Here is a 522741-nt window from a genome sequence, read left to right on the forward strand (position 1 = left end):
GTGGGAAAAAGACAATGAACAAAAGTTTGAAGCTTTAAAGCAAAAATCAGTCAGTGCACTGGCACAGAGTCTTCCTGCATTAGACAAACCCTTCTGTCTGTTTGTGGATATAGAAAGAGGGGTAGCACATGGAGTGTTAGCCCAGGACTGGGGAGGATCCAGGAAACCAGTGGCCTATTTATCAAAACTGCCAGACCCTGTCAGCTGGGGGTGGCCAACCTGCATTCAGGCTGTGGCAGTGACTGCCCTACTCATAGCAGAAAGCAAAAAATTACCCTTTGGGGGAAAATTGAAGATATATATCCCAAACTCAGTAAGGAGTATCCTGAGCCAAAATACTGAGAAATGGCTCACTGATTCCCAAGGGCTAAAGTATGAAGCCATCTTAATCGATAATGGTTTAGAGCTGATCATGAGTAACCAACTCAACCCTGCCCAGTTTTTGTATGGAGAACCAGATGAGGAACTAATACATAATTGCCTAGATGTTATAAACTATCAAACTAAAGTAAGAGAGGACCTAACAGATCAACCACTCCAAGGTGGAAAACGACTGAACATCGATGGATCTTCATGGGTAATAAAGGGGCACAGCGTATCAGGGTATGCTATAGTGCATGAAGGGTTGATGGCCAAAGAAAAGAGAAAGTTACCTTACAACTGGTCAGCCCAAGGTGTGAGTTGTATGCCATAAAGCAAGCTCTGGAAATATTAGCACAGAAAAGGGGAACAACATATACAGACTGAAAATATGCTTTTGGAGTAGTGCATGCATTTGGCAAAATTTGGGAAGAGAGGGGGCTATTCAATTCAAAGGGAAAGGGACTGATTAATGAAAAATTTCCTTTAGAAGAGTTAGAAACCTCACAATTACTAGAGGAAGTAGTGGTGGTTTATGTTGAAGGACAACAAAAATGGGCACAAGGGAACAATTTAGCTGATTTAGAAGCTAAAAATGCAACTGAATCAGAGACAGAAAAACTAATAATAGTATTAACACCCATGAGAGAAATGCAAAAAGTCCCTGTATTCAGTGGGACAGAAGAGGAAGAACTCCTTAAAATAGGAGCCAAGAAAGATAACAAAGGGAAATGAGCAGATGGAAGGAAATAATAATAAACCCTTTGCCAGGAAAATGCTAGAATGCATACATGGAACAACACATTGGGGTACACAAGCACTAAGTGATCAATTTCTAAGGAATTGGGGATGCACATGAATTTTCAGAATCGCTAAGCAAGTAACTGAACAGTGTGTGGTATGTCAACAAGTGAATAAGAAAATCATGGGGAAAACACCCAGAGGAGGGCAAGAACTGGCCTTATGACCCTTCCAAAACATCCAAGTAGACTTTACTGAGCTTCCCCAGGTACAATTGTGGAAGTTTTTGCCAGTGATAGCAGATTACGTGACTCATTGGGTAGAGGTGGTACCCACTGTGAAAGCCAATGCCAGTGCTGTGAGTAAAACACTTCTAGATTCAATTATTCCCCAATATGGGATGGCAAACAGGATTGATTTAGACTGAGGAACTCATTTCACATCAAAGATATTGCAGAAAATTGTTCAGGCCCTGGGAGTAAAATGGGAATTACACACTCCAAGGCATCCACAGAGTTCTGGTCAGGTTGAGAGAATGAATCAAACTCTCTAAAGAGCTCTAGTGAAGCTAATGATTGAAACCCAAATGTCATGGATAAAATGTCTCCCTTTGGCCTTATTAAGAATTAGAACCCAACCCCAGTCAGATCTGGGGGTCTCACCCTATGAAATGATGTTTGGGTTTCCCTTCCTGACCTCACCCCAGAAGGCTGCCACCTATGAGGAAGGGGAAGCCAATGCCAAGAAATAAGTGATGTCCATAGCACAAACCTTAGAAGGGCTAAGACATAAAGGGGCAATTCCTCAAACTACCACCCTGGATTTCAGAATCCATAATATTAATCCTGGGGATTGGGTGATGATTAAGCCATGGAGTGATCAGCCTCTAACTCCTCAGTGGGAAGGTCCCTTTCAGGCACTGCTCAGCACCGAATCGGCCGTGCGAGCTGCAGAGCGGGGATGGACTCATGGCAACAGAGTCAAAGGCCCAGGAGAAGAACCCAAAGAGTGGACTATAACATCCAGGCCGGGTGAAACAAGATTGACTCTCAAGCAGAGAGTGAGAGACAACCAGGAAAACACCAAGATGCCCAAAAAGTAGAGTCAAGCTTCCACCAGCCAGCTGTCTTCCTGTTTTCATGGGTGAGAATTACCAGCATCTGTTGAGGGGAAGTACACAAGGGACTGTAAAAGGTAATGGGACAGCTTCTTCAAGAAAATAAGACAAAGGAAGGAGGGCAAGACCAGGTTGTCCCCTTTGTTTGCTACCAAGAAGGCTCCATAGCCCTGCTGTGGGTAGCAACCCCATGGGCATGGGCATGGTAAGGTAGGGACAAAAGGCCAGACCAGACCTCTGTAATTCCTCAGTTGTCTTTTAATTCAACAGGGACTGGAGGGCAGGACCGAGTTGGCCTCTGGACTCACCCCTAAGATGCACCAACTATGGGTAGCAGCCACACAGGCACGGTAGATGGGAGTCAAAGCCATACTGGACCTCTGGGATGCCCTTTTGTCCATTCCTAATGAGTGTGTCTAAGGAAAACCTGAGATTTTTTTCTCCTGTTCCCACTGTCCTTGCCCACATCAACAGATGCTGGTATGACTCATTCAAGAGAGAGAAAAAATTTCTTACTTAACTGTTTGAGCAAAATGAAAAAGAAAAAGGGGGCTTGTTATAGATGCGTAATCCTATGGTTGACTCTCACAATTAAGGGCTGGATATTAAATACATGTTAGGAGAAGTTTTGTAGATGTACAGTTATCCTTCCCCTCCCCCTTGCATTGCTATCACAGGATGGCCTCAGTAGCTGGGGCATTTGGGAGGGTTGGCTTGTTCCTATGGCAGCACCTGACTGTGGTGATGTTCACAGGGGTTCTTGGATGAGGGAAGAGATGAGAATGTTGACTCCATGTTTCAGAAGGTTTATTTATTATTTTATGATATATATTATATTAAAACTATACTAAAAGAATAGAAGAAAAGGTTTCATCAGAAGGCTAGCTAAGCTAAGAATAGAATGGAATGATAACAAAAGCTTCTCTCTCTGACAGAGAGTCCAAGCCAGCTGACCGTGACTGGCCATTAATTGGAAACAACTCTCTGAGACCAATCACAGATGCACCTGTTGCATTCCACAGCAGCAGATAACAATTGTTTACATTTTGTTCCTGAGGCCTCTCAGCTTCTCAGGAGGAAACATCCTAAAGAAAGGATTTTTCATTAAAAGATGTCTGTGACACCTGACCTCCAATCAAGGTGTGAGACAGTGATCTCCACCACTGGACAGTGAAGAGGGAGTTGATTGACAAGACTTTGGGAGGGGCCAGAGGTATAAAAGACAGAACATCCATTTTGTAGATGAGCACATCCTGACTGAATCCTTTGCTTCTCGCACTGTGTTATTTTCTTTATTCAGTCTTCTGTTGTGTTTTGATAAGATCTTGATATTTTAAATTTTTGAAAGTGAAAATGGTTTCTCACATGAGGTTGGGGAATGTGGGGCAAGGTTGTCCACACTGGGTCAACTCTCAAGGTAAAACTTCTCTGACATGGTGAGACCTCCTTAGGAGTGGCCCTACATCAATATAAATCACAGAAAGCTGCAATCAGCTCTTCTCTGAAGAGAACAGTAATAAAATACACTCTTGAAAATAGGATTACTTATTTCTTAGAAGGTCATTGAAATATTTCTTCACAACTGTAAAAGGAAATCTGCCTAATAAACACTCCAGAGCCGAGGGAAATCAAGGCAGAGCCATGGTGTGTCAGGACTTGCTTGACCCTAATGAGCCCTGTGGTGCATTTGGAGCTGAGCCCTGAAACCTCAGGGCCTGAGATTGTACAAACCTTTCCAGGAGTCAAAGTCAGAGGAAAAACTCAGAGTGTCTCAAAGCATGAATGGGTCCCTCTGAGGTCCATCCCCAACACAGGCTCCTCATGGACTCCTGGAGGAGAGAATTGGAGGCCAGGATGGCAAAAGAACCTCTCAGAGATTCAGAGTGTAGAAAGGAGAATCCAAAGTACCTTAAAAATCTTGAGTATCTCAAGGCATTAATGAGCCCCACTGAGTGTCAGTACAAAGCTCTCCAGGGACTCATTAAAGCAGATAATTGGGGCCATAATTGCAAAAACCTCTCACAGAGTCTGTATCAAAAGAGAAACACCAAATACCTTCAAATATCTGAAGTAGCTGAAGTATTAATGAGCCCCACTGAGTGTTGTTACTGACAAAGCCTCTCCGGGGACTAATTACAGCAGATAATTGGAGGCCATGATTGCACAAACCTCTCAGAGACTCCAAGGCCAAAGCCAAAGCCAAAGTCCTTTGAAAAACCTGCAGTCCCTGCAGGGAGCATGAAGGAGCCCCCAGGGCCATTGCTGAGCAAGGCTCCCCAGGGACTCCTTGCAGCAGATCCTTGAGGCCACTGGGATGTGGGCTAGGGGGGGATGCTGAGGGCAGCACAAGGGGCTGACAGTGCCCAGCCTGGCTGGGGCTGTGCCAGGAGGCCCCAGGGCCTCAGCACAAGGTGTCTCCTCCCAGCCCTTGCTGGCACAGACCCTGCTGTGCCCCAGGGCACCAAGACTTGGCTTCTCTTTGTCCCCACCTGTCATCACTGCCTGCAGTTCTCTGCTCTGCCTGGGGCCTGGGGACACTTGCTCAGTCGTGTCCCTCTCTGGGACCCATTAAAAGTCCAAGAAACTTTGGAGTTGGATTCTGCCTTGGAGTTCTGGAGAGGTTTCTTCAGCTCCCTCTCAGGGACTGATGTTCAGGGCCTGAGCACAAAGGCCCAGAGGCTGATTAAAGTCCTTGTGCTGTGTCTGTGCTGCTGAGCTGGGCTGGGCTCCTGGCCCAGAGGCAGCTCCTGCTCACCAAGAAGAGCTTCAAAAGCACATTGCTCTGGATGAGCAGCTCTTCTGCCAGCCCAGCAGGGCTGGGGCACTGCCTGCAGCCAGCCCGGGCACAGCCCAGAGGCACAGAGAGCTTCAATCAGTCAGGGCTGGGAAGGGGCTGAGAAGTGCCTGGGGCACAATCACTGCCAGCCCTTGGCACAGGAACCTCTGGCTGCAGGACAATGCAGCTGCAGCTCCTGGAGCCATCTCCTCAAGCTGGAACATGCCAATGCCTCCAGACTCTGTGAGTACAACTCTGGGTATTTCTGGTGCAGGGGAGGTGAAATGCTCATGAAGCTCTGACATGCTGAGGGGTTCTGATCAGTCATAGAATATTTCCAAGACTAGGATTTTGATAAAATATAAGAAATTTCTTAAGACTTTGTATTCAGTTTCCTACTATTGAGGAATGGTAGGGAGGTGGTGATAAATATTAAAGGATGATTATAAATTTTGACAATTGCCTATAATATCTGACCTGGTAAATTTTGCTTATGAATTATTAATTATGAAATTTTAAAAGTTCCCAAGACACCCAAACTGTTACTTTTAGTGATCAATAGGTTCACAGGAGATCCCTAATGTGCTTTCAGCCACTCTGCCCAAGGACAGCAGCAGCATCACCTTTGCTGGAGCCATCAGGCTCAGTCTGAGCTGTCCTTTCTCCAAGCTGCAAACAGAACCTGCTCCCAGCCAGTGCCCTGCAAACAGGCAGGGTTCTGTAGGGCCAAGGAGAGTGCACAGAGATTTGGGGTCTGTGAGTGCTGGCAGAGAGAGATCAGGCACAGGGAAACACCTGCAGGAGGAAAATCTGCAGGAAGCAGAGAGAAGATCAGGCAATGAGAGAAAACAAAGCCCAGCAATGCTGTGGCAGGGAGAGTTTAGAGATGCCCACAGGAGCCCCTCCAGTGCAGCCCCTCCCTCTGAACAAGCCCCCTCCCTCCTGTGCCCCAGCCAAGCCTCTGCCCTCAGGGCCGGGGCTCCAAGGCGTGCAGCCCCTCCTGTGCAGGCAGAGCTGCAGCAGAGCCGTGGGGCAGCTCTGCAGCCCCGGGCCCAGTTCCCTCTGCAGAGCACAGGGCTGGGAGCAGCTGCCCGGCCCTGGGGGCTCTGGCAGGGGGCACAGCTGGCTCAGGGTGACGCTGTCCCCAGGGCCCGGCTCTGGGCAATGCTGTCAGGGCAGCCAGAGAAGGAGCTGCATTTCCCTTCATTCAATGCCATCATAAGGACACTTGGGAGTCTCCCTGAGATTTCAGTCCAGGCTGGGAGCTTCAGTCCAGGGTGCAAACCTGTCCTAGAGCATCTCTGAGTTATAAGATTGATGGGGAAAGGCAGAGGTGTTGTGACACTGAAAATGCTGCTGGGTTGGTGAAATGAGAAACGTGAGTCCTTGGCTACAAATGTGGAGCTGGGCTGTGGTGGATTCATCTGCTCTCAGCAGTGCCTCGTGGCATTTTAGGGAAAACATTGCATGGTGATCATCCTCCACCTGAGAGAGTTTAAAGCCCAGATAAACTCTGAACAAGTCAGAATGTCAGACAATTTCCCCTCCATCTCTTCTTATCACATTGACTCACAGAACATGCTCTGTTCTCCCTTAGTGCAGAAAGAATGTTGAGGGTTTCTCATATTCAAGAATACCAGGAGACACATGGGAGGGGCCTAAAAAGAAAACCTCAGAACTCTTAAACACAGAAGCATTTAATTTATAATCAAATTAATCTGTGTAGGTTACAGAGGAGGGTGTATGGGAAATGGCTTTGATTTTGGTTACAGGTATCTCCTCTAACACTTCACTGTCCCTTTCTCCATGAACAGGTGCCCATGTGCAGCCCCAGCAAATGTCGAACAGCAGCTCCATCAGGCACTTCCTCCTGCTGGCATTGGCAGACACGCGGCAGCTGCAGCTCCTGCACTTCTGCCTCTTGCTGGGCATCTCCCTGGCTGCCCTCCTGGGCAACGGCCTCATCATCAGCGCCGTAGCCTGCGGCCACCACCTGCACACGCCCATGTTCTTCTTCCTGCTCAACCTGGCCCTCGCTGACCTGGGCTCCATCTGCACCACTGTCCCCAAAGCCATGCACAATTCCCTCTGGAACACCAGCAACATCTCCTACACTGGATGCGCTGCTCAGCTCCTTTTCTTTGTGTTCTTCATGTCAGCAGAGCTTGCCCTCCTGACCATCATGTGCTATGACCGCTACGTGTCCATCTGCAAACCCCTGCACTACGGGACCCTCCTGGGCAGCAGAGCTTGTGCCCACATGGCAGCAGCTGCCTGGGCCAGTGCCTTTCTCTATGCACTGCTGCACATGGCCAATACATTTTCCCTCCCCCTGTGCCATGGCAAAGCCCTGGGCCAGTTCTTCTGTGAAATCCCAGAGATCCTCAAGCTGTCCTGCGCCAAATCCTACCTCAGGGAACTTGGGCTCATTGCAGTAAGTTCCTGTTTTGGTTTTGGTTGTTTTGTTTTCATAGTTTTCTCCTATGTGCAGATCTTCAGGGCTGTGCTTAGGATCCCCTCTGAGCGGGGACGGCACAAAGCCTTTTCCACCTGCCTCCCACACCTGGCCATCGTCTCTCTGTTCCTCAGCACTGCAGTCTTTGCCTACCTGAAGCCCCCCTCCATGTCCTCCCCATCCCTGGATCTGGCCCTGTCAGTTCTGTACTCAGTGGTGCCTCCAGTCCTGAACCCCCTCATCTACAGCCTGAGGAACCAGGAGCTCAAGGCTGGAGTGTGGAGACTGATGACTGCATGTTTTCAGGGACATTAACCTGCTGGCCAATTTCTGCAAAGCACTTGTAAAAAAATCATATTTGACACTTCCTGTTGGTTTAATTTGAGAGGTTCTTTTTCTTTGTTTTACTTTTTCAATATTGTCCACAAATAAATGTCCTTGTTTGTGCCCTTTCCCATTTTGTTTCTCTCCACCTTCCCTGTGTTCATACTCTGTCAATGAGGGGCTGCGCTCTTGGTGCCTTTAAAGGAACTACAGGATCTCCCAGCAGAGTTTTCTGCAGAGATGCCCTTTTGTTGCCTTCTCTGGAGCTGCAGCAGCAATGTCTGTGTGCAGAGCTGGGGCAGATCAGTGCTGGCCCAGCAGCTGTGCCCAGCAGCAGCAGCAGCAGCAGCAGCACTTGGTGTTGCCAGTGCTGCTGCCGTGGCCCTGCCCCGCTGCCCTGGTGGCCCTGGTGTTGCTGCAGGGCCTGAGTGCTCTCGGGGCCGGGCACAGCCCTGGGGGTGGCAGTGCCGGGGCTGCAGCAGGGACAGGCCATGGGCACTGGTGGGGCAGCGCTGACGCCTCAGGCCAGGCCCTGGGGGCTGCAGGCTCCTTGCCCAGGCTCTCTCAAGAACACGGCCAGGCCAAGGCTCAGCACAGAAACCCCCGTCAGCAGCCCCAGGCTGGCCGTGGGCAGGCTGGGGGCAAACAGCATGGCTGGGGCTCTGCAAGGGCCCTGGGGCAGACGGGAAGGAGCAGCAGAGCAGGGGCTGATCCATGCCCAGTGCGCTGCACAGCCCAGGGCAGCGTCCCAGAGCGTCCTCATGCAGCTGCCAACAACATCCCCCCTCTGCAGCCCTGGCCTCTCCCCCAGCTCACACAGGTGCCCCATCCTTGCAGGCACAGACACGGCAGCACTGCCTCAGCAGCCCCTGTTTGCATTGCACACAGCAGGGCCAGCACCCCCATGCTGTTGCTGTGGGGACATGAACCTGAGGGAGCACAAATGCCATCAGCCCCTGCGGCCAGCAAGGCCTGGGGGACACCAGGGAAACCACTCAGCTTTGTCCTGGCCTCTGCACTCAGCCAGAAAGTTTGTTCCCATCAGCTGGGAGTTTCCTGTGCCACTGCAGACGCTGTTGCTCAGAGCCAGGGCTGCCTGGCAGCCACCCCCAAACTGCCCTGAGCATTTCCTTGGCTTCACCTTTGTTTTCTTTACTCTTCCCTTGTACAAATCTCTTCCTCTTGCCCAGCCCTGTTCCCTGCCCTGCAAACAGCCCATCCCTGTTTGCCCTTTCCTCTCTGGCCCCACTCCCCATTGCATTTCCTGACTTGGCCCCATTGGAACGTCCCTTGGGCAGCAGGATCATCCTATAAGTGCTGCAGGAATTGTCTGCAGGCTCCTGCAGTGCCTGGCGCTGCTCCCTTGCCAGAGGCACCCCAGGCCAGCGGGGCACATCTGGGCTGCTGTGTCTGCCTCTGGGGCTCCCTGTTCTGGGCAATGAGGAGGAGCTGCAGAGACTCTGCAGGACTGACAGGATGGGCTTTGGGGTTGCCAGGAGAAGCTGGGGGACCTGGGCTGTTGGAGCTTCTGCAGAGGAGGCCCAGGGCTCATCCTGCAACTGCTCCAAGGGTGGTTCCAGAGAATCCCAGAATCAGCAGGGTTGGAAAAGTCCTTGGGGATCATCAAGTCCAACCTGTGACCTGGCAGTGCCTTGTCTCCCCTGAGCCTCCTCTTCTCCAGGATAAACAACCCCAGCTCCCTCAGCCACTCCTCACAGCACTTGTGCTCCAGACCCCTCTCCCAGCCTTGTTGCCCTTCTCTGGACACGCTCCATCCCCTCCATGTCCTTCCTAAATTGGGGGGCCCAGAACTGGACACAGCACTCGAGGTGCTGCCCAAGCAGTGCTGAGCACAGGGGAAGAATCCCTGCCCTGCTCCTGCTGGCCACACCATTCCTGATCCATAGGAGTGCCAGGGGGTGGATGAGAGAAATGGTGGGGAGGGAGTGGGGAAAAATTCTGATTGATTGTCAGCCATCAAGCGTCTTGATTTCTATATCTGTTCAAACCGCATTAAAAGCTCCTGGGAATCAATATCAATTGGAAATTGCTAAGATCAAGCTATAAACAGGAAAATAAAACTTAACTGAACAAAACTGTACTCTCGGCATTGTTTTATACTATTGTATATTCACTTTGAGTACACTTCTGTCATCTGTCTAATTAACCACATTAAGAACTGAAAACTTGAAATATTCCCCATGGGGCCTTTTTTTGTTCAGGTATTCTGAACAAATGTTTATGAGCTCTTCTCACTGAATTCCTGAACTGAAGAGCTCAAGAAAGAAGAGGCCTCTGGAGTAGCAAAATTCATCAGCAGCCTGCAAGTGGCTGAGGATCCATCCCCATGAGAGCAGCAATGAACAGAAATGGGCACAGCTTTGTGGCTGCCCCAGCTTTGGCATGGGCCCTGGGCCTGGAGCAGGAGCAGCTCTTGAGGGCCCCAAGGCCGGGGCTCTGGTGCTGCCCTGGGCAGATGGGATGGCAGCAGGGGCTGCAGAGCTCTCAGCACCTCAGCCCCAGGGGAGCAGGGCAGCCAGGGAGCCTCCTTTGGCCTTGGCCAAGCACCTTCCCCCATGGCTGGGGCTGAGTCCTGTGGCAGCTGCAGCTGCTGCTGTGCCCTTGGCAGGGGCTGAGGCCGTGGGGCCAGTGCCCAGAGCAGCCTGGGCTGAGCAGAGCTGTGGGGCCAGAGCCGGCTGGGCTGGGCTGGGCTCAGAGAGGCCCTTGGTGCTGCCCAGAGCTCAGGGCAGCTGGCAGAGCTTGCAGGGAGCTGGGCTGGGCTCCGAGAGCCTGGCCCAGAAACCATCAGTGTCCATCTCAGCCTGGCTGAGCGTGCAGGGGCAGGACTCAGGCCAGGCCTTGTGGGGCAGGGCCAGCGCCTGTGCAAGGCATTGCAAACAGGCAAGTGGCCCAGAGAGGAGGCTGCTCTGTGCCCTTGGTGGCATGGACAGAGCAGGGAGGGGGCCCAGGACATTTGTCAGCGCCAGCCTCTGTGCCCATGCGTTGGCAGCCCTGGCTGCTGAGCCCAGCTTTGGCCTGGGCTGAGTTTGGCTGTGGCCCAGCTCCATCCTCCTGCGGGGCTCAGGGCCTGTTCCCGACCATGGCCAGCCCTGGCTGCCTCTCTGCTGGCCCAGAGGCCGGCAGAGCCCGGGGCAGGGCTGTCTGTGCAGCCCCACAGGTGCCAGGGGCTCTGCAGGAGCTGGCAGAGGCTGCCCAGCAGGGAGGCCATGGGGCACAGAGCCCCAAGGCTGCTGTGGGCACCACGGCACAGGGGCCGTTCCCAGCCGCAATGCTCCTGGCCTGGGCTGGGCCTGCACAGGGGCTGGGCCACCATGGCTGGGCCAGCACAGGGCCACAAAGGGGCCACGCAGCTGCTGCCGGGGCTGACAGCAAGGCCAGGCACACACAAGCAATTGCTGAGCATGGCCTGTGCTGGCCAGGCCTGACTGTGCCAAAGGCAGAGCTCAGCTGCCCTTGGGGGCTGCAGCAACACTCCAGAGCCCAAAGAGCCTCCATGGCTGTGCTGGAGACCAAGGCTGCAGCAGGGAAATGCAGGGCTGCTGCAGGATGGGGAGGCCATTGAATTCCAGCACACACCTCAGCTCTCTGATGATCCCAGCACCATGCTGGGCCCTGTTTCAGACTGGAGCAGAGCAGATATTGATGGCACAGGAGCCCTGCGGGGCTGTCAGGGACCTGCAGCTTGCAAGGTGCTCTGCTCTCCCTCAGGTGCTCTGGGAGAGATCCAATCCCAGCTGGGCACCTCAGGGCACAAGTGGCACTGCCTGTCCATGGGAACACAGCTGATGTCTGCCTGGAAAGGGGCACAGGTGTTAATACTTGTTGGTTTGATAATATACAAGCAAATTTTTATTATCTGGGTCATTTGATTACTTTTTAAGAAATGGCCAAGTTTTCCCACAAGGAACAGGAATTTCCTGGAGGTATACTGATGGCAGGAGGAGAAGTCCTGATATTGCCTTCTACTTGTGTCACCAATATTCTCTTCATTGTTTCCTCTCCCGCTTCCTTCAGGTATTTACAGCTCTCCTTGTTTAAATGACCATGTCAAAGGATATCTCTTCATTTAGAGTCCTTCTATGTCCTTCCTACTGCTCTCTGATTTCCTTCTCCAGGTACTCTCTGGTAATTCATATGCTTCTAAAGCAACTGCTTTCTTGCTTTGAGGAACAGGCAGTTGCCCAGTCTTTCTGATGTTCAAAAAAAACTATATTACTCAACATCTTATTTGCGTTTCCATCTTATACAGAATTATCTTTTCCTATGTCTTTGTCTGAAGTTGTTCCTGTATGGACATCCCTTGGGGATGGGAGACATGTCAGATGCTGCTGGGACATCCCAGAGAGCTGAGGGAAGAGCTGTGATGGTTATTAAACTCTTCAAATGTTCAACTTGTGTTAGTTGGCAAGAAACCTTTCTGTGCCTCTGAGTGTCACCAGGCCCTGAGCCCAAAGGACACAAACCTGATGAGTTGTGGTTCCCACTGCAGGGGCTGCACTTGGACCTTGGCTCTGCACAGGAGAGCTCTTCATCCCCTTTCTCTCTTTTCTTCCCTGTGGGCATGGAGGGAGCTCCTGACTTCAGCCTGTGACTCGTCTGTGCAAAGAGCAAATCTGGGCAGAATCGGGGCAGGGAGGGTTTGGGGGGACCTTGGGATCTGTGCTGGGCACAGAAGGTGTTTTCCATTGCTCTGAGACTGTCTGCTGTGGAAAGTGGATTTAATATCCAGCAGAGGAATGACTTTGGCATTTGATGGAGCTGTGCTTTCCGTTGGCTTTGTTGGCTGACAAGAAATGAACATCCCTCTGTGTCTCGGGCAGCTCCTTCTCCAAGGAAAGCAGGTGGGAGTGGGAGCCAAGGACCTGAAAGCTGCAGGTGCAGCCTGGGCTGGAGGGAGCTCAGATTTGCACAAGGCTGCTCTGAGTGCCAGGGCTTGGATGGGGGAAATGGTGGGCTGGGGGTAGGGACAGAGTCTGATTGATTGTCAGCCATGAAGGGTCTTGATTTTCATATCTATTCCAACTGCATGAGGAGGTACTTGGATTCAGTGTCAATTGGAGATTGCACATAGTGATTTATGAACAGAAAAAATCCTTAACAGGACCTAAAAAATCTTTTCTCGCTCTCTTTTTAAATATAATGCATTCACTTTGGATATACTATGAGATCTGTCTAATTAGCCGCAAATTATTTGAAAATTAAAATCAAACGATTCCCAGAGGCTTGGCTTGTTCAGGTGTTCGGAATGTTCATGAGCCCTGGGACACTGAATTCCTGCACTGAAGAGCTGAAGGCTGAACAAGCCTCTGGAGCAGTGAAATTCAGCAGCAGCCTCCAAGTTGCTGAGGATGTCAGCAGCCCCCAGTGAGGCCATCCCTGCCCAGAGACCGTGGGGGAATGGGCAGACAAGGAGAGCGTCCCTGGGGCTGGGGCAGCACAACTCAGAGGCACCAGCGGCTCCAGCTGGGCAATGGAGTGTGGAATGTGGCTGGGAAAGCCCTGCCTGGGCTGGGCCAAGCAGCACACACAAGCCCTGTCTCCCATCCCTGAAACAACTCTCTCAAGGAGACATTTAAAGGAATTACAATTGTTTGTGTCTTCTGAGTTGGAGCACTGGAGAAATACCAACAAGAGATTCTCAGGAGCTCAAAACAACCAAAGAGCCTTTACTTTAGAAAATCAGAGAAACTTTGGAAAAAGGGTTAATATGACATTTAATCAACAGAAAACACCTTTCAGAGCATTACCTTGGCCCATTCAACTTCACAAACTCATAGCTTGTTCAATTTTAAGTTATTCGAAATTTGCACGAGGACAGAAATAGAAGAAGACACAGAGAGAGCAAAAGACAGAAAAGATACAGAGAAGCACACACACAGAGCTACAAAGCCCTGGATTCCAGCAGTGTTCAGATGGAAATTCCAAGAGGAGGTAGGGTCAAGATGTGTGCTTGCCTTGTGGTCAGCCTTCAATACCCCTTGGTCTCCCTGGACCCTTCCCCCAGGTGGGGCTTGGGCTCATTTGGTCCCTCAGGAGCTGGGCTGGGGCTGCAGAGGTGGCTGTGGAGCATTGCCTGTGCTGTGCCAGGGACTGGCAGCCACTGCTGGGCTGGGATAGAGGCTCTGGGGGGATTGGGGTTCCAGGGCAGGGCAGGGCTGGGCTTCCAGGGCAGGCTAAGGCTGGACCTGCCCCTTCCTCCCCCATACACAAAATGTTTCCAGTCAACAATCTCCTCCAGGCTGTCACAATAGGAAATGATGAAGGTGAAATCCCAATTCTGGCCATGGGCACCTGGGTGAGAAAGACAGTTCTTTTGCATAGCACAGACCCCCAGTGTTTGGAAGGCAGGTGAGAGCCTCACTAGGCCAAGGCCAGCCAGACTTTTCAGGAATGGCAGATTTTGTCTGGGAGCAGTCCTTGCATTTAAGGAATTTTGGAGCTGGAAACCCAATTTTGGCCATGGGCACATGCAGAAGCAGGACAGTTCTTTTCCATAGGAAGGAAAGCCCAGAGCCTTCCCCGGTGTTTCAGGGACCAATGAGAGGTGACCCTTATGAAACCATTGCCAGCCAGACTTGTCCTAGCCATATTCCTATGGGAAAAATCTGTGGAAATAAGGAAATTTGGAGGTGAAATCCTAATTGGGGCCATGGGTGCCTGGAGGAGAAGGAGATTTCTTTCCCATGGCAAGAAAAGCATGGACCCCCAGTGTTCCAGCAGCAGATGAGAAGAGACCCTCAACATGCCAAGGTCAGCTGGCCCAATCAGGTAGTCCATGGGAGGCCAAACCAGCCAGACCTTTTATGTGTTCCCTTTTATGAGGTCCTGCAGTATCACCATGGTCCCCTTGCTTCCATGGGGCCCTGCAGTGTCCCAATGGTGCTTTGATTCCATGGGGTCCAGCAGTGTCACAATGGACCCTTGGTTCAATGAGGTCCCAAAATGTCACAATGGTGCCAACGATTCCACAAGGCCCTGCAGTGTCACAATGGTGCCAATGATTCCATGAGGCCCTGCAGTGTCACAATGGTCTCCGTGGTTCCCCAGGCCCTACAATGTCACGGGACTCCTCTGTTCCATGAGCCCTGCAGTGTCACAATGGACCTTTGGACCCTGGGGGTTTGCAGTGTCACAACGGTCTTCTCTGGCTCCACAGTGTCACAATGGACCGTTGATGACTGGACCCCCCTCTGTGTCACCCTGGAGCTTTGGTTCCATGCAGCCCTGCAGTGTCACAAAGGCCTCTTGGTTTCACCAGGCCCCACAGTATCACAATGATCCTCTTGGTTTTGTGGAGACCCCCAGGGTCACAATGGTCTCACTAGTTCTATGAGGCCTGACAGTATCACAATGCTTTGCTTATTCCAAGGGGCCTCAGAGTGTCACAACGGTCTCCATGATTCCATGTTGCCCCTCAGTGTCACAATGGTCTCTGTTGTTCCATGAGTCTGTGAAGTGTCTTAATGGTGTCTCCATTGTTCCACAAGGCCTTGCAATGTCACACTCTGGACCCTTGGCTCCATGGGGGTCTCAGAGTGTCACAATGGCCCCTTGGTTCCATGACACCCCAAAGTGCCATAATGGTCTCCATGGTTCGAGGAGTCCCCGCAGTCTCACAATGGTCCCTTGGTTTGATGGGGGCTCTCAGCGTCACAATGATCCCTACATTCCATGGAGCCACACAGTGTCACAATGGTGCCTTGGTCTCAAAGGGCCCCACAGTGTCATAATGATCCCTTGGTCTCACAGGGCCCCACAGTGTCACAATGCTCCCTTGGTTCCATGGGCCCTGTGCTGCTGCATTCCCCCCTCCCCTTCTCAGGCCACCCTGCCAGCTGAGAAATGCTCCTTGGGGCTCGGCCTTGGCCAACAGCCCCTGGGCTCAGCTCCTCTGCAGCTCATCACAAACACTGTCTGCTCCAGGCACTGCTGCTGCCCAACCAGCTCCTGCTTTCTGTAGGAGCAGCCCTGGGAACTGGTTTTGTTCCCTCAGTGGCACAACATCCCTGTTCTCACCCTGCCAAAGAAAGCTGTTGGTGCCAAGTGCGGCCAGGATGAACCATTGCTGGGACTGAAGCCCCTCTCTTGGGGCCCTGCAAACAGCGCTCCAAAAGGAGCCCTTGGAGCTCTTCTGGGCCAGCGACTCCCTCTGAGTGGGGCCTCTCCCAGCCGGGAACTCTCCCATTTGCTGCACTCGGGGATCCCCAACAACGACGGAGCCTGGGCCGATCCCCCCACTCCTCCAGGCTCAACCCTTCACCCGCTGGGGAGATGCCAAAGGATCCACAGGGAGCATTTCCTGCCCTCAGGGGAATTTCTCACAGGTGCCCTCCAGTGACTCTTTGTGTCTGTGTGCCCACAGGAGTGCCTGTGCTGGGGAAATGTGGCAGAAATGCTGCTCTCTGAGGGGTTTGAGAGCCTTGGATAGCTGAGTCAGTCAGATATCCAGATATCAGTAAGATAAAGTCACAAGGTCTAAACTAAGTTAAATGCTCCTAAGAGTTGTTCTTTTACTCAGTTGTTAAGTTTATGTTATTAGCTAAGTTAAATATTATTAAGTGTTCTTCGTCTGTTAAATTGCAAAGTCATAGGTTATAAGTTAGGTTAAATACTGTTAAGTGCTCTCCTTTTGCTAAATTGTGAAGCTGAAGGTATCAGTTAAGGTTGAGGTATAAGTTTAGTCCTGTTAAGTTTGAGCTCTGTTAACCTATTGGGCCGTATTCCTTTTATCCTTGCCCTCACTGTCCTTGTGTCACACACACACACACGGACAGTTCTCTGTTCATTTCTGGTTTGACTGCTGGATTCTGTTTGGTTTTGTTGTTGCTTTGTCTCCTTGGTGTGCCTGAAGTGTCCAGTCAGGAGCAGAGGGACTCTTGCCAAGGAACTTTGTGCTGCTGTCCCTTAATATTAAATCTGGTTTTTGCTGATCCCTTGCTGGGGATTTTTTCAGCGCTCTCAAGGCCTCATTGGTACCAGGGTGAAGGAGCCCTGGCCCAGGCTCTGGCCCTGGGGGACACGGGGATGCTGCCGGGGGGTCCCTGTCCCCCTGTGCCACCCCCAGGGCCCCGGCCCCCCGGCCCCGTGTCAGGCTCTGGGGTCGATCTCGTGGAACATCCTCTGGGGGAGGCTGCGGCGCCGGGGTTGGGGGGACCCGGGGGGACAGGGGACCCCGCTGTGCACGAGCAGGGTTGGACTGCTCTGGGGGGAACTGTGAGGGGGGCCGGGGCAGAGTGACCTCCCCAGTGACCTCACACAGCCCCTGGGATGTCACACAGCCAACTATGAGATGCCACCCTGTAATGTGATACAGCTGCTCTGTGATGTCACAGAAGTGTCTGTGATGTCACAAAGTCGCCCTATGATTTAACAGTCTGTACTGTGATGTTACAGCCAGCTCTATGATGTTACTCAGTCACCCAGTGATGTCACAACCCACTCACTGATGCCCCAGATACACACTCTATGATGGCAGAATGTTCTCTATGACCTCATACCTTACTCTATGACATCACAGCCAGCTCTGTGCTGTCACAACCTCCTCAGTGATACCTGTTCTCAATGGGTTTATTCTCCACTCTTCCCTCCATGTGCCGTCCTGCTCCCCTCCCGGCGGTAGATTATAAAAGAGCCCTGAGTTAACCAAAGACTTTGAGACTCTCCCTGATGTGACAAGACAGATCTATTGGCCAGACCACAAGGATTTCATCTCTCTGTTGGCAGCTATTCCCCCCCCCCTCCTTTTCTCTGTCTCTCTATCCTTTATCTGCTTTCTAATCCTTGTGTTGCATCTGCTGTGGGCACTCAATGAAAGGTGCATTTGTTTTGGTTAATACTGAAGGTCCCCTGCTGTGTGTCTTTGCGCTCTGAGATCAGTAAAACGAACCATCGTGACCCCCCTTGTGCCAGGGGATGGTGGCACGGCCTCATGGGGTTGCTGCCCACAGCATGTGAACGTGATCTTGGTGGTGACTACACTGGCTCATCTGCTCTTGCTTTCTGGTCTGCCTATCCCAGAATTACCTATGCCACCTGCTTTTCCTATATTGTGGTTCTCTGTGGTTCCTTCCATAGTCAACCCTTCTTAAGTTCACTCTTGGAATAGGGGATCATCACCTCCCCATCATATTGAGTGCAGTGGAATGCACTTGAATGCATTTTGCCTGCATTCAAAGTACGGTCCCTGTTTTTGATTTACTGTGGAATCTCTGTTTGTGTTTTCTACCTCTGTCGAGGCCTGGATTGAAGGTACTTGAGATGATATTTTGCGTTCAGATTCAGGTGGTTTTTGTTTCTTATCAGTGACACAGCCTCACAACCATGAGTTCTGCAGCCTTTCATCTAAGGCACAAAATGGCTCAGTACCTCTTGTTACAAGGCCTGGATGGTACCAAGGAGACCATGGTGATACTGGGGATCCAAGGAGACCGTGGTGACACCATGGAAACTCATGGAACCATGGGCATTGTGACAGAGCAGGGCTTCATGGAACCAAGGACTTTGCCAAACCTCATGGAACCAAGGGCCCATTGTGACACTGAAGAACTTCAGGGACCCAAGAGTCTCTTGTGACACACAGGGTACTCATGAAACCATGGAGACCATTTTGAACCTTCAAGGCCTGATGGAACCAAAGGGTCATTCTGGCACTGCTGAGCCTTGGAACCAAAGGGACCACAGTGACACAGTGGGGCTCTGTGGAACCAAGGGGCTGTGGTAACATTGTGGAGTGTCATTGAACCAACTGTCCATGGTGACACTGCAGGGCCTGATGGAATCATGGGCACCATTGTGACACTGCAGGGCGTCATGGAAGCAAGGGGCCATTGTCACACGATGGGGCCTCTTGGGATCCAAGGGCAGTTGTGATACCATGGAAATTATGGCAGCTGTGGCACCATGAAACCAAGGAGACCATTGTGACCCTACAGGACCTCATGGAACTAAGGATTCATGGAACAGTGCAGGACACATGGAACCGAGGGGCCATAGTGAAGCTGTGGAACCAAAAGAGCCCATTGTGACACTGTGGGCCCCCATGGATCCAAAGGTCCATTTTGACATTGCAGGGCCTCGTGGAATCCTGGAGACCACTGTGAAACTTTGAGGCCTTGTTGAATTAAGTGGCCCTGCAGGGCCTCATGGAACCAATGAGACCCCATAGAACCCAGGGTCCTTTGTGACCCTCTTGTACCAAGGTGTCGTGGGTTGACCCAGGCCAAATGCCAGGCATCCATGAGGGCTGCTCACTCACTCCCCTCTGCAGCTGGACAAAGAAAATTTAATAAAGGGTTCATGGGTTGAGATAAGGACTGGGCCAGATCACTCATCAAATATGTCCTGGGGAAAACAGGCTTAGCTTAGAGATGTGAAATTAATTCATTTATTACTAACAAAATCAGAGCAGGAAAAGGGGAAATAAAATCCTCACCTCTCTCCTTCCAGCCCTACCTCCTACGCCAGCAGTGCAGGGAGACAGGGAATGGGGGTTATGGTCAGTTCATCACCCATGGCTTCTGCCCCTGCTCAGGGAGAGGAGTGGTTCCCCTGCTGCACCGTGGCTCCCTCCCAAGGGAGACACTTCTGCAGGAGCTTCTCCCATGTGAGTCCATTTCAGGGGCAACAGCCCTCTGCAAACTGCTGCAGTGTGAGTCCACGCCAGGGACAACAGTCCTTCCCAAACTGCTGCAGCATGGGTCACCCTTCCAGGGGTGCATTCCTCCAGGGACAGGCTGCTCCAGCCTGGGAGCAGGGCCCCTCTCTCCATGGCTCTCCTACAGGGTGCCTGGGTCTCCAGTGCCTGGAGCACCTCCTGCCCCTCCTTCTGCACTGACCTTGATGTCTGCACACTTGTTCTTCTCACGTGTTCTCCCTCTGCTCTCCTCTGACTGGAGTTAAAACTGCCCCACAATCTCTATTTTGGTTTCTTTTTCAATCTGTTATCACAGAAGCATTACCACCATTTGTAACTGGCCCAGCCTTTGCCAGCAGCAGGTCCATCTTTGAAGCCACCAGGAATTGGCTGTGCCAGACACGGTGGAAGCTTCCAGCAGCTTCTCACAGGAGCCATCCCTGTGCCCCCCTGTGAAATACAAAGCTGTGTTTGTGTCAGGTACATACAGGCAACGCGTGTATTTGCGATTGTAATATGTGCGGAAACTGACCACGGGACAGTTATAAAGATGGATTCTAATAATTACTGAGGAAAGTAAAGCATGGAAGAAGCCTTTGAACCTATCCTTTGTTCATAATTAACCTTTATAAGTCTTAAGTGGATTTAGGAGCATTTGAATTAAAGCTTTAAGGATGTTGCTTTTTGACAGGAACTTTCTGCTTGTAGCTAAGCCTTAAAAAGTTTTGCAATAATAACCTTTTGAAGTATAATTTTAGAATATTGCTTGTAGTAAGGATCTTTGAAACTATAGCTTTAGAATATATAAAGGAAACATGCTTATCTCACGCCTTAACAAAACAGTGAAAAGCAGCTTGAGAAAGGAAGATGAACATCACCTCAAGGATTTATGGTTTCGACCAAGGGAAGCTGGACATCACTGTTATGAGATTTATAGTCCTTGCAATCAAAAGATGGACCCACATCTGGAGAGCTGGACCTCACCAGCTGGGAGACTTCTTCCTTCTTTCGGAAACGAAACCACCACTATCTGGGGATACTCCTTTCTGGGATACATCCTGAGAAAAACTAAAAACTAAAACTAAATCACAATAGTGTATAGAATTGTGACATAAAAATTGGGAATAGAAACTGCTGATGAGTAAAAATTGGGAATAGAAACTGTTGAGAAAGCTGATGAGTACCCCTATAAATACCTGAAGGCTTCAACTATGGGTGTGCAGTTGGAGGGAAAACTTCCCCCACTGTACCCAGCGCTGTATTGCTCATGCTTTACCATATTAATTAATAAATTGATTGCTGCTTGAATATTGGCCTAGTCATGTTTCTCATTTATAACAGTCCCAAAGGGATCTGGGCTGATCTGGATCCAATGGCTGCAGTGGGTGTGCCATTCCTAAATCCAGTTTGGGAGAGCCACGGTCGTGTTGCTGTGTGAGCTCTGAGGTATCTGATGGTGGGAGATGCTCAGGTTTGTCCTGTTTGCATCCCCAGCTCCTGCAGAGCCGCTGTCAAACAGCGCCAGGGGATGCTCCAGGCACTGACCCTGGCCTGGCTCAGAGCTCAGCTTTCCTCCATCAATCCCACTTCAGAGCTTCCCTCTGGGGGGAAGGTGTTAGTGGGTCAGGAGCAGCACAATCCAGAGAATTGGAGGATGGCTTTATGTTGGTAATTCTGGGAATGGGTTTCTCTGGCAGGATGCTGGACACCAGGGATTTCTGCCCTCCTTTCTCAGGAGAGTTTGGGTTTCTCGTGTCAGTGCTGTTCCACAGCTCCCACCATCCCTGCTCCTTTCACTGACACTTCCCCAGCTTCCCAGTGTCCTTTCTGAGGGGAAGAAAGGAACATCCATGGTGGCACCCCTTGGCTGCCTGGGGCTCCAGCTGCTCCTGGAGCTGCAGCGGGTCCGGCACAGCCGCTCTCAGTGGGGCTGGGCCTTGGTTCAGGCCCCACAGTCCCTGTCAGTGCCCACTCCCCACTGGGCTCACGCTCTGGCCGTGTGGGGCTGCTGAAGGCTCAGCGCCTCTGGCTGAGCACTCCCAGCTCTGCAGCTCCTGACTCATCCCAGGGATGGGGTCCCGCAGCCCCGGTCGGGGCCGTGTTGCCAACGGGGCCCTGCTTTGGGGTGGCCATGGGTTCCTGCTGCTCCTCCACCCTCAGCAGCCCCACAGCAGAAGGGTCCTCTGGGAGCCCAGGCAAGGGATCCAGCTGTGCCATTCCCTCTGTGTCCACAGCAGCTCTCCCCAAAGTCCTTTGGGCTCCCTGAAATCCTGTCTCCTGAGGTGATCCATGCCAGGGAGTCCCAGGGCCTCTGGGCCAGTCCCAGGGGGTGTTTTTGCCATTCCCAGTCGTGGTCACTTCAGCTGCTGATGTGCTCAGGCCTGAGGGGCAGCCCTCAGCCAGAGCTGGCTTACAGGACAAACCCTGGGCATTATGTGACTAACACCATCAGTTTTAGTTAGCTAAAAATAGATGACCAAGGTGCTTCTGCAGCTGTTTAACACCAAGCCAGCTGCTTTGGAGACTTTCACATAATCTTGTGTAGTTACCTGCAAGAAATGTATCACTCTTAAGAAATTTTCCCAACTGACATGAATAGAGGCTTGTAAGATATTTTAGGGGAAGCCCTCCAAGCCAGGGACTGGGCTCTGGCCAAGCCATGGGTCCTCCTGGTCAGCAAAAGTGCCAGGAGACCCAGGAGTTCATGGGCTAAAAATATAATCCAGTTCCTTTGACTTGCTGATTTAGGTCTAAAAACCTGGACCCACTTTTGGAGCAAATTTGGAGACCTCACCTATGGGTGGATGCACCACGTGGGATTTTCCCAAGTGCTTGCAAGAGTTCTCCAGGTCCTCGCTGTGAAATGGGGCTCCCCAGCGACTGCAGACTCTGTGTGATGGTAAAGTGTTTAGGCAATTGGGGATGTGTCTTTCTCAGTCCCTATCCTTTCTCTCCTGTAATAATGATTAGGTGCATTACCTTGCTTCTTTTTGCTTGTTGCTAAAGCCAAGCATGTAGTTTTACTGAATGTATAATTTTACTTCTGTGTTGCCTTAACACTCACAGTAAAATAAGACCATTCTTCCCATTGGTTTCTGTGTTCTTTAAATCAGCCCTGTCAGCTGGCAGAACAGCTATCAGAACCTGATGAAAGCCAGGCTCTGCCGTGATCTAGCTGGGCCCATGGAATGCAGAGGGCCACTGTCAGTCCATGGAACCCATGGGAGCAAGGCTCAGATGGGAGAAAGGCGTGCACCAAGGAACCCCAGAGACCCTGATGGAGCCAGGGCTGCAGGGTGTCACACAGGGAGGGACCTCATGGCAGCAGGAGAGCACTGCGAGGCTGTGGAACAACGTGGCACCAAGGTTCCACTGGGACTTGACAGAACCCCATGGACGTGGATGGCCCCAATCGGGGCCCAGAGACACTTCCCAGACAAAGCCCAGGGCGGGGGATTTGCTTTATTCAGCGCCGGGTGTGCGGGGATATCTCCTCCTGACAGCACACAGCACACAGAGATTACAATGGATGGTTATACTCTATGCACATTCATGGTTTTCCTTAGAAAAGGTGTGGTTATGCAAACGATCTCTCAGCACTCATTACCATCATTAGCATGCGCCAGGCGCAGGCACAGCACGCACTGGTGCTGGCACTGAGGAAGGCTCCGCGTCTTCCTCGGGGGTCTCCTGATGAAGGCTGGACGTCTTCATCGCCGTGCCCTTTGCACCTTTCTCCTCTAGGCATGCACAGTCTCTTGCTGGCAGTTTCAGCAATTTCCTCACTGGTTTTAGCAAGCTCTGCCCTTCATTTCTGCCAGTTTTGTTCTCTGTTTCTTGCCAAGTTTCATCCTGTGTCTTGAGCTTGTGGCTGAATATTTGCAAGCTTCCATATTGGGTGCAGTGTCTCTTATTCTTGCCCAAGTATGCCGGGGCACAGTGCTTTTAACCCTTTCACAGCCAAGGACTGGAGAGCCACTCCTGGACCCTGGGAATTCCTGCAGGTGCACCCACCTTTGCAGACAATGAGGCTCCAACCTCACTGTGAGAGGGCCCAGCTTTTACACTGTTAAACAAACAAGCTGACACCACTGCTGGTGTGGGAACATCTGGTTTCATTCTCCTGATTGGCTTCTCCCAAAGCCTGGCCAGGGCTCAAGGAGGAACCAAGGGAGGTGACTTTGATCCCACAGCCTCAAACAAAGCCAGATGGGATCTGGCCTGCTTTCTAAATACAGGAATGGAAATCCATATTTCACCAATGAACACATACAGAGATCATATTGCTAATAATGATTCATTGATGAGTGGATACAAATATTACCTTTGGTTGAAAGGTTCATCTGGAGCTCAGCTTTGCCTCAGGGCCTGTTGTTCAGGCCTCACTCAGGGCCTGGTGAGGCCTCAGTGCTTCACTCAGTGCTTTGACCTACAGATGAACTGCAACCTTCAGAACAATTGCAATAACATAGTTTAAATTTAGGTATTAGGCACAAAAGCATCACCTCTTGTTCTTCAATTAAGTGCTGTTTGAGTTCATTACTCAGAGCTATAATTTTAATTCCTTTTAAAACATGCCTAATTAGTTGCTATTCTCTGTTCTTTATCAAATGCCCCTTTTTTCCTTGAGACTGTGTCTCTTTTTAGACAAGTCTCAGTACTCCATTTCCAGCACAAGGTGTCACAATAACTCCAACATGGAATCGTAACACACCAAGTGCTCACAATGTAATGATTGCAGTGACTGCCACAAATGCATTTCACAGCAGCCTCCAATTTGGGAGCCAATCCCACCATGAGGAATTTTCTTCTTTCTGCCTCTCTTCTCCTGATCTTTCTATTGAGGTGATTCCTGATTGTTGGACCTCAAACCCAGCACTGATAGACATTCCTGCAACATTCCTGTCCTGGCATAGCCCAGGATCCTCCCTGGCCAGCAAGCAGATAATCCAAGGCCCTGCAGTTCTGCAGAGCCCCATTTGTGTTTGTTGGAGCTCGCAGGATGTGCTGTTGGATATTTTAACAGCATCACTTCTTACTTCTTCTAATAATTGATTTAGTTCATTAATGTAAATTGGGTGCAGCCATGCACAGCCAGGGGTTTCCATTTCCCCAGTGGGCCATTGTTAAGGGCATGGAGCACATCTGGGAGATGGGTTCTCCATGGGGACAGGTTCCCATCTCCTCATTTTTTCAACTGCTCTTTTAACAACCCCTTCACCCATTCAACCAATCCTGCAGCTTGTGGATTATCTGGGATATGAAAAATCCAGCAGTCTTAATCACTGCATTTTTCACATTAACAGACAAAGCACTCTGCATCACAGTATCAGCAGATCCTGTAAAAACAGCCAATTTCATCCCTTCCTCATTTATTCCTTGTATACAATTCACAAAGTTTACCACTGACATTTGGGTCCTGGCCAGTCCTTTTCTGTAGAGTATTTAGTGTCACAGTGAGCAGCCAAAGCTGACAAATTAGTATTGTCAGCATTATTTCACATTATCAATTTTTAAATACATAGATAAAAATATAAATTATTGTGTTATATTACATATAATAATAATAATAATAATAATAATAATAATAATAATAATAATAATAATAATAATAATATTTCACTTGTCCAAATGAACCTGAGCTCAAGATTAAAACCTTCTGTCACTCCATGTGGGAGTGTTACAACAACAGTTTTTTCCTTCTGTTGCTGCTGTTTCCAATGTGTTGTTAACAAAATTCACCTTCGTCTTCCCACACCCACAAGTTCTATTCCTTTTCCATGTGCAATTTTTGGATGCATTTGAAGCCATCCAGGGGTGCAGCTTCTTTTACCCGACTGCCCCACTGCTCCCACGGGGCTCCCACCTCAGCCCACTCCAGAGCCAGGGAACTCCAGGGAAGGGCTTCCCATCTGGGAATTTCTGATGGCACTGATTCCTCACATTTACACTGAACAAGTGACATTTTGTTGGGATCTGACCAGACTGGGCCAGTTTTTTTGTGCCAGTGGGCAGGGTCAGCACCAAAGGCACAGACTCCAACTGAAGGAATCAGTGTCATTTCCTGCAGCTCAAAGCAGCAAAGAATCACAACAGGAGCAGCTCAGCAATGCACCCAACCATCCCCACCAAAGATTGCCTGCAGTGATTGAGAAAGATCCAGCCCCAGTTACCCTCAGCCTTTACCATCCCCCAGACCCACACAGCAGCTGGGGAAGCTGTCACAGCCAAGGGCTGCAGAGCCACTCCTGGGCACTGGCAATTCCTGCAGGTGCCTCCAGCCACAGCTGAGGCTCCAACCCCGCTGGGAGAGGGCCCAGCTCTGACAGTGCTGAATGGACAAACTGACAGCACTGCTAGTGTGGCAACATCTGGTTTCATCCTCCTCTTGGCTCCCTCCCAAAGCCTGGCCAGGGCCCCAGGAGGAACCAAGGGAGGTGACTTTGACCATTCAGCCCCAAACAAAGCCAGATGTCAGATTTCATGGCCTTGCCTGGCTTCTAAATACACAAAGGTCAATACATGTGTCACTAATGAGTGGCTACATCTATCACAGTGCTAATGACCATGCATATTTCATCAGGGAGCAGATACAAAGATAACCTTTGGTTGGAAGGTTCATCCAGAGGCCACCTTGGGCTCAGGGCCTGCTGTTCAGGCCTCACTCAGGGCTGCTGTCCAGGCCTTGGCACTTCAGGGACGTGGTTTAGTGCTGGGCTTGGCACTGCTGGCTGAGCGGCTGCACTGGGTGAGCTCAGAGGGCTTTTCCAACAGAAAGGATTCTGTGATTCCATGATTCTATCCACTGCATTCAGCTGGGTCCATGTTAGCAGCATTCATTTGCTCAGAAAGTCTCCTCTTGCCCAGCTCCTGTGGCCTGAGGCTTCAGCTCCTTCAGCTCCTGGTGCTGAGCTGCTCATGCTGAACGAGACGACTCGGAGAGAAGAGCACAGTCCATGCAATTCCTTCTGGGACACGGAGAGGGGAGGCTGTGCAAACAGGAGCATTGTTTGCTGTGGCCTCCTCTCTGCCCTTCAGGCCTTTCAGCGCTTGGAACCAGCCAAGAGCTTTCTCCAAGAGTGCAATGGAGCAGCTGTTCCTGCTCCTGGCTCTGGCTCTCTCCAGTCTCTGCCCTTGCCTGCTTCTGTCCCTCGTGCTGTGCCCTCTGTTCCCCCAGGGCTGGCTGGCTGCTGCCCAGGACTGTGGCACTGGCACAGATCCAGTGCTCCAGAGCCTCCTTTCTGTGCCCTTGGAGCTGCCTGGGCACAGCAGCCTTTTCCATCTGCAAGCTCCCCATGGACAGGGAGTGCCCAGCTCCGTTCCTTGCACAGCCTCCAGGAGCCCAGGGCTGCCATCTCAAGTCCCTGCTGGCACTGGGGGCTCCCAGGTGCCTCAGGCTGCTGTGACACCGCTGCACACGGGAGGGAACAGGGGCAGGGGCTGTGCTGGAAGTCAGCTCCATCTGCTGCTGCTGCTGCTGCTGCTGCTGCTGCTGCTGTGGGGTCATTTGTGCAGCCCTGGCCCAGAGTCAGGGATCAGATCCTGCCAGTCTCTTCCAGCCCTGGCTGCTCAGAGTTTGGGCCCTGGAGCCTCAGGTGGGCAAAGGCAGCTGCTCCTGGTCCCTCTGTGTGCCTGTGTTCAGCAGTGCTGCTCCATCAGTCTGTGCCCAGCAATGGGGAAAAGCCTCAGCCCTGCAGGGCCAGGAGCTGCCGGGCTCTGCCTGAGCAGCTCAGGCAGCAGGAAGGGAGCTGCTCCACACAGGAACCAGGAGCAAAGGACATTCCTTTGATAGGACATGTTTTCGATTTAAAAGAAAAAAAAAAGAAAAAGGGGAAAAAATAGGTAAATTGTAAAAGATAAGAATAAAATCCAAGTGTTAGTGAAAAAACATAACATAATGTTAGTGAAAAAAACAAAACATAAATGCAAAGTTACATTCTTTGCATTAAGAAGGTAAATGATCTTTTTAAAAAGAGAACTCAGTTATTTATATTGTAAATGTGCTGATGCCATGGATCCATCTTACTGACCTCAGCAGCCTTTTAAAAGATTTTGGGCTTTGTTTCCAACATTGCTATTTGAAATAGTGGTTGAAGCAAGAGGAAATTGCTTTGTGCCCTTCCAGCTCCAAGCAGGACTGGGAATAGAAAATCTGTCAAACCCCAAATCCTTTAGAAGATGCCCTTCCTTCTCAGCCTGGAAATGAGCTGCACATTCCCTTTGAAAGTGTCAGGGATTTCTTAGAGACACAAAGTCCCACTTGCAGCTTTTTGCTCTGGTTTGGCAGTGCAGAAGGGCAATTCTCCATCCACCAGCTCCAGACTGCACTGTCTCAGGAGCACGGCCCACTCGCCAGCTTTGGCCCACTCGTGGCACTGCTAGAGGAGGAAGAAAGTGCAACTGCACAATTCCAGCCAATCAAGAAGGAAGAATGGGACAGACAAAACAGCCTGTGCAGATCCAGGTGTTCAGCTGGGACTGTGGAGAGTTTGGGTCCTTGCCAATTGGATGTGTGTCCCCAGCTGCAATCTCTGGGCCTGCAGCAGAGTCTCACTCACTGCCAAAGCAGAAAGCTCAGGCGCTGTGCTCGCAAGGGGCTCGTCTGATGCAGAGCTGTCAGAGCAATGTGAGGGCAGAGCCAGCCCAGCTGGGCCCAGGGCTGAGCCCAGCAGAGCCCTGGCAGAGCCCAGAGCAGCCTCAGCAGCCGCAGAGCCCGGCTGCAAGGAGAGAAAGCAGAAACCGCCCGTCAGCTGAGGGCTCCTGTGCCCTTGTGCCAAGGCCTGCGGGGCCCAGGCCGTGCTGGCTGTGCCCAGAGCTGTGCCCAGAGCTGCCCATCCCTGCTGCCTTTGGCAGCAGAGCAGGAGGGCAGGACATGTGCCCAGCCTGCAGCCAGCCACGGCACATCCAGCCCTCAGCAGCTGCCCAGAGCCAAAAAGCAGCTGGGCAGCGACTGAAGAATTCATTGCATCTGCCCCAGCTAAGGGGGAACCTTTGGTGCCCGGCCAGGCCATGCCAGGCCCAGATCTGGGAGCATCCCCCTGCCTGTGGACTCACCTGCAAATTGGGCCTGGAGCCTGGCTTTGAAGAAGGTGCCAGAATCCAAGTCCATCATCTTCAGCTGGCCAGGCTGAGGAAGAGATTGTCACCCTTGAGGTTGTCCTTGGTGTCTCCAGCAGCAGCCCCACCTGGTACAGCTTCTCCAGGGGCTCCTTCTCCTTCCTGGGGCCAGACCAGGCTGTCAGGGCTCTGCCCAGGGCCCCAGCCATCCATGAACCAGACAAACCAAACCAGGGGGGATGGTGGCCACCACTGCTTGCCCCACCAGGTCTCCAGCTCAGCTCCAGCCCAAGAGCTGCGTGTTCCCTTCTGCTGAGCCCTGCTCAGAGCTACAGGCAGCACAAAACCAGCCTGGTTTGCTTTGCCACTGAGTGCCAAGAGATGTGTGCAGCTGGTACCTGCCAGGCCCTGGATCCAACTGTGCACGTGGATCTCTCCCATCTTCTAGGGCAGAGGAACACCCTGCACCCAAGGATGACAGAAAAGCTCTTCTAAGGATGGCCTGTCCGAGGGTTGCATGGACAAACACCTCTTAATGATATCCTGGCACTCTGGGGAGAGAAACCAGAAATCACCAGTCAGCTGGAGAAGTTGCCCCCCTGTTCCCGTGCCCAGGCCATGCTGGGTGTGCCCAGAGCTGGGCCTAAACCTCCCCATGGATGCTCTGTTTGGAGGAGAGCAGGAGAGCAGGACCTGTGCCACCTCCTCAGCAGCTGCCAGAGCGGGATGCCCACGACCCCGCTGCTGTCTCCTAGCACTGGGATTCCCCCCGTGCCCAGAGATGAGGATCCACCTTGAGAGAGCCATCGTGGGAACAAGATCCGCCCCCGGATGATCTCCTGGCCCCTCCTGAAGGGGTGCTTGCCCATGACCAGGTGGCACAGCAGGAGGCCCAGGGACCAGATCGTCGCTGCCTCGCCGTGGTAGCGTTGGTGCTGGATCCACTCTGGTGGGCTGTAGGACAGGGTTCCTGTGGAACACAGACACAGCTCAGCAGGGGGATGCTGCTGCTCCCAGAGCCCGGCCCCAGCATCCCTGGCCATGTGGGGGCTGCCCCAGAGGCACATGGGGTGAGCGCTGCCCTCTCACCAGCACCTGGGACTTGTGTACAAACTCGGGGCTGGAAAAGAAGCCACTGGTGCTGGAAGAGGGCAGCAGAAACCCTGGGAAGGCCCAACCATGACACACAAAGGAGAAACCCACCCAGTGGTGGAGAAAACCCACTCTCCTCCCCACCTGCATGGCCCCCAAAAATGTTAATAAGCCAAGGCAAACAAGGGGAGCGGAGCAGTCCAAGTCCTTCCTCGCCTGCACACCAAACCATCCGGGGCACGGGGTCAGACCCCCGTCTCTGCTACCCCCATGGGGGTTTGTGTCGGGCTGGCTGCCCCAGCTCCAGCCCCAGCCCAGGCCACAGTGGGTGCTGAAGGCTGTCGGCAGGGCTGGCAGCTGGCCCCCCTCACACCCCACCCAAATCAACTCGGCTCCAGCATCAATCCCATCCCGGCTGCAATAGGGGGAAGCCCCGGTGCTGCACCCAGGCTGGGCCATGAGATGCCCAGGAGCATCCCCTGGAGGGCTCACCTGCAAACTGGGTGTAGGCTGTGTCTTGGAGGAAGGCGCCACAGCCAAAGTCGATCAGTTTCAGCTGCCCGCTGGCCAGGTCGAGCAGGATGTTCTCGGGCTTGATGTCCCTGTGCAGGACCCCCCAGGCGGTGCAGTGCCGCACGGCCTCCAGCACCTGGCGGAACAGCGCCCGCGCCTCCTCCTCGGGCAGGAACCCCCGCTCCGCCAGGAAACCCGAGAGCTCCTGGCACCGCTCCGGACGCTCCAGCACCAGCAGGAAGCTGTCGGGGAGCTCGAGCCACTCCAGGAGCTGAATGACAGCGGCACAGCCACGGGACACCTTGGCCAGCAGCACGATCTCCAGCGGCGCGCTGCTGCCGTCGGGCTGCGGGAGGAGCGCGGTGCCGTCAGTGGGGCTGAGGCCGTGCCGGGGCTCTGGGAGCCCTCAGCCAGCCCGGGATGCTCTGCACGCCCCGCTCGGCCCACGCCCGCTCTCCCCGCAGGGCTCCCGGCGGCTCCCACCCTGCCGGGCCCCGGCTCCTCGCCGCCCGGCCCGGCCCGGCTGCTGCCGCTGGCCCCGCTCACTCACCAGCTCGCCCCAGTGCCGGATGCGATCCCGCGGCACGCGTTTGATGGCCACCTGCGAGCGAGGGAGAGCAGCGGGTGAGCTCGGCGCCCTGCCCGCCGCGCTCCGACCTTCTCCTCCTTGTCCGCCTTCTCCTCCTCCTCCTCCTCCTCCCCCTCCGCCCGCCGCCGGCCCCGCCGCTCACCGGGGCGCCGTCCGAGAGCCGCGTGGCCGCGAAGACGCTGCCGAAGCCGCCGCGCCCCAGCAGCGAACCCAGGCGGTACCGCTCCTGCAGGGCCTCGTGCGCCTTCCCAGCGGGCGAGACGCGGCTGTCAGCGCTCGGCCCGGGGCCAGCAACGGCCCCCGGGCGCCCCCCGAGCGGCCCGGGCCGGGCATCCCCACCCGCTCCGGGCCCCGGCGGCTCGGGGCCGGCGGCCGCGCTGCCGAGCGGCGGAGCTCGGGCCGGGGAAGCCCCAGCGGAGGCGGCGGCAGCGGCCGCGCCGCCTGTGTCCTCCGCGGGCCCCGGGAGGAGCCGGGGCCGGGGACGGGGCCGGGGCCGGGGCCGGGGCCGAGGCCGGGATCGGGACGGGACTTCACGTCGGGTCCGGGGCCGGGCTCGGGCCAGGCGGAGCCGAAGGGCGGCGATGCCGCCCCCGCACCAGGCACTGACGCCCGCCCAGCAGCGCCACCGCCAGTACGGCCAGAGCCGGGCGGAGGCGAGAGCGCGGCGGGACGGCCGGGGCCGGGCACGGGGCAGCCCCGCCCGGGGCCGGGGGCGGGCCGGGGGCATGGCCCGGCCCGGCAGGGGAGAGGGAGGCGGGGAGAGGAGAGGGACGCCGGGCAAGGGACCCCGAGAGAAGGGTGCCCGACCGCGGGAAAGGGAGAGAAAGAGAAACAAAAACAGAAAGAAAAAGAGAAGGAATGTTGAAGCGTCTCTGCTTTTGCTGCCGCTGCTGCTGCCGCCGCTGCCGCCGCTGCCGCCGCTGCAACTGAAGCACCGGGGCCGTTCGTCCCCGTGTCCGTTCCCCGCTCGCCCCACGAGCCCCACGTTCGAGCCCCGCGCGCCCCGGGCACAGCCCCTGAGTCTGTCCAAACACGGGAACTTTGCAGCGGTGAGCCCAGATGCAGAGCCCTGACTCCTGCACACTGGCACAGCAATCCCCTCGCTTGCTGCTCTGCATTGGCCTGGCTGAGGGTCAAACACTGTCGGGCCACCTTCCCTTGCGGTAGGATTTCTACCTGACCCAAGCACTGCACTTACATCTCCAGTCTTGCCTTCCAGTAAAACCAGGGGAAGGAAAACTCTGTGTGGCTCATGGTATTTTTGAGTGTCTAAAAATCACTAAGTCACTGATCTTAGAGGTGAAGTGCATCTGGAATTCCTGGGATGGAGAAGTAGTGCAACATGGAAAAGGGGAGCATAGAAAAAAATAGAGGAAAACATCTTGGATTGTTTCTTTCATTTTCATTTCCCTTCTGGAAAGCTGTTTCAGTTTTCCAGGAATCTTCTCCTGTCTCTCTTCCCAAGAATGTCTCATGGAGAACAAGGTCAAGCTTCTGTCCCAAGATTTGCCAGCAGGAAATTATGCCACTGGTGAAATTTTCATGATGACTGTTTGTGCTGGCTTAGGGCAAATTTTGGGAGGAAACCTCCAAAAGGGGTCTTTTTTGCAGAGATAGCCAAAAACTCCACAACTTTGTGTAAGTTGTAAACCTGGCATATTTATTATTACAGCGCGGGATGCATGCAGAGATTACTCTCCTTAAAAGGCATGCGTACCTCTGGGAACTTCAGGTCCCTTTTTATCCTCCTCTCAAATACATATCCATACAATTTCACAATAGGTTCATACATATTCATTTTTACAAATTTCTCGTGACATTTGCCACTAGTTCTTCTTTATCAGAAAGAATTCTTAGGTCACGTTGACGTGCTTTCACAGCAGTCTCTCTGTCTCTCTTTATCACCCTCTGTCCCGTCCCCCCCTTATCTCTGTCCTTCACTGAATCAGATTCCCTGAGCCTAGGCTTTGCAGTCAGGCTACATAGCTATGTTTTCTAACCACAGACTCAAAGATGTACATTTCACCTAAATCAAAATGGATTTCTACTCTGGAGAATTTCTACTCTGTCTCAGAAGCACTCCTCCCTCTGCCCCTCACACGCTGGCCCTGCCTGGTGTTCCTCATCCCTTTCCCCTTTGGTGTTTCTCCTGCCCTTCCCCTCTGCTAGAAGGCGGACAAAGCTGCCTTGGACAGCAAAGTGGATTGCAGCCAGTGTGAAGAGAACATGGAGGAGCTGGATGAGAGGATGCAGGAGTTGCAGAGCCAGATTTCAGGCCAGGAGCAGCACTGGAACAATACCCAGCAGCAGTTCAGCGATGCAATTGAAGACAAGGTGAGGGGTACCTCGTCCCCACCATGAGGAACTGGCACCTTTGGGACTTGACAGCCTGAGGCAGCATCCCTCTGAGGATCCCCCTCCAGGCTTTTCCCTGGAGAGCTCCATGTCACATCCTGGAGCAGCTGGCTGAGGCTGTGCACCTGTTCACAGCTGGATCGCCTGGAGCTGAAGACTTTCCGTAAACACCGGGAGGACTCCTGGAACAGGAACATGGAGGAACTCGAGGATAGGCTGTTGTGTGAAAACGCTGCTGGGATTAAGAAGTGAGTGCAATGGAGATTCTGATGGCTTTGGGGACAGCTATGGCAACTGCTCCTGCCAGGCAGGGCTGTCACACACCATACCCTGAGCCGGGTCGTGCCCTACCCTCCTGGCCGTGCACACGGGGGAGTTTTGGTGCCAGAGAGGGGCTGAAAGCGCTGCAGGGGCTGCTTGGGATGGTGGCACGGGTGCCTGTGCCCTTCACCTGGCATCAGCCAGCACCTTGGGGATGGGGAGAAACAGGCTCAAGAGCCCACGGTTCACCCTGCAATGGCCGTGCCCCTGTGCAGTGAGCTGCCCAGCAGCTGGCTGCTGCAGGGAGCTGCTGCCTGTGTGCTGCAGGGCTGTGGCCCCAGGAGCTCAGCCAGCCCTCTTCCCTCCCCCTCCTTAGGCAGCTGCCAGTCCCTTTCTCGTGCCTGTCCTGTGACCGCATGCTCAGCGTGCAGGTTCCTGGCCAGTGAGTAGCACCAGTGCCTCGGGGGCAGCGGGGCTGGCATGGGGGGAGATGGGTGCCAGCAGTGACCCGCTGTGCTGGGCACAGGGGGACAGTGTCTGCTTGGGAGGGGCTGATGTGGGGAGCCCCCTCTGCAGCCCTGCCCATCAGCAGGGGCTGTGGGGGCTCATCCCAAGGGCTACAGGCTACAGGATGCCATGGGCTGCAATCCCATGGCTTTGGGGGGGCTGCCTCCAACAGGAACAGGTTCTTTGTCCCCTGTCACACACCTGTGACTCCTGCCCTCCCCAGGTACCCCGAGACACTCCCATATTAGCAGCCCATGCCCCCCAGCAAGGAGCCACCGCCCAGCCAAAGGTGAGGGCCCTGAGGACACATCCCCAGTGTCTGGGGTGCAGAGCAGCCCTGACACAGCAAGGAGGGCTCTGCACCTGGGCTGGGGCAGAGCAACCTGGGGGGACGGGGCAGGGCAGGGGAGCAGAGGGCAGCTGTGGAGGGCCAGTGCTTGCCCCAGGGCTGGGGGCTTTTGCATTCCTTGCCTTGCACTGCCCTGTCTGGCCCATCTCTCTGTCCCAAGGCTGCTGAAAGCACATCTGATGAGCTGCAGCTGTTTGCAGTCTGAGCTCAGGCTTGGAGGGCTGTTGGGGAAGATGAAACAGGAAAGCCTTATAAATATGATTGCCTGGCAAAAGATTTTGAGAATATGGAAACTATAAGCGAGATTGAAATGAAAGCAAGCTTCGAGATCCCTTAGTTACTGAACAACGGGAAAACAATGGTGTGGCCGGCTGAAGGTGAAACAAGACCCTCTGCTTGCAGGCAGGTCCAAGGGTCCGAGCAGACCCTGCCAGCTTGGCAGAAGGGGTCCAAAGAGGAGTTTTTAGGGTTTAAAATGTAGCACAGTATGGTAATGTAGTGATTCTTATAGGCTGTATGGAAATGCTATAGGATTTGTATGTTGTACTAGATTGGTTAAGTGAGAATCAGAATATTCAACACAGAAGATGATTTATTGTATTGTAACGGGAACTTAGCTCTTACTTTTCTATGCTCTTAGCTCTTACCTCTTACTCTTACTTCTTGTCTTTTAGCTCTTGCCTTTTATCCTCATACCCCTTTTACTCTCTTACGCTCTCATCCTCTCTACCCCTCTCTTCTCTCAGGCCTGTTCTGAGCTGCAGCTGGCAGCTCCAAGCAGGGCCCTGCACCCACGCCCTTTGCAATAAACCGTCCACAACCTGGCTTCAGAGATCTCTCATCTCTGTTCGTCCCAACCGTGCTACCCCCGTCAATCCTACAGACGGGGATTGGGTGCCTCCTGTGAAAGGAGTTCCCAAAACCAATCCCTGCAGCTGGGAGAGCCCAGCTCCTGCCAGTTGGTGTCCTGTGCACAGGGACCTGCCTGGTGCCATGGCCAGCACACGTGGCCATGGGGACAGAGCCAGCAGATCCAGCCTGGTGGGATGGGCTTGGGGCTCCTGCAGCTGGTGGACAGGAGCTGGCAGGGACATGCCCCTGCAGGCAGCACTGCCAGTGCCCTCCCTGGCACAGCAGGGTGATGCCCTGCATGCCACAGGGCTGGGCACTGAGTGTCCTCTGCCCCATCCCACAGGAGGCTGCTGGTCCGTGCCAGTGTCCCCGAGTGCTGCAGAGCTCTGGGGACCATCAGAGCAGCAGCTCCACGATGCAGAACATCAAGGCTTCCCCACATACAAGTGCACAGCTGCAGTGTCTCCTGGTACACAACAAGGTAGGTGTGATGTAGGTGGGGACACAGAATGGTGACTGAGGCTTGATGGCATTGCTGACTGTCCAGGGGGAATCTGTGCCTTCAGTCTCCAGGGAGACCTGAGTTGGATTATTGGGGTGTGCTGGATTGGGCCCTGCATTGCAGCCAGCTGCCCTCTCCTCCTCAGCCCAGTGTGACCCTGCTGCACAGTGATGGACACATCTCGAGGGGCCGTAATGACCAGCATCATACGGCGATCAGGACACAGGATGCCTCAGGTGTGGCCCTGTCAGGGCAAGGGGGTCAGTGACGACAGGGGCTGATTATCTGCAGGGTGCCAGCTGGGGGATGAGTAGGGCTCTGTGTACAGAGCTGGGTAATGTGGCGTGGGTATTTTGCATCTGGGGTAAGAAGAAAGGGGCAGAATGGAGCAGGAGGACTGGCACATGGGGCAACTGAGCTTGGAGCTGGAGTAATGTGGGAGAATGGCCATGCCCAGCGTGGGACAAGAGCTTGAGTCCTGGTGCGCTGGGACCAGCACCTGTGTCGGCTCACCCTTGCCCTTCACGCCCAGGCCCTGCCGCCTCAGGAGAGCACGGCCAGGCACAGCTCCTCGACAGGTCTCATGGGCCCCAGGGCTCGAGCAGCCTCTGCAGCCCTGCCAGACATCAACAGCCCCTGGCCAGCTGGAAAGGACTCAGTGCCCAATGCTCGACCTGGGACATATTGTCCAAAGCAAGAAACGCCTGTGACAATTGTCATAAAAAGCTTGACTTTTTACTTGTATATAGTTATTAAGTTAGTTGTAGATAGTTATTAGGTTAATAAAAACTGTTAAAATTATAGGCAGAGCCTTGTCTCACAGCCTGTCTGTCCCCAGGCTCCCTGGTGCTCCTTCAGCTCCTTCCCCCCTGCTGTGGCTCTGCCCCCGGGCTGAGCAGATGGAGCCCCGGGCCGGGCCCTGAGGCCGCTGCTGCTGCCGCGGCGCCTGCGGGGCAGCCCTGAGGCTCCGGGCCGGCTGTGGGAGCAGGAGCGGCGCTGCAGAGCCCGCGGCCCTCACGGGCTGCGAAGGCACGGGCAGATGGCCGTGGGGCCCGGCCGGCACTGCCGGCGCTGCTGCTCTCGGCTGCCGCCTGCAATCCTTACAGGCAGCCCTTAGGCCGGCTCAGGAGCCGCTCGGAGCCGTGCCCGAGGGCTGGCCCCGACCCCCGGCCCCCAAGGGCACTTGTCCCTTCATCTCTGCACTGCCACATTCCAAGCTCATTTGTCAGCTTCCTCCTGCCCTTCCTTCCTGCGGGGCAGCGTTAGGGGCTGGCCCAGCGGCTTTCCTCCCGCACGGCTGCAGCCCCTTGCCCACAGCTCCCTGGCGGGAGCCAGAGCTGCTTTGCAGCCGGGCACCCCCGCCGTGTCCCGCAGCCCGGGCCGGCTCCTGCCCGCTGCCGGCGAGGCCCCGCGGCTGGGCCCGGCCATCCCGGGCCAGAGCAGCTCCCTGCCCGGGGGAACACAGGGGGACACGGGGGGATGTGAAATACAAAGCTGTGTGTCGTGTCAGGTACACACAGGCAATGTGTGTATTTGTGATTGCGATATGTGTGGAGACCGACAATGGGACAGTTGTGAATTCTAATAATAACTGAGGAAAGTAAAGCATGGAAGAAGTCCTTTGAACCCATCTTTTGTTTGCAATTAACCTTGGTTGATTTAGGAGCATTGGCATTAAAGCATTAAGAATGTTGCTTCTTGCTTGTAGTTAATCCTTAAAGAGTTCTGCAATAATAACCTTTTGAAGTATAATTTTAGAACATTGCTTGTATCCTTGAAACTATAGCTTTGGAATATATATAAAGGAAACAAGCTTATCTCACGCCTTATTGAAGCAGAGAAAATCAGCTTGAGAAAGGAAGATGAACACCACCTCAAGGATTTATAGTTTCAACCAAGGGAACCTGGACATCACTGTTAGATTTATAGTCTTTGCAATTAAAAGGAGGACCCACATCTGGAGAGCTGGACCTTACCAGATGGGATTCGTCTTTCTTCTTTTGCTAACCAGACCACCACCATCTGGGGATACTCCTTTTGGGATACATCCTGAGAAAAACTAAATCACAATAGTGTGTAGAATTGTGACGTAAAAATTGGGAATAGAAACTGCTGATGAGTAAGAATTGGAATAGAAACTGCTGAGAAAGCTGATGAGTACCCCTATAAATACCTGTAAGCCTCAACTATTGGTGTGCAGTTGGAAGGAAAACTTCCCCCACTATACCCAGTGCTGTATTGCTCATACTTTACCATATTAATTAATAAATTGATTGCTGCTTAAATATTGGGCTAGTCAAGTTTCTTATTTATACAATCCATAACTGTAAAAGGAAAACTTCCTGCTGAACTGAAAAAGACTCGATGGAAATCAAGGCAGAGCCATGGTTTGTCAGGACTTGCTGTATCCTAATGAGCCCTGTGGTGCATTTGGAGCTGAGCCCTTGAACCTCAGGGCCTGAGAGGACATTGCACAAACCTTTCCAGGAGTCAAAGTCACAAGAAAACCCCAAAGTGTCTCAAAGCATGAATGGGTCCCACTGAGGACCATCCCAACACAGGCTGCTCATGGACTCCATGGAGGAGACAATTGGAGGCCAGGATGGCACAAAAACTTCTCAGACACTCAGTGTGGAAAGGAGAATCCAAAACACCTTAAAAAACCTTGAGTATCTCAAAGAATTAATGAGCCCCACTGAGTGTTGTTACTGACAAAGCCTCTCCAGGGACTAATTACAGCAGATAATTGGAGGCCATGATTGCACAAAGCTCTCAGAGACTCCAAGGCAAAAGCCAAAGCCAAAGTCCTTTGAAAAACCTGCAGTCCCTGCAGGGAGGATGAAGGAGCCCCCAGGGCCATTGCTGAGCAAGGCTCCCCAGGGACTCCTTGCAGCAGATCCTTGAGGCCACTGGGATGTGGGCTAGGGGGGGATGCTGAGGGCAGCACAAGGGGCTGACAGTGCCCAGCCTGGCTGGGGCTGTGCCAGGAGGCCCCAGGGCCTCAGGACAAGGTGTCTCCTCCCAGCCCTTGCTGGCACAGACCCTGCTGTGCCCCAGGGCACCAAGACTTGGCTTCTCTTTGTCCCCACCTGCCATCACTGCCTGCAGTTCTCTGCTCTGCCTGGGGCCTGGGGACACTTGCTCAGTCGTGTCCCTCAGTGGAACCCATTAAAAGTCCAAGAAACTTTGGAGTTGGATTCTGCCTTGGAGTTCTGGAGAGGTTTCTTCAGCTCCCTCTCAGGGACTGATGTTCAGGACCTGAGCACAAAGCCCCAGAGGCTGATTAAAGTCCTTGTGCTGTGTCTGTGCTGCTGAGCTGGGCTGGGCTCCTGGCCCAGAGGCAGCTCCTGGTCACCAAGAAGAGCTTCAAAAGCACATTTCTCTGGATGAGCAGCTCTTGTGCCAGCCCAGCAGGGCTGGGGCACTGCCTGCAGCCAGCGCGGGCACAGCCCAGAGGCACAGAGAGCTTCAATCAGTCAGGGCTGGGAAGGGGCTGAGAAGTGCCTGGGGCACAATCACTGCCAGCCCTTGGCACAGGAACCTCTGGCTGCAGGACAATGCAGCTGCAGCTCCTGGAGCCATCTCCTGCAGCTGGAACATCCCAATGCCTGCAGAGCCTGTGAGTGCATTCTCTGCTTGTCTCTTGTGTAGAGCAGCCAGGGGTGCCCAGGGCTGTCCTGCAGAGCAGGGTCCTGCAGCCCAGGGCGCTGTGCTGGGGCAGGGACTCTGCTGCCTGCCAGGGACAGCTCTCAGCCAGCCCTGGCAGCTGCTCCCAGCACTGGGGGACAAGATCTGGGTGGGGGGAGACAGCTGGTGAGGCTTGGGAGTGTTCTCCTTGTGTGGGGAGGATGCTGCATTGTTCAGGACTGCTCCCAGCATGGCATTTAACTGCAGAACCTTTTCAAGTAGATTATACAGGGAGCACAGCAATGCAGGGGTTGCATAAAAGGGAAAATCCTCCTGTTTTAATCTACTGCTCTGGGTTTCCTGGATGGGAAACTCCACATAGATATTGATCTGTCAGTTCAGGTGGAAAAAAACCAAATTTCTCTCCGATCTGAATAAAGCAGGCATAGACAGAAATCAGCACAGGGCCCCTCAGAGGCAGCATCAGTGTTGCTTTTCCAGCCTCCTCAGGGTTGCTGTGACGTTGCCATCAGAGCCTGCAGAGCCAGAGCTGCCCCTGGGCAGTGCCTGAGCTGGGAGGGCTCTGCAGGGCAGAGCTGAGCCCCCAGGGCTGGGCTGGGCTCTGGCAGCACTGGCAGGGCCCAGCCCTGGGCACAGGGAAGCAGCTGCTGGCAGGGACAGCTCCAGGCAGCAGAGCCCTGGGCAGGCAGTGGGGGGAAAGTGCCCCCAAGCTGTGCTGGGATATTTCAAGTCCTCTCCAAACCCAACTATTCCATGATTACTTTTCTTACAGATCCCCATGCCAAGGCACCATAGGAAATGTCCAACAGCAGCTCCATCAGGCACTTCCTCCTGCTGGCATTGGCAGACACGTGGCAGCTGCAGCTCCTGCACTTCTGCCTCTTGCTGGGCATCTCCCTGGCTGCCCTCCTGGGCAACGGCCTCATCATCAGCGCCGTAGCCTGCGGCCACCACCTGCACACGCCCATGTTCTTCTTCCTGCTCAACCTGGCCCTCGCTGACCTGGGCTCCATCTGCACCACTGTCCCCAAAGCCATGCACAATTCCCTCCAGGACACGAGGGACATCTCCTACAAAGGATGTGCCACACAACTCTTTCTGATTTACTTCTTCCTTGGATCAGTTTTTCCTCCTGACCATCATGTGCTACGACCGCTACGTGTCCATCTGCAAACCCCTGCACTACGGGACCCTCCTGGGCAGCAGAGCTTGTGCCCACATGGCAGCAGCTGCCTGGGCCAGTGCCTTTCTCTATTCACTGCTGCACACAGCCAATACATTTTCCCTGTCCCTGTGCCATGGCAATGCCCTGGGCCAGTTCTTCTGTGAAATCCCACACATCCTCAAGCTCTCCTGCTCCAAATCCTACCTCAGGGAACTTGGGCTCATTGCTGTAAGTTCCTGTGTGGTATTGGGTTGTTTCATGTTCATTGTTTTCTCCTATGTGCAGATCTTCAGGGTTGTGCTGAGGATCCCCTCTGAGCAGGGACGGCACAGAGCCTTTTCCACCTGCCTCCCTCACCTGGCCGTGGTCTCTCTGTTCCTCAGCACTGGTATCTTTGCTCACCTGAAGCCCCCTTCCCTGTCTTCCCCATCCCTGGATCTGGCCCTGTCAGTTCTGTACTCGGTGGTGCCTCCAGCCCTGAACCCCCTCATCTACAGCCTGAGGAACCAGGAGCTCAAGGCTGCAGTGTGCACACTGATGACTGGATGCTTTCAGGAACATTGAACTGCTGGCCAATTTCTGCAAAGCACTTGTAAAAAAATAGTCTTGACACTTCTTGTTAGTTTAATTTGAGTGGTTCTTTTTCTTTGTTTTACTTTTTCAATATTGTTCACAAATAAATGTCATTGTTTGTGCCATTTCTCATTTTGTTTCTCTCCATCTTCCCTGTAGCCACAGACTGTGTCAATGAGGGGCTGCGCTCTCGGTGGCTTTAAATGAACTAAAGGATCTCCCAGCAGAGTTTTCTGTAGAGATGCCCTTGTGTTGCCTTCTCTGGGGCTGCAGCAGCAATGTCTGTGTGCAGAGCTGGGGCAGATCAGTGCTGGCCCAGCAGCTGTGCCCAGCAGCAGCAGCAGCAGCAGCACTTGGTGTTGCCAGTGCTGCTGCCGTGGCCCTGCCCCGCTGCCCTGGTGGCCCTGGTGTTGCTGCAGGGCCTGAGTGCTCTCGGGGCCGGGCACAGCCCTGGGGGTGGCAGTGCCGGGGCTGCAGCAGGGACAGGCCATGGGCACTGCTGGGGCAGCGCTGACGCCTCAGGCCAGGCCCTGGGGGCTCCAGGCTCCTTGCCCAGGCTCTCTCAAGAACACGGCCAGGCCAAGGCTCAGCACAGAAACCCCCGTGAGCAGCCCCAGGCTGGCTGTGGGCAGGCTGGGGGCAAACAGCATGGCTGGGGCTCTGCAAGGGCCCTGGGCCAGACGGGAAGGAGCAGCAGAGCAGGGGCTGATCCATGCCCAGTGCGCTGCACAGCCCAGGGCAGCGTCCCAGAGCGTCCTCATGCAGCTGCCAACAACATCCCCCCTCTGCAGCCCTGGCCTCTCCCCCAGCTCACACAGGTGCCCCATCCTTGCAGGCACAGACACGGCAGCACTGCCTCAGCAGCCCCTGTTTGCATTGCACACAGCAGGGCCAGCACCCCCATGCTGTTGCTGTGGGGACATGAACCTGAGGGAGCACAAATGCCATCAGCCCCTGGGGCCAGCAAGGCCTGCGGGACACCAGGGAAACCACTCAGCTTTGTCCTGGCCTCTGCACTCAGCCAGAAAGTTTGTTCCCATCAGCTGGGAGTTTCCTGTGCCACTGCAGACGCTGTTGCTCAGAGCCAGGGCTGCCTGGCAGCCACCCCCAAACTGCCCTGAGCATTTCCTTGGCTTCACCTTTGCTTTCTTTACTATTACCTTCTACACATTTTTTCCTCTTGCCCAGCCCTGTTCCCTTCCCTGCAAACAGCCCATCCCTGTTTGCCCTTTCCTCTCTGGCCCCACTCCCCATTGAAGTTCCTGACTTGGCCCCATGGGAACGTCCCTTGGGGAGCAGGATCATCCTACAAGTGCTGCAGGAATTGTCTGCAGGCTCCTGCAGTGCCTGCTGCTGCTCCCTTGCCAGAGGCACCCCAGGCCAGGGGGGCACATCTGGGCTGCTGTGTCTGCCTCTGGGGCTCCCTGTTCTGGGCAGTGAGGAGGAGCTGCAGAGGCTCTGCAGGACTGACAGGATGGGCTTTGGGGCTGCCAGGAGAAGCTGAGGGACCTGGGCTGCTGGAGCTGCTGAAGAGGAGGCCCAGGGCTCATCCTGCAATTGCTCCAGGGGTGCTTTCAGGGAATCCCAGATTCAGCAAGGTTGGAAAATCAAGGTTGGAGATCATCAAGCCCAACCTGTGCCCTGACATGGCCTGGTTTCTCCTGAGCCTCCTCTTCTCCAGGACAAACAACCCCAGCTCCCTCAGCCACTCCTCACAGGACTTGTGCTCCACACCCTTCCCCAGCCTTGTTGCCCTTCTCTGGACATGCTCCAGCCCCTCCATGTCCTTCCTAAATTGGGGGGCCCAGAACTGGACACAGCACTCAAGGTGCTGCCCAAGCAGTGCTGAGCACAGGACAAAAATCACTGCCCTGCTCCTGCTGGCCATACAATTCCTGATCCAGGCCAGGAGCCATTGGCCTTCTTGGCCACCTGGGCACACTGCTGCCTCATGTCCAGCCTGCTGTCCATCAGTCCCTGCAGGTCCCTTTCTGCCTGGCTGCTCTCCAGCCACTCTGTCCCCAGCCTGTAGTGCTGCAGGGGTTGTTGTGGCCAAAGTGCAGGACCCGGCACTGGGACTTGTTAAACCTCACCTTGTTGGATTTGGGCCCTGTGCAGAGCCCTCCTACCCTCCAGCAGATCCACACTCACACCCAGCTTGGTGTCATCTGCAAATTTGCTCACGCTGAACTCAATCCCCTTATCCAGACCATGAATGCAGATATTGAAATCCACACTGGCTGGCTCTGATCCCTGGGCCATCCTGTGGGTGCCCTGTGATGGCACTCAAGGTGATCTGTTCCATAACCTTGCCGGGCACCCAGGTCAGGCTGACAGGCCTGGAGTTCCCCAGCTCCTCCTTCCAGCCCTTCCTGGGCATGGGCTCACACTGGCACCTCCAGTGCTCTGGGCTCTCCCTGCTGAGCCAGGACTGATGGTAAATGATGGAGAGCAGCCTGGGGAGCTCATCCACAGCTCCCTCATCCCCCTAGGATGGATCCCATCTGCTCCCAGAGACACCTGTGAGCATCTGAGTGGCTCAGCAGGTCAGCAGCTGCTTCCTCCTGGATTCCAGGGGGCTGTTCTGCTCCCTGTGCCCATCTACCAGCTCAGGAGAACACTTGTCCTGAGGACAGCCTGTCCTAATATTGAAAATTGACAAACAAGATATTAAGTAGCTTTGTCTTTGACTTATCTTCAGTTGCTCTATTTTTAACTGCATCCAATAAAGAGTAGAGGTTCTCCTTCTCCCTCCTTTTGCTATAATTGTTTTTATAAAAACATTTTTTTTTCTTTTTACAAGCCGCCAGTTTAAATTCTAATTGAGCTTTCATTTCTTCACATCACTTTCTTCATAACCTAATGACATCCTTAAACACTTTCTGCATTGCTGGTCCTTTTTTCCCCTGAGTTCCCACAAAAGCTCCATCGGCAGCCAGGACAGTCCTTTTCCTCTCTAGATCATGTTTTGGCACACTGGGACAGGTTGCTCCTTCCCCCTTAAGATTACTTTCTTGAAATTTGTCCATCCTTCCTGGATCCCTTTGTTTTAAAGGGCTCTTTCCTTTCAAAAAATCAGTACCAGATTTGGTACTCCCCAAAGTCTGGGGAGGGCCAAAGTCTGCCCTTCCTAATGCCAGTGTAGAAGTTTTGTTGCTGCCCCTCCTTCTTTCATAGAACATTGAAAACTTGATTATTTCATGGTCACTGTGCCCCAGGCAGCCTCCGTGTGAACAGCAGCAGACAGAGCTTTCCTTGGGAGTGTCACCAAAAATTCGGCAAAACAGAAAACTCCTTAACCCCAGAGTAGCATTAAGAAGCAGCATTCTTTATTCGGCTGGATGCACGGGGGAGAGCTCCTCCCAAAGCCCTGCATGCTGAGTACAGGAAAGTTTCTGTTTATTTTCTGTATTTTGCTCACATATTCATTGATTGTCTTGGACTAAACACACATATGATAATCATTTCCCCAAAATCATTAGCATATTTCCTCACCCCTTTACCCATGTGTTCTTCTGTCCTGGGGGTCTCTCTGGTGGTCCCTGGTGGTCGTGGACCCCAATGTTCCAGTGGGCCTGGCTGAGCTGGCAGGACCCTGAGGCTGCTGAACGTCCAGTTCCCCTTCTCACACAATGGGCCTTGTGTGGTTTCCATAGGCCTGGGGATGTGGAGAACAAGCTCCAGGTGTCAGCTCACCTGGTGTAGGCAATTGATTATCTGGTAACATGAGGTCACAGAGTGGGCTATGACATCACAAAGTGGGTAATGTGAGATCATTGATTAGTGATGGCATCACAGAGCAGACTATGACATCACAGAATTGGCTGTGACATCAGAGACCAGCTGTGTGACATTAGAGAAGGGGCTGTGAGCTCACAGAGCAGGCTGTGACATCCCAGAGGGGCTGTGTGCCATCCCAGCAGGGCTGTGTCAGGTCACTGGGTTGGTCACTCGGCCCCAGCTCCCCCTCACAGTTTCTCCCAACAAGTCCAATGCTGTCCATGCCCAGCGGGGTCCCTGTCCCCCGGGATCCCCCCGGCCCACCTGGAGCCACAGCCTCCACCAAAGGATGTTCCACAGGATCCACCCCAGAGCCTGACAGGGGACAAGGGGCCAGGGCTGTGTGACCAGGACGTCAAGGACAGGGATTCTCCAGGTCACTGTGGCCCGGGTTTGGTTGCCCAGGGCAGGAAAGATTTCTGGCAGCTGGAGCAGGGTCTGGGAAGGGCCTCCAAGGTGGGGCTGGAGCCCTTGGGCTGTGAGCAGAGGCTGAGGGAGCTGGGCTTGTCCAGCCCAGAGCAGGGAAGGCTGAGGGGCTCCTCATCCCAGCCTGGCAGTGCCAGCGAGGAGGGGATGGAGAACACAGAGCCAGGCTCTTCACCGGGGGCCTGGTGGGAGACAAAAGCCAATGGGTGGAAGGGGAAAGAGGGGAGATCAGCCAGGACAGGAGGAGATGAAATGAGTCAGGCTGGTTTCAGCATTTCCTCAGCACCAAGAGCAGCCTGACCTCCCTTCTCCATCCACCACTGACAGCTTTGCAAATCAGGAATTGTTGGAGCTGTTTTGTCCCCACTCCAGGATGAGCATCCTGATACAATAACTTAATTGTGTTTATATCGATCACAGAACCACATTTGTGTGAAATTAATTTTAGTATGGAAATCCCTTGTGGATGGTGGACTCATCAGATGCTGCTGGGACATTGCACATGGCTCAGGGAAGAGTGAGATTGTTATAAAATTGTGTCCTGTTCAAATGTGATCTGTTGGCCATGAGGAGAAACTTTCTGTGCCTCTGAGTCTCACCAGTTCCTGACCCCCAAAGGACACAAACCTGATGAGTTGTGGTTCCCACTCCAGTGCTGGCACTTGGACCTCCTTCCATCACCAGAGCAGAGCTCCCTTGTACCAGAGAGTCCCTGGCAATGCAGGGATGAAGGAAACAGGCCAGGCTGGGGGGATCAGGGGCAGGGCAGGGCCAGGGATTTGGGGTGGTTGTGAGCCCAGGGCAGGATCCAGCCCCTGGCCTTGGTGAACCTCATCCCATTATCCTGGACCCCTGGCTCCAGCCTGTCCAGATCCCTCTGCAGAGCTTCCTGCTCTCCAGCACAGCCACACTCCCACCCAGCTTGGGCTCTGTCATGGTTTGACACTGGCACAATGCCAGTGCCCCCATGAAGATACCTTCTCCCTGGTTTCTGCTGGGAGATGTGACCAGGAATAAGCAAAGCAGTCTCCTACTTAGGGAAGAAAGAAAACAAAACTTTATTTACTACACTACAACTACAAATAAAAAGGAACACACACACAGGGAAAATGAAAACCTTAGAAATACATTTCCTCCTCCCCCCACCAAATTTCCAACACAATACATCTATTCCTCAAATCACCAACTCTCGGTCCAGCACCACCTTGTAGACAATCAATCCTCAGTTCATCAAGAGGAGAGGAGTCCTTCTTGTACCATGGGCTTCCCCTGGAAACACAGCTGAAGCCTCGTGTGTTTCCGTGTCACTCGTGGCACTGCCCGGAGTACATCTGCCGTTGTGACCTCTTCCTTTCATGTCCAGTGCTCTCACCACTGAACACGGACCAGAGCTGCTTCTAGGGTTGTCTTTTTAAGGATGCTCTGTCCCGATCCAAAAAAGGCACAGTCTCTCCTTTGGGACACCTGTCCCCACAATCTCTCCTTTGGGACACCTGTCCCCCCCCCATATTTTTTCACCCCCTGGGGCCGAGGGGCACCAACACTGAACCCTCTTGGTTCTGTGGCCATTGCCTCCCCCTAGATGCAGTCTCTGTGTCACAAGGAACATGGTTCTGTCCATGGCTGTACAAAAAGAGTCCAGCAAAAGCCACTCCATCATCTCTTCCCACTAAGATTCCTCTCTATTCTTCCACTATCTCTCGCTTGCCCAGATCTCTCACACTTGCACATTTCCTTCCTCATCTTCCCCTCTATCTCTCTTCTGGGAGAGGTCAATGATCTGTAAAGTTCTCATTCTCCGAAAAGGGGTTAAAAGCTCCCACAAGCGGCCGGCTGAACCCCCCCTCTTATCCTTCCCAGCCGTGCTGCCGGCACAGGCCCATGTTTATCAAGGTTCAAGGTTACAGTCCCAGGCAGCGGCGCTCTCTCTCTCTCTCTCTCTCTCTCTCTCTCTCTCTCTCTCTGTGTCTCTCAGGGGGGCTGCCCATTGGCTCCCGGTGTCTCTCTCTCTCTCTTCCACCCTTCCACCCCCGGGGCTCAGGCCTACCTCTCCCGGCCACATGGCTTTCCCCTCCCCCTGCCCAGCCAGCAGCTGGGTTGGGGCAGAGACCCGAACTCTTTCCCGCTGGAAACCCAAAAAGGACCCTCCCAGGGGAGAGCTCTGCTTTTAACCCCGTGCTCTCAGAGGCGTGTCCAATGTCCCAATGGCCAGGTTAAATGCCAATATTAAAGTCTGAATATCCATTGGCCCAAAACACAGCATCCCAAAAAACACATTTCCTGTCAAACCACCACACAGTGAAAGGCCAGGGACCCAAGAAGGAGTGGCTGTGGAGACCAGCACCTGAGAGACAGCGTTTGTGTCAGCTGGAGCATCTGGCAGGAGCCGGCAACACCGTGCCTTCTGCTGCTGATGGTCCCTTCAGCAGGGACCCCTGCAGTACCCTTTCAAGCTCCAGTGAAGACCTCTATCTTACCTTTTAGTTACCTAAGTTAATTAGCCGTTTATTAGATTGATAAGTAATTGATAATTCTCAATTAATTGTTAATAAACAATTGTTAATAAATTGTTGATTGTCAGCTTGCCTTGGTTTGAAAGACAGATGTCTGCAGGACCTCTCTAGAATGGAGAATGTGACCCCCTTCCCTCCAAATTATTATAATTTTGAAATTGAGGGGCTTTCAGGCAAAGATATGGGAAGAGGAGTAACAGTTCTTTACCAATATGTACAGCAAGGCAAACAAACACCACCACCAGCAGCAACAAACAGAACCAGATACCCAAGGACAGCTTTCCCTCGGCTGCAGGCACTTTCCTTTTGGTGTAGTTCTGGTCACAGCCAAGCAGGGAAGGGAGGCAAATAAATAATGAATAAAGCAATTGCTTGAGAAATTTTAATTATTGTTGAAGGCCCCAAAAAGTGACACAGCACTTGAGATGTGTCTTCATCAGTGCCCAGCACAGGACAATCACTGCCCTGATCCTGATGGCTGCACTATTGCTGATACAGGCCAGGCTGCTGATTGGCCTTTTTCCCCACCTGGGCACACCTGGGCTCAGGTTCATGTGTTGTCAATCAGCTTCAGAGCCACTCTTTCCACAGCTGGGAGCTGCAGAGGGTCAGTGTGGCCAAAGTGTACAACCCAGCACTTGGTCCTGTTTAACCTCATGCCAGTGGTCTCAGCCCCTGGATCCAGCCTGTCCAGGGCCCTCTGCAGCCTTCCTGTCCTCCAGCAGATCTGCCCTCTGACCCATCCTGGCATCATCCAAGGAAGGACATTGAGGATCTGGACCAAACCCAGAGAAGAGAAAGGAAATTGATTAAGGGTCTAGAGAATAAGTCTGATGAGAAATGGCTGAGAGAACTAAGGGAGCTCAGGAGGGCTCAGTCTTGAGCAAAGGAGGCCCAGGGGGAACATTGTCACTCTCTACACCACCCTGACAGGAGGTTGTAGTAAGATGGGGATTGGGCTCTCCTCACAGACAAGCAGTGACAGGACAAGAAGACACAGTCTTAAGCTGCACCGGGGAGGTTAAGTTGGACATCAGAGGAATTTCTTCACAGAAAGGTTTCTTAAGCACTGGAAGGCACTGCCCAGGGTCTCTGAATATGTTCAAAGACCAGCTGGATGTGGCACTCAGTGCTCTGGTCTGTTTGACAAGGTGGTGTTTGGTCCAAAGCTTGACTCAATGATCTCAGTGATCTCTTACAACCTCATTGATTCTGGGATTCTTTGAAGTTAACACCTGGTAAAGACAGACAATCCTTTCAAGTTAAGTATGTGTGCTGGTTCAGGGTAAATTTGGGAGAGAATCCCTTAAGGGGTTCCTCTAGGAAGCAGATTCAATCAGCCTCTCCCCTGGCCAGTCGGGGAAAAATACCTCCTTGGAGAAAAGTGGAAAAACCTGTTTATTAAACAAGAAAACCTAAAGAAGATTAATCAATAAAAGCTCTTGCTGCTGGAAAAGAGATGACAAACTCAGAAAGTCCCTCCCCAGGTTGCAGCTCAGCTCACTCAGGCTCTGATCAGTCCCTCTGGTGCTGGAAATGCCGCAGCCCAGGCCCGGCCTGGTGGGCCACAGGTGCAGCTGCCGGTGCTCTTCCGGGTGTTCAGTCCAGAGCAGGTCTAAACAGGTCCAAAGTAAAATTCTCTCGGTCCAGGGAACTTTTTTGCCTCGGCTAGCTAAAACTAACCAAAACAAAGGGGAGCTCTGTCCCAGTGTCTGTCCATCTGCAGACAACACAGTCCAGGAGCAGGAATGTGGAGGAGTGAGTGCAGTGTCTGAAAACAAAACTCTGTGCTTCTTCTCTCCCCATTTCACTCTTGGAACAAGTCTTAAAGGTGCAAAACTTATTATTCAGCATAAACAGAACAGATGATTGGGGATAAAAGCATCATATAGTCAGCCTAGGACAGTATGATAAACTATAATGTTTTGTAAAAGGATTTTACAGGAGCTCACATGTTACCCTGACCAATGAATATGATAGACATAAATCCCTAGAATTGTTAACTGTTCCCTGGCCTATTTATCCACAAAGCACACAGTATTCTACAGTTTTAGAGCCATAATGAATCTTTAAAATCATATTAAGGTAGAATTAAATAATAATTTAATTGCCAATAGCAAGAATCCTGTTAAATTGTTTGAGCAGGAAGAGCAAATCCACCTGCCTTTGAAAATTTGTAATAAAGTTAATGGTATAAGTTCTTCAGCCGCAATTGTTTGAGTTGTCTCTGGATATAACATATAGGTAATTTAACCATGATTTTCTTGAATGGTTCCTAAATTGCACTGTGTTTTCTTTATCATTGTGCATGTTTTCCTTAATTTTCTAGCTTGTGTGGGCAAGGACAAAATACACAAGATACAAATTCATGAAGAATTCAGGAGGTTCTGGATTGTTCATGCATAATCTGTGACCAAAGCCTCGTGTCAGCCATACAGTGCAGTCTCAAGCTCAGCACAAAGATTTTCAGCTTTGAAAAGCATAGTTTTTATAATAAAATATGTTACCTTTTTTTTATATAGTAGCTATTTCTATGATGCCTGCCTTTGACTTGCTCTTGCATGGTTTAAATGTAAGACACTCCAAACACATGCCAAAAGAACTCAGTCAGGGGGCTCCAGCCTGAAGCAGGTACACCAGTGCTCTGGCCAGAATCTGCTTATTGGCTTTCATGTGACATTCTCACGTGTTACGAGTTGAAAGTGAAGTCTTGTCTTGAATTAGTCTAATGAAACTTTTTCCATTTGGAGCAGAGAAGACAATAATTCTAATCTTTTATGAAAGCCTTACAAATTAACTTGAGAAGAATAAATAGAAGATCTTTTCATGTATGTAATTGGAAGAGAATTTTGTGTTCTAGCAGCTTCTCATGATTTATCTTAATGGTGGCAAATTTATTGAGACGACAAAGAGAGGAGCAAGGAATCTGCCTGTCTATGTGTTTCCTCTTGTTGTCTAACAGTAGCTGCATCACTGGAAAATGTGTTGTAATGAGAATATTTTTTTTTTCGGTAGGAGAGTAAACTGTTTTATAGAGTTCTGGATTGAGCCAAATGACTTTTCAAGCCCAGAAATTAAATTTTGAAATGTGTCAACTTAGATTCTAGCTTTGTTTTCAGCTGCTGCTGATGCAGGTTTTCTCTTTTGGTGTCCAACTGACATACTGTATGAATACTTAATAAATGAGTTGCACATAGGGTGGTGGGAAAAGATGGTATATTGCCATACTTTCTTTGACTTAATCACAGCCTGTGCAGTACTTCTAAGGATCTGTAGGGAATAAAGTTATTCCTATAGGTATGTCTTTAAAAAGCTTTTACCCTAGAGAGTTGCCAGAATGTGATGCATATCTGTTATTGATTGTGAAAAATGCGTATTATGTGATTGGCTCTGCACAAGTATTAAAATGAATATAATATGTGTTATGTTGGAAAGTTTTGTTGTATTAATTTTTTTGTAGTGCTGTATTAATCTTTTTAAGCAATGTGGTAAATATAGTTTTAGGCTATAGCATAGTATTAAAATAAAAAATTATGTGATGTAAGATACTTTTTGTAACTAGCACAAGGAATGGATAAGATAACCAAGAAACTCTTCACAAAAAGATAACAGCAACAAGACACCAAAAGAAGAAGTATTGCCCCCTTATCGGGACAATCCAGACTTCTTCCAGACTTCTAGGAGCCAAGAAATTGATTTACAAGATGGGGGGGGGCAGCAGAAATTAAGCAGCAGACACCCTTTGTGTGAAAGGAATGTTTGAATCATGTATGAGATATATGAATATGCAACAGGCTATTTCTTTTAAGGGTTCCTTCCTTTGTTAGCGAAGTGTGCTTTTGTGGCAGAGCAAAGCACCTGGACGTCCCTAATTCTTTACCTTTACTGTCTTTTATTGTCCTAACTTTGATTGTCCAAATTCTTATTGTTCTAATTTTTATTACTGTTTTATTACTATTAAACTTCTAAAATTTTAACACGTGATTGGCATTTTTCACACTGCCACTGGGTGAGTTCCCACCTCAGGGAGAGGGAGGAGGTGATGATCCCACCCATGGCTGCTGCTGGGTCTGAGATAAAGCTGAGCCAGAGCTTCAGCATCTCTCCCAAAATCACAGAATCACAGAATGGCTTGGTTTGAAAGAGACCTTCAAGTTCATTTCATTCCACCCTCTGCCCTGGGCAGGGACACCTTCCACTATCCCAGGCTGCTCCAAGCCCTGTCCAGCCTGGCCTTGGACCCTGCCAGGGATCCAGGGGCAGCCACGGCTTCTCTGGGCAAACTCTGATCTCTGCCCAGGTGAGCAGGGACAGGACCCGAGGGAACGGCTGGAGCTGGGCCAGGGCAGGGCAGGGCTGGGCTGGGGATCAGCAAAAGCTTCTTCCCCCAGAGGGGGCTCGGGCACTGCCCAGGCTCCCCAGGGAATGGGCACAGCCCCGAGGCTGCCGGAGCTCCAGAGGCCTTTGGACACCGCTCCCAGGGCTGCCCAGGCTGCGATTGTTGGGGGGACTGTGCAGGGCCAGGCTGATCCCAATGGGCTGGCTGATCCCAATGGGCCCTGCCAGCTCAGCCCCTTCTGCAATTCTCACCCTTTGGCTCAGCCTTTGTGTCCCCTTGAGGCGCTGGCAGAGCTGTTGGGGACAGGGCAGGAGCGGGGCAGCCCCAGCATTGCCCTGTGTGTGACACCCCAGCAGTGACAGACCCAGCGTTGCCCTGTGTGTGTGTGACACCCCAGCAGTGACAGCCCCAGTGTTCCCCTGTGTGTGACACCCCAGCAGTGACAGCCCCAGTGTTCCCCTGTGTGTGCCCTGTGTGTGCCAGGGGATGCCAACGGCCTGCAGGGACAGAGGCGCAGGTTTGCTCAGCACCAGAGACACCCTTGCCTTGCTTGTCCCCACCTGTCATCACTGCCACCAGTGTTCTGCTCTACCTGGAACCTGGGGACACTTTCTCAATCTGGTCCCTCAGATGGATCTATTTAAAGTATTAGAAACTTCATTGTTTCACCCTCTTTTTGAGTCCCTGAGAAGTTTTTGAGCACATTCTGAGGGACTGGGTCTGATGCAAAGAGCACCAAAGCCCCAGAGGGTCATTACAGTCCTTGTGCTGTGTCTGTGCTGCTGAGCTGGGCCGGGCTCCTGGCCCAGAGGCAGCTCCTGGCAAGGGCAGCAGAGCTGCAGAGAGACAGCTCTGGCCAGAAGCAGCTCCTGTGCACAGCCCAGCAGGGCTGGGGCACTGCCAGGGCCCCCCAGGGACACCAGCAGGGCACAGACAGAGCTCCCAGGGGCTCAGCACTGGCAGGGGCTGTGGCATGTCCCAGAGGGGGCTGTGTCACAGCAGCTCCTCTGTGGCTGTGTCATGGAGGCACAGAGCAGCTGTGATGTCAGCAAGGGGCTGTGTGACAGCACAGAGTGGGCTGTGTGAGGTCACAGATTGGGCTATGACATCACAGAGTTTGTTGTGTGAGGTCACTGAGCAGCTAAAGCATCATATAGGGAACTGTATGACATCATAGAGGGGTTCTGTGACATCACAGAGCAGGCTGTGACATCATGGCATGGCTGTATGGCATCATAGAGCTGGCTGTGAGGTCAGAGTGTATACTGTGACCTTACAAAGTGGCAATATGACATCACAGAGAGGGTTTTGTGATATCATTGAGGGGTTTGTGACATCACACATCTGTCTGTGACATCACAGAGTACGGTGTGAGGCCATAGAGCAGATCCTGAATTCATAGAGGGTGGCTCTGTGACATCAGAGAGAGCATTGTGACATCACTGGCCAGCTGTGTAACATCATAGAGCAGGCTATGACATCACAGTACAGATTGTGACATCACAGGGTGACTTTCTGACATCACAGAGTCTTCTGCGACATCACAGTGCAGCTGCATGACATTCCAGGGTGACATCCCAGATTTGGCTCTGTGACATCACAGGGGCTGTGTGAGGTCACTGGGGAGGTCACTCTGCCCCGGCCCCCCTCACAGTTCCCCTCAGAGCAGTCCAACCCTGCTCGTGCACAGCGGGGTCCCCTGTCCCCCCGGGTCCCCCCGCCCCCAGCGCCGCAGCCTCCCCCAGAGGATGTTCCACGAGATCGACCCCAGAGCCTGACACGGGGACGGGGGGCCGGGGCCCTGGGGGTGGCACAGGGGGACAGGGACCCCCCGGCAGCGTCCCCGTGTCCCCCAGGGCCAGAGCCTGGGCCAGGGCTCCTTCACCCTGGTACCAACGAGGCCTTGAGAGCGCTGAAAAAATCCCCAGCAAGGGAACAGCAAAAACCAGATTGAATATTAAGGGACAGCAGCACAAAGTTCCTTGGCAGGAGTCACTCTGCTCCTGACTGGACACTTCAGGTACACCAAGGAAACAAAGCAACAACAAAACCAAATAAAGTCTGGACAATGAAACCAGAAATGAGCTGAGAACTGTCCCTGTGTGTGTGTGTGTGACACAAGGACAGTGAGGGCAAGGATAAAAGGAATACGGCCCAAAAGCTGAACAGAGCTCAAACTTAACAGGACTTAACTTACACTTTAACCTTAACTGATACCTTCAACTTGACAATTTAGCAAAAGAACAGCACTTAACTTTAACACCGGCTGGGGGTTTATTTACAGATGCGAACGAGATGGGGGTGCTATGGAAAGTGTCTCGAGCTGTTTCTTTTTTCAGCATCAGTCTCATTACATGATTATGATAATGGGAAGATGCTAGCAGCTCACAATCCAGGCAGCAGGCCAGAAAACTTAATGTTACAACATACTTTATAAGCTTCTTGACCAATCACACAAAGCAAAAGCATATTGAGAGTAGTTCTATCCAATCACCATAAGCACACGTACCTTTGGTTAAAACAATGCTTGCTTATTTAGAATACAGTACCTGTTTGTAAGAGACAACGCACAGAGCTCCATTACTAAGCTTTAACCTTCCTAATATCTTGCTAGATAAACTTGCTGCAACTTAGAGAGCTATTCAGACAAGCATTAATACATAGGCTATTGTTCTATTTGCCCTTGCCTTTTCTACAGTTTAAATAATTTTTCTGCTGACCTATCTCATGACTGTTGCTTTAGCACTGTTCACAATTCTGCTGTATCTGAGGCCTGTCTTTTGCAGCTTTCCTAGAACCCTCTAATTTTATGGATTCCCACAAACAGTATTTAACTTAACTTACACACTACAACTTAATGATTTAATGGTAGAATAACATTAAAAAATATTCAACTTAACTTATATCATATGAAACGTTACTTGGCAAAAAAAAGCTCTTAATAGCTTTTAACTTATTCCTCATGATGTAATCTTACTTACAGGCCTGACTGACTCAGCTATCCAAGGCTCTCAAACCCCTCAGAGAGCAGCATTTCTGCCACATTTCCCCAGCACAGGCACTCCTGTGTGCACACAGACACAAAGAGTCACCTCCAAATTCCCTATATCCAAAGACTGCTCCCAGACAAAATCCGCCATTCCTGACAAGTCTGGCTGGCCTTGGATGAGAGAAGCTCTCACTTGCCTTCCAAACACTGGGGCTCTGTGCTTTCCTTCCTATGGAAAGGAACTGTCCTTCTGGGCCAGGCACATATGGCCAAATTTGGGATTTCACCTCCAACATTGCCTGTTGTGACAGCCTGGAGGAGATTGTTGGCTGGAAACCTTTTGTGTGTGGGGGAGAGCAGGGGGTAGGTCCAGCCTTGCCCTGCCCTGGAAGCCCAGCCCTGCCCTGCCCTGGAACCCCAATCCCCCCAGAGCCTCTATCCCAGCCCAGCAGTGGCTGCCAGTCCCTGGCACAGCACAGGCAATGCTCCACAGCCACCTCTGCAGCCCCAGCCCAGCTCCTGAGGGACCAAATGAGCCCAAGCCCCACCTGGGGGAAGAGCCCAGGGAGACCAAGGGGTATTGAAGGCTGACCACAAGGCAAGCACACATCTTGACCCTGGATCCTCTTGGAATTTCCATCTGAATGGTGCTGGAATCCAGGAGTTGGTAGCTGTGTGTGTGCTTCTCTAAAGCTTATTTGTCTTTCTATCTCTTTGAGAGAGAGAAAGAAAAATACTTCTTCTATTTTTGTCCTCTTGCAAATTTTGATTAACATGAAATTGAACAGGCTTAGAGTTTGTGAAGTTGAATGGGCCAAATTAATGATTTGAGAAGTGTTGTTTTGTTGATTGAATGTCCTATTAAACCTTTTGCGAAAATTTATTTGATTTTCTAAAGTTGCCAGTAAAGGCTGCTTGGTTGTTTTGAGCTCCTGAGAATTTCTTGTCAGTATTTCTCCAGTGTTTTCAACTCAGGGTACACAAACAATTTTAATTCCTCTTAAATGTCTCCTTGAGAGAATTGTTTGGGAGATGGGAGTCAGGGCTTGCGTGTCCTGCTTGGCCCAGCCCAGGCAGGGCTTTCCCAGCCCCATTCCACACTCCATTGCCCAGCTGGAGCCGCTGCTGCCTCTGAGTTGTGCTGCCCCAGCCCCAGGGACGCTCTCCTTGTCTGCCCATTCCCCCACGGTCTCTGGGCAGGGATGGCCTCACTGGGGGCTGCTGACATCCTCAGCAACTTGGAGGCTGCTGCTGAATTTCACTGCTCCAGAGGCTTGTTCAGCCTTCAGCTCTTCAGTGCAGGAATTCAGTGTCCCAGGGCTCATGAACATTCAGAACACCTGAACAAGCCAGGCCTCTGGGAATAATTAGATTTAATTTCCAAATCACTTGTTCAGTTCAGCTCTTCAGTGCAGGAATTCAGTGTCCCAGGGCTCATTAACATTTATAACACCTGAATAAGCCAAGCCTCTGGGAATGATTTGATTTTAATTTTCAAATCCTTTGTGGTTAAGTAGATCTCAGTAGTGTATTGAAACTGAATACATGATATTTAAAAAGACAGCGAGAAAACATTTTGTAGGTCCTGTTTAGGTTTTTTTTTCCCTGTTAATACAATGATATGCACAATCTCCAATTGACATTGAATCCAGGTACCTCCTCATGCAGTTTGAATAGATATGAAAATCAAGACCCTTCATGGCTGACAATCAATTAGACTCTGTCCCTACCCGCACCCCACCATTTCCCCCATCCAAGCCCTGGCACTCAGGGCAGCCTTGTGCAAATCTGAGCTCCCTCCAGCCCAGGCTGCACCTGCAGCTTTCAGCTCCTTGGCTCCTACTCCCACCTGCTTTCCTTGCAGAAGGAGCTGCCCGAGACACAGAGGGATGTTCATTTCTTGTCAGCCAACAAAGCCAAGGGAAGGCACAGCTCCATCAAATGCAAAAGTCATTCCTCTGCTGGATATTAAATCCACTTTCCACAGCAGACAGTCTCAGAGCAATGGAAAACACCTTCTGTGCCCAGCACAGATCCCAAGGTCCCCCCAAACCCTCCCTGCCCCGATTCTGCCCAGATTTGCTCTTTGCACACACGAGTCACACGCTGAAGCCAGGAGCTCCCTCCATGCCCAGAGGAAGGAAAAGAGAGAAAGGGGATGAAGAGCTCTCCTGTGCAGAGCCAAGGTCCAAGTGCAGCCCCTGCAGTGGGAACCACAACTCATCAGGTTTGTGTCCTTTGGGCTCAGGGCCTGGTGACACTCAGAGGCACAGAAAGGTTTCTTGCCAACAAACACGAGTTGGACATTTGAACAGTTTAATAACCATCACAGCTCTTCCCTCAGCTCTCTGGGATGTCCCAGCAGCTTCTGACATGTCCACCATCCCCAACGGCTTTCTGAACAGGAATAGTTTTAAGCAAATACATAAGAAATGGAAATTCTGTGATAGGTAAAACCACAGTAACATACTTAATTCCGATTTTTTTTAACTTGAAAGATTTGGCCACTCCTTGAAGGTCAAAGCATGAAACCAGTCAGTTGAGAGGTGCTCAAATGACCAGAGAGCATCTGGAGGAGGAAGTCTGGGAGCAGCAGGAAGGACATAGATCAAGCTGATCCAGTGAAGGGATGTCCTTAGACATGGCCATTTAAACAGGAGAGCTGGAAACACCTCAAGGAAGGGGATCATTAAATATTAGACTGAATGTCAGTGTCAAAGGTAGAGGGGATGATCTGTATTTCTTCTCCTGCCATCAGTAGAAGGATCCAGTAGATCCAGGAAATTCCTGTTCCTGCTAGGAAAAGTTTGCTGTTTCTTAAAAGTGCTCAAGTGACCCAGATAATAAAGATTTGCTTGTATATTATGAAACTAACAGACATTAAAACCTGTGTCCCTTTCCAGGCAGACATCAGTTGTGTGCCCATGAACAGGCAGTGCCACTTGTGCCCTGAGGTGCCCAGCTGGGATTGGATCTCTCCCAGAGCACCTGAGGGAGAGCAGAGCACCTTGCAAGCTGCAGGTCCCTGACAGCCCAGCAGGGCTCATGTCCCATCAACATCTGCTCTGCTCCAGTCTGAAACAGGGCCCAGCATGGTGCTGGGATCATCAGAGAGCTGAGGTGTGTGCTGGAATTCAATGGCCTCCCCATCCCGCAGCAGCCCTGCATTTCCCTGCTGCAGCCTTGGTCTCCAGCCCAGCCATGGAGGCTCTTTGGGCTCTGGAGTGTTGCTGCAGCCCCCAAGGGCAGCTGAGCTCTGCCTTTGGCACAGTCAGGCCTGGCCAGCGCAGGCCATGCTCAGCAATTGCTTGTGTGTGCCTGGCCTTGCTGTCAGCCCCGGCAGCGGCTGCGTGGCCCCTTTGTGGCCCTGTGCTGGCCCAGCCATGGTGGCCCAGCCCCTGTGCAGGCCCAGCCCAGGCCAGGAGCATTGCGGCTGGGAACGGCCCCTGTGCCGTGGTGCCCACAGCAGCCTTGGGGCTCTGTGCCCCATGGCCTCCCTGCTGGGCAGCCTCTGCCAGCTCCTGCAGAGCCTGTGGCACCTGTGGGGCTGCACAGACAGCCCTGCCCCGGGCTCTGCCGGCCTCTGGGCCAGCAGAGAGGCAGCCAGGGCTGGCCATGGCCGGGAACAGGCCCTGAGCCCCGCAGGAGGATGGAGCTGGGCCACAGCCAAACTCAGCCCAGGCCAAAGCTGGGCTCAGCAGCCAGGGCTGCCAACGCATGGGCACAGAGGCTGGCGCTGACAAATGTCCTGGGCCCCCTCCCTGCTCTGTCCATGCCACCAAGGGCACAGAGCAGCCTCCTCTCTGGGCCACTTGCCTGTTTGCAATGCCTTGCACAGGCGCTGGCCCTGCCCCACAAGGCCTGGCCTGAGTCCTGCCCCTGCACGCTCAGCCAGGCTGAGATGGACACTGATGGTTTCTGGGCCAGGCTCTCTGAGCCCGGCCCAGCTCCCTGCAAGCTCTGCCAGCTGCCCTGAGCTCTGGGCAGCACCAAGGGCCTCTCTGAGCCCAGCCCAGCCCAGCCGGCTCTGGCCCCACAGCTCTGCTCAGGCCAGGCTGCTCTGGGCACTGGCCCCACGGCCTCAGCCCCTGCCAAGGCCACAGCAGCAGCTGCAGCTGCCACAGGACTCAGCCCCAGCCATGGGGGAAGGTGCTTGGCCAAGGCCAAAGGAGGCTCCCTGGCTGCCCTGCTCCCCCCGGGCTGAGGTGCTGAGAGCTCTGCAGCCTCTGCTGCCATCCCATCTGCCCAGGGCAGCACAAGAGCCCCGGCCTTGGGGCCCTCAAGAGCTGCTCCTGCTCCAGGCCCAGGGCCCATGCCAAAGCTGGGGCAGCCACAAAGCTGTGCCCATTTCTGTTCATTGCTGTTCTCATGGGCATGGATCCTCAGCCACTTGGAGGTTGCTGATGAGTTTTACTACACCAGATGCCTCTTCTTTCTTGAATTCTTCAGTTCAGGAATTCAGTGAGGAAAGCTCATAAACATTTGTGCAAAAACTCCAGAACAACAAAAGCCACAGGGAATATTCTACGTATTTATTTATTCTGTGAATAATTAGACAGATTTCAGAAGTGTATTCTAAGCGAATACACTGTATTGAAAACAATGCAGAAAGAAGTGTTTTGTCATGTTAAGTTTTCCTGTTTATGGTTTGGTATAATCAATGTCCAGTTGATATTGACCCCCAGCACCTTTTAATCCAGTGTGAACAGATATGATAATCAAGACCCCTCCAGGCTGATAATCAATCAGACTTTGTCCCCACTCCCTCCCCACCATTTCCCTCATCCAGCCCCTGGAATTCCAATGGATCAGGAATGGTGTGACCAGCAGGGGCAGGGCTGTGATTCTTCCACTGTGCTTGGCATTGGTTCTGCAGCACCTCAAGTGCTGTTTCCAGTTTTGGGCCCCCCAATTTAGGAACGAGATGGAGGGGCTGGAGTGTGTCCAGAGAAGGGCAACAAGGCTGGTCAGGGGTCTGAAGCACAAGTCCTGTGAGTAGCAGCTGAGGGAGCTGGGGTTGTTTATCCTGGAGAAGAGGAGGCTCAGGGGAGACCTCATCACTCTCTACAACTCCCTGACAGGAGGGTGCAGCCAGGTGGGGGTCGGGCTCTTCTCCCAGGGAACAGTGACAGGACAAGAGGACACAGCCTTCAGCTGCACCAGGGGACATTTAGGCTGGACATTAGGAAATATTCTCCACACAAAGGGTGATTGGGCATTGGAATGGGCTGCCCAGGAAGGTGGGTGAGTCACCAGCTGTGGTGCTGTTTAAGGAAAGACTGGACGTGGCACTCAGTGCCATGGTCTGGGTGACAAGGTGGTGTTGGGTGCCAGGTTGGACTTGATGCTCTCCAAGGTCATTTCCAGCCTGGTTGATTCTCTGATGATTGTGACACTGCAGGGCCTGGGGAAGCAAGGGGCCATTGTGACACTGCGGGGCCTGGTGGCACTAAGAGGACCATGGTGACACTGTGTACGACATGGCAGCACAGAGCCAAGGGGCCATGGTGACACTGTGGGGCTGAATGGAAGCAAGGAGTCCATGGTGACAGTCTGGGTCCTGGTGGCACCACAGAGGCCACTGTGACCCTGCAGGGCCTTGTGGAACCATGCAGAGCATTGTGAAAGAGCAGGACCTGGTGTCACGATGGGGCCATTGTGACACTGCAGGGCCCCATGGAACCAAGAGGGCAGGGCTGCTCCTCAGGGACTCCTGGAATGAAGGAAACATGTTTGACACTGTGGTGGCCCTTGGGACCAAGAGGCCATTGTGCCACTGTGGAACCAAGGAGAGCATTGCTGCACTGCCAGACCTCATGGAACCAAGGATCCATTGTGACACTGCAGGGCCCAAGGATCCAAGGGACTTGGTGACACCAAGGGGTCCCATGGAACCAAAGGGATATTGTGACACTGGGAGGCCTCATGGAATCATGGAGACCATTGTGACACACTGGGGACACATGGAACCATGGTGACATCAAGTTGTCTGGGAGTGTGGATCTGCTGGAGGGTAGGAGGGCTCTGCACAGGGCCCTGGACAGGCTGGATCCAGGGCCCAAATCCAACAAGGTGAGGTTTAACAAGTCCCAGTGCCGGGTCCTGCACTTTGGCCACAACAACCCCTGCAGCTCTACAGGCTGGGGACAGAGTGTCTGGAGAGCAGCCAGGCAGAAAGGGACCTGCAGGGACTGATGGACAGCAGGCTGGACATGAGGCAGCAGTGTGCCCAGGTGGGCAAGAAGGCCAATGGCTCCTGGCCTGGATCAGGAATGGTGTGGCCAGCAGGAGCAGGGCAGGGATTCTTCCCCTGTGCTCAGCACTCGTTGGGCAGCACCTTGAGTGCTGTGTCCAGTTCTGGGCTCCCCAATTTAGGAAGGACATGGAGGGGCTGGAGGGTGTCCAGAGAAGGGCAACAAGGCTGGAGAGGGGTCTGGAACACAAGTCCTGTGAGGAGTGGCTGAGAGAGCTGGGGTTGTTTATCCTGGAGAAGAGGAGGCTCAGGGGAGACAAGGCAGTGTCAGGGCACAGGTTGGACATGATGATCTCCAAGGTCTTTTCCAGCCTTGCTGATTCTGGGATTCTCTGAAACCACCCTTGGAGTAGTTGCAGGATGAGCCCTGGGCCTCCTCTTCAGCAGCTCCAGCAGCCCAGGTCCCTCAGCTTCTCCTGGCAGCCCCAAAGCCCATCCTGTCAGTCCTGCAGAGCCTCTGCAGCTCCTCCTCATTGCCCAGAACAGGGAGCCCCAGAGGCAGACACAGCAGCCCAGATGTGCCCCCCTGGCCTGGGGTGCCTCTGGCAAGGGAGCAGCACCAGCCACTGCAGGAGCCTGCAGACAATTCCTGCAGCACTTGTAGGATGATCCTGCATCCCAAGGGACGTTCCCATGGTGCCAAGTCAGGAACTGCAATGGGGAGTGGGGCCAGAGAGGAAAGGGCAAACAGGGATGGACTGTTTGCATTGGGGGTGGGGAACAGGGATGGGCAAGAGGAAGAGATTTGTAGCAGGAAGAGTAAAGAAAGCAAAGGTGAAGCCAAGGAAATGCTAAGGGCAGTTTGGGGGTGGCTGCCAGGAAGCCCTGGCTCTGAGCAACAGCGTCTGCAGTGGCACAGGAAACTCCCAGCTGATGGGAACAAACTTTCTGGCTGAGTGCAGAGGCCAGGACAAAGCTGAGTGGTTTCCCTGGTGTCCCGCAGGCCTTGCTGGCCCCAGGGGCTGATGGCATTTGTGCTCCCTCAGGTTCATGTCCCCACAGCAACAGCATGGGGGTGCTGGCCCTGCTGTGTGCAATGCAAACAGGGGCTGCTGAGGCAGTGCTGCCGTGTCTGTGCCTGCAAGGATGGGGCACCTGTGTGAGCTGGGGGAGAGGCCAGGGCTGCAGAGGGGGGATGTTGTTGGCAGCTGCATGAGGACGCTCTGGGACGCTGCCCTGGGCTGTGCAGCGCACTGGGCATGGATCAGCCCCTGCTCTGCTGCTCCTTCCCGTCTGGCCCAGGGCCCTTGCAGAGCCCCAGCCATGCTGTTTGCCCCCAGCCTGCCCACGGCCAGCCTGGGGCTGCTGACGGGGGTTTCTGTGCTGAGCATTGGCCTGGCCGTGTTCTTGAGAGAGCCTGGGCAAGGAGCCTGGAGCCCCCAGGGCCTGGCCTGAGGCGTCAGCGCTGCCCCAGCAGTGCCCATGGCCTGTCCCTGCTGCAGCCCCGGCACTGCCACCCCCAGGGCTGTGCCCGGCCCCGAGAGCACTCAGGCCCTGCAGCAACACCAGGGCCACCAGGGCAGCGGGGCAGGGCCACGGCAGCAGCACTGGCAACACCAAGTGCTGCTGCTGCTGCTGCTGCTGGGCACAGCTGCTGGGCCAGCACTGATCTGCCCCAGCTCTGCACACAGACATTGCTGCTGCAGCTCCAGAGAAGGCAACAAAAGGGCATCTCTGCAGAAAACTTTGCTAGGGGAGATCCTTTAGTTCATTTAAAGCCACAGAGAGTGTTAGGAACATTAATCCACAAACACCAGAGTTTTATGTCCAAAATGGAGACAGGGGAGTCGTTTCTAGCTTTATTCGAATAAAGGGAGAAGACATGGGGAATTCCCCTGGGATCTCTCGAATTTTTACAGGATGCAGCCATCTTTTTATGCTAATTTCCTGGCTGCATTTCCCTTCTCTCTTTCCATATTGGCTGAGGTACTTGATGGGTACAGACTCCCCGATAGGCCTGATACCAAAGATTTTCCAAAGATTTCCCTCTAATGTATAACCCTCCCTTTTACTTTTTAATTCTTATGGAATTTAGGGATTTTTCTTCCCCATTGTTTTTTATATCTCTCAATCTCTAATTGCATTTATCAGCAAACTAAAGTTTATTTGTAAAAGCAAATATCTTTTTCCATTCATCAATCAGTGGAATCCTTCACGTTGTTTCTTTTATCTTCCAGAGCTAGTTTTATCTACCAGCAGACCCACAGATATTTTGTAAAGACAAATCCTCTATTCCTCTCAATAGCACAGCCCCTCATTGAGACAGTCTATGGCCACAGGGAAGGTGGAGAGAAACAAAATGAGAAATGGCCTAGAGGAATGACATGTCTTTGTTCAAAATCAGAAAAAAGTAAAACAAAAGAAAAAACCCCACAGCCAAAGCAATGAGAAGTATCCAATACTACTTTTATTGCAAGTGATTTCCAGAAATTGCCCAGCAGTTTAATGTTTCTGAAAGCATCCAGTCATCAGTCTCCACACTGCAGCCTTGAGCTCCTGGTTCCTCAGGCTGTAGATGAGGGGGTTCAGGGCTGGAGGCACCACCGAGTACAGAACTGACAGGGCCAGATCCAGGGATAGGGAGGACATGGAGGGGGGCTTCAGATAGGCGAGCAATGCGGTGCAGACAAACAGGGAGAGCACGGCCAGGTGAGGGAGGCAGGTGGAAAAGGCTTTGTGCCGTCCCTGCTCAGAGGGGATCCTCAGCACAGCCCCGAAGATCTGCACATAGGAGAAAACAATGAACACAAAACAACCAAATACCAAACACACACTAACAGCAATGAGCCCAAATTCCCTGAGGTAGGATTTGGCACAGGAGAGCTTGAGGATCTGTGGGATTTCACAGAAGAACTGGCCCAGGGCATTGCCATGGCACAGGGGCAGGGAAAATGTATTGGCTGTATGCAGCAGTGAATAGAGAAAGGCACTGGCCCAGGCAGCTGCTGCCATGTGGGCACAAGCTCTGCTTCCCAGGAGGGTCCCGTAGTGCAGGGGTTTGCAGATGGACACGTAGCGGTCGTAGCACATGATGGTCAGGAGGCAAAACTCTGCTACAATAAAGAACAGAAAGAAAAAGAGCTGAGCAGCACATCCAGTGTAGGAGATGTTGCTGGTGTCCCAGAGGGAATTGTGCATGGCTTTGGGGACAGTGGTGCAGATGGAGCCCAGGTCAGTGAGGGCCAGGTTGAGCAGGAAGAAGAACATGGGCGTGTGCAGGTGGTGGCCGCAGGCTACGGCGCTGATGATGAGGCCATTGCCCAGGAGGGCAGCCAGGGAGATGCCCAGCAAGAGGCAGAAGTGCAGGAGCTGCAGCTGCCGTGTGTCTGCCAATGCCAGCAGCAGGAAGTGCCTGATGGAGCTGCTGTTGGACATTTTTGGTGCCTTTGCATGGGGATCTGTAAGAAAAGTAATCATGGAATAGTTGGGTTTGGAGAGGACTTGAAATATCCCAGCACAGCCTGGGGGCACTTTCCCCCCACTGCCTGCCCAGGGCTCTGCTGCCTGGAGCTGTCCCTGCCAGCAGCTGCTTCCCTGTGCCCAGGGCTGGGCCCTGCCAGTGCTGCCAGAGCCCAGCCCAGCCCTGGGGGCTCAGCTCTGCCCTGCAGAGCCCTCCCAGCTCAGGCACTGCCCAGGGGCAGCTCTGGCTCTGCAGGCTCTGATGGCAACGTCAGAGCAACCCTGAGGAGGCTCGAAAAGCGGCTCTGATGCTGCCTCTAAGGGCTGATTTCTGTCACTGCCCAATTTATTCATATCTGAGAGAAATTTTATTTTTTTTTTATCTCAGCCTGAACTGAGAGATTAATATCTATGGGCAATTTCCCATCCCAGCAACCCAGAGCAGTAGATTAAAAAAGCAGGATTTTCCCTTTTATTCAGTCCCTGCCTTGCTCTTCTCCCTGTATAATCTACTTGGAAATGTTCTGCAGGTAAATGTCATGCTGGGAGCAGTCCTGAACAATGCAGCATCCTCCCCACACAAGGAGAACACTTCCAAGCCTCACCAGCTGCCTCCCCCCAGCCAGATCTTGTCCCCCAGCGCTGGGAGCAGCTGCCAGGGCTGGCTGAGAGCTGTCCCTGGCAGGCAGCAGAGTCCCTGGCCCAGCACAGCGCCCTGGGCTGCAGGACCCTGCTCTGCAGGACAGCCCTGGGCACCCCTGGCTGCTCTGCACAAGAGACAAGCAGAGAATGTACTCACAGGCTCTGCAGGCATTGGCATGTTCCAGCTGCAGGAGATGGCTCCAGGAGCTGCAGCTGCATTGTCCTGCAGCCAGAGGTTCCTGTGCCAAGGGCTGGCAGTGATTGTGCCCCAGGCACTTCTCAGCCCCTTCCCAGCCCTGACTGATTGAAGCTCTCTGTGCCTCTGGGCTGTGCCCGGGCTGGCTGCAGGCAGTGCCCCAGCCCTGCTGGGCTGGCACAAGAGCTGCTCATCCAGAGAAATGTGCTTTTGAAGCTCTTCTTGGTGAGCAGGAGCTGCCTCTGTGCCAGGAGCCCAGCCCAGCTCAGCAGCACAGACACAGCACAAGGACTTTAATCAGCCTCTGGGGCTTTGTGCTCAGGCCCTGGACATCAGTCCCTGAAAGGGAGCTGAAGAAACCTCTCGGGAACTCCAAGGCAGAATCCAACTCCAAAGTTTCTTGGACTTTTAATGGGTCCCAGAGAGGGACACGACTGAGCAAGTGTCCCCAGGCCCCAGGCAGAGCAGAGAACTGCAGGCAGTGATGACAGGTGGGGACAAAGAGAAGCCAAGTCTTGGTGCCCTGGGCCACAGCAGGGTCTGTGCCAGCAAGGGCTGGGAGGAGACACCTTGTCCTGAGGCCCTGGGGCCTCCTGGCACAGCCCCAGCCAGGCTGGGCACTGTCAGCCCCTTGTGCTGCCCTCAGCATTCCCCCCTAGCCCACATCCCAGTGGCCTCAAGGATCTGCTGCAAGGAGTCCCTGGGGAGCCTTGCTCAGCAATGGCCCTGGGGGCTCCTTCATGCTCCCTGCAGGGACTGCAGCTTTTTCAAAGGACTTTGGCTTTGGCTTTTGCCTTGGAGTCTCTGAGAGGTTTGTGCAATCATGGCCTCCAATTATCTGCTGTAATTAGTCCCTGGAGATTCTCTGCCTGTTGCAGCATTGATTGGGACTCATTAATACTTCAGGGTACTTAAGTTTTTTAAGCTACTTCCCCTTTCCCTTTTGATACAGACTCTATAAGAAAGATTGTGCATTTACAGGCTCCAATTATCTGCTTAATGAGTCTCTGGAGAGCCGTTATCAGTAACAACATTCAGTGGGCTCATTAATGCTTTAAGGTACTTTAGTTATTTTAAGGTACTTGGTGTTTCCCTTTTGATACAGACTCTGTGAGAGGTTTGTGCAATCATGGCCCCAATTATCTGCTTTAATGAGCCCCTGGAGAGCTTTGTACTGACACTCAGTGGGGCTCAGAAGCTTTGAGCTTCTAAAAATTTTTAAGGTAGTTTGGAATTTCCTTTCTACTCTGAGTCTCTGAGATGTTTTTGGCTAATCCTGGCCTCCAGTTGTCTCCTCCAAGGGATCCATGCGGAGCCTGTGTTGGGGATGGACCTCACTGAGACCCATTCATGCTTTGAGACACTTTGGGGTTTTCTTCTGGCTTTGACTCCTGGAAAGGTTTGTGCAATCTCCTCTCAGGCCCTGAGGTTCCAGGGCTCAGCTCCAAATGCACCACAGGGCTCATCAGGATGCAGCAAGTCCTGACAAACCATGGCTCTGCCTTGATTTCCCTCTGCTCTAATGCAGTTTATCAGGAATGTATCTGGAGTGATTTTTGGTTTGCTAATTTGAGATTTCTCAGCCAATGCACCTATCAGTGCAGTGGGATCAGTGTTGGCTAATTACTATTGCACTCACTGGAATATATTTACTCATTTCCTGCTGTGAGATAGGATTAGGAGAAAGGCAAAGTAGCCTCAAAATTTTAAAAGGGTATATAGAAATGTTTATTACCAGTAAATAGAAGAAAGAGTAATAAGAATCTGAACACTTCTCCTCTCCCTACAACCTTTTCTTTCTTACTGACAATGCAAGGAGACAAAACCTGAAAGTTTCAGTCACTTTACACCATCTAGAACAGTCTTTCTTCAGTTCACTTAGGGAGAGGAGTCCCTCTTTCATGCTATGGAGACTTCTCCATAAGAAAAAAGTTCTCTCGTGGCTCTCAATTCCCACGAAGAGCAGCTGCCCAGAAAATCTGCAATTGTGAAGTCCCTCCCATTTTTCATAGCTTTTCCCACAGCTGTTTTTATGGGCCATGTCAACTAATGGGGTATGAGTTTAAAGATGAGCTGTTCAAGAGCAAAGATTCTCTTCATCTATTTCTGAAATCATCTTCATCTCTGAGAACAGAGATCTTCTTCTTCACTCCCTGAGGGCACAGGATCTCACCGATCTTCTCTCTTTCTCTGTTTAAACTTCTCATAGGATCACAGCTACTTCAGCATTTGCCGACTTTACCATGGAGGTTTTTGCTGAACAAGTCATCTCCCCATATTTTCAAATAGTTATAGGGGAAAAGAGAGTCTGATATATTAATTACATCCTTCCCCATAGCTTTTCAAGAGGATTTCAGCCCCAAGATCAAGGCATCTCCTCATCCCTTCCATCTGGGACTCAACTTCCCCTTCACTGACCTGGGTGTCTTCATGTTGCTCCTCTGTGTGCCTGCACTTTGTCCTTTTCTCTCACTGGAGGGAGGATGGAAGCACTGAAAGAGTTCATATCTCACCCGGGGCCTGCAGATGGTTCCGTGCCCCCGGCCGGGCTCGGTGCTTGCGGCCGGAGCTGTTTTACGATGGAGGTTTCTGCAGCGGCTGCGCTGGGGCTGTGTCAGGATGGGCCGCGCTGGGGCAGGGCCAGGATCTCAGCAGCCAGGCCAGAGCACAGCAGCAGCACGGCCGGGGGCCGATGGCTTCTCCTGCCCCTGCCCGGGGCTTGCGGCTGAAGCCCAAGGGCGGCAGAATCTTGGCCGAGCCGGCCCGGCCCGGGGCTGCTCCTGGGGCCCGGCGGATCCTGGCTGGGCCCGGGCTGGCGGCGGGGCAGGGCTCAGCAGGGCCCAGATGTTCCCAACTGCAGCCATGGCCCGGCCCGGCCTCGGCCCCGCGGCCTCCCCTGCCCTGCCCGGCAGCCGATGGGGCCTGGCGGGGTCCCTGGGAAGGGGCCCGGCCCCACGGCAGGAGCCGCCCGGCCCGGCCTGGCTGAGACGGGGCCGGGTCAGCCTTGTTACCTCTGTGCCAGCCAGAAGGGAAAGAGACCCTCCCAGGCTTTCCCATCTTTAACATGTGTCTTCACAGAGGCGTGTACAGTTTCCTTCATAGTTTAACAGATTGTCAATTCTCAAAGATAATTACTGATTATTTTTTTTGTCAGACATGGAGGAAACTGCTAGCAGCTTCTCTTAGAACATCACTTTCGTGATGCAAAACCACCACAACTGCACAGAGCACAGAGCTCCTTTGTGCATATATAGTGCTCATGTGCCCGAGGTTTCAAAATACCTCCCTGGGAGATCTCCGGGCCTTCTCCAAGGTGTTTTCAAATGAAAACATTCAGCTCAGAGTCTAAGAAAATCACCAGAGGACAGGGCCAGCCTGGCCTGTCTGTCCTGGCTACTTTTGTCTGAGATCAGTCCTTGGATAAACAGAATTGAGAGGCCAAATTCTAATTTTGGCCATGGTCCCTGGACCTGAAAGCCGGTTCTTTTCCATAGGAAGGAAGGAACAGAGCCCCAGTGTTTCAGGGGCAGATGAGAAATGGCCACCAGAGGCCAAGGCCAGCCAGAGCAAGCAGGATTTTGTTCTGAGTGATATCCTTGCATATAGGAATTGCTTTAGGGAGAGTTTCAATTTTGGCAATGGGCATCTGAAAAGGGGGGCGGTTCTTTCCCATAGCAAGAAAAGCACGGAGCCCCAGTGTTCCAGGAGCTGATGAGAGGCGGCCCTTGACATTGCAACATCAGCCAGACCTGTCAGGGGACCCCTGGGAAGCCAAACCAGCCAGGTCTGTTCCATGTTCCCTCAGTTCCATGGGGCCCCACAGTGTCCCAATGGTCCCTTGCTTCCCTGAGGCCCTGAGGTGTCATAATGCCCCCTTGGTGACACCAGGCCCTGAAGGGTCCCAATGGTCTCCATGGTTCCATCAGGCCCCACGGAGCCATAATGGTCTCTGGGTTCCATGAAGCCCCACTGTGTCACCATGGCCCCTTGGTTCCATGGGCTCCAGTGGTGCCACAATGATTCCCTTGGTTCCATGAGGTCTCCACAGTGTCCCAGTGATCTCCATGGGGAGGGAAGAACCCAGCCCCAGTGTTGCAGGGGCAGTCACCAGAGGTCCAGGCCACCCAGGCTTGATGGTACTGGCAGATAGATTGTGCCTGGGAGCAACCCTTGGATATCCAGAATTTTGGAGGTGGAATCCAATTTCAGACATGGACACCTGGAGGATAAGGATGCTTGTTTTCCATTGGAAAGAAAGCACGGAACACTGATTACACAGTGACATTTGGGGATCTATGGGGAGTATTGGGGATTGTTCCTGCACCTCGTGACCCAACAGGAGCTTCTCTAATAAATGTTGCCTGAAGCTCCCACTGTGGTCATGACAGGAGCCCCTGTGAGTGTCTGGGACATCCCGGCTCTTTGGCAGCCTGGGGACTCCTGGGATGTCACCATGGGATGGCTGTGACTGCCTCTGACCCCAGGGCTCTTTACCATCCCAGAAAGCCCTGGGAGGCATCCATGGAGCCCCTGTCTCAGCCTGTGACATTCCAGCTCTGGAACAGCCTGGAGACTCTTGGAAAGTCCCCATGGAACCCTTCTGAGGACCTGTGACAAATCTGATCCTTAGCAGGCAACCATCACCAGTCCACTGTTGCTATGGTCAGTTTCCATGGCAACCATCGCCAGCCCCCTGTTGCTATGGTCAGTTTCCATGGCAACCATCACCAGCCCCCTGCTGCTATGCTCAGTCCCTTGGCAGCTCCATGGAGACCCCATGCCAGGGGTGGTTGCCATGGACACCAGCTCAGGCCTGCAGCCAGAGCCCGTTGCCATGGCAACCATTGGCAGCCCCATCCCCAGGCTGATGGGATCCCAGAAGCACAGAATTGGCTGAGCTGGGAGGGACCCATCAGGATCCTCCAGTCCAACTGCTGGCCCTGCACAGGACACCCCAACAATGCCAGCCTGGGCCTGGCAGCGCTGGCCAAACGCTGCTGCAGCTCAGAGAGCCCTGGAGCTGGGACCCTTCCCTGGGGAGCCTGGCCAGGGCCCCAGCAGCCTCTGGGCAAAAACCTTTTCCTGACATCCAACCTGAGCCTGCCCCAACTCAGCTGCAGCCGCTCCCTCCACTCCTGTCCCTGGGCACCAGAGGGAAGAGGTTCCCACAGCCCCAGCCAGGGACCCGCTCCCAAGGCTGCTGCCATGGCCACCAGGGCTGGCACCAGCTGGGATGCTCGGTTTCCACGGGCCGGGCTTCAGGAATGGGATTCCCCAATTTCCTGCTCCCGCTAAAACCGCGCTGCCCTCGCTGCCCTCCCGCCTCCCATGGAAAGCACAAAAGGCAAAGATCCCAGGCTGGGATAAGAACAATTTATTGGGAACAGCAACGAGATAAGGAACAAACAGGAACAGAAACAATATTGATAACAGAAGGGATAAATAAAACTGTTTACAGGGAAAACTACAACACAACTCACAGGGTCTGCCTGGCTACAATATTTCTTGCCTGGAAAGGACACCCTTCTCCTCAGGGAGAGAGAGAGAGTCCCTTTCCTGTCCCTGGCAATGATCTGAGGTGGGACTGAATGTAATGACAGGGCCATGGCCAGACCCTCATGTTCTCCAATCCCACATCAGGTCATTGGCAAAGGGCAGGAAAAGGTACAGGTGTCTTCCCAGCATGGATCACAGGGAACATGGATCACCAGGGCTCTTTGAAATCTGGCTTCTCCCATGGGGGATGAAGCTGGAGTGGTGCATGAAGCTGTTCCTGCAATCGAGGCACTTGCAGGGCTTCATTTACGGGTGGCTCCGTTGGTGTCTTGTCAAATGAGAGCTTCTGGTGAAGCTCTTCCCACACTGGGGACACTCGTAGGGCCTCTGCCTCTCCCCAGTGTGGATGCGCTGGTGCCTGATGAGGGTGGAATTGTGCTTGAAGCTCTTCCCGCAGTCAGGGCAGTAGAAGGGCCTCTCATCCGCATGAATCCGCTCATGCAGGAGGAGATTTGAGCTGGTCCGAAACCTCTTCCCACACGTGCGGCACTCGTAGGGTCTCTCCCCAGTGTGGATGAGCTGGTGCCTGATGAGGTGGGACTTGCGCTTGAAGCCCATCCCGCAATCAGGGCAGTGGAAGGGCCTTTCCTCTGTGTGAATCTGCCGGTGCCTGGCGAGATCAGGGCTGGTGTGAAACCTCTTCTGGCACTCAGGACACTCGTAGGGCCTCTCCCCAGTGTGGATGCACTGGTGGGTCAAAAGGGTGGAGCTGCAGCTGAAGCCCTTCCCACACTCCCCACACTCATAGGGCCATTCCCCAGTGTGGATCATCTGGTGGCTGATCAGGGTGCTGCTCTGCCTGAAGCTCTTCCCACACTCCAAGCACTTGTGGGGCTTTTTCCCATCATGAAGCTGCTCATGGGCCACCAGCTCCGAGCTCTGGCTGAAGCTCTGTCCACCTTCCTGTCTCAGGGTGGGTCTTTCCTCCTCAGAGCACCCTGGGCTGGGTTTGGAGCCCCTTCTCCTGTGGGATCTCTGGGACTTGTCCTCCACATTGGAATTCTGCACTGTGGAGCCACTCAAAATGGCCTCTTCCACGATGTTCTGCTTTGGGGATTTGTCCTCCGTGGTCTCCATCCTCAGCTTCTTCCCTGGGGGAGGAAGGACAAGGAGAGGATGGGATTTGCCTCCGTGCCAGAGGGAAGGGGAAGGAGATCCCCCCAGTGCATCCCCAGCAGGACGGGGTTGGCAGCAGGGTTGTCCTGGAGCTGGGGGCTGTGCTGGGCTGGGAGATGGAGCAGGAGAGAGGGGGAAAGGGGCACTGACTTCCTCCTCACCTGCCTGGGGCTCCTGGGGCACCTTCTTCTTCCTCACAGCCTCCTCCTCCATCTGGCCAAGTTTATGGGATGGAAAATCCTGTTTTGAGAAGAAAACAAGGGATAAGTACATTGAATTTTGTACTTGTTTGAAGGCAAACCTGGGGAGGGTCTAAACCAGGATTACAATTTAATAAGAAAATGAAGATCAAGGCAATGATGCAGAAACACTGCCTTAAACTGACAGAGTCAGGATATAACCCGACACCCTGCTGGTCTGGGTGGTGGCAGCAGTCCCATTAAATGGTGGCTGCAGTCCTGTGGGAGTGATGAACGTGATTCTGTCCAAGCAGTGATCCTGTAGAAGGGTCTGGTCTTCCTCTGGAGGTCCAGGGGTGGTTCTGGAGCTGTTGTCCTCTGGGAATCCAGTAGGCAAGCTGCTCCTGGTGTTGCAAGGCTCACCTTATATGCAGGTAGGAATGCTTGGATCCTCCCCCTGGGCGGAGCATCCCACAATGGGAGGATGGAATTTGATCAGTCCTGCAGTGACACTCAATGGCCCATTCCCAGAAGATATCTCCCCTGGAGGGCGTTATCAGGGCTGAGTCATGGAAGAGATCAAGAACACTGCCCCACCTGTTTCTAGCAGTTGATGAAGATGGGGATTGAAAACATGCATTTGGTTCCAACTTACATTGCAGCCTGAAACAGTGGGGGAATCCCTGCTCAGGGGGTGAACACCACCCCCCTTACCCAAACTGGCTCAGGTGTAAAACCCCCACCCTGGGAAGGCCACACACACAGGGGACAATGTCACACTTGCCCTGCTCCAGGGCAAATGGCATCTCTCTAATATTTTCTTAACCAGATTGCAAAATTATTTTGGCACAGTGAGTTCAGGGCACTGTTCTTTGACCCCAGTTGCCTTTGACAACAGCATGGTTCCTTCCTCTGAGGAGGTTGTGGGTCTCTCTGGAGGAACTCTTGGAAACTTGGATGCAGCTTCGTCTGAGCGACCTATGGGAGAACTGATGAGGAAAATGGCTGTTGTGGGACTGGGGTGTCAAGAAAATACTTTGTTGTCCCTACTTGAAAAGTTTGTTAAAATCACTGGAGGAAATGGAGCAAATGATACCAGCAGACTGACAAGGTTCATTCACCACATGGTGAGGAACACAAGGCTGCTAAAAGTCCCACAAGAAGCCCAGCTCAAGTAGCTAAATTCCCAAATAACTACTGAATTCCCAGGCTTGGGTTTTTTCCAAATGTGAGAATCATTATTCTCTTCATCCCTGTCACCTTTGTGACAGCTACACAGAGCTTTCCCTTCCTTTTAATAATATCTGTATTGGGCCGAATTTGCACTTTTCTTTAATTGTAACCTGCCAGCAGCTGAGCTGGAGCTGTGCAGGAACCAAGGAAACTTGGAATTGCCACAGAATTGCTTCTATTGTCAGCCGGTGCTGCGGCGGCCGTGGGGCAGAGGGGTGGGAAAGGGGGGTCCGGGGTGGCAGTGGAGGAAATGCCGGGCCCGGGGGCTGAGCACAGGGCTGAGCACGCAGAGATGGTTTTGTTCTTGCTGAGCTCGCACTGAGCCAAGGCCTGTCCTGCCCCTCATTCGGCCACGCTGGGGAGGGGCTGAGGGTGTGGGGGAGCTTGGGAGGGGACACAGCCAGGACAGGAGATCCCAGCTGACCCCAGGGATACCCCAGAGCATAGGACATCATGATCAGTGCATGAAGTGTGGGGAACAAGGAGGAAGGGGGCACATTTGCAGTGAGGGTTTTGTCTCCCCAGGTAACACTTAGGCAGGATTGGGCCCTGTTTCGCCAGTGGGCAGGGCCCGCACCAAAGACACAGACACCAACTTAACTTAAGGAACAGTGTAATTTAGATAATGCAAATTTGCAAAAAATTACAAAAATATTAGGTAGGCAAAGCAAATAATCATTAGTCAATAATTCCAAAAGAGAAGATGTTGAAATGAGTATCACACAACTGTCCATTTCTGGCTGCAGGCTCTGGAGATTCTATCTCTGCCTTCAATCAGGGTTGCATTCCCTAAAGAATCCTGGTACCAAATCCTGCTTTCCAAGGCTGGAACAGTGTCTCAGGTTTAGCTGGGTGTGTATTCAATTACCCTCTGTTAAAGCTGGGGCAATTATCATCTGTTAATTGAGCAGTTTACTTTATCTCTTCCGCAAGGAATCCTCCTTCCAGGGAGATATCTTCTGTTAATGGGCCATTGAGTGTCACTGATAAAAATTCCATCATCCCATTGTGAGAAGCTCTGCCCAGAGGGAGGAGCCAAGCATTCCTACCTGGAGATAATCTGAGAATGTGAACAACAGAGTCAGCCTTCTCCCACAAGATTCCCAGAAGAGCAGCTTTCAGCTCCACTGGATCCCAGAGGAAGACCGGGCCAATGGACGCCACAACTGGACCTTCAGAGGAAAACTCCACCCTTCTACAGGATCACTGCTCCAACAGAACCACACCTGTCACTGCAGGAGCACTGCAGCCACCATTTACCAGGAGTGCTACCAACACTCTGACCCACAGGGTGTCAGGTCGTATTCTTACTCTGTAAGTAGTTTTTAGTACTACTTCATTTGTATTTTTAATTTTCCTTCTGAAGAACTGTTATTCCTATTCCCATAGACTTTGCTTGACAGCCCCTTGTTTTGAAAATTATAATTCCAAGTGAAGGGATTAACATTTTCCATTTCAAGGGAGTCTCCTGCCTTCCTTAGCAGACAACTGTCTTTTCAAACTGACACAATGCCCTGGGACAGCCAGGCAGGTGAGGAGGAAGTCAGTGCCCCTTTCCCCCTCTCTCCTGCTCCATCTCCCAGCCCAGCACAGCCCCCGGCTGCAGGACAACCCTGCTGCGAGCCCTGTCCTGCCGGGGATGCACTGGGGGGATCTCCTTCCCCTTCCCTGTGGAATGGAGGCAAATCCCATCCTCTCCTTGTCCTTCCTCCCCCAGGGAAGAAGCTGAGGATGGAGACCAGGGAGGACAAATCCCCACCACAGAACCACGTGGAAGAGGCCATTTTGAGTGGCTCCACGGTGCAGAATTCCAACATAGAGGAAAAGCCCCAGAGATCCCACAGGAGGAGGGGCTGCAAACCCAGCCCAGGGTGCTCTGAGGAGGAAAGACCCACCCTGAGCCAGGAAGGTGGACAGAGCTTCAGCCAGAGCTCAGAGCTGATGGCCCATGAGCAGCTTCACAATGGGGAGAGGCCCCACAAGTGCTTGGAGTGTGGGAAGAGCTTCAGGCAGAGCAGCACCCTGATCAGCCACCAGATGATCCACACTGGGGAATGGCCCTACGAGTGTGGGGAGTGTGGGAAGGGCTTCAGCTGCAGCTCTGCCCTCATCACCCACCAACGCATCCACACTGGGGAGAGGCCCTATGAGTGTCCCCAGTGTCAGAAGAGGTTTCGGACCAGCTCCAGTCTCCTCTGCTATCAGCGAATTCACACCGATGAGATGCCCTTGAACTGCCCTGACTGTGGGAAGGGCTTCAAGCGCAACTCCACCGTCGTCCCCCACCGGCGCATCCACACTGGGGAGAGGTCCTACGAGTGTCCCCAGTGTGGGAAGAGCTTCACCAGCAGCTCTCACTTGACCAGTCACCAACGGAGCCGCCAGTAAGGAAAGCCCTGCACATGCCCCAACTGCAGGAACAGCTCATGCACCTCTCCGGCTTCATCCCCCTTTAGAGGACCCACATTGGGAAGAGTCCTGGGGATCCGTGTTCCCCATGATCCATGCTGGGAAGACACCTGTCCCTTTTCCTGCCCCTGCTGATGATATGATGTGGGATTGAAGAACATAAGGGTCTGGGCATTGATATGTCATTACATTCACTCCCACCTCAGGTCATTGCCAGGGGCAGGAAAGGGACTCTCTCTCTCTCTCTCTCTCCCTGAGGAGAAGGGTGTCCTTTCCAGACAGGGGAAATTGTGGCTGGGAAGAGACAGTCAGTTGTGTTGTAGTTTTCCCTGTCAAAGTTTTATTTATCCCTTCTGTTATCAATATTGTTTCTGTTCCATTTTTTCCTTATCTCGTTGCTGTTCCCAATAAATTGTTCTTATCCCAGCCCGAGATCTTTGCCTTTTGTGCTTTCCATGGGAGGCGGGAGGGCAGCGAGGGCAGCGTGGTTTTAGCGGGAGCAGGAAATTGGGGAATCCCATTGCTGAAGCCCGGCCTATGGAAACCGAGCATCCCAGCTGGTGCCAGCCCTGGTGTTCATGGCAACAACCCCTGGCATGGGGTCTCCATGGAGCTGCCAAGGGACTGAACATAGCAACAGGGGGCTGGTGATGGTTTCCATGGAAACTGACTATAGAACAGGGGGCTGGTGATGGTTGCCTGCTAAGGATCAGATTTGTCACAGGCCCTCAGAGGAGTTCCATGGTATTTTTCCAAGAGTCTCCAGGCTGTTCCAGAGCTGGAATGTCACAGGCACAGACAGGGGCTCCATGGAGACCTCCCAGGGCTTTCTGGGATGGTAAAGAGCCCTGTGGTCAGAGGCAGTCACAGCCATTCCATGGTGACATCCCAGGGCACCTTGGGCTGCAAAGGCACCCATCTGTCACAGGCACTCACGGGGGCTCCACGGTGACATCCCAGGAGTCCCCAGGCTGCCAAAGAGCCGGGATGGCCCAGACACTCACAGGGGTTCCTGTCATGGGCACAGTGGGAGCTTCAGGCAGGGTTTATTAGAGAAGCTCCTGTTGGGTCACGAGGTGCAGAAAGGATTCCCAATAGTCCCCACAGATCCCCAAATGTCACTATTGAGTCAGAGATGACACAGACTCAGATCAAAAGGCTAAGGGCTAAAAGCCACCCATTTTTTCAATCCTCTTCCTGTTGACCTTGGCTTTCTACAGGTGGATCTCATTGGTCATTTAATCAACACATTTCACATGATTGGCTGATTAAGACAACCCCCTTCAGTAAACAACTTTATGGAAAAAACAACCTATTACAGACACCACCTGTTGATAATTTACAATTCTTTCTCTCCAGCTTCCTAATGGTTCCCAATCTAATTAATGGGAAAACTCTCTTGCTTTCTCTGTCTCTGACCAGACTCTCATATCCACAGAAAAATATCCCCAAGGACCTCCAGGCTTTGTAATCTCCTTCTGTGAGAGGAGCCTTGGAGCAGCTGGCTCCAATCCCAGCCTCAGACTTTTACAGAGTTCATGGGTAAAGAATTATCAAGGTGAAATTTAACCTTTAGCATTTGTCCCACAGGATTAAGGATGACAAAGCATATATATTTATAAAAAAATTATATTATCTATTACGGTAACGATTAGAAAAAATTATCTTATCTTAATCAGAATTGTTTACTCCAAGGTATAAGAGCTGTACCATATTATATTATATTATACTAATTTATAGAAAGCACTCAGAAGGGATTTCAAAGCAATTTTATTAAAGGAAAAGAAGCTGTTTTTAAGGAGAGATTGATGTCACTCCCACAGACCAATGACCATAGGCAAATCCCTTTGGCTCAGCCTGGAGCAGTGACCTTGAGGGGTGTCTCTACTGCAGGGAGGAATCTCCACACCCCCCAGGAAGGGAAATGTCAGGGGATGCTGCCTTTAAAATTTGGGATGGGGCTTTTCTAGTCTGAGGTGCTGCCCTGTCAGTCAGGTGTGCCCAGGCTGGGCTGGCTCAGCAGCTCTGCAGAAGCTCTCAGTGGTGTCACTTGGTTGTTCCTTACTCTGGGGATTTTCCAGCACTGTCACAGCTTCAGCTCCCTCTGAGGATGTTGAACTTTGGGATGGAGGAGTCAGGCTGGTTTCTGCAATATTCACCCCAAAAGCAGCGTGACTCTCCCCCTCCTTCATTTCCCACTGGGGGCTTGGCAAACAGGGCCTTGCTGGAGTTGTTGGAGGCCATTGCAGGCAGAGCCTCCTGCTCCAGCAGGAACTGCCTGTCCTGTGCCATCAGCAGGGCAGGTCCCGCTGCAGGAAAAGCCCCAGGCCAGCCCCAGCACAGGGAAGGCCTCGGGCACAAGGGCAGAGTGCCGTGCTGGGAGCTGTGCCAGGGAGAGCCTGAGGCACCAAAGGCACCTTGGCAGCAGCAGCTGCTTGCAGGCCATGGCCAGAAGCCTCCCTTGGCAGCCCGGCCTGGTGGCCACCACTGCAGAGCTGCAGCCTCAGGGCTCATTCCTGGCTGGCCTCTGAAAAGCCACTTCTGCTCCAGGAGCCTGACTGGGAAGCCATTGGCCCCAGCACCCTGGGGACAAGATATTAATGACAAAACTCTTCATGCCAGCAGAGCCAAGGCAGGGGCAGAGGAAAGGGCAGAGCCAGGCCCAGGGGACAGGGCTGCCATGGTGATGGCTGTGAGGGCACTGCCCCTGCAGCAGCCTGGCTGCCCTCAGCAGACATTCTGGCCAGAAGCCTTGTGAGGGCACCCAGCACATCAGAGAACCCACACTGCAGGAATTCTGTCACTGGGAATGAGAGGATTTCACTGGGTCAGGCTGCACAAAGCTCCTGCTCTTGGACAATTCCTGGGATGGGGAATCCACTTCTCTGGAATAACTCTTGCAGTCTTTTGCCACTCTTATAATTCTAAAATTTTTCCCCTTTCTAACAAATGTAAATCCACCCTTGTTCATTTTAGAGATATTGACCCTTGTTTTGTCACTGCAAGATTTGGGAGAAAATACTTTTGATCAGTATTTTTCCATTTTCACAGACCTTGGAGAATACCCAAAAATCTCCCAAGATGGGATTTGGAGGCCTCATCACAAAACCAGCAGGGAGAGGCTGAGGGCTCTGTACTCAGAGGTGTGGAGACTGAGCACAGAACAGGACTAGCCTGAGAGGGATTGAAGGGTGGTTCCAGAGAGGCTGGAGCTTTTCTTCCTAGTGGGAATGAGGCTGAAGAAGACATAATAGCACCAAGGGCAGCTGGGGAGGCACAGAGTGGACACCAGGAGAAAGGAATTTCCCTGCCAGGGCAGGGCTGTGGTGCAGCACGTCCCCCAGCAGGAGCCTGGAGCAGCCCAAGGCTTTGTGTGGGCAGGCAGAGGCAGGCAGGAGGCAGAGCTGTCAGCAAAGGAAGGGGCCAGCCAGGTGGGGCAGCCGGGGGATGCCAACAGCCTGCAGGGACAGAGGCGCAGGTTTGCTCAGCACCAGAGACACCTTTGCCTTGCTTGTCCCCACCTGTCATCACTGCCACCAGTGTTCTGCTCTACCTGGAACCTGGGGACACTTTCTCAGTCCTTTCCCTCAGAAGGTTCTATTTAAAGTTTAAAGTATGAGAAACTTCAGTGTTTCACCCTCTTTTTGAGTCCCTGAGAAGTTCTTTGAGCACACTCTGAGGGACTGAGTCTGATGCAAAGAGCACCAAAGCCCCAGAGGGTCATTACACTCCTTGTGCTGTGTCTGTGCTGCTGAGCTGGGCCGGGCTCCTGGCCCAGAGGCAGCTCCTGGCAAGGGCAGCAGAGCTGCAGAGAGACAGCTCTGGCCAGGAGCAGCTCCTGTGCCCAGCCCAGCAGGGCTGGGGCACTGCCAGGGCCCCTCAGGGACACCAGCAGGGCACAGACAGAGCTCCCAGGGGCTCAGCACTGGCAGGGGCTGTGGCATGTCCCAGAGGGGGCTGTGTCACAGCAGCTCCTCTGTGGCTGTGTCATGGAGGCACAGAGCGTCTGTGATGTCAGCAAGGGGCTGTGTGACAGCACAGAGTGGGCTGTGTAAGGTCACAGATTGGGCTGTGACATCACTGTGTTTGTTTTGTGAGGTAATTTTGGTGACTGAGCATCATAGAGGGGACTGTGTGACATCACAGAGTAGATTGTTACATCAAGGCATGGCTCTATGACATCATAGAGCTTGCTGTGAGGTCAAAGTGTGTGCTGTGACATTAAAGAGTGTTAGTCTGACATCACAGAGAGGGTTTTGTGTCATCACTGAGGGGGTTGTGACATCACACATCTGTCTGTGACATCATAGTGTGAGGCCATAGAGCAGATATTTCCTTCATAGAGAGTGGCTCTGTGATATGAGAGAGTTGGTTGTGACATCACCAGGTGGCTGTGTAACATCATAGAGCAGCCTGTGACATCACACTACAAACTGTGACATCGCAGTGTGACTCTTTGACATCAGAGTCTTCTGTTACATCTAAGAGCAGCTGTGTGACATCACAGAGTAGCTGTGTGACATCACAGGGGACTGTGTGACATCACAGAGTAGCTGTGTGACATCACAGGGGGCTGTGTGACATCACAGGGGCTGTGTGAGGTCACTGGGGAGGTCACTCTGCCCCGGCCCCCCTCACAGTTCCCCCCAGAGCAGTCCAACCCTGCTCGTGCACAGCGGGGTCCCCTGTCCCCCCGGGTCCCCCCGCCCCCGGTGCCGCAGCCTCCCCCAGAGGATGTTCCACGAGATCGACCCCAGAGCCTGACACGGGGACGGGGGGCCGGGGCCCTGGGGGTAGCACAGGGGGACAGGGACCCCCCGGCAGCGTCCCCGTGTCCCCCAGGGCCAGAGCCTGGGCCAGGGCTCCTTCACCCTGGTACCAACAAGGCCTTGAGAGTGCTGAAAAAATCCCCAGCAAGGGATCAGCAAAAACCAGATTTAATATTAAGGGACAGCAACACAAAGTTCCTTGGCAAGAGTCACTCTGCTCCTGACTGGACACTTCAGGCACAGCAGGGAAACAAAGCAACAACGAAACGAAACAAAATCCAGGCAATCAAACCAGAAATGAACTGAGAACTCTCCCTGTGTGTGTGACAAAGAACAGTGAGGGCAAGGATAAAAGGAATAAAGAGATAAAAGCTTAGAAGAGCTCAAACTTAACAGGACTGAACTTACACCTTAACCTTAACTGATACCTTCAACTTCACAATTATGCAAAAGAACAGCACTTAACACTATTTAACCTAACTTTTAACCTATAACTTAATGATTCAATAGTGGAATAACACATACCAATATTCAACTTGGCTAATAACTTATATTAAACTTAAGAACTTAGCAAAAGAACAACTCTTAGCAGCATTGAACTTTGCTTAGACCACATGACCTAACCTCACTTCCAGGCCTGAGTGTCTCAGCTGTCCAAGGCACTCAAACCCCTCAGAGAGCAGCATTTCTGTCACATTTCCCCAGCACAGGCACTCCTGTATGCACATAGACACAAAGAGTCAGTGCAAGGCACCTGGGAGAAATTCCCCTGAGGGCAGGAAATGCTCCCTGTGGATCCTTTGGCATCTCCCCAGCGGGTGAAGGGTTGAGCCTGGAGGAGTGGGGGGATCGGCCCAGGCTCCGTCGTTGTTGGGGATCCCCGAGTGCAGCAAATGGGAGAGTTCCCGGCTGGGAGAGGCCCCACTCAGAGGGAGTCGCTGGCCCAGGAGAGCTCCAAGGGCTCCTTTTGGAGCGCTGTTTGTAGGGCCCCAAGAGAGGGGCTTCAGTCCCAGCAATGGTTCATCCTGGCCACACTTGGCATCAACAGCTTTCTTTGGCAGTGTGAGAACAGGGATGTTGTGCCACTGAGGGAACAAAACCAGTTCCCAGGGCTGCTCCTCCAGAAAGCAGGAGCTGGTTGGGCAGCAGCAGTGCCTGGGGCAGACAGTGTTTGTGATGAGCTGCAGAGGAGCTGAGCCCAGGGGCTGTTGGCCAAGGCCAAGCCCCAAGGAGCATTTCTCATCTGGCAGGGTGGCCTGAGAAGGGGAGGGGGGAATGCAGCAGCACAGGGCCCATGGAACCAAGGGAGCATTGTGACACTGTGGGGCCCTGTGAGACCAAGGGACCATTGTGACACTGTGGGGCCTTGTGAGACCCGGGGAACCATTGTGACACTGTGGGGCCTCGTGGAATCATGGAGAGCACTGTGACATTGCTGGGCCTCCTGGAACCAAGGGGACCATACTGACGCTGTGTGGCACCATGGAATGCAGGGATCATTGTGACACTGGGAGGCCCCATCAAACCAAGGGTCCATTGTGACACCACAGGGCCTCATTGAACTGTGGAGACCATTGTGACACTTTGAGGTGTCATGGAACCAAGGGACCATTGTGACACTGGGAGAACCCATGGAGCCAAAGGTTCATTGTGACATTGCAAGGCCTCATGGAACAATGGAGACACCATTAAGACACTTCACAGCCTCATGGAACCAAGGGGCCATTGTGACACTGAGGGGACTCGTGAGATCATGGAGACCATTGTAACACTATGAGGTCCCATGGAATAAGCAAAGCACTGTGACACTGTGAGGTCTCATGGAACCAATGAGACCATTGTGACCCTGGGGGTCCCCACAGAACCAAGAGGATCATTGTGATTCTGCGGGGCCTCATGAAACCAAGAGGCCTTTGTGACACTGCAGGGCTGCATGGAACTATAGCTCCAGGGTGACACAGAAGAGCCTCCTGTCATCAATGGTCCATTGTGACACTGTGGAGCCAAAGGAGACCATTGTGACACTGCAGGGCTTCATGGAACCAAAGCTCCAGGGTGACACAGAGGAGCCTCCACTCACCAATGGTCCATTGTGACACTGTGGAGCTAAAGGGGACCATTGTGACACTGCAAACACCCAGGGTCCAAAGGTCCATTGTGACATTGCAGGGCTCATGGAACAGAGGAGTCCTGTGACATTGTAGGTTCCTGGGGAACCACTTGTGATACTTGGTGGCCTTCTGGAACCTAGGAGATATTGTGACACTCTGGGACCCCATTGAACCAAGGGGACCACGGTGATAATGCAGGGCATCATAAAACCAATGGAACATGGAACAGGTCTGGCTTTTTTGGCCTCCCATGGACTGCCTGACTGGTCCAACTGACCTTGGCACGTTGGGGGTCTCTTCTTATCAGCTGCTGAAACACTGGGGCTCTGTGCTTTCCTTCCCAATGGAAAAGAACTCTCCTTCTCCGCCAGGTACCCATGGCCAGAATTGGGATATCACCTCCAAATTTCCCTATATCCAGGGATTGTTCCCAAAGGATTATTGCCAGGACAAGTCTGGATGGCAGTGGTATTACAAGGGTCACCTCCCATCTGTCCCCAAAACATTGGGGAAGGCTCTGAGCTTTCCTTCCCATGGGAAAGAACTGTCCTGCTTCTCCAGGTGCCCATGGCTGAGACTGGACTTCCACCTCCATAATTCCCTACATCCAAAGACTGCTCCCAGACAAAATTTGTCATTCCTGACAAGTCTGGATGGCCTTGGCCTAGTGAGGCTCTCACCTGCCTTCCAAACACTGGAGCTCAGTGCTTTCCTTCCTATGGAAAAGAACTGTCCTTCTTGGCCAGGTGCCCATGGCCAGAATTGGGATTTCCACCTCCAACATTGCCTGTTGTGACAGATTGATGGAGATTGTGGCTCAAAGGAGTTTGTGTTTGGGGGAGGAAGGTCCAGCCTTGCCCTGCCCTGGAAGCCCAGCCCTGCCCTGCCCTGGAACCCCAATCCCCCCAGAGCCTCTATCCCAGCCCAGCAGTGGCTGCCAGTCCCTGGCACAGCACAGGCAGTGCTCCACAGCCACCTCTGCAGCCCCAGCCCAGCTCCTGAGGGACCAAATGAGCCCAAGCCCCACCTGGGGCAAGGGCCCAGGGAGACCAAGGGGTATTGAAGGCTGACCACAAGGCAAGCACACATCTTGATCCTGGGTCCTCTTGGAATTTCCATCTGAACAGTGCTGGAATCCAGGAGTTGGTAGCTCTGTGTGTGATTCCCTATATCTTTCCTATTCCCACTTCTTGTAAAATTTTGAGCAACTTAAAATTGAACAGACTTAGAGTTTGTGAAGTTGAATGAAACAAATTAATGCTTTGAGAAGTGTTTTCTGTTGATTGAATATCATATTAAACCTTTTGTCAAAGTTTCTCTGATTTTCTAAAGTTGCCAGTAAAGGCTGTTTGGTTGTTTTCAGCTTCTGAGAATCTCCTGTTGGTATTTCTCCAGTACATACAACTCAGAGGACACAAATAATTGTAATTCCTTTTAAATGTCTTGTTGAGAGAGTTGTTTAGTGGATGGGGGTCAGGGCTTGTGTGTGCTGCTTGGCCCAGCCCAGGCAGGGCTTTCCCAGCCACATTCCACACTCCATTGCCCAGCTGGAGCCGCTGGTGCCTCTGAGTTGTGCTGCCCCAGCCCCAGGGACGCTCTCCTTGTCTGCCCATTCCCCCACGGTCTCTGGGCAGGGATGGCCTCACTGGGGGCTGCTGACATCCTCAGCAACTTGGAGGCTGCTGCTGAATTTCACTGCTCCAGAGGCTTGTTCAGCCTTCAGCTCTTCAGTGCAGGAATTCAGTGTCCCAGGGCTCATGAACATTCAGAACACCTGAACAAGCCAAGCCTCGGGGAATCATTTGATTTAAGTGTTCAAATCTTTTGTGGTTAATTCAACACATTTAAGAAGACTATTCAAAGTGAATACACTATATTTAAAAAGACAGCAAGTAAATATTTTTAGATCCTGTAATTTAATGGTTTTTTCCTGGTAATTCATTGATGTGTGCAATCTCTGATTCACACTGAATCCAGGTACCTCCTCATGCAGTTTGAATAGATATGAAAATCAAGACCCTTCATGGCTGACAATCAATCAGACCCTGTCCCTACCCCCAGCCCACCATTTCCCCCATCCAAGCCCTGGCACTCAGAGCAGCCTTGTGCAAATCTGAGCTCCCTCCAGCCCAGGCTGCACCTGCAGCTTTCAGCTCCTTGGCTCCAACTCCCACCTGCTTTCCTTGGAGAAGGAGCTGCTCGAGACACAGAGGGATGTTCATTTCTTGTCAGCCAGCAAAGCCAAGGGAAGGCACAGCTCCATCCAATGCCAAAGTCATTCCTCTGCTGGATATTAAATCAACTTTGCACAGCAGACAGTCTCAGAGCAATGGAAAACACCTTCTGTGCCCAGCACAGATCCCAAGGTTGCCCCAAGCCCTCCCTGCCCCGATTCTGCCCAGATTTGCTCTTTGCACACACGAGTCACAGGCTGAAGCCAGGAGCTCCCTCCATGCCCAGAGGGAGGAAAAGAGAGAAAGGGGATGAAGAGCTCTCCTGTGCAGAGCCAAGGTCCAAGTGCAGCCCCTGCAGTGGGAACCACAACTCATCAGTTTTGTGTCCTTTGGGCTCAGGGACTGGTGACACTCAGAGGCACAGAAAGGTTTCTTGCCAGCAAACACAAGCTGAACATTTGAACAGTTTAATAACCATCACAGCTCTTCCCTCAGCTCTCTGGGATGTCCCAGCAGCATCTGACATGTCCAGGTCCCCAAGGCATTTCCGAAAAGGAAAAGTTCTAGACAAGGACATAAGAAAACAAAATTCTGTGATAGATATAAACACAATTAAGATGTTGACTAATATGGTATTTATTTTAACATCAGAAAGACTGGGCAACTTCCTAGAGCTTAAAGCATGAAAGCAGTCAGTTGAGAGGCACTTGAATGACAGATAGCATCTGGAGGACGAAATCTGGGAGCAATGGAAAGGACATAGATCCAGCCAGTCTAGTGAAGAGATGGCCACTTAGACATGGCCATTTCATCGGAGAGCTAAAAGCACCTGATGAAAAAAGGAGATTAAATAATAGACTGAATATTGGTGACACAAGAAGATGGAATCATCAGCATTTCTTCTCCTGCCATTAGTAGAACAATCCAGTACATCCAGAAAATTCCTGTTCCTGATGGGAAAACTTTGCATTTCTCAAAAGAACTCAGATTACCTACATAATAACGATTTTCTTGTATATTAGGAAACTAACAGGCATTGACACCTGTGCCCCTTTCCAGGCTGACATCAGTTGTGTGCCCATGAACAGGCAGTGCCACTTGTGCCCTGAGGGGCTGAGCTGGGATTGGATCTCTCCGAGAGCACCTGGGGGAGAGCAGAGCACCTTGCAAGCTGCAGGTCCCTGTTAGCCCCGCAGGGCTCCTGTGCCATCAACATCTGCTCTGCTCCAGTCTGAAACAGGGCCCAGCATGGTGCTGGGATCATCAGAGAGCTGAGGTGTGTGCTGGAATTCAATGCCCTCCCCATCCCACAGCAGCCCTGCATTTCCCTGCTGCAGCCTTGGTCTCCAGCCCAGCCATGGAGGCTCTTTGGGCTCTGGAGTGTTGCTGCAGCCCCCAAGGGCAGCTGAGCTCTGCCTTTGGCCCAGTCAGGCCTGGGCAGCGCAGGCCATGCTCAGCAATTGCTTGTGTGTGCCTGGCCTTGCTGTCAGCCCCGTGAGCGGCTGCGTGGCCCCTTTGTGGCCCTGTGCTGGCCCAGCCATGGTGGCCCAGCCCCTGTGCAGGCCCAGCCCAGGCCAGGAGCATTGCGGCTGGGAATGGCCCCTGTGCCGTGGTGCCCACAGCAGCCTTGGGGCTCTGTGCCCCATGGCCTCCCTGCTGGGCAGCCTCTGCCAGCTCCTGCAGAGCCCGTGGCACCTGTGGGGCTGCACAGACAGCCCTGCCCCGGGCTCTGTCGGCCTCTGGGCCAGCAGAGAGGCAGCCAGGGCTGGCCATGGCCAGGAACAGGCCCTGAGCCCCGCAGGAGGATGGAGCTGGGCCACAGCCAAACTCAGCCCAGGCCAAAGCTGGGCTCAGCAGCCAGGGCTGCCAACACATGGGCACAGACCCTGGCGCTGACAAATGTCCTGGGCCCCTCCCTGCTCTGTCCGTGCCACCAAGGGCACAGAGCAGCCTCCTCTCTGGGCCACTTGCCTGTTTGCAATGCCTTGCACAGGCGCTGGCCCTGCCCCACAAGGCCTGGCCTGAGTCCTGCCCCTGCACGCTCAGCCAGGCTGAGATGGACACTGATGGTTTCTGGGCCAGGCTCTCGGAGCCCAGCCCAGCTCCCTGCAAGCTCTGCCAGCTGCCCTGAGCTCTGGGCAGCACCAAGGGCCTCTCTGAGCCCAGCCCAGCCCAGCCGGCTCTGGCCCCACAGCTCTGCTCAGGCCAGGCTGCTCTGGGCACTGGCCCCACGGCCTCAGCCCCTGCCAAGGCCACAGCAGCAGCTGCAGCTGCCACAGGACTCAGCCCCAGCCATGGGGGAAGGTGCTTGGCCAAGGCCAAAGGAGGCTCCCTGGCTGCCCTGCTCCCCTCAGCCTGAGGTGCTGAGAGCTCTGCAGCCCCTGCTGCCATCCCATCTGCCCAGGGCAGCACCAGAGCCCCGGCCTTGGGGCCCTCAAGAGCTGCTTCTGCTCCAGACCCAGGGCCCATGCCAGAGCTGGGACAGCCACAAAGCTGTGCCCATTTCTGTTCATTGCTGCTCTCATGGGCATGGATCCTCAGCCACTTGGAGGTTGCTGATCAATTTTACTGCTCCGGAGACTTCTTCTTTCTTCAGCTGTTCAGTTCAGGAATTCAGTGAGAAGAGGTCATAAATATTTGTTCAGAATACCTGATCAAGAAAAGGCCCTGGGGAATATTTCAAGTTTTCAGTTCTTAATGTGGTTAATTAGACAGATGACAGAAGTCTACTCAAAGTGAATATACAATAGTACAAAACAATGCTGAGAGTACAGTTTTGTTCTGTTAGGTTTTATTTTCCTGTTTATAGATTGATTTCAGCAATTTCCAATTGATATTGATCCCCAGCAGCTTTTAATGCAGTTTGAACAGATATGAAAATCAAGACCCTTCATGGCTGACAATCAATCAGAATTTTTCCCCACCCCCTCCCCACCATTTCCCTCATCCAACCCCTGGCACTCCTATGGATCAGGAATGGTGTGGCCAGCAGGAGCAGGGCAGGGATTCTTCCCCTGTGCTGGGCACTGGTTGGGCAGCACCTCGAGTGCTGTATCTAGTTCTGGGCCCCCAATTTAGGAAGGACATGGAGGGGCTGGAGTGTGTCCAGAGAAGGGAAACAAGGCTGGTCAGGGGTCTGGAAGAAAGTCTTGTGAGGAGCAGCGGCTGAGGGAGCTGGGGTTTTTTATCCTGGAGAAGAGGAGGCTCAGGGGTGACCTCATCATTCTCCACAACTCCCTGACAGGAGGGTGCAGCCAGGTGGGGGTCGGGCTCTTTTCCCAGGGAACAGTGACAGGACAAGAGGACACAGCCTTCAGCTGCACCAGGGGATTTTTAGACTGGACATTAGAAAATATTCTCCACACAAAGGGTGGTTGGGCGTTGGAATGGGTTGCGAGGGTAGATAGGTGAGTCACGGTCCCTGGAGGTCTTTAAGAAAAGACTGATTGCCATGGTCTGGGTGACAAGGTGGTGGTAGGTCCCAGGTTGGACTTGATGCTCTCCAAGGTCATTTCCAGCCTGGCTGATTCTCTGTTGATTGTGACACTGCAGGGCCCTGGGGAAGCAAGGGGCCATTGTGACACGGCAGGGCCTGGTGGCACTAAGAGGACCATGGTGACACTGTGTACGACATGGCAGCACAGAGCCAAGGGGCCATTGTGACACTGTGGGGCTGGATGGAAGCAAGGAGACCATGGTGACAGTCTGGGTCCTGGTGGCACCACAGAGGCCTCTGTGACACTGCAGGGCCTTGTGGAACCAAGGGGCCATTGTGCCACTGTGGAACCAAGGAGAGCCTTGGGAGAGCCTGGGGACAATGGAATCAAGGGGCCATTGCTCCATTGCAAGGACTCTGGGAACTCAGGGAACAATTGTGACACTGTGGTGCCTCATGGAACCAAGGGTCCCTGGTGACACTGCAGGATCTTGTGTCACCAGGGCTCCATTGTGACACAGCAGCACCAAGGAATTCATTGTGGCACTCTGAGGCCCCCTGGAACCAAGAGGCCACTGTGACCCAGCAGGGCCCTGTGGAACCATGCAGAGCATTGTGACAGAGCAGGACCTGGTGTCACGATGGGGCCACTGTGACACTGCAGGGCCCCATGGAACCAAGGCGCCAGGGCTGCTCCTCAGGGACTCGTGGAATGAATGAAACATGTTTGAAACCGTGGTGGCCCTTGGGACCAAGAGGCCATTGTGACACTGTGGAACCAAGGAGAGCATTGCTGCACTGCCAGACCTCATGGAACCAAGGATCCATTGTGACACTGCAAGGCCCAAGGATCCAAGGGACTTTGTGACACCAAGGGGTCCCATGGAACTAAAGGGAGATTGTGACACTGTGAAGCCTCATGGAATCATGGAGACCATTGTGACACTCTGGGGCCTCATGGAACCCTGGTGACAGCAAGTTGTCTGGGAGTGTGGATCTGCTGGAGGGTAGGAGGGCTCTGCACAGGGCCCTGGACAGGCTGGATCCAGGGCCCAAATCCAACAAGGTGAGGTTTAACAAGTCCCAGTGCTGGGTCCTGCACTTTGGCCACAACAACCCCTGCAGCTCTACAGGCTGGGGACAGAGTGTCTGGAGAGCAGCCAGGCAGAAAGGGACCTGCAGGGACTGATGGACAGCAGGCTGGACATGAGGCAGCCGTGTGCCCAGGTGGCCAAGAAGGCCAATGGCTCCTGGCCTGGATCAGGAATGGTGTGGCCAGCAGGAGCAGGGCAGGGATTCTTCCCCTGTGCTCAGCACTGCTTGGGCAGAAGTGCTGTGTCCAGTTCTGGGACCCCAATTTAGGAAGGACATGGAGAGGCTGGAGTGTGGGGCTGGGGAGGGGTCTGGCGGACAAGTCCTGTGAGGAGGGGCTGAGGGAGCTGGGGTTGTTTATCCTGGAGAAGAGGAGGCTCAGGGGAGACAAGGCAGTGTCAGGGCACAGGTTGGACTTGATGATCTCCAAGGTCTTTTCCAGCCTTGCTAATGCTGGGATTCTCTGAAACCACCACTGGAGCAGTTGCAGGATGAGCCCAGGGCCTCCTCTTCAGAAGCTCCAGCAGCCCAGGTCCCTAAGCTTCTACTGGCAGCCCCAAAGCCCATCCTGTCAGTCCTGCAGAGCCTCTGCAGCTCCTCCTCATTGCCCAGAACAGGGAGCCCCAGAGGCAGACACAGCAGCCCAGATGTGCCCCCCTGGCCTGGGGTGCCTCTGGCAAGGGAGCAGCAGCAGGCACTGCAGGAGCCTGCAGACAATTCCTGCAGCACTTGTAGGATGATCCTGCTGCCCAAGGGACGTTCCCATGGGGCCAAGTCAGGAACTGCAATGGGGAGTGGGGCCAGAGAGGAAAGGGCAAACAGGGATGGGCTGTTTGCAGGGGAAGGAACAGGGCTGGGCAAGAGGAAGAGATTTGTACCAGGGAAGAGTAAAGAAAGCAAAGGTGCAGCCAAGGAAATGCTCAGGGCAGTTTGGGGGTGGCTGCCAGGCAGCCCTGGCTCTGAGCAACAGCGTCTGCAGTGGCACAGGAAACTCCCAGCTGATGGGAACAAACTTTCTGGCTGAGTGCAGAGGCCAGGACAAAGCTGAGTGGTTTCCCTGGTGTCCCGCAGGCCTTGCTGGCCCCAGGGGCTGATGGCATTTGTGCTCCCTCAGGTTCATGTCCCCACAGCAACAGCATGGGGGTGCTGGCCCTGCTGTGTGCAATGCAACCAGGGGCTGCTGAGGCAGTGCTGCCGTGTCTGTGCCTGCGAGGATGGGGCACCTGTGTGAGCTGGGGGAGAGGCCAGGGCTGCAGAGGGGGGATGTTGTTGGCAGCTGCATGAGGATGCTCTGGGACGCTGCCCTGGGCTGTGCAGCGCACTGGGCATGGATCAGCCCCTGCTCTGCTGCTCCTTCCCGTCTGCCCCAGGGCCCTTGCAGAGCCCCAGCCATGCTGTTTGCCCCCAGCCTGCCCATGGCCAGCCTGGGGCTGCTCACGGGGGTTTCTGTGCTGAGCATTGGCCTGGCCGTGTTCTTGAGAGAGCCTGGGCAAGGAGCCTGGAGCCCCCAGGGCCTGGCCTGAGGCGTCAGCGCTGCCCCAGCAGTGCCCATGGCCTGTCCCTGCTGCAGCCCCGGCACTGCCACCCCCAGGGCTGTGCCCGGCCCCGAGAGCACTCAGGCCCTGCAGCAACACCAGGGCCACCAGGGCAGCGGGGCAGGGCCACGGCAGCAGCACTGGCAACACCAAGTGCTGCTGCTGCTGCTGCTGGGCACAGCTGCTGGGCCAGCACTGATCTGCCCCAGCTCTGCACACAGACATTGCTGCTGCAGCTCCAGAGAAGGCAACAAAAGGGCATCTCTGCAGAAAACTCTGCTGGGAGATCCTTTACTTCCTTTAAAGCCACCGAGAGCACAGCCCCTCATTGATACAGTCTGTGGCCACAGGGAAGGTGAAGAGAAACCTAATGAGAAATGGAACAAGAAATGACATTTATATGTAGATAGTATGGAAAAAGTAAAACAAAGAGAAAAACCTCACAACCGAAACAACAAGAAGTATCAAAGATGACTTTTATTACAATTGATTTGCTGAAATTGGCCAGCAGTTTAATGTTTCTGAAAGCATCCAGTCATCAGTCTCCACACTTCAGCCTTGAGCTCCTTGCTCCTCAGGCTGTAGATGAGGGGGTTCAGAGTTGGAGGCACCACCGAGTACAGAACTGACAGGGCCAGATCCAGGGATGGGGAGGACATGGAGGGGGGCTTCAGATGAGCAAATGATGCAGTGCTGAGGAACAGGGAGACCACAGCCAGGTGAGGGAGGCAGGTGGAAAAGGCTTTGTGCCGTCCCTGCTCAGAGGGGATCCTCAGCACAGCCCTGAAGATCTGCACATAGGAGAAAACAATGAACACAAAACAGCCATACACTAAAGAGGCACTAACAGCAAGAAGCCCCAGTTCCCTGATGTAGGATTTGGAGCAGGAGAGCTTGAGGATCTGTGGGATTTCACAGAAGAACTGGCCCAGGGCATTGCCATGGCACAGGGGCAGGGAAAATGTATTGGCCGTGTGCATGAGAGCATTGAGAAAGGCACTGGCCCAGGCAGCTGCTGCCATGTGGGCACAAGCTCTGCTGCCCAGGAGGGTCCCGTAGTGCAGGGGTTTGCAGATGGACACGTAGCGGTCGTAGCACATGATGGTCAGCAGGGAAAGCTCTGCTGACAGGAAGAAGAAAATCAGAAAGAGCTGTGCAGCACATGCAGTGTAGGAGATGTTTCTGGTGTCCCAGAGGGAATTGTGCATGGCTTTGGGGACAGTGGTGCAGATGAAGCCCAGGTCGCTGAGGGCCAGGTTGAGCAGGAAGAAGAACATGGGCGTGTGCAGGTGGTGGCTGCAGGCTACGGCGCTGATGATGAGGCCGTTGCCCAGGAGGGCAGCCAGGGAGATGCCCAGCAAGAGGCAGAAGTGCAGGAGCTGCAGCTGCCGCGTGTCTGCCAATGCCAGCAGGAGGAAGTGCCTGATGGAGCTGCTGTTCGACATTTGCTGGGGCTGCACATGGGGATCTGTAAGAAAAGTAATCATGGAATAGTTGGGTTTGGAGAGGACTTGAAATATCCCAGCACAGCCTGGGGGCACTTTCCCCCCACTGCCTGCCCAGGGCTCTGCTGCCTGGAGCTGTCCCTGCCAGCAGCTGCTTCCCTGTGCCCAGGGCTGGGCCCTGCCAGTGCTGCCAGAGCCCAGCCCAGCCCTGGGGGCTCAGCTCTGCCCTGCAGAGCCCTCCCAGCTCAGGCACTGCCCAGGGGCAGCTCTGGCTCGGCAGGCTCTGATGGCAACCTCAGAGCAACCCTGAGGAGGCTGGAAAAGCAACACTGATGCTGCCTGTGAGGGGTTCTGTGCTGATTTCTGTAAATGCCCAGTTTATTCAAATCTGAGAGTATTATTTTATTTCTTCTTGACCTGAACTGACAGATGAACATCTATGCACAATTTACCATTCCAGCAACCCCAAGCAGTAGATTAAAAAAGCAGGATTTCCCCTTTATGCAGTCCCTGCCTTGCTGTGCTCCCTGTATGATCTATTTGGAAATGTTCTGCAGTTAAATGCCATGCTGGGAGCAGTCCTGAACAATGCAGCATCCTCCCCACACAAGGAGAACACTTCCAAGCCTCACCAGCTGTCTCCCCCCACCCAGATCTTGTCCCTCAGTGCTGGGAGCAGCTGCCAGGGCTGGCTGAGAGCTGTCCCTGGCAGGCAGCAGAGTCCCTGCCCCAGCACAGCGCCCTGGGCTGCAGGACCCTGCTCTGCAGGACAGCCCTGGGCACCCCTGGCTGCTCTGCACAAGAGACAAGCAGAGAATGTACTCACAGGCTCTGCAGGCATTGGCATGTTCCAGCTGCAGGAGATGGCTCCAGGAGCTGCAGCTGCATTGTCCTGCAGCCAGAGGTTCCTGTGCCAAGGGCTGGCAGTGATTGTGCCCCAGGCACTTCTCAGCCCCTTCCCAGCCCTGACTGATTGAAGCTCTCTGTGCCTCTGGGCTGTGCCCGGGCTGGCTGCAGATAGTGCCCCAGCCCTGCTGGGCTGGCACAAGAGCTGCTCATCAAGAGAAATGTGCTTTTGAAGCTCTTCTTGGTGAGCAGGAGCTGCCTCTGTGCCAGGAGCCCAGCCCAGCTCAGCAGCACAGACACAGCACAAGGACTTTAATCAGCCTCTGGGGCTTTGTGCTCAGGCCCTGAACATCAGTCCCTGAGAGGGAGCTGAAGAAACCTCTCCAGAACTCCAAGGCAGAATCCAACTCCAAACTTTCTTGGACTTTTAATGGGTCCCAGTGAGGGACACGACTGAGCAAGTGTCCCCAGGCCCCAGGCAGAGCAGAGATCTGTAGGCAGTGATGACAGGTGGGGACAAAGAGAAGCCAAGTCTTGGTGCCCTGGGGCACAGCAGGGTCTGTGCCACCAAGGGCTGGGAGGAGACACCTTGTCCTGAGGCCCTGGGGCCTCCTGGCACAGCCCCAGCCAGGCTGGGCACTGTCAGCCCCTTGTGCTGCCCTCAGCATCCCCCCCTAGCCCACATCCCAGTGGCCTCAAGGATCTGCTGCAAGGAGTCCCTGGGGAGCCTTGCTCAGCAATGGCCCTGGGGGCTCCTTCATGCTCCCTGCAGGGACTGCAGCTTTTTCAAAGGACTTTGGGTTTGGCTTTTGCCTTGGAGTCTCTGAGAGGTTTGTGCAATCATGGCCTCCAATTATCTGCTGTAATTAGTCCCTGGAGAGGCTCTGTCAGTAACAACACTCACTGGGGATCATTAATACTTCAAGGTACTTCAGTTATTTCAGGTACTTGTTGTTTCCCTTTGTATACAGATTCTGTGAGAGGTTTGTGCAATCATGGCCCCAATTATCTGCTTTAATGAGTCCCTGGAGAGCTTTGTACTGACACTCAGTGGGGCTCATTAATGCCTTGAGATACTCAAGGTTTTTAAGGTACTTTATGGATTTAAGAATTGTTTTAGGTACTTTCAAGGATTTTCCTTCCCACACTGAGTCACTGAGAGGTTTTTGTGCCATCCTGGCCTCCAATTCTCTCCTCCAAGGAGTCCATGACGATCCTGTGTGGAGTATCTTCCCCCTTTCTGTTTTACAACAAAGATGGATTTGAAACAATTTTCTAAGACTTTCTAAAAGCATGCAAACAAACATGAGACAATTAACAATAAAACAACAACCACTAAGAGAATGAATAGTCCTGTTTTAGCTCGGCATCATCCAACACTTTAGTACCTTGGATTGGAAGAGTTTTTTGGACCAGTCTTTGTTTTCCACTTGAAGCTTCTTGAACCCTTCCTTCAGTACCTGAATGCTCTTGTGGATTGACTCGCTGTGGCTGGAGAGGTTCATGCAGCACATGCCCTCAGAGTCTACACAGCCATGCCCATGTGCCCAGAGTAAAAACTCTATCGCTGTTCTGCAAGGTGGCGTGTCTGATGGTCTCTGTGTCTGAGAGCAGCCACTCAATGTGAGGGAGGCAGCATTGGTTTGCTTACTTAACAGGCACCCAGGATGGTCTGATTGCCCTAAAGCTTTAGCTGCAGCCACCCAAGGCAGTAACATGGAGGCTGCTATTCTTTTGTTTTGACTCCAATAGATGACATTATTTTTGCAATCAGATTCAAAGTTGTGTGTAGATCTTTTTGCTCTGTTTCTCTGGCCATTAATCATTTTTGTGTTGGGTGCCAGCAAGATAAGCCTCCCCAAGCTACAAGGTCTGCCTTTGATGTGTGAAGGGACAGCAGGCCATGCTCTATCCTTGCAAATAAGAAACACACCCTGCAGCAAGTTGAGTGGGTAGCTACTGGACCAAGAAATTATGGAAGAGGTGTAATTACACCATCAGGTCTGGTTTTTGTAAGTGGGATGGTATGGGGAGATGTCTCTCCTGATAGTTCCTTTTTTTCTTGTAATTTTGTGTCTTTCACCCTCTTCCCATCTCAGACAGTAATAAAACCTTACACAAAAGTCCATTTTTACAGAGCTGAGAATTTCTACCCCCTGAGTTCGAGTGGTGCATGCAGGAGCTTCTGGGTCCAGTAGTCCCAAGCACCGACAGGGTTGCACTTCTATTTGCCATCAGGATTGTCACCTGGCATACTGCAAATGGCACCCTCAGGTATTGGCCAGACATCTGTAGGCAACCCCAGTAGGCAGGTGGAGAAGGGGTCGTCAGGGCTAGCGACAGGCAGGCACAGGGTGTCTTGTTTCATGGCTTTGCTAGAGTTACCCATACGTTGTTCTTTGTGTTTTTGAGGGCTACCCATCCACTCGCAAGGAGCATGGTTGCAAACAGGCTGAGGAATGTGAGTAGAAGCTTCTTATGTGTCATCTTCAAGAGAATTGTCTAGTCCAGGTGCCAGAGTCACTGGTGGGTTTGTCTTGGGGTGGACTTGGGGGTTCCTTTGCAGAATCCACACGCAGTGGCTACAGGTAGGGCTTGATGTTCTTATCTGGGATACACCAAGGTCCTTTATCACAAATGGTCTCATTGTGGCAATTTGGCCTTTGGGTCCTTTGATGTTAATAAGTTCTGCACTTCAGACACTGTCACTGTCACCTCCAATCTGGGACAATATTCCTGCAATAGCTGTAAACGCCCAGTTAGGAGCCCACTTGGAACATGAGATACCTGTCACATCTGCTCCCATGTCCAGAAGCCCTGTCAAAACAATCTTTTCACTGTTAAGTTCCAGAGTGCTGGTGATTTTTGGTCAATCCTGATTTATCACATCCCTAGTGAAGTGTCATCAGCATCCTGCTTGGGCAATTGTTAGTCCTTGGGGTATAAAACAAAGTGGGTTGGGAGACAGGGCCAGCACTGTAATTTCTCATTGTGAGGACATTGATAGTATGGATGGCAATACAAAAAATCCTTCAGTGCTTGATTGGTAGTTTACTAAAATTAATAGTTCACAGGGCTGATCTTCGGGCCCCAGCTGTCCTGTCGATATTTCATGGGCAAAATAATCAGTTAAAACAACAGATTCCAGACTCACCAACTTCAATTTTGCCCCTGGTGGTAAGGTTGTTGGCAAATGGGAGATGAGGTGCTGGAGTTTAGGGCTACATTATCTGTAATGGGTGTACAATTCAGCGATTGTAGGCATCGTTGGCTTGAACATTTGTGCCATAGCCTGAGGCCACATTGCACTCCAATGGCAGTTTTTGGCTGCTTGGTGTAGTTACCTTTTGAGAAATTCCACCTAATTTGATGTTGATTATCCATTAGGGACCGGATAGGCCCCTCCTCCTTGGGGACAATCTTCTCTAAAATGTCCTTGTTGACCACACTGGAAACATATTTTTGGGCCCTGTAGATGTTGCTGGGGCCCCTTAAAGGGGACTTGCATGGCCCCTAGGGCTTCTACAACTCCCGATGCCTGGGCTTGTACAGCTGCTCTGTGTTCTGTTGTTCTGAGGCGATTACAGGCCTCAGTCATCTGCAGGAGTGTGGGTTCCAGCTCTAGTGGAAGGGCACACAGCACTTTCTTACATTCCGGGTTGGCATTGGCTACCCCCAACGATTTTAGTAATTCATTTTGAGTCTTTTCATTCCAGACTTGTTTCTCTAGTGCCTGTTTAAGGTGATCAATAAATTTCATGTAGGGCTCTCCAGGTTCTTGTCTGATGTTTACATAATCCAAACTGGGGGCGGTACCATCCAGTACCTGGATTCAAGCTCTCATAGCCATCTCTTTGATATCATCCAATGCTCTTCTGGGGATACCTGCTGCTTGATCATCTTGCAGGCTGTGTTGTCCTTCTCCAGCTAGATGGTTGATTGTCAGTTCTGCCCTTGCCTCATTATTAGCATAGTCTGCTATTAATCATTTAGCAAACGTTTCCATCCCTCTTCCCACAGGGTGTATTCTGTAGGTGACAACAACATGGTCATAATATATTTTAAATCATAGGGGGTTAAGACATGTGCTGTAAACATGGCCCTCATTAGGCCATTAAAACAAGGTAATGGCCTCTGGTCTTTAGCTGCCCTACACAGATCCTTGATTTCCCCGTAAACCAATGGATGATCCCTGGGATTCTGCCCCCTTCTTTCATAACATATGGGGGCAACAAGGAGTTTCAAGACAATTTGCCAGTCTCCTTCCCTAACTGCTTCTTTCTGGATCTTTTCCTAATGATCTTCTGGGGTTGAGGGGCAAGGTGGCTCTGGGGAGTTCAAACTGTCTTCCTGGGAGGAAGAATAACTTGGGGGAGAAACATTTGGATTAGAAATAGTGTGACAGTTGGGCTTAGTATCTTGGATCATGGGGTTATATTGTTGCTGGAGGGTGAGGCAAAGGCGCTGCCATTTTGTCAGGTGTTGGGATGAAGGGCCTTGATTTAGGATGGTGGACTTTGGGGGTGGAGTTCTGGAGGCATGGTCCAGGGTGAAGGTGGAAAGAGTGACAGTGGGGGCGTGACCCACAGTTCTGGGGGTGGAGTCTGGAGGTTCATTCAGGGCGGAAGAGAAGGCTGTGGTAGCAGGAAGTGGAGGAGCCAAGATGGAGGGAGGATGGTCGGGCTCCCGAGCCACATTCAGGCTCCTTCCATCTTGAATCTCCAGGGCATGATGCTCCAAGACAGCGTGGCCATTGCCATCTTGGACCATCGTGGAAGGTCTGAGAAAGGCAGGTTTGAGGGGTGGTCCCGAGTTAGGAGTGACCAACGGGTTGAGTTTTCAACAAACTGCTTGCTGGTGAAGGGTCTCAGGGATGGTGTGGAAGATGGGGAGCATGCAGGGTGCAGCGGGGTCACTTTTAACTCCCACGGAGTCCCAAAATTCAATGATATGGATTTCATCAGCAGAGGCATCTGGAAAATTTTTAATGATCCACCTCATGATTGATTTTAATTCGTACGTTGAAAATATTAAGTCATGATCAGTGAGAATTAAAGCATCCATGTATGCTCCTTTCTACTTTGGACATCTGACTGCCCTTTTTTGTTTCTCTGCCTTATGGGGAAGAGCCACCAGAACACCCCAAATCAATTATGGGGCATGGGTGCATATTGTAAAAACACAGTGGCAAAATGGTCAATAAATGTCTTGCATTTCCCCAAACCCACCTGCAATCCTATGCTGGTGAAACCGTCCTTGTCCCTGCCGATCCTGGGCAAGGTCCCTCGAAGCAACGATGAATCCGCCGGGCCCGGCACAATCCACAATCCCAGGGAGCCCTGGCCTATCCATCAGCTAACCCCAGCTGGCGTGACTGACACAGGGAGCCCTGAGTGTCAGGGTCCCTGTTTGGGCGCCAAAGGTCACAATGAGGGTGGCTGTGACAAACCTCTCTGGTTCCCTGACTTCAGGGAGAGGGTGGCAAAAACGAAAAGGAGAAGGATCAATGGAGTTGTTTAAAAGGAACATTAATAACAGGGTGAAAAGCAATAAACATGGAGAAGTCGAGCACAGTATGAGGGGCAGGATCCAAAGACCCAAGACAAAGGGGAGCAACGACATGTACACTTGGGGGTAGAAACACTCTAGAACAATAACCATATAGGGGAAACAAGTAACCAATAGGGGAATAGAACTTGGACAAGTTAGCATAACAACACTAAAGGCTTTTTGGAGAACTTTCAAGCTCACCTTAATTTAAACAAATGATTCCCAGGGCTTGAAACTTATGCCCAATGCTTTTGGGGTAAAATCTGGCTGACTCTGAGTTACAGCCAGGCTAACTCCCACACTGCTGCTTTGCTCTGGCCCCTTGGGACCATGCAGCCCAACAGAGCCACAATGATGTCCTTGGTTCCACGAGGCTCCACAGTGTCACAATGGTGCCTTGGATCCATGGCGCTCTGCAGTGTCACAATGGCCCCTTCATTTCACAAGGCTCCCAAGTGTCACATTGGTCTGCATAGGAAGGAAACCACGGAGCCCCCATGTTTCAGGAGCTGATGAACGGCAGCCACCAGAGGCCAAGGCAAGCCTGACCTGTCTGTCCTGGCAGGTCTGCTTGGAGCAACCCATGGATATTTGAAATTATGAATGTGGAGTTCTAATTTCAGGCATTTGTGCCTGGAGAAGAGGGATGTTTTTCTGCCATACAAAGAAAAGCACAGAGCCCTTGCCAGTGTTTGGAAAATAGGTGAGTGCTGGCACTCAGGAATCAAAGACCAGCACGACCTGTCTGTCCTGGCAACTTTTGTCTGGCAGCAATCTTTGGATACACAGAAATTTGGAGGTGGAATGCTAATTTTGGCCATGGATGCCTGGAAAGAATGGACAGTTCTTTTCCATAAAAAGAAGAGCCCAGAGCCCCAGTGTTTCAGGGGCAGTTGGGAGTGGCCTTCCACATTCCAAGGTCAGCCAGACCTGTCAGGTGGCCCCTGGGAGGCCAAGGCAGCCACACCTGTTTCATGTTCCCTTGGTTCCACAGGGCCCTGCAGTGTCACAATGGCTCCTTGCTCCCATGATGCCCTCAGGTGTCATAATGGCCCCTTGGTTACACAAGTCCTTAAGGATCTTCATGGTCTCCCTGGTTCCACAAGGCCCCACAGTGTCCTAATGGCCTTTGGGTTCCATGAAGCCCCTCTGTGTCCAATGACCCGTTGGTTCCATTGGGGTCCAGTAGTGCAACAATGATTCCCTTGGTTCCACAACTTCCCAGGGTGTCACAACAGCCCTTTTCATCCATGAGGCCCTGCAGGGTCACAATGTTCCTTTGGTTCCATGGGGCCCCACAGTGTCACAATGGTCTCCATGATTCCATGGGGCCTTGCAATGCCACAATGCTCTCCATGGATCCATGGTGCCCTGCAGGGTCACAACGGCCCTTTGGCTCCATGAGGCCCTGAAATGCAGCAGTGGCCTCTTGGTTCCACAAAGCCCTGCTGCTTCACACTGGCCCCTTGGGACCATGCGGCCCAACAGAGCCACAAAGATGTCCTTGATTCCATGAGGCTCCACAGTGTCACAATGGTCCCTTGGATCCATGGTACTCTGCAGGGTCACAATGTTCCCCTTGGTTCCACAAGTTCCTACAGTGTCACAGGTTCCACAAAGGCCTGCAGTGTCACCGTGGCCCATTGGTTCCACAATGCTCCACAGTGTCACAATGGTCTCCATAGGAAGGAAAGAAGTGAGCCCCAGTGGTGCAGGGGCAGATGAGAGGCAGCCGCCAGAGGCCAAGGCTGGCCAGACTTGACTGTATTGGTAGATTATTTTGGAGAGTAACCCTTGAATATATGGAATTTTAGAGGTGGAATCCTAATTTCAGCCATGTGAGCCTAGACAAGAAAGACAGTTCTTTTCCATAGGAAGAAAAGCATGGAGCCCCAGTGCTTCACAGTCAGATGGGAAGTGGCCCTTGACATGCCAAATTCAGTGGGACCTGTCAGACAGCCCCCAGGAGGCCAAACCAGACAGACTTGTTGAATGTTCCCTTGATTTCATGGATCCCCACACTGTCACAGTGTAATCCTTGATTCCATGAGGTCTGGCAAAGTCACAATGGATTCTTGGTTTCATGAGCCCCAACAGAGTCACAGGGTTCCCATGCCTCCATGTGGCCCCGCTGTGTCACAATGGCTCCTTGTTTCTATTTTAAATCAATCACAATCAAACCACAGTTTGATCATTGATCCTTGCTTCCAGAGGGGCCATGATTTGCACAATGGTCTCCTTGATTCCATGATTCCTGGATTCCACAGTCTCACCATCGTTTCCTTGGATCTCCATTGTCACAACTGACCCAAGGCTCCATGAGGTTCCGCAGTGTCACTGTGGTCGCTGTCAGAGGCTGGATGAGATCCATGTCCCGAGACACCTTGGGCTGCTCGGAATGCCCGTGTGGGGCCAGGGCCGGGTCAGGCCTTGGTTTGTGGTGGGACAGAGCCCCGCCCCCAGCCCTGGCCTGGCAGAGCTGTCAATCACACAGCGGGGGGGGTGGTGGGGGGGGGTGGTGATGTTAACCCAGCTCTGATTGGCTGAGCTGTCAATCAATCAATCACACACCAGCAGCTGGTGCTACCCTTGCTCTGATTGGACAAGCAACTGGCGGTCCCACCCCAGGGGCGGGCCCATGAAGGCCCAGGGGGTTAAAAGCCGGAGCATGAGGCCAGCCCAGGGTCTGGATCCTGCCTTCTGCTGGGGTTCCTCTGTTGGTGATGCTGGAACCTGAGCAGTTGGTGCCCATGTGCGTGTCCTTCTATGGAACTTCTGTCTTTCTGTTGGTCTCTGTTTCTTCTCCTTCTAATCCTACTTACCTGCAACATTTCTGGGTAACTTAAAATCTTAAAGGTTAAAGGATTTGAGGTGAAATGTGTGGGAATCCAGGGCACAGGGAATATTTCTCTGTCTGCTCTGAGGGGTCCTGACCCCCAGAGAAACACTGCCTTTAACCTTTGCCCATGGAGAGGACTTCCAGGACATAGAGACCAATTAGAATTTAGCAAAGTGTGGAATAGATTAGATGGGAGTACACTATGTTCCTTGGGTGAGAAATTTAGGTTTTGGGATTTTTAGTATGGTGTAGATAGGAAGCAAGATGCAGGAATTTGGGTGTAGTCCCTGTCTTCTTCATCTACTCCATTTTTTACAGTGTTGGTGGGACGGGGTCATTGGTCAAGGAAAGCACAGTGCAGAGGTCATGTGCACAGTCAAGGGATGAGTTATTGGTAGATAAGTAGAAATAATGTATGTTTTAAGAGTTAATTGGAGGAGACAACTTTAAAAGACCTTGAAACTGTACATTTTGGGGCCATTTTGTGGTGCATTTCCAGCGTGCTGAGCCTGGTGTGGACAGCGTGCAAAACTTTATTTAAGATATCAATAAGCTGAAGACCAAAAAAGTCCCATGCATCTCCTTTTACATGGCACAGAACTGCTACAGGAGGGTTTCTCCCATCCAGGGAGCCCCCAGAAAGGCCCAATGTAAAACAAACATCAAAAACTGGTGCTCCGACAAGGTTTGAAATAAGATGGGTTTTTTCCAAAAAGTTTTTTACTGAAGGGTGTTGTCTTAATTGGCCAGTCCTATGAAATGTGTTGAATAAATGACCAATGAGGTCCACCTGTAGCAAACCAAGACATAAAACAAGAGGATTGAAAAAACAGGTGGCTTTTAGTCCTTAGACTTCTGATCTGAGTCTGTGTCATCTCTGATTCAACAGTGACATTTGGGGATCTGTGGGGGCTATTGGGGATCCTTTCTGCACCTTGTGAACCAACAGGAGTTTCTGTAATAAACTTTGCCTGAAGCTCCCACTGTGCCCATGACAGGAACCCCTGTGAGTGTCTGGGCCATCCCGGCTCTTTGGCAGCCTGGGGACTCCTGGGATGTCACCGTGGAGGCCCCGTGAGTGCCTGTGACAGATGGGTGCCTTTGCAGCCCAAGGTGCCCTGGGATGTCACCATGGAATGGCTGTGACTGCCTCTGACCACAGGGCTCTTTACCATCCCCAGAAAGGCCTGGGAGGTCTCCATGGAGCCCCTGTCTCTGCCTGTGACATTCCAGCTCTGGAACAGCCTGGAGACTCTAGGAAAGTCCCCATGGAACCCCTCTGAGGGCCCATGACAAATCTGATCCTTAGCAGACAACCATCAGCAGGACCCTGTTGCTATGGTCAGTTTCCATGGCAACCATCCCCAGCCCCCTGTTGCTATGGTCAGTTTCCATGGCAACCATCCCCAGCCCCCTGTTGCTATGCTCAGTCCCCTGGTAGCTCCATGGAGACCCCATGCCAGGGGTGGTTGCCATGGACACCAGCTCAGGCCTGCAGCCAGAGCCCGTTGCCATGGCAACCATTGGCAGCCCCATCCCCAGGCTGATGGGATCCCAGAAGCACAGAATTGGCTGAGCTGGGAGGGACCCATCAGGATCCTCCAGTCCAACTGCTGGCCCTGCACAGGGCACCCCAACAATGCCAGCCTGGGCCTGGCAGCGCTGGCCAAACACTGCTGCAGCTCAGAGAGCCCTGGAGCTGGGAGCCTTCCCTGGGGAGCCTGGCCAGGGCCCCAGCAGCCTCTGGCCAAAAACCTTTTCCTGACATCCAACCTGAGCCTGCCCCGACTCAGCTGCAGCCGCTCCCTCCGCTCCTGTCCCTGGGCACCAGAGGGAAGAGGTTCCCACAGCCCCAGCCAGGGACCCGCTCCCAAGGCTGCTGCCATGGCCACCAGGGCTGGCACCAGCTGGGATGCTCGGTTTCCACGGGCCGGGCTTCAGGAATGGGATTCCCCAATTTCCTGCTCCCACTAAAACTGCGCTGCCCTCACTGCCCTCCCGCCTGCCATGGAAAGCACAAAAGGCAAAGATCCCATGCTGGGAGAAAAACATTTTATTGGGAACAGCAACCAGATAAGGAACAAACAGGAACAGAAAATATTGATAACAGAAGGGATAAGAAAATCTATTTACTGGGAAAACTACAAGACAAATGACTGGGTCTTCCTGGCCACGTAGTTCCCCCTCTCTGGAAAGGACACCCTTCTCCTCAGGGAGAGAGAGAGAGAGTCCCTTTCCTGCCCCTGGCAATGACCTGAGGTGGGAGTGAATGTAATGACAGGGCCATGGCCAGACCCTCATGTTCTTCAATCCCACATCAGGTCATTTGAGGAACAGGAAAAGGGACAGGTGTCTTCCCAGCATGGATCACAGGTAACATGGATCACCAGAGGTCTTCCCAACGTGGGGTCTCCAATGGAGAAAGAAGCTGGAGCTGGTCATGAAGCTCTTCCTGCAGTTGGGGCACTGGAAGAGCTTGCCTTACTGGTGCCTCTGTTGGTGTCTGCTCAAGTGAGAGCTGCTGGTGAAGCTCTTCCCACACTGGGGACACTCGTAGGGCCTCTCCCCAGCGTGGATGCGCTGGTGCCTGATGAGGTGGGAGTTGCACTTGAAGCCCTCCCCACAGTTGGGGCGGCAGAAGGGCCTCTGCTCTGAGTGAATTCGCTGGTGTCTGACGAGATCGGAGCTGGTCTGAAACCTCTTCTGGCACTCAGGACACTCGTAGGGCCTCTCCCCAGTGTGGATGCGTTGGTGGGTGATGAGGGCAGAGCTGCAGCTGAAGCCCTTCCCACACTCCCCACACTCGTAGGGCCATTCCCCAGTGTGGATCATCTGGTGGCTGATCAGGGTGCTGCTCTGCCTGAAGCTCTTCCCACACTCCAAGCACTTGTGGGGCTTCTCCCCATTGTGAAGCTGCTCATGGGCCACCAGCTCTGAGCTCTGGCTGAAGCTCTGTCCACCTTCCTGGCTCAGGGTGGGTCTTTGCTCCTCAGAGCACCCTGGGCTGGGTTTGGAGCCCCTTCTCCTGTGGGATCTCTGGGACTTGTCCTCCACGTTGGAATTCTGCACTGTGGAGTCACTCAAAATGGCCTCTTCCACGAGGTTCTGCTGTGGGGATTTTTCCTCCCTGGTCTCCATCCTCAGCTCCTTGTCTGGGGGAGGAAGGACAAGGAGAGGATGGGATTTGCCTCCATGCCAGAGGGAAGGGGAAGGAGATCCCCCCAGTGCATCCCCGGCAGGATGGGGTTGGCAGCAGGGTTGTCCTGCAGCCGGGGGCCGTGCTGGGCTGGGAGATGGAGCAGGAGAGAGGGGGAAAGGGGCACTGAATTCCTCCTCACCTCCCTGGGGCTCCTGGGGCATCTTCCTCTTCCTCGCAGACTCCTCTTCCATTGAGTCTACGTTTGGGAATGGGAAATCCTGTTTTGGGAGGAAAAGAAGGGGTGAGCACATTGAGTTTTGTACTGGATTGAAGGCAAACCTGGGGGAGAGTCTAAGCCAGAATTACAATTTAATAAGAAAATGAAGATCAAGGCAATGATACAGAAACACTGCCCTAAACTGACAGAGTCAGGATATAACCTGACACCCTGCTGGTCAGGCTGGTGGCTGCAGTCCCATTAAATGGTGGCTGCAGTCCTGTTGGAGTGATGAACGTGATTCTGTCCAAGCAGTGATCCTGTAGAAGGGTCTGGTCTTCCTCTGAAGGTCCAGTGGTGGTTCTGGAGCTCTTGTCCTCTGGGAATCCAGTAGGCAAGCTGCTCCTGGTGTTGCAAGGCTCAGCTTATATCCAGGTAGGAATGCTTGCATCCTCCCCCTGGGCGGAGCATCCCACAATGGGAGGATGGAATTTGATCAGTCCTGCAGTGACACTCAATGGCCCATTCCCAGAAGATATCTCCCCTGGAGGGCGTGATCAGGCCTGAGTCATGGAAGAGATCAAGAACACTGCTCCTCCTGTTTATAGCAGTTGATGAAGATGGGCATTGAAAACATGCATTTGGTTCCATCTTACATTGCAGCCTGAAACAGTGGGGGAATCCCTGCTCAGGGGGTGAACACCACCCCCCTTACCCAAACTGGCTCAGGTGTAAAACCCCCACCCCGGGAAGGCCACACACACAGGGGACAATGTCACACTTGCCCTGCCCCAGGGGAGGTCTCTGTCCCTGTCACTCCCTTGCTGTCCCCCCCTTTTCTCTTTCTTTCCATCTCTCTCTCTACCTCACATTTACTGTTCAATAAAATCCACCTTGGATTTGGTCTCATTTGCACCTTAATTGGGGCAGAGGCATCTCTCTTATGATTTTCTTAACCAGATTGCAAGATTATTTTGGCACAGTGAGTTCAGGGCACTGTTCTCTGTCCCCAAGTGCCTTTGAGAACAGCATGGTTCCCTACTCTGAGGAGGTTGTGGTTCTCTCTGGAGGAACTCTTGGAAACTTGGACACAGCTTCGTCTGAACGACTTATGGGAGAACTGATGAGGAAAATGGCTGTTGTGGGTGGCCAGTGTAAAGAAAATATTTTTATGTCCTTTCTTGAAGAGTTTGGTAAAATCACTGGAGGAAAGGGAACAAAAGATACCATCGAGACTGTCAAGGTTCATTCACCCCATGGTGAGGAACACAAGGCTGCTAAAAGTCTCACAAGAAGCCCAGCTCAAGTTGCTAAATTCCCAAATAACTCCTGAATTCCCAGGCTTGGGTTCTTTGCCAAATGTGAGAATCATTTTTCTCATTGTCCCTGTCCCCTTTGTGACAGCTACACAGAGCTTTCCCTTCCTTTTCATAATCTATATTGGGCTGAATTTCTACTTTTTTTTTATCAGAATGTGCCAGCAGCTGAGCTGGAGCTGTGCAGGAACCAATGAAACTTGCAATTGCCACAAAATTGCTTGTACTGTCAGTTTATTAATGTTTGGGATTTGTTTGCATTTCCATCACAATTGGCCTTGGGGAAGAGCAACTTCAAGGCATTTTCTGTAGGGTTAAGTTTGATTTCTGACGAGAAACAACTTTACTTTGTCCAGTGCCCAGGGAACGCTCAAGGGGTCTCTGTGCCTCTTGCCCTGGGGAATGCTGGGGAGGGGCTTGGGGGGGTTGTCCCTGTCCCTGTCACCCCAGGCCATTCCCCAGGGGTGTCCCTGTCCCTGTCACCCCAGGCCATTCCCCAGGGGTTGTCCCTGTCCCCCCAGGCCATTCCCCAGGGGTGTCCCTGTCCCTGTCACCCCAGGCCATTCCCCAGGAGTGTCCCTGTCCCTGTCACCCCAGGCCATTCCCCAGGGGTGTCCCTGTCCCTGTCACCCCAGGCCATTCCCCAGGGGCTGTCCCTGTCCCTGTCACCCCAGGCCATTCCCCAGGGGTCTCCATCATTCTCACCCAGGGAATGCTTGGGGGGTCTCCCTCCCTCTCTCCCCTGTGCCAGGGGGTGCTCGGGGCAGTCTCTGTCCCTCTCAGCCCAGGGGATGCTTGGGGCTCTCTGTCCCCTGGCCCTGGGGGATGCTCGGGGGGTCTCCATCCCTCTGGCCTCAGGCAATGCCTGTGCAGGGCTGGGCACCAGGGGCTCTGTGTCCCTCTCACCGCTGAGGCTGCTCGGGGCTGGGGGGGCTCTGCCACCTTCTCACCCCTGGGGAGGCCGGGGGGGTCTCTGTCCCTCTCAGCCCTGCTGGGACCCCACCCAAACATCATCGGGGTCACAGGGACAGAGACACCCCCAAACCCCCAGAAGGGCTGAACCTGGGATTTGGTTTGGGGCTGAGGATTTAGGAAGGGGCTGGAATTGGGGCTGGGTTTGGAGTTGGGGCTGAGATTTGGATTAGAGCTGGGATTGGGGTTAAGGCTAGAGATGGGATTGGCTTTAGGGCTGGGGTTGGGATCAGGTCTGGGGCTAGACGAGTCTGGCACTGGGATGGGATTAAATTCAGAACTGTGAGTGTGTCTTAATGTGGAGTGAGACTGAAACCAGGATCAGGGTCAGGTTTGGGACTGAGCTCACTCAGAGCGAGAAAGGGGGGATGTCAGTGTGGGAAGGTTTGGGGAAAATCCTGTTTTGGGGAAAAACAAGGTGTGAATGCCTTGGGTTGGGGATTCCTCCCACCCAAGTCCATTTCTAGAAGTCACCTGATGTCCAAAAATCAAGAGTGCATAAAAAAGCACCACCAGGAGTGTCCCATTTCCAGTCTCATCCCTCTGGGGTTCTGGTGGTCCCCCATCTCAGGGCTGCTGGGGATCCCATGAGTCCTGGGGATCCCCCCCTCTCCAGGATCCTGCTTAGGGATGCTGCGGGGTTTAGGGGTCCCGCTCTCCAGCCCCCTCAATCCAGTCACTTGGGGCTCCCCCCACTCCCCACCACCCTACCCTGATTTAGGGCAAATTTGGGAGAATATCCCCAAAAGGGGTTTCCTCTAGACAGGAGATTCAAGCAGATTCTTCCACAGCTGATTCAGTAAAATATTTCCTTGGAGAAAATTGTAAAAACTCTGTTTATTTAGCAGGCAAAGCATTCACCAGCAAAACAAATGAACAATATTAAACAATAAAAACTCTTGCTGCTCCAAAAGAGATGACAAACTCACAGTTCTTCCGTGCACTGTAGCTGGGCTCACTCAGTCTCTTATCAGTCTCTTATCAGTCTCTTATCAGTCCCTCCAGTGCTGGAAATGCCATGGCCCAGGCCCCGCCAGGTGGGCCACAGGTGGGAGCTGCCAGTGCAGTACTGGGTGTTCAGCCCAAAGCAAGTTTAAACAGCTCCAAAGAAAAAGAAAAATCACAGTCCAGGGAACTTCTCTGTCTCAGAGAGCTAAAAACTAACTAAAAGCAAAGGAGAGCTCTGTCCTGCCCTCTGTCCATCCAGGAGCTGGAATGTGGAGGAGTGAGTGCAGTGCCTGAAAACAAACTGCAGCTTCTTCCTCCTCCCCTTGGCTCTCAGAACCAGCCTTAAAGGTGCAGAACTCATTTCTGGGCTAAAGGGACCGATGGGGCACGAGCATCATGAAGTCACCCCAGGACGCGCCCCTGTCAGGGTCAGGGGGTCCCGTCCCCACCTCATCTCCGGGCTGCCGGGGGTGCCCCAGCTCCGGTATCGCCCCTTCCCCTCTCCCTGCCCCGGGGGTCCCCCGTTCCACAGCCCCGGCTCTCACGGGGATCCCCAAAACCAATGTCCCGCCCCGTCGGTACCGGGCCATCCCCACGTGGACCCCCCGGGACCCTCCCGAGGGGCGATGGCGGCTCCTCTGCCCCCGAAAAAGCTCCTCTTAGGGAGCCCGGAGATACCCGGGGCTCGAGTCTGGGATCTGCCGGCTCCCAACACTCTCCAAAAAAATCCTCCTGGAGACCCCTGGCTGGAGTTATTTGGGAATTTAGCTACTTGAGCTGGGCTTCTTGTAGGAGTTTCAGCAGCCTTGTGTTCCTCACCCTGGAGTAAATGAACCTTGTCAGTCTCGCTGGTATCATTTGCTCCCTTTCCTCCAATGATTTTAACAAACTTTTCAAGGAAGGACAACAAAATATTTTCTTTTTCACTGGCCACCCACAACAGCCATTTTCCTCATCAGTTCTCCCATAAGTTCCGCGGGAGGAAGGAGGGACTGTTTCCAAGTTTCCAAGAGTTCCTCCAGAGAGAACCACAACCTCCTCAGAGTAGGGAACCGTGCTGTTGTCAAAGGCACTTGGGGTCAGAGAAGGGTGGCCTAAACTCACTGTGCCAAAATAGTCTCGCAATCTGGATAAGAAAATTTCCAGAGAGATGCCTCCGCCTCAATTAAGGTGCTAATGAGACCAAATCCAAGGTGGATTTTAATTGAACAGTAAATGTGAGGTAGAGAGAGAGTTGGAATGAAAGAGAAACCGGGGGAGAGCAAGGGAGTGACAGGGACAGAGACCTCCCCTGGAGCAGGGCAAGTGTGACATTGTCCCCTGTGTGTGTGGCCTTCCCGGGGTGGGGGTTTTACACCTGAGCCAGTTTGGGTAAGGGGGGTGGTGTTCACCCCCTGAGCAGGGATTCCCCAACTGTTTCAGGCTGCAATGTAAGATGGAACCAAATGCATGTTTTCAATGCCCATCTTCATCAACTGCTATCAACAGGTGGGGCAGTGTTCTTGATCTCTTCCATGACTCAGCCCTGATAACGCCCTCCAGGGGAGAGATCTTCTGGGAATGGGCCATTGAGTGTCACTGCAGGACTGATCAAATTCCATCATCCCATTGTGGGATGCTCCGCCCAGGGGGAGGATGCAAGCATTCCTACCTGGATATAAGCTGAGCCTTGCAACACCAGGAGCAGCTTGCCTACTGGATTCCCAGAGGACAAGAGCTCCAGAACCACCACTGGACCTTCAGAGGAAGACCAGACCCTTCTACAGGATCACTGCTTGGACAGAATCACGTTCATCACTCCAACAGGACTGCAGCCACCATTTAATGGGACTGCTGCCACCACCCTGAGCAGCAACAGGGTGTCAGGTTATATCCTGACTCTGTCAGTTTAAGGCAGTGTTTCTGCATCATTGCCTTGATCTTCATTTTCTTATTAGATTGTAATCCTGGTTTACACCCTCCCCAGGTTTGCCTTCAAACAAGTACAAAACTCAATGTACTTATCCCTTGTTTTCTTCTCAAAACAGGATTTTCCATCCCGTAAACTTGGCCAGATGGAGGAGGAGGCTGTGAGGAAGAAGAAGGTGCCCCAGGAGCCCCAGGCAGGTGAGGAGGAAGTCAATGCCCCTTTCCCCCTCTCTCCTGCTCCATCTCCCAGCCCAGCACAGCCCCCGGCTCCAGGACAACCCTGCTGCCAACCCCGTCCTGCTGGGGATGCACTGGGGGGATCTCCTTCCCCTTCCCTCTGGCACGGAGGCAAATCCCATCCTCTCCTTGGCCTTCCTCCCCCAGGGAAGGAGCTGAGGATGGAGACCAGGGAGGGCAAATCCCCACAGCAGAACATCATGGAAGAGGCAGTTTTGAGTGGCTCCACATGGCAGAATTCCAATTGGGAGGAAAAGCCCCAGAGATCCCACAGGAGAAGGGGCTCCAAACCCAGCCCAGGGTGCTCTGAGGAGGAAAGACCCACCCTGAGCCAGGAAGGTGGGCAGAGCTTCAGCCAGAGCTCGGAGCTGGTTATCCATGGGCAGCTTCACAATGGGGAGAAGCCTCACAAGTGCTTGGAGTGTGGGAAGAGCTTCAGGAAGAGTAACCACCTGATCCGCCACCAGATGATCCACACTGGGGAATGGCCCTATGAGTGTGGGGAGTGTGGGACGGGCTTCAGCTGCAGCTCTGCCCTCATCACCCTCATCAACGCATCCACACTGGGGAGAGGCCCTACGAGTCTCCCGAGTGCCAGAAGAGGTTTCAGACCAGCTCCAGTCTCCTCCAGCACCAACAGATTCACACTGATGAGAGGCCCTTCCACTGCCCTGACTGTGGGAGGGGCTTCAAGCGCAACTCCACCCTCATCACCCACCAGCGCATCCACGCTGGGGAGAAGCCCTACGAGTGTGGGGAATGTGGGATGAGCTTCAGCCAGAACTCTAACCTGATCTCCCGCCAGAAGACCCACACCAGGGAACGGCCCTATGAATGTGGGGAATGTGGGAAGAGCTTTAGGCAGAAGTCTCTCTTGATCTGCCACCAGAGGATCCACACTGGGGAAAGGCCATACAACTGCGGGGAATGTGGGATGACCTTTTGTAGGAAGACCCAAATGATCATCCACCAAATGATCCACACAGGGGAGCAGCCCTACAAGTGCCCCGAATGTTTCACACCAACTCTCAGCTCCTCCAGCACCAGCGCATCCACACTGGGGAGAGGCCCTACGAGTGTCCCCAGTGTGGGAAGAGCTTCACCAGCAGCTCTCACTTGAGCAGACACCAACAGAGGCACCAGTAAGAGAAGCCCTGCACATGCCCCAACTGCAGGAACAGCTTCATGCACTGCTCCAGCTTTATCCCCCATTGGAGACCCCACGTTGGTCAGAGCCCTGGTGATCCATTTTCCCTGTGATCCATGCTGGGAAGACACCTGTACCTTTTGTTGCCCCGCCAATGACTTGACGTGGGCTTGGAGAACATGAGGGTCTGGCCATGGCCCTGTCATTACATTCACTCCCACCTCAGGTCATTGCCAGGGGCAGGAAAGGGACTCTCTCTCACTCTCTCTCCCTGAGGAAAAGGGTGTCCTTTCCAGACAGGAGGAAATACATTGCCAGGAAGAACTAGTTGTTGATGTTGTAGTTTTCTCTGTAAATAGTTTTACTTATCCCTTCTGTTATCAATATTGTTTCTGTTCCTGTTTGTTCCTTATCTCGTTCCTGTTCCCAATAAATTGTTCTTATCCCAGCCCGGGATCTTTGCCTTTTGTGCTTTCCATGGGAGGCGGGAGGGCAGCGAGGGCAGCACAGTTTTAGTGGGAGCAGGAAATTGGGGAATCCCATTCCTGAAGCCCGGCCCGTGGAAACCGAGCATCCCAGCTGGTGCCAGCCCTGGTGGCCATGGCAACCACCCCTGGCATGGGGTCTCCATGGAGCTGCCAAGGGACAGAGCATAGCCACAGGGGGCTGGTGGTTGTTGCCATGGAAACTGACCATAGCAACAGGGGGCTGGTGATGGTTGCTATGGAAAACTGCCCATAGCAACAGTGGACTGGTGATGGTTGCCTACTAAGGATCAGATTTGTCACAGCCCCTCAGAGGGGTTCCATGGGGACTTTCCAAGAATCTCCAGGCTGTTCCAGAGCTGGAATGTCACAGGCAGAGACAGGGGCTCCATGGAGACCTCCCAGGGGTTTCTGGGGATGGTAAAGAGCCCTGTGGTCAGAGGCAGTCACAGCCATTCCATGGTGACATCCCAGGAGTCCCCAGGCTGCCAAAGAGCTGGGATGTCCCAGACACTCACATGGGTTCCTGTCATGGGCACAGTGGGAGCTTCAGGCAACATTTATTAGAAAAGCTCCTGTTGGGTCACGAGGTGCAGAAACAATCCCCAATGCTCCCGATAAATCGCTAGATGTCACTGTCGTATCAGTGTTCTGGGGTTTCTTTCCAATGGAAAACAACCATCCTTATCCTCCAGGTGTCCATGTCTGAAATTGGGATTCCACCTCCAAAATTCTGTATATCCAAAGGTTACTCCCAGGCACAATCTGCCAGTACCATCAAGCCTGGCTGGCCTTGGCCTCTGGTGGCTGCCCCTGCAACACTGGGGCTGGGTTCTTCCCTTCCCATGGAGATCACTGGGACACTGTGGGGACCTCATGGAACCAAGGGGATCATTGTGGCACCACTGGAGCCCATGGAACCAAGGGGCCATGGTGACACAGTGGGGCTTCATGGAACCCAGAGACCATTATGGCTCTGTGGGGCCTGATGGAACCATGGAGACCATCGGGACCCTTCAGGGCCTGGTGTCACCAAGGGGGCATTATGGCACCTCAGGGCCTCAGGGAAGTGAGGGACCATTGGGACACTGTGGGGCCCCATGGAACCGAGGGAACATGGAACAGGTCTGGCTGGTTTGGCCTCCCAGGGGTCTCCCCTGAGAGGTCTGGCTGATGTTGCAATATCAAGGGCTGCCTCTCATCAGCTCCTGGAAGACTGGGGCTCCGTGCTTTTCTTGCTCTGGGAAAGAACCCTCCCCCTTTTCAGATGCGCATTGCCAAAATTGGAACTCTCCCTAAAACAATTCCTATATGCAAGGATATCACTCAGAACAAAATCCTGCTTGCTCTGTCTGGTCTTGGCCTCTGGTGGCCATTTCTCATCTGCCCCTGAAACACTGGGACTCTGTTCCTTCCTTCCTATTGAAAAGAACCGGCTCTCATGTCCAGGGTCCATGGCCAAAATTAGAACTTGGCCTCTCAATTCTGTATGTCCAAGGACTGATCCCAGACAAAAGTAGCAAGGACAGACAGGTCAGGCCTCTCAATTCTGTATGTCCAAGGACTGATCCCAGACAAAAGTAGCAAGGACAGACAGGTCAGGCTGGCCCTGTCCTCTGGTGATTTTCTTAGACACTGAGCTGAATGTTTTCATTTGAAAACACCTTGGGGAGGGCCCAGAGATCTCCCAGGGAGGTATTTTGAAACCTCGGGCACACGAACACTACATATGGACAAAGGAGTTCTGTGCTCTGTGCTGTTGTGGTGGTTTTGCATCATGGAAGTGATGTCCTAAAAGAAGTTGCTAGCAGTTTTCTTCCATGTCTGACAAAACCCCAATCAGTAATTAGCTTTGAGAACTGACAATCTGTTAAACCACTAAGGAAACTGTACACGCCTCTGTGAAGACACATGTTAAAGATGAGAAAGCCTGGGAAGGTCTCTTTCCCTTCTGGCTGGCACAGAGGTAACAAGGCTGACCCGGCCCTGTCTCAGCCAGGCTGGGCTGGGCGGCTCCTGCCGTGGGGCCGGGCCCCTTCCCAGGGACCCCGCCAGGCCCCATCGGCTGCCGGGCAGGGCCAGGGAGGCCGCGGGGCCGAGGCCGGGCCGGGCCATGGCTGCAGTTGGGAACATCTGGGCCCTGCTGAGCCCTGCCCCGCCGCCAGCCCGGGCCCAGCCAGGATCCGCCGGGCCCCAGGAGCAGCCCCGGGCCGGGCCGGCTCGGCCAAGATTCTGCCGCCCTTGGGCTTCAGCCGCAAGCCCCGGGCAGGGGCAGGAGAAGCCATCGGCCCCGGCAGTGCTGCTGCTGTGCTCTGGCCTGGCTGCTGAGATCCTGGCCCTGCCCCAGCGCGGCCCATCCTGACACAGCCCCAGCGCAGCCGCTGCAGAAACCTCCATCGTAAAACAGCTCCGGCCGCAAGCACCGAGCCCGGCCGGGGGCACGGAACCATCTGCAGGCCCCGGGTGAGATATGAACTCTTTCAGTGCTTCCATCCTCCCTCCAGTGAGAGAAAAGGACAAAGTGCAGGCACACAGAGGAGCAACATGAAGACACCGAGGTCAGTGAAGAGATAGTTGGGTCCCAGATGGGAGGGATGAGGAGATGCCTTGATCTTGGGGCTGAAATCCTCTTGTAAAGCAATGGAGAAGGATGGAATTGATACATCAGACTCTCTTTTTCCATAATCCATTGAAAAGTATGGGGAGATGGCTTGTTCAGCAATGGTCTCAGTGCTAAAGTAGGCAAATGTTGGGGTAGCTGTGATCCCATTAGAAGTATGAACATTGAAAGAGAGCAGAGTGATGAGATCCTGTGCCCTCAGTGAGAGAAGACCTCTGTTCCCAGAGATGAAGATGATTTCAGAAACAGATTTCAGAAGAGAACCTCTGCTCTTCAACAGCTCATCTTTAAACTAATAACACATAAGTTGACATTGCCCATAAACACAGCTGTGGGAAAAGCTGTGAAAAAATGGGAGTGACTTCACTATTGCAGATTTTCTAGGTGGCTGCTGTTCACGGAAATTAAGAGCCACGAGAGAACTGTTTTCTTATGGAGTAGTCTCCATAGCATGAAAGACAGACTCCTCTCCCTAAGGGAACTGAAGATAGACCATTCTAGATGTGGTAAACTGACTGCAAAATCAAGTTTGGCCCCTTTACATTCTCAGTAAGTAAGAAAAGGTTGTAGGTAGAGGTAAGTTTTCTTCAGTTTCTTACTACTGTTTCTTTTAGTTACTATTAATAAACTTTTCTTTATAACCTTCTAAAGTTTTAAGCCTACTTTGCCTTTATCCTAATCCTGCCCCACAGCAGGAAATGAGTAAGTATATTCTAATGACTGCACTGGTAATTAGCCAACAGTGAACCCACAACACTGATGCATTGGCTGAGAAATCTCATATTGGTGCACCAAAACCACTACAGAAACCTTCCTGGTGAACTGCACTAGAGCAGAGGGAAATCAAGGCAGAGCCATGGTTTGTCAGGACTTGCTGCATCCTGATGAGCCCCGTGGTGCATTTGGAGCTGAGCCCTTGAACCTCAGGGCCTGAGAGGAAATTGCACAAACCTTTCCAGGAGTCAAAGTCAGAAGAAAACCCCAAAGTGTCTCAAAGCATGAATGGGTCTCACTGAGGTCCATCCCCAACACAGGCTCCTCATGGACTCCTTGGAGGAGACAGTTGGAGGCCAGGATTGACCAAAAACCTCTCAGAGTCTCAGTGTGGAAAGGAAAATCCAAAGTACCTCAAGAACCTTGAGTATCTCAAAGTATTAATGAGCTCCACTGAGTGTCAGTACAAAGATCTCAAGGGACTCATTAAAGCAGATAATTGGGGCCATGATTGCACAAACCTCCCATAGAGTTTGTATGAAAAGGGAAACAAAAAATACCTTAAAATAACTGAGTACTTTGAAGCATTAATGACCCCACTGAGTCTCCTTACTGACAAAGCCTCCCCAGGGACTAATTGCACCAGATAATTGGAGGCTGTGACTGCACAATCTTTCTCATAGAATCTTTATCAAAGGGAAACACCAAGTAGCATAAAAAACTGAAGCATCTTGAAGCATTAATGAGCCCCACTGAGTGTTGTTACTGACAAAGCCTCTCCAGGGACTAATTACAGCAGATAATTGGAGGCCATGATTGCACAAACCTCTCAGAGACTCCAAGGCAAAAGCCAAACACAAAGTCCTTTGAAAAACCTGCAGCCCCTGCAGGGAGCATGAAGGAGCCCCCAGGGCCATTGCTGAGCAAGGCTCCCCAGGGACTCCTTGCAGCAGATCCTTGAGGCCACTGGGATGTGGGCTAGGGGGGGATGCTGAGGGCAGCACAAGGGGCTGACAGTGCCCAGCCTGGCTGGGGCTGTGCCAGGAGGCCCCAGGGCCTCAGCACAAGGTGTCTCCTCCCAGCCCTTGGTGGCACAGACCCTGCTGTGCCCCAGGGCACCAAGACTTGGCTTCTCTTTGTCCCCACCTGTCATCACTGCCTGCAGTTCTCTGCTCTGCCTGGGGCCTGGGGACACTTGCTCAGTCGTGTCCTTCTCTGGGACCCATTAAAAGTCCAAGAAACTTTGGAGTTGGATTCTGCCTTGGAGTTCTGCAGAGGTTTCTTCAGCTCCCTCTCAGGGACTGATGTTCAGGGCCTGAGCACAAAGGCCCAGAGGCTGATTAAAGTCCTTGTGCTGTGTCTGTGCTGCTGAGCTGGGCTGGGCTCCTGGCACAGAGGCAGCTCCTGCTCACCAAGAAGAGCTTCAAAAGCACATTTCTCTGGATGAGCAGCTCTTGTGCCAGCCCAGCAGGGCTGGGGCACTGCCTGCAGCCAGCCCGGGCACAGCACAGAGGCACAGAGAGCTTCAATCAGTCAGGGCTGGGAAGGGGCTGAGAAGTGCCTGGGGCACAATCACTGCCAGCCCTTGGCACAGGAACCTCTGGCTGCAGGACAGTGCAGCTGCAGCTCCTGGAGCCATCTCCTCAAGCTGGAACATGCCAATGCCTGCAGAGCCTGTGAGTACATTCTCTGCTTGTCTCTTGTGCAGAGCAGCCAGGGGTGCCCAGGGCTGTCCTGCAGAGCAGGGTCCTGCAGCCCAGGGCGCTGTGCTGGGGCAGGGACTCTGCTGCCTGCCAGGGACAGCTCTCAGCCAGCCCTGGCAGCTGCTCCCAGCGCTGGGGAGAAGCTCTGGGGGGAAGGAGCCGCCCTGAGCAGGGCAGGGGCTGCTGCTGAGAGGGGCTGGGTGGGGCAGGGCTGCTCCCAGCTCCAGACCAGCCTGGGCACAGCTCTGCAGGGCACTTCCCAAAGAAGGTAAGCCTGGGATTGCTGGAAAGATCACGAGCTTTCCTGAGAGTGTTTTCCATTTCCTGCTTGAAGAAGGATGGGAAAGTTGGGGTGATGAGAAAAGGATTTTTGCTTTTTAAATATTTTTATATATTAGTAGCTCTGTTAATTACTGTTATATAGTTATAAAACTATAATCCTTACTTAAGTCTATTAAACTCTTAACTAACTCTAATAAAGTACTATTATATACTTATATAACTCTAATCCTTAATTTAGTCTAGTATGTTTCCTTACCTCTCTCAGATTTTAGAAAAATAAGCTGACTGTCTAAATACACTCCTGAAATACTGTATGGTCTTATTCTCTTATATAGTCCTGAAATATTGTATGGTCTTATAGGAAGAGGACCTATAGGAACATTTTTTTTTTTTCCAGAATATGAGCAGTCATTACAAAAAGTGAAGGCAGAGAAGCCCTTGGACCTACTCCAAAGGTTTGAGCCAGGGTGTGTAACTGGGGTAACTGAATCTCCTATTGGATGTTCCTGTTAAATATCCTTATTAATCAACCTTAATAAATTGCTGAAATCAGGGGCTGGGTGTGCCCCATCCCCACTGGGACACCTGGAAGCTTCCAATTATTATCTGATTTTTACTTTACTGTTCTAACACTGTTGCAAGGGGTTTTTTTTTTCTCTTCTGATTTTAAAAAACAAGGGGATGAGAGAAGCAGAACAGGAATTGTAATCCCAGAATCCCAGGACATTCTGAGTTGAAAGGGACACACAGGATCACCAAAGGAATGTTTGATCTTTTACAGGGACTGCAGAACTGTAAATTAAGTTGATCAGTGTCTCTGCTGGGAGCCTCCCAAAGGGCCCTCAGCCACTCCTCAGCCCTGCACAGCAGCAGCATCACCTTTGCAGGGCCCAGCAGGGCTCTCCTGAGCTGCCCTTGCCCAGCTGCACACAGAGCCTGCCCCAGCCAGGGCCCTGCACACAGGCAGGCTTCTGTAGGGCCCCAGCCAAGGCACACAGGCTGGGATGGGCTCTGTGAGCGCTGGCAGGGACAAGGCTCCTCTCAGGAGGGAATGTCCAGGCCCAGGGAGATGCTCAGGGAAGGAGAGGGGGCTGAAGAGAGCAGGGCTGGGGCAGGAGGGCACTGTTGGTGTGTGGGAGGTGCCGGGCACAGCTGGGCACGGGAACACTGTCCTGAGTGCCCGGCTGTCTCTGCCCTGCCCTCTCAGGCACAGCACCACAACATCTGCTCTTGCTTCTGCCCTGCCCTGACATTGGCACTGTTATCTGCTGCTCTCAGGCAGGCTCTGGCATCTGCAGCAGCTGAGCCAGGCACTGCCCTTGGCATTCCTGTCAGGCAGGGCTGTCCATGGGAATGGGGTGTCCAAGCTTGCCTGGCACCTGTGGGGCTGAGGGCAAAGCAGTCCATGGGAAAGGGGAATGAGCTGAGCCCCCTCCCTGAGATCCCATCATGGGCACAGCCAGGGATCTCCTTGCTGTGCCCTGCCAGGCTCTGAGCTGCCCTCCTGGGTGCAAATCTGTGCCAGAGCCTCTGGGAGTTCCCTGGATGTCCCACGGGGAAGGGCAGAGCTGCCACAGCTGAGGAAATGCTGCTGGGTTTGCCCAGGGAGCCGTGAGTGTCCTTGGCACAAGGGGGTGCTGAGACCTTGCCCAGAGACCTTGAGAGAGGGTGAGACCTTCAGGGATCCCTCTGCTCTGGGCAGGGTCTGGTTTATCCCAGGGTGACCCAGGAGTGTGATTGGGCTCTGATTGCAGCCAAAGGTGCAAAGCCAGGGCAGTTGGGAACAAGCCCATCCAGCCCCTCACCTTCCCTGAGCCACGGGGAATCCTTTGCCTCTCAAATCTCTCAGTGGAAAACTCTGAGTGAAGCAGAAATGCTGGGGATTTCTAACCTCAGAGAGCCAGGAATGATGTGTGGGTAGGAAAAAAAATTCCTAAAATCCATTCCTGCCCTCCTTTAAAAGTGGGAGTTCAGTTGCTATCAAGCCTGTCTGAATTAGGAGTGATTCCCCTGACAAATCCTGGATATCCAGCCTTGTTTCTCTGCCCCATGGCCACAAACCCAGGGCAGTGGGGCAGGGATGGCTCCTCGAGAGCCCCCACGCACAGGCCTGGCTGCTCCTGGCACACTCATCCAGCACAACTGGAGCTCAGGCAGGGACCTGGGTGAAGGTTTTCCCAGAGCAGGAACAAGGCTGGGTGAGTCCCAGCAGGGCAGTCTGCAGGGAATGGCCCAGGTTTGGCTCAAAGCAGCCTCTGCTGACTTGTCACTGTCCTTTCTCCATGAACAGGTACCCATGTGCAGCCCCAGCAAATGTCCAACAGCAGCTCCATCAGGCACTTCCTGCTGCTGGCATTGGCAGACACACGGCAGCTGCAGCTCCTGCACTTCTGCCTCTTGCTGGGCATCTCCCTGGCTGCCCTCCTGGGCAACGGCCTCATCATCAGCGCCGTAGCCTGCGGCCACCACCTGCACACACCCATGTTCTTCTTCCTGCTCAACCTGGCCCTCGCTGACCTGGGCTCCATCTGCACCACTGTCCCCAAAGCCATGCACAATTCCCTCTGGGACACCAGCAACATCTCCTACACTGCATGTGCTGCTCAGCTCTTTTTCTTTCTGTTCTTCCTTGGATCAGAGTATTCCCTCCTGACCATCATGTGCTATGACCGCTACGTGTCCATCTGCAAACCCCTGCACTACGGGACCCTCCTGGGCAGCAGAGCTTGTGCCCACATGGCAGCAGCTGCCTGGGCCAGTGCCTTTCTCAATGCTCTCATCCACACAGCCAATACATTTTCCCTGCCCCTGTGCCATGGCAATGCCCTGGGCCAGTTCTTCTGTGAAATCCCACAGATCCTCAAACTCTCCTGCTCACACTCAAACCTCGGGGAACTGGGACTCATTGCTCTCAGTGCCTCTTTAGGTTTTGGTTGTTTTGTGTTCATTGTTTTCTCCTATGTGCAGATCTTCAGGGCTGTGCTGAGGATCCCCTCTGAGCAGGGACGGCACAAAGCCTTTTCCACCTGCCTCCCTCACCTGGCCGTGGTCTCTCTCCTTGTCAGTACTGGCATATTTACCTACCTGAAGCCCCCCTCCATGTCCTCCCCATCCCTGGATCTGGCCCTGTCAGTTCTGTACTCGGTGGTGCCTCCAGCCCTGAACCCCCTCATCTACAGCCTGAGGAACCAGGAGCTCAAGGCTGCAGTGTGGTCACTGATGACTGGATGGTTTCGGAAACATTCAACTGCTGGCACATTTCTGCAAATGACTTGTAATAAAAATCATCTTTGATACTCCTTGTTGGCTTCATTTTGGAGATTCTTTCACTTTTTCTTTTAGGGTTTTAATCTTGTCCACAAATAAATGTCATTTATTGTTCCATTTCTCATTTTGTTTCCCTCCACCTATCCTGTGGCCATAGACTGTGTCAATGAGAGGCTGCGCTCTCGGAGGGTTTAAAGGAACTAAAGGATGTCCCAGGAAAATTTTCTGCAGAGATGCCCTTTTGTTGCCTTCTCTGGAGCTGCAGCAGCAATGTCTGTGTGCAGAGCTGGGTCAGATCAGTGCTGGCACAGCAGCTCTGGTCCTGCTGGCCACACCATTCCTGATCCAGGCCAGGAGCCATTGGCCTTCTTGGCCACCTGGGCACACTGCTGCCTCATGTCCAGCCTGCTGTCCATCAGTCCCTGCAGGTCCCTTTCTGCCTGGCTGCTCTCCAGCCACTCTGTCCCCAGCCTGTAGCACTGGGGCCAAATATCAGGGTCTGGCACTTGGATTTGTTAAACCTCACCTTGTTGGATTCATCCTCTGGATCCAGCCTATCAAGGTCCCTGTGCAGACCACTCCTATGTTTCCTCAGACCAAAGCTCACATCCAGCTTGGTGACATCTGCAAAGATGTCCTTGGTTCCATGGGGCCCCTCAGTGTCACAATGGCCTCTTGGTGACACCAGGCCCTGCACTGTCACACTGGTCTCCTTGGTTCCATGAGACCATGCAGAGCAGCAATGGTCTCCTTGCTTCCATGAGGCCCCAAAATGTGACAATCGTCCCCTTGGTTCCATGGGGCTTCACAGTGTCACAATGTTCTCATTGGTGCTGCAGTTCCACAGTGGCCCCTTGGTGCCATGGGGCCCCAGGGTGTAACAATGGCCCCATGGTCACATGAGGTCCCACACTGTCACCTTGGTCTCTGTGGTTCCACAAGTCCCTCAGTGTCACAATGGACTCCTTGTTTCCACAAGGCCACACAGTGTCACAACGTTCTTCCAGGTTCCTTGAGGCCCCAACGTGTCACAGTGGCCCCTTGGTTACACAGGATCCTGCAGTGTCACAGTGGCCCCTTGGTGCCATGAGGCCCAGCAGTGTCAGAACGGCCCCTTGGTTCCACAGGGCCCTGCAGTCTCCCAATGGTCTCCTTGGTTTTGCAGTGTCAAAATGGTGAAACCCCTTGGTTACATGAGGCCCTGCAGTGTCACAATGGCCTCTGTGGTTCCACGAGGGCCCAGAGTATCACGGGGCACTCCCTGGGTCCATTTGGCCCCACAGCACCACCATGGACCCCTGGTTCTGTGGGGCTGCATGGTGTCACCCTGGTCCTCTTAGTTCCAGGAGGCCCTGCAGTGTCACAATGGCCCCAGAGTGTCCCAATCATCAGAGAATGACAGAATCAAATAGGCTGGAAAAGACCTTTGGGATCATCAAGTCCAACCAATGCCCTAATACTGCCTTGTCACCCAGACCATGCCACTGAGTGCCACTGGAGAGGGACAGTGACTCTGCCACCTCCCCCCTGGCCAGCCCATTCCAGTTCCCACTCACCCTTTCTGTGAAGAACTCCTTCCTATTGTCCAGCCTGAGCCTCCCCTGGTGCAGCTTAAGGCTGGGTCTTCTTGTCCTGCCCTCCAGCAGATCCACACTCACACCCAGCTTGGTGCCATCTGCAATTTGTGAATGCTGCACTCGACCCCCTCACCCAGACCATCAGTGAAGATATTAAACAGGACTGGGCCCAGCACAGATCCCTGGGGACAGCACCAGTGCCTGGGCACCAGCTGGGTGCAGCACCATCCCCACCACTCTCTGGGCCCAGCCTCCAGCCAGCTCTTAAATCTCCCAGCCAGGAGGGAACCTGCCCAAGCCGTGGGCTGCAGCTTTTCCAGGGAATGCTGTCAGAGACAGAGTCAAAGGCTCTGCTGGAGTCCAGGCACACAACATCCACAGCCTTTCCCACATCCACAGGTGGGTCACCTGGGCATAAAAGGAGACCAGGTTGGTCAGGCAGGACCTGCCAGCCCTAAATCCACGCTGGCTGGCTCTGATCCCTGGGCCATCCTGTGGGTGCCCTGTGATGGCACTCAAGGTGATCTGTTCCATAACCTTGCCAGGCACCCAGGTCAGGCTGACAGGCCTGGAGTTCCCCAGCTCCTCCTTCCAGCCCTTCCTGGGGATGGGCTCACACTGGCACCTCCAGTGCTCTGGGACCTCCCTGCTGAGCCAGGGCTGATGGTAAATGATGGAGAGCAGCTTGGGGAGCTCATCCACAGCTCCCTCATCCCCCTGGGATGGATCCCATCTGATCCCGTACACCTGTGAGCATCTGAGTGGCATCAGGTCAGCAGCTGCTTCCTCCTGGATTCCAGGGGGCTGTTCTGCTCCCTGTGCCCATCTACCAGCTCAGGAGAACACTTGTCCTGAGGACAACCTGTCCTAATATTGAAAATTGAGACAGACAAGGTGTTAAGTAGATCAGCCTTTTCTTTATCTTTAGTTACTCTATTCTCCACTTTATCCAATAAAGAGTAGAGGTTCTCCTTATCCCATATTTTGCTATTAACTTATTTATAGACACATTTTCTATTATTTTTCAAACAAGTGCACAGGTTAAGTTCTAATTGAGCTTTCACCCTTTTCCTTTTCTTTCTGCATAACTTAATAACATCCTTAAATACTGCCTAAGTTTCCAGACCTTGAGTCCAAAGGTGATGCTCACTCTTCCTTCCGTTGACTTTCCACAAAAGCTCTATGGGAAGCTGTCGTAACGGCGGGAGAGATGCGACACACTATATGCGATGAATAGCAAATCTCGAAGTTTATTGAAAGCTTACACATTTTTATATTAGTGTTAATGAAGCTTATGAATATTGCAAAATCTGAGCTCATTATTGGTTAAAGCACACTATAATCAAACACACCTACTTCTATCTCTTAACAATTATTTTGCTTCTATGTGTACATTCTTCTAATTTCTCTACCTTGGGATAGCTACATTTTCTGGCAAGCAATTTTCTCCCCCGTCTTCCCGTTTTAGAGAAGGTCACTGTGACCTTCGTCAGTAATTGGGCACCGGTTGTTCAGTTCCCAGCTTGTTTCTCTTACCCTTATCCATCGGTATCACATCGGAATGTCCTTTCTCAGCTAACCAATTCTCCAAAAAGCTCTCTACAGGAAGCCAGGCCAGTCCTTTTCCTCACCAGCTCATCTTTTGCCACACTGGGACATTCTGTTCTTCTCCCTTAAGATTACTTTCTTGAAATGTGTCCATCCTTCCTGGACCCCTTTGTTTTTAAGGGCTGTTTCTCTTTAAAAAAAGTCAGTACCTGATTTTATATTCCCCAAATCAGCATCCTAAACAGGCCAAAATCTGCCCTTCCTAATTCCAGTGTAGAGGTTTTGTTGCTGCCCCTCCTTCTTTCACAGAACATTGAAGACTTGATTATTTCATGGTCACTGTGCCCCAGGCAGCCTCTGAGCCCCACATCTGCCCCCAGCCCTTCTCTGTTTGTGAGCAGCAGCAGACAGAGCTTTCCTTGGCAGTGGGAATATTACCAAAAATTCAGTGAAACAAAAAACTCCTTAACCCCAGTGTAGCATTAAGAAGCAGCATTCTTTATTCAGCTGGATGCACAGGGGAGAGCTCCTCCCAAAGCCCTGCAGGCTGAGTACAGGAAAGTTTCTGGTTTTTTTCCGTATTTTGCTCACATATTCATTGATTATCCTGGGCTAAACATACATATGATAATCATTTCCCCAAAATCATTAACATATTCCCCCTCCTTTTTACCCATGTGTTCCTCTGTCCTGGGGGTCTCTCTGGTGGTCCCTGGTGGTCGTGGACCCCAATGTTCCAGTGGGCCTGGCTGAGCTGGCAGGACACTGAGGCTGCTGAGCTTCCAGTTCCCCTTCTCACACAATGGGCCTTGTGTGGTTTCCATAGGCCTGGGGATGTGGAGAACAAGCTCCAGGTGTCAGCTCACCTGGTGTAGACAATTGATCATCTGGTAACATGAGGTGACAGAGTGGGGGCTATGACATCACAGAGTGGGGGATGTGAGGTCATGGAGAAGCTACAGCATCACAGACTGCCTCTGTGACATCACAGAGCCAGCTGTGACATCACATGGCAGATGTCTGACGTCACAGAGCAGACTGTGAGCTCACAGAGCAGGCTGTGACATCCCAGAGGGGCTGTGTGCCATCCCAGCAGGGCTGTGTCAGGTCACTGGGTTGGTCACTCTGCCCCAGCTCCTCCTCACAGTTTCTCCCAACAAGTCCAATGCTGTTCATGCCCAGCAGGGTCCCTGTCCCCCGGGATCCCCCCGGCCCTGCTGGAGCCACAGCCTCCACCAAAGGATGTTCCACAGGATCCACCCCAGAGCCTGACATGGGGACAAGGGGCCAGGGCTGTGTGACCAGGACATCAAGGACGGGCATTATCCAGGTCACTGTGGCCAGGGTTGGGTTGCCCAGGGCAGGAAAGATGTCTGGCAGCTGGAGCAGGGTCTGGGAAGGGCCTCCAAGGTGGGGCTGGAGCCCTTGGGCTGTGAGCAGAGGCTGAGGGAGCTGGGCTTGTCCAGCCCAGAGCAGGGAAGGCTGAGGGGCTCCTCATCCCAGCCTGGCAGTGCCAGCGAGGAGGGGATGGAGAACACAGAGCCAGGCTCTTCACCGGGGGCCTGGTGGGAGACAAAAGCCAATGGGTGGAAGGGGAAAGAGGGGAGATCAGCCAGGACAGGAGGAGATGAAATGAGTCAGGCTGGTTTCAGCATTTCCTCAGCACCAAGAGCAGCCTGACCTCCCTTCTCCATCCACCACTGACAGCTTTGCAAATCAGAAATTGTTCTGAGCTGTTTTGCACCCACTCCAGGATGAGCATCCTGATACAAGAACTTAATTGTGTTTTTATCTGTCACAGAACCACATTTGTGTGAAATTAATGTTAGAATGGAAATGTGGATGGAGGACACATCAGACACCGTTCGGACTTTGCATGTAGCTCAGGGAAGAGTGAGATTGTTATTAAATTGTGTCCTGTTCAACCATGGTCTGTTGGCCATGAGGAGAAGCTTTCTATGCCTCTGAGTCTCACCAGTTCCTGACCCCCAAAGGACATAAACCTGATGAGTTGTGGTTCCTGCTCTAGTGGTGGCACTTGGACCTCCCTCCATCCCCAGAGCAGAGCTCCCTTGTCCCAGAGAGTCCCTGGCAATGCAGGGATGAAGGAAACTGGACAGGCTGTGGGGATCAGGGCCAGGGCATGGCCAGGGATTTGGGGAGGTTGTGAGCCCAGGGCAGGACCCAGCCCTTGGCCTTGGTGAACCTCATCCTATTGTTTTGGGCCCATGGCTCCAGCCTGTCAAGATCCCTCTGCAGAGCTTCCTGCCCTCCAGCACAGCCACACTCCCACCCAGCTTGGGCTCACCTGGGAACTGACTGAGGGTGCCCTCGATGGCCTTGTCCAGATCAGCAATTAAGAGATTGAACTGACCTAGCCCAAATCCTGAGGCCTGGGGACACCCCTGGATGCGACTCCATTCCTCAGCTTCTCTGAGTGCCAGGGGTTGATTGAGGGAAGTCCTGGGGTGTGGGTAGGGACAAAGTGTGATTGTCTGCCATGAGGAACTGCATTAGGAGGTGCTGGCTGTCACTATCAAGTGGACAATGCTGATATCTATCTATAAACAGGAAAAGAACACTTAAACGAGCAAAACAATTCACTCTGCATTGTTTTCAATATAGTATATTCACTTTGAATACAATTCTGAAATATGTCTAATTAACTAGAGAAGAATTGAAAACTTCAATTATTCCCATGGGCTTTTCTTGTTTGGGGGTTTCGAACAAATGTTTATGAGCGTTTGTCACTGAATTCCTCAACTGAAGAGCTCAAGGATAAAGTGGCCTCTGGAGTAATAAAATTCATCATCAACCTCCAAGTGGTTGAGGATCCATGCCATTCAGAGCAGCAGTGAACATAAATGGGCACAGCTTTGTGGCTGCCCCAGCTTTGGCATGGACCCTGGGCCTGGAGCAGGAGCAGCTCTTGAGGGCCCCAAGGCCGGGGCTCTTGTGCTGCCCTGGGCAGATGGGATGGCAGCAGGGGCTGCAGAGCTCTCAGCACCTCAGCCCGGGGGGAGCAGGGCAGCCAGGGAGCCTCCTTTGGCCTTGGCCAAGCACCTTCCCCCATGGCTGGGGCTGAGTCCTGTGGCAGCTGCAGCTGCTGCTGTGCCCTTGGCAGGGGCTGAGGCCGTGGGGCCAGTGCCCAGAGCAGCCTGGCCTGAGCAGAGCTGTGGGGCCAGAGCCGGCTGGGCTGGGCTGGGCTCAGAGAGGCCCTTGGTGCTGCCCAGAGCTCAGGGCAGCTGGCAGAGCTTGCAGGGAGCTGGGCTGGGCTCCGAGAGCCTGGCCCAGAAACCATCAGTGTCCATCTCAGCCTGGCTGAGCGTGCAGGGGCAGGACTCAGGCCAGGCCTTGTGGGGCAGGGCCAGCGCCTGTGCAAGGCATTGCAAACAGGCAAGTGGCCCAGAGAGGAGGCTGCTCTGTGCCCTTGGTGGCATGGACAGAGCAGGGAGGGGGCCCAGGACATTTGTCAGCGCCAGCCTCTGTGCCCATGCGTTGGCAGCCCTGGCTGCTGAGCCCAGCTTTGGCCTGGGCTGAGTTTGGCTGTGGCCCAGCTCCATCCTCCTGCGGGGCTCAGGGCCTGTTCCCGGCCATGGCCAGCCCTGGCTGCCTCTCTGCTGGCCCAGAGGCCGGCAGAGCCCGGGGCAGGGCTGTCTGTGCAGCCCCACAGGTGCCACGGGCTCTGCAGGAGCTGGCAGAGGCTGCCCAGCAGGGAGGCCATGGGGCACAGAGCCCCAAGGCTGCTGTGGGCACCACGGCACAGGGGCCGTTCCCAGCCGCAATGCTCCTGGCCTGGGCTGGGCCTGCACAGGGGCTGGGCCACCATGGCTGGGCCAGCACAGGGCCACAAAGGGGCCACCCAGACGCTGCCGGGGCTGACAGCAAGGCCAGGCACACACAAGCAATTGCTGAGCATGGCCTGTGCTGGCCAGGCTTGACTGTGCCAAAGGCAGAGCTCAGCTGCCCTTGGGGGCTGCAGCAACACTCCAGAGCCCAAAGAGCCTCCATGGCTGGGCTGGAGCCAAGGCTGCAGGAGGGAAATGCAGGGCTGCTGCGGGATGGGGAGGCCATTGAATTCCAGCACACACCTCAGCTCTCTGATGATCCCGGCACCATGCTGGGCCCTGTTTCAGACTGGAGCAGAGCAGATGTTGATGGGACAGGAGCCCTGCGGGGCTGTCAGGGCCATGCAGCTTGCAAGGTGCTCTGCTCTCCCTCAGGTGCTCTCGGAGAGATCCAATCCCAGCTGGGCACCTCAGGGCACAAGTGGCACTGCCTGTTCATGGGCACACAGCTGATGTCAGCCTGGAAAGGGGCACAAGTGTTAATACCAGTTAGTTTCATAATATACCAGCAAATCTTTATTTTTTGGGTACTTTAAAGAAATGGCAAAATTTTCCGACCAGAAAACGAAGTTCCTGGAAGTGTATTGATGGCAGAAGGAGAAGAAATGCTGGTCTTCATGTGGACTTGTGTCACCAATATCCACTGTATTACTTCCTCTCCCTCTTCCTTCAGGTGTTTCCAGCTCTCCTGTTTAAATGCCCATGTCTAAGGACACCCCTTCACTAGACCAGCTGGATCTATGTCCACCTTGCTGCTTTCAAATTTCCTCCTCCAGATGCTCTCTGGGCATTCAAGTGCCTGTCAAATGACTGGTTTCATGCTTTGAGCTGCAGGGATTGCCAAATATTTATGAAGTTCAAATAAATACCACACTAGTCAACATCTTAATAGTGTCTCTATTTATCACTGAATTTTTCTTATGTCTTTCCCTAAAACTGTTCTGTACAGAAAGCCGTGGGGGATGGTGGACATGTCAGATGCGGCTGGGGCATCCCAGACAGCTGAGGGAAGAGCTGGGATGGTTATTAAACTGTTCAAATGATCAGGTTCTGTTTGCTGGCAAGAAACCTTTCTGTGCCTCTGAGTGTCACCAGGCCCTGAGCCCAAAGGACACAAACCTGATGAGTTGTGGTTCCCACTGCAGGGGCTGCACTTGGACCTTGGCTCTGCACAGGAGAGCTCTTCATCCCCTTTCTCTCTTTTCCTCCCTCTGGGCATGGAGGGAGCTCCTGGCTTCAGCCTGTGACTCGTGTGTGCAAAGAGCAAATCTGGGCAGATTCGGGGCAGGGAGGGTTTGGGGGGATCTTGGGATCTGTGCTGGGCACAGAAGGTGTTTTCCATTGCTCTGAGACTGTCTGCTGTGCAAAGTGGATTTAATATCCAGCAGAGGAAGGACTTTTGCATTTGATGGAGCTGTGCCTTCCCTTGGCTTTGTTGGCTGACAAGAAATGAACATCCCTCTGTGTCTCGGGCAGCTCCTTCTGCAAGGAAAGCAGGTGGGAATTGGAGCCAAGGAGCTGAAAGCTGCAGGTGCAGCCTGGGCTGGAGGGAGCTCAGATTTGCACAAGGCTGCTCTGAGTGCCAGGGCTTGGATGGGGGAAATGGTGGGGTGGGGGTAGGGACAGAGTCTGATTGATTGTGAGCCATTGAAGGGTTTTGATTTTCAAATCTATTCAAACTGCATGAAGAGTCACTTGGATTCAATGTCCATTGGAGACTAGCTATATGAATATATTAACAGGAAAACAAAACTAAACAGGACCTAAAAAATCTTTTCTCACTGTCTTTTTAAATATCATGTATTCACTTTGAATACACCACTGAGATCTACTTAACTACAAAAGATGTGAATATTAAAATCAAATTATTCCCTGAGGCTTGGCTTGTTCAGGTGTTCTGAATGTTCATGAGCCCTGGGACACTGAATTCCTGCACTCAAGAGCTGAAGGCTGAACAAGCCTCTAGAGCAGTGAAATTCAGCAGCAGCCTCCAAGTTGCTGAGGATGTCAGCAGCCCCCAGTGAGGCCATCCCTGCCCAGAGAGTGTGGGGGAATGGGCAGACAAGGAGAGCGTCCCTGGGGCTGGGGCAGCACAACTCAGAGGCACCAGTGGCTCCAGCTGGGCAATGGAGTGTGGAATGTGGCTGGGAAAGCCCTGCCTGGGCTGGGCCAAGCAGCACACACAAGCCCTGACTCCCATCCCCCAAACAACTCTCTCAAGGAGACATTAAAAGGAATTACAATTGTTTCTGTCCTCTGAGTCAGCTTCACTGGAGAAATACCAACAAGAGATTCTCAGGAGCTCAAAACAACAAAGCAGCATTTATTGGCAACTTTAGAAAATCAGAGAAACTTTGGCAAAATGTTTATCATGATATTTTAGTGGTTCTGGTTATTAATTTAAGATTTTTCTAATCTTGAGATTTCCTAATTAATGTATTGATGAGTGTGATGTGTTTTAATGTCGCTTAATTATTTATGTATTTTGTTCTGAAATAGGATTATGAGAAAGGTAAAGTAGGTCTAAAATTTTAAAAGGGTATAAAGAAAATTTCTTTAAAAGCAGCCTAAAGAAAAAAGGTAGTGAGAATTGAAATAAACTCTTTGGAACAATTTTTTTTCTTTATAACTTTTTCTTTTTACTGACAATATAAAGAAACTAAACTTAAAATTTCTAGTTAGTTTACTATTTCTAGAATAGTCTTTTTTACTTTACTTTGGGAGAGAAGCTTTTCCTTGTTAAGGTTATGGAGATTTTTTTGCAAGAGGAAAAATTAGGGTTTTTGTGGTTCTGAATTCTATCATGGATAACAATTGTCTGGGGAACTTTGTTATTGTGAAGCCGTTTTTATTGCCAGAAGCTTTTTTACAGCTTGTGGATAGGCCATGTCAACTCATGGGGTACTGTTTTAAAGATGAAATGTTTAAGGGTAAAAATTTTTAATTTTTACTTTTAAAATTATTGTTATCTCTGGAAATAGAGATCTTCTCTTGGGGGGACAGGGTTATGTATTTATCTCTTCCTGTTTTAATTTTTTATGAAATGACAGGTATTTTACCATTTGTTTCTTTTAGTATGCAAGTTTTTGTTTGATAATAATTTAAATATTTTTATTTTTTATAATTTTATGTGCTATAATTTTTTTTTTATCATTTATAAGACGATTTTATTTTTAAGATTAATGTATTTTTTCTTATTTTTTATTGGGGATTTCATTTCTTCTTTACTGACTTTGATGGTTTTATAATTTGTTTATATGTTTGTATTTTGTTTTTTCCTTTTATTTGATGGAGGACTGAAGTATTGAAAGGGTAACACCTGACCTGCCAGTAACTTGTAGTTGAAGTTGTGGCTGGGTTGTGTTAGGATTGGTTTTATGGTTGATTTTTGTGGGGTTTTTTGTTTAATTTTAGTTGTAGGGTTATTTTGTATGGGTTGTAAGTTTTAGGGGTTTTTGGTTTTAGTTGTGTTGGGGGGAGGGCACTTGATGGTGAGATTTTAATAGCTGTGGCTGGCTTTGTTCTGGTTGGGGTTTTGTAGCCTCTTTTGTTTTCCTGTTTGGGAGTTGTTGGGGTTTGGTTTGGTCAGAATGGGGCCGATGGGGGGGGCAGCCTGGAGAGGGGGGAAGGGGCTCAGCCCATGGCAGGGATGCTTGGTTTGGTTTGGTTTGGTTTGGTTTGGTTTGGTTGAGATGGGGGCCAGGGCCGGGGCCCGCTGCTTCTTTGTTGACTGGAAAAGAAAGAGGAGGTTTCTGGGTTTTTTCATCTTTAACATTTGTGTTTCACAGAGGCGTGTTCATTATCTCAGTGGTTTAACAGATTGTCAGTTACACAAAAAGTTTTGCATTACTTTTTAAAATTCTTCTCATGTCAAACTACAATAGACATTCAATCAACAAAAAACATTTCTCAAAGCATTGACTTGGCCCATTCATCTTCACAAACTCTAAGCTTGTTCAATTTCATGTTAATCAAAATTTGCAAGAGGAACAGAAGAAGAAGACACAGAAAGAGAGAAAGACAAAAAAGATGCAGAGAAGCACACACACAGCTACCAACTCCTGGATTCCAGCACCGTTCAGATGGAAATTCCAAGAGGAGGCTGGGTCAAGATGTGTGCTTGCCTTGTGGTCAGCCTTCAATACCCCTTGGTCCCCCTGGGCCCTTCCCCCAGGTGGGGCTTGGGCTCATTTGGTCCCTCAGGAGCTGGGCTGGGGCTGCAGAGGTGGCTGTGGAGCATTGCCTGTGCTGTGCCAGGGCCTGGCAGCCACTGCTGGGCTGGGATAGAGGCTCTGGGGGATTGGGGTTCCAGGGCAGGGCAGTGCTGGGGTTCCAGGGCAGGGCAAGGCTGAACCTGCCCCCACCTCTCCCCCACACATGAAATGTTTCCAGCCGAAAATCTCCTCCAGTCTGTCACAACAGGCAATGCTTGAGGTGGAAATGCCATTTCTGGGCATGGGCACCTGGCTGAGAAGGGCAGTTCTTTTCCATAGGAAGGAAAGTATGGACCCCCAGTGTTTGGAGAGCCTCATGAGGCCAAGGCTAGCCAGACTTGTCAGGAATGGCAGATTTTGTCTGGAAGCAGTCTTTGGATTTAGGGAATTTTTTAGGTAGAAGCCCAATCTCAGCCATGGGCACCTGGAGAAGCAGGACAGTTCTTTTCCATAGGAAGGAAAGCACAGAGCCTTTCCCAGTGTTTTGGGGATAGCTGAGAGGTGAGCCTTGTAAAACCATTGCCAGCCAGACTTGTCCTGGAAATATTCCTGTGGGAACAATCCCTGGATATAAGGAAATTTGGAGGAGAAATCCTCATTCTGGTCATGGGTGCCTGTAGAAGAAGGAGAGTTCTTTTCCATATGAAGGAAAGCACAGAGCCCCAGTGTTTCATTAGCAGAAGAGACCCTCAACATGCCAAGGTCAGCTGGACCAGCCAGGTGGCCTCTGGGAGGCCAAGACAGACCATTTCCATGTTCCCTTGGTTTTCTGGGGCCCTGCAGTATCATAATGGTGCCTTGATTCCATGCGGACCAACAGTGTCACAATGGTTTTCCCGGTTCCCCAGGCCCCACAATGTCACGGGACTCCTCCATTCCATGAGCCCTGCAATGTCAAAATGGACATTTGACCCTGGAGGTTTGCAGTGTCACAATGGTCTCCTTTGGCTCCACAGTGTCACAATGGACCATTGATGCCAAGAGGCCCCTCTGTGTCACCCTGGACCTTTAGTTCCACACAGCCCTGCAGTGTCACAAAGGCCTCTTGGTTTCAGGAGGCCCCACAGTATCACAATGGTCCTCTTGGTTCTGTGGGGACCCCCAGGGTCCCAATGGTCTCACTGGTTCCATGAGACCTCAGAGTGTCACAATGCTTTCCCTATTCCATGGGCCCTCATAGTGTCACAATGGTCTCCATGATCCCATGAGTCCCCTCAGTGTCACAATGGACCCTCGGTCTCACAGGGCCCCACAGTGTCACAATCGTCCCTTGATCTCACAAGGCCCCACAGTGTCACAATGGTCCCTTGGTCTCACAGGGCCCCACAGTGTCACAATGCTCCCTTGGTTCCATGGGCCCTGTGCTGCTGCAATCCCCCCCTCCCCTTCTCAGGCCGCCCTGCCAGCTGAGAAATGCTCCTTGGGGCTCGGCCTTGGCCAACAGCCCCTGGGCTCAGCTCCTCTGCAGCTCATCACAAACACTGTCTGCTCCAGGCACTGCTGTTGCCCAACCAGCTCCTGCTTTCTGGAGGAGCAGCCCTGGGAACTGGTTTTGTTCCCTCAGTGGCACAACATCCCTGTTCTCACACTGCCAAAGAAAGCTGTTGGTGCCAAGTGTGGTCAGGATGATTTAACCTTACCTACATTGCCAGTAGGTAAGGTTAAGTCACAAGGTCTAAGTGAAGTTAAACACTGCTAAGAGTTGTTGTTTTCCTAAGTTATTATGTTTAATATAAGTTATAAGCTGAGTTAAATACTGTTAAATGTTACTCCTCTGTTAAATTGAAAAGTCATCGGTTATAAGTTAGATTAAATCCTGCTAAATGCTGCTTTTTCCTAAATTGTGAAATTGATGGTATCAGTAAAGGTTAAGGTATAAGTTAAGTCCTGTTAACTTTGAGCTCTGTAAGCTTTTGGGCCGTATTCCTTTTATCCTTGCCCTCACTGTCCTTGCGTCACACACACACAGAGGGACAGTTCTCAGTTCATTTCTGGTTTGGTTGCCTGGATTTTGTTTGGTTTTGTTGTTGCTTTGTTTCCTTGGTGTGCCTGAAGTGTCCAGTCAGGAGCAGAGTGACTCTTGCCAAGGAACTTTGTGCTGCTGTCCCTTTATATTAAATCTGGTTTTTGCTGCTCCCTTGCTGGGGATTTTTTCAGCGCTCTCAAGGCCTCGTTGGTAGCAGGGTGAAGGAGCCCTGGCCCAGGCTCTGGCCCTGGGGGACACGGGGACGCTGCCGGGGGGTCCCTGTCCCCCTGTGCCACCCCCAGGGCCCCGGCCCCTCCGTCCCCGTGTCAGGCTCTGGGGTCGATCTCGTGGAACATCCTCTGGGGGAGGCTGCGGCACCGGGGGCGGGGGGACCCGGGGGGACAGGGGACCCCGCTGTGCACGAGCAGGGTTGGACTGCTCTGGGGGGAACTGTGAGGGGGGCCGGGGCAGAGTGACCTCCCCAGTGACCTCACACAGCCCTTGTGATGTCACACAGTCCCCTGTGATTTTGCACAGCTGCTCTGTGATGTCACAGAAGACTCTGATGTCAAAGAGTCACACTGCGATGTCACAGTTTGTTCTGTGATGTCACAGGCTGCTCTATGATGTTACACAGCCACCCGCTGATGTCACAACCCACTCCCTCATGTTACAGAGCCACCCTCTATGATGGCAAGATCTGCTCTATGGCCTCACACTATGATGTCACAAACAGCTGGCTGATGTCACAACCCCCTCAATGATGTCACAAAACCCTCTGTGATGTCATACTGCCACTCTGTAATATCACAGCACACACTTTGACCTCACACCTGGCTCTATGATGTCATACAGCCATGCCATGATCTCACAGCCTGCTCTCTGATGTCACACTGTTCCCTCTATGATGCCATAGCTACTCAGTGACCTCACACAATGAACTCTGTGATGTCATAGCCCAATCTGTGACCTCACACAGCCCACTCTGTGCTGTCACACAGCCCCTTGCTGACATCACAGCTGCTCTGTGCCTCCATGACACAGCCACAGAGGAGCTGCTGTGACACAGCCCCCTCTGGGACATCCTAGAGCCTCTGCCAGTGCTGAGCCCCTGGGAGCTCTGTCTGTGCCCTGCTGGTGTCCCTGAGGGGCCCTGGCAGTGCCCCAGCCCTGCTGGGCTGTGCACAGGAGCTGCTCCTGGCCAGAGCTGTCTCTCTGCAGCTCTGCTGCCCTTGCCAGGAGCTGCCTCTGGGCCAGGAGCCCGGCCCAGCTCAGCAGCGCAGACACAGCACAAGGACTGTAATGACCCTCTGGGGCTTTGGTGCTCTTTGCACCAGACTCAGTCTCTCAGAGTGTGCTCAAAGAACTTCTCAAGAACTCAAAATGAGGGTGACACACTGAAGTTTCTCATACTTTAAATAGATCCTTCTGAGGGGCAGGACTGAGAAAGTGTCCCCAGGTTCCAGGTAGAGCAGAACACTGGTGGCAGTGATGACAGATGGGGACAAGCAAGGCAAAGGTGTCTCTGGTGCTGAGCAAACCTGCGCCTCTGTCCCTGCAGGCTGTGGGCATCCCCCGGCTGCCCCACCTGGCTGGCCCCTTCCTTTGCTGACAGCTCTGCCTCCTGCCTGCCTCTGCCTGCCCACACAAAGCCTGGGGCTGCTCCAGGCTCCTGCTGGGGGACGTGCTGCACCACAGCCCTGCCCTGGCAGGGAAATTTCTTTCTCCTGGTGTGCACTCTGGGCCTCCGCAGCTGCCCTTGGTGCTATTATGTCTTCTTCAGGCTCATTCCCACAAAGAAGAAACGCTCCAGCCCCTCTGAAACCACCCTTCCATCCCTCCCAGGCTATTCCTGTTCTGTCCTCAGTCTCCACACCACTGAGCACGGAGCCCTCAGCCTCACCCTGCTGGATTTGTGATGAGGCCTCCAAACCTCATATTGCGAGATTTCTGGGTCCTCTCCAAGGTTTGTGAAAATGGAAAAATAGAGATCAAAGTTATTTTCTCCCAAATCTTGCAGTGATAAAAGGGTCAATACCTTTAAACTGAATGAGGGCAAATTAACAGTTGTTAGAAGAGAAAATATTTTTCAAGGATGAGAGTGGCACAAAACTGCAACTGAATTTCCAGAGAAGTGGATGCTCCATCCCAATAATTGTCCAAGAGTGGGAGCTTTGTGCAGCCTCACCCAGTGAAACCCTCTAATCCCCAGTGACAGAATTCCTGTAGTGTGGGTTCTCTGATCTGCTGGATGCCCTCACAATGCTTCTGGCCAGAATGTCTGCTGAGGGCAGCCAGGCTGCTGCAGGGGCAGTGCCCTCACAGCCATCACCATGGCAGCCCTGTCCCCTGGGCCTGGCTCTGCCCTTTCCTCTGCCCCTGCCTTGGCTCTGATGGCATGAAGAGTTTTGTCATTAATATCTTGTCCCCAAGGTGCTGGGGCCAATGGCTTCCCAGTCAGGCTCCTGGAGTAGAAGTGGCTTTTCAGAGGCCAGCCAGGAATGAGCCCTGAGGCAGCAGCTCTGCAGTGGTGGCCACCAGGCCGGGCTGCCAAGGGAGGCTTCTGGCCATGGCCTGCAAGCAGCTGCTGCTGCCAAGGTGCCTTTGGTGCCTCAGGCTCTCCCTGGCACAGCTCCCAGCACGGCACTCTGCCCTTGTGCCCGAGGCCTTCCCTGTGCTGGGGCTGGCCTGGGGCTTTTCCTGCAGCGGGACCTGCCCTGCTGATGGCACAGGAAAGGCAGCTCCTGCTGGAGCAGGAGGCTCTGCCTGCAATGGGCTCCAACAACTCCAGCAAGGCCCTGTTGACTTCAAAATTGCTGCCTAGAGCACGATATTCTAATAATTGTTATAGTTCCTGCACTGTGGAGTAAATAACTGTGCTAGTGATCTTTCCATCTGATCATGATCAGAATAAGCCAGAGACATATTTATATAAATATATCTGGTGTTATATCATTATTCCTGTGGGACAAATTGTGTTAAAGTTGAATTCCACCTTTTCAATCTTTTACGCCTTGGACAAATTCTGGGGTAGGGATTGGATCCAGCTGCTCGCAGTCTCCTCTCTTAGAAGGAATTTTAAGAGTCGAGGGGCCCTGCAGGGGTTTGAGGATCCATGGTGGCTGTTGGGTGTCATTTCTCCACCTCATGACTCAGAAGGAGTTTCTCCAAAAAAGAAATAAAGCTTTTGACTGAAGCTCCCACTTTGCCCATGACAGGAACCCCTGTGAGTGTCTGGGCCATCCCGGCTCTTTGGTAGCCTGGGGACTCCTGGGATGTCACCGTGGAGCCCCCATGTGTTGCCTTCTTGCGAAGGCCGCAGCGACCTGGTTTCGGAGTCCAGCACTGCGATCTCCTCTTTGGGATCCTTCGTGGCCAATAATGGACACTGACACCAATGTGGTGGACGGTTAAAGGCATTTATTGAGGGGTCTCAAGGTTATTTATGGACTAAGGGGTTTCTCTACGTCAGACAGGGGTTTGGCTATACTTTCTAGGGTTAGTATGGAGTGGAAAGTTACTGGCATCTATAGGTTAGGGGGGCTACCTGTTTGGCTACATTCCAAGGGTGATCCTTATCTATGGGGAGGGGGGCAGAAGGATTCCTGTAATTTTCCGTCACAGCCCGAAATCTTCCGAACGCCTGTCCCTTACTACTACACTTCCCCCCCCTCTTTCACAAATGAACGAGGTAATCTTATACATAGGCACTGAAATGAGGTAGGAGGTTGAGATCTGACTAGGGAAAGGGTCTTGGGAAACCTGAGTAAGTTTCTGCCAGGCGAGTCTCTCGTGACTGGCAGTGTTCCCTGTTGGATTCACAGGAATTGTTGCTGTCCCACGAACAGGATGCTAGCCCGTTCTAGGCGGGCCTGAACGAATGAGACTAGCTTGTTCAGCAGGCAGGGCCCGAAGGTAAGGTAGGGTAAGCTTGTTCAGCAGGTAAGGCCCTTTTAGCTAAAAGCAGCATTGCCAATGGACCTATTAGGGTAGAAATTAGGGTAGTTAGCCATGGTGATTGATTGAACCAAGATTCGAACCAGCCCTGTTGGGCTTCCCTGTCTTTCTGTCTCTGAGCCAGTCTGTTTCGGAGTTCTGCCATGGAGTCTCTGACGACTCCTGTGTGGTCAGTGTAGAAACAGCATTCCTCTTTCAAGGCAGCACACAGGCCCCCTTGCTGCATGAACAGGAGATCCAGTCCTCGCCTGTTCTGCAGGACCACTTCTGAGAGTGAAGAGACTGACTTTTCTAGAAAGGAAATGGATTTCTCGATCCTCTGCAGGTCCTCATCATTGGTCATCTGCAGCTGGGACAGTCCTTGGTGTTGAGTTGCTAGGGCTGAGACACCTGTTGCCGTTCCAGCTGCCCCTAGGCCGAGCAGCATTGCGATAGTTATACCTGTTAATATTTCTCTCTTGTGGAGCCGGCTGTTTTCTTCGAAAAGGTGGTACACCTCTTCGTCTGAGTGGTACAGGACCCTAGGGATGATCAGAACTTGAACACAAAAGTTGTTAGAGTTATCGAATTTGGCAAGAGACACACAGGGACTCACTCCAGATCTCTGGCAAACCCACATCCCAGATGCGGATGGGACTACCCACTTATTATTCTTCCTGTCGGGCTCAACTACTTCAGTGCAGACGTTGCCTTTCCGCTTAGCTAGGTTTGCATTGCCGAAGCATCTGCCCTGACCTGTGACTTGACTCAGGGTAATTCCTTTGCGGGGTGTGTCCCATCTGCACTGGCATGGGGCATCGGCTGTGGAATAGCTGAACGGGGTATCTAAAGCGACTCCTTCGTAAAAGGGGGGTTTAACATCGTAACAAAGCCAGCAGGAATCGGTTAGGTTAGGGTTAGATTCATTCAGGGATAGAAAGGTAGCTTCTAACATGCGAAGGATTGGGTTTGAGCCTGACCTGGCTGATTGGCCTATCTGGAAAGCTTCCTCATCACCAGTCGGGACGTTGGTAACCCTTGTGGGCAAGGCTTTGGGGTAGGTCATGTTTCTCCCTTTCTGTGTGCTTTTGCCTGTGGGAGCATAGGGTATGAAGATCCCCTGCCCCACTGTGGGTTGGCATAGATGGGCCGTCTCGCATCCATAGCGGGAGGGGGCTGAATCCCGCACGTCCCCTCCCTCTCAAAAAGCATACGGCTTATTTGCACTATATCAAAAGGGAGTAAATCATCATTGCTAAAAAGACCATCCATGAGAGTGGGAACCACCCCTGAGTTAATTCCTTTTTCTGAAATAGCTTTTACTATTGTCTGAATGTCTTTGGAATTAACGGGAGTATACGTTCTTTGCTGGTTCCCCTGGGGTCCCGTAATTCTCACCGGGAAGGCATGCACCGATGCTGCGGGTGCCCATTCCGCGCATTTGATTTTGATTTTACCCCAGTCGGTGAGTTCGTATTGGGGCTGGTTCCCGGCTGTGTTAAAAGTTTTATTTGGTTTCGTCCGAAACTGCATTGATTCTGTTTTCCCTGCTTCTGAGTCGCTGCTGGACTCGGTCGGCTCCACAGGGCGGTCTGGGGAGCTGTGGCTCCCTTCAGAGTCGGAAGTCGACTGCCAATGAACTTCCTGTTTCCCCTGCCATTTTGTTCGGCTGCGACCCCGCTCCTCCCCTCGGGGGCGGTGCCGCTCCCACCCCCTGGGCTTGCCCTGCCTCCCACAGGGAGGGATCTCTCCCATATTTGGTGGCAGCAGTGGGCGCGACTCCCAAGCGAGTTCCCGCCCTCTGTCGCACCCCCACGCATGCGTGTCTGCTGGGTTCAGGTTCTTCCCGCCGCGGGCCAACGGGCTCCACCCCTCTTCCCGGCCACCCACGCCGTGTTCAAATGGGTAAGGCGGCGGATCCCCTCTGCCGCCCGCCCGCGCACCCGCCTTCGCAATATTTCGGGCTTCTGCCGCCAATCCCTCCCAAAAGGACCACGCGCGTTCCTCTGCTTCCTGAGCCAAGTTGGCTATCGGCGGGGAAGGGATGGGCGGGGGGCCCGTGGGCATTCCGGGGGGTTCCGGAGGTGGTCTGGGCCCCGGCGGGTCCCCCGAAAGGGTCAGGGGGTCCCCCGGGGGCTCCGAGGGCTCCGGGCTGGAGGAGGGATGGGTCGCGCCCGGCCCCCCCGTCTCCCCGCTCTCAATCGAGTCGCCACCAGGGGGGTTTCGCGTTATTGCCCCCTCCCCCAGCTGTGGCGCGATTAACAAACAGGAGCGCGCAGCGTTCCACGTCTCCTGTTCTTCTAATGCTTTGCGTAGGGCGGCTTCTGCCTTCCCCCACGCTTTCAGGCTTTTGCTGCTGCCTGTGGCTTTTGTGTCCTCTGCTAGCGCGACAGTACATTTCTGCCACACCTCAGGGTGTAATATAGCTATGGGTCGAGAAATGACCCCAATCTCTAGGAGTCTCGTCAAAGCGAGATTAAAATTCCTGAGCTCACATTTGATTCCCCATTGCATATGTATCAAACTTACGACCTTCGCTATCGCTTCCATACGAATCGCGGGTCTCTGGGGCGTCCCCCTTCTTCGCTATGGCCGTTCCGGCGTTGAGTGCTGTCCCCTGGCCAGGAGTACGCCCGTCGCCCGGACTCGTCCCGATCCCGGGTTTCGGCACCACTATGTTGCCTTCTTGTGAAGGCCACGGCGACCTGGTATCGGGGTCCAGCACTTAGATCTCCTTCGTGGGATCCCTTGTGGCCAATAACTGACGCTGACACCAATGTGGTGGACGGTTAAAGGCGTTTATTGAGGGGTCTTAAGGGTATTTATGGACTAAGGGGTCTCTCTACGTCAGACAGGGGTTTGGCTATACTTTCTAGGGTTAGTGTGGAGTGGAAAGTTACTGGCATGCATAGGTTTAGGGGGGCTACACGTCTGGCTACATTCCAAGGGTGATCCTTATCTATGGGGAGGGGGGTAGAAGGATTCCTGTAACTTTCCGTTACAGCCCGAAATCTTCCGAGCGCCTGTCCCTGGCCTACCACAGAGGACCCACGTTGGGAAGAGTCCTGGGGATCCGTTTTGCCCATGATCCATGCTGGGAAGACACCATTCCCTTTTCCTGCCCGTGACATGATGTGGGATTGAAGAACATGATGGTCTGGCCATGGCCCTTTCATTACATTCACTCCCACCTCAGGCCATTGCCAGGGGCAGGAAAGGGACTCTCTCTCTCTCTCCCTGAGGAGAAGGGTGTCCTTTCCAGACAGGGGAAATTGTGGCTGGGAAGAGACAGTCAGTTGTGTTTAGTTTTCCCTGTCAAAGTTTTGTTTATCCCTTCTGTTATCAATATTGTTTCTGTTCCATTTGTTCCTTATCTCGTTGCTGTTCCCAATAAATTGTTCTTCTCCCAGCCCGGGATCTTTGCCTTTTGTGCTTTCCATGGCAGGCGGGAGGGCAGCGAGGGCAGCGCGGTTTTAGCAGGAGCAGGAAATTGGGGAATCCCATTCCTGAAGCCCAGCCCGTGGAAACCGAGCATCCCAGCCGGTGCCAGCCCTCATGGCCATGGCAACCACCCCTGGCATGGGGTCTCCAAGGAGCTGCCAAGGGACTGACCATAGCAACAGGGGGCTGGTGATGGTTGCCATGGAAACTGACCATAGCAACAGGGGCCTGGTGATGGTTGCCATGGAAACTGACCATAGCAACAGGGTCCTGGTCATGGCTGCCTGCTAAGGATCAGATTTGTCACAGGCCCTCAGAGGGGTTCCATGGGATCTTTCCAAGAGTCTCCAGGCAGTTCCAGAGCTGGAATGTCACAGGCACAGACAGGGGCTCCATGGAGACCTCCCAGGGGTTTCTGGGGATGGTAAAGGGCCCTGTGGTCAGAGGCAGTCACAGCCATTCCATGGTGACATCCCAGGGCACCTTGGGCTGCAAAGGCACCCATCTGTCACAGGCACTCACGGGGGCTCCACGGTGACATCCCAGGAGTCCCCAGGCTGCCAAAGAGCCGGGATGGCCCAGACACTCACAGGGGCTCCTGTCATGGGCACAGTGGGAGCTTCAGGCAACGTTTATTAGAGCAGCTCCTGTTGGGTCACGAGGTTCAGAAAGGATCCCCAGCAGCCCCCACAGATTCCCAAATTTCACCATTGAATCAGAGATGACACAGACTCAGATCAGAAGGCTAAGGGCTAAAAGTCACCCATTTTTCCAATCCCCTTCTTTTATATCTTGGTTTGCTACAGGTGGACCTCATTGGTCAACACATCAATCAATCAACACATCAGTCAAACACATCAACATCAATCAACAAATCAATCAACACATTTCACATGATTGGCCAATTAAGACAACACCCTTCAGTAAACAACTTTATGGAAAAAAGCCAACTTATTTCAAACATTTTTGGGGCACCAGTTATTGATGTTTGTTTCATGTTGGGCCTTTCTGGGGGGGGGGAGAAACCCTCCAGTAGCAGTTCTGTGCCAGGTACAAGGAGATGCATGGGACTTTTTCAGTCTTCAGCTTCTTGTTTATTGTTATCTGATCTAAAGTTCTGCATTGCTGTGCACACCAGGCTCAGCATGCTGGAAAAGCACCGCAAAACGGCCCCAAAATGTATGGTTTTAAGGTCTTTTAAAGTTGTCTCATCCAATCAACTCTTAAAACATACGTTATTTCTACTTATCAACCAATAACTCATCCCTTGACTGTCCTCATATCCTCTGCACTGTGCTTTCCTTGACAAATCACCCTGTGCCACCAACACTGCAGAAAATGGAGTAGATGAAGAAGACAGGGACTACACCCCAATTCCTGCATCTTGCTTCCTATCTACACCATACTAAAAATCCCAAAACCTGAATTTCTCACTCTAGTGAAATGCTATACTACCCTCTAATCTATTTCACACTTTGGTGAATCCTTACCTGTCTCAAAGTCCTGGACAAACCTCTGGTGGCTGCCGTTATTCAGCTCCTGAAACATCGGGGCTCTGTGGTTTCTTTCCTATGGAGACCAATGTGACATTTGGGAGCCTTGTGAAATGAAGGGGCCATTGTGACACTGCAGAGCACCATGGATCCAAGGGACCATTGTGACACTCTGGAGCCTCGTGGAACCAAGGACATCATTGTGGCTCTGTTGGGCTGCATGGTCCCAAGGGGCCAGAGCAAAGCAGCGTTGTGGGAGTTAACCTGGCTGCAACTCAGAGTCAGCTAGATTATACCCCAAAAGAATTGGGCATGAGTTTCAAGCCCTGGGAATCATTTGTTTAAATTAAGGTGAGCTTGAAAGTTCTCCAAAAAGCCTTTAGTGTTGCTATGCTAAGTTGTCCACGTTCTATTCCCCTACTGGTTACTTGTTTCCCCTATATGGTTATTGTTCTAGAGTGTTCTACCCCCAAGTGTACATGTTGTTGCTCCCCTTTGTCTTGGGTCTTTGGATCCTGCCCTTCATACTGTTCTCGACTTCTCCATGTTTATTATTTTTCACCCTGTTATTAAAGTTCCTTTTAAACAACTTCATTGATCTTGCTCCTTTTCGTTTTTGCCACCCTCGTCCTGAAGTCAGGGAACAAGAGAGGTTTGTCACAGCCACCCTCATTGTGACCTTTGGCGCCCAAACAGGAACCATGACACTCAGGGCTCCCTGTGTCAGTCACGTCAGCTGGGGTTAGCTGATGGATAGGCCAAGGCTCCCCGGGATTTTGGATTGTGCCGGGCCCAGTGGATTCATCGTTGCTTCGAGGGACCTTGCCCAGGATCAGCAGGGACAACGATGGTTTCACCTGCATAGGATTGCAGGTGGGGTTGGGGAAATGCAAGACATTTATTGCCCATTTTGCCACTGTGTTTTTACAATATGCACCCAGGTCCCATAATTGATTTGGTGTGTTCTGGTGGCTCTTCCCCATAAGGCAGAGAAAGAGAAAAATGGGCAGCCAGATGTCCAAAGTAGAAAGCAGCATATGTGGATGCTTTCAGTAATTCTCACTGATCATGACAAAATATTTTCAAAGAACATATTAAAATCAATCATGAGGTGGATCATGAAAAATTTTCCAGACGCCTTTGCTGATGAAATCCATACCACTGAATTTTGGGACTCACTGGGAGTTAAATTGTACAACGTTTCAATCAAAAGGGACCCCATTGCACCCCACATGCTCCCCATCTTCCACACCATCCTTGAGACCCTTCACCAGCAAGCAGTGTCTCGAAAACTCAATCCGTTGGTCACTCCTAACTCGGGACCTTCCCTCAAACCTGCCTTTCTCAGACCTTCCACGATGGTCCAAGATGGCAATGGCCATGCAGTCTTGGAGCATCATGCCCTGGAGACTCAAGATGGAAGGAGCCTGAATGTGGCCCGACCATCCTCCCTCCATCTTGGCTCCTCCACTTCCTGCTACCACAACCTTCTCTTCTGCCCTGAACAAACCTCCAGACTCCACCCCCAAAACTGCATGTCACGCCCCCACTGTCAATCATCCTCTCCACCCTGGGCCATGCCTCCAGAACTCCACCCTGGAAGTCCGCCATCCTAAATCAAGGCCCGGAACACCTGACAAAATGGCAGCGCCCTCTGCCTCACCCTCCGGCAACAATATAACCCCATGATCAAAGATACTAAGCCCAACTGTCACACTATTTCTAATCCAAATATTTCTCCCCCTAGTTAATCTTCCTCCCCAGAAAACAGTTTGGACTCCCCAGAGCCACCTTGCCCCTCAACCCCAGAAGATCCCTCGGAAAGGATTCGGAAAGAAGCAGTTAAGGAAGGAGACTGGCAAATTTTCTCGAAACTCCTCATTGCCCCCATTTGTTATGAAAGAAGGGGGCAGAATCCCAGATATCAGCCACTGATTTGTGGGGAAATCAAGGATCTGTGTAGGGCAGCTAAAGACCATAGGAAGCACTTAACTTGGTTTAACGGCCTAATGAGGGCCATGTTTACAGTACTTGCTTTAACCCCCTATGATTTAAAATATATCATGACCATGTTGTTGTCACCTACAGAATGCACCCTGTGGGAAGGGGGATGGAAGTGTTTGCTAAATCAATTAATAGCAGACTATGCTAATAATGAGGCAAGGGCAGAATTGACAATCAACCATCAGGCTGGAGAAGGACAACACAGCCTACCAGATGATCAAGCAGCAGGTATCCCCAGAGAAGTATTGGATGATATCAAAGAGATGGCTTTGCAAGCTTTAATCCAGGTATCGGATGGTAGCACCCCCAGTTTGGACTACCTTGGGTGGCTGCAGCTAAAGCTTTAGGGCAATCAGACCATCCTGGGTGCCTGTTGAGTAAGCAAACCAATGCTGCCTCCCTCACATTGAGTGGCTGCTCTCAGACACAGAGACCATCAGACATGCCACCTTGCAGAACAGCGATAGAGTTTTTACTCTGGGCACATGGGCATGGCTGTGTAGACTCTGAGGGCATGTGCTGCATGAACCTCTCCAGCCACAGCGAGTCAATCCACAAGAGCATTCAGGTACTGAAGGAAGGGTTCAAGAAGCTTCAAGTGGAAAACAAAGACTGGGTCAATAAACTCTTCCAATCCAAGGGACTAAAGGGTCTGATGATGTCTAGCTAGAACAGGACTATTAAATCTCTTAGTGGTTTTTGTTGTATTGTTAATTGTCCCATGTTTGTTTGGATGCTTTAAGAAAGTCTTACAAAATTCTTTCAGTTCCATCTTTGTTGTAAAACAGAAAGGGGGAAGATACCCAACACAGGCTCCTCATGGAGTCCTTGGAGGAGAGAATTGGAGGCCAGGAAGGCACAAAAACCTCTCAGAGACTCAGTGTGGGAAGGAAAATCCTTGAAAGTACCTAAAAGTATTCTTAAATCCATAAAATACCTAAAAATCCTTGAGTATCTCAAGGCATTAATGAGCCCCACTGAGTGTCAGTACAAAGCTCTCAAGGGACTCATTAAAGCAGATAATTGGGGCCATGATATTGCACAAACCTCTCACAGAGTCTGTATCAAAAGGGAAACACCAAGTACCTTCAAATAACTGAAGTACCTTGAAGCATTAATGAGCCCCACTGAGTGTTGTTACTGACAAAGCCTCTCCAGGGACTAATTACAGCAGATAATTGGAGGCCATGATTGCACAAACCTCTCTGAGACTCCAAGACAAAAGCCAAAGCCAAAGTCCTTTGAAAAACCTGCAGTCCCTGCAGGGAGCATTCAGGAGCCCCCAGGGCCATTGCTGAGCAAGGCTCCCCAGGGACTCCTTGCAGCAGATCCTTGAGGCCACTGGGATGTGGGCTAGGGGGGGATGCTGAGGGCAGCACAAGGGGCTGACAGTGCCCAGCCTGGCTGGGGCTGTGCCAGGAGGCCCCAGGGCCTCAGGACAAGGTGTCTCCTCCCAGCCCTTGCTGGCACAGACCCTGCTGTGCCCCAGGGCACCAAGACTTGGCTTCTCTTTGTCCCCACCTGTCAGCACTGCCTGCAGTTCTCTGCTCTGCCTGGGGCCTGGGGACACTTGCTCAGTCGTGTCCCTCAGTGGGACCCATTACAAGTCCAAGAAACTTTGGAGTTGGATTCTGCCTTGGAGCTCTGGAGAGGTTTCTTCAGCTCCCTCTCAGGGCCTGATGTTCAGGGCCTGAGCACAAAGCCCCAGAGGCTCATTAAAGTCCTTGTGCTGTGTCTGTGCTGCTGAGCTGGGCTGGGCTCCTGGCCCAGAGGCAGCTCCTGGTGACCAAGAAGAGCTTCAAAAGCACATTTCTCTGGATGAGCAGCTCTTGTGCCAGCCCAGCAGGGCTGGGGCACTGCCTGCAGCCAGCCCGGGCACAGCCCAGAGGCACAGAGAGCTTCAATCAGTCAGGGCTGGGAAGGGGCTGAGAAGTGCCTGGGGCACAATCACTGCCAGCCCTTGGCACAGGAACCTCTGGCTGCAGGACAATGCAGCTGCAGCTCCTGGAGCCATCTCCTCAAGCTGGAACATGCCAATGCCTGCAGAGCCTGTGAGTACATTCTCTGCTTGTCTCTTGTGCAGAGCAGCCAGGGGTGCCCAGGGCTGTCCTGCAGAGCAGGGTCCTGCAGCCCAGGGCGCTGTGCTGGGGCAGGGACTCTGCTGCCTGCCAGGGACAGCTCTCAGCCAGCCCTGGCAGCTGCTCCCAGCACTGGGGGACAAGATCTAGGGGGAAGGAGCCGCCCTGAGCAGGGCAGGGGCTGCTGCTGAGAGGGGCTGGATGGGGCAGGGCTGCTCCCAGCTCCAGACCAGCCTGGGCACAGCTCTGCAGGGCACTTCCCAAAGAAGGTAAGCCTGGGATTGCTGTAAAGATCACGAGCTTTCCTGAGAGTGTTTTCCATTTCCTGCTTGAAGAAGGATGGGAAAGTTGGGGTGATGAGAAAAGGATTTTTGCTTTTTAAATATTTTTATATATTAGTAGCTCTGTTAATTACTGTTATATAGTTATAAAACTATAATCCTTACTTAAGTCTATTAAACTCTTAACTAACTCTAATAAAGTACTATTATATACTTATATAACTCTAATCCTTAATTTAGTCTAGTATGTTTCCTTACCTCTCAGATTTTAGAACAATAAGCTGACTGTCTAAATACACTCCTGAAATACTGTATGGTCTTATTCTCTTATATAGTCCTGAAATATTGTATGGTCTTATAGGAAGAGGACCTATAGGAACATTTTTTTTTAACCAGAATATGAGCAGTCATTACAAAAAGTGAAGGCAGAGAAGCCCTTGGACCTACTCCAAAGGTTTGAGCCAGGGTGTGTAACTGGGGCAACTGAATCTCCTATTGGATGTTCCTGTTAAATTTCCTAATTAATCAACCTTAATAAATTGCTGAAATCAGGGGCCGGGTGTGCCCCATCCCCACTGGGACACCTGCAAGCTTCCAATTTCTGTCTGGTTTTTACTTTACTGTTCTAACACTGTTGCAAGGGGATTTTTTTCTCTTTTGATTATAAAAAACAAGGGAATGAGAGAAGCAGAACAGGAATTGTAATCCCAGAATGACAGAACATTCTGAGTTGAAAGGGACACAGCAGAATCATCAAACTAATGTTTGAACTTTTACAGAGACTGCAGAACTGTAAATTAAGTTGATCAGTCTCTCTGCTGGGAGCCTCCCAAAGGGCCCTCAGCCACTCCTCAGCCCTGCACAGCAGCAGCATCACCTTTGCAGGGCCCAGCAGGGCTCTCCTGAGCTGCCCTTGCCCAGCTGCACACAGAGCCTGCCCCAGCCAGGGCCCTGCACACAGGCAGGTTTCTGTAGGGCCCCGGCCAGGGCACACAGGCTGGCATGGGCTCTGTGAGCGCTGGCAGGGACAAGGCTCCTCTCAGGAGGGAATGTCCAGGCCCAGGGAGATGCTCAGGGAAGGAGAGGGGGCTGAAGAGAGCAGGGCTGGGGCAGGAGGGCACTGTTGGTGTGTGGGAGGTGCCGGGCACAGCTGGGCACGGGAACACTGTCCTGAGTGCCCGGCTGTCTCTGCCCTGCCCTCTCAGGCACAGCACCACAACATCTGCTCTTGGTTCTGCCCTGCCCTGACATTGGCACTGTTATCTGCTGCTCTCAGGGAGGCTCTGGCATCTGCAGCAGCTGAGTCAGGCACTGCCCTTGGCATTCCTGCCAGCCAGGGCTGTCCATGGGAATGGGGTGTCCAAGCTTGCCTGGCACCTGTGGGGCTGTGGGCAAAGCAGTCCATGGCAAAGGGGAATGAGCTGAGCCCCCTCCCTGAGATCCCATCATGGGCACAGCCAGGGATCTCCTTGCTGTGCCCTGCCAGGCTCTGAGCTGCTCTCCTGGGTGCAAATCTGTGCCAGAGCCTCTGGGAGTTCCCTGAATGTCCCACGGGGAAGGGCAGAGCTGCCACAGCTGAGGAAATGCTGCTGGGTTTGCCCAGGGAGCCGTGAGTGTCCTTGGCACAAGGGGGTGCTGAGACCTTGCCCAGAGACCTTGAGAGAGGGTGAGACATTCAGGGATCCCTCTGCTCTGGGCAGGGTCTGGTTTATCCCAGGGTGACCCAGGAGTGTGATTGTGCTCTGATTGCAGCCAAAGGTGCAAAGCCAGGGCAGTTGGGAACAAGCCCATCCAGCCCCTCACCTTCCCTGAGCCACGGGGAATCCTTTGCCTCTCAAATCTCTCAGTGGAAAACTCTGAGTGAAGCAGAAATGCTGGGGATTTCTAACCTCAGAGAGCCAGGAATGATGTGTGGGTAGGAAAAAAAATTCCTAAAATCCATTCCTGCCCTCCTTTAAAAGTGGGAGTTCAGTTGCTATCAAGCCTGTCTGAATTAGGAGTGATTCCCCTGACAAATCCTGGATATCCAGCCTTGTTTCTCTGCCCCATGGCCACAAACCCAGGGCAGTAGGGCAGGGATGGCTCCTCGAGAGCCCCCACGCACAGGCCTGGCTGCTCCTGGCACACTCAGCCAGCACAACTGGAGCACAGGCAGGGACCTGGGTGAAGGTTTTCCCAGAGCAGGAACAAGGCTGGGTGAGTCCCAGCGGGACAGTCTGCAGGGAATGGCCCAGGTTTGGCTCAAAGCAGCCTCTGCTGACTTGTCACTGTCCTTTCTCCATGAACAGGTGCACCTGTGCAGCCGGAGCAAATGTCCAACAGCAGCGCCATCAGGCACTTCCTGCTGCTGGCATTGGCAGACACGCGGCAGCTGCAGCTCCTGCACTTCTGCCTCTTGCTGGGCATCTCCCTGGCTGCCCTCCTGGGCAACGGCCTCATCATCAGCGCCGTAGCCTGCGGCCACCACCTGCACACACCCATGTTCTTCTTCCTGCTCAACCTGGCCCTCGCTGACCTGGGCTCCATCTGCACCACTGTCCCCAAAGCCATGCACAATTCCCTCTGGGACACCAGCAACATCTCCTACACTGCATGTGCTGCACAGCTCTTTTTCTTTATGTTCTTCCTTGGATCAGAGTATTCCCTCCTGACCATCATGTGCTACGACCGCTACGTGTCCATCTGCAAACCCCTGCACTACGGGACCCTCCTGGGCAGCAGAGCTTGTGCCCACATGGCAGCAGCTGCCTGGGCCAGTGCCTTTCTCACTGCTCTCATGCACACAGCCAATACATTTTCCCTGCCCCTGTGCCATGGCAATGGCCTGGGCCAGTTCTTCTGTGAAATCCCACAGATCCTCAAACTCTCCTGCTCACACTCAAACCTCGGGGAACTGGGACTCATTGCTCTCAGTGCCTCTTTAGGTTTTGGTTGTTGTGTGTTCATTTTTTTCTCCTATGTGCAGATCTTCAGGGCTGTGCTGAGGATCCCCTCTGAGCAGGGACGGCACAAAGCCTTTTCCACCTGCCTCCCTCACCTGGCCGTGGTCTCTCTCCTTGTCAGTACTGGCATATTTACCTACCTGAAGCCCCCCTCCATGTCCTCCCCATCCCTGGATCTGGTCCTGTCAGTTCTGTACTCAGTGGTGCCTCCAGCCCTGAACCCCCTCATCTACAGCCTGAGGAACCAGGAGCTCAAGGCTGCAGTGTGGTCACTGATGACTGGATGGTTTCGGAAACATTCAACTGCTGGCACATTTCTGCAAATGACTTGTAATAAAAATCATCTTTGATACTCCTTGTTGGCTTCATTTTGGAGATTCTTTCACTTTTTCTTTTAGGGTTTTAATCTTGTCCACAAATAAATGTCATTTATTGTTCCATTTCTCATTTTGTTTCCCTCCACCTATCCTGTGGCCATAGACTGTGTCAATGAGAGGCTGCGCTCTCGGAGGGTTTAAAGGAACTAAAGGATGTCCCAGGAAAATTTTCTGCAGAGATGCCCTTTTGTTGCCTTCTCTGGAGCTGCAGCAGCAATGTCTGTGTGCAGAGCTGGGGCAGATCAGTGCTGGCCCAGCAGCTCTGCTCCTGCTGGCCACACCATTCCTGATCCAGGCCAGGAGCCATTGGCCTTCTTGCCCACCTGGGCACACTGTTGCCTCATGTCCAGCCTGCTGTCCATCAGTCCCTGCAGGTCCCTTTCTGCCTGGCTGCTCTCCAGCCACTCTGTCCCCAGCCTGTAGCACTGGGGCCAAATATCAGGGTCTGGCCTTTGGATTTGTTAAACCTCACCTTGTTGGATTCATCCTCTGGATCCAGCCTATCAAGGTCCCTGTGCAGACCACTCCTATGTTTCCTCAGACCAAAGCTCACATCCAGCTTGGTGACATCTGCAAAGATGTCCTTGGTTCCATGGGGCCCCTCAGTGTCACAATGGCCTCTTGGTAACACCAGGCCCTGCACTGTCACACTGGTCTCCTTGGTTCCATGAGACCATGCAGAGCAGCAATGGTCTCCTTGCTTCCATGGAGCCCCAAAATGTGACAATCGTCCCCTTGGTTCCATGGGGCTTCACAGTGTCACAATGTTCTCATTGGTGCTGCAGTTCCACAGTGGCTCCTTGGTGCCATGGGGCCCCAGGGTGTAACAATGGCCCCATGGTCACATGAGGTCCCACACTGTCACCTTGGTCTCTGTCGTTCCACAAGTCCCCTCAGTGTCACAATGGACTCCTTGTTTCCACAAGGCCACACAGTGTCACAACGTTCTTCCAGGTTCCTTGAAGCCCCATCGTGTCACAGTGGCCCCTTGGTTACACAGGATCCTGCAGTGTCACAGTGTCCCCTTGGTGCCATGAGGCCCTGCAGTGTCAGAACGGCCCCTTGGTTCCACTGGGCCCTGCAGTCTCCCAATGGTCCCCTTGGTTTAGCAGTGTCAAAATGGTGAAACCCCTTGGTTACACGAGGCCCTGCAGTGTCACAATGGCCTCTGTGGTTCCACGAGGACCCAGAGTGTCACAGGGCACTCCCTGGTTCCATTTGGCCCCAGAGCACCACCATGGAGCCCTGGTTCTGTGGGGATGCACGGTGTCACCATGGTCCTCTTAGTTCCACGAGGCCCTGCAGTGTCACAATGGCCCCAGAGTGTCCCAGTCATCACAGAATGACAGAATCAAATAGGCTGGAAAAGACCTTTGGGATCATCAAGTCCAAGCAATGCCCTAATACTGCCTTGTCACCCAGACCATGCCACTGAGTGCCACTGGAGAGGGACAGTGACTCTGCCACCTCCCCCCTGGCCAGCCCATTCCAGTTCCCACTCACCCTTTTTGTGAAGAACTCCTTCCTATTGTCCAGCCTGAGCCTCCCCTGGTGCAGCTTAAGGCTGGGTCTTCTTGTCCTGCCCTCCAGCAGATCCACACTCACACCCAGCTTGGTGCCATCTGCAATTTGTGAATGCTGGACTCGATCCCCTCACCCAGATCATCAGTGAAGATATTAAACAGGACTGGGCCCAGCACAGATCCCTGGGGACAGCACCAGTGCCTGGACACCAGCTGGGTGCAGCACCATCCCCACCACTCTCTGGGCCCAGCCTCCAGCCAGCTCTTAAATCTCCCAGCCAGGAGGGAACCTGCCCAAGCCGTGGGCTGCAGCTTTTCCAGGGAATGCTGTCAGAGACAGAGTCAAAGGCTCTGCTGGAGTCCAGGCACACAACATCCACAGCCTTTCCCGCATCCACAGGTGGGTCACCTGGGCATAAAAGGAGACCAGGTTGGTCAGGCAGGACCTGCCAGCCCTAAATCCACCCTGGCTGGCTCTGATCCCTGGGCCATCCTGTGGGTGCCCTGTGATGGCACTCAAGGTGATCTGTTCCAGAACCTTGCCAGGCACCCAGGTCAGGCTGACAGGCCTGGAGTTCCCCAGCTCCTCCTTCCAGCCCTTCCTGGGGATGGGCTCACACTGGCACCTCCAGTGCTCTGGGACCTCCCTGCTGAGCCAGGACTGACGGTAAATGATGGAGAGCAGCTTGGGGAGCTCATCCACAGCTCCCTCATCCCCCTGGGATGGATCCCATCTGATCCCATACACCAGTGAGCATCTGAGTGGCTCAGCAGGTCCCCAGCTGCTTCCTCCTGGATTCCAGGGGGCTGTTCTGCTCCCTGTGCCCATCTACCAGCTCAGGAGAACACTTGTCCTGAGGGAAACCTGTCCTAATATTGAAAATTGAGACAGACAAGGTTTTTAAACTGTTCAGACGTTTCTTTAGTTACTGTATTCCCCACTGCATCCAATAAAGAGTAGAGGTTCTCTTTATCTGGTGTTTTGCTACTAATTTATTTATAGAAACATTTCCTATTATTTCTCACACAAGTGGCCAGATTAAGCTCTAATTGGGTTTCACCTCTTTCCTCTTCTTTCTGCATAACCTAACAACATCCTTAAACACTTCCTGAGTTGCCTGTTTCTCTTTTCAAAATGATGCATCCTCTTTTTTCCCTTAAGTTCCCACAAAAGCTCCATGTGGAGCCAGGCCAGTCCTTTTCCTCACCAGCTCATCTTTTACCACACTGGGACAGGCTGCTCCTTCCTCCTTTAGATTACTTTCTTGAAATGTGTCATCCTTCCTGGACCCCTTTGATTTTAAGGGCTCTTTCTCTTTAAAAAATCAGTACCTGATTCAGTACTCCCCAAATCAGCGTCCTAAACAGGCCAAAGTATGCCCTGCCTAATTCCAGTGTAGTTTTGTTGCTGCCCCTCCTTCTTTCACAGAACACTGAAAACTTGATTATTTCATGGTCACTGTGCCCCAGGCAGCCTCTGAGCCCCACATCTGCCCCCAGCCCTTATCTGTCTGTGAACAGCAGCAGACAGAGCTTTCCTTGGCAGTGGGAGTGTTACCAAAAATTTGGTAAAATATAAAACTCCTTAACTCGAGTGTAGCATTAAGAAGCAGCATTCTTTATTCAGCTGGATGCACGGGGGAGAGCTCCTGCCAAAGCTGTGCAGGCTGAGAACAGGAAAGTTTCTGTTTATATTCTGTATTTTGCACACATATTCATTGATTGTCCTGGACTAAACATACATATGATAATCATTTCCCCAAAATCATTGACATATTTCCCTTCCCCTTTACCCATGTGTTCTTCTGTCCTGGGGGTCTCTCTGGTGCTCCCTGGTGGTCGTGGACCCCAATGTTCCAGTGGGCCTGGCTGAGCTGGCAGGACCCTGAGGCTGCTGAACTTCCAGTTCCCCTTCTGACACAATGGGCCTTGTGTGGTTTCCATAGGCCTGGGGATGTGGAGAACAAGCTCCAGGTGTCAGCTCACCTGGTGTAGGCAATTGATCATCTGGTAATATGAGGTCACAGAGTGGGATGTGATATCACAGAGTGGGTTATGTGAGGTCATCGAGAGCTATAACATCATAGACTGCCTCTGTGAAATCACAGAGCTGGCTGTGACATCACAGGGCAGAAGTCTAAAATCCCAGAACAGACTATGACATCACAGAATTGGCTCTGACATCAGAGACCAGCTGTGTGACATTAGAGAATGGGCTGTGAGCTCACAGAGCAGGCTGTGACATCCCAGAGGGGCTGTGTGACATCCCAGAGGGGCTGTGTGCCATCCCAGCAGGGCTGTGTCAGGTCACTGGGTTGCTCACTCTGCCCCAGCTCCCCCTCACAGTTTCTCCCAACAAGTCCAATGCTGTCCATGCCCAGCGAGGTCCCTGTCCCCCGGGATCCCCCCGGCCCACCTGGAGCCACAGCCTCCACCAAAGGATGTTCCACAGGATCCACCCCAGAGCCTGACATGGGGACAAGGGGCCAGGGCTGTGTGCCCAGGACATCAAGGACGGGGATTCTCCAGGTCACTGTGGCCTGGGTTGGGTTGCCCAGGGCAGGAAAGATGTCTGGCAGCTGGAGCAGGGTCTGGGAAGGGCCTCCAAGGTGGGGCTGGAGCCCTTGGCCTGTGAGCAGAGGCTGAGGGAGCTGGGCTTGTCCAGCCCAGAGCAGGGAAGGCTGAGGGGCTCCTCATCCCAGCCTGGCAGTGCCAGCGAGGAGGGGATGGAGAACACAGAGCCAGGCTCTTCACCGGGGGCCTGGTGGGAGACAAAAGCCAATGGGTGGAAGGGGAAAGAGGGGAGATCAGCCAGGACAGGAGGAGATGAAATGAGTCAGGCTGGTTTCAGCATTTCCTCAGCACTAGAGCAGCCTGACCTCCCTTCTCCATCCACCACTGACAGCTTTGCAAATCAGGAATTTTTGGAGCTGTTTTGCCCCAACTCCAGGATGAGCATCCTGATACAAGAAGTTGATTGTGTTTATATCTATCACAGAACCATGCTTGTCTAAAAATACTTTTAGGATGGAAATCCCTTGTGGATGGTGGACTCACTGCTGGGATGTTGTACATAGCTCAGGGAAGAGCGAGATTGTTATTAAATTCCTGTTCAACCATGGTCTGTTGGCCATGAAGAGAAACTTTCTGTGCCTCTGAGTCTCACCAGTTCCCGACCCCCAAAGGACACAAACCTGATGAGTTGTGGTTCCCACTCCAGTGGTGGCACTTGCACCTCCCTCCATCCCCAGAGCAGAGCTCCCTTGTCCCAGAAAGTGCCTGGCAATGCAGGGATGAAGGAAACAGGACAGGCTGTGGGGATCAGGGGCAGGGCACAGCCAGGGAGAAGAATGACTTTGGCATTTGCTGGAGCTGTGCCTTCCCTTGGCTTTGCTGGCTGACAAGAAATGAACATCCCTGTGTGTCTCAGGCAGCTCCTTCTGCAAGGAAAGCAGGTGGGAGTTGGAGCCAAGGAGCTGAAAGCTGCAGGTGCAGCCTGGGCTGGAGGGAGCTCAGATTTGCACAAGGCTGCTCTGAGTGCCAGGGCTTGGATGGGGGAAATGGTGGGCTGGGGGTAGGGACAGAGTCTGATTGATTGTCAGCCATGAAGGGTCTTGATTTTCATATCTATTCCAACTGCATGAGGAGGTACTTGGATTCAGTGTCAATTGGAGATTGCACATATCAATGAATTAACAGGGAAACAAAACTAAACAGGACCTAAAAAAATGTTTTCTCGCTGTCTTTTTAAATATCATGTATTCCGTTCCAATACACTACTGAGATCTACGTAACCACAGAGGATTTGAAAATTAAAATCAAATGATTCCCAGAGGCTTGGCTTGTTCAGGTGTTCTGAATGTTAATGAGCCCCAAGGACACTGAATTCCTGCACTCAAGAGCTGAAGGCTGAACAAGCCTCTGGAGCAGGGAAATTCAGCAGCAGCCTCCAAGTTGCTGAGGATGTCAGCAGCCCCCAGTGAGGCCATCCCTGCCCAGAGACCGTGGGGGAATGGGCAGACAAGGAGAGCGTCCCTGGGGCTGGGGCAGCACAACTCAGAGGCACCAGCGGCTCCAGCTGGGCAATGGAGTGTGGAATGTGGCTGGGAAAGCCCTGCCTGGGCTGGGCCAAGCAGCACACACAAGCCCTGTCTCCCATCCCTAAAATAACTCTCTTGAGGAGACATTTGAAAGGAATTACAATTGTTTGTGTCCTCTGAGTTGGACTCCCTGGAGAAATACCAACAAGAGATTCTCAGGAGCTGAAAAGAACAAAACAGGCACTACTGGGAGCTTTAGAAAATCAGAGAAACTTTGGCAAATGGTTTATTATGACATTGTAGTGGCTTTAGTTTGTTAATTTAAGATTTTTCTAATCTTGAGATTTCTTAATTAATGTATTGATGAGTTTGTTCAGTTTTAGTGTCGGTTAATTATTTATGTATTTATTTTGTTGTGAGATAGGATTACGGGAAAGGTAAAGTAGTCCTAACATTTTAAAAGGGTATAGAGACATTTTTATTAAAAGTAAATTTAAAAAGAAAAAAGTAGTAAGAATTAAAATAAACCCTTTAGAACACTTTTTTTCTTTATAACTTTTTCTTTTTACTGACAATGTAAAGTAAGTAAACTTAAAATTTCTAGCTCGTTTACTATTTCAAGAATAGTCTTTTAGTTTACTTTAGGAGAGAAGTTTTTCTTGTTAAGGTTATGGAGATTTTTTAACAAGAAGAAAATTTTTTTTTTTGTGGTTCTTAATTCTGTCATGGATAACAGTTGTCTGGGGAACTTTGTTCTTGTGAAGTTGTTTTTATTGCTACAAGCTTTTTCACAGCTTGTAGATGGGCCATGTCAACTTATGGGGTATTGCTTTAAAGATGAGTTCTTTAAGGGTAAAAGTTTCTATTTTTTACTTTTAAAATTATTTTTATCTCTGGGAATAGAGATCTTCTCTTGTGGATACTGGATTACTTGGATTTTCTCCCTGCTGTTTAAACTTTTGATGAAATTACAGTTATTTAATTTGTTTATTTTAGTATGGAGGGGTTTTCTTGATATTAATTGTAATTTTTTTAAAAAGTTTTTTGTGTTATAAAGAAAAAGAGTGTTTTCATTATAGTTTACAAGAGGATTTTAGTTTTAAGCTTAAGGTATTTTTTCTTCTTTTTTATTTGGGATTTAATTTCTCCTTTACTGACTTTTATGGTTTTATATATTTTTTTATATGGTGGTATTTTGTTTCTTTCTTTTACTCGATGGAGCAATGAAGTATTGAAAGGATTAACACCTGACCTGCCATAACTTGTGGTGGAAGTTGTGGTTGGGTTGTGTTAGGGTTGGTTTTATGGTTGGTTTTGGGGTTTTTTTGTGTTTAATTTTAGTTGCAGGGTTATTTTGTATGGGTAATAGGTTGTAGGGGTTTTTGGTTTTAGTTGTGTTGCGGGGAGGGGACTTGATGGTAAGATTTTAATAGCTGTGGCTGGCTTTGTTCTGGTTGGGGTTTTGTAGCCTCTTTTGTTTTCCTGTTTGGGAGTTGTTGGGGTTTGGTTTGGTCGGAATGGGGCCAATGGGGAGGGGGCGGCCTGGGGAGGGGGGAAGGGGCTCAGCCCATGGCAGGGTTGCTTGGTTTGGTTGAGATGGGGGCTGGGGCCCGCTGCTTCTTTGTTGACTGGAAAAGAAAGAGGAGATTCCTGGGTTTTTTCATCTTTAACATTTGTATTTCACAGAGGCGTGTTCAGTATCTCAGTGGTTTAACAGATTGTCAGTTACACAAAAAGTTTTGTATTACTTTTTAAAATTCTTCTAATGTGCAATTACAACAGATATTTAATCAACAAAACAACACTTCTCAAAGTATTAACTTGGCCTATTCAACTTCACAAACTCTAAGCCTGTTCAATTTAATGATAATCAAAATTTACAGGAGCACAGAGACAGAAGAAGACACAGAAAGAGAGAAAGACAAAAAAGATTTAGAGGAGCACACACACAGCTACCAACTCCTGGGTTCCAGCAGTGTTCAGATGGAAATTCCAAGAGAATGCAGGGTCAAGATGTGTGCTTGCCTTGTGGTCAGCCTTCAATACCCCTTGGTCTCCCTGGGCCCTTCCCCCAGGTGGGGCTTGGGCTCATTTGGTCCCTCAGGAGCTGGGCTGGGGGCTGCAGAGGTGGCTGTGGAGCATTGCCTGTGCTGTGCCAGGGACTGGCAGCCACTGCTAGGCTGGGATAGAGGCTCTGGGGGGATTGGGGTTCCAGGGCAGGGCAAGGCTGGACCTGCCCCTTCCTCCCCCACACATGAAATGTTTCCAGCCAACAATCTCCTCCAATTTGTCATAACAGGCAATATTGGAGGTGAAACTCAAATTCTGGCCATGGGCACCTGGCCGAGAAGGACAGTTCTTTTCCATAGGAAGGAAAGCACAGAGCCCCAGCGTATGAAGAGCCTCACAAGGCCAAGGCCAGCCAGACTTATCAGGAATGGCAGATTTTGTCTGGGACCAGACTTTGGATATAGGGAATATTAGAGGTGGAAGCCCAATCTCAGCCATGGGCACCTGGAGAAGCAGGACAGTTCTTCCCCATAGGAAGGAAATCACCAGCCTTCCCCAGTGTTTTTTGAGACAGATGCAAAGTGACCCTTGTGAAACCACTGCAAGACAGACTTGTCCTGGGAATATTCCTATTGGAACAATCACGGGATATAAGGTGTTGTTGTTCTATTTCTGGAGTCCCATACTGTTGTTATCAAATTTCTAAAGTCCCATACCTCCTTGGTGTGTTCTTATGGCTGCAGATCTTCACAGCACAGACACCTTCTGCATCTTGTTCTTTCTCAGTTCAGAGCAGCTCCAAGGCTCTCCCTGACTGGCTAACCCACACCCTTTTATCCCAGTTATCTTCATTAGCCACAGCTGCAGCCCAATTAAGGACATCACAGCTGCAGCCCATCAAGGACAACCGGGACCTCCCAGGGCAAAGCCTATATACAGATATTCAAATATAATACATTTCCTCTGTTATAATAAGGAAATTTGGAGGTGGAATCCCAGTTCTGGCCATGGGTGCCTGGAGGAGGAGGAGAGTTCTTTTCCATAGGAAGAAAAACACAGCGCCCCAGTGCTTCAGGAGCAAATGAGACGAGACCCTCAACATGCCAGGGTCAGCTGGACCAGTCATGTGGCCCCTGGGAGGCCAAACCAGCCAGACCTGTTCTGTGTTCCCTTGGTTTTGTGGGGCCCTACAGTGCCACAATGGTGCCTTGGATCCAATGGGCCCTGCCATGCCATAATGGTGGCTTGTTTCCATGGGATCCAGCAGTGTCATGATGGACCCTTGTTTCCATGGGATCCAGCAATGTCACAATGGCCCCTAGGTTCCAGAAGGCCCCGCAGTGTCACAATGGTCCCAATGATTCCATGAGGCCTTGCAGTGTCACAATGGACCTTTGGACCCTGGCGATTTGCAGTGTCACAATTGTCTCCTTTGGCTCCACAGTGTCACAATGGACCACTGTTGTCAGGAGGCCCCTCTGTGTCACCCTGGAGCTTTGGTTCCATGCAACCCTGCAGTGTCACAAAGGCCTCTTGGTTTCATGAGGCCCCACAGTATCACAATGATCCTCTTGGTTCTGTGGGGACCCCCAGCTATAGAATATTAATCCCGATGTTTCCGGGTCTGTCGTGCCCGGCTTTGTCTAACTCTCGCTGCTAGACCAAAGCCTGAAGCTGTGGTGTTTTCACCCCAGAGATACCTCTGGCCGGCTGGGTGCTGCAGCTAGGCACTCAAAACAAATCCAGGCAAAGTAGGAACTCAGTTTACCTCTGGTGGAAAAGGTTCAGGCGACGGTGAAGAGAAAAAGGAGCAGGTTCTATCGTAGAGTCTTAATCCAGAGTTTTATTTCAGGATGGTAGACCTCTGAATCTGGTAACAGCTCACAATAGAACTCCAGGCCACATGGTCTCATCCCCTTTTAAGCCCTGGGGACAGGGGGAGGGAAAGGGACAGGTGAGGGCCAACTAGGTGGGAGGAGGGGAAGGCTCAAAGGATATAGATGCTTGGACAGGCCAATGAGCCCAGACCTGAAGAGCATCTTTTGAACTTCTGCCAACCACATGACGCCCTTGCTGGAATGTTAAGATTGATGGACAGCTCTTAGGCAGGAGGGCAAAAGGGGGATGGGAAAGGTTGGCACACCTGAGGGTGTTGGGATAGGTGAAACAGGAAATCACACTGCAACACCCAGGGTCACAATTGTTTCACCGGTTCCATGAGGCCTCACAGTGTCACAATGGTCTCCGTGATTCCATGAGTCCCGTTAGTGTCACATTGGTCTCCTTGGTTCCATGAGGCTGTGACGTGTCTTAATTGTGTCTCCATGATTCCATGAGGCCTTGCAAAGTCACAATGGATCTTTGGCTCCATGGGGTCTCTCAGTTTCACAATGGACCCTTGGTCCCATGACACCTCAAATTGCCTGTCCTTGCAGCTTTAGTCTGAAAGCAACCCTTGGATATTTGGGGAGTATTAGGGGTGGAATTCCATTTCAGCCATGGGTTCCTGGAAGGAAGGTTGGATCCCAGTGTTTCAAAGGCTGATTAGAGGCAGCCCCAAGGAGGCCAAGGGACCTGTTGTCAGGGAAGAATCCTTGGATAGACAGAATTTGGGAGGCCAAACCCCACTTTTGTCTATGGGCATCTGGACAAGAAAGACAGTTCTTTTCCATAGGAAGGAAAGTACAGAGCCCCAGTGTTTCAAAGGATGATGAGAGCTGGCCCTTAAGAAGCCAAGGGAACCTGGACAATCCTGGCAGGTTTGTCTGGGAGCCATCCTTGGATATAAGGAATTTTAGAGGCAGATTCCCAATTTTGGCCATGGACACCTGGACTTGAAAGATGGGTTTTTTCTGTGGCAAGAAAAGTACAGGCACCCAGTGTTTTGAAGGCAGATGAGAGGTGGTCCCCAAGAGGCCAAGGCCAGCCAGAGCTGTCTGTCCTGACAGGTGACATATGGGAATAATCCTTGGATATAATCAGATTTGGAGGAGGGATCCCAATATCAGCCATGAACCCCTGGAGTAGGAGTTCTTCCCTACAGGAAGGAAAGCACACAACTCCAGGGCTTCAGTGTCTGATGAGAAGTGGTCCTCAACATGCCAAGGTCATCTGGACCAGTCAGGCAGCCCCCAGGAGGCCCAGCCAGCCAGACCTGTTCCATGTTCTTGGATCCTTGGGGCCCTGCAGCATCACAATGGCCCCTTGCTTCCATGAGGCTCTGTAGGATCACAACAGATCTTTGTTTCCGTGAGGCCCAGTGATATAACAATGGTCTCCTTGGCTCCACAGTGGCATAATGGCCCCTTGCTTCCATGAGGACTTTGCCGTGTCAAAATGGTTTCCTTGTTTCCATGGGATGGTGCAATGCCACAATGGCCCATTGGTTCCATCACGTGGCAGAGTCTCAAACTGGCCCCTTGATTCTATTGGGTTCCTCAGGGTCACAATGGCCCTGTTGGTTCCACCAGGCCTGGATGTGTCACAATGTCCCCTTGCTTCCATGGGGACCCACAGTGACACAATGGCCCCTTGCTTTCATGAAACCTTGCAGTGTCACAGTGGCTGCCTTGGTTCTGTGAGGCCCTGTGGTGTCACAATGGCCCCTTGGTTCCATGGGGACTCAGAGTGCCAGAATGGTCTCATTGGTTCCATGAAGCCCCTCAGTGTCACAATGGTCTCTTTTGGTTCCACAGTATCACAATGGCACCTTGGTTCCGTGAAGCCCTGAAGTAAAGAATGGCCCCTTGGTTCCATTGGGCTCCTCCCTGCCACACGAGTTCTCAGTTCCACGGAGCCCTGCAGTGTCACAGTGCTCTCCTTGGTTCCATGGTGCCACACAGGGTCACAAGGGCCCCTCAGTTCTACAAGGCCCTATAGTGTCACAATGTCCCCTTGGTCTCATGAGGCTGTGCCATGTCACAATGATGTCATTGGTTCCATGAGGCCCTGCACCTCCACAATGGCCCTTGAAGTGTCACAATAGTCTCAGCAGGTTCCCCGACTGGATCACAATGGCCTCCTTGGTTCCATGATGCCCCATAGTGTAACAATAGTATCCTTGGTTTCACAGTTAGAATGGTCCCATGGTCTCATGGAGCCCCACAGCCCCTTATAGAGCCCCACAGCCCCTTTGGAGCCCCACACGGTCACTGTGATCCCCTTGATTCCATGAGGCCCTGCTGTGCTACAATGGCTCCTTGGTTCTATGAGGCCCTGTGGTGTCACAATGGCCCCTTGGTTCCAGTGGGTCCCTAAGTGTCATATCAGTCTCCTTGGTTCTATGAGGCCCCACAGTGTCACAATGGACTTTTTGTTCCATGAGCTTTTGTACTGCCAAAACCAGACAACAACAGTGTCCTTGGTTCCATGGCGTCACACTAGACCTTGGTTCCATGGGTACTCACAATGTCAGAAGGGGCTCCTTGGTTCCATGAGGCCCTGCAGAGCCCCTTGATTCAACGAGGCCTCAAAGTGTCATCATGGCCTCCAGGATGTCATGAGGCCCTGCAGTGTCATAATGGACCTTTGGTTCCATGTGTTCCAGCACTGTTCCACAAATCCTTAGTTCCATGGAGCCCTGTAGTGTCACAATGGACTCCTTGGTGCCACACAATGTGACAACTGCCCCTTGGCCTGCCAACGCTCCATGGTACCACAATGATTCCTTGCTTCCAAGAGGCCTTGTAGTGTCACAATGGCCCCTTGTTTCAATGAGGCCTTTGGTGTCACTATGGTCTCCATGATTCCATAAGGCCTCATAGTGTCACAACAGACCATTGGTTTCACTGAGCCCCGCAGTGTCACTGTGGTCCCCTTGGCTCCACAAGGTCCTGCTGTGTCACAATGGACCTTTGGTTCCATGATGCCCCAGAGTCTCACAATGGTATCCTTGGTTCCTTGGACCCTTCATCCCATGGAGACCCCCAGGGTTCACTGGAGTCCCCTTGATTCCCTGAGGCCGTGCCATTCTAATATGGTCCTTTGGTTCCAGTGGGTCCCAAAGTGTCAGAACAGTCTCCATTGTTCCATGAGGCCCTACAAAGTCACTGTGGTCCCCTTGGTTCTACCGGCCCCACAGTGTAAAAATGAACTCTCGGTTCCATGAGGTTTCTCAATCCCAATGGCCTCCTTGGATCTGCAGTGTCACAGTAGCCCCTTGGCTCCATGTGGCCACGCTGTGTCACAATGGCTCATGATTCCATGAGGCCACAGAGTTTAACAAGGGACCCTTGGTTCCATAAGGCGTTGCTGTGTCACAATGGATTTCTGGTTCCATGAGCTTTCACACAGCCAACAGCAGTCTCCTTGGTTCTGCAGGGTCACCATGGACCATTTGTTCCATGAGGTTCCATAGCAGAACACGGTCACCTTGGTTCTGTGAGGTTCTGCAGTGTCACAATGGACCCATGGTTCTACCAGGCCTTGCTGTGTCGGAATGGCCCCATGGTTCCCAGAGGTTTTTCAGTGTCACAATGGTCTCCTTGAATGTGCAGTTTCACAATGGGCCATTTTTTCAATGTGGCCCCAGTGTGCCAAAATGGATTTTGGTTCCATGGGGTTCCATGCTGTCACAATGGACCCTTTATTCCATGGGTTTGCTCAGTGTCACAGCTGAATCCTTGGTTCTGTGAGGCCTCACTACTATCAAAGCCAAAATATCAGAATAGGACTCATTAACACTAAATTGCTGTTTAAGAGGGTATCATTTATTCAGGCCTGAGATCTAGTTTGGGATAACTCCTAACCCTATGTGGATGTGTAATTCTACCAGCGTCACTAAATGTGTATTACAATTTACCCATTACCATAAAATCCACCCCAAGTTCCCAGTTTCAGTCCTTCTTTTTTCTGCCATTACATTCTTGAGCCAGATGTCTTCTTGTCTTCCAACCATCCTTGCTGGGAAAGCAGCCCCTGCATGCCTTGTTCCTGTGCTGAAAGTTCACAGGCACAGTAAAAATTGAATGAACCCTTTTGGTATCAGCCCAAGGCTTTGTGTGGGCAGGCAGAGGCAGGCAGGAGGCAGAGCTGTCAGCAAAGGAAGGGGCCAGCCAGGTGGGGCAGCCGGGGGATGCCCACAGCCTGCAGGGACAGAGGCGCAGGGCAGGGACACCGTAGGACAGCCTGGGCTGCACAGGGCACAGGGATGGGCAGCAGCAGCAAGACAGCCCTGCCAGAGCCAACTTGGGCAGCACTTTGGCCATGGCAGACACAAAGAGCCCCAAAGCCCCAGAGGGTCATTACAGTCCTTGTGCTGTGTCTGTGCTGCTGAGCTGGGCTGGGCTCCTGGCCCAGAGGCAGCTCCTGGCAAGGGCAGCAGAGCTGCAGAGAGACAGCTCTGGCCAGGAGCAGCTCCTGTGCACAGCCCAGCAGGGCTGGGGCACTGCCAGGGCCCCTCAGGGACACCAGAAGGGCACAGACAGAGCTCTCAGGGGCTCAGCACTGGCAGGGGCTGTGGCATGTCCCAGAGGGGGCTGTGTCACAGCAGCTCCTCTGTGGCTGTGTCATGGAGGCACAGAGCAGCTGTGATGTCAGCAAGGGGCTGTGTGACAGCACAGAATGGGCTGTGTGAGGTCACAGACTGGGCTATGACAAGACAGAGTTTTTTGTGTGAGGTCACTGAGCAGCTAGAGCATCATAGAGGGAACTGTATGACATCATAGAGGGGTTCTGTGACATCACAGAGCAGGCTGTGACATCATGGCATGGCTGTATGGCATCATAGAGCTGGCTGTGAGGTCAGAGTGTATACTGTGACCTTACAAAGTGGCAATATGACATCACAGAGAGGGTTTTGTGATATCATTGAGGGGTTTGTGACATCAAACATCTGTCTGTGACATCATAGAGTAGGGTGTGAGGCCATAGAGCAGATCCTGCGTTCATAGAGGGTGGCTCTGTGACATCAGAGAGAGGGTTGTGACATCACGGGGTGGCTGTGTAACATCATAAAGCAGGCTGTGACATCACAGTACAGATTGTGGAATCACAGGGTGACTTTCTGACATCACAGAATCTTCTGTTACATCAAAGTGCAGCTGCATGACATTCCAGGGTGACATCCCAGAGTTGGCTGTGTGACATCACAGGTGGCTGTGTGACATCACAGGGGCTGTGTGACAAAGCAAGGGCTGTGTGACATCACAGGGGCTGTGTGAGGTCACTGGGGAGGTCACTCTGCCCCGGCCCCCCTCACAGTTCCCGCCAGCGCAGTCCAACCCTGCTCGTGCACAGCGGGGTCCCCTGTCCCCCCGGGTCCCCCCGCCCCCGGCGCTGCAGCCTCCCCCAGAGGATGTTCCACGAGATCGACCCCAGAGCCTGACACGGGGACGGGGGGCCAGGGCCCTGGGGGTGGCACAGGGGGACAGGGACCCCCCAGCAGCGTCCCCGTGTCCCCCAGGGCCAGAGCCTGGGCCGGGGCTCCTTCACCCTGGTACCAACAAGGCCTTGAGAGTGCTGAAAAAATCCCCAGCAAGGGATCAGCAAAAATCAGATTTAATATTAAGGGACAGCAGCACAAAGTTCCCTGGCAAGAGTCACTCTGCTCCTGACTGGACACTTCAGGCACACTAAGGAAACAAAGCAACAACAAAACCAAACAGAATCCAGGCACTCAATCCAGAAATGAACTCAGAACTGTCACTTTGTGTGTATGACAAAAGGACAGTGAGGGGAAGGATAAAAGGAATATGGCCCAAAAGCTTAACGCAGCTCAAACTTAACAGGACTTAACTTACACCTTAACCTAAACTGATACCTTCAGTTTCACAATTTAGCAAAAAACAGCATTTAGCAGGATTTAATTTAACTTATAACCTATGACTTTGCATTTTAACAGAGGATTAACATTTAACAGTATATAATTCAGCTTATAACTTATATTAAACATAACAACTTAAGAAAACAACAACTCTTAGCAGTGTTTAACTTCACTTAGACCTTGTGACTTAACCTTACCTACAGGCAATGTAGGTAAGGTTAAGTCATCCTGGCCACACTTGGCATCAACAGCTTTCTTTGGCAGGGTGAGAACAGGGATGTTGTGCCACTGAGGGAACAAAAGCAGTTCCCAGGGCTGCTCCTCCAGAAAGCAGGAGCTGGTTGGGCAGCAGCAGTGCCTGGGGCAGACAGTGTTTGTGAGGAGCTGCAGAGGAGCTGAGCCCAGGGGCTGTTGGCCAAGGCCGAGCCCCAAGGAGCATTTCTCAGCTGGCAGGGCGGCCTGAGAAGGGAAGGGGGGAATGCAGCAGCACAGGGCCCATGGAAGCAAGGGACCATTGTGACACTGTGGGGCCCTGTGAGACCAAGGGACCATTGTGACACTGTGGGGCCTCATGGAATCATGGAGAGCACTGTGACATTGCTGAACCTCATGGAACCATGGGGACCGTACTGACACTGTGTGGCTCTATGGAATGTTGGGATCATTGTGTCACTGAGAGGCTTCATCAAACCAAGGGTCCATTGTGACACCGTGGGGCCTCATGGAACCCTGGAGATCATTATGACTCTTTGGGGTGTCATGGAACCAAGGGGCCATTGTGACACTGCAAGACCACATGGAGCCAAAGGTCCATTGTGACGTTGCAAGGCCTCATGGAACTATGGGGAGACCATTAGGACACTTCACAGCCTCATGGAACCAAGGGACCATTGTGACACTGTGAAGCACCTTGGAATCATGGAGACCATTGTGACCCTGGAGGTCCCCACAGAGCCAAGAGGACCATTGTGATACTCTGGGGCCTTGTGAAACCAAGAGGCCTTTGTGACACTGCACGGCTGCATGGAACCAAAGCTCCAGGGTGACATTGTGGGGTCTCATGTCATCAGTGGACCACTCTGACATTGTGGAGCCAAAGGAGACCATTGAGACACTGCAAACCCCCAGGGTCCAAAGGTCCATTTTTACATTGCAGGGCTCATGGAACAGAGAAGTTACATGACATTGTGGTGCCTGGGGAACCTCTGAGACCATTGTGACACTGCAAGGCCTCATGGAATTCTTGGGACCATTGTGACACTGTGGGGCCTTATGGAACCTAGGGGCCATTATGACACTGCAGGGCCCCATAAAATCAAGAAAACTCAGAACAGGTCTAGCTTGGCCTCCCAGGGGCCACCTGATTGGTCCAGCTGACCTTATCATGTTGAGGGTCTCTTCTCTTCTGCTAATAAAACACTGGGGCTCTGTACTTTCCTTCCTATGGGAAAGAACTTAATCTCCAGGTACCCATGGCCAGAACTGGGATTTCACCTCCAAATTTCCTTATATCCAGTGATTGTTACCATAGGAATATTGCCAGGACAAGTCTGTCTTGCAGTGGCTTCACAAGGGTCACTTCCCATCTGTCCCCAAAACACTGGGGAAGGCTCCGTGCTTTCCATCCTATGGGAAAGAACTGTCCTGCTTCTCCAGGTGCCCATGGCTGGGATTGGGGTTCCATCTCTAAAACTCCCTAAAACCAAAGACGGCTCCCAGACAAAATCTGCCATTCCTGACAAGTCTGAATGGCCTTGGACTAGTGAGGTTCTGACCTCTCTTCCAAACACTGGGGCTCCATGTTTTCCTTCCTATGGAAAAGAACTGTCCTTCTCCTCGAGGTGCCCATGGCCAGAACTGGGATTTCACCTTCAACCTTCCCTATTTTGACAGACTGGAGGAGACTGTTGGCTGGAAACATTCTGTGTGTGGGGGAGGAAGGGGCAGGTCCAGCCTTGCCCTGCCCTGGAAGCCCAGCCCTGCCCTGCCCTGGAACCCCAATCCCCCCAGAGCCTCTATCCCAGCCCAGCAGTGGCTGCCAGTCCCTGGCACAGCACAGGCAATGCTCCACAGCCACCTCTGCAGCCCCAGCCCAGCTCCTGAGGGACCAAATGAGCCCAAGCCCCACCTGGGGGAAGGGCCCAGGGAGACCAAGGGGTATTGAAGGCTGACCACAAGGCAAGCACACATCTTGACCCTGCCTCCTCTTGGAATTTCCATCGGAACAATGCTGGAATCCAGGGCTTTGTAGCTCTGTGTGTGTGCTTCTCTGTATCTTTTCTGTCTTTTGCTCTCTCTGTGTCTTCTTCTATTTCTGTCCTTTTGCAAATTTTGAATAACTTAAAATTGAACAGGCTTAGATTATATGAAATTGAATAGGCCAAGGTAATGCTTTGAGAAGTGTTTTCTGCTGATTGAATGTGGCATTAAACCATTTGCCAAGTTTCTCTTATTTTCTGAAGTTGCCAGTAAAGACTGTTTTGTTGTTTGACCTCTCGAGGATTTCTTACCAGGATTTGTGTAGTGCATCCAACTCAGAGGACACAAACAATTGTAATTCCTTTTAAATGTCTCCTTGAGAGAGTTGTTTAGGGGATGGGGGTCAGGGCTTGTCTGTGCTGCTTGGCCCAGCCCAGGCAGGGCTTTCCCAGCCACATTCCACACTCCATTGCCCAGCTGGAGCCGCTGGTGCCTCTGAGTTGTGCTGCCCCAGCCCCAGGGACGCTCTCCTTGTCTGCCCATTCCCCCACGGTCTCTGGGCAGGGATGGCCTCACTGGGGGCTGCTGACATCCTCAGCAACTTGGAGGCTGCTGCTGAATTTCACTGCTCCAGAGGCTTGTTCAGCCTTCAGCTCTTCAGTGCAGGAATTCAGTGTCCCAGGGCTCATGAACATTCAGAACACCTAAACAAGCCAAGCCTCTGGGAATCATTTGATTTTAATTTTCAAATCTTTTGTGGTTAATTAGACAGATTTCAGTAGTGTATTCAAACTGAATATTTTCTTTTTAAAAAGACAGTGAGAAAACATTTTTTGGTCCTGTTTAACTTTTTTTTCCTGTGAATTCATTGATATGTGCAGTCTCCAATAGACATTGAGTACAAGAACCTCTTCATGCAGTTTGAATAGACATAAAAATCAAGACCCTTCATGGCTGACAATCAATCAGACTCTGTCCCTACCCCCACCCCACCATTTCCCCCATCCAAGCCCTGGCACTCAGAGCAGCCTTGTGCAAATCTGAGCTCCCTCCAGCCCAGGCTGCACCTGCAGCTTTCAGCTCCTTGGCTCCAACTCCCACCTGCTTTCCTTGGAGAAGGAGCTGCCGGAGACACAGAGGGATGTTCATTTCTTGTCAGCCAGCAAAGCCAAGGGAAGGCACAGCTCCATCAAATGCAAAAGTCATTCTTCTCCCTGGCTCTGCCCTGCCCCTGATCCCCACAGTCTGTCCTGTTTCCTTCGTCCCTGCATTTCCAGGGACTTTCTGGCTATGGAGGGAAGTCAAGTGCAGCCATTGGAGTGGGAACCACAACTCATCAGGTTTGTGTCCTTTGAAGGAGCAGGAACTGGTGAGATTCAGAGGCACAGAAAGTTTTCTCTTCATGGCCAGCATAATAAATGGGAACATGATAAAATTTAAGAAACCTCAAAACCCTTCCCTTAGCTCCTTGTGATCTTACAGCAACATCTGACATGTTCACCACCCTCAAGGGATTGCCATACAGGAAAGATATTAGACAGAGACATAAGAAGAGGTGATATAAAAGATAAAAATACAACTAAGATGCTGACCAAGATGTTATTTTAAATTCTGAAAGATTGGGCCACTCCCTGAAGCACAAAGCATGAAGCCAGTCAAGGGAGATGCATTGGAATGACCTGAAAAAAGCTGCAGGAGGCAGTCTGGGAGCAAAGAAAAGGACAAAGATCCAGCAGCTCTAAATGAAGAGATGTCCTTAGACACAGCCATTTAAACAGGACGGCTTAAAACACATGAAGGAAGAGGGTCATGAAATATTAGACTGAATGTTGGTAGCAAAGGTAGAGGAGAAGATCAGTTTTTCTTCTCCTGCCATCAATAGAAGAATCCAGTACATCCAGGAAATTCGTGTTCCTGGTGGGAAAATATTGCCATTTCTTAAAAGGACTAAAATGACCCACATAAAAAAGATCTGCTTGTATAATTATAAAACTAACAGGTATTAACACCTGTGCCACTTTCCAGGCAGACATCAGCTGTGTGGACATGAACAGGCAGTGCCACTTGTGCCCTGAGGTGCCCAGCTGGGATTGTATCTCTCCCAGAGCACCTGAGGGAGAGCAGAGCACCTTGCAAGCTGCAGGTCCCTGACAGCCCCACAGGGCTCCTGTCCCATCAACATCTGCTCTGCTCCAGTCTGAAACAGGGCCCAGCATGGTGCTGGGATCATCAGAGAGCTGAGGTGTGTGCTGGAATTCCATGCCCTCCCCATCCTGCAGCAGCCCTGCATTTCCCTGCTGCAGCCTTGGTCTCCAGCCCAGCCATGGAGGCTCTTTGGGCTCTGGAGTGTTGCTGCAGCCCCCAAGGGCAGCTGAGCTCTGCCTTTGGCCCAGTCAGGCCTGGGCAGCGCAGGCCATGCTCAGCAATTGCTTGTGTGTGCCTGGCCTTGCTGTCAGCCCCGTGAGCAGCTGCGTGGCCCCTTTGTGGCCCTGTGCTGGCCCAGCCATGGTGGCCCAGCCCCTGTGCAGGCCCAGCCCAGGCCAGGAGCATTGCGGCTGGGAACAGCCCCTGTGCCGTGGTGCCCACAGCAGCCTTGGGGCTCTGTGCCCCATGGCCTCCCTGCTGGGCAGCCTCTGCCAGCTCCTGCAGAGCCCCTGGCACCTGTGGGGCTGCACAGACAGCCCTGCCCCGGGCTCTGCTGGCCTCTGGGCCAGCAGAGAGGCAGCCAGGACTGGCCATGGCCAGGAACAGGCCCTGAGCCCCGCAGGAGGATGGAGCTGGGCCACAGCCAAACTCAGCCCAGGCCAAAGCTGGGCTCAGCAGCCAGGGCTGCCAACGCATGGGCACAGAGGCTGGCGCTGACAAATGTCCTGGGCCCTCTCCCTGCTCTGTCCATGCCACCAAGGGCACAGAGCAGCCTCCTCTCTGGGCCACTTGCCTGTTTGCAATGCCTTGCACAGGCACTGGCCCTGCCCCACAAGGCCTGGCCTGAGTCCTGCCCCTGCACGCTCAGCCAGGCTGAGATGGACACTGATGGTTTCTGGGCCAGGCTCTCGGAGCCCAGCCCAGCTCCCTGCAAGCTCTGCCAGCTGCCCTGAGCTCTGGGCAGCACCAAGGGCCTCTCTGAGCCCAGCCCAGCCCAGCCGGCTCTGGCCCCACAGCTCTGCTCAGGCCAGGCTGCTCTGGCCACTGGCCCCACGGCCTCAGCCCCTGCCAAGGCCACAGCAGCAGCTGCAGCTGCCACAGGACTCAGCCCCAGCCATGGGGGAAGGTGCTGGGCCAAGGCCAAAGGAGGCTCCCTGGCTGCCCTGCTCCCCCCGGCCTGAGGTGCTGAGAGCTCTGCAGCCCCTGCTGCCATTCCCTCTGCCCAGGGCAGCACAAGAGCCCCGGCCTTGGGGCCCTCAAGAGCTGCTCCTGCTCCAGGCCCAGGGCCCATGCCAAAGCTGGGGCAGCAGCCACAAAGTTGTGCCCATTTCTGTTCATTGCTGCTGTCATGGGCATGGATCCTCAGCCACTTGGTGTTTGCTGATGAGTTTTACTACTCCAGAGGCCTCTTCTTTCTTGTGCTCTTCACTTCAGGAATTCAGTGAGAAAAGCTCATAAATATTTGTTTGAAACACCTGAACAAGAAAAGCCCCTGGGAATAATTTTAGTTTTCAAATATTCTCTGGTAAGTTAGACAAATTTCAGAATGGAATTCTAATGTCCAATTGATATTGACCCCAAGCACCTTCTAATGCAGTCTGAACAGATATGAAAATAAAGACCCTTCATGGCTGACAATCAATCACAATCAATAACGCTTTGTCCCCACCCCCTCCCCACCATTTCCCTCATCCAACCCCTGGCACTCCTATGGATCAGGAATGGTGTGGCCAGCAGGAGCAGGGCAGGGATTCTTCCCCTGTGCTCAGCACTGGTTGGGCAGCACCTGGAGTGCTGTGTCCAGTTCTGGGCCCCCCAATTTAGGAAGGACATGGAAGGGCTGGAGCGTGTCCAGAGAAGGGCAACAAGGCTGGGGAGGGGTCTGGAGCACAAGTCCTGTGAGGAGCGGCTGAGGGAGCTGGGGTTGTTTATCCTGGAGAAGAGGAGGCTCAGGGGAGACCTCATCACTCTCTACAACTCCCTGACAGGCGGGTGCAGCCAGGTGGGGGTCGGGCTCTTCTCCAAGGGAACACTGACAGGACAAGACAACACAACCTAAACCTGCACCAGGAGATGTTTAGGCTAGATATTAGGAAATATTCGTTACAAATCTTCACATTGGAATCACACATTGGAACCCTGGGCTTTGGAATGGGCTGCCCAGGGAGGTGGGTGAGTCACTGTCCTTGGAGGTTTTTAAGGAAAGACTGGATGTGGCAATTAGTGCAATGGCCTGGGTGACAAGGTGGTGTTGGGTCCCAGGTTGGACTTGATGCTCTCTGACATTTTTTGCAGCCTGATTGATTCTCTGATGATTGTGACACTGCAGGGCCTGAGGAAGCAAGGGGACATTGTGACACTGCAGGGCCTGGTGTCACCAAGAGGACCATGGTGACACTGTGTACAACATGGCAGCACAGAGCCAAGGGGCCATGGTGACACTGTGGGGCTGGATGAAAGCAAGCAGTCCATGGTGACAGTCTGGGTCATGCTGGAACCATAGAGGCCACTGTGACTTGTGGAACCAAGGGGCCATTGTGCCACTGTGGAACCAAGGAGAGCCTTGGGAGAGCCTGGAGACAATGAAATCAAAGGGCCATTGCTCCATTGCAAGGACACTGGGAACTGAGGGAACAATTGTGACCCTGTAGTGTCCCATGGAACCAAGGGTCCCTGGTGACACTGCAGGATCTTGTGTCACCAGGGCTCCATTGTGACACTGCAGCACCAAGAAATTCATTGAGGAACTCTGAGGCCTCCTGGAACCGAGAGGCCACTGTGACCCTGCAGGGCCTTGTGGAACCATGCAGAGCATTGTGACAGAGCAGGACCTGGTGTCGTGATGGGGCCATTGTGACACTGCAGGACCCCATGGAACCAAGGGGCCAGTACTGCTCCTCAGGGACTCCTGGAATGAAGGAAACATGTTTGACACCGTGGTGGCCCTTGGGACCAAGAGGCCATTGTGACACTGTGGAACCAAGGAGAGCGTTGCTGCACTGCCAGACCTCATGGAAACAAGGATCCATTGTGACACTGCAGGGCCCAAGGATCCAAGGGACTTTGTGACACCAAAGGGTCCCATGGAACCAAAGGGACATTGTGACACAGGGAGGCCTCATGGAATCATGGAGACAATTGGGACACTCTGGGGCCTCATGGAACCATGGTGATATCAAGTCGGCTGGGAGTATTGATCTGCTGGAGGGCTCAGCACAGGGCCCTGGACAGGCTGGATCCAGGGCCCAAATCCAACAAGGTGAGGTTTAACAAGTCCAAGTGCCAGGTCCTGCACTTTGGCCACAACAACCCCTGCAGCACTACAGGCTGGGGACAGAGTGGCTGGAGAGCAGCCAGGCAGAAAGGGACCTGCAGGGACTGATGGACAGCAGGCTGGACATGAGGCAGCAGAGTGCCCAGGTGGGGAAGAAGGCCAATGGCTCCTGGCCTGGAAGGAATGGTGTGGCCAGAAGGAGCAGGGCAGGGATTCTTCCCCTGTGCTCAGCACTGGTTGGGCAGCACCGCAAGTGCTATATCCAGTTCTGGGCGCCCTGGGCGGGGGGGGGGGGCATTAGGGAGAAATTTGTACCAGGGAAGAGTAAAGTAAGTGAAGGTGAAGCCAAAGAAATGCTGAGGGCAGTTTGGGGGTGGCTGCCAGGCAGCCCTGGCTCTGAGCAACAGCGTCTGCAGTGGCACAGGAAACTCCCAGCTGATGGGAACAAACTTTCCGGCTGAGTGCAGAGGCCAGGACAAAGCTGAGTGGTTTCCCTGGTGTCCCGCAGGCCTTGCTGGCCCCAGGGGCTGATGGCATTTGTGCTCCCTCAGGTTCATGTCCCCACAGCAACAGCATGGGGGTGCTGGCCCTGCTGTGTGCAATGCAAACAGGGGCTGCTGAGGCAGTGCTGCCGTGTCTGTGCCTGCAAGGATGGGGCACCTGTGTGAGCTGGGGGAGAGGCCAGGGCTGCAGAGGGGGGATGTTGTTGGCAGCTGCATGAGGACGCTCTGGGACGCTGCCCTGGGCTGTGCAGCGCACTGGGCATGGATCAGCCCCTGCTCTGCTGCTCCTTCCCGTCTGCCCCAGGGCCCTTGCAGAGCCCCAGCCATGCTGTTTGCCCCCAGCCTGCCCACGGCCAGCCTGGGGCTGCTCACGGGGGTTTCTGTGCTGCTGAGCATTGGCCTGGCCGTGTTGTTGAGAGAGCCTGGGCAAGGAGCCTGCAGCCCCCAGGGCCTGGCCTGAGGCGTCAGCGCTGCCCCAGCAGTGCCCATGGCCTGTCCCTGCTGCAGCCCCGGCACTGCCACCCCCAGGGCTGTGCCCGGCCCCGAGAGCACTCAGGCCCTGCAGCAACACCAGGGCCACCAGGGCAGCGGGGCAGGGCCACGGCAGCAGCACTGGCAACACCAAGTGCTGCTGCTGCTGCTGCTGCTGGGCACAGCTGCTGGGCCAGCACTGATCTGCCCCAGCTCTGCACACAGACATTGCTGCTGCAGCTCCAGAGATGGCAACAAAAGGGCATCTCTGTAGAAAACTCTGCTGGGAGATCCTTTAGTTCCTTTAAAGGCACCGAGAGCACAGCCCCTCCTCGACAAAGTCTGTGGCCACAGGGAAGGTGGAGAGAAACAAAATGAGAAATGGCACACACAATGACATTTCTTTGTGGACAATGTTAAAAAACTAAAATAAAGAAGAAGAACCTCCAAAATGAAACCAGCAAGTATCAAAGACTACTTTTATTACAAGTGATTTGCAGAAATTGGCCAGCAGTTTAATGTTCCTGAAAGCATCCAGTCATCAGTCTCCACACTGCAGCCTTGAGTTCCTGGTTCCTCAGGCTGTAGATGAGGGGGTTCAGGGCTGGAGGCACCACCGAGTACAGAACTGACAGGGCCAGATCCAGGGATGGGGAGGACATGGAGGGGGGCTTCAAGTAGGTTAATGTGCCAGTGCTGAGGAACAGGGAGAGCACAGCCAGGTGAGGGAGGCAGGTGGAAAAGGCTTTGTGCCGTCCCTGCTCAGAGGGGATCCTCAGCACAGCCCTGAAGATCTGCACATAGGAGAAAACCATGAACACAAAACAACCAAATGCCAAACATACACTAACAGCAATGAGCCCAAATTCCCTGAGGTAGGATTTGGAGCAGGAGAGCTTGAGGATCTGTGGGATTTCACAGAAGAACTGGCCCAGGGCATTGCCATGGCACAGGGGCAGGGAAAATGTATTGGCCGTGTGCACGAGAGCATTGAGAAAGGCACTGGCCCAGGCAGCTGCTGCCATGTGGGCACAAGCTCTGCTGCCCAGGAGGGTCCCGTAGTGCAGGGGTTTGCAGATGGACACGTAGCGGTCGTAGCACATGATGGTCAGGAGGGAAAGCTCTGCTGAGATGAAGAAGAGAAAGAAAAAGAGCTGAGCAGCACATCCAGTGTAGGAGATGTTGCTGGTGTCCCAGAGGGAATTGTGCATGGCTTTGGGGACAGTGGTGCAGATGGAGCCCAGGTCAGCGAGGGCCAGGTTGAGCAGGAAGAAGAACATGGGCGTGTGCAGGTGGTGGCCGCAGGCTACGGCACTGATGATGAGGCCGTTGCCCAGGAGGGCAGCCAGGGAGATGCCCAGCAAGAGGCAGAAGTGCAGGAGCTGCAGCTGCCGCGTGTCTGCCAATGCCAGCAGCAGGAAGTGCCTGATGCAGCTGCTGTTCGACATTTGCTGTGGTGCCTTGGCATGGGGATCTGTAAGAAAAGTAATCATGGAATAGTTGGGTTTGGAGAGGACTTGAAATATCCCAGCACAGCCTGGGGGCACTTTCCCCCCACTGCCTGCCCAGGGCTCTGCTGCCTGGAGCTGTCCCTGCCAGCAGCTGCTTCCCTGTGCCCAGGGCTGGGCCCTGCCAGTGCTGCCAAAGCCCAGCCCAGCCCTGGGGGCTCAGCTCTGCCCTGCAGAGCCCTCCCAGCTCAGGCACTGCCCAGGGGCAGCTCTGGCTCTGCAGGCTCTGATGGCAACCTCAGAGCAACCCTGAGGAGGCTGGAAAAGTGGCTCTGATGCTGCCTCTAAGGGCTGATTTCTGTCACTGCCCAATTTATTCATATCTGAGAGAAATTTTATTTTTTTTTTATCTCAGCCTGAACTGAGAGATTAATATCTATGGGCAATTTCCCATCCCAGCAACCCAGAGCAGTAGATTAAAAAAGCAGGATTTTCCCTTTTATTCAGTCCCTGCCTTGCTCTTCTCCCTGTATAATCTACTTGGAAATGTTCTGCAGGTAAATGTCATGCTGGGAGCAGTCCTGAACAATGCAGCATCCTCCCCACACAAGGAGAACACTTCCAAGCCTCACCAGCTGTCTCCTCCCACCCAGATCTTGTGCCCCAGTGCTGGGAGCAGCTGCCAGGGCTGGCTGAGAGCTGTCCCTGGCAGGCAGCAGAGTCCCTGCCCCAGCACAGCGCCCTGGGCTGCAGGACCCTGCTCTGCAGAACAGCTCTGAGCACCCCTGGCTGCTCTGCACAAGAGACAAGCAGAGAATGTACTCACAGGCTCTGCAGGCATTGGGATGTTCCAGCTTCAGGAGATGGCTCCAGGAGCTGCAGCTGCACTGTCCTGCAGCCAGAGGTTCCTGTGCCAAGGGCTGGCAGTGATTGTGCCCCAGGCACTTCTCAGCCCCTTCCCAGCCCTGACTGATTGAAGCTCTCTGTGCCTCTGGGCTGTGCCCGGGCTGGCTGCAGGCAGTGCCCCAGCCCTGCTGGGCTGGCACAAGAGCTGCTCATCCAGAGAAATGTGCTTTTGAAGCTCTTCTTGGTGAGCAGGAGCTGCCTCTGTGCCAGGAGCCCAGCCCAGCTCAGCAGCACAGACACAGCACAAGGACTTTAATCAGCCTCTGGGCCTTTGTGCTCAGGCCCTGAACATCAGTCCCTGAGAGGGAGCTGAAGAAACCTCTCCAGAACTGCAAGGCAGAATCCAACTCCAAAGTTTCTTGGACTTTTAATGGGTCCCAGAGAGGGACAGGACTGAGCAAGTGTCCCCAGGCCCCAGGCAGAGCAGAGAACTGCAGGCAGTGATGACAGGTAGGGACAAAGAGAAGCCAAGTCTGGGTGCCCTGGGGCACAGCAGGGTCTGTGCCAGCAAGGGCTGGGAGGAGACACCTTGTGCTGAGGCCCTGGGGCCTCCTGGCACAGCCCCAGCCAGGCTGGGCACTGTCAGCCCCTTGTGCTGCCCTCAGCATCCCCCCCTAGCCCACATCCCAGTGGCCTCAAGGATCTGCTGCAAGGAGTCCCTGGGGAGCCTTGCTCAGCAATGGCCCTGGGGGCTCCTTCATGCTCCCTGCAGGGACTGCAGGTTTTTCAAAGGACTTTGGCTTTGGCTTTTGCCTTGGAGTCTCTGAGAGGTATGTGCAATCATGGCCTCCAATTATCTGCTATAATTAGTCCCTGGAGATTCTCTGCCTGTTGCAGCATTGATTGGGACTCATTAATACTTCAGGGTACTTAAGTTTTTTAAGCTACTTCCCCTTTCCCTTTTGATACAGACTCTATAAGAAAGATTGTGCATTTACAGGCTCCAATTATCTGCTTAATGAGTCTCTGGAGAGCCGTTATCAGTAACAACATTCAGTGGGCTCATTAATGCTTCAAGGTACTTTAGTTATTTTAAGGTTCTTGGTGTTTCCCTTTTGATACAGACTCTGTGAGAGGTTTGTGCAATCATGGCCCCAATTATCTGCTTTAATGAGTCCCTGGAGAGCTTTGTATGACACTCAGTGGTGCTCAGTAATGCTTTGAGCTTCTCAAATTTTTTAAGGTAGTTTGGAATTTCCTTTCCACACTGAGACTCTGAGAGGTTTTTGTGCCATCCTGGCCTCCAATTCTCTCCTCCAAGGAGTCCATGAGGAGCCTGTGTTGGGGATGGACCTCACTGGGACCCATTCATGCTTTGAGACACTTTGGGGTTTTCTTCTGACTTTGACTCCTGGAAAGGTTTGTGCAATCTCCTCTCAGGCCTTGAGGTTCCAGGGCTCAGCTCCAAATGCACCACGGGGCTCATTGGGATGCAGCAAGTCCTGACAAACCATGGCTTTGCCTTGATTTCCCTCTGCTCTATTGCATTTTATCAGGGATGTATCTGGAGTGATTTTGGTTTGCTAATTTGAGATTTCTCAGCCAATGCATCTATTAGTGCAGTGGGATCAGTGTTGGCTAATTACCATTGCACTCACTGGAATATATTTACTCATTTCCTGCTGTGAGATAGGATTAGGAGAAAGGCAAAGTAGGCTCAACATTTTAAAAGGGTATATAGAAAAGTTTATTACCAGTAAATAGAAGAAAGAGTAATAAGAATCTGAACACTTCTCCTCTCCCTACAACCTTTTCTTTCTTACTGACAATGCAAGGAGACAAAACCTGAAAGTTTCAGTCAGTTTACACCATCTAGAACAGTCTTTCTTCAGTTCACTTAGGGAGAGGAGTCTCTCTTTCATGCTATGGAGACTTCTCCATAAGAAAAACATTTGCTCGTGGCTCTCAATTCCCACAAATAGCAGCTGCCCAGAAAATCTGCAATCGTGAAGTCCCTCCCATTTTTCACAGCTTTTCCCACAGCTGTTTTTATGGGCCATGTCAGCTTATGGGGTATGAGTTTAAAGATGAGCTGTTCAAGAGCAAAGAATCTCTTCATCTATTTCTGAAATCATCTTCATCTCTGAGAACAGAGATCTTCTTCTTCTCTCCCTGATACCACAGGATCTCATTACTCTTCTCTCTTTCTCTGTTGAAACTTCTCATGGGATCACAGCTACTTCAACATTTGCTTACTTTAGCATGGAGGTTTTTGCTGAACAGGTCATCAACCCATATTTTCAATTAGTCATAGGGAAAAAGAGAGTCTTATGTATCAATTACATCCTTCCCCATAGCTTTACAAGAGGATTTCAGCCCCAAGATCAAGGCATCTCCTCATTCCTCCCATCTGGGGCTCAACTTCCCCTTCACTGACCTCGGTGTCTTCATGTTGCTCTTCTCTGTGCCTGCACGTTGTCCTTTTCTCTCACTGGAGGGAGGATGGAAGCACTGAAAGAGTTCATATCTCACCCGGGGCCTGCAGATGGTTCCGTGCCCCCGGCCGGGCTCGGTGCTTGCGGCCGGAGCTGTTTTACGATGGAGGTTTCTGCAGCGGCTGCGCTGGGGCTGTGTCAGGATGGGCCGCGCTGGGGCAGGGCCAGGATCTCAGCAGCCAGGCCAGAGCACAGCAGCAGCACGGCCAGGGGCCGATGGCTTCTCCTGCCCCTGCCCAGGGCTTGCGGCTGAAGCCCAAGGGTGGCAGAATCTTGGCCGAGCCGGCCTGGCCCGGGGCTGCTCCTGGGGCCCGGCGGATCCTGGCTGGGCCCGGGCTGGCGGCGGGGCAGGGCTCAGCAGGGCCCAGATGTTCCCAACTGCAGCCATGGCCTGGCCCGGCCTCGGCCCCGCGGCCTCCCCTGCCCTGCCCGGCAGCCGATGGGGCCTGGCGGGGTCCCTGGGAAGGGGCCCGGCCCCACGGCAGGAGCCGCCCGGCCCGGCCTGGCTGAGACGGGGCCGGGTCAGCCTTGTTACCTCTGGGCCAGCCAGAAGGGAAAGAGACCCTCCCAGGCTTTCTCATCTTTAACATGTGTCTTCACAGAGCCGTGTACAGTTTCCTTAGTGGTTTAACAGATTGTCAATTCTCAAAGATAATTACTGATTGATGTTTTTGTCAGACATGGAGGAAACTGCTAGCAGCTTCTCTTAGGACATCACTTCTGTGATGCAAAACCACCACAACTGCACAGAGCACAGAGCTCCTTTGTCCATATGTAGTGGTCGTGTGTCTGAGGCCTCAAAATACCTCCTTGGGAGATCTCTGGGCCCTCTCTAAGGTGTTTTGAAATGAAAACATTCAATTCAGAGTGTAAGAAAAATCACCAGAAGACATGGCCAGCCTGACCTGTCTGTCCTTGCTACTTTTGTCTGGATATATGGAATTTGGGAGGTCAAATTCTAATTTTGGCCATGGACCATGGACATGAAGGTTGGTTCTTTTCCGTAGGAAGGAAGGAACAGAGCCCCAGTGTTTGCCAGGCAGAACAGAGGTGACCACCAGAGGACAAGGCCAGCCAGAAGTGGCAGGTTTTTTTTCTGAGAGAAACCCTTGCATATAGGAAAATTTTTTGAGAGAATACCAATTTTGGCAATGGACATTTAAAAAGAGGGACGGTTGTTTTCCATAGCAAGGAAAGCACGGAGCCCCAGTTTCCAAGAGCTGATGAGAGGCGGCCCTTGACATCACAACATCAGCCAGACCTGTCAGGTGGCCCCTGGGAGGCCAAGCCAGCCAGGCCTGTTCCATGTTCCCTCAGTTCCATGGGGCCCCACAGTGTCCCAATGGTCCCTTGCTTCCCTGAGCCCCTGAGGTGCCATAATGCCCCCTTGGTGACACCAGGCCCTCAAGGGTCCCAATGGTCTCCATGGTTCCATCAGGCCCCACAGAGCCATAATGGTCTCTGGGTTCCATGAAGCCCCGCTGTGTCACCATGGCCCCTTGGTTCCATGGGCTCCAGTGGTGCCACAATGATCCCCTTGGTTCCATGAGGTCCCCACAGTGTCCCAGGGATCTCCATGGGAAGGGAAGGACCCAGCCCCAGTGTTGCAGGGGCAGTCACCAGAGGCCAAGGCCAGCCAGGCTTGATGGTACTGGCAGATTGTGCCTGGGAGTAACCTTTGGATATACAGAATTTTGGAGGTGGAATCCCAATTTCAGACATGGACACCTGGAGGATAAGGATGCTTGTTTTCCATTGGAAAGAAAGCACGGAACACTGATACAACAGTGACATCTAGGGATTTATGGGGAGCATTGGAGATCGTTTCTGCACCTCGTGACCCAACAGGAGCTTCTCTAATAAATGTTGCCTGAAGCTCCCACTGTGCCCATCACAGGAACCCATGTGAGTGTCTGGGACATCCCAGCTCTTTGGCAGCCTGGGGACTCCTGGGATGTCACCATGGAATGGCTGTGACTGCCTCTGACCACAGGGCTCTTTACCATCCCCAGAAAGCCCTGGGAGGTCTCCATGGAGCCCCTGTCTCTGCCTGTGACATTGCAGCTCTGGAACAGCCTGGAGACTCTTGGAAAGTCCCCATGGAACCCCTCTGATGGCCTGTGACAAATCTGATCCTTAGCAGGCAACTATCACCAGCCCCCTGTTGCTATGGTCAGTTTCCATGGCAACCATCACCAGCCCCCTGTTGCTATGGGCAGTTTCCATGGCAACCATCCCCAGCCCCCTGTTGCTATGCTCAGTCCCTTGGCAGCTCCATGGAGACCCCATGCCAGGGGTGGTTGCCATGGCCACCAGGGCTGGCACCAGCTGGGATGCTCGGTTTACATGGGCCGGGCTTCAGGAATGGGATTCCCCAATTTCCTGCTTCCGCTAAAACCGCGCTGCCCTCGCTGCCCTCCCGCCTCCCATGGAAAGCACAAAAGGCAAAGATCCTGGGCTGGGATAAGAACAATTTATTGGGAACAGCAACGAGATAAAGAACAAACAGGAACAGAAACAATATTGATAACAGAAGGGATAAGTAAAACTATTTACAGAGAAAACTACAACATCAACAACTAGTTCTTCCTGGCAATGTATTTCCTCCTGTCTGGAAAGGACACCCTTCTCCTCAGGGAGAGAGAGAGAGAGTCCCTTTCCTGCCCCTGGCAATGACTTGAGGTGGGAGTGAATGTAATGACAGGGCCATGGCCAGACCCTCATGTTCTCCAATCCCACATAATGTCATTGGCAGGGGCAACAAAACGGAGAGGTGTCTTCCCAGCATGGATCACGGGGAACATGGATCACAAAGGCTCTGACCAACGTGGGGTCTCCAATGGGGGATAAAGCTGAAGCGGTGCAAGAAGCTGTTCCTGAAGTTGGGGCATGTGCAGGGCTTCTTTTACTGATGCCTCCGTTGGTGTCTGCTCAAGTGAGAGCTGCTGGTGAAGCTCTTCCCACACTGGGGACACTCGTAGGGCCTCTCCCCAGTGTGGATGCGCTGGTGGGTGACGAGGGTGGAGTTGTGCTTGAAGCCCTTCCCGCAGTCAGGGCAGAGGAAGGGCCTCTCATCCGTGTGAATGTGCTGGTGCTGGAGGAGCTGAGAGTTGGTGTGAAACCTCTTCCCACACTCGGGGCACTTGTAGGGCTGCTCCCCTGTGTGGATCATTTGGTGGATGATCATTTGGGTCCTCCTACTAAAGGTCATCCCACATTCCCCACAGTTGTATGGCCTTTCCCCAGTGTGGATCCTCTGGTGGCAGATCAAGAGAGACTTCTGCCTAAAGCTCTTCCCACATTCCCCACATTCATAGGGTTGTTCCCTGGTGTGGGTCTTCTGGTGGGAGATCAGGTTAGAGTTCTGGCTGAAGCTCATCCCACATTCCCCACACTCATAGGGCTTCTCCCCGGTGTGGATCCGCTGGTGCCTGATGAGGTGGGAGTTGCACTTGAAGCCCATCCCACAGTCAGGGCAGCAGAAGGGCCTCTCATCCGTGTGAATCCGCTCATGCAGGAGGAGATCTGAGTTGGTGTAAAACCTCTTCTGACACTGGGGACACTCGTAGGGCCTCGCCCTCTCCCCAGCGTGGATGCGCTGGTGGGTGATGAGGGTGGAGTTGCGCTTGAAGCCCTTCCCACAGCCAGGGCAGCGGAAGGGCCTCTCCTCTGTGTGAATCTGCTGGTGCTGGAGGAGACTGGAGCTGGTCTAAACCTCTTCTGGCACTCAGGACACTCATAGGGCCTCTCCCCAGTGTGGATGCGTTGGTGGATGATGAGGGCAGAGCTGCAGCTGAAGCCCTTCCCACACTCTCCACACTGGTAGGGCCATTCCCCAGTGTGGATCATCTGGTGGCTGATCAGGGTGCTGCTCTGCCTGAAGCTCTTCCCACACTCCAAGCACTTGTGGGGCTTCTCCCTATTGTGAAGCTGCCCATGGACCACCAGCTCTGAGCTCTGGCTGAAGCTCTGTCCACCTTCCAGGCTCAGGGTGGGTCTTTCCTCCTCAGAGCACCCTGGGCTGGGTTTGCAGCCCCTCTTATTGCAGAATCTCTGGGGATTTTCCTCCCCATTGGATTCCTGTGCCCTTGAGTCACTCAAAATGGCCTCATCCATGAGTTTCTGCTATGGGGATTTCTCCTCTCTGGTCTGCATCCTCAGTTTCTTCCCGGGGGGAGGAAGGCCAAGGAGAGGATGGGATTTGCCACCGTGCCAGAGGGAAGGGGAAGGAGATCGCCCCAGTGCATCCCCAGCAGGACGGGGCTGGCAGCAGGGTTGTCCTGCAGCCAGGGGCTGTGCTGGGCTGGGAGATGGAGCAGGAGAGAGGGGGAAAGGGGCACTGACTTCCTCCTCACCTTCCTGCATGTCCCGGGGCTCCTTCCTCTTCCTTGCAGCCTCCTCCTCCATCTGGCAAAGGTTTGGGAATGGGAAATCCTGTTTTGGGAAGAAAAGCAAGGGATGAGCGCATTGAATTTTTTACTGGTTTCAAGGCAAACCTGGGGGAGAGTCTAAACCAGAATTACAATTTTATAAGAAGAGAAGATCAAGGCAATGCTACAGAAACACAGCCTTAAACTGACAGAGTCAGGATATAACCTGACACTCTGTTGCTGCTCAGGGTGGTGGCAGCAGTCCCATTAAATGGTGGCTGCAGTCCTGTTGGAGTGATGAACGTGATTCTGTCCAAGCAGTGATCCTGTAGAAGGGTCTGGTCTTCCTCTGAAGGTCCAGTGGTGGTTCTGGAGCTCTTGTCCTCTGGGAATCCAGTAGGCAAGCTGCTCCTGGTGTTGCAAGGCTCACCTTATATCCAGGTAGGAATGCTTGGATCCTCCCCCTGGGCGGAGCATGCCACAATGGGATGATGGAATTTGATCAGTCCTGCAGTGACACTCAATGGCCCATTCCCAGAAGATATCTCCCCTGGAGGGCGTTATCAGGGCTGAGTCATGGAAGAGATCAAGAACACTGCCCCACCTGTTTAGAGTAGTTGATGAAGATGGGGATTGAAAACATGCATTTGGTTCCATCTTACATTGCAACCTGAAACAGTTGGGGAATCCCTGCTCAGGGGGTGAACACCACCCCCCTTACCCAAACTGGCTCAGGTGTAAAACCCCCACCCCGGGAAGGCCACACACACAGGGGACAATGTCACACTTGCCTGCCCCAGGGGAGGTCTCTGTCCCTGTCACTCCCTTGCTCTCCCTCCCCTTTTTTCTTTCTTTCCAACTCTCTCTCTACCTCACATTTACTGTTTAATAAAATCCACCTTGGATTTGGTCTTGTTAGCACCTTAATTGAGGTGGAGGCGTCTCTCCGGAAATTTTCTTATCCAGATTGTGAGATTATTTTGGCACAGTGAGTTCAGGGCACTGTTGTCTGACCCCAGGTGCCTTTGACAACAGCATGGTTCCCTTCACTGAGGAGGTTGTGGCTCTTTCTGGAAGAACTCTCAGAAACTTGTACACAGTCCCTCCTTCCTCTTGGGGAACTTATGGAAGAACTGATGAGGAAAATGGCTGTTGTGGGTGGCCAGTGAAAAAGAAAATATTTTGTTGTCCTTCTTTGAAAAGTTTGTTAAAATCACTGGAGGAAAGGGAGCAAATGATACCAGCGAGACTGACAGGGTTCATCCACCCCATGGTGAGGAAGACAAGGCTGCTAAAAGTCCCAGAGGAAGCCCAGCTCAAGTAGCTAAATTCCCAAATAACTCCAACCAGGGGTCTCTGGGAGGATTTTTTTGGAGAGTGTTTGGAGCGAGCCAAGGGGAGGAAGAAGAAGCCGCAGTTTGTTTTCATACACTGCACTCACTCCTCCACATTCCGGCTCCTGGATGGACAGAGGGCAGGACAGAGCTCTCCTTTGCTTTTAGTTAGTTTTTAGCTCTCTGAGGCAGAGAACTTCCTCCAAATGTGTTTTTTCTTTTTCTTTGGAGCTGTTTAAATCTGCTCTGGACTGAACACCCAGAACACCACCGGCAGCTCCCACCTGTGATCCACCGGGCTGAGCCTGGGCCGGGGCCTTTCCAGTGCTGGAGGGACTGATAAGAGACTGATAAGAGACTGAGTGAGCCGAGCTAAAGCCCAAGGAGAGACTTGCAGAGTTTGTCATCTCTTTTGGAGCAGCAGGAGGTTTTATTGCTTAATATTGTTCAATTTTTGTGCTGTTGAATGCTTTGCCTGTTAAATAAAAAGTTTTTTTCCACTTTTCTCCAAGGAAATATTTTCCCAAACTGACCGTGGGAGGGGCTGCTGAATCTGCATTCTTGAGGAAACTCCTTTTGGAGGTTTTCTCCCAAATTTGCCCTAAAGCAGGACAGGGTGGTAGGAAGAGGGGGGAAGCCCAAGTGGCTGGATTGAGGGGAGGCTGGAGAGAGGGGGACCCTGGGACTCCAGAATCCCCCAGAATCCCTAAGCAGGATCCTGGAGAGGTGGGATCCCCAGGACCCATGGCATCCCTAGTCCTGAGATGGGGGACCACCAGAACCACAGAGGGATGAGACTGGAAATGGGACACTCCTGGTGGCGCTTTTTTTATACACTCTTGATTTTTGGAGGTTTTTATGGACATCAGGTGACTTCTAGAGATGGACTTGGGCAAGAGGAATCCCCAACCCAAGGCATTCACACCTTGTTTCTCCCCAAATCAGTATTTTCCCCAAACCTTCCCACAGTGACATCCCCTCCTGTCCTGCTCTGGGTGAGCTCAGTCCCAAACCTGACCCTGATCCTGGTCTCAATCTCACTCCATGTTTAGACACACTCACTGTTCTGTATTAAATCCCATCCTAGTCCCAGACTCATCTAGCCCCAGACCTGATCCCAACCCCAGCCCTAAAGCCAATCCCATGTCTCGCCTTAACCCCAATCCCAGCTCTAATCCAAATCTCAGCCCCAACTCCAAGCCCAGCCCCAATTCCAGCCCCTTCCTAAATCCTCAGCCCCAAACCAAATCCCAGGCTCAGCCCTTCTGGGGCTTTGGGGGTGTCTCTGTCCCTGTGACCCCGATGATGTTTGGGTGGGGTCCCAGCAGGGCTGAGAGGGACAGAGACCCCCCCGGCCTCGCCAGGGGTGAGAAGGTGGCAGAGCCCCCCCAGCCCCGAGCAGCCTCAGCGGTGAGAGGGACACAGAGCCCCTGGTGCCCAGCCCTGCACAGGCATTGCCTGAGGCCAGAGGGATGGAGACCCCCCGAGCATCCCCCAGGGCCAGGGGACAGAGAGCCCCGAGCATCCCCTGGGCTGAGAGGGACAGAGACTGCCCCGAGCACCCCCTGGCACAGGGGAGAGAGGGAGGGAGACCCCCCAGGCATTCCCTGGGGTGAGAATGATGGAGACCCCTGGGGAATGGCCTGGGGTGACAGGGACAGGGACACCCCTGGGGAATGGCCTGGGGTGAGGGGTGACAGGGACAGGGACACCCCTGGGGAATGGCCTGGGGTGACAGGGACAGGGACAGCCCTGGGGAATGGCCTGGGGTGACAGGGACAGGGACAACCCTGGGGAATGGCCTGGGGTGACAGGGACAGGGACAACCCTCCCAAGCCCCTCCCAAGCATCCCCCAGGGCAAGAGGCACAGAGACCCCTCGAGGATCCCCAGAGCACTGGACAAAATAAACTTGGCAGAAATCAAAATTAACTCTGCATAAATCACTTTGATGAATATTTGATTTTCCCACAAGTCACATGTGATGAAAACACAAACAAATCCCAAACATGAACAAAATGACAATAGAAGCAATTCTGTGGCAATTCCAAGTTTCATTGGTTCCTGCAGAGCTCCAGATCAGCTGCTGGCAGGTTCTAAGAAAAGAAAAGCGGAAATTCAGCCCAATACATTTTACGAAAAGGAAGGGAAAGCTCTGTGTAGCTGTCACAAAGGTGACAGGGATAAAGAGAAAAATGATTCTCACATTTGGCAAAGCCCCCAAGCCTGTGAATCTGGGAGTTATTCGGGAATTTAGCTACTTGAGCTGGGCTTCTTGAGAGACTTTTAGCAGCCTTGTGTTCCTCACCTTGGGGTGAATGAACCTTGTCAGTCTCAATGGTAGCATTTGCTCCCTTTCCTCCAATGATTTTAACAAACTTTTCAAGGAAGGACATCAAAATATTTTCTTTACACTGGCCACCCACAACAGCCATTTTCCTCATCAGTTCTCCCGTAAGTTGCTCAGAGGAAGCTGCGTCCAAGTTTCCAAGGGGTTCATCCAGAAAAAAGCAAAACCTCCTCAGCGGAGGGAACCATGCTGTTGTCAAAGGCACTTGGGGTCAGACAACAGTGTCCTGAACTCACTGTGCCAAAATAATGTCACAATCTGGTTAAGAAAATGCTTAGAGAGATTCCTCTGCCCCGATTAAGGTGCTAAGAAAACCAAAAACAAAGTGGATTTTATTAAACTGTAAATGGGAGGTAGAGAGAGAGTTGGAATGAAAGAGAAAAGGAAGGGAGAGCAAGGGAGTGACAGGGACAGAGACCTCCCCTGGGGCAGGGCAAGTGTGACATTGTCCCCTGTGTGTGAGGCCTTCCCGGGGTGGGGGTTTCACACCTGAGCCAGTTTGGGTAAGGGGGGTGGTGTTCACCCCCTGAGCAGGGATTCCCCAACTGTTTCAGGTTGCAATGTAAGATGGAACCAAATGCATGTTTTCAATCCCCATCTTCATCAACTACTCTAAACAGGTGGGGCAGTGTTCTTGATCTCTTCCATGACTCAGCCCTGATAACGCCCTCCAGGGGAGATATCTTCTGGGAATGGGCCATTGTGTGTCACTGCAGGACTGATAAAATTCCATCCTCCCATTGTGGGATGCTCCGCCCAGGGGGAGGATCCAAGCATTCCTACCTGGATATAAGGTGAGCCTTGCAACACCAGGAGCAGCTTGCCTACTGGATTCCCAGAGGACAAGAGCTCCAGAACCACCACTGGACTTCCAGAGGAAGACCAGACCCTTCTACAGGATCACTGCTTGGACAGAATCACGTTCATCACTCCAACAGGACTGCAGCCACCATTTAATGGGACTGCTGCCACCACCCTGAGCAGCAACAGGGTGTCAGGTTATATCCTGACTCTGTCAGTTTAGGGCAGTGTTTCTGTAGCATTGCCTTGATCTTCATTTTCTTATTAAATTGTAATTGTGACTTACACTCGCTCCCAGGTTTGCCTTCAAACCAGAACAAAAGACAATGTGCGCACCCTTTGTTTTCTTCCCAAACCAGGATTTCCCATTCCCAAACCTTGACTGGATGGAGGAGGAGGCTGTGAGGAAGAGGAAGGAGCCCTGGGATACCCAGGCAGGTGAGGAGGAAGTCAGTGCCCCTTTCCCCCTCTCTCCTGCTCCATCTCCCAGCCCAGCATGGCCCCCGGCTGCAGGACAACCCTGCTGCCAACCCCGTCCTGCTGGGGATGCACTGGGGGGATCTCCTTCCCCTTCCCTCTGGCACGGACGCAAATCCCATCCCCTCCTTGTCCTTCCTCCCCCAGACAAGAAGCTGAGGATGGAGACCAGGGAGGACAAATCTCTCTAGCAGAACCTCATGGAAGAGGCTGTTTTTAGTGACTCCACAGTGCAGAATTCCAATGGAGAGGAAAATCCACAGAGATCCTGCAGGAGGGGATGCTGCAAACCCAGCCCAGGGTGCTCTGAGGAGGAAAGACCCACCCTGAGCCAGGAAGGTGGACAGAGCTTCAGCCAGAGCTCAGAGCTGGTGGTCCATGGGCAGCTTCATGATGGGGAGAAACCCCACAAGTGCTTGGAGTGTGGGAAGAGCTTCAGGCAGAGCAGCACCCTGATCAGCCACCAGATGATCCACACTGGGGAATGGCCCTACCAGTGTGGGGAATGTGGGAAGGGCTTCAGCTGCAGCTCTGCCCTCATCATCCACCAATGCATCCACACTGGGGAGAGGCCCTATGAGTGTCCCCAGTGTGGGAAGAGCTTCACCAGCAGCTCTCACTTGACAAGACACCAACAGAGGCACCGGTAAGAGAAGCCCTGCAAAAGGCTCAAATTCAGGAGGAGCTTTTTACCCAGCTCCAGCTTCAACCCCCATAGGAGAAGCTACATTGGGAAGAGCCCTGGTGATCCATGTTCCCTGTGATCCATGCTGGGAAGACACCTGTATCTTTTCCTGCCCCTGCCAATGACATGATGTGGAATGAAGCACATGAGGGTCTGGCCATGGCCCTGTCATTACATTCACTCCCACCTCAGGTCATTGCCAGGGGCAGGAAAGGGACTCTCTCTCTCTCTCTTCCAGAGGAGAAGGGTGTCCTTTCCAGACAGGGGAAATACGAAACTGGGAAGAGCCAGTTGTTGATGTTGTAGTTTTCCCTGTAAACATTTTTTTTGATCCCTTCTGTTATCAATATTGTTTCTGTTCCTGTTTGTTCCTTATCTGGTTGCTGTTCCCAATAAATTGTTCTTATCCCAGTCCAGGATCTTTGCCTTTTGTACTTTCCATGGGAGGTGGGACAGCAGCGAGGGCAGCGCGGTTTTAGCGGGAGCAGGAAATTGGGGAATCCCATTGCTGAAGCCCGGCCCATGGAAACCGAGCATCCCAGCTGGTGCCAGCCCTGGTGGCCACGGCAGCAGCCTTGGGAGCGGGTCCCTGGCTGGGGCTGTGGGAACCTCTTCCCTCTGGTGCCCAGGGACAGGAGTGGAGGGAGCGGCTGCAGCTGAGTCGGGGCAGGCTCAGCTTGGATGTCAGGAAAAGGTTTTTGCCCAGAGGCTGCTGGGGCCCTGGCCAGGCTCCCCAGGGAAGGGTCCCAGCTCCAGGGCTCTCTGAGCTGCAGCAGCGTTTGGCCAGCGCTGCCAGGCCCAGGCTGGCATTGTTGGGGTGTCCTGTGCAGGGCCAGCAGTTGGACTGGAGGATCCTGATGGGTCCCTCCCAGCTCAGCCAATTCTGTGCTTCTGGGATCCCATCAGCCTGGGGATGGGGGCTGCCAATGGTTGCCATGGCAACGGGCTCTGGCTGCAGGCCTGAGCTGGTGTCCATGGCAACCACCCCTGGCATGGGGTCTCCATGGAGCTGCCAAGGGACTGAGCATAGCAACAGGGGGCTGGTGATGGTTGCCATGGAAACTGACCATAGCAACAGGGGCCTGGTGATGGTTGCCTGCTCAGGATCAGATTTGTCACAGGCCCTCAGAGGGGTTCCATGGGGACTTTCCAAGAGTCTCCAGGCTGTTCCAGAGCTGGAATGTCACACCCAGAGCCAGGGGCTCCATGGAGACCTCCCAGGGCTTTCTGGGGATGGTAAAGAGCCCTGTGGTCAGAGGCAGTCCCAGCCATTCCATGGTGACATCCCAGGGCACCTTGGGCTGCAAAGACACCCATCTGTCACAGGCACTCACGGGGGCTCCACGGTGACATCCCAGGAGTCCCCAGGCTGCCAAAGAGCCGGGATGGCCCAGACACTCACAGGGGTTCCTGTCATGGGCACAGTGGGAGCTTCAGGAAAAAGCTTTATTTCTTTTTTGGAGAAACTCCTGCGGAGTCAGGAGGTGGAGAAATGACACCCAACAGCCACCATGGATCCTCAAAACCCTGCAGGACCCCTAGACTTCTAAAATTCTTTCTAAGAGAGGAGACTGGGAGCGCTGGATCCAACTCCAGCCCCAGACTTTGTCCATGGTGTCAAAGATTTGACAGGTGGAATTGAACTTTAACACAATTTGTCCTGCAGGATAAATGATAGAATGCCAGATAGATTTATTTAACTATGTCTCTGGCTTATTCTGATCATGGTCAGATGGAAAGATCACTAGCACAGTTATTTAAGCCACAGTTCAATTGCTACAACAATTATCAGAATATAATGCTGTAGGAAGCAATTTTGAAGTCATCAGGCCCTTGCTGGAGTTGTTGGAGCCCATTGCAGGCAGAGCCTCCTGCTCCAGCAGGAACTGCCTTTCCTGTGCCATCAGCAGGGCAGGTCCCGCTGCAGGAAAAGCCCCAGGCCAGCCCCAGCACAGGGAAGGCCTTGGGCACAAGGGCAGAGTGCCGTGCTGGGAGCTGTGCCAGGGAGAGCCTGAGGCACCAAAGGCACCTTGGCAGCAGCAGCTGCTTGCAGGCCATGGCCAGAAGCCTCCCTTGGCAGCCGGGCCTGGTGGCCACCACTGCAGAGCTGCTGCCTCAGGGCTCATTCCTGGCTGGCCTCTGAAAAGCCACTTGTGCTCCAGGAGCCTGACTGGGAAGCCATTGGCCCCAGCACCTTGGGGACAAGATATCAATGACAAAACTCTTCATGCCAGCAGAGCCAAGGCAGGGGCAGAGGAAAGGGCAGGGCCAGGCCCAGGGGACAGGGCTGCCATGGTGATGGCTGTGAGGGCACTGCCCCTGCAGCAGCCTGGCTGCCCTCAGCAGACATTCTGGCCAGAAGCGTTGTGAGGGCACCCAGCACATCAGAGAACCCACACTGCAGGAATTCTGTCACTGGGGATGAGAGGGGATTTCACTGGGTCAGGTTGGACAAAGCTCACGCTCTTGGACCATTCCTGGGATGGGGCACCCACTTCTCTGGAAAAACAGTTGCACTTTCATGCCACTTTCATAATTGTAAAATATTTCCTCTTCTAACAAATGTAAATGCACCCTCATTCAGTTTAGAGATATTGACCGTTTTTCTGTCATGGGAAGATTTGGAAGAAAATAACTTTGGTCTCTATTTTTCCATTTTCACAGAACTTGGAGAGGACCCAGAAATCTCCCAAGATGGGGTTTGGAGGTGCCATCACAAAACCAGAAGGAAGAGGCTGAGGGCTCTGGGGTCAGTGGTGTGGAGACTGAGGACAGAACAGGAATAGCCTGGGAGGAATTGGAGGGTGGTTTCAGAGAGGCTGGAGCTTTTGTTCCTAGTGGGAATGAGCCTGAAGAAGACATAATAGCACCAAGGGCAGCTGGGGAGGCCCAGAGTGGACACCAGGAGAAAGGAATTTCCCTGCCAGGGCAGGGATGTGGTGCAGCACGTCCCCCAGCAGGAGCCTGGAGCAGCCCAAGGCTTTGTGTGGGCAGGCAGAGGCAGGCAGGAGGCAGAGCTGTCAGCAAAGGAAGGGGCCAGCCAGGTGGGGCAGCCGGGGGATGCCCACAGCCTGCAGGGACAGAGGTGCAGGTTTGCTCAGCACCAGAGACACCTTTGCCTTGCTTGTCCCCACCTGTCATCACTGCCACCAGTGTTCTGCTCCACCTGGAACTTGGGGATGCTTTTTCAGTCCTGTCCTTCAGATGGATCTTTTTTAAAGTATGAGAAACTTCAGTGTTTCACCCTCTTTTTGAATCCCTGAGAAGTTCTTTGAGCACACTCTGAGGGACTGAGTCTGATGCAAAGATCACCAAAGCCCCAGAGGGTCATTACAGTCCTTGTGCTGTGTCTGTGCTGCTGAGCTGGGCCAGGCTCCTGGCCCAGAGGCAGCTCCTGGCAAGGGCAGCAGAGCTGCAGAGAGACAGCTCTGGCCAGGAGCAGCTCCTGTGCACAGCCCAGCAGGGCTGGGGCACTGCCAGGGCCCCTCAGGGACACCAGCAGGGCACAGACAGAGCTCTCAGGGGCTCAGCACTGGCCGGGGCTGTGGCATGTCCCAGAGGGGGCTGTGTCACAGCAGCTCCTCCGTGGCTGTGTCATGGAGGCACAGAGCAGCTGTGATGTCAGCAAGGGGCTGTGTGACAGCCCAGAGTGGGCTGTGTGAGGTCACAGATTGGGCTATGACATCACAGAGTTTGTTGTGTGAGGTCACTGAGCAGCTACGGCATCATAGAGGGGACTGTGTGACATCACAGAGCAGGCTGTGACTTCATGGCATGGCTGTATGACATCATAGAGCAGGCTATGAGAAAAAGTGTGTGCTGTGACATTACAGAGTGGCAGTATGACATCACAGAGAAGGCTTTGTGACATCACTGAGGGGATTGTGACATCACAAAGCTGTCTGTGACATCATAGAGTAGGGTGTGAGGTTATAGAGCAGATTCTCCCATCATAGAGGATGGAACTGTGACATGAGGGAGTGGGTTGTGACATCACTGGCTGGCAGTAAAATCATAGAGCAGGCTGTGACATCACAGAAAAGACAGTGACATCACATGATGACTTTGTGATATCGCAGTGTCTTCTGTGACATCACAGAGCAGATGTATCACATCACAGGGTGACACCAAAGGGGACTGTGTGACATCACATGAATTTGTATGACATCACAGATGGCTGTGTGACCTCACAGGAAGTCTGTGTGACATCACCAGATGTTTTATGACATCACAGGGATTGTGACATCATAGGAAGATTGTGTGACATCACTGGGGGTGTTTTAAATCACACAGGGGGCTGTGTGAGATCACAGTGGCTGTGTGACATCACAGGGGCTGTGTGAGGTCACTGGGGAGGTCACTCTGCCCCGGCCCCCCTCACAGTTCCCCCCAGAGCAGTCCAACCCTGCTCGTGCACAGCGGGGTCCCCTGTCTCCCCGGGTCCCCCCCCCCGGCGCCGCAGCCTCCCCCAGAGGATGTTCCACGAGATCGACCCCAGAGCCTGACACGGGGACGGGGGCTGGGGCCCTGGGGGTGGCACAGGGGGACAGGGACCCCCCGGCAGCAGCGTCCCCGTGTCCCCCAGGGCCAGAGCCTGGGCCAGGGCTCCTTCACCCTGGTACAAACGAGGCCTTGAGAGCGCTGAAAAAATCCCCAGCAAGGGATCAGCAAAAACCAGATTGAATATTAAGGGACAGCAGGACAAAGTTCCTTGGCAAGAGTCACTCTGCTCCTGACTGGACACTTCAGGCACACCAAGAAAACAAAGCAACAACGAAACCAAACAAAATCCATGCAATCAAACCAGAAATGAACCAAGAACTGTCCCTGTGTGTGTGTATGACAAAAGTACAGTGATGGCCAGGATAAAAGGAATATGACCCAAAGGTTTAACAGAGCTCAAACTTAACAGGACTTAACCGAAACTGATAGCTTAAATGTCACAATTCAGGCAAAAAGAGCAGCAACAGTATTTAACCTAAATTATAACCTATGACTTTGCAATTTAACAGAGGAATAACACTTAACAGTATTTAACTTAGCCTAATAACTTACATTAAAATAACAACTTAGCAAGAGAACAACTCTCAGGAGCATTTATCTTAGCTCATACCTCATGACTGAACATTCCGTACAGGCCCGACTGTCTCAGCTATCCAAGGCACTCAAACCCCTCAGAGAGCAGCATTTCTGCCACATTTCCCCAGCACAGGCACTCCTGTGTGCACACAGACACAAAGAGTCAGTGCAAGGCACCTGGGAGAAATTCCCCTCAGGGCGGGAAATGCTCCCTGTGGATCCTTTGGCATCTTCCCAGCGGGCCAAGGGTTGAGCCTGGAGGAGTGGGGGGATCGGCCCAGGCTCTGTCATTGTTGGGGATCCCTGAGTGCAGCAAACGGGAGAGTTCCCAGCTGGGAGAGGCCCCACTCAGAGGGAGTCGCTGGCCCAGGAGAGCTCCAAGGGCTCCTTTTGGAGCGCTGTTTGCAGGGCCCCAAGAGAGGGGCTTCAGTCCCAGCAATGGTTCATCCTGGCCACAATTGGCACCAACAGCTTTCTTTGGCAGGGTGAGAACAGGGATGTTGTGCCACTGAGGGAACAAAACCAGTTCCCAGGGCTGCTCCTCCAGAAAGCAGGAGCTGGTTGGGCAGCAGCAGTGCCTGGAGCAGACAGTGTTTGGGATGAGCTGCAGAGGAGCTGAGCCCAGGGGCTGTTGGCCAAGGCCGAGGCCCAAGGAGCATTTCTCAGCTGGCAGGGCGGCCTGAGAAGGGGAGGGGGGAATGCAGCAGCACAGGGCCCATGGAACCAAGGGAGCATGGTGACACTGTGGGGCCCTGTGAGACCAAGGGACCATTGGGACACTGTGGGGCCCTGTGAGACCAAGGGACCATTGTGACACTGTGGGGCCTCATGGAATCAAAGAGACCACAGTGACATTGCTGGGCCTCATGGAGCCATGGAGAGATCATTAAGACACTTCACTGACTCCTGGAACCAAGGAGACCATTGTTATACTCTGGGGCACTATTGAATCATGGAGACCATTGTGACACTATGAGGCCTAAGGGAATAAGCAAAGCATTGTGACACTGTGAGGTCTCATGGAACCAGTGAGACCATTGTGACCCTGGGGGTCCCCACACAACCAAGAGGACCATTGTGATACTGTGGGGCCTGTTCAAACCAAGAGGCCTTTGTGACACTGCAGGGCTGCATGGAACCAAAGCTCCAGTGTGACATTGCAGGGCCTGATGTCATCAGGGATCCATTGTGACAATGGGCAACCAAAGGGGACCACTGTGACACTGAAGTGCTGCATGGAACCAAAGCTCCAGGGTGACACAGAGGGGCCTCCAGTTATCAATGGTTCATTGTGACACTGTGGAGCCAAAGGAGACCATTGTGACACTGCAAACCCCCAGGGTCCAAAGGTCCATTGTGATATTGCAGGCCTCATGGAATAGAGGAGTCACATTATGTTGTCAGCTTATTGCAAAAGTTCCATACTGTGGTGGTTTGACAGGAAATGTGTTTTCTGGGATGCTGTGTTTTGGGCCAATGGATATTCAGGCTTTAATATTGGCATTTAACCTGGCCATTAGGACATGGACACGCCTCTGAGAACACGGGGTTAAAAGCAGGGCTCTCTCCTGAGAGGGTCCTTTTGGGTTTCCGGCAGGAAAGAGTTCGGGTCTCTGCCCCGGCCCAGCTGCTGGCTGGGCAGGGGAGGGGAAAAGCCATGTGGCTGAGAGAGGTAGGCCTGAGCCCGGGGGTGGAAGGGTGGAAGAGAGAGAGAGACACCGGGAGCCAATGGGCAGCCCCCCCTGAGAGACAGAGAGAGAGAGAGAGAGAGAGACGCAGAGAGAGAGAGAGAGAGGGAGAGAGAGAGAGAGAGAGAGAGAGAGAGACGGTGCCCGAGACTGTAACCTTGAAACTTGATAAACATGGGCCTGTGCCGGCAGCACGGCTGGGATGGAGAAGAAGGGGGGGTTCAGCCAGCCGCTTGTAGGAGCTTTTAACCCCTTTTCGGGGAATGAGAACTTTACAGATCATTGACCTCTCCTAGAAGATAGAGTGGAAGATGAGAAAGGAAATGTGCAAGTGTAAGAGAGGTCTGGGCAAGTGAGAAATAGTGGAAGAGTAGAGAAGAATCCTAGAGGGAATAGATGATGGAGTGGCTTTTGCTGGATTCTTTTTGTACAGCCATGGACAGAACCATGTTCCTTGTGACACAGAGACTGCATCTAGGAAAAGGCAATGGCCACAGAACCAAGAGGGTTCAGTGTTGGTGCCCCTCGGCCCCAGGGGATGAAAAAATATGGGGTGGACAGGTGTCCCAAAGGAGAGACTGTGCCCTTTTTGGATCGGGACAGAGCATCCTTAAAAAGACAACCCTAGAAGCAGCTCGGGTCCATGTTCAGTGGTGAGAGCACTGGACATGAAAGGAAGAGGTCACAATGGCAGATGTACTCCGGGCGGTGCCACGAGTGACACGGAAACTCACGAGGCTTCAGCTGTGTTTCCAGGGGAAGCCCATGGTACAAGAAGGACTCCTCTCCTCTTGATGAACTGAGGATTGATTGTCTGAAGGGTGGTGCTGGACCAGGAGTTGGTGATTTTGGGGAATAGATGTATTGTATTGGAAATTTGGTGGGGGAAGAAGGAAATGTATTTGTATGGTTTTCATGTTCCTGTGGGTGTTCCTTTTTATATATAGTTGTAGCGTAGTTAATAAAGTTTTGTTTTCTTCATTTCCAAGTGGAAGCCCGCTTTGCTTATTCCTGGTCACATCTCACAGCAGAAACCAGGGAGAGGGTATCCTCATGGGGGCACTGGCATTGTGCCAGTGTCAAACCATGACAGAATGTTAATGAGCCATGGGACACTGAATCCCTGTACTGAAGAGCTGAAGGCTGAACAAGTGATTTAGAAAATTAAATCAAATTATTCCCAGAGGCTTGGCTTGTTCAGGTGTTCTGAATGTTCATGAGCCCTGGGACACTGAATTCCTGCACTGAAGAGCTGAAGGCTGAACAAGCCTCTGGAGCAGAGAAATTCAGCAGCAGCCTCCAAGTTGCTGAGGATGTCAGCAGCCCCCCCTGAAGCCATCCCTGCCCAGAGACCGTGGGGGAATGGGCAGACAAGGAGAGCGTCCCTGGGGCTGGGGCAGCACAACTCAGAGGCACCAGCGGCTCCAGCTGGGCAATGGAGTGTGGAATGTGGCTGGGAAAGCCCTGCCTGGGCTGGGCCAAGCATCACAGACAAGCCCTGACTCCCATATCCCAAAAAAACTCTCTCAAGGAGACATTTAAAAGGAATTACAATTGTTTGTGTACTCTAAGTTAGATGCACTAAGAAATATCAATAAGAGATTTTTAGGAGCTCAAAACAACAAAACAGGAACTTTACTTGGAACTTCAGAAAATCAGAGAAGCTTTGGCAAAAGTTTTAATATGACATTCAATCAACAAAAAACACTTATCAAAGCATTATCTTGGCCCATTCCACTTCACAAACTCTAAGCCTGTTCAATTTTAAGTTAAACAAAATGTCCAAGAGGACGTATATAGAAGTAGACACAGAAAGAGAGAAAATATAATTTAGAGAAGTGCACACATGTCAGGACCCAGGACATCCCTCTGGCTGTCCTGAGCAGCCAAGACCCCTGCCAGGGGTCTCAGAGACCGTGGCACAGAGCCCAAAACACCTGTGGTTTTGATTATGACCCGTGGAGCAAATTACCAACCTTGTATGAAAATCAGCAAGCCACAACAGTTTAAGTAGAATATTAGTGAAGTTATCATGGGGCGGAAAAGTAGATTTTAGGGTTTTTGGTATGGGGGTCCAGGAGGCAACATGGAGGGAACTTGAAACTGGGTATTTTCTCCTTCTTCTTCTTGGCCTCCATCTTCTGCTGTGATGTTGGCACTTAGAGATTGGTTTCGAGTAGAAGCTCACTGTCTAACATAGGTGATAGGAATTGGAAAGTAATTGTAAACATTCTACACGTAGTTTTCAGTATAAAGACATAACACCACCCTGGGGGCAGGCAGAATGATGCCTCAGACTGTCCTGCTTATCTGACCTCGGCAGGGCAGAAGAAAATTTTGTATAGATAAGGTAAAATAAACAACCTTGAGACCAAGAAATGAAGAGCTCTGACTCCTTCTTCAAGCACCAGGCTGGGAAAAGAGACTTTCAAACTTTTCTTGGGATCACTCTGATGAGCTAACGATCCCGACATACACACAGCTACCAACTCCTGGATTCCAGCACTGTTCCGATGGAAATTCCAAGAGGAGGTAGGGTCAAGATGTGTGCTTGCCTTGTGCTCAGCCTTCAATAGCCCTTGGTGTTCCTGGGCCCTTCCCCCAGGTGGGGCTTGGGCTCATTTGGTCCCTCAGGAGCTGGGCTGGGGCTGCAGAGGTGGCTGTGGAGCATTGCCTGTGCTGTGCCAGGGACTGGCAGCCACTGCTGGGCTGGGATAGAGGCTCTGGGGGGATTGGGGTTCCAGGGCAGGGCTGGGCTTCCAGGGCAGGGCAAGGCTGGACCTGCCCCTTCCTCCCCCACACATGAAATGTTTCCAGCCAACAATCTCCTCCAGTCTCTCACAACAGGCAATGTTGGAGGTGGAACCCAAATTCTGGCCATGGGCACCTGGACTAGAAGGACAGTTCTTTTCCATAGGAAGGAAAGCACAGAGCCCCAGTGTTTGGAAGGCAGGTGAGAGCCTCAGTAGGCCAAGGCCATTCAGACTTGTCAGGAATGGCAGATTTTGTCTGGGAGCAGTCTTTGGATATAGGGAATTTGGAGGTGGAAACCCAATCTCACCCATGGGTTCCTGGAGAAGGTGGACAGTTCTTTCCCATAGGAAGGGGAGCATGGAGTCTTCCCCAGTGTTTTAGGGACAGATGAGAGGTGACCCTGGTGAAACCATTTCCAGGCAGACTTGTCCTGGCAATACTCCTATGTGAACAATCCCTGGATATATGGAAATTTGGAGGTGAAATCCCAATTCTGGCCATGGGTGCCAGGACAAGAAGGACAGTTCTTTTCCATAGGAAGGAAAGCACAGAGCCCCAGTGTTTCAGCAGCAGATGAGAAGAGACCCTCAACATGCCAAGGTCAGCTGAACCCGTCAGGTGGCCCCTGGGGGGCCAAACCAGCCAGACCTGTTCTGTGCTCCATTGGTTTTGTGGGACCCCCATAGTGTCACAATGATGCCTTGGATCCATGAGGCCCCACAGTGCCGTAATGGTGACTTGTTTCCATGGGGTCCCAGAGGGTCACAATGGCCCCAAGGTCCAGAAAGTCCTGCAGTGTCCCAATGGTCCCAACAATTCCATGGGGCCTTGAAGTGTCACAATGGTCTCCATTGTTCCCCAGGCCCCACAGTGTCACATGACTCCTCTATTCCATGAGCCCTGCATTGTCACAATGGACCTTTGGTTCCATGCAGCCCTGCAGTGTCACAAAGGCCTCTTGGTTTCAGGAGGCCCCACAGTATCACAATGGTCCTCTTGGTTCTGTGGGGACTCCCAGGGCCACAATGGTCTCACTGGTTCCATGAGGCCCCACAGTGTCACAATGGTCCCTTGGTGTCACAGGGCCCCACAGTGTCACAATGGTCCCCTGGTTCCATGGGCCCTGTGCTGCTGCATTCCCCCCTCCCCTTCTCAGGCCGCCCTGCCAGCTGAGAAATGCTCCTTGGGCCTCGGCCTTGGCCAACAGCCCCTGGGCTCAGCTCCTCTGCAGCTCATCCCAAACACTGTCTGCTCCAGGCACTGCTGCTGCCCAACCAGCTCCTGCTTTCTGGAGGAGCAGCCCTGGGAACTGGTTTTGTTCCCTCAGTGGCACAACATCCCTGTTCTCACCCTGCCAAAGAAAGCTGTTGGTGCCAATTGTGGCCAGGATGAACCATTGCTGGGGCTGAAGCCCCTCTCTTGGGGCCCTGCAAACAGCGCTCCAAAAGGAGCCCTTGGAGCTCTCCTGGGCCAGCGACTCCCTCTGAGTGGGGCCTCTCCCAGCCGGGAACTCTCCCGTTTGCTGCACTCGGGGATCCCCAACAACGACGGAGCCTGGGCCGATCCCCCCACTCCTCCAGGCTCAACCCTCCACCCGCTGGGGAGATGCCAAAGGATCCCCAGGGAGCATTTCCTGCCCTCAGGGGAATTTCTCCCAGGTGCCTTGCACTGACTCTTTGTGTCTGTGTGCACAGAGGAGTGCCTGTGCTGGGGAAATGTGGCAGAAATGCTGCTCTCTGAGGGGTTTGAGTGCCTTGGATAGCTGAGCCAGTCAGGCGCGTAAGTGACGTTAAGTCATAAGCTGTAAGCTAAGTTAAATGCTGTTAAGAGTTGGGTTTTTTCCTAAGTTGTATGCTTAATGTAAGTTATAAGCTAAGTTGAATATTGTTAAGGGTTATTGCACTATTAAATCATTAAGTCATAGGTTGTAAGTTAGGTTAAATACTGTTAAGTGCTGTTCTTTTGCTAAATTGTCAAGTTGAAGGCAGAAGTTATGATTAAGGTAGAAGTTAAGTCCTATTAGGTTTGAGCTCTGTTTAGCTTTTGGGCCATATTCCTTTTATCCTTGCCCTCACTGTCCTTTTGTCACACACACACACAGGGACAGTTCTTGGCTCATTTCAGGTTTGATTGTCTGGATTCTTTTTGTTTTGTTGTTGCTTTGTTTCCTTGGTGTGCCTGAAGTGTCCAGTCAGAAGCAGAGTGACTCTTGCCAAGGAACTTTGTGCTGCTGTCCCTTAATATTCAATCTGGTTTTTGCTGTTCCCTTGCTGGGGATTTTTTCAGCGCTCTCAAGGCCTCGTTGGTACCAGGGTGAAGGAGCCCTGGCCCAGGCTCTGGCCCTGGGGGACACGGGGACGCTGCCGGGGGGTCCCTGTCCCCCTGTGCCACCCCCAGGGCCCCGGCCCCCGTCCCCGTGTCAGGCTCTGGGGTCGATCTCGTGGAACATCCTCTGGGGGAGGCTGCGGCGCCGGGGGCAGGGGGACCCGGGGGGACAGGGGACCCTGCTGTGCACGAGCAGGGTTGGACTGCTCTGGGGGGAACTGTGAGGGGGCCAGGGCAGAGTGACCTCCCCAGTGACCTCACACAGCCCCTGTGACATCACACAGCCTCCTGTGACATCACACAGTCTTCCTGTGTTGTCACACAGTCCCCTGTGATGTCACACAGCCTCTGTGATGTCACACAGTGTCATGGTTTGAAACTGGCACAATGCCAGTTCCCCCATGACGATACCTTCTCCCTGGTTTCTGCTGGGAGATGTGACCAGGAATAAGCAAAGCAGGCTCCTACTTAGGGAAGAAAGAAAATAAAACTTTATTAACTACACTGCAACTACAGATAAAAAGGAACACACACAAGGAAAATGAAAACCTTACAAATCCATTTCCTCCTCCCCCCACCAAATTTCCAACACAATACATCTATTCCCCAAATCACCAACTCTTGGTCCAGCACCACCTTTTAGACAATCAATCCTCAGTTCATCAAGAGGAGAGGAGTCCTTCTTGTGCCATGGGCTTCCCCTGGAAACACAGCTGAAGCCTCGTGTGTTTCCGTGTCACTCGTGGCACTGCCCGGAGTCCATCTGCCATCGTGACCTCTTCCTTTCATGTCCAGTGCTCTCACCACTGAACATGGACCAGAGCTGCTTCTACGGTTGTCTTTTTTTAAGGATGCTCTCTCCCGATCCAAAAAAGGCACAGTCTCTCCTTTGGGACACCTGTCCCCACAATCTCTCCTTTGGGACACCTGTCCCCCCCATATTTTTTCATCCCCTGGGGCCGAGGGGCACCAACACCAAACCCTCTTGGATCTGTGGGCATTGCCTCCCCCTAGAATGCAGTCTCTGTGTCACAAGGAACATGGTTCTGTCCATGGCTGTACAAAAAGAATCCAGCAAAAGCCACTCCATCATCTCTTCCCACTAGGGTTCTTGTCTATTCTTCCACATTTTTCTCTCTTCCTGGGTCTTCTTCTATTTTTGTCCCCTTGCAAATTTTGATTAACTTAAAATTTAACAAGCTACGAGTTTGTGAAGTTGAATGGGCCAAGTTAATGCTTTGAGAAGTGTTTTGTGTTGATTCAATATTGTATTAAACCTTTTGCCAAAGTTTCTCTGATTTTCTAAATTTGCCAGTAAAGTCTGTTTTGTTGCTTTGAGCTCCTGAAAATCCCTTGTTGGTATTTCTCCAGCACATAAAACTCAGAGGACACAAACAACAGTAAATTCCTTTTAAATGTCTCATTGAGAGAGTTGTTTGGGGGATGGGGGTCAGGGCTTGTCTGTGCTGCTTGGCCCAGCCCAGGCAGGGCTTTCCCAGCCACATTCCACACTCCATTGCCCAGCTGGAGCCGCTGGTGCCTCTGAGTTGTGCTGCCCCAGCCCCAGGGACGCTCTCCTTGTCTGCCCATTCCCCCACGGTCTCTGGGCAGGGATGGCCTCACTGGGGGCTGCTGACATCCTCAGCAACTTGGAGGCTGCTGCTGAATTTCTCTGCTCCAGAGGCTTGTTCAGCTTTCAGCTCTTCAGTGCAGGAATTCAGTGTCCCAGGGCTCATGAACATTCAGAACACCTGAACAAACCAAGCCTCTGGGAATAATTTGATTTTAATTTTCAAATCCTTTGTGGTTAAGTAGATCTCAGTACTGTATTCAAACTGTATACATGATATTTTAAAAGGCAGCGAGAAAAGATTTTTTAGGTCCTGTTTAGTTTTGTTTTCCTGTGAATTCATTGATATGTGCAATCTCTGATTGACACTGAATCCAGGTACTTCCTCATGCAGTTTGAATAGATTTGAGAATCAAGACCCTTCCTGGCTGACAATCAATCAGACTCTGTCCCTACCCCCACCCCACCATTTCCCCCATCCAAGCCCTGGCACTCAGAGCAGCCTTGTGCAAATCTCAGCTCCCTCCAGCCCAGGCTGCACCTGCAGCTTTCAGCTCCTTGGCTCCAACTCCCACCTGCTTTCCTTGGAGAAGGAGCTGCCTGAGACACAGAGGGATGTTCATTTCTTGTCAGCCAACAAAGCCAAGGGAAGGCACAGCTCCATCAAATGCCAAAGTCATTCTTCTCCCTGGCTCTGCCCCTGATCCCCACAGCCTGTCCTGTTTCCTTCATCCCTGCATTGCCAGGGACTCTCTGGGACAAGGGAGCTCTGCTCTGGGGATGGAGGGAGGTGCAAGTGCCACCACTGGAGTGGGAACCACAACTCATCAGGTTTGTGTCCTTTGGGGACCAGGAACTGGTGAGACTCAGAGGCACAGAAAGTTTCTCTTCATGGCCAACAGACCATGGTTGAACAGGACACAATTTAATAACAATCTCACTCTTCCCTGAGCTAAGTGCAATGCCCCAGCAGCATCTGAGGAGTCCACCTCCACAAGGGATTTCCATACTAAAATTAATTTCAGATAAATATGGTTCTGTGATAGATATAAACACAATTAAGTTCTTGTATCAGGATGCTCATCCTGGAGTGGGGGCAAAACAGCTCCAACAATTCCTGATTTGCAAAGCTGTCAGTGGTGGATGGAGAAGGGAGGTCAGGCTGCTTTTGGTGCTGAGGAAATGCTGAAACCAGCCTGACTCATTTCATCTCCTCCTGTCCTGGCTGATCTCCCCTCTTTCCCCTTCCACCCATTGGCTTTTGTCTCCCACCAGGCCCCCGGTGAAGAGCCTGGCTCTGTGTTCTCCATCCCCTCCTCGCTGGCACTGCCAGGCTGGGATGAGGAGCCCCTCAGCCTTCCCTGCTCTGGGCTGGACAAGCCCAGCTCCCTCAGCCTCTGCTCACAGCCCAAGGGCTCCAGCCCCACCTTGGAGGCCCTTCCCAGACCCTGCTCCAGCTGCCAGACATCTTTCCTGCCCTGGGCAACCCAACCCAGGCCACAGTGACCTGGATAATCCCCGTCCTTGATGTCCTGGTCACACAGCCCTGGCCCCTTGTCCCCATGTCAGGCTCTGGGTTGGATCCTGTGGAACATCCTTTGGTGGAGGCTGTGGCTCCAGGTGGGCCGGGGGGATCCCGGGGGACAGGGACCCTGCTGGGCATGGACAGCATTGGACTTGTTGGGAGAAACTGTGAGGGGGAGCTGGGGCAGAGTGACCAACCCAGTGACCTGACACAGCCCTGCTGGGATGGCACACAGCCCCTCTGGGATGTCACACAGCCCCTCTGGGATGTCACAGCCTGCTCTGTGATGTCACAGCCCATTCTCTAAGGTCACACAGCTGGCTCTGTGATGTCACAGAGATAGTCTATGATGCCATAGTTGATCAATGACCTCACATAACCCACTCTGTGATGTCATATCCCACTCTGTGACCTCATGTTACCAGATGATCAATTGTCTACACCAGGTGAGCTGACACCTGGAGCTTGTTCTCCACATCCCCAGGCCTATGGAAACCACACAAGGCCCATTGTGTCAGAAGGGGAACTGGAAGTTCAGCAGCCTCAGTGTCCTGCCAGCTCAGCCAGACCCACTGGAACAGTGGGGTCCATGACCACCTGGGACAACCAGAGAGACCCCCAGGACAGAAGAACACATGGGTAAAGGGGAGGGGAAATATGTCAATGATTTTGGGGAAATGATTATCATATGTATGTTTAGTCCAGGACAATCAATGAATATGTGTGCAAAATACAGAATATAAACAGAAATTTTCCTGTACTCAGCCTGCAGGGCTTTGGGAGGAGCTCTCCCCTGTGCATCCAGCAGCATAAAGAATGCTGCTTCTTAATGCTACACTGGGGTTAAGGAGTTTTCATTTTACCGAATTTTTGGTAATACTCCCACTGCCAGGGAAAGCTCTGTCTGCTGCTGTTCACAGACAGAGAAGGGCTGGGGGCAGATGTGGGGCTCAGAGGCTGCCTGGGGCACAGTGACCATGAAATAATCAAGTTTTCAAAGTTCTGTGAAAGAAGGAGGGGTAGCAACAGAACTTCTGCACTGGAATTAGGAAGGGCAGACTTTGGCCTGTTTAGGATGCTGATTTGGGGAGTACCGAATCAGGTACTGACTTTTTTAAAGAGAAAGAGCCCTTTAAAACAAAAGGGTCAAGGAAGGATGGACACATTTCAACAAAGTAATCTTAAGGGGGAAGAGCAGCCTGTCCCAGTGTGGCAAAAGATGAGCTGGTGAGGAAAAGGACTGGCCTTGCTCCACATGGAGCTTTTGTGGGAACTCGGGAAAGAAAAGGATGCATGAACTTTTGACAGAAGGTCAGGCAACTTAGGAAGTGTTTAAGGATGGTGTCAGGTTATGCAGAAAGAAAAGTTGAGATGTGAAAGCTCAATTAGAGCTTAACCTGGAAACTTCTGTGAAAAACAATAGAAAATATTTCTATACATAAATTAATATCAAATGATAAGGTATGAAGAACCTCTACCCTTTTTTGAGTGCAGTGGGGAATACAGTAACTAAAGATAAGGAAAAGGCTAAGCTACTTTACACTTTTTTGTCACAATTTTCAATATAGGACAGATTTCCGTCAGGACAAGTGTTCTCCTGAGCTGGTAGATGGGCACAGGGAGCAGAACAGCCCCCTGGAATCCAGGAGGGAGCAGCTGGGGACATGCTGAGCCACTCAGATGCTCATAGGTGTATGGGATCAGATGGGATCCATCCCAGGGGGATGAGGGAGCTGTGGATGAGCTCCCCAAGCTGCTCTCCATCATTTACCATCAGTCCTGGCTCAGCAGGGAGGCCCAGAGCACTGGAGGTGCCAGTGTGAGCCCATCCCCAGGAAGGGCTGGAAGGAGGAGCTGGGGAACTCCAGGCCTGTCAGCCTGACCTGGGTGCCCGGCAAGGTTATGGAACAGATCACCTTGAGTGCCATCACAGGGCACCCACAGGATGGCCCAGGGATCAGAGCCAGCCAGCTCAGTGGATTTAGGGCTGGCAGGTCCTGCCTGACCAACCTGGTCTCCTTTTATGCCCAGGGGACCCACCTGTGGATGGGGGAAAGGCTGTGGATGTTGTGTGCCTGGACTCCAGCAGAGCCTTTGACTCTGTCTCTGACAGCATTCCCTGGAAAAGCTGCAGCCCACGGCTTGGGCAGGTTCCCTCCTGGCTGGGAGATTTAAGAGCTGGCTGGAGGCTGGGCCCAGAGAGTGGTGGGGATGGTGCTGCACCCAGCTGGTGTCCAGGCACTGGTGCTGTCCCCAGGGATCTGTGTTGGGCCCAGTCCTGTTTAATATCTTCACTGATGATCTGGGTGAGGGGGTCGAGTGCAGCATTCACAAATTGCAGATGGCACCAAGCTGGGTGTGAGTGTGGATCTGCTGGAGGGCAGGACAAGGAGACACAGCCTTAAGCTGCACCAGGGGAGGTTCAGGCTGGACAATAGGAAGGAGTTCTTCACAGAAAGGGTGAGTGGGAACTGGAATGGGCTGGCCAGAGGGGAGGTGGCAGAGTCACTGTCCCTCTCCAGTGGCACTCAGTGGCATGGTCTGGGGGACAAGGCAGTATTAGGGCATTGCTTGGACTTGATGATCCCAAAGGTCTTTTCCAGCCTATTTGATTCTGTCATTCTGTGATGATTGGGACACTCGGGCCATTGTGACACTGCAGGGCCTCCTGGAACTAAGAGGACCATGGTGACACCGTGCAGCCCCACAGAACCAGGGGTCCATGGTGGTGCTCTGGGGCCAAATGGAACCAGGGTGTGCACCGTGACACTCTGGGTCCTCGTGGAACCACAGAGGCCATTGTGACACTGCAGGGCCTCGTGTAACCAAGGGTTTCACCATTTTGACACTGCAAAACCAAGGAGACCATTGGGAGACTGCAGGGCCCAGTGGAACCAAGGGGCCGTTCTGACACTGCAGGGCCTCATGGCACCAAGGGGACATTGTGACACTGCAGGATCCTGTGTAACCAAGGGGCCACTGTGACACGATGGGGCCTCAAGGGATCTGGAATAATGCTGTGACACTGTGTGGCCTCGTGGAAACAAGGAGTCCATTGTGACACTGAGGGGACTTTTGGAACCACAGAGACCATGGTGACAGTGTGGGACCTCATGTGACCGTGGGGCCATTGTGACACCCTGGGGCCCCATGGAACCAAGGGGCCACTGTGGAACTGCAGCACCAGCGAGAACATTGTGACACTGTAAAGCCTCACAGAAGCAAGAAGTCCCTTGTCACATTTTGGGGCCCCATGGAACCAAAGAGAACATTGCTGCTCTGCATGGTCTCATGGAACCAAGGAGACCAGTGTGACAGTGCAGGGCCTGGTGTAACCAAAGGACCATTGTGACCCTGAGGGGCCCCTTGGAAACAAGGACATCTTTGCAGATTTCACCAAGCTGGATGTGAGTGTGAATCTGCTGGAGGGTAGGAGGGCTCTGCACAGGGACCTGGACAGGCTGGATTGAGTGGATGAATCCAACAAGGTGAGGTTTAACAAGTCCAAGTGCCAGGCCCTGATATTTGGCCCCAGTAATACAGGCTGGGGACAGAGTGGCTGGAGAGCAGCCAGGCAGAAAGGGACCTGCAGGGACTGATGGACAGCAGGCTGGACATGAGGCAGCAGTGTGCCCAGGTGGCCAAGAAGGCCAATGGCTCCTGGCCTGGATCAGGAATGGTGTGGCCAGCAGGAGCAGAGCTGCTGGGCCAGCACTGATCTGCCCCCAGCTCTGCACACAGACATTGCTGCTGCAGCTCCAGAGAAGGCAACAAAAGGGCATCTCTGCAGAAAACTTTTCTGGGAGATCCTTTCGTTCCTTTAAAGCCACTGAGAGCACAGCTCCTCCTTGAAACAGTCTGTGGCCACAGGGAAGATGGAGAGACACAAAATGAGAAATGGCACAAGGAATGACATTTATTTGTTGACAATATAAAAAAAAGTAAAACAAAGGAAAAGAACCTCCAAAAGGAAACCAGCAAGAAGTTTCAAAGATGACTTTTATTACAAGTGATTTGCAGAAATTGGCCAGCAGTTTAATGTTCCTGAAACCATCTAGTCCTCAGTGTCCATACTGCAGCCTTGAGCTCCTGGTTCCTCAGGCTGTAGATGAGGGGGTTCAGGGCAGGAGGCACCACCGAGTACAGAACTGACAGTGCCAGATCCAGGGAGGGGGACGAGATGGAGGGGGGCTTCAGGTAAGCAAATGTGCCAGTGCTGAGGAACAGAGAGACCACGGCCAGATGAGGGAGGCAGGTGGAAAAGGCTTTGTGCCGTCCCTGCTCAGAGGGGATCCTCAGCACAGCCCTGAAGATCTGCACATAGGAGAAAATAATGAACACAAAACAACCAAAACTTAAACAGAAACTAACAACAATGAGCCCCAGTTCTCTCAAGTTGGACTGTGAGCAAGAGAGCTTGAGGATCTGTGGGATTTCACAGAAGAACTGGCCCAGGGCATTGCCATGGCACAGGGGCAGGGAAAATGTATTGGCTGTGTGCAGCAGTGAATAGAGAAAGGCACTGGCCCAGGCAGCTGCTGCCATGTGGGCACAAACTCTGCTGCCCAGGAGGGTCCCGTAGTGCAGGGGTTTGCAGATGGACACGTAGCGGTCGTAGCACATGATGGTCAGGAGGCAAAACTCTGCTGAGAGGAAGAACAGAAAGAAAAATACTTGGGCAGCACATGCAGTGTAGGAGATGTTGCTGGTGTCCCAGAGGGAATTGTGCATGGCTTTGGGGACAGTGGGGCAGATGGAGCCCAGGTCAGCGAGGGCCAGGTTGAGCAGGAAGAAGAACATGGGCGTGTGCAGGTGGTGGCCGCAGGCTACGGCGCTGATGATGAGGCCGTTGCCCAGGAGGGCAGCCAGGGAGATGCCCAGCAAGAGGCAGAAGTGCAGGAGCTGCAGCTGCCGCGTGTCTGCCAATGCCAGCAGGAGGAAGTGCCTGATGGAGCTGCTGTTGGACATTGGCTGGGGCTGCACAGGTGCACCTGTTCATGGAGAAAGGACAGTGACAAGTCAGCAGAGGCTGCTTTGGGCCAAACCTGGCCCATTCCCTGCAGACTGTCCCGCTGGGACTCACCCAGCCTTGCTCCTGCTCTGGGAAAACCTTCACCCAGATCTCTGTCTGAGCTCCAGTTGTGCTGGCTGAGTGTGCCAGGAGCAGCCAGGCCTGTGCATGGGGGCTCTCGAGGAGCCATCCCTGCCATGCTGCCCTGAGTTTTGTGGCCATGGGGCAGATGGACAATGCTGGATATCCAGGATTTGTCAGGGGAATCACTCCTAATGCAGACAGGCTGGGTAGCATGTGAACTCCCACTTTTAAAGGAGGGCAGGAATGGATTTTAGGAATTTTTTTCCTATCCACACATCATTCCTGGCTCTCTGAGGTCACAAATCCCCAGCATTTCTGCTGCACTCAGAGTTTGCCACTGAGAGATGGGAGAGGCAGAGGATTCCCCATGGCTGAGGGAAGGTGAGGGGCTGGATGGGCTTGTTCCCAGCTGCCCTGGCTTTGCACCTTTGGCTGCAATCAGAGCACAATCACACTCCTGGATCACCCTGGGATACTCCAAGAGGCTGGAACTCCAAGAGATCCAGGCACAAATCTGCAGCCAGGAGGGCAGCTCAGAGCCTGGCAGGGCACAGCAAGGAGATCCCTGGCTGTGCCCATGATGGGATCTCAGGGAGGGGGCTCAGCTCATTCCCCTTTGCCATGGACTGCTTTGCCCACAGCCCCACAGGGGCCAGGGAAGCTTGGACACCCCATTCCCATGGACAGCCCTGCCTGGCAGGAATGCCAAGGGCAGAGCCTGACTCAGCTGCTGCAGATGCCAGAGCCTCCCTGAGAGCAGCAGGTAACAGTGCCAATGTCAGGGCAGGGCAGAACCAAGAGCAGATGTTGTGGTGCTGTGCCTGAGAGGGCAGGGCAGAGACAGCCGGGCACTCAGGACAGTGTTCCCGTGCCCAGCTGTGCCCGGCACCTCCCACACACCAACAGTGCCCTCCTGCCCCAGCCCTGCTCTCTCCAGCCCCCTCTCCTTCCCTGAGCATCTCCCTGGGCCTGGACATTCCCTGCTGAGAGGAGCCTTGTCCCTGCCAGCGCTCACAGAGCCCATGCCAGCCTGTGTGCCCTGGCTGGGGCCCTACAGAAACCTGCCTGTGTGCAGGGCCCTGGCTGGGGCAGGCTCTGTGTGCAGCTGGGCAAGGGCAGCTCAGGAGAGCCCTGCTGGGCCCTGCAAAGGTGATGCTGCTGCTGTGCAGGGCTGAGGAGTGGCTGAGGGCCCTTTGGGAGGCTCCCAGCAGAGACACTGACCACCCAAAGTTACAGTTCTGGACTCTCTGTAAATGTTCAAACATTCCTTTGGTGATCCTGTGTGTCCCTTTCAATTTAGAATGTTTTGGGATTCTGGGATAACAATTCCTGTTCTGCTTCTCTTATCCCCCTGCTGTCTATAATCCAAAGAAAAAAAAAAAAAAACCCTTGCAACAGTGTTAGAACAGTAAAGTAAAAACCAGACATTAATTGGAAGCTTCCAGGTGTCCCAATGGGGATGGGGCACACTCGGTCCCTGATTTCAACAATTTATTAAGGTTGATTAATTAGGATATTTAACAGGAACATCCAATAGGAGATTCAGTTGCCCTGGTTACAGGGCCATTGTGTTACACACTCCCTGCTCAACCTGTTGGAATAGGTCCAAAGGCTTCTTTGCCAAAAATTTTTGTTATGACTGCTCACATTCTGGTCAATTAAAAAAATGGTTTTGTAGGTTCTCTTCCTGATAATAAGACAGTATTTCAGGAAGGTATTTAGACAGTGAGCTTATTGTTCTAAAATCTAAGAGAAAGGTTAGGAAACGTACTAGAGTTAATTATTATAATTATATAAGTATGTAATATTAGTTTATTATAGTTAATTAGGAATTTAGTAGTGTTAAGTAAGGATTGTAGATTTATAACTATATAATAGTAAGTTACAGAGCTATGAATATATGAAAAATGTGTAAAATGCAAAAATCTTTTCGCCATCACCCCAACTTTCCCATCCTTCTCCAAGAACGAAATTGAAAACACTCTCAGGAAAGCTCCTGATCTTTCCAGCAATCCCAGGCTTACCTTCTTTGGGAAGTGCCCTCCGGAGCTGTGCCCAGGCTGGTCTGGAGCTGGGAGCAGCCCTGCCCCACCCAGCCCCTCTCAGCAGCAGCCCCTGCCCTGCTCAGGGCGGCTCCTTCCCCCCAAAGCTTCTGCCCAGTGCTGGGAGCAGCTGCCAGGGCTGGCTGAGAGCTGTCCCTGGCAGGCAGCAGAGTCCCTGCCCCAGCACAGCGCCCTGGGCTGCAGGACCCTGCTCTGCAGGACAGCCCTGGGCACCCCTGGCTGCAGCCCCGGCTGCTCAGCCCTGCAGCAGAGCCTGGCAACAGGAGCTGCCTTGGGCTGTGCCTGGGCTGGGGCAGCAGGGAAAGCCAGCCCTGCCCTAGGGCCACAGCCCTGCCCTGGAGCAGCCCTGAGAGTCCTCCTGAAAGGTCCTAAAAGCTCTGGGCTGTGCCAGCTCCAGGAGATCCCTGCAGGAACTGCGGCTTCTCTTCCCACAGCCAGGGAATGACTGTTTCAAACCTGGACTGATTTCTGCTCTAGTGAGCCCTGAGTGAGCTCTGCCCTGTGCTCCCAGCCCAGGCTGACTTTAACCACTCTGTGGCTCTGTGCTGTGCCCGGGCTGGCTGCAGGCAGTTCCCCAGCCCTGCTGGGCTGGCACAAGAGCTGCTCATCAAGAGAAATGTGCTTTTGAAGCTCTTCTTGGTGAGCAGGAGCTGCCTCTGTGCCAGGAGCCCAGCCCAGCTCAGCAGCACAGACACAGCACAAGGACTTTAATCAGCCTCTGGGGCTTTGTGCTCAGGCCCTGAACATCAGTCCCTGAGAGGCAGCTGAAGAAACCTCTCCAGAGCTCCAAGGCAGAATCCAACTCCAAAGTTTCTTGGACTTTTAATGGGTCCCAGAGAGGGACACGACTGAGCAAGTGTCCCCAGGCCCCAGGCAGAGCAGAGAACTGCAGGCAGTGATGACAGGTGGGGACCAAGAGAAGCGAAGTCTTGGTGCCCTGGGGCACAGCAGGGTCTGTGCCAGCAAGGGCTGGGAGGAGACACCTTGTGCTGAGGCCCTGGGGCCTCCTGGCACAGCCCCAGCCAGGCTGGGCACTGTCAGCCCCTTGTGCTGCCCTCAGCATCCCCCCCTAGCCCACATCCCAGTGGCCTCAAGGATCTGCTGCAAGGAGTCCCTGGGGAGCCTTGCTCAGCAATGGCCCTGGGGGCTCCTTCATGCTCCCTGCAGGGACTGCAGGGTTTTCAAAGGACTTGGGGTTTGGCTTTTGCCTTGGAGTCTCTGAGAGGTTTGTGCAATCATGGCCTCCAATTATCCGCTGTAATTAGTCCCTGGAGATTCTCTGCCTGTTGCAGCATTGATTGGGACTCATTAATACTTCAGGGTACTTAAGTTTTTTAAGCTACTTCCCCTTTCCCTTTTGATACAGACTCTATAAGAAAGATTGTGCATTTACAGGCTCCAATTATCTGCTTAATGAGTCTCTGGAGAGCCGTTATCAGTAACAACATTCAGTGGGCTCATTAATGCTTCAAAGTACTTTAGTTATTTTAAGGTTCTTGGTGTTTCCCTTTTGATACAGACTCTGTGAGAGGTTTGTGCAATCAGGGCCCAATTATCTGCTTTAATGAGTCCCTGGAGAGCTTTGTACTGACACTCAGTGCTGCTCAGTAATGCTTTCAGCTTCTAAAAATTTTTAAGGTAGTTTGGAATTTCCTTTCCACACTGAGACTCTGAGAGGTTTTTGTGCCATCCTGGCCTCCAATTCTCTCCTCCAAGGAGTCCATGATGAGCCTGTGTTGGGGATGGACCTCAGTGGGACCCATTCATGCTTTGAGACACTTTGGGGTTTTCTTCTGACTTTGACTCCTGGAAAGGTTTGTGCAATCTCCTCTCAGGCCCTGAGGTTCAAGGGCTCAGCTCCAAATGCACGACAGGGCTCATCAGGATGAAGCAAGTCCTGACAAACCATGGCTCTGCCTTGATTTCCCTCTGCTCTAATGCAGTTTATCAGGAATGTATCTGGAGTGAGTTTGGTTTGCTAATTTGAGATTTCTCAGCCAATGCATCTATTAGTGCAGTGGGATCAGTGTTGGCTAATTACCATTGCACTCCCTGGAATATATTTACTCATTTCCTGCTGCGAGATAGGATTAGGAGAAAGGCAAAGTAGGCTCAAAATTTTAAAGGGGTATATTGAAAAGTTTATTATCAGTGAATAGAAGAAAGAATAATAAGAATCTGAACACTTCTCCTCTCCCTACAACCTTTTCTTTCTTACTGACAATGCAAGGAGACAAAACCTGAAAGTTTCAGTCACTTTACACCATCTAGAACAGTCTTTCTTCAGTTCACTTAGGGAGAGGAGTCTCTCTCTCATGCTATGGAGACTTCTCCATAAGAAAAAAGTTCACTCGTGGCTCTCAATTCCCATGAATAGCAGGTGCCCAGAAAATCTGCAATTGTGAAGTCCCTCCCATTTGTCACAGCTTTCCCCACAGCTGTGTTTATGGGCCATGTCAGCTTATGGGGTATGAGTTTAAAGATGAGCTGTTCAAGAGCAAAGATTCTCTTCACCTATTTCTGAAATCATCTTCATCTCTGAGAACAGAGATCTTCTTCTTCTCTCCCTGATAGCACAGGATCTCATTACTCTTCTCTCTTTCTCTGTTTAAACTTCTCATGGGATCACAGCTACTTCAACAATTGCCTACTTTAGCATGGAGGTTTTTGCTGAACAAGCCATCTCCCCATATTTTCAATTAGTTATAGGGAAAAAGAGAGTCTGATGTATCAATTACATCCTTCCCCATAGCTTTACAAGAGGATTTCAGCCCCAAGATCAAGGCATCTCCTCATCCCTCCCATCTGGCACTCAACTTCCTCTGCAGTGACCTCGGTGTCTTCATGTTGCTCCTCTCTGTGCCTGCACTTTGTCCTTTTCTCTCACTGGAGGGAGGGGGAAGCACTGAAAGAGTTCATATCTCACCCGGGGCCTGCAGATGGTTCCGTGCCCCCGGCCGGGCTCGGTGCTTGCGGCCGGAGCTGTTTTACGATGGAGGTTTCTGCAGCGGCTGCGCTGGGGCTGTGTCAGGATGGGCCGCGCTGGGGCAGGGCCAGGATCTCAGCAGCCAGGCCAGAGCACAGCAGCAGCACGGCCGGGGCCGATGGCTTCTCCTGCCCCTGCCCGGGGCTTGCGGCTGAAGCCCAAGGGTGGAAGAATCTTGGCCGAGCCGGCCCGGCCCGGGGCTGCTCCTGGGGCCCGGCGGATCCTGGCTGGGCCCAGGCTGGCGGCGGGGCAGGGCTCAGCAGGGCCCAGATGTTCCCAACTGCAGCCATGGCCCGGCCCGGCCTCGGCCCCGCGGCCTCCCCTGCCCTGCCCGGCAGCCGATGGGGCCTGGCGGGGTCCCTGGGAAGGGGCCCGGCCCCACGGCAGGAGCCGCCCGGCCCGGCCTGGCTGAGACGGGGCCGGGTCAGCCTTGTTACCTCTGTGCCAGCCAGAAGGGAAAGAGACCCTCCCAGGCTTTCCCATCTTTAACATGTGCCTTCACAGAGGCGTGTACAGTTTCCTTCATAGTTTAACAGATTGCCAATTCTCAAAGATAATTACTGATTGTTTTTTTTGTCAGACATGGAGGAAACTGCTAGCAGCTTCTCTTAGAACATCACTTCCGTGATGCAAAACCAACACAACAGCGCAGAGCACAGAGCTCCTTTGTCCTTATATAGTGCTCATGTGCCCGAGGTTTCAAAATACCTCCCTGGGAGATCTCCAGGCCCTCTCCAAGGTGATTTCAAATGAAAACATTCAGCTCAGAGTCTAAGAAAATCACCAGAGGACAGGGCCAGCCTGACCTGTCTGTCCTGGCTACTTTTGTCTGAGATCAGTCCTTGGATAAACAGAATTGAGAGGCCAAATTCTAATTTTGGCCATGGTCACTGGACCTGAAAGCCGGTTCTTTTCCATAGGAAGGAAGGAACAGAGCCCCAGTGTTTCAGGGGCAGATGAGAAATGGCCACCAGAGGCCAAGGCCAGCCAGAGCAAGCAGGATTTTGTTCTGAGTGATATCCTTGCATATAGGAATTGCTTTAGGGAGAGTTTCAATTTTGGCAATGGGCATCTGAAAAGGGGGCCGGTTCTTTCCCATAGCAAGAAAAGCACGGAGCCCCAGTTTTCCAGGAGCTGATAAGAGGCGGCCCTTGACATTGCAACATCAGCCAGACCTGTCAGGGGACCCCTGGGAAGCCGAACCAGCCAGGTCTGTTCCATGTTCCCTCAGTTCCATCAGGCCCCACAGTGTCCCAATGGTCCCTTGCTTCCCTGAGGCCCTGAGGAGTCATAATGCCCCCTTGGTGACACCAGGCCCTGAAGGGTCCCAATGGTCTCCATGGTTCCATCAGGCCCCACGGAGCCATAATGGTCTCTGGGTTCCATGAAGCCCCACTGTGTCACCATGGCCCCTTGGTTCCATGGGCTCCAGTGGTGCCACAATGATTCCCTTGGTTCCATGAGGTCTCCACAGTGTCCCAGTGATCTCCATGGGGAGGGAAGAACCCAGCCCCAGTGTTGCAGGGGCAGCCACCAGAGGTCCAGGCCACCCAGGCTTGATGGTACTGGCAGATTGTGCCTGGGAGCAACCCTTGGATATCCAGAATTTTGGAGGTGGAATCCAATTTCAGACATGGACACCTGGAGGATAAGGATGCTTGTTTTCCATTGGAAAGAAAGCACGGAACACTGATTACACAGTGACATTTGGGGATCTATGGGGAGTATTGGGGATTGTTCCTGCACCTCGTGACCCAACAGGAGCTTCTCTAATAAATGTTGCCTGAAGCTCCCACTGTGGTCATGACAGGAACCCATGTGAGTGTCTGGGACATCCCGGCTCTTTGGCAGCCTGGGGACTCCTGGGATGTCACCATGGGATGGCTGTGACTGTCTCTGACCCCAGGGCTCTTTACCATCCCAGAAAGCCCTGGGAGGTCTCCATGGAGCCCCTGTCTCTGTGTGTGACATTCCAGCTCTGGAACAGCCTGGAGACTCTTGGAAAGTCCCCATGGAACCCTTCTGAGGACCTGTGACAAATCTGATCCTTAGCAGGCAACCATCACCAGTCCACTGTTGCTATGGTCAGTTTCCATGGCAACCATCACCAGCCCCCTGTTGCTATGCTCAGTCCCTTGGCAGCTCCATGGAGACCCCATGCCAGGGGTGGTTGCCATGGACACCAGCTCAGGCCTGCAGCCAGAGCCCGTTGCCATGGCAACCATTGGCAGCCCCCATCCCCAGGCTGATGGGATCCCAGAAGCACAGAATTGGCTGAGCTGGGAGGGACCCATCAGGATCCTCCAGTCCAACTGCTGGCCCTGCACAGGACACCCCAACAATGCCAGCCTGGGCCTGGCAGCGCTGGCCAAACGCTGCTGCAGCTCAGAGAGCCCTGGAGCTGGGACCCTTCCCTGGGGAGCCTGGCCAGGGCCCCAGCAGCCTCTGGCCAAAAACCTTTTCCTGACATCCAACCTGAGCCTGCCCCGACTCAGCTGCAGCCGCTCCCTCCACTCCTGTCCCTGGGCACCAGAGGGAAGAGGTTCCCCCAGCCCCAGCCAGGGACCCGCTCCCAAGGCTGCTGCCATGGCCACCAGGGCTGCCACCAGCTGGGATGCTCGCTTTCCACGGGCCGGGCTTCAGGAATGGGATTCCCCAATTTCCTGCTCCCGCTAAAACCGCGCTGCCCTCGCTGCCCTCCCGCCTCCCATGGAAAGCACAAAAGGCAAAGATCCCGGGCTGGGATAAGAACAATTTATTGGGAACAGCAACGAGATAAGGAACAAACAGGAACAGAAACAATATTGATAACAGAAGGGATAAATAAAACTGTTTACAGGGAAAACTACAACACAACTCACAGGGTCTGCCTGGCTACAATATTTCTTGCCTGGAAAGGACACCCTTCTCCTCAGGGAGAGAGAGAGAGTCCCTTTCCTGTCCCTGGCAATGATCTGAGGTGGGACTGAATGTAATGACAGGGCCATGGCCAGACCCTCATGTTCTCCAATCCCACATCAGGTCATTGGCAAAGGGCAGGAAAAGGTACAGGTGTCTTCCCAGCATGGATCACAGGGAACATGGATCACCAGGGCTCTTTGCAATCTGGCTTCTCCCATGGGGGATGAAGCTGGAGTGGTGCATGAAGCTGTTCCTGCAATCGAGGCACTTGCAGGGCTTCATTTACGGGTGGCTCCGTTGGTGTCTTGTCAAATGAGAGCTTCTGGTGAAGCTCTTCCCACACTGGGGACACACGTAGGGCCTCTGCCTCTCCCCAGTGTGGATGCGCTGGTGCCTGATGAGGGTGGAATTGTGCTTGAAGCTCTTCCCGCAGTCAGGGCAGTAGAAGGGCCTCTCATCCGTGTGAATGCGCTCATGCAGGAGGAGATTTGAGCTGGTCCGAAACCTCTTCCCACACGTGCGGCACTCGTAGGGTCTCTCCCCAGTGTGGATGCGCTGGTGCCTGATGAGGTGGTACTTGCGCTTGAAGCCCTTCCCGCAATCAGGGCAGTGGAAGGGCCTTTCCTCTGTGTGAATCTGCCAGTGCCTGGCGAGATCAGGGCTGGTGTGAAACCTCTTCTGGCACTCAGGACACTCGTAGGGCCTCTCCCCAGTGTGGATGCACTGGTGGGTCAAAAGGGTGGAGCTGCAGCTGAAGCCCTTCCCACACTCCCCACACTCACAGGGCCATTCCCCAGTGTGGATCATCTGGTGGCTGATCAGGGTGCTGCTCTGCCTGAAGCTCTTCCCACACTCCAAGCACTTGTGGGGCTTTTTCCCATCATGAAGCTGCTCATGGGCCACCAGCTCCGAGCTCTGGCTGAAGCTCTGTCCACCTTCCTGGCTCAGGGTGGGTCTTTCCTCCTCAGAGCACCCTGGGCTGGGTTTGGAGCCCCTTCTCCTGTGGGATCTCTGGGACTTGTCCTCCACGTTGGAATTCTGCACTGTGGAGCCACTCAAAATGGCCTCTTCCATGATGTTCTGCCTTGGGGATTTGTCCTCCCTGGTCTCCATCCTCAGCTTCTTCCCTGGGGGAGGAAAGACAAGGAGAGGATGGGATTTGCCTCCGTGCCAGAGGGAAGGGGAAGGAGATCCCCCCAGTGCATCCCCAGCAGGACGGGGTTGGCAGCAGGGTTGTCCTGCAGCCGGGGGCTGTGCTGGACTGGGAGATGGAGCAGGAGAGAGGGGGAAAGGGGCACTGACTTCCTCCTCACCTGCCTGGGGCTCCTGGGGCACCTTCTTCTTCCTCACAGCCTCCTCCTCCATCTGGCCAAGTTTATGGGATGGAAAATCCTGTTTTGAGAAGAAAACAAGGGATAAGTACATTGAATTTTGTACTTGTTTGAAGGCAAACCTGGGGAGGGTCTAAACCAGGATTACAATTTAATAAGAAAATGAAGATCAAGGCAATGATGCAGAATCACTGCCTTAAACTGACAGAGTCAGGATATAACCCGACACCCTGCTGGTCAGGCTGGTGGCTGCAGTCCCATTAAATGGTGGCTGCAGTCCTGTGGGAGTGATGAACGTGATTCTGTCCAAGCAGTGATCCTGCAGAAGGGTCAGGTCTTCCTCTGAAGGTCCAGTTGTGGTTCTGGAGCTGTTGTCCTCTGGGAATCCAGTAGGCAAGCTGCTCCTGGTTTTGGAAGGCTCACCTTATATGCAGGTAGGAATGCTTGGATCCTCCCCCTGGGCGGAGCATCCCACAATGGGAGGATGGAATTTGATCAGTCCTGCAGTGACACCCAATGGCCCATTCACAGAAGATATCTCCCCTGGAGGGCGTTATCAGGGCTGAGTCATGGAAGAGATCAAGAACACGGCCCCACCTGTTTCTAGCAGTTGATGAAGATGGGCATTGAAAACATGCATTTGGTTCCAACTTACATTGCAGCCTGAAACAGTGGGGGAATCCCTGCTCAGGGGGTGAACACCACCCCCCTTACCCAAACTGGCTCAGGTGTAAAACCCCCACCCTGGGAAGGCCACACACACAGGGGACAATGTCACACTTGCCCTGCTCCAGGGCAAATGGCATCTCTCTAATATTTTCTTAACCAGATTGCAAAATTATTTTGGCACAGTGAGTTCAGGGCACTGTTGTTTGACCCCAGTTGCCTTTGACAACAGCATGGTTCCTTCCTCTGAGGAGGTTGTGGGTCTCTCTGGAGGAACTCTTGGAAACTTGGATGCAGCTTTGTCTGAGCGACCTATGGGAGAACTGATGAGGAAAATGGCTGTTGTGGGACTGGAGTGTAAAGAAAATACTTTGTTGTCCCTACTTGAAAAGTTTGTTAAAATCACTGGTGGAAATGGAGCAAATGATACCAGCAAGACTGACAAGGTTCATTCACCACATGGTGAGGAACACAAGGCTGCTAAAAGTCCCACAAGAAGCCCAGCTCAAGTAGCTAAATTCCCAAATAATTACTGAATTCCCAGGCTTGGTTTTTTTCCAAATGTGAGAATCATTATTCTCTTCATCCCTGTCACCTTTGTGACAGCTACACAGAGCTTTCCCTTCCTTTTAATAATATCTGTATTGGGCTGAATTTGCACTTTTCTTTAATTGTAACCTGCCAGCAGCTGAGCTGGAGCTGTGCAGGAACCAAGGAAACTTGGAATTGCCCCAGAATTGCTTCTATTGTCAGCCGGTGCTGCGGCGGCCGTGGGGCAGAGGGGTGGGAAAGGGGGCTCCGGGGTGGCAGTGGAGGAAATGCCGGGCCCGGGGGCTGAGCACAGGGCTGAGCACGCAGAGATGGTTTTGTTCTTGCTGAGCTCGCACTGAGCCAAGGCCTGTCCTGCCCCTCATTCGGCCACGCTGGGGAGGGGCTGAGGCTGTGGGGGAGCTTGGGAGGGGACACAGCCAGGACAGGAGATCCCAGCTGACCCCAGGGATACCCCAGAGCATAGGACATCATGATCAGTGCATGAAGTGTGGGGAACAAGGAGGAAGGGGGCACATTTGCAGTGAGGGTTTTGTCTCCCCAGGTAACTCTTAGGCAGGATTGGGCCCTGTTTCGCCAGTGGGCAGGGCCCGCACCAAAGACACAGACACCAACTTAACTTAAGGAACAGTGTAATTTAGATAATGCAAATTTGCAAAAAATTACAAAAATATTAGGTAGGCAAAGCAAATAATCATTAGTAAATAATTCCAAAAGAGGAGATGTTGAAATGAGTATCACACAACTGTCCATTTCTGGCTGCAGGCTCTGGAGATTCTATCTCTGCCTTCAATCAGGGTTGCATTCCCTAAAGAATCCTGGTACCAAATCCTGCTTTCCAAGGCTGGAACAGTGTCTCAGGTTTAGCTGGGTGTGTATTCAATTACCCTCTGTTAAAGTTGGGGCAATTATCATCTGTTAATTGAGCAGTTTACTTTATCTCTTCCACATGAATCCTCCCTCCAGGGAGATATCTTCTGTTAATGGGCCATTGAGTGTCACTGATAAAAATTCCATCATCCCATTGTGAGAAGATCTGCCCAGAGGGAGGAGCCAAGCATTCCTACCTGGATATAATCTGAGAATGTGAACAACAGAGTCAGCCTTCTCCCACAAGATTCCCAGAAGAGCAGCTTTCAGCTCCACTGGATCCCAGAGGAAGACCGGGCCGATCGACGCCACAACTGGACCTTCAGAGGAAAACTCCACCCTTCCACAGGATCACTGCTCCAACAGAACCACACCTGTCCCTGCAGGAGCACTGCAACCACCATTTAACAGGAGTGCTACCAACACTCTGACCCACAGGGTGTCAGGTTGTATTCTTACTCTGTAAGTAGTTTTTAGTACTACTGCATTTGTATTTTTAATTTTCCTTCTGAAGAACTGTTATTCCTATTCCCATTGACTTTGCTTGACAGCCCCTTGTTTTGAAAATTATAATTCCAAGTGAAGGGATTAACATTTTCCATTTCAAGGGAGTCTCCTGCCTTCCTTAGCAGACACCTGTCTTTTCAAACTGACACAATGCCCTGGGACACCCAGGCAGGTGAGGAGGAAGTCAGTGCCCCTTTCCCCCTCTCTCATCTCCCAGCCCAGCACAGCCCCCGGCTGCAGGACAACCCTGCTGCCAACCCCGTCCTGCTGGGGATGCACTGGGGGGATCTCCCTCCCCTTCCCTCTGGCACGGAGGCAAATCCCATCCTCCCCTTGTCCTTCCTCCCCCAGGGAAGGAGCTGAGGATGGAGACCAGGGAGGACAAATCCCCAAAGCAGAACCATGTGGAAGAGGCCATTATAAATGGCTCCACGGTGCAGAATTCCAACGTGGAGGAAAAGCCCCAGAGATCCCACAGAAGGGGGGGCTCAAAACCCAGCCCAGGGGGCTCTGAGGAGGAAAGACCCACCCTGAGCCAGGAAGGTGGACAGAGCTTCAGCCAGAGCTCAGAACTGGTGGTCCATGAGCAGCTTCATGATGGGGAGAAGCCCCACAAGTGCTTGGAGTGTGGGAAGAGCTTCAGGCAGAGCAGCACCCTGATCAGCCACCAGATGATCCACACTGGGGAATGGCCCTACGAGTGTGGGGAGTGTGGGAAGGGCTTCAGCTGCAGCTCAGAACTTATCAGGCACCAATGCATCCACACTGGGGAGAGGCCCTACGAGTGTCCCCAGTGTGGGAAGAGCTTCACCAGCAGCTCTCACTTGACCAGACACAAACGGAGCCGCCAGTAAGGAAAGGCCTGCAAATGCCCCAGCTGCAGGAACAGCTTTATGCACTGCTCCAGCTTCATCCCTCTTTAGAGGACCCACGTTGGGAAGAGTCCTGGGATCCGTGTTCCCTATGATCCATACTGGGAAGACACCTGTCCCTTTTCCTGACCGTGACATGATGTGGGATTGAAGAACATGAGGGTCTGGCCATGGCCCTTTCATTACATTCACTCCCACCTCAGGCCATTGCCAGGGGTAGGAAAGGGACTCTCTCTCTCTCTCCCTGAGGAGAAGAGTGTCCTTTCCAGACAGGGGAAATTGTGGCTGGGAAGAGACAGTCAGTTGTGTTTAGTTTTCCCTGTCAAAGTTTTATTTATCCCTTCTGTTATCAATATTGTTTCTGTTCCATTTTTTCCTTATCTCGTTCCTGTTCCCAATAAATTGTTCTTTTCCCAGCCCGGGATCTTTGCCTTTTGTGCTTTCCATGGGAGGCGGGAGGGCAGCAAGGGCAGTGTGGTTTTAGCGGGAGCAGGAAATTGGGGAATCCCATTGCTGAAGCCCGGCCCGTGGAAACCGAGCATCCCAGCTGGTGCCAGCCCTGGTGGCCATGGCAGCAGCCTTGGGAGCGGGTCCCTGGCTGGGGCTGTGGGAACCTCTTCCCTCTGGTGCCCAGGGACAGGAGTGGAGGGAGCGGCTGCAGCTGAGTCGGGGCAGGCTCAGCTTGGATGTCAGGAAAAGGTTTTTGGCCAGAGGCTGCTGGGGCCCTGGCCAGGCTCCCCAGGGCAGGGTCCCAGCTCCAGGGCTCTCTGAGCTGCAGCAGCGTTTGGCCAGCGCTGCCAGGCCCAGGCTGGCATTTCTGGGACAAAATCTGCCATTCCTGACAAGTCTGGCTGGCCTTGGACGAGAGAGGCTCTCACCTGCCTTCCAAACACTGGGGCTCTGTTCTTTCCTTCCTATGGAAAGGAACAGTCCTTCTGGGCCAGGCACACATGGCCAAATTTGGGGTTTCACCTCCAACAATCCCTGTTGTGACAAATTGGAGGAGATTGTTGGCTCAAAACATTTTGTGTGTGGGGGAGGAAGGGGAAGATCCAACCTTGCCCTGCCCTGGAACCCCAGCCCAGCCCTGCCCTTGAACCCCAATCCCCCCAGAGCCTCTATCCCAGCCCAGCAGTGGCTGCCAGTCCCTGGCACAGCACAGGCAATGCTCCACAGCCACCTCTGCAGCCCCAGCCCAGCTCCTGAGGGACCAAATGAGCCCAAGCCCCACCTGGGGGAAGGGCCCAGGAAGACCAAGGGGTATTGAAGGCTGACCACAAGGAGAGCATGCATCTTGACCCTGGATCCTCTTGGAATTTCCATCGGAACAGTGCTGGAATCCAGGAGTTGGTAGCTGTGTGTGTGCTTCTCTGTATCTTTTCTGTCTTTAGCTCTCTCTGTGTCTTCTTCTATTTCTGTCCTCTTGCAAATTTTGAATAACTTAAAATTGAACAGGCTTAGAGTTTATGAAATTGAATGGGCCAAGGTAATGCTTTGAGAAGTGTTTTCTGCTGATTGAATGTGGCATTAAACCATATGCCAAGTTTCTCTTATTTTCTGAAGTTGCCCGTAAAGACTGTTTTGTTGTTTTGACCTCTTGAGGATTTCTTGTCAGTATTTCTCCAGTGCATCCAACTCATAGGACACAAACAATTGTAATTCCTTTTAAATGTCTCATTGAGAGAGTTGTTTGGGGGATGAGAGTCAGGGCTTGTGTGTCCTGCTTGGCCCAGCCCAGGCAGGGCTTTCCCAGCCACATTCCACACTCCATTGCCCAGCTGGAGCCGCTGGTGCCTCTGAGTTGTGCTGCCCCAGCCCCAGGGACGCTCTCCTTGTCTGCCCATTCCCCCACGGTCTCTGGGCAGGGATGGCCTCACTGGGGGCTGCTGACATCCTCAGCAACTTGGAGGCTGCTGCTGAATTTCCCTGCTCCAGAGGCTTGTTCAGCCTTCAGCTCTTGAGTGCAGGAATTCAGTGTCCCAGGGCTCATTTACACTCAGAATACCTGAACAAGCCAAGCCTCTGGGAATCATTTGATTTTAATTTTCAAATCCTTTGTGGTTAAGTAGATCTCAGTAGTGTATTCAAACTGAAGACATGATATTTAAAAAGACAGTGAGAAAACATTTTTTAGGGTCTGTTTAGTTTTATTTTTCCTGTTAATTCATTGGTATGTGCAATCTCTGATTGACACTGAATCCAAGTACCTCCTCATGCAGTTTGAATAGATATGCAAATCAAGACCCTTCATGGCTGACAATCAATCAGACTCTGTCCCTACACCCAGCCCACCATTTCCCCCATCCAAGCCCTGGCACTCAGAGCAGCCTTGTGCAAATCTGAGCTCCCTCCAGCCCAGGCTGCACCTGCAGCTTTCAGCTCCTTGGCTCCAACTCCCACCTGCTTTCCTTGCAGAAGGAGCTGCCCGAGACACAGAGGGATGTTCATTTCTTGTCAGCCAACAAAGCCAAGGGAAGGCACAGCCCCATCAAATGCAAAAGTCATTCTTCTCCCTGGATCTGCCCTGCCCCTGATTCCCACAGCCTGTCCTGTTTCATTCATTCCTCCTTTGCCAGGCACTTTCTGGGACAAGGGAGCTCTGCTCTGGCTATGGAGGGAGGTCCAAGTGCAGCCACTGGCATGGGAACCACAACTCATCAGGTTTGTGTCCTTTGGGGGTCAGGAACTGGTGAGACTCAGAGGCACAGAAAGGTTTCTCTTCATGGCCAGCATAAAAAATGTGAAATGATAAAATGTAATAAACATCAAAACACTTCCCCTGGCTCCTTCTGACATTGCAGCAACATCTGACATGTCCACCATCCACAAGGGATTTCCATACACTAAGGATTTTAGACAAAGATATAAGAAGAGGTGATATAAATGAAAAAACTACAACTAAGGAAATATTTAAACTTCTGAAAGATTGGGCAATTCCCTGAAGCTCAAAGCATGATGGCCGTCAAGGGAGATGCATTGGAATGACCAGACAACATCTACAGGAGGCAGTCTTGGAGCAATACGAAAGACATAGGTCCAGCTGCTCTAAATGAAGAGATGTCCTAAGACATGGCCATTTAACCAGGAGGGATGGAAACCCCTAAAGGAAGGAGGTCATGAAATATTAGACTGAATGTTGGTGGCAAAGGGAGAGGGGAAAATCAGTATTTCTTCTTCTGCCATCAGTCAAAGAATCCAGTAGATCCAGAAAATTCCTGTCCCTGGTTGGAAAACTTTGCCATTTCTTAAGAATGCTCAATTGACACAGATAAAAAAGATTTGTTTGTATATTATGAAAAAAAAAAGGCATTAACACCTGTGCCCCTTTCCAGGCAGACATCAATTGTGTGCCCATGAACAGGCAGTGCCACTTGTGCCCTGAGGAGCCCAGCTGGGATTGGATCTCTCCCAGAGCACCTGAGGGAGAGCAGAGCACCTTGCAAGCTGCAGGTCCCTGACAGCCCTGCAGGGCTCCTGTCCCATCAACATCTGCTCTGCTCCAGTCTGAAACAGGGCCCAGCATGGTGCCGGGATCATCAGAGAGCTGAGGTGTGTGCTGGAATTAAATGGCCTCCCCATCCCGCAGCAGCCCTGCATTTCCCTGCTGCAGCCTTGGTCTCCAGCCCAGCCATGGAGGCTCTTTGGGCTCTGGAGTGTTGCTGCAGCCCCCAAGGGCAGCTGAGCTCTGCCTTTGGCACAGTCAGGCCTGGCCAGCGCAGGCCATGTTCAGCAATTGCTTGTGTGTGCCTGGCCTTGCTGTCAGCCCCGGCAGCGGCTGCGTGGCCCCTTTGTGGCCCTGTGCTGGCCCAGCCATGGAGGCCCAGCCCCTGTGCAGGCCCAGCCCAGGCCAGGAGCATTGCGGCTGGGAACGGCCCCTGTGCCGTGGTGCCCACAGCAGCCTTGGGGCTCTGTGCCCCATGGCCTCCCTGCTGGGCAGCCTCTGCCAGCTCCTGCAGAGCCCGTGGCACCCGTGGGGCTGCACAGACAGCCCTGCCCCGGGCTCTGCCGGCCTCTGGGCCAGCAGAGAGGCAGCCAGGGCTGGCCATGGCCGGGAACAGGCCCTGAGCCCCGCAGGAGCATGGAGCTGGGCCACAGCCAAACTCAGCCCAGGCCAAAGCTGGGCTCAGCAGCCAGGGCTGCCAACGCATGGGCACAGAGGCTGGCGCTGACAAATGTCCTGGGCCCCCTCCCTGCTCGGTCCCTGCCACCAAGGGCACAGAGTAGCCTCCTCTCTGGGCCACTTGCCTGTTTGCAATGCCTTGCACAGGCACTGGCCCTGCCCCACACGGCCTGGCCTGAGTCCTGCCCCTGCACGCTCAGCCAGGCTGAGATGGACACTGATGGTTTCTGGGCCAGGCTCTCGGAGCCCAGCCCAGCTCCCTGCAAGCTCTGCCAGCTGCCCTGAGCTCTGGGCAGCACCAAGGGCCTCTCTGAGCCCAGCCAGGCCCAGCCGGCTCTGGCCCCACAGCTCTGCTCAGGCCAGGCTGCTCTGGGCACTGGCCCCACGGCCTCAGCCCCTGCCAAGGGCACAGCAGCAGCTGCAGCTGCCACAGGACTCAGTCCCAGCCATGGAGGAAGGTGCTGGGCCAAGGCCAAAGGAGGCTCCCTGGCTGCCCTGCTCCCCTCGGCCTGAGGTGCTGAGAGCTCTGCAGCCCCTGCTGCCATCCCATCTGCCCAGGGCAGCACAAGAGCCCCGGCCTTGGGGCCCTCAAGAGCTGCTCCTGCTCCAGGCCCAGAGCCCATGCCAAAGCTGGGGCAGCCACAAAGCTGTGCCCATTGCTGTTCATTGCTGCTCTGATGGGGATGGATCCTCAGCCACTTGGAGGTTGCTAATGAATTTTATTACTCCAGAGGCTTCTTTCTTGAGCTCTTCAGCTGAGGAATTCAGTGAAAAAGGCTCATAAACATTTGTTTAAAACACCTGAATAAGAACATCCCTGAGGAATAATTGAAGTTTTCAATTCTTCTGTGGTTAATTACACAAATTTCAGAATAGTTTTCAATGTGAACCCGGTGTATTGAAATAAAAAGGGGAGAGAACTGCTTTATCCAGTATTCTTTTCCTGTTTCTAGTTTGGTATAATCAATGTCCAATTGATATTGACTCCCAGCACATTCTAATGCTGTGTGAAGAGATATAAAAATCAAGACCCTTCATGGCTGACAATCAATCACACTTTGTCCTCACCCCCTCCCCACCATTTCCCTCATCCAGCCCCTGGAACTCCTATGGATCAAGAATGGTGTGGCCAGCAGGAGCAGGGCTGCGATTATTCCCCTGTGCTCAGCACTGCTTGGGCAGCACCTCGAGTGCTGTGTCCATTTCTGGGCCCCCAATTTAGGAAGGACACGGAGGGACTGGAGCGTGTCCAGAGAAGGGCAACAAGGCTGGGGAGGGGTCTGGAAAACAAGTCCTGTGAGGAGCACCTGAGGGAGCTGGGGTTGTTTATCCTGGAGAAGAGGAGGCTCAGGGGAGACCTCATCACTCTCTACAACTCCCTGACAGGAGGGTGCAGCCAGGTGGGGGTTGGATCTTTTCCCAGGGAACAGGGACAGGACAAGGGGACACAACTTTAGCTGCACCTGGGGAAGTTCAGGCTGGACATTAGGAAATATTCTCCACACAAAGGGTGATTGGGCATTGGAATGGGCTGCCCAGGGAGGTGGGTGAGTCACCATCCCTGGTAGTGTTTAAGGAAAGACTGGATGTGGCACTCAGTGCCATGGTCTGGGTGACAAGGTTGTGTTGGGTCCCAGGTTGGACTTAATGCTCTCCAAGGTCATTTCCAGCCTGGTTGATTCTCTGATGATTGTGACACTGCAGGGCCCTGGGGAAGCAAGGGGCCATTGTGACGCTGCGGGGCCTGGTGGCACTAAGAGGACCATGGTGACACTCTGTATGACATGGCAGCACAGAGCCAAGGGGCCATTGTGACACTGTGGGGCTGGATGGAAGCAAGGAGTCCATGGTGACAGTCTGGGTCCTGCTGGCACCACAGAGGCCACTGTGACACTGCAGGGCCTTGTGGAACCAAGGGGCCATTGTGACAGAGCAGGACCTGGTGTCACGATGGGGCCATTGTGACACTGCAGGGCCCCATGGAACCAAGGGGTCAGGGCAGCTCCTCAGGGACTCTTGGAATGAAGGAAACATGTTTGACACCGTGGTGGCCCTTGGGACCAAGAGGCCATTGTGCCACTGTGGAACCAAGGAGAGCATTGCTGCACTGCCAGACCTCATGGAGCCAAGGATCCACTGTGACACTGCAGGGCCCGAGGGGACCACGGCACCATTGTGACACTGCAGGGCCCAAGGATCCAAGGGACTTGGTGACTCCAAGGGGTCCCATGGAATCAAAGGGACATTGGGACACTCTGGGGCCTCATGGAACCCTGGTGACACAAAGTTGTCTGGGAGTGTGGATCTGCTGGAGGGTAGGAGAGCTCTGCACAGGGCCCTGCACAGGCTGGATCCAGGGCCCAAATCCAACAAGGTGAGGTTGAACAAGTCCCAGTGCCAGGTCCTGCACTTTGGCCACAACAACCCCTGCAGCACTACAGGCTGGGGACAGAGTGGCTGGAGAGCAGCCAGGCAGAAAGGGACCTGCAGGGATTGATGGACAGCAGGCTGGACATGAGGCAGCAGTGTGCCCAGGTGGCCAAGAAGGCCAATGGCTCCTGGCCTGGATCAGGAGTGGTGTGGCCAGCAGGAGCAGGGCAGGGATTCTTCCCCTGTGCTCAGCACTGCTTGGGCAGCACTTCGAGTGCTGTGTCCTGTTCTGGGCCTCCAATTTAGGAAGGACATGGAGGAGCTGGAGCGTGTCCAGAGAAGGGAAACAAGGCTGGGGAGGGGTCTGGAGCACAAGTCCTGTGAGGAGTGGCTGAGGGAGCTGGGGTTGTTTATCCTGGAGAAGAGGAGGCCCAGGGGAGACAAGGCAGTGTCAGGGCACAGGCTGGACTTGATGATCTCCAAGGTCTTTTCCTACCTTGCTGATTCTGGGATTCTCTGAAACCACCCTTGGAGCAGTTGCAGGATGAGCCCTGGGCCTCCTCTTCAGCAGCTCCAGCAGCCCAGGTCCCTCAGCTTCTCCTGGCAGCCCCAAAGCCCATCCTGTCAGTCCTGCAGAGCCTCTGCAGCTCCTCCTCATTGCCCAGAACAGGGAGCCCCAGAGGCAGACACAGCAGCCCAGATGTGCCCCCCTGGCCTGGGGTGCCTCTGGCAAGGGAGCAGCAGCAGGCACTGCAGGAGCCTGCAGACAATTCCTGCAGCACTTGTAGGATGATCCTGCTGCCCAAGGGACGTTCCCATGGGGCCAAGTCAGGAACTGCAATGGGGAGTGGGGCCAGAGAGGAAAGGGCAAACAGGGATGGGCTGTTGGCAGGGGAGGGAGCAGGGCTGGGCAAGAGGAAGAAATCTGTAGCAGCAAGAGTAAAGAAGGCAAAGAAGCAAAGGAAATGCTGAGGGCAGTTTGGGGGTGGCTGCCAGGCAGCCCTGGCTCTGAGCAACAGCATCTGCAGTGGCACAGGAAACTCCCAGCTGATGGGAACAAACTTTCTGGCTGAGTGCAGAGGCCAGGACAAAGCTGAGTGGTTTCCCTGGTGTCCCCCAGCCCTTGCTGGCCCCAGGGGCTGATGGCATTTGTGCTCCCTCAGGCTCATGTCCCCACAGCAACAGCATGGGGGTGCTGCCCCTGCTGTGTGCAATGCAAACAGGGGCTGCTTAGGCAGTGCTGCCGTGTCTGTGCCTGCAAGGATGGGGCACCTGTGTGAGCTGGGGGAGAGGCCAGGGCTGCAGAGGGGGGATGTTGTTGGCAGCTGCATGAGGACGCTCTGGGACGCTGCCCTGGGCTGTGCAGCGCACTGGGCATGGATCAGCCCCTGCTCTGCTGCTCCTTCCCGTCTGGCCCAGGGCCCTTGCAGAGCCCCAGCCATGCTGTTTGCCCCCAGCCTGCCCACGGCCAGCCTGGGGCTGCTGACGGGGGTTTCTGTGCTGAGCATTGGCCTGGCCGTGTCCTTGAGAGAGCCTGGGCAAGGAGCCTGGAGCCCCCAGGGCCTGGCCTGAGGCGTCAGCGCTGCCCCAGCAGTGCCCATGGCCTGTCCCTGCTGCAGCCCCGGCACTGCCACCCCCAGGGCTGTGCCCGGCCCCGAGAGCACTCAGGCCCTGCAGCAACACCAGGGCCACCAGGGCAGCGGGGCAGGGCCACGGCAGCAGCACTGGCAACACCAAGTGCTGCTGCTGCTGCTGCTGCTGGGCACAGCTGCTGGGCCAGCACTGATCTGCCCCAGCTCTGCACACAGACATTGCTGCTGCAGCTCCAGAGAAGGCAACACAAGGGCATCTCTGCAGAAAACTCTACTGGAGATCCTTTAGTTCCTTTAAAGCCACCAAGAGCACAGACCCTCAGTGACACAGTCTGTGTCCACAGGGAATGTGGAGAGGAACAAAATGAGAAATGGCACAAACAATGGCTTTTCTTTGGTGTCAAGATTAAAAAAACTAAAACAAAGGAAAAGAATGTCTGAAATGAAGCCAACCAGTATCAAAGGTGACTTTTATTACAAGCGGTTTCCAGAAATTGCCCAGCAGTTTAATGGCCCTGAAACCATCCAGTCATCAGTCTCCACACTGCAGCCTTGAGCTCCTGGTTCCTCAGGCTGTAGATGACAGGGTTCAGGGCTGGAGGCACCACCGAGTACAGAACTGACACTGAAAGATCCAGGGATGGGGAGGACATGGAGGGGGGCTTCAGGTCAGAAAATGTGGCAGTGCTGAGGAACAGGGAGACCACGGCCAGGTGAGGGAGGCAGGTGGAAAAGGCTTTGTGCCGTCCCTGCTCAGAGGGGATCCTCAGCACAACCCTGAAGATCTGCACATAGGAGAAAACAATGAACACAAAACAACCAAAGCCCAAACAGAAGGAAAACACAAGAAGCTCAAGTTCTCTGAGGTACAAGTTTGAGCAGGAGAGCTTGAGGATCTGAGGGATTTCACAGAAGAACTGGCCCAAGGCATTGCCATGGCACAGGGGCAGGGAAAATGTATTGGCCGTGTGCATGAGAGCATTGAGAAAGGCACTGGCCCAGGCAGCTGCTGCCATGCAGGCACAAGCTCTGCTGCCCAGGAGGGTCCCGTAGTGCAGGGGTTTGCAGATGGCCACGTAGCGGTCATAGCACATGATCGTCAGGAGGAAATACTCTGCTGAAATGAAGAAGAGAAAGAAAAAGAGCTGAGCAGCACATCCAGTGTAGGAGATGTTGCTGGTGTCCCAGAGGGAATTGTGCATGGCTTTGGGGACAGTGGTGCAGATGGAGCCCAGGTCAGCAAGGGCCAGGTTGAGCAGGAAGAAGAACATGGGCGTGTGCAGGTGGTGGCCGCAGGCTACGGCGCTGATGATGAGGCCGTTGCCCAGGAGGGCAGCCAGGGAGATGCCCAGCAAGAGGCAGAAGTGCAGGAGCTGCAGCTGTCGCGTGTCTGCCAATGCCAGCAGGAGGAAGTGCCTGATGGAGCTGCTGTTCGACATTTACGGAGCCTTGGCATGGGGATCTGTAAAAAAAGTAATCATAAAATAGTTTGGCTTGGAAAAGAATTTAAATATCTCAGCAGAGCCTGGGGGCACTTTCCCTGCACTGCCTGCCCAGGGCTCTGCTGCCTGGATCTGTCCCTGCCAGCAGCTGCTTCCCTGTGCCCAGGGCTGGGCCCTGCCAGTGCTGCCAGAGCCCAGCCCAGCCCTGGGGGCTCAGCTCTGCCCTGCAGAGCCCTCCCAGCTCAGGCACTGCCCAGGAGCAGCTCTGGCTCTGCAGGCTCTGATGGCAACATCAGAGCAACCCTGAGGAGGCTGGAAAAGCAACACTGATGCTGCCTCTAAGGGGTCCTGTGGTGATTGCTGTTGCTGCCTGGTTTTACAGATGTCAGAGAAAATTTCTTTATTTTTTTTCTCCCTGAACTGAGAGATGAAAATATACATGAAGATTCTCATCCCAGCAACCCACAGCAGTTGATTTAGAAAGCTGGATTTTCCCTCTTATGCAGCACCTGCCTTGCTGTTTTCCCTGTATAACCTACTTGGAAATGTTCTGCAGTTAAATGCCATGCTGGGAGCAGTCCTGAACAATGCAGCATCCTCCCCACACAAGGAGAACACTTCCAAGCCTCACCAGCTGTCTCCTCCCAGCCAGATCTTGTCCCCCAGTGCTGGGAGCAGCTGCCAGGGCTGGCTGAGAGCTGTCCCTGGCAGGCAGCAGAGTCCCTGCCCCAGCACAGCGCCCTGGGCTGCAGGACCCTGCTCTGCAGGACAGCCCTGGGCACCCCTGGCTGCTCTGCACAAGAGACAAGCAGAGAATGCACTCACAGGCTCTGCAGGCATTGGCATGTTCCAGCTGCAGGAGATGGCTCCAGGAGCTGCAGCTGCATTGTCCTGCAGCCAGAGGTTCCTGTGCCAAGGGCTGGCAGTGATTGTGCCCCAGGCACTTCTCAGCCCCTTCCCAGCCCTGACTGATTGAAGCTCTCTGTGCCACTGTGCTGTGCCCAGGCTGGCTGCAGGCAGTGCCCCAGCCCTGCTGGGCTGGCAGGAGAGCTGCTCATCAAGAGAAATGTGCTTTTGAAGCTCTTCTTGGGGAGCAGGAGCTGCCTCTGTGCCAGGAGCCCAGCCCAGCTCAGCAGCACGGACACAGCACAAGGACTTTAATCAGCCTCTGGGCCTTTGTGCTCAGGCCCTGAGCATCAGTCCCTGAGAGGGAGCTGAAGAAATCTCTACAGAACTCCAAGCAGAATCCAACTCCAAAGTTTCTTGGACTTTTAATGGGTCCCAGAGAGGGACACGACTGAGCAAGTGTCCCCAGGCCCCAGGCAGAGCAGAGAACTGCAGGCAGTGATGACAGGTGGGGACAAAGAGAAGCCAAGTCTTGGTGCCCTGGGGCACAGCAGGGTCTGTGCCAGCAAGGGCTGGGAGGAGACACCTTGTGCTGAGGCCCTGGGGCCTCCTGGCACAGCCCCAGCCAGGCTGGGCACTGTCAGCCCCTTGTGCTGCCCTCAGCATCCCCCCCTAGCCCACATCCCAGTGGCCTCAAGGATCTGCTGCAAGGAGTCCCTGGGGAGCCTTGCTCAGCAATGGCCCTGGGGGCTCCTTCATGCTCCCTGCAGGGACTGCAGGTTTTTCAAAGGACTTGGGGTTTGGCTTTTGCCATGGAGTCTCTGAGAGGTTTGTGCAATCATGGCCTCCAATTATCTGCTGTAATTAGTCCCTGGAGAGGCTTTGTCAGTAACAACACTCAGTGGGGCTCATTAATACTTCAGGGTACTTCAGTTATTTGAAGGTACTTGGGGTTTCCCTTTGGAAACAGACTCTGTGAGAGGTTTGTGCAATCATGGCCCCAATTATCTGCTTTAACGAGTCCCTGGAGAGCTTTGTACTGACACTCAGTGGGGCTCATTAATGCCTTGAGATACTCAAGGTTTTTAAGGTACTTTATGGATTTAAGAATACTTTTAGGTACTTTTAAGGATTTTCCTTCCCACACTGAGTCTCTGAGAGGTTTTTATGCCATCCTTGCCTTCAGTTCTCTCCTCCAAGGAGTCCATGAGGAGCCTGTGTTGGGTATCTTCCCCCTTTCTGTTTTACAACAAAGATGGAACTGAAAGAATTCCGTAAGACGTTCTAATAGCATCCAAACAAACACAGGAGAATTAGCAATACAACAACAACCACTAAGAGAATGAATAGTCCTCTTTTAGCTAGACATCATCCAACCCTTTAGTCCCTTGGATTGGAAGAGTTTATTGACCCAGTCTTTGTTTTCCACTTGAAGCTTCTTGAACCCTTCCTTCAGTCCCTGAATGCTCTTGTGGATTGACTCGCTGTGGCTGGACAGGTTCATGCAGCACATGCCCTCCGAGTCTACACAGCCATGCCCATGTGCCCAGAGTAAAAACTCTATCGCTGTTCTGCAAGGTGGCGTGTCTGATGGTCTCTGTGTCTGAGAGCAGCCACTCAATGTGAGGGAGGCAGCATTGGTTTGCTTACTCAACAGGCACCCAGGATGGTCTGATTGCCCTAAAGCTTTAGCTGCAGCCACCCAAGGTAGTCCAAATTGGGGGTGCTACCATCCAATACCTGTATTAAAGCTTTCAGAGCCATCTCTTTGATATCATCCAATCCTTCTCTGGGGATACCTGCTGCTTGATCATCTGGTAGGCTGTGTTGTCCTTCTCCAGCCAGATGGTTGATTGTCAATTCCGCCCTTGCCTCATTATTAGCACAGTCTGCTATTAATTGATTTAGTAAACACTTCCATGCCCCTTCCCACAGGGTGTATTCTGTCGGTGACAACAACATGGTCATAATATATTTTAAATCATAGGGGGTTAAGACATGTGCTCTAAATATGGCCCTCATTAGGCCATTAAAACAAGGTAAGTCCCTCCTATGGTCTTTAGCTGCCCTACACAGATCCTTGATTTCCCCATAAACCAATGGCTGACACCTGGGATTCTGCCCCCTTCTTTCATACAGGGGCAATGAGGAGTTTCGAGACTATTTGCCAGTCTCCTTCCTTAACTGGAGGCATGGCCCAGGGTGAAGGTGGAATGATTGACAGTGGGGGCGTGACCCGCAGTTGTGGGGGTGGAGTCTGGAGGTTCATTCAGGGCGGAAGAGAAGGCTGTGGTAGCAGGAAGTGGAGGAGCCAAGATGGAGGGAGGATGGTTGGAATCCTGAGCCACATTCGGGCTCCTTCCATCTTGAGTCTCCAGGGCATGATGCTCCAAGACAGCGTGGCCATTGCCATCTTGGACCATCGTGGAAGGTGTGAGAAAGGCAGGTTTGAGGGGAGGTCCCGAGTTACGAGCGACCAACGGATTGAGTTTTTGACACACTGCTTGCTGGTGAAGGGTCTCAAGGATGGTGTGGAAGATGGAGAGCATGCAGGATTCAATGGGGTCGAAAGGTTGTACAGTTTAATTCCCACGGAGTCCCAAAATTCAGTGGTATGGATTTTGTCAGAAGAGGTGTCTGGAAAATTTTAATGATCCACTTCATGATTGATTTTAATTTGTTCTTTGAAAATATTTTGTCATGATCAGTGAGAATTACTGAAAGCATCCATATATGCTCCTTTCTAATTTGGACATCTGGCTGCCCATTTTTCTCTTTCTCTGCCTTATGGGGAAGAGCCACCAGAACACCCCAAATCAATTATGGGATTTGGGTGCATATTGTAAAAACACAGTGGCAAAATGGGCAATAAATGTCTTGCATTTCCCCAAACCCACCTGCAACCCTTCCTATGCAGGTGAAACCGTCATTGTCCCTGCTGATCCTGGGCAAGGTCCCTCGAAGCAACGATGAATCCGCTGGGCCCGGCACAATCCAAAATCCCGGGGAGCCCTGGCCTATCCATCAGCCAACCCCAGCTGACGTGACTGACACAGGGAGCCCTGAGTGTCATGGTCCCTGTTTGGGCGCCAAAGGTCACAATGAGGGTGGCTGTGACAAACCTCTCTGGTTCCCTGACTTCAGGGTGAGAGTGGCAAAAATGAAAAGGAGCAGGATCAATGGAGTTGCTTAAAAGGAACTTTAATAACAGGTGAAAAACAATAAACATGGAGAAGGCGAGCACAGTATGAGGGGCAGGATCCAAAGACCCAAGACAAAGGGGAGCAACGACATGTACACTTGAGGGTAGAACACTCTAGAACAATAACCAAATAGGGGAAACAAGTAACCAATAGGGGAGGAGAACTTGGACAAGTTAGCATAACAACACTAAAGGCTTTTTGGAGAACTTTCAAGCTCACCCTAAGTTAAACAAATGATTCCCAGGGCTTGAAACTCACGCCCAATTCTTTCGGAGTAAAATCTGGCTGGCTCTGAGTTACAGCTGGGCTAACTCCCACATTGCTGATTTGCACTGGCCCCTTGGGACCATGCGGCCCAACAGAGCCACAGGGATGTCCTTGGTTCCACGAGGCCCCACAGTGTCACAATGGTCCCTTGGATCCATGGTGCTCTGCAGTGTCACAATGGCCCCTTCATTTCACAAGGCTCCCAATGTCACATTGGTCTCCATAGGAAGGAAACCACGGAGCCCCCGTGTTTCAGGAGCTGATGAACGGCAGCCACCAGAGGCCAAGGCAAGCCTGATCTGTCTGTCCTGGCAGGTTTGCTTGGAGCAACCCTTGGATATTTGAAATTATGAATGTGGAATCCTAATTTCAGACATTTGTGCCTGGAGAAGGATGATTTTTTCCATACAAGAAAAGCAGACAGCCCTTTCCAGTGTTTGGAAAACAGGTGAGTTCTGGCACTCAGGAGTTAAAGACCAGCCAGACCTGTCTGTCCTGGCAACTTTTCTCTGGCAGCAATCCTTGAACACACAGAAATTTGGAGGTGGAATCCAAATTTTAGGCATGGATACCTGGAAAAGATGGACAGTTCTTTTCCATACAAAGGAAAGCCCAGAGCCCCAGTGTTTCAGGGGCAGATGGGAGTGGCCTTCCACATTCCAAGGTCAGCCAGACCTGTCAGGTGACCCCTGGGAGGCCAAGGCAGCCACACCTGTTTCATGTTCCCTTGGTTCCACAGGGCCCTGCAGTGTCACAATGGTTCTCTGGCTTCCATGATGACCTCAGGTGTCATAATGGCCCCTTGATTACACAAGTCCTTAAGGATCTTCATAGTCTCCATGGTTCCACAAGGCCCCACAGAGTCATAATAATCTATTGGTTCCATGAAGCCTGGCTGTGTCCAATGGCCACTTGGTTCCATTGGGGCCCAGTAGTGCAACAATGATTCCCTTGGTTCCACAAGTTCCCATAGTGTCACAATGGCCCCTTCCTTCCATGGGGCCCACAGTGTCACAAGGGTCTCCATGATTCCATGGGGCCTTGCAATGCCACAATGCTCTCCATGGATCCACGGTGCCCTGCAGGATCACAGTGGCCCTTTGGCTCCACGAGGCCCTGAAATGCAGCAATGGCCTCTGGGTTCCACAAAGCCCTGCTGCTTCACACTGGCCCCTTGGGACCATGCGGCCCAGCAGAGCCACAGTGATGTCCTTGGTTCCACAAGGCCCCACAGTGTCACAGTGGCCCCTTGGATCCATGGTACCCTGCAGGGTCACAATGTCCTCTGCATTTCAGAAGACCCCAAAGCTTCCCAATGGTCTCCACGGTTCCTCAAGACTCCACAGTGTCACAATGGCCCCTTGGATCCATGGTACTCACAGTGTCACAATGATCCCTTTGGTTCCACAAGTTCCACCAGTGTCACCATGGCCCTTTGGCTCCACAACGCCATGCAGTGTCACAATGGTCTCCATAGGAAGGAAACAAGTGAGCCCCAGTGGTGCAAGATCAGATGAGAGGCAGTCACCAGAGGCCAAGGCTGGCCAGACTTGACTGTATTGGTAGATTGTTTTGGAGAGTAACCCTTGAATATACGGAATTTTAGAGGTGGAATCCTAATTTCAGCCATGTGAGCTTAGACAAGAAAGACAGTTCTTTTCCATAGGAAGAAAAGCACGGAGCCCCAGTGCTTCATGGTCAGATGGGAGTGGCCCTTGGCATGTCTAATTCAGTGGGACCTGTCAGACAGCCCCCAGGAGGCCAAACCAGGCAGACCTGTTCCATGTTCCATTTACTTCATGGGTCCTAACACTGTCACAATGGTCTCCTTGATTCCATGAGGTCTGGCAATGTCACAATGGCTTCTTGGTTTCATGAGCCCCAACAGAGTCACAGGGTTCCTGTGGCTCCATGTAGCCCCGCTGTGTCACAATGGCTCCTTGTTTCTATGGGCCCCAATGTTTGATCATTGACCCTTGCTTCCATAGGGCCCCTGAGTTGCACAATGGTCTCCTTGATTCTATGAGGTTCCGTAATGTCCTTGGACCTGCATTGTCACAACTGAGCCATGGCTCCATGAGGTTCCATAGTGTCACCATGGCTGCTGTCAGAGGCTGGATGAGATCCATGTCCCGAGACACCTTGGGATGCTCGAAATGCCCGTGTGGGGCCAGGGCCGGGTCAGGCCTTGGTTTGTGGTGGGACAGAGCCCCACCCCCAGCCCTGGCAGAGCTGTCAATTACACAGCAGGGGCAGTGCTAACCCAGCTCAGATTGGCCCAGCTGTCAATCAATCAATCACACAGCAGCAGCTGGTGCTACCCTGGCTCTGATTGGACAAGCAACTGGCAGTCCCACCCCAGGGGCGGGGCCATGAAGTCCTAGGGGGTTAAAAGCCAGAGCAGGAGGCCAGCCCAGGGTCTGGATCCTGCCTTCTGCTGGGGTTCCTCTGTTGGTGATGCTGGAACTCCGGCTGTTGGTACCTATGTGTGTGTCTTTCTACGGATTTTCTGTCTTTCTGTTCTCTATTTCTTCTCCTTCTAATGCTACTTACCTGGCACATTTTTGGGTAGATTAACATCTTAAGGGTTAACGGTTTTTAGGTTAAATGGGCTGAGTTTATGAAGTTAATACTATGATAAGCATTTTCTGTTGAAGTGGATGTTGTATTAAACCCTTTGCAAAAGTTCCTTGATTGTCTATATTTTGCCAGTAAAATTTGGTGTCATTTTGACCTCCTAGCTCAGTTGCTCAGAGCATGGTGCTGGTATCACTGAGGTTGTGGGTTCAATCCCTGTGTGGGCCATTCACTTAAGAGCTGGACTTGATGATCCTTGTGGGTCCCTTTCTAAAAAGAAGAATATTCTTTGCATCTGTTCATGTTGAGAATATCTGGTGGGTGTTTCTCTTGTGCACCAAACTCAAGGAAATGAACCTTTGGTAACCCCCAGCATTTTAGTGTTCTGGGGTGTTCCAGCCCTGCAGGCTCACACTGGCCCCTTGGTTCCATGGCCCCAACAGTGCCACAATGATCCCCTTGGTCCCACAACTTCCCACAGTGTCCCACTGGCCCCTTGGTTCCATGAGGGTCTGCAGTGTCACACAGGTTTATGGCATTTGTCCTTGCTGCCCCTCACATCCCAGTGCTCCACAAACAGCCCCGAGGCAGCCGTGAGGGACCGGCCCTGCTGTCCCAGGCTGGGCTCAGGGCTTGGCCTTTCTGCTTCCCCCAGCCAGCCCAGGCCTTGCTCAGCATTGCAGTTCCCTGCTCAGAGCCTTGGGCTCCCTGCAATCCTGGCCTCAAGGATCTGCTCTCAGCACTCCCTGGGGAGCCTTTGGCCCTCCCTGCCCTCAGTGGGGCCCAGTGATGCTCCAAGGGACTTGGAGTTTCGCTTCTGATTCCTTGAGCAGCTTCTTCAGACTTCTCTCAGTGCCTGAGGGTCCTGGACTCAGCCCCAAATCCCTTGTGGGGCTCAATAAAATACAGAAAACTCTTGGGGGTGCTTTGTCTTCCTTCAGTGGTCTTCAAGTCTCCAGGGCTTGTGCAGCTGATTGGAATGAAGTTGGGATTCTTGTAAGGAGGAAATTTAACGTGCACCTCATGACTTTTCTTCTTTAATCAAGTGTTTATTTTTTTTAATTTTTCAGGTCAGAGAAGAGCAGATGGAAGCATTCCCCAGGTGATCTTGATGCTTGTCCTAGGGTGACGTTATGATGCTTGTATCCCCATTCATGTGTTCTGTTAATGTTGGCTATTATGTTCTGTACCTTTCAGACCGGCTCTGAAGAGGGAAAGTTTTGTTTTGGTTTTCTTATCAGCCTGGTGGGACACAGACACTGCAGCTTTTGTTTTTTCTGCTTTTGCTTTTCGCTTTGCCCTCTCTCTCGCTCTTGCTTGCTTCGCTTCTGCTTGCTTTTGCTCATTAGCTAGTTTAGCTAAACTGTCCAATTTCTTCCTGGACTGTTTCTCCTTTCCTTTTTCTGACCATTTTGAACCTGCTCCGGACTGGGACCTGGGAAACACCAAGATCCTGCACCTTGTGGCCTGCAGCAGCAGCCCCAGCGCCGGAGGGACTGAGAACAGAGTGACCACCCCCCAAAGAGAGACTTTCTTGATTTGTCTTTTTTTTTTTTTCAGAGCGGTGTCATCTGGTATTGTTCATTTTGTGTGCTGGGGGTGCTGTGCCTGTTAAATAAACAGGTTCTTTCCACTCCTCTCCGAGGAATCCTTCCCGAACTGGTTGGGGGGAGGGGCTGTGTGGGTTTGCGTTCTGGAGGTGCCCTAATTTTGAAATTCTCCTCCAAATTTGCCCTAAACCACGACAATGTTGAATGTCTCCTTAGGCGGTCTGGGCATGGAGAAGAATGAGCCCCTTGAGGGCTGACCCTGTTTGGACCAGCTGCTCCTCACCCCCAGCCTCACCGTGTCTGACATGGCCCACCTGGCACTGACATCCCTGTGCCCTGCAGCAGAACCTTGTCCCTGAGCTCTGCAGCTCCATGTCCCAGCCCATTGCACCGTGTCCCACCTGCTCTCCTCAGGGCTCTGCCTGCACACAGACCCAGGAGAAGTTTTCCTGTTGGTGAGGAAAGAGTGGAAAAGCCTGAGCAGGTTTCCTGAACAACAAACCCCACTCAGGAGCCACCTGCTCAGTCCAGGCTGCCTGGAATGGTGTCACCTTTCTCCAAGGGACAGTGTGAGCAGAAATGATCTCTGGAAGCAGAATTCTCTGAGTCTTCCACCTGAATTCTCTGTCCCTGTCCTTTCCCTGGATCTCTGTTGCAGATGGAAGCTGCTGGTGCCATCCTCACCTTTAACCTCTCTTTGGAATGCAAACAGATGTTCCCAGGTGTGTTAAGCAGGATTTGCTCAATGTTTCTACAAAACTTTTGTATTTTTCATGGAATGAAGGGGCCATTTTGGGGTGACATGGAAACAAGGTGTCAATTGTGACCCTGGGGTCCCATGGAACCAAGGGGCCATGGTGACACAGCAGGGCCACGTGGATCCAGTGGTCCATTGTGACACTGTGGATCCAAGGGGACCATGGAGACACCCCCAGATCCTCATGGAACCAAGGAGTCCATGGAGACCCAGCGGGGCTGCCTGGAGCCAATGGTCCATGGTGACACTGCCCATCCAAGGAGGCCATTGTGACACTGAAGAACTTCATGGCACCAAATATCCATGGTGACACAGCAGCAGGGCATCACAGGAACCAAGGAACCGCTGTTGGCAGTAGGGAAACTCATGGAACCAGGGCCCTTGTGGCACTGCAGAACCAACAGAGCTGCTGGACCTTGTCCCCTGGCCCTGCACAGCTCCTTGGGAGGCACGGCAGGAGCAGCAGCCTGGCAACCTTGGGAATGCCCCTCTGGGATCCATGGCACACACTGCCAGGGGCTGGAATTCCAGTTCCCAGACAGGAAAAGATGTTCCTGCCCTGGAAGGCAAAGCTCTCGAGAAGGAGCCAAAAGCCAAGTGGAGCAAGATCTTACAGTGACATTTCACTGCCAGCCTTCATAACTTCACCCATGGTTGTTGTAGCTCCTGGATGGGGAATTAAATCAGGGCAGGGTCTTTGGTGGGAGCTGCCTTGGGTCAAGGGAGACACTGAGAGAGAAACAGAGCAGGCAAAGAGAGGCAGGAGAGAAATGGGGACACAAACACAATCAGCTGAGAAGGTGGCACTCTGAAAAACAAACCGGAACTGATGGAAAATGAATGGGACAGAAATTAATAATCTGAAAGTTTTATTTATTATCAAAATACATCCCACATACCCAGCCCCACACAATCCTGATCTCACTTCTCCAAATTTGTATGCCACTTCTCCCAATCTCCTTCCAATCCCATCTCACCCTAGAGGCTGTGGAATTGAGTACTTTTGACATGGGACTGATTTTTTTTTTGAGGTGGGAACAAGCCAATTTTAGGTGGGATTAAGCCCTTGTGGGGTATGACTGAGTTTTTTTCAAAGCGATTAGGTCATTTTGAGGTGACAGATCAAATCATCTTGATTTTGGAGTGCAAAGATAGGGAGAACACTTCCTGAAATCGCCCAAGAACCCACAAATCCCCCAAAATATGTCCCCAAACCATAAATTCCATCTGAAATACCTGTTAAATTGTGGCACTTTAGACATCTTTGATCAATTACTTTCTTTTTAGTCGTATTATTTTTAAGTAATAGAGACAAATCAGAAGAAAATTAGGGCCAAACCAAAAGGATAACCATCAAGATCTCCTCCCAACATGGATCACAGGGAATGTGGGTTACCAGGGCTCTGCCCAAAGTGGGTCCTCTCATGGGGCATGGAGTTGGAGCAGTGCAGGAAGCTCTTCCCACAGTCAGAGATGTTGCAGGGCTTCCCCTGTGGGTGGATCTGTTGGTGTCTGGTCAAGTGAGAGCTGCTGGGGAAGCTCTTCCCACACTGGGGACACTCGTAGGGCCTCTCCCCAGTGTGGATGCGCCGGTGGGTGATGAGGTGGGAGTTGTGCTTGAAGCCCTTCCCTGTAGCCATGATATTTTCTGAAAAATCCTTTCCTTAGGATTTTTCTCTTGCGAAGCTGAGAGGCCTCAGGAACAAAATGTAAACAATGATAATTTGGTGGTGTGGAATGCAACAAGTGGATCTGTGATTGGTCTCATGTGGTTGTTTCTAATAATGGCCATTCACAGTCCAGCTGTCTGGACTGTCTCAGTCAGTCACAAGCCTTTGTTATCATTCCTTTTCTATTCGTAGCTAGCCTTCTGATAAGATAATTTCTTCTATTATTGTAGCATAGTTTTAATATAATATATATCATAAAATAATAAATCAAGCCTTCTGAAACATGGAGTCGACATTCTTGTCTCTTCCCTCATCCTAAGAACCCAGCGAACACCATCACACTTCCCACACTCCCCACACTCGTGGGGCCATTCCCCAGTGTGGATCATCTGGTGGCTGATCAGGGTGCTGCTCTGCCTGAAGCTCTTCCCACACTCCAAGCACTTGTGGGGCTTCTCCCCATCATGAAGCTGCTCAGGGACCACCAGCTCTGACCTCTGGCTGAAGCTCTGTCCACCTTCCTGGCTCAGGGTGCGTCTTTCCTCCTCAGAGCGCCCTGGGCTGGGTGTTGAGCCCTTCCTCATGTAAGATCTTCCAGGCATTTCCTGCCTGTTGAATTCCTGTGCCATGGAGCTGCTCAAAACTGCCTCTTCCACAAAGTTCTGCCATGGGGATTTGTCCTCCCTGGTCTCCATCCTCAGCTTCTTCCCTGGGGGAGGAAGGACAAGGAGAGGATGGGATTTGCCTCCACGCCACAGGGAAGGGGAAGGAGATCCCCCCAGTGCATCCCCGGCAGGACGGGGTTGGCAGCAGGGTTGTCCTGCAGCCGGGGGCTGTGCTGGGCTGGGAGATGGAGCAGGAGAGAGGGGGAAAGGGGCACTGACTTCCTCCTCACCTGCCTGGCTGTCCCAGGGTTCCTTCCTCTTCCTCGCAGATTCTTCCTCTATCTGGTGAAGGTTTCAGGATGGGAAATTCTGTTTCGGGATGAAAACAAGGGATGAGCACACTAAATTTTGTACTGGATTGAAGGCAAACCAGGTGGAGAGTCTAAGCCAGACTTAGAATTTAATAAGAAAATGAAGATCAAGGCAATGATGCAGAAACACTGCCTTAAACTGACAGAGTCAGGATATAACCTGACACCCTGTTGCTCAGGGTGGTGGCTGCAGTCCCATTAAATGGTGGCTGCAGTCCTGTTGGAGTGATGAACGTGATTCTGTCCAAGCAGTGATCCTGTAGAAGGGTCTGGTCGTCCTCTGAAGGTCCAGTGGTGGCTCTGGAGCTCTTGTCCTCTGGGAATCCAGTAGGCAAGCTGCTCCTGGTGTTGCAAGGCTCACCTTATATGCAGGTAGGAATGCTTGGATCCTCCCCCTGGGCGGAGCATCCCACAATGGGAGGATGGAATTTGATCAGTCCTGCAGTGACACTCAATGGCCCATTCCCAGAAGATATCTCCCCTGGAGGGCGTTATCAGGGCTGAGTCATGGAAGAGATCAAGAACACTGCCCCACCTGTTTATAGCAGTGGATGAAGATGGGGATTGAAAACATGCATTTGGTTCCATCTTACATTGCAACCTGAAACAGTGGGGGAATCCCTGCTCAGGGGGTGAACACCACCCCCCTTACCCAAACTGGCTCAGGTGTAAAACCCCCACCCCGGGAAGGCCACACACACAGGGGACAATGTCACACTTGCCCTGCTCCAGGGCAAATGGCATCTCTCTAATATTTTCTTAACCAGATTCCAAAATTATTTTGGCACAGTGAGTTCAGGGCACTGTTCTTTGACCCCAGTTGCCTTTGACTACAGCATGGTTCCTTCCTCTGAGGAGGTTGTGGGTCTCTCTGGAGGAACTCTTGGAAACTTGGATGCAGCTTCGTCTGAGCAACCTATGGGAGAACTGATGAGGAAAATGGCTGTTGTGGGAATGGAGTGTAAAGAAAATACTTTGTTATCCCTACTTGAAAAGTTTGTTAAAATCACTGGAGGAAATGGAGCAAATGATACCAGCAAGACTGACAAGGTTCATTCACCACATGGTGAGGAACACAAGGCTGCTAAAAGTCCCACAAGAAGCCCAGCTCAAGTAGCTAAATTCCCAAATAACTACTGAATTCCCAGGCTTGGGTTTTTTCCAAATGTGAGAATCATTTTTCTCTTCATCCCTGTCACCTTTGTGACAGCTACACAGAGCTTTCCCTTCCTTTTAATAATATCTGTATTGGGCCGAATTTGCACTTTTCTTTAATTGTAACCTGCCAGCAGCTGAGCTGGAGCTGTGCAGGAACCAAGGAAACTTGGAATTGCCCCAGAATTGCTTCTATCGTCAGCCGGTGCTGCGGCGGCCGTGGGGCAGAGGGGTGGGAAAGGGGGCTCCGGGGTGGCAGTGGAGGAAATGCCGGGCCCGGGGGCTGAGCACAGGGCTGAGCACACAGAGATGGTTTTGTTCTTGCTGAGCTCGCACTGAGCCAAGGCCTGTCCTGCCCCTCATTCGGCCACGCTGGGGAGGGGCTGAGGCTGTGGGGGAGCTTGGGAGGGGACACAGCCAGGACAGGAGATCCCAGCTGACCCCAGGGATACCCCAGAGCATAGGACATCATGATCAGTGCATGAAGTGTGGGGAACAAGGAGGAAGGGGGCACATTTGCAGTGAGGGTTTTGTCTCCCCAGGTAACACTTAGGCAGGATTGGGCCCTGTTTCGCCAGTGGGCAGGGCCCGCACCAAAGACACAGACACCAACTTAACTTAAGGAACAGTGTAATTTAGATAATGCAAATTTGCAAAAAATTACCAAAATATTAGGTAGGCAAAGCAAATAATCATTAGTCAATAATTCCAAAAGAGAAGATGTTGAAATGAGTATCAAACAACTGTCCATTTCTGGCTGCAGGCTCTGGAGATTCTATCTCTGCCTTCAATCAGGGTTGCATTCCCTAAAGAATCCTGGTACCAAATCCTGCTTTCCAAGGCTGGAACAGTGTCTCAGGTTTAGCTGGGTGTGTATTCAATTACCCTCTGTTAAAGTTGGGGCAATTATCATCTGTTAATTGAGCAGTTTACTTTATCTCTTCCGCAAGGAATCCTCCCTCCAGGGAGATATCTTATGTTAATGGGCCATTGAGTGTCACTGATAAAAATTCCATCATCCCATTGTGAGAAGCTCTGCCCAGAGGGAGGAGCCAAGCATTCCTAGCTGGATATAATCTGAGAATGTGAACAACAGAGTCAGCCTTCTCCCACAAGATTCCCAGAAGAGCAGCTTTCAGCTCCACTGGATCCCAGAGGAAGACCGGGCCGATCGACGCCACAACTGGACCTTCAGAGGAAAACTCCACCCTTCCACAGGATCACTGCTCCAACAGAACCACACCTGTCACTGCAGGAGCACTGCAGCCACCATTTAACAGGAGTGCTACCAACACCCTGACCAACAGGGTGTCAGGTCGTATTCTTACTCCGTAAGTAGTTTTTAGTACTACTGCATTTGTATTTTTAATTTTCCTTCTGAAGAACTGTTATTCCTATTTCCATAGACTTTGCTTGACAGCCCCTTGTTTTGAAAATTATAATTCCAAGGGAAGGGATTAACATTTTCCATTTCAAGGGAGTCTCCTGCCTTCCTTAGCAGACTCCTGTCTTTTCAAACTGCCACAATGCCCTGGGACACCCAGGCAGGTGAGGAGGAAGTCAGTGCCCCTTTCCCCCTCTCTCCTGCTCCATCTCCCAGCCCAGCACGGCCCCCGGCTGCAGGACAACCCTGCTGCCAACCCCGTCCTGCCGGGGATGCACTGGGGGGATCTCCTTCCCCTTCCCTCTGGCACGGAGGCAAATCCCATCCTCTCCTTGTCCTTCCTCCCCCAGGGAAGAAGCTGAGGATGGAGATCAGGGAGGGCAAATCCCTGTGGCAGAACCTCATGGAAGAGGCCATTTTGAGTGACTCCAGGGCACAGGAATCCAATGGGGAGGAAAATCCCCAGATATTCCACAAGAGGAGGGGCTCCAAACCCAGCCCAGGGTGCTCTGAGGAGCAAAGACCCACCCTGAGCCAGGAAGGTGGACAGAGCTTCAGCCAGAGCTCGGAGCTGGTGGCCCATGAGCAGCTTCATGATGGGGAGAAGCCCCACAAGTGCTTGGAGTGTGGGAAGAGCTTCAGGCAGAGCAGCACCCTGATCAGCCACCAGATGATCCACACTGGGGAATGGCCCCACGAGTGTGGGGAGTGTGGGAAGGGCTTCAGCTGCAGCTCTGCCCTCATCATCCACCAATGCATCCACACTGGGGAGAGGCCCTACGAGTGTCCCCAGTGTCAGAAGAGGTTTTACACCAGCTCTGATCTCCTCCTGCATGAGCGGATTCACACGGATGAGAGGCCCTTCCGCTGCCCTGACTGTGGGATGGGCTTCAAGCGCAACTCCCACCGCATCCGGCACCAGCGGATCCACACCGGGGAGAGGCCCTACGAGTGTGGGGAATGTGGGATGAGCTTCAGCCAGAACTCTAACCTGATCTCCCACCACAAGACCCACACCAGGGAACGACCCTAAGAATGTGGGGAATGTGGGAAGAGCTTTAGGCTGAAGTCTCTCTTGATCTGCCACCAGAGGATCCACACTGGGAAAGGCCATACAACTGCGGGGAATGTGGGATGACCTTTAGTAGGAAGACCCAAATGATCATCCACCAAATGATCCACACAGGGGAGCAGCCCTACAAGTGCCCCGAGTGTGGGAAGAGGTTTCACACCAGCTCTCAGCTCCTCCAGCACCAGCGCATTCACACGGATGAGAGGCCCTTCCTCTGCCCCGACTGCGGGAAGGGCTTCAAGCACAACTCCACCCTCGTCACCCACCAGCGCATCCACGCTGGGGAGAGGGAGAGGCCCTACGAGTGTCCCCAGTGTCAGAAGAGGTTTTACACCAACTCCGATCTCCTCCTGCATGAGCGGATTCACACGGATGAGAGGCCCTTCCGCTGCCCTGACTGTGGGATGGGCTTCAAGAGCAACTCCCACCTCATCAGGCACCGGCGGATCCACACCGGGGAGAAGCCCTACGAGTGTGGGGAATGTGGGATGAGCTTCAGCCAGAACTCTAACCTGATCTCCCACCACAAGACCCACACCAGGGAACGGCCCTATGAGTGTGGGGAATGTGGGAAGAGCTTTAGGCAGAAGTCTCTCTTGATCTGCCACCAGAGGATCCACACTGGGGAAAGGCCATACAACTGCGGGGAATGTGGAATGACCTTTAGTAGGAAGACCCAAATGATCATCCACCAAATGATCCACACTGGGGAGAGGCCCTACCAGTGCCCCGAGTGTGGGAAGAGGTTTCACACCAGCTCTCAGCTCCTCCAGCACCAGCGCATTCACACGGATGAGAGGCCCTTCCTCTGCCCTGACTGCGGGAAGGGCTTCAAGCACAACTCCACCCTCATCACCCACCGGCGCATCCACACTGGGGAGAGGCCCTACAAGTGTCCCCAGTGTGGGAAGAGCTTCACCAGCAGCTCTCACTTGAGCAGACACCAACGGAGGCACCAGTAAAAGAAGCCCTGCACATGCCCCAACTGCAGGAACAGCTTCATGCACCGCTCCAGCTTTATCCCCCATTGGAGACACCACGTTGGTCAGAGCCCTGGTGATCCATGTTCCCCATGATCCATGCTGGGAAGACACCTGTCCCTTTTCCTGCCCCTGCCAATGACATGATGTGGGGTTGGAGAACATGAGGGTCTGGCCATGGCCCTGTCATTACATTCACTCCCACCTCAGGTCATTGCCAGGGGCAGGAAAGGGACTCTCTCTCACTCTCTCTCCCTGAGGAAAAGGGTGTCCTTTCCAGACAGGAGGAAATACATTGCCAGGAAGAACTAGTTGTTGATGTTGTAGTTTTCTCTGTAAACAGTTTTATTTATCCCTTCTGTTATCAATATTGTTTCTGTTCCTGTTTGTTCTTTATCTTGTTGCTGTTCCCAATAAATTGTTCTTATCCCAGCCCGGGATCTTTGCCTTTTGTGCTTTCCATGGGAGGCAGGAGGGCAGCGAGGGCAGCACGGTTTTAGCAGGAGCAGAAAATTGGGGAATCCCATTCCTGAAGCCCGGCCCGTGGAAACCGAGCATCCCAGCTGGTGCCAGCCCTGGTGGCCATGGCAACCACCTCTGGCATGGGGTCTCCATGGAGCTGCCAAGGGACTGAGCATAGCAACAGGGGCCTGGTGATGGTGTCCATGGAAACTGCCCATAGCAACAGTGGACTGGTGATGGTTGCCTACTAAGGATCAGATTTCTCACAGGCCTTCAGAAGGGTTCCATGAATCTCCAGGCTGTTCCAGAGCTGGAATGTCACAGGCAGAGACAGGGGCTCCATGGAGACCTCCCAGGCGTTTCTGGGATAGTAAAGAGCCCTGTGGTCAGAGGCAGTCAAAGCCATTCCACAGTGACATCCCAGGAGTTCCCAGGATGCCAAAGAGCCGGGATGTCCCAGACACTATGGGTTCCTGTCATGGGCACAGTGGGAGCTTCAGGCAAAGTTTATTAGAGAAGCTCCTTTTGGGTCACGAGGTGCAGAAACGATCCCCAATGCTTCCCATAGATCCCCAAATGTTACTGTGTAATCAGTGTTCCGTGCTTTGTTTCCAATGGAAAACAACCATCCTTATCCTCTAGGTGTCCATGTCTGAAATTGGGATTCCACCTCCAAAATTCTGTATATCCAAGGATTGCTCCCAGGCACAATCTGCCAGTACCATCAAGCCTGGCTGGCCTTGGCCTCTGGTGGCTGCCCCTGCAACACTGGGGCTGGGTTCTTCCCTTCCCATGGAGATCACTGGGACACTGTGGGGACCCCATGGAACCAAGGGGATCATTGTGGCACCACTGGAGCCCATGGAACCAAGGGGCCATGGTGACCCAGCGGGGCTTCATGGAACCCAGAGACCCTTATGGCTCTGTGGGGCCTGATGGAACCATGGAGACCATCGGGACCCTTCAGGGCCTGGTGTCACCAAGGGGGCATTATGACACCTCAGGGCCTCAGGGAAGCAAGGGACCATTGGGACAATGTGGGGCCCCATGGAAGTGAGGGAACATGGAATAGGTCTGGCTGGCTTGGCCTCCCAGGGCCCCTGACAGGTCTGGCTGATGTTGTGATGTCAAGGGCTGCCTCTCATCAGCTCCTGGAACACTGGGGCTCCGTGCTTTCCTTGCTATAGAAAAGAACTGTCCCTCTTTTTAAATGTCCATTGCCAAAATTGGTATTCTCTCTAAAAATTTTCCTATATGCAAGGGTTTCTCTCAGAAAAAAACCTGCCACTTCTGGCTGGCCTTGTCCTCTGGTGGTCACTCTCTTCTGCCTGGCAAACACTGGGGCTCTGTTCCTTCCTTCCTACAGAAAAGAATCAACCTTCATGTCCATGGTCCATGGCCAAAATTAGAATTTGGCCTCCCAAATTCCATATATCCAAAGATTGCTCCCAAGGACAGACAGGTCAGGCTTGCCCTGTCTTCTGGTGATTTTCTTAGACTCTGAGCTGAATGCTTTCAGTTGAAAAAACCTTGGAAAGTGCCCAGACATCTCCCAAGAAGAGTTTTTGAGGACTTGGGCACATGACTACTACATATGGACAAAGGAACTCTGTGCTCTGTGCTGTTGTGAGGGTTTGGCATCATGGAAGTGATGTTCCAAGAGAAGCTGCTAGCAGTTTCCTCTGTGTCTGACTAAAAAACCAATCAGTAATTAACTTTGAGAATTGACAATCTGTTAAACTGCTAAGGAAACTGTACACGCCTCTGTGAAGACACATGTTAAAGATGGGAAAGCCTGGGAGGGTCTCTTTCCCTTCTGGCTGGCACAGAGGTAACAAGGCTGACCCGGCCCCGTCTCAGCCAGGCCGGGCCGGGCGGCTCCTGCCGTGGGGCCGGGCCCCTTCCCAGGGACCCCACCAGGCCCCATCGGCTGCCGGGCAGGGCAGGGGAGGCCGCGGGGCCGAGGCCGGGCCGGGCCATGGCTGCAGTTGGGAACATCTGGGCCCTGCTGAGCCCTGCCCCGCCGCCAGCCTGGGCCCAGCCAGGATCCGCCGGGCCCCAGGAGCAGCCCCGGGCCGGGCCGGCTCGGCCAAGATTCTTCCACCCTTGGGCTTCAGCCGCAAGCCCCGGGCAGGGGCAGGAGAAGCCATCGGCCCCGGCCGTGCTGCTGCTGTGCTCTGGCCTGGCTGCTGAGATCCTGGCCCTGCCCCAGCGCGGCCCATCCTGACACAGCCCCAGCGCAGCCGCTGCAGAAACCTCCATCGTAAAACAGCTCCGGCCGCAAGCACCGAGCCCGGCCGGGGGCACGGAACCATCTGCAGGCCCCGGGTGAGATATGAACTCTTTCAGTGCTTCCATCCTCCCTCCAGTGAGAGAAAAGGACAAAGTGCAGGCACACAGAGGAACAACATGAAGACACCAAGGTCACTGAAGGGGAAGTTGAGCCCCAGATGGGAGGGATGAGGAGATGCCTTGATCTTGCAGCCTGAAATCCTCTTGAAAAGCTATGGAGAAGGATGTAATTAATATGTCAGACTCTCTTTTTCCCTATAACGAATTGAAAATATGGGGAGATGACCTGTTCAGCAAAAACCTCCATGCTAAAGTAGGCAAATGTTGAAGTAGCTGTGATCCCATGAGAAGTTTAAACAGAGAAAGAGAGAAGAGTGGTGAGATCCTATGCCCTCAGGGAGAGAAGAAGAAGATCTCTGTTCTCAGAGATGAAGATGATTTCAGAAATAGATGAAGAGAATCTTTGCTCCTGAACAGCTCATCTTTAAACTCATACCCCATAAGCTGACATGGCCCATAAAAACAGCTGTGGGAAAAGCTGTGAAAAATGGGAGGGACTTGACAATTGCAGATTTTCTGAGCAGCTGCTATTTGTGGGAATTGAGAGCCACGAATGAACTTTTTCCTTATGGAGAAGTCTCCATAGCATGAAAGAGAGACTCCTCTCCCTAAGTGAACTGAAGAAATACTGTTCTAGATGGTGTAAAGTGACTGAAACTTTCAGGTTTTGTCTCCTTGCATTGTCAGTAAGAAAGAAAAGGTTGTAGGGAGAGGAGAAGTGTTCAGATTCTTATTAATCTTTCTCCTATTTACTGGTAATAAACTTTTCTATATACCCTTTTAAAATTTTGAGCCTACTTTTCTTTTCTCCTAATCCTATCTCACAGCAGGAAATGAGTAAATATATTCCAGTGAGGGCAATGGTAATTAGCCAACATTGATCCCACTGCACTAATAGATGCATTGGCTGAGAAATCTCAAATTAGCAAACCAAAATCACTCCAGATAGGTTCCTGATAAACTGCATAAGAGCAGAGGGAAATCAAGGCAGAGCCATAGTTTGTCAGGACTTGCTGCATCCTGATGAGCACTGTGGTGCATTTGGAGCTGAGCCCTGGAACCTCAGGGCCTGAGAGGAGATTGCACAAACCTTTCCAGGAGTCCAAGTCAGAAGAAAACCCCAAAGTGTCTCAAAGCATGAATGGGTCTCAGTGAGGTCCATCCCCAACACAGGCTCCACATGGATCCCTTGGAGGAGAGAACTGGAGGCCAGGATTGACCAAAAACCTCTCAGAGTCTCAATGTGGAAAAGACAATTCCAAACTACCTTAAAAAATATGTGAAGCTCAAAGCATTACTGAGCACCACTGAGTGTCAGTACAAAGCTCTCCAGGGACTCATTAAAGCAGATAATTGGAGCCATGATTGCACAAACCTCTCACAGAGTCTGTATCAAAAGGGAAACACCAAGTACCTTCAAATAACCGGAGTACCTTGAAGTATTAATGAGCCCCACTGAGTGTTGTTCCTGACAAAGCCTCTCCAGGGACTAATTACAGCAGATAATTGGAGGCCATGATTGCACAAACCTCTCAGAGCCTCCAAGGCAAAAGCCAAGCCCAAAGTCCTTTGAAAAAGCTGCAGTCCCTGCAGGGAGCATGAAGGAGCCCCCAGGGCCATTGCTGAGCAAGGCTCCCCAGGGACTCCTTGCAGCAGATCCTTGAGGCCACTGGGATGTGGGCTAGGGGGGGATGCTGAGGGCAGCACAAGGGGCTGACAGTGCCCAGCCTGGCTGGGGCTGTGCCAGGAGGCCCCAGGGCCTCAGCACAAGGTGTCTCCTCCCAGCCCTTGCTGGCACAGACCCTGCTGTGCCCCAGGGCACCAAGACTTGGCTTCTCTTTGTCCCCACCTGTCATCACTGCCTGCAGTTCTCTGCTCTGCCTGGGGCCTGGGGACACTTGCTCAGTCGTGTCCCTCTCTGGGACCCATTAAAAGTCCAAGAAAGTTTGGAGTTGGATTCTGCCTTGGAGTTCCGGAGAGGTTTCTTCAGCTCCCTCTCAGGGACTGATGTTCAGGGCCTGAGCACAAAGCCCCAGAGGCTGATTAAAGTCCTTGTGCTGTGTCTGTGCTGCTGAGCTGGGCTGGGCTCCTGGCCCAGAGGCAGCTCCTGCTCACCAAGAAGAGCTTCAAAAGCACATTTCTCTTGATGAGCAGCTCTTGTGCCAGCCCAGCAGGGCTGGGGCACTGCCTGCAGCCAGCGTGGGCACAGCACAGAGGCACAGAGAGCTTCAATCAGTCAGGGCTGGGAAGGGGCTGAGAAGTGCCTGGGGCACCATCACTGCCAGCCCTTGGCACAGGAACCTCTGGCTGCAGGACAATGCAGCTGCAGCTCCTGGAGCCATCTCCTCAAGCTGGAACATCCCAATGCCTGCAGAGCCTGTGAGTACAACTCTGGGTATTTCTGGTGCAGGGGAGGTGAAATGCTCTTGAAGCTCTGACATGCTGAAGGATGCTGATCAGTCATAGAATATTTCCAAGACAAGGATTTCATTAAATATTAAGACATTTCCAAAGACTTTGTATTCAGTTTCCTAATATTGGAGAATGGCAGGGAGTGGGGGGATTATTATTAAAGATTAATTATGAATTATAATTATGATATTTTGGAAGTGTCTAAGACATCTGAACTGTTCCTTTTAGTGATCAATAGGTTCACAGGAGATCCCTAATGTCGTTTCAGCCACTCTGCCCATGGACAGCAGAAGCATCAACTTTGCTGGAGCCATCAGGCTCAGCCTGAGCTGTCCTTTCTCCAAGCTGCAAACAGAACCTGCCCCCAGCCAGTGCCCTGCAAACAGGCAGGGTTCTGTAGGGCCAAGGAGAGTGCACAGAGATTTGGGGTCTATGGGTGCTGTCAGGGAGAGATCAGGCACAGGGAAACACCTGCAGGAGGGAAATCTGCAGGAAGCAGAGAGAAGATCAGGCAATGAGAGAAAACAAAGCCCAGCAATCCTGTGGCAGGGAGAGTTTAGAGATGCCCACAGGAGCCCCTGCAGTGCAGCCCCTCCCTCTGAACAAGCCCCCTCCCTCCTGTGCCCCCGCCAAGCCTCTGCCCTCAGGGCCGGGGCTCCAAGGCGTGCAGCCCCTCCTGTGCAGGCAGAGCTGCAGCAGAGCCGTGGGGCAGCTCTGCAGCCCCGGGCCCAGTTCCCTCAGCAGAGCACAGGGCTGGGAGCAGCTGCCCGGCCCTGGGGGCTCTGGCAGGGGGCACAGCTGGCTCAGGGTGACGCTGTCCCCAGTGCCCGGCTCTGGGCAATGCTGTCAGTGCAGCCAGGGAAGGAGCTGCATCTCCCACAATCCAATGCCATCAGAAGGACACTTGGGAGTCTCCCTGAGATTTCAGTCCAAGCTGGGAGCTTTAATCCAGGATGCAAACCTGTCCTAGAGCATCTCTGAGTTATGAGATTGATGGGAAAAAGCATTGGTGTTGTGACACTGAAAATGCTGCTGGGTTGGTGAAATGAGTGATATGAATCCTTGGCTACAAATGTGGAGCTGGGCTGGGGTGGATCCATCTGCTCTCAGCAGTACCTGGGGGTTTGTAAGAGAAACCTGGGAGTGTGAACATCCTCCATTTGAGAAAAGTGAAAGCCCAGAGATACTCCAAACCGAATGAAGGGACAGAGCATCTCCCCTCACTCTCCACTCATCATCTTATGTCAGGGAACTCACTCTGTTCTACCAGAGGGCAGAGGAATTGCTGAGGGTTTCTGCTATCCAAGAATACGAGGAGAGTCATGGCAGGAGATTAAAAAGAAAACCTCAGAACTCTTAAACACAAAAGCATGTCCATGTAAGTTACAGAGGATGGTGTATGGGAAATGGCTTTGATTTTGCTTGCAGCTATCTCCTCTAACACTTCACTTTCCTTTTCTCCATGAACAGGTGCCCATGTGCAGCCCCAGCAAATGTCCAACAGCAGCTCCATCAGGCACTTCCTCCTGCTGGCATTGGCAGACACGCGGCAGCTGCAGCTCCTGCACTTCTGCCTCTTGCTGGGCATCTCCCTGGCTGCCCTCCTGGGCAACGGCCTCATCATCAGCGCCGTAGCCTGCGGCCACCACCTGCACACGCCCATGTTCTTCTTCCTGCTCAACCTGGCCCTCAGCGACCTGGGCTCCATCTGCACCACTGTCCCCAAAGCCATGCACAATTCCCTCTGGGACACCAGCAACATCTCCTACACTGGATGTGCTGCACAGCTCTTTTCTTTTGTTTTCTGCGCAACTACAGAGTTTTGCCTCCTGACCATCATGTGTTACGACCGCTACGTGTCCATCTGCAAACCCCTGCACTACGGGACCCTCCTGGGCAGCAGAGCTTGTGCCCACATGGCAGCAGCTGCCTGGGCCAGTGCCTTTCTCAATGCTCTCATGCACACGGCCAATACATTTTCCCTGCCCCTGTGCCATGGCAATGCCCTGGGCCAGTTCTTCTGTGAAATCCCACAGATCCTTAAGCTCTCCTCCTCCAAATCCTACCTCAGGGAACTGGGGCTCATAGCTGTTAGTGCCTGTTTGGTACTTGGTTGTTTTGTGTTCATTGTTTCCTCCTATGTGCAGATCTTCAGGGCCGTGCTGAGGATCCCCTCTGAGCAGGGACGGCACAAAGCCTTTTCCACCTGCCTCCCTCACCTGGCTGTGCTCTCCCTGTTCCTCAGCACTGTAATGTTTGCCTACCTGAAGCCCCCCTCCATGTCCTCTCCATCCCTGGATCTATCAGTGTCAGTTCTGTACTGGGTGGTGCCTCCAGCTCTGAACCCCCTCATCTACAGCCTGAGGAACCAGGAGCTCAAGGCTGCAGGGTGGAGACTGATGACTGGATGCTTTCAAAAACGTTAAACTGCTGGCCAATTTCTGCAAATCACTTTTAAAAAAAATAATGTTTCATACTTCTTGTTGGTTTCATTTCTGAGATAATTTTTCTTAGTTTTACTTTTATAATATAGTCCACAAATAATTGTAATTCCTTGTGCCATTTGTCATTTTGTTTCTTTCCACCTTCCCTGTGGCTACAGACTGTGTCAATGCGGGGCTGTGATCTCTGTGGCTTTAAATGAACTAAAGAATCTCCCAGCAGAGTTTTCTGCAGAGATGCCCTTGTGTTGCCTTCTCTGGAGCTGCAGCAGCAATGTCTGTGTGCAGAGCTGGGGCAGATCAGTGCTGGCCCAGCAGCTGTGCCCAGCAGCAGCAGCAGCAGCACTTGGTGTTGCCAGTGCTGCTGCCGTGGCCCTGCCCCGCTGCCCTGGTGGCCCTGGTGTTACTGCAGGGCCTGAGTGCTCTCGGGGCCGGGCACAGCCCTGGGGGTGGCAGTGCCGGGGCTGCAGCAGGGACAGGCCATGGGCACTGCTGGGGCAGCGCTGCCGCCTCAGGCCAGGCCCTGGGGGCTCCAGGCTCCTTGCCCAGGCTCTCTCAAGGACACGGCCAGGCCAATGCTCAGCACAGAAACCCCCGTCAGCAGCCCCAGGCTGGCCGTGGGCAGGCTGGGGGCAAACAGCATGGCTGGGGCTCTGCAAGGGCCCTGGGGCAGACGGGAAGGAGCAGCAGAGCAGGGGCTGATCCATGCCCAGTGCGCTGCACAGCCCAGGGCAGCGTCCCAGAGCGTCCTCATGCAGCTGCCAACAACATCCCCCCTCTGCAGCCCTGGCCTCTCCCCCAGCTCACACAGGTGCCCCATCCTTGCAGGCACAGACACGGCAGCACTGCCTCAGCAGCCCCTGTTTGCATTGCACACAGCAGGGCCAGCACCCCCATGCTGTTGCTGTGGGGACATGAACCTGAGGGAGCACAAATGCCATCAGCCCCTGGGGCCAGCAAGGCCTGCGGGACACCAGGGAAACCACTCAGCTTTGTCCTGGCCTCTGCACTCAGCCAGAAAGTTTGTTCCCATCAGCTGGGAGTTTCCTGTGCCACTGCAGACGCTGTTGCTCAGAGCCAGGGCTGCCTGGCAGCCACCCCCAAACTGCCCTCAGCATATCCTTTGTCCCACCTTTACTTTCTTTACTCTTCCTTGGACAAATTTCTTCCTCTTGCCAGGCCCTGTTCCCTGCCCTGCAAACAGCCCATCGCTGTTTGCCCTTTCCTCTCTGGCCCCACTCCCCATTGCAGTTCCTGACTGGGCACCATGGGAACGTCCCCCAGCCTTCTTGCCCACCTGGGCACACTGCTGCCTCATGTCCAGCCTGCTGTCCCTCAGGCCCTGCAGGTCCCTTTCTGCCTGGCTGCTCTCCAGCCACTCTGTCCCCAGCCTGTAGTGCTGCAGGGGTTGTTGTGGCCAAAGTGCAGGACCCGGCACTGGGACTTGTTAAACCTCACCTTGTTGGATTTGGGCCCTGGATCCAGCCTTTCCAGGGCCCTGTGCAGAGCCCTCTTACCCTCCAGCAGATCCACACTCCCAGAAAACTTGGGGTCACCAGGGTTCCGTGAGGCCCCCGAGTGTCCCAATGGTCTCCATGATTCCCTGAGGCCTCCCAGTGTCATAATGTTCCTTTGGTTCCAGGGGACCCCTTGGTGTCACAAAGTCCCTTGGATCCTTGGGCCCTGCAGTGTCACAGTGGATCCTTGGTTCCATGCGGTCTGGCAGTGTAGCAATGCTGTCCTTGGTTCCACAGTGTCAAAATGGCCTCTTGGTCCCAAGGGCCACCATGGTGTCAAATATGTTTCCTTCATTGCAGGAGTCCCTGAGGAGCAGCCCTGGCCCCTTGGTTCCATGGGGCCCTGCAGTGTCACAATGGCCCCTTGGCTCTGTGCTGCCATGTCATACACAGTGTCACCATGGTCCCCTTAGTGCCACCAGGCCCTGCAGTGTCACAATGGCCCCTTGCTTCCCCAGGGCCCTGCAGTGTCACAATCATCAGAGAATCAGCCAGGCTGTAAAAGACCTTAGAGTGCAACAGGTCCAACCTGGGACCCAGCACAACCTTGTCACCCAAACCATTGCACTCAGTGCCACATCCAATCTTTCCTTAAAAACCTCAAGAGACGGTGACTCACCCAACTCCCTGGGCAGCCCATTCCAATGCCCAATCACCCCTTGTGTGAAGAATATTTCCTAAAGTCCAGCCTAAATGTCCCCTGGTACAGCTAAAGGTTGTGTCCTCTTTTCCTGTCACTGTGCCCTGGGAAAAGAGCCTGACCCCCACCTGGCTGCACCCTCCTGTCAGGGAGCTGTATAGAGTGATGAGGTCTCCCCTGAGCCTCCTCTTCTCCAGGATAAACAACCCCAGCTCCCTTAGCTGCTCCTCACAGGACTTGTGCTCCAGACCCCTCCCCAGCCTTGTTGCCCTATTCTGGACATGCTCCAGCCCCTCCATGTCCTTCCTAAATTGGGGGGCCCAAAACTGGAAACCGGACTTGAGGTGCTGCCGAACCAATGCCAAACACAGTGGAAGAATACCTACCCTGCCCCTCCTGGCCACACCATTCCTGATCCATTGGAATTCCAGGGGTTGGATGAGGGAAATGGTGGGGAAGGAGTGGGGACAAAGTGTTATTGATTGTCAGCCATTAAGCGTTTTGATTTTTTTTTATATCTGTTCAGACTGGATTAGGAGGTGCTAGAGGTCAATATCAATTGGACATTGCTCATACCAATCTACAAATAGAAAAAGAAAACTTAACATGACAAAACACTTCTCTCTGCATTGTTTTCAAGACAGTGTATTCACTTAGAATACACCTCTGAAATCTGTTAATTATTCACAGAATAAATAAAAACATAGAATATTCCCTGTGGCTTTGGTTGTTCTGGAGTTTTTGCTCAAATGTTTATGAGCTTTCCTCACTGAATTCCTGAACTGTAGAGCTCAAGAAAGTAGAGGCCTCTGGAGTAGTAAAATGCATCAACAAACACCAAGTGGCTGAGGATCCATGCCCATGAGAGCAGCAATGAACAGAAATGGGCACAGCTTTGTGGCTGCCCCAGCTTTGGCATGGGCCCTGGGCCTGGAGCAGGAGCAGCTCTTGAGGGCCCCAAGGCCGGGGCTCTGGTGCTGCCCTGGGCAGATGGGATGGCAGCAGGGGCTGCAGAGCTCTCAGCACCTCAGCCCAAGGGGAGCAGGGCAGCCAGGGAGCCTCCTTTGGCCCTGGCCAAGCACCTTCCCCCATGGCTGGGGCTGAGTCCTGTGGCAGCTGCAGCTGCTGCTGTGGCCTTGGCAGGGGCTGAGGCCGTGGGGCCAGTGCCCAGAGCAGCCTGGCCTGAGCAGAGCTGTGGGGCCAGAGCCGGCTGGGCTGGGCTGGGCTCAGAGAGGCACTTGGTGCTGCCCAGAGCTCAGGGCAGCTGGCAGAGCTTGCAGGGAGCTGGGCAGGGCTCCGAGAGCCTGGCCCAGAAACCATCAGTGTCCATCTCAGCCTGGCTGAGCGTGCAGGGACAGGACTCAGGCCAGGCCTTGTGGGGCAGGGCCAGCGCCTGTGCAAGGCATTGCAAACAGGCAAGTGGCCCAGAGAGGAGGCTGCTCTGTGCCCTTGGTGGCATGGCCAGAGCAGGGAGGGGGCCCAGGACATTTGTCAGCACCAGCCCCTGTGCCCATGCGTTGGCAGCCCTGGCTGCTGAGCCCAGCTTTGGCCTGGGCTGAGTTTGGCTGTGGCCCAGCTCCATCCTCCTGCAGGGCTCAGGGCCTGTTCCCAGCCATGGCCAGCCCTGGCTGCCTCTCTGCTGGCCCAGAGGCCGGCAGAGCCCGGGGCAGGGCTGTCTGTGCAGCCCCACAGGTGCCACGGGCTCTGCAGGAGCTGGCAGAGGCTGCCCAGCAGGGAGGCCATGGGGCACAGAGCCCCAAGGCTGCTGTGGGCACCACGGCACAGGGGCCGTTCCCAGCCACAATGCTCCAGGCCTGGGCTGGGCCTGCACAGGGGCTGGGCCACCATGGCTGGGCCAGCACAGGGCCTCAAAGGGGCCACGCAGCCGCTGCCGGGGCTGACAGCAAGGCCACACACAAGCAATTGCTGAGCATGGCCTGCGCTGGCCAGGCCTGACTGGGCCAAAGGCAGAGCTCAGCTGCCCTTGGGGGCTGCAGCAACACTCCAGAGCCCAAAGAGCCTCCATGGCTGGGCTGGAGACCAAGGCTGCAGCAGGGAAATGCAGGGCTGCTGCAGGATGGGGAGGCCATTGAATTCCAGCACACACCTCAGCTCTCTGATGATCCCTGCACCATGCTGGGCCCTGTTTCAGACTGGAGCAGAGCAGATGTTGATGGGACAGGAGCCTTGTGGGGCTGTCAGGGACCTGCAGCTTGCAAGGTGCTCTGCTGTCCCTCAGGTGCTCTTGGAGAGATCCAATCCCAGCTGGGCACCTCAGGGCGCAAGTGGCACTGCCTGTCCATGGCCACACAACTGATGTCTGCCTGGAAAGGGGCACAGGTTTTAATACTTGTAAAATTCATAATATGCAAGCACATTTTCATAATCTGGGTCGTTTGAGTACTCTTAAGACATGGCAAAATTTTCCCACCAGGAACAGCAATTTCCTGGAAGTGTACTGATGGCAGGAGAAGAAATACTGATCTTCCCCTCTGCTTGAGTCTCTAATAATCTGTGTATTATATCATCTCCCTTTTCCTTCAGGTGTTACCAGTTCTCCTGTTTAAATGGCCGTCTCTCTGTATATCTCTTCACTAGACATACTGGATCTTTGTCCTTCCCATTGCTTCCAGATTTCTTCCTCCAGTTGCTCTCTGGTCATTCAAGTGCCTCTCAACTGACTGGGTTCCAGCTTTGAGCTTCAAGGACTTTCCCAATTTTTACAATATTCAAATAAATATCACAGCAGTCAACATCCTAAATGTCTTTACATCTATCATAGAATTACCTTTTCTTATGTCTTTATCTAAAACTGTTCCAGTACAGAAATCCCTTGGAGATGGGGGACATGTCAGATGCTGCTGGGACATCCCAGAGAGCTGAGGGAAGAGCTGTGATGGTTATTACACTGTTCAAATGTTCAACTTGTGTTTGTTGGCAAGAAACCTTTCTGTGCCTCTGAGTGTCACCAGGCCCTGAGCCCAAAGGACACAAACCTGATGAGTTGTGGTTCTCACTGCAGGGGCTGCACTTGGACCTTGGCTCTGCAGAGCAGAGCTCTTCATGCTCTTTCTTTCTTTTCCTCCCTCTGGGCGTGGAGGGAGCTCCTGACTTCAGCCTGTGACTCATGTGTGCAAAGAGCAAATCTGGGCAGAATCGGGGCAGGGAGGGTTTGGGGGGACCTTGGGATCTGTGCTGGGCACAGAAGGTGTTTTCCATTGCTCTGAGACTGTCTGCAGTGCAAAGTGGATTTAATATCCAGCAGGGGAATGACTTTTGCATTTGATGGAGCTGTGCCTTCCCTTGGCTTTGTTGGCTGACAAGAAATGAACATCCCTCTGTGTCTCGGGCAGCGCCTTCTCCAAGGAAAGCAGGTGGGAATTGGAGCCAAGGAGCTGAAAGCTGCAGGAGCAGCCTGGGCTGGAGGGAGCTCAGATTTGCACAAGGCTGCTCTGAGTGCCAGGGCTTGGATGGGGGAAATGGTGGGGTGGGGGTAGGGACAGAGTCTGATTGATTGTCAGCCATGAAGGGTCTTGATTTTCATATCCATTCAAACTGCATGAGGAGGTACCTGGATTCAGTGTCAATTGGAGATTGCACATGTCAATGAATTAACAGGAAAAGAAACCTAAACAGGACCTACAAAATGTTTTCTCGCTGTCTTTTTAAATATCATGTATTCAGTTTCAATACACTACTGAGATCTACTTAACCACAAAGGATTTGAAAATTAAAATCAAATGATTCCCAGAGGCTTGGCTTGTTACGATGTTCTGAATGTTCATGAGCCCTGGGACACTGAATTCCTGCACTGAAGAGCTGAAGGCTGAACAAGCCTCTGGAGCAGTGAAATTCAGCAGCAGCCTCCAAGTTGCTGAGGATGTCAGCAGCCCCCAGTGAGGCCATCCCTGCCCAGAGACCGTGGGGGAATGGGCAGACAAGGAGAGCGTCCCTGGGGCTGGGGCAGCACAACTCAGAGGCACCAGCGGCTCCAGCTGGGCAATGGAGTGTGGAATGTGGCTGGGAAAGCCCTGCCTGGGCTGGGCCAAGCAGGACACAAGCCCTGACTCCCATCCCCCAAACAACTCTCTCAAGGAGACATTTAAAAGGAATTGCAATTGTTTCTGTACTCTGAGTCAATTGCACTGGAGGAATACTGACAAGAGATCCTCAGGAGCTCAAAACAACAAAGCAGCATTTACTGGCAACTTTAGAAAATCAGAGAAACTTTGGCAAAATGTTTATCATTATATTTTAGTGGTTCTGGTTATTAATTTAAGATTTTTCCTATCTTGAGATTTCTTAATGTATTGATGAGTGTGATGTGTTTTAATGTCGCTTAATATTTATGTATTTTGTTCTGAAATAGGATTATGGGAAAGGTAAAGTAGGTCTAAAATTTTAAAAGGGTATAAAGAAAATATCAATAAAAGCAGCCTAAAGAAAACAGGTAGTGAGAATAGAAATAAACTCTTTGGAACAATTTTTTTCTTTACAACTTTTTCTTTTTACTGACAATGTAAAGAAATTAAACTTAAAATTTCTAGTTAGTTTACTATTTCTATAATAGTCTTTTTTTAGTTTACTTTGGGAGAGAAGTTTTTCTTGTTAAGGTTATGGAGATTTTTTTGCGAGTGGAAAAATTACGGTTTTTGTGGTTCTTAATTCTGTCATGCATAAGAGTTGTCTGGGGAACTTTGTTATTGTGAAATTGTTTTTATTGCCAGAAGCTTTTTTACAGCTTGTGGATGGGCCATGTGAACTTATGGGGTACTGTTTTAAAGATGAGTTCTTTAAGGGTAAAAGTTTTTATTTTTTACTTTTAAATTTTTTTTTATCTCTAGAAATAGAGATCTTCACTTGGGGGTACTGGATTATGTTTTTATCTTTTCCTGTTTAAACTTTTTATGAAATTACAGTTATTTTAACTTTTTTTTTTTAGTATGCAGGTTTTTGTTTGATAATAATTTAAATATTTTTATTTTTTCATAATGGTAAGTGCTATAAAAAAAGAATTTTTTTCTTTATCATTTATAAGAGGATTTTACTTTTAAGATTAAGGTATTTTTTCTTATTTTTTATTAGGGATTTCATTTCTTCTTTACTGACTTTGATGCTTTTATAATTTTTTTATATGTTTGTATTTTGTTTTTTCCTTTTACTTGATGGAGGATTGAAGTATTGAAAGGGTTAACACCTCACCTGCCAGTAACTTGTAGTTGAAGTTGTGGTTGGGTTGTGTTAGGATTAGTTTTATGGTTGATTTTTGTGGGGTTTTTTGTTTAATTTTAGTTGTAGGGTTATTTTGTATGGGTTGTAAGTTTTAGGGGTTTTTGGTTTTAGTTGTGTTGGGGGGAGGGGACTTGATGGTAAGATTTTAATAGCTGTGGTTGGCTTTGTTCTGGTTGGGGATTTATAGCCTCTTTTGTTTTCCTGTTTGGGAGTTGTTGGGGTTTGGTTTGGTCAGAATGGGGCCGATGGGGGTGGGGGGGCAGCCTGGGGAGGGGGGAAGGGGCTCAGCCCATGGCAGGGTTGCTTGCTTTGGTTTGGTTTGGTTTTGTTTGGTTTGGTTTGGTTTGGTTTGGTTTGGTTTGGTTTGGTTGAGATGGGGGCCAGGGCCGGGGCCCGCTGCTTCTTTGTTGACTGGAAAAGAAAGAGGAGGTTTCTGGGTTTTTCCATCTTTAATATTTGTGTTTAACAGAGGCGTGTTCAGTATCTCAGTGGTTTAACAGATTGTCAGTTACACAAAAAGTTTTGTATTACTTTTTAAAATTCTTCTCATGTCAAACTACAATAGACATTCAATCAACAAAAAACATTTCTGAAAGCATTGACTTGGCCCATTCATCTTCACAAAGTCTAAGCCTGTTCAATTTCATGTTAATCAAAATTTGCAAGAGGAAGAGAAGAAGAAGACACAGAAAGAGAGAAAGACAAAAAAGATGCAGAGAAGCACACACACAGCTACCAACTCCTACATTCCAGCACTGTTCCGAAGGAAATTCCAAGAGGAGGTAGGGTCAAGATGTGTGCTTGCCTTGTGCTCAGCCTTCAATACCCCTTGGTCTCCCTGGGCCCTTCCCCCAGGTGGGGCTTGGGCTCATTTGGTCCCTCAGGAGCTGGGCTGGGGCTGCAGAGGTGGCTGTGGAGCATTGCCTGTGCTGTGCCAGGGACTGGCAGCCACTGCTGGGCTGGGATAGAGGCTCTGGGGGGATTGGGGTTCCAGGGCAGTGCTGGGGTTCCAGGGCAGGGCAAGGCTGGACCTGCCCCTTCCTCCCCCACACATGAAATGTTTTGAGCCAACAATCTCCTCCAGTCTGTCACAACAGGGAATGTTGGAGGTGGAACCCCATTTCTGGCTATGGGCACCTGACCGAGAAGGGCAGTTCTTTTCCATAGGAAGGAAAGCCCAGAGCTCCAGTGTTTGGAAGGCAGGTGAGAGCCTCACTAGGCCAAGGCCATTCAGACTTGTCAGGAATGGCAGATTTTGTCTGGGAGCAGTCTTTCAATTAAGGGAATTTTGGAGGTGGAATCCCAATCTCATCCATAGGTTTCTGGAGAAGCAGGACAGTTCTTTCCCATAGGAAGGGGAGCACGGAGCCTTCCTCAGTTTTTTGGGGACAGATGAGAGCTGACCCTTGTGAAACCAATGCCAGCCAGACTTGTCCTGGCAATATTCCTATGCGAACAATCCCTGGATAGAAGGAAATTTGGAGGTGAAATCCCAAATCTGGCCATGGGTGCCGGGAGAAGAAGGACAGTTCTTTTCCATAGGAAGGAAAGCACAGAGCCCCAGTATTTCAGCAGCAGATGAGAAGAGAACCTCAATATGCCAAGATCAGCTGGACCAGTCAGGTGGCCCCTGGGGGGCCAAACGAGCTAAACCTGTTCCCTGTTCCATTGGTTTTGTAGGACCCCATAGTGTCACAATGACGCCTTGGATCCATGAGGCCCCACAGTGCCCTAATGGTGACTTGGTTCCATGGGGTCCCACAGTATCACAATGTCCCCTAGGTTCCAGAAGGCCCTGCAGTATCACAATGGTCCCAACAATTCCATGGGGCCTTGCAGTGTCACAATGGTCTCAGTAGTTCCCCTGGCCCCACAGTGTCACATGACTCCTCAATTCCCTGAGCCCTGCAATGTCACAATGGACCTTTGGACCCTGGGTGTTTGCAGTGTCACAATGGTCTCCTTTGGCTCCACAGTGTCACAATGGACCATTGATGACATCAGGCCCTGCAATGTCACACTGGGCCTTTGGTTCCATGCAGCCCTGCAGTGTCACAAAGGCCTCTTGGTCTCACAGGGCCCCACAGTGTCACAAGGGTCCCTTGGTCTCACAGGGACCCACAGTGTCACAATGGTCCCTTGGTCTCACAGGGCCCCACAGTGTCACAATGCTCCCTTGGTTCCATGGGCCCTGTGCTGCTGCATTCCCCCTCCCCTTCTCAGGCCGCCCTGCCAGCTGAGAAATGCTCCTTGGGGCTCGGCCTTGGCCAACAGCCCCTGGGCTCAGCTCCTCTGCAGCTCATCACAAACACTGTCTGCTCCAGGCACTGCTGCTGCCCAACCAGCTCCTGCTTTCTGGAGGAGCAGCCCTGGGAGCTGCTTTTGTTCCCTCAGTGGCACAACATCCCTGTTCTCACCCTGCCAAAGAAAGCTGTTGGTGCCAAGTGCGGCCAGGATGAACCATTGCTGGGACTGAAGCCCCTCTCTTGGGGCCCTGCAAACAGCGCTCCAAAAGGAGCCCTTGGAGCTCTCCTGGGCCAGCGACTCCCTCTGAGTGGGGCCTCTCCCAGCCGGGAACTCTCCCGTTTGCTGCACTCGGGGATCCCGAGCAACGACGGAGCCTGGGCCGATCCCCCCACTCCTGCAGGCTCAACCCTTCACCCGCTGGGGAGATGCCAAAGGATCCACAGGGAGAGTTTCCTGCCCTCAGGGGAATTTCTCACAGGTGCCTTGTAGTGACTCTTTGTGTCTGTGTGCACACAGGAGTGCCTGTGCTGGGGAAATGTGACAGAAATGCTGCTCTCTGAGGGGTTTGAGTGCCTTGGATAGCTGAGTCAATCAGGCCTGTAGGTCAGGCTAAATCACAAGGTCTAAGCTAAGTTAAATGCTCCTAAGAGTTGTTCTTTTGCTATATTGTTATGTTTAATCTAAGTAATAAGTTAAGTTGAATATTGTTAATTATTATTCCTCTGTTAAATTGCTAAGTCATAGGTTTTATGTTAGGTTGTTACTGTTTAGTGCTGTTCTTTTGCTAAATTTTGAAGATAAACGTATCAGTTAAGGTTAAGGTGTAACTTAAGTCCTGTTAGTTTTGACCTCTGTTAAGCTTTTGGGCTGTATTCCTTTTATCCTTGCCCTCACTCTCCTTCTGTCACGCACACACATGGCTCATTTCTGGTTTGATTGCCTGGATTCTGTTTGGTTTTGTTGTTGCTTTGTTTCCTTGGTGTACCTGAAGTGTCCAGTCAGGAGCAGAGTGACTCTTGCCAAGGAACTTTGTGCTGCTGTCCCTTAATATTCAATCTGGTTTTTGCTGTTCCTTTGCTGGGGATTTTTTCAGCGCTCTCAAGGCCTCGTTGGTACCAGGGTGAGGGAGCCCTGGCCCAGGCTCTGGCCCTGGGGGACACGGGGACGCTGCCAGGGGGTCCCTGTCCCCCTGTGCCACCCCCAGGGCCCCGGCCCCCCGTCCCCGTGTCAGGCTCTGGGGTCGATCTCGTGGAACATCCTCTGGGGGAGGCTGCGGCGCCGGGGGCGGGGGGACCCGGGGGGACAGGGGACCCCGCTGTGCACGAGCAGGGTTGGACTGCTCTGGGGGGAACTGTGAGGGGGGCCGGGGCAGAGTGACCTCCCCAGTGACCTCACACAGACCCTGTGATGTCACACAGCCCCTGTCATGTCACAGAGCCAATTCTATGATGTCACCTTGTTATGTCATACAGCAGTGCTGTGATGTCACAAAGTCACCATGTGATATCACTGTGTGTTCTGTGATGTCACAGCCTGCTGTATGATGTTACACAGCCACCCAGTGATGTCACAACCCACTCTCTGATGTCACAAAACCCTCTCTGTGATGTCATACTGCCACTTTGTAATGTCACAGCACACACTTTGACCTCACAGCCCCCTCTCTGATGTCATACAACCATGCCATGATGTCACAGCCTACTACTCTGTGATATCATAGCTGTCTAGGTTTGGAAAGGCAGGTGTCTGATAAGGAAGGCAGGAGCCTCCTCTGAAATGGAAAATGTTAAACCCCCCTATCAAATTGCTCTAAATTTTAAATTCAGGGTCTCTCAGGCAAAAAAATATGGGAGCAGGGAATAACAGTTCTTTAATAGGGAAGAAAATATAAAGATAAAATAAACTATGCAGTAAAGTAAATCGACACTGACAGAGTCAGAACACAACCTGACACCCTGTTGGTCTGTGTGTTGGTAGCAGTCTAATTGGAAATGTGGCTGCAGTCCTCCTGGACCATCAGGTGTGTTTCTGCTGGAGCAGGGATCCTGTAGAAAAGGGTGTGGTCTTCCTTTGAAGATCCAATGGAAGAAGAGAGCAGCTGTTCCTCTGGGAAATCCAGTGGAGAAGCCGTGCTGGTGTTCCAGAATTTCCAGATTATATATGGGTAGAATGCTTGGCTCTTCCCTCTGGGCGGAGCATCTCCCAATGGGATGCCGTAGTTCTTATCAATCATGCAGTGACATTCAATAGCTGTTATCAGCAGATGTCTCCCAGGAGGGAGGAGTGGTTGTGGAAGAGGTAAGGAAAACTGCCCACTTAACAGAAGACAACTGCCATACAGATGGCAAATAGAATACAATTTGCTTGACAATCCAGGACAGGAGGAAAGACCCACCCTGTGCCAGGAAGGTGGGCAGAGCTTCAGCCAGAACTCAGAGCTGTTCATCCATGAGCAGTTTCATGATGGGGAGAAGCCCCACAAGTGCTTGGAGAGTGGGAAGAGCTTTGGCTGCAGCAGTACCCTGATGTGCTACAGATGATCCACACTGGGAAACAGCCCTATGAGTGTGGGGAGTGCGGGAAGGGCTTCAGCTGCAGATCCACCCTCTTTACCCATCAACGCATCCACACTGGGGAGAGGCCCTACGAGTGTCCTGAGTGTCAGAGGAGGTTTCAGACCAGCTCCGATCTCCTCCAACACGGATGAGAGGCTCTTCCACTGCCCCAGCTGCGAGAAGGGCTTCAAGCAAAACTTCAGTCTTGTCAAGCACAAGCACATCCACACTGGGGAGAGGCCTTATGAGTGTCCCCAGTGTGGGAAGAGCTTCAGAGCTTCACCCAGAGCTCTCACTTGACCAGACACCAATGGAGGCACCGGTAAGGGAAGCCCTGTGAGTGCCCCAACTGTAGGAAGAGCTTAGTGCACTGCCCCAGATCCATCCCTATGGGAGGACACATGTTGGTCAGAGCCCTGGTGATCCATGTTCCCAGTGATCCCTGCTGGGAAGACACCTGGCTGCTTATCCATGTCCTCCTGGATCCCCTGGATGAACACAGCAGCAGGAACATCCATCAGGACTCTGATCTAAACTGGAAATTGATTGGGAAGAAGTGATTTGTTGAATTTACACCTCAAAAAATCTCACCTGCTCTGTTCAATTGTTTCTTCTGGTGGCATCAAGCAGTGCTGCATGATCTTGGAGGTCTTTTCCATCGAAATAATTTCCATTTTCACCCTCTCTAAACAACCAAATCTGGGGTGAAAATAAAGAAATTAAACAAAGAGATCTAAAGCTGCACCATTTACTGGGATTTGGGGGTGAATTTGGGCTTGGTTCAATGGAATATTTGAGAGGATTTGGGTGTTCTGAGGCTGTCAAAACCAGGGGACATGGCCACAACCTCATACATGTGTTGGTAGAATGTGTTCACCTGACTCCATCTGTTCTCCAGGAATTCTGGTTGTCTGTCCCAGTTCCTGGCCTGGGTCCCCCCATTTGGGGTGTTCCCTCAAAGTGCCCAAATCACTGCTGAAGTGCCAAGCTGCTCCTGACTGGGGATGTTCCTGTCCACCAACCTCTCCTGCTCAGTGCCATGGGAGGTGGGAGGGGTTTTAGCGACTCCTGTGGGGACTGAGAGAGGCTCTTGTGGCTCTTGGGAGAATTTGTCTTGCTGGGAGAGGGTTTGGGGGCCTTCTGGGAGGTTTGTGAGGATTTGTGTGTGTTGGCAGGGCTGTGTGTTATGGAGAGAATTTGGGTGGGACTTAGGGGAGATGGGAAGGGGTTTTGTGGTTTTTGGGGACATTTGCGTTGCAGGGAGTTGTTGGGGGTGTCCTGGCCAGGAGCTGTGGGGTGGTGCGAGGGGACTGGGAGTAGCTGTAGGGTTGGGAGGGGGTTTTTGGGTGGTCGTGACCTCCCAGACCCCCAAAGCAGCCACCAGACCCCACCCCACGAGATACTGCCAGGGGTCAGGGGCTCCATGTTGGGGTTCATCCTCCTGGTGCTGCAGGAGAAGGTGAGGGGGGGTCCTCAGGGACTGTGTGTGGCCCCCCCTAGAGCATGTGTGACCCTCCCATCCTGGTGTCACCTCCTTGTCCCTCCCCACAGGGCTCCTGCCCCAGCTCCTGCTCCCCCAGAGGGAATTTGGGGAGGGGGAAGAGGGGGTGCACAGCCCCCACTGGGGGATGACCCCAGCCCAGCCCCTTTGTTCAGCATCAAGCTGGGCTCGGGGCTGCAGGAGGAAGAGCGATGGGAAGCAGATCCTGCAGCTGGGACAGTGCTTGGGGTCAGGGCAAGGTCCTGCCCTGCACACCTGGCTCAGGTGTGACCCTGCCCTGGCAAGGGAGCGGGACATTCCCATTCCCACGGATCAGGGCTGGGAGCAGCACTTGGAGCACGGACATGGAAATACTGGGAGCGACTGGGAGCACACTGAGGGCTACTGGGAGCAACTGGGAATGATGGGTGCGTGCTGGGGGCAACTTGGATATACTGGGAATGAGTGAGATCAGCCTCTGGGCAACTGGAACCATGCTGGGGCAACTGGGGTGGCTGGGAATGAGCAACTGGAATATACTGGGAGTGTCTGTAATGATACTGGAGGGGACAACACTGGGAACAGCTGGGACCATGTTGGGAGCAACTGGGGGCAACTGGGAGTGACTGTGTCTATACTGGGGGCCAGTGAGATCATACTGGCAGTGACTGGGACAGTACTGGGGCAAGTGGGGGCAAGTGGGATCATACTGGGTGGAATTCAGACGACATTGAGGGGGACTGGGATCATACTGGGAGTGACAAGGAGCACGCTGAGGGCAGTTTGGACAATGTTGGAGACAACTGGGATATACTGGGAGAAACTGGAACTGCACTGGAGGGTGATTTGGAGTAGCTGTGAGCAACTGGAATCATGCTGGAATCAACTGGAAGTGGGAGTGACTGGGAGCATGCTGGGATCAACTGGGATATACTCAGTGAGACTGGGAGTCACTGGGATCATACTGGGAGTGACTGGAACCAGGGCAATGGCCTGGGCTGGGTGATGTGGGGCCTCAGGGAGCACAGGGAGCACTGTGACACTGCAGGGCCTGATGGAACCAGGGGGACATTGTGACACTCTGGGCCCGCCCTGGCCATGGGGTGTTTCAGGAGCCCCGGGGTGCCCAGGGCAGCAGAGCAGAGCCCCTGGCTCAGGGGCAGCAGCTCCCCAGGACACCCTGGGTGGGCAGCAGGGGATGCCCAGGGAGAAGAGGAAGCCAAGACCCAGCGCCCCAAGGGCAGCACTGGCTGAGGGACGGGGCAGGAGGGAGAGGCCAATGCTGGGACAGTGCCGGGGCTGCCCAGCACTGAGCCAAGGTTGTGTGACATCACAGGGGGCTGTGTGACATCATAGTGTTGGCTGTGTGAAATCACAGGGGTGGTGTGACATGATAGAGTTGGCTGTGTGACAAGCCACAGCTGGCTGTGTGACATCACAGACTAGGCAGAGACATCAACTGGGCTGTGTGACATCATAGAGTTAGTTGTGTGACATCACAGGGAGCCTGTGTGACATCACAGGGGTGTGTGGCTGTTTTGAGAAACTCCATGGCACGGGAATCCAAGGGAGAAGAAAAGCTACAGAGATCCCACAGGAGGAGGGGATCAAAACCCAGCCCAGGGTACTCTGAGGAGGAAAGACCCACCCTGAGCCAGGAAGGTGGACAGAGCTTCAGCCAGAGCTCAGAGCTGGTGGTCCATGGGCAGCTTCATGATGGGGAGAAGGCCCACAAGTGCTTGGAGTGTGGGAAGAGCTTCAGGCAGAGCAGCACCCTGATCAGCCACCAGATGATCCACACTGGGGAATGGCCCTACGAGTGTGGGGAGTGTGGGAAGGGCTTCAGCTGCAGCTCTGCCCTCATCATCCACCAACGCATCCACACTGGGGAGAGGCCCTATGAGTGTCCTGAGTGCCAGAAGAGGTTTCAGACCAGCTCCAGTCTCCTCCAGCACCAGCAGATTCACACGGATGAGAGGCCCTTCCGCTGCCCTGACTGTGGGATGGGCTTCAAGCGCAACTCCACCCTCATCAGGCACCAGCGGATCCACACTGGGGAGAAGCCCTACAAGTGTGGGGAACGTGGGATGAGCTTCAGCCAGAACTCTAACCTGATCTCCCACCAGAAGACCCACACCAGGGAACGACCCTATGAATATGGGGAATGTGGGAAGAGCTTTAGGCAGAAGTCTCTCTTGATCTGCCACCAGAGGATCCACACTGGGGAAAGGCCATACAACTGTGGGGAATGTGGGATGACCTTTAGTAGGAAGACCCAAATGATCATCCACCAAATGATCCACATAGGGGAGCAGCCCTATGAGTGCCCTGAGTGTGGGAAGAGGTTTCACAGCAGCTCTCAGCTCCTCCAGCACCAGCGCATTCACACGGATGAGAGGCCCTTCCTCTGCCCCGACTGCGGGAAGGGCTTCAAGCACAACTCCACCCTCATCACCCACCAGCTCATCCACACTGGGGAGAGGCCCTACGAGTGTCCCCAGTGTGGGAAGAGCTTCACCAGCAGCTCACACTTGACCAGACACCAACAGAGGCACCAGTAAAAGAAGCCCTGCACATGCCCCAACTGCAGGAAGAGCTTCATACACTGCTCCAGCTTTATCCCCCATTGGAGACCCCACGTTGGGAAGAGCCCTGGTGATCCATGTTCCCTGTGATCCATGCTGGGAAGACACCTGTACCTTTTGTTGCACCTGCCAATGACCTGACGTGGGCTTGGAGAACATGATGGTCTGGCCATGGCCCTGTCATTACATTCACTCCCACCTCAGGTCATTGCCAGGGGCGGAAAAGGGACTCTCTCTCTCTCTCTCCCCAGGGAGAAGGTGTCCTTTCCAGACAGGAGGAAATACATTGCCAGGAAGAACTAGTTGTTGATGTTGTAGTTTTCTCTGTAAATAGTTTTACTTATCCCTTCTGTTATCAATATTGTTTCTGTTCCTGTTTGTTCCTTATCTCTTTCCTGTTCCTAATAAATTGTTCTACTCCCAGCCCGGGATCTGTGCCTTTTGTGCTTTCCACAGGAGGCGGGAGGGCAGCGAGGGCAGCGCGGTTTTAGCGGGAGCAGGAAATTGGGGAATCCCATTCCTGAAGCCTGGCCCGTGGAAACCGAGCATCCCAGCTGGTGCCAGCCCTGGTGGCCATGGCAACCACCCCTGGCATGGGGTCTCCATGGAGCTGCCAAGGGACTGAGCATAGCAACAGGGGCCTGGTGATGGTTGCCATGGAAACTGACCATAGCAACAGGGGGCTGGTGATGGTTGCCTGCTGTAGAGAGCTTTTTGGATAATTGGTTAGCTGAGAAAGGACATTCCGATGTGATACCGATGGATAAGGGTAAGAGAAACAAGCTGGGAACTGAGCAACGGGTGCCCAATTACTGACAAAGGTCACAGTGACCTTCTCTAAAACGGGAAGACGGGGGAGAAAATTGCTTGCCAGAAAATGTAGCTATCCCAAGGTAGAGAAATTAGAAGAATGTACACATAGAAGCAAAATAATTGTTAAGAGATAGAAGTAGGTGTGTTTGATCATAGTGTTCTTTAACCAATAATGAGCTCAGATTTTGCAATATGCATAAGCTTCATTAACACTAATATAAAAATGTGTAAGCTTTCAATAAACTTCGAGATTTGCTATTCATCGCATATGGTGTGTCGCATCTCTCCCGCCGTTACGACAGCCTGCTAAGGATCAGATTTGTCAGAGGCCCTCAGAGGGGTTCCATGGGGACTTTCCAAGAATCTCCAGGCAGTTCCAGAGCTGGAATGTGACAGGCAGGGACAGGGGCTCCATGGAGACCTCCCAGGGCTTTCTGGGGATGGTAAAGAGCCCTGTGGTCAGAGGCAGTCACAGCCATTCCATGGTGACATCCCAGGGCACCTTGGGCTGCAAAGGCACCCATCTGTCACAGGCACTCACGGGGGCTCCACGGTGACATCCCAGGAGTGCCCAGGCTGCCAAAGAGCCAGGATGGCCCAGACACTCACAGGGGTTCCTGTCATGGGCACAGTGGGAGCTTCAGGCAACACTTATTAGAGAAGCTCCTCTTGGGTCACAAGGTGCAGAAAGGATCCCCAATAGGCCCCACATATCCCCAAATGTCACCGTTGAATCAGTGTTCCGTGGTTTCTTTCCAATGGAAAACAACCATCCTTATCCTCCAGTGTCCATGTCTGAAATTGGGATTCCACCTCCAAAATTCTGTATATCCAAGGGTTGCTCCCAGGCACAATCTGCCAGTACCATCAGGCCTGGGTGGCCTTGACCTCTGGTGACTGCCCCTGCAACACTGGGGCTCGGTTCTTCCCTTCCCATGGAGATCACTGGGACACTGTGGGGACCTCATGGAACCAAGGGGATCATTGTGGCACCACTGGAGCCCATGGAACCAAGGAGCCATGGTGACACAGTGGGGCTTCATGGAACCCAGAGACCATTATGGCTCTGTGGGGCCTGATGGAACCATGGAGACCATTGGGACCCTTCAGGGCCTGGTGTCACCAAGGGGGCATTATGACACCTCAGGGCCTCAGGGAAGCAAGGGACCATTGGGACACTGTGGGGCCCCATGGAAGTGAGGGAACATGGAACAGGTCTGGCTGGTTTGGCCTCCCAGGGGTCCCCTGAGAGGTCTGGCTGATGTTTTGATGTCAAGGGCTGCCTCTCATCAGCTCCTGGAAAACTGGGGCTCCGTGCTTTTCTTGCTATGGAAAAGAACCGTCCCCCTTTTCCAATGCCCATTGCCAAAATTGGAACTCTCCCTAAAACAATTCCTATATGCAAGGATATCACTCAGAACAAAATCCTGCTTGCTCTGGCTGGCCTTGGCCTCTGGTGGCCACCTCTCATCTGCCCCTGAAACACTGGGGCTCTGTTCCTTCCTTCCTATGGAAAAGAACTGGCTTTCATGTCCAGGGACCATGGCCAAAATTAGAATTTGGCCTCTCAATTCTGTATATCCAAGGACTGATCTCAGACAAAAGTAGCCAGGACAGACAGGTCAGGCTTGCCCTGTCCTCTGGTGATTTTCTTAGACCTTGAGCTGAATGTTTTCATTTGAAAACACCTTGGAGAGGGCCCAGAGATCTCCCAGGGAGGTATTTTGAAACCTCGGGCACATGAGCACTATATATGGACAAAGGAGCTCTGTGCTCTGTGCAGTTGTGGTGGTTTTGCATCACAGAATTATGTCCTAAAAGAAGTTGCTAGCAGTTTTCTTCCATGTCTGACAAAAAACCAATCAGTAATTAGCTTTGAGAATTGACAATCTGTTAAACCACTAAGGAAACTGTACACGCCTCTGTGAAGACACATGTTAAAGATGGGAAAGCCTGGGAGGGTCTCTTTCCCTTCTGGCTGGCACAGAGGTAACAAGGCTGACCCGGCCCCGTCTCAGCCAGGCCGGGCCGGGCGGCTCCTGCCGTGGGGCCGGGCCCCTTCCCAGGGACCCCGCCAGGCCCCATCGGCTGCCGGGCAGGGCAGGGGAGGCCGCGGGGCCGAGGCCGGGCCGGGCCATGGCTGCAGTTGGGAACATCTGGGCCCTGCTGAGCCCTGCCCCGCCGCCAGCCCGGGCCCAGCCAGGATCCGCCGGGCCCCAGGAGCAGCCCCGGGCCGGGCCGGCTCGGCCAAGATTCTGCCACCCTTGGGCTTCAGCCGCAAGCCCCGGGCAGGGGCAGGAGAAGCCATCGGCCCCCGGCCGTGCTGCTGCTGTGCTCTGGCCTGGCTGCTGAGATCCTGGCCCTGCCCCAGCGCGGCCCATCCTGACACAGCCCCAGCGCAGCCGCTGCAGAAACCTCCATCGTAAAACAGCTCCGGCCGCAAGCACCGAGCCCGGCCGGGGGCACGGAACCATCTGCAGGCCCCGGGTGAGATATGAACTCTTTCAGTGCTTCCATCCTCCCTCCAGTGAGAGAAAAGGACAAAGTGCAGGCACACAGAGGAGCAACATGAAGACACCAAGGTCACTGAAGGGGAAGTTGGGTCCCAGATGGGAGGGATGAGGAGATGCCTTGATCTTGGGGCTGAAATCCTCTTGTAAAGCTATGGGGAAGGATGTAATTGATACATCAGACTCTCTTTTTCCCTATAACGAATTGAAAATATGGGGAGATGACCTGTTCAGCAAAAACCTCCATGCTAAAGTAGGCAAATGTTGAAGTAGCTGTGATCCCATGAGAAGTTTAAACAGAGAAAGAGAGAAGAGTAATGAGATCCTGCGCCCTCATGGAGAGAAGAAGATCTCTGTTCTCAGAGATGAAGATGATTTCAGAAATAGATGAAGAGATTCTTTGCTCTTGAACAGCTCATCTTTAAACTCATACCCCATAAGTTGACATGGCCCATAAAAACAGCTGTGGGAAAAGCTGTGAAAAATGGGAGGGACTTCACGATTGCAGATTTTCTGGGCACCTGCTCTTCGTGGGAATTGAGAGCCACAAGAGAACTTTTTTCTTATGGAGAAGTCTCCATAGCATGAAAGCGAGACTCCTCTCCCTAAGTGAACTGAAGAAATACTGTTCTAGATGGTGTAAACTGACTGAAACTTTCAGTCTCCTTGCATTTGTCTCCTTGCATTGTCAGTAAGAAAGAAAAGGTTGTAGGGAGAGGAGAAGTGTTCATATTCTTATTACTCTTTCTTCTATTTACTGGTAATAAACTTTTCTATATACCCTTTTAAAATTTTGAGCCTACTTTGCTTTTCTCCTAATCCTATCTCACAGCAGGAAATGAGTAAATATATTCCAGTGAGTGCAATGGTAATTAGCCAACACTGATCCCACTGCACAAATAGATGCATTGGCTGAGAAATCTCAAATTAGCAAACCAAACTCACTCCAGATACAGCCCTGATAAACTGCATTAGAGCAGAGGGAAATCAAGGCAGAGCCATGGTTTGTAAGGACTTGCCGCATCCTGATGAGCCCTGTGGTGCATTTGGAGCTGAGCCCTTGAACCTCAGGGCCTGAGAGGAGATTGCACAAACCTTTCCAGGCGTGAAAGTCAGAAGAAAACCCCAAAGTGTCTCAAAGCATGAATGGGTCTCAGTGAGGTCCATGCCCAACACAGGCTCCTCATGGACCCCTTGGAGGAGACAAGTGGAGTTCAGGATGGCACAAAAACCTCTCAGAGTCTCAGTGTTGGAAGGAAATTCCAAACTACCTTAAAAAATGTGAGAAGCTCAAAGAATTACTGAGCACCACTGAGTGTCAGAACAAAGCTCTCCAGGGACTCATAAAAGCAGATAATTGGGGCCATGATTGCACAAACCTCTCACAGAGTCTGTATCAAAAGGGAAACACCAAGTACCTTCAAATAACTGGAGTACCTTAAAGCATTAATGAGCCCCACTGAGTGTTGTTACTGGCAAAGCCTCTCCAGGGACTAATTACAGCAGATAATTGGAGGCCATGATTGCACAAACCTCTCAGAGATTCCAAGGCAAAAGCCAAACTCCAAGTCCTTTGAAAAACCTGCAGTCCCTGCAGGGAGCATGAAGGAGCCCCCAGGGCCATTGCTGAGCAAGGCTCCCCAGGGACTCCTTGCAGCAGATCCTTGAGGCCACTGGGATGTGGGCCAGGGGGGGATGCTGAGGGCAGCACAAGGGGCTGACAGTGCCCAGCCTGGCTGGGGCTGTGCCAGGAGGCCCCAGGGCCTCAGCACAAGGTGTCTCCTCCCAGCCCTTGCTGGCACAGACCCTGCTGTGCCCCAGGGCACCAAGACTTGGCTTCTCTTTGTCCCCACCTGTCATCACTGCCTGCAGTTCTCTGCTCTGCCTGGGGCCTGGGGACACTTGCTCAGTCGTGTCCCTCTCTGGGACCCATTAAAAGTCCAAGAAAGTTTGGAGTTGGATTCTGCCTTGGAGTTCTGGAAAGGTTTCTTCAGCTCCCTCTCAGGGACTGATGTTCAGGGCCTGAGCACAAAGTCCCAGAGGCTGATTAAAGTCCTTGTGCTGTGTCTGTGCTGCTGAGCTGGGCTGGGCTCCTGGCACAGAGGCAGCTCCTGGTCACCAAGAAGAGCTTCAAAAGCACATTTCTCTTGATGAGCAGCTCTTCTGCCAGCCCAGCAGGGCTGGGGCACTGCCTGCAGCCAGCGTGGGCACAGCACAGAGGCACAGAGAGCTTCAATCAGTCAGGGCTGGGAAGGGGCTGAGAAGTGCCTGGGGCACAATCACTGCCAGCCCTTGGCACAGGAACCTCTGGCTGCAGGACAATGCAGCTGCAGCTCCTGGAGCCATCTCCTGCAGCTGGAACATGCCAATGCCTGCAGAGCCTGTGAGTACATTCTCTGCTTGTCTCTTGTGCAGAGCAGCCAGGGGTGCCCAGGGCTGTCCTGCAGAGCAGGGTCCTGCAGCCCAGGGCGCTGTGCTGGGGCAGGGACTCTGCTGCCTGCCAGGGACAGCTCTCAGCCAGCCCTGGAGCTGCTCCCAGCACTGGGGGACAAGATCTGGGTGGCAGGAGACAGCTGGTGAGGCTTGGGAGTGTTCTCCTTGTGTGGGGAGGATGCTGCATTGTTCAGGACTGCTCCCAGCATGGCATTTAACTGCAGAACATTTCCAAGTAGATTATACAGGGAGCACAGCAAGGCAGGGGCTGCATAAAAGGGAAAATCCTGTTTTCTTAATCTACTGCTCTGGGTTGCCTGGATGGGATATTGCACATAGATATTCATCTCTCAGATCATGTTGAGAAAAATAAAAATATTTTCTCTCAGATGTGAGTAAACCAGGCACTTAAGGAAATCAGCACAGGGCCTCTCAAGGGCATCCTCAGTGTCGCTTTTCCAGCCTCCTCAGGGTTGCTCTGACGTTGCCATCAGAGCCTGCAGAGCCAGAGCTGCCCCTGTGCAGTACCTGAGCTGGGAGGGCTCTGCAGGACAGAGCTGAGCCCCCAGGGCTGGGCTGGGCTCTGGCAGCACTGGCAGGGCCCAGCCCTGGGCACAGGGAAGCAGCTGCTGGCAGGGACAGCTCCAGGCAGCAGAGCCCTGGGCAGGCAGTGGGGGGAAAGTGCCCCCAGGCTGTGCTGGGATATTTCAAGTCCTCTCCACACCCAACTATTCCATGATTACTTTTCTTACAGATCCCCATGCCAAGGCATATCAAATGTCCAACAGCAGCTGCATCAGGCACTTCCTGCTGCTGGCATTGGCAGACACGCGGCAGCTGCAGCTCCTGCACTTCTGCCTCTTGCTGGGCATCTCCCTGGCTGCCCTCCTGGGCAACGGCCTCATCATCAGCGCCGTAGCCTGCGGCCACCACCTGCACACGCCCATGTTCTTCTTCCTGCTCAACCTGGCCCTCAGCGACCTGGGCTCCATCTGCACCACTGTCCCCAAAGCTATGCACAATTCCCTCTGGAACACCAGCAACATCTCCTACACTGGATGTGCTGCACAGGTCTTTCTGACTTTCTTCTTCCTTGGATCAGAGCTTGCCGTCCTGACCATCATGTGCTACGACCGCTACGTGTCCATCTGCAAACCCCTGCACTATGGGACCCTCCTGGGCAGCAGAGCTTGTGCCCACATGGCAGCAGCTGCCTGGGCCAGTGCCTTTCTTTATTCACTGATTCACACGGCCAATACATTTTCCCTGCCCCTGTGCCATGGCAATGCCCTGGGCCAGTTCTTCTGTGAAATCCCACAGATCCTCAAGCTCTCCTGCTCCAAATCCCAGCTCAGGGAACTGGGGCTTCTTGCTGTTAGTGCCTGTTTAGCACTTGGTTGTTTCATGTTCATTGTTTTCTCCTATGTGCAGATCTTCAGGGCTGTGCTGAGGATCCCCTCTGAGCAGGGACGGCACAAAGCCTTTTCCACCTGCCTCCCTCACCTGGCCGTGGTCTCCCTGTTCCTCAGCACTATTATCTTTGCTCACCTGAAGTCCCCCTCTATCTCCTCTCCATCGCTGGATCTGGCACTGGCAGTTTTGTATTCAGTGGTGCCTCCAGCCCTGAACCCCCTCATCTACAGCCTGAGGAACCAGGAGCTCAAGGCTGCAGTGTGGAGACTGATGACTGGATGGTTTCACAAACATTAAACATCTGGCCAATTTCTTTAAATCACTTGAAATAAAATTCATATTTGATACTTCTTCTTGGTTTCATTTTGGAAGTTCTTTTTCTTTTTTTTAGTTTTTTCATATTATCTACAAAGAAATGTCAGTCTTTGTGCCATTTCTCATTTTGTTTCTCTCCACCTTCCCTATGGCCACAGACTGTGTCAATGAGGGGTTGTGCTCTTGGTGGCTTTAAATGAACTAAAGGATCTCCTAGCAGAGTTTTCTGCAGAGATGCCCTTGTGTTGCCTTTTGTGGAGCTGCAGCAGCAATGTCTGTGTGCAGAGCTGGGGGCAGATCAGTGCTGGCCCAGCAGTTCTGCTCCTGCTGGCCACACCATTCCTGATCCAGTCCAGGAGCCATTGGCCTTCTTGGCCACCTGGGCACACTGCTTCCTCATGTCCAGCCTGCTGTCCATCAGTGCCTGCAGGTCCCTTTCTGCCTGGCTGCTCTCCAGCCACTCTGTCCCCAGCCTGCAGCACTTGGGCCAAATAGCAGGGCTTGGCACTTGGATTTGTCAAACCTCACCTTGTTGGATTCATCCTCTGGATCCAGCCTGTCCAGGTCCCTGTGCAGAGACCTCCTACCCTCCAGCAGCTCAACACTCACACCCAGCTTGGTGTCATCTGCAAAGAAGTCCTTGGTTCCATGGGGCCCCTCAGTGTCACAATGGCCCTTTGATTACACCAGGCCCTGCACTGTCACACTGGTCTCCTTGGTTCCATGGGGCCTCAAAATGTGACAAGGGACTTCTTGCTTCTGTGGGGCTTTACAGTGTAAACAATGTCCTCGTAGGTGCTGCAGTTTCACAGTGGCCCCTTGGTTCCATGGGGCCCCAGGGTGTCACAAAGGTCCCATGGTCACATGAGGTCCCACACTGTCACCATGGTCTCTGTGGTTCCACAAGTCCCCTCAGTGTCACAATGGACTCCTTGTTCCCACAAGGCCACACAGTGTCACAACGTTCTTCTTCCAGATTCCTTGAGGCCCCATCGTGTCACAGTGGCCCCTTGGTTACACAGGATCCTGCAGTGTCACAATGTCCCCTTGGTTCCATGAGGCCCAGCAGTGTCAGAACAGCCCCTTGGTTCCACTGGGCCCTGCAGTCTCCCAATGGTCTCCTTGGTTTTGCAGTGTCAAAATGGTGAAACCCCTTGGTTACACGAGGCCCTGCAGTGTCACAATGGCCTCTGTGGTTCCACGAGGGCCCAGAGTGTCACAGGGCACTCCCTGGGTCCATTTGGCCCCACAGCACCACCATGGACCCCTGGTTCTCTGGGGCTGCACGGTGTCACCATGGTCCTCTTAGCTCCACAAGGCCCTGCAGTGTCACAACGGCCCCAGAGTGTCCCAATCATCACAGAATGACAGAATCAAATAGGCTGGAAAAGACCTTTGGGATCATCAAGTCCAACCAATGCCCTAATACTGCCTTGTCCCCCAGACCATGCCACTGAGTGCCACTGGAGAGGGACAGTGACTCTGCCACCTCCCCCCTGGCCAGCCCATTCCAGTTCCCACTCACCCTTTCTGTGAAGAACTCCTTCCTATTGTCCAGCCTGAGCCTCCCCTGGTGCAGCTTAAGGCTGGGTCTTCTTGTCCTGCCCTCCAGCAGATCCACACTCACACCCAGCTTGGTGCCATCTGCAATTTGTGAATGCTGGACTCGATCCCCTCACCCAGATCATCAGTGAAGATATTAAACAGGACTGGGCCCAGCACAGATCCCTGGGGACAGCAGCAGTGCCTGGACACCAGCTGGGTGCAGCACCATCCCCACCACTCTCTGGGCCCAGCCTCCAGCCAGCTCTTAAATCTCCCAGCCAGGAGGGAACCTGCCCAAGCCGTGGGCTGCAGCTTTTCCAGGGAATGCTGTCAGAGAAAAAGGCTCTGCTGGAGTCCAGGCACACAACATCCACAGCCTTTCCCACATCCACAGGTGGGTCACCTGGGCATAAAAGGAGACCAGGTTGGTCAGGCAGGACCTGCCAGCCCTAAATCCACGCTGGCTGGCTCTGATCCCTGGGCCATCCTGTGGGTGCCCTGTGGTGGCACTCAAGGTGATCTGTTCCATAACCTTGCCAGGCACCCAGGTCAGGCTGACAGGCCTGGAGTTCCCCAACTCCTCCTTCCAGCCCTTCCTGGGGATGGGCTCACACTGGCACCTCCAGTGCTCTGGGACCTCCCTGCTGAGCCAGGACTGATGGTAAATGATGGAGAGCAGCTTGGGGAGCTCATCCACAGCTCCCTCATCCCCCTGGGATGGATCCCATGAGATCCCATACACCTGTGAGCATCTGAGTGGCTCAGCAGGTCAGCAGCTGCTTCCTCCTGGATTCCAGGGGGCTGTTCTGCTCCCTGTGCCCATCTACCAGCTCAGGAGAACACTTGTCCTGAGGACAACCTGTCCTAATATTGAAAATTGAGCAAAAAAATGTGTTAAGTAGCTCAGCCTTTTCCTTATCTTTAGTTACTATATTCTCTACTGCATCCAATAAATAGTAGAGGTTCTTCTTCTCCCTACTTTTGCGACAATTTTTTTTTATAAAAACCTCTTTTTTACAGAAGCTGCCAGGTTAAGTTCTATTTGAGCTTTCACATCTCAACTTTTCTTTCTGAATAACCCATCAAAATCCTTAAATGCTTCCTGCGTTACTAGTCCTTTTATCCCCTGAGTTCCCACAAAAGCTCCATGGGCAGCCAGGCCAGTCACTTTCATCACCAGCTCATCTTTTGCCACACTGGGACAGGCTGCTCTTCTCCCTTAAGATTACTTCCTTGAAATGTGTCCATCCTTCCTGGACCCCTTTGTTTAAAGGGCTGTTTCTTTTTAAGAAAGTCAGTACCTAATTCAATACTCCCCAAATCAGCGTCCTAAACAGGCCAAAGTCTGCCCTTCCTAATTCCAGTGTGGAAGTTTTGTTGTTGCCCCTCCTTCTTTCACAGAACACTGAAAACTTGATTATTTCATGGTCACTGTGCCCCAGGCAGCCTCCGAGCCCCACATCTGCCCCCAGCCTTTCTCTGTCTGTGAACAGCAGCAGACAGAGCTTTCCTTGGCAGTGGGAGTGTTACCAAAAACTCAGTGAAACAGAAAACTCCTTAACCCCAGTGTAGCATTAAGAAGCAGCATTCTTTATTCAGCTGGATGCACAGGGGAGAGCTCCTCCCAAAGCCGTGCAGGCTGAGTACAGGAAAGTTTCAGGTTTTATTCTGTATTTTGCTCACAAATTCATTGACTGTCCTGGGCTAAACACACATATGATAATCATTTCCCCAAATCATTGACACATTTCCCCTCCTTTTTACCCAAGCATTCCTCTGTCCTGAGGGTCTCTCTGCTGGTCCCTGGTGGTCGTGGACCCCAATGTTCCAGTGGGCCTGGCTGAGCTGGCAGGACCCTGAGGCTGCTGAACTTCCAGTTCCCCTTCTCACACAATGGGCCTTGTGTGGTTTCCATAGGCCTGGGGTTATGGAGAACAAGCTCCAGCTGTGAGCTCACCTGGTGCAGACAATTGATCATCTGGTAACATGAGGTCACAGAGTGGGGTATGACATCACAGAGTGGGTTATGCAAGGTCATTGAGAAGCCACAGCATCATAGACTGCCTCTGTGACATCACAGAGCAGGCTGTGACATCACTGAGTTGGCTGTGACATCAGAGACCAGCTGTGTGACATTAGAGAAGGGGCTGTGACATCACAGAGCAGGCTGTGACATCCCAGAGGGGCTGTGTGACATCCCAGAGGGGCTGTGTGCCATCCCATAGGGGCTGTGTCAGGTCACTGGGTTGGTCACTCTGCCCCAGCTCCCCCTCACAATTTCTCCCAACAAGTCCAATGCTGTCCATGCCCAGCGGGGTCCCTGTCCCCCGGGATCCCCCCGGCCCACCTGGAGCCACAGCCTCCACCAAAGGATGTTCCACAGGATCCACCCCAGAGCCTGACATGGGGACAAGGGGCCAGGGCTGTGTGACCAGGACATCAAGGACGGGGATTATCCAGGTCACCGTGGCCTGGGTTGGGTTGCCCAGGGCAGGAAAGATGTCTGGCAGCTGGAGCAGGGTCTGGGAAGGGCCTCCAAGGTGGGGCTGGAGCCCCTGGGCTGTGAGCAGAGGCTGAGGGAGCTGGGCTTGTCCAGCCCAGAGCAGGGAAGGCTGAGGGGCTCCTCATCCCAGCCTGGCAGTGCCAGCGAGGAGGGGATGGAGAACACAGAGCCAGGCTCTTCACCGGGGGCCTGGTGGGAGACAAAAGCCAATGGGTGGAAGGGGAAAGAGGGGAGATCAGCCAGGACAGGAGGAGATGAAATGAGTCAGGCTGGTTTCAGCATTTCCTCAACACCAAAAGCAGCCTGACCTCCCTTCTCCATCCACCACTGACAGCTTTGCAAATCAGGAATTGTTGGAGCTGTTTTGCCCCCACTCCAGGATGAGCATCCTGATACAAGAACTTAATTGTGTTTCTATCTGTCACAGAACCACATTTGTGTGAAAATAATGTTAGAATGGAAATGTGGATGGAGGACACATCAGACACTGCTGGGACTTTGAACATAGCTCAGGGAAGAGTGTGATTGTTATTAAATTTTATCCTGTTCAACCATGGTCTGTTGGCCATGTGGAGAAACTTTCTGTGCCTCTGAGTCTCACCAGTTCCTGTCCCCCAAAGGACTCAAACCTGATGAGTTGTGGTTCCCACTCCAGTGGCTGCACTTGCACCTCCCTCCATCCCCAGAGCAGAGCTCCCTTGTCCCAGAGAGTCCCTGGCAATGCAGGGATGAAGGAAACAGGACAGGCTGTGGGGATCAGGGGCAGGGCATGCCCAGGGATTTGGGGTGGTTGTGAGCCCAGGGCAGGACCCAGCCCTTGGCCTTGGTGAACCTCATCCAATTGTCCTGGGCCCATGGCTCCAGCCTGGCCAGATCCCTCTGCAGAGCTTCCTGCTCTCCAGCACAGCCACACTCCCACCCAGCTTGGGCTCACCTGGGAACTGACTGAGGGTGCCCTCAATGGCCTTGTCCAGATCAGCAATAAAGAGATTGAACTGACCTGGCCCAAATCCTGAGCACTGTGGACACCCCTGGATGTGACTCCATTCCTCAGCTTCTCTGAGTGCCAGGGGTTGGATGAAGGAAGTCCTGGGTTGTGGGTAGGGACAAAGTGTGATTGTCTGCCATGAAGGGTCTTGATTTTCAAATCAGTTGAAACTGCATTAGGAGGTGCTGGCGGTCACTATCAAGTGGACATTGCTGATATCTATCTATAAACAGGAAAAGAAAACTTAAACAGGCAAAACAATTCTCTCTGCATTGTTTTCAATGTAGTATATTCACTTTGAATACAATTGTGAAATGTGTCTAATTAACTAGAGAAGAATTGAAAACTTCAATTATTCCCATGGGCTTTTCTTGTTTGGGGGTTTCGAACAAATGTTTATGAGCGTTTGTCACTGAATTCCTGAACTGAAGAGCTCAAGAAAGAAGAGGCCTCTGGAGTAATAAAATTAATCAGCAACCTCCAAGTGGCTGAGGATCCATGCCCATGAGAGCAGCAATGAACAGAAATGGACACAGCTTTGTGGCTGCTGTCCCAGCTTTGGCATGGGCCCTGAGCCTGGAGCAGGAGCAGCTCTTGAGGGCCCTAAGGCCGGGGCTCTTGTGCTGCCCTGGGCAGATGGGATGGCAGCAGGGGCTGCAGAGCTCTCAGCACCTCAGGCCGAGGGGAGCAGGGCAGCCAGGGAGCCTCCTTTGGCCTTGGCCAAACACCTTCCCCCATGGCTGGGGCTGAGTCCTGTGGCAGCTGCAGCTGCTGCTGTGCCCTTGGCAGGGGCTGAGGCCGTGGGGCCAGTGGCCAGAGCAGCCTGGCCTGAGCAGAGCTGTGGGGCCAGAGCCGGCTGGGCTGGGCTGGGCTCAGAGAGGCCCTTGGTGCTGCCCAGAGCTCAGGGCAGCTGGCAGAGCTTGCAGGGAGCTGGGCTGGGCTCCGAGAGCCTGGCCCAGAGGCCGGCAGAGCCCGGGGCAGGGCTGTCTGTGCAGCCCCACAGGTGCCACGGGCTCTGCAGGAGCTGGCAGAGGCTGCCCAGCAGGGAGGCCATGGGGCACAGAGCCCCAAGGCTGCTGTGGGCACCATGGCACAGGGGCCGTTCCCAGCCGCAATGCTCCTGGCCTGGGCTGGGCCTGCACAGGGGCTGGGCACTGTTGCAGACATCTTTTCACTAAAAATCCGTTCTTTAGGATTTTTCCTTCTGAGAAGCTAAGAGGCCTCAGAGACAGAATGTAAACAATGGTTATCTGCTGCTGTGGAATGCAACAGGTCCACCTGTGATTGGCCCATCTGGGATGTTTATAATTAATGGCCAATCAAGGACCGAGCTGTCTCGGACAGAGTCCGAGAGAGCTGCCTTTGTTATCATTCTTTTCTTTTCTATTCTTAGCTTAGCTAGTTTCTGAGGAAACCTTTTCATTTCCTATTTCTTTTTAGCATAGGTATAATGTAATATATATATCATAAAATAATAAATCAAGCCTTCTGATCATTGAGTCAACATTCTCGTCTCTTACTTCCCCTGAAAACCCCTGTGACCACGGTCACATTAACCCCTGCTAAGAGTCAGCCCTTTCTCTTCTACCGATGTCTCTGGTGTCTCTTGTGCTGCCCAGGCGCCCAGCCCAGGTGCCCTCAGTACCCTCAGGGCACAGAGAGTGTCTCCCCGCTGTCGGCCATGTCGGGGCTGCCCCCGGTGTCTGCCAACTCGGGACTGGCCCAGGGTTCCTGAGAGGCTCCCAGAGGGACAGAGACAGTGATGCTGGTGGCAGCACCAGGAAGCTGCCGGGGTTTGGCTTTTCTTGCCAGAAAATTGCTGCATTTGGGTTGTGCCAGCACTGGGAAATTGCCAGATGTGGGCACTGGCAGTGCCAGTGCACAGCAGATCTTGGTGGGGAATGTTCTGGCACTGGGAAATTGCCAAATGTTAACTTTCTGTGCCAGCAAACTGCTGGAATTATGCTGTGCAGGCATCTGAAAAATTCCGGATCTGGGCACTGGCGGTGTCAGCAAACACGAGATCAGAGTAGTGTAGGCACCAGGTATTTGCCTGGTTTTGGCTTTCTTTGCCAGAAATTGCTGGACTTGGCTCTGCTGGAACAAGGGAATTTCCAGATCTGGGCACTGGTGCTGGCAGCAAACAGCAGATCTGGGCGGTGCCAGACCCAGTAATGTTGGACATGAATTTGTAGAGAATTTTTAAGGTTTAATAGAAGGTTTCTATAGGATGTATACATGTGTCACAATCCGTCCTTACGAACAGGTTTCGTGATGGTTCGTGGGTTGATCTCAGAGTGCAAAAAGCACCAACACGGTACAGGGGGTTGCAGTGATAGTCAAAACAAATGTACCTTTATTGAATAACCACAACAAAATGCATTGGGGAGGAACTGGGGGAAGGGGAAAAAGAGGGAGGAAGAGAAAGGAAGGTGTAGAGCTACCAAACATAGAACGGTGAAGTCCTTCAATGTCCAGCCAATGGAGTTCACCAGGTCACGTCTGGGGAGGTCTCAGGGTTGCAGTTCATCCAAACTCTTATTATACTCTTTTTCTTGATGGGGGAAGGGGTAAAACTTGAAACTGAATCAAAGGTAGCCTATTGTATTTTTGGGGGAAAGAATGGTATTTAGAGAAGGGTACACACAGTCCATGTTCTCAGCAGTGGGCGAGAGCCATTGTCTTTGTGGTCCACTGCTCACACCTGCAACATCCATCTTGCCTTGGTCAGCTTGCCTCCCCCACACACCTCCCCCAGGTTGGGGGTCTCAGTCCCAGTCCTTGGAAAGAGTGTGGGGGGCCTTTTCCCATAGGGATTTCATGTCTCGGTCTTTCATGGAGAGGTTTCTTACATCTCAGTCTGTCTGTCACAGTGGTTGTAAGACAAGTGAGGGATCTTCTGTGAGGGACCACCCAAAACTCAGGAGAAGTCCAGCCAGGCTGAGAGGTGGGACAACTTCCAAGGCTATTGTTGCAAAAAGGGCACGGTGCCCCCTTCTTCCTTTCATTTGGTTCAGTGTAGCATACTGCAAACACACCTGTGAACCCCATCCTGTCTCTCCTCACTCACCTGGGACCTGCTTTGCTTGGAGAACTGGCTACAAACAGCCAAAGAGGGATTTTGACTTTTTAATTTTTTGAAGCAATCTAAAACTCCTGAGTTTCCCCATTGCAAACAGAAATCCTCCTCAAGTGTGTGCCAAGCCCAAGCTGCCACCAAGAGCACTCCAGACCTGCCTGGGCCAGCTGTGAGGGTGGATCATCATCCCAACAGGCAGTGGGCCATTGCAAGGGACTGTTGCCATGGACACTGCAGGGACCCCCCTGCTGGCTTTGGGTGCCGTGGCAACCCCCATCAGTTCAGGTTTCCTTGGAAACCAGCCCAAGGAGCCATTTCTGCAGCCAGGTTCCATGGCCCCTTGCCTGCAGAGCTGTTGCTGCCCTGGGCTGCCATGGCAACCCTGAGGACAAAGCGGTGCCAGGGCTGTTCCAGGTACAATTGCAGTGACACTCGTTGGTGCCACCAGGTGCCATGGCAATGGACACAGGGACCCGTTCCTTGGTTTGGTGCCAAGGCAACCAATGCCCGGAGCCGTTGTGGTGGTTGGTGGCCATGGAAAGCTGCCCTGGGCCCCTTGCTCAGGGCTGGTGTCAGTGCCCAGAGCCAGAGGGGATCCCTTGCTGGGGGCTGTGCCATGGCCACCTGCCCTGTGCCGCGCTGGCCGCTCGGGCACCAGGAACCAGCAGCCAAGGGCACTGCCAGGGCCAAAGGCCAGGTCAGCCAGACAGAAAGGGGCAGCGCTGGGCACTGTTTCCATGGCAACCGGCACTGGGGGGGACACCTGGGTCACCTGGCCTGGCAGTTGCCATGGAAAGCCCTGGCAGGCACTGGGGGCACAGCCCCTGGCACTGAGACACTGCTGGGCCGGGTGCTGGGCACAGCGCTGAGCACGCAGAGATGGTTTTGTTCTTGCTGAGCTGCAGCACAGCCAAGGCCTGTCCTGCCCCTCGTCCAGCCACGCTGGGGAGGGGCTGGGGCTGCGGGGGAGCTGGGCAGGGGACACAGCCAGGACAGGTGACCCCAACTGACCCCGGGCACACCCCAGAGCAGAGCACATCATGCTCGGGGTATGAAGGGGGGAACAAGGAGGAAGGGGGGAATTTTGGAGGGAGGGTTTCTGCCTTCCCAGGTAACACTCAGGCAAGAGGGGGCCCTGTTTCACCAGTGGGCAGGGTCACTACCAAAGACACAGACACCAACTGAAGGAATTGTGGCATTTATATCATGCACAGCTGCAAAGAATTACAAAAGGATAAGCTCAGCAAAGCACATCATCATTAGCAAAGAATTACAAAAGTAGCTCAGCAAGCCATCAGAACTCATCATTACATTTTGATGACTAACCCCTTGGTCAAACACTAGAAGTGTTTGTAGCAGACAAAGATTCTGGCTGACTATCAAGGTACACCTTACAGACATCAGTAGTACTTCGGTGACACCGTTCTTCATTCATTTTTCTCAATCTCATTTGAGTTAGGAACAAGAATTCTGTTGTCCATGGAGCTGGCACCATGTTAATTCCAGAATAATGCCCCCAGGCCCTTTGCTGTTCAGCTTTACCATGCTGTCTGTGGCTAACAAGGCCTGGGGGGCCCTTTCCCCTCTGGCTGGAAGGGGCCGGGTCCCAGTCCCTGAGGGGCACCCGGGCTCCTGGATGCAATTCCTGTGCAAGTCCCTCAGTGTCACAGCAGCCTTCCCATGGAGCCCCGTGGATCAGAGCATTTCCCAAAGGGGCCCTTGGGGCAAACAGGGAGATTTGGTCTGGCAGGATGTGTAAAACAATATCCTGTCAGATCTCCTTGTTCTCACACAGAACACTTGGCTGCAGGGACACATTCCCATTGTTCCTGCCCAGGTTTCAGGACTCAGAGTTGTCTTTCCCAGGAGCTGCTCCTTCAGCTGCCTCGGGAGGGCCATTTGGCCTCCGGACCCACACTCGGGCTCCATTATTAGGGCTGCTGGATCCAGACCCTTTATCTCCACAAACGGTGGTGATTGCAGGTGGATCTCCTTTTTTCACAATCGTTCTTAACATTGCAATATTGATAATTGTGCTACCCTGTCATGGGGTTGAATAATCCCATCTTGTTCACTTTTGTTTAACACAATTCCTTTAATTTCTCCTTGATATTCTGCATCAGTTCCTCTTCCCATGACATGAACTCTTTGTAAGGCCAAGCTCTAAGGGAGCAGTTACCAAAGCAAAGTGTCCTGGAGGAATCTGAATTCCTGTTTCAGTATTGATAGCTCTCATTTGCTTTGAATTTATCCAAACTAATTCCAGTGCATGATGGCCCAGCCCTGCAGCCTCTGGGCTGGCCCTGCCAGGGGCCATCACAGCCAGAACAATTTCCCAGGCAGCCCAAGTCTCACTGCCCATGGCTGGATTTGCAAATTGGGGGCAGCTGTGCACAGCCAGGGGGTTTCCATTTCCCCATGGGCCATTGTTAAGGGCATGGAGCACATCTGGGAGATGGGTTCTTCATGGGCAAAGGTTCCCATCTCCTCACTTTTTCAACTGCTTTTAAAACAACCCCTTTACCCATACAACAAAACCTGCAGCTTGTGCATAGTCTGGTACATGAAAAACCCTGCAGGCTTAATCACTGAATTTTTCACAGAAACAGACAAAGCACTCTGCATCACAGTATCAGTAGATCCTGTAAAAATAGTCAATTTAATCCCTTCCTCATTTATTCCTTGTATACAATTCACAAAGTTGACCACTGACATTTGGGTCTTGGCCAGTCCTTTTCTGTAGGGTATTTAGTGTCACAGTGAGCAGCCAAAGCTGACAAATTAGTATTGTCAGCATTATTTCACATTATCAAATTTTAAATACATAGATAAAAATATAAATTATTGTTTTATATTACACATAAATATTATAATATCAATAATAATAATAATAATAATAATAATAATAATAATAATAATAATAATAATAATAATAATAATTCACTTGTCCAAATGAACCTGAGCTTAAGATTAAAACCTTCTGTCACTCCATGTGGGAGTGTTACAACAACAGTTTTTTCTTCTGTTGGTGCTGTTTCCAAAGTGTCATTAACAAAATTCACCCTCGTCTTCCCAAACCCACAAGTTCTTTTCCTTTTCCCATATGTAATTTTTGGATGCATTTGAAGCCATCCAGGGGTTCAGCCTCTTTTACCCGACTGCCCCACTGCTCCCACGGGGCTCCGACCTCAGCCCACTCTGTCGTGAACGGCGGGAGAAATGCGACACACCATATGCGTGAATAGCAAATCCCGAAGTTTATTGAAAACCCACACATATTTATATTGGTGTTAATGAAGCTTATACATATTGCAAAAGCTGAGCTCATTATTGGTTAAAGCACACTTAAATCAACCACACCTACTTCTATCTTCTAACAATTATTTTGCTTCTATGTTTACATTCTTCTAACTTCTCTACCTAAGATATCTACATTTTCTGGCAAGCGATTTTCTCCCCCGTCTTCCCGTTTCAGAGAAGGTCGCTGTGACCTTTGTCAGTGATTGGACACTGGTTGCTCAGTTCCCAGCTTGTTTCCCCTATCCTTATCCATCGGTATCACATTGAAATGTCCTTTCTCAGCTAACCAATTATCCAAAAAGCTCTCTACATTTCCCCCGTTTTTCTGTTGAACAAGCATGGTTTGATTAAATGCGGTAGTTATCATCTTTCGCACCATATTCTGTAAGCATATACAAAAACAAGGCAAGACTAATACTAACAACAAAGCTACAATAGCCACTACAATGCTAACCTTAACAATAGAACGTAACCATGATCCTAAGTTTAAAGATTTGAGCCATCCATCAATACCAAGGCCTGATTCTACCTGTAAGTTCCCAGTTAACCTCCGTAACTCAGAGAGCTGTGAGTGAACAGATCGTGCATGATCAGAGAGATTCATGCAACACATGCCCTCAAATTCATCACAGCCATGGCCTTGTGCAAGTAAGAGAAAATCAATTGCAGCTCTATTTTGAAGTGTCGCATGGCGAATAGAATCAACATCAAGCAAAAGACTGGAAATTGCTAAAGAAGTTGCATTTGTTTGTTTAGCAAGCCAACACCCTAACCTATTTAAAATAGCATGAGCACGTGCTGCTGATACCCCTGGAGCTAAGAAAGATGCTGCAACTATGGCCGCTGGGGACCAAAACTTTACATCATCCCGGCAGTCAGCTGCAAATGCATGAGCCATTCGTCTGCCTCTATGATGGCGACGGCTCATGTTTAGTATCATGGACATGTTGGGTGTAAGTAGAGACAGCCGTCCAAGTGTACATGGTCCCCCGTGCAGCATTGATGGGATACCAGCCCAAGCACGGTCCCCACATATCAGGAAATATCCTGCTGGCAATTGAATAGGGTCATTTGATGAGACTGACACTCTCTTTGTTGTATAATTGTACCAGGCCGATGCATTTCGGTAGACAGCCATGCTGGAAGTTACAACATTAGAATGGTTTTTGACTGACAGCAGGCTTCTATAGTTAAAATGAATACATGCATCTGCCATCACTGACCCTAACAGCTCCAACTCTTGGGGTTCCTGCGGTGCTATAGGAAAGTGAGAAACCCATTGATCCCAATTATCCACACTCGTCCTAGCATTGCTGACCTTACAAGTTGGTACATGTGAAGGGCACGGCCAGGGATCTGCTGGTAATCCAACCAAACAGGTTGTGAATGGATTGCCAGGAGAAGATAATGACAGGCAAATAGCCTCCTGTTTAGTTAGGTTTGCCAGGGTGACCCATATGTTAGTCTTGGGCTGAAGTGGGGCCCATGCCTGATGGTTTACACTGTCCACAAAAGAAGCAAAAATTAATAAAGCAATAGCATAAAGTTTCCATCTCACCCTGATCTTTCCAGGCACTATTTTGAACCACCCGGCCATCATGTCTGTCACAAACTTTTAAGAATATCTCTTCTTTCTCAGATTTAGCTTCTTTAGGTTCTTCAAACAATCCTTCCACACTTGGTTGGGATCCTGACCTTCTGAAATAGGACCTATCACACTTGACTGTGACAGAGGAATATTTATACCACACTTAGTCTGCAAAATACACGACTGAGATAGCCCCAAAACACGTTTGACTAAATGTTGTGTTTCCCATCTAAACCATGCAAGGATTTTCTGTTCTGGGGATTCATACAACTGTAACCCTTGGCGGCCAGGTAGTCCTTTGAACAATTCAAGATCTCTCTGCCAAGAGTTAAACTGCCGATAGAAACTACACTTTCTACACCACAATTCAGATAATCGGGATTGATGTACCCACTTAGTTTCCTGACAACCTCCACAAAAAAGCAGTATCCATGCAGCACAATATCTATCTTGACACTTAATACAAGCTAAATCCCTAGGCCCTTTAAATTCAAAATCAGAAAACATTGAATGCAAGCTTAATATGTTATCAATAGATTTGCACCGATCAACTGCTCGATCGATGGCAAAATCACACTGTCCTTTCAGTTCAAGAAGTATCGGTCGAAGGATGATCAACAGCCTTGTCTCCACTCGCTGACGATCCTCTTTGCTCAGTTGATCGAGGTGTTCCATCAAACACAGCTGCTCGGGTCCATTTAGCAGGTACCCACAGAGATCCTGTAGGGGTAGAAACACAAAGATACCCGCGGCCCCAATATAACACCTTAGCAGGACCTTGCCATTGTCCTGTTTTGGGATCCCTGTATCTCACCCATGCATCTTGCTTCACACCATCTGTTTCTTGTACATAGTGACAAATCACAGCAGGAACCTTATTTTCTCCGAAAACACACAAGTGGTTCAAAACAAACAAACACTTTAACAATCTTTCTTGTGGCTCTCTGGTATCTGTGTATTTACTCAGACATCTTTTCAAGGTACCATTTGCTCTCTCTACAATCGCTTGCCCTGTAGGAGAATTAGGGATGCCTGTTACGTGTTCTATCCCCCACATTTACATGAATTGCTTTATTCTTTTGCTACAGTAAGCAGGCCCATTATCTGTCTTGATGCACTGTGGCACTCCCATTACTGCAAAACAACTGCTGAGATGTCTCTCTACCTGCCCTGCTTTCTCACCAGTCTGTGCTGTGGCCCATATAAAATGACTGTAAGTGTCTATGGTAACATGTACGTACTTCAACCTCCCAAACTCTGCCACATGTGTGACATCCATCTGCCAGGTCTCATTTGTGCTCAGCCCTCTTGGGTTAACTCCCAGACCTAAGCCACAGCCTCCATTATGATGACTACATATAGGACAGGCTTTGACTATTGCCCGTGCCTCCTCCATAAGTATTTGAAATTCTCTATGAAGGCCTTTTGCATTCTGGTGGAACATGGAGTGTGCCTCTCTGACTATAGTTTGTTTGGGAATCGGAGTTGTTGTGTGACTGAGACTAATTTATCTGCTCGCATGTTACCTTCTCCCAGACCAATATCCCATTTGTGACTTCTGATATGGATAACACAAAAAGAATGCTTTCTTAGCTTAATTGCTCTCTGTAGTTGCATAAACAGCTCATGTAACCTCCTGTTCTGAACCTCTTTTATAGAGGCATCCTCTATTTGCTCACACACTCCTGCAACATACAAAGAATCTGTTACAATGTTTAGAGGTCCAGAGAAATGCATCATGGCCCATACAACAGCCAATAGCTCCATCATTTGCAAAGTGTCCACCTCAGTAGCTCGGAGTATGTGATGATGCCATTGTCCCTTTTCTCGCCAGGTCACTGCTGCAGTTTTGGATTTTCTTCCTGCATCTGTGTAGACAGTTGTAGCATCCGATAAGGGCTTTAGTGATTTCTTTGGACACTGAATCCAACCCCACTGTCCTACCCAATTCAATGGTACATTGGGAATATCATCAGTGGCAGTCACGCTACCGGCTCCCAACAGGGCCTCTTGTAACTCCATACTGTTTGTCAGGTACCATGTCAATGTATCCTTTTTCATTGGCATCTGTATCTGATCAGGTTCCTTTCCCATAATCTGTATTGTCCGTTCACGACCCTTTTTGAGCAGATCAGCTAAACTTTCAATTTTCTGAAGAAGGGTTTTATGTTGTTGAAGTGGAGGAGATATCCATTCCAAGGCCCATGTCTCCCCTGTTTTTCTGTTATGCTGAGTAAGTGCACCCAGTAAAAATTTTGGGCCACACCAAACCGTCAGCTGTACAGGGAGATCAAGATCACGTCTCCGAACACTGCCTTGTGTAACACAGTCCAATATCAGCTGCAGTGTCTTAACCTGTTCAGGGGTTATACGAACAGGCTGTGCCGGATCAGTCCCCTTCAGTAAAGGTCGAAGCTCATCTAAGAGTTCATTAGGGATACCAACAATGGGGCGTAGCCACTGTAGGTCCCCCAGTAATTTCTGAACATCATGCAATGTATGTAATTTAATGTTTAATTGCAACTTCTGAGGGGTAACAATTTGATCAGTAAGTGTCCACCCCAAATATTTCCACGGTGCAGATAACTGAATTTTCTCAGAAGCCACAGTCAGTCCATGGAGCTTCAAAGCATCGTGTATTGCCTGAATTTGTTGACGCGCAAAAGGTTCTGGTTGTGCAAATAAAATATCATCCATATAATGGTAAATGATTGTGCCAGGCCAGGCATGCCGTAAGGGTTGTAAAGCTGCAGCGACATAAAGTTGACACAAGGTGGTGCTGTTGCGCATGCCCTGGGGTAGAGAAACCCGTTCAAATCTCTTGTCCGGCTCTCCCCTGTTTAAAGCCGGCAGAGTGAATGCAAACCTCCGAGTGTCTCGAGGATGCAGAGCAATAGTAAAGAAGCAGTCCTTCAGATCAATAATCAAAAGTGGCCAGTCCCTTGGCAGCATAGCCGGGTTAGGTAATCCGGGTTGCAAGGCTCCCATAGGCTCCATCTGTTCATTCACAGCTCGCAAATCATGTATTAAGCGATACTTTCCCGACTTCTTTTTAATCACAAAGATGGGCGTGTTCCATGGACTTGTTGACAGCTGTAAATGTCCTTGTTTATATTGTTCGTATACCAGCATGTGAACCTGTTTGAGACTTTCCCTTTTTAAAGGCCACTGCTTAACCCATACCGGAACGTTTGTGGTCCAGGTTAATGGGATTGGGAAAGTCCATGCAATGGCCTTTAGCCTAAAGGGTGTTCATTTGTCAGTACTACACCCATCTGAGCCAAAATGTCCCGACCAATAAGGCACTGCACAGTAGGAGGCAAAGGTACAACTGACAAAACACCCCGTACAGTTTTATCCTCAATAGTCACAGATAGCATGGGTGTTTTCCTTGCAAGTGTCAGGCCTCCAACTCCGGTTACTGGCATCGTGGTTGACTGCAATGGCCAATTGTGGGGCCAGAAATCCGGACTCACAATGCTGGAGTCTGCGCCGGTATCTAACAGTCCTACCAAGGTTTGCCTTTCGCCCTGATAATCCAAAATTACAGTGCGCTTTGGCCGTTCATTTAAATTCATTGTCAAAAGAGCAAGGCCTCCAGTGGATCCGAATCCATGCTCTCCTCTGGACTGTGCCTGACGAGGGGGTACAGTTTTAGCCAACTGTTGCAAAGGAATTAATTGAGCTATCCTTTGTCCTTTTTCGATACGCATTGGTGGAAAAAGAGTATGCACCATAATGGAAATCTCCCCTGTATAATCAGCATCTATCACTCCAGATAAAACAAATAATCCCATCATTGTAGCCAAGGAACGCCCTAAAAGCAAAGCTCCCATAGGTAATCCATCAATAATAAGTGGTCCCTTTACCCCAGTTGGAACCTTTTCTGGGTGAGTAGTTATCAGGGTTACTGTCCGCTGCTGCTGCCAGGTCCACTCCGAGGCTCCCGGTGGTGGCGGGCTGGAGGCTGGTTGAGCCGAGGAGGTGACAGCTGCTATTTGTGTCTGGGCGCGGGGAGCTGGTGGCCGGGAAGCAGAGCTGTGCCGGGCAGCCGCAGAGCGGGCGGACCTCCCGGAGCCCGCTGCTCCACAGGGGGCGGGAGGCCCGTCCTGCCGCCCCCTCGGCTCGGGGGTCGGGGCGGCTGCGGAGCGGAGCGGGACGGGAGGCGGCCGCGCAGCAGCTGTTAAGTTGCCCAGGGCCGGGGCCAGCACGAGCCTCTCCGGCGGGGCGGCTGCGGGCGGCACAGCTGGAGTACGCGCGGCGCGGGGGCTGCTGCCCAAAGCAGGAGCTGATAGCTGCAGGGAGCTGCTGTCTGGAGCAGGAACTCGTGTCGGCAGGGAGCCGCCGCTTAACGTAGATGCCGGTGCCGGCAGGGGACCGCCATATGGGGCAGGAACCGAAGTCGGCGAGGGGGTGCCACTTAAAACAGGCGCTCGTGTCGGTGGGGCCGTGTTGCTTAGAGCAGGCGCCGATGGGGGTGGGGAACTGCCGTTTAGAGCAGGAGCTAGTGTCGGCGGGGACCCAAACCAGTCTCTGTAACTCCTGTTTCTTTCACGGGCCACGCTAGTCTGCTGGGCAGCTCTTTCCTCTGCCTGGTATTTCAAGAATTCAGCATGCATGAGTCGCCATAAATCTCCTAACTTTCTTGTGGCTTTATCAGCATCTATGACTGCCTGCCACAACTAATCCCCAAATATACGGCAGTCTGATAACCTGTGCACTGTGCAAGGAGTCCGAAAAAGTCTTTGAGCATACCCATGAGCTAACAACCCATGAAGCTCTTTCTACAAATCTATACCCGTAACCTTACGCTTATATAAAAAGCTAGAAAATAAATTATATGCTGCTTGCCTTTCTTTATCTGCGTTAAATGATAACAGTGCACTTCTTGCAGCTCTTTCAGGCTCCGGCAGCACGTATCAGCTGGGCCCCCCTCTGGGGTCACCCGGGGCTCGGCACCTTCCCTTTTTCAGCGGTGCTTTTGCCGTCCTCAGCTGCGATAGGACCTGAATTCCGCTCACGCTGCCGACTGTGGCTAGTCCCGACTTCCGGGGTCACCATTTGTCGTGAACGGTGGGAGAAATGCGACACACCATATGCATGAATAGCAAATCCCAAAGTTTATTGAAAACCCACACATATTTATATTGGTGTTAATGAAGCTCATACATATTGCAAAAGCTGAGCTCATTATTGGTTAAAACACACTTAGATCAACCATGCCTACTTCTATCTTCTAACAATTATTTTGCTTCTATGTTTGCATTCTTCTAACTTTTCTACCTAAGATAACTACATTTTCTGGCAAGCGATTTTCTCCCCCGTCTTCCCGTTTCAGAGAAGGTCACTGTGACCTTTGTCAGTGATTGGACACTGGTTGCTCAGTTCCCAGCTTGTTTCCCCTATCCTTATCCATCGGTATCACATCAAAATGTCCTTTCTCAGCTAACCAATTATCCAAAAAGCTCTCTACACCCTTGGCTCCACAAGGCTCTGAAGTGCCACAAAAGACCTTTGGTTCCACAAGGCCTCAAAGTGTAAAAATGACCTCCATGGTTTCATGAGGCCCTGTTGTGTCACAATGGACCTTTGGTTCCATGAGGCCCCAGAGTGTCACAATGGTATCCTTGGTTCCACTGGACCCTTCATCCCCTGGAGACCCACAGGGTTCACTGGAGACCCCTTGGTTCCATGAGGCCATGCCATGCTGTAATGGCCCTTTGGTTCCATTGGGTCCCAAAGTGTCAGAATAGTCTCCATTGTTCCATAAGGCCCCACAAAGTCACTGTCATGCCCTTGGTTCCACAGGGCCCCACAGTGGAACAATGGACTCCTGGTTCCATGAGGTTCCTAAGTCACAATGGTCTCCTTGGATCTGCAGTGTCAGTAGTAGCCCCTTGGCTCCATGTGGCCATGCTGTGTCACAATGGATTCATGGTTCCACCAGCCTTGCTGTGTCACAATGGTCCCTTGGTTCCAAGAGGTTTCTCAGGGTCGCAATGGTCTCCTTGGAGCTGCAGTATCACAATGGACCATTGGTTCAATGTGACCCCGATGTAGCAAAACGGATTTTGGTTCCATGGGGTTCTGCAGACTCAAAAAGGACCCTTTGTGCCCTGACTTTGCTCAGTGTCACAGCTGACTCCTTGTTCTAGGAGGCCCCACCACCACCAAATATCCAAAATATCAGAATAAGACTCCTTAACACTAATTTCTTTTTTAAGAGGATATCATTTATTTGGGTCTGAGGTCTAGTGAGGGATAACTCGTAACCTTATGTGGACATGTAATTCTACCAGCATCACTACATGCATATTACAATTTACCCATAAAACCCACCTCAAGTTCCCAGACTCAGTCCGTCGATTTTCTGTCACTGCAATCTTGAGCCAAATGTCTTCTTCTTGTCTTCCAACCATCCTTGGTGAGAAAGCAGCACCTGAATGCCTTATTCCTGTACTAAAAGTTCACAGGCACAGTGAAAATTGAATTAACCCTTTTGATATCAGGCCCATGGCTTTGTGTGGGCAGGCAGAGGCAGGCAGGAGGCAGAGCTGTCAGCAAAGGAAGGGCCCAGCCAGGTGGGGCAGCCAGGGGATGCCCACAGCCTGCAGGGACAGAGGTGCAGGGCAGGGACAACGTAGGACAGCCTGGGCTGCACAGGGCACAGGGATGGGCAGCAGCTGCAAGACAGCCCTGACAGAGCCAACTTGGGCAGCACTTTGGCCATGGCTGCTGGCCCTGGGCCTGAGGCCACAAGGGGACAAGTGACCCTTGCAGGCCTGGGGCCTCATTGCCTCCTTGTCCCTGCTCAGCAGCCTGGCAGGGGCCGCCCCATTCTCCTGCCCTTGGCATTGCCCATCCCCACATGCCAGTGCCCATCCCGGGAAGAGCCCTGAGCAATGAGGGAGGGACAGGATCTGCCGGGCCAGGGGCTGGGGCTCAGGCCTGGCCCTTTGCATTCTTGGAACACATCCAGGTTCACTCAGCACCAGAGACACCTTTGCCTTGCTTGTCCCCAGCTGTCATCACTGCCTCCAGAGTTCTGCTCTGACTGGAACCTGGGGACACTTTCTCAGTCGTGTCCCTGACAGGGATCTCTTCAAAATACAAGAAACTTCAGAGTTTCAATGCAACTGAGTTCTTGAGGTTTTTGTGACATCACTGAGGGGGTTGTGACATCACAGATCTGGCTGTGACATCCCAGAGTAGGATATGAGGCCATAGAGCAGACTGCCATCGCAGAGCAGCTGTATCACATCATAGGGTGACATCTCAGAGTTGGCTGTGTGACATCACAGAGGCTGTGTGACATCACAGGGGCTGTGTGACATCACAGGGGCTGTGTGAGGTCACTGGGGAGGTCACTCTGCCCCAGCCCCCCTCACAGTTCCCCCCAGAGCAGTCCAACCCTGCTCGTGCACAGCAGGGTCCCCTGTCCCCCCAGGTCCCCCCGCCCCCGGTGCCGCAGCCTCCCCCAGAGGATGTTCCACGAGATCGACCCCAGAGCCTGACACGGGGACGGGGGGCCGGGGCCCTGGGGGTGGCACAGGGGGACAGGGACCCCCCAGCAGCATCCTCATGTCCCCCAGGGCCAGAGCCTGGGCCAGGGCTCCTTCACCCTGTTATTAACGAGGCCTTGAGAGCGCTGAAAAAATCCCCAGCAAGGGATCAGCAAAAACCAGATTTAATATTAAGGGAAAGCAGCACAAAGTTCCTTGGCAAGAGTCATTCTGCTCCTGACTGGACACTTCAGGGATAGCAGGGAAACAAAGCAACAACAAAACCAAAAGAATCCAGGCAATCAAACCAGAAATGAAGTTGGAACTGTCCCTGTGTGTGTGTATGTGTGTGACACAAGGACAGTGAAGGCAAGGATAAAAGGAACATGGCCCAAAAGCTTAACAGAGCTCAAACTTACCGGGACTTAACTTATACCTTAATCTCAACTGATACCTTAAATGTCACAATTTAGCCAAAACCAGCAGCTAACAGTATTTAAGATAAATTATAACCTATGACTTTGCAATTTAACAGAGGATTAATATTTAACAGTACTTAGCCTAATAACTTACATTAAAATAACAACTTAGCAAAAGAACAACACTTTGCAGCGTTTAACTTCACATAGACCTTTTGACTTAACCTTGCCTACAGGCAATGTTTCATCCTGGGCGCACTTGGCATCAACAGCTTTCTTTGGCAGGGTGAGAACAGGGATGTTGTGCCACTGAGGGAACAAAATCAGTTCCCAGGGCTGCTCCTAAAGAAAGCAGGAGCTGGTTGGGCAGCAACAGTGCCTGGAACCAAGGGACCATTGTGACACTGTGGGGCCCTTTGAGACCAAGGGACCATTGTGACACTGTGGGGCCTCATGGAATCATGGAGAGCACTGTGACATTGCTGAACCTCATGGAACCAAGGGGACTGTACTGACTCTGTGTGGCTCCATGGAATGTAGGGATCCTTGTGACACTGAGAGGCCTCATCAAACCAAGGGTCCGTTGTGAAATCTTGGGGCCTCCTGAAACTGTGGAGACCATTGTGACACTTTGGGGTGTCATGAAACCAAGGAGCCATTGTGACACTGCTAGACCCCATGGAGCCAAAGGTCCATTGTGACATTGCAGGGCCTCATGGAACCATGGAGAGACCATTAGGACACTTCACAGCCTCATGGAACCAAGGGGCCATTGTGACACTGCAAACCCCCAGGGTCTAAAGGTCCATTGTGACATTGCAGGGCTCATGGAACAGGGTCGACACATGACATCGTGGGGCCTGTGGAACCGTGGCGACCATTGTGACACTGCAAGTCCTCATGGAATTGTTGGGATCATTGTGGCACTTCGGGGCCTTATGGAAACTGGGGGCTAGTGTGACATTGTGAGACGCCATTGAACCAAGGGTCCATTGTGACACTGCAAGTCTTCCTGTAATCAAGGAGTGTTTGTGACACTGCTGGATCCCATGGAAACAAGTCACCCTTATAGCACTGTGGGGCCTCGTGAATCCAAGGCACCATTGTGACCCTATGGGGCACCATAAAACCAAGGGAAAACAGATCAGATCTGGCTGGTTTGGCCTCCCAGGAGCCACGTGACTGGTCCAGCTGACCTTGGCATGCTGAGGGTCACTTTTCATCTGCTGCTGAAACAATGGGGCTTTGTGCTTTCCTTCCTATGGAAAAGAAATCTCCTTCTTCTACGGGCACCCATTGCCAGAATTGGGACTTCACCTCCAAATTTCCTTATATCCAGGGATTCTTCCAATAGGAATATTGCCAGGACAAATCTGTCTAGCAGTGGTTTCACAAGGATCACTTCCCATCTGTCCCCAAAACACTGGGGAAGGCTTTGTGCTTTCCTTCCTATGGAAAAGAACTGTCCTGCTTCGCCAGGTATCCCTGGCCAAGATTGGGTTCCACCTACCCTAAATCGAAAGACTGCTCCCAGACAAAATCTCCCATTCCTGACAAGTCTGACAGACCTTGGCCTAGTGAGGATCTCACCTGCCTTCCACACACAGGGGCTCTGTGCTTCCCTTCCTGTGGAAAATAATTTTCCTTCTCATCCAGATGCCCATGGCCAGAATTGGGATTTTACCTGCAACATTGCCTTACTGTGAGAGACTGGAGGAGGTTCTTGGTTCAAAACATTTTGTGTGTGGGGGACGAAGGGGCAGGTCCAGCCTTGCCCTGCCCTGGAAGCCCAGCCCTGCCCTGCCCTGGAACCCCAATCCCCCCAGAGCCTCTATCCCAGCCCAGCAGTGGCTGCCAGTCCCTGGCACAGCACAGGCAATGCTCCACAGCCACCTCTGCAGCCCCCAGCCCAGCTCCTGAGGGACCAAATGAGCCCAAGCCCCACCTGGGGGAAGGGCCCAGGGAGACCAAGGGGGATTGAAGGCTGACCACAAGGCAAGCACATATCTTGACCCTGCCTCCTCTTGGAATTTCCATCTGAACTCTGCTGGAATCCAGGAGTTGCAAGCTCTGTCTGTGCTTCTCTCAATCTTATTTTTCTTTCTCTCACTCTGAGAAAGAGGAAGAAAAATACTTCTTCTATTTTTGTCCTCTTGCAAATTTTGATTAACATGAAATTGCACAGGCTTAGAGTTTGTGAAGTTGAATGGGCCAAATTAATGTTTTGAGAAGTGTTTTTTGTTGATTGAATATCCTATTAAACCTTTTGTGAAAATTTCTTTGATTTTCTAAAGTTGCCAGTAAAGGCTGTTTGGTTGTTTTGAGCTCTTGAGGATTTCCTGTCAGTATTTCTCCAGTGTGTCCAACTTAGGGTACAGAAACAATTGTAATTCCTCTTAAATGTATCCTTGAGAGAGTTTTTTAGTGGATGGGAGTCAGGGTTTGTGTGTCCTGTTTGGCCCAGCCCAGGCAGGGCTTTCCCAGCCACATTCCACACTCCATTGCCCAGCTGGAGCCGCTGGTGCCTCTGAGTTGTGCTGCCCCAGCCCCAGGGACGCTCTCCTTGTCTGCCCATTCCCCCACGGTCTCTGGGCAGGGATGGCCTCACTGGGGGCTGCTGACATCCTCAGCAACTTGGAGGCTGCTGCTGAATTTCACTGCTCCAGAGGCTTGTTCAGCCTTCAGCTCTTCAGTGCAGGAATTCAGTGTCCCAGGGCTCATGAACATTGAGAACACCTGAACAAGCCAAGCCTCTGGGAATCATTTAATTTTAATTTTCAAATCCTTTGTGGTTAAGTAGATCTCAGTAGTGTATTGAAACTGAACACATGATATTTAAAAAGACAGCGAGAAAAGATTTTTTAAGTCCTGTTTAGTTTTGCTTTCCTGTTTATAAATCGATATGTGCAATCTCCAACTGACACTGAATCCAGGTACCTCCTCATGCAATTTGAATGGATATGAAAATCAAGACCCTTCATGGCTGACAATCAATCAGACTCTGTCCCTACCCCCACCCCACCATTTCCCCCATCCAAGCCCTGGCACTCAGAGCAGCCTTGTGCAAATCTCAGCTCCCTCCAGCCCAGGCTGCACCTGTAGCTTTCAGCTCCTTGGCTCCAACTCCCACCTTCTTTCCTTGCAGAAGGAGCTGCCCAAGACACAGAGGGATGTTCATTTCTTGTCAGCCAATAAAGCCAAGGGAAGGCACAGCTCCATCAAATGCAAAAGTCATTCCTCTGCTGGATATTAAATCCACTTTGCACAGCAGACAATCTCAGAGCAATGGAAAACACCTTCTGTGCCCAGCACAGATCCCAAGGTCCCCCCAAACCCTCCCTGCCCCGATTCTGCCCAGATTTGCTCTTTGCACACACGAGTCACAGGCTGAAGTCAGGAGCTCCCTCCACGCCCAGAGGGAGGAAAAGAAAGAAAGAGCATGAAGAGCTCTGCTCTGCAGAGCCAAGGTCCAAGTGCAGCCCCTGCAGTGAGAACCACAACTCATCAGGTTTGTGTCCTTTGGGCTCAGGGCCTGGTGACACTCAGAGGCACAGAAAGGTTTCTTGCCAACAAACACAAGTTGAACATTTGAACAGTGTAATAACCATCACAGCTCTTCCCTCAGCTCTCTGGGATGTCCCAGCAGCATCTGACATGTCCCCCATCCCCAAAGGGATTTCTGTACTGGAACAGTTTTAGGAAAAGACATAAGAAAAGGTAATTAAGTGATAGATATAAACACAATTAACATGTTGACTAATGTGATATTTATTTGAACTTCAGAAAGACTGGGCAACTCCCTGCAGATCAAAGCATGAAACCAGTCAGTTAAGAGGCACTTCAATGACCAGATCTGGAGGAAGAAAATCTGAGAGCAGAGGAAGGATATAGATCCAGCTGCTGTAGAGAAATCCTTAGACATGGGCATTTAAAGTGGAGAGCTTGAAACATGCGAAAAAAGAAGGAGAGGAAATAAAAAACTGCATACTGATGACACAAGTTGATGGGAAGATCAGTATTTCTTCTCTGAATAGAAATGAAAATCAAGATCCTTTATGGCTGACAATCAAGAGCTCTTTGTGCCCACCCCCTCCCCACCATTTCCATCATCCAACCCCTGGCACTCCTATGGATCAGTAATGGTGTGGCCAGCAGGAGAAGTGCAGGGATTCTTCCCCTGTGCTTGGCACTGGTTGGGCATCACCTGGAGTGCTGTGTCCAGTTCTGGGCCCCCCAATTTAGGAAGGACATGGAGGGGCAGGAGCGTGTCCAGAGAAGGGCAGCAAGGCTGGGGAGGGCTCTGGAACACAAGTCCTGTGAGGAGCAGCTGAGGGAGCTGGGGTTGTTTATCCTGGAGAAGAGGAGGCTCAGGGGAGACCTCATCACTCTCTACAACTCCCTGACAGGAGGGTGCAGCCAGGTGGGGGTCGGGCTCTTTTCCCAGGGAACAGTGACAGGACAAGAGGACACAGCCTTCAGCTGCACCAGGGGACATTTAGGCTGAACATTAGGAAATATTCTCCACACAAAGGGTGATGGGGAATTGGAATGGGCTGCACAGGGAGGTGGGTGAGTCTCCGTCCCTGGAAGTGTTTAAGGAAAGACTGGATGTGGCACTTCGTGCCATGGTCTGGGTGACAAGGTGGTGTTGGGTCCCAGGTTGGACTTGATGCTCTCCAAGGTCTTTTCCAGTCTCGTTGATTCTCTGATGATTGTGACACTGCAGGGCCTTGGGGAAGCAAGGGGCCATTGTGACACTGCGGGGCCTGGTGGCACCAAGAGGACCATGGTGACACTGTGTATGACATGGCAGCACAGAGCCAAGGGGCCATGGTGACACTGCAGGGCCTGGTGGCACTAAGATGACCATGGTGACACAGAGCACAGGGGCCACTGTAACACTGTGGAACTAAGGAGAGCATTGCTGCACTGCCAGACCTTATGGAACCAAGGATCCATTGTGACACTGCAAGGCCTGGGGGGATGAAGGGCCCATGTGACACTTCAGGGCCCAAGGATCCAAGGGACCATTGTGACACCAAGAGGTCCCATGTAACCAAAGGAACATTGTGACACTCGGAAACAAATGGAATGATGGAGACCATTGGAACACTCAGGGGCCTCATGGAACCATGGTGACACCAAGTTGGCTGGGAGAGTGGATCTGCTGGAGGGTGGGAGGGCTCTGCACAGTGCCCTGGACAGGCTGAAACCAAGGCCCAAATCCAACAAGGTGAGGTTTAACAAGTCCAAGTGCCGGGTCCTGCACTTTGGCCACAACAACCCCTGCAGCACTACAGGCTGGGGACAGAGTGGCTGGAGAGCAGCCAGGCAGAAAGGGACCTGCAGGGACTGATGGACAGCAGGCTGGACATGAGGCAGCAGTGTGCCCAGGTGGCCAAGAAGGCCAATGGCTCCTGGCCTGCATCAGGAATGGTGTGGCCAGCAGGATGAGGACAGAGATGGGCTGTTGGCAGGGGAGGGAACAGGGGTGGGCAATGGGAAGAAATTTGTACCAGGGAAGAGTAAAGAAGGCAAAGGAAAGGCAGAAGAAATGCTGAGGGCAGTTTGGGGGTGGCTGCCAGGCAGCCCTGGCTCTGAGCAACAGCGTCTGCAGTGGCACAGGAAACTCCCAGCTGATGGGAACAAACTTTCTGGCTGAGTGCAGAGGCCAGGACAAAGCTGAGTGGTTTCCCTGGTGTCCCCCAGCCCTGGCTGGCCCCAGGGGCTGATGGCATTTGTGCTCCCTCAGGTTCATGTCCCCACAGCAACAGCATGGGGGTGCTGGCCCTGCTGTGTGCAATGCAAACAGGGGCTGCTGAGGCAGTGCTGCCGTGTCTGTGCCTGCAAGGATGGGGCACCTGTGTGAGCTGGGGGAGAGGCCAGGGCTGCAGAGGGGGGATGTTGTTGGCAGCTGCATGAGGACGCTCTGGGACGCTGCCCTGGGCTGTGCAGCGCCCTGGGCATGGATCAGCCCCTGCTCTGCTGCTCCTTCCCGTCTGGCCCAGGGCCCTTGCAGAGCCCCAGCCATGCTGTTTGCCCCCAGCCTGCCCACGGCCAGCCTGGGGCTGCTCACGGGGGTTTCTGTGCTGAGCATTGGCCTGGCCGTGTTCTTGAGAGAGCCTGGACAAGGAGCCTGGAGCCCCCAGGGCCTGGCCTGAGGCGTAAGCGCTGCCCCAGCAGTGCCCATGGCCTGTCCCTGCTGCAGCCCTGGCACTGCCACCCCCAGGGCTGTGCCCGGCCCCGAGAGCACTCAGGCCCTGCAGCAACACCAGGGCCACCAGGGCAGCGGGGCAGGGCCACGGCAGCAGCACTGGCAACACCAAGTGCTGCTGCTGCTGCTGCTGCTGGGCACAGCTGCTGGGCCAGCACTGATCTGCCCCAGCTCTGCACACAGACATTGCTGCTGCAGCTCCAGAGAAGGCAACAAAAGGGCATCTCTGCAGAAAACTCTGCTGGGAGAGATCCTTTAGTTCCTTTAATGCCACCAAGAGCACAACCCACACTGACACAGTCTGTGGCCACAGGGAAGGTGGACAGAAATGAAATGAGAAATGGCACCAAGATTGACATTTCTTTGTTCACAATATGAAAATACTAAAACAAAGGAAAAGAACCTCCAAAATTAAATCAACAGGAAGGATCAAATATAACTTTTATTTCAAGTGATTTGCAGAAATTGGCCAGCAGATTAATGTTTCTGAAACCATCCTATCATCAGTCTCCACACTGCAGCCTTCAGCTCCTGGTTCCTCAGGCTGTAGATGAGGGGGTTCAGGGCTGGAGGCACCACCGAGTACAGAATTGACAGGGCCCCATCCAGGCATGGGGAGGACATGGAGGGGGGCTTCAGGTAGGAAAATATACCAGTGCTGAGGAATAGAGAGACCACGGCCAGGTGAGGGAGGCAGGTGGAAAAGGCTTTGTGCCGTCCCTGCTCAGAGGGGATCCTCAGCACAACCCTGAAGATCTGCACATAGGAGAAAACAATGAATGCAAAACATCCAGAAAATAAACAGGCACTAACAGCAAGAAGCCAAAGTTCCCTGAGATAGGATTTGGAACAGGAGAGCTTGAGGATCTGAGGGATTTCACAGAAGAACTGGCCCAGGGCATTGCCATGGCACAGGGGCAGGGAAAATGTATTGGCCGTGTGCAGCAGTGAATAGACAAAGGCACTGGCCCAGGCAGCTGCTGCCATGTGGGCACAAGCTCTGCTGCCCAGGAGGGTCCCGTAGTGCAGGGGTTTGCAGATGGACACGTAGCGGTCATAGCACATCATGGTCAGGAGGGAAAGCTCTGCTGAGATGAAGAACGTAAAGAAAAAGAGCTGAGCAGCACATCCAGTGTAGGAGATGTTGCTGGTGTCCCAGAGGGAATTGTGCATAGCTTTGGGGACAGTGGTGCAGATGGAGCCCAGGTCGCTGAGGGCCAGGTTGAGCAGGAAGAAGAACATGGGCGTGTGCAGGTGGTGGCCGCAGGCTACGGCGCTGATGATGAGGCCGTTGCCCAGGAGGGCAGCCAGGGAGATGCCCAGCAAGAGGCAGAAGTGCAGGAGCTGCAGCTGCCGTGTGTCTGCCAATGCCAGCAGGAGGAAGTGCCTGATGGAGCTGCTGTTGGACATTTGCTGGGGCTGCACATGGAGACCTGTTCATGGAGAAAGGGCAGTGACAAGTCAGGAGAGGCTGATTTGAGCCAAACCTGGGCCATTCCCTGCAGACTGCCCCGCTGGGACTCAGCCAGCCTTGTTCCTGCTCTGGGAATACCTTCACCCAGGTCCCTGCCTGAGCTCCAGTTGTGCTGGCTGAGTGTGCCAGGAGCAGCCAGGCCTGTGCGTGGGGGCTCTCAAGGAGCCATTCCTGCCCTACTGTCCTGGGTTTGTGGCCATGAGGCAGAGGGACAAGGCTGGATATTCAAGATTTGTCAGGGGAATCACTCCTAATGCAGACAGGCTTGGTAGCATCTGCACTCACAGTCCTACAGGACATGGATGGCAGGAGCTGGTTTAAGGAATTGTTTTCCTACCCACACATCATTCCTGGCTCTCTGAGGTCACAAATCCCCAGCATTTCTGCTGCACTCAGAGTTTGCCACTGAGAGATGGGAGAGGCAAAGGATTCCCTGTGGCTGAGGGAAGGTGAGGGGCTGGATGGGCTTGTTCCCAGCTGCCCTGGCTTTGCACCTTGGGCTGCAATCAGAGCATAATCACACTCCTGGATCACCCTGGGATAAACCAGACCCTGCCCAGAGCAGAGGGATCCCTGAGTGTCTCACCCTCTCTCAAGGTCTCTGGGCAAGGTCTCAGCACCCCCTTGTGCCAAGGACACTCACGGCTCCCTGGGCAAACCCAGCAGCATTTCCTCAGCTGTGGCAGCTCTGCCCTTCCCCGTGGGACATTCAGGGAACTCCCAGAGGCTCTGGCACAGATTTGCACCCAGGAAGGCAGCTCAGAGCCTGGCAGGGCACAGCAAGGAGATCCCTGGCTGTGCCCATGATGGGATCTCAGGGAGGGGGCTCAGCTCATTCCCCTTTGCCATGGACTGCTTTGCCCACAGCCCCACAGGTGCCAGGCAAGCTTGGACACCCCATTCCCATGGACAGCCCTGCCTGGCAGGAATGCCAAGGGCAGTGCCTGACTCAGCTGCTGCAGATGCCAGAGCCTCCCTGAGAGCAGCAGATAACAGTGCCAATGTCAGGGCAGTGCAGAAGCAAGAGCAGATGTTGTGGTGCTGTGCCTGAGAGGGCAGGGCAGAGACAGCCGGGCACTCAGGACAGTGTTCCCGTGCCCAGCTGTGCCCGGCACCTCCCACACACCAACAGTGCCCTCCTGCCCCAGCCCTGCTCTCTTCAGCCCCCTCTCCTTCCCTGAGCATCTCCCTGGGCCTGGACATTCCCTGCTGAGAGGAGCCTTGTCCCTGCCAGCGCTCACAGAGCCCATGCCAGCCTGTGTGCCCTGGCTGGGGCCCTACAGAAACCTGCCTGTGTGCAGGGCCCTGGCTGGGGCAGGCTCTGTGTGCAGCTGGGCAAGGGCAGCTCAGGAGAGCCCTGCTGGGCCCTGCAAAGGTGATGCTGCTGCTGTGCAGGGCTGAGGAGTGGCTGAGGGCCCTTTGGGAGGCTCCCAGCAGAGACACTGATCAACTTAATTTACAGTTCTGCAGTCCCTGGAAAAGATCAAACATTCCTTTGATGATTCTGCTGTGTCCCTTTCAACTCAGAATGTTCTGTCATTCTGGGATTACAATTCCTGTTCTGCTTCTCTCATCCCCTTGTTTTTTAAAATCAAAAGAGAAAAAAATCCCCTTGCAACAGTGTTAGAACAGTAAAGTAAAAACCAGATATTAATTGGAAGCTTCCAGGTGTCCCAGTGGGGATGGGGCACACCCGGCCCCTGATTTCAGCAATTTATTAAGGTTGATTAATTAGGATATTGAACAGGAACATCCTATAGGAGATTCACTTACCCCAGTTACACATTCCTGGCTCAATCCATTGGAGTAGGTCCAAGGGCTTCTTTGCCTTCACTTTTTGTTATGACTGCTCACATTCTGGTCAAAAAACAAAATGTTCTTCTTGTAGGTCCTCTTCCTGATAATAAAACTATACAGGATACTATATGTTTTGTATACTATATGTATTTCAGGAATGCATTTAGACAATCAGTTTATTTTTCTAAAATCAAAGAAAAAGGTTAGGGAAAATAATAATGTTAATAAAGGATTATAGTTATAGATTTATATAATAGTAATAGAGTTCATTAAGAGTTTAATAGACTTAAAAAAGGAATATATATTTAAAATTATGTAATAGTAATTTATAGAGCTACAAATATACGAAAATTGTATAAAGTAAAAAAAAATCTTTTTGTAATCACCCCAGTGTTCCCATCCTTCTTCAAGCAGGAAATTGAAAACACTCTCAGGAAAGCTCCTGATCTTTCCAGCAATCCCAGGCTTACCTTCTTTGGGAAGTGCCCTCCGGAGCTGTGCCCAGGCTGGTCTGGAGCTGGGAGCAGCCCTGCCCCACCCAGGCTCTCTCAGCAGCAGCCCCTGCCCTGCTCAGGGTGGCTCCTTCCCCCCAGAGCTTCTCCCCAGCGCTGGGAGCAGCTGCCAGGGCTGGCTGAGAGCTGTCCCTGGCAGGCAGCAGAGTCCCTGCCCCAGCACAGCGCCCTGGGCTGCAGGACCCTGCTCTGCAGGACAGCCCTGGGCACCCCTGGCTGCTCTGCAAAAGAGACAATCAGAGAATGTACTCACAGGCTCTGCAGGCATTGGCATGTTCCAGCTTGAGGAGATGTCTCCAGGAGCTGCAGCTGCACTGTCCTGCAGCCAGAGGTTCCTGTGCCAAGGGCTGGCAGTGATTGTGCCCCAGGCACTTCTCAGCCCCTTCCCAGCCCTGACTGATTGAAGCTCTCTGTGCCTCTGGGCTGTGCCCGTGCTGGCTGCAGGCAGTGCCCCAGCCCTGCTGGGCTGGCACAAGAGCTGCTCATCAAGAGAAATGTGCTTTTGAAGCTCTTCTTGGCAAGCAGGAGCTGCCTCTGTGCCAGGAGCCCAGCCCAGCTCAGCAGCACAGACACAGCACAAGGACTTTAATCAGCCTCTGGGCCTTTGTGCTCAGGCCCTGAACATCAGTCCCTGAGAGGCAGCTGAAGAAACCTCTGCAGAACTCCAAGGCAGAATCCAACTCCAAAGTTTCTTGGACTTTTAATGGGTCCCAGTGAGGGACATGACTGAGCAAGTGTCCCCAGGCCCCAGGCAGAGCAGAGAACTGCAGGCAGTGATGACAGGTGGGGACAAAGAGAAGCCAAGTCTTGGTGCCCTGGGGCACAGCAGGGTCTGTGCCAGCAAGGGCTGGGAGGAGACACCTTGTCCTGAGGCCCTGGGGCCTCCTGGCCCAGCCCCAGCCAGGCTGGGCACTGTCAGCCCCTTGTGCTGCCCTCAGCATCCCCCCCTAGCCCACATCCCAGTGGCCTCAAGGATCTGCTGCAAGGAGTCCCTGGGGAGCCTTGCTCAGCAATGGCCCTGGGGGCTCCTTCATGCTCCCTGCAGGGACTGCAGGTTTTTCAAAGGACTTTGGGTTTGGCTTTTGCCTTGCAGTCTCTGAGAGGTTTGTGCAATCATGGCCTCCAATTATCTGCTGTAATTAGTCCCTGGAGATTCTCTGCCTGTTGCAGCATTGATTGGGACTCATTAATACTTCAGGGTACTTAAGTTCTTTAAGCTACTTCCCCTTTCCCTTTTGATACAGACTCTATGAGAAAGATTGTGCATTTACAGGCTCCAATTATCTGCTGTAATTAGTCCCTGGAGAGCCGTTATCAGTAACAACATTCAGTGGGCTCATTAATGCTTCAAGGTACTTTAGTTATTTTAAGGTTCTTGGTGTTTCCCTTTTGATACAAATTCTTTGAGAGGTTTGTGCAGTCATGGCTCCAATTATCTCCTTTAATGAGTCCCCTGAGAGCTTTGTACTGACACTCAGTGGGGCTTAGTAATGCTTTGAGCTTCTCAAATTTTTTAAGGTAGTATGGAATTTCCTTTCCACACTGAGACTCTGAGAAGTTTTTGGTCAATCCTGTCCTCCAATTGTCTCCTCCAAGGAGTCCATGAGGCGCCTGTGTTGGGGATGGACCTCACTGAGACCCATTCATGCTTTGAGACACTTTGGGGTTTTCTTCTGACTTTCACGCCTGGAAAGGTTTGTGCAATCTCCTCTCAGGCCCTGAGGTTCAAGGGCTCAGCTCCAAATGCACCACAGGGCTCATCAGGATGCAGCAAGTCCTGACAAACCATGGCTCTGCCTTGATTTCCCTCTGCTCTAATGCAGTTTATCAGGAATGTATCTGGAGTGATTTTGGTTTGCTAATTTGAGATTTCTCAGCCAATGCATCTATTAGTGCAGTGGGATCAGTGTTGGCTAATTACCATTGCACTTACTGGAATATATTTACTCATTTCCTGCTGTGAGATAGGATTAGGAGAAAAGCAAAGTAGGCTCAAAATTTTAAAAGGGTATATAGAAAAGTTTATTACCAGTAAATAGAAGAAAGAGTAATAAGAATATGAAACTTCTCCTCTCCCTACAACCTTTTCTTTCTTACTGACAATGCAAGGAGACAAATGCAAGGAGACTGAAAGTTTCAGTCAGTTTACACCATCTAGAACAGTCTTTCTTCAGTTCACTTAGGGAGAGGAGTCTCGCTTTCATGCTATGGAGACTTCTCCATAAGAAAACAGTTCGCTCGTGGCTCTCAATTCCCACAAATAGCAGCTGCCCAGAAAATCTGCAATTGTGAAGTCCCTTCCATTTTTCACAGCTTTTCCCACTTCTGTTTTTATGGGCCATGTCAACTAATGGGGTATGAGTTTAAAGATGAGCTGTTCAAGAGCAAAGATTCGCTTCATCTATTTCTGAAATCATCTTCATCTCTGAGAACAGAGATCTTCTTCTCTCCCTGAGGCCACAGGGTGTCACCACTCTTCTCTCTTTCTCTGTTTAAACTTCTCATGGGATCACAGCTACTTCAACATTTGCCTACTTTAGCATGGAGGTTTTTGCTGAACAAGTCATCTACCCATATTTTCAATTACATATAGGGAAAAAGAGAGTCTGATATATTAATTCCATCCTTCTCCATAGCTTTACAAGAGGATTTCAGCCCCAAGATCAAGGCATCTCCTCATCCCTCCCATCTGGGACCCAACTATCTCTTCACTGACCTTGGTGTCTTCATGTTGCTCCTCTGTGTGCCTGCACTTTGTCCTTTTCTCTCACTGGAGGGAGGATGGAAGCACTGAAAGAGTTCATATCTCACCCGGGGCCTGCAGATGGTTCCGTGCCCCCGGCCGGGCTCGGTGCTTGCGGCCGGAGCTGTTTTACGATGGAGGTTTCTGCAGCGGCTGCGCTGGGGCTGTGTCAGGATGGGCCGCGCTGGGGCAGGGCCAGGATCTCAGCAGCCAGGCCAGAGCACAGCAGCAGCACGGCCGGGGCCAATGGCTTCTCCTGCCCCTGCCCGGGGCTTGCGGCTGAAGCCCAAGGGTGGCAGAATCTTGGCCGAGCCGGCCCGGCCCGGGGCTGCTCCTGGGGCCCGGCGGATCCTGGCTGGGCCCGGGCTGGTGGCGGGGCAGGGCTCAGCAGGGCCCAGATGTTCCCAACTGCAGCCATGGCCCGGCCCGGCCTCGGCCCCGCGGCCTCCCTGGCCCTGCCCGGCAGCCGATGGGGCCTGGCGGGGTCCCTGGGAAGGGGCCCGGCCCCACGGCAGGAGCCGCCCAGCTCTGCTGGAACCCTGGATGCTGAGAAATTTAAACTTTCTCTGCTGAAAGGCACAGACCTGCAAGAGAACGCTGCATTTGACCTGAGGCTGTGGAGAAGGCTTCCAAAATTTATCAATAGCATTGGGATTATGGGTGTATAGTTGGTTAGAAGTGTATAATATCACAGAAAAATCTTAAGACTTCAGGGTTTTAGAAGATAATAATAAATATGAAGCCAGATGGAGGTTTTAGGGTGGAGATGGGTTGTTCTTCTTTACCTTCTTCTTTCTTCTTCACCTTCTTCTTCCTTCTTCTTCATGGGTTTGGGTGGTATTTTGTAATTGGACATAAAAGTCTGCATTGCAGGCTTCAAATGATCAATTATTGGGTTAAAAGGGAAAATAATTTAGGTATCTTTTCTTAATTGGATAGTTTAGCCTTAAAAGACCTTATAACAAGAGATACTTAGCCATTTTGTACCCTGCTAATGAAAGAGTGCAGAACTCACGGCCTTAAGAATGTAACATGGGTAAGAAACAATAAACACCTGAGTCTGAACACGTACTGTCATCTCAAGTGCCTTCAATCTCAAGCCCAAGAGAAGTAGAAAAAGCAAGCAGAGAACCCACATGGCCCACCTTGGCTGAGATGGGGAGCTGGGCTGGCCTTGTTACCTCTGTGCCAGCCAGAAGGGAAAGAGACCCTCCCAGGCTTTCCCATCTTTAACATGTGTCTTCACAGAGGCGTGTACAGTTTCCTTAGTGGTTTAACAGATTGTCAATTCTCAAAGCTAATTACTCATTGGTTTTTTGTCAGACATGGAGGAAACTGCTAGCAGCTTTTCTTAGAACATCACTTCTGTGATGCAAAACCACCACAACAGAACAGAGCACAGAGTTCCTTTGTCCATATGTAGTGCTCATGTGCCCGAGGCCTCAAAACCCCTCCTTAGGAGATCTCTGGGCCCTCTCCAAGGTGTTTTCACATGAAAACATTCAGCTCAGAGTCTAAGAAAATCACCAGAGGACAGGGCCAGCCTGACCTGTCTCTCCTGTCTACTTTTGTCTGGGAGAAATCCTTGGATATATGGAATTTGGGAGGCCAAGTGCTAATTTTTGTCCATGGCCCTTGGACATGAAATCTGGTTCTTTTCTGTAGGAATGAAGGAACAGAGCCCCAGTGTTTCAGGGGCAGATGAGAGGTGGCCACCAGAGGCCAAGGCCAGCCAGAGCTGGCACGTTTTTTTCTGGGAGATACCATTGCATTAAGGAAATTGTTTAGGGAGAGTACCAAGTTTGGCAATGGGCATCTGTCACAATCTGCTCATACAAGTGGGGGTCGTGATGGTTCGTTAACTGATCTCGGAGTGCAAAAGACAACACGAAGGGGATTTCAGTATTAATCAAATACATGCACCTTTTATTGAGTGCCCACAGCAAATGCAGTAGAGGGATTTAGAAAGGATATAAAGGACAGAGAGAGAGAGAAAGAGAGGGGGTGGATATAGCTACCAAACGGAGAGACTAAATCCTCATGTGGTCCAGCCAATAGATCTGTCTTGTCAGGTCAGGGAGAATCTCAAAGTCTTGGTTTACTCAGGGGTCTATTATAGTCCTCTGCTGAGGGGGGAACAGGTAAAAGAAAATGAAGAATAAGTTTATTGAAAACGGGTACAGACAGTCCATGTTCCAAAACAGGATAAGTCAATCTCAGCAGTGAGTGAGAGCAATTGTTTTCTTGGTCCAATGACCACACCTGGGCAAACATGTCACTTCAATCAGGCCAACCCCTCCCCGTGTCAGGGTTATAAGGGTCTAAGTCTCAGTCCTTGGGAGGGTGCTTCAATCTCCATCCATCACGGTGGTCATGAAGCAGATGAAGAATTTTCCATGGGGGACCAGCAAAGTTACCCCAGAAAGTTCATTTGGCCAAGAGGTGGGGAAATTCATGGGCTATTGTCATGAAGCAGGTGCCAGCATATAGGGCGAGCTGCTCCTTTGCCAGCCCCCTGCTCAAAGCAGCGACCATGGCAGCACTGCAAACACTCCTGCAAACAATCCCTTGGTGAGCATCCACCGCAGCCAGGCCAGAGCTCCAGTCAGGGTCCTCAGGGTCCTGGTCTCTGTCCTTGGGACAGTCATGAGGCAAATGAGGGAAACTTCAGACCATCTCTTACAGCATCTGAAAAGCCAAATGGTTCTTTCCATAGCAAGGAGAGCATGGAGCCCCAGTGCTCCAGGAGCTGATGAGAGGCAGCCCTTGACATCAGCCAGACCTTTCAGGTGGCCCCTGGGAGGCCAAACCAGCCAGACCTGTTCCATGTTCCCTCAGTTCCATGGGGCCCCACAGTGTCCCAATGGTCCCTTGCTTCCCTGAGGCCCTGAGGAGTCATAATGCCCCCTTGGTGACACCAGGCCCTGACGAGTCCCAATGGTCTCCATGGTTCCATCAGGCCCCACAGAGCCATAATGGTCTCTGGGTTCCATGAAGCCCCGCTGGGTCACCATGGCCCCTTGGTTCCATGGGCTCCAGTGGTGCCACAATGATCCCCTTGGTTCCATGGGGTCCCCACAGTGTCCCAGTGATCTCCATGGGAAGGGAAGAACCGAGCCCCAGTGTTGCAGGGGCAGCCACCAGAGGCCAAGGGCAGCCAGGCTTGATGGTACTTGCAGATTGTGCCTGGGAGCAACCCTTGCATATCCAGAATTTTAGAGGTGGAATCCCAATTTCAGACATTGACACCTGGAAGAGAAGGATGGTTGTTTTCCATTAGAAAGAAAGCATGGAACACTGATTCCACAGTGACATTTGCGGATCTATGGGGGCTATTGGGGATCGTTTCTGTATTTTGTGACCCAAAAGGAGCTTCTCTAATAAACTTGGCCGGAAGCTCCCACTGTGCCCATGACAGGAACCCCTGTGAGTGTCTGGGACATCCCGGCTCTCTGGCAGCCTGGGCACTCCTGGGATGTCACCGTGGAGCCCCCGTGAGTGCCTGTGACAGATCGGTGCCTTTGCAGCCCAAGGTGCCCTGGGATGTCACCATGGAATGGCTGTGACTGCCTCTGACCACAGGGCTCTTTACCATCCCCAGAAAGCCCTGGGAGGTCTCCATGGAGCCCCCGTCTCTGCATGTGACATTCCAGCTCCTGGAAAGTCCCCATGGAACCCCTCTGAGGGCCTGTGACAAATCTGATCCTTAGCAGGCAACCATCCCCAGCCCCCTGTTGCTATGGTCAGTTTCCATGGCAACCATCACCAGCCCCCTGTTGCTATGGTCAGTTTCCATGGCAACCATCCCCATCCCCCTGTTGCTATGCTCAGTCCCTTGGCAGCTCCATGGAGACCCCATGCCAGGGCTGGTTGCCATGGACACCAGCTCAGGCCTGCAGCCAGAGCCCGTTGCCATGGCAACCATTGGCAGCCCCCCATCCCCAGGCTGATGGGATGCCAGAAGCACAGAATTGGCTGAGCTGGGAGGGACCCATCAGGATCCTCCAGTGCAACTGCTGGCCCTGCACAGGACACCCCAACAATGCCAGCCTGGGCCTGGCAGCGCTGGCCAAACGCTGCTGCAGCTCAGAGAGCCCTGGAGCTGGGACCCTGCCCTGGGGAGCCTGGCCAGGGCCCCAGCAGCCTCTGGCCAAAAACCTTTTCCTGACATCCAACCTGAGCCTGCCCCGACTCAGCTGCAGCCGCTCCCTCCACTCCTGTCCCTGGGCACCAGAGGGAAGAGGTTCCCACAGCCCCAGCCAGGGACCCGCTCCCAAGGCTGCTGCCATGGCCACCAGGGCTGGCACCAGCTGGGATGCTCGGTTTCCACGGGCCGCGCTTCAGCAATGGGATTCCCCAATTTCCTGCTCCCGCTAAAACTGCACTGCCCTCGCTGCCCTCCCGCCTCCCATGGAAAGCACAAAAGGCAAAGATCCTGGGCTGGGATAAGAACAATTTATTGGGAACAGCAACGGGATACGGAACAAAAAGGAGCAGAAACAATACTGATAACACAAGTGACAAGAAAAAGGGAAAACTACAACACAACTGACTGTCTCTTCCCGGCTACAATTTTCCCCTGCCTGGAAAGGGCACCCGTTTTGTCAGGAGGGAGAGAGAGAGAGAGTCCCTTTCCTGCCACTGGCAATGACCTGAGGTGGGAGTGAATGCAATGTCACAGCCATAGCCAGACCCGCATGTTCTTCCATCCCACATCAGGTCATTGGCAGGGGCAGGAAAAGGGACTGGTGTCTTCCTACCGTGGATCACAGGGAAAATGGATCCCCAGGGCTCTTCCCAACATGGGACCCCCAATGGGGAAAGAAGCTGGAGTGGTGCATGAAGCTCTTCCTGCAGCTGGGGCACTCGCAGAACTTCCCTTACTGGCGACTCCATTGGTGTCTGATCAAGTGAAAGCTCATGCACGAGCTCTTCCCATGATGTGGAGAACTCATCGGGCCTCTCCCCAATATGGATGCGCTGGTGCCTGATGAGGGTGAATTTTTTCTTGAAGTCCTTCCCACAATCAGAGCAGCGGAAGGGCCTCTCATCCATGTGAATGCGCTCATGCAGGTAGAGATTGGAGCTGGTCTGGAATCTCTTCCCACATGTAGGGCACGCGTAGGCCCTCTCCCCAGTGTGGATGCGCTGGTGCCTGATGAGGAGGGAGTTGCGCTTGAAGCCCTTCCCACAGTCAGGGCAGAGGAAGGGCCTCTCCTCTGAGTGAATTCGCTTGTGCTTGTAGAGATTGGAGCTGGTCCTAAACCTCTTCTGACACTGGGGACACTCGTAGGGCCTCTCTCCAGTGTGGATGCGTTGGTGGATGATGAGGGCAGAGCTGCAGCTGAAGCCCTTCCCACACTCCCCACACTTGTAGGGCCATTCCCCGGTGTGGATCATCTGGTGGCGGATCAGGTGGTTACTCTTGCTGAAGCTCTTGCCACACTCCAAGCACTTGTGGGGCTTCTCCCCATCATGAAGCTGCTCCAGGACCACCAGCTCTGAGCTCTGGCTGAAGCTCTGTCCACCTTCCTGGCTCAGGGTGGGTCTTTCCTCCTCAGAGCAAACTGGGCTGAGTTCGGAGCCCATTCTCATGGGGGATTTGTGGGGATTTTCCTCCCCATTGGAATTCTGCACTGTGGAGTCACTCAAAACTGCCACTTCCACAAGGGTCTGCCATGGAGATTTTTCCTCCATGGTCTCCATCCTCAGCTCCTTCCCTGGGGGAGGAAGGACAAGGAGAGGATGGGATTTGTCTCCATGCCACAGGGAAGGGGAAGGAGATCCCCCCAGTGCATCCCCAGCAGGACGGGGTTGGCAGCAGGGTTGTCCTGCAGCCAGGGGCCGTGCTGGGCTGGGAGATGGAGCAGGAGAGAGGGGGAAAAAGGGCACTGACTTCCTCCTCACCTGCCTGGGTATCCCATGGCTCCCTTCTGTTTCTCGCAGCCTCCTCCTCCATCCAGTCAAGGTTTGGGAATGGGAAATCCTGTTCTGGGAACCAAACAAAGGGTGCACACATTGTCTTTTTTTCTGGTTACAAGGCAAACCTGGGGGAGAGTCTAAGCCAGAATTACAATTTAATAAGAAATTGAAGATCAAGGCAATGATACAGAAACACTGCCTTAAACTGACAGAGTCAGGATATAACCTGACACCCTGCTGGTCAGGGTGGTGGCAGCAGTCCCATTAAATGGTGTCTGCAGTCCTGTTGGAGGGATGAACGTGATTCTGTCCAAGCAGTGATCCTGTAGAAGGGTCTGGTCTTCCTCTGAAGGTCCAGTGGTGGTTCTGGAGCTCTTGTCCTCTGGGAATCCAGTAGGCAAGCTGCTCCTGGTGTTGCAAGGCTCACCTTATATGCAGGTAGGAATGCTTGGATCCTCCCCCTGGGCGGGGCATCCCACAATGGGATGATGGAATTTTATCAGTCCTGCAGTGACACTCAATGGCCCATTCCCAGAAGATATCTCCCCTGGAGGGCTTTATCAGGGCTGAGTCATGGAGGAGATCAAGAACACTGCCCCACCTGTTTATAGCAGTTGATGAAGATGGGCATTGAAAACATGCATTTGGTTCCATCTTACATTGCAGCCTGAAACAGTGGGGGAATCCCTGCTCAGGGGGTGAACACCACCCCCCTTACCCAAACTGGCTCAGGTGTAAAACCCCTACCTTGGGAAGGCCACACACACACAGGGGACAATGTCACACTTGCCCTGCTCCAGGGCAAATGGCATCTCTCTAATATTTTCTTAACCAGATTGCAAAATTATTCTGGCACAGTGAGTTCAGGGCACTGTTGTTTGACCCCAGTTGCCTTTGACAACAGCATGGTTCCTTCCTCTGAGGAGGTTGTGGGTCTCTCTGGAGGAACTCTTGGAAACTTGGATGCAGCTTCATCTGAGCGACCTATGGGAGAACTGATGAGGAAAATGGCTGTTTTGGGACTGGAGTGTAAAGAAAATATTTTGTTGTCCCTCCTTGAAAAGTTTGTTAAAATCGCTGGAGGAAATGGAGCAAATGATACCAGCAAGACTGACAAGGTTCATTCACCACATGGTGAGGAACACAAGGCTGCTAAAAGTCCCACAAGAAGCCCAGCTCAAGTAGCTAAATTCCCAAATAACTACTGAATTCCCAGGCTTGGGTTTTTTCCAAATGTGAGAATCATTTTTCTCTTCATCCCTGTCACCTTTGTGACAGCTACACAGAGCTTTCCCTTCCTTTTAATAATATCTGTATTGGGCCGAATTTGCACTTTTCTTTAATTGTAACCTGCCAGCAGCTGAGCTGGAGCTGTGCAGGAACCAAGGAAACTTGGAATTGCCCCAGAATTGCTTCTATTGTCAGCCGGTGCTGCGGCGGCCGTGGGGCAGAGGGGTGGGAAAGGGGGCTCCGGGGTGGCAGTGGAGGAAATGCCGGGCCCGGGGGCTGAGCACAGGGCTGAGCACACAGAGATGGTTTTGTTCTTGCTGAGCTCGCACTGAGCCAAGGCCTGTCCTGCCCCTCATTCGGCCACGCTGGGGAGGGGCTGAGGGTGTGGGGGAGCTTGGGAGGGGACACAGCCAGGACAGGAGATCCCAGCTGACCCCAGGGATACCCCAGACCATAGGACATCATGATCAGTGCATGAAGTGTGGGGAACAAGGAGGAAGGGGGCACATTTGCAGTCAGGGTTTTGTCTCCCCAGGTAACTCTTAGGCAGGATTGGGCCCTGTTTCGCCAGTGGGCAGGGCCCGCACCAAAGACACAGACACCAACTTAACTTAAGGAACAGTGTAATTTAGATAATGCAAATTTGCAAAAAATTACAAAAATATTAGGTAGGCAAAGCAAATAATCATTAGTCAATAATTCCAAAAGAGAAGATGTTGAAATGAGTATCACACAACTGTCCATTTCTGGCTGCAGGCTCTGGAGATTCTATCTCTGCCTTCAATCAGGGTTGCATTCCCTAAAGATACCTGGTACCAAATCCTGCTTTCCAAGGCTGGAACAGTGTCTCAGGTTTAGCTGGGTGTGTATTCAATTACCCTCTGTTAAAGCTGGGGCAATTATCATCTGTTAATTGAGCAGTTTACTTTATCTCTTCCACATGAATCCTCCCTCCAGGGAGATATCTTCTGTTAATGGGCCATTGAGTGTCACTGATAAAAATTCCATCATCCCATTGTGAGAAGATCTGCCCAGAGGGAGGAGCCAAGCATTCCTACCTGGATATAATCTGAGAATGTGAACAACTGAGTCAGCCTTCTCCCACAGGATTCCCAGAAGAGCAGCTTTCAGCTCCACTGGATACCAGAGGAAGACCAGGCCAATCGACGCCACAACTGGACCTTCCGAGGAAAACTCCACCCTTCTACAGGATCACTGCTCCAACAGAACCACACCTGTCCCTGCAGGAGCACTGCAGCCACCATTTAACAGGAGTGCTACCAACACTCTGACCCACAGGGTGTCAGGTCGTATTCTTACTCTGTAAGTGGTTTTTAGTACTACTGCATTTGTATTTTTAATTTTCCTTCTGAAGAACTGTTATTCCTATTCCCATTGACTTTGCTTGACAGCCTCTTGTTTTGAAAATTATAATTCCAAGTGAAGGGATTAACATTTTCCATTTCAAGGGAGTCTCCTGCCTTCCTTAGCAGACACCTGTCTTTTCAAACTGACACAATGCCCTGGGACAGCCAGGCAGGTGAGGAGGAAGTCAGTGCCCCTTTCCCCCTCTCTCCTGCTCCATCTCCCAGCCCAGCACAGCCCCCGGCTGCAGGACAACCCTGCTGCCAACCCTGTCCTGCCGGGGATGCACTGGGGGGATCTCCTTCCCCTTCCCTCTGGCATGGAGGCTAATCCCATCCTCTCCTTGTCCTTCCTCCCCCAGGGAAGAAGCTGAGGATGGGGACCAGGGAGGACAAATCCCCACAGCAGAACATCTTGGAAGAGGCCATTTTGAGTGGCTCCACGGTGCAGAATTCCAACGTGGAGGAAAAGCCCCAGAGATTACACAGGAGGAGGGGCTGCAAACCCAGCCCAGTGTGTTCTGAGGAGGAAAGACCCACCCTGAGCCAGGAAGGTGGTCAGAGCTTCAGCCAGAGCTCAGAGCTGGTGGTCCATGGGCAGCTTCACAATGGGGAGAAGCCCCACAAGTGCTTGGAGTGTGGCAAGAGCTTCAGCAAGAGTAACCACCTGATCCGCCACCAGATGATCCACACTGGGGAATGGCCCTACAAGTGTGGGGAGTGTGGGAAGGGCTTCAGCTGCAGCTCTGCCCTCCTCATCCACCAACGCATCCACACTGGGGAGAGGCCCTACCAGTGTCCCCAGTGCGGGAAGAGCTTCTCCAAGAGCTCTCATTTGACAAGACACCAACAGAGCCACCAGCAAGGGAAGCCCTGCAAATGCCCCGACTGAAGGAACAGCTTCATGCACTGCTCCAGCTTTTTCCCTCATGGGAGCATCCACATTGGGAAGAGCCCTGGTGTTCCATTTTCCCTGTGATCCATGCTGGGAAGACACCTGTACCTTTTTCTGCCCCTTCCAATGACATGATGTGGCATTGAAAAACATGAGGGTCTGGCCATGGCCGTGTCATTACATTCACGCCCACATCAGGTCATTGCCAGGAGCAGGAAAGGGACTCTCTCTCTCTCTCTCTCCCTGAGGAGAAGGGTGTCCTTTCCATACATTGCCAGGAAGAACTAGTTGTTGATGTTGTAGTTTTCTCTGTAAATAGTTTTACCTATCCCTTCTGTTATCAATATTGTTTCTGCTCCTGTTTGTTTCCTTATCTCGTTGCTGTTCCCAATAAATTGTTCTCATCCCAGCACAGGATCTTTGCCTTTTGTGCTTTCCATGGGAGGCGGGAGGGCAGCGAGGGCAGCGCGGTTTTAGCAGGAGCAGGAAATTGGGGAATCCCATTCCTGAAGCCCGGCCCATGGAAACCGAGCATCCCAGCTGGTGCCAGCCCTGGTGGCCATGGCAGCAGCCTTGGGAGCGGGTCCCTGGCTGGGGCTGTGGGAACCTCTTCCCTCTGGTGCCCAGGGACAGGAGTGGAGGGAGTGGCTGCAGCTGAGTTGGGGCAGGCTCCGGTTGGATGTCAGGAAAAGGTTTTTGGCCAGAGGCTGCTGGGGCCCTGGCCAGGCTCCCCAGGGCAGGGTCCCAGCTCCAGGGCTCTCTGAGCTGCAGCAGCGTTTGGCCAGCGCTGCCAGGCCCAGGCTGGCATTGTTGGGGTGTCCTGTGCAGGGCCAGCAGTTGGACTGGAGGATCCTGATGGGTCCCTCCCAGCTCAGCCAATTCTGTGCTTCTGGGATCCCATCAGCCTGGGGATGGGGGCTGCCAATGGTTGCCATGGCAACGGGCTCTGGCTGCAGGCCTGAGCTGGTGTCCATGGCAACCAGCCCTGGCATGGGGTCTCCATGGAGCTGCCAAGGGACTGAGCATAGCAACAGGGGGATGGGGATGGTTGCCATGGAAACTGACCATAGCAACAGGGGGCTGGTGATGGTTGCCATGGAAACTGACTACAGGAACAGGGTCCTGGTGATGGTTGCCTGCTAAGGATCAGATTTGTCACAGGCCCTCAGAGGGGCTCCATGGGGATCTTTCCAAGAGTCTCCAGGCTGTTCCAGAGCTGGAATGTCACAGGCAGAGACAGGGGCTCCATGGAGACCTCCCAGGGCTTTCTAGGATGGTAAAGAGCCCTGGGGTCAGAGGCAGTCACAGCCATTCCATGGTGACATCCCAGGGCACCTTGGGCTGCAAAGGCACCCATCTGTCACAGGCACTCACGGGGGCTCCACGGTGACATCCCAGGAGTCCCCAGGCTGCCAAAGAGCCGGGATGGCCCAGACACTCACAGGGGTTCCTGTCATGGGCACAGTGGGAGCTTCAGGCAACATTTTATAAGAGGAGCTCCTGTTGGGTCACAAAATACAGAAAGGATCCCCAATAGCCCCCACAGATCCCCAAATGTCGGTGTGGAGTCAGAGATGACACAGACCCAGATCAGAACGGTAAGGGCTAAAAGCCACCTATTTTTTTTTATCCTTTTCTTTTGTGCCTTGGTTTGGTACAGGTGGTCCTCACTGGTCCTTTAATCAACGCATTTCACATGATTGGCCAGTTAATAAAAAACCCTTCAGTAAACAACTTTATGGAAAAGAGCCAACTTATTACAAACATTTTCAGGGAACCCGTTATTTATGTTTCTTTTATGTTGGGCCCTTCTGGGGGCTCCCTGGATGGGAGAAACCTCCTATAGCAGTTCTGTGCCAGGTAAAAGGAGATGCATGGGACTTTTTCAGTCTTCAGCTTCTTGTTTATTGTTATCTTATCTAAAGTTTTGCGTGCTGTGCACAGCAGGCTCCGCGTGCTGGAGAAAGACCGCAAAATGGCTCTGAAATGTACGGTTTCAAGGTCCTTTAAAGTTGTCTCATGCAATTAACTTTTAAAAGCTTCATTATTTCTATTTATCTACCAATAACTCATCCCTTAACTGTCCACATAACCTCTGCACTTTGCTTTTCTTGACCAATCACCCTGTGCCACCAACACTGCAGAAAATGGAGTAGATGAAGAAGAAGACAGGGACTGCACCCAAATTCCTCCATCTTGCTTCCTATCTACACCATAATAAAAATCCCAAAACCTAAATTTCTCACCCAAGTGACATGCTAAACTAGCCTCTAATCTATTTTACACTTTGGTAAATTCCAATCTATCTCAAAGTCCTGGAAGTCCTCTCCATTGGCGAAGGTTAAAAGCAGTGTTTCTCTGGGGGTCAGGATTCCTCAGAGCAGACAGAGAAATATTCCCTGTACCCTGGATTCCCACACTTTTAACGTAAAATACTTTAAAGATTTTAAGTTATCCAAAAATGATCCAGGCAAGTATGATTAGAAGGAGAAGAAATAGAAAACAACAGAAAGACAGAAGATCCAGAGAAAGACACACACATGGGTCCCAACTGCTTGGGTTCCAGCATCACCAACAGAGGAACCCCAGCAGAAGGCAGGATCCAGACCTTGGGCTGGCCTCGTGCTCCGGCTTTTAAACCCCTGGGCCTTCATGGCCCCGCCCCTGGGGTGGGACTGCCAGTTGCTTGTCCAATCAGAGACAGGGTAGCACCAGCTGCTGGTGTGTGATTGATTGATTGATTGATTGATTGATTGATTGACACCTGGGCCAATCAGAGCTGGGTTAACATCACCCCCTGCTGTGTGATTGACAGCTCTGCCAGGCCAGGCCTGGGGGCGGGGCTCTGTCCCACCACAAACCAAGGCCTGACCCGGCCCTGGCCCCACACGGGCATTCCGAGCATCCCAAGGTGTCTCGGGACATGGATCTCATCCAGCCTCTGACAGCGACCACGGTGACACTACGGAACCTCATGGAGCCATGGCTCAGTTGTGACAATGGAGATCCAAGGAAACGATGGTGAGACTGTGGAATCCAGGAATCATGGAATCAAGGAGACCATTGTGCAAATCATGGGCCCTATGGAAGCAAGGATCAACGATCAAACTGCTGTTTGATTGTGATTGATTTAAAATAGAAACAAGGAGCCATTGCTTCACAGCGGGGCTGCGTGGGGCAATGGACCCTTGTGACTCTGTTGGGGCTCATGAAACCAAGAAGCAATTGTGACATTGCCAGACCTCATGGAATCAAGGAGAACACTGTGACAGTGTGGACACCCATGAAGTCAATGGAACATGGGACAGGTCTGCCTGGTTTGGCCTCCTGGGGGCTGTCTGACAGGTCCCACTGAATTTGGCATGTCAAGGGCCACTTCCCATCTGACCGTGAAGCACTGGGGCTCTGTGCTTTTATTCCTATGGGAAAGAACTGTCTTTCTTGTCTAGGCACCCATGGCCAAAATTGGGATTCTGTGTAAAATTCTCTATATCCAAGGGTTATTCCCAGAAAGAATCTGCCCGTACAGTCAAGTCTGGCCAGCCTTGGCCTCTGGTGGCTGCCTCTCATCTGACCTTGAACCACTGGGGCTCACTTGTTTCCTTCCTATGGAGACCATTGTGACACTGTGGAGCATTGTGGAACCAATGGGCCATGGTGACACTGCAGGCCCTTGTGGAACCTGTGACACTGTAGGAACTTGTGGAACCAAGGGGATCATTGTGACCCTGCAGGGCCCTGTGGAAGGAAGGGATCATTGTGACACTCTGGGAACTTGTGGAACCAAAGGAATCATTGTTGCCCTACGTGGCCCTAATGGAACCAAGGGGCCATTGGACACAGCCAGGCTTCATGGAACCAATAGAGCATCAGGACACTGTGGGGCCTTGTGGAACCATGGAGACCATAAAGATCCTTAAGGACTTGTGTAACCAAGGGGCCATTATGACACCCGAGGGCACCATGGAAGCAAGAGAACCATTGTGACACTGCAGGGCCCTGTGGAACCAAGGGAACATGAAACAGGTGTGGCTGCCTTGGTCTCCCAGGGCTCACCTGACAGGTCTGGCTGACCTTGGAATGTGGAAGGCCACTCCAATCTGCTCCTGAAACAGTGGGGCTCTGGGCTCTTCTTTTTATGGAAAAGAACTTTCCATTTTTTCCAGGCATCCATGGCTAAAATTAGGATTTCACCTCCAAATTTCTATGTATCCAAGGATTGCTCCCAGACAAAAGTTGCCAGGACAGACAGGTCTGGCTGGTCTTTGACTCCTGAGTGCCAGAACTCACCTGTTTTGCAAACACTGGAAAGGGCTCTGTGCTTTTCTTTTTATGAAAAAAACCCCCATCCCTCTTCTCCAGGCACAAATGTTTTAAATTAGGACTCCACATTCATAATTTCAAATATCCAAGTGTTGCTCCAAGCAAACCTGCCAGAACAGACAGATCAGGCTTGCCTTGGCCTCTGGTCGCTGCTGTTCATCAGCTCCTGAAACATGGGGGCTCCGTGGTTTCCTTCCTATGCAGACCAAGGTGACACTTGGGAGCCTTGTGAAATGAAGGGGCCATTGTGACACTGCAGAGCACCATGGATCCAAGGGACCATTGTGACACTGTGGGGCCTCGTGGAACCCAGGACATCCCTGTGGCTCTGCTGGGCCACATGGTCCCAAGGGGGCAGAGCAAAGCAGCAGTGTGGGAGTTAGTCCAGCTGTAACTCAGAGTCAGACAGATTTTACCCCGGAAGGCATGAGTTTCAAGTCCTAGGAATCATTTGTTTAACTTAGGGTGAGCTTGAAAGTTCTCCAATAAGCCTTTAGTGTTGTTATGCTAAGTTGTCCAAGTTCTACTCCCCTATTGGTTACTTGTTTCTTCTATATGGTTATTGTTCTAGTTTTCTAGCCCCAAGTGTCTATGTTGTTGCTTCCCCTTTTTCTCAGGTCTTAGGATCCTGCCCCTCATACTGTGCTCGACTTCTCCATGTTTATTGTTTTTCACCCTATTATTAAAGTTCTTTTTGGGCACCTCCATCAAACCCGCACCTTTTCATTTTCACCACCCTCGTCCTGAAGTCAGGGAACCAGAGAGGTTTGTCACAGCCACCCTCATTGTGACCTTTGGCGCCCGAACAGGGACCATGACACTCAGGGCTCCCTGTGTCAGTCACGTCAGCTGGGGTTGGCTGATGGATAGGCCAGTGCTCCCCGGGATTTTGGATTGTGCTGGGCCCAGTGGATTCATCGTTGCTTCAAGGGACCTTGCCCAGGATCAGCAGGGACAACGACAGTTTCACCTGCATAGGATTGCAGGTGGGTTTGGGGAAATGCAAGACATTTATTGCCCATTTTGCCACTGTGTTTTTACAATATGCACCCATGTCCCATAATTGATTTGGGGTGTTCTGGTGGCTCTTCCCCATAAGGCAGAGAAAAAAAAAAAGGGCAGTCAGATGTCCAAAGTAGAAAGGAGCATATATGGATGCTTTAATTCTCACTGATCATGACACAATATTTTCAAAGTACGAATTAAAATCAATAAATCAATCATGAGGTGGATCATTAAAAATTTTCCAGACGACTCTAATGATGAAATCCATATCACTGAATTTTGGGACTCCGTGGGAGTTAAAAGTGACCCCGTTGCACCCTGCATGCTCCCCATCTTCCACACCATCCTTGAGACCCTTGACCAGCAAGCAGTGTGTTGAAAACTCAATCCATTGGTCACTCCTAACTCGGGACCTCCCCTCAAACCTGCCTTTCTCAGACCTTCCACAATGGTCCAAGATGGAAATGGCCACAAAATCTTGGAGTATTATGCCCTGGAGACTCAAGATGAAAGGACCCCGAATGTGGCTCGGGACCTGGAGCATCCTCCCTCCATCTTGGCTCCTCCACTTCCTGCTACCACAGCCTTCTCTTCTGCCCTGAACGAACCTCCAGACTCCACCCCCAAACCTGTGGGTCACGCCCCCACTGTCAATCATTCCACCTCCACCCTGGGCCATGCCTCTAGTTAAGGAAGGAGACTGGCAAATAGCCTCGAAACTCCTCATTGCCCTGGTATGTTAGGAAAGAAGGGGGCAGAATTCCAGGTATCAGCCATTGGTTTATGGGGAAATCAAGGATCTGTAGGGCAGCTAAAGACCATAGGAAGGACTTACCTTGTTTTAATGGCCTAATGAGGGCCATGTTTACAGCACATCTTAACCCCCTATGATTTAAAATATATTATGCCCATGTTGTTGTCACCTACAGAATACACCCTGTGGGAAGGGGGATGGAAGTGTTTACTAAATCAATTAATAGCAGACTATGCTAATAATGAGGCAAGGGTAGAATTGACAATCAACCATTTGGCTGGAGAAGGACAACACAGCCTGCCAGATGATCAAGCAGCAGGTATCCCCAGAGAAGTATCGGATGATATCAAAGAGATGGTTTTGAAAGCTTTAATCCAGGTATTGGATGGTAGCACCCGCAATTTGAACTACCTTGGGTGGCTGTAGCTAATGCTTTAGGACAATCAGACCATCCTGGGTGCCTGTTGAGTAAGCAAACCAATGCTGCCTCCCTCACATTGAGTGGCTGCTCTCAGACACAGAGACCATCAGACACGCCACCTTGCAGAACAGTGATAGAGTTTTTACTCTGGGCACATGGGCATGGCTGTGTAGACTCTGAGGGCATGTGCTGCATGAACCTCTCCAGCCACAGCGAGTCAATCCACAAGAGCATTCAGGTACTGAAGGAAGGGTGCAAGAAGCTTCAAGTGGAAAACAAAGACTGGGTCAATAAACTCTTCCAATCCAAGGGACTAAAGGGTTTGATGATGTCTACCTAAAACAGGACTATTAAATCTCTTAGTGGTTGTTGTTGTATTGTTAATTGTCCCATGTTTGTTTGGATGCTTTTAGAAAGTCTTACAAAATTCTTTCAGTTCCATCTTTGTTGTAAAATAGAAAGGGGGAAGATACCCAACACAGGCTCCTCATGGACTCCTTGGAGGAGAGAATTGGAGGCCAGGATGGCACAAGAACCTCTCAGAGACTCAGTGTGGGAAGGAAAATCGTTAAAAGTACCTAAAAGTATTCTTAAATCCATAAAGTACCTTAAAAACCTTGAGTATCTCAAGGCATTAATGAGCCACACTGAGTGTGAGTACAAAGCTCTCCAGGGACTCATTAAAGCAGATAACTGGGGCCATGATTGCACAAACCTCTCACAGAGTCTGTATCAAAAGGGAAACACCAAGTACCTTCAAATAACTCAAGTACCCTGAAGTATTAATGAGCCCCACTGAGTGTTGTTACTGACAAAGCCTCTCCAGGGACTAATTAGAGCAGATAATTGGAGGCCATGATTGCACAAACCTCTCAGAGACTGCAAGGCAAAAGCCAAACCCAAAGTCCTTTGAAAAACCTGCAGTCCCTGCAGGGAGCATGAAGGAGCCCCCAGGGCCATTGCTGAGCAAGGCTCCCCAGGGACTCCTTGCAGCAGATCCTTGAGGCCACTGGGATGTGGGCTAGGGGGGGATGCTGAGGGCAGCACAAGGGGCTGACAGTGCCCAGCCTGGCTGGGGCTGTGCCAGGAGGCCCCAGGGCCTCAGGACAAGGTGTCTCCTCCCAGTCCTTGCTGGCACAGACCCTGCTGTGCCCCAGGGCACCCAGACTTGGCTTCTCTTTGTCCCCACCTGTCATCACTGCCTGCAGTTCTCTGCTCTGCCTGGGGCCTGGGGACACTTGCTCAGTCATGTCCCTCACTGGGACCCATTAAAAGTCCAAGAAACTTTGGAGTTGGATTCTGCCTTGGAGTTCTGCAGAGGTTTCTTCAGCTGCCTCTCAGGGACTGATGTTCAGGGCCTGAGCACAAAGGCCCAGAGGCTGATTAAAGTCCTTGTGCTGTGTCTGTGCTGCTGAGCTGGGCTGGGCTCCTGGCACAGAGGCAGCTCCTGCTCACCAAGAAGAGCTTCAAAAGCACATTTCTCTGGATGAGCAGCTCTTGTGCCAGCCCAGCAGGGCTGGGGCACTGCCTGCAGCCAGCGCGGGCACAGCCCAGAGGCACAGAGAGCTTCAATCAGTCAGGGCTGGGAAGGGGCTGAGAAGTGCCTGGGGCACAATCACTGCCAGCCCTTGGCACAGGAACCTCTGGCTGCAGGACAGTGCAGCTGCAGCTCCTGGAGCCATCTCCTCAAGCTGGAACATCCCAATGCCTGCAGAGCCTGTGAGTACAACTCTGGGTATTTCCGGTGCAGGGGAGGTGAAATGCTCATGGAGCCCTGACATGCTGAGGGGTTCTGATCAGTCATAGAATATTTCCAAGACAAGGACTTTGATAAAATATAAGAAATTTCTTAAGACTTTTTATTCAGTTTCCTACTATTGAAGAATGGTAGGGAGGTGGTGATAAATATTAAAGGATGATTATAAATTTTGACAATTCCTTGTAATATCTGACCTGGTAAATTTTGCTTATGAATTATTATTTATGAAATTTTAAAAGTTCCCAAGACATCCGAACTGTTACTTTTAGTGATCAATAGGTTCACAGGAGATCCCTAATGTACTTTCAGCCACTCTGCCCATGGACAGCAGCAGCATCACCTTTGCTGGAGCCATCAGGCTCAGTCTGAGCTCTCCTTTCTCCAAGCTGCAAACAGAACCTGCCCCCAGCCAGTGCCCTGCAGATAGGCAGGGTTCTTGAGGGCCAAGGAGTGTGCACAGAGATTTGGGGTCTGTGAGTGCTGGCAGGGAGAGATCAGGCACAGGGAAACACCTGCAGGAGGAAAATCTCCAGGAGGCAGAGAGAAGATCAGGCAATGAGAGAAAACAAAGCCCAGCAATCCTGTGGCAGGGAGAGTTTAGAGATGCCCACAGGAGCCCCTGCAGTGCAGCCCCTCCCTCTGAACAAGCCCCCTCCCTCCTGTGCCCCAGCCAAGCCTCTGCCCTCAGGGCCGGGGCTCCAAGGCGTGCAGCCCCTCCTGTGCAGGCAGAGCTGCAGCAGAGCCGTGGGGCAGCTCTGCAGCCCCGGGCCCAGTTCCCTCTGCAGAGCACAGGGCTGGGAGCAGCTGCCCGGCCCTGGGGGCTCTGGCAGGGGCACAGCTGGCTCAGGGTGACGCTGTCCCCAGTGCCCGGCTCTGGGCAATGCTGTCAGTGCAGCCAGGGAAGGAGCTGCATCTCCCTCAATCCAATGCCATCAGAAGGACACTTGGGAGTCTCCCTGAGATTTCAGTCCAAGCTGGGAGCTTCAGTCCAGGGTGCAAACCTGTCCTAGAGCATCTCTGAGTTATAAGATGGATGGGGAAAGGCAGAGGTGTTGTGACACTGAAAATGTTGCTGGGTTGGTGAAATGAGCAACATGAGTCCTTGGCAACAAAAGTGGAGCTGGGCTGAGCTGGATGCATCTGCTCTAAGCAGTACCTGTTGATCTTTACAGAAAACTTGGGAGTCTGAACATCCTCCATTTGTGAAAAGTGAAAGCCCAGAAAAACTCCAGAGAGACTCAAGTGAGGGACCATCTCCCCACAGTCTTCACTTACCATCTTTCCTCAGTGAACTCACTCTGTTCTACCAGAGGGCAGTAGAAATGCTGAGGGTTTCTGATATCCTAGAATACCAGGAGAGACATGGGGACAGCTTAAAAAGAAAACTCTAGAACTCTAAAAAAAAGAACCATGTCCATGTGTGTTACAGAAGAGGGTCTATGGGAAATGGCTTTGATTTTGGTTACAGGTATCTCCCCTAACTCTTCACTGTCCTTTCTCAATGAACAGGTGTGCAATGTGCAATGTGCAGCCCCAGCAAATGTCCAACAGCAGCTGCATCAGGCACTTCCTCCTGCTGGCATTGGCAGACACACGGCAGCTGCAGCTCCTGCACTTCTGCCTCTTGCTGGGCATCTCCCTGGCTGCCCTCCTGGGCAACGGCCTCATCATCAGCGCCGTAGCCTGCGGCCACCACCTGCACACGCCCATGTTCTTCTTCCTGCTCAACCTGGCCCTCAGCGACCTGGGCTCCATCTGCACCACTGTCCCCAAAGCCATGCACAATTCCCTCTGGGACACCAGCAACATCTCCTACACTGGATGTGCTGCACAAGTATTTTTCTTTATGTTCTTCATTGGAACAGAGTATTTCCTCCTGACCATGATGTGCTACGACCGCTACGTGTCCATCTGCAAACCCCTGCACTACGGGACCCTCCTGGGCAGCAGAGCTTGTGCCCACATGGCAGCAGCTGCCTGGGCTAGTGGCTTTCTCACTGCTCTTATGCACACGGCCAATACATTTTCCCTGCCCCTGTGCCATGGCAATGCCCTGGGCCAGTTCTTCTGTGAAATTCCACAAATCCTCAAGCTCTCCTGCTCCAAATCCTATCTCAGAGAATTTGGGGTCATTGTTTTTAGTGCCTGTTTATCATTTGGTTGTTTTGTGTTCATTGTTTTCTCCTATGTGCAGATCTTCAGGGCTGTGCTGAGGATCCCCTCTGAGCAGGGACGGCACAAAGCCTTTTCCACCTGCCTCCCTCACCTGGCTGTGGTCTCCCTGTTCCTCAGCAGTGCCATATTTGCTCACCTGAAGCCCCCCTCCATGTCCTCCCCATCCCTGGATCTGGCCGTGTCAGTTCTGTACTCAGTGGTGCCTCCAGCCCTGAACCCCCTCATCTACAGCCTGAGGAACCAGGAGCTCAAGGCTGCAGTGTGGAGACTGATGACTGGATGGTTTCAGAAACATTAAACTGTTGGCCAATTTCTACAAATCACTTGTAATAAAAGTTATCTTTGATACTTCTTGTTGATTTAATTTTGGAGGTATTTTTTCCTTTGTTTTCGTATTTTCATATTGTCCAAAAAGAAATGTCAATCTTTGTGCCCTTTCTCATTCTGTTTCTCTCCACCTTCCCTGTGGCCACAGACTGTGTCTGTGAGGGGCTGCACTCTTGGTGGCTTTAAAGGAACTAAAGGATGTCCCAGCAGAATTTTCTGCAGAGATGCTCTTTTGTTGCCATCTCTGGAGCTGCAGCAGCAATGTCTGTGTGCAGAGCTGGGGCAGATCAGTGCTGGCCCAGCAGCTGTGCCCAGCAGCAGCAGCAGCAGCAGCACTTGGTGTTGCCAGTGCTGCTGCCGTGGCCCTGCCCTGCTGCCCTGGTGGCCCTGGTGTTGCTGCAGGGCCTGAGTGCTCTCGGGGCCGGGCACAGCCCTGGGGGTGGCAGTGCCGGGGCTGCAGCAGGGACAGGCCATGGGCACTGCTGGGGCAGCGCTGACGCCTCAGGCCAGGCCCTGGGGGCTCCAGGCTCCTTGCCCAGGCTCTCTCAAGAACACGGCCAGGCCAATGCTCAGCACAGAAACCCCCGTCAGCAGCCCCAGGCTGGCCGTGGGCAGGCTGGGGGCAAAGAGCATGGCTGGGGCTCTGCAAGGGCCCTGGGGCAGACGGGAAGGAGCAGCAGAGCAGGGGCTGATCCATGCCCAGTGCGCTGCACAGCCCAGGGCAGCGTCCCAGAGCGTCCTCATGCAGCTGCCAACAACATCCCCCCTCTGCAGCCCTGGCCTCTCCCCCAGCTCACACAGGTGCCCCATCCTTGCAGGCACAGACACGGCAGCACTGCCTCAGCAGCCCCTGTTTGCATTGCACACAGCAGGGCCAGCACCCCCATGCTGTTGCTGTGGGGACATGAACCTGAGGGAGCACAAATGCCATCAGCTCCTGGGGCCAGCCAGGGCTGGGGGACACCAGGGAAACCACTCAGCTTTGTCCTGGCCTCTACAGTCAGCCAGAAAGTTTGTTCCCATCAGCTGGGAGTTTCCTGTGCCACTGCAGACGCTGTTGCTCAGAGCCAGGGCTGCCTGGCAGCCACCCCCAAACTGCCCTCAGCATTTCCTCTGCCTTTCCTTTGCCTTCTTTACTCTTCCCTGGTGCAAATTTCTTCCTCTTGCCCAGCCCTGTTCCCTCCCCTGCCAACAGCCCATCTCTGTCCTCATCCTGCTGGCCGCACCATTACTGAGCCAGGCCAGGAGCCATTGGCCTTCTTGGCCACCTGGGCACACTGCTGCCTCATGTCCAGCCTGCTGTCCTTCAGTCCCTGCAGGTCCCTTTCTGCCTGGCTGCTCTCCAGCCACTCTGTCCCCAGCCTGTAGTGCTGCAAGGGGTTGTGTTGGCCAAAGTGCAGGGCCCGGCACCGGGACTTGTTAAACCTCACCTTGTTGGATTTGGGGCCTGGATCCAGCCTGTCCAGGGCCCTGTGCAGAGCCCTCCTACCCTCCAGCAGATCCACTCTCCCAGCCAACTTGGGTTCACCATGATTCCATGAGGCCCCTGAGTGTTCCAATGTTCTCCATGATTCCATGAGGTTTCCGAGTGTCACAATGTCCCTTTGGTTACATGGGACCCCTTGGTGTCACAAAGTCCCTTGGATCCTTGGGCCCTGCAGTGTCACAATGGCCCTTCATCCCCCCAGGCCTTGCAGTGTCACAATGGATCCTTGGTTCCATGAGGTCTGGCAGTGCAGCAATGCTCTCCTTAGTTCCACAGTGTCACAATGGCCCCTTGGCTCTGTGCTGCCATGTTGTACACAGTGTCACCATGGTCCTTTTAGTGCCACCAGGCCTTGCAGTGTCACAATGGCCCCTTGCTTCCCCAGGGCCCTGCAGTGTCACAATCATCAGAGAACCAACCAGGCTGGAAAAGACCTTGGAGAGCATCAAGTCCAACCTGGGACCCAACACCACCTTGTCACCCAGACCATGGCACTGAGTGCCACATCCAGTCTTTCCTTAAACACTTCCAGGGACGGTGACTCACCCACCTGCCTGGGCAGCCCATTCCAATGCCCAATCACCCATTGTGTGGAGAATATTTCCTAATGTCCAGCCTAAATGTCCCCTGGTGCAGCTGAAGGCTGTGTCCTCTTGTCCTGTCCCTGTTCCCTGGGAGAAGAGCCTGACCCCCACCTGGCTGCACCCTCCTGTCAGGGAGTTGTAGAGAGTGATGAGGTCTCCCCTGAGCCTCCTCTTCTCCAGGATAAACAATCCCAGCTCCCTCAGCTGCTACTCACAGGACTTGTGCTTCAGACCCCTGACCAGCCATGTTGCCCTTCTCTGGACACACTCCAGCCCCTCCGTCTCGTTCCTAAATTGGGGGGCCCAAAACTGGAAACAGCACTTGAGGTGCTGCAGAACCAATGCCAAGCACAGGGGAAGAATCACAGCCCTGCCCCTGCTGGCCACACCACTCCTGATCCATTGGAATTCCAGGGGCTGCATGAGCGAAATGGTGGGGAGGGAGTGGGGACAAAGTCTGATTGATTATCAGCCTGGAGGGGTCTTGATTATCATATCTGTTCACACGGGATTAAAAGGTGCTGGGGGTCAATATCAATTGGACATTGATTATACCAAACTATAAACAGGAAAAGAAAACATGACAAAACACTTCTTTCTGCATTGTTTTCAATACAGTGTATTCACTTAGAATACACTTCTGAAATCTGTCTAATTATTCACAGAATAAATAAATACGTAGAATATTCCCTGTGGCTTTTGTTGTTCTGGAGTTTTTGCACAAATGTTTATGAGCTTTCCTCACTGAATTCCTGAACTGAAGAATTCAAGAAAGAAGAGGCATCTGGTGTAGTAAAACTCATCAGCAACCTCCAAGTGGCTGAGGATCCATGCCCATGAGAGCAGCAATGAACAGAAATGGGCACAGCTTTGTGGCTGCCCCAGCTTTGGCATGGGCCCTGGGCCTGGAGCAGGAGCAGCTCTTGAGGACCCCAAGGCCGGGGCTCTTGTGCTGCCCTGGGCAGATGGGATGGCAGCAGGGGCTGCAGAGCTCTCAGCACCTCAGGCCGAGGGGAGCAGGGCAGCCAGGGAGCCTCCTTTGGCCTTGGCCAAGCACCTTCCCCCATGGCTGGGGCTGAGTCCTGTGGCAGCTGCAGCTGCTGCTGTGGCCTTGGCAGGGGCTGAGGCCGTGGGGCCAGTGGCCAGAGCAGCCTGGCCTGAGCAGAGCTGTGGGGCCAGAGCCGGCTGGGCTGGGCTGGGCTCAGAGAGGCCCTTGGTGCTGCCCAGAGCTCAGGGCAGCTGGCAGAGCTTGCAGGGAGCTGGGCTGGGCTCCGAGAGCCTGGCCCAGAAACCATCAGTGTCCATCTCAGCCTGGCTGAGCGTGCAGGGGCAGGACTCAGGCCAGGCCTTGTGGGGCAGGGCCAGCGCCTGTGCAAGGCATTGCAAACAGGCAAGTGGCCCAGAGAGGAGGCTGCTCTGTGCCCTTGGTGGCATGGACAGAGCAGGGAGGGGGCCCAGGACATTTGTCAGCGCCAGCCTCTGTGTCCATGCGTTGGCAGCCCTGGCTGCTGAGCCCAGCTTTGGCCTGGGCTGAGTTTGGCTGTGGCCCAGCTCCATCCTCCTGCAGGGCTCAGGGCCTGTTCCCAGCCATGGCCAGCCCTGGCTGCCTCTCTGCTGGCCCAGAGGCCAGCAGAGCCCGGGGCAGGGCTGTCTGTGCAGCCTCACAGGTGCCAGGGGCTCTGCAGGAGCTGGCAGAGGCTGCCCAGCAGGGAGGCCATGGGGCACAGAGCCCCAGGGCTGCTGTGGGCACCACGGCACAGGGGCTGTTCCCAGCCGCAATGCTCCTGGCCTGGGCTTGGCCTGCACAGGGGCTGGGCCACCAAGGCTGGGCCAGCACAGGGCCACAAAGGGGCCACGCAGCCGCTCACGGGGCTGACAGCAAGGCCAGGCACACACAAGCAATTGCTGAGCATGGCCTGCGCTGGCCAGGCCTGACTGTGCCAAAGGCAGAGCTCAGCTGCCCTTGGGGGCTGCAGCAACACTCCAGAGCCCAAAGAGCCTCCATGGCTGGGCTGGAGACCAAGGCTGCAGCAGGGAAATGCAGGGCTGCTGCGGGATGGGGAGGCCATTGACTTCCAGCACACATCTCAGCTCTCTGATGATCCTGGCACCATGCTGGGCCCTGTTTCAGACTGGAGCAGAGCAGATGTTGATGGGACAGGAGCCCTGCGGGGCTGTCAGGGACCTGCAGCTTGCAAGGTGCTCTGCTCTCCCTCAGGTGCTCTCAGAGAGATCCAATCCCAGCTCAGTCCCTCAGGGCACAAGTGGCACTGCCTGTTCATGGGCACACAATTGATGTCTGCCTGGAAAGGGGCACAGGTGTTAATGCCTTTTTTTTTCATAATATACAAACAAATCTTTTTTATCTGTGTCAATTGAGCATTCTTAAGAAATGGCAAAGTTTTCCAACCAGGAACAGGAATTTTCTGGATCTACTGGATTCTTTGACTGATGGCAGAAGAAGAAATACTGATTTTCCCCTCTCCCTTTGCCACCAACATTCAGTCTAATATTTCATGAACCCCTTCCTTTAGGGGTTTCCGTCCCTCCTGGTTAAATGGCCATGTCTTAGGACATCTCTTCATTTAGAGCAGCTGGACCTATGTCTTTCGTATTGCTCCTAGACTGCCTCCTGTAGATGTTGTCTGGTCATGCCAATGCATCTCCCTTGATGGCCATCATGCTTTGAGCTTCAGGGAATTGCCCAATCTTTCAGAAGTTTAAATATTTCCTTAGTTGTAGTTTTTTCATTTATATCACCTCTTCTTATATCTTTGTCTAAAATCCTTAGTGTATGGAAATCCCTTGTGGATGGCAGACATGTCAGATGCTGCTGCAATGTCAGAAGGAGCTGGGAGAAGTGTTTTGATGTTTATTACATTTTATCATTTCACATTTTTTATGCTGGCCATGAAGAGAAACCTTTCTGTGCCTCTGAGTCTCACCAGTTCCTGACCCCCAAAGGACACAAACCTGATCAGTTTTGGTTCCCATGCCAGTGGCTGCACTTGGACCTCCCTCCATAGCCAGAGCAGAACTCCCTTGTCCCAGAAAGTGCCTGGCAAAGGAGGAATGAATGAAACCGGACAGGCTGTGGGAATCAGGGGCAGGGCAGAGCCACGGAGAAGAATGACTTTTGGCATTGGATGGGGCTGTGCCTTCCCTTGGCTTTGTTGGCTGACAAGAAATGCTCTGTGTCTCGGGCAGCTCCTTCTGCAAGGAAAGCAGGTGGGAGTTGGAGCCAAGGAGCTGAAAGCTGCAGGTGCAGCCTGGGCTGGAGGGAGCTCAGATTTGCACAAGGCTGCTCTGAGTGCCAGGGCTTGGATGGGGGAAATGGTGGGGCGGGGGTAGGGACAGAGTCTGATTGATTGTCAGCCATGAAGGGTCTTGATTTTCATATCCATTCAAACTGCATGAGGAGGTACTTGGATTCAATGTAAATTGGAGATTGCACATATCAATGAATTAAGAGGAAAAAAACAATAAATTGCAGGATCTAAAAATATTTACTTGCTGTCTTTTTATATATAATGCATTCACTTTTAATAGGCTTTTGAAATCTGTTGAATTAACCACACAAGATTTGGAAACTGAAATCAAGTTATTCCCAGAGGCTTGGCTTGTTCAGCTGTTCTGAATGTTCATGAGCCCTGGGACACTGAATTCCTGCACTGAAGAGCTGAAGGCTGAACAAGCCTCTGGAGCAGTGAAATTCAGCAGCAGCCTCCAAGTTGCTGAGGATGTCAGCAGCCCCCAGTGAGGCCATCCCTGCCCAGAGAGCGTGGGGGAATGGGCAGACAAGGAGAGCGTCCCTGGGGCTGGGGCAGCACAACTCAGAGGCACCAGCGGCTCCAGCTGGGCAATGGAGTGTGGAATGTGGCTGGGAAAGCCCTGCCTGGGCTGGGCCAAGCAGGACACACAAGCCCTGACTCGATCCCTAAAACAATTATCTCAAGGAGACATTTAAAAGGAATTACAATTGTTTGTGTCCTCTGAGTTAGGTGCACTGGAGAAATACCAGTACAAGAGATTCTAGGAGCTCAAAACAACCAAACAGCCTTCCCTGGGAAGTTCGGAAAATTGGAGAAACTTTGGCAAAAGGTTTATTATGACATTGTAGTGGTTTTGGTTTGTTAATTTAAGATTTTTCTATTCTTGACATTTCTTAATTAATGGATTGATGAGTATGGGGGGTTTTAGTGTCAGTTAATTATTTATCTATTTCTTTTATTGTGAGATTGTATTATGAGAATAGTAAAGTAGGCCTAAGATTTTTAAAGCGTATATAGAAAATTTTATTTAAAATAAATTTATAAAGAAAAAAGGTAGTAAGAATTAAAATGAATTCTCTCGAACACTTTTTTTCTTTATAACTTTTTCTTTTTACTGACAATGTTAAGTAAGTAAATTTAAAATTTCTAGTTGGTTTACTATTTCTAGAATAGTGTTTTTTTTAGTTTTCTTCGGGAGAGAAGTTTTTCTTGTTAAGGTTATGGAGATAATTTTTCAAGAAAAAAAATATTTTTTATGGTTCTTAATTCTTTCATGGATAACAGTTGTCAGGGGAACTTTGTTCTTGGGAAGTTGTTTTTATTGCTACAAGATTTTTTACAGCTTGTAGATGGGTCATGTCAACTTATGGGGTCCTGTTTTAAAGATGTGTTCTTTAAGGGTAAAAGTTTTTATTTTTTACTTTTAAAATTATTTTTATCTCTGGGAATAGAGATCTTCTCTTGGGAATACTGGATTAGTTGGATTTTTCTCCCTGCTGTTTAAACCTGTCATGAAATTACAGTTATTTTAACATTTGTTTATTTTAGTATGGAGGGTTTTTTTGATATTAATTGTAATTTTTTTCAAAAGTTTTTTGTGTTATAAAGAAAGAGTTGTTCCATTATCGTTTACAAGAAGATTTAAGTTTTAAGCTTAAGGTATTTTTTCTTCTTTTTTATTTGGGACTTAATTTCTCCTTTACTGATTTGATGGTTTTATATATTTTTTATATGATCATGGTGAGATTTTAATAGCTGTGGTTGGCTTTGTTCTGGTTGGGATTTTGTAGCCTCTTTTGTTTTCCTGTTTGGGAGTTGTTGGGGTTTGGTTTGGTCAGAATGGGGCTGATGGGGGTGGGGCAGCCTGGGGAGGGGGGAAGGGGCTCAGCCCATGGCAGGGTTGCTTGGTTTAGTTTGGTTTGGTTTGGTTTGGTTTGGTTTGGTTTGGTTTGGTTTGGTTTGGTTTGGTTTGGTTTGGTTGAGATGGGGGCCAGGGCCGGGGCCCGCTGCTTCTTTGTTGACTGGAAAAGAAAGAGGAGATTCCTGGGTTTTTTCATCTTTAGCATTTGTGTTTCACAGAGGTGCGACCGTGGTCACAGGGGTTTTCAGGATGAAGAAGAGACGAGAACGTTGACTTTATGATCAGAAGGCTTGATTTATTATTTTATGATATATGTTATATTAAGACTATAATAAAAAGAAATAGAAAGGAAAAGGTTTCTTCAGAAGCTAGCTAAGCTAAGTATAGAAAAGAATGAACAACAAAGATCTGTGTCTCAGACAGAGAGCAAGAGCCAGCTCTGCCATGAGTGGTCAGTAAATCCAAACATCCACAGGAGACCAATCACAGGTCTACCTGTTGCATTCCACAGCAGCAGATAAGCATTGTTTACTTTTGGTTGCTGAAACTGCAGCTTCTCACAAGGAAAAATCTTAAGAAAAGATTTTTCATTAAAGATGTCTGCGACACAGAGGCGTGTTCAGTATCTCAGTGGTTTAACAGATTGTCAGTTACACAAAAAGTTTTGTATTACTTTTAAAAATTCTTCTCATGTCAAATATGGACAGATATTCAATCAACAAAAAACACTTCTCAAAGCATTGACTTGGCCCATTCAACTTCACAAACTCTAGGGCTGTTCAATTTCATGTTAATGACAATTTACAGGAGCACAGAAATAGAAGAAGATGCAGAAAGAGAGAGAGACAAAAAAGATGCAGAGAGGCACACACACAGCTATCAACTCCTGCATTCCAACAGAGTTCAGATGGAAATTCCAAGAGGAGGTAGGGTCAAGATGTGTGCTTGCCTTGTGGTCAGCCTTCAATCCCCCTTGGTCTCCCTGGGCCCTTCCCCCAGGTGGGGCTTGGGCTCATTTGGTCCCTCAGGAGCTGGGCTGGGGGCTGCAGAGGTGGCTGTGGAGCATTGCCTGTGCTGTGCCAGGGACTGGCAGCCACTGCTGGGCTGGGATAGAGGCTCTGGGGGGATTGGGGTTCCAGGGCAAGGCAGGGCTGGTGTTCCAGGGCAGGGCAAGGCTGGACCTGCCCCTTCCTCCCCCACACACAAAAGGTTTTGATCCAAAAATCTCCTCCAGTCTTTCACAACAGTCAATATTGCAGGTGAAATCCCAATTCTGGCCATGGGCACCTGGACTAGGACAGTTCTTTTCCATAGGAAGAAAAGCCCCAGTTCTTGCCCTATTTCTGGTTTGATTGCCTGGATCTTGTTTGGTTTTGTTGTTGCTTTGTTTCCCTGCTGTGCCTGAAGTGACCAGTAAGGAGCAGAGTGACTCTTGCCAAGGAACTTTGTGCTGCTGTCCCTTGATATTAAATCTGGTTTATTATTAATATTTATTATCCCCTTGCTGGGGATTTTTTCAGTGCTCTCAAGGCCTCATTGGTACCAGGGTGAAGGAGCCCTGGCCCAGGTTCTGGCCCTGGGGGACATGGAGATGCTGCCGGGGGGTCCCTGTCCCCCTGTGCCACCCCCAGGGCCCCGGCCCCCCGTCCCCGTGTCAGGCTCTGGGGTCGATCTCGTGGAACATCCTCTGGGGGAGGCTGCGGCGCCAGGGGCGGGGGGACCCGGGGGGACAGGGGACCCCGCTGTGCACGAGCAGGGTTGGACTGCTCTGGGGGGAACTGTGAGGGGGGGGCCAGGGCAGAGTGACCTCCCCAGTGACCTCACACAGCCCCTGTGATGTCACACAGCCCCTGTGATGTCACACAGCCCCTGTGAGGTCACACAGTCCCCTGTGGTGTTACACAGCTGCTCTGTGATGTCACAGAAGACTCTGATGTCAAAGCATCACACTGCGATGTCACAGTTTGTTCTGTGATGTCACAGGCTGCTCTATGGTGTTACACAGCCACCCGGTGATGTCACAACCCACTCCCTCATGTCACAGAGCCACACTCTATGATGGCAAGATCTGCTCTATGGCCTCACACTATGATGCCACAAACAGCTGGGTGATGTCACAACCCCCTCAGTGATGTCACAAAACACTCTGTGATGTCATACTGCCACTCTGGAATGTCACAGCACACACTTTGACCTCACAGCCCCCTCTATGATGTCATACAGCCATGCCATGATCTTTCAGCCTGCTCTGTGATGTCACAGAATCCCCTCTATGATGCTGTAGCTGCTCAGTGACCTCACACAGCCCACTCTGTGCTGTCACACAGCCCCTTGCTGACATCACAGCTGCTCTGTGCCTCCATGACACAGGCACAGAGGAGCTGCTGTGACACAGCCCCCTCTGGGACATGCCACAGCCCCTGCCAGTACTGAGCCCGTGGGAGCTCTGTCTGTGCCCTGCTGGTGTCCCTGAGGGGCCCTGGCAGTGGCCCAGCCCTGCTGGGCTGTGCACAGGAGCTGCTCCTGGCCAGAGCTGTCTCTCTGCAGCTCTGCTGCCCTTGCCAGGAGCTGCCTCTGGGCCAGGAGCCTGGCCCAGCTCAGCAGCACAGACACAGCACAAGGGCTTTAATGACCCTCTGGGGCTTTGGTGATCTTTGCATCGAACTCAGTCCCTCAAAGTGTGCTCAAAGAACTTCTCAGGGACTCAAAAAGAGGGTGAAACACTGAAGTTTCTCATACTTTAAATAGATCCTTCTGAGGGACAGGACTGAGAAAATGTCCCCAGGATCCAGGCAGAGCAGAACACTGGTGGCAGTGATGACAGCTGGGGACAGGCAAGGCAAAGGTGTCTCTGGTGCTGAGCAAACCTGCGCCTCTGTCCCTGCAGGCTGTGGGCATCCCCCGGCTGCCCCACCTGGCTGGCCCCTTCCTTTGCTGACAGCTCTGCCTCCTGCCTGCCTCTGCCTGCCCACACAAAGCCTTGGGCTGCTCCAGGCTCCTGCTGGGGGACGTGCTGCACCACAGCCCTGCCCTGGCAGGGAAATTCCATTCTCCTGGTGTTCACTCTGGGCCTCCCCAGCTGCCCTTGGTGCTATTATGTCTTCTTCAGGCTCATTCCCACTATGAAGAATAGCTCCAGCCCCTCTGAAACCACCCTTCCATCCCTCCCAGGCTATTCCTGTTCTGTCCTCAGTCTCGACACCACTGACCCCAGAGCCTGCAGACTGTCCCTGCTGGTTTTGTGATGAGACCTCCAAACCCCATCTTGTGAGATTTTTGAGTCCTCTCCAAGGTCTGTGAAAATGGAAAAATAGTGATCAAAGTTATTTTCTCCCAGATCTTGCCATGACAGAATAAGGGTAAATGTCAATAAACTGAATGAGGGTGGATTTGCATTTGTTAGAAGAGGAAATATTTTACAATAATGACAGCGGCACAAAACTGCAGCTGTTTTTCCAGAGAAGTGGATTCCCCATCCCAGGAACGGTCCAAGAGCATGAGCTTTGGGCAGCCTGACCCAGTGAAATCTCCTGCCCTCCCCAGTGACAGAATTCCTGTAGTGTGGGTTCTCTGATGTGCTGGGTGCCCTCACAACGCTTCTGGCCAGAATGTCTGTTGAGGGCAGCCAGGCTGCTGCAGGGGCAGTGCCCTCACAGCCATCACCATGGCAGCCCTGTCCCCTGGGCCTGGCTCTGCCCTTTCCTCTGCCCCTGCCTTGGCTCTGCTGGCATGAAGAGTTTTGTCATTGATATCTTGTCCCCAAGGTACTGGGGCCAATGGCTTCCCAGTCAGGCTCCTGGAGCAGAAGTGGCTTTTCAGAGGCCAGCCAGGAATGAGCCCTGAGGCAGCAGCTCTGCAGTGGTGGCCACCAGGCCGGGCTGCCAAGGGAGGCTTCTGGCCATGGGCTGCAAGCAGCTGCTGCTGCCAAGGTGCCTTTGGTGCCTCAGGCTCTCCCTGGCACAGCTCCCAGCACGGCACTCTGCCCTTGTGCCCGAGGCCTTCCCTGTGCTGGGGCTGGCCTGGGGCTTTTCCTGCAGCGGGACCTGCCCTGCTGATGGCACAGGAAAGGCAGTTCCTGCTGGAGCAGGAGGCTCTGCCTGCAATGGGCTCCAACAGCTCCAGCAAGGCCCTGTTTGCAAAGGCCCCTGTGGGAAATGAAGGGGGGGGGGGGGGCACACTGATTTTGGGGTGAATATTGCAGAAACAAGTCTGACTCCTCCATCCCAAAGTTGAACATCCTTAGCGGGAGCTGAAGCTGTGACAGCGCTGGAAAAATCCCCAGAGAAAGGAACAACCAAGTGACACCACTGAGAGCTTCTGCAGAGCTGCTGAGCTGGCCCAGCCTGGGCACACCCGACTGACAGAGCAGCACCTCACACTAGAAAAGCCTTGTCCCAAATCTTAACCGCAGCATCTCCTGACATTTCCTTTCTTGGAGGGTGTAGAGTTTCCTCTCTGTATGGGGACACCCTCAAGGTCATTCACTGCTCCAGGCTGAGCCAAAGGGGTTTGCCCATGGTCATTGTTCTGGGGGACTGACATCAATCTCTGCTTAATTACTGGTTTAGCTTTAACAAAATTGCTTTGAAATCACTTCATAGTGTTTAATATAATATAATATAATATAATATAATATAATATAATATAATGTTATATAAATGTTACAACTCCAATACCTTGCTGTAAATATTTCTGATAAAGATAATTTTATTTAATAATTATCATAGTAGATAATTATATAAATATCTCTGTTTTCCTATCCTTAATCCTGTGGGACAAATACTGTAACGATTTAATTCCACCTTGATAATTTTTTACACACAAACACTTGAAAAGTCTGAGGCTGAGATTGGAACCAGCTGCTCCAATGCTCCACTCCTAGAAGGAGTTTAAGAAGTCTGGAGGTCCTTGGGGGTATCTGGGGATCTGTGGAGACTATTGGGGCTTCTTTCTGTACCTTCTCACCCAACAAAAGCTTCTCTAATAAACTTTGCCTGAAACTCCCACTGTGCCCATGACAGGAACCCCTGTGAGTGTCTGGGCCATCCCGGCTCTTTGGCAGCCTGGGCACTCCTGGGATGTCACCGTGGAGCCCCCGTGAATGCCTGTGACAGATGGGTGCCTTTGCAGCCCAAGGTGCCCTGGAATGTCACCATGGAATGGCTGTGACTGCCTCTGACCACAGGGCTCTTTACCATCCCAGAAAGCCCTGGGAGGTCTCCATGGAGCCCCTGTCTCTGCCTGTGACATTCCAGCTCTGAAATAGCCTGGAGACTCTTGGAAAATCCCCATGGAACCACTCTGAGGAACTGTGACAAATCTGATCCTTAGCAGGCAACCATCACCAGGACCATGTTGCTATGCTCAGTCCGTTGGCAACTCCATGGAGACCCCATGCCAGGGGTTGTTGCCATGGCAACCAGGGCTGGCACCAGCTAGGATACTCGGTTTCCTTGGGCCGGGCTTCAGAAATGGGATTCCCGTGGATGACGAGGGCAGAGCTGCAGCTGAAGCCCTTCCCACACTCCCCACACTCGTAGGGCCATTCCCCAGTGTGGATCATCTGGTGGCTGATCAGGGTGCTGCTCTGCCTGAAGCTCTTCCCACACTCCAAGCACTTGTGGGCCTTCTCCCCATTGTGAAGCTGCCCATGGACCACCAGCTCTGAGCTCTGGCTGAAGCTCTGTCCACCTTCCTGGCACAAGGTGGGTCTTTCCTCCTCAGAGCACCCTGGGCTGGGTTTGGAGCCCCTCCTCCTATGGAATCTCTGGGGCTTTTCCTCCACGTTGGAATTCTGCACTGTGGAGCCACTTAAAATGGCCTCTTCCAGGCAATTCTGCTGTGGGGATTTGTCCTCCCTGGTCTCCATCCTCAGCTCCTTGTCTGGGAGAGGAAGGACAAGGAGAGGATGGGATTGACCTCCATGCCACAGGGAAGGGGAAGGAGATCCCCCCAGTGCATCCCCGGCAGGACGGGGTTGGCAGCAGGGTTGTCCTGCAGCCGGGGGCTGTGCTGGGCTGGGAGATGGAGCAGGAGAGAGGGGGAAAGGGGCACTGACTTCCTCCTCACCTGCCTGGCTGTCCTAGGGCATTGTGTCAGTTTGAAAAGACAGGTGTCTGCTAAGGAAGGCAGGAGACTCCTTTTAAATGGAAAATGTTAATCCCTTCACTTGGAATTATAATTTTCAAAACAAGGGGCTGTCAAGCAAAGTCTTTGGGAATCGGAATAACAGTTCTTCAGAAGGAAAATTAAAAATACAAATGCAGTAGTACTAAAAACTACTTACAGAGTAAGAATGCGACCTGACACCCTGTGGGTCAGAGTGTTGGTAGCACTCCTGTTAAATGGTGGCTGCAGTGCTCCTGCAGTGACAGGTGTGGTTCTGTTGGAGCAGTGATCCTATCGAAAGGTGGAGTTTTCCTCTGAAGGTCCAGTTGTGGCGTCCATTGGCCCGGTCTTCCTCTGGGATCCAGTGGAGCTGAAAGCTGGTCTTCTGGGAATCTTGTGGGAAAAGGCTGACTCAGTTGTTCACATTCTCAGATTATATCCAGGTAGGAATGCTTGGCTCCTCCCTCTGGGCAGATCTTCTCACAATGGGATGATGGAATTTTTATCAGTGACACTCAATGGCCCATTAACAGAAGATATCTTCCTGGAGGGAGGATTCCTTGCAGAAGAGATAAAGTAAACTGCTCAATTAACAGATGATAATTGCCCCAACTTTAACAGAGGGTAATTGAATACACACCCAGCTAAACCTGAGACACTGTTCCAGCCTTGGAAAGCAGGATTTGGTACCAGGAGTCTTTGAGAATGCAACCCTGATTGAAGGCAGAGATAGAATCTCCAGAGCCTGCAGCCAGAAATGGACAGTTGTGTGATACTCATTTCAACATCTTCTCTTTTGGAATTATTGACTAATGATTATTTGCTTTGCCTACCTAATATTTTTGTAATTTTTTGCAAATTTGCATTATCTAAATTACACTGTTCCTTAAGTTAAGTTGGTGTCTGTGTCTTTGGTGCGGGCCCTGCCCACTGGTGAAACAGGGCCCAATCCTGCCTAAGAGTTACCTGGGGAGACAAAACCCTGACTGCAAATGTGCCCCCTTCCTCCTTGTTCCCCACACTTCATGCACTGATCATGATGTCCTATGGTCTGGGCTATCCCTGGGGTCAGCTGGGATCTCCTGTCCTGGCTGTGTCCCCTCCCAAGCTCCCCCACACCCTCAGCCCCTCCCCAGCGTGGCCGAATGAGGGGCAGGACAGGCCTTGGCTCAGTGCGAGCTCAGCAAGAACAAAACCATCTCTGCGTGCTCAGCCCTGTGCTCAGCCCCCGGGCCCGGCATTTCCTCCACTGCCACCCCGGAGCCCCCTTTCCCACCCCTCTGCCCCACGGCCGCCGCAGCACCGGCTGACAATAGAAGCAATTCTGGGGCAATTCCAAGTTTCCTTGGTTCCTGCACAGCTCCAGCTCAGCTGCTGGCAGGTTACAATTAAAGAAAAGTGCAAATTTGGCCCAATACAGATATTATTAAAAGGAAGGGAAAGCTCTGTGTAGCTGTCACAAAGGTGACAGGGATGAAGAGAATAATGACTCTCACATTTGGAAAAAACCCAAGCCTGGGAATTCAGTAGTTATTTGGGAATTTAGCTACTTGAGCTGGGCTTCTTGTAGGACTTTTAGCAGCCTTGTGTTCCTCACCATGTGGTGAATGAACCTTGTCAGTCTTGCTGGTATTATTTGCTCCATTTCCTCCAGTGATTTTAACAAACTTTTCAAGTAGGGACAACAAAGTATTTTATTTACACTCCAGTCCCACAACAGCCATTTTCCTCATCAGATCTCCCATAGGTCGCTCAGACGAAGCTGCATCCAAGTTTCCAAGAGTTCCTCCAGAGAGACCCACAACCTTCTCAGAGGAAGGAACCATGCTGTTGTCAAAGGCAACTAGGGTCAAAGAACAGTGCCCTGAACTCACTGTGCCAAAATAATTTTGCAATCTGGTTAAGAAAATATTAGAGAGATGCCATTTGCCCTGGAGCAGGGCAAGTGTGACATTGTCCCCTGTGTGTGTTGCCTTCCCTGGGTGGGGGTTTTACACCTGAGCCAGTTTGGGTAAGGGGGGTGGTGTTCACCCCCTGAGCAGGGATTCCCCCACTGTTTCAGGTTGCAGTGTAAGATGGAACCAAATGCATGTTTTCAATCCCCATCTTCAACTGCTATAAACAGGAGGAGCAGTGTTCTTGATCTCTTCCATGACTCAGCCCTGATAACGCCCTCCAGGGGAGATATCTTCTGGGAATGGGCCATTGAGTGTCACTGCAGGACTGATCAAATTCCATCATCCCATTGTGGGATGCTCCACCCAGGGGGAGGATCCAAGCATTCCTACCTGGATATAAGCTGAGCCTTGCAACACCAGGAGCAGCTTGCCTACTGGATTCCCAGAGGACAAGAGCTCCAGAACCACCACTGGACCTTCAGAGGAAGACCAGACGCTTCTACTGGATCACTGCTTGGACAGAATCACCTTCATCCCTCCAACAGGACTGCAGCCACCATTTAATGGGACTGCAGCCACCACCCTGACCAGCAGGGTGTCAGGTTATATCCAGACTCTGTCAGTTTAAGGCAGTGTTTCTGCATCATTGCCTCGATCTTCATTTTCTTATTAAATTGTAATCCTGGTTTAGACCCTCCCCAGGTTTGCCTTCAAACAAGTACAAAATTCAATGTACTTATCCCTTGTTTTCTTCTCAAAACAGGATTTTCCATCCCTTAAACTTGGCCAGATGGAGGAGGAGGCTGCGAGGAAGAAGACGGTGCCCCAGGAGCCCCAGGCAGGTGAGGAGGAAGTCAGTGCCCCTTTCCCCCTCTCTCCTGCTCCATCTCCCAGCCCAGCACAGCCCCTGGCTCCAGGACAACCCTGCTGCCAACCCCGTCCTGCTGGGGATGCACTGGGGGGATCTCCTTCCCCTTCCCTCTGGCACGGAGGCAAATCCCATCCTCTCCTTGCCCTTCCTCCCCCAGGGAAGAAGCTGAGGATGGAGATCAGGGAGGGCAAATCCCTGTGGCAGAACCTCATGGAAGAGGCCATTTTAAGTGGCTCCACGGTGCAGAATTCCAACGTGGAGGACAAGTCCCAGAGATCCCAGAGGAGGAGGGGCTCCAAACCCAGCCCAGGGTGCTCTGAGGAGGAAAGACCCACCCTGAGGCAGGAAGGTGGACAGAGCTTCAGCCAGAGCTCGGAGCTGGTGGCCCATAAGCAGCTTCATGATGGGAAAAAGCCCCAGAAGTGCTTGGAGTGTGGGAAGAGCTTCAGGCAGAGCAGCACCCTGATCAGCCACCAGATGATCCACACTGGGGAATGGCCCTACGAGTGTGGGGAGTGTGGGAAGGCTTCAGCTGCAGCTCTGCCCTCGTCACCCACCAGCGCATCCACACTGGGGAGAGGCCCTACGAGTGTCCTGAGTGTCAGAAGAGGTTTCACACCAGCCCTGATCTCGCCAGGCACCGGCAGATTCACACAGAAGAAAGGCCCTTCCACTGCCCTGATTGCGGGAAGGGCTTCAAGCGCAAGTCCCACCTCATCAGGCACCAGCTCATCCACACTGGGGAGAGACCCTACGAGTGCCCCACGTGTGGGAAGAGGTTTCGGACCAGCTCAAATCTCCGCCTGCATGAGCGGATTCACGCGGATGAGAGGCCCTTCTACTGCCCTGACTGCGGGAAGATCTTCAAGCACAACTCCACCCTCATCAGGCACCAGCGCATCCACACTGGGGAGAGGCCCTACGAGTGTCCCCAGTGTGGGAAGAGCTTCACCAGCAGCTCTCATTTGACAAGACACCAACGGAGCCACCAGTAAATGAAGCCCTGCAAGTGCCTCAATTGCAGGAACAGCTTGATGCACCACTCCAGCTTCATCCCCCATGGGAGAAGCCAGATTGGAAAGAGCCCTGGTGATCCATGTTCCCTGTGATCCATGCTGGGAAGACACCTGTACCTTTTCCTGCCCTTTGCCAATGACCTGATGTGGCATTGAAAAACATGAGGGTCTGGCCATGGCCCTGTCATTACATTCAGTCCCACCTCAGATCATTGCCAGGGACAGGAAAGGGACTCTCTCTGTCTCCCTGAGGAGAAGGGTGTCCTTTCCAGGCAAGAAATATTGTAGCCAGGCAGACCCTGTGAGTTGTCTTGTAGTTTTCCCTGTAAACAGTTTTATTTATCCCTTCTGTTATCAATATTGTTTCTGTTCCTGTTTGTTCTTTATCTCATTCCTGTTCCCAATAAATTGTTCTTATCCCAGCCTGGGATCTTTGCCTTTTGTGCTTTCCATGGGGGGCGGGAGGGCAGCGAGGGCAGCGTGGTTTTAGCGGGAGCAGGAAATTGGGGAATCCCATTCCTGAAGCCCGGCCCGTGGAAACCGAGCATCCCAGCTGGTGCCAGCCCTGGTGGCCATGGCAGCAGCCTTGGGAGCGGGTCCCTGGCTGGGGCTGTGGGAACCTCTTCCCTCTGGGGCCCAGGGACAGGAGTGGAGGGAGCGGCTGCAGCTGAGTCGGGGCAGGCTCAGCTTGGATGTCAGGAAAAGGTTTTTTGCCCAGAGGCTGCTGGGGCCCTGGCCAGGCTCCCCAGGGCAGGGTCCCAGCTCCAGGGCTCTCTGAGCTGCAGCAGCGTTTGGCCAGCGCTGCCAGGCCCAGGCTGGCATTGTTGGGGTGTCCTGTGCAGGGCCAGCAGTTGGACTGGAGGATCCTGATGGGTCCCTCCCAGCTCAGCCAATTCTGTGCTTCTGGGATCCCATCAGCCTGGGGATGGGGCTGCCAATGGTTGCCATGGCAACGGGCTCTGGCTGCAGGCCTGAGCTGGTGTCCATGGCAACCACCCCTGGCATGGGGTCTCCATAGAGCTGCCAAAGGACAGAGCATAGCAACAGGGGTCTGGTGATGGTTGCCATGGAAACTGACCATAGTAACAGGGGGCTGGTGATGGTTGCCATGGAAACTGACTACAGGAACAGGGTCCTGGTGATGGTTGCCTGCTAAGGATCAGATTTGTCACAGGCCCTCAGAGGGGTTCCATGGGATCTTTCCAAGAGTCTCCAGGCTGTTCCAGAGCTGGAATGTCACACCCAGAGACAGGGGCTCCGTGGAGACCTCCCAGGGCTTTCTGGGATGGTAAAGAGCCCTGTGGTCAGAGGCAGTCACAGCCATTCCATGGTGACATCCCAGGGCACCTTGGGCTCCAAAGGCACCCATCTGTCACAGGCACCCACAGGGGCTCCACGGTGACATCCCAGGAGTGCCCAGGCTGCCAAAGAGCCAGGATGGCCCAGACACTCACTGGGGTTCGTGTCATGGTCATAGTGGGAGCTTCAGGCAAAGTTTATTAGAGGAGCTCCTCTTGGGTCACAAAATACAGAAAGGATCCCCAATAGCCCCCACAGATCCCCAAATGTAACCATTGAATCAGCGATGACACAGACTCAGATCAGAAGGCTAAGGGCTAAAAGCCACCCATTTTTTCAATCCTCTTCTTTTATACGTTGTTTTGCTACAGGTGGACCTCATTGGTCATTTAATCAACACATTTCACATGATTGGCCAATTAAGACAACACCCTTCAGTAAACAACTTTATGGAAAAGAGACAACTTATTACAGACATCGTCAGGGCACCAGTCATTGATGTTTGTTTTATGTTGGGCTTTTCTGGGGGCTCCCTTGATGGAGGAAACCCTCCTGTAGCAGTTCTGTGCCAGGTAAAAGGAGATGCATCGGACTTTTTCACTCTTCAGCTTCTTGTTTATTGTTATCTTTTCTAAAGTTTTGCATTGCTGTCCACACCAGGCTCAGGGTGCTGGAAAAGCACCGCACAATGTCGCCAAAATGTACAGTTTCAAGGTCTTTTAAAGTTGTCTCATGCAATTAACTCTTAAAACATACATTATTTCTGCTTATCGACCACTAACTCATCCCTTGACTGTCCACATGACCTCTGCACTGTGCTTTCCTTGACCAATCACCCTGTGCCACCAACACTGCAGAAAATGGAGTAGGTGAAGAAGAAGACAGGGACTACACCCAAATTCCTGCATCTTGCTTCCTATCTACACCATACTAAAAATCCCAAAACCTAAATTTCTCACCCAAGTCACATACTATACTACTCTCTATAATCTATTTCACACATCACTAAATTCTAATCTATCTCAAAGTCTTGAAAGTCCTCTCCATTGGCAAAGGTTAAAGGCAGTGTTTCTCTGGGGGTCAGGATCCCTCAGAGCAGACAGAGAAATATTCCCTGTACCCTGGATTCCCACACATTAAACCTAAAACCCTTTAACCCTTAACATGTTAAGTTACCCAAAAATGTTCCAGGTAAGTAGGATTAGAAGGAGAAGAAACAGAGAACAACAGAAAGACAGAGGATCCATAGAAAGACACGCACATGGGTACCAACTGCTCAGGTTCCAGCATCACCAACACAGGAACCCCAGCAGAAGGCAGGATCCAGACCCTGGGCTGGCCTCACTCCGGCTTTTAACCCCCTGGGCCTTCATGGGCCCGCCCCTGGGGTGGGACTGTCAGTTGCTCATCCAATCAGAGCCAGGGTAGCACCAGCTGCTGGTGTGTGATTGATTGATTGACAGCTGGGCCAGTCAGAGCTGGGTTAACATCACTCCCTGCTGTGTGATTGACAGCTCTGCCAGGCCAGGGCTGGGGGCGGGGCTCTGTCCCACCACAAACCAAGGCCTGACCGGGCCCTGGCCCCACACAGGCATTCCGAGCATCCCAAGGTGTCTCGGGACATGGATCTCATCCAGCCTCTGACAGCGACCACGGTGACACTACGGAACCTCATGGAGCCATGGCTCAGTTGTGACAATGGAGATCCAGGGAAACGATGGTGAGACTGTGGAATCCAGGAATCGTGGAATCAAGGAGACCATTGTGCAAATCATGGCCCCTATAGAAGCAAGGATCAATGATCAAACTGTGGTTTGATTGTGATTGATTTAAAATAGAAACAAGGAGCCATTGTGACACAGTGGGGCTGAGTGGGGCCAATGGACCCTTGTGACTCTGTTGGGGCTCATGAAACCAAGAAGCCATTGTGACATTGCCAGACCTCATGGAATCAAGGAGACCATTGTGACAGTGTGGGCACCCATGAAGTCAATGGAAATGGAACAAACAGGTCTGCCTGGTTTGGCCTCCTGGGGGCTGTCTGACGGGTCCCACTGAATTTGGCATGTCAAGGGCCACTTCCCATCTGACCATGCAGCACTGGGGCTCTGTGCTTTTATTCCTATGGGAAAGAACTGTCTTTCTTGTCTAGGTGACCATGGCAGAAATTGGGATTCTGTGTCTAAAATTCCCTATATCCAAGGGCTACTCCCAGAGAAAATCTGCCCATACAGTCAAGTCTGGCTAGACCTGGCTCTGGTGACTGCCTCTCATCTGCCCCTGCACCACTGGGGCTCAGTTGTTTCCTTCCTATGGAGACTAATAAAGCCTCATTTGGAGTTATTATAAAGCAGAGCACTAGGGCTCAGGAGCTCAGTCCCTGAGTAGGGACTGGGTGCCCAAAGCTGGCTCACTCATGCCAACGCCACGGGGCTACCATCTAGCAAGCATGGTGATTATCAGCTCTATAGTGATTGCAAGCTCTCAGGATTTCAGCTCTGCTTGCGAGGTAGTGGTGCCCTGGGCTGGAGGCTGCAGCAGACGGAGAGAGAGGAGAAGGAGAAGGCGCAGGCTGTTCCACGAAGATGGCTTTATTTGGGGAGGTCCATGAAGGGTCCCTGTGCTTCTTCTTTCTCCCCTAATGGGCTACAGTATGCTTCTTTTATAGGGTTGGAAAGGGTCCAAGCTTGACCAATGGGTAAGAGGTTAACATGGCATTGCCTTATAGGGTTACAGAGATAGATTAAGGGGTGGAGGACAGGAAAACAGGAATTTTCTTTTGCTGTTTCAGCATTCCTATTGTTCATATCCTCCATGGTGCTTTTCCTAAATCTATGGAGTTTACTACATGTGATGTCGCAAAGTCACCCTATGATGTCACTGTCTGTTCTGTGATGTCACAGCCTGCTCTATGATGTTACACAGCCAGCCAGTGATGTCAGAATCCACTCTCTGATGTCACAGAGCCACCTTTTATGATGGTAGGATCTGCTCTATGGCTTTACACCCTACTCTATGATGTCACAGACAGCTGTGTGATATCACAACACCCTTAGTGATGTCACAACCACTCTCTGATGCCACAAAACCCTCTGTGATGTCATACTGCCACTCTGTAATGTCACAGCACACACTTTGACCTCACAGCCCCCACAATGATGACACACAGCAATGCCATGATGTCACAGCCTGCTCTGTGATGTCACAGAATCCCCGCTATGATGCTGTAGCTGCTCAATGACCTCACACAAAGAACTCTGTGATGTCATAGCCCAATCTGTGACCTCACACAGCCCACTCTGTGCTGTCACACAGCCCCTTGCTGACATCACAGTTGCGCTGTGCCTCCATGACACAGCCACAGAGGAGCTGCTGTGACACAGCCCCCTCTGGGACATGCCACAGCCCCTGCCAGTGCTGAGCCCCTGGGAGCTCTGTCTGTGCCCTGCTGGTGTCCCTGAGGGGCCCTGGCAGTGCCCCAGCCCTGCTGGGCTGTGCACAGGAGCTGCTCCTGGCCAGAGCTGTCTCTCTGCAGCTCTGCTGCCCTTGCCAGGAGCTGCCTCTGTGCCAGGAGCCCAGCCCAGCTCAGCAGCACAGACACAGCACAAGGGCTTTAATGACCCTCTGGGGCTTTGGTGCTCTTTGTGTCTGCCATGGCCAAAGTGCTGCCCAAGTTGGCTCTGGCAGGGCTGTCTTGCAGCTGCTGCCCATCCCTGTGCCCTGTGCAGCCCAGGCTGTCCTACGGTGTCCCTGCCCTGCGCCTCTGTCCCTGCAGGCTGTGGGCATCCCCCGGCTGCCCCACCTGGCTGGGCTCTTCCTTTGCTGACAGCTCTGCCTCCTGCCTGCCCCTGTCTGCCCACACAAAGCCTTGGGCTGATACCAAAAGGGTTCATTCAATTTTTACTGTGCCTGTGAACTTTCAGCACAGGAACAAGCCATGCAGGGGCTGTTTCCCAGCAAGGATGGTTGGAAGACAAGAAGACATCTAGCTCAAGAATGTAATGGCAGAAAAAAGAAGGACTGAAACTGGGAACTTGGGGTGGATTTTATGGTAATGGGTAAATTGTAATACACATTTAGTGACGCTGGTAGAATTACACATCCACATAGGGTTAGGAGTTATCCCAAACTAGATCTCAGGCCTGAATAAATGATACCCTCTTAAACAGCAATTTAGTGTTAATGAGTCCTATTCTGATATTTTGGCTTTGATAGTGGTGAGGCCTCACAGAACCAAGGATTCAGCTGTGACACTGAGCAAACCCATGGAATAAAGGGTCCATTGTGACAGCATGGAACCCCATGGAACCAAAATCCATTTTGGCACATTGGGGCCACATTGAAAAAATGGCCCATTGTGAAACTGCGCATTCAAGGAGACCATTGTGACACTGAAAAACCTCTGGGAACCATGGGGCCATTCCGACACAGCAAGGCCTGGTAGAACCATGGGTCCATTGTGACACTGCAGAACCTCACGGAACCAAGGTGACCGTGTTCTGCTATGGAACCTCATGGAACAAATGGTCCATGGTGACCCTGCAGAACCAAGGAGATGCTGTTGGCTGTGTGAAAGCTCATGGAACCAGAAATCCACTGTGACACAGCAAGGCCTTCTGGAACCAAGGGTCCGTTGTTAAACTCTGTGGCCTCATGGAATCATGAGCCATTGTGACACAGCGTGGCCACATGGAGCCAAGGGGCCACTGTGACACTGCAGATCCAAGGAGGCCATTGGGATTGAGAAACCTCATGGAACCGAGAGTTCATTTTTACACTGTGGGGCCGGTGGAACCAAGGGGAGCACAGTGACTTTGTGGGCCCTCATGGAACAATGGAGACTGTTCTGACACTTTGGGACCCACTGGAACCAAAGGACCATTATAGAATGGCACGGCCTCAAGGAATCAAGGGGACTACAGTGAACCTTGGGGGTCTCCATGGGATGAAGGGTCCAAGGAACCAAGGATACCATTGTGACACTCTGGGGCATCATGGAACCAAAGGTCCATTGTGACACAGCAGGGCCTTGTGGAGCCAAGGGGACCACAGTGACACTGCGGGTCTCAGTGAAACCAATGGTCTGTTGTGACACTACGAGGCCTTATGGAATCATGGAGACCATAGTGACACCAAAGGCCTCATTGAAACAAGGGGCCATTGTGACACTACAAGGCCTCTTGGAAGCAAGGAATCATTGTGGTACCATGGAGCGTTGGCAGGCCAAGGGGCAGTTGTCACACTGTGTGGCACCAAGGAGTCCATTGTGACACTACAGGGCTCCATGGAACTAAGGATTTGTGGAACAGTGCTGGAACACATGGAACCAAAGGTCCATTATGACACTGCAGGGCCTCATGACATCCTGGAGGCCATGATGACACTTTGAGGCCTCGTTGAATCACGGGGCTCTGCAGGGCCTCATGGAACCAAGGAGCCCCTTCTGACATTGTGAGTACCCATGGAACCAAGGTCCAGTGTGACGCCATGGAACCAAGGAGACTGTTGTTCTCTGGTTTTGGCAGTACAAAAGCTCATGGAACAAAAAGTCCATTGTGACACTGTGGGGCCTCATAGAACCAAGGAGACTGATATGACACTTAGGGACCCACTGGAACCAAGGGGCCATTGTGACACCACAGGGCCTCATAGAACCAAGGAGCCATTGTAGCACAGCAGGGCCTCATGGAATCAAGGGGATCACAGTGACCCTGTGGGGCTCCACAAGGGGCTGTGGGGCTCCACAAGGGGCTGTGGGGCTCTATGAGACCATGGGGCTGTTTTAACTGTGGAACCAAGGATACCATTGTTACACTATGGGGCATCATGGAACCAAGGAGGCCATTGTGATCCAGTCGGGGAACCTGCTGAGACTATTGTGACACTTCAAGGGCCATTGTGGAGCTGCAGGGCCTCGTGGAACAAATGAGACCATTGTGACATGGCACGGCCTCATGGGAGCAAGGGGCCATTGTGACACTATGGGGCCTTGTAGAGCTGAGGGGCCCTTGTGACCCTGTGTGGCACCATGGAACCAAGGAGAGCACTGTGACACTGCAGGGCTCCGTGGAACTGAGAACTCGTGTGGCAGGGAGGAGCCCAATGGAACCAAGTGGCCATTCTTTACTTCAGGGCTTCACGGAACCAAGGTGCCATTGTGATACTGTGGAACCAAAAGAGACCATTGTGACACTGAGGGGCTTCATGGAACCAATGAGACCATTCTGGCACTCTGAGTCCCCATGGAACCAAGGGGCCATTGTGACACCACAGGGCCTCACAGAACCAAGGCAGCCACTGTGACACTGCAAGGTTTCATGGAAGCAAGGGACCATTGTGACACTGCGGGTCCCCATGGAAGCAAGGGGCCAGTGTAACACATCCAGGCCTGCTGGAACCAAGGGGCCATTGTGATCCTCAGGAACCCAAAAGAACGAAGGGGCCATTTTGAGACTCTGTGACCTCATGGAACCAAGGGGCCATTGTGGCATTGCACAGTCCCATGGAAACAAGCAAGGCCTCATGGACACTGCAAGGCCTCATGGAAGCAAGGGGCCATTGTGCCACTGTGGAGCCAAGGAGACCATTGTTATATCACTGGGCCTCATGGAAACAAACATCTGTTGTGATCCTACAGAACCTCATGGAACCAAGGGGCCATTGTGATGCTGCAGGGCCCCAAGGATCCAAGAACATGGAACAGGTCTGGCTGGCTGGGCCTCCTGGGGGCTGCCTGACTGGTCCAGCTGACCTTGGCATATTGAGGGTTGCTTCTCATCAGCCCCTGAAACCTTGGAGTTCTGTGCTTTCCTTCCTGTGGGAAAGAATTGTCCTTCTCCTCCAGGGGTTCATGGTTGAAATTGGGATTCCTCCTCCAAATTTGATTATATCCAAGGATTATTCCCATTGGTCACCTGGAGGGACAGACAGCTCTGGCTGGCCTTGGCCTCTTGGGGGCCACCTCTCATCTGCCTTCAAAGCACTGGGGGCCTGTGCTTTTCTCCTCATGGGAAAAAACATCTCTCAAGTCCAGGCATCCATGGCCAAAACTGAGAATTCACCTCCAGAATTCCTTAAATCCAAGGAGAGCTCCAGACAAAAGCTTTCAGGACTATCTAGGTTCCCTCGGCTTGCTAAGGGCCAGCTCACATCTCCCTTTGAAGCACTGGGGTTCTGCACTTTCCTTCCTATGGAAAAGAACTGTCCTTCTTGTCCAAAGCCCAATAGACAAAAGTGGGGTTTGGCCTCCCAGATTCTGTCTATCCAAGGATTCTTCCCTGACAACAGATCTGGCTGCCTTGGCCTCCTTGGGGCTGCCTCTAATCAGCCTTTGGAACACTGGGGCTCTGTCCTTTCCTTCTTATGGAGAACTGTCATTCCAGTCCAGGAACCCGTGGCTGAAATGGAATTCCACACCCAAAACTCCCCATATATCCAAAGGCTGCTTTCAGACAAAAGCTGCAAGGACAGACAGGTCTCGCTGGCCTTGGCCTCTGGTGACTGCTTCTCATCTGCCTTCAAACCCTGGGGTTCTGTGGTTTCCTTCCTATAGAAAAGAACTGTCCCTCTTGTCCAGGTGCTCTTGGCCTCAAGCCCTTGACCACTCTATAGGGACACAGGAGCTCTGTGCTCAGTGGGGTGGAGACTGAGGACATCGGAGGAGAGCCCTGGGAGGGACTGAAGAGTGGTTTCAGAGATGGTGGATCCTTTTGACATAGTAGAAAACAGCCAGAGAAAGAAAGAATTATTTCCAAAGGCACCTGCGGAGGTCCAGGCTGGACACCAGGAGAAAGGAATTTCCCTGCCAGGGCAGGGCTGTGGTGCAGCACGTCCCCCAGGAGGAGCCTGGAGCAGCCCAAGGCTTTGTGTGGGCAGGCAGAGGCAGGCAGGAGGCAGAGCTGTCAGCAAAGGAAGGGGCCAGCCAGGTGGGGCAGCCAGGGGATGCCGACAGCCTGCAGGGACAGAGGCGCAGGGCAGGGACACCGTAGGACAGCCTGGGCTGCACAGGGCACAGGGATGGGCAGCAGCTGCAAGACAGCCCTGCCAGAGCCAACTTGGGCAGCACTTTGGCCACGGTAGACACAAAGAGCACCAAAGCCCCAGAGGGTCATTAAAGCCCTTGTGCTGTGTCTGTGCTGCTGAGCTGGGCTGGGCTCCTGGCACAGAGGCAGCTCCTGGCAAGGGCAGCAGAGCTGCAGAGAGACAGCTCTGGCCAGGAGCAGCTCCTGTGCACAGCCCAGCAGGGCTGGGGCACTGCCAGGGCCCCTCAGGGACACCAGCAGGGCACAGACAGAGCTCCCAGGGGCTCAGCACTGGCAGGGGCTGTGGCATGTCCCAGAGGGGGCTGTGTCACAGCAGCTCCTCTGTGGCTGTGTCATGGAGGCACAGCGCAACTGTGATGTCAGCAAGGGGCTGTGTGACAGCACAGAGTGGGCTGTGTGAGGTCACAGATTGGGCTATGACATCACAGAGTTCTTTGTGTGAGGTCATTGAGCAGCTACAGCATCATAGCGGGGATTCTGTGACATCACAGAGCAGGCTGTGACATCATGGCATTGCTGTGTGTCATCATTGTGGGGGCTGTGAGGTCAAAGTGTGTGCTGTGACATTACAGAGTGGCAGTATGACATCACAGAGAGGGTTTTCTGGCATAACTGAGGGAGTTGTGACATCACAGAGCTGTCTGTGACATCATAGTGTGAGGCCACAGAGCAGACTCTGCCATCATAGAGGGTAGCTCAGTGACATCAGAGAAGGGGGTTGTGACATCACTGGGTGGCTGTGTAATATCATAGAGCAGGCTGTGACATCACAGAGACTTCTGTGACATCACAGAGCAGCTGTATCACATCATAGGGTGACATCTCATAGTTGGCTGTGTGACATCACGGGGGCTGTGTGACATCACAGGGGCTGTGTGAGGTCACTGGGGAGGTCACTCTGCCCCGGCCCCCCTCACAGTTCCCCCCAGAGCAGTCCAACCCTGCCCGTGCACAGCGGGGTCCCCTGTCCCCCCGGGTCCCCCCGCCCCCGGTGCCGCAGCCTCCCCCAGAGGATGTTCCACGAGATCGACCCCAGAGCCTGACACGGGGACGGGGGGCCGGGGCCCGGGGGGTGGCACAGGGGGACAGGGACCCCCTGGCAGCGTCCCAATGTCCCCCAGGGCCAGAGCCTGGGCCAGGGCTCCTTCACCCTGGTACCAACGAGGCCTTGAGAGCGCTGAAAAAATCCCCAGCAAAGGAACAGCAAAAACCAGATTTAATATTAAGGGACATCAGCACAAAGTTCCTTGGCAAGAGTCACTCTGCTCCTGACTGGACAATTCAGGCACACCAAGGTAACAAAGCAACAACAAAACCAAACAAAATCCAGGCAATCAAACCAGAAATTAACTGAGAACTGTCCCTGTGTGTGTGTGACACAAGGACAGTGAGGGCAAGGATAAAAGGAATATGGCCCAAAAGCTGAACAGAGTTCAAACTTAACAGGACTTAAGTTACACCTTAACCTTAACTGATACCATCAATTTCACAATTTAGCAAAAGAACAGCACTTAACACTATTTAACCAAACTTAAAACATATGACTTACCAATTTAACATAAGAATAACATTTACTATTCAACTTAGCTAATAAATTAAATTGAACTTAATATCTTAGGAAAGGAACAACTCTTAGCAGCATTTAACTTTACTTAGACCTTGTGATTTAACCTTACCTCAAGGCCTGACTGACTCAGCTATCCAGGGCACTCAAACCCCTCAGAGAGCAGCATTTCAGCCACATTTCCCCAGCACAGGCACTCCTGTGTGCACACAGACACAAAGAGTCAGTGCAAGGCACCTCTGAGAAATTCCCCTGAGGGCAGGAAATGCTCCCTGAGGATCCTTTGGCATCTCCCCAGCAGGCAAATGGTTGAGCCTGGAGGAGTGGGGGGATCAGCCCAGGCTCCGTCATTGTTGGGGATCCCCGAGTGCAGCAAACGGGAGAGTTCCCAGCTGGGAGAGGCCCCACTCAGAGGGAGTCGCTGGCCCAGGAGAGCTCCAAGGGCTCCTTTTGTAGGGCCCCAAGAGAGGGGCTTCAGTCCCAGCAATGGTTCAGCCTGGCCGCACTTGGCACCAACAGCTTTCTTTGGCAGTGTGAGAACAGGGATGTTGTGCCACTGAGGGAACAAAAGCAGTTCCCAGGGCTGCTCCTCCAGAAAGCAGGAGCTGGTTGGGCAGCAGCAGTGCCTGGAGGAGACAGTGTTTGTGATGAGCTGCAGAGGAGCTGAGCCCAGGGGCTGTTGGCCAAGGCCGAGCCCCAAGGAGCATTTCTCATCTGGCAGGGCGGCCTGAGAAGGGGAGGGGGGAATGCAGCAGCACAGGGCCCATGGAACCAAGGGACCATTGTGACACTGTGGGGCCCTGTGACACCAAGGGACCATTGTGACACTGTGGGGCCCTGTGACACCAAGGGACCATTCTGACACTGTGGGGCCCTGTGAGACCAAGGGACCATTCTGACACTGTGGGGCCCCATGGAATCATAGAGACCATTGTGACACTTAGGGGTGTCATGGAACCAAGGGGCCATTGGGACACTGTGGGACACCATGGAATCATGGAGACCCTTGTGAGCCTCAGAAACCAAGAGCATGTTCTGACACTGCAGGGCCACATGGAACCAGTGAGACCATTGTGACACAATGAGGTCCCATGGAACCAAGCAGAGCATTCTGACATTGTGCGGCACCGTGGAACCAAGGACCCATTGTGATACCATGGGGCCTCATGGAACCAAGGGCACCATAGTGACACTGGGGGGATCCATGGGACCAAGGGGACCATTGTGACATTGTGGGGCCTCTGGAACCACAGAGACCATTGTGACACTGCAGGGCCAATGGAACCAGGAGAACACAGTACAGGTGTGGCTTGTTTGACATCCCGGGGGCCACCTGACTGGTCCAGCTGACCATGCCATGAGGAGGGTCTCTTCTCATCTGCTACTGAAAAACTGGAGATCTGTGCTTTCCTTCCTATGGAAAAGAACTGTCCTCCTCAGCCAGGTGCCCATGGCAGGAATTGGGAGTTCCACCTCCAACATTCCCTGTTGTGACAGACTGGAGATTGTTGGCTGGAAACATTTCATGCGTGGGGGAGGAAGGGGCAGGTCCAGCCTTGCCCTGCCCTGGAAGCCCAGCCCTGCCCTGCCCTGGAACCCCAATCCCCCCAGAGCCTCTATCCCAGCCCAGCAGTGGCTGCCAGTCCCTGGCACAGCACAGGCAATGCTCCACAGCCACCTCTGCAGCCCCCAGCCCAGCTCCTGAGGGACCAAATGAGCCCAAGCCCCTCCTGGGGGAAGGGCCCAGGGAGACCAAGGGGTATTGAAGGCTGACCCCAAGGCAAGCACACATCTTGACCCAGCCTCCTCTTGGAATTTCCATCTGAACACTGCTGGAATGCAGGAGTTCGTAGCTGTGTGTGTGCTTCTCTGTATCTTTTTTGTCTTTCTCTCTTTCTGTGTCTTCTTCTAATTCCCTCCTCTTGCAAATTTTGACTAACTTAAAATTGAACAGGCTTAGAGTTCATTTAGTTGAAAGGGCCAAGGTAATGCTTTGAGAAGAGTTTTCTGCTGATTGAATGTGACATTAAAGCATTTGCCAAAGTTTCTCTAATTTTCTAAAGTTGCCAGTAAAGGCTGCTTGGTTGTTTTGAGCTCCTGAGAATTTCTTGTCAGTATTTCTCCAGTGTGTCCAGCTAAGGGTACAGAAACAATTGTAATTCCATTTAAATGTCTCCTAGAAAGAATTGTTTTAGGGATGGGTGTGAGGGCTTGTATGTCCTCCTTGGCCCAGCCCAGGCAGGGCTTTCCCAGCCACATTCCACACTCCATTGCCCAGCTGGAGCCGCTGGTGCCTCTGAGTTGTGCTGCCCCAGCCCCAGGGACGCTCTCCTTGTCTGCCCATTCCCCCACGGTCTCTGGGCAGGGATGGCCTCACTGGGGGCTGCTGACATCCTCAGCAACTTGGAGGCTGCTGCTGAATTTTCCTGCTCCAGAGGCTTGTTCAGCCTTCAGCTCTTCAGTGCAGGAATTCAGTGTCCCAGGGCTCATTAACATTCAGAACACCTTAACAAGTCAAGCCTCTGGGAATCATTTGATTTAAGTTTCCAAATCTTCTGTGGTTAATTTGACAGATTTCAGTAGTGTATTCAAAGTGAATGTATTTTATTTACAACAACAGTAAGAAAAAAAAAAAAAGATTTTTTAGGTGCTGTTTAGGGGTTTTTTTTCCTGTTAATACATTGAAATGTGCAATCTCCAATTGACACTGAATCCAAGTAACTCCTCAAGCAGTTAAATAGATATGAAAATCGATCAGACTCTGTCCCTACCCCCACCCCACCATTTCCCCCATCCAAGCCCTGGCACTCAGAGCAGCCTTGTGCAAATCTGAGCTCCCTCCAGCCCAGGCTGCACCTGCAGCTTTCAGCTCCTTGGCTCCAACTCCCACCTGCTTTCCTTGCAGAAGGAGCTGCCCGAGACACAGAGGGATGTTCATTTCTTGTCAGCCAACAAAGCCAAGGGAAGGCACAGCTCCATCCAATGCAAAAGTCATTCTTCTCCCTGGCTCTGCCCTGCCCCTGATCCCCACAGCCTGTCCTGTTTCCTTCATCCCTGCATTGCCAGGGACTCTCTGGGACAAGGGAGCTCTGCTCTGGCTATGGAGGGAGGTGCAAGTGCCACCACTGGAGTGGGAACCACAACTCATCAGGTTTGTGTCCTTTGGGGGTCGGGAACTGGTGAGACACAGAGGCACAGAAAGTTTCTCTTCATGGCCAACAGACCATGGTTGAACAGGAATTTAATAACAATCTCGCTCTTCCCTGAGCTACGTACAACATCCCAGCAGTGAGTCCACCATCCACAAGGGATTTCCATCCTAAAAGTATTTTTAGACAAGCATGGTTCTGTGATAGATATAAACACAATCAACTTCTTGTATCAGGATGCTCATCCTGGAGTTGGGGCAAAACAGCTCCAACAATTCCTGATTTGCAAAGCTGTCAGTGGTGGATGGAGAAGGGAGGTCAGGCTGCTTTTGGTGTTGAGGAAATGCTGAAACCAGCCTGGCCTGAAACCATCTCCTCCTGTCCTGGCTGATCTCCCCTCTTTCCCCTTCCACCCAGTGGCTTTTGTCTCCCACCAGGCCCCCGGTGAAGAGCCTGGCTCTGTGTTCTCCATCCCCTCCTCGCTGGCACTGCCAGGCTGGGATGAGGAGCCCCTCAGCCTTCCCTGCTCTGGGCTGGACAAGCCCAGCTCCCTCAGCCTCTGCTCACAGCCCAATGGCTGCAGCCCCACCTTGGAGGCCCTTCCCAGACCCTGCTCCAGCTGCCAGACATCTTTCCTGCCGTGGGCAACCTAACCCAGGCCACAGTGACCTGGAGAATCCCCGTCCTTGATGTCCTGGTCACACAGCCCTGGCCCCTTGTCCCCATGTCAGGCTCTGGGGTGGATCCTGTGGAACATCCTTTGGTGGAGGCTGTGGCTCCAGGTGGGCCGGGGGGATCCCGGGGGACAGGGACCCCGCTGGGCATGGACAGCATTGGACTTGTTGGGAGAAACTGTGAGGGGGAGCTGGGGCCGAGTGACCAACCCAGTGACCTGACACAGCCCTGCTGGGATGGCACACAGCCCCTCTGGGATGGCACAGCCTGCTCTGGGATGTCACAGCCCCTTCTCTAATGTCACACAGCTGGTCTCTGATGTCACAGCCAAATCTCTGATGTCATCATCTGCTCTATGATGTCAGAATTCTGCCGTGTGGCGTCACAGATATGGCCTATGATGTCATAGCTTCTCAATGATCTCACATTACCCACTCTGTGATGTCATACCCCACTCTGTGACCTCATGTTACCAGATGATCAATTGCCTACACCAGGTGAGCTCACACCTGGAGCTTGTTCTCCACATCCCCAGGCCTATGGAAACCACACAAGGCCCATTGTGTGAGAAGGGGAATTGGAAGTTCAGCAGCCTCAGGGTCCTGCCAGCTCAGCCAGGCCCACTGGAACATTGGGGTCCACGACCACCAGGGACCACCAGAGACCCCCAGGACAGAAGAACACATGGGTAAAGGGAGGGGAAATGTGTTAATGATTTTGGGGAAATGATTATCATATGTGTGTCTAGTCCAGGACAATCAATGGATATGTGTGCAAAATACAGAAAATAAACAGAAACTTTCCTGTACTCAGCCTGCATGGCTTTGGGAGGAGCTCTCCCCCGTGCATCCAGCTGAATAAAGAATGCTGCTTCTTAATGCTACAATGGTGTTAAGGAGTTTTCTGTTTTACTGAATTTTTGGTAACACTCCCACCGCCAAGGAAAGCTCTGTCTGCTGCTGTTCACAGACAGAGAAGGGCTGGGGGCAGATGTGGGGCTCAGAGGCTGCCTGGGGCACAGTGACCATGAAATAATCAAGTTTTCAATGTTCTGTGAAAGAAGGAGAGGCAGCAACAAAACTTCTGCACTGGAATTAGGCAGGGCAGGCTTTGGCCTGTTTAGGATGCAGATTTGGGGAATATAAAATCAGGTACTGACTTTTTTAAAGAGAAAGAGCCCTTTAATTCAAAGGGGTCCAGGAAGGATGGACACATTTCAAGAAAGTAATCTAAAGGAGGAAGGAGCAGCCTGTCCCAGTTTGGCAAAAGATGAGCTGGTGAGGAAAAGGACTGGCCTGGCTCCACATGGTGCTTTTCTGGGAACTCGGGAAAGAAAAGGATGCATGAACTTTTGACAGAATGTCAGGCAACATAGGAAGTGTTTAAGGATGTTGTCAGGTTATGCAGAAAGAAAAGTTGAGATGTGAAAGCTCAATTAGAGCTTAACCTGGCCACTTCTGTGAAAAACAATAGAAAATATTTCTATACATAAATTAATATCAAATGATAAGGTATGAAGAACCTCTACCCTTTTTTGAGTGCAGTGGGGAATACAGTAACTAAAGATAAGGAAAAGGCTAAGCTACTTTACACTTTTTTGTCACAATTTTCAATATAGGACAGATTTCCGTCAGGACAAGTGTTCTCCTGAGCTGGTAGATGGGCACAGGGAGCAGAACAGCCCCCTGGAATCCAGGAGGAAGCAGCTGCTGACCTGCTGAGCCACTCAGATGCTCACAGGTGTATGGGATCAGATGGGATCCATCCTAGGGGGATGAGGGAGCTGTGGATGAGCTCCCCAAGCTGCTCTCCATCATTTACCATCAGTCCTGGCTCAGCAGGGAGGGCCCAGAGCACTGGAGGTGCCAGTGTGAGCCCATGCCCAGGAAGGGCTGGAAGGAGGAGCTGGGGAACTCCAGGCCTGTCAGCCTGACCTGGGTGCCCAGCAAGGTTATGGAACAGATCACCTTGAGTGCCATCACAGGGCACCACAGGATGGCCCAGGGATCAGAGCCAGCCAGCGTGGATTTAGGGCTGGCAGGTCCTGCCTGACCAACCTGGGCTCCTTTTATGCCCAGGTGACCCACCTGTGGATGTGGGAAAGGCTGTGGATATTGTGTGCCTGGACTCCAGCAGAGCCTTTGACTCTGTCTCTGACAGCATTCCCTGGAAAAGCTGCAGCCCACGGCTTGGGCAGGTTCCCTCCTGGCTGGGAGATTTAAGAGCTGGCTGGAGGCTGGGCCCAGAGAGTGGTGGGGATGGTGCTGCACCCAGCTGCTGTCCAGGCACTGGTGCTGTCCCCAGGGATCTGTGCTGGGCCCAGTCCTGTTTAATATCTTCACTGATGGTCTGGGTGAGGGGATCGAGTGCAGCATTCACAAATTGCAGATGGCACCAAGCTGGGTGTGAGTGTGGATCTTCTGGAGGGCAGGACAAGAAGACCCAGCCTTAAGGTGCACCAGGGGAGGCTCAGGCTGGACAATAGGAAGGAGTTCTTCACAGAAAGGGTGAGTGGGAACTGCAATGGGCTGGCCAGGGGGGAGGTGGCAGAGTCACTGTCCCTCTCCAGTGGCACTCAGTGGCATGGTCTGGGGGACAAGGCAGTATTAGGGCATTGGTTGGACTTGATGATCCCAAAGGTCTTTTCCAGCCTATTTGATTCTGTCATTCTGTGATGACTGGGACACTCTGGGGCCATTGTGACACTGCAGGGCCTCGTGGAACTAAGAGGACCAGGGTGACACCGTGCAGCCCCACAGAACCAGGGGTCCATGGTGGTGCTGTGGGGCCAAATGGAACCAGGGAGTGCCCCGTGACACTCTGGGCCCTCGTGGAACCACAGAGGCCATTGTGACACTGCAGGGCCTCGTGTAACCAAGGGGTTTCACCATTTTGACACTGCAAAACCAAGGAGAGCATTGGGAGACTGCAGGGCCCAGTGGAACCAAGGGGCCGTTCTGACACTGCAGGGCCTCATGGCACCAAGGGGACATTGTGACACTGCAGGATCCTGTGTAACCAAGGGGCCACTGTGACACGATGGGGCCTCAAGGAATCTGGAATAATGCTGTGACACTGTGTGGCCTTGTGGAAACAAAGAGTCCATTGTGACACTGAGGGACTTGTGGAACCACAGAGACCATGGTGACAGTGTGGGACCTCATGTGACCATGGGGCCATTGTGACACCCTGGGGCCCCATGGAACCAAGGAGCCACTGTGAAACTGCAGCACCAATGAGAACATTGTGACACTGTGAAGCCCCATGGAACCAAGGAGAAGATTGTCACATTTTGGGACCCATGGAACCAAGGAGACCAGTGTGACAGTGCATGGCCTGGTGTAACCAAGAGGCCATTGTGACACTGAGGGGCCCCTTGGAACCAAGGACTTCTTTGTAGATGTCAGCAAGCTGGATGTGAGTTTTGACCTGAGAGAACATAGGAGTGGTCTGCACAGGGACCTTGATAGGCTGGATCCAGAGGATGAATCCAACAAGGTGAGGTTTAAGAAATACAAGTGCCAGGCCCTGCTATTTGGCCCCAGTGCTACAGGCTGGGGACAGAGTGGCTGGAGAGCAGCCAGGCAGAAAGGGACCTGCAGGGACTGATGGACAGCAGGCTGGACATGAGGCAGCAGTGTGCCCAGGTGGGCAAGAAGGCCAATGGCTCCTGGCCTGGATCAGGAATGGTGTGGCCAGCAGGAGCAGAGCTGCTGTGCCAGCACTGATCTGCCCCAGCTCTGCACACAGACATTGCTGCTGCAGCTCCAGAGAAGGCAACAAAAGGGCATCTCTGCAGAAAACTCTGCTGCGAGATCCTTTAGTTCCTTTAAAGCCACCAAGAGCACAGCCCCTCATTGACACAGTCTGTGGCCACAGGGAAGGTGGAGAGAAACAAAATTAGAAATGGTAGAAACAATGAAATTACTTTACGGAAAATATGAAAAAAGTAAAACAAAGAAAAAGAACTTCCAAAATGAAACCAATAAAAGTATCAAAGATGAATTTTATTAGAAGCAATTTGCACAAACTGGCAAGCAGTTTTCAATGTTTCTGAAAGCATCCAGTCATCAGTCTCCACACTGCAGCCTTGAGCTCCTGGTTCCTCAGGCTGTAGATGAGGGGGTTCAGGGCTGGAGGCATCACCGAGTACAGAACTGACAGGGCCAGATCCAGGGATGGGGAGGACATGGAGGGGGGCTTAAGGTAGGCAAATGTTCCAGTGCTGATAAACAGGGAGACCACGGCCAGGTGAGGGAGGCAGGTGGAAAAGGCTTTGTGCCGTCCCTGCTCAGAGGGGATCCTCAGCACAGCCCTGAAGATCTGCACATAGGAGAAAACAATGAACACAAAGCCGCCAAAAGCTAAACAGATGGAAAACACAAGAAGTCCGAGTTCCCTAAGGTAGGATTGTGAGCAGGAGAGCTTGAGGACCTGTGGGATTTCACAGAAGAACTGGCCCAGGGCATTGCCATGGCACAGGGGCAGGGAAAATGTATTGGCCATGAGTAGTAGAGCATTGAGAAAGGCACTGGCCCAGGCAGCTGCTGCCATGTGGGCACAAGCTCTGCTGCCCAGGAGGGTCCCGTAGTGCAGGGGTTTGCAGATGGACACGTAGCGGTCGTAGCACATGATGGTCAGCAGATAAAACTCTGTTGAAATGAAGAACAGAAAGAAAAAGAGCTGTGCAGCACATCCAGTGTAGGAGATGTTGCTGGTGTCCCAGAGGGAATTGTGCATGGCTTTGGGGACAGTGGTGCAGATGGAGCCCAGGTCGCTGAGGGCCAGGTTGAGCAGGAAGAAGAACATGGGCGTGTGCAGGTGGTGGCCGCAGGCTACGGCGCTGATGATGAGGCCGTTGCCCAGGAGGGCAGCCAGGGAGATGCCCAGCAAGAGGCAGAAGTGCAGGAGCTGCAGCTGCCGCGTGTCTGCCAATGCCAGCAGGAGGAAGTGCCTGATGGAGCTGCTGTTGGACATTTGCTGGTGCTGCACATGGGGACCTGGTCATGGAGAAAGGACAGTGAAGCGTAAGAAGAGATACTGGTAACCAAAATCAAAGCCTTTTCCCATACACCCTCCCCTGGAACACACACAGACACACTTCTGTGTTCAAGAGTTCTGGTGTTTTCTTTATAAGCTCCCCCATACCTCTGCTGGTGTTCTTGGTTATCAGAAACCCTCAGGATTTCCACTGCCCTCAGGGAAAACAGAGCACGTTCTGAGTGGCAAAGTGATTAGCAGAGAGTGAGGGAAGATAATCTGTCATTCTGACCTATTCAGAATTTCTCTGGGTTTAAACTTTCTAAGTTGGATGGTGATCACCCCCACCATGTTTCCCTTTAAAATTCCCCAGGCGCTGCTGAGAGCAGATGGATCCACCACAGCCCAGCTCCACATTTGTAGCCAAGGACTCACTTTGCTCATTTCACCAACCCAGCAGCATTTTCAGTGCCACAACACCTCTGCCTTTCCCCATCAATCTCGTAACTCAGAGATGCTCTGGGACAGGTTTGCACCCTGGATTGAAGCTCCCAGCTTGGACTGAAATCTCAGGGAGACTTCCAAGTGTCCTTCTGATGGCATTGGATTGAGGGAGATGCAGCTCCTTCCCTGGCTGCCCTGACAGCATTGCCCAGAGCTGGGCCCTGGGGACAGCGTCACCCTGAGCCAGCTGTGCCCCTGCCAGAGCCCCCAGGGCCGGGCAGCTGCTCCCAGCCCTGTGCTCTGCAGAGGGAACTGGGCCCGGGGCTGCAGAGCTGCCCCACGGCTCTGCTGCAGCTCTGCCTGCACAGGAGGGGCTGCACGCCTTGGAGCCCCGGCCCTGAGGGCAGAGGCTTGGCTGGGGCACAGGAGGGAGGGGGCTTGTTCAGAGGGAGGGGCTGCACTGCAGGGGCTCCCGTGGGCATCTCTAAACTCTCCCTGCCACAGCATTGCTGGGCTTTGTTTTCTCTCATTGCCTCATCTTCTCTCTGCTTCCTGCAGATTTCCCTCCTACAGGTGTTTCCCTGTGCCTGATCTCTCCCTGCCAGCACCCACAGACCCCAAATCTCTGTGCACTCTCCTTGGCCCTACAGAACCCTGCCTGTTTGCAGGGCACTGGCTGGGAGCAGGTTCTGTTTGCAGCTTGGAGAAAGGACAGCTCAGACTGAGCCTGATAGCTCCAGCAAAGGTGATGCTGCTGCTGTCCTTGGGCAGAGGGGCTGAAAGTACATTAGGGATCTCCTGTGAACCTATTGATCACTAAAAGTAACAGTTCAGATGTCTTGGGAACTTTTAAAATTTCATAAATAATAATTCATAAGCAAAATTTACCAGGTCAGATATTACAAGGAATTGTCAAAATTTATAATCATCCTTTAATATTTATCACCACGTCGCTACCATTCCTCAATAGTAGGAAACTGAATACAAAGTCTTAAGAAATTTCTTATATTTTTTCAAAATCCTAGTCTTGGAAATATTCTATGACTGATCAGAACCCCTCAGCATGTCAGAGCTTCATGAATCTTTCACCTCCCCTGCACCAGAAATACCCAGAGTTGTACTCACAGGCTCTGCAGGCATTGGCATGTTCCAGCTGCAGGAGATGGCTCCAGGAGCTGCAGCTGCACTGTCCTGCAGCCAGAGGTTCCTGTGCCAAGGGCTGGCAGTGATTGTGCCCCAGGCACTTCTCAGCCCCTTCCCAGCCCTGACTGATTGAAGCTCTCTGTGCCTCTGGGCTGTGCCCGGGCTGGCTGCAGGCAGTGCCCCAGCCCTGCTGGGCTGGCACAAGAGCTGCTCATCCAGAGAAATGTGCTTTTGAAGCTCTTCTTGGTGAGCAGGAGCTGCCTCTGTGCCAGGAGCCCAGCCCAGCTCAGCAGCACAGACACAGCACAAGGACTTTAATCAGCCTCTGGGCCTTTGTGCTCAGGCCCTGAACATCAGTCCCTGAGAGGCAGCTGAAGAAACCTCTCCAGAACTCCAAGGCAGAATCCAGCTCCAAAGTTTCTTGGACTTGTAATGGGTCCCAGAGAGGGACACGAGTGAGCAAGTGTCCCCAGGCCCCAGGCAGAGCAGAGAACTGCAGGCAGTGATGACAGGTGGGGACAAAGAGAAGCCAAGTCTTGGTGCCCTGGGGCACAGCAGGGTCTGTGCCAGCAAGGGCTGGGAGGAGACACCTTGTGCTGAGGCCCTGGGGCCTCCTGGCCCAACCCCAGCCAGGCTGGGCACTGTCAGCCCCTTGTGCTGCCCTCAGCATCCCCCCCTAGCCCACATCCCAGTGGCCTCAAGGATCTGCTGCAAGGAGTCCCTGGGGAGCCTTGCTCAGCAATGGCCCTGGGGGCTCCTTCATGCTCCCTGCAGGGACTGCAGCTTTTTCAAAGGACTTTGGGTTTGGCTTTTGCCTTGGAGGCTCTGAGAGGTTTGTGCAATCATGGCCTCCAATTATCTGCTCTAATTAGTCCCTGGAGAGGCTTTGTCAGTAACAACACTGAGTGGGGCTCATTAATGCCTCAAGGTACTTCAGTTATTTGAAGGTACTTGGTGTTTCCCTTTTGATACAGACTTTGTGAGAGGTTTGTGCAATCATGGCTCCAATTATCTGCTTTAATGAGTCCCTGGAGAGCTTTGTACTGACACTCAGTGGGGCTCAGTAATGCTTGGAGATACTCAGGTTTTTTAAGGTAGTTTGTAATTTCTTTTCCACACTGAGACTCTGAGAAATTTTTGGTCCATCCTAGCCTCCAGTTGTCACCTCCAAGGAGTCCATGAGGAGCCTGTGTTTGGGATGGACCTCAGTGGGACCCATTCATTCTTTGAGACACTTTGGGGTTTTCTTCTGACTTTGACTCCTGGAAAGGTTTGTGCAATCTCCTCTCAGGCCCTGAGGTTCAAGGGCTCAGCTCCAAATGCACCACAGGGCTCATTAGGATGCAGCAAGTCCTGACGAACCATGGCTCTGCCTTGATTTCCCTCTACTCTTGTTCAGTTCAGCAGGGAGTTTTCCTTTTACAGTTATGGATGGCATAAATAAGAAGCTTGACTAGGCCAATGTTCAAGCAGCAATCAATTTATTAATTAATATGGTAAAGTATGAGCAATACAGCGCTGGGTACAGTGGGGGAAGTTTTCCCTCCAACTGCACCCCGATAATTGAGGGTTACAGGTATTTATAGGGGTACTCATCAGCTTTCTCAGCAGTTTCTATTCCAATTCTTACTCATCAGCAGTTTCTATTCCCAATTTTTACGTCACAATTCTATGTACTATTGTGATTTAGCTTTTCTCAGGATGTATCCCAAAAGGAGTATCCCCAGATGGTGGCAGTCCGGTTTCCAAAAGAAGAAAGACGAATCCCATCTGGTGAGGTCCAGCTGTCCAGATGTGGGTCCTCCTTTTAATTGCAAAGACTATAAATCTAACAACAGTGATGTCCAGCTTCCCTTGGTTGAAACTATAAATCCTTGAGGTGGTGTTCATCTTCCTTTCTCAAGCTGATTTTCTCTGCTTCAATAAGGCGTGAGATAAGCATGTTTCCTTTATATATATTCCAAAGCTATAGTTTCAAGGATACGAGCAATGTTCTAAAACTATGCTTCAAAAGGTTATTATTGCAGAACTCTTTAAGGATTAACTACAAGCAAGAAGCAACATTCTTAATGCTTTAATGCCAATGCTCCTAAATCAACCAAGGTTAATTGCCAACAAAAGATGGGTTCAAAGGACTTCTTCCATGCTTTATTTTCCTCAGTTATTACTAGAATTCACAACTGTCCCATTGTCGGTCTCCACACATGTCGCAATCACAAATACACACATTGCCTGTGTGTACCTGACATGACACACAGCTTTGTATTTCACATCCCCCCGTGTCCCCCTGTGTTCCCCTGGGCAGGGAGCTGCTCTGGCCCGGGATGGCCGGGCCCAGCCGCGGGGCCTCGCCGGCAGCGGGCAGGAGCCGGCCCGGGCTGTGGGACACGGCGGGGGGTGCCCGGCTGCAAAGCAGCTCTGGCTCCCGCCAGGGAGCTGTGGGCAAGGGGCTGCAGCCGTGCGGGAGGAAAGCCGCTGGGCCAGCCCCTAACGCTGCCCCGCAGGAAGGAAGGGCAGGAGGAAGCTGACAAATGAGCTCGGAATGTGGCAGTGCAGAGATGAAGGGACAAGTGCCCTCGAGGGCCGGGGGTCGGGGCCAGCCCTCGGGCACGGCTCCGAGCGGCTCCTGAGCCGGCCTAAGGGCTGCCTGTAAGGATTGCAGGCGGCAGCCGAGAGCAGCAGCGCCGGCAGTGCCGGCCGGGCCCCACGGCCATCTCCCCGTGCCTTCGCAGCCCGTGAGGGCCGCGGGCTCTGCAGCGCCGCTCCTGCTCCCACAGCCGGCCCGGAGCCTCAGGGCTGCCCCGCAGGCGCCGCGGCAGCAGCAGCGGCCTCAGGGCCCGGCCCGGGGCTCCATCTGCTCAGCCCGGGGGCAGAGCCACAGCAGGGGGGAAGGAGCTGAAGGAGCACCAGGGAGCCCGGGGAGAGACAGGCTGTGAGACAAGGCTCTGCCTATAATTTTAACAGTCTTTATTAACCTAATAACTATCTACAACTAACTTAATAACTATATACAAGTAAAAAGTCAAGTTTCTTATGACAATTGTCACAGGCGTTTCTCGCTTTGGACAAGATGTCCCAGGTCGAGCACTGGGCGCTGAGTCCTTTCCAGCTGGCCGGGGGCTGTTGATGTCTGGCGGGGCTGCAGAGGCTGCTCGAGCCCTGGGGCCCATGAGACCTGTCGAGGAGCTGTGCCTGGCCGTGCTCTCCTGAGGCGGCAGGGCCTGGGCGTGAAGGGCAAGGGTGAGCTGCCACAGGTGCTGGCCCCAGTGCACCAGGACTCAAGCTCTTGTCCCACACTGGGCATGGCCATTCTCCCACGTTACTCCACCTCCAAGCTCAGTTGCCCCATGTGCCAGTCCTCCTGCTCCATTCTGCCCCTTCCTTCTTACCCCAGACACAAAATACCCACGCCACATTACCCAGCTCTGTACACAGAGCCCTACTCATCCCCCAGCTGGCACCCTGCAGATAATCAGCCCCTGTCGTCACTGACCCCCTTGCCCTGACAGGGCCATACCTGACGCATCCTGTGTCCTGATCGCCGTACGATGCTGGTCATTACGGCCCCTCGAGATGTGTCCATCACCGTGCAGCAGGGTCACACTGGGCTGAGGAGGAGAGGGGCAGCTGGCTGCAATGCAGGGCCCAATCCAGCACACCCCAATAATCCAACTCAGGTCTGTCTGGAGACTGAAGGCACAGACTCCCCCTGGATAGTCAGCAATGCCATCAAGCCTCAGTCACCATTCTGTGTCCCCACCTTCATCACACCTACCTTGTTGTGTACCAGGAGACGCTGCAGCTGTGCACTTGTATGTGGGGAAGCCTTGATGTTCTGCATCGTGGAGCTGCTGCTCTGATGGTCCCCAGAGCTCTGCGGCACACGGGGACACTGGCACAGACCAGCGGCCTCCTGTGGGATGGGGCAGAGGACACTCAGTGCCCAGCCCTGTGGCATGCAGGGCATCACCCTGCTGTGCCAGGGAGGGCACTGGCAGTGCTGCCTGCAGGGGCATGTCCCTGCCAGCTCCTGTCCACCTGCTGCAGGAGCCCCAAGCCCATCCCACCAGGCTGCATCTGCTGGCTCTGTCCCCATGGCCACGTGTGCTGGCCATGGCACCAGGCAGGTCCCTGTGCACAGGACACCAACTGGCAGGAGCTGGGCTGTCCCAGCTGCAGGGATTGGTTTTGGGAACTCCTTTCACAGGAGGCACCCAATCCCCGTCTGTAGGATTGACGGGGGTAGCACGGTCGGGACGAATGGAGACGAGAGATCTCTGAAGCCAGGTCGTGGACGGTTTATTGCAAAGGGCGTGGGTGCAGGGCCCTGCTTGGAGCTGCCAGCCACAGCTCAGAGCAGGCCTGAGAGAAGAGAGGGGTAGAGAGGATGAGAGGGTAAGAGAGTAAAAGCATAAGAGAGTAAAAGGGGTATGAGGATAAAAGGCAAGAGCTAAGAGACAAGAGGTAAGAGCTAAGAGCTAAGAGCATAGAAAAGTAAGAGCTAAGTTCACGTTACAATACAATAAATCATCTTCTGTGTTGAATATTCTGATTCTCACTTAACCAATCCAGTACAACATACAAATCCTATAGCATTTCCATACAGCCTATAAGAATCACTACATTACCATACTGTGCTACATTTTAAACCCTAAAAACTCCTCTTTAGACCCTTTCTGCCAAGCTGGCAGGGTGTGCTCGGACTCTTGGACCTGCCTGCAAGCAGAAGGTCCTGTTTCATCAAAAGGGGATTACCTTCAGCCGGCCACACCGTTGTTTTCCTGTTGTTCAGTAACTAAGGGATCTCGAAGCTTGCTTTCATTTCAATCTCACTTATAGTTTCCATATTCTCAAAATCTTTTGCCAGGCAATCATATTTATAAGGCTTTCCTGTTTCATCTTCCCCAACAGCCCTCCAAGCCTGAGCTCAGACTGCAAACAGACACAGCTCATCAGATGTGCTTTCAGCAGCCTTGGGACAGAGAGATGGGCCAGACAGGGCAGTGCAAGGCAAGGAATGCAAAAGCCCCCAGCCCTGGGGCAAGCACTGGCCCTCCACAGCTGCCCTCTGCTCCCCTGCCCTGCCCCGTCCCCCCAGGCTGCTCTGCCCCAGCCCAGGTGCAGAGCCCTCCTTGCTGTGTCAGGGCTGCTCTGCACCCCAGGCGCTGGGGATGTGTCCTCAGGGCCCTCACCTTTGGCTGGGCGGTGGCTCCTTGCTGGGGGGCATCGGCTGCAAATACGGGAGTGTCTCGGGGTACCTGGGGAGGGCAGGAGTCACAGGGGTGTGACAGGGGACATAGAACCTGTTCCTGTTGGAGGCAGCCCCCCCAAAGCCATGGGATTGTAGCCCATGGCATCCTGCTGCCTGTAGCCCTTGGGATGAGCCCCCACAGCCCCTGCTGATGGGCAGGGCTGCAGAGGGGGCTCCCCACATCAGCCCCTCCCAAGCAGACACTGTCCCCCTGTGCCCAGCACAGCGGGTCACTGCTGGCACCCATCTCCCCCCATGCCAGCCCCGCTGCCCCCGAGGCACTGGTGCTACTCACTGGCCAGGAACCTGCACGCTGAGCATGCGGTCACAGGACAGGCACGAGAAAGGGACTGGCAGCTGCCTAAGGAGGGGGAGGGAAGAGGGCTGGCTGGGCTCCTGGGCCCACAGCCCTGCAGCACACAGGCAGCAGCTCCCTGCAGCAGCCAGCTGCTGGGCAGCTCACTGCACAGGGTCACGGCCATTGCAGGGTGAACCGTGGGCTCTTGAGCCTGTTTCTCCCCATCCCCAAGGTGCTGGCTGATGCCAGGTGAAGGGCACAGGCACCCATGCCACCATCCCAAGCAGCCCCTGCAGCGCTTTCAGCCCCTCTCTGGAACCAAAGCTCCCCCGTGTGCACGGCCAGGAGGGCAGGGCACAACCCAGCTCAGGGGCATGGTGTGTGACAGCCCTGCCTGGCAGGAGCAGTTGCCATCGCTGTCCCCAAAGCCATCAGAATCTCCATTGCACTCACTTCTTAATCCCAGCAGCGTTTTCACGCAACAGCCTATCCTCGAGTTCCTCCATGTTCCTGTTCCAGGAGTCCTCCCGGTGTTTACGGAAAGTCTTCAGCTCCAGGCGATCCAGCTATGAACAGGGGCACAGCCTCAGCCAGCTGCTCCAGGATGTGACATGGAGCTCTCCAGGGAAAAGCCTGGAGGGGGATCCTCAGAGGGATGCTGCCTCAGGCTGTCAAGTCCCAAAGGTGCCAGTTCCTCGTGGTGGGGACGAGGTGCCCCTCACCTTGTCTTCAATTGCATCGCTGAACTGCTGCTGCGTATTGTTCCAGTGCTGCTCCTGGCCTGAAATCTGGCTCTGCAACTCCTGCATCCTCTCATCCAGCTCCTCCATGTTCTCTTCGCACTGGCTGCAATTGACTTTGCTGTCCAAGGCAGCTTTGTCTGCCTTCTAGCAGAGGGGAGGGGCAGGAGAGCGGTGGGGAAAGGGATGAGGAACGCCAGGCAGGGCCAGCGTGTGAGGAGCAGAGGGAGAAGTGCTTCTGAGACAGAGTAGAAATTCTCCAGAGTAGAAATCCATTTTGATTTAGGTGAAATGTACATCTTTGAGTCTGTGGTTAGAAAACATAGCTATGTAGCCTGACTGCAAAGCCTAGGCTCAGGGAAACTGATTCAGTGAAGGACAGAGATAAGGGGGGGACGGGACAGAGGGTGATAAAGAGACACAGAGAGACTGCTGTGAAAGCAGGTCAACCTCACCTAAGAATTCTTTCTGATAAAGAAGAACTAGTGGCAAATGTCACGCAAAATTTGTAAAAATGAATATGTATGAACCTATTGTGAAATTGTATGGATATGTATTTGAGAGGAGGATAAAAAGGGACCTGAAGTTCCCAGAGGTACGCATGTCTTTTAAGGAGAGTAATCTCTGCATGCATCCAGCGCTGTAATAATAAACATACCGGCTTTACAACTTACACAACATTGTGGAGGTTTTGGCTATCTCTGCAAAACAGACCCCTTCTGGAGGTTTCCTCCCAAAATTTGCCCTAAGCCAGCACCGTCATAATGAAAATTTCACCAGTGGCATAATTTCCTGCTGGCAAATCTTGTGACAGAAGCTTGACCTTGTTCTCCATGAGACATTCTTGGGAAGAGCAGACAGGAGAAGATTCCTGGAAAACTGAAACAGCTTTCCAGAAGTGAAATGAAAATGAAAGAAACAATCCAAGATCTTTTCCTCTATTTATTTCTATGCTCCTCTTTTCCATATTGCACTACTTCTCCATCCCAGGAATTCCAGATGCACCGCACCTCTAAGATCGGTGACTTAGTGATTTTTAGACACTTGAAAATACCATGAGCCACACACAGTTTTCCTTCCCCTGGTTTTACTGGAAGGCAAGACTGGAGATGTAAGTGCAGTGCTTGGGTCAGGTAGGAATCCTACAGCAAGGGAAGGTGGCCCGACAGTGTTTGACCCTCAGGCAGGCCAATGCAGAGCAGCAAGCGAGGGGATTGCTGTGCCAGTGTGCAGGAGTCAGGGCTCTGCATCTGGGCTCACCGCTGCAAAGTTCCCGTGTTTGGACAGACTCAGGGGCTGTGCCCGGGGCGCGCGGGGCTCGAACGTGGGGCTCGTGGGGCGAGCGGGGAACGGACACGGGGACGAACGGCCCCGGTGCTTCAGTTGCAGCGGCGGTAGCGGCGGCAGCAGCAGCGGCGGCAGCAAAAGCAGAGACGCTTCAACACTCTCTCTTTTTGTTTCTCTTTCTCTCCCTTTCCCGCGGTCGGGCACCCTTCTCTCGGGGTCCCTTGCCCGGCGTCCCTCTCCTCTCCCCGCCTCCCTCTCCCCTGCCGGGCCGGGCCATGCCCCCGGCCCGCCCCCGGCCCCGGGCGGGACTGCCCCGTGCCCGGCCCCGGCCGTCCCGCCGCGCTCTCGCCTCCGCCCGGTTCTGGCCGTACTGGCGGTGGCGCTGCTGGGCGGGCGTCAGTGCCTGGTGCGGGAGCGGCATCGCCGCCCTTCGGCTCCGCCTGGCCCGAGCCCGGCCCCGGACCCGACGTGAAGTCCCGTCCCGTCCCCGTCCCCGTCCCCGTCCCCGTCCCCGGCTCCTCCCGAGGCCCGCGGAGGACACAGGCGGCGCGGCCGCTGCCGCCGCCTCCGCTGGGGCTTCCCCGGCCCGAGCTCCGCCGCTCGGCAGCGCAGCCGCCGGCCCCGAGCCGCCGGGGCCCGGGGCGGGTGGGGATGCCCGGCCCGGGCCGCTCGAGGGGCGCTCGGGGGCCGTTGCTGGCCCCGGGCCGAGCGCTGACAGCCGCGTCTCGCCCGCAGGGAAGGCGCACGAGGCCCTGCAGGAGCGGTACCGAGTGGGTTCCCTGCTGGGGCGCGGCGGCTTCGGCAGAGTCTGCTCGGGGACGCGGCTCTCGGACGGCGCCCCGGTGAGCGGCGGGGCCAGCGGCGGGCGGAGGGGAAGGAGGAGGAGGAGAAGGGCGAAGGATGGGGCTGGGCAGGACGGGCGGCGAGCTCAGCCCGCTGGTCTCCCTCGCTCGCAGGTGGCCATCAAACGCGTGCCGCGGGATCGCATCCAGCACTGGGGCGAGCTGGTGAGTGAGCGGGGCCAGCGGCAGCAGCCGGGCCGGGCCGGGCGGCGAGGAGCCGGGGCCCGGCAGGGTGGGAGCCGCCGGGAGCCCTGCGGGGAGAGCGGGCGTGGGCTGAGCGGGGCGTGCAGAGCATCCCGGGCTGGCTGAGGGCTCCCAGAGCCCCGGCACGGCCTCAGCCCCACTGACGGCACCGCGCTCCTCCCGCAGCCCGACGGCAGCAGCGCGCCGCTGGAGATCGTGCTGCAGGCCAAGGTGTCCCGTGGCTGTGCTGCTGTCATTCAGCTCCTGGAGTGGCTCGAGCTCCCCGACAGCTTCCTGCTGGTGCTGGAGCGTCCGGAGCGGTGCCAGGAGCTCTCGGGTTTCCTGGCGGAGCGGGGGTTCCTGCCCGAGGAGGAGGCGCGGGCGCTGTTCCGCCAGGTGCTGGAGGCCGTGCGGCACTGCACCGCCTGCGGGGTCCTGCACAGGGACATCAAGCCCGAGAACATCCTGCTCGACCTGGCCAGCGGGCAGCTGAAACTCATCGACTTTGGCTGTGGCGCCTTCCTCCAAGACACAGCCTACACCCAGTTTGCAGGTGAGCCCTCCAGGGGATGCTCCTGGGCATCTCATGGCCCAGCCTGGGTGCAGCACCGGGGCTTCCCCCTATTGCAGCCGGGATGGGATTGATGCTGGAGCCGAGTTGATTTGGGTGGGGTGTGAGGGGGGCCAGCTGCCAGCCCTGCCGACAGCCTTCAGCACCCACTGTGGCCTGGGCTGGGGCTGGAGCTGGGGCAGCCAGCCCGACACAAACCCCCATGGGGGTAGCAGAGAGGGGGGTCTGACCCCGTGCCCTGGATGGTTTGGTGTGCAGGCGAGGAAGGGCTTGGACTGCTCCACTCCCCTGGTTTTCCTTGGCTTATTAACATTTCTGGGGGCCATGCAGATGGGGAGGAGAGTGGGTTTTCTCCACCACTGGGTGGGTTTCTCCTTTGTGTGTCATGGTTGGGCCTTCCCAGGGTTTCTGCTGCCCTCTTCCAGCACCTGTGGCTTCTTTTCCAGCCCCGAGTTTGTACACAAGTCCCAGGTGCTGGCGAGAGGGCAGCGCTCACCCCGTGTGCCTCTGGGGCAGCCCCCACACGGCCAGGGATGCTGGGGCCGGGCTCTGGGAGCAGCAGCATCCCCCTGCTGAGCTGTGTCTGTGTTCCACAGGAACCCTGTCCTACAGCCCACCAGAGTGGATCCAGCACCAATGCTACCACGGCGAGGCAGCGACGATCTGGTCCCTGGGCCTCCTGCTGTGCCACCTGGTCATGGGCAAGCACCCGTTCAGGAGGGGCCAGGAGATCATCCGGGGGCGGATCTTGTTCCCACGATGGCTCTCTCAAGGTGGATCCTCATCTCTGGGCACCGGGGGGGAATCCCAGTGCTGGGAGACAGCAGCGGGCTCGTGGGCATCCCGCTCTGGCAGCTGCTGAGGAGGTGGCACAGGTCCTGCTCTCCTGCTCTCCTCCAAACAGAGCATCCATGGGGAAGTTTAGGCCCAGCTCTGGGCACAGCCAGCATGGCCTGGGCACAGGAACAGGGGGACAACTTCTCCAGCTGACTGGTGATTTCTGGTTTCTCTCCCCAGAGTGCCAGGATATCATTAAGAGGTGTTTGTCCATGCAACCCTCAGACAGGCCATCCTTAGAAGAGCTTTTCTGCCATCCTTGGGTGCAGGGTGTTCCTCTGCCCTAGAAGATGGGAGAGATCCACATGCACAGTTGGATCCAGGGGCCTGGCAGGTACCAGCTCCACACATCTCTTGGCACTCAGTGGCAAAGCAAACCAGGCTGGTTTTGTGCTGCCTGTAGCTCTGAGCAGGGGTCAGCAGAAGGGAACACGCAGCTCTTGAGCTGCAGCTGAGCTGGAGACCTGGTGTGGCAAGCACTGGTGGCCACCATCCCCCCTGGTTTGGTTTGTCTGGTTCATGGATGGCTGGGGCCCTGGGCAGAGCCCTGACAGCCTGGTCTGGCCCCAGGGAAGGAGAAGGAGCCCCTGGGGAAGCTGTACCAGGTGGGGCTGCTGCTGGAGACACCAAGGAAAACCTCAAGGGTGACAATCCCTTCCTCGGCCTGGCCAGCTGAAGATGATGGACTTGGATTCTGGCACCTTCTTCAAAGCCAGGCTCCAGGCCCAATTTGCAGGTGAGTCCACAGGCAGGGGGATGCTCCCAGATCTGGGCCTGGCACGGCCTGGCCGGGCACCAAAGGTTCCCCCTTTGCTGGGGCAGATGCAATGAATTCTTCAGTTGCTGCCCAGCTGCTTTTTGGCTCTGGGCAGCTGCTGAGGGCTGGATGTGCTGTGGCTAGCTGCAGGCTGGGCACATGTCCTGCCCTCCTGCTCTGCTGCCAAAGGCAGCAGGGCTGGGCAGCTCTGGGCACAGCTCTGGGCATAGCCAGCACGGCCTGGGCACCGCAGACCTTGGCACAAGGGCACAGGAGCCCTCAGCTGACGGGCGGTTTCTGCTTTCTCTCCTTGCAGCCGGGCTCTGCGGCTGCTGAGGCTGCTCTGGGCTCTGCCAGGGCTCTGCTGGGCTCAGCCCTGGGCCCAGCTGGGCTGGCTCTGCCCTCACATTGCTCTGACAGCTCTGCATCAGACGAGCCCCTTGCGAGCACAGCGCCTGAGCTTTCTGCTTTGGCAGGTGAGTGAGACTCTGCTGCAGGCCCAGAGATTGCAGCTGGGGACACACATCCAATTGGCAAGGACCCAAACTCTCCACAGTCCCAGCTGAACGCCTGGATCTGTACAGGCTGTTTTGTCTGTCCCATTCTTCCTTCTTGATTGGCTGGAATTGTGCAGTTGCACTTTGTTCCTCCTCTAGCAGTGCCACGAGTGGGCCAAAGCTGGCGAGTGGGCCGTGCTCCTGAGGCAGTGCAGTCTGGAGCTGGTGGATGGAGAATTGCCCTTCTGCACTGCCAAACCAGAGCAAAAAGCTGCAAGTGGGACTTTGTGTGTTTAAGAAATCCCTGACAGTTTCAAAGGGAATGTGCAGCTCATTCACAGGGTGAGAAGGAAGGGCATCTTCTAAAGGATTTGGGCTTTGACAGAGTTTCCATTCCCAGTCCTGCTTGGAGCTGGAAGGGCACAAAACAATTTCCTCTTGCTTCAACCACAATTTAAAATACCAATGTTGGAAACAAAGCCCAAAATCTTTTAAAAGGCTGCTGAGGTCAGTAAGATGCATCCATGGCATCAGCACATTTACAATGTAAATAACTGAGTTCTCTTTTTAAAATAATTTACTTCTTAATGCAAAGAATGTAACTTTGCATTTATGTTTTGTCTTTTTCACTAAGATTATGTTATGTTTTTTTACTAACACTTGGATTTTATTCTTATCTTTTACAATTTACCTATTTTTTTCCCTTTTTCTTTTTTCTTCCTTTAAATAGAAAACATGTCCTATCAAAGGAATGTCCTTTGCTCCTGGTTCCCGTGTGGAGCAGCTCCCTTCCTGCTGGCTGAGCTGCTCAGGCAGAGCCCGGCAGCTCCTGGCCCTGCAGGGCTGAGGCTTTTCCCCGTTGCTGGGCACAGACTGATGGAGCAGCACTGCTGAACACGGGCACACAGAGGGACCAGGAGCAGCTGCCTTTGCCCACCTGAGGCTCCAAGGCCCAACCTCTGAGCAGCCAGGGCTGGAAGAGACTGGCAGGATCTGATCCCTGACTCTGGGCCAGGGCTGCACAAATGACCCCACAGCAGCAGCAGCAGCAGCAGCAGCAGCAGCAGCAGATGGAGCTGACTTTCAGCACAGCCCCTGGCCCTGTTCCCTCCCATGTGCAGCGGTGTCACAGCAGCCTGAGGCACCTAGGAGCCCCCAGTGCCAGCAGGGACTTGAGATGGCAGCCCTGGGCTCCTGGAGGCTGTGCAAGGAACGGAGCTGGGCACTCCCTGTCCATGGGGAGCTTGCAGATGGAAAAGGCTGCTGTGCCCAGGCAGCTCCAAGGGCACAGAAAGGAGGCTCTGGAGCACTGGATCTGTGCCAGTGCCACAGTCCTGGGCAGCAGCCAGCCAGCCCTGGGGGAACAGAGGGCACAGCACGAGGGACAGAAGCAGGCAAGGGCAGAGACTGGAGAGAGCCAGAGCCAGGAGCAGGAACAGCTGCTCCATTGCACTCTTGGAGAAAGCTCTTGGCTGGTTCCAAGTGCTGAAAGGCGTGAAGGGCAGAGAGGAGGCCACAGCAAACAATGCTCCTGTTTGCACAGCCTCCCCTCTGCGTGTCCCAGAAGGAATTGCATGGACTGTGCTCTTCTCTCTGAGTCGTCTCGTTCAGCATGAGCAGCTCAGCACCAGGAGCTGAAGGAGCTGAAGCCTCAGGCCACAGGAGCTGGGCAAGAGGAGACTTTCTGAGCAAATGAATGCTGCTAACATGGACCCAGCTGAATGCAGTGGATAAAATCATGGAATCACAGAATCCTTTCTGTTGGAAAAGCCCTCTGAGCTCACCCAGGGCAGCCGCTCAGCCAGCAGTGCCAAGCCCAGCACTAAAGCACGTCCCTGAAGTGCCAAGGCCTGGACAGCAGGCCCTGAGCCAAAGGTGGCCTCTGGATGAACCTTCCAACCAAAGGTTATCTTTGTATCTGCTCCCTGATGAAATATGCATGGTCATTAGCACTGTGATAGATGTAGCCACTCCTTAGTGAAACATGTGTTGACCTTTCTATATTTAGAGGCCATGAAATCTGACATCTGGCCTTGTTTGGGGCTGAATGGTCAAAGTCAGCTTCCTTGGTTCCTCCTGGGGCCCTGGCCAGGCTTTGGGAGAGAGCGAAGAGGAGGATGAAACCAGATGTTGCCACACTAGCAGTGCTGTCAGTTTGTCCATTCAGCACTGTCAGAGCTGGGCCCTCTCCCAGCGGGCTTGGAGCCTCAGCTGGGGCTGGAGGCACCTGCAGGAATTGCCAGTGCCCAGGAGTGGCTCTGCAGCCCTTGGCTGTGACAGCTTCCCCAGCTGCTGTGTGGGTCTGGGCGATGGTAAAGGCTGAGGGTAACTGGGGCTGGATCTTTCTCAATCACTGCAGGCAATCTTTGGTGGGGATGGTTGGGTGCATTGCTGAGCTGCTCCTGTTGTGATTCTTTGCTGCTTTGAGCTGCAGGAAATGACACTGATTCCTTCAGTTGGTGTCTGTGTCTTTGGTGCTGACCCTGCCCACTGGCAAAACAAAACTGGCACAGTCTGGCCAGATCCCAACAAAATGTCACTTGTTCAGTGTAAATGTGAGGAATCAGTGCCATCAGAAATTCCCAGATGGGAAGCCCTTCCCTGGAGTTCCGTGGCTCTGGAGTGGGATGAGGCCGGAGCCCCGTGGGAGCAGTGGGGCAGTCGGGTAAAAGAGGCTGAACCCCTGGATGGCTTCAAATGCATCCAAAAATTGCACATGGAAAAGGAAAAGAACTTGTGGGTTTGGGCAGACAAAGATGAATTTGTAAAGAGTCCATTGGAAACAGCAGCTTCAGAAGGAACAATTATTGTTGGAATGCTCCCACATGGAGCAAGAGAAGAAGGTTTTAATCTTGAGCTCAGATGCATTGTGGCAAGTGAAATATCAATATAATAAATAACTATATATGTATTTATAGTACGATAAAAGACTTTCATATATATATTTTTATATATTTTTATATGTATGTCTAGGTCTGTCTATCTATATCAATATGTATATCTACATATAAAATTGTAACAATGTGAAGTAGTGCTGACAATACTAATTTGGTAGCTTTGGCTGCTCAGGGATGTAACACTAAATACCCTACAGAACAGGATTTGCCAGGACCCTAATGTCAGTGGTCAACTTTGTGAGATTGTATACAATGAAAAAAGGAGGAAGGGAGGAAATTGGCTGTTTTTACAGGGTTTGCTAATACTGTGATGCAGAGTGCTTTGTCTGTTCCTGTAAAAAATACAGTGATTAAGCCTGCAGGGCTTTTCATGTACCAGACTATGCACAGGCTGCAGCATTGGTTGAATGGGTGAAGGGGTTGTTAAAAGAGCAGCTGAAAAAATGAGGAGATGGGAACCTGTCCCCATGGAGAACCCATCTCCCAGATGTGCTCCATGCCCTTAACAATGGCCCAATGGGGAAATGGAAACCCCTGGCTGTGCATGGCTGCACCCAATTTACATTAATGAGCTAAATCAATTATTAGAAGAAGAAAGAAGTGATGCTGTTAAAATATCCAACAGCACATTCTGCGAGCTCCAACAAACACAAATGGGGCTCTGCAGAACTGCACAGCCTTGGATTATCTGCTTGCTGGCCAGGGAGGATCCTGGGCTATGCCAAGACAGCAATGTTGTAGGAATGTCTATCAGTGCTGGGTTTGAGGTCCAGCAATCAGGAATCACCTCAATAGAAAGATCAGGAGAAGAGAGGCAGCAAGAAGAAAATTCCTCATGGTGGGATTGGCTCCCAAATTGGAGGCTGCTGTGAAATGCATTTGCGGCAGTCACTGCAATCATTGCATTGTGAGCACTTGGTGTGTTATGATTCCATGTTGGAGTTGTTGTGACACCTTGTGCTGGAAATGGAGTACTGAGACTTGTCTGAAAAGAGACACAGTCTCAAGGAAAGAACGGGCATTTGATAAATAACAGAGAATAGCAACTAATTAAGCATGTTTTAAAAGGAATTAAAATTATAGCTCTGAGTAATGAACTTGAACAGCACTTAATTGAAGAACAAGAGCTGATGCCTTTGTGCCTAATACCTAAATTTAAACTGTGTATTGCAATTGTTCTGAAGGTTGCAGTTCATCTGTAGGTCAAAGCACTGAGTGAAGCACTGAGGCCTCACCAGGCCCTGACTGAGGCCTGAACAACAGGCCCTGAGGCAAAGCTGAGCTCCAGATGAACCTTCCAACCAAAGGTAATATTTGTATCCACTCATCAATGAATCATTATTAGCAATATGATCTCTGTATGTGTTCATTGGTGAAATATGGATTTACATTCCTGTATTTAGAAAGCAGGCCAGATCCCATCTGGCTTTGTTTGAGGCTGTGGGATCAAAGTCACCTCCCTTGGTTCCTCCTTGAGCCCTGGCCAGGCTTTGGGAGAAGCCAATCAGGAGAATGAAACCAGATGTTCCCCCACCAGCAGCGGTGTCAGCTTGTTTGTTTAACAGTGTAAAAGCTGGGCCCTCTCACAGTGAGGTTGGAGCCTCATTGTCTGCAAAGGTGGGTGCACCTGCAGGAATTCCCAGGGTCCAGGAGTGGCTCTCCAGTCCTTGGCTGTGAAAGGGTTAAAAGCACTGTGCCCGGGCATACTTGGGCAAGAATAAGAGACACTGCACCCAATATGGAAGCTTGCAAATATTCAGCCACAAGCTCAAGACACAGGATGAATGTTGGCAAGAAACAGGGAACAAAACTGGCAGAAATGAAGGGCAGAGCTTGCTAAAACCAGTGAGGAAATTGCTGAAACTGCCAGCAAGAGACTGTGCATGCCTAGAGGAGAAAGGTGCAAAGGGCACAGCGATGAAGATGTCCAGCCTTCATCAGGAGACCCCCGAGGAAGACGCGGAGCCTTCCTCAGTGCCACTTCCCCAGTGCGCGCTGCGCCTGCGCCTGGCACACGCTAATGATGGTAATGAGTGCTGAGAGATCGTTTGCATAACCACACCTTTTCTAAGGAAAACCATGAATGTGCATAGAGTGTAACCATCCATTGTAATCTCTGTGTGCTGTGTGCTGTCAGGAGGAGATATCCCCGCACACCCGGCGCTGAATAAAGCAAATCCCCCGCCCTGGGCTTTGTCTGGGAAGAGTCTCTGGGCCCCGTTTGGGGCCATCCACGTCCATGGGGTTCTGTCAAGTCCCAGTGGAACCTTGGTGCCACGTTGTTCCACAGCCTCACAGTGCTCTCCTGCTGCCATGAGGTCCCTCCCTGTGTGACACCCTGCAGCCCTGGCTCCATCAGGGTCTCTGGGGTTCCTTGGTGCACGCCTTTCTCCCATCTGAGCCTTGCTCCCATGGGTTCCATGGACTGACAGTGGCCCACTGCATTCCATGGGCCCAGCTAGATCACAGCAGAGCCTGGCTTTCATCAGGTTCTGATACCTGTTCTGCCAGCTGACAGGGCTGATTTAAAGAGCACAGAAACCAATGGGAAGAATGGTCTTATTTTACTGTGAGGGTTAAGGCAACACAAAAGTAAAATTATACATTCAATACAACTACATGCTTGGCTTTAGCAACAAGCAAAAAGAAGCAAGGTAATACACCTAATCATTATTACAGGAGAGAAAGGATAGGGACTGAGAAAGACACATCCCCAATTGCCTAAATACTTTACCATCACGCAGAGTCTGCAGTCGCTGGGGAGCCCCATTTCACAGCGAGGACCTGGAGAACTCTTGCAAGCACTTGGGAAAATCCCACGTGGTGCATCCACCCGTAGGTGAGGTCTCCGAATTTGCTCCAAAAGTGGGTCCAGGTTTTTAGGCCCAAATCAGCAAGTCAAAGGAACTGGACTGTATTTTTAGCCCATGAACTCCTGGGTCTCCTGGCACTTTTGCTGACCAGGAGGACCCATGGCTTGGCCAGAGCCCAGTCCCTGGCTTGGAGGGTTTCCCCTAAAATATCCTACAAGCCTCTATTCATGTCAGTTGGGAAAATTTCTTAGAATGATACATTTCTTGCAGGTAACTACACAAGATTATGTGAAAGTCTCCAAAGCAGCTGGCTTGGTGTTAAACAGCTGCAGAAGCACCTTGGTCATCTATTTTTAGTTAACTAAAACTGATGGTGTTAGTCACATAATGCCCAGGGTTTGTCCTGTAAGCCAGCTCTGGCTGAGGGCTGGCACTCAGGCCTGAGCACATCAGCAGCTGTAGTGACCACGACTGGGAATGGCAAAAACACCCCCTGGGACTGGCCCAGAGGCCCTGGGACTCCCTGGCATGGATCACCTCAGGAGACAGGATTTCAGGGAGCCCAAAGGACTTTTGGGAGAGCTGCTGTGGACACAGAGGGAATGGCACAGCTGGATCCCTTGCCTGGGCTCCCAGAGGACCCTTCTGCTGTGGGGCTGCTGAGGGTGGAGGAGCAGCAGGTACCCATGGCCACCCCAAAGCAGGGCCCCGTTGGCAACACGGCCCCAACCGGGACTGCGGGACCCCATCCCTGGGATGAGTCAGGAGCTGCAGAGCTGGGAGTGCTCAGCCAGAGCCGCTGAGCCTTCAGCAGCCCCACACGGCCAGAGCGTGAGCCCAGTGGGGAGTGGGCACTGACAGGGACTGTGGGGCCTGAACCAAGGCCCAGCCCCACTGAGAGCGGCTGTGCCGGACCCGCTGCAGCTCCAGGAGCAGCTGGAGCCCCAGGCAGCCAAGGGGTGCCACCATGGATGTTCCTTTCTTCCCCTCAGAAAGGACACTGGGAAGCTGGGGAAGTGTCAGTGAAAGGAGTAGGGATGGTGGGAGCTGTGGAACAGCACTGACATGAGAAACCCAAACTCTCCTGAGAAAGGAGGGCAGAAATCCCCGGTGTCCAGCATCCTGCCAGAGAAACCCATTCCCAGAATTACCAACATAAAGCCATCCTCCAATTCTCTGGATTGTGCTGCTCCTGACCCACTAACACCTTCCCCCCAGAGGGAAGCTCTGAAGTGGGATTGATGGAGGAAAGCTGAGCCCTGAGCCAGGCCAGGGTCAGTGCCAGGAGCATCCCTTGGCGCTGTTTGACAGCGGCTCTGCAGGAGCTGGGGATGCAAACAGGACAAACTTGAGCATCTCCCACCATCAGATACCTCAGAGCTCACACAGCAACACGGCCGTGGCTCTCCCAAACTGGATTTAGGAATGGCACACCTACTGCAGCCATTGGATCCAGATCAGCCCAGATCCCTTTGGGACTGTTATAAATGAGAAACTTGACTGGGCCAATATTCAAGCACAAACCAGTGCCAGCAGTGAGCGGGGCCCGTTGTTTCAGGACTGGTTCCTATGGGAAACATCCCGCTTCCCATGGCAGACACCCTGCTCCAGTCAGGCCAGCACCCCTGGGTTAGAATTTGAAGGGTCTCAGTCTCAGTCCTTGGGGAGGGCTTCAAGCTCCGTCCTTGACAGCACTTGTGAGGCATGTTATGAATAAGAAGCTTGATTAGGCCAATATTCAAGCAGCAATCAATTTATTAATTAATATGGTAAAGTATGAGCAATACAGTGCTGGGTACAGTGGGGGAAGTTTTCCCTCCAACTGCACCCCGATAATTGAAGGTTACAGGTATTTATAGGGGTACTCATCAGTTTTTTTCAACAGTTTCTATTTCCAATTTTTACTCATCAGCAATTTTTATTCCAAATGATTACATCACAATTCTATACACTATTGTGATTTTAATTTCTCAGGATGTATTTTCAAAGGAGTATCCCCAGATGGTGATGGTCCAGTTTCCGAAAGAAGAAAGATGAATCCCATCTGGTGGAGTCCAGCTCCCCAGATGTGTCCACCTTTTAATTGCAGAGACTATAAATCTCATAACAGTGATGTCCAGCTTCCCTTTGGTCAAAACCATAAATCCTTGAGGTGATGTTCATCTTCCTTTCTCAAACTGTTTTTCTCTGCTTCAATAAGGTGTGAGATAAGTATATTTCCTATATATATGTTCCAAAGCTATAGTTTCAAGGATACAAGTAATATTCCAAAATTATACTTCAAAAGGTTATTATTGCAGAGCTCTTTTATGGATTAAATAGAAGCAAGAAGCAACATCCTTAACACCTTAATTCCAATGCTCTTAAATCAACCAGGGTTAATTGCAAACAAAAGATAGGTTCAAAGGCCTTTTTTCATGCTTTATTTTCATCAGTTATTATTAGAATTCGCAATTATCCCATTGTCGATGTCCACACATTTCGCATTCGCAAGTACACACTTGGCCTGTATGTACCTGACACGAAACACAGCTTTGCATCTCACAGGCACATGAGGGATCTTTGGACCGTCTCTTACAGACTGACATCCCAAAACATAAAAGTAATCATGCATTTCCTCTTAAAAATAAAATTTACTGAATTAATAACATTAAAATTATTTTCCTTATATATAAAATTATGCCATATTTGTATTACCAAATTTGAATATTTATATTAAAAATTCCATACCTTTTTAGCAAGCAAAAAATTTATTGGTCATTGGTTCTAAGTAACACAATTCCCTTCATTAATTCATTGACCAGTGTGGCTGTTGATTTCTCTTTCTTTATGCTAATTAGTCCCATTTTAAATCTTTTTGTCATCTTTTTTATCATTTTCACAGACAGGGTAAAAGGGGCCACTTTGGGGTCCAGGGAGAACTTTCTGGGGCACATTTGGGGCAGTTCTGGGTCTGGGGAGGGAATTCAGAGAGAACTTGAGGGTCTGGAGGACACTTGGGGGAGCTGGGTGGGCACTTGGAGGGGCACTCAGGGATTCCGAGGGACAGTTCGGGGTCCGGGGCAGCACTTGGGGGGCTCTGATGGGGCTCTCTGGGGCGCGGGGGGTGATGGGAGCTGTAGGCACGGGTCTAATACAGTTTAACGGGGCCGGGGAGCATCACGGGAGATCGAGGCGCAGCTGCAGGGGCTCTCGGTGTAAGCGCGGGGCATGACGGGAGATGAAGTCCCGGCTGGAACAGGCCTGGACGTGCGCCGCGGAGCATGATGGGAGCCGTAGTACCGGAAGTAGTTCGAACGCTTTGTTTAGGGGTCTGGGAAGGTACTTGGGGGACACTTTTGCGTCCGAGCCGCGACTTGAGATCCTCGTGGTAACGTAAACGGTTCAGGAGAACTTGCGGGGATCTCAGGGAGCTCTACCCAGGCTCTTTAGGGCGTGGGGCACAGCAGGAGTTTTCGGCGCTGGGGGGTGTTATGAGGGGTCTGGGGCCGCGGAGGATGAGAGGAGATGAATTCCCAGAAGTGGCTGTACCGGGCATCTGTGAGCTTGGGAGCACTGAGGGGTCCGGGGACGCTTCTGGGGGGTGCCGAATGGGCGCTGAAGGGGGACTGAGGGATCCTGGGGGGTCTGAGGGACACTTAAGGGATAGAGGGGTTGCGGATACCGGGGGTTCTGTGGGGCGCGGGGCATGACGGGCGTTGTAGTCCAGGCTTCAATGGGGCTCAATTGGCCCGCGGGGCATGACGGGAGTGTAGGCAAAAAGGAAAGATGGCGCCGAGCTGAGGACCGCCTTCGAGGTCCCTTTCCAGGCGCTGATTGGCTGTGGGTGCTGATGGGCGGAAGCCTCGGCAAATGGGATGCGGTGGAGGCGGGAACAGCCCATTCAACCTCTCCAGTCCCTCCCAGTACAGCGCAGTTCATCCCCAGTACTACCCCAGTACAACCCCAGTGCCCCTCCAATCCCTCCCAGGACAGCCCAGTAAAACCCCAGTTCCTCCCCAGTCCCTCCCAACACACCTGAGTGTACATTCCCTGTCCCTTCCAGTTCCCACCCAATGTCATCCACAGGATGCCCCAGTGTCACCCAGTCTTCCCCCAATGTTCCCAGCGTCCCAAGTATGTCCCAGTCCTCCCCAGTGTCACTCCCAGGATGTCCCAGTGTCTCCCACAGCGCTCCCAGTGTTTCCCAGCATGTCCCAGTCCCCCCCAGTGTTTCCAAGGACAGTTTATTTTCTCTCGGTGCCCGTGGCAGCCAAACCCAGCAGTGGGGTCAGTGCAGTGCCCATGGCCACAGCCCCTTGCAGTGGCCCAGTGCAGCTTGGGCTGATGATCCACCCTCACAGCCGGCCCAGGGCAGCTCTGCAGTGGCTTTGGTGGCACCTGGGGCTGGCACACACCTGAGCAGTGTGTCTGTTTGCAGTGGGGAAACTCAGGAGTTTGAGATTGCTGCAAAAAGCACAAAAAGGGAAAACCCCTCTTAGGCTGGGTGCAGCCAGCTCTCCAAGCACAGCAGCTCCCAGGGCAGTGAGGACAGACAGGATGGAGCTGGGCACTGTGGAGCAAGGTTGTCCACGCTGGGTCAGAGCTCCAGGCACAGCTTCTGTGAGCAGGCCAGGGCTGCTGAGGAGAGACCCTGGGTCAATATCAATCACAGAATGCTGCAATCACCTCTGCTCTAAAGAGAAATTTAATAAAAGACACCCTTTAAAATAGGAATGTGTATTTCTTACAAGTTCTTTGAAATCTTTTTCCATAACTGGACTAGGAAAACTTTAATGACCCTCTCAGGGCTTTGGTGTTGTTTACATCAGACTCAGTCCTTGAGAGTGTCTTGAAAAAACTTCTCAAGAACTCAAATTTAAATTTAGACTCCAAATTTTCTTGAAGTTTTAATGGGTCCCAGAGAGGGACACGACTGGGAAAATGTCCCCAGGTTCCACTCTGAGCAGAACACAGGAGGCAGTGATGGCAGCTGGGCACAAACAAGGCAAAGGTGTCTCTGGTGCTGAGCAAACCTGGATGTGTTTCAGGAATGCAAAGAGCCAAGGCCTGAGCCCCAGCCCCTGGCCAGGCAGATCCTGTCCCTCCCTCATTGCTCAGGGCCGACAGCCTGCAGGGACAGAGGCGCAGGGCAGGGACAGCGTGGGACAGCCTGGGCTGCACAGGGCACAGGGATGGGCAGCAGCTGCAAGACAGCCCTGACAGAGCCAACTTGGGCAGCACTTTGGCCATGGCTGCTGGCCCTGGGCCTGAGGCCACGAGGGGACAAGTGACCCTTGCAGGCCTGGGGCCTCATTGCCTCCTTGTCCCTGCTCAGCAGCCTGGCAGGGGCTGCCCCATGCTCCTGCCCTTGGCATTGCCCATCCCCACATCCCAGTGCCCATCCTGGGAAGATCCCTGAGCAATGAGGGAGGGACAGGATCTGCCTGGCCAGGGGCTGGGGCTCAGGCCTTGGCCCTTTGCATTCCTGAAACACATCCAGCTTTGCTCAGCACCAGAGATGTTAGCATTCACAAACACATAATCACATCAGCGATTATATGCGGTGCTTTTTATTTAAGAGCTCTGGGAATCGGGGTAGTTTCCACCCAAATCTGATTCCGAGCATACATTCAGGGTGAACGTGTTTTATACTCTATCATTACATAACTTTCATGTTAATTATTAAACATATATTGTTCTATTGTATACACAGATTTCAGCTAAACATAGCCCCCTTTAAATTTCCAACATAGTTTCTCACAATTCTTTTATGGTTATATAATAATTATATTTAATTACTAAACAATCATCACATCTAACAATTATATCTTTTATCATACTGCCTACACAGGTGCAGTGATCTGAGAAAACACAAAGCCCAATATTTTCAAAGACTATTTTTAACATTTTCCAGGACTCCACTATCAGAGACACCTTTGCCTTGCTTGTCCTCAGCGGTCATCACTGCCTCCCGTGTTCTGCTCTACCTGGAACCTGGGGACATTTTCCCAGTCGTGTCCCTCTCTGGGATCCATTAAAACTTCAAGAAAATTTGGAGTTTGAAATTGACTTGGAGTTTTTGAGAAGTTTTTTCAAGACACTCTCAGGCACTGAGTCTGATGTAAACAACACCAAAGCCCTGAGAGGGTCATTAAAGTTTTCCTAGTCCAGTTATGGAAAAAGATTTCAAAGAACTTGTAAGAAATACACATTCCTATTTTAAAGGGTGTCTTTTATTAAATTTCTCTTTAGAGCAGAGGTGATTGCAGCATTCTGTGATTGATATTGACTCAGGGTCTCTCCTCAGCAGCTCTGGCCTGCTCACAGAAGCTGTGCCTGGAGCTCTGACCCAGCGTGGACAACCTTGCTCCACATTGCCCAGCCCCATCCTGTCTGTCCTCACTGCCCTGGGAGCTGCTGTGCTTGGAGAGCTGGCTGCACCCAGCCTAAGAGGGGTTTTCCCTTTTTGTGCTTTTTGCAGCAATCTCAAACTCCTGAGTTTCCCCACTGCAAACAGACACACTGCTCAGGTGTGTGCCAGCCCCAGGTGCCACCAGAGCCACTGCAGAGCTGCCCTGGGCCGGCTGTGAGGGTGGATCATCAGCCCAAGCTGCACTGGGCCACTGCAAGGGGCTGTGGCCATGGGCACTGCACTGACCCCACTGCTGGGTTTGGCTGCCACGGGCACCGAGAGAAAATAAACTGTCCTTGGAAACACTGGGGGGGACTGGGACATATTGGGGAACACTGGGAACGCTGTGGGACACACTGGGATATACTGGGGACACTGGGAACATTGGGGGAAGACTGGGAGACACTGGGGCATCCTGTGGATGACACTGAGTAGGAACTGGAAGGGACTGGGAATGTACACTCAGGTGTATTGGGAGGGACTGCGCTGTACTGGGAGGGACTGGAGAGGTTGAATGGGCTGTTCCCGCCTCCACCGCATCCCATTTGCCGAGGCTTCCGCCCATCACCATCCACAGCCAATCAGCGCCTAGAAAGATACCTCGAAGGCGGTCCTCGGCTGGGCGCCATCTTTCCTTTTTGCCTACACTCCCGTCATGCCCCGCGGGCCGATTGAGCCCCATTGGAGCGGGGCCTACAACGCCCGTCATGCCCCGCGCTCCACAGAACCCCGGTATCCGCACCCCCTCTGTCCCTTAAGTGTCCCTCAGACCCTCCAGGATCCCTCAGTGCCCCCTCAGCGCCCATTCGGGACCCCCCAGAAGCGTCCCCGGACCCCTCAGTGCTCCCAACCCCACAGATGGCCAGTACAGCCACTTCTGGGAATTCATCTCCTCTCATCCCCCGCGGCCCCAGAGCCCCTCAGAACAGTCCCGCGCCGAAAGCTCCTGCTGTACCCCGCACCCTAAAGAGCCCGGTTAGAGCTCCCCGAGATCCCCGCAAGTTCTCCCTAACCGTTTACGTTACCACGAGGATCTCAAGTCGCGGCTCGGACGCAAAAGTGTCCCCCAAGTGCCTTCAGAGTCCCCTAAACAAAGCGTTCGAACCACTTCCGGGACTACGGCTCCCATCATGCTCCGCGGCGCACGTCCAGAGCTTTTCCAGCCAGGACTTCATCTCCCATCGTGCCCCGCGCCCCACCGAGAGCCATTGCAGCTGCGCTTTGAACTCCCTTGATGCTCCCCGGCCCCGTTAAACTGTATTAGACCCGTGCCTACAACTCCCATCACCCCCCGCGCCCCAGAGAGCCCCATCAGAGCCCCCCAAGTGCTGCCCCGGACCCCGAACTGTCCCTCGGAATCCCTGAGTGCCCCTCCAAGTGCCCACCCAGCTCCCCCAAGTGTCCTCCAGACCCTCAAGTTCTCTCTGAATTCCCTCCCCAGAACTGCCCCAAATGTGCCCCAGAAAGTTCTCCCTGGAACCCAATGTGGCCCCTTTTACCCTGCCTGTGAAAATGATAAAAAGATGACAAAGGCATTTAAAATAGAACTAATTAGCATAAAGAAGGAGAAATCAACAGCCACACTGGTCAATGAATCAATGAAGGGAACTGTGTTACTTAGAACCAATGACCAATAAATTTTTTGCTTGCTAAAAAGGTATGGATTTTTTAATATAAACATTCAAATTTGGTAATACAAATATAGAATAACTTTTATAAATAAGAAAAATAATTATAATGTTACTAATTCAGTAAATTTTATTTTTAAGAGGAAATGCATGATTATTTTTATGTTTTGGGATGTCAGTCTGTAAAGGACGGTCCAAAGATCCCTCATGTGCCTGTGAGATGCAAAGCTGTGTTTCGTGTCAGGTACAAACAGGCCAAGTGGGTGCTTGCGAATGTGAAATGTGTGGACATCGACAATCGGAAAGTTGCGAATTCTAATAATAACTGAGGAAAATAAAGCATGGAAAAAGGCCTTTGACCCTATCTTTTGTTTGCAATTAACCCTGGTTGATTTAAGAGCATTGGAATTAAGGTGTTAAGGATGTTGCTTTTTGCTTCTATTTAATCCATAAAAAAGCTCTGCAATAATAACCTTTTGAAGTATAATTTTAGAACATTACTTGTATCCTTGAAACTATAGCTTTGGAACACATATATAGGAAATATGCTTATCTCACTCCTTCTTGAAGCAGAGAAAAACAGTTTGAGAAAGGAAGATGAACATCACCTCAAGGATTTATGGTTTTGACCAAAGGGAAGCTGGACATCACTGTTATGAGATTTAGAGTCTCTGCAATTAAAAGGTGGACACATCTGGGGAGCTGGACTCCACCAGATGGGATTCGTCTTTCTTCTTTCGGAAACTGGACCATCACCATCTGGGGATACTCCTTTGAAAATACATCCTGAGAAATTAAAATCACAATAGTGTATAGAATTGTGATGTAATAATTTGGAATAAAAATTGATGATGAGTAAAAATTGGAAATAGAAACTGTTGAAAAAAACTGATGAGTACCCCTATAAATACCTGTAACCATCAATTATCGGGGTGCAGTTGGAGGGAAAACTTCCCCCAATGTCCCCAGCACTGTATTGCTCATACTTTACCATATTAAATAATAAATTAATTGCTGCTTGAATATTGGCCTAGTCAAGCTTCTTATTCATAACATGCCTCACAAGTGCTGTCAAGGACGGAGCTTGAAGCCCTCCCCAAGGACTGAGACTGAGACCCTTCAAATTCTAACCCAGGGGTGCTGGCCTGACTGGAGCGGGATGTCTGCCATGGGAAGCGGGATGTTTCCCATAGGAACCAGTCCTGAAACAATGGGCCCCGCTCACTGCTGGCACCGGTTTGTGCTTGAATATTGGCCCAGTCAAGTTTCTCATTTATAACAGTCCCAAAGGGATCTGGGCTGATCTGGATCCAATGGCTGCAGTAGGTGTGCCATTCCTAAATCCAGTTTGGGAGAGCCACGGCCGTGTTGCTGTGTGAGCTCTGAGGTATCTGATGGTGGGAGATGCTCAGGTTTGTCCTGTTTGCATCCCCAGCTCCTGCCGAGCCGCTGTCAAACAGCGCCAGGGGATGCTCCTGGCAATGACCCTGGCCTGGCTCAGGGCTCAGCTTTCCTCCATCAATCCCACTTCAGAGCTTCACTCTGGGGGGAAGGTGTTGGTGGGTCAGGAGCAGCACAATCCAGAGAATTGGAGGATGGCTTTATGTTGGTAATTCTGGGAATGGGTTTCTCTGGCAGGATGCTGGACACCAGGGATTTCTGCCCTCCTTTCTCAGGAGAGTTTGGGTTTCTCGTGTCAGTGCTGTTCCACAGCTCCCACCATCCCTACTCCTTTCACTGACACTTCCCCAGCTTCCCAGTGTCCTTTCTGAGGGGAAGAAAGGAACATCCATGGTGGCACCCCTTGGCTGCCTGGGGCTCCAGCTGCTCCTGGAGCTGCAGCGTGTCCGGCACAGCCGCTCTCAGTGGGGCTGGGCCTTGGTTCAGGCCCCACAGTCCCTGTCAGTGCCCACTCCCCACTGGGCTCATGCTCTGGCCGTGTGGGGCTGCTGAAGGCTCAGCGGCTCTGGCTGAGCACTCCCAGCTCTGCAGCTCCTGACTCATCCCAGGGATGGGGTCCCACAGCCCCGGTTGGGGCCGTGTTGCCAACGGGGCCCTGCTTTGGGGTGGCCATGGGTACCTGCTGCTCCTCCACCCTCAGCAGCCCCACAGCAGAAGGGTCCTCTGGGAGCCCAGGCAAGGGATCCAGCTGTGCCATTCCCTCTGTGTCCACAGCAGCTCTCCCAAAAGTCCTTTGGGCTCCCTGAAATCCTGTCTCCTGAGGTGATCCATGCCAGGGAGTCCCAGGGCCTCTGGGCCAGTCCCAGGGGGTGTTTTTGCCATTCCCAGTCCTGGTCACTTCAGCTGCTGATGTGCTCAGTCCTGAGGGGCAGCCCTCAGCCAGAGCTGGCTTACAGGACAAACCCTGGGCATTATGTGACTAACACCATCAGTTTTAATGAGTTTAAAAATAGATGACCAAGGTGCTTCTGCAGCTGTTTAACACCAAGCCAGCTGCTTTGGAGACATTCACATAATCTTGTGTAGTTACCTGCAAGAAATGTATCACTCCAAGAAATTTTCCCAACTGACATGAATAGAGGCTTGTAGGATATTTTAGGGGAAACCCTCCAAGCCAAGGGACTGGGCTCTGGCCAAGCCCTGGGCCCTCCTGCTCAGCAAAAGTGCCAGGAGACCCAGGAGTTCATGGGCTAAAAATACAATCCAGTTCCTTTGACTTGCTCATTTGGGCCTATGAAAGCTGAACCCACTTTTGGAGCAAATTCGGAGACCTCACCTACGGGTGGATGCACCACGTGGGATTTTCCCAAGTGCTTGCAAGAGTTCTCCAGGTCCTCGCTGTGAAATGGGGCTCCCCAGTGCCTGCTGACTCTGGGTGATGGTAAAGTATTTCGGCAATTGGGGATGTGTCTTTCTCAGTCCCTATCCTTTCTCTCCTGTAATAATGATTAGGTGCATTACCTTGCTTCTTTTTGCTTGTTGCTAAAGCCAAGCATGTAGTTGTATTGAATGTATAATTTTAATTTTGTGTTGCCTTAACACTCACAGTAAAATAAGATCATTCTTCCCATTGGTTTCTGTGTTCTTTAAATCAGCCCTGTCAGCTGGCAGAATAGGTATCAGAACCTGATGAAAGCCAGGCTCTGCTGTGATCTAGCTGGGCCCCATGGAATGCAGAGGGCCACTGTCAGTCCATGGAACCCATGGAAGCAAGGCTCAGATGGGAGAAAGGCGTGCACCAAGGAACCCCAGAGACCCTGATGGAGCCAGGGCTGCAGGGTGTCACACAGGGAGTGACCTCATGGCAGCAGGAGAGCACTGTGAGGCTGTGGAACAACGTGGCACCAAGGTTCCACTGGAACTTGACAGAACCCCATGGACGTGGATGGCCCCAAACGGGGCCCAGAGACTCTTCCCAGACAAAGCCCAGGGAGGGGGATTTGCTTTATTCAGCACCGGGTGTGCGGGGATATCTCCTCCTGACAGCACACAGCACACAGACATTACAATGGATGGTTATACTCTATGCACATTCATGGTTTTCCTTAGAAAAGGTGTGGTTATGCAAACGATCTCTCAGCACTCATTACCATCATTAGCATGCGCCAGGCGCAGGCGCAGCGCGCACTGGTGCTGGCACTGAGGAAGGCTCCGCGTCTTCCTCGGGGGTCTCCTGATGAAGGCTGGACATCTTCATCGCCGTGCCCTTTGCACCTTTCTCCTCTAGGCATGCACAGTCTCTTGCTGGCAGTTTCAGCAATTTCCTCACTGGTTTTAGCAAGCTCTACCCTTCATTTCTGCCAGTTTTGTTCCCTGTTTCTTGCCAACATTCATCCTGTGTCTTGAGCTTGTGGCTGAATTTTTGCAAGCTTCCATATTGGGTGCAGTGTCTCTTATTCTTGCCCAGGTATGCCTGGGCACAGTGCTTTTAACCCTTTCACAGCCAAGGACTGGAGAGCCACTCCTGGACCCTGGGAATTCCTGCAGGTGCACCCACCTTTGCAGACAATGAGGCTCCAACCTCACTGTGAGAGGGCCCAGCTTTTACACTGTTAAACAAACAAGCTGACACCGCTGCTGGTGGGGGAACATCTGGTTTCATTCTCCTGATTGGCTTCTCCCAAAGCCTGGCCAGGGCTCAAGGAGGAACCAAGGGAGGTGACTTTGATCCCACAGCCTCAAACAAAGCCAGATGGGATCTGGCCTGCTTTCTAAATACAGGAATGTAAATCCATATTTCACCAATGAACACATACAGAGATCATATTGCTAATAATGATACATTGATGAGTGGATACAAATATAACCTTTGGTTGGAAAGTTCATCTGGAGCTCAGCTTTGCCTCAGGGCCTGTTGTTCAGGCCTCAGTCAGGGCCTGGTGAGGCCTCAGTGCTTCACTCAGTGCTTTGACCTACAGATGAACTGCAACCTTCAGAACAATTGCAATAACATAGTTTAAATTTAGGTATTAGGCACAAAGGCATCAGCTCTTGTTCTTCAATTAAGTGCTGCTCAAGTTCATTACTCAGAGCTATAATTTTAATTCCTTTTAAAACATGCCTAATTAGTTGCTATTCTTTGTCCTTTATCAAATGCCCCTTTTTTCCTTGAGACTGTGTCTCTTTTCAGACAAGTCCCAGTACTCCATTTCCAGCACAAGGTGTCACATGGAATCATAACACACCAAGTGCTCACAATGCAATGATTGCAGTGACTGCCACGAATGCACTTCACAGCAGCCTCCAATTTGGGAGCCAATCCCACCATGAGGAATTTTCTTCTTTCTGCCTCTCTTCTCCTGATCTTTCTATTGAGGTGATTCCTGATTGTTGGACCTCAAACCCAGCACTGATAGACATTCCTGCAACATTCCTGTCCTGGAATAGCCCAGGATCCTCCCTGGCCAGCAAGCAGATAATCCAAGGCCGTGCAGTTTTGGAGAGCCCCATTTGTGTTTGTTGGAGCTCGCAGGATGTGCTGTTGGATACTTTAACAGCATCACTTCTTACTTCTTCTAATAATTGATTTAGTTCATTAATGTTAATTGGGTGCAGCCATGCACAGCCAGGGGTTTCCATTTCCCCAGTGGGCCATTGTTAAGGGCATGGAGCACATCTGGGAGATGGGTTCTCCATGGGGACAGGTTCCCATCTCCTCATTTTTTCAGCTGCTCTTTTAACAACCCCTTCACCCGTGCAACCAATCCTGCAGCTTGTGGATTGTCTGGGATATGAAAAACCCGGCAGTCTTAATCACTGCATTTCTTACAGTAACAGAAAAAGTATTCTGCATCACAGTATCAGCAAATCCTATAGAAATAGCCAATTTCATCCCTTCCTCCTTTATGCCTTGTATAGAGTTCACAAAGTTTACCACTGACATTTGGGTCTTGGCCAGTCCTTTTTTGTAGAGTATTTAGTATCAAAATGAGCAGCTAAAGCTGACATATTAGTACTGTCCGCCTTATTTAATAGTATCAATTTCTAATTACATAGATACAAATATAAATTATTGTGTTGTATTATATATAACTATTACGATTAATTTATTATTATTATTATTACTACTATCATTATAATTATATCACTAGCACAAATGAACCTGAGCTCAAGATTGAAACCTTCTGTCACTCCGTGTGGGAGTGACAACAACAATTTTTCCTTCTGTTGGTGCTGTTTCCAAAGTGTCATTAACAAAGTTCACCCTCGTCTTCCCAAACCCACAAGTTCTTTTCCTTTTCCATGTGCAATTTTTGGATGCATTTGAAGCCATCCAGGGGTGCAGCCTCTTTTACCCGACTGCCCCACTGCTCCCATGGGGCTCTGACCTCAGCCCACTCCAGAGCCAGGGAACTCCAGGGCAGGGCTTCCCATCTGGGAATCTCTGATGGCACTGATTCCTCACAGTTACACTGAACAAGTGACATTTTGTTGGGATCTGGCCAGACTGGGCCAGTTTTGTTTTGCCAGTGGGCAGGGTCAGCACCAAAGACACAGACTCCAACTGAAGGAATCAGTGTCATTTCCTGCAGCTCAAAGCAGCAAAGAATCACAACAGGAGCAGCTCAGCAATGCACCCAACCATCCCCACCAAAGATTGCCTGCAGTGATTGAGAAAGATCCAGCCCCAGTTACCCTCAGCCTTTACCATCCCCCAGACCCACACAGCAGCTGGGGAAGCTGTCACAGCCAAGGGCTGCAGAGCCACTCCTGGGCACTGGCAATTCCTGCAGGTGCCTCCAGCCACAGCTGAGGCTCCAACCCCGCTGGGAGAGGGCCCAGCTCTGACAGTGCTGAATGGACAAACTGACAGCACTGCTAGTGTGGCAACATCTGGTTTCATCCTCCTCTTGGGTCCCTCCCAAAGCCTGGCCAGGGCCCCAGGAGGAACCAAGGGAGGTGACTTTGACCATTCAGCCCCAAACAAAGCCAGATGTCAGATTTCATGGCCTGGTCTGGCTTCTAAATACACAAAGGTCCATACATGTTTCACTAATGAGTGGCTACATCTATCACAGTGCTAATGACCATGCATATTTCATCAGGGAGCAGATACAAAGATAACCTTTGGTTGGAAGGTTCATCCAGAGGCCACCTTGGGCTCAGGGCCTGCTGTTCAGGCCTCACTCAGGGCTGCTGTCCAGGCCTTGGCACTTCAGGGACGTGCTTTAGTGCTGGGCTTGGCACTGCTGGGTGAGCGGCTGCCCTGGGTGAACTCAGAGGGCTTTTCCAACAGAAAGGATTCTGTGATTCCATGATTCTATCCACTGCATTCAGCTGGGTCCATGTTAGCAGCATTCATTTGCTCAGAAAGTCTCCTCTTGCCCAGCTCCTGTGGCCTGAGGCTTCAGCTCCTTCAGCTCCTGGTGCTGAGCTGCTCATGCTGAACGAGACGACTTGGAGAGAAGAGCACAGTCCATGCAATTCCTTCTGGGACACAGAGAGGGGAGGCTGTGCAAACAGGAGCATTGTTTGCTGTGGCCTCCTCTCTGCCCTTCACGCCTTTCAGCGCTTGGAACCAGCCAAGAGCTTTCTCCAAGAGTGCAATGGAGCAGCTGTTCCTGCTCCTGGCTCTGGCTCTCTCCAGTCTCTGCCCTTGCCTGCTTCTGTCCCTCGTGCTGTGCCCTCTGTTCCCCAGGGCTGGCTGGCTGCTGCCCAGGACTGTGGCACTGGCACAGATCCAGTGCTCCAGAGCCTCCTTTCTGTGCCCTTGGAGCTGCCTGGGCACAGCAGCCTTTTCCATCTGCAAGCTCCCCATGGACAGGGAGTGCCCAGCTCCGTTCCTTGCACAGCCTCCAGGAGCCCAGGGCTGCCATCTCAAGTCCCTGCTGGCACTGGGGGCTCCCAGGTGCCTCAGGCTGCTCTGACACCGCTGCACACGGGAGGGAACAGGGGCAGGGGCTGTGCTGAAAGTCAGCTCCATCTGCTGCTGCTGCTGCTGCTGCTGCTGCTGCTGTGGGGTCATTTGTGCAGCCCTGGCCCAGAGTCAGGGATCAGATCCTGCCAGTCTCTTCCAGCCCTGGCTGCTCAGAGGTTGGGCCCTGGAGCCTCAGGTGGGCAGAGGCAGCTGCTCCTGGTCCCTCTGTGTGCCCGTGTTCAGCAGTGCTGCTCCATCAGTCTGTGCCCAGCAATGGGGAAAAGCCTCAGCCCTGCAGGGCCAGGAGCTGCCGGGCTCTGCCTGAGCAGCTCAGCCAGCAGGAAGGGAGCTGCTCCATACAGGAACCAGGAGCAAGGGACATTCCTTCGATAGGACATGTTTTCTATTTAAAGGAAAAAAAAGGAAAAAGGGAAAAAAATAGGTAAATTGTAAAAGATAAGAATAAAATCCAAGTGTTAGTGAAAAAACATAACATAATGTTAGTGAAAAAAACAAAACATAAATGCAAAGTTACATTCTTTGCATTAAGAGGTAAATGATCTTTTGAAAAAGAGAAGTCAGTTATTTACTCTGGAAATGTGCTGATGCCATGGATACATCTTGCTGACTTCAGCAGCCTTTTTTGTAAAGTTTTTGAGGTTGTTTCCAGCATTGTTAAATTGTGGGTGAAGCAATGAGAAATTGCTTTGTGCCCTTCCAGCTCCAAGCAGGACTGGGAATGGAAACTCTGTCAAACCCCAAATCCTTTAGAAGATGCCCTTCCTTCTCAGCCTGGGAATGAGCTGCACATTCCTGTTGAAACTGTCAGGGATTTCTTAGAGACACCAAGTCCCAAATAGGGCTTTTTGCTCTGGTTTGGCAGTGCAGAAGGGCAATTCTTCATCCACCAGCTCCAGACTGCACTGCCTCAGGAGCATGGCCCACTCGCCAGCTTTGGCCCACTCGTGGCACTGCTAGAGGAGGAAGAAAGTGCAACCTGCACAATTCCAGCCAATCAAGAAGGAAGAATGGGACAGACAAAACAGCCTGTGCAGATACAGGCGTTCAGCTGGGACTGTGGAGAGTTTGGGTCCTTGCCAATTGCATGTGTGTCCCCAGCTGCAATCTCTGGGCCTGCAGCAGAGTCTCACTCACCTGCCAAAGCAGAAAGCTCAGGCGCTGTGCTCACAACGGGCTCGTCTGATGCAGAGCTGTCAGAGCAATGTGAGGGCAGAGCCAGCCCAGCTGGGCCCAGGGCTGAGCCCAGCAGAGCCCTGGCAGAGCCCAGAGCAGCCTCAGCAGCCGCAGAGCCCGGCTGCAAGGAGAGAAAGCAGAAACCGCCCATCAGCTGAGGGCTCCTGTGCCCTTGTGCCAAGGCCTGCGGTGCCCAGGCCATGCTGGCTGTGCCCAGAGCTGTGCCCAGAGCTGCCCATCCCTGCTGCCTTTGGCAGCAGAGCAGGAGGGCAGGACATGTGCCCAGCCTGCAGCCAGCCACGGCACATCCAGCCCTCAGCAGCTGCCCAGAGCAGGATGCTCCTGTGCTCGCTGCCATCTCCCAAAAGCTCTGATCCCACCCTGCCAAGCACACAGGGACCCACCTCACGCCATCCACGGCTGCAAGAAAAGCTGCTCCAAACCATGGCCTCAGCCTTCTCCAAGGGCACGGCCCATCCACGCCACAGCTGCTCCCAAGCACTTCCCCATCCACACTGGACCACCTAGAACGCTTCCTCTGAAAAACAAACAACACATTCTTGAAAAGAGATTAGATGCAAAAAGGGAAAACAAGAAAAATGGTGAAAACTCTTATCTCTGTCAGGGCCTTGAGGGAGGCCCAACTCCTCCATGGTAGGGAAAAACCCAGCCATGGCTGAGGGAAGCCCACACTTTCTCTCTTCCCCCCTGCACTGCCCCCCAAAATCACCGTGATCCCAAAGCAAACAAGGGCAGTGGAGCAGCCCAAGCCCTTCCTTGTCTGCAGAGCAAAGCAGCCCCTGCACAGGTTCTGGAGTCCCACCTCTGCTCCCACCATGGGGCTTTGTTTGTGTCGGGCTGGCTGCCCCAGCCCCAGCCCCAGCCCCAGCCCGGGGCACGGTGGGTGCTGGGGGCTGTTGGCAGGGCCAGGAGCCCACTCCCATTTTGTACCCACCCCAGCCCATCCCCCCAGCCCTGCCAAAAAGCAGCTGGGCAGCGACTGAAGGATGAGTTGCATCTGCCCCAGCAAAGGGGGAACCTTTGCTTCCCAGCCAGGCTGGGCCGTGCCCAAATCTGGCAGAATTTCCCCGGCTGGGGACTCATCTGCAAATTCCCTGTGGAGTTTGGCTTTGAAGAAGGTGCCAGAATCAAAGTCCATTACCTTCAGCCTACAGTGGCCAGGCTGAGGAAGAGCTTGTCATCCTTGATGTCATCCTCACTGTCTCCAGCAGCAGCAGCAGCAGCAGCAGCAGCAGCATCCCCACCCGGTACAGCTTCTCCAGGGGCTCCTGCTCCTTCCCTGGGGGGAGACCAGGCTCTCAGGGCTCTGCCCAGGGCCCCAGCTGTCAGGGAACCAGCACAAGCAAAACCAGCTTGGATGGCGGCCACCAGTGCTGGGCAGAGCAGCTCAGCTCCAGCACAAGGGCTGCGTGTGCCCATCCCATGGCCCCGGTGCAGTGACACAGGCAGCACAAAAAGGTCTGGCTTCCTCTGCTTCTCATTGCCAAGGCATGTGTGGAGCTGCAACTTACCAGGGCCCTGGATACTCCAGGGACCTGGAGAACCATTCCCAACAATTGGGAAAATCCTAGGTGCTCCATCACCCATAGATGAGGTCTCCAAATTTGCCCCAAAATTGGGTCCAGCTTTTACAGGCCAAAAAGAGCAAGTCCAAGTGACTTGATGATATTTTTAGCCCAGAAAGCCCTGCAGCTGATGGCACACTTCACAATCAGCAGGGGACACAGCTCGGCCAAAGCCCAGACCTCTGCTGGGAGCCTTTCTCCTCAAACACCCTTCAAACAAACCTCCATGCAAGTCAGTTGGGAAAGTTTCTTCAAATGATACATTTCTGGCACATAACTACACAGGCTTATGGGAAAGATCCTAAAGCAGCTGCTCTGGAGTCAAAGAGCCAGCACTAAGAGTCCTTGTCATCTGTTTGTAGCTAAATCCCACTTTGGGGGAGTTGAAGGAGTTTGGAATGAGCTAGAGAGCAGACCTCGGAGTTTTTTAGATGATGCCATTGCTTTTTCTTCTCTTCTACATAGACAGGAAGGGTGAGTTTGGCTCCCATCTCCACCGCATGGCTCACAGGGCCGCAAGACTTGTAGTTACAAGAGCTTTGAAGGATTTCTTGGCCAAGAAGACACTGCCAACAAGGATATTTGTGTTTTGGAGCCAATCCTTCAATCTTTCGTCTTATGGACTCATGCTACAGTGTAAGCTTCCTTAGCCAATCATGTTATGACACACAAACCTACAGCACTGCATCCTAAACTTCTTGTTTACCGTTGTAACTACTTTCACTTTTTCTACATCTTGAACTCTAAAACTCTAAACTTTCCTCCACTTCAATTTTCCTCCCCGTGTCTCTGCTAGAAACCAGAAATATGCATTCTCGCTTCTAGCACCTAAGTTTGGAAGCCCTTTCCAAGGTCTCAGATCAAATCCTGGGTTCAATTCTAAGCTTTGCTGACAAGATCAAAGGTCTGAGATTTCCCTGCATTTGGGTTTCCAACAACACCGATGCTGTTGGTTCCACAGTGCCCAGGATCCCTCTCGCAAGTCAACTCTGGCAGGAACAAGGCGGCTGCCGGGGGCTGCTTGTGGCCTCTGACAGCCCCATTGCTCAGGGCTTGCCAGCGCCCCAGCCCCTCAGGCCCTGCCCCAGCCCGGCCAAGCTGCCCGGCAGCAGCGCCGCAGCCCCACAGCAGCTCCAGAGCAGCCCCAGCCAGAGGCACCTGGGAGCCCTCAGCAAGGCAGGCAGCAGCACACGGGCAGGAGGGCACGGATGGCGCTTCCTGCCTGGCACAGGGCTTGTGGCCATCTCCAGGCACCGCTCTGGCAGGGATCCCCGCAGCTCCAGCCCCTGCCCAGCCGCTCTGTGGGCAGCACAAAGGCTTCAGCAGAACCACCACAGGCCAAGGGGCTTCTGGCCATTTTCCCTGCAGCACTGCATGCATGGGCAGCATGCTAAGTAGAAGCACGCTTTTCTCCACTTTCCCTATGCCCTACGGACCCTGGGAAGCAAAGAAAATCTCCTGAGAGTGTGTATATTATAACATGGTATATATTTACATAAGGTAAAAAATAGAATGGAAGAAAAGAAAAATCTTAAAGAAAAGTAAAATTCCCCACTGGCTCAGGCTGCCCCAGCAAAGAGAGCCTCCCGGATCAACTGTCCTCAGAGCTCCAGCAGTGCAGGCAGCCAAGCCGTGACAGACGAGGCCGAGTGATCCATGCCCTGTGCAGCTGATCTTGCAGCCTCTGGATGGTGGAATATCGCCCACGCTCTATTGCCCGGAGGACATGCAGTGTTTCAAGTGCCAGCTGTGACACGGCACTGCTCACGTCCTCCGTCAGGCGTTCCAGGGCTGCAAGAGAGAGGAACAGAGCCATGGTCAGATGCCGGCTCTGCCGGGAGCCAAGGAGAGCCCCCTGCTAGGGCCATCCCAGCCGGCTCTGGCCATGGCCAGGAGGGAGCAGGGAGCAAGGGGATCAGCCCGAAGCTGCTGGCCTCCAATGGCCCACGTGGCCCTGAAAGCTCCGTGTGCTCTGCCCACGGGAGCAGAGCCCTCCGCAGCCGGGGCAGGGCTGGCAGCTCTCCCCCCGGCAGCCCCCGCTGCCAGCCCGCTGCCCTCACTCACCAGTGCAGATCAGCTGCAGCTCTTGCTGCTGCCCCCTCAGGCGCCGCCCGGCCATGCCTGTGAACACAGAGCCTGTCACGGCCCCAGCGGCACAGCTCCCTGCCGGCGGCGCTGCCGGTGCTGTGGCCACACGGGCTGCTGGCCCGGCAGGGCTCAGCCCGGCCCTTGGCGCACGCTGCCGGCCCAGGGCACGGCTGCCAGAGGGCGGCAGCAGCAATGCCCAGCCCAGGCGGGGCTCCACGGCGCCGGGCCCGGCCGGCGCTGCCGGGGCAGCAGGCGGGGCCGGGGCCGAGCTGCGGCGGGCCGGGCCAGGGAGGGAATCCGGGCTCGTGGCTCACCCGTGAACCTGATGGCCGCCTCTCGCAGGGGTTCCTGTGGGCTCTGCAGGTAGCGCAGGGCCCGGCGCAGGTGCTCGGCCGCTCGGCTCCTGTCCTCTGCCAGCTGCAGAGAGCGGCAGGAGGGAAGGGTTGGCGCGGGCTCAGCCCCGGGGCCGGGCGCTGCCTGCGCCCCGCCCCGGCCTCCCCTGCCCGCACAGCCCTGAGGCGCGGCCAGCAGCCGCTGGCCAAGGGCCCCCGAGGGCAGGGGGCAGAGGGCCGGCTGCTGCCCGGGGAGCTGCGGTGCCGCCCCGCAGCCCCGCCGGGCTGGGCTCCATGGGCACCTGGCTCAGGCCCACGGGAGCCTGGAGAAGAGCCCGCGCGGCCTCTGGCTGCAGCAGCGGGCAGGGGCACAGCTGCCCGGCCCCGCACACTGAGCACCGCCCTCAGGGGCCTTCTCCAGCCTGAGGCTGGGGCTTGCAGGCCCTCCTTACCAGGAGCTCAGCGAACTTCCTGAGCTTCTGGCTCTTCACCAGTTTTTCAAGATCCATCCTTTTCAGGAACTTGGCCACACAAATCAGCGTTTTCTGAGAAGCCTGGAGAGCAGTAGAGACAAGGAGATGGCCTCATAGCCCAGGGCGCAGGACCTGCGTCCCTGGGCCAAGGCCTGGAGGAGGCTGCAGCCCGGCAGGTGCCAGGGCAGGAGGCAGCCGAGCCCCCTGCCAGGGGGACAGCAGCAGCCCACAAGTCTTCACCTGTGCCACACACTGATTCTCATCATGGCAGTGGAAGAAGAGTGGCAGCAGGCTCTGGCACAGGGGTGTGTTCAGGGCCTTTTTTTCCTTTTCCTGTGGAAGAGTCACCAATGTTCGGAAAAGCAGTATGGAGAGCAGCTGCACCTGGCTATTGTCCTGTATGAAAGGAAGAGAAAAAGACCTCAGCATTGGCTGCACGGGGCTCAGCTTAGCACAGGCCTGCAAATCCACAGGGCACAAAGTGTCCGGGCAGCAGCCAGTGGCTGTGGCTGGGAGCAGTGAGCCTTACGTGCTCAAAGAGTGGCAGGAGCGCCTCAAGTAGCTGCAGTGTGACGGGGCTGGGCATCAGCATGTCATTGTCCAAGATGATAAAGCTGAGTAGCACGACTGTCATGCTAACTATCTCTCCATCCACATCCCACAGAGGCTCCACAAGACTTTCAGTCAGGCTCCACATTTTTTCGGTCTGTGCAGAATACAAGTTTGAGAAACGCCATCCTGCTGCTGCAGGGCCCAGAGGCCAAAGGCCTGTCCTGAAGCACTTGGGCAGCTGAACTGGGAGGCAGGAGAGCTGGGAGCAGCTGCTCCAACACCCAAAGCCCAGCCAAGCCCAAACGACTGCATTCCCCAGCTCAGCCTCAGCCCCTGCCCCCTTCTCACCATTGAGGGCTCCTCCATGAGCTTGAGAAGGGCCCTGAGGGCCAGGCGACGCTTCTCCCTGCTCTCGCTCCGCAGCTGCCTCGACAAGATTTCCAGGACTCTGTTAGCACCACGTTGACTCAAGTCCAGGCACTCGAGGACCTGGATGGCACAGGGCAGTGACAGGGGAGACGGCCGGCAGGAGCCTGGAGCCCCACAGGCTTGGGCCCAGGCAGCAGCACAGGGCGCGGGCACCGTCCCAGGCAGCTGTGGCTGTGAGAGGGCAGAGAGCTGGCAGGCAGCTCAGCCAGGCAGCTCAGCCAGGCAGCGCTGGCCTTCAGGCTCACCTCCACAAGGAACGCCAGGGCGGGCAGCTCCCAGCGTGGCTCCTGTGTGCTGAGCAGCCGGAGCAGGTAGCGAGCGATGCGGGACCGCAAGGGGATGGAGACACAGCACATCTCCCTGGCAGGAGAAAAAGGAGACAAGACTGTGGGCCAGGGGGACAAACCTCTGCCAGGACTGACTCACAGAGCTCTGCTCTTTCCCCAGCATCCTGCAAGGGGCCCCGTTTGGGAGGCAGCTCCTGGTGGGCACGCTCCTCTGCCAGCCTTTTCCAGTCTGCTTGGCCATCCCTCGGTGACAAGGCCCTCTGGCCCACGACCTTGGGGACTGTGTGGAGCTCCCTGGGCACAGAGCACAAATGTCAGAGGCAGTGGGGAGAAGGGGCTCTCACCTGGCCAGCAGACCCACAGCATAGTGGTGGGTGTCAGCACACAGCAGCGTGTCCCAGCCACAATTGCGTTCCATTGCCACCACCACATCCTCGCGCTGCATGCGGCAGAGCAGGGACTTCAGGGTCCGCACTGCAAACCTGCGTGCACAGCAAAGGCCAGGTCACACTGGCAGCACTGGCTCCTGCCCTGGGACATGGCAGGGACAAGAGGAGTGGGATGGAGCACCTGTTGGGGCTGGTGGCAAGGCCATGCTCTTCCTGGCATCCCTTCCAGAAGGTATCGACCTCCTCTGGCATATCCAGAGTGCTAAAGAAGACTTGGGAGAGCAGATGCACAAATAGGCGGGGGAAATAGGCCGTCACCATATGTGGGACACGGGGCACCTGGACGATCTTCCACATCACCACGTTTGCCTGCAAAGGACAAAGCTCCCTGAGACAGTGCTCAGTGCCGAGGTGTCCGTGTGGCAGGGCCCAAGCTTGGCAGGGAGAGGCCCAGAGAGACGCAGGGGGAGCACGGGGTCTGGTGGGCCTGGAGCTGCCCCTGGGCCGGGTTTCAGGCCAGTGCCTGAGGCAGGGAGATGCAGTGGGGGAAGGAGGATGGAGAGCTGCTGGAGAGGCAGCCTTGGGGCCAGCAAAGGCCACTTGCAGAAACTCACAGCCAGGCCAAAGACACCCGTTTTGTCCCCATCGGAGGTGCAGGTGCTGTGCTTGGGCCAGCTCCCCAGCACATCCAGGAGTATCAGCTGCACTGGCTCCGCAGTCCTGAGCGAGCACATGATGGTCTTCCACATGGTGATGGCAGCTCTGTGGGGTTAGAGCTCTGTCTCAGGGGGGTTTCAGACACGGCACCATGGCCTGGGCATCCCTAGGGGCCCGGGCTGACGGCCGGCTCTGCCTCTGCCCACTGGCCTCGCCAGCAGCAGCCAGGCAGCCCAGCCCTGTGGGGACAGAGCCCTGAGGGGCGGCAAGGGAGCATGGCAGCAGGCTCGGGGGCTGACATGCCAGGGCTGGGAAAGGCAGCAGCCAGAGGGCCCTGGAACTCTCTGTTGGTCAGACACCTTGGCCAGGCGGTACAGGGTGATGGGCTGGGGAGGCCTGAGCCCTCTGGGCAGGTGGGCTCCATACCTGTCACAGGACGGGGCCACACGCAGCAGCGTCACGACTGCATCACCCGGGTGTGCTTTGGTGAGAGTCAGCAGGGCCTCGTCCAGCCTGTGCTCGGCAGAATCATTGGCCAGGAGCCATCGGTGAATGTACCTCACCGTGGCGGGCACCTGGAGAAGGCACGGGGAGACTTGGAAAGCTGCCAGAGGGAGCAATGTCCCCAGGGTCCCCAGAGAATGCTTCCCTTGCCAGCGCACTGCCATGGCCTCAAAGGCTCCCAGGGACCAGCAGGCCTGGCTGGGGAAGCCACGGGACTCATGGGGGAATTGATGCCTGGCCCCAGGCTGCTCACTTGTTCTGGCCTGGCAGCACCCTTCTCCAGGAGCAAATCCAGCAGGGCAGCACTGGTCTCATGATTGAGGAGCTCGGACTGAGCTCTGAGCCCAGTGCCCATGGTGCTGGTCCCTTCCCGCCGGATGCTCTGGATGAAGTCGCAAACGAGCTGTAGGAGAAGGGCAGGAAGCCAGGGATGTTGCATGGAGTGCTGCACACACGGTGCTGGGCTGAGCAGGGACAGCAGGCCCAGCCCAGGTGGGGGTGGCTGCAGGTACCTGTGCTGTGCTGCGGAAGCGGCCACGGCTGGATTCCTGCCCTTGTGTGCGCTCCAGGGCTGCATCTGGCAAAGAGCGAGCGCAGCCAGAGCTGAGGGGCTGCGGGAGTGGCCGGAGAACAGAGCCCAGCCCTGCGCTGCTGAGGCAGGGAGAGCCCCGGGATGCTCCAGGGGGATGGAGCACGGCCACTGCCGAGTGTCTGCCCGGCCCCTCTTCTGTCCTATCCATGGGCATTTCCCCAGGGGACGGGATGGAATGGGATGGAATGGGATGGGATGGGAGGGGATGGAATGGGATGGGGCCAAGTTGGCTGCAGGCTCCAGCCCTGCAGCCCAGCTCTGCAACTCACCCTCCTGCGGTGGATGGAACGGCACCGCCGCATTGGTCTCCTGTGCTGGGCCAGCTCCAGGGCCTTCTTCCTCCTCCTCCTCGTCCAGCCAGACCACCTTGCGCACTCTCGGGGCTCTGTGCCCCATGTCTGTGACTGGAGCTCGGCCCAGCAGCGAAGCCACTCGGTACCGCTCCTGCAGGGCCTCCTGCGCCTTCCCTGCGGGCGGGACGCGGCTGTCAGCGCTCGGCCCGGGGCCAGCAACGGCCCCCGAGCGCTCCTCAGCCGCCCCGGGCCGGCCATGCCCAGGCGTTCGCTCCTTGGAACGCGGCACGGGAGGCTCGGGGCCGGCGGCCGCGCTGCCAACCGGCGGAGCTCGGGCCGGGGAAGCCGCAGCGGAGGCGGCGGCAGCGGCCGCGACGCCTGTGTCCTCCGCGGGCCCCGGGAGGAGCCGGGGACGGGGACGGGGACGGGGCCGGGGCCGGGGCCGGGGCCGGGCTCGGGGCTGGAGCCTGCGTCGGGTCCGGGGCCGGGCTCGGGCCAGGCGGTGCCGAAGGGCGGCGATGCCGCCCCCGCACCAGGCACTGACGCCCGCCCAGCAGCGCCACCGCCAGTACGGCCAGAGCCGGGCGGAAGCGAGAGCGCGGCGGGATGGCCGGGGCCGGGCACGGGGCAGCCCCGCCCTGGGCCGGGGGCAGGCCGGGGGCATGGCCCGGCCCGGCAGGGGAGAGGGAGGCGGTGAGAGGAGAGGGACGCCGGGCAAGGGACCCCGAGAGAAGGGTGCCCGACCGAGGGAAAGGGAGAGAAAGAAAAAGAGAAAGAGAAAGAAGGAAAGAGTGTTCTAAAATATCTGTTTTTCTGCTGCCGCTGTTGCTGCCGCTGCTGCTGCTGCCGCCGCTGCCGCCGCTGCAACTGAAGCACCGGGGCCGTTCGTCCCCGTGTCCGTTCCCCGCTCGCCCCACGAGCCCCACGTTCGAGCCCCGCGCGCCCCGGGCACAGCCCCTGAGTCTGTCCAAACACGGCAACTTTGCAGCGGTGAGCCCAGATGCAGAGCCCTGACTCCTGCACACTGGCACAGCAATCCCCTCGCTTGCTGCTCTGCATTGTCCTGTCTGAGGGTCAAACACTGTCGGGCCACCTTCCCTTGCTGTAGGATTCCTACCTGACCCCAGCACTGCACTTACATCTCCAGTGTTGCCTTCCAGTAAAACCAGGGAAGGAAAACTGTGTGTGGCTCATGGTATTTTCAAGTGTCTAAAAATCACTGAGTCACTGATCTTAGAGGTGAAGTGCATCTGGAATTCCTGGGATGGAGAAGTAGTGCAACATGGAAAAGGGGAGCATAGAAATAAATAGAGGAAAACATCTTGGATTGTTTATTTATTTTCATTTCCCTTCTGGAAAGCTGTTTCAGTTTTCCAGGAATCTTCTCCTGTCTCTCTTCCCAAGAATCTCTCATGGAGAACAAGGTCAAGCTTCTGTCACAAGATTTGCCAGCAGGAAATTATGCCACTGGTGAAATTTTCATGATGACTGTTTGTGCTGGCTTAGGGCAAATTTGGTGAGGAAACCTCCAAAAGGGCTCCGTCTAGAAAGCAAGTTCAAGCAGCCCCTCCCCCTACTAATTCAGGAAAAGACTTCCCTCGAGAAAAGTGAAAAAAACCCAGTTTATTTAACAAGTAAAGTATTCACAAGCATGAAAAATGCATAATATTAAATGAAACCTCTGACAGTGCTGAAGAGATGGCAAATTCAGAAAGTCCTTTTTGTGGGTAGTAGTTGGCTCACTCGGTCTCTTCTAAGTCCCTCTGGGGCTGGAATGCAGCGTCCCAGAGCTCGGTGGGCCACAGGTGTGAGCTGCCAGTGTTTTTCTGGGTTTTCAGTCCAGAGCAGGTTTAAACAGTTCCAAGAAAAAGGAAAGTCACAGTCCAAGGAACTTCTCTTCCTTAGCTAGCTAAAACCAAATTGCTGGACCTGGGCTGTGAAATTTCCTGGGCATCAGGAAATTTCCATATCTGGGCACTGGCAGTCCCAGCAAACACCAGTGAAAACTTCTGGCCCTCGTCTGGACCATTGACCAGTGGTTTCCCTGAGAACCAGCTCTGGCCACTTTACAGACAGAGATTGCTTTCATCTGGTGCTCTGGAAACAGAACTTCAATGAAGGCAAACACAACAAACAGGACGGCGTGCACAGTAGAGAGAGCAAAGCAGAAAAAAGCCTGGGTCCAGGGTCTAGCAGGGATATTTATCCATTTATTTATGGGGAGGGGTTAAGGTGGGATCTGAGGGAAGGATCCAAGAGGAAGGAGGGATTAAGAATATTACAATTTTTGCAGTATAAAGTAACCAATGGTAGCAAAGAGAACTCAGAACTTTCTAGTAACAATCTGCATAACTGAACAAGAGGATTATGGCCGGGAGCTCCTGCTGACCCTGACTAAAGAGGGTTTTCCCATGGCCTTAAGCCAAGGTCTCCCTCTTCTTTTAAACCAACTCCAACACACCAGATCTGGGAGGTGCCGGGTTTTGGCTTTCTTTGCCAGACAATTGCTGCATTTGGGTTGTGGTGGCACAGGGAAATTGCCAGATCTGGGCACTGGCGGTGCCAGCTAACCGCAGATCTGGGTGGTGCCAGTGCTGACACCAGAAAATTGCCGGGTTTTGTCTTTCTGTGCCAGCAAACTTCTGGCCTTGGGCTGTGCTGCCACTGGGAAACTGCTGGATCTAAGCACTGGCAGTGCCAGCAAACACCAGATCTGGGTGGGGCCAGCACCAGGTATTTGCAAGGTTTTGGCTTTCTTTGCCAGAAAATTACTAGACTCGGGCTGTGCCAGCACCAGGAAATTCCCGCATCTGGGCACTGGTGGTGCCAGAAAACACTGGAACTTGGCATTGCCAATGACGGTAGCAGGGAATTGCCAGATTTTGGCTTTCTTTGCCAGAAAATTGCTGGACTTGGCTCTGCCAGAACAGGGAATATCCAGATCTGAGCACTGGCAGTGGCAGCAAACACCAGGTCTGGGCACCTGTATTGGCATCAGGAAATTGCCGGATTTTGGCTTTCTGTGCCAGCAAATTGCTGGACTTGGGCTGTGCCAGCCCTGGGAAATTTCCGGATCTGGGCACTTGCGCAGCAAACACCAGATCTGGGTGGTGTGTTGTAGTGTGTTTTTATACTTTGAAATATTTGGTAGTGGTTTTGTTTTTGAATACCCGCATCTTTCCCAAGTGGTTCATCCCAGATGGTACCCCCCTCCCTTTACCTGTGTAATCCCTTTCCCTTGCTGAGATCATCCCCAAACCCCCACCCTGGCTCTCTGTCAATCACTCAGCATCCCATCCCCTCTATCCAGAAGCTTCGGTCCAGGATGTCGAGTGATCAGCCAGAGGCCAGGGGTCAGCCCCCCAAGCCCTGCCCCATACGCTGTCCTAAATGTCCATCCCCCAGTACCCATCCCTTAGGGTCACTTCTTGGTTAGTCAAATGTTATCTACTTTGGGTTTCCACCTCCCTTTAAATGTAACCTTGGCACATCTCCCGGGGCTCTTGGCAGGAGGCCCCTGAGGTGTAGGGGCTCCTTTGGGACTCCTAGAATAAAACCTTGGATTAACCCCTGCTAAGAGTCGGCCCTTTCTCTTCTACCGATGTCTCTGGTGTCTCTTGTGCTGCACAGGCGCCCAGCCCAGGTGCCCTCAGTACCCTCGGGGCACAGAGAGTGTCTCCCCGCTGTCGGCCGTGTCGGGGCTGCCCCCGGTGTCTGCCGACTCGGGACTGGCCCAGGGTTCCTGAGAGGCTCCCAGAGGGACAGAGACAGCACCCATATAGGTAAACTGAATCGCCCTGGGATTTTGGAGGTAATTACAAATTGGCCCGAAGGTGCGAATTTTGATGTCACATATGAAGAACAAGAACCAGTGACACGGGCTGAAGAGGCTCCTCCATGTAACCAACTGCCCCCAGAGGAAACGCGCTACGCTCTTTTCACTGACGGTTCCTGTCGCATCGTAGGGATGAACCGGAAGTGGAAAGCAGCCGTATGGAGCCCCACACGACAGGTCGCAGAGGCCACTGAAGGTGTAGGTGGATCAAGCCAACTTGCAGAACTCAAAGCCATTCAGCTGGCCCTGGACATTGTAGAAAGAGAGAAGTTGCCGAAGCTCTGCCTCTACACTGATTCATGGATGGTAGCCAATGCTCTATGGGGATGGCTGGAGAGGTGGAATGAGTTCAACTGGCAGCATAGAGGAAAGCCAATTTGGGCTGCTGAAGAGTGGAAAGACATTGCTACCAGGGTAGGGAGGCTACATGTGAAAGTCTGCCATGTAGATGCTCATGTCACCAAGAGTAGAGCCAATGAGGAACACCAAAACAATGAGCAGGTAGACCAGGCAGCAAAGATAGGGGTGTCAAAGATAGACCTAGATTGGGAACACAAGGGAGAGTTATTCCTAGCTCGATGGGCCCATGATGCCTCAGGCCATCAGGGCAGAGATGCCACCTATAAGTGGGCAAGAGACCGAGGGGTGGATTTAAGCATGGACAGTATTTCTCAGGTTATCCATGACTGTGAGACGTGTGCTGCCATCAAGCAGGCCAAGCGAGTGAAGCCCCTATGGTATGGTGGGCGGTGGTCCAAGTACAAGTATGGGGAGGCCTGGCAGATTGACTCCATCACACTGCCCCAGACACGCCAGGGCAAGCGCCATGTGCTGACCATGGTGGAAGCCACCACTGGATGGTTGGAAACCTACCCTGTGTCTCATGCTACTGCCCAAAACATCATCCTGGGCCTTGAAAAGCAGGTCCTGTTGAGGCATGGTACCCCAGAGAGAATTGAGTCAGACAATGGGACTCATTTCAAGGACAGCCTCATCAACACCTGGGTTAGGGAACATGGCATTGAGTGGGTGTATCATATCCCCTACCATGCACCAGCTGCAGGCAAAGTGGAGAGGTACAATGGACTACTAAAAACCCAGCTGAAAGCTTTGGGTGGGGGATCTTTCAAAAATTGGGAGCAGCATTTAGCAAAGGCCACCTGGTTAGTTAACACCTGAGGTTCCACCAACCGAGCAGGTCTTGCTCAGTCTGAGTCCCTGAATATAACAGATGGAGATAAAGTCCCAGTGGTGCATGTCAGAGGTTTGTTAGGGAAGACTGTGTGGGTCAATTCTGCCTCGAGTACAGACAAACCCATTCGTGGGGTTGTCTTTGCTCAGGGACCAGGTTGCACATGGTGGATAATGCAAAGAGATGGAACAACACGATGTGTACCTCAGGGAGATCTGATTGTGGGGTGAGAATGATACGCAATATCACTGTTTGTTGGATGTTACTGCCATTGTCTGTACATTACACCATACAGACATGAGACAGAAGGAAATGTGTAAGTGTTGAATGTCTGGGCAAGTGGAAGATGGAGAAGGAGATGTGCAAGTGTCGAAGGTCTGAGCAAGTGATAGATGGAGCTTTGAGTGAGTAAGGTGAAAGGGGTGAAATCCTGCAGCTCTGTAGTATAGGGCCTGGATTCAGTGGTCCAGTGTGGGGATGTGATGAGGGCATGATGGGTATTGCTTGTAATTTTTGGGGGAACAGATGGAAATTTTGTGTGAATAAATGCATGATGTGTGGTAGTATGTTGATGATATGGTGATAAGGGGTGGAATGTCCTAGGGTGATGTTATGATGCTTGTATCCCCATTCATGTGTTCTGTTTATGCTGGATATTATGTTCTGTGCCTTTAACACTGGCTCTGAAGAGTGAAAGTTTTGTTTGGGTTTTCTTATCAGCCTGGCGGGACACAGAGACGGGCAGTACATAGTGCTGCTTTTGCTTTTTGCCTTTGCTTTTTGCATTGCTCTCTCACTCTTGCTTCTGCTTCACTTCTGCTTGCTCTTGCTTTTGCTCATTAGCTAGTTTAGCTAAACTGTCCAAATTTCTTCCTGGACTGTTTCTCCTTTCCTTTTTGAACCATCTCGAACCTGCTCCAGACAGGGACCTGGGAACACCGAGCGTTTGCACCTTGTGGCCTGCAGCAGCTGCCCCAGCGCCAGAGGGACTGAGTGACCACCCCCAAGAGAGAGTTTCTGAATTTGCCATCTATTTTTCAGAGTGGTGAAAGAGCGGTGTCATCTGGTATTGTTCATTTTGTGTGCTGGGGGTGCTGTGCCTGTTAAATAAACAGGTTCTTTCCACTTCTCTCCAAGGAATTCTTCCCGAACCGGCTGGGGGGAGGGGCTGTGTGAGTTTGCTTTCTGGAGGGGCCCCCCTCTGGAGATTCTCTCCCAAATTTGCCCTAAACTAGGACACCCCAATATGGGATGGCAAACAGGATTGATTCAGACCGGGGAACTCATTTCACATCAAAGATATTGCAGAAAGTTGTTCAGGCCCTGGGAGTAAAATTGGAATTACACACTCCATGGCAACCACAGAGTTCTGGTCAGGTTGAGAGAATGAATCAAACTCTTAAATGAGCTCTAGTTAAGCAAATGATTGAAACCCAAATGTCATGGATAAAATGTCTCCCTTTGGCCTTATTAAGAATTAGAACCCAACCCCAGTCAGATCTGGGGGTGTCACCCTATGAAATGATGTTTGGGTTACCCTTCCTGACCTCACCCCAGAAGGCTGCCACCTATGAGGAAGGGGAAGCCAATGCCAAGAAATAAGTGATGTCTGTAGCACAAACCTTAGAAGGGGTAAGACATAAAGGGGCAATTCCTCAAACTACCACCCTGGATTTCAGAATCCATAATATTAATCCTGGGGATTGGGTGATGATTAAGTCATGGAGAGATCAGCCTCTAACTCCCCAGTGGGAAGGTCCCTTTCAGGCACTGCTCACCACCGAATCGGCCGTGCGAGCTGCAGAGCGGGGATGGACTCATGGCAACAGAGTCAAAGGCCCAGGAGAAGAACCCAAAGAGTGGACTGTAACATCCAGGCTGGGTGAAACAAGATTGACTCTCAAGCAGAGACTGAGAGACAACCAGAAAACCACCAAGATGCCCAAAAAGTAGAGTCAAGCTTCCACCAACCAGCTCGAGAACTGTCTTCCTGTTTTCATGGGTGAGAATTACCAGCAGCTGTTGAGGAGAAGTACACAAGGGACTGTAAAAGGTAATGGGGCAGCTTCTTCAAGGAAATAAGACAAAGGAAGGAGGGCAAGACCAGGTTGGCCCGTTTGTTTGCTACCAAGAAGGCTCCATAGCCCTGCTGTGGGTAGCAACCCTGTAGGCACGGTAAGGTAGGGACAAAAGGCCAGACCAGACCTCTGTAATTCCTCAGTTGTCTTTTAATTCAGGGACTGGAGGGCAGGACTGAGTTGGCCTCTGTACTCACCCCTAAGATGCACCAACTATGGGTAGCAGCCACACAGGCACGGTAGATGGGAGTCAAAGCCACACTGGACCTCTGGGATGCCCTTTTGACCATTCCAAATGAGTGTGTCTAAGGAAAACCTGACTTTTTTTTTTCTCCTGTTCCCACTGTCCTTGCCCACATCAACAGATGCTGGTATGACTCATTCAAGAGACAGGGAAATTTTTTCACTTAATTGTTCAAGCAAAATGACTTATAGAAAACAAAAAGGGGGCTTGTTATAGATGAGTGATTCTCTGGTTGAGTCTCACAATTAAGGGGTGAATATTAAATATATGTTAGGAGAAGTTTTGTAGATGTATAGTTATCCTTCCTCTCCACCTTGCATTGCTATCACAGGATGGCCTCAGTAGCTGGGGCATTTGGGAGGGTTGGCTTGTTCCTATGGCAGCACCTGACCTCCAATCAAGGTGTGAGACAGTGATCTCCACCACTGGACAGAGAAGAAGGAGTCGATTGACAAGACTTTGGGAGGGGCTGGAGGTGTAAAAGACAGAACATCCATTTTGTAGATGAGCACACAATGACTGAATCCTTTGCTCCTGCTGCTGTATCCTTTTCTTTCTTCAGTCTTCTGTTTTATTTTGATATGGTCTTAATAAAGCATTTACATTTTTGAAAGTGAAAATCGTTTCTCACATGGGGTTCGATAATGTGGGGCAAGGTTGTCCACTCTGGGTCAGTTCTCAAGGTAAAACTTCACTGACCTGGCCAGACCTCCTTAGGAGAGACCCTGGATCCATACCAAGCACAGAATGCTGCATTCAGCTCTTTTCTAAAGAGAACAGTAATAAAATACACTGTTTAAAATAGGATTACATTTTTCTTAGAAGCTCTTTGAAATATTTCTCCATAAACGTAAAAGGAAATCTTCCTGATGAACTGCACGAGAGCAGAGGGAAATCAAGGCAGAGCCATGGTTGGTCAGGACTTGCTTGATCCTTATGAGGCCTGTGGAGCATTTGGAGCTGAGCCCTGGAACCTCAGGGCCTGAGAGGAGATTGCACAAACCTTTCCAGGAGTCAAAGTCAGAAGAAAACCCCAAAGTGTCTCGAGGCATTAATAGGACCCACAGAGGTCCATCCCCAACACAGGGTCCTCATGGACTCCTGGAGGAGAGAATTGGAGGCCAGGATGGCAAAAGAACTTCTCAGAGATTCAGAGTGTAGAAAGGAGAATCCAAAGTACCTTAAAAATCTTGAGTATCTCAAGGCATTAATGAGCCCCACTGAGTGTCAGTACAAAGCTCTCCAGGGACTCATTAAAGCAGATAATTGGGGCCATAATTGCAAAAACCTCTAACAGAGTCTGTATGAAAAGAGAAACACCAAATACCTTCAAATATCTGAAGTACCCTGAAGTATTAATGAGCCCCACTGAGTGTTGTTACTGACAAAGCCTCTCCAGGGACTAATTACAGCAGATAATTGGAGGCCATGATTGCACAAACCTCTCAGAGAGTCCAAGGCAAAAGCCAAACCCAAAGTCCTTTGAAAAACCTGCAGTCCCTGCAGGGAGCATGAAGGAGCCCCCAGGGCCATTGCTGAGCAAGGCTCCCCAGGGACTCCTTGCAGCAGATCCTTGAGGCCACTGGGATGTGGGCTAGGGGGGGATGCTGAGGGCAGCACAAGGGGCTGACAGTGCCCAGCCTGGCTGGGGCTGTGCCAGGAGGCCCCAGGGCCTCAGGACAAGGTGTCTCCTCCCAGCCCTTGCTGGCACAGACCCTGCTGTGCCCCAGGGCACCAAGACTTGGCTTCTCTTTGTCCCCACCTGTCATCACTGCCTGCAGTTCTCTGCTCTGCCTGGGGCCTGGGGACAATTTCTCAGTTGTGTCCCTCAGTGGGACCCATTAAAAGTCCAAGAAATTTTGAGATGGATTCTGCCTTGGAGTTCTGGAGAGGTTTCTTCAGCTCCCTCTCAGGGACTGATGTCCAGGGCCTGAGCACAAAGCCCCAGAGGCTGATTAAAGTCCTTGTGCTGTGTCTGTGCTGCTGAGCTGGGCTGGGCTCCTGGCCCAGAGGCAGCTCCTGCTCACCAAGAAGAGCTTCAAAAGCACATTTCTCTGGATGAGCAGCTCTTGTGCCAGCCCAGCAGGGCTGGGGCACTGCCTGCAGCCAGCCCGGGCACAGCCCAGAGGCACAGAGAGCTTCAATCAGTCAGGGCTGGGAAGGGGCTGAGAAGTGCCTGGGGCACAATCACTGCCAGCCCTTGGCACAGGAACCTCTGGCTGCAGGACAATGCAGCTGCAGCTCCTGGAGCCATCTCCTGCAGCTGGAACATGCCAATGCCTGCAGAGCCTGTGAGTACATTCTCTACTTGTCTCTTGTGCAGAGCAGCCAGGGGTGCCCAGGGCTGTCCTGCAGAGCAGGGTCCTGCAGCCCAGGGTGCTGTGCTGGGGCAGGGACTCTGCTGCCTGCCAGGGACAGCTCTCAGCCAGCCCTGGCAGCTGCTGCCAGCACTGGGGGACAAGATCTGGCTGGGAGGAGACAGCTGGTGAGGCTTGGAATTGTTCTCCTTGTGTGGGGAGGATGCTGCATTGTTCAGGACTGCTCCCAGCATGGCATTTAACTGCAGAACATTTCCAAGAAGATTATACAGGGAGCACAGCAAGGCAGGTGCTGCACAAAAGGGAAAGTCCTGTTTTTTTATTCTACTCCTCTGTGTTGCCTGGATGGGAAATTGTACATAGATATTCATCTTTTAGTTCAGGTTGAGAAAAATAAAAAAATTTCTCTCAGATCTTACTAAACAGGGCAGTGACAGAAATCAGCACAGGGCCCCTCAGAGGCAGCATCAGTGTTGCTTTTCCAGCCTCCTCAGGGTTGCTCTGACGTTGCCATCAGAGCCTGCAGAGCCAGAGCTGCCCCTGGGCAGTGCCTGAGCTGGGAGGGCTCTGCAGGGCAGAGCTGAGCCCCCAGGGCTGGGCTGGGCTCTGGCAGCACTGGCAGGGCCCAGCCCTGGGCACAGGGAAGCAGCTGCTGGCAGGGACAGCTCCAGGCAGCAGAGCCCTGGGCAGGCAGTGGGGGGAAAGTGCCCCCAGGCTGTGCTGGGATATTTCAAGTCCTCTCCAAACCCTCCTATTCCATGATTACTTTTTTTACAGATCCTCATGCCAAGGCACAGCAAATGTTCTAACAGCAGCTCCATCAGGCACTTCCTGCTGCTGGCATTGGCAGACACGCGGCAGCTGCAGCTCCTGCACTTCTGCCTCTTGCTGGGCATCTCCCTGGCTGCCCTCCTGGGCAACGGCCTCATCATCAGCGCCGTAGCCTGCGGCCACCACCTGCACACGCCCATGTTCTTCTTCCTGCTCAACCTGGCCCTCGCTGACCTGGGCTCCATCTGCACCACTGTCCCCAAAGCCATGCACAATTCCCTCTGGGACACCAGCAACATCTCCTACACTGCATGTGCTGCTCAGGTTTTTCTGCTTATCTTCTTCATGGGAGCAGAGTTTTCCCTCCTGACCATCATGTGCTACGACCGCTACGTGTCCATCTGCAAACCCCTGCACTACGGGACCCTCCTGGGCAGCAGAGCTTGTGCCCACATGGCAGCAGCTGCCTGGGCCAGTGCCTTTCTCTATTCACTGCTGCACACAGCCAATACATTTTCCCTGCCCCTGTGCCATGGCAATGCCCTGGGCCAGTTCTTCTGTGAAATCCCCAAGATCCTCAAGCTCTCCTGTTCACACTCCAACCTCAGGGAACTTGGGCTACTTGCTGCTAGTGTCTGTTTAGGATTCGGTTGTTTTGTGTTCATTGTTTTCTCCTATGTGCAGATCTTCAGGGCTGTGCTGAGGATTCCCTCAGAGCAGGGACGGCACAAAGCCTTTTCCACCTGCCTCCCTCACCTGCTCGTGGTCTCCCTGTTCCTCAGTGCCGGAACATTTGCCTACCTGAAGCCCCCATCCATCTCCTCCCCATCCCTGGATCTGGCCCTGTCAGTTCTGTACTCAGTGGTGCCTCCAGCCCTGAACCCCCTCATCTACAGCCTGAGGAACCAGGAGCTCAAGGCTGCAGTGTGGAGACTGATGATTCGATGCTTTAGGAAACATTAAACTGCTGGCAAATTTCTACAAATCTCTTGTAATAAAAGTCATCTTTGATAATTCTTGTTGGTTTCCTTCTGGAGGTTCTGTGTCTTTGTGTTACTTTTCTCATATTGTCTAAAAAGAAATTTCATTTTTTGTACCATTTCTCATTTTGTTTCTCTCCTCCTTCCCTGTGGCCACAGACTTTGTCAATGAGGGGCTGCACTCTCGGTGGCTTTAAAAGAATTAAAGGATGTCCCAGCAGAGTTTTCTGCAGAGATGCCCTTGTGTTGCCTTCTCTGGAGCTGCAGCAGCAATGTCTGTGTGCAGAGCTGGGGCAGATCAGTGCTGGCCCAGCAGCTGTGCCCAGCAGCAGCAGCAGCAGCAGCACTTGGTGTTGCCAGTGCTGCTGCCGTGGCCCTGCCCCGCTGCCCTGGTGGCCCTGGTGTTGCTGCAGGGCCTGAGTGCTCTCGGGGCCGGGCACAGCCCTGGGGGTGGCAGTGCCGGGGCTGCAGCAGGGACAGGCCATGGGCACTGCTGGGGCAGCGCTGACGCCTCAGGCCAGGCCCTGGGGGCTCCAGGCTCCTTGCCCAGGCTCTCTCAAGAACACGGCCAGGCCAATGCTCAGCACAGAAACCCCCGTCAGCAGCCCCAGGCTGGCCGTGGGCAGGCTGGGGGCAAACAGCATGGCTGGGGCTCTGCAAGGGCCCTGGGCCAGACGGGAAGGAGCAGCAGAGCAGGGGCTGATCCATGCCCAGTGCGCTGCACAGCCCAGGGCAGCGTTCCAGAGCGTCCTCATGCAGCTGCCAACAACATCCCCCCTCTGCAGCCCTGGCCTCTCCCCCAGCTCACACAGGTGCCCCATCCTTGCAGGCACAGACACGGCAGCACTGCCTCAGCAGCCCCTGTTTGCATTGCACACAGCAGGGCCAGCACCCCCATGCTGTTGCTGTGGGGACATGAACCTGAGGGAGCACAAATGCCAGCAGCCCCTGGGGCCAGCAATGCCTGCGGGACACCAGGGAAACCACTCAGCTTTGTCCTGGCCTCTGCACTCAGCCAGAAAGTTTGTTCCCATCAGCTGGGAGTTTCCTGTGCCACTGCAGACGCTGTTGCTCAGAGCCAGGGCTGCCTGGCAGCCACCCCCAAACTGCCCTGAGCATTTCCTTGGATGAACCTTTGCTCCTTTGCTTTCTTTACTCTTTCCTTGCACAAATTTCTTCCTCTTGCCCACCCCAGGGGGCCCAGATCTGGACACAGCACTCGAGGTGCTGCCCAACCAGTGCTCAGCACAGGAGAAGGATCCCTGCCCTGCTCCTGCTGGCCACACCATTCCTGATCCAGGCCAGGAGCCATTGGCCTTCTAGGCCACCTGGGCACACTGCTGCCTCATGTCCAGCCTGCTGTCCATCAGTCCCTGCAGGTCCCTTTCTGCCTGGCTGCTCTCCAGCCACTCTGTCCCCAGCCTGTAGTGCTGCAGGGGTTGTTGTGGCCAAAGTGCAGGGCCCGGCACTGGGACTTGTTAAACCTCACCTTGTTGGATTTGGGCCCTGGATCCAGCCTGTCCAGGGCCCTGTCCAGAGCCCTCCTACCCTCTAGCAGATCCACACTCACACCCATCTTGGTGTCATCTGCAAATTTGCTGATGATGGACTCAATCCCCTCATCCAGATCATCAATGCAGGTATTGAAATCCACGCTGGCTGGCTCTGATCCCTGGGCCATCCTGTGGGTGCCCTGTGATGGCACTCAAGGTGATCTGTTCCATAACCTTGCCAGGCACCCAGGTCAGGCTGACAGGCCTGGAGTTCCCCAGCTCCTCCTTCCAGCCCTTCCTGGGCATGGGCTCACACTGGCACCTCCAGTGCTCTGGGCCCTCCCTGCTGAGCCAGGACTGATGGTAAATGATGGAGAGCAGCTTGGGGAGCTCATCCACAGCTCCCTCATCCCCCTAGGATGGATCCCATCTGCTCCCATACACCTGTGAGCATCTGAGTGGCTCAGCAGGTCCCCAGCTGCTTCCTCCTGGATTCCAGGGGGCTGTTCTGCTCCCTGTGCCCATCTACCAGCTCAGGAGAACACTTGTCCTGAGGACAGCCTGTCCTAATATTGAAAATTGACAAACAAGATATTAAGTAGCTTTGTCTTTTACTTATCTTCAGTTGCTCTATTTTTAACTGCATCCAATAAAGAGTAGAGGTTCTCCTTCTCCCTCCTTTTGCTATAATTGTTTTTATAAAAACATTTTTTATTCTTTTTACAAGCCGCCAGTTTAAATTCTAATTGAGCTTTCATTTCTTCACATCACTTTCTTCATAACCTAATGACATCCTTAAACACTTTCTGCATTGCTGGTCCTTTTTTCCCCTGAGTTCCCACAAAAGCTCCATCGGCAGCCAGGACAGTCCTTTTCCTCTCTAGATCATGTTTTGGCACACTGGGACAGGTTGCTCCTTCCCCCTTAAGATTACTTTCTTGAAATTTGTCCATCCTTCCTGGATCCCTTTGTTTTAAAGGGCTCTTTCCTTTCAAAAAATCAGTACCAGATTTGGTACTCCCCAAAGTCTGGGGAGGGCCAAAGTCTGCCCTTCCTAATGCCAGTGTAGAAGTTTTGTTGCTGCCCCTCCTTCTTTCATAGAACATTGAAAACTTGATTATTTCATGGTCACTGGGCCCCAGGCAGCCTCCGTGTGAACAGCAGCAGACAGAGCTTTCCTTGGGAGTGTCACCAAAAATCCGGCAAAACAGAAAACTCCTTAACCCCAGAGTAGCATTAAGAAGCAGCATTCTTTATTCAGCTGGATGCACGGGGGAGAGCTCCTCCCAAAGCTGTGCATGCTGAGTACAGGAAAGTTTCTGTTTATATTCTGCATTTTGCACACATATTCATTGATTGTCTTGGACTAAACACACATATGATAATCATTTCCCCAAAATCATTGACATACATCCCCTCCCCTTTACCCATGTGTTCTTCTGTCCTGGGGGTCTCTCTGGTGGTCCCTGGTGGTCGTGGACCCCAATGTTCCAGTGGGCCTGGCTGAGCTGGCAGGAGCCTGAGGCTGCTGAACGTCCAGTTCCCCTTCTCACACAATGGGCCTTGTGTGGTTTCCATAGGCCTGGGGATGTGGAGAACAAGCTCCAGATGTCAGCTCACCTGGTGTAGGCAATTGATTATCTGGTAACATGAGGTAACAGAGTGGGCTATGACATCACAAAGTGGGTAATGTGAGATCATTGATTAGTGATGGCATCACAGAGCAGACTATGACATCACAGAATTGGCTGTGACATCAGAGACCAGCTGTGTGACATTAGAGAAGGGGCTGTGAGCTCACAGAGCAGGCTGTGACATTCCAGAGGGGCTGTGTGCCATCCCAGCAGGGCTGTGTCAGGTCACTGGGTTGGTCACTCGGCCCCAGCTCCCCCTCACAGTTTCTCCCAACAAGTCCAATGCTGTCCATGCCCAGCAGGGTCCCTGTCCCCCGGGATCCCCCCGGCCCACCTGGAGCCACAGCCTCCACCAAAGGATGTTCCACAGGATCCACCCCAGAGCCTGACATGGGGACAAGGGGCCAGGGCTGTGTGACCAGGACATCAAGGACGGGGATTATCCAGGTCACTGTGGCCTGGGTTGGGTTGCCCAGGGCAGGAAAGATGTCTGGCAGCTGGAGCAGGGTCTGGGAAGGGCCTCCAAGGTGGGGCTGGAGCCCTTGGGCTGTGAGCAGAGGCTGAGGGAGCTGGGCTTGTCCAGCCCAGAGCAGGGAAGGCTGAGGGGCTCCTCATCCCAGCCTGGCAGTGCCAGCGAGGAGGGGATGGAGAACACAGAGCCAGGCTCTTCACCGGGGGCCTGGTGGGAGACAAAAGCCAATGGGTGGAAGGGGAAAGAGGGGAGATCAGCCAGGACAGGAGGAGATGAAATGAGTCAGGCTGGTTTCAGCATTTCCTCAGCACCAAGAGCAGCCTGACCTCCCTTCTCCATCCACCACTGACAGCTTTGCAAATCAGGAATTGTTGGAGCTGTTTTGCCCCCACTCCAGGATGAGCATCCTGATACAATAACTTAATTGTGTTTATATCGATCACAGAACCACATTTGTGTGAAATTAATTTTAGTATGGAAATCACTTGTGGATGGTGGACTCATCAGATGCTGCTGGGACATTGCACATGGCTCAGGGAAGAGTGAGATTGTTATAAAATTGTGTCCTGTTCAAATGTGATCTGTTGGCCATGAGGAGAAACTTTCTGTGCCTCTGAGTCTCACCAGTTCCTGACCCCCAAAGGACACAAACCTGATGAGTTGTGGTTCCCACTCCAGTGCTGGCACTTGGACCTCCTTCCATCACCAGAGCAGAGCTCCCTTGTCCCAGAGAGTCCCTGGAAATGCAGGGATGAAGGAAACAGGACAGGCTGTGGGAATCAGGGGCAGGGCAGGGCCAGGGATTTGGGGTGGTTGTGAGCCCAGGGCAGGATCCAGCCCCTGGCCTTGGTGAACCTCATCCCATTATCCTGGACCCCTGGCTCCAGCCTGTCCAGATCCCTCTGCAGAGCTTCCTGCTCTCCAGTACAGCCACACTCCCACCCAGCTTGGGCTCTGTCATGGTTTGACACTGGCACAATGCCAGTGCCCCCATGAAGATACCCTCTCCCTGGTTTCTGCTGGGAGATGTGACCAGGAATAAGCAAAGCAGTCTCCTACTTAGGGAAGAAAGAAAACAAAACTTTATTAACTACACTACAACTACAAATAAAAAGGAACACACAGAGGGAAAATGAAAACCTTACAAATACATTTCCTCCTCCCCCCACCAAATTTCCAACACAATACATCTATTCCTCAAATCACCAACTCTCGGTCCAGCACCACCTTTTAGACAATCAATCCTCAGTTCATCAAGAGGAGAGGAGTCCTTCTTGTACCATGGGCTTCCCCTGGAAACACAGCTGAAGCCTCGTGTGTTTCCGTGTCACTCGTGGCACCGCCCGGAGTACATCTGCCGTCGTGACCTCTTCCTTTCATGTCCAGTGCTCTCACCACTGAACACGGACCAGAACTGCTTCTAGGGTTGTCTTTTAAGGATGCTCTGTCCCGATCCAAAAAAGGCACAGTCTCTCCTTTGGGACACCTGTCCCCACAGTCTCTCCTTTGGGACACCTGTCCCCCCCATATTTTTTCACCCCCTGGGGCCGAGGGGCACCAACACTGAACCCTCTTGGTTCTGAGGCATTGCCTCCCCCTAGAATGCAGTCTCTGTATCACAAGGAACATGGTTCTGTCCATGGCTGTACAAAAAGAGTCCAGCAAAAGCTACTCCATCATCTCTTCCCACTAAGATTCTTCTCTATTCTTCCACTATCTCTCACTTACCCAGACCTCTCTCACACTTGCACATTCCTTCCTCATCTTCCACTCTATCTTCTAGGAAAGGTCAATGATCTGTAAAGTTCTCATTCTCTGAAAAGGGGTTAAAAGCTCCTACAAGCGGCCAGCTGCACCCCCCCTTCTTCTCCGTCCCAGCCGTGCTGCGGGCACAGGCCCATGTTTATCAAGCTTCAAGGTTACAGTCCCAGGCAGCGGCTCTCTCTCTCTCTCTCTCTCTCTGTGTCTCTCAGGGGGGGCTGCCTGATGGCTCCCGGTGTCTCTCTCTCTGTCTTCCACCCTTCCACCCCCGGGCTCAGGCCTACCTCTCCCGGCCACATGGCTTTCCCCTCCCCCTGCCCAGCCAGCAGCTGGGCCGGGGGAGAGACCCGAACTCTTTCCTGCCGGAAACCCAAAAAGACCCTCCCAGGGGAGAGCTCTGCTTTTAACCCCGTGTTCTCAGAGGCGTGTCCAATGTCCCAATGGCAAGACTAGATGCCAATATTAAAGTCTGAACATCCAAAGGCCTGACCACAGCATCCCAGAAAACACATTTCCTGTCAAACCACCACAATAGCTAAGAAGGCAAAGTGTATGTTAGTTAGAAGGGGGTTTTATGACGTAGAGCAAAGGATAAGCCCACCTCAAACAAGGTGTTTTTACCAAGCAGAAAGATAGCACAGGCAAACAAGTCAGCAAATGCTGCAGGTAGAAAAAAGGTCTCCGAATTTTCCACTGCAAGAAAACTGGAAAACATCTTCTAGCTTAAACTGTAATGTACTAACTTTTAGTGACTGGAGAATAGTAACATGAATATGGTAATTATAGTAGTTATGATTGGCTATAGATAAAAATATAGGTATAGATTGGTTCTACTGTATTAAGATGCTCAGCAAAGAAAAGTATATAATGCATTTGTAACCTAAACTAAGGGTCTCCAGGCCTGCAGCTGGAGCTGACAGCTGTGGGCACAGCTCTGTCACCCACGACCCTGGACTGCTGTAACACCTTGCAAACAATAAACTGCATTTTGAAGAGCCACCTGGAGTGCCACATCCCTCATTTCGGCTCTCACAAACTGATGTTTCCCGGATCTACCAGTGCCCAGATCCATAAATTTCCTGGTGCTGGTGCAGCCCAAGTGCAGCAATTTGCAGGCAAAAAAAGCCAAAATCTGGCAATTTTCCATTGCTGGCTCTGTCGCTGCCCAGACCTGGAGTTGCCCAGCACTGCCATTGCCCAGATGCAGAAATTTCCCAGTGCTGGCAAAGCCCAAGTGCAGCAATTTGCTGGCACAGAAATCCAAAACCCGGCAAATACCTGGGGCTGGCACCACCCAGATCTGGTGTTTTCCAGCACTGCCAGTGTCCAGACCTGGCAATTTCCTGGTGCTGGCACAGCCCAATTCCAGCAATTTTCTGGCAAAGAAAGCCAAAATCAAGCAAATACCTGGTACCTAAAGCAACGCAATCTCGTGTTTGCTGACACTGCCAGTGCCCAGATCCAGAATTTTTCAGATGCCTGCACAGCATAATTCCAGCAATTTGCTGGCACAGAAAGTTAACATTTGGCAATTTCCCGGTGCTGGCACATTCCCCACCCAGATCTGGTGTGCGCTGGCACTGCCAGTGCCCACATCTGGCAATTTCCTGGTGCCAGCACCACCTCCCAAATGCAGGAATTTTCTGGCAAAGAAAGCCAAAGCCCAGCAGCTTCCTGGCGCTGACACTGGCATCACCCAGATCTGGTGTGTTGGGGGGCCTCAACTTAAGACTGTGGGAAAACCCTCTTTATTTAGGGTCAGCAGGAGCTCCCACCCATAATCCTCTTGTTCAGTTATGCAGATTGTTACTAGAAAGTTCTGAGTGCAAAACTCAGAACTTGGTTACTTTTTACTGCAAAAAGTGTAATATTCTTAATTGTTCCTTCCTCTTGGATCCTTCCCTCAGATCCCACCTTAACCCCTCCCCATAAATAAATGGATAAATATCCCTGCTAGACCCTGGACCCAGGCTTTTTTCTGCTTTGCTCTCTCTACTGTGCACACCGTCCTGTTTGTTGCGTTTGCCTTCATCAAAGTTCTGTTTCCAGAGCACCAGATGAAAGCAGTCTCTGTCTGTAAAGTGGCCAGAGCTGGTTCTCAGGGAAACCACTGGTCAATGGTCCGGATGAGGGCCAGAAGGTTTCACTGGTGTTTGCTGGCACCGCCAGTGCCCAGATCTGGAAATTTCCCTATTCTGACACAGCCCAAGTGCAGCAGCAATTTACTGGCACAGAAATCCAAAACCCGGCAACTTTCTGCTACTGGCTCTGGCACCGCCCACATCTTGTGTTTGCTGCGCCAGTGCCCAGATTTGGAAATTTCCCGGTGCCAGCGGAGCCCTAATCTGGCAGATTTCTGTCGCTGGCAACAACACCACCCAGATCTGGTGTTTGCTGGCAGCGCCAGTGCCCAGATCTGAAAACTTCCTGGTGCTGGCACAGCCCAAGTCCAGTGATTTGCTGGCACAGAAAACCAAAATTTGGAAATCTGCAGGTTCTGGCTGCAGCACCATCCAGATCTGGTGTTTGCTGGGACCGCCAGTGCCCAGATTTGGAAATTTCCCAATGCCTTCACAGCCCAGGTCCAGCAATTTGGTTTTAGCTAGCTTAGGCAGAGAAGTTCCCAGGACTGTGACTTTCCTTTTTCCTTTTCTTGGAACTGTTTAAACCTGCTCTGGACTGAAAACCCAGAAAAACACCGGCAGCTCACACCTGTGGCCCACCGAGCTCTGGGACGCTGCATTCCAGCCCCAGAGGGACTTAGAAGAGACCGAGTGAGCCAACTACAACCCACAAAAAGCACTTTCTGAATTTGCCATCTCTTCAGCACTGTCAGAGGTTTCATTTAATATTATGCATTTTTCATGCTTGTGAATACTTTACTTGTTAAATAAACTGGGTTTTTTTCACTTTTTTCGAGGGAAGTCTTTTCCTGAACTAGTAGGGGGAGGGGCTGCTTGAACTTGCTTTCTAGACTGAACCCTTTTTGGAGGTTTCCTCCCCAAATTTGCCCTAAGCCAGCACAAACAGTCATCATGAAAATTTCACCAGTGGCATAATTTCCTGCTGGCAAATCTTGTGACAGAAGCTTGACCTTGTTCTCCATGAGACATTCTTGGGAAGAGAGACAGGAGAAGATTCCTGGAAAACTGAAACAGCTTTCCAGAAGGGAAATGAAAATGAAAGAAACAATCCAAGATGTTTTCCTCTATTTATTTCTATGCTCCCCTTTTCCATGTTGCACTACTTCTCCATCCCAGGAATTCCAGATGCACCGTACCTCTAAGATCAGTGACTTAGTGATTTTTAGACACTCGAAAATACCATGAGCCACACAGAGTTTTCCTTCCCCTGGTTTTACTGGAAGGCAACACTGGAGATGTAAGTGCACAGTGCTGGGGTCAGGTAGGAATCCTACAGCAAGGGAAGGTGGCCCGACAGTGTTTGACCCTCAGCCAGGACAATGCAGAGCAGCAAGCGAGGGGATTGCTGTACCAGTGTGCAGGAGTCAGGGCTCTGCATCTGGGCTCACCGCTGCAAAGTTGCCGTGTTTGGACAGACTCAGGGGCTGTGCCCGGGGCGCGCGGGGCTCGAACGTGGGGCTCGTGGGGCGAGCGGGGAACGGACACGGGGACGAACGGCCCCGGTGCTTCAGTTGCAGCGGCGGCAGCGGCAGCAGCAGCAGCGGCAGCAGCAGCAGCGACAGCAGCAAAACAGATATTTTAGAGCACTCTTTCTTTTTTCTCTTTATCTTTCTCTTTCTCTCCCTTTCCCGCGGTCGGGCACCCTTCTCTCGGGGTCCCTTGCCTTGCGTCCCTCTCCTCTCCCCGCCTCCCTCTCCCCTGACGGGCCGGGCCATGCCCCCGGCCCGCCCCCGGCCCAGGGCGGGGCTGCCCCGTGCCCGGCCCCGGCCGTCCCGCCGCGCTCTCGCCTCCGCCCGGCTCTGGCCGTACTGGCGGTGGCGCTGCTGGGCGGGCGTCAGTGCCTTGTACGGGGGCGGCATCGCCGCCCTTCGGCTCCGCCTGGCCCGAGCCCGGCCCCGGACCCGACGCAGAGTCCAGTCCCGGCCCCGGCCCCGGCCCCGGCCCCGGCTCCTCCCGGGGCCCGCGGAGGACACAGGCGGCGCGGCCGCTCCCGCCGCCTCCGCTGCGGCTTCCCCGGCCCGAGCTCCGCCGCTCGACAGCGCGGCCGCCGGCCCCGAGCCTCCCGTGCCGCGTTCCAAAGAGCGAACGCCTGGGCATGGCCGGCCCGGGGCGGCTGAGGGGCGCTCGGGGGCCGTTGCTGGCCCCGGACCGAGCTCTGACAGCCGCGTCCCGCCCACAGGGACGGCGCAGGAGGCCCTGCAGGAGCGGCACCGGCGTGGTTCGCTGCTGGGCCGCGCTCCAGTCACAAACATGGAGCACAGAGCCCCGAGAGTGCGCAAGGTGGTCTGGCTGGATCAGGAGGAGGAGGAGGAAGAAGGCCCTGGAGCTGGCCCAGCACAGGAGACCAATGCGGCGGTGCCGTTCCATCCACCGCAGGAGGGTGAGTGGCAGAGCTGGGCTGCAGGGCTGGAGCCTGCAGCCAACTTGGCCCCATCCCATCCCATCCCATCCCATCCCATCCCATCCCATCCCATCCCATCCCATCCCATCCCATCCCCTGGGGAAATGCCCAGGGACAGGACGGAAGAGGGGCCGGGCAGACACTCGGCAGTGGCCGTGCTCCATCTCCCTGGAGCATCCCGGGGCTCTCCCTGCCTGGGCAGCGCAGGGCTGGGCTGTGTTCTCCGGCCTCTCCCGCAGCCCCTCAGCTCTGGCTGTGCTCGCTCTTTGCCAGATGCAGCCCTGGAGCGCACACAAGAGCAGGAATCCAGCCGTGGCCGCTTCCGCAGCACAGCACAGGTACCTGCAGCCACCCCCAGCTGGGCTGGGCCTGCTGTCCCTGCTCAGCCCAGCACCGTGTGTGCAGCACTCCATGCAACATCCCTGGCTTCTTGCCCTTCTCCTACAGCTCGTCTGCGACTTCATCCGGAGCATTCGGCAGGAAGAGACCAGCACCATGGGCACTGGGCTCAGAGCTCACTCCGAGCTCCTCAATCATGAGACCAGTGCCGCCCTGCTGGATTTGCTCCTGGAGAAGGGTGCTGCCAGGCCAGAACAAGTGAGCAGCCTGGGGCCAGGCTTCAATTCCCCCATGAGTCCCGTGGCTTCTCCTGCCAGGCCTGCTGGTCCCTGGGAGCCTTTGAGGCCATGGCAGTGCGCTGGCAAGGGAAGCATTCTCTGGGGACCCTGAGGACATTGCTCCCTCTGGCAGCTTTCCAAGTCTCCCCGTGCCTTCTCCAGGTGCCCGCCATGGTGAGGTACATTCACCGATGGCTCCTGATACAATCCGATGGCCAATGATTCTGCCGAGCACAGGCTGGACGAGGCCCTGCTGACTCTCACCAAAGCACACCCGGGTGATGCAGTCGTGACGCTGCTGCGTGTGGCCCCGTCCTGTGACAGGTATGGGGCCCACCTGCCCAGAGGGCTCAGGCCTCCCCAGCCCATCACCCTGTACTGCCTGGCCAAGGTGTCTGACCAACAGAGAGTTCCAGGGCCCTCTGGCTGCTGCCTTTTCCAGCCCTGGCACGTCAGCCCCCAAGCCTGCTGCCATGCTCCCTTGCCACCCCTCAGGGCTCTGTCCCCACAGGGCTGGGCTGCCTGGCTGCTGCTGGCGAGGGCCAGTGGGCAGAGGCAGAGCCGGCCGTCAGCCCGGGCCCCTAGGGATGCCCAGGCCATGGTGCCGTGTCTGAGACCCCCCTGAGACAGAGCTCTAACCCCGCAGAGCTGCCATCACCATGTGGAAGACCATCATGTGCTCGCTCAGGACTGCGGAGCCAGTGCAGCTGATACTCCTGGATGTGCTGGGGAGCTGGCCCAAGCACAGCACGTGCACCTCTGATGGGGACAAAACGAGTGTCTTTGGCCCGGCTGTGAGTTTCTGCAAGTGGCCTTTGCTGGCCCCAAGGCCGCCTCTCCAGCAGCTCTCCATTCCCCTTCGCCCACTGCATCTCCCTGCCTCAGGCGCTGGCCTGAAACCCGGCCCAGGGGCAGCTTCGGGCCCAGCAGGCCCCGTGCTCCCCCTGCCAAGGTCTCTCTGGGCCTCTCCCTGCCAAGCTTGGGCTCTGCCACACGGACACCTCGGCACTGAGCGCTGTCTTGGGGGGCTTTGTCCCTTGCAGGCAACCATGGTGATGTGGAAGATCCTCCAGGAGCCCCCTGTCCCACGTGTAGTGGCTCCGTATTTCCCCCGCCTATTTTTGCATCTGCTCTTCCAAGTGTTCTTCAGCACAGAAGAGATGCCAGAGGAGGTCGATGCCTTCTGGAAGGCATGCCAGGAAGAGCACGGCCTTGCCACCAGCCCCAACAGGTGCTCCATGCCAGTCCTCCTGTCCCTGCCACGTGGCCTGCCAAGGAGCCAGTGCTGCCAGTGTAACCTGGCCTTTGCTGTGCACACAGGTTTGCAGTGCAGACCCTGAAGTCCCTGCTCTGCCTTGTCCAGTGTGAGCACGTGGTGGTGTCAATGGAAGGCAAGGGTGGCTGGGACACGCTGCTCTGTGTTGATACCCACCACTATGCCGTGGCTCTGCTGGCCAGGTGAGACCCCCCTTGTCCCCATTGCTCCCGGCATTTGTGCCCTGAGCCTGGGCTGTCCCACACGGTCCCCGTGGCTGTGGGCCAAAGGGACGAGGGACAGCCAAGCAGACTGGGAAAGGCTGGGAAAGGAGAGTGCCCAGGAGCGGCCACATCTCAAAGGGCCCAGATCCCCTGGCAAGGTGGTGGGGAAAGACAAGAACAGTGTGAGTCAGTGCTGGGAGAGGCTTCCCCCCCTCCCCCGGCTCAGGGTCTTAGTGCCATTTTCCACCTTCCAGGGAGATGCGCCATGCATCCAGGCCCTTGTGTAAAAGGATCTTATGCTGCCTCCTTGAGATGCTCAGCAAAGAGATGCCATACTGGGATTTCCCTGCCCTGGCATTCCTTGTGGAGGTGAGCCTGAAGGCCAGCATGACCTGGCTGAGCTGCCTCCCAGCTCTCTGCCCTCTCGTCGCCGCAGCCGCCTGGGACGGTGCCCGTGCCCTGCGCTGCTGCCTGGGCCCAGCCCTGTGCGGCTCCGGGCTCCTGCCGGCCGGCTCCCCTGTCACTGGCCTGTGCCTTTCAGCTCCTCGAGTGCCTGGACTTGAGGGAATGCAGGGACAGCATCATGGATCTTGTCTTGTCATGGCACCTGCAGAGGGAGCGCGCAGACATTGGCAGCCAGCTTCTCAGGGCCCTCCTCCCGCTCAGGGACCATTCCCCGCTGGTGAGAAGGGGGCAGTGGCTGAAGCCCTGCAGGCAGCGTGGGGCCGGGCAACGCAGTCGCTTGGCCTTGCCTGGCCTTTGGGCGCTGGGGCAGCTGCTCCCAGCTCTCCTGCCTCCCACTTCAGCTGCCCGAGTGCTTCAGGACAGGCCTTTGGCCTCTGGGCCCTGCGGCAGCAGGGTGGCCTTTCACAAACTTGCCTTCCGCACAGGCTGAAAGAATGTGGAGCCTGACGGAAAGGCTCGTGGAGCTCCTGCGGGTCAGGATGACCACCATGCTACTGGGCTATCTGTTCCTGGATAATGGTGCCCGCATACCCAGCCCCATCGCCCTGCATTTGGCTAACGTGTTCCTGCCACTCTTTGACTACGTAAGGCTCTGTGTCCCCAGCCACGGCCACTGGCTGCTGCCCGGACACTCGGTGCCCTGTGGAGATGCAGGCCTGCACCAGTGTGGGCCAGAATCAGCTGATGCTGAGCTCTTGCTGCCTTCCTGTCTACAGGGTGATAGCCAGGTGCAGCAGCTCTCCATGATTGTCTTTCACACCTTGATGTCTGCTGTAGAAGAAGAAGGAAAGAAGCCCCTGATGACACAAGTGTGGCAGAGCCTGCTCCCACTGCTCTTCCACTGCCACGATGAGAATCTGCGTGTGGCACAGGTGAGGACTCGTGGGCTGCTGCTGTCCCCCTGGCAGGGGGCTTGGCTGCCTCCTGCCCTGCGCCTGCTGGACCGCAGCCTCTTCCAGGCTGCGGCTCCTGTGCCCTGGGCTCTGGGGCCATCTCCGCGTCTCTGCTGCTCTCCAGACTTCTCGGGAAACGCTGCTTTGTGCGGTCAAGTTCCTGAAAAGGAAAGATCTTGAAAACACTGTGAAGAAAGAGAAACTCTGGAAGTTCGCTGAGCTCCTGGTAAGGAGGGCCTGCAAGCCCCAGCCTCAGGCTGGAGAAGGCCCCTGAGGGCGGTGCTCAGTGTGGGGGGCTGGCAGCTGTGCCCCTGCCCGCTGCTGCAGCCAGAGGCCGTGCGGGCTCTTCTCCAGGCTCCCGTGGGCCCGAGCCGGGTGCCCATGGAGCCCAGCCCGGCGGGGCTGCGGGCCGGCACCGCGGCTCCCCGGGCAGCAGCCGGCCCTCTGCCCCCTGCCCTCGGGGGCCCTTGGCCAGCGGCTGCTGGCCGCGCCTCAGGGCTGTGCGGGCAGGGGAGGCCAGGGCTGGGCGCAGGCAGCGCCCGGCCCCAGGGCTGAGCCCGCGCCAACCCTTCCCTCCTGCCGCTCTCTGCAGCTGGCAGAGGACAGGAGCCGAGCGGCCGAGCACCTGCGCCGGGCCCTGCGCTACCTGCAGAGCCCACAGGAGCCCCTGCGAGAGGCGGCCATCAGGTTCACGGGTGAGCCACGAGCCCGGGCTCCCTCCCCGGCCCGCCGCAGCTCGGCCCCGGCCCCGCCTGCTGCCCCGGCAGCGCCAGCCGGGCCCGGCGCCGTGGAGCCCCGCCTGGGCTGGGCATTGCCGCTGCCGCCCTCTGGCAGCCGTGCCCTGGGGCGGCAGCGTGCGCCAAGGGCCGGGCTGAGCCCTGCCGGGCCAGCAGCCCGTGTGGCCACAGCGCCGGCAGCGCCGCTGGCAGGGAGCTGTGCCGCTGGGGCCGTGACAGGCTCTGTGTTCACAGGCATGGCCGGGCGGCGCCTGAGGGGGCAGCAGCAAGAGCTGCAGCTGATCTGCACTGGTGAGTGAGGGCAGCGGGCTGGCAGCGGGGGCTGCCGGGGGGAGAGCTGCAAGCCCTGCCCCGGCTGCGGAGGGCTTTGCTCCCGTGGCCAGAGCACACGGAGCTTTCAGGGCCACGTGGGCCATTGGTGGCCAGCAGCTTCGGGCTGATCCCCTTGCTCCCTGCTCCCTCCTGGCCATGGTCAGAGCCGGCTGGGATGGCCCTTGCCGGGGGCTTTCCTCGGCTCCCCGCAGATCCGGCTCTGACCGTGGCTCTGTTCCTCTCTCTTGCAGCCCTGGAACGCCTGACGGAGGACGTGAGCAGTGCCGTGTCACAACAGCTGGCACTTGAAACACTGCATGTCCTCCGGGCAATAGAGCGTGGGCGATATTCCACCATCCAGAGGCTGCAAGATCAGCTGCGCAGGGCATGGAGGATTCGGCCTCGCCTGTTGGGGCTCGGCTGCCTGCACTGCCGGATGACTTAGGAGGAGAGCTGATCTGGGAGGCTGTCTGTGCTGGGGCAACCTGAGCCAGAGGTAATTTTCTTTAAGATTTTTCTTCTTTTCTATTTTTTATCTATATTGTAAATAAATAACGTATAGAGTATATAGAATTATATATATTATTATAGATTATAGATTACTGTAAATAATTCTAGAATGTGTTATGATACACAGACTGCCAGGAGCTTTTCTTTGCTGCCCAGGGTCTGCAGGGCAAGAGGCAGGAAAGGGTGAAAAGGGAGCTTGTGCTCAGCAGCACAGCAGGCTGAGGGGTCCTGAGGCCCTGAAGGGGGAAAAGGGTGCTTGTGCTCAGCCAGCTGCCCGGGCGTGCAGCGGGCAAGGGGAAATGGCCAGAAGCCCCTTGGCCTGTGGTGGTTCTGCTGAAGCCTTTGTGCTGCCCACAGAGCGGCTGGGCAGGGGCCGGAGCTGCGGGGATCCCTGCCAGAGCGGTGCCTGGAGATGGCCACAAGCCCTGTGCCAGGCAGGAAGCGCCATCCGTGCCCTCCTGCCCGTGTGCTGCTGCCTGCCTTGCTGAGGGCTCCCAGGTGCCTCTGGCTGGGGCTGCTCTGGAGCTGCTGTGGGGCTGCGGCGCTGCTGCCGGGCAGCTTGGCCGGGCTGGGGCAGGGCCTGAGGGGCTGGGGCGCTGGCAAGCCCTGAGCAATGGGGCTGTCAGAGGCCACAAGCAGCCCCCGGCAGCCGCATTGTTCCTGCCAGAGTTGACTTGCGAGAGGGATCCTGGGCACTGTGGAACCAACAGCATCAGTGTTGTTGGAAACCCAAATGCAGGGAAATCCCAGACCTTTGGTCTTGTCAGCAAAGCTTAGAATTGAACCCAGGATTTGATCTGAGACCTTGGAAAGGGCTTCCAAACTTAGGTGCTAGAAGCGACAATGCAGATTTCTAGTTTCTAGCAAAGACACGGGGAGGAAAATTGAAGTGGAGGAAAGTTTAGAGTTTTAGAGTTCAAGATGCAGAAAAAGTAAAAGTAGTTACAATGGTAAAGAAGAAGTTTAGGATGCAGTGCTGTAGGTTTGTGTGTCATAAGATGATTGGCTAAGGAAGCTTGCACTGTAGCATGAGTCCATAAGATGAAAGATTGAAGGATTGGCTCCAAAACACAAATATCCTTGTTGGCAGTGTCTTCTTGGCCAAGAAATCCTTCAAAGCTCTTGTAACTACAAGTCTTGCGGCCCTGTGAGCTGTGCAGTGGAGACGTGAGCCAAACTCACCCTTCCTGTCTTTGTAGAAGAGAAGAAAAAGCAATGGCATCATCTAAAAAACTCAGAGGTCCGCTCTCTAGCTCATACCAAACTCCTTCAACTCCCCCAAAGTGGGATTTAGCTACAAACACATGGCAAGGACTCTTAGTGCTGGCTCTTTGACTCCAGAGCAGCTGCTTTAGGATCTTTCCCATAAGCCTGTGTAGTTATGTGCCAGAAATGTATCATTTGAAGAAACTTTCCCAACTGACTTGGATGTAGTTTTGCTTGAAGAGTATTTGAGGAGAAAGGCTCCCAGCAGAGGTCTGGGCTTTGGCCGAGCTGTGTCCCCTGCTGATTGTGAAGTGTGCCATCGGCTGCAGGGCTTTCTGGGCTAAAAATATCATCAAGTCACTTGGACTTGCTCTTTTTGGCCTGTAAAAGCTGGACCCAATTTTGAGGCAACTTTGGAGACCTCATCTATGGGTGGATGAAGCACCTAGGATTTTCCCAATTGTTGGGAATGGTTCTCCAGGTCCCTGGAGTATCCAGGGCCCTGGTAAGTTGCAGCTCCACACATGCCTTGGCAATGAGAAGCAGAGGAAGCCAGACCTTTTTGTGCTGCCTGTGTCACTGCACAGGGTCATGGGATGGGCACACGCAGCCCTTGTGCTGGAGCTGAGCTGCTCTGCCCAGCACTGGTGGCCGCCATCCAAGCTGGTTTTGCTTGTGCTGGTTCCCTGACAGCTGGGGCCCTGGGCAGAGCCCTGAGAGCCTGGTCTCTCCCCAGGGAGGGAAGGAGCAGGAGCCCCTGGAGAAGCTGTACCGGGTGGGGATGCTGCTGCTGCTGCTGCTGCTGCTGCTGCTGCTGCTGCTGCTGCTGCTGCTGCTGCTGGAGACAGCCAGGATGACATCAAGGAGGACAAGCTCTTCCTCAGCCTGGCCACTGGAGGCTGAAGGTGATGGACTTTGATTCTGGCACCTTCTTCAAAGCCAAACTCCACAGAGAATTTACAGATGAGTCCCCAGCCGGGGAAATTCTGCCAGATTTGGGCATGGCCCAGCCTGGCTGGGAAGCAAAGGTTCCCCCTTTGCTGGGGCAGATGCAACTCATCCTTCAGTCGCTGTCCAGCTGCTTTTTGGCAGGGCTGGAGGGATGGGCTGGGCTGGGTACGAAATGGGAGTGGGCTCCTGGCCCTGCCAACAGCCCCCAGCACCCACCGTGCCCCGGGCTGGGGCTGGGGCTGGGGCTGGGGCAGCCAGCCCGACACAAACAAAGCCCCATGGTGGGAGCAGAGGTGGGACTCCAGAACCTGTGCAGGGGCTGCTTTGCTCTGCAGGCAAGGAAGGGCTGGGCTACTGCACTGCCCTTGTTTGCTTTGGGATCACGGTGATTTTGGGGGGCAGTGCAGGGGGGAAGAGAGAAAGTATGGGCTTCCCTCAGCCATGGCTGGGTTTTTCCCTACCATGGAGGAGTTGGGCCTTCCTCAAGGCCCTGACGGAGAGAAGATTTTTTACCGTTTTTCTTGTTTTCCCTTTTTGCATCTAATCTCTTTTCAATAATGTGTTGTTTGTTTTTCCAGAGGAAGCGTTCTAGGTGGTCCAGTGTGGATGGGGAAGTGCTTGGGAGCAGCTGTGGCGTGGATGGGCCGTGCCCTTGGAGAAGGCTGAGGCCATGGTTTGGGAGCAGCTTTTCTTGCAGCCGTGGCTGGCGTGAGGTGGGTCCCTGTGTGCTTGGCAGGGTGGGATCAGAGCTTTTGGGAGATGGCAGCGAGCACAGGAGCATCCTGCTCTGGGCAGCTGCTGAGGGCTGGATGTGCCGTGGCTGGCTGCAGGCTGGGCACATGTCCTGCCCTCCTGCTCTGCTGCCAAAGGCATCAGGGATGGGCAGCTCTGGGCACAGCTCTGGGCACAGCCAGCATGGCCTGGGCCCCGCAGGCCTTGGCACAAGGGCCCAGGAGCCCTCAGCTGACGGGCGGTTTCTGCTTTCTCTCCTTGCAGCCGAGCTCTGCGGCTGCTGAGGCTGCTCTGGGCTCTGCCAGGGCTCTGCTGGGCTCAGCCCTGGGCCCAGCTGGGCTGGCTCTGCCCTCACATTGCTCTGACAGCTCTGCATCAGACGAGCCCGTTGCGAGCACAGCGCCTGAGCTTTCTGCTTTGGCAGGTGAGTGAGACTCTGCTGCAGGCCCAGAGATTGCAGCTGGGGACACACATCCAATTGGCAAGGACCCAAACTCTCCACAGTCCCAGCTGAACGCCTGGATCTGCACAGGCTGTTTTGTCTGTCCCATTCTTCCTTCTTGATTGGCTGGAATTGTGCAGTTGCACTTTCTTCCTCCTCTAGCAGTGCCACGAGTGGGCCAAAGCTGGTGAGTGGGCCGTGCTCCTGAGGCAGTGCAGTCTGGAGCTGGTGGATGGAGAATTGCCCTTCTGCACTGCCAAACCAGAGCAAAAAGCCCTAAGTGGGACTTTGTGTCTCTAAGAAATCCCTGACAGTTTCAACGGGAATGTGCAGCTCATTTCCAGGCTGAGAAGGAAGGGCATCTTCTAAAGGATTTGGGGTTTGACAGAGTTTCCATTCCCAGTCCTGCTTGGAGCTGGAAGGGCACAAAACAATTTCCTCTTGCTTCAACCACAATTTAAAATACCAATGTTGGAAACAAAGCCCAAAATCTTTTAAAAGGCTGCTGAGATCAGTAAGATGGATCCATGGCATCAGCACATTTACAATGTAAATAACTGAGTTCTCTTTTTAAAATAATTTACTTCTTAATGCAAAGAATGTAACTTTGCATTTATGTTTTGTCTTTTTCACTAAGATTATGTTATGTTTTTTCTCTAACACTTGGATTTTATTCTTATCTTTTACAATTTTCCTATTTTTTCCCTTTTTCTTTTTTTTCCTTTAAATAGAAAACATGTCCTATCAAAGGAATGTCCTTTGCTCCTGGTTCCCGTGTGGAGCAGCTCCCTTCCTGCTGGCTGAGCTGCTCAGGCAGAGCCCGGCAGCTCCTGGCCCTGCAGGGCTGAGGCTTTTCCCCGTTGCTGGGCACAGACTGATGGAGCAGCACTGCTGAACACGGGCACACAGAGGGACCAGGAGCAGCTGCCTTTGCCCACCTGAGGCTCCAAGGCCCAAACTCTGAGCAGCCAGGGCTGGAAGAGACTGGCAGGATGTGATCCCTGACTCTGGGCCAGGGCTGCACAAATGACCCCACAGCAGCAGCAGCAGCAGCAGCAGCAGATGGAGCTGACTTTCAGCACAGCCCCTGCCCCTCTTCCCTCCCGTGTGCAGCGGTGTCACAGCAGCCTGAGGCACCTGGGAGCCCCCAGTGCCAGCAGGGACTTGAGATGGCAGCCCTGGGCTCCTGGAGGCTGTGCAAGGAACGGAGATGGGCACTCCCTGTCCATGGGGAGCTTGCAGATGGAAAAGGCTGCTGTGCCCAGGCAGCTCCAAGGGCACAGAAAGGAGGCTCTGGAGCACTGGATCTGTGCCAGTGCCACAGTCCTAGGCAGCAGCCAGCCAGCCCTGGGGGAACAGAGGGCACAGCACGAGGGACAGAAGCAGGCAAGGGCAGAGACTGGAGAGAGCCAGAGCTAGGAGCAGGAGCAGCTGCTCCATTGCACTCCTGGAGAAAGCTCTTGGCTGGTTCCAAGCACTGAAAGGCGTGAAGGGCAGAGAGGAGGCCACAGCAAACAATGCTCCTGTTTGCACAGCCTCCCCTCTGCGTGTCCCAGAAGGAATTGCATGGACTGTGCTCTTCTCTCTGAGTCGTCTCGTTCAGCATGAGCAGCTCAGCACCAGGAGCTGAAGGAGCTGAAGCCTCAGGCCACAGGAGCTGGGCAAGAGGAGACTTTCTGAGCAAATGAATGCTGCTAACATGGACCCAGCTGAATGCAGTGGATAGAGTCATGGAATCACAGAATCCTTTCTGTTGGAAAAGCCCTCTGAGCTCACCCAGTGCAGCTGCTCACCCAGCAGTGCCAAGCCCAGCACTAAAGCACGTCCCTGAAGTGCCAAGGCCTGGACAGCAGCCCTGAGTGAGGCCTGAACAGCAGGCCCAGAGCCCAAGGTGGCCTCTGGAGGAACCTTCCAACCAAAGGTTATCTTTGTATCTGCTCCCTGATGAAATGTGCATGGTCATTAGCACTGTGATAGATGTAGCCACTCATTAGTGAAACATGTATTGACCTTTGTGTATTTAGAAGCCAGACAAGGCCATGAAATCTGACATCTGGCCTTGTTTGGGGTTTAAGGATCAAAGTCACCTCCCTTGTTCTTCCTTGGGCCCTGGCCAGGCTTTGGGAGGGAGCCAAGAGGAGGATGAAACCAGATGTTGCCACACTAGCAGTGCTGTCAGTTTGTTCATTCAGCACTGTCAGAGCTGGGCCCTCTCCCAGCGGGGTTGGAGCCTCAGCTGTGGCTGGAGGCACCTGCAGGAATTGCCAGTGCCCAGGAGTGGCTCTGCAGCCCTTGGCTGTGACAGCTTCCCCAGCTGCTGTGTGGGTCTGGGCGATGGTAAAGGCTGAGGGTAACTGGGGCTGGATCTTTCTCAATCACTGCAGGCAATCTTTGGTGGGGATGGTTGGGTGCATTGCTGAGCTGCTCCTTTTCTGATTCTTTGCTGCTTTGAGCTGCAGGAGATGACACTGATTCCTTCAGTTGGTGTCTGTGTCTTTGGTGCTGACCCTGCCCACTGTCAAAACAAAACTGGCACAGTCTGGCCAGATCCCAACAAAATGTCACTTGTTCAGTGTAAATGTGAGGAATCAGTGCCATCAGAAATTCCCAGATGGGAAGCCCTTCCCTGGAGTTCCCTGGCTCTGGAGTGGGCTGAGGTCGGAGCCCCGTGGGAGCAGTGGGGCAGTCGGGTAAAAGAGGCTGAACCCCTGGATGGCTTCAAAACATCCAAAAATTGCACATGGGAAAGGAAAAGAACTTGTGGGTTTTGGCAGACAAAGATGAATTTGTTAAGAGTCCATTGGAAACAGCACCTTCAGAAGGAACAATTATTGTTGGAATGCTCCCACATGGAGCAAGAGAAGAAGGTTTTAATCTTGAGCTCAGATGCATTGGTGCAAGTGAAATATCAATATAATAAATAACTATATATGTATTTATAGTACGATAAAAGACTTTCATATATATATTTTGATATATTTTTATATGTATGTCTAGGTCTGTCTATCTATATCAATATGTAAATCTACATATAAAATTATAATAATGTGAAGTAGTGCTGACAATACTAATTTGGTAGCTTTGGCTGCTCAGGGATGTAACACTAAATACCCTACAGAACAGGATTGGCCAGGACCCAAATGTCAGTGGTCAATTTTGTGAGATTGTATACAAGGAAAAAAGGAGGAAGGGAGGAAATTGGCTGTTTTTACAGGATTTGCTGATACTGTGATGCAGAGTGCTTTGTCTGTTGCTGTGAAAAATACACTGATGAAGCCTGCAGGGTTTTTCATGTACCAGACTATGCACAAGCTGCAGGATTGGTTAAATGGGTGAAGGGGTTGTTAAAAGAGCAGTTGAAAAAATGAGGAGATGGGAACCTTTGCCCATGGAGAACCCATCTCCCAGATGTGCTCCATGCCCTTAACAATGGCCCACTGGGGAAATGGAAACCCCTGGCTGTGCATGGCTGCACCCAATTTACATTAATGAACTAAATCAATTATTAGAAGAAGTAAGAAGTGATGCTGTTAAAATATCCAACAGCACATCCTGCGAGCTCCAACAAACACAAATGGGGCTCTGCAGAACTGCACGGCCTTGGATTATCTGCTTGCTGGCCAGGGAGGATCCTGGGCTATTCCAGGACAGGAATGTTGTAGGAATGTCTATCAGTGCTGGGTTTGAGGTCCAACAATCAGGAATCACCTCAATAGAAAGGTCAGTAGAAGAGAGGCAGAAAGAAGAAAATTCCTCATGGTGGGATTGGCTCCCAAATTGGAGGCTGCTGTGAAGTGCATTCGTGGCAGTCACTGCCATCATTGCATTGTGAGCACTTGGTGTGGTATGATTCCATGTTGGAGTTGTTGTGACACCTTGTGCTGGGAAATTGAGTACTGAGACTTGTCTAAAAAGAGACACAGTCTCAAGGAAAAAAGGGGCATTTGATAAACAACAGAGAATAGCAACTAATTAGGCATGTTTTAAAAGGAATGCAAATTGTATCTCTGAGTAATGAACTTGAGCAGCACTTAACTGAAGAACAAGAGGTGATGCCTTTGTGCCTAATACCTAAATTTAAACTGTGTTATTGAAATTGTTCTGAAGGTTGCAGTTCATCTGTAGGTCAAAGCACTGAGTGAAGCACTGAGGCCTCACCAGGCCCTGACTGAGGCCTGAACAACAGGCCCTGAGGCAAAGCTGAGCTCCAGATGAACCTTTCAACCAAAGGTAATATTTGTATCCACTCATCAATGAATCATTATTAGCAATATGATCTCTGTATGTGTTCATTGGTGAAATATGGATTTACATTCCTATATTTAGAAAGCAGGCCAGGTCCCATCTGGCTTTGTTTGAGGCTGTAGGATCAAAGTCACCTCCCTTGGTTCCTCCTTGAGCCCTGGCCAGGCTTTGGGAGGAGCCAATCAGGAGAATGAAACCAGATGTTCCCACACCAGCAGTGGTGTCAGCTTGTTTGTTTAACAGTGTAAAAGCTGGGCCCTCTCACAGTGAGGTTGGAGCCTCATTGTCTGCAAAGGTGGGTGCACCTGCAGGAATTCCCAGTGTCCAGGAGTGGCTCTCCAGACCTTGGCTGTGAAAGGGTTAAAAGCACTGTGCCCGGGCATACTTGGGCAAGAATAAGAGACACTGCACCCAATATGGAAGCTTGCAAAAATTCAGCCACAAGCTCAAGACACAGGATGAAAGTTGGCAAGAAACAGGGAACAAAACTGGCATAAATGAAGGGCAGAGCTTGCTAAAACCAGTGAGGAAATCGCTGAAACAGCCAACAAGAGACTGTGCATGCCTGGAGGAGAAAGGTGCAAAGGGCACGGCGATGAAGATGTCCAGCCTTCATCAGGAGACTCCCGAGGAAGACGCGGAGCCTTCCTCAGCGCCAGCACCAGTGCGCGCTGCGCCTGCGCCTGGCGCATGCTAATGATGGTAATGAGTGCTGAGAGATTGTTTGCATAACCACACCTTTTCTAAGGAAAACCATGAATGTGCATAGAGTATAACCATCCATTGTAATCTCTGTGTGCTGTGTGCTGTCAGGAGGAGATATCCCCGCACACCCGGCGCTGAATAAAGCAAATTCCCCTCCCTGGGCTTCTTTGTCTGGGAAGTGTCTCTGGGCCCCGTTTGGGGCCATCCACGTCCATGGGGTTCTGTCAAGTCCCAGTGGAACCTTGGTGCCACGTTGTTCCCCAGCCTCACAATGCTCTCCTGCTGCCATGAGGTCCCTCCCTGTGTGACACCCTGCAGCCCTGGCTCCATCAGGGTCTCTGGGGTTCCTTGGTGCACGCCTTTCTCCCATCTGAGCCTTGCTCCCATGGGTTCCATGGACTGACAGTGGCCCTCTGCACTCCATGGGCCCAGCTAGATCACAGCAGAGCCTGGCTTTCATCAGGTTCTGATACCTGTTCTGCCAGCTGACAGGGCTGATTTAAAGAGCACAGAAACCAATGGGAAGAATGGTCTTATTTTACTGTGAGTGTTAAGGCAACACAAAAGTAAAATTATACATTCAATAAAGCTACATTCTTGGCTTTAGCAACAAGCAAAAAGAAGCAAGGTAATGCACCTAATCATTATTATAGGAGAGAAAGGATAGAGACTGAGAAAGACACATCCCCAATTGCCTAAACACTTTACCATCATCCAGAGTCTGCAGTCGCTGGGGAGCCCCATTTCACAGCGAGGACCTGGAGAACTCTTGCAAGCACTTGGGAAAATCCCACGTGGTGCATCCACCTGTAGGTGAGGTCTCCAAATTTGCTCCAAAAGTGGGTCCAGGTTTTTAGACCTAAATCAGCAAGTCAAAGGAACTGGATTGTATTTTTAGCCCATGAACTCTTGGGTCTCCTGGCACTTTTGCTGACCAGGAGGACCCAGGGCTTGGCCAGAGCCCAGTCCCTGGCTTGGAGGGTTTCCCCTAAAATATCCTACAAGCCTCTATTCATGTCAGTTGGGAAAATTTCTTAGAGTGACACATTTCTTGCAGGTAACTACACAAGATTATGTGAAAGTCTCCAAAGCAGCTGGCTTGGTGTTACACAGCTGCAGAAGCACCTTGGTCATCTATTTTTAGCTAACTAAAACTGATGGTGTTAGTCACATAATGCCCAGGGTTTGTCCTGTAAGCCAGCTCTGGCTGAGGGCTGCCCCTCAGGCCTGAGCACATCAGCAGCTGAAGTGACCAGGACTGGGAATGGCAAAAACACCCCCTGGGGCTGGCCCAGAGGCCCTGGGACTCCCTGGCATGGATCACCTCAGGAGACAGGATTTCAGGGAGCCCAAAGGACTTTTGGGAGAGCTGCTGTGGACACAGAGGGAATGGCACAGCTGGATCCCTTGCCTGGGCTCCCAGAGGACCCTTCTGCTGTGGGGCTGCTGAGGGTGGAGGAGCAGCAGGTACCCATGGCCACCCCAAAGCAGGGCCCCGTTGGCAACACGGCCCCGACCGGGGCTGTGGGACCCCATCCCTGGGATGAGTCAGGAGCTGCAGAGCTGGGAGTGCTCAGCCAGAGCCGCTGAGCCTTCAGCAGCCCCACACGGCCAGAGCGTGAGCCCAGTGGGGAGTGGGCACTGACAGGGACTGTGGGGCCTGAACCAAGGCCCAGCCCCACTGACAGCGGCTGTGCCGGACACGCTGCAGCTCCAGGAGCAGCTGGAGCCCCAGGCAGCCAAGGGGTGCCACCATGGATGTTCCTTTCTTCCCCTCAGAAAGGACACTGGGAAGCTGGGGAAGTGTCAGTGAAAGGAGTAGGGATGGTGGGAGCTGTGGGACAGCACTGACACGAGAAACCCAAACTCTCCTGAGAAAGAAGGGCAGAAATCCCTGGTGTCCAGCATCCTGCCAGAGAAACCCATTCCCAGAATTACCAACATAAAGCCATCCTCCAATTCTCTGGATTGTGCTGCTCCTGACCCACCAACACCTTCCCCCCAGAGTGAAGCTCTGAAGTGGGATTGATGGAGGGAAGCTGAGCCCTGAGCCAGGCCAGGGGCAGTGCCTGGAGCATCCCCTGGCGCTGTTTGACAGCAGCTCTGCAGGAGCTGGGGATGCAAACAGGACAAACCTGAGCATCTCCCACCATCAGATACCTCAGAGCTCACACAGCAACACGGCCGTGGCTCTCCCAAACTGGATTTAGGAATGGCACACCTACTGCAGCCATTGGATCCAGATCAGCCCAGATCCCTTTGGGACTGTTATAAATGAGAAACTTGACAAGGCCAATATTCAAGCACAAACCGGTGCCAGCAGTGAGCGGGGCCCGTTGTTTCAGGACTGGTTCCTATGGGAAACATCCCGCTTCCCATGGCAGACATCCCGCTCCAGTCAGGCCAGCACCCCTGGGTTAGAATTTGAAGGGTCTCAGCCTCAGTCCTTGGGGAGGGCTTCAAGCTCCGTCCTTGACAGCACTTGTGAGGCATGTTATGAATAAGAAGCTTGACTAGGCCAATATTCAAGCAGCAATCAATTTATTAATTAATATGGTAAAGTATGAGCAATACAGCGCTGGGTACAGTGGGGGAAGTTTTCCCTCCAACTGCACCCCGATAATTGAGGGTTACAGGTATTTATAGGGGTACTCATCAGTTTTTTTCAACAGTTTCTATTTCCAATTTTTACTCATCAGCAATTTTTATTTCAAATTATTACATCACAATTCTATACACAATTGTGATTTTAATTTCTCAGGATGTATTTTCAAAGGAGTATCCCCAGATGGTGATGGTCCGGTTTCCGAAAGAAGAAAGACGAATCCCATCTGGTGGAGTCCAGCTCCCCAGATGTGTCCACCTTTTAATTGCAGAGACTATAAATCTCATAACAGTGATGTCCAGCTTCCCTTTGGTTGAAACCATAAATCCTTGAGGTGATGTTCATCTTCCTTTCTCAAACTGTTTTACTCTGCTTCAATAAGGCGTGAGATAAGCATATTTCCTATATATATGTTCCAAAGCTATAGTTTCAAGGATACAAGTAATATTCTAAAATTATACTTCAAAAGGTTATTATTGCAGAGCTTTTTTATGGATTAAATAGAAGCAAAAAGCAACATCCTTAACACCTTCATTCCAGGGTTAATTGCAAACAAAAGATAGGTTCAAAGGCCTTTTTCCATGCTTTATTTTCCTCAGTTTTTATTAGAATTCGCAACTATCCCATTGTCGATGTCCACACATTTCGCATTCGCAAGTACACACTTCGCCTGTTTGTACCTGACACGAAACACAGCTTTGCATCTCACAGGCACATGAGGGATCTTTGGACCGTCTCTTACAGACTGACATCCCAAAACATAAAAGTAATCATGCATTTCCTCTTAAAAATGAAATTTACTGAATTAATAACATTAAAATTATTTTTCTTATTTATAAAATTATGCCATATTTGTATTACCAAATTTGAATATTTATATTAAAAATTCCATACCTTTTTAGCAAGCAAAAAATTTATTGGTCATTGGTTCTAAGGAACACAATTCCCTTCATTAATTCATTGACCAGTGTGGCTGTTGATTTCTCCTTCTTTATGCTAATTAGTCCCATTTTAAATCTTTTTGTCATCTTTTTTATCATTTTCACAGACAGGGTAAAAGGGGCCACTTTGGGGTCCAGGGAGAACTTTCTAGGGCATATTTGGGGCAGGTCTGGGTCTGGGGAGGGAATTCAGAGAGAACTTGAGGGTCTGGAGGACACTTGGGGGAGCTGGGTGGGCACTTGGAGGGGCACTCAGGGATTCCGAGGGACAGTTCGGGGTCCGGGGCAGCACTTGGGGGGCTCTGATGGGGCTCTCTGGGGCGCGGGGGGTGATGGGAGTTGTAGGTACGGGTCTAATACACTTTAACGGGGCCGGGGAGCATCACGGGAGATCGAGGCGCAACTGCAATGGCTCTCGGTGGAAGCGCGGGGCATGACGGGAGATGAAGTCCCGGCTGGAACAGGTCTGGACGTGCGCCGCGGAGCATGATGGGAGCTGTAGTACAGGAAGTGGCTCGAACACTTTGTTTAGGGGTCCGGGAAGGGACTTGGGGGACTCTTTTGCGTCCGAGCCGCGACTTGAGATCCTCGTGGTAACGTAAACGGTTCGAGAGAAATTGCGGGGAGTTCGGGGAGCTCTAACCGGGCTCTTTAGGGTGCGGGGTACAGCAGGAGATTTCGGCGCGGGACTGTTCTGAGGGGCTCGGGGCCGCGGGGGATGAGAGGAGATGAATTCCCAGAAGTGGCTGTACCGGGCATCTGTGGGCTTGGGAGCTCTGGGGGGTCCGGGGACGCTTCTAGGGGGTCCCCAGTGGGCGCTGAGTGGGCACTGAGGGATCCTGGGGGGTCTGAGGGATACTTAAGGGACAGAGGGGTTGCGGATACCGGGGTTCTGTGGAGCGCGGGGCATGACGGGCGTTGTAGTCCCGGCTCCAATGGGGCTCAATCGGCCCGCGGGGCATGACGGGAGTGTAGGCAAAAAGGAAAGATGGCGCCCAGCCGAGGACCGCCTTCGAGGCCCCTTTCCAGGCGCTGATTGGCTGCGGGTGGTGATGGGCGTAAGCCTCGGCAAATGGGATGTGGTGGAGGCGGGAACAGCTCATTCAACCTCTCCAGTCCCTCCCAGTACAGCGCAGTTCATCCCAAGTACAGCCCAGTTCATCCCTAGTACTACTCCAGTACAACCCCAGTGCCCCTCCAATCCCTCCCAGGACAGCCCAGTAAAACCCCAGTTCCTCCCCAGTCCCTTCAGTACAGCCAAGTCCCTCCCAATACACCTGAGTGTACATTCCCTGTCCCTTCCAGTTCCCACCCAATGTCATCCACAGGATGCCCCAGTGTCTCCCAGTCTTTCCCCAATGTTCCCTGTGTCCCCAGTATGTCCCAGTCATCCCCAGGGTCACTCTCAGTATGTCCCAGTGTCTCCCACAGCATTCCCAGTGATCCCCAGTATGTCCCAGTCCTCCCCAGTGTCACTCCCAGTATGTCCCAGTGTCTCCCACAGCGCTCCCAGTGTTCCCCAGTATGTCCCAGTCCTCCCCAGTGTTTCCAAGGACAGTTTAATTTCTCTCGGTGCCCGTGGCAGCCAAACCCAGCAGTGGGGTCAGTGCAGTGCCCATGGGCACAGCCCCTTGCAGTGGCCCAGTGCAGCTTGGGCTGATGATCCACCCTCACAGCCGGCCCAGGGCAGCTCTGCAGTGGCTCTGGTGGCACCTGGGGCTGGCACACACCTGAGCAGTGTGTCTGTTTGCAGTGGGGAAACTCAGGAGTTTGAGATTGCTGCAAAAAGCACAAAAAGGGAAAACCCCTCTTAGGCTGGGTGCAGCCAGCTCTCCAAGCACAGCAGCTCCCAGGGCAGTGAGGACAGACAGGATGGGGCTGGGCAATGTGGAGCAAGGTTGTCCACGCTGGGTCAGAGCTCCAGGCACAGCTTCTGTGAGCAGGCCAGGGCTGCTGAGGAGAGACCCTGGGTCAATAGCAATCACAGAATGCTGCAATCACCTCTGCTCTAAAGAGAAATTTAATAAAAGACACCCTTTAAAATAGGAATGTGTATTTCTTACAAGTTCTTTGAAATCTTTTTCCATAACTGGACTAGGAAAACTTTAATGACCCTCTCAGGGCTTTGGTGTTGTTTACATCAGACTCAGTCCTTTAGAGTGTCTTGAAAAAACTTCTCAAGAACTCAAATTTAAATTTAGACTCCAAATTTTCTTGAAGTTTTAATGGGTCCCAGAGAGGGACACGACTGGGAAAATGTCCCCAGGTTCCACTCTGAGCAGAAGACGGGAGGCAGTGATGGCAGCTGGGCACAAGCAAGGCAAAGGTGTCTGTGTTGCTGAGCAAACCTGGATGTGTTTCAGGAATGCAAAGGACCAAGGCCTGAGCCCCAGCCCCTAGCCAGGCAGATCCTGTCCCTCTCTCATTGCTCAGGGTCGACAGCCTGCAGGGACAGAGGCGCAGGGCAGGGACAGCGTGGGACAGCCTGGGCTGCACAGGGCACAGGGATGGGCAGCAGCTGCAAGACAGCCCTGCCAGAGCCAACTTGGGCAGCACTTTGGCCATGGCTGCTGGCCCTGGGCCTGAGGCCACAAGGGGACAAGTGACCCTTGCAGGCCTGGGGCCTCATTGCCTCCTTGTCCCTGCTCAGCAGCCTGGCAGGGGCTGCCCCATGCTCCTGCCCTTGGCATTGCCCATCCCCACATGCCAGTGCCCATCCCGGGAAGAGCCCTGAGCAAGGAGGGAGGGACAGGATCTGCCTGGCCAGGGGCTGGGGCTCAGGCCTTGGCCCTTTGCATTCCTGGAACACATCCAGGTTTGCTCAGCACCAGAGATGTTAGCGTTCAAAAACACATAATCACATCAGTGATTATATGTGGTGCTTTTTATTTAAGAGCTCTGGGAATCGGGGTAGTTTCCACCCAAATCTGATTCTAACCATACATTCGAGGTGAACGTGTTTTATACTCTATCATTACATAACTTTCATGTTAATTATTAAACTTATACTCATCTATTGTATACACAGATTTCAGCTAAACATAGCCCCCTTTAAATTTCCAACATAGTTTCTTATGATTCTTCTTATGGTTATATAATAATTACATTTAATTACTAAACAATCACCACATCTTACAATTATATCTTTTATCATAATGCTTACGCAGGTGCAGTGATCTGAGAAAACACAAAGCCCAATATTTTCAAAGACTATTTTTAACATTTTCCAGGGCTCCACTATCAGAGACACCTTTGCCTTGCTTGTCCCCACCGGTCATCACTGCCTCCCGTGTTCTGCTCTACCTGGAACCTGAGGACATTTTCCCAGTTGTGTCCCTCAGTGGGATCCATTAAAACTTCAAGAAAAATGGAGTTTGAAACTGACTTGGAGTTTTTGAGAAGTTTTTTCAAGACACTCTCAGGCACTGAGTCTGATGTAAACAACACCAAAGCCCTGAGAGGGTCATTAAAGTTTTCCTAGTCCAGTTATGGAAAAAGATTTCAAAGAACTTGTAAGAAATACACATTCCTATTTTAAAGGGTGTCCTTTATTTCTCTTTAGAGCAGAAGTAGTTGCAGCATTCTGTGATTGCTATTGACCCAGGGTCTCTCCTCAGCAGCCCTGGCCTGCTCACAGAAGCTGTGCCTGGAGCTCTGACCCAGCGTGGACAGCCTTGCTCCACATTGCCCAGCCCCATCCTGTCTGTCCTCACTGCCCTGGGAGCTGCTGTGCTTGGAGAGCTGGCTGCACCCAGCCTAAGAGGGGTTTTCCCTTTTTGTGCTTTTTGCAGCAATCTCAAACTCCTGAGTTTCCCCACTGCAAACAGACACACTGCTCAGGTGTGTGCCAGCCCCAGGTGCCACCAAAGCCACTGCAGAGCTGCCCTGGGCCGGCTGTGAGGGTGGATCATCAGCCCAAGCTGCACTGGGCCACTGCAAGGGGCTGTGGCCATGGGCACTGCACTGACCCCACTGCTGGGTTTGGCTGCCACAGGCACCGAGAGAAATTAAACTGTCCTTGGAAACACTGGGGAGGACTGGGGCATACTGGGGAACACTGGGAATGCTGTGGGAGACACTGGGATATACTGGGAGTGACACTGGGGGGACACTGGGACATACTGGGGACACTGGGAACATAGGGGGGAAGACTGGGAGACACTGGGGCATCCTGTGGATGACATTGGGTGGGAACTGGAAGGGACTGGGAATGTACACTCAGGTGTACTGGGAGGGACTGGGGAGGAACTGGGGTTTTACTGGGCTGTCCTGGGCGGCATTGCAGGGGCACTGGGGTTGTACTGGGGTAGTACTGGGGATGAACTGCGCTGTACTGGGAGGGACTGGAGAGGTTGAATGGGCTGCTCCCGCCTCCACCACATCCCATTTGCCGAGGCTTCCGCCCATCACCACCCGCAGCCAATCAGTGCCTGGAAAGGAACCTCGAAGGCGGTCCTCGGCTGGGCGCCATCTTTCCTTTTTGCCTACACTCCCGTCATGCCCCGCGGGCCGATTGAGCCCCATTGGAGCGGGGCCTACAACGCCCGTCATGCCCCACGCTCCACAGAACCCCCGGTATCCGCAACCCCTCTATCCCTTAAGTGTCCCTCAGACCCCCCAGGATTCCTCAGTCCCCCATCAGCGCCCATTCGGCACCCCCCAGAAGCGTCCCCGGACCCCTCAGTGCTCCCAAGCCCACAGATGCCCGGTACAGCCACTTCTGGGAATTCATCTCCTCTCATCCTCCGCGGCACCAGACCCCTCATAACACAGTCCAGCGCCGAAAACTCCTGCTGTGCCCCACGCCCTAAAGAGCCTGGGTAGAGCTCCCTGAGATCCCCGCAAATTCTCCTGAACCGTTTACGTTACCACGAGGATCTCAAGTCGCGGCTCGGACGCAAAAGTGTCCCCCAAGTGCCTTCCCAGACCGGTAAACAAAGCGTTCGAACCACTTCCGGGACTACGGCTCCCATCATGCTCCGCGGCGCACGTCCAGACCTGTTCCAGCCGGGACTTCATCTCCCGTCATGCCCCGCGCTTCCACCGAGAGCCTTTGCAGTTGCGCCTCGATCTCCCGTGATGCTCCCCGGCCCCGTTAAACTGTATTAGACCCGTGCCTACAACTCCCATCACCCCCCGCGCCCCAGAGAGCCCCATCAGAGCCCCCCAAGTGCTGCCCCGCACCTCGAACTGTCCCTCGGAATCCCTGAGTGCCCCTCCAGGTGCCCACCCAGCTCCCCTAAGTGTCCTCCAGACCCTCAAGTTCTCTCTGAATTCCCTCCCCAGACCCAGAACTGCCCCAAATGTGCCCCAGAAAGTTCTCCCTGGACCCCAAAGTGGCCCCTTTTACCCTGTCTGTGAAAATGATAAAAAAGATGACAAAAAGATTTAAAATGGGACTAATTAGCATAAAGAAGGAGAAATCAACAGCCACACTGGTCAATGAATTAATGAAGGGAATTGTGTTCCTTAGAACCAATGACCAATAAATTTTTTGCTTGCTAAAAAGGTATGAATTTTTAATATAAATATTCAAATTTGGTAATACAAATATGGCATAATTTTATTAAGAAGAAAAATAATTTTAATGTTATTAATTCAGTAAATTTCATTTTTAAGAGGAAATGCATGATTACTTTTATGTTTTGGGATGTCAGTCTGTAAGAGACGGTCCAAAGATCCCTCATGTGCCTGTGAGATGCAAAGCTGTGTTTCGTGTCAGGTACAAACAGGCGAAGTGTGTGCTTGTGAATGAAAAATGTGTGGACATCGACAATGGGATAGTTGCGAATTCTAATAAAAACTGAGGAAAATAAAGCATGGAAAAAGGCCTTTGAACCTATCTTTTGTTTGCAATTAACCCTGGTTGATTTAGGAGCATTGGAATGAAGGTGTTAAGGATGTTGCTTTTTGCTTCTATTTAATCCATAAAAGAGCTCTGCAATAATAACCTTTTGAAGTATAATTTTGGAATATTACTTGTATCCTTGAAACTATAGCTTTGGAACATATATATAGGATATATACTTATCTCACACCTTATTGAAGCAGAGAAAAACAGTTTGAGAAAGGAAGATGAACATCACCTCAAGGATTTATGGTTTTGACCAAAGGGAAGCTGGACATCACTGTTATGAGATTTGTAGTCTCTGCAATTAAAAGGTGGACACATCTGGGGAGCTGGACTCCACCAGATGGGATTCGTCTTCTTTCGGAAACCGGACCATCAGCATCTGGGGATACTCCTTTGAAAATGCATCCTGAGAAATTAAAATTATAATAGTGTATAGAATTGTGATGTAAAAATTTGAAATAAAAATTGCTGATGAGTAAAAATTGGAAATAGAAACTGTTGAAAAAAACTGATGAGTACCCCTATAAATACCTGTAACCCTCAATTATCGGTGTGCAGTTGGAGGGAAAACTTCCCCCACTGTACCCAGCGCTGTATTGCTCATACTTTACCATATTAATTAATAAATTGATTGCTGCTGGAATATTGGCCTAGTCAAGCTTCTTATTCATAACATGCCTCACAACCACTGTCAAGGATGGAGCTTGAAGCCCTCCCTGAGGACTGAGACTGAGACCCTTCAAATTCTAACCCAGGGGTGCTGGCCTGACTGGAGCGGGATGTCTGCCATGGGAAGCGGGATGTTTCCCATAGGAACCAGTCCTGAAACAACAGGCCCCGCTCACTGCTGGCACCGGTTTGTGCTCGAATATTGGCCCAGTCAAGTTTCTCATTTATAACAGTCCCAAAGGGATCTGGGCTGATCTGGATCCAATGGCTGCAGTAGGTGTGCCATTCCTAAATCCAGTTTGGGAGAGCCACGGCCGTGTTGCTGTGTGAGCTCTGAGGTATCTGATGGTGGGAGATGCTCAGGTTTGTCCTGTTTGCATCCCCAGCTCCTGCAGAGCCACTGTCACACAGCGCCAGGGGATGCTCCTGGCACTGACCCTGGCCTGGCTCAGGGCTCAGCTTCCCTCCATCAATCCCACTTCAGAGCTTCACTCTGGGGGGAAGGTGTTGGTGGGTCAGGAGCATCACAATCCAGAGAATTGGAGGATGGCTTTATGTTGGTAATTCTGGGAATGGGTTTCTCTGGCAGGATGCTGGACACCAGGGATTTCTGCCCTCCTTTCTCAGGAGAGTTTGGGTTTCTCGTGTCAGTGCTGTTCCACAGCTCCCACCATCCCTGCTCCTTTCACTGACACTTCCCCAGCTTCCCAGTGTCCTTTCTGAGGGGAAGAAAGGAACATCCATGGTGGCTCCCCTTGGCTGCCTGGGGCTCCAGCTGCTCCTGGAGCTGCAGCGTGTCCGGCACAGCCGCTCTCAGTGGGGCTGGGCCTTGGTTCAGGCCCCACAGTCCCTGTCAGTGCCCACTCCCCACTGGGCTCACGCTCTGGCCGTGTGGGGCTGCTGAAGGCTCAGCGGCTCTGGCTGAGCACTCCCAGCTCTGCAGCTCCTGACTCATCCCAGGGATGGGGTCCCGCAGCCCCGGTCGGGGCCGTGTTGCCAACAGGGCCCTGCTTTGGGGTGGCCATGGGTACCTGCTGCTCCTCCACCCTCAGCAGCCCCACAGCAGAAGGGTCCTCTGGGAGCCCAGGCAAGGGATCCAGCTGTGCCATTCCCTCTGTGTCCACAGCAGCTCTCCCAAAAGTCCTTTGGGCTCCCTGAAATCCTGTCTCCTGAGGTGATCCATGCCAGGGAGTCCCAGGGCCTCTGGGCCAGTCCCAGGGGGTGTTTTTGCCATTCCCAGTCCTGGTCACTTCAGCTGCTGATGTGCTCAGGCCTGAGGGGCAGCCCTCAGCCAGAGCTGGCTTACAGGACAAACCCTGGGCATTATGTGACTAACACCATCAGTTTTAGTTAGCTAAAAATAGATGACCAAGGTGCTTCTGCAGCTGTTTAACACCAAACCAGCTGCTTTGGAGACTTTCACATAATCTTGTGTAGTTACCTGCAAGAAATGTGTCATTCTAAGAAATTTTCCCAACTGACATGAATAGAGGCTTGTAGGATATTTTAGGGGAAACCCTCCAAGCCAGGGACTGGGCTCTGGCCGAGCCATGGGTCCTCCTGGTCAGCAAAAGTGCCAGGAGACCCAGGAGTTCATGGGCAAAAAATATAATCCAGTTCCTTTGACTTGCTGATTTAGGCCTAAAAACCTGGACCCACTTTTGGAGCAAATTGGGAGACCTCACCTATGGGTGGATGCACCACGTGGGATTTTCCCAAGTGCTTGCAAGAGTTCTCCAGGTCCTTGCTGTGAAATGGGGCTCCCCAGTGACTGCAGACTCTGGGTGATGGTAAAGTGTTCAGGCAATTGGGGATGTGTCTTTCTCAGTCCCTATCCTTTCTCTCCTATAATAATGATTAGGTGCATTACCTTGCTTCTTTTTGCTTGTTGCTAAAGCCAAGCATGTAGTTGTATTGAATGTATAATTTTAATTTTGTGTTGCCTTAACCCTCACAGTAAAATAAGACCATTCTTCCCATTGGTTTCTGTGCTCTTTAAATCAGCCCTGTCAGCTGGCAGAACAGGTATCAGAACCTGATGAAAGCCAGGCTCTGCTGTGATCTAGCTGGGCCCATGGAATGCAGAGGGCCACTGTCAGTCCATGGAACCCATGGGAGCAAGGCTCAGATGGGAGAAAGGCGTGCACCAAGGAACCCCAGAGACCCTGATGGAGCCAGGGCTGCAGGGTGTCACACAGGGAGGGACCTCATGGCAGCAGGAGAGCATTGTGAGGCTGTGGAACAACGTGGCACCAAGGTTCCACTGGGACTTGACAGAACTCCATGGACGTGGATGGCCCCAAACGGGGCCCAGAGACACTTCCCAGACAAAGCCCAGGGAGGGGGATTTGCTTTATTCAGCGCTGGGTGTGCGGGGATATCTCCTCCTGACAGCACACAGCACACAGAGATTACAATGGATGGTTATACCCTATGCACATTCATGGTTTTCCTTAGAAAAGGTGTGGTTATGCAAACGATCTCTCAGCACTCATTACCATCATTAGCATGCGCCAGGCGCAGGCGCAGCGCGCACTGGTGCTGGCACTGAGGAAGGCTCCGCGTCTTCCTCGGGGGTCTCCTGATGAAGGCTGGACATCTTCATCGCCGTGCCCTTTGCACCTTTCTCCTCTAGGCATGCACAGTCTCTTGTTGGCTGTTTCAGCAATTTCCTCACTGGTTTTAGCAGGCTCGGCCCTTCATTTCTGCCAGTTTTGTTCCGTTTCTTGCCAACTTTCATCCTGTGTCTTGAGCTTGTGGCTGAATCTTTGCAATCTTCCATATTGGGTGCAGTGTCTCTTATTCTCTCCCAAGTATGCCCGGGCACAGTGCTTTTAACCCTTTCACAGCCAAGGACTGGAGAGCCACTCCTGGACACTGGGAATTCCTGCAGGTGCACCCACCTTTGCAGACAATGAGGCTCCAACCTCACTGTGAGAGGGCCCAGCTTTTACACTGTTAAACAAACAAGCTGACACCACTGCTGGTGTGGGAACATCTGGTTTCATTCTCCTGATTGGCTTCTCCCAAAGCCTGGCCAGGGCTCAAGGAGGAACCAAGGGAGGTGACTTTGATCCCACAGCCTCAAAGCCAGATGGGATCTGGCCTGCTTTCTAAATACAGGAATGTAAATCCATATTTCACCAATGAACACATACAGAGATCATATTGCTAATAATGATTCATTGATGAGTGGATACAAATATTACCTTTGGTTGGAAGGTTCATCTGGAGCTCAGCTTTGCCTCAGGGCCTGTTGTTCAGGCCTCAGTCAGGGCCTGGTGAGGCCTCAGTGCTTCACTCAGTGCTTTGACCTACAGATGAACTGCAACCTTCAGAATAATTGCAATAACACAGTTTAAATTTAGGTATTAGGCACAAAGGCATGACCTCTTGTTCTTCAATTAAGTGCTGCTCAAGTTCATTACTCAGAGCTATAATTTTAATTCCTTTTAAAACATGCCTAATTAGTTGCTATTCTCTGTCCTTTATCAAATGCCCCTTTTTTCCTTGAGACTGTGTCTCTTTTTAGACAAGTCCCAGTACTCCATTTCCAGCACAAGGTGTCACAACAACTCCAACATGGAATCATAACACACCAAGTGCTCACAATGCAATGATTGCAGTGACTGCCACGAATGCACTTCACAGCAGCCTCCAATTTGGGAGCCAATCCCACCATGAGGAATTTTCTTCTTTCTGCCTCTCTTCTCCTGATCTTTCTATTGAGGTGATTCCTGATTGTTGGACCTCAAACCCAGCACTGATAGACATTCCTGCAACATTCCTGTCCTGGAATAGCCCAGGATCCTCCCTGGCCGGCAAGCAGATAATCCAAGGCCGTGCAGTTCTGCAGAGCCCCATTTGTGTTTGTTGGAGCTCGCAGGGTATGCTAATGGATATTTTAACAGCATCACTTCTTACTTCTTCTAATAATTGATTTAGTTCATTAAGGTAAATTGGGTGAAGCCATGCACAGCCAGGGGGTTTCCATTTCCCCAGTGGGCCATTGTTAAGGGCATGGAGCACATCTGGGAGATGGGTTCTCCATGGGGACAGGTTCCCATCTCCTCATTTTTTCAGCTGCTCTTTTAACAACCCCTTCACCCATTCAACCAATCCTGCAGCTTGTGGTTTGTCTGGGATATGAAAAACCCAGCAGTCTTAATCACTGCATTTCTCACAGTAATAGAAAAAGCACTCTGCATCACAGTATCAGCAAATCCTGTAAAAACAGCCAATTTCATCCCTTCCTCATTTATGCCTTGTATAGAGTTCACAAAGTTTACCACTGACATTTGGGTCTTGGCCAGTCCTTTTCTGTAGAGTATTTAGTGTCACAGTGAGCAGCTAAAGCTGACATATTAGTACTGTCGGCCTTATTTAATAATATCAATTTTTAATTACATAGATAAAAATATAAATTATTGTGTTATATTATATATAACTATTACAATTAATTTACTATTATTATTATTAATACTATCATTATAATTATATCACTAGCACAAATGAACCTGAGCTCAAGAATGAAACCTTCTGTCACTCCATGTGGGAGTGACAACAACAATTTTTCCTTCTGTTGGTGCTGTTTCCAAAGTGTCATTAACAAAGTTCACCCCCATCTTCCCAAGCCCACAAGTTCTTTTCCTTTTCCATGTGCAATTTTTGGATGCATTTTAGGCCATCCAGGGGTGCAGCCTCTTTTACCCGACTGCCCCACTGCTCCCACGGGGCTCCAACCTCAGCCCACTCCAGAGCCAGGGAACTCCAGGGAAGGGCTTCCCATCTGGGAATTTCTGATGGCACTGATTCCTCACATTTACACTGAACAAGTGACATTTTGTTGGGATCTGGCCAGACTGGGCCAGTTTTTTTGTGCCAGTGGGCAGGGTCAGCACCAAAGGCACAGACTCCAACTGAAGGAATCAGTGTCATTTCCTGCAGCTCAAAGCAGCAAAGAATCACAACAGGAGCAGCTCAGCAATGCACCCAATCATCCCCACCAAAGACTGCCTGCAGTGATTGAGAAAGATCCAGCCCCAGTTACCCTCAGCCTTTACCATCCCCCAGACCCACACAGCAGCTGGGGAAGCTGTCACAGCCAAGGGCTGCAGAGCCACTCCTGGGCACGGGCAATTCCTGCAGGTGCCTCCAGCCACAGCTGAGGCTCCAACCCCGCTGGGAGAGGGCCCAGCTCTGACAGTGCTGAATGGACAAACTGACAGCACTGCTAGTGTGGCAACATCTGCTTTCATCCTCTCTTGGGTCCCTCCCAAAGCCTGGCCAGGGCCCCAGGAGGAGCCAAGGGAGCTGACTTTGACCATTCAGCCCCAAACAAGGCCAGATGTCAGATTTCATGGCCTTGTCTGGCTTCTAAATACACAAAGGTCAATACACGTTTCACTAAGGAGTGGCTACATCTATCACAGTGCTAATGACCATGCATATTTCATCAGGGAGCAGATACAAAGATAATCTTTGCTTGGAAGGTTCATCCAGAGGCCACCTTTGGCTCAGGGCCTGCTGTTCAGGCCTCACTCAGGGCTGCTGTCCAGGCCTTGGCACTTCAGGGACGTGGTTTAGTGCTGGGCTTGGCACTGCTGGCTGAGCGGCTGCACTGGGTGAGCTCAGAGGGCTTTTCCAAGAGAAAGGATTCTGTGATTCCATGATTCTATCCACTGCATTCAGCTGGGTCCATGTTAGCAGCATTCATTTGCTCAGAAAGTCTCCTCTTGCCCAGCTCCTGTGGCCTGATGCTTCAGCTCCTTCAGCTCCTGGTGCTGAGCTGCTCATGCTGAACGAGACGACTCGGAGAGAAGAGCACAGTCCATGCAATTCCTTCTGGGACATGGAGAGGGGAGGCTGTGCAAACAGGAGCATTGTTTGCTGTGGCCTCCTGTCTGCCCTTCATGCCTTTCAGCGCTCTGAACCAGCCAAGAGCTTTCTCCAAGAGTGCAATGGAGCAGCTGTTCCTGCTCCTGGCTCTGGCTCTCTCCAGTCTCTGCCCTTGCCTGCTTCTGTCCCTCGTGCTGTGCCCTCTGTTCCCCCAGAGCTGGCTGGCTGCTGCCCAGGACTGTGGCACTGGCACAGATCCAGTGCTCCAGAGCCTCCTTTCTGTGCCCTTGGAGCTGCCTGGGCACAGCAGCCTTTTCCATCTGCAAGCTCCCCATGGACAGGGAGTGCCCATCTCCGTTCCTTGCACAGCCTCCAGGAGCCCAGGGCTGCCATCTCAAGTCCCTGCTGGCACTGGGGGCTCCCAGGTGCCTCAGGCTGCTGTGACACCGCTGCACACGGGAGGGAACAGGGGCAGGGGCTGTGCTGAAAGTCAGCTCCATCTGCTGCTGCTGCTGCTGCTGCTGCTGTGGGGTCATTTGTGCAGCCCTGGCCCAGAGTCAGGGATCACATCCTGCCAGTCTCTTCCAGCCCTGGCTGCTCAGAGTTTGGGCCCTGGAGCCTCAGGTGGGCAAAGGCAGCTGCTGCTGGTCCCTCTGTGTGCCCGTGTTCAGCAGTGCTGCTCCATCAGTCTGTGCCCAGCAATGGGGAAAAGCCTCAGCCCTGCAGGGCCAGGAGCTGCCGGGCTCTGCCTGAGCAGCTCAGCCAGCAGGAAGGGAGCTGCTCCACACGGGAACCAGGAGCAAAGGACATTCCTTTGCTAGGACATGTTTTCTATTTAAAAGAAAAAAAAAAGAAAAAGGGAAAAAAATAGGTAAATTGTAAAAGATAAGAATAAAATCCAAGTGTTAGTGAAAAAACATAACATAATGTTAGTGAAAAAAACAAAACATAAATGCAAAGTTACATTCTTTGCATTAAGAAGTAAATGATCTTTTTAAAAAGAGAACTCAGTTATTTACATTGTAAATGTGCTGATGGCATGGATCCATCTTACTGACCTCAGCAGCCTTTTAAAAGATTTTGGGCTTGTTTCCAACATTGCTACTTGAAATTGTGGTCGAAGCAAGAGGAAATTGCTTTGTGCCCTTCCAGCTCCAAGCAGGACTGGGAATGGAAACTCTGTCAAACCCCAAATCCTTTAGAAGATGCCCTTCCTTCTCAGCCTGTGAATGAGCTGCACATTCCTGTTGAAACTGTCAGGGATTTCTTAGAGACACAAAGTCCCACTGACAGCTTTTTGCTCTGGTTTGGCAGTGCAGAAGGGCAATTCTCCATCCACCAGCTCCAGACTGCACTGTCTCAGGAGCACGGCTCACTCGCCAGCTTTGGCCCACTCGTGGCACTGCTAGAGGAGGAAGAAAGTGCAACTGCACAATTCCAGCCAATCAAGAAGGAAGAATGGGACAGACAAACACCCTGTGCAGATCCAGGCGTTCAGCTGGGACTGTGGAGAGTTTGGGTCCTTGCCAATTGGATGTGTGTCCCCAGCTGCAATCTCTGGGCCTGCAGCAGAGTCTCACTCAGCTGCCAAAGCAGAAAGCTCAGGCGCTGTGCTCGCAACGGGCTCGTCTGATGCAGAGCTGTCAGAGCAATGTGAGGGCAGAGCCAGCCCAGCTGGGCCCAGGGCTGAGCCCAGCAGAGCCCTGGCAGAGCCCAGAGCAGCCTCAGCAGCCGCAGAGCCCGGCTGCAAGGAGAGAAAGCAGAAACCGCCCGTCAGCTGAGGGCTCCTGTGCCCTTGTGCCAAGGCCTGTGGGGCCCAGGCCGTGCTGGCTGTGCCCAGAGCTGTGCCCAGAGCTGCCCATCCCTGCTGCCTTTGGCAGCAGAGCAGGAGGGCAGGACATGTGCCCAGCCTGCAGCCAGCCAGGGCACATCCAGCCCTCAGCAGCTGCCCAGAGCAGGATGATCCTGTGCTCGCTGCCATCTCCCAAAAGCTCTGATCCCACCCTGCCAAGCACACAGGGACCCACCTCACGCCAGCCACGGCTGCAAGAAAAGCTGCTCCCAAACCATGGCCTCAGCCTTCTCCAAGGGCACAGCCCATCCACGCCACAGCTGCTCCCAAGCACTTCCCCATCCACGCTGGACCACCTAGAACACTTCCTCTGGAAAAACAAACAACACATTCTTGAAAAGAGATTAGATGCAAAAAGGGAAAACAAGAAAAACGGGAAAAACTCTTATCTTTGTCAGGGCCTTGAGGGAGGCCCAACTCCTCCATGGTAGGGAAAAACCCAGCCATGGCTGAGGGAAGCCCACACTTTCTCTCTTCCCCCTGCACTACCCCCCAAAATCACGGTGATCCCAAAGCAAACAAGGGCAGCTGAGCAGCCCAAGCCCTTCCTTGCCTGCACAGCAAAGCAGCCCGTGCACAGGTTCTGGAGTCCCACCTCTGCTTCCACCATGGGGCTTTGTTTGTGTCAGGCTGGCTGCCGCTGCCCCAGCCCCAGCCCCAGCCCCAGCCCCAGCCCGGGGCACGGTGGGTGCTGGGGGCTGTTGGCAGGGCCAGGAGCCCACTCCCATTTCGTACCCAGCCCAGCCCATGCCCCAGCCCTGCCAAAAAGCAGCTGGGCAGCGACTGAAGGATGAGTTGCATCTGCCCCAGCAAAGGGGGAACCTTTGCTTCCCAGCCAGGCTGGGCCATGCCCAAATCTGGCAGCATTTCCCCGGCTGGGGACTCATCTGCAAATTCCCTGTGGAGTTTGGCTTTGAAGAAGGTGCCAGAATCAAAGTCCATTACCTTCAGCCTCCAGTGGCCAGGCTGAGGAAGAGCTTGTCATCCTTGATGTCATCCTGGCTGTCTCCAGCAGCAGCAGCAGCAGCAGCAGCAGCAGCAGCAGCAGCAGCAGCAGCAGCAGCAGCATCCCCACCCGGTACAGCTTCTCCAGGGGCTCCTGCTCCTTCCCTGGGGGGAGACCAGGCTCTCAGGGCTCTGCCCAGGGCCCCAGCTGTCAGGGAACCAGCACAAGCAAAACCAGCTTGGATGGCGGCCACCAGTGCTGGGCAGAGCAGCTCAGCTCCAGCACAAGGGCTGCGTGTGCCCATCCCATGGCCCCGGTGCAGTGACACAGGCAGCACAAAAAGGTCTGGGTTCCTTTGCTTCTCATTGCCAAGGCATGTGTGGAGCTGCAACTTACCAGGGCCCTGGATCAAAGTGTGCCTGTGGCTCTCTCCCTTCTTCTATGGCAGAGGAATATTCTGCACCCAAGGATCACAGAACAGGTCTTCTAATGTGGGTCTTTCCAAGGAGTTCACGGATAAACACCACCTGATCAGATCTTTGCACTCTGGCGAGAGAAAGCAGAACCTGCCGGTCAGCCAGAGAAGGCTCCTGTCTGCTTTGTCCCACTATTCCCATGGCCAGGCCATTCTGGATGCGCTCAGGCTTGGGCCTAAACTTTCCCATCAATTCCCTGTTTTGGAGGAGAGCAGGACATGTGCCACCTCCTCAGCAGCTGCCAGAGCGGGATGCTCACGAGCCCGCTGCTGGCTCCCAGCACTGGGATTCCCCCCGTGCCCAGAGAAGAGGATCCACCTTGAGAGAGCCCTTGTGGCAGCGGGAGCTGGCCCCAGCTGAGGTTCCGGCCCCTCCTGAACGGGTGCTCCCCGCAGACCATCTGGTGCAGCAGGATGCCCAGGGACCAGATCGTTGCTGCCTCGCCATGGTACCAGCCAAAGTCGTTCCATTCCGGGGGGCTGTAGGACAGTGTTCCTATGGAATACAGATGGAGTTCAGCAGGGGGATGCTGCTGCTCCCACAGCCTGGCCCCAGCATCCCTGGGCCTGCGGGGGCTGCATCAGTGGCACACAGGGTGACCACTGCCCTCTCGCCAGCACCTGGGACTTGTGCACGAACTTAGGCTTGGAAAAGAAGCCACTGGTGTCAGAAGAGGGCAGAGGAAGCCCTGGCTAAGCCTGACCCTGACCTGTAAAGGAAAAACCCTCTCCATGCTGGGGAAAACATGCCCTTATCCTCCCTGCCTGCATTGCCCCAAAAATATTAGGAAGCCAAGGCAAACAGGGAGAGTGGAGCAGTCCAAGCCCTTCCTCTTGCCTGCACACCAAACTGGCTGGGGCACAGGTTCCGCCCCCATCTCTGCTACCCCCACCCACTGGGGTTTTGGTCGGGCTGGCTGCCCCAGCCCAGCCCCAGTCCTGGGCAGAGTGGCTGGCAAAGGCTGCCAGCAGGGCTGGAAGATGGCTCCCCACCCAGCCCCGCTCTAAAGCAACTCAGCTGAAGACTCAGTCCCCTGACTGGCAGCAAAAGGGAGAATCCCCTCTGCCACAGCCAGCTTGGGCTGCGAGATGTTGGGCCATGAGATCCCGGGACCAGGAGTACACCCTTACGTGGGCTCACCTGCAAAGTGGGTGTAGGCTGTGTCTTGCAGGTAGGTGCCACAGCCAAAGTCGATCAGTTTGGCCTTCCCGGTGTGCAGGTCGAGCAGGATGTTCTCTGGCTTGATGTCGCGGTGCAGGACCCCGCAGCTGGTGCAGTGCCGCACGGCCTCCAGCACCTGGCGGAACAGCGCCCGCGCCACCTCCTCGGGCAGGAACCGCCGTGCCCCAATGAAACGCTGCAGGTCCTGACACCGCTCTGGCCGCTCCAGCACCATCACGATGTGGTTGGGCAGCTCAAGCCACTCCAGCAGCTGCACCACACCAGGGAAGCCAGTGGACACCTTGGCCTGCAGCACGACCTCCAGCGGGGCCCTGCTGCCGTCGGGCTGCGGGAGGAGCACGATGCCCTCAGTGGGGCTGATGCCGTGCTGGGGCTCGGGGAGCCCTCAGCCAGCCCGGGATGCTCTGCGCCCTGCGCTGGACCCACGCCCACTCTCCCTCGAGGCGTCCTGGCGGCTTCCACCGTGCCGGGCCTCGGCTCATCCCCGCCCGGCAGCCCCGGCTGCTGCCGCTGGCCCCGCTCACTCACCAGCTCGCCCCAGTGCCGGACGCGGTTCCGTGGCACCCTCTTGATGGCCACCTGCAAGCCAAGGACAGCAGCGGGCTCAGCTCGCCGCCCGCCCTGCCCAGCCCCATCCTCCTCCTCCTCCTCCGCCCCCTCCTCCTGCGCCCGCCGCCGGCCCCGCCGCTCACCGGGGCGCCGTCCGAGAGCCGCGTGGCCGCGAAGACGCTGCCGAATCCTCCGCGCCCCAGCAGCGAACCCACTCGGTACCGCTCCTGCAGGGCCTCGTGCGCCTTCCCTGCGGGCGGGACGCGGCTGTCAGCGCTCGGCCCGGGGCCAGCAACGGCCCCCGAGCGCCCCTCAGCCGCCCTGGGCTGGCCATGCCCAGGCGTTCGCTCTTTGGAACGCGGCACGGGAGGCTCGGGGCCGGCGGCCGCGCTGCCGAGCGGAGGAGCTCGGGCCGGGGAAGCCGCAGCGGAGGCGGCGGGAGCGGCCGCGCCGCCTGTGTCCTCCGCGGGCCCCGGGAGGAGCCGGGCCCGGGGTCGGGGTCGGGGCCAGGCTCGGGACTGGACCCTGCGTCGGGTCCGGGGCCGGGCTCGGGCCAGGCGGAGCCGAAGGGCGGCGATGCCGCCCCCGCACCAGGCACTGACGCCCGCCCAGCAGCGCCACCGCCAGTACGGCCAGAGCCGGGCGGAGGCGAGAGCGCGGCGGGACGGCCGGGGCCGGGCACGGGGCAGCCCCGCCCGGGGCCGGGGGCGGGCCGGGGGCATGGCCCGGCCCGGCAGGGGAGAGGGAGGCGGGGAGAGGAGAGGGACGCCGGGCAAGGGACCCCGAGAGAAGGGTGCCCGACCGCGGGAAAGGGAGAGACAGAGAAAGAAAAAGATAAAGAGAAAGAGAGAAAGAGTGATCTAAAATATCTGCTTTTCTGCTGCTGCTGCTGCCGCTGTCGCTGCTGCTGCCGCCGCTGCTGCTGCCGCCGCTGCTGCTGCCGCCGCTGCCGCCGCTGCAACTGAAGCACCGGGGCCGTTCGTCCCCGTGTCCGTTCCCCGCTCGCCCCACGAGCCCCACGTTCGAGCCCCGCGCGCCCCGGGCACAGCCCCTGAGTCTGTCCAAACACGGGAACTTTGCAGCGGTGAGCCCAGATGCAGAGCCCTGACTCCTGCACACTGGCACAGCAATCCCCTCGCTTGCTGCTCTGCATTGGCCTGGCTGAGGGTCAAACACTGTCGGGCCACCTTCCCTTGGGGTAGGATTCCTACCTGAGCCCAGCACTGCACTTACATCTCCAGTGTTGCCTTCCAGTAAAACCAGGGGAAGGAAAACTCTGTGTGGTTCATGGTTTTTTTGAGTGTCTAAAAATCACTAAGTCACCGATCTTAGAGGTGAAGTGCATCTGGAATTCCTGGGATGGAGAAGTAGTGCAACATGGAAAAGGGGAGCATAGAAATAAATAGAGGAAAAGATCTTGGATTGTTTCTTTCATTTTCATTTCCCTTTTGGAAAGCTGTTTCAGTTTTTCCAGGAATCTTCTCCTGTCTCTCTTCTCAAGAATGTCTCATGGAGAACAAGGTCAAGCTTCTGTCCCAAGATTTGCCAGCAGGAAATTATGCCACTGGTGAAATTTTCATGATGACTGTTTGTGCTGGCTTAGGGCAAATTTGGGGAGGAAACCTCCAAAAGGGGTCTGTCTAGAAAGCAAGTTCAAGCGGCCCCTCCCCCTACTAGTTCAGGAAAAGACTTCCCTCGAGAAAAGTGAAAAAACCCCAGTTTATTTAACAAGTAAAGTATTCACAAGCATGAAAAATGAATAATATTAAATAAAACCTCTGACAGTGCTGAAGAGATGGCAAATTCAGAAAGTCCTTTTTGTGGGTTGTAGTTGGCTCACTCGGTCTCTTCTAAGTCCCTCTGGTGCTGGAATGCAGCGTCCCAGAGCTCGGTGGGCCACAGGTGTGAGCTGCCAGTGTTTTTCTGGGTTTTCAGTCCAGAGCAGGTTTAAACAGTTCCAAGAAAAAGGAAAGTCACAGTCCCAGGAACTTCTCTGCCTAAGCTAGCTAAAACCAAATTGCTGGACCTGGGCTGTGAAGGCATCGGGAAATTTCCAAATCTGGGCACTGGCGGTCCCAGCAAACACCAGATCTGGATGGTGCTGGAGCCAGAACCTGGAAATTTCCAACTTTTGGCTTTCTGTGCCAGCAAATCACTGGACTTGGGCTGTGCCAGCACCAGGAAGTTTTCAGATCTGGGCGCTGGCACTGTGAGCAAACACCAGATCTGGGTGGTGTCGTTGCCAGCGACAGAAATCTGCTGCATTTGGGCTCCGCTGGCACCGGGAAATTTCCAAATCTGGGCACTGGCACAGCAAACACAAGATGTGGGCAGTGCCAGAGCCAGTAGCAGAAAGTTGCCAGGTTTTGGATTTCTGTGCCAGTAAATTGCTGCTGCACTTGGGCTGTGTCAGAATAGGGAAATTTCCAGATCTGGGCACTGGTGGTGCCAGCAAACACCAGTGAAACCTTCTGGCCCTCGTCCGGACCGTTGACCAGTGGTTTCCCTGAGAACCAGCTCTGGCCACTTTACAGACAGAGATTGCTTTCATCTGGTGCTCTGGAAACAGAACTTCAATGAAGGCAAACACAACAAACAGGACGGCGTGCACAGTAGAGAGAGCAAAGCAGAAAAAAGCCTGGGTCCAGGGTCTAGCAGGGATATTTATCCATTTATTTATGGGGAGGGGTTAAGGTGGGATCTGAGGGAAGGATCCAAGAGGAAGGAAGGATTAAGAATATTACAATTTTTGCAGTATAAAGTAACCAATGGTAGCAAAGAGAACTCAGAACTTTCTAGTAACAATCTGCAAACCTGAACAAGAGGATTATGGGCGGGAGCTCCTGCTGACCCTGACTAAAGAGGGTTTTCCCACAGCCTTAAGCCAAGGTCTCCCTCTTCTTTTAAACCAACCCCAACACACCAGATCTGGGCAGTGCTGGGTTTTGGCTTTCTTTGCCAGACAATTGCTGCATTTGGGTTGTGCTGGCACAGGGAAATTGCCAGATCTGGGCACTGGCAGTGCCAGCTAACCGCAGATCTGGGTGGTGCCAGTGCTATCACCAGAAAATTGCCGGGTTTTGTCTTTCTGTGCCAGCAAATTGCTGGACTTGGTCTTTGCTGCCACTGGGAAACTGCTGGATCTGAGCACTGGCAGTGCCAGCAAACACCAGATCTGGGTGGGGCCAGCACCAGGTATTTGCAAGGTTTTGGCTTTCTTTGCCAGAAAATTACTTGACTGGGGCTGTGCCAGCACCGGGCAATTCCTGCATCTGGGCACTGGTGGTGCCAGCAAACACCGGATCCTGGCATTGCCAATGACGGTAGCAGGGAATTGCCAGATTTTGGCTTTCTTTGCCAGAAAATTGTTGGACTTGGCTCTGCCAGAACAGGGAAATATCCAGATCTGGGCACTGGCAGTGGCAGCAAACACCAGGTCTGGGCACCTGTATTGGCATCAGGAAATTGCCAGATTTTGGCTTTCTGTGCCAGCAAATTGCTGGACTTGGGCTGTGCCAGCCCTGGGAAATTTCCGGATCTGGGCACTTGCACAGCAAACACCAGATCTGGGTGGTGTGTTGTAGTGTGTTTTTATACTTTGTAATAGTTTTGTAATAGTTTTGGGTTTGAATCCTGGTATTTTTCCCAAGTGGTTCATCCCAGATGGTACCCCCCTCCCTTTACCTGTGTAATCCCTTTCCCTTGCTGAGATCATCCCCAAACCCCCACCCTGGCTCTCTGTCAATCACTCAGCATCCCATCCCTCCATCCAGAAGCTTCGGTCCAGGATGTCGAGTGATGAGCCAGAGGCCAGGGGTCAGCCCCCCAAGCCCTGCCCCATATGCTGTCCTAAATGTCCATCCCCCAGTACCCATCCCTTAGGGTCACTTCTTGGTTAGTAAAATGTTATCTACCTTGGGTTTCCACCTCCCTTTAAATGTAACCTTGGCACATCTCCCGGGGCTGTGGGCAGCAGGCCCCTGAGGTGTAGGGGCTCCTTTGGGACTCCTAGAATAAAACCTTGGATTAAGCCCTGCTAAGAGCTGGCCCTTTATCTTCTAGCGATGTCTCTGGTGTCTCTTGTGCTGCACAGGCGACCAGCCCAGGTGCCCTCAGTACCCTCGGGGCACAGAGAGTGTCTCCCCGCTGTCGGCCGTGTCGGGGCTGCCCCCGGTGTCTGCCGACTCAGGACTGGCCCAGGGTTCCTGAGAGGCTCCAGAGGGACAGAGACAGCGCCCGTATAGGTAAACTGAATCGCCCTGGGATTTTGGAGGTAATTACAAATGGGCCCAAAGGTGCGAATTTTGGTGTCACAGATGAAGAACAAGAAGCAGTGACACGGGCTGAAGAGGCTCCTCCATGTAACCAACTGCCCCCAGAGGAAACGCGCTACGCTCTTTTCACTGACGGTTCCTGTCGCATCGTAGGGATGAACCGGAAGTGGAAAGCAGCCGTATGGAGCCCCACACGACAGGTCACAGAGGCCACTGAAGGAGAAGGTGGATCAAGCCAACTTGCTGAACTCAAAGCTGTTCAACTGGTGCTGGACATTGCAGAAAGAGAGAAGTGGCCAAAGCTCTACCTCTACACTGATTCATGGATGGTAGCCAATGCTCTGTGGGGATGGCTGGAGAGGTGGAAAGAGGCCAGCTGGCAGCATAGAGGAAAACCAATTTGGGCTGCTGAAGAGTGGAAAGACATTGCTACCAGGGTAGGGAGGCTACCTGTGAAGGTCCACCATGTAGATGCTCATGTCCCCAAGAGCTGGGCTAATGAGGAACACCAAAACAACAAACAGGTAGATCAGGTAGCAAAAATAGAGGTGTCAAAGATAGACTTAGATTGACAACAGAAGGGAGAGTTATTCCTAGCTTAATGGGCCCATGATGCCTCAGGCCATCAGGGCAGAGATGCCACCTATAAGTGGGCAAGAGACCGAGGGGTGGATTTAACCATGGACAGTATTTCTCAGGTTATCCATGACTGTGAGACGTGTGCTGCCATCAAGCAGGCCAAGTGAGTGAAGCCCCTATGGTATGGTGGGCAGGGGTCCAAGTACAAGTATGGGGAGGCCTGGCAGATTGACTCCATCACACTGCCTCAGACACGCCAGGGTAAGCACCACGTGCTGACCATGGTGGAAGCCACCACTGGATGGTTGGAAACCTACCCTGTGCCTCATGCCACTGCTCAGAACACCATCCTGGGCCTTGAAAAGAAGGTCCTGTGGAGGCATGGTAGCCCTGAGAGGATTGAGTCAGACAATGGGACTCATTTCAAGGACAGCCTTATCAACACCTGGGCCAAGGAACTTGGCATTGAATGGATCTATCATATCCCCTACCATGCACCAGCTGCTGGGAAAGTTGAATGGTTCAATGGATTACTTTAGACTACCCTGAAGGCACTTGGCGAGGGAATTTAAATTCGGAAATGACCTTAGCAAAAGCCACCTGGATGGTCAACAGCAGAGGGTCCATCAGTTGAGCTGGTCCTGCCCAGTCTGAGCCGCTGCACACAGTGGATGGAGATAAAGTCCCTGTTGTACACATGAAAGGTATCTTAGGAAAGACTGTTTGGGTTACTCCCACCTCAGGCAAAGACAAACCCATCCATGGAATTGTTTTTGTTCTAGGACCTGGTTACACTTGGTGGGTAATGCAGAAAGATGGGGAAAGCCATTGTGTACCACAGGGAAACCCAGTCATAAGTGAGAATTGTGTGTAAGGTTTCATTGTGATGCAGATGGAAATAGAATAAGGCATGGATAATGTCCTAGACTGCAAGGCAATGTGTGTGTTCTATTCCCATCTGTTAGAGGTGGGCCAGTTTTCATCTGTTAATTGGGCAGTTTTTCTTTATCTCTTCCACAAACCAGTCCTCCCTCCAGGGAGACATCTGCTGTTAATGGGCCATTGAGTGTCACTGCATGACTGATAAAATTCCATCATCCCACTGTGAGATGCTCTCCCCAGAGGGAGGAGCCAAGCATTCCGTCCTGGATACAATCTGAGATTTTGGGACACCAGAACAGTCTTTCCACTGGATTCCCGGAGGAGCACCTGCCCCTTCCACTGGATTCCCAGAGGAAGACCAGGCCCATCTACACCACCAATGGATCTTCAGAGGAAGACTACACCCTTCTACAGCATCGCTGCTCCAACAGAACCACACCTGTCTGCAGGAAAACTGCAGAAGGACTGCAGCCACTGTTTTCATTGCACTGCTAGCAACACCCTGACCCACAGTGTGTCAGGTCATATTCTGATTCTATCAGTGTTGTTTTGTATTACTGCATTGTTTATTTTATTTTGATTTCTTTGCTAATAAAGAACTGTTATTCCTGCTCCTGTATCTGTGCCTGAGAGACCCCTCAATTTCAAAATTATAACAATTCGGAGGGAGGGGGTTTACATTTTCCATTTCAGGGGCAGCTTCTGCCTTCATTAGCCAAAACTTGTCTTTTCAAACCTTGATAAGGGGAAGGTTTCAAAGCCTCAGTAAGAATGAAAATAAAGTTTGAAGGAACAAATAAAATAAGAATTGGGGATGTTCTATTAGTTCCAGATGCAGGGTGAAATTTATTAGGACAGGATTTACATGTGCAGTTTGACATTGGAGTGCTCCCAGAGAAAGGGAAAATGGTAGTTAAGCTTCTCCAATTAAGGGAAGAAAATGAGGAGAAAATTCTTGAAATGGTGTGGGCAAAACAAAAAAAGTGAGGTAAATTAAACATGAAACCTATAGTACTGAAAATAGTTCATGAGAACCATCCAGTTCAGGTACGGCAATATCCACTCTCCCTGGAAGGGAGACGAGGACTGCAGCCACTGATCCAGGACCTACTTGAGGACAGGACCTTAGAACCATGTATGTCCCCCCATAATACACCCATATTACCAGTGAAGAAGTCAGATGAGACTTACAGGCTTGTCCAAGATTTGAGAGAAGTGAACAAAAGAACAGTGAGTCAGTACCCAGTAGTGCCTAACCCCTATATACTACTGAGTAATATCTCCCAGCACACCAGTGGTTTAGCATGATAGACCTAAAAGATGCTTTTTGGGTGTGCCCACTGGCAGAGCAAAGTGGGATATATTTACCTTTGAATGGGAGGACCTCGATTCTGGGAGGAAGCAACAGCTTCAGTGGACTGGGTTACCCCAAGGGTTTTCCGAATCACCAAACCTCTTTGGTCAAACCCTAGGAGAAGTACTACAACTCTTCTCCATTAATCCTGAGATAAAGCTCATCCAATATGTAAATTATTTCCTTTTCTCAGGACGGGAAGAAAAAGAAGTTTGGGAATCCACCATAGTGTTGTTAAATTTTCTGGGGGACCAAGGACTTTGGATATTAAAAGAGAAACTTAATTTTTTAGAGAGGGAAGTAAAATACCAAGGACATGTGATTTGTCAAGGGAGCTGGCGGCTGAACCCTGAGAGAATTACAGGGATTGCTTCAGTCCCACCGCCAAAAACTAAGAGGGAAGTCAGAAGGTTTTTAGGCCTGTTGGAATATTGTAGGCTATGGATTGAAGGATACACGCAGGCCATCCAGTTCTTGTATGAAAAGTTAGTGGAAGAGATTAGGTGGGAAAAAGACAATGAACAAAAGTTTGAAGCTTTAAAGCAAAAATCAGTCAGTGCACTGGCACAGAGTCTTCCTGCATTAGACAAACCCTTCTATTGTTTGTGGATATAGAAAGAGGGGTAGCACAAGGAGTGTTAGCCCAAGACTGGGGAGGATCCAGGAAACCAGTGGCCTGTTTATCAAAACTGCTGGACTCTGTCAGCCGGGGGTGGCCAACCTGCATTGAGGCTGTGGCAGTGACTGCCCTACTCATAGCAGAAAGCGAAAAATTAACCTTTTGGGGGAAAATTGAAGATATATATCCCAAACTCAGTAAGGAGTATCCTAAGCCAAAATGCTGAGGAATGGCTCACTGATTCCCGACTGCTAAAGTATGAAGCTGTCTTAATGGATAATGGTTTAGAGCTGATCATGAGTAATCAACTCAACCCTGCCCAATTTTTGTATGGAGAACCAAGTGAGGAACTAATACATATTTGCCTAGAGGTTATAAACTATCAAACTAAAGGAAGAGAGGACTTAACAGATCAACCACACCAAGGTGGAAAATGACTGAACATCGATGGATCTTCATGGGTAATAAAGGGGCACAGGGTATTGGGGTGCGCTATAGTGCATGAACGGTTTGATAGCCATAGAAAAGAGAAAGTTACCTTACAGCTGGTCAGCCCAAGGTGTGAGTTGTATGCCCTAAAGTGAGCTCTGGAAATATTAGCACAGAAAAGGGGAACAAAATATACAGACTGAAAATATGCTTTTGGAACAGTGCATACCTTTGGAAAAATTTGGGAAGAGAGGAGGCCTTTAAATTCAAAGGGAAAGTGACTGATTCATGAAAAATTTGTCTTAGAAGAGTTAGAAACCGTACAATTACCAGAGGAAGTAGTGGTGGTATATGTTGAAGGACATCAAAAAGGGGCACAAGAGAACAATTTAGCTGATTTAGAAGCTAAAAATGCAACTGAATCAGAGAGAGTAAAACTAATAATAGTATTAACACCCATGAGAGAAATGCAAAAAGTCCCTGCATTCAGTGGGACAGAAGAGGAAGAACTCCTTAAAATAGGAGCCAAGATAGATAACAAAGGGAAGTGGAGATTAGCAGATGGGAGGCAAATGCTGAATAAACCCCTTGCCAAGAAAATGCTAGAAGGCATACATGAAACAACACAATGAGGTACACAGGTGCTAAGTGATCAATTTCTGAAGGATTTGGGATGCAAAGGAATTTTCAGAATAGCTAAGAAGTAACTGAACAGTGTGTGATATGTCAACAAGTGAATAAGAAAATGATGAGGCAAACACCCAGGGGAGGGCGAGAACTGGCCTTAAGGCCCTTCCAAAACATCCAAGTAGACTTTACTGAGCTTCCCCAGGTACAACAGTGGAAGTTTTTGCCAGTGATAGTAGATCACGTGACTCATTGGGTAGAGGTGGTACCCACTGTGAAAGTAAATGCCAATGTTGTGAGTAAAACACTTCTAGAATCATTCATTCCCCAATATGGGATGGCAAACAGGATTGATTCAGACCAGGGAACTCATTTCACATCAAAGATATTGCAGAAAGTTGTTCAGTCCCTGGGAGTAAAATGGGAATTACACACTCCATGGCATCCACAGGGTTCCAGTCAGGTTGAGAGAATGAATCAATCTCTTAAAAGAGCTCTAGTTAAGCTAATGAGTGAAACCCAAATGTCATGGATAAAATGTGTCCCTTTGGCCTTATTAAGAATTAGAACCCAACCCCAGTCAGATCTGGGGATGTCACCCTATGAAATGATGTTTGGGTTTCCCTTCCTGACCTCACCCCAGAAGGCTGCCACCTATGAGGAAGGGGAAGCCAATGCCAAGAAATAAGTGATGTCTATAGCACTAACCTTAGAAGGGCTAAGACATAAAGGGGCAATTCCTCAAACTACCACCTTGGATTTCAGAATCCATAATATTAATCCTGGGGAATTGGGTGATGATTAAGCCATGGAGAGATCAGCCTCTGACTCCTCAGTGGGAAGGTCCCTTTCAGGCACTGCTCACCACTCAATTGGCCGTGCGAGCTGCAGAGTGGGGATGGACTCATGGCAACAGAGCAAAGGCCCAGGAGAAGAACCCAAAGAGTGGACTATAATATCCAGGCTGAGTGAAACAAGATTGACTCTCAAGCAGAGACTGAAAGACAGCCAGAAAAACACCAAGACGCCCAAAAAGTAGAGTCAAGCTTCCACCAACCAGCTCAAGAACTGTCTTCCTGTTTTCATGGGTGAGAATTACCAGCAGCTGTTGAGGAGAAGTACACAAGGGACTGTAAAAGGCAATGGGGCAGCTTCTTCAAGAAAATAAGACAAAGGAAGGAGTGCAAGGCCAGGTTGACCCCTTTGTTTGCTACCAAGAAGGCTCCATGGCCCTGCTGTGGGTAGCAACCCCGTAGGCATGGTAAGGTAGGGACAAAAGGCCATTCCAGACCTCTGTAATTCCTCAGTTGTCTTTTAATTCAACAGGGACTGGAGGGCAGGACCGAGTTGGCCTCTGTACTCACCGCTAAGATGCATCAACTATGGGTAGCAGCCACACAGGCACGGTAGATGGGAGTCAAAGCAATACTGGACCTCTGGGATGCCCTTTTGTCCATTCCTAATGAGTGTGTCTAAGGAAAACCTGAGATTTTTTGTTCTGTTCCCACTGTCCTTGCCTACATCAACAGATGCTGGTATGACTCATTCAAGAGACAGGAAAATTTTTTTACTTAATTTTTCAAACAAGTGATGTGGAGAGCTTTGTGGACAGTTGGCTAGCTGAGAAAGGTCACGTCGACATGATGCCGTTGGTTAAGTTAGAAGGAGGCAAGTTCTAGGATTCAGCAGTCAGTGTCCAACCACTGACAAGGACATTGTGCCCTTGGTGAAACAACAGGATAGAGGAGAGGATCTTTTGCCAAAAGTATGCGGATAGTTTCAGCAGAATAACCGCAAGAATGTAGAAGTAGTAACAAGATAATTATAAAAATATAGAAGTAGGTGTGGTTGACCGATAAGTAATTAGCCAATAATGAGCTCTGCTTTGCAATATGTATAAGCTTCATTAACACCAATATAAATATGTGTGAACTATCAATAAAGTTTGAGACTTGCTGATCACTCATATTGAATGCTGCATTTCTTCCGCTGATCCAACAAAGTGACTTCTAGAAAAAGAAAAGAGGGGCTTATAATGGATGTGTAATCCTACAGTTGGCTCTCACAATTAAGGGGTGAATATTAAATACATGTTAGGAGAAGTTTTGTAGATGTATAATTATCCTTCCCCTCCCCCTTGCATTGCTATCACAGGATGGCCTCAGTAGTTGGGGCATTTGGGAGGGTTGGCTTGTTCCTATGGCAGCACCTGACCTCCAATCAAGGTGTGAGACAGTGATCTCCACCACTGGACAGTGAAGAAGGAGTCGATTGACAAGACTTTGGGAGGGGCTAGAGGTGTAAGAGACAGAACATGCATTTTGTAAATGAGCACATGGTGACTGAATCCTTTGCTCCTGGCACTGTATTCTTTTCTTTATTCAGCCTTTGGATGTATCTGAACAAATATGAAAATCAAGATGCTTCAGTTGTATTTTGATAAGGTCTTAATAAACCATTTAAATTTTTGAATGTGAAGATTGTTTCTCACATGGGGTAGGGGAATGTGGGGCGAGGTTGTCCACACTGGGTCAGCTCCAAGGTACAACTTCACTGACCTGGCCAGACCTCCTTAGGAGAGACCCTGGATCAATATCAATCACAGAATGCTGCAATCAGCTCTTTGATAATATGAACAGCAATAAAGGCACCCTTTAAGATAGGAATACATATTTCTTAGAAGCTCTTTGAAATATTTTTCCATAACTGTAAAAGGAAATCTTCCTGATGAACTGCTCCAGAGCAGAGGGAAATCAAGGCAGAGCCATGGTTTGTCAGGACTTGCTTAATCCTAATGAGGCCCGGGGTGCATTTGGAGCTGAGCCCTGGAACATCAGGGCCTGAGAGGAGATTGCACAAACCTTTCCAGGAGTCAAAGTCAGAAGAAAACCCCAAAGTGTCTCAAAGCAAGACTAGGCCCCACTGAGGTCAACACAGGCTCCTCATGGACTCCTTGGAGGAGAGAATTGGAGGCCAGGATGGCAGAAAAACCTCTCAAAGACTCAGACTGGAAAGGAACATCCAGAGTACCTTAAAAGCCTTGAGTATCTCAAAGTATTAATGAGCCCCACTGAGTGTCAGTACAAAGCTCTCAAGGGACTCATTAAAGCAGATAATTGGGGCCATGATTAAGACAAACCTCTCCCAGAGTCTGTATCAAAAGGGAAAAACCAAATACCTTAAAAAAATTGAAGTATCTTGAAGCATTAATGACCTCAATGATTGTCATTAGTGATTAAGGCTCTCAAGGGACTCATTAAAGCAGATAATTGGATGCTGTGACTGCACAATCCTTCTCATAGAGTCTGTGGCAAAAGGTAAGCACCAAGTAGCTTAAAAAATTGAAGTACCCTGAAGCATTAATGAGCCCACTGAGTGTTGTTACTGACAAAGCCTCTCCAGGGACTCGTTACAGCAGATAATTGGAGGCCATGATTGCACAAACCTCTCAGAGACTCCAAGGCAAAAGCCAAAGCCAAAGTCCTTTGCAGGGAGCATTCAGGAGCCCCCAGGGCCATTGCTGAGCAAAGCTCCCCAGGGACTCCTTGCAGCAGATCCTTGAGGCCACTGGGATGTGGGCTAGGGGGGGATGCTGAGGGCAGCACAAGGGGCTGCCAGTGCCCAGCCTGGCTGGGGCTGTGCCAGGAGGCCCCAGGGCCTCAGGACAAGGTGTCTCCTCCCAGCCCTTGCTGGCACAGACCCTGCTGTGCCCCAGGCCACCAAGACTTGGCTTCTCTTTGTCCCCACCTGTCATCCCTGCCTGCAGTTCTCTGCTCTGCCTGGGGCCTGGGGACACTTGCTCAGTCATGTCCCTCAATGGGACCCATTAAAAGTGCAAGAAAGTTTGGAGTTGGATTCTGCCTTGGAGTTCTGGAGAGGTTTCTTCAGCTGCCTCTCAGGGACTGATGTTCAGGGCCTGAGCACAAAGCCCCAGAGGCTCATTAAAGTCCTTGTGCTGTGTCTGTGCTGCTGAGCTGTGCTGGGCTCCTGGCACAGAGGCAGCTCCTGGTCACCAAGAAGAGCTTCAAAAGCACATTTCTCTGGATGAGCAACTCTTCTGCCAGCCCTGCTGGGCTGGGGCACTGCCTGCAGCCAGCCCGGGCACAGCCCAGAGGCACAGAGAGCTTCAATCAGTCAGGGCTGGGAAGGGGCTGAGAAGTGCCTGGGGCACAATCACTGCCAGCCCTTGGCACAGGAACCTCTGGCTGCAGGACAATGCAGCTGCAGCTCCTGGAGCCATCTCCTCAAGCTGGAACATGCCAATGCCTGCAGAGCCTGTGAGTACAACTCTGAGTAATTATGGTGCAGGGGAGGTGAAATGCTCATGAATCTCTAACATGCTGAGGGGTTCTTATCAGTCCTAGAATATTTCTAGGGCAAGGATTTTGTTCAAAATGAGGAAATTTTCTAAGATTAGGTATTCAGTTTACTCCTACTGGAGAATGGCAGGGAGGAGGGGATACATATTAAAGGTTAATTCTGAATTATTAATTATGAATTTTGACAAGAGCTTCAGACATCCGAACTGTTACTTTTAGTGATCAATAGGTTCACAGGAGATCCCTAATGTGCTTCCAGCCCCTCTGCCCATGGACAGCAGCAGCATCACCTTTGCTGGAGCCATCAGGCTCAGTCTGAGCTGTCCTTTCTCCAAGCTGCAAACAGAACCTGCCCCCAGCCAGTGCCCTGCAAACAGGCAGGGTTCTGTAGGGCCAAGGAGAGTGCACAGAGATTTGGGGGCTGTGGGTGCTGGCAGGGAGAGATCAGGCACAGGGAAACACCTGCAGGAGGGAAATCTGCAGGAAGCAGAGAGAAGATCAGGCAATGAGAGAAAACAAACCCCAGCAATGCTGTGGCAGGGAGAGTTGAGAGATGCCCACAGGAGCCCCTGCAGTGCAGCCCCTCCCTCTGAACAAGCCCCCTCCCTCCTGTGCCCCAGCCAAGCCTCTGCCCTCAGGGCTGGGGCTCCAAGGCGTGCAGCCCCTCCTGTGCAGGCAGAGCTGCAGCAGAGCCGTGGGGCAGCTCTGCAGCCCCGGGCCCAGTTCCCTCTGCAGAGCACAGGGCTGGGAGCAGCTGCCCGGCCCTGGGGGCTCTGGCAGGGGGCACAGCTGGCTCAGGGTGACGCTGTCCCCAGGGCCCGGCTCTGGGCAATGCTGTCAGTGCAGCCAGGGAAGGAGCTGCATCTCCCTCAATCCAATGCCATCAGAAGGACACTTGGAAGTCTCCCTGAGATTTCAGTCCAAGCTGGGAGCTTCAATCCAGGGTGCAAACTTGTCCTAGAGCATCTCTGAGTTATGAGATTGATGGGGAGAGGCAGAGGTGTTGTGACACTGAAAATGCTGCTGGGTTGGTGAAATGAGCTACGTGAGTCCTTTGCTATAAATGTGGAGCTGGGCTGAGGTGGATCCATCTGCTCTCAGCAACACCTGGGGGTTTGTAAGAGAAACTTGGGAGTGTGAACATCGTCCATTTGAGAAAAGTGAATGCTGACAGAAACTCCAAACAGCATGAAGGGACAGACCATCTCCTCTAAGGCTCCACTCATCATCTTGCCACAGAGAATTCACTCTGTTCTACGAGAGGGCAGAAATAATGCTTAGGGTTTCTACTATCCAAGAATACCAGGAGAGACACTGGGGGAGATTAAAAAGAAAACCTCAGAACTCTTAAACACAAAAGCATGTCCATGTATGTTACAGAGGATGGTATATGAGAAATGGCTTTGATTTTGCTTGCAGCTATCTCCTCTAACACTTCACTGTCCTTTTCTCCATGAACAGGTGCCCATGTGCAGCCCCAGCAAATGTCCAACAGCAGCTGCATCAGGCACTTCCTCCTGCTGGCATTGGCAGACACGCGGCAGCTGCAGCTCCTGCACTTCTGCCTCTTGCTGGGCATCTCCCTGGCTGCCCTCCTGGGCAACGGCCTCATCATCAGCGCCGTAGCCTGCGGCCACCACCTGCACACGCCCATGTTCTTCTTCCTGCTCAACCTGGCCCTCGCTGACCTGGGCTCCATCTGCACCACTGTCCCCAAAGCCATGCACAATTCCCTCTGGGACACCAGCAACATCTCCTACACCGGATGTGCTGCTCAGGTCTTCCTAATTTTCTTCTTCCTGTCAGCAGAGTTTTTCCTCCTGACCGTGATGTGCTACGACCGCTACGTGTCCATCTGCAAACCCCTGCACTACGGGACCCTCCTGGGCAGCAGAGCTTGTGCCCACATGGCAGCAGCTGCCTGGGCCAGTGCCTTTCTCAATGCCCTCATGCACACGGCCAATACATTTTCCCTGCCCCTGTGCCATGGCAATGCCCTGGGCCAGTTCTTCTGTGAAATCCCACAAATCCTCAAGCTCTCCTGCTCCAAATCCTACCTCAGGGAACTTTGGCTTCTTGTAGTTACCGGTAGTTTATCATGTGGCTGTTTTGTGTTCATAGTTTTCTCCTATGTGCAGATCTTCAGGGCTGTGCTGAGGATCCCCTCTGAGCAGGGACGGCACAAAGCCTTTTCCACCTGCCTCCCTCACCTGGCTGTGGTCTCTCTGTTCATCAGCACTGCAGTATTTACCTACCTGAAGCCCCCCTCCATGTCCTCCCCATCCCTGGATCTGGCCCTGTCAGTTCTGTACTCAGTGGTGCCTCCAGCCCTGAAGCCCCTCATCTACAGCCTGAGGAACCAGGAGCTCAAGGCTGCAGGGTGGAGACTGATGACTGGATGGTTTCAGCAACATTAAACTGTTGGCCAATTTCTGCCAATCATTTGTAATACAAGTCATCTTTGATACTTCTTTTTGGTTTGGTTGTGGTGATATTTTTTCTTGGTTTTAGGAATTCATATTGTCCATTAAAATTGTCACTGTTTGTACCATTTCTCATTTGGTTTCTCTCCATTTTCCCTATGGCCACAGACTGTGTCAATGAGGGGCTGCGCTCTTGGTGCCTTTAAAGGAACTAAAGGATCTCCCAGCAGAGTTTTCTGCAGAGATGCCCTTTTGTTGCCTTCTCTGGAGCTGCAGCAGCAATGTCTGTGTGCAGAGCTGGGGCAGATCAGTGCTGGCCCAGCAGCTGTGCCCAGCAGCAGCAGCAGCAGCAGCACTTGGTGTTGCCAGTGCTGCTGCCGTGGCCCTGCCCCGCTGCCCTGGTGGCCCTGGTGTTGCTGCAGGGCCTGAGTGCTCTCGGGGCCGGGCACAGCCCTGGGGGTGGCAGTGCCGGGGCTGCAGCAGGGACAGGCCATGGGCACTGCTGGGGCAGCGCTGACGCCTCAGGCCAGGCCCTGGGGGCTCCAGGCTCCTTGCCCAGGCTCTCTCAAGAACACGGCCAGGCCAATGCTCAGCACAGAAACCCCCGTCAGCAGCCCCAGGCTGGCCGTGGGCAGGCTGGGGGCAAACAGCATGGCTGGGGCTCTGCAAGGGCCCTGGGCCAGACGGGAAGGAGCAGCAGAGCAGGGGCTGATCCATGCCCAGTGCGCTGCACAGCCCAGGGCAGCGTCCCAGAGCGTCCTCATGCAGCTGCCAACAACATCCCCCCTCTGCAGCCCTGGCCTCTCCCCCAGCTCACACAGGTGCCCCATCCTTGCAGGCACAGACACGGCAGCACTGCCTCAGCAGCCCCTGTTTGCATTGCACACAGCAGGGCCAGCACCCCCATGCTGTTGCTGTGGGGACATGAACCTGAGGGAGCACAAATGCCATCAGCCCCTGGGGCCAGCAAGGCCTGGGGGACACCAGGGAAACCACTCAGCTTTGTCCTGGCCTCTGCACTCAGCCAGAAAGTTTGTTCCCATCAGCTGGGAGTTTCCTGTGCCACTGCAGATGCTGTTGCTCAGAGTCAGGGCTGCCTGGCAGCCACCCCCAAACTGCCCTGAGCATTTCCTTGGCTGCACCTTTGCTTTCTCCATTCCTCCTGGTTTGAATTTCTTCTTCTTGCCCCGCCCTTTTCCCTGCCCTGCAAACAGCCCATCCCTGTTTGCCCTTTCCTCTCTGGCCCCACTCCCCATTGCAGTTCCTGACTTGGCCCCATGGGAACGTCCCTTGGGCAGCAGGATCATCCTACAAGTGCTGCAGGAATTGTCTGCAGGCTCCTGCAGTGCCTGCTGCTGCTCCCTTGCCAGAGGCACCCCAGGCCAGGGGGGCACATCTGGGCTGCTGTGTCTGGCTCTGGGGCTCCCTGTTCTGGGCAATGAGGAGGAGCTGCAGAGGCTCTGCAGGACTGACAGGATGGGCTTTGGGGCTGCCAGGAGAAGCTGAGGGACCTGGGCTGCTGGAGCTGCTGAAGAGGAGGCCCAGGGCTCATCCTGCAACTGCTTCAAGGGTGGTTTCAGAGAATCCCAGAATCAGAAAAGCTGGAAAAGTCCTTGGGGATCATCAAGTCCAACCTGTGCCCTGACACTGCCTTGTCTCCCCTGAGCGTCCTCTTCTCCAGAATAAACAACCCCAGCTCCCTCAGCAACTCCTCACAGGACTTGTGTTCCACACCCCTCCCCAGCCTTGTTGCCCTTCTCTGGACACGCTCCAGCCCCTCCATGTCCTTCCTGAATTGGGGGGCTCAGAACTGCAAACAGCACTCGAGGTGCTGCCCAGACAATGCCCAGCACAGGGGAAGAATCCCTGCCCTGCTCCTGCTGGCCACACCATTCCTGATCCAGGCCAGGAGCCATTGGCCTTCTTGGCCACCTGGGCACACTGCTGGCTCATGTCCAGCCTGCTGTCCATCAGTCCCTGCAGGTCCCTTTCTGCCTGGCTGCTCTCCAGCCACTCTGTCCCCAGCCTGTAGCGCTGCAGGGGTTGTTGTGGCCAAAGTGCAGGACCCGGCACTGGGACTTGTTAAACCTCACCTTGTTGGATTTGGGCCCTGGATCCAGCCTGTCCAGGGCCCTGTGCAGAGCCCTCCTACCCTCCAGCAGATCCACACTCACACCCAGCTTGGTGTCACCATGGTTCCATGAGGCCCCTGAGTGTCCCAATGCTCTCCATGGTTCCATGAGTCCTCCCAGTGTCACAATGTCCCTTTGATTCCAGGGGACCCCTTGGTGTCACAATGTCCCTTGGATCCTTGGGCCCTGCAGTGTCACAATGGTGCCATGGTCCCCTCAGGCCCTGCAGTGTCACAATGGATCCTTGGTTCCATGAGGTCTGGCAGTGCAGCAATGCTCTCCTTGGTTCCACAGTGTCACAATGGCCTCTTGGTCCCAAGGGCCACCACGGTGTCAAACATGTTTCCTTCATTCCAGGAGTCCCTGAGGAGCAGCCCTGGCCCCTTGGTTCCATGGGGCCCTGCAGTGTCACAATGGCCCCATCCTGTCACTAGGTCCTGCTCTGTCACAATGCTCTGCATGGTTCCACAAGGCCCTGCAGGGTCACAGTGGCCTCTTGGTTCCAGGAGGCCTTAGAGTGCCACCATGAATTCCTTGGTGCTGCAGTGTCACAATGGAGCCCTGGTGACACAAGATCCTGCAGTGTCACCAGGGACCCTTGGTTCCATGGGGCACCACAGTGTCACAATTGTCCCCTGAGTTCCCAGAGTCCTTGCAATGGAGCAATGGCCCCTTGATTCCATTGTCCCCAGGCTCTCCCAAGGGTCTCCTTGGTTCCACAGTGGCACAATGGCCCCTTGGTTCCACAAGGCCCTGCAGGGTCACAGTAGCCTCTGTGGTGCCACCAGGACCCAGACTGTCACCATGGACTCCTTGCTTCCATCCAGCCCCACAGTGTCACCATGGCCCCTTGGCTCTGTGCTGCCATGTCGTACACAGTGTCACCATGGTCCTCTTAGTGCCACCAGGCCCTGCAGTGTCACAATGGCCCCTTGCTTCCCCAGGGCCCTGCAGTGTCACAATCATCAGAGAATCAGCCAGGCTGGAAAAGACCTTGGAGAGCATCAAGTCCAACCTGGGACCCAACACCACCTTGTCACCCAGACAATGGCACTGAGTGCCACATCCCGTCTTTCCTTATAAACACTTCCAGGGATGGTGACTCACCCACGTCCCTGGGCAGCCCATTCCAATGCCCAATCACCCTTTGTGTGGAGAATATCTTCTAATGTCCAGCCTATGCATCCCCTGGTGCAGCTGAAGGCTGTGTCCTCTTGTCCTGTCACTGTTCCCTGGGAGAAGAGCCCGACCCCCACCTGGCTGCACCCTCCTGTCAGGGAGTTGTAGAGAGTGATGAGGTCTCCCCTGAGCCTCCTCTTCTCCAGGATAAACAACCCAGCTCCCTCAGCCACTCCTCACTGGACTTGTGCTCCAGACCCCTCCCCAGCCTTGTTGCCCATCTCTGGACACACTCCAGCCCCTCCTTTTCTTTCCTTAACTGAGGGGCCCAGAACTGGACACAGACCTTGGCATGCTGCCCAACCAGTGCTGAGCACAGGGGAAGAATCCCTGCCCTGCTCCTGCTGGCCACACCATTCCTGATCCATAGGAGATCCAGTGATTGGATGAGGGAAATGGTGGGGAGGAGGTGGGGACAAAGCATTATTGATTGTCAGCCATGAAGGGTCTTCTTGATTTTCATATCTATTTAGACTGCAATAGAAGGTACTGGGGATCAATATCAACTGGACATTGCTGATATGAATCTATAAACAGGAAGAGAAAACAGGACAATTCACTTCTCTCTGCATTCTTTTCAATACAGTATATTCACCTTTAATAAATGTCTGAAATCTGTTCAATTAACCACAGAAGGATTGAACATTTATATGATTCCCAGGGGTTTTTCCTGTTCAGGTGTTTTGGAACAAATGTTTACGTTCCTTTTTCAGTGATTTCCTGAACTGAAGAGTTCAAGAAAGAAGATGCCTCTGGAGTAGTGAATTCATCAGCAACCTCCAAATGGCTTAGGATCCATCCCCATGGGAGCAGCAATGAACAGAAATGGGCACAGCTTTGTGGCTGCCCCAGCTTTGGCATGGGCCCTGGGCCTGGAGCAGGAGCAGCTCTTGAGGGCCCCAAGGCCGGGGCTCTGGTGCTGCCCTGGGCAGATGGGATGGCAGCAGGGGCTGCAGAGCTCTCAGCACCTCAGGCCGAGGGGAGCAGGGCAGCCAGGGAGCCTCCTTTGGCCTTGGCCAAGCACCTTCCCCCATGGCTGGGGCTGAGTCCTGTGGCAGCTGCAGCTGCTGCTGTGGGCCTTGGCAGGGGCTGAGGCCGTGGGGCCAGTGGCCAGAGCAGCCTGGCCTGAGCAGAGCTGTGGGGCCAGAGCCGGCTGGGCTGGGCTGGGCTCAGAGAGGCCCTTGGTGCTGCCCAGAGCTCAGGGCAGCTGGCAGAGCTTGCAGGGAGCTGGGCTGGGCTCCGAGAGCCTGGCCCAGAAACCATCAGTGTCCATCTCAGCCTGGCTGAGCGTGCAGGGGCAGGACTCAGGCCAGGCCTTGTTGGGCAGGGCCAGCGCCTGTGCAAGGCATTTAATATCCAGCAGAGGAATGACTTTTGCATTTGATGGAGCTGTGCCTTCCCTTGGCTTTGTTGGCTGACAAGAAATGAACATCCCTCTGTGTCTCAGGCAGCTCCTTCTCCAAGGAAAGCAGGTGGGAGTTGGAGCCAAGGAGCTGAAAGCTGCAGGTGCAGCCTGGGCTGGAGGGAGCTGAGATTTGCACAAGGCTGCTCTGAGTGCCAGGGCTTGGATGGGGGAAATGGTGGGGTGGGGTTAGGGACAGAGTCTGATTGATTGTCAGCCATGAATGGTTTAATTTTCATATCTATTCAAAGGGTATGAGGAGGTACTTGGACTCAGTGTCAATTGCAGATTGCAATTTAATTAACATTTAATTAACAGGGGAAAAAAACTAAACAGGTCCTGAAAAATCTTTTTCTCACTGTCTTTTTAAATATATTGCATTCACTGTGGATATACTACTGAGATCTGTTTAATTAACCACAAAAGATTTGGAAAATTAAAATCAAATTATTCCCAGAGGCTTGGCTTGTTCAGGTGTTCTGAGTGTTCATGAGCCCTGGGACACTGAATTCCTGCACTGAAGAGCTGAAGGCTGAACAAGCCTCTGGAGCAGGGAAATTCAGCAGCAGCCTCCAAGTTGCTGAGGATGTCAGCAGCCCCCAGTGAGGCCATCCCTGCCCAGAGACCGTGGGGGAATGGGCAGACAAGGAGAGCGTCCCTGGGGCTGGGGCAGCACAACTCAGAGGCACCAGCGGCTCCAGCTGGGCAATGGAGTGTGGAATGTGGCTGGGAAAGCCCTGCCTGGGCTGGGCCAAGCAGCACACACAAACCCTGACCCCCATCCACTAAAAAACACTCTCAACGAGACAATTAAAAGGAATTAGAATTGTTTGTGTACACTGAGTTGGATGCACTGGAGAAATATCAGCAAGAGATTCTCAGGAGCTCTAAACAACAAAAGAGGAACTTTACTGACAACTTTAGAATATCAGAGAAACTTTGTCAAAAGGTTTAATACAACATTCAATTAACAAGAAACACTTCTAATAACATTAACTTTGCTCATTCAATTTCCCAAACTCTACGCCTGTTCCATTTTAGGTTACTCAAATTTTGCAAGAAGAGGGAATAAGAGGAAGACAAATAAGATTTAGAGAAGCACACAAACACCTTGTAACTCCTGGATACCAGCAGAGTTCAGATGGAAATTCCAAGAGGATCCAGGGTCAAGATGTGTGCTTGCCTTGTGGTCAGCCTTCAATACCCCTTGGTCTCCCTGGGCCCTTCCCCTAGGTGGGGCTTGGGCTCATTTGGTCCCTCAGGAGCTGGGCTGGGGCTGCAGAGGTGGCTGTGGAGCATTGCCTGTGCTGTGCCAGGGACTGGCAGCCACTGCTGGGCTGGGATAGAGGCTCTGAGGGGATTGGGGTTCCAGGGCAGGGCAGGGCTGGGGTTCCAGGGCAGGGCAAGGCTGGACCTGTCCCTTCCTCCCCCACACATGAAATGTTTCCAGCCAGCAGTCTCCTCCAGTCTGTCACAACAGGGAATGTTGGAGGTGAAATCCCAATTCTGGCCATTGGCGCCCGGCGAAGAAGGATAGTTCGTTTCCATAGGAAGGAAAGCCCAGCGCCCCAGTATTAGAAAGGCAGGTGAGAGCCCCAGTAGGCCAAGGCCAGCCAGACTTGTCAGGAATGGCAGATCTGGGAGCAGTCTTTGTATTTAGGGAATTTAGGAGGTGGAAGCCCAATCTTGGCCATGGGCACATGCAGAAGCAGGACAGTTCTTTCCCATAGAAAGGATAACACGGAGCCTTCCCCAGTGTTTTGTGGACAGATGGGAGGTGACCCTCATGAAACCATTGCCAGCCAGACTTGTCCTGGCAATATTCCTATTGGAACAATCCCTGCATATAACGATATTTGGAGGTCAAGTCCCAATTCTGGCAATGGGTGCCTGTAGACAAAGGAGAGTTCTTTTCCATAGGAAGGAAATCATGGAGCCCCAGTGCTTCAGCAGCAGAAGAGAAGAGACCCTCAACCTGCCAAGGTCAGTTGGACCACCCAGGTGGCTCCTGGGAGGCCAAAGCTGCGGGGCCTGTTCTGTGTTCCCTTGGTTTTGTGGGACCCCAGTGTGTCACATTGGTGCCTTGGATCTATGAGGCCCCACAGTGCCATAAGGGTGACTTGTTTCCATGGGGTCCAGTAGTTTCAAATGGCTCCTTGATAACAAGACCCTCAGTGTCACAATGGACCCTTGGTTCAATGGGGTCTCACAGTTTCACAGTGGCCCCTAGGTTCCATAAGGCCCTGCAGTGTCACAATGGTGCCAATGATTCCATGAGGCCTTGCAGTGTCACAATGGCCTCCGTTGTTCCCCAGCCCCCACAATGTCACGGGACTCCTCTGTTCCATGAGCCCTGCAATGTCAATATGGACCTTGGACCCTGGGGGTTTGCAGTGTCACAATGGTCTCCTTTGGCTCCACAGTTTCACAATGGACCATTGCTGACTCGAGGCCCCTCTGTGTCACCCTGGAGCTTTGGTTCCATGCAGCCCTGCAGTGTCCCAAAAGGCCTCTTGGTTTCAGGAGGTCCCACAGTATCACAATGGTCGTCTTGGTTCTGTGGGGACTCCCAGGGTCACAATGGTCTCAGTGGTTCCATGAGGCCCCACAGTGTCACAATGCTTTGCTTACTACATTGGGCCTCACAGAGTCACAATGGTCCCTTGGTCTCACAGGGCCCACGGTGTCACAATGGTCCCTTGGTTCCATGGGCCCTGTGCTGCTGCATTCCCCCCTCCCCTTCTCAGGCCGCCCTGCCAGCTGAGAAATGCTCCTTGGGGCTCGGCCTTGGCCAACAGCCCCTGGGCTCAGCTCCTCTGCAGCTCATCACAAACACTGTCTGCTCCAGGCACTGCTGCTGCCCAACCAGCTCCTGCTTTCTGGAGGAGCAGCCCTGGGAACTGGTTTTGTTCCCTCAGTGGCACAACATCCCTGTTCTCACCCTGCCAAAGAAAGCTGTTGGTGCCAAGTGCGGCCAGGATGAACCATTGCTGGGACTGAAGCCCCTCTCTTGGGGCCCTGCAAACAGCGCTCCAAAAGGAGCCCTTGGAGCTCTCCTGGGCCAGCCACTCCCTCTGAGTGAGGCCTCTCCCAGCCGGGAACTCTCCCGTTTGCTGCACTCGGGGATCCCCAACAACAACGGAGCCTGGGCCGATCCCCCCACTCCTCCAGGCTCAACCCTTCACCCGCTGGGGAGATGCCAAAGGATCCACAGGGAGCATTTCCTGCCCTGAGAGGAATTTCTCCCAGGTGCCTTGCACTGAATCTTTGTGTCTGTGTGCACACAGGAGTGCCTGTGCTGGGGAAATGTGGCAGAAATGCTGCTCTCTGAGGGGTTTGAGTGCCTTGGACAGCTGAGTCAGTCAGGCCTGTAAGTAAGGGTGAGTCATGAGGTCTAAATGAAGTTAAATGCTTCTAAGAGTTGTTCTTTTGCTAAGGTATTAAGTTTAATTTAATTTATTAGCTAAGTTGAATATTAAATGTTATTCCTCTGTTAAATTGCTAAGTCATATGTTTTAAGTTAGGTTAAATAGTGTTAAGTGCTGTTGTTTTGCTAAATTGTGAAATATATGGTATCAGTTAAGGTTAAGGTGTATGTTAAGTCCTGTTAAGTTTGAGCTCTGTTAAACTTTTAAGCCGTATTCCTTTGATCCTTGCCCTCACCATCCTTTTGTCACACACACACGCAGGGACAGTTCTTGGTTCATTTCTGGTTTGATTGCCTGGATTCTGTTTGGTTTTGTTGTTGCTTTGTTTCCTTGGTGTGCCTGAAGTGTCCAGTCAGAAGCAGAGTGACTCTTGCCAAGGAACTTTGTGCTGCTGTTGCTTAATATTCAATCTGGTTTTTGCTGATCCTTTGCTGGGGATATTTTCAGCACTCTCAAGGCCTCGTTGGTACCAGGGTGAAGGAGCCCTGGCCCAGGCTCTGGCCCTGGGGGACACGGGGACGCTGCCGGGGGGTCCCTGTCCCCCTGTGCCACCCCCAGGGCCTTGGTCCCCGTCCCCGTGTCAGGCTCTGGGGTCGATCTCGTGGAACATCCTCTGGGGGAGGCTGCAGCGCCGGGGGCGGGGGGACCCGGGGGGACAGGGGACCCCGGTGTGCACGAGCAGGGTTGGACTGCTCTGGGGGGAACTGTGAGGGGGCCGGGGCAGAGTGACCTCCCCAGTGACCTCACACAGCCCCTGTGATGTCACAGAGCCAACTCTGAGATGCCACCCTGTAATATGATACAGCTGCTCTGTGATGTCACAGAATTGTCTGTGATGTCACAAAGTCGCCCTATGATTTAACAGTCTGTACTATGATATCACAGCCAGCTCTATGATGTTACACAGCCACCCAGTGATGTCACAACCCACTCACTGATGCCCCAGATACACACTCTATGATGGCAGAATGTTCTCTATGACCTCATACCTTTTTCTATGACATCACAGACAGCTCTGTGCTGTCACAACCTCCTCAGTGATGCCACAAAACCCTCTCTGTGATGTCATACTGCAACTCTGTAATTTCACAGAACACACTTTGACCTCACAGCCGGCTCTATGATGTCATACAGCCATGCCATGAGGTCACAGCCTGCTCTGTGATGTCACAGAATCCCCTCTATGATGCTGTGGCTGCTCAATGACCACACACGACAAACTTTGTGATGTCATAGCCCAATCTGTGACCTCACACAGCCCACTCTGGGATGTCACACAGCCCCTTGCTGACATCACAGCTGCTCTGTGCCTCCATGACACAGGCACAGAGGAGCTGCTGTGACACAGCCCCCTCTGGGACATGCCACAGCCCCTGCCAGTGCTGAGCCCCTGGGAGCTCTGTCTGTGCCCTGCTGGTGTCCCTGAGGGGCCCTGGCAGCGCCCCAGCCCTGCTGGGCTGTGCACAGGAGCTGCTCCTGGCCAGAGCTGTCTCTCTGCAGCTCTGCTGCCCTTGCCAGGAGCTGCCTCTGGGCCAGGAGCCCGGCCCAGCTCAGCAGCACAGACACAGCACAAGGACTGTAATGACCCTCTGGGGCTTTGGTGCTCTTTGCATCAGACTCAGTCCCTCAGAGTGTGCTCAAAGAACTTCTCAGGGACTCAAAAAGAGAGTGAAACACTGAAGTTTCTCATACTTTAAATAGATCCATCTGAGGGACAGGACTGAGAAAATGTCCCCAGGTTCCAGGTAGAGCAGAACACTGGTGGCAGTGATGACAGGTGGGGACAAGCAAGGCAAAGGTGTCTCTGGTGCTGAGCAAACCTGCGCCTCTGTCCCTGCAGGCTGTCGGCATCCCCCGGCTGCCCCACCTGGCTGGCCCCTTCCTTTGCTCACAGCTCTGCCTCCTGCCTGCCTCTGCCTGCCCACACAAAGCCTTGGGCTGCTCCAGGCTCCTGCTGGGGGACGTGCTGCACCACAGCCCTGTCCTGGCAGGGAAATTCCATTCTCCTGGTGTTCACTCTGGGCCTCCCCAGCTGCCCTTGGTGCTATTGTGTCTTCTTCAGGCTCATTCCCACTAGGAAGAAAAGCTCCAGCCTCTCTGGAACCACCCTTCCATCCCTCCCAGGCTATTCCTGTTCTGTCCTCAGTCTCCACCCCACTGACTCCAGAGCCTGCAGACTGTCCCTGCTGGTTTTATGATGAGGCCTCCAAACCCCATCTTGGGAGATTTTTGGGTCCTCTCCAAGGTCTGTGAAAATGGAAAAATAGAGATCAAAGTTATTTTCTCCCAAATCTTGCAGTGACAAAACAAGGGTCAATATCTCTAAACTGAATGAGGGCAGATTTACATTTGTTAGAAAAGGAAATATTTTACAATTATGAAAGTGACATGAAACTGCAACTGTTTTTCCAAAGAATTGGATGCCCCATCCCAGGAATTGTCCAAGATCAGGAGCTTTGTGCAACCTGATCCAGTGAAACCCCCTGCCCTCCCCAGTGACAGAATTCCTGTAGTGTGGGTTCTCTGATGTGCTGGGTGCCCTCACAACACTTCTGACCACAATGTCTGCTGAGGGCAGCCAGGCTGCTGCAGGGGCAGTGCCCTCACAGCCATCACCATGGCAGCCCTGTCCCCTGGGCCTGGCTCTGCCCTTTCCTCTGCTCCTGCCTTGCCTCTGCTGGCATGAAGAGTTTTGTCATTGATATCTTGTCCCCAAGGTGCTGGGGCCAATGGCTTCCCAGTCAGGCTCCTGAAGCAGAAGTGGCTTTTCAGAGGCCAGCCAGGAATGAGCCCTGAGGCAGCAGCTCTGCAGTGGTGGCCACCAGGCCGGGCTGCCAAGGGAGGCTTCTGGCCATGGGCTGCAAGCAGCTGCTGCTGCCAAGGTGCCTTTGGTGCCTCAGGCTGTCCCTGGCACAGCTCCCAGCACGGCACTCTGCCCTTGTGCCCGAGGCCTTCCCTGTGCTGGGGCTGGCCTGGGGCTTTTCCTGCAGCGGGACCTGCCCTGCTAATGGCACAGGAAAGGCAGTTCCTGCTGGAGCAGGAGGCTCTGCCTGCAATGGGCTCCAACAACTCCAGCAAGGCCCTGTTGACTTCAAAATTCTGCCTCTTGCACTATATTCTAATAATTGTTATAGCTCCTGTACTGTGGAGTAAAGAACACTGCTAAAGATCTTTCTGCCCAATCATGATCAGAATCAATCAGAGCTGTATTTATAAAAATTTATCTGGTATTCCATCATTAATCCTGCGGGACAAATTGTGTTAAAGTTCAATTCCACCTTTTGAATCTTTTACACCTTTGACAAATTCTGGGGCTGGGATTGGATCCAGCTGCTTCCAGGCTCCTCTCTTAGAAGGAATTTTAAGAGTCTAGGGGCCCTGCAGGGGTTTGAGGATCCATGGGGGCTTTTGGGTGTCATTTCTCCACCTCATAACTCAACAGGAGTTTCTCCAATAAAGAAACAAACCTTTTGCCTGAAGCTCCCACTGTGCCCATGACAGGAACCCCAGTAAGTGTCTGGGACATCCTGGCTCTTTGGCAGCCTGGGGACTCCTGGGATGTCACCATGGAGCCCCTGTGAGTGCCTGTGACAGATCGGTGCCTTTGCAGCCCAAGGTGCCCTGGGATGTCACCATGGAGTAGCTGTGACTGCCTCTGACCACAGGGCTCTTTACCATCCCCAGAAAGCCCTGGGAGGTCTCCATGGAGCCCCTGTCTCTGCCTGTGACATTCCAGCTCTGGAACAGCCATGAGACTCTTGGAAAGTCCCCATGGAACCCCTCTGAGGGCCTGTGACAAATCTGATCCTTAGCAGGCAACCATAACCAGGACCCTGTTGCTATGGTCAGTTTCCATGGCAACCATCCCCAGCCCCCTGTTGCTATGGTCAGTTTCCATGGCAACCATCGACAGGATCCTGCTGCTATGGTCAGTTTCCATGGCAACCATCACCAGCCACCCTGTTGCTATGGTCAGTTTCCATGGCAACCATCACTAGGCCCCTGTTGCTATGGTCAGTTTCCATGGCAACCATCCCCAGCCCCCTGTTGCTATGCTCAGTCCCTTGGCAGCTCCATGGAGACCCCATGCCGGGGGTGGTTTCCATGGACACCAGCTCAGGCCTGCAGCCAGAGCCCGTTGCCATGGCAACCATTGGCAGCCCCATCCCCAGGCTGATGGGATCCCAGAGGCACAGAATTGGCTGAGCTGGGGGGCACCCATCAGGATCCTCCAGTCCAACTGCTGGCCCTGCACAGGACACCCCAACAATGCCAGCCTGGGCCTGGCAGCGCTGGCCAAACGCTGCTGCAGCTCAGAGAGCCCTGGAGCTGGGACCCTACCCTGGGGAGCCTGGCCAGGGCACCAGCAGCCTCTGGGCAAAAACCTTTTCCTGACATCCAAGCTGAGCCTGCTCCAACTCAGCTGCAGCCGCTCCCTCCACTCCTGTCCCTGGGCACCAGAGGGAAGAGGTTCCCACAGCCCCAGCCAGGGACCCGCTCCCAAGGCTGCTGCCATGGCCACCAGGGCTGGCACCAGCTGGGATGCTCGGTTTCCACGGGCCGGGCTGCAGGAATGGGATTCCCCAATTTCCTGCTCCCGCTAAAACCGCACTGCCCTTGCTGCCCTCCCGCCTCCCATGGAAAGCACATAAGGCAAAGATCCTGGGATGGGGTAAGAACAATTTATTGGGAACAGCCAACAAGATAGGAACAAACAGGAACAGAAACAATATTGATAACAGAAGGGATAAGGAAAAGGATTTACAGGGAAAACTACAAGGTCAACGACTGCGTCTTCCTGGCCATGTATTTCCTCCTGTCTGGAAAGGACACCCTTCTCCTCAGGGAGAGAGTCCCTTTCCTGCCCCTGGCAATGACCTGAGGTGGGAGTGAATGTAATGACAGGGCCATTGCCACACCCTCATGTTCTTCAATCCCACATCATATCATCAGCAGGGGTAGGAAACAGTACAAGTGTCTTCCTAGCATGGATCAGAGGGAAATGGATCTCCCAGGGCTTTTCCCAATATAGATCCTCCAATGGGGGATGAAGCTGGAGCAGTACACGAAGCTCCTCCTGCACTTGGGGCATTTGCAGGACTTTCCTTACTGGTGCCTCTGTTGGTGTTTGGTCAGGTCAGAGCTCTGGGTGAAGCTCTTCCCACACTGGGACACTCGTAGGGCCTCTCCCCAGTGTGGATGCGCTGGTGCCTGATGAGGGTGGAGTTGTGCTTGAAGCCCTTCCCACAGTCAGGGCAGCGGAAGGGCCTCTGCCCGGTGTGAATGCGCTCATGCAGGCGGAGATTTGAGCTGGTCTGAAACCTCTTCCCACAGGTGGGGCACTCGTAGGGCCTCTCCCCAGTGTGGATGTGTTGGTGGATCTGTAGCTGAAGCCCTTTCCACACTCCCCACACTCGTAGGGCCATTCCGCAGTGTGGATCATCTGGTGGCTGATCAGGCTGCTGCTCTGCCTGAAGCCCTTCCCACACTCCAAGCACTTGTGGGCCTTCTCCCCATTGTGAAGTTGCCCATGGGCCACCAGCTCTGAGCTCTGGCTGAAGCTCTGTCCACCTTCCTGGCTCAGGGTGGGTCTTTCCTCCTCAGAGCACCCTGGGCTGGGTTTGGAGCTCCTCCTCCTGTGGGATCTCTGGAGCCTTTCCACTATGTTGGAATTCTGCATCGTGGAGTCACTCAAAATGGCCTCTTCCACATGGTTCTGCTGTGGGGATTTGTCCTCCCTGGTCTCCATCCTCAGCTTCTTCCCTGGGGGAGGAAGGCCCAGGAGAGGATGGGATTTGCCTCCGTGCCAGAGGGAAGGGGAAGGAGATCCCCCCAGTGCATCCCCGGCAGGACGGGGTTGGCGGCAGGGTTGTCCTGCAGCCGGGGGCTGTGCTGGGCTGGGAGATGGAGCAGGAGAGAGGGGTAAAGGGGCATTGACTTCCTCCTCACCTGCCTGGGTATCCCAGGGCTCCTTCCTCTTCCTCGCAGCCTCCTCCTCCATCCAGTCAAGGTTTGGGGATGGGAAATCCTGTTTTGGGAACCAAAGAAAGGGTGCACACATTGTCTTTTGTACAGGATTTAAGGGAAACCTGGGGGAGAGTCTAAATCAGCTATACAATTTAAAAAGAAAATTTAGATCAGGGCAATGATACAGAAACACTGCCTTAAACTGACAGAGTCTGGATATAACCTGACACCCTGTTGCTGGTCAGGGTGGTGGCTGCAGTCCCATTAAATGGTGTCTGCAGTCCTGTTGGAGTGATGAGCGTGATTCTGTCCAAGCAGTGATCCTGTAGAAGGGTCTGGTCTTCCTCTGAAGGTCCAGGGGTGGTTCTGGAGCTCTTGTCCTCTGGGAATCCAGTAGGCAAGCTGCTCCTGGTGTTGCAAGGCTCACCTTATATGCAGGTAGGAATGCTTGGACCCTCCCCCTGGGCGGAGCATCCCACAATGGGAGGATGGAATTTTATCAGTCCTGCAGTGACACTCAATGGCCCATTCCCAGAAGATCTCTCCCCTGGAGGGCGTTATCAGGGCTGAGTCATGGAAGAGATCAAGAACACTGCCCCACCTGTTTATAGCAGTTGATGAAGATGGGGATTGAAAACATGCATTTGGTTCCATCTTACACTGCAGCCTGAAACAGTGGGGGAATCCCTGCTCAGGGGGTGAACACCACCCCCCTTACCCAAACTGGCTCAGGTGTGAAACCCCCACCCCGGGAAGGCCACACACACAGGGGACAATGTCACACTTGCCCTGCTCCAGGGCAAATGGCATCTCTCTAATATTTTCTTAACCAGATTTCAAAATTATTTTGGCACAGTGAGTTCAGGGCACTGTTCTTTGACCCCAGTTGCCTTTGACTACAGCATGGTTCCTTCCTCTGAGGAGGTTGTGGGTCTCTCTGGAGGAACTCTTGGAAACTTGGATGCAGCTTCGTCTGAGCGACCTATGGGAGAACTGATGAGGAAAATGGCTGTTGTGGGACTGGAGTGTAAAGAAAATATTTTGTTGTCCCTCCTTGAAAAGTTTGTTAAAATCGCTGGAGGAAATGGAGCAAATGATATCAGCAAGACTGACAAGGTTCATTCACCACATGGTGAGGAACACAAGGCTGCTGAAAGTCCCACAAGAAGCCCTGCTCAAGTAGCTAAATTCCCAAATAACTAATGAATTCCTAGGCTTGGGTTTTTTGCCAAATGTGAGAATCATTATTCTCTTCATCCCTGTCACCTTTGTGACAGCTACACAGAACTTCCAATTCCTTTTAATAATATCTTTAATGGGCCAAATTTACACTTTTCTTTAATTGTAACCTGCCAGCAGCTGAGCTGGAGCTGTGCAGGAACCAAGGAAACTTGGAATTGCCACAGAATTGCTTCTATTGTCAGCCGGTGCTGCGGCGGCTGTGGGGCAGAGGGGTGGGAAAGGGGGTCCGGGGTGGCAGTGGAGGAAATGCCGGGCCCGGGGGCTGAGCACAGGGCTGAGCACGCAGAGATGGTTTTGTTCTTGCTGAGCTCGCACTGAGCCAAGGCCTGTCCTGCCCCTCATTCGGCCACGCTGGGGAGGGGCTGAGGGTGTGGGGGAGCTTGGGAGGGGACACAGCCAGGACAGGAGATCCCAGCTGACCCCAGGGATAGCCCAGACCATAGGACATCATGATCAGCGCATGAAGTGTGGGGAACAAGGAGGAAGGGGGCACATTTGCAGTGAGGGTTTTGTCTCCCCAGGTAACACTTAGGCAGGATTGGGCCCTGTTTCGCCAGTGGGCAGGGCCCGCACCAAAGACACAGACACCAACTTAACTTAAGGAACAGTGTAATTTAGATAATGCAAATTTGCAAAAAATTACCAAAGTATTAGATAGGCAAAGCAAATAATCATTAGTCAATAATTCCAAAAGAGAAGATGTTGAAATGAGTATCACACAACTGTCCATTTCTGGCTGCAGGCTCTGGAGATTCTATCTCTGCCTTCAATCAGGGTTGCATTCCCTAAAGAATCCTGGTACCAAATCCTGCTTTCCAAGGCTGGAACAGTGTCTCAGGTTTAGCTGGGTGTGTATTCAATTACCCTCTGTTAAAGCTGGGGCAATTATCATCTGTTAATTGAGCAGTTTACTTTATCTCTTCCACATGAATCCTCCCTCCAGGGAGATATCTTCTGTTAATGGGCCATTGAGTGTCACTGATAAAAATTCCATCATCCCATTGTGAGAAGCTCTGCCCAGAGGGAGGAGCCAAGCATTCCTACCTGGATATAATCTGAGAATGTGAACAACAGAGTCAGCCTTTTCCCACAAGATTCCCAGAAGAGCAGCTTCCAGCTCCACTGGATCCCAGAGGAAGACCAGGCCGATCGACGCCACAACTGGACCTTCAGAGGAAAACTCCACCCACCTACAGGATCACTGCTCCAACAGAACCACACCTGTCCCTGCAGGAGCACTGCAGCCACCATTTAACAGGAGTGCTACCAACACTCTGACCCACAGGGTGTCAGGTCGTATTCTTACTCTGTAAGTAGTTTTTAGTACTACTGCATTTGTATTTTTAATTTTCCTTCTGAAGAACTGTTATTCCTATTTCCATAGACTTTGCTTGACAGCCCCTTGTTTTGAAAATTATAATTCCAAGTGAAGGGATTAACATTTTCCATTTCAAGGGAGTCTCCTGCCTTCCTTAGCAGACACCTGTCTTTTCAAACTGACACAATGCCCTGGGACACCCAGGCAGGTGAGGAGGAAGTCAGTGCCCCTTTCCCCCTCTCTCCTGCTCCATCTCCCAGCCCAGCACAGCCCCCGGCTGCAGGACAACCCTGCTGCCAACCCCATCCTGCTGGGGATGCACTGGAGGAATCTCCTTCCCCTTCCCTCTGGCACGGAGGCAAATCCCATCCTCTCCTTGGCCTTCCTCCCCCAGGGAAGAAGCTGAGGATGGAGACCAGGGAGGACAAATCCCCACAGCAGAACATCATGGAAGAGGCCATTTTGAGTGGCTCCACGGTGCAGAATTCCAACGTGGAGGAAAAGCCCCAGAGATCCCACAGGAGGAGGGGCTCTAAACCCAGCCCAGGGTGCTCTGAGGATGAAAGACCCACCCTGAGCCAGGAAGGTGGACAGAGCTTCAGCCAGAGCTCAGAGCTGGTGGTCCATGGGCAGCTTCACAATGGGGAGAAGGCCCAGAAGTGCTTGGAGTGTGGCAAGAGCTTCAGGAAGAGCAGCACCCTGATCTGCCACCAGATGATCCACACTGGGGAATGGCCCTACGAGTGTGGGGAGTGTGGGAAGGGCTTCAGCTGCAGCTCTGGCCTCATCACCCACCAACGCATCCACACTGGGGAGAGGCCCTACGAGTGTCCTGAGTGCCAGAAGAGGTTTCACACCAGCTCCCATCTCTGCCACCAGCGAATTCACTCAGAGGAGAGGCCCTTCCACTGCCCTGACTGTGGGAAGAGCTTCAAGAAGAAATCCCACCTCATTAGGCACCAGCACATCCACACTGGGGAGAGGCCCTACGAGTGTCCCAATTGTCAGAAGAGGTTTCACAGCAGCTTCCAGCTCCTCCAACACCAGCGGATTCAATCAGAGGAGAGGCCCTTCCTCTGCCCAGACTGCGGAAAGGGCTTCAAGCACAGCTCCACCCTCCTCACCCACTGGCACATCCACACTGGGGAGAGGCCCTACGAGTGTCCCCAGTGTGGGAAGAGCTTCACCAGCAGCTCTCACTTGACCAGACACCAACGGAGCCACCAGTAAGGAAAGGCTTGCAAATGCCCCAGCTGCAGGAAAAGCTTCATGCACCACTCCAGCTTCATCCCCCATGGGAGGACCCACGCCGGGAAGAGTCCTGGGGAACCGTGTTTCCCATGATCCATGCTGGGAAGACACCTGTCCCTTTTCCTGCCTGCGACATGATGTGGGATTGGAAGAACATGAGAGTCTGGCCATGGCCCTTTCATTACATTCACTCCCACCTCAGGCCATTGCCAGGGGCAGGAAAGGGACTCTCTCTCTCCGTCCCTGAGGAGAAGGGTATCCTTTCCAGACAGGGGAAGTTGTGGCTGGGAAGAGACAGTCAGTTGTGTTTAGTTTTCCCTGTAAGTTTTATTTATCCCTTCTGTTATCAATATTGTTTCTGTTCCATTTTTTCCTTATCTCGTTGCTGTTCCCAATAAATTGTTCTTATCCCAGCCCGGGATCTTTGCCTTTTGTGCTTTCCATGGGAGGCGGGAGGGCAGCGAGGGCAGCGTGGTTTTAGCAGGAGCAGGAAATTGGGGAATCCCATTCCTGGAGCCCGGCCCGTGGAAACCGAGCATCCCAGCTGGTGCCAGCCCTGGTGTCCATGGCAACCACCCCTGGCATGGGGTCTCCATGGAGCTGCCAAGGGACTGAGCACAGCAACAGGGGACTGGTGATGGTTGCCATGGAAACTGACCATAGCAACAAGGGGCTGGTGATGGTTGCAATGGAAACTGACTACAGCAGCAGGGTCCTGGTGATGGTTGCCTGCTAAGGATCAGATTTGTCACAGGCCCTCAGAGGAGTTCCATGGGATCTTTCCAAGAATCTCCAGGCTGTTCCAGAGCTGGAATGTCACAGGCAGAATCAGGGGCTCCATGGAGACCTCCCAGGGCTTTCTGGGATGGTAAAGAGCCCTGTGGTCAGAGGCAGTCACAGCCATTCCATGGTGACCTCCCAGGGCACCTTGGGCTGCAAAGGCACCCATCTGTCACAGGCACTCATGGGGGCTCCACGGTGACATCCCAGGAGTCCCCAGGCTGCCAAAGAGCCGGGATGTCCCAGACACTCACAGGGGTTCCTGTCATGGGCACAGTGGGAGCTTCAGGCAAGGTTTATTAGAGGAGCTCCTGTTGAGTCACGAGGTGCAGAAAGGATTCCCAATAGTCCCCACAGATCCCCAAATGTCACCGTTGAGTCAGAGATGACACAGACTCAGATCAGAAGGCTAAGGGCTAAAAGCCACCCATTTTTTCAATCCTCTTCCTTTTGACCTTGGTTTTCTACAGGTGGATCTCATTGGTCATTTAATCAACACATTTCATATGATTGGCTGATAAAGACAACCCCCTTCAGTAAACAACTTTATGGAAAAAACAACCTATTACAGACACCACCTGTCGATAATTTACAATTCTTTCTCTCCAGCTTCCTAATGGTTCCCAATCTAATTAATGGGAAAACTCTCTTGCTTTCTCTGTCTCTGACCAGACTCTCATATCCACAGAAAAATAGCCCCAAGGACCTCCAGGCTTTGTAATCTCCTTCTGTGAGAGGAGCCTTGGAGCAGCTGGCTCCAATCCCATGGGTATTGGAGAGTTCATGGGTAAAGAATTCATGGGTAAAGAATTATCAAGTTGAAATTTATCCTTTAGCATTTGTCCCACAGGATTAAGGATGACAAAGCATATAGGTTTATAAAAAATTTCTATTATCTATTATGGTAACGATTAGACAGAATTATCTTAATCAGAAATATTTAGTCCAAGGAATAAGAGCTGTAACATATTATATTATGTTATATTATATTAATTTATAGAAAGCACTCAGAAAAGATTTCAAAGCAATTTTATTAAAGGAAAAGAAGCTGTTTTTAAGGAGAGATTGATGTCACTCCCACAGACCAATGACCACGGGCAAATCCCTTTGGCTCAGCCTGGAGCAGTGACCTTGAAGGGTGTCCCGATGGGAGGAATCTCCACACCCCCCAGGAAGGGAAATGTCAGGGGATGCTGCCATTAAAATTTGGGATGGGGCTTTTCTAGTCTGAGGTGCTGCCCTGTCAGTCAGATGTGCCCAGGCTGGGCCAGCTCAGCAGCTCTGCAGAAGCTCTCAGTGGTGTCACTTGGTTGTTCCTTACTCTGGGGATTTTCCAGCACTCTCACAGCTTCAGCTCCCTCTGAGGATGTTGAACTTTGGGATGGAGGAGTCAGGCTGGATTCTGCATTATTCACCCCAAAAGCACCGTGACCCCCACCCCTCTTCATTTCCCACTGGGGGCTTTGCAAACAGGGCCTTGCTGGAGTAGTTGGAGCCCATTGCAGGCAGAGCCTCCTGCTCCAGCAGGAACTGCCTGTCCTGTGCCATCAGCAGGGCAGGTCCTGCTGCAGGAAAAGCCCCAGGCCAGCCCCAGCACAGGGAAGGCCTCGGGCACAAGGGCACAGTGCCGTGCTGGGAGCTGTGCCAGGGAGAGCCTGAGGCACCAAAGGCACCTTGGGGGCAGCAGCTGCTTGCAGGCCATGGCCAGAAGCCTCCCTTGGCAGCCCGGCCTGGTGGCCACCACTGCAGAGCTGCTGCCTCAGGGCTCATTCCTGGCTGGCCTCTGAAAAGCCACTTCTGCTCCAGGAGCCTGACTGGGAAGCCATTGGCCCCAGCACCTCGGGGACAAGATATCAATGACAAAACTCTTCATGCCACCAGAGCCAAGGCAGGGGCAAAGGAAAGGGGAGAGCCAGGCCCAGGGGACAGGGCTGCCATGGTGATGGCTGTGAGGGCACTGCCCCTGCAGCAGCCTGGCTGCCCTCAGCAGACATTCTGGCCAGAAGCCTTGTGAGGACACCCAGCGCATCAGAGAACCCACACTAGGAATTCTGTCACTGGGGAGGGCAGGGGGTTTCACTGGGTCAGGTTGCACAAAGCTCCTGTTCTTGTACAATTCCTGGGATGGGGAATCCACTTCTCTGGAATAAATCTTGCAGTCTTTTGCCACTCTTATAATTCTAAAATTTTTCCCCTTTCTAACAAATGTAAATCCACCCTCATTCAGTTTAGAGATATTGACCCTTGTTTTGTCACTGCAAGATTTGGGAGAAAATACTTTTGATCAGTATTTTTCCATTTTCACAGACCTTGGAGAATACCCAAAAATCTCCCAAGATGGGATTTGGAGGCCTCCTCACAAAACCAGCAGGGAGAGGCTGAGGGCTCTGTGCTCAGTGGTGTGGAGACTGAGGACAGAAGAGGACTAGCCTGGGAGGGATAGAAGGGTGGTTCCAGAGAGTCTGGAGCTTTTCTTCATGGTGGGAATGAGCCTGAAGAAGACATAATAGCACCAAGGGCAGCTGGGGAGGCCCAGAGTGGACACCAGGAGAAAGGAATTTCCCTGCCAGGGCAGGGCTGTGGTGCAGCACGTCCCCCAGCAGGAGCCTGGAGCAGCCCCAGGCTTTGTGTGGGCAGGCAGGGGCAGGCAGGAGGCAGAGCTGTCAGCAAAGGAAGGGGCCAGCCAGGTGGGGCAGCCGGGGGATGCCCACAGCCTGCCGGGACAGAGGTGCAGGTTTGCTCAGCACCAGAGACACCTTTGCCTTGCTTGTCCCCAGCTGTCATCACTGCCACCAGTGTTCTGCTCTACCTGGAACCTGGGGACACTTTCTCAGTCCTGTCCCTCAGATGGATCTATTTAAAGTATGAGAAACTTCAGTGTTTCACTCTCTTTTTGAGTCCCTGAGAAGTTCTTTGAGCACACTCTGAGGGACTGAGTCTGATGCAAAGAGCACCAAAGCCCCAGAGGGTCATTACAGTCCTTGTGCTGTGTCTGTGCTGCTGAGCTGGGCCGGGCTCCTGGCCCAGAGGCAGCTCCTGGCAAGGGCAGCAGAGCTGCAGAGAGACAGCTCTGGCCAGGAGCAGCTCCTGTGCACAGCCCAGCAGGGCTGGGGCACTGCCAGGGCCCCTCAGGGACACCAGCAGGGCACAGACAGAGCTCCCAGGGGCTCAGCACTGGCAGGGGCTGTGGCATGTCCCAGAGGGGGCTGTGTCCCAGCAGCTCCTCTGGGGCTGTGTCATGGAGGCACAGAGCAGCTGTGATGTCAGCAAGGGGCTGTTTGACAGCACAGAGTGGGCTGTGTGAGGGCACAGATTGGACTATGACATCATAGAGTTTGTTGTGTGAGGTCATTGAGAAGCTACAGCATCATAGAGGGAACTGTGTGACATCACAGGGCAGGCTGTGACATCATGGTGTGGTTGTTTGACATCAGAGAGCAGGCTGTGAGGTCAAAGTGTGTGCTGTGACATTCCAGAGTGTCATTATGACATCTCAGAGAGGGTTTTGTGACATCACTGAAGGGATTGTAACGTCACACAGCTGCCTGTGACATCATAGTGTGAGACCATAGAGCAGATCTTGCCATCATAGAGGGTGGCTCTGTGACATGAGGGAGTGGGTTGTGACATCACCAGGTGGCTGTGTAACATCATAGAGCAGGCTGTGACATCACAGAACAAACTGTGACATTGCAGCGTGACTCTTTGACATCAGTCTTCTGTGACATCACAGAGCAGCTGTGTAACATCACAGCTGACTGTATGACATCACAGGGGACTGTGTGACATCACAGATGGCTGTGTGACATCACAGATGGCTGTGTGACATCACAGGAGCTGTGTGAGGTCACTGGGGAGGTCACTCTGCCCCGGCCCCCTCACAGTTCCCCCCAGAGCACTCCAACCCTGCTCGTGCACAGCGGGGTCCCCTGTCCCCCCGGGTCCTCCCGCCCCCGGCGCCGCAGCCTCCCCCAGAGGATGTTCCACGAGATCGACCCCAGAGCCTGACACGGGGACGGGGGGCCAGGGCCCTGGGGGTGGCACAGGGGGCAGGGACCCCCCGGCAGCGTCCCCGTGTCCCCCAGGGCCAGAGCCTGGGCCAGGGCTCCTTCACCCTGCTACCAACAAGGCCTTGAGAGCGCTGAAAAAATCCCCAGCAAGGGATCAGCAAAGACCAGATTTAACATTAAGCAACAGCAGCACAACGTTCCTTGGCAAGAGTCACTCTGCTCCTGACTGGACACTTCAGGCACACCAAGGAAACAAAGCAACAACAAAACCAAACAGAATCCAGGCAATCAAACCAGAAATGAACTGAGAACTGGCCCAGGAGAGCTCCAAGGGCTCCTTTTGGAGCGCTGTTTGCAGGGCCCCAAGAGAGGGGCTTCAGTCCCAGCAATGGTTCATCCTGGCCGCACTTGGCACCAACAGTTTTCTTTGGCAGTGTGAGAACAGGGATGTTGTGCCACGGAGGGAGCAAAACCAGCTCCCAGGGCTGCTCCTACAGAAAGCAGGAGCTGGTTGGGCGGCAGCAGTGCCTGGAGCAGACAGTGTTTGTGATGAGCTGCAGAGGAGCTGAGCCCAGGGGCTGTTGGCCAAGGCCGAGCCCCAAGGAGCATTTCTCAGCTGGCAGGGCGGCCTGAGAAGGGGAGGGGGGAATGCAGCAGCACAGGGCCCATGGAACCAAGGGAGCATTGTGACACTGTGGGGCCCTGTGAGACCAAGGGACCATTGTGACACTGAGGGGACTCATGGAATCATGGAGACCATTGTGACACTATGAGACCCCATGGAATAAGCAAAGCATTGTGACACTGTGAAGCCTCATGGAACCAGTGAGACCACTGTGACTGTGGCGTCCCCACAGAACCAAGAGGACCATTGTGATTGTGTGGGGCCTCGTGAAGCCAAGAGGCCTTTGTGACACTGCAGGGCTGCATGGAACCAAAACTCCATGGTGACACAGAGGGGCCTTCTGTCATCAATGGTCCATTGTGACACTGTGGAGCCAAAGGAGACCATTGTGACACTGCAAACCCCCAGGGTCCAAAGGTCCATTGTGACACTGCAAGGCCTCATGGAACAGAGGAGTCCTGTGACATTGTAGGGCCTGGGGAACCCCGGAGACCATTGTGACACTGCTGGACCGCATGGAATCAAGGTACCATTATGATACTGCAGGGCCCCATAAGACCAAGGGAACATGGAAATGGTCTGTCCCAGAGGCCACCTGACTGGTCCAGCTGACCTTGGCCTGTTGAGGGTCTCTTCTGCTAATGAAACCCTGGGGCTCTGTACTTGCCTTTCTATGGAAAAGAACTCTCCTTCTCCTCCAGGCACCCAGGTCCAGAATTAGGATTTCTCCTTCAAATTTCCTTATATCCAGAGATTGTTCCCACAGGAATATTTCCAGGACAAGTATGGCTGGCAATGGTTTTACAAGGGTCACCTCTCAGCTATCCCCAAAACACTGGGAAAGACTCTGTGCTTTCCTTCTTGTGGGAAAGAATTGTCCGGCTTCTCCAGGTGCCCATGGCTGATACTGGGCTTCCACCTAAAAAATTCCCTAAATCCAAAGACTCATTCCAGACAAAATCTGCCATTCCTGACAAGTCTGGCTGGCCTTGGCCTCGTGAGGCTCTCCAAACACTGGGGGTCCATACTTTCCTTCCTATGGAAAACAACTGTGCTTCTCAGCCAGGTGCCCATGGCCAGAAATGGGATTTCCACCTCCAACATTCCCTGTTGTGACAGACTGAAGGAGATTGTTGGCTCAAAACATTTATTGTGTGTGGGGGAGGAAGGGGCAGGTCCAGCCTTGCCCTGCCCTGGAAGCCCAGCCCTGCCCTGCCCTGGAACCCCAATCCCCCCAGAGCCTCTATCCCAGCCCAGCAGTGGCTGCCAGTCCCTGGCACAGCACAGGCAATGCTCCACAGCCACCTCTGCAGCCCCAGCCCAGCTCCTGAGGGACCAAATGAGCCCAAGCCCCACCTGGGGGAAGGGCCCAGGGAGACCAAGGGCTATTGAAGGCTGACCACAAGGCAAGCACACATCTTGACCCTGGATCCTCTTGGAACTTCCTTCTGAAATGTCCTGGAATCCAGGGGTTACAAGGTGTGTGTGTGCTTCTCTAAATCTTATTTGTCTTCTTCTTATTCCCTCTTCTTGCAAAATTTGAGTAACCTAAAATGGAACAGGCTTAGAGTTTGGGAAATTGAATGAGCAAAGTTAATGTTATTAGAAGTGTTTCTTGTTAATTGAATGTTGTATTAAACCTTTTGACAAAGTTTCTCTGATATTCTAAATTTGCCAGTAAAGTTCGTCTTTTGTTGTTTAGAGCTCCTGAGAATCTCTTGCTGATATTTCTCCAGTGCACCTAACTCAGAGTAAACAAACAATTGTAATTCCTTTTAAATGTCTCCTTGAGAGAGTTGTTTAGGGGATGGGGGTCAGGGCTTGTCTGTGCTGCTTGGCCCAGCCCAGGCAGGGCTTTCCCAGCCACATTCCACACTCCATTGCCCAGCTGGAGCCGCTGGTGCCTCTGAGTTGTGCTGCCCCAGCCCCAGGGACGCTCTCCTTGTCTGCTCATTCCCCCACGGTCTCTGGGCAGGGATGGCCTCACTGGGGGCTGCTGACATCCTCAGCAACTTGGAGGCTGCTGCTGAATTTCACTGCTCCAGAGGCTTGTTCAGCCTTCAGCTCTTCAGTGCAGGAATTCAGTGTCCCAGGGCTCATGAACATTCCGAACACCTTCACAAGCCAAGCCTCTGGGAATCATTTGATTTTAATTTCCAAATCTTTTGTGGTTAATTAGACAGATCTCAGTAGTATATCCAAAGTGAATGCAATATATTTAAAAAGACAGTGAGAAAAAGATTTTTCAGGACCAGTTTTTTTCCCCTGTTAATTAAATGATATGTGCAATCTGCAATTGACACTGAGTCCAAGTACCTCCTCATGCCCTTTGAATAGATATGAAAATTAAACCCTTCATGGCTGACAATCAATCAGGCTCTGATCCTACCCCCACCCCACCATTTCCCCCATCCAAGCCCTGGCACTCAGAGCAGCCTTGTGCAAATCTGAGCTCCCTCCAGCCCAGGCTGCACCTGCAGCTTTCAGCTCCTGGGCTCCAACTCCCACCTGCTTTCCTTGCAGAAGGAGCTGCCCGAGACACAGAGGGATGTTCATTTCTTGTCAGCCAACAAAGCCAAGGGAAGGCACAGCTCCATCAAATGCAAAAGTCATTCCTCTGCTGGATATTAAATGCCTTGCACAGGCGCTGGCCCTGCCCCACAAGGCCTGGCCTGAGTCCTGGCCCTGCACGCTCAGCCAGGCTGAGATGGACACTGATGGTTTCTGGGCCAGGCTCTCGGAGCCCAGCCCAGCTCCCTGCAAGCTCTGCCAGCTGCCCTGAGCTCTGGGCAGCACCAAGGGCCTCTCTGAGCCCAGCCCAGCCCAGCCGGCTCTGGCCCCACAGCTCTGCTCAGGCCAGGCTGCTCTGGCCACTGGCCCCACGGCCTCAGCCCCTGCCAAGGCCACAGCAGCAGCTGCAGCTGCCACAGGACTCAGCCCCAGCCATGGGGGAAGGTGCTTGGCCAAGGCCAAAGGAGGCTCCCTGGCTGCCCTGCTCCCCTCAGCCTGAGGTGCTGAGAGCTCTGCAGCCCCTGCTGCCATCCCATCTGCCCAGGGCAGCACCAGAGCCCCGGCCTTGGGGCCCTCAAGAGCTGCTCCTGCTCCAGGCCCAGGGCCCATGCCAGAGCTGGGACAGCAGCCACAAAGCTGTGCCCATTTCTGTTCATTGCTGTTCTCATAGGGATGTATCCTCATCCATTTGGAGGTTGCTGATGAATTCACTACTCCAGAGGCATCTTCTTTCTTGAACTCTTCAGTTCAGGAATTCACTGAAAAAGGAACATAAACATTTGTTCCAAAACACCTGAACAGGAAAAACCCCTGGGAATCATATAAATGTTCAACCTTCTGTGGTTAATTGAACAGATTTCAGACATTTATTAAAGGTGAATATACTGTATTGAAAAGAATGCAGAGAGAAGTGATATGTCCTGTTTTCTCTTCCTGTTTATAGATTCATATCAGCAATGTCCAGTTGATATTGATCCCCAGTACCTTCTATTGCAGTCTAAATAGATATGAAAATCAAGACCCTTCATGGCTGACAATCAATCACACTTTGTCCCCACCTCCTCCCCACCATTTCCCTCATCCAATCACTGGATCTCCTATGGATCAGGAATGGTGTGGCCAGCAGGAGCAGGGCAGGGATTCTTCCCCTGTGCTCAGCACTGGTGGGGCAGCATGCCAAGGTCTGTGTCCAGTTCTGGGCCCCCCAATTTAGGAAGGACATGGAGGGGCTGGAGCGTGTCCAGAGAAGGGCAACAAGGCTGCTGAGGGCTCTGGAGCACAAGTCCTGTGAGGAGTGGCTGAGGGAGCTGGGGTTGTTTATCCTGGAGAAGAGGAGGCTCAGGGGAGACCTCATCACTCTCTACAACTCCCTGACAGGAGGGTGCAGCCAGGTGGGGGTCGGGCTCTCTTCCCAGGGAACAGGGACAGGACAAGAGGACACAGCCTTCAGCTGCACCAGGGGACATTTAGGTTGGACATTGGAAATATTCTTCAAACAGAGGGTGATCGGGCAACGGCATGGGCTGTCCAGGGAGGTGGGTGTGTCGCCGTCCCTGGAAGTGTTTAAAGAAAGACTGGATGTGGCACTGAGTGCCATGGTCTGGGTGACAAGGTGGTATTGGGTGCCAGGTTGGACTTGATGCTCTCCAAGGTCTTTTCCAGCCTGGCTGATTCTCTGATGATTGTGACACTGCAGGGCCCTGGGGAAGCAAGGGGCCATTGTGACACTGCGGGGCCTGGTGGCACCAAGAGGACCATGGTGACAGTGTGTACGACATGGCAGCACAGAGCCAAGGGGCCATGGTGACACGGTGGGGCTGGATGGAAGCAAGGAGTCCATTGGTGACAGTCTGGGTCCTGGTGGCACCACAGAGGCCACTGTGACCCTGCAGGGCCTTGTGGAACCATGCAGAGCATTGTGACAGAGCAGGACCTGGTGTCATGATGGGGCCATTGTGACACTGCAGGGCCCCATGGAACCAAGGGCCCAGGGCTGCTCCTCAGGGACTCCTGGAATGAAGGAAACATGTTTGACATCGTGGTGGCCCTTGGGACCAAGAGGCCATTGTGACATTGTGGAACCAAGGAGAGCATTGCTGCACTGCCAGACCTCATGGAACCCAGGATCCATTGTGACACTGCTGGGCCTTGGGGGACCACAGTGCCATTGTGAAACTGGGAGGCCACATGGAACCCTGGTGACACCAAGTTGGCTGGGAGTGTTGATCTGCTGGAGGGTAGGAGGGCTCTGCAAAGGGCCCTGGACAGGCTGGATCCAGGGCCCAAATCCAACAAGGTGAGGTTTAACAAGTCCCAGTGCCAGGCCCTGCACTTTGGCCACAACAACCCCTGCAGCACTACAGGCTGGGGACAGAGTGGCTGGAGAGCAGCCAGGCAGAAAGGGACCTGCAGGGACGGATGGACAGCAGGCTGGACATGAGGCAGCAGTGTGCCCAGGTGGCCAAGAAGGCCAATGTCTCCTGGCCTGCATCAGGAATGGTGTGGCCAGCAGGAGCAGGGCAGGGATTCTTCCCCTGTGCTCAGCACTGGTTGGGCAGCACCTCAAATACTGTGTCCAGTTCTAGACCCCTTGGGGTGGGCATTAGAGAGAAATATGTACCAGGAAGAGTAAAGAAAGCAAAGGTGGCACAAAGGAAATGCTCAGGGCAGTTTGGGGGTGGCTGCCAGGCAGCCCTGGCTCTGAGCAACAGCGTCTGCAGTGGCACAGGAAACTCCCAGCTGATGGGAACAAACTTTCTGGCTGAGTGCAGAGGCCAGGACAAAGCTGAGTGGTTTCCCTGGTGTCCCCCAGCCCTTGATGGCCCCAGGAGCTGATGGCATTTGTGCTCCCTCAGGTTCATGTCCCCACAGCAACAGCATGGGGGTGCTGGCCCTGCTGTGTGCAATGCAAACAGGGGCTGCTGAGGCAGTGCTGCCGTGTCTGTGCCTGCAAGGATGGGGCACCTGTGTGAGCTGGGGGAGAGGCCAGGGCTGCAGAGGGGGGATGTTGTTGGCAGCTGCATGAGGACGCTCTGGGACGCTGCCCTGGGCTGTGCAGCGCACTGGGCATGGATCAGCCCCTGCTCTGCTGCTCCTTCCCGTCTGGCCCAGGGCCCTTGCAGAGCCCCAGCCATGCTGTTTGCCCCCAGCCTGCCCACGGCCAGCCTGGGGCTGCTCACGGGGGTTTCTGTGCTGAGCATTGGCCTGGCCGTGTTCTTGAGAGAGCCTGGGCAAGGAGCCTGGAGCCCCCAGGGCCTGGCCTGAGGCGTCAGCGCTGCCCCAGCAGTGCCCATGGCCTGTCCCTGCTGCAGCCCCGGCACTGCCACCCCAGGGCTGTGCCCGGCCCCGAGAGCACTCAGGCCCTGCAGCAACACCAGGGCCACCAGGGCAGCGGGGCAGGGCCACGGCAGCAGCACTGGCAACACCAAGTGCTGCTGCTGCTGCTGCTGCTGGGCACAGCTGCTGGGCCAGCACTGATCTGCCCCAGCTCTGCACATAGACATTGCTGCTGCAGCTCCAGAGAAGGCAACACAAGGGCATCTCTGCAGAAAACTCTGCTGGGAGATCCTTTAGTTCCTTTAAAGCCACCGAGAGCTCGTTGATACTGTCTGGTACCACAGGGAAGGTGGAGAGAAACAAAATGAAAAATGGCACAAAGAATGACATTACTTTGCAGACAATATGAAAAAAGTAAAGCAAAGGAAAAGAACTTCCAAAAATGAAACCAAGAAGAAGTATCAAATATGAATTGTATTTCAAGTGATTTAAAGAAATTGGCCAGATGTTTAATGTTTGCGAAACCATCCAGTCATCAGTCTCCACACTGCAGCCTTGAGCTCCTGGTTCCTCAGGCTGTAGATGAGGGGGTTCAGGGCTGGAGTCACCACTGAGTACAGAACTGACAGGGCCAGATCCAGGGATTGGGAGGGGATGGAGGGGGGCTTCAGGTAGGCAAATATGGCAGTGCTGAGGAACAGGGAGAGCACAGCCAGGTGAGGGAGGCAGGTGGAAAAGGCTTTGTGCCGCCCCTGCTCAGAGGGGATCCTCAGCACAGCCCTGAAGATCTGCACATAGGAGAAAACAATGAACACAAAAGAACCAAGTGCTACACAGGCATTAACAGCAAGAAGCCCCAATTCCCTGAGGTTTGAGTGTGAGCAGGAGAGCTTGAGAATCTGTGGGATTTCACAGAAGAACTGGCCCAGGGCATTGCCATGGCACAGGGGCAGGGAAAATGCATTGGCTGTGTGCATGAGAGCATTGAGAAAGGCACTGGCCCAGGCAGCTGCTGCCATGTGGGCACAAGCTCTGCTGCCCAGGAGGGTCCCGTAGTGCAGGGGTTTGCAGATGGACACGTAGCGGTCGTAGCACATCACGGTCAGGAGGAAATACTCTGCTGAGATGAAAAAGGCAAAAAAAAAGAGCTGAGCAGCACATCCAGTGTAGGAGATGTTGCTGGTGTCCCAGAGGGAATTGTGCATGGCTTTGGGGACAGTGGTGCAGATGGAGCCCAGGTCGCTGAGGGCCAGGTTGAGCAGGAAGAAGAACATGGGCGTGTGCAGGTGGTGGCCGCAGGCTACGGCGCTGATGATGAGGCCGTTGCCCAGGAGGGCAGCCAGGGAGATGCCCAGCAAGAGGCAGAAGTGCAGGAGCTGCAGCTGCCGCGTGTCTGCCAATGCCAGCAGGAGGAAGTGCCTGATGGAGCTGCTGTTCGACATTTGCTGGGGCTGCACAGGTGCACCTGTTCATGGAGAAAGGACAATGACAAGTTAGGAGAGGCTGCTTGGAGCCAAACCTGGGCCATTCCCTGTAGACTGTCCCTACATTTGGGACACACTGCCCTTCTAGCTTCTGTGGGAAAGCCTTTGGCTGCAATCAGAGCACAATCACACTCCCCAGGTACCCTGGGATGAACCAGACCCTGCCCAGAGCAGAGGGATCCCTGAATGTCTCACCCTCTCTCAAGGTCTCTGGGCAAGGTCTCAGCACCCCCTCGTGCCAAGGACACTCACGGCTCCCTGGGCAAACCCAGCAGCATTTCCTCAGCTGTGGCAGCTCTGCCCTTCTCCGTGGGACATTCAGGGAACTCCCAGAGGCTCTGGCACAGATTTGCACCCAGGAGGGCAGCTCAGAGCCTGGCAGGGCACAGCAAGGAGATCCCTGGCTGTGCCCATGATGGGATCTCAGGGAGGGGGCTCAGCTCATTCCCCTTTGCCATGGACTGCTTTGCCCACAGCCCCACAGGTGCCAGGGAAGCTTGGACACCCCATTCCCATGGACAGCCCTGCCTGGCAGGAATGCCAAGGGCAGTGCCTGGCTCAGCTGCTGCAAATGCCAGAGCCTCCCTGAGAGCAGCAGATAACAGTGCCAATGTCAGGGCAGTGCAGAACCAAGAGCAGATGTTGTGGTGCTGTGCCTGAGAGGGCAGGGCAGAGACAGCCGGGCACTCAGGACAGTGTTCCCGTGCCCAGCTGTGCCCGGCACCTCCCACACACCAACAGTGCCCTCCTGCCCCAGCCCTGCTCTCTCCAGCCCCCTCTCCTTCCCTGAGCATCTCCCTGGGCCTGGACATTCCCTCCTGAGAGGAGCCTTGTCCCTGCCAGCGCTCACAGAGCCCATGCCAGCCTGTGTGCCCTGGCTGGGGCCCTACAGAAACCTGCCTGTGTGCAGGGCCCTGGCTGGGGCAGGCTCTGTGTGCAGCTGGGCAAGGGCAGCTCAGGAGAGCCCTGCTGGGCCCCGCAAAGGTGATGCTGCTGCTGTGCAGGGCTGAGGAGTGGCTGAGGGCCCTTTGGGAGGCTCCCAGCAGAGACACTGACCACCCAAAGCTACAGTTCTGGACTCTCTGTAAATGTTCAAACATTCCTTTGGTGATCCTGTGTGTCCCTTTCAATTTAGAATGTTTTGGGATTCTGGGATAACAATTCCTGTTCTGCTTCTCTTATCCCCCTGCTGTCTATAATCCAAAGGAAAAAAAAAACCCTTGCAACAGTGTTAGAACAGTAAAGTAAAAACCAGACATTAATTGGAAGCTTCCAGGTGTCCCAATGGGGATGGGGCACACTCGGTCCCTGATTTCAACAATTTATTAAGGTTGATTAATTAGGATATTTAACAGGAACATCCAATAGGAGATTCAGTTGCCCTGGTTACAGGGCCATTGTGTTACACACCCCCTGCTCAACCTGTTGGAATAGGTCCAAAGGCTTCTTTGCCAAAAATTTTTGTTATGACTGCTCACATTCTGGTCAATTAAAAAAATGGTTTTGTTCCTGATAATAAGGTTCTCTTCCTGATAATAAGACAGTATTTCAGGAAGGTATTTAGACAGTGAGCTTATTGTTCTAAAATCTAAGAGAAAGGTTAGGAAACGTACTAGAGTTAATTATTATAATTATATAAGTATGTAATATTAGTTTATTATAGTTAATTAGGAATTTAGTAGTGTTAAGTAAGGATTGTAGATTTATAACTATATAATAGTAAGTTACAGAGCTATGAATATATGAAAAATGTGTAAAATGCAAAAATCTTTTCGTCATCACCCCAACTTTCCCATCCTTCTCCAAGAACGAAATTGAAAACACTCTCAGGAAAGCTCCTGATCTTTCCAGCAATCCCAGGCTTACCTTCTTTGGGAAGTGCCCTCTGCAGCTGGTCTGGAGCTGGGAGCAGCCCTGCCCCACCCAGCCCCTCTCAGCAGCAGCCCCTGCCCTGCTCAGGGCGGCTCCTTCCCCCCAGAGCTTCTCCCCAGTGCTGGGAGCAGCTGCCAGGGCTGGCTGAGAGCTGTCCCTGGCAGGCAGCAGAGTCCCTGCCCCAGCACAGCGCCCTGGGCTGCAGGACCCTGCTCTGCAGGACAGCCCTGGGCACCCCTGGCTGCAGCCCTGGCTGCTCAGCCCTGCAGCAGAGCCTGGCAACAGGAGCTGCCTTGGGCTGTGCCTGGGCTGGGGCAGCAGGGAAAGCCAGCCCTGCCCTAGGGCCACAGCCCTGCCCTGGAGCAGCCCTGAGAGTCCTCCTGAAAGGTCCTAAAAGCTCTGGGCTGTGCCAGCTCCAGGAGATCCCTGCAGGAACTGCGGCTTCTCTTCCCACAGCCAGGGAATGACTGCATCAAACCTGGGATGATTTCTGCTCTAGTGAGCCCTGAGTGAGCTCTGCTCTGTGCTCCCAGCCCAGGCTGAGTTTAACCCCTCTGTGCCTCTGTGCTGTGCCCGGGCTGGCTGCAGGCAGTGCCCCAGCCCTGCTGGGATGTGCACAGGAGCTGCTCCTGGCCAGAGCTGTCTCTCTGCAGCACTGCCCTTGCCAGGAGCCGCCTCTGTGCCAGGAGCCTCTCTGCAGGTTTTTCAAAGGATTTCAGGTTTTTCTTTTGTCTTGGAGTCTCTGAGAGGTTTGTGCAATCATGGCCTCCAATTATCTGCTGTAATTAATCCCTGGAGAGGCTTTGTCAGTAACAACACTCAGTGGGGCTCATTAATACTTCAAGGTACTTCAGTTTTTTAAGGTACTTGGTGTTTCCCTTTTGACACAGACTCTGTGAGAGGTTCCTGCAATCATGGCCCCAATTATCTGCTTTAATGAGTCCCTGGAGAGCTTTGTACTGACACTCAGTGGGGCTCATTAATGCCTTGAGATACTCAAGGTTTTTAAGGTACTTTGGATTTTTCTTTCCACACCGAGTCTCTGAGAGGTTTTTCAGCCATCCTGGCCTCCAATTCTGTCCTCCAAGGACTCCATGAGGAGCCTGTGTTGGGGATGGACCGCAGTGGGACCCATGCATGCCTTGAGACACTTTGAGGGAAACTTGGATGCTCAATATGAGTGTGTAGCAAGCTTCGTTTATTGAAGAGAGCATCAAACTTTTATGCACAACAAGCAATAAGCACATACATATTTTGCAAGCTAAGCAATCTATTGGCTATACTACAATATCAACTCTTCCTCATACCTTAGGGATTACATCTTTCTTTTCTCATGTCTCTCTCACTGCTTGTTATTGTACCACAGCTATGCTCAAGGACACAGTGTTTTGCAGGTGCAGGGACCCAGATTAGCTGCATCCTCCCGATTCTTGGTCCAGAACGTGGCCCCTGTCACGTAGCCATTCCTAGTTGCTGGGGGCAGGGGACAAGAGGATGTAGATGAGATCTGTAAAACACCCTTTTGCAACTCCATATGGAAGCAATCCTGGGAGTTCTTTTCTCAGGTCAATACCCTGTAATCCCTGCTTTTGTAAAAAGCATTTTAAAAGGTCATACACCTCTTGTCTCTCCATTACCTTCTAATTTAGTCGTCAGCGCTGTTTCAGCCCTTGCAAGATGGCGGCACTTAGTCGGCCGAGACCCTTCTCTAAGGTGGCTCGGGGCACAGAGCCCGCTCTTTCACCGGCCAAGACCCTTCTCTAAGGTGGCTCGGGGCACAGAGCCCGCTCTTTTGCCAGCTGAGACCCTTCTCTAAGGTGGCTCGGGGCACAGAGCCCGCTCTTTTGCCAGCTGAGACCCTTCTCTAAGGTGGCTCGGGGCACAGAGCCCGCTCTTTGGCCAGCTGAGACCCTTCTCTAAGGTGGCTCGGGGCATGGAGCCCGCTCTTTTGCCAGCTGAGACCCTTCTCTAAGGTGGCTCGGGGCATGGAGCCCGCTCTTTCGCCGGCTGAGACCCTTCTCTAAGGTCGCTCAGGGACACGGAGCCCGCTCTTTCACCGGCCGAGACCCTTCTCTAAGGTGGCTCGGGGCACGGAGCCCACTCTTTCCCCGGCCGAGACCCTTCTCTAGGGTCGCTCAGGGACACGGACCCCACTCTTTCGCCGGCCGAGACCCTTCTCTAAGGTCGCTCAGGGACACGGACCCCACTCTTTCGCCGGCCGAGACCCTTCTCTAAGGTCGCTCGTGGCACGGAGCCCGCTCTTTTGCCTCCCGTGCTGTATCGGGACCGACACAGAATACTGCACCGGACCATGGCTCGCAGGTTCAAGCCCTCTGTAGGGTCCCTGTTCAGAGGCCATTTGTCGCGGTGAGGGAAACTTGGATGCTCAATAGGAGTGTTTAGCAAGCTTCATTTATTGAAGAGAGCATCAGACTTTTATCCACAACAAGTAATAAGCTCATACATATTCTGCAAGCTAAGCAATCTATTGGTATACTACAATATCAGCTCTTCCTCATACCTTAGGGATTACATCTTTCTTTTCTCATGTCTCTCTCACTGCTTGTTATTGTACCACAGCTATGCTCAAGGACACAGTGTTTTGCAGGTGCAGAGACCCAGATTAGCTGCATCCTCCCGATTCTTGGTCCAGAACGTGGCCCCTGTCACGTAGCCATTCCTCCACACCTTATTCTCTTCCCCTCTGATTTTCCCACACCCTCCCCAGGCCCTGCTCCAGAGTAGCGTTGGCCATGCCACCCTGGTTCCTCCTTTCCAAGATGGTGATGGCCACACCACTTGGAACCTGTTCTCCTGCTCTTCACCTTCTCTTCCTGGCCCTGATCTTGCCTCTGGCTCCACCTCTGGAGGTTGTGACCACTCCATCACAGGACACGTCTGTTCCAGGGAAGATGGAACCAGAAACCCCACTGCAGAAACCTTCTTTTGTTTACTCCCCCAAAATGGTGATGCCCATAACCCTCCTAGCGGAGCCCCAGACAACTTGCTACAGTGACCCAGCACAAACATCAGGGCTTCCACGCCTTCTCTTGAGAGGATCTCCCACTTCATTGCCTCTGCCGGCACCATAGAGCCCCTCCAAAGCCAGGCCAGTCCATCAAACAGTTTGGGACCTGTGTTTCAGCATCGAGAGCCTCCTTTGAATGCGGCCACTGCCATCCGGACTCCCCAAAGAAACTTTGTGTTTCACCAAATTGTGCCTGTGCCAGTGCCCACCGCCATGGATTGCAGCAGCAGGCACCTCCAGCACGCCATGGCAAACTGCACTCAACAAAGTTTGACACCCAGAGCTCCCAAGCACAGCTGGTGGAGAAGGAGAAATCATCGCCAAGCCTGCTCCAGACAGCAAATTAATGTAACTGTGCAAATTTTCTGTAGAAACCCTAACACTTCCCTTTTTATTCCCCCTTCCTGGTAAATATATTTTCAGTTGTATTTAGATCATTTTAATTTTAAGCGAGTTCTAGATCATGTTTATATCACAAAAGATATGTTTGTTTGATTAACCTTTTCCAACCCCCCAGTCTTCATTAGAAAGGAGTAGCTTGATTTAATAGTACTAATTTAACTCATGTAAGCTATTAAATACCAGAATTATTATTTCATTTGTTAATGTTAATTTAGTTTTTACAGACTATTATTATCTCTTTTCATTTTAATATATACATAAATGTAAATAGTTCTCAACTAATGTTACAAGAAGTTAATATGACACAAACAATCCTAACTCCCATTACTCATGTTAAGTTTTTAAATCTCTTTATTTTAATTAATTGGAAAAATCAAGTTTCCAGAATACACTCTTTATACCCTATTATCCTTTATGGAAGGAACCCTGCAGAAAAACAATATCTCATGATAAATGTGTAAGTCTAATTTGATGCTTGATTTTTCACTGGTTTAAAAAGTTTTTTACAAATGATGAGTTTCATTTTGTGTTTTTATAAATTATGTGTTTTACTTTCGTACTTGATCTTGCAAATGACAATTTTTTGTTAGCAGAAAAATAACAGAAGTTTTAATTAGAGTGAAAAGCAAGTGAAAAGAAGGTGTGCATAAGCTGTTTGATTGTAAGTCAAGAAGTGATAGTATAGAATACTTGAAAGATGTTTAAAGGGAAGAGAAAAAGGGGAAAGAGGAAAAAAGGAAAAAGAGAAAGTAAGAGAGTGAGCAAAAAAGAGAAGGACTAATTTACTAAGAATAAGGGTATTAAGTTGAGAGCAAAGAAATGAAAGAAAAGGCTTAAGTGTTACTTTAATTATTACATTAAACTTACTTTCTTACCTATACCTTTTAATCTTCTTGTGTGTACCCCCTTCATGTTTAGTCTTTCCATTAAGATTGTTTATTGTCTCAAGTTTAGCTAAAATTATCAGTTTTATAATTGTTATTGTCATGTTAATAGTGTTTTACTGTTCATTATTATGTCCCTGGGAATCCCTTTATGAGTTGTCATAATCTATCTATAAGTTACCTCATAAGTATTAACTAATTTAAGGGCTATAACTTTAATTTTTCCCCTGTTTCTAAAAGAAAGAAAAAGAGGGAGGTATGCGGTTCCCCTGCCCCAGGAGGTGGGGATTCTACCCAGACAGAGAGCATCAGGCGAGGGGTGTGATTTAAAGAAGATTCCACCCCTCCATCCTGTGGGCTGTGACCCTGGAAGCCCAGGAAGAAACACTCCACTCCATTTTGTCAAATAAGGAATGGCCCCAGAATGTTCTTCTTTTCCTGTACTCCCATTAGTGTAAATTCTACTGCAATGTCCCCGCCTTAGTTTTTTCTATTGATTTTTTTCCTTAGTTTTTTCCTTGATCCACCCCTTTGCAGTCCCCTGCTCCTCCTGCTATTGGACCCCAACCCTAAACACCACCCCTACCCTTTCATGTAAAATCCATGACCCTCCGCCCCTCGTTTCTTGTCTTGGTCCCTGGCACAATAAAGGATCCTGGGTTTTGCTAAACCCAGACCGGTCCTGTTGCCTTCCTGTCCCTGTTGGTCACCAGTGGCTGCCTGAGGTCTGAGACTCTGGGGCCTGGGGGAGTTGTTACACCACAGGCCCCTGGACCCAAATGCCAGCCCTTTGCCATGGGAAACCAAACTCACCACTCCAGTGTCCTGATGTCAGTTTGCAGGAGGCGCTTGGCACTGCCAGGGCAGCCTGAATTGGAGGTGGTGGCAGGTTGGATCTGGGAGACATCCTGAGCTGTTTGGGATTTCAGGAGGCAGCAGCCCAACTGGGGCCACAGGCCCCTGGGCTGAACGCAGGCCTTTCTCCATTGGAAACAAAACTCACCACCCCAGTTTCCTGATGTCATTTTGCAGAAGGAGCTTGGCACTGCCAGGGCAGCCCAAGTTGGAGGTGCTGGCAGCTTGAGTCTGGGAGATGCTGTGCGCCATTCGGAATTTCAGGAGGCGGCAGCGCAGTTGGGGCCATGGGCCCCTGGACACGAATGCCAACCCTTTTCATGGGAATCAAAACTCACCAATCCAGTTTCCTGATGTCAGTTTGCAGGAGGCGCTTGGCACTGCCAGGGCAGCCTGAGTTGGAGGTGGTGGCAGGTTGCCTCTGGGAGACACCCTGCGCTGTTCGGGATTTCAGGAGGCAGCACCCACTCGGGGTCACAGGCCCCTGGACATGAACACTGGTGGAGGAAAGATCCAATGTTAAAAGCATCACCCAGGCAATGCTCTTTTGACAAGTTCTGCCCTGAGCTTTCCTTAAGAAGATCTGAAACGTTCAATGTCACCAGCAAAGGCTCCTGCAATGGCTGCTGGCCAGCAGAGCAGGGCTGTCAGCTGTGAAACAAGTGCTGCCACAAGCAGCAGCTCCCCCAGGGCAGCAAATCAAGAGCTGGGAAGGAGCTGATCTGATGGCCAAACCTCCTTAGCTCCTTCTGAAAGAGCAGGAACAGTTCCTCATTCCAGTGAGGTGGAATGCTGGGCAGCACAGCTCCAGGTGAGGACTGGACACAAGTTTGCTCCCACTGAGTGCTGTGATGGTTTCTGCAGGAGCTCTGGGCCCCTGTGC

The 522741-nt window shown here is 52.8% G+C and overlaps 6 protein-coding genes and 2 pseudogenes across 6 annotated transcripts; 5 read left to right on the forward strand and 3 right to left on the reverse strand.

Moving 5' to 3' along the window:
• Nucleotides 1-28927: 28927 nt before the first annotated feature.
• Nucleotides 28928-346224, reverse strand: LOC143692500 (uncharacterized). Its single transcript, XM_077172734.1, is given in 13 exon segments — nucleotides 28928-29034; nucleotides 29277-29453; nucleotides 29573-29624; nucleotides 30246-30359; nucleotides 30639-30689; nucleotides 181920-182803; nucleotides 182806-183011; nucleotides 216760-216762; nucleotides 217381-218021; nucleotides 242607-242800; nucleotides 317946-318449; nucleotides 345823-345943; nucleotides 346219-346224. Coding segments are annotated over 13 exon segments (3060 nt in total).
• On the reverse strand, nucleotides 208085-209017 carry LOC143692420 (olfactory receptor 14A16-like). Its single transcript, XM_077172655.1, has one exon. It carries the CDS (start codon nucleotides 209015-209017, stop codon nucleotides 208085-208087), a length of 933 nt encoding a protein of 310 aa, XP_077028770.1.
• On the forward strand, nucleotides 246682-273483 carry LOC143692421 (uncharacterized; annotated as a pseudogene).
• On the forward strand, nucleotides 254483-255502 carry LOC143692422 (olfactory receptor 14I1-like; annotated as a pseudogene).
• On the forward strand, nucleotides 278307-279239 carry LOC143692370 (olfactory receptor 14I1-like). Its single transcript, XM_077172605.1, has one exon. The coding sequence runs from the start codon at nucleotides 278307-278309 to the stop codon at nucleotides 279237-279239; it is 933 nt and encodes a 310-aa protein (XP_077028720.1).
• LOC143692369 (olfactory receptor 14J1-like) lies at nucleotides 332135-333067 on the forward strand. Its single transcript, XM_077172604.1, has one exon. The coding sequence runs from the start codon at nucleotides 332135-332137 to the stop codon at nucleotides 333065-333067; it is 933 nt and encodes a 310-aa protein (XP_077028719.1).
• Nucleotides 346225-368965: 22741 nt separating the features above from the next.
• Nucleotides 368966-369898, reverse strand: LOC143692367 (olfactory receptor 14J1-like). The gene has a single exon (XM_077172602.1). The coding sequence runs from the start codon at nucleotides 369896-369898 to the stop codon at nucleotides 368966-368968; it is 933 nt and encodes a 310-aa protein (XP_077028717.1).
• A 9423-nt stretch (nucleotides 369899-379321) lies between these two features.
• LOC143692501 (serine/threonine-protein kinase pim-1-like) lies at nucleotides 379322-381784 on the forward strand (the record flags this gene model as incomplete). The annotated part of the gene is made up of 5 exons (XM_077172735.1): nucleotides 379322-379906; nucleotides 380021-380071; nucleotides 380276-380642; nucleotides 381257-381433; nucleotides 381678-381784. Coding segments are annotated over 5 exons (1287 nt in total), but the record flags the coding sequence as incomplete, so codon positions are not given.
• Between the last annotated feature and the right edge of the window lie 140957 nt (nucleotides 381785-522741).

This window comes from Agelaius phoeniceus (genome assembly GCF_051311805.1).
Source record: "Agelaius phoeniceus isolate bAgePho1 chromosome W unlocalized genomic scaffold, bAgePho1.hap1 SUPER_W_unloc_1, whole genome shotgun sequence".
Lineage (NCBI taxonomy): Eukaryota > Metazoa > Chordata > Aves > Passeriformes > Icteridae > Agelaius > Agelaius phoeniceus.

What these genes read in the sequence shown, in the direction of transcription:
- LOC143692370 (XM_077172605.1), top strand. Translation starts at nt 278,307, where the DNA reads ATGTCCAACAGCAGCTGCATCAGGCACTTCCTGCTGCTGGCATTGGCA.
- LOC143692420 (XM_077172655.1), bottom strand. Translation starts at nt 209,017, where the DNA reads ATGTCCAACAGCAGCTCCATCAGGCACTTCCTCCTGCTGGCATTGGCA.
- LOC143692369 (XM_077172604.1), top strand. Translation starts at nt 332,135, where the DNA reads ATGTCCAACAGCAGCTGCATCAGGCACTTCCTCCTGCTGGCATTGGCA.
- LOC143692367 (XM_077172602.1), bottom strand. Translation starts at nt 369,898, where the DNA reads ATGTCCAACAGCAGCTCCATCAGGCACTTCCTCCTGCTGGCATTGGCA.